The sequence below is a fragment of the Ambystoma mexicanum genome, chromosome 4q (assembly GCF_040938575.1).
Source record: "Ambystoma mexicanum isolate Mex_15411 chromosome 4q, UKY_AmexF1_1, whole genome shotgun sequence".
NCBI lineage: Eukaryota > Metazoa > Chordata > Amphibia > Caudata > Ambystomatidae > Ambystoma > Ambystoma mexicanum.
The window spans coordinates 152246144-152822859 of NC_090928.1; positions in this window are offsets into that span (position 1 = coordinate 152246144).

Here is a 576716-nt window from a genome sequence, read left to right on the forward strand (position 1 = left end):
GGTTTTAGCATTGTGCTTTTCTCTGGGGCTTTCTTTCAATCCCCTCAATTTCCTGCAGAACAAGGCACTCTGAGCAACGGTTACTTTTTTACAGCAAAAGGCATTGGACACCTTACAGGGGTTGATTTGGTCCAATCTCCTGTCAGCTTTCCCGTTTATATGGACGGGACTCTCACATCTTTGTTGATTATTTCCTGGACACCATGAAGAATACATCTTTGGAATGTCATTGGAAGTACAGTCCATTCCAAAGTCTTCTGTTATAGAGATGAAGGCAGGTTCATCCAAGGTAGAGGGGAGCTCTGATCCCTAAACAACCACAGAGAACATTGGAGTAGGTTTGTCTGGATCAAGGCCTGCCCTCTGCCAGCTACACTGGAACCAGGACCATCATTGGAATTGAAGGAATCCCAGCAGGTGCCAGACAAGCTACCTGGACTCAGAGTGAATAGTACAATGTACTTGCCTTGTCCTAGAGCCCATGGGAGTGCAATTTACAGCACCATGAGAAGACAAAAGCAGCTTTGACTCCTCTTTCTGCTGCATCTAACCATCCTTGAATTGAATTGGCCATATTCAAAGACTTCACACCACAGAGGACCTGCAGTGCTGCCTTTGGCACTCTCATCGACCATTGAACCATTGCTTGCATCCTCCAAACTAGTTCACCGCTTCATTGCACCTGCAGCACTCATCACCTCATCACTCATCATTAGCTCAAACAACAGCCCACCACTGCAGAAGCCTTTGAACAACTGCATCTTTTAACAATGCAAGGACCTTCACACCAACCTCACCCTGACCTCGATTGAAACCGCTGGAAGCATCTTGTCACATGCTACCTCAACCAACAGATCGCCATCGACTCAGCTCTACTGTCAAACCAATCCTCATGGACTCATCGAACTACACAGCTCCAAAACTGCATTGAAATGCACGGAGCTCCACTTCCGCACTGAATTTGATGGCGAATCGCCTTCTGGATCAACACAACTCACTGCACTTGAACCCATTTGACCTGCAAGGACAACGCAGAGGAACTTGACTAAAGGCTGTCAAACCATTCAAGAACAAGTAACCAGTAGGTATCATTATATCATCCATGCAATATAGACAAATAAATCTAGAAGAGTGGAAGAGATCTAGCTAATTTGAAGTAATCCCGAGAACCGAGAGTGGCACCAGCCGCTCATTTTACCTTTGGACGTGGGCCATAAGGGTACAGAACAACCTCTCGATGTTATGGGGAGGAGGGATTCATTCTCTGCACCCGTGAAACAAATTAAACGGGCTCATATTAATCATGCAGAACAAATTTGGCTCCTTTATGATTAAATCAATCCCTTAATTGAAATATCATATTGGCATAAGGATCAAAGTAATTGGCAGGGGATCTGTTGCATTTTTGAGCAGGTGCTCCACATTACAGGCCATCATTTTCTGAGCCCTCATCTTAAAGCAACAATAAAAAAAACTATTTCCCAAAGATAGCTAGTTCTAAAAAGAATGTAGCAAAGCTAAGTGCAATAAACTTAATCTATCAGAATTACAAGCAGCACACCAAGCTTACAAGGTTATGATAAAGAGGAAAACAGAAGAGACTTCTGCTACAAAATGGGAGCCCTTGCTTGCAGCAATAACAACAAGCAACTCAAAAGCATATTGGACAATTATCCACACTGAAGGCAATTAGCCTCTGGCTCCATCTTATTTTTGCATTTCTTGCAACAATTTTTCAGAACTGTACACAGACGGAAAAGCAATCTGTATGATTACACATGTTCCACCCATTCAATATCCTCTAAGCCTTGAAGATATGACACACGAAAGAGCACCTAGATCTTGCACACAAGCAATGAAAGTCCTGATCTATAGGAATGCGGGAGAGACTCATAGGCCCACCTCCGTACTCGACACCTTAGGCAATCATGTTGGGTAGGTACTATTAACGCGACTAGAAGTCTGGCTTGGGTCAAATGACATTATGACACATCTCCAATTAGGTTTCCAAAGAGGTATAGATGCAGTCGATCAAAGCACGAGGTTATATATCCCTGTGCAAAAATACACTGTTCTTAAAAAGCAATCCCTTTATATGACTCAGCCAATATTGTGAGTTGGGGACCAGAACGTGAAAACACTAAGGACCCGCTTCATTTGCCCGGTTCAAAGTGAATTTGCACTGCTGAAAAGTGACTTTGCACTGCCGACACAAACCCTGATTTATGGAGCTGTGTGAACGAAGGGTATTTGTTGTCGTGCAAAGTCCGGGCAAAGTAATTTTGTACTGCAGAAATGACTGTGCGCTGACTGTGCCCGGACTTTGCACTGCAAAAATACAATTTGCACGGATCCATGTACCAGGGTTTGTGCAAAGTCACTTTTCAGCAGTGCAAATTCAATTTGAACAAGGCAAATATTCCATGAATCGGGCCCCAAATGTTTTAATGTGCAAAAACAGATAAGACAAGAATGTCCTCTGCCACCACCCTGCTTTGTTTATAAATAAACGAAAAATAAGGGTGGAATTAACCAACATGCAAATAGTTGCACGTGTACTAGGAACCGAAAAGATAATGATACTGCTATTGCAGATGATGATGAGTTGACATTTAAAATCATTAGTGGCCTTCGAATCCTGATGGAGAGGTTCATGTCACTCTGTAAGACAATAGGTTGAGCGTGTAATACCAACCAAACTAAAATATGACCTGCTCTCTAAGAAACACTGCCAAAAGAATGGATTATTTAGGCCTACATTTTAATTAATGTGGGACTTGGTCGAACCTAGTATAAAAATCCATGTGCACGCTAAAATGTCCGTCGGAAGCCACCATAAAATGTTCTCGCATCCATGGACAGAGAGCAGTGACCGCCAACTCAACACGCTTTCCAGAGCAAAGCTAGACAGGCTGCATTATATGGAACTGAATTGTGGGGAGATATTAGCACCCCGTCACTTGTAATCTATGAAAATGGGTTATTAAAAAGATGACTCTGCCACCCTGAGGCCACGCCTAACACGATCCACCACCCCAAGTTAACTTGGTAAGGAATAGGGTCCATTGTAAAATGTTGCCCACTTTTTTACTGGATAAGCCTTCGGTCCTCACCCACACTCGAGAAAGACACAGAGGCCAGTATGCTCGCCCTGTGCCAGAATCTGCAGATACCTCCCCCTGTGTCTCCTCATCTGAGGTTTTCGAAGTGTGAGTCTTGATTGGTTCTCCTTCTCTCCTTCTTCCCTTCTTGCGAAGTTTAGGATCTTCTTCAGTTTTCCATGGCTTCTTGCCCTTCTTCTTTCTTTCGTAGAGAAAAGGACGCTCTCCACTTGAGGCCACCTTGACTGTGATATATAACCGTCAGGCGGACCCAAGGGAGCTCGCCCCAAATCCAGGGAAAAAGCCTAAAAGGCACAAAAAACTCTGGGGTGTATTTTGCGGGATCGAGATACAGATTTCTCTGCTTGCCTCCAATGTAAAGTCCAATCCCTTATCACAAAGAGTCCGTTGGACCCAGGAAGGGCGCATATAGCCAGAGATAGACTGTAGGGTGACAGTGTAAGAGGATCCTGGGAATGGAGTAGCAGAAAATACAATACCGGGAAGGTAAAGAAAAGAAAACATCAGAAAGAACACCAGAAGGCAGAGAAGAATCGAGTAAGGACAGAGTGGAAACAGCAGGAAGTAGGAGGAGGAGCAACGAGAGGAGAAGAGGAGCAGCGCGGGAAGAACCGTCAAGAAATGCAGGTAAGCAAAGAGAAATGGGTAAACGTAGAACAGAAGAAATGCAGATAAGCAAAGGAATAGCTGGAAATCTTAAAAAGGAGGAAAAATTGGGAAAAAGCCCTATAAAGAGAAGGAGAGGAGAGAGCTGGTAGAGCAGGGCAGTGGCAGGAGTCCGTAAGTAGTGAACACAGGAAAAGGAAACGGGAAGCGCGAGGAAGGTGGCTGCAGAGGGTCGGTAGGAAAGGAACACAAGGCGGATGCTGAGTGAAAGGCAGAGCAGGTAGGCTCCAGGCGGGTCTCTAACAGAGACGAAAACGGCACAAAACAACGCACAGGAAAGTTATGATGCGGACTGACCAAGATTTGCAGCGCGTTGGAAAGGGGGCATGGCTGCCTTAAGTAACTGCGCTGAAAAACAGCTAGAGAGCTGCTCCCAATCCCACGGCGGCTCAAAGAAGCCGCCATTTACTCCAGAGTTTCCACGGTCGAACCGTGACACCCTGTTTGCATTGACTTGTATAATATCCTGGCACTTAAGGGTTTTCAACCAAATGGCAGTTGTTTACAATGGCCTGAACAGATCAAATCCCTATGGGCACTTAGGGGTCCAAGAGTGGTGGACCAATTAGAGTGCAAGCAATCCCACTTGTAAAGGTTACTGTAGTGTTGAATAACTCACACAGGAGCAGTTGTTGGTAATGTATTTGAATATGAAGGATTTATCTGAAAAGGAAAACTATTTGGATCTAGTAAATGACTCGTTCCTGCGTCCTCTATTTTTCAAACTGAGCGCGTGCACACTAGCCCTCGCTACATTTACGCAAAACGGAAACCAGGATGTTATTGAAATGTGCCCCTGCTGCCCACTCTTGAAAGGATCACTCTGCCACTTTCTGTAGGTATGCCCTGCGCGTGCTTATATTAGGACAAAGAACCCTAAACCGTGTTTGAAAAAAAAAACATTGTATTAGGGGCGTTCAAACAGCAGACATATTTTGAAAGAGATGGACACACTAAAACATTTGTTTTACAGTGGCCGATTGTTTTATGAAGAGCTTGGTAAAAAAAAAGGCTAAAATGCATGAATGAAGAAAGGCCATGGACGATAGACTCTCGAGCTGGACATAGACAGCTTAGCAAATAAAGTGTGTACTACCAAAACTAACTATGGGGAGCCTACATAAGTTCTACTGATATGTCTAATGTCTTTATACTGTTTTACTTAGAAATCTCATTAGCACATGCAGTCCATTTGGTTGGTGTTTTTAATATTTCAAAAAAGGTAGCAGGTGCACCTTTTTTTAATATGTATCTGCATTAATATGGGCTTTACTGAGATTATAACAGGTCTTTTGGTGTATTGGAGAAATTGTTTTTCACTTATGTATTTCGAATGTTAATACCTTTGACAATGTTTTTATCTATATATGTAGAGATTATGTAATTGTGTGTGCTGGTTCTATGACATATGTCGAAATAAAGCATAATGATCTGAGCACCAAGTACTATCTAGAGGCCCAGACCCCCCTGGACTACACTGATAAGCCCCTTGTTGCACCTGTTTCGACTCAGACATACCGTTTGTGGTGACATTGTTGCAATTGCTGTTCATCCCAGCTCTAGTACCAAGAGCACACGTTCATATATTTTCTGTGTTCTTTCAACCGGGGTGAGTTTTTGTTGTTGTTTTTCTCGATATTTAATTGCATTTTGATTATTTAATTAAAGTGTATACATGTTATAGACCCTTGATTGGACATTATTTACGTTGAAGTCTTTTTACTGTTGCTGTGTGGGTGGCTGCTGTCATCAAATTCACAACCCTCTTAAGAGTATGGCCTACCCTCTGCCCATGTTGCCACCAAAGGGGACTGTCCATGTTTCACTCTACAATTGGCAACACTGTTGGTTTGTAGTAGTGTGAGACTGAGCAGGCCACTGATCATCATAGTACACATGCAGAGCAATCGTCCTTTTGTCACACAATTCTATGGCAGACGATGTCTCTCACCTTAAATGAAACAAGAGCTTTGAGATCTTCCTGCAATCATAGGTGAGCACACACTAAATGTTTCTAACCACTCCCTAAGCCAAAAACGGCTTGGGTCTATAGACAGGAGAGCTGAGAGAAACTATGAGCTCTCTTAAATGAATGTGGCTTTGGGTGTACAGCTCGAATGGAAGCAAGGCTGTGGAACGGGCTGCCTGATAGTTCTTTATGAGGATAGTAATTGTTATTTGGGAGGTTGGGTTCCTCTTGATTTAAAGATGTCCTATTTTGGGAGTTAATCTGCACAATCCAGCTGTGTCTCCCCTTCCAAATCTTGGCTGTTGTTCCATCATCCTTTTAATGGAGGCCGGCAGGGTAATCTTAGCTTCAGAAGGGATGTAGACTTTGCTATTGTAGATCTACAATGAGAAATGTGTCCCTTTTGCTGAGCCGAGTGCTGCTAAAGTGTATTGTTTAGTTATTTTGGTGGACTGTAGAGTGCTATATATCACTGTCCTTCTGCGTTTCAGCCCTTGTCAGCAATGATATATTATGACATAACATGCATCATAATGTGCTGCTACAATTAAAGAGTCCCTATGCCCTGACATTGAAAGGGGGAGGAGCAGTTACAATTAAAACATCTCTTAAAAGTGAAAAAATGGCCTTCAGCAACAAAACTGCATTTTGAAATAAAAATCATTACTAGATTGGAAATAGGTATATCTTCAACAGGAGTGTGTGTGTGTTTGTGTAGAAAGAAGGTTTACAGTGGTCAGAAAGAAATGATGGAGGGAGTAAGAAATACAGGGTTTGCTTTATTTTTTATATATATATGACTGCAACCTGGTGGGTATGCATTAAAAAATGTGAAAACACACATGTATTTCCTCCAGTGTAGCCCACCAGTCCTAGGCACTTCTGCATATACATGGGGAATTGACCAGCGTGTAGGGAGGTCAATACATCACAAAACCTTTCACAAACAAAACCTCCAATATCATCAAATCATGCAACGTTTGCTTCCAGCTCAGCACAGAGGCTAGCCATTTCATTTCAAGGTGCTTTGTCCTGTCAAATGAAAGTATATCGAAAAATCAGTTTGCACTTCTGAGGCGAGGCTATGCAACACTGATATGTTGCTTACTTGCATATCTGAAAAAGGCGTGTACGCTGTCTCGAAGCACTATTTGAGAAGGATAATAAGAGAACATATACATTTCGTCTCAGGGGTGTTCTTTACATACACCAATTGTGTGCATTACATCCGTGGAATATTCCTTTTCCATTCAAGAAACTTTCAGGCCTCGGTCTTGACTTTTAAGGTTAAGTTTTATTTTTTTAATGTATCCCCTATGAATCCTCCTTGGAGTATTTCTGGATACATTCTATACATTCAGCGCATGGGCATAAGGGGCTATACAAATCCAATAAATACATTCCCCCCCAAAGAGTCGGGGGCCTTTTATAATTGCTGCAAGTCTACTTATTGACACATGCCATTTGCACTATTCTTTCATCCGTATTGTTTATGCAATGGTTTGTTTTTGGCTACTGATATAACAACAGAAGACCTTTATTCTCGAAACACATTGTGTGTAGGTGCAGTATAAATACCTTATAAATACAAATAAATCATTTTTTTCCCGAATATTGCATCAGGTGTATTGACTTTGTACTTTCTCGTGTAAGGCTGTGTTCATGGATATACCACGCATATTTTCATCAGATCCATACAGTTAACTTGTAGACCCACTACACCAATACCTCTGATAACCTCAATGTTTTAAAGTCATAGTCAAATACTTGTATTCAACAAAAAAGTCATAAAAGACAAAAAGGATAAAACATAAATAACAACAGTATAGTTCAGTTGAATACATTCAATTTATTCAGTAATTGATCAGATTGATAACCAGATAACTCAAAATACATACATAAAGCAGCATGGTAAAACGTATAACATCCCAATCCATACAATGTTAAAATCATAAAGGAAAATACATCCTTTAATCATATCTAGGAAAGGCAAGGGGAGCGAGAACTCACATCCCCTACATAATACAGCTACCATGCAATTTCAGCACCCCAATGTATTCTACATACTCACGGAATCGTAAACATAAACACTTATCAACTGTTACAGATAACATGCTCATATAAAGGCAGCATTCCCAGGTTATTAAGCTGCTATGCATTTCATTTTCAGCAACCAAGCCCGATGGATATGCCTCACAGTAAGATGCACCGTATCCTTGTTTCTAGTACTTCTGTAGAATGCCAAGGATTGTACTGTATCTCAGATACCTGAGGCGCAGGGCATTGCTTTTAAATAACAGCTTCACAACTTGCTTAACCTAGGGCATAAAAACATAAAATGGGTTGTAGATTTATCAACTAATCCACTCAAAAGGCATTTGGTCAGACCTATGCTGTCCTATGATTTAGTAAATACTCAAACCCTAAGCTAGGTTGCCCATCCTAAAGCACAAAAACAATAACTGAGCATGGGCGGGGGTTATATAGTGTCAAGGAAAGTTTTATGTTTTTTTGTGCTAAATAACTAGGACCAACTAAAACCAAGTGTTAGTTTACAGCTGGCTTCCTCCATTGTGGTCCTGGAATGTATAACAATAGCTCTCCTAATCTTAGTAATCATTGAATTATTTACATCTACTGGATTTATCAGGGCCAGCGCTATAACTAGGCAAGGTTAGGCGCTTGCCTATATGTGCAAAATGTTAGAGCGGCAAAATGCTGCTTTAACTCGCACTACGTTTGGGCTGCCTTGCCTGTGATAGCACCGGCCCTGACCCAGTACACTGTCTGCAGGCTGGTGCTGGCGGAAGCTGCAGCAGAGTCGGAGACCAGATGGCGTCGTGAAGGTTTGGATTGGGTCAGGCCTGTGTCACAAGTGGCATCATGGGTGTGGCAGCACTTGCTGGCACCTGACGCATTACGAACGGAGCACCCCACATGCCCCTCTGCTCTGTCTGTCTTCTGTGCATCGTTAGAAGTAATTACCAGGCATCCCACGATATTCAAAGGACGTCATGGAGAAAGCGGTGCAGGCAGATGCTGAACAAGAAGAGTTGCCTGCTAGTGTCTTGGCAGGAACAGATTAATCAGGAGAGACAACCCGGCCCTTTCCCCCCAGATCTGTGTCAAACCCTTGTCCCTGTTGAGACCCCTCTCTACGGTGCTGCTGCAGTTTCCGTGCATACCTGTTACTTGCCTCTATCTGACCATCAAAATGAAATTCCCTGCCCCCATCGGCCCCTCTCATCAGTTTTTACATGTTTAACCCCTCTCGATAGTGCACCAGTGCCCACATGGTGGTTGACTTGACCCCTGTACTTGGGCTGGCTCCTCTGATATGATCGCATTTTAGGCATTCTGTGTGCAGCGGACCCGTGGCCCATGGAGTCCGGGACCCATGAGCTCATGAAGTGCCTTAGAACTGTGTTTAGAAACACCAGCGCTGATCCCTAACCAGATAAATTTGAAATCTTCGGCAGAGCAGGGATCACAGTCCATCATATCTGTGACCCATAGGCAAAGCACCAAGGGCAGCGTTGCTAGTCCGGCCATCAAACATCACACATTTTACATACATGAGAAGGTAAGAGACTGGCCGAGACTGCAAATGAGTATGGCTTTTGACTTTGAAGGATAAATGCCTACTCACAAGGTTTGTTTGTGGGCTGTTCAGGGATGCTTGTCCCTGGGCAATTAAGAAGTACCCGTCTTGCATTGCTCACAGTAAGTATACAGAGAACACAGGAACTGGCAAGACCACCCACAGGTGAAGAAATCAGTGCAAATCTGGCGAAAGTCATAGAGCTACAGTTAGAAAAACAGAGTGGAGACCACCCCGTAGTACCCAGTGCTCACTATTGCTTCCTGCCAGGAAGCTAAATTCCTTCCTTTAGATCTGTTATTGATTGGTTTGTTTAGCTTATTTATGCGTTCAGAAAAGCAGTTTCAAAAAAGCAGCGCAAAAAAGCAATTGTAGTCACTTCTTTTTCAAATCTTTACTGTTGTGGTTGTGGTTAGATCACACAATTAATCAGTGGATTCACAATTCCACTACAAATCAATACGGCTCTTGCCAATGCTTTTCGGTGCCTAGCACCATCTTCAGGGCTACATTTTAACACAATTCATATCGCAAAATTAGAATGTAAGTGTACATATCCACATGTAATTCAGTCCCATTGTGTAGTTGGGTGAAAAGAAAAAATGAAGGACAAATTCCAATGTATTCATTAGTGACCATGGTAACGTAAGCAATGCTTCATTGCAATGTACATAATGTGCTCGTAATCATGCATTTTTACCTTAGCCGTTCTTTTGCAATCCTAAACGCCTCCTGTATAAGTACACGTAAGTAGAGTGTCCCTGTCGGGAGAGAGGGATAATGAGCTTTCTACAATTCCCTTCTAATCTTCCTCTGTTCGAACAAAATGTCCTGTCATTGCAGTGCGTCTTAACTCCACTCTGCTTCTTTACGATCTGCTCGCAAAATGAGTCGCGTGCGTACGTCCCCGTCCGAGGCTTCCTAACGGCGTTACCATGGAGTTCGTGGCACCGCCCGTCGTCCAGGATTGGACGAAGTGGAGGTGCCTCCTGTCCCACCCCTCCGCATGAGCGGAGGGGCGGGACAAGAAACCTCCATGGCAACCGCCTGTGTTGGCATGATTGTAAAATTCCATAAATATGCATTACGGTATATTTTTCATTGATGTCTTCAATCATCATGGGTATGAAGTTATATAGGGTAGCCTCTATGGTTACAGCGACTAATCCGCTGTCCTCAACTGGACGGATAAAGCATGTCTCAAGTCTTACAGACAGCAGGCACGTCCATGGGTGCCACCATGGCACCGTCATATGCCAATGCATTTATGCACACATTTGAAGTAGACTATGTGTTGGAAAATGAAAGATGAAAAGTAAGATCGGTCTATGAATCCGATACATAGATGACATATTTCGAATTTGGCATAGCACTGAAGACGAACTGAGGACATTCTTGTAGTATCTCAACAACATTGATCAACGCATACAGTTTACATCCGAATGCTCGACCGAAACCATACATTTCTTGGATGTCAAGATTACTAAAGAAATCACAGGCTACAAAACCAACATATACCAAAAATCAACTGACAGGAATAACATCTTACACAAGCAAGTTTCCACCAGCCAAGTTTAATAAAGAATCTCCCATACAGTCAAATGCTGAGAGTTAAAAGAATAGTCAGCGATCCAGGGGACTATGAAGAAGCAATCAACAAGATGGGAACCAAATTCCTCAATCGAGGTTATGGCAGATCAGAAATTGCAGAAGCAGAAGGGAGACTCAAGGACAAAGGAAGGGAAGAACTGGTGAAACCCAAACAGAAGGCCGATGAGACGCCCTCGATTGTGTTTGTGTCCAAATATTCAAAACAGAGTCAATGGATCAAAAATATAATAAAAAAAACTGGAACATACTTGCATTGAATGAACGAGTAGAACCTTTGTTTAAAGAACTTCCCACCTTTGCCTACAAGAGGAGTCAGAATTTGAAAGACAAGTTGGTTAAAACAAGGAATCTGAGGAAGAAAAAGGACACAAACAAAACCGGAACATTCCCGTGTTTGAACTGTTCTAATTGTGGATATATTCTGAAAGGGAACATAGTGAATCATCCACATACTGGAGAAAAAATAAAACTAAGACAGTTTGGGACATGTGACTCAGTTAATATAATTTACTCCATAAAATGCCCATGTGGGCTTTATCATGTGGACAGTCGACACGAGCAGCTAAAACAAGATGGAATGAGCACCGTTCGTGTATACGAACACACAACAAAACCTCGGCAGTGGCATGACACTGGGACGCCAAGAAACACAATTTGTCCCAGATAATATTCCAAATCTTGGAAGTGGTGCAAAAAAGAGAGCCACACATGAATCTCCAACAAAGACTTGATCAGAGAGAATCGTTTTGTATTGATAAATTGGGAACTCTAACCCCAAAGGGGCTGAACGAAGAGATCAACTTTGCCTGTTTCCTTTAATGAATATACAGTGTTAATTATTTTTGTGGTTACTTTATCAACCCAGGGATGATACGCTTTGTGAACTTAGAGGCTACACATTAGCGAGCATTTACGCATACGGCTACCTAGAGATTACAATATAATGTCATAATGACGAATGTAAGGCCCTAACAGTATGGGTTAAACACAATATGTGATTAATATGTATTGCAATGTGACCCTTGTCCAATGTACGATAAACACAGGCAGGTTTGCCATGTGACATTCTCTAAACATAGCAACTTATGACTTATAGTAAGCACACAGTAGGTCTCCGCCCCTCTCATGTAAAAGGGTGAGACTTGAGCCACGCTTTGTCCGTCCAGTTGAGGACGGCGGATTAGTCGCTGTAACCATGGAGGCTGCCCTATATAACTTAATACCCATGATGATTGAAGACAACAATGAAAAATATACCGTAATGCATATTTATGGAATTTTACAATCATGCCAACACAGGCGGTTGCCATGGAGGTCCCTTGTCCCGCCCCTCCGCTCACGCGTAGGGGTGGGACGGGAGGCACGTCCACTTCGTCCAATCCTGGATGACGGGCGGTGCCACGAACTCCATGGTAACGGCGTTAGGAAGCCTCGGACGGGGACGTGCGTACACGACTCCTTTTGCGAGCAGATCGTAAAGAAGCAGAGTGGAGGTAAGACGCACTGCAATGACAGGGCATTTTGTTCGAACAGAGGAAGATTAGAAGGGAATTGTAGAAAGCTGATTATCCCTCTCTCCCGACAGGGACACTCTACTTACGTGTACTTATACAGGAGGCGCTTAGGATTGCGAAAGAAAGGCTAAGGTAAAAATGCATGATTACAAGCACATTATGTAAATTGCAATGAAGCATTGCTTACGTTACCATGGTCACTAATAAATACATTGGAATTTGTCCTTCCTTTTTTCTTTTCACCCAACTACACAATGGGACTTAATTACCTGTGGGTATGTACACTTACATTCTAATTTTGCGATATGAATTGTGTTAAAATGTAGCCCTGAAGATGGTGCTAGGCACCGAAATGCATTGGCAAGAGCCGTATTGATTTGTAGAGGAATTGTGAATCCACTGATTAATTGTGTGATCTAAACACAACCACAACAGTAAAGATTTGAAAAAGAAGTGACTACAATTGCTTTTTTGAGCTGCTTTTTTGGAACTGCTTTTCTGAACGGATAATTAAGCTAAACAAACCAATCAATAACGGATCTAAAGGAATGAATTTAGCTTCCTGGCAGGAAGCAATAGTGAGCACTGCGTACTACGGGGTGGTCTCTACTCTGTTTTTCTAACTGTTGTTCTTACTATAAAGCCAAAGTGTCGTTGGGCTTTGTTTCAACCCGGTAGGCTCCTTAGAAAAGCACACATTTATCTGAAATAACAAAAGAAACGGCTTGTCTCTCCAAACAAAACAAAACAACGGTGGTGCCCACCTGTTTTCCATTTTTTTGCGAAAGTCATAGAGCTCACACTTTTCAACTCCCCTCATTCTGTATGAGGGGACAGCCACAGACTGTTATTGCTGCTGGAAGCGGTTCAAGAAAATGCCATAAGTGTTTACCAGCTATCAATCAACCTCTCTTGTGTGCTGCAGAGTGTTTTGCTGTTTAGTGTTTGGCGATCAGTGCGGAGGCAGCAGGAGCACTGCACCTCACTAATCATCAACCTACTGCGTTTTCCAGTCTGATTGCTTGTAATACGAGGCAGCGCGGACGTGGAGGCAACCCACAGTTTGCATTTGCAGAGTGAAGTGAGTAGCCGGATCTCTGCTGTTCTCTGGGACCCATATCCACCAATCTTACAACTTGCGCAGGGCTTGTTCTCAGAATATGTCAGTCCAAAGGGAAGCCGTCGCAAGTTAGTGTCTCTGGCCCGCTATATCTGCTTATTTACGCTTGTACTTTTAAAGCATGGTCAAAAAGACCACAGAGTATATTAAATTGGTTTATGACCTATGGAGCAGACAGAAAGGGGGCACCCCATCACCAGCTTCATTTTGGGATGCTTCAGCTGCTCTTGACATGGCATTCGCACTGCCACTGCCTCTGTCGCCTATGGACACGGTCATAACTGGGTTAGTTATTTGCGAAGCTTTCTTGTCACCATCTGATAAGTTCGATAATATTGGGGGGATGCCCCATATAAACATAACCAGTCAGTTTCTATGGTCATTACTGACTACTTATCTTCTATACAGAAAGCTTTTATGTGCGACCAACAAAAACCTGGCCCACCTGGTCTCGGAATGGGGGTGAGTGTGGATACATATCTTGATCATTCAGAAACCCCTTGTTATGTTATTTTAGTGGAATTTGTTAAGCGCACAATCACCAGAAGGTATCTTGGCGCTGGACACAGACCATGAAATGTTGCCAGCAGATGCTCCGGGGGGTTATAACAAGTCGAAGTAGTGGACTTGCTACAGGAAAGTGATTACATTTTTTTAAACACTCCAACGATATTCTTGGAAGCTGCTGACACAGATCCGGATACAACCCAGATATTGTGCTCATCAACCCCAGCACCAGCCCAGCACAAGAGATTGTCATTCCTGATAAAAAATATTGACCAAAGACTGTTCCAGATTCTATGCGCACTACTGAATCTTTTTGAAAACTTACAACATGAAGTAAAATCTCACAAGTCACTTTTGGATTTGATATTGGCAAAACTAAATCAAATTCATACCGCACCTACTTTAAGTGAATGTACATCTGCACATTTAGGAAAGCCAATTTATATGGGCTCCAACTAATCACTACATTGTGTGAGCATGGCAGAGGAAGTGCCATTAACACACCAGGTGGGAGAGGTGGTTGCTCAGTAAGCTATATTACCATCTAATGGCTCTGAGCTTCCTCCCCCAACATTAGGGAGGAGTCTCACCTCCAGTAGCCCTTTAAAATCCCTCCTCGTACCATTTAGAGGCCCATGGGAAGATAGTGCGGGTTACCTCAGTGAAAACTGCTCCCCCAAATAGGTGTTTGGTAAAGGTCAAAAGAAATGGTATTATAAAGAAAACAAAAAATCAAAAACCTTCTAAGATGAATAATGTTAGCACACAGAGTTTCTTTAAATTTCTTTCACTGCATGATATTCCTGCGGTTTAAACCCAGCTGCCTGCTCCTTATAAGCATCCCCTGAAGCAGGCGGCCTGGATGAACACAGGGGAGCATTACTCACTGGTCTGTATAGAGGCACAGACCAACGAGATCGGTGACATGACAGGAAGAGCGCTAGGAAGTGGAAAGGAAGCCACTGTACAAAGTGCCTGGCCAATCCACAAGCAAACACAATGTACCTCGACTGCGCTATCCCCTATGGTCATATGTGCTGACCCTCAAGCAATGGGACCGCTCCAAAAAACTATTAACAATGATATGAGTAATTACACTCTTGTTGCAAAGATACGTGGCCCTATTGCCCGCAGGTGTGAAGTGTAAAAAACAAGTGGCCTATTAGGGGGGCACATTGCATCGATTTTATTGACTACCCACTAGGGTCCAACACTGAGGATCATCAAACAACCTAGTAATTTAAATATGAATGGCCTAAATAAGAAACAAATCAAGCTAGAGGGCCATGAAGGTTGGCAAATTTGGGTGGAGAGTCGATTCCCTGAGAACAACAGTGTTTCACTGAATTGTGCATGTATCCTATCCCCCTCAAGCAATGGGACCGCTCCAAAAAACTATTAACAATGATATGAGTAATTACACTCTTGTTGCAAAGATACGTGGCCCTATTGCCCGCAGGTGTGAAGTGTAAAAAACAAGTGGCCTATTAGGGGGGCACATTGCATCGATTTTATTGACTACCCACTAGGGTCCAACACTGAGGATCATCAAACAACCTAGTAATTTAAATATGAATGGCCTAAATAAGAAACAAATCAAGCTAGAGGGCCATGAAGGTTGGCAAATTTGGGTGGAGAGTCGATTCCCTGAGAACAACAGTGTTTCACTGAATTGTGCATGTATCCTATCCCCATAATTCCCATTACTATCGGCCATTTCAGCCAAGGATTTCGATCAAGTTGACTTCATTCAGGATAGGATCAACGCTGCAATCGCGGACATTCATTCTAGGATTCTCTTCATACTTATTCTAAAGGAAGCCATGCATTTTCATAAATATGGGTTCGAGTTTTCCTCGATTGGTCAACCTTTGAAGTCATTTAATAAACAAGACCAGTTTGTGCCTGTGATTGGGTAGAACTCTGACTTTAAGATATGTGTCTCACAAAATGCAATCGCTCAGAGGCAAGTGGATTGGGGGAGTGAAGCTACACAAGTTGCTGCGCACTCAGACAATTGGTCCTGGGTGGCAGCCTCCCTCAATAATCCCTCTTCACTTCGGTCTCGCTATTGATGATTCTCTCCTAAACATTCTTACATGGAATAGCTGTGGGCATATGGATCTTTTTCAGAATCACTGTTTAGGAAAAACTCTGAAGGGGCACTCCATAATTTTACTTCAATAGACCTGGCTAATTGAGTGCTCAGTTCTTAACGGGTACACCAACTATCCGCAACTGGCTCTGAAAGGCCCACACGGCAGGCCATACGGTGGTCTATTGATTCCTATCAAAATGACTGCTGGCATTTTATTTGATCACTTGTTACCTTTGGATAAGGGCTTTCTGACCCTGCAGGCCTCTATTCTGTTTAAGGGTTTTATTAGAAAATAGTTTTTAATAAATGTGTATTGGCATTGTCACATGTGCTCTATTCAAAACATACTTGCTAGTCTTTCTGCTTGTATAATGAACTAAGCAGAAATTGTTGAGTCTGGCCTCATCTGCTAAGGTGGGTATCTGAACTCCACATGGGTGCTGAAGGGTCCTTTGAGGGGTAACCCAGGTGACAGGGGCCAGATTATTAAATTGGTAATCTCCGTAATAAAATTCGTAATGTTTAGTTCATCACTGATATCAATCCTCAAACTCTGACATTCATTAGTGTTAACACACATAATGCAATTTCCACATCTATGGAAACTACCTAACTCTTGGGGAAACCATGTTTTAGTAATCTGAATTGTTTTTGGAGGATTAATACCAAAGATGAAATAAACATTACAGATTGTATTAACTGTAAAACAAAGTATGCAGATTATGGAATCATTTGTGTGTGTAAATTAGTCCACATAGGAAGTACAATACAAGAGCTTTGTATAAGAAACAGGGAACATGTGAATGCATTACATAAATAGATATGAGATTACCACTAGCAGTACATTGGCAGGAGTGCCATCATATGGAAGACAAATCAGGAATCAGGTTCACAGGTCTAAAAATAGCAAATAAATATCCAAGACGGGGTAAAAGAGAGAGGGCGCTTAGGAGACTAGTATCAAAAATGATTTGTAAGTATAGAACTATATTGAGAGGTTTCAAATTAGACCATGAAATGCGAACTTTTCTATGAAATTCTAAGTAGAGACGGACCAATGATTAGTGTTGTTAGGGAGGATAGAATTTGATCTACATTAATATTTGTGTGAAAATGTATGTTATTTGCTGATGGTACAACAGCCCTGAAAAAGACCTAAAGTTGAAGGTCGAAACATGTGTAGGCAGGAATTGTAACGTTATTATTGTGGCAAACCACTTTTAAGGTGTATGAAAGACTCTATTTATAGCATTACTGAAAGAAGGCCCCAGAGAACATAAAACTACATGATAGAAAAAAGGAGGAAAAGTGTTCATTCATTAACACTCATCCAACATTCAAAGTGCCATACCGCACTCATCCAAACATTCCACAGACATAATAATACAGTGTACAAATACAAAATATTTCCCTAAAAACATATCATCTACTAAAAACTGTAAGTTTGGCAGAGTTTGGTAGAGAGCTCAGTGAAGTACTAAGCATCCTTCCTTTTTGTGTAACATTAATCTATGGTATTAATTGCTATAGAAAGCCATCTTTGTTGTTCAGGTGCAGGGGTAGACCCGTAAGAGGTTATGGAAGAGTCAAAATCAGTATCCGTCTCTGGAGCTTCCGAAAAGATGGGATGGGTATTTAGGAAGAAATCTTTGTCAGTTTCCTGCTCTTCAGCTTCCATCTCTTCTATCTCCCAGAGTTCCATAACTTTAATGGGTTCTTTATGTTGACTCACCGGTGGCGGCATATTCAAAGATTCCCTCGTAACCCCTGTTGTCGACAGATGTTCGTGATCAGATATCTTTCCAATGCTGTAAAGTAAGATTTTATTGTATTTGTATTTATTTATAGTGCGCACCTAACACGGGGGTAGCAAGGCACAAAGGCATCAAGAGGTTTGCAAAGCTTGTTGCATACAGAGAATGAGGTCCAACTGAGGTTACATTGCTGGATCATCAAATACACAGACACAGGTGAGGCATGAATTTACAAGAAGATAAGGATAGTGTTATAGCAAAGGTTGTAATTAAAGGTCAATGGACCACCTAGGTGATCAGATTTACAGCCATAGTATTGTAGGGCAGAGGCATTATATATCATGTTCCCTGAGCCACTGAATGGTCTTGGATCTAAATTGGTAGTAAGGAAGGTCTTCCCTGCAGGTAGGTGGTAGGGAATTCCAGAATTGCGCTGCTTTAACGGGAAAGCTGTTCTCTCCAGCCATCGTGCATTTAAATCTAGGCACGACGAGGAGATTGGAATTAATCATTCTGGTCGGTCTAGAGAGAGGTGGCCTTTTGAATTTGGCTATAAGGTATTGAGGGCAGCTTGGTGTAGGCATTTATGGGTCAAAGAGACAGATTTGAGGAAGATGTTGTCTTTGGTGGATAGCCAGTTTACAGACCTTCTAGTCTCGGAGATATGGGCTTTTTTATTGAACACCTACGTGTTATTTAGAGATTTGACTCCAACTGCCCCTCCTACCCTCGGCTGCCTGAAACCCCATATCTGGTTGAGGCTGAGCGGTTGGATGATCTGAAGACATGCCTATAGGAGATTCGGGGAGAGGTAAGTTAATTGCTAAGGACAGTTCAGCAGAGGCATCCAATTCAATAGGCTGCAACAGCAGCGCAATGAAGGCTTAAAAAAGAGAAACGTTTTGTGAACAGCTCTGAACACACAGCAATAACGAATAGTTCCACTTTTATTACAGAGGGGTTCAAAGGCTACAGCCCAGTTACCTTCCTGTGTTTCTCTCTCCATCTTGAAGCCTGTAACGGATCTCACGTTACAAACTTGAATCCCAATAGCAGATAACAGATGGTAAGTTAGATTCACATTTCTTCCTGCAGAGTCAGCTTACTGCTATCCCCCTTTAACACTGCAACACAGAGCATCAACATGATGTTTTGAGGGCGGGCTCAGAAAAAAAGTCAACATTGTAGAAAGCCTGCAGGCTCCATTTTCAAAGTGAATCCACCAGAATTCCACCGCAACACCCCTGCAACACACAGTTCACAAATTGAAAAAAGTGAGGCAGAATCTTAATAAAGCTGTATGTGCTTTTTTACAAGATGTAGGAATGGCATTGTTTCACAATGAGATGAAGTGAATATTGAACAGACTTTGGAAATCAGATTTGTCTTTCGAATGTTCAGAATGCCTTGAAATTGTTTTTGTGAAAGTTATGAAAAACAAAACAAGTAAAATATGTAGTACAAAATGTGTTAGCAGATATAGTACATACAAAAACAAAAAGAGCCAACACTGTAGTAAGAACAAAAAAGTAAAGTGAGGTTAGTACATCCCCTTTACTTCACCACGCTGCTGACATGTGTGGGATGAAAATGGGGGTAATTATTTAATGATGGTGTAATGTGAGTGGGAAGTGTGAAAGTCATAAGAAATGTCTGAAACACCTTGTACACCTACACCTCCTATGCACAGTGCACGTTAAGTTTATATTTTGTATGGCATAGAAAAGGGTTTGGGACAGAAATGTATTGCTGTCACCTTTTATTTTCTTTGCTATAGAAAAGCTGTAAAATTACCATTAGCATATAATGTAATGCTAATGAAAATGTTACAGATTCCTATAGAGCCTTTCTTCTTCAAGCATAAATATAAAGTAGATGGAGTCTGCAAGACAATTTTTTAACTCTATTTTTAAACTTTAAAAGGCTGTTCCTGTAGAGCCAAAGAATTCTGAGGGTGAGGACACCAGAAGGTTGGTGGTTTCTCCAATGCCACAGAAAGTTCCTTTTGTATTTGGCTCACCAAATTCCTTTAGCGGGTCACTGGGAAATGACTAAGACATGGGATCATTTGTCTGTGCACTTTTACTGGCCGCAGTTTGGAGGAAAAGTTAAGGAATTTGTCAAGTCCTGCCCGACTTGTCAAGTGTGTGGCAAGTCAGGTGGTGCCACAAAGGCCCCCTTAATTCCACTGCCCGCGGTTGGGCAGCATTTCGAGGGAACAGGCATGGATATTGTGGGTCCTTTGGATCCTCAAACCAGCTCAGGGAACCAATATATCTTGGTGGTGGTGGACCACGCCACAAGCTACACTGAGTCTGTCCCTCTGAGGAGCATCCAAGCCCCTGTGGTTGTGAAGGCTCTGATTGGGATATTCTCCTGGGTTGGTTTCCCCAAGGAAGTCGCTTCTGACAGGGGGTCTAACTTCATATAAGCATATGTGAATGCTATGTGGGAAGAGTGTGGAGTCACATACTGGTTCTCTACCTCCTTTCATCCACCAACCAATGGGCTTTTTGAGTGGTTCAACAAGACCCCAAAAGGCATGCTAGGTGGCTTGGAAGAGCACCTAAGGAGAACATGGGATATTCTCCTGCCATGCCTTCTGTTTGCCTACATGGAGGTGCCACAGAATGGAGTAGGGTTTAGCTTCTGTTTGGACATCCTGTATGAGGTCCCCTCAGTCTAGTGATGGAGGGATGGGAAAGCAAACCCTCATCCCGTCACAAGATGTGGTGGACTATGAACTCAGGCTTTGGTCTAGAATGGTAAAGTACATGAAAGAGTCGACAAAGAATCTTAAGGCCAGTCAGGAGCTGATGAAGCACTGGCACGACCAAAAGGCCAAAGTGACAGTATATTCTCCAGGCCACTGGGTGTGGATTTTGAAGCCTTTCAACCCCAGCACCCTTCAGGATAGGAGGACTGGGCTTTACTGTGTGCTGGAAAAGTTCAGTGAGGTGAATTATATCATTGATGCAAAAAGGACATAAACAGATGAGCAGGGTCATTTACGTCAACCAGCTAAACCCCCGTTATAGTCGGGATGACTTGGTCATGGCCTTAGTGACTGACAGAGACTGAGGAGGAGACTGATCTCCTCCCAGAACTCCTGCACACTGATGGGACAGTTGAATGTGTCAACCTTGCAACACACCTGTCATAACAGCAACTGACAGTCTGTCGCTGTTTACTGGGACAGTTTTCAGGTGTGTTTTCGCTGACTACCGGTCGTGCAGCTTGGTGCACCCATGATGTGGACACTGGAGACAGTAAGCCGGTGAAGAATAGAATTCACTGGATGTCCGATAAGGTCAGTGACACCATCAAGGAGGACGTTTCCAAGATGTTGTCCCTAGGAGTGATAGAGCCATCCCACAGCCCCAGGGCTAGCCCAGTGGCACTGGTAACTGAAAAGACCAGTAGTGGGAAGACTGAAGTTCGCTTTTGTGGGGAAGCCCCTTCTCTTGACATAAGACGCACAGGGCATCCTTGTTCATGCCTTTTATAGTCTCCATGTCAAGCTCCATGACTATTACAATTACCCAGGAGTGACTAAACTTTACCTGCAACAGTACTTTTATTGTTGGGTGACTAAGCTGTGTGCAAGGCTCCAACTGATCCAAACTCTTGCCACCAATGTGACGAATCAACTTCTGGGGAACCAGTGGTCCAGGGATGAATATCGGTTTCTAAACCATCAATCAACCCCACACCTCTAGTACTCCAGAAAAGATCCAAACAGATTGGAATACAAGTGAATTATAAGACCTCCTTTTCCAATTTTGATAACGTGGACGTAACGGCAGGCTTATCTCCACAACGTTGTGGATCGTTGGTTGGTTGCAACACAGCAAAAATGCAATTATTACCCAAGGATAAAAGGGACTGTCCAGTCAAGGTTTAATACAAATATCTACTTTATTATTACTACAACAGACATTTCTAGCACACTACAGTTACAATCCACACTGTAAAGGAACATAGAGGACAGACAGTTTCACGAAGGAAAGGGATGCACTCTGGATACTGATAGGAGGGTAGTTGGTAAAGCAATCAGTCTTACTGTTCAAGGTTATTTGGTTTCAACACCAAGGGGCAAAGGGTTGTAACTGTCTATTTGGGCCGTCGGAAAAGGACCAGGGGGGCAGAACCACAATATACCTGGTGCTGAAGAAGTTCTTGGTGCCCGTCAGCGTTGCAACAGTTCCTGGGTGCTTTGCAGCCCGTGAGACAGAGTTAGTGGTGGGAGACAGCTGCAGGTACCTGGTGGCAGGTTGTTCGACAATTGAGGCTGGACGTATGTCTGCAGGCTGTCCGGTGCGGTGGCTCAGGGCCAAAAATCGTTGTCTCTATGCCGATTGGCTGATCTGGAATGCTGGTCGAGCCGTTTCGGACGGCTCTGGTGACTGCAGTGTGACAACAGTCAGCAGAGCAGCCAGATGCGGTTGGAGGACTCAATTGGCTCAAAATTGTCCTTAAAAAGATGGACGGTGAATGATGCTTGTGTGGCTCTCCCCCTAGCTTCTTCACAGGGCTCATGTCCTTTCAGACGGATGGCCCAAAGCTCAGAGGGTGTTGGCAAGTAACGGCCTTGTCCTTTGTTCATAGACTCTCTGGCACTACTCACCTAGGAAGCTTACTGTCAGAACCTAGCAGGGCACGCTGTGTGCTGGCTGGGTACTGGTTCTGGTGCTGCTAGGTGGGTTCTCTGAGACCGCTATCTCCCTCTGTTCCCTGGGAGATATTTAGGGGAGGGGTATTGCTTCCCTCTTGCAACTCCTGACCTTCCTTCACTGGAGGAAGATGTAAGGTAGACTGTACCTTCAGCTCAGGTCCCAATGAGTCCTTCTTCTTACTCCTTGCAAAGTCTTCAATTATCTGATCAGTGAGGGGCTCAGCCCTCTTTTAAAGCCAAACAGGACCCAGGGATTGATGCAGGGCAAGCCTAACTTAAGTGAGCCAATCCTGTGTCTCCACCAACAATCTTCAGTGATGCTTCAGGTCAGAACCAGGGCACTTGACAACGGACAGGGGAAGGATGACAACATATACTTCTAAGACCCACCCATCTTCCTGTCTGCTGTACATCAAAGTGTCTCCCTAATTAACTAAGGCCTATGCAGCGCTCGATCACAACATGGGCCTCCTTTGAAGTAGGGGGTTGCAGGCAGAATTTTGTCCCCTACTATTCACATACTTCTCTGCCCTGAAAGGAGTCCTTTCATACAGGACATTCACTGCCCTTTCATACCAAGGAGGGGTGTTAGTTCCAAATTGCATTTGTTGGCGTCTGGTCTACATTGTCACTTCCTCAACCCTGACCTTCCCTGAGGCCTGCTCATAAATATTCATCAGGTTTTGCCATCACCATCAAGGTTTGACAATGGAGGTGCAAATCCATGGGGCCTTGAAATTCTGATCAGGCTGCCCATGGCCAAAGGCTTTTGATGTACCCATAGTGTCAGGTGTCAGCTACACATGACAGGGGAGGGTGGAGCTTGTAAACTCTGTCCTCCCACAGTACTTGACTATTTTTCTGCTGTGCATTGAGCATGGAAAATGTGCGTGGGAATGATCCCATCATTCATTCTTTTAAACAAACAAAAAAAGCCCAAGCGAGCGCACTCTTCCAGTGCGAATGGTCGAATTCCAGCCACTGTAAGGGAGGCACAGGTGGACAAGGGAAGATGTAGGGCTTGCTAAAAAAACAAAGGTAGGGGCAATCCTTTTTGTGTGCTTTCATTGTGGCGTCAAAGGTGCTCCAGAGTTGCTCCCCCCTGAAGATGATTGCTTCACAGTATATGCAAAGTATGCACAAGGTATGGGTCAACAGCCTCCTGTATGGCTTGGGAGATGGCAGGAGGAATTCTTTGCCCCACTCATGTGTCCTCAGTGGTTAAGGAGAGTGTACTATAGGGCGTTATCCTACTGCCTGAGTAGGGAATTGCCTTTCTCAGGGCAGCCGGGTGGAATGTGCGGGTGTGGCGGGGCATGGAGGTAGTTCCATATTGCCCATGACTGAGTAAAACCTTTTTTTTTATTTGTACCTGCTTAAATACATTCAGCCTTTACACAAATACATATATCATAGTCTAAATCTCACACAGTAAAATCACCATTATCAAACAAATTAGACAGAAGCAAGTCATAATGATACAAGAAAGAAAAACAAAAACAAAAAACGAAAGTCAAGCTCAAAACAAAATTACAAATTTAAATGTTTGGACCTGTTGCTTAAACATCACAACTGTGAAATATCACAGGTTATTGATGAAAAACGGATCCCATAATACATTCAAGCTGCTCAAAGTTAGTATTCATGTGTCATTGGCAAAGCACTTGATTCTTGTGGGAATATAGCATTCAGATATGCTGTCAAGGCAAGTGTCATTTTTATGTTTCGCCCTTGATATATGTAGTCCCACCAATGTTCTGCACTTCTCCTCTCATCTCTCCCTCCCTGAAATTGAAATTGAAATTGATATTTTATTTATATTTTGCTCGTTCACAAGTGTTTTAGAGCGAGACAAGGCAAGGGAGGGGAACAGGGGAGAACAAAACAAAACAACGATCTGACGAGGTCCAGTGACAATGAGAACGCGCAAGTGCATGGGAAAGGGAACAGGCGAAAAGTGCATGGAAGGGGGAGAAGTGGAAAGTGGAAAGTGCAGAGCAGAGGAGAAACAGATCAATAATAATAAATAAATAAAATAACTAAATAATAAAGGCAATAAACGGTGTTAGTGCAGCCAGCAAGTGACAAGGGCTGAGTTTTGGCGACAGGGTATTAGTGATAAGTGCAGATGAAAGAAAGGAGGTGGGGCCTGTATGGGTACAGATACAGACCCCAGTGCAAGAGGTGGCCCAGAGGCAGTGCAGAAGGGTGGAAGGGTGAGCAGGTACCTGGGCCCGGAGGACAGAGCGTGGCCCGGTGCACAGTGCCGAGAGAAAAACAGATCATCAGGGGAAGGGGGGGGTGGCAAGGGCAGAAGCAAAGAGGAAGGTCTTCGGGTTCTTCCGGAACTGGAGATGGTTCTCCTCAAGTTTCAGAGTGACATGGAGGCTGTTCCAAAGGGAGGACTCAGCCAAAGACAGAGATCTACCCCAGCACGTTTCTTTGAAAAACAACTGACCCTGAGGGAGTTGGAGGTAGAGGAGTGAAGAGCTTGAGAGGGGCGGTATTTACAGAGGGATAGTTGAGGTATTTTGGACCTAGGCCCCAGAAAGCCTTATGGACAATGCAGAGTGTTTTTAATGTAATTCTTGCATCCACTGGGAGCCAATGAAGGGATTTCAGAGCTGGGGAGTTACGATCCCAGAGCATGAGGCCAAGGACAAGTCTAGCAGTCCTGTTCTGGATTAGTTGTAAAGAGCAGAGAGTAGAGGCAGGAAGATTTAGAAAGGATAAGCTGTCTGGGCTTGGAGCACATGAGCTACTTATTTCCGTTAATAGCATGATGATTTCCTGTCTTTCCACAATCAGTTCCCATTTGTCAACAGGAGATTGGTGTTCGTCTAGGATATCACTTGTTGATTGTTGAAAAAGTGTCCCGTAAAAATGGTAGCCAGGCTTCTTTGTCTACAGGACAACTTTGGAGTGCTATTTGATTGCCCTCTAAATTGTTTAGCACTGACCACAACAATCTAGAATTATTTGATGCAATGATTGTTAGCATCTGTTCTGCAGCATTTTGGACCATACTCCATATATGATTCTGCAACCAGTTTTTATATTTTTGTTTGCGCTATCTAATCTGCTGTTTTGCCTCTCGTCTCTGATGTAATTTTAGATATCTTAAGTCTTTATTCAATTCTCTCTTTTTTTAAACAATCTCAGCGTTGTATTTGTGCGTTGGTTCAAAATGTGGTTTCAAATTGCATGAAAGTGTAGTTTTAAAGTAATTTAGAAAGGGCAGATAGTTGCAATTTGATATCGTTTTATCTACAGAATGTAGGTATGGCTCGGTCACTGCGCAAAAATTGTTTGCTTTCATTCGTTACCTAGTTCTACCCGGTTCAACTTCAATTGAAGTGTTCCAAGTCGTATTTTCATTGTAGTTTGCAATGTAGGATCAATTCAACTAGGTCATGGTCGCTAGCTGCAGTTCGAATGACTTTTAACGATTTTGTCAGCCGATGCACATTGCTCGAAACGAAGAAATAATATAGAGTGGATGCTTGTAATTCTCTCTGCCATGTTGGGCAGCTGGAATATCTCCTGCGGTTTGGCCATTTAGCAGATGTAAGTCGCAGTCTTTGTTTTCTTTCATCCATGGATCTGTTCTAGTTGGATGCTTAGTGACCCTCTTATTGCCTATTGGCTTGGACTATAGTCTAGGCAATTCATGTTTAAATTGCTGCACAGGATCAACATGGAGTTTGTATCGTCAATTCTGGAATTGTCTATAAGTGAAAGCACTTATTCAACAAAAGATTCATCTTCCCATGCCAACTTTGCACTCATTGCAGTGCACATGGGCAGCCTGAGCCTCTGGCACCTCTCCCACGGTGATGAAAACCTCCACAGTCATGATTCCTTCTGTCCACCCAATGTAGTAGGAACCTCCTTTACTACATCTTCTTCTCCCTCTTCCTCCTGCATATCATCTGCTGCAAGGCACCTGTTCCCCTGTCCAGGTACTACAGGTGGTGGTGGTAGTGCTGGTGGCCGCTGGGGAGGAGGGATGGCCATAGCAGATACCATTGCAGCTGTAAATTGAGATGTGTCTGCTCACAAAAAAAAATAAGGTGCTCTCTGAAGTGCTGCCAAGTAGAGAGTAAGCAAAAGAAAAGGGCATGCCCCTTTGAAACTTTAGAGATCAAGTAAGCATGATACTAGAGCTGTGGAAGCGCACAGTTTAAAATATATAGATATTGTTTTTATTGGCATTTTGAGTTTTAAACAACAACAGTAACTGTCCCCTTCCAAACCAACCTCCCTCTTCCCCTCCCAAACCCACCTCACTCCTGGATCATAGTGCGGGATGTCTTCTGAGGAAAAGTTCTGGATATGTCAAGTCGCTGCTTATAGTATATCCAGCAGTCTTATTCTCTAAGGGCACCATTGTTCACGAAAGTGTTTATGGAGGAAATCTAGGACCAATGCCCACTCAGTCTTGTATTTTGCATAGTCTGCTTGAATAGAGTAAGTTGCCCACTCCAGTGAGGTGTAGTGCCATATTTTAGCTATCCATTCCTGTTCGATGGGGATTATAGTTTGTTTCCAATTTTGGGCAACTAGGGAGAGTGCCGCTATGCTCAAGACCATGTATGCTTTCCTCTGTGGTTTGGTCAGTAGTGAGTCCAGCACGTCGCTCATGCCTAGCATAGCTTCTCCATAATCTCTCTGTGTTTGAATCCCAGCCAGCATGTCTGGGGAGCTGTGGGGTATAGTTTGTGTAGCTTCACCGGAGTTAAGTGCCACTGCACCAGTATCCTGGACCACATTTCCCTGATCTCCATCCCTCGCATTAATTTGGGGATTCGTTGCCACACCTCCCACCATTGTTCCTCTGAGATCGGGAGGGGTAGCATATCAGCCCATTGCTTCATGGGGCTGCACCCTTGACATGGTAAACAGCCTGTATAATTTGCTAATCACTTGACTCTCACCAGAGTTTGTGAGCAATTACATGTCTAGCGGAGTAAAGTCTCCGGCAATGGATTGTTTCATATCTCGTGAGGAAAGCCAGTGCTTCAGTTGGGCGTGGTGGAACCTGTCTTCCTCCTTCAGTCCCATGGTTTGTTTACATAGTTGGAATTATTTAACCTCCTGCCCATCTATCATTCCCTTGCACAGGTGCAGCCTGCCTCTTCCTGCCTAACAAATGCTCCTTTCTCCAGCCCCACATTGAATTGTGGATTCCGAAAGAGGGGAGTGAACAGAGATGGATAGGTTTTGATCTTTGCCTTCTTACCATAGGGTCCCATGTGTTCCCCACCAAGGCTGTTATTCTGCTTCTGTACATGTTGTGGGGCCTATCTGCTCTGGGATACCACAGGACCTCATCCAGGCGTCTGCCCACAACTGCTTTGTCCATCCTATGCCAGATGCCGTCGGGATTCCCAGTGAGCCAATCTCGGATTACCCTCAGGTGGGCTGCCCGGAAGTACATCAAGAAGTTCGGGATACCCATTCCCCCTGCTCCCTGTAGGGGAGGTCATGACTTTCCAAGCAACCCTCTGCCTTTTGCCATTGCCAGATGTAGTTCTGTACCAGTTTGTTCTGAACTTTGAAGAATTTTTGCGGGACCACCAGGGGGAGAGCCTGGAAGTAGTATAGTGCGCTGGGGAGAATTATAATTTTAATGAAATTGATGCGGCCCATCCATGTTAGGTTGAGGAGCCTCCTTTTGCCCAGCCATGACTTGATTGTTTCCAGCAGATAGGGGTAGTTTGCTTGATACATATCCTCTAAGGTAAGGGTTAATGTCACACTCAGGTAGCAAAGGGATCCCTTCGCACGCACAAACTGCCCTGTGTCTAATGGTTCTAAGGGCGTGTCTCTGTGTAGCGTCATTCATTCAGATTATCAGTCTTGAGGCCCGCCACTCTGCCAAACGCCATCAGGAGTGCTGTTAACTCCGGGAGGGAAGAGTTCATATCTGTGATCACGACCAAAATGTCGTCGGCAAACACCATAACCTTGTGGTCTTCCCCTCTGAAGGTAATCCCTTTCATACCCCTTTCCTGTCTAACTCTAGCCTGAAATGGTTTGAGGAAGATTGCATAAAGGACTGGTGACATGGCGCAACCCTGTCTAGTTCCCCTGGAGATCCTAATTGCTTGTGAGAGGTGCCCTTTGAGAGCTAACCTGATCAGAGATTTTCCGTAGTTGGCTTTATCCAGGCGGAGGAAGGGCACAGTTTTAACTTGAAAGTCCTGAGAGTGGCCAAACATTGAATTTAAAGATGTCTGCCGAATACAGACACCACTCACGGACATGTAATCCGGACGTCAGCGATGTTGTGATGATACCGTAGACTTTTGCTATAGAGAGAGTGCATACAAAGTTGTAAGCACGTTATAGAAGCACTAAGAATGTTAGTAGGAGGTGGGGAAGGGCAGAGTTTTTACTTCAAAGTCCCTGGGGTGGCCGAAAAAAATTGATTTTAGAATGTTCACTGAGCACGGATATTGATCGCAGATGCACAATTACAGCGTATGGGCGCGGTCACATGATGACGTCCGGGGACATCTGCGGCCACGTCACGACGTTCGCAAACTGCAAAGTGACCAATGACGTAATGTGCACACAATGCAGCGTTCGGGACCAGACAATGGCAATCACATATTTCAACGTTATATTTTCTTATTTAACATTAAATATTTACAAATAGGATTTGTGGGACTTTTTTTATACACATTACATTTATAATTAGCTTTTTCAAAAAAGGGATGGGGATTCAGATTAAGGAACACAAATTGGGTAATTTGGAGGTTGTACATTTTCATGATTGAGAGAATTGGGGATAGAAATTTCATCAAAGCGCTTATTATAATAATGTTCTGGGAAGGATTGGGGTGATTGTTAAGGAAATGTGTCCCAGGTACATGTGGGCCAATGAAAATCAATATTACGGATCAAATGATTCTTTACATAATTAGATAGTTCAGCAACTTAATTTTTTAATTCAGACATTTGAGTACATTATTTATTAATTTTAGTTTCAACAGTTTCCATTTGAACCTCATTGTTATTTTCAATTGATTCCTCAGGATTACTTTCCTGGATTTTTTCTTCTTGGACTACGTGGAGTATAAAATATATGAATACAATGTAATTTAATAACTATTTGTCAGCTTGCATCATTGTAGTGCATTTTAATATACATGTCTGTATCTGCCATCAATACATTCTTCATCTGTCATCTCATCTTTGGGGAAGTACTCCTCTAGCCAGTGAAATGTGGTTAGCATTTCTGTACACATAAATACTGACTGTTTTCAGTTATTAGTACGCAGCGCGAGTCAAGCAGAATGCAACATACATTCTGATTGGCTCTCGCTGGGTCATTACCCCGCCGAGAATCCCTCAAGTGTATGGAAGCAGGCGGATTACTGCAGGTTTGAAAATAGCAGGAAAGAAACAGTGTCCAGAGGAAACAGCAGTCCAGAGACACACGTTCAGTATGTGTGGCGAGTGATGAACTCGAAGGCAACTTTGGAGAGAAACTCTGCCTTTTAGAGTTGAACATGAGCAGATGCGCTACTGAAAATAACAGCTTAGTCAAAAACATTGGCTGACTTCATGAAAATTCTCCAGGAGAAACACAGCTGCAAGGTAGTGTGCCTTGCGCTACGATTCCCTTGACAACAACATTCAGGAAGTTTGATAGTTTGTCACTAATCATTTACAATTCATAAATTATGTAGTAAATATTCACATTGTAAGTACCATCGAGTTCAGTAAGTGGACATTCTCACATTCTAAAAGGTTTAGCCTCGATGCTGTGCTGGCAGATGGATTGAGAAATAGACTTGCACTCACTTATACAATGGTGTTCATTATTAAACGCAAAAAGCAACATGATTTGATACAGAAGGCCTAGTGCTGGTAACACGTTTGAAATTAGGGTTCTTCATTAGGGAATCAATAACATCATTTTCAATACAATTTGAAACAACCCACATGACAGACATGTCCTGATTACAATCCCACCTTTGGGCTTCCTTGACATTCTGGTTTACTCCCAACTGCTCTAAAAATCATGTTAGCATTAGTAATTTACTGGAAGCCATTTTCTTAAAGTGCAACCAAAGTTCAGTTAATATTAATATTTATCATGGAAATTTTACTCTTTACATAGTAAATCCTCGTAATTTGCCGGTGCAACAATTGTATGCATCATTTTTAATTCACCAATATACATCTTAGAATTGAAAATCCCCTTAAACCTTTAAAAACTTTCTATCACACCATTTTCCTTTTGACTGATTCCAGTGAATTTATATTGCAAGTGCCTGGTTCACAAAATACTGTTTGATTTTCACATGCATCTAAGCTGGGGAAAAGGAAAAAAAACACAAAAAGTGCAGCATAATTGCCACGGGCTCCTCATATGTCCACTGTTCATGTGTGGATTTTCTCACAAGTGTGTGCAACACTTTCCACTCTCCCTGTTACGGGAAAATTGCAGTGTGCGTGGTCTTTCTTGAGCAGTCGAATCGAAACGTTTTCATACTGTACCCACCTTTGAGTAAAAATCTGTATTTTCTATTAAAAGCAGTTACTGTATTCCCTATTTAAAGGGCCTAGTGCCCCGCTGAATGTCCTTTCTGGTCCCCCAAGGAGTGAAGACCACCTTTCTAGAGCCACTACTGTCCTAAGTGCAGTTCTACACCCGTATTAGTGTTAGAAATGTATTTGGTTCACAAGATGGACCTATGGGGCGTGCAGACATTAGCACGCTATAGCCCTGAGCCTGGTTGCTGGAAGCCAATGAATGCATGATGGCTGCCGGTCCATGCAACGGAGGCCTGGTAGTGCATCTCAAAATCCACGGGTTACATTTGTAAATGAGAGGACCTGCATATTCTTTAATCTTTGCCAACTCGGTGCCTAAATTGAGCAGGCACAAGAAGAGGTTTTTGTAAAACAAATATCAATTACTTTTATTTCTTGATCAATCATGGCATTGAGTTGTAATAAGGGTGCCTACATATGTTTTCAGTAGATTAATGTTGCAGTCATGCTGCTCACATCCCTTGCCTTTACTCTTCAGATGTATGTTCCGTTTCCCCAAAAAAGTGAACACCACCTACAAATGACTCTTTGCTGTAGGCTTTTAACAGTGGATTCCTATGGAATGTGCTTGCTCATTAGCAGTTGCTAATGGAAGGAGAATTTCATATGAATCCATTTATTTCAAGCCTGCGTGAAAATCTCATGCAGGCGTAAAACGAAGTGCCCCTACAAGATGGAGGAGGAATTCACGGCACAGAGATAAACTCCACAAGCCGCTCCAAACTTTGTCTCAGCGAGAAAATGAGTTGGAGTGGAAATCATAGGCTCACAAACAATACACTTTTACCTCTGTATTTCCACACTGCCCAATTGAAAATCACCCGCTTACTGTGTTAGAGATGTAAAAAGAGGATTACTACTCCAAGGAGTGATGAGCAGAGCATCCTGCCTAAAAGGAAATGCTGTATATTTTGAACTTTTTTATATAATTGAAGAAGCTGGAATCTGTGAAAAATTGACTTCCTGCGGGTTGGGCTTTCCTTTCCACAAGACCTGTCCCTGTACCTCCACTAATCTGCGCCCCCCCAATACCACATTAAGGCCACACCTATAAATCCTCATCCCAGTCCCGCCACTAATCTGTGCCCCAAAAACTGCATCACACTGCGGCCACTCCACTTCCACACAGTACTTGCCCCAACATGGTGCAAAATCACATGCATGCCCCCCCAATACATATCACCCCAAAAGCAACACCTCCATAGCACAGTACTTACTCCTGGTGTTGGATGAAATGTGAAATGTGTGAGTGAAATCCTTTTGAATGAGCTTGCTGAAGAGGACCTTTATGAAGCCAACACCTACCACAGTAGTCTTCACTCACACCCATGTAATCTGGCTGCAACACTTCCTTGACAACTACTCACTGGAAGTCCCCTCCATAAATTTTGCATTTAGGAACAAAGCAATTGGACTCCCACTGATGTTCTAATAATTTTTGGCTGCAGAACATGCAGAACTGTATGCTGGCCCACACTTACTATCTGTTGTGCAAAGGGCACAGTCACATACCCAACAGCAATGGATCTCCATGCCCACTCAGAGACCCTAGAAGGTGCTGAACAGGCTTGCGGCCTTGCTCACTATGTTGGTGGCATCAGCGGTATATTATTTGTAAGTGCAAAGAATCTTGCCAGTTATGCACTTTCAACACCCATGGCCGAGTTTAGTGTTGACCACTTACTTTTCTTAACTCTTCTGGTTTGCGTCTTCCATGAATTACACCTGCCAGATATCATCCTTCAACATGACCACTTGAAAGCAGTGCTGGTAGACCCAGGACAGTCACCTCTTTGATGGCTTCCCCTTGCAACACATTCAGCTGCACAATAACAGCTAAGCATATGGTACCTGCTGCTTCAGCTTTGGTCTTTTGACCTTCAGGTGACATAGTCCTCATGTGAGGTGGGGAGCCCATTGAATCAAAGGGATCCAACATCCATTCTTATAATCCACAATGTCAATAAGCCATATCAGTTGTGTAAGTGTGAAACAGGTGTGGCAGCATAAATCAACACTACATAGAAGAATAAGCAATCTGGAAAAGTGAATGGGCAGAGGTGGATGAGCTTCCTTCAGAATTCTCAAATATCCCTGTACTGGAGGTCATCTCACCAGACACCTGCAAAAATGTGTATACATCCTCAATAAGAGACCCACAACATCTTCAGACTATACCGCTATCACAAACAGTCAAACCACATTGCCACCAGTAGACACACAATTCAAATTGTACTCTACCAACACCACAGATACAATGAAAGCAAATATGTGATCCCCTGTACCAGAAATGTCATCGGTCAACCATAGATTGCTATCCACATCCTTGCGATGCTCCCTTCCCTACTGGTGAAGTACATGTCAACATGGCCATACGCACAAGGAAGCCTAAGTAATACCAATCAACACCCATGAAAACATTTACAAAGGAAGACCATGCCAACCACAGTATACATGGTTGACACACCCATGCACTCCATGTACATTAATGAACATCATGCCTGTACACCAAAGCACAGAGGTTACTGAACAACAGATGTGTTACACGTTCAACACGTGGAACTTGTGCAACGCTAAATATGTCACCTCCCTACATCACCCATAGTCCACATACATACATTGGCAATGAATACATCATACTAAACATCACACACTCGAAGCATGGACATATGTCTCCCAAAAAATAGGCCATTTCCACTATGACCCACAGAGTGTGCCCTAAAACCAACTGAATGGCATAGGACACCCTCATTTGGAAATCAAGTGATAAGGAAAGGTGCACATGACTAATGAACCCAAAAAGCACACATACAACAGCAAGCCAAGACATGCTGCACATGGCAGAAAGAGAAGACAAAGTGTTGAATTAAATAATAAAGTATGTATGTATTAATGGTAAACTATGTACAAATATGGAAGGAAATAAAGTTGCATGCAAAACAATACATGGAATAAAAGGAGACCTACTACTACAGAGGTATTTACAGGAGTCAGCAGGCTAGTCCATTGAAATTTAATTTCCAACAATGCCTATGCCAAGGCCAATTTCCCCTCAACATCTGGCTCCTGCAGCCGGGCCTCTGTTGTTTCCTGGAGGGCTTGCAGGGCCTCCCTCATCCTTGACTCTCTATCCTCCACTGCTCTGCAAGATTTCTTCAAGGATTTAGCCCATACCCATGCCAACCTCTCTGCAGACTTGATCCTGGTCCTGGCAATTGGCACCTCATGTGCCTGCTGCCTCTCCTCATCATGCTACCTCAGGAATTCCACGTGTGTAGACACCAGGACATGTACCCACCGTCTTACCTCCTGCCTTACTTGCTCCATGTGTGCATCGTGCTGCCTCCTCCCGGCAGCTATTCTATCAGGGATTTCCCTCCTGAGAACAAATATCTCCTTCTGTCTAGCAATATGTCTCTGGTGCAAGTACTCCCTTGACAACAGTCTGCATCGGGAGAGTTCTGCATCTGCACTGCCAACATTTGCCTGGCATTCCTCTGCAGCCTGTTACCTTGTTTTCATTCTGGGCAGGTTCTGTGACTATCTCATCTGTCACTGTACAGACTTCCACCTCCACCAGGGACACACACACACATTCAGACTATCCAATGGCGGTACAGGGTAAAAGGAAACTATGATGTTGGCTGACATGGAGTCCTCAGTAGAGGTTGAATGGGGCACAGATGAGGAGTAGGAGGAGGGTGCCATTTCAGTGGCTTGTCCAGAGATGCCATCTCCAAGCAGTGATGTTGCCAGTTGTGACAGGAGGTGGCTCATCTAACCATGATGCTGTGCAAGCAGCTCATGAGTCACGTGAACAGCATCATGGAAAGACGCCTGCCACCGCAAGTCAGCCACCAGCAGTGGCAGCACTGTATCATTGATGGCCTCCTCAACTAATTTGCTCAATTCATGCATACTCATCCAGGACATTCTAAATCCATGGAACTGTTCACCCTGTGAGAACTCACCAGTAGCTTGCATATAGGCCTGCATGTCAAGAACCTGGACATGAAGCACTGGGTCTAATCTCTCAAGGATCCAGAAGTGATGCAGTGTCACTCGAGGCAGCCTGCAGAGTGTATCTCCACAGAAGCACCTCCATCAAGGACTGCATTCACCCTTGTCTGGCTCCGGATCCTCAGGTCATTCCATCGCTTCTTGGAATTGTCCACTCCATGGACTGTCAGCCCCTCCACGTTGATGGCAGCCGTGATGTCTATCCAGAACCTCTGATGTCCACACGTCCCAACCTGCTTCCGTGGATTGAAGAGAGCATTGTAATGGACCAGGACCTGTTCATCCAGGATGCCAACGTTAGCTATGATAAGTTAACTGCCCTCAGCCTCGCCATCTTGGGCGTGCTAGTTGATGTAGCTGACATGGTGCACCTGAGGATGCTGGGGTGAACCTGGGCCATGACGGTACTTCTACTGTGGAGCTGTGATGGAGACATGGAGGTTTGGAAGTCCGTATATGGCAGATTAGGTGGTCAAAGGGCCTGACAGGAGACCCACAGAAGAACGGGCTATGGAGGAATCCCAGGCACTCAAAGGCAGTGCAAGTGGTCAGCAGCCAGTGACACATTACCCGGCAGCAGGAGATGGAGGAAAGATGTGGCTGAAGGAAGCAAAAAATCACGGAAGGCTGGAGGAACAGCAAGGCACCAGTTTCTCCACTAGATGCATGCGGCACCAATGACAAAATCAGAGGAATGGAGCTATGTGCATAAGTTGCTGCACCACACACAGCATGTACCTATGTGCATAATGCTGTGAATAGAATGCACACGTGTGTCTCCAACATCAATATATTATTTTCCTGAAGTGCTCGGAGGTGGCTATTATTGAGAGTACATAGCGCAGTTCCTGGCGTGGGTGGACCCAGACATTTTTGGGAGTACTTTGCCATAAATGCAGCATGCATAGTGCTTTGGAGAACTTTTTCACTTCACCATCTCCTTTTATCATGAGGACTCCACAGAGAGGGCAAGGATGGGAACGAGAGCATAAGAAGGGTTCACCTGCAAAACATGGTGATAAGGCTGCAGTTTCTCCAGTAACACCAAGGCCAATTAGGGCTAAGAGGGGCCAGCCTACAGAGCAGGAACAGGCAGCTCCCACAAACAGCCACAGGTTAGGTAGAAGGAGCCACTAAGGAAGAAGCGCTTCACCAAAAAGGAGTTGCAAATCCTCACAGATTATGTCAACGAAAACCATGTGGACCTATACCCTTGTGCTGGCAGTACCCTTTCTGTGACCCAGCGGTGGAAGATATGGCAGGAGCTCACACATCAGATAAATACCTCTGGGGTGGAGTGGCATACTGCAGACGAGGTCTGCAAGAGGATGTATCACCTCACTAGGTGGACCAAGGAGAAGCTTGCAACAATGTGGCCTCTGCCCAGACTACTGGAGGTGGATCACTACATAATGAGTAGCTAACTCCATTTGAAGAGGTTGCCAGTGGCCTCATCATGAGCAAGTGAACAGGTGGTTGGAGTGGGATGCATGGGCACTGATGCTGCCTCGTGAGGTGTGTGCCATGTGTGCAGGATGTGTATACTTTCCCCACTACATGATATGCTATCAAATGTTGCAGTGCAGTTGGTCAGGGCCCTTCTCTCTCATTCATGATCACTACAGTTTTGCATCCATGGTAACTTCCATTATATATTATGCATCATAGAAGGAGGATGCTTGATGTATGTTTCTGGTTGACATTCATCTTACAGCACACATTACTGTATGCAGAATTCTTAATTCAAACCAATACAACTGTATGTGCCAGTGGTCTGAAAGGCACATGCCATTGGACACACTGCTTGTGGATAGTGCATTGTGAATGCACATTTTGTCTCACATGGAATCACACTCAGCAGTGGATGATTTAGATTAATCCAATCACTAACCCTGGGACACAGTGGATATGGAGGAGCTACAATGTCAGTGGCAAGTGTCATGAGTGGATGATCTTGACAAGAGTTGCCGTGGTTAGCTAAAATATATTTGATGAGTGATGTGCATTCCAGATTTTGGACAGTCAATTATTCAGTGGCCATGTAAGTGCACACTGTTCATGTCCATGTTGTTGTCTCCTCACGCAGGGTTAGATGCATGTGAGCATGGGTAACTACCATTCTGGCTTTGGGCATTATGGCAAAGGGGGTCATGGGGTGTTGGCAACACAAACTCCTGTATGCATGTTCTGTCAGCAGGAGGAAATGTGACACTGCCACTTGTTGCATGTATTCATGGAATAACTCGAGAATGGGCTCAGCAATGAGGCACGGAACTCCATCTGTCTACTGTTATATCTTCTACTCTCATACATGTCTGTTTGTATGTATGGTCACCTACTACTCCAATGCATGGCTTGATGTAGGACCTAATGTGCCTCTACATGGTTGCACAGAGCAGTCAATGTTAGGCATCTGTGCATTCCATATCACATGATGCCCAGTTTCAATGCCTGTTTCATGTGCAGTTGGCCCTTTTGTGTATGTTTGCATTTGAATTCACATATGCTTGTTCAGCAGGGTAGGTAGGCCTCTGATTATTGGTGTCTGATTTTGTGCATGTGAGATCACAGCAGTTAGAGGGAAGAAGAAGGAGACCGAGGATGAGGCACATCCATCCACCAGTGCAGACCAGGTTTCTGTGTCTGGTGAGAATCCATTTCTGTTGCAGGCCATCATCAGCAGGCCTGCTGACTCATCTTCCAATGATGCTGCCGAATCTGATGTGGAAGGCATACTGAGGAACACAGTGAAGGACTGCCACTGAGTAGTCCGGATACCATTGAGCTCCTTGAGGCTGCTAAGTCTGATGCAAACCAGGTTATCCTGAACCAGACACTGAAGAGTACTGCATCTAGGGTGGATTCTGTGTCTGCAACATTGGCTTCTATGATAATGAAAGCAGCAGTGGAGTATGATGCCAGTGGGAGGGTTGTAGACTGCCAGCCAATGACAGTACACTCTCTATGACGGTCACAGGCTTCAGAATCCTAGCTTGGTAGGCCATGTACACATGGTGGAAGTGTACCTGCTGGACAATTGGAGTGGGTGGAGGAGTTGCTGTGTTTAAGTGCCCAATGGGGCGAGGTACGGCAGGAGATGGCCAGGGACATCAATAGCCTGGCTGAAAATGTCATCTGCCAAACTACATCTAATGTGGCAGGAGACGAAGGAGCACATGGACACCAGAGACAGGCGACTGGTGAGGAGGGCTCCGACTTGAGGCTATCCCTGCATGATGAGTTTTTGGTCTCAAGGGACATCCAGTGGCAAGAGATGGCCTCCTTGAGTCAAACCCTATGTAAGGAAATGTTGGCCTCAATGGAATCCAACCATGAAGACACAGATTCCAATGTATGCATTAAGAGATGCTGGCCTCATAAGAAACCCAGCATCAAGACATGGGGGGTCATTACGAGCATGGCCGTAGGGGCTTAACGGCACCGTTAAGGATGGCTGTGCCGTTAAGCCCGTACCGCCATATTCCGAGGTCCCTTAGCGGGTCCCAGCAGGAACGGCTGGTCTGACCAGCCATTCTTTGCGGGACCCGTTAAGGGATCTTGGAGCTAATAACGGGCCCGAAATTTGCGGGTCCGTTATTAGCGCCTTCCCCATTCCCATTGAGCCCTATGGGGGCTGAAATGGGAATGGGGAATGGTTTACTGAATGGGGACTTACCGGGTCCGCACAGGTCGGAATGTCCCGGTAAGTCCCCATTCAGTGACACCGGACCCGGGTTTGGAGGCAGCCATGGCGCTAACAGCGCCATGGCTGCCTCCAAACTCATAATGACCCCCATGGATTCCTTGAGACAAACTGCAAGAGGAAATGATGTCCTCCAGAGACCTCGTGGCAAAATCACAACATGTAGTTGGAGATGTCAAGGGTCAGCATGCAAGCTGACTCTTTGGCCACCTTCAATAGCAATCATCAGGACTGTGTTGCAATCAGGGCACTCATGCATGCAACACTCTCACAAGTGGTCTTAGCCAATGAGGACCAGGCTTTGGCCATGCATGGCCAGAGTACATCAACCCTGGATCCATCAAAAGATTGGGGTTCCAACTGAACCATGCAGGTGATTCCATTGGCCACCCCTATCCTGTTGCCACCACCACACCTTCTTCATGTCCATGAGCCTGTGGAGGAGGAAGGAGGGATTATTTTTCTATTCCTTTTTCCCCCGTCCAAGGTGAACTGTATTTCTTTTGTCCACATGACAGGGCCATAGTGCTCTAAAGGGCAATGACTCAGCTGCCCATGCTACTGGGCACATTATTGTGCTGGGGGACTGGACATGCAGACGTACTCATTAAAGTCAACTGATGTGGTCGTGTGGATTGCTACAGCCTCCCACATACAAGTGAACATTCCATTCAACAATGATGTGACTGATATGTGCAGTACGTCATATAGGCTCCTTTAGCGAGCCCAAACAAATGCCCAGTGTAATTTCAGATTTCTTGCCTCATACAGCACCCACACTCCCTAAGAAGACACCTGAGCACTCTATTTCTACCTGGGTCACCATTCCCTCTCCTGAATACAGACCCACCTAGCTCCAATGCAGAGGCCCAGTGTTAGGTGGAGGTGGTGAGGGATTCATAGCACACCAGCAGTACCACGAAGTAAGGTTGTGCACTGTCATGCAGAAGCATGGCTGGTAATACATGCATCCCAATAGTGGCATGATGTGTTACACATAGAGTTGAGCATGTATCAGTCATTATGGTGATAATTGGGTGATGGTCACAGTCACTAAAGATGTGGGTTGTCCTACATCATGGAGTGTGTACATGTCTCACTTATCAGCTATGCATGTGCTTTGTGTTATTGATTATATATCCACGACATGCTGCTTGTAGTCAGTCTCCTCTGTATTTTTCTGTGCACATGTTCTTGGGGAGAGGTGATGTAGTTGCTTCTTTTTTGTACAGCATTATATTTACATTCCTGTCATGTCAGCCTTAAATGCCATCTCCTGACATATGTCCTGTCAGGTAGCCACTCCATTATGCATGAACATGCAACATACCTGACTCACACAATCCGCGTAAGAAGATGATCCAGTTGACAAGTGTGCATGTGTATGATGTGTAAAGTATGTTGTGGATTGCTGGTGCAGTGTGGATGTCTGACGCCTACATGTGTCATGTGTATTGTGGCTTCTGCGGTCCCATTAATGAGTATATGAACTGTTGATAGTGAGAGGTGTATAACCGTACATCATGTAGACACATTTGGGCCTTTCATGAGTGCCTACATTGCTTTCTGGGAGATTTGGAGGTCATCTACATGACAGGGCAGGGGACTTGTTGAGGGTATCAGAGGCATACATGAAGGGATGGGTTGGCAGTGTATCGCCAACGAGTGGTGTAATAACAAATAGGGGAAGCAACAGGAGGATGCAGCTCACACTTTCTCAGGTGGTGGATGGAAACGGTGTAGAGGCAGGTGTCATTGCAAATCTTTACCTTGCAGAGGAGGTTCAACTGCTCTTCCAGCAACTGTGACAGAATGGTTAGGGCCTGTGGATGAGGGTGGAAGGCCTCCTACACTTATACTGCTATGCCACAACGTGTTGCATTATTATGCCGCATACAACACAACACAATGATTTTGCATTTTACAGGGGGCTCATATAGTAACACGCCACCTCACTTGTCAAGGGATTGGAAGCTTGACTAAAGCACTCCGAAAATACACTCCACGATGCCCCTAATGACTGTGTGTGCTGGGTTGTAGCACACCTCACCTGGGGCGGCTGGATTCCTGATTGATATCAACAGGAATGGTGACAGTGGGAAAGCACTGTTCCCAGCAAAGGAGTAAATGGTTATTAATATCATTTTTTGCTATTTCGTTTGCTTCTGTTTGTCATGTGACTGCTTGGTGTCTATGATAGTTGATAATCACCCACGAGCCATGTGTTGCCAAAGGTTCCTGATGCAAGGGCCGGGTATATTGGGGAATGATGCAAGATGTAGCTATCATGTGCGGGTAATTTACATTCACATGCGTGATGTGTCCCATGGCATCACAGATCACCTGCACATTTATGGAATACCAATGTTTCCTGTTACGCTATATGTGCTGAGTATCTCATGGGGGCAGGGGGTTGCAGCACTAGATGTGTGAAGTTGATGGCCCAGGGAAAATGTGAAACTGCATATCATTCCTGGAACACTCTTTCCCTTGCCTGCAGTGTGTGTGGCATGTCAATGTGCCTACGTGCATGTGCCAGGATGCAGCACAAGACTTGGTGGAGGTGCCTTAATTGTGTGGGCTGTGATATACCCCCAGTTATGCTGGATGATCCAGTGGCCAGGAAGTGTAAGGCTGACAGAACTTTGACCAGTGATGTCAGATCCTGTGAGCACATGGTGGAAGTTACCAGGTCATACTGCCACTCACTGGCCAGATCTAGGATGACATGGGGAGGGAAGCAGTATATTCCATGCACCCCCTCATCTGGCATCCCAAATATTGTTGCTAGTAAGATTCTGGCCTTCCGTCTCCTCTTTCCATTTAGTAATATCAGTGCTAGCAATGCAGGAACTGGCATTGTGGCAATCGATTGTACCTTCGGATTGCAGTGTGCTTTTTCTAGGTGGGGTTTCATAGAGTTTTTGTGGCTTGCGGCAGGTGGTGGAAGGATTTTCCCCCTTTGCAGTCAGTGGGATAGTGCTGTTGTTTCTGTGAATAGGGTATACTTAGTGTTTGATTGGGTGAGTTTGTAGTTTGCATGGTGCCTTCCTGCCCACGCCCATGTTGTTCCTCATTGGTCTCCTGTAATGAGGACATTTGCATGTTCTGCCCCCTTTTCCTTCTTTGCTCTGGTCCTTCCCGCTTGAAGAAAGAAAAGCTATCCACAGGGCACTAAGTCGGTAGGGTGCCAAGTACGATCAGTAAATCTATAAATGTTTTTTTAGCACAGCGCCAAGTGTACTTTTGTTGCGCAAATTCACTTTCTGCCACGCTAAACGTTTTTGTAAATTAGGCCCCCTTAACTCTTAAAAATAACATTGTTTAACAAAAGTGTAAAAAATATATTTCATCCCTTATTGAAAAAAACAATCACAAAAAATGAGGAGTTTCAAAGGAACATTAACATAATGTCCTCTTTAAAGATCTTAAAAATTGTGTTTGTTCATGGAGCTGTTTTCTCAGATTATTAATTGATGGCACAAGGACTACAATTTAGTTAGTGACTATAACGTTATCAGTACTTTCTCTTAACTTTGACTGTTGTGATTGTGAACTAAATAAAATACATACAAGTTTTAAAAAAATCTTTTTAAGGACTAATCAGACATTTTTAGAAGTTCACCATTTTATATAATCTATCTAAAATGGTGAACTTCTAAAAATGCCTGATTTGTCCTTAATTTTTTTTAAAAAAACGTGTATGTATTTTAAGGACTAAAATAAAAAGTGGGGGGACTCATTAACATGCCAGTTGAGTACGGCCCACCAGAAATTAGCATATCTAGGTACCCTCTGAACAAAGTGGGGGGGCTCCATCCACCTGCTTGTACCCTCGACTTGAGCCCTGTATATAGAGGTGTACAAAATTGCCTTGACCACTGGAAATCATTTTATTTGTTAAAAATGGGTCATTCTTTATTTCAAAACGAGTAAAAGTGTGGCGGGTTTGCAGATGTTTGCAACACATATGGGACAAATGAGCACACATTATTTTAAGTTATAAAAGTTATTTTTATACTTTAAAAAAGCTTGGTTCACTTCCCAAAAAGCTATATCTTTTTTATTAACTTGATTTTGTTATGTTTGTAAAACTTAGTGGCCGCAAGGTATCCAGGCAGCCTGATCCAAATCAATTACAGCTATGTGTCAGTATTGCTTCAGGACCCATCCACAGCTCAGACCTTTCAATATAGAACCGTATCTATTAAAAGATCTTCCTTTCCATGAAGCCTATGAAAACCTTGCGTGGTTCCTTCAATAATCTCTATGCTATATAGACACTATGTTCTTTTTACAAGTTGCCATTGTTAACTGTAATTTTCAAAAGTTACAATGTTTACCAAAATCAAGCTCTATTTTATAAAATGTTTTACATGTTGTCTGCGAGATTTGCTATTTTTTGTCAATCACCTTTTTCAAATAATTAATATGTTTTACATCTTATGGCAAATGGGCAAGATTTTTTAGGGGACTCGTAATTTGGTCCAAATACCTGAGGAATTCTTCAGCGTTTAAACAGGACTCTTTCAAAAGTCCCACTGGGTCGAAATTAGAAATAATGTCCAACCAGATAAGCGCCTTCTATGCCAGCCACCAATTTGATCTCATGAGCTACTACGTCTTGGCACACATTCTCTAACTCTCTTTTCAATTTCACCGAAAACATTGTATTTACAGGTGATTGTCTTTTACTTGATGAATTATATCGTGGCACATGACTTCTAATAGAGCCGTACAAATCACTGTTGTACTTCTGTTTCCTGTGACTGTATTAATGTTTCTCTTTTCTCGCCAATGAAGGCGGATTTTTTTTTTTTTTTAATGCAAAAGTATTTTCTTGTTTAATGGTCAAACGTGTTACTTGCTGACAATAATGTCGATTTCGGAATGATGTGTAAACCAGCATCTAACCTTGACGACTCGAGGTTACACTTCCTGTTTATATTTATCTCCAGCATATTTCCAAGTCCGTTCAGCCCCTTTCTCTGTCGGCTATCATATTTCCCCCAAACATGCAGGTGCATATTGACGCTGAACCATAGAGGATAAAGCAGATTATGCAGCCGCAAAATTGACATGAATGGAGTACAAGCAGAATGTACCTAAGGGCTTGATTCACAGATCCTTTTTCAAAGTGATTGCGCCATAACAAAACCCTTCTGTGAATTAGGCCCTAAATGGGCAGGTGTCATTTTCTTTTTTACAGTTCCGGTGCAACATATTATCGGACTATACATCAAATGCATAAGGCATAGCGAAAATCTATTTGCATAATGGAATGTCCCCATTGCATACCGATGGCGATGTACAGATCACTCAGCAGCCGCGTTTTAATGCGGACATGTTACAACATCTAGAATTGCAGTACTTCCGTCTGTGACCTGCCAGCCATCAGAGGCAGAAAATGTCGCATGCACAGAAAGGAGGCACGGGAGGAGAGAGTGCCTCTGTGTTGCTCTCCAGGAGGCTGCGGTGTGGTGCGATATTCAGGGCCTGGCAGCCACCACTCATAATAACGGCCGAAGCAGAATGCAGACTGCTCACATTTCATTTCAGCAGCACGTGAAATGATGATAGAATGACGAGCCCTACATATCTTCTCTGACACCAGATGCTCACAGACAGTGTCTGCCCTTGTGGAACTTTTGGCAGCGTGCTGCTTCTGCAGAGGTCAATCAATTCACGTCAGACCTGGGTTCATTTCAGGACTTCCCAGAGAAACAGGAGGCAATTGCATCCATCAGGTGACATGTTCCACTGCACATCTGTCGAACACACGCACGCACACACACACATACACACACACGCACGCACGCACGCGCGCGCGTGATAGGAAAGCATAACATCCAACTGCCCGAGTTAGCATTAGCCCGCTTTATTTCTATAGAGTGCTGGAGGATGTCTGCTGCAAAGCAGGTGGGACTTACCCATGCTACTGCAAACTTCAGTTTTGAATAGGAGACATTTATGTGTGTGTCTTTACAGAAATACACGACTTCAAATATAGTTTATGTTTACTTATTCATGCATTTCTTTCTTTATTTGTGTATGTCTGTATATTCAGTAAAAAAAACTGTGTTAAAGGGACGTTATGGTTAAGTTGCGCAACTAAAAATCTATGAAATTCAGTAAAAAAACGTTGTTAAAGGGACGTTATTGTTCCAAGTAAAACCGAAAAACCCCTGAAATTCGCCAGTTATGGTAAGCTAAGCAACCATAACTCACGCCACCACCGTGCACTGCTAAGAATAACACCCAGGACATCAAAGATGACATCATAAATGTCATTGATGACATCACATGTCAGGCTCCCCCTTTTTTCCTTTACTGACATATCTAGGCCACATGGTTTTGTTCAGTAACAGTCAGGAACTAAAAATTGAAAAGGTACTTTATTTGTATACTTATCCTTCAAGTATGTTCTTACTGTAATTCCCTTAGGGTCAAGTCACATCATATGAAACATATACTTAGGGGAAGACACAGGCTTAAAAGACAGCAATCCTTTCTGTGCATGAAGATAATCATTAGGGTTATCAGCACTTTCTCATATTTTTTTTTATTACTGTACTTTCCCTGTATATGCTCATATGTGTATACATTGTACTCACACTCCTTTCCTTAGGGTCCAGTCACATCATGTGGTACACATACATGGGGTAAGTAGCAGCTTTGAAACAGAGCAATCATTTCTCTGAATAAAGAAAATCAGTTAGGTTATGAACTCTTTCTGCTACTACTTCTACTTTTTTGCTTACTTCACTTTCCCTGTGTGTACTCATATTTGCATGTTTTGTTGTCTCTTTGTGTTTTGTCTGTAAAAATGCAATTATGTATTAAGTGGGTTTTATTACATGTTTCACAGTACGCAACACTCTAATAAGAAAGCAGTTATCATTTCACTATTCAAAATGGCAAGATTATGAATATTGCACCTTCATCATGTATGCTGCACACACTGCCTATGTTTCTGCATGAGTAGCTTAGTGTACTGGATAGAACTTCATAATAGAATGCTATTTATATCAATGCATTGCTTAATGCACTAATTAGCTCATGATATTTATTCCAATTATCCTTGACACTTTTTTGGTCAATATTTTAATAAGAATCCCTTCTACAGTGTTTTCATGAAAAGTAAATGCACATGTGAGGTCATCAGTGATGTCATCAATGACATTTGTGATGTCATCTTTGATGTCCTGGGTGTTAGTCTTAGCAGTGCACGGTGGTGGCGCGAGTTATGGTTGTTTAGCTTACCATGCAAGTGCAACGGTCAGAAAATATTATCCCGAGGGTTCAACCATGTATTTTTTTACAAACGTTGATCTATCGCAAACATTTCCAATGCACCTTACCTCATTTTTCCTCTTTTAGAAACATACGAAATCTGACAGCAGAGCGCATCCATCTTGTGCTAATCTTGTCCATTGCTGCATCTGCCTAAGATAAATTGCCCTGACCCTCACATAACCAACCCTAGTGATTTTCAACACCTTTCTCAGTGACGTTCCTGTACAGCGTAGCCAAATGCACCCATAAGCACCTGCGTGCCGTGACGCAGAACCTAAAAATGAACACACATCGACTTACAACATAGCACATCACAATTTGAAATAATAAACCGGTTTTTAAAAGAAAACAGTAACACTTTACAATATGAAAAGTACTTTTATTTCACAATAAACTGTCCGAGAACATCAGACTATTCCCATATTCAATCAAATTGCAAATTTGTTTCTTTGGTTATGATGGAAAATGTCAATTGTGAGGCACACGTTGTTCCTCTCCCATACACAAAGTATTCGTTTTCGATAAAGGAACCGCTTCGGTTTCACAGTGAATTGCAGGGCGTCGGCATGAACTTGGGCCTGGACCACCATAAAAGATGTTATGTTACTCCTAAGCGCCAGAGCAGCGTACGGACACATGGGCCCTGCGTAATCGTCCCACAAAACAGTCACGGTGATCCAGCCGTTCATGACTACGTGCACCTGATGTATAAAATAATCCATCACTTGGCATCTGGAATCCATGGCAATCGCAGTAAGGCAGCATGTAGCTATTTGGAAAACATAACAGAAAATACGTATCAATACCCAACCTTTATTACAATACATCTATTGATTTCTTAATTCGGCATACAGTTTAAACTAACGATTAGCGCACACACATCAAACGCTTTGAAAAAAGACAAAAAGAAGGTGAAAACTGATACACAAATCGATGTGGTCATACATGACATTTTAAAGAAATATAATCGTTGAACTGGGGTTAATCTAGTGATAGTCTACAAACGCTGAGATTCTGCACTCCCCATAACTACAAAAAATGACAACCACACAGAAAGATAGTACTTCAGTCACATTGCCAATATTAATGTTCAGGTAATACAAAATTAAATCTTGTTCCGGTGTACAGTCTTCAAAAGCAAACTTACATGATATTGACCATCTCCATTCTCTTCGTGTAACTGAGACAGCAATGTGCCTGCACCAAAGAATCTTCATGAACTGATTTTACATGTGCCTTACAAACGTTTGGAATGCATAACCTTATCAAATGTTCCTTATTGCAAACCTCCTCTCCCATGCATTCTTACTGAATATTGCCTTTCGCTCAAGGTCAAAAAACAATTGACCCTTATGGGTTCAGTCCCATGCATGGGCCTCCTGAGCTCGCAACCAAAAAAGCAAAGCTAGTGACCTTCACTCAGAATCCAAATACATTCTCACTTAGCAACAACATGGCTCAACGCATTCATGAGAACTGGTACTCATATACACTTGCAGACCCGCTGTTTCCATCAAACACTGCAGGTGGCTGCCTCAAATGTCTAACTCTAGGGCGCCAGTCTGACTTCAATATTATATTAAATACATTGAAACACAGACACATTAATTCTTCGCCTGTACTTTACACACATTATATTGAGCAACAACTCCAAATGTACCGTATGACTTTCGTGACAAAAAAAACACTTTTTTACTTCCTGCTGCCACATCACATCCCAGCCTCATCAACCCTCATCTTCCGAGACAGTATTTGATAAGTTTAACAAGTGCAATGTTGTGTTTTTTTATATGTTTAGCGGTGATGTCCGCGGACACCAAAACACGGATGAAAGATGGCGGGCGCATCAGAACAATCTGACGCACTTCAAGCTCTTCACCATCCAATGAGCGAATGCGTCACGTGTCCGCAGACATGACTGGGCCGACTAGCCAATCGTTATCTTGTCCGCGGAGCGAACAGGAAAGTGTGACCGCGGAGCTGACATAGATATCACTAACTTTGGAGACCTACTTTTTGATCGTTTAAAATAAAAGTACTGGACAGATTTTCACTAAATTTGCAAAAGCCCGCTTTCGGGACCAAACCGCTGCTCCTGCCGCAAATTTGGTGAAAATCCATCCAGCGGTTTGACCTGTAGCCGTGTGCAAAGTTTTTCCCCCATTCAGTCCATTCAAGTTTTTCCCCCATTCAAAAAATTTGGGACCCCCCTTTAACTTTGCTCCCCCTGGACCAAACCTCACCAAACTTTGCAGAGTAGTCCATATAATTTTTTTGCAAACTTTAGTGAGGATTCGTCCAGGGGGAGCGAAGTTATAAGCCGCCCAAAACGTGCTCTTCCTATGGAAACAGCAACTTAACCATAACTACACGGCCACCACCGTGGCTGTGTAATATTATTTATATAATTATAGGGCGGAGATAGCTTAAAATGCAATTGTTAATAACTTTTGATTCGAGTAACGCGGTTGACCGAAATTTCAAAAGTGATTAGAGATGCATGCCCCACCCCCACCTTTCTCAACTGTAAAGTTTCATAAAGGTTTGTTAAAAAATAGGAAAGTTATTAAGAAGACAACATTTTTTTTCCAATGTTGATTCCTGGAACCACAAAAGTGATGAGTGAAAGATGTTGAATTAATCTGAACCACTGGCATTGCTCTGGGAAACCTTACACACCACTGTTTTTTCGCCCAGCTGCACCATTGCAAAAAGGCTCCAGATGTATTCAAATCAAATCAGTCAGGTACTGCCATCAATGGGAGCTGCCCTGCCCAAACTGCTAGGCCAGGTCCTCTCTTCATGGAAACACAAGCAACCCTAGACATGTTTCAACCTTGTTGGGCCTCCTCAGTTACGGGCAGCTTGGTTCCCTATGGTGCAGCAAGCAAGAAACCCATGTCTGGGCATACCCTCTCTCACATAGGGAGACAAAATCAAACCAAAGAAGTGATGGCTGGAAGATTTTAATTAATCTGAACCACTGGCATTGCTCTGGGCAACCTTCCACACCACCATTTTTACCCTGTCTGCGCCATTCAGAAAGGGCTCCAGCCATATGCAAATCAGTCAGGTACTGCTACCAATGGGAGCAACCCTGCCCAAACTGCTAGGCAAGGTCCCCTCTGCATGAAAACACAAGCAACCCCAGACATGTTTCGGCTTTTTTTGGTCTCCTTAGTGAGGTGCATCTTGGTTCCCTATGGCGCAGCGAGCAAGGGCCCCACTTCTGGGCATACCCTCGATCCCATTGAGAGACAAACCGAAACCAAAAAAGTGATGAGTGGAATATTTTGAATTAATCTGAACCACTGGCGTTGATGTGGTCAAGCTTCCACACCACTGTTTTTTAGCCCGTCTGCCCCATTGCAAAAGGAATCCAGCCATATGCAAATCAGTCAGGTACTGCCACCAATGGCAGCAGTCCTGCCCGAACTGCTAGGGAAGGTCCCCTCTGTATGGAAACACAAGAAACCCCAGACATGTTTTGGCCTTGTTGGGCCTTCTTAGTGAGGTGCAGCTCGGTTCCCTATGGCTCAGCGAGCAAGGGATCCACCTCTGTGCATACCCTCTCTCAAACATGGCGACAAACCGAAACCAAAAAAGTGATAGATGGAAGATTTTGAATGAATTTGAACCACTGGCATTGCTCTGGGCAACCTTCTACACCACCATTGTTTAGCTCATCTGTGCCATTGCAAAAGGGTTCCAGCCATATGCAAATCAGTCAGGTGCTCTCCATTCATTTTACTATGGACAAAGAAGGTCAAAAATCAGATGGCTCTGCACGGGCAGTGGAACTGGGGCTTGCAGGAAGTTAGGCCATTTGTCTTTAAGAATACTGCGCAAAATATAATAGTGCAGCAGTGTCACCGCATTATACTCACCTCCGGGGCGTAGTTCCTCCCACAACATAAAACAACCATCTCAACCCAAGTCCCCTAATGTCTGAATTCCCAAAGCTTGAAAAAACTCCCTGAATGACCTCTCATGCGTAAGGGGGATCCCGATTGCATTATATAGATGAAAATTGGGCAAATACCTAGGGGTAGCGCCTATCAGGTGACACATCCGTTCCCAGGCTTTACTTGTTATCTTTATGTGTTGGATCTCGTCCCGCGGGAGCGTACCTCTATTCTCCCAAATCATGCCCAACAATGCATCTGGGGCAGTTGTAGCTCTCGCCAGTTGGGTATGCGGAGAGCCGCCAGACGGAGCCTCCAGTCAGGTATGTATGGCACCTCTGCTGCCAAATAATACATATACATGTCCGGGTATTCTAAGCCCCCCAGTTAGTAGGATCGGGTCAATGTTTGGTAGGCAATCCTAGGTTTCTTTTCAGCCCAGACCAGTCTGGTCAACATGCCCCGTACACGGCTCCAATAATGAACCGGAGGCCACACGGGCACATTATTATATACATATAAAAGTTTCGAAAGTATCACCATCTTGGCCAGGGCCATACGGGCCGCTTGTGAAATAGGGAGGCATATCCATGCTTCAATCTTTTGTTCTATTGCTTCCAATGGGATCATATTATTATCTCGATACAATCTGTCCCTTTCAGTGGATACTGAGAGGCCTATATACCATATTGCTTGTGGGCACCCGCGGAACCTGTCCCCGACATCCGCTTGCTGCACAGCAGGGATCAGGGGGAGTATTTCAGACTTGTCCCAATTGATCCTAAGTACTGAGTGTTCACCAAATCTAACCACTTCCTGTGTCAAAGGGGTCAAGTTTTCGCCTAGGTGCTTTATGTATAGTAGTATGTCATCCGCATACAGGGATATGTTGGAGAGGTGTGCTTGAATACAAATCCCGCGCTGCACATGCAGCTTTCAAATATGGCAAGCCAGAGGTTCCATTGCAAGTGCAAATAATACAGGGAAAAGGGGAAACCCTGGCGGGTGCCGCGTGTAGGGTACATGTATCTCGAGACCAAGCCATTTGTGTATTTTTCGCCACGCGGGGGGCAGTGTATAATAGTTTGACCCAGTTAATATAGGTGAACGCAAAACCCGAGCGTCGCAGCACCTCGAATAGAAAAGGCCACTCAACAGGATCGAAGGCCTTTTCGGCATCTAGCGCCGCGGCCACCATTGGCACCTTCTGATTGACATTATGCATAAGGGTGAAAAGCCGGCACCGGTTATGTTGAGTGGATCTACCCGGGATGAATCCCGCCTGGTCTGGCAGGACCAAGGCTGGCATGTGAGGGAGGATGCGGTTTGTGAGGATCTTAGCTAGTATTATATTGTCTGTGTTCATCACTGATAATGGTCTGTATGTCGACATTAATCAGGGGTTTTTGCCAGGCTTCAAGAGGACGGTCACCAGCACAGATCTGGTGGATTCAGGTAGGGTACCAGTGTCCAGGGAGCTTTCGTACATTATCATCAGGTAGGGATCACCAGGTCAGCGTATGCTTTGTACAATCCTACTGTTATGCCATCCCTCGCAGGAGCTTTCCCGTTCGGAAGGGACCTAATAGCGTCACATATCTCCTCTTCAGTGATGAGAACATTGAGAGCACTTCCCTGTCCCTGCTCAATCCACCCTAGTCCTACCTCATCTAAGTAAGGTATCAGCTCATCATGGCCAGGGGTGGGCCGGGAAGTGTATAGCCGCTCATAGTACTCCCTGAATTCCTCATTGATCCCCTGTGAGTCTGCCTTGAGTTCCCCATCTTTACCCTCAATATCTACTAAACAGGTGTTCTGGTGCTCCTTACGGATAGCCCATGCCAGTGTTTTACTCGGTCTGTCACCCGCCCCATGCCTGGCCGCAAGGATTGGATCCCCTGTAAACATAGCTTCACTATTAGCCAATTGTCGGAGCTCCTCTCTAAGCAACCCAAGCTGGCTGCAAAGTTCAGGTGTATCCTGCCTCCTTTATCTATTCTCTCTTTCTCGGATCTGGGCCTCCAACCCCCTCATGAATGGCTTTTAATAACCCCCCTTCTTTAGATATACAACATCCCCTTATATAAGCTTTGAAGGCTTCCCAGACTACACCCTGATCCGGCACAGAACCATTGTTCGCTTGAAAGTATGTATTGATTTCCCGTTCGATTTCTACACGGAATGCCATGTCTTAAAATGCAGTGGCCCTAAATCGCCATTTTAGTGGGCACAGAGAGGTCTTGGAGATTTCCAGGCTCATCTTGACTGGCAAGTGATCCGAGAGGGTCCGGGGGAGAATGCCCCCCCCAGTTACTCCACTCAGTTTGGAATGGGTGGCCATAATATAGTCAATCCTAGAGGCACTGCCGTGCACCCCAGAGAAGAATGTGTATTCCCTGTCCCCTGGGTGCTTGTATCTCCATACATCCAACAACCCATAATATTGAGATATATAGGACCATGCTTTAACAGCCTGCGGCAGGGCTGTTTGTGTTGTTGATGACCTGTCAAGATCTAGCGTGAGGGCCAGGTTAACTTCGCTAACCCACAATATTTTGTATCCTGGGAACTTGTGTATATGACTAGCGCATTGGTGAAAAAACGATGATGATGGCGAGTCCGTGTTAGGAGCATAAATGTTCATCAAAAGGAGATTAGTGCCCAGTATATTGCTCGCAAGCATTATGAAACGCCCCTTTTCGACTGTGATCTGTGTGTGCAATCTGAATTGCAATGTGCTAAGTATAAATATAGCAACCCCCCTGGAATGGGAAGTATATGAGGAGTCATATCTATGTATACCCCATCCCGGTAATCTAGGGAGAGGAGTGCCACAGTTCAGGTGCGTCTCTTGGAGACACAGCATGTTCACACCATGATTTCTGCCAAAGTTCGCAATTAGGCGAGTTTTCTTCTGATTAGTAAGCCCCCTGATGTTCCAAGACAGGATTGTTAGTGTCGCCCCAGAACGACTACCAGGTGCTGGGCTAGTCATGTCTCCAGTGAAGCCCTGCAAATAACAAGGAGGGTCCTGGGAGACTTTCTGCCAGACATTAGTCCTGGTTACAAGAGCCTTACCAAGAGTCTTTAGCTCACTATCTTTCACAGAGAAGAAATATCCCAAACATATCAGTCTTTATCCTGCCCTGGGCCAGTCCAGCACCGAAATGCTAGGCAATTCTCCTCTGAACAAGAGTACCAACAGCAACCCCAGACATGTGTTTCGGTCTGGTTGAACCTCATCAGTAGGGTGCAGCTGTGCCTCTCTAAGAATAGTAAGCAAGGGGTCCACGTCTGGATACCCCTAGTAACTTAGGGTGAGACCCAAAGTTACTTGAAATATGCAAATAACAAGGGGGTGCTGGGAGACTCTCTGCTAGACATTAGTCCTGGTTACAAGAGCCTTACCCAGAGTCTTTAGCTCACTATCTTTCACAGAGAAGAAATATCCCACACATATCAGTCTTTGTCCTGCCCTGGGGCAGTCCACCACCGAAATGCCAGGCAATTCTCCTCTGAAAAAGAGTACCAACAGCAATCCCAGACACGTGTTTCGGTCTGGTTGAACCTCATGAGTAGGGTGTAGCTGTGCCTCTCTAAGAAAAGTAAGCAAGGGGTCCACCTCTGGATTCCCCTAGTAACTTAGGGTTTGACCCAAAGTTACTTGAAATATGCAAATAACAAGGGGGTTCCTGGTAGACTCTCTGCCAGCCATTAGTCCTGGTTACAAGAGCCTTACCCAAAGCCTTTAGCTCACTATCTTTCACAGAGAAGAAATATCCCAAACATATCAGTCTTTGTCCTGCCCTGGGGCAGTCCAGCACCCAAATGCTAGGCAATTCTCCTCTGAACAAGAGTACCAACAGCAACCCCAGACACATGTTTCGGTCTGGTTGAACCTCATTAGTAGGGTGTAGCCGTGCCTCTCTATGAATAGTAAGAAGGGGTCCATGTCTGGATTCCCCTAGTAACTTATATGCAAATTTAAAGGGGAGTCCTGGGAGAGTCTCTGCCAGACATTAGCCCTGGTTACAAGAGCCTTACGTCTTTAGCACACTATCTTTCACAGAGAAGAAATATCCCAAACATATCAGTCTTTGTCCTGCCCTGGGGCAGTCCAGACTGCCCCTGATTTGCATATGGTTGTTCCCCTTCTTTAATGGCTTGGCAGGCTGAAAAACGATGGTCTGGAGTGTTTCCCAGAGCTTTGCCCGTGGTTATGATTAATTCAAAAACTTCCAGCCATCAACTTTCTGTTTTGCTAAAGTCACCCAGAGTGGGATGGGTATGCCCAGACCTGGGTCCCGAGTCTGCCGGGCCTAGAGACCCAAGCTACTCCTCACTGATAATGCCCAACAAGGCTGAAACATGTCTGGGGATGCTTGTGGTCTCGTGCAGAAGGGATGTGACCTAGCAGTTCGGGCTGGACTGCCCCTTTTGGGGTAGGACCAAGCCTGATTTGCATATGGATTTTCCCCTTCTGTAATGGCTTGGCAGGCTGAAAATCGATGGTCTGGAGGGTTGCCAAGAGCTTTGCCTGTGGATATGATTAATTCAAAACCTTCCAGCCATCAACTTTCTGTTTTGCTCCAGTGGAGCCCTGCCATTCCCCGCCGTGTAGCACACCCAGTGAGCGTGCGGTGTGATATCCCATCTACCTGTATCCACTGCTTTTGTGTACCCCATGCGAGTTTCCAAGTGGCAACATAAATTCCCAACATCACAAACAATTGAACGTTCCCGCCAACCATTGGCATCCTCCCAAACCCCCAACCCCGCCCTTCCCACGCCAGAAACAGTAACCTACCGGCATCCCCATCAACCCACCCCTTTTCAGCCATCCTCATGTGTAACCCAAAACAAACCGCAGATATTACGGCTAATGGTGCGCTAAGGGCGGCCGCCACACTCCAAAAGGCGACAGCACCTATAATTCCACCTATGGGACATTTCCTGTTGTTCCGGGTTGTTAATCAAGCCTTTATTACACATACATTGCAGGACTAGACACCACTGTACCCGATAATGGGCATCGTGGGAAACGGTCCTGTGGCTCCCGGGGCTCAGGCAAGTTCGACGCTGCTTCCGGGGATGTGAAGAAGATTGCTGAGCCTTTATGTTGCACCCGGAGCTTGGCAGGGAATAGCATAGCGTATTTGATTCCTTTCCTGCACAGGGTTGTTTTTTGCCACTTGGAATGTCTTCCGCTGATCCTGAACCCCAGGGCTGAAGTCAGGGAACAGCCGGATCGTGGATGAGCCCCACCGCAGCTCGCCCCCCTCTCTGGCTGTGCAAAAAATTACATTACAATCTCTATAATTGAATATCCTGGCTATGATCGGCCGCTCTGGGGCCCCCGGTGGAGGCCGATTGACCAAAGATCTGTGAGCCCTCTCGACCATAAACATTGGCGGAAGGGGGGGTTACCCGTTATTTCTACTAGCAGGATTTCCACGAACTTCTCCATGTTGTCAATGGCCTTCGACTCTGGCACCCCAAGTATACGGATGTTATTACTCCTAGATCTCCCTTCCAAGTCTTCATTTTTGACCTGGATCTTCTTGACTGTCTGTCGCATTTCCGCCATTTTTCACTGAAGGGTAACCACCTTGTCCTCAGTCTCCTCAAACCATTGCTCTGCCTCGGACAAGCGACCACACAGTTTCTCTATTTGCACTGCTGATACGTCAACTTTGCAAGTTAGCACATCAATTTTGGCCCCCCGGCTGTTTCTACTACTCTTCAGGGCCAACAACGTTTGATTCAGGGTATCCACATCAACTGAACATGGGAGGGCCGGCAGAGGCCACAGGTGACACATGGGCCTGATCGGGGCAGGCAAACTGGTCCATCTTGGCTTGTTTCTGGGGATTTCCCATGCTAAAGATTGTCTCTGATCCAGCCACTGCATCTGTGGTGCTCATGCGGCTCCTGCAGAGTGTTGGGGGACAGTCTTCCAAGAGATGAGGGGGGAACCCGTGCCACCCCCACAAGTGGACTAAGGTACTCCACTAATCAGTTTGGCGGTCAGGTAACCAACCAACAGGAGGGGCTCAGCCCTCCGGCCTCAACACTCTGGTCCGTCACCCCCTGTCCCCGGATGCTTCGTGTGCGAGGGTGTCTAGACAGAGCTTGTTCAGTCGGCAAGTCCCCCCAACGTGGCAGCGTCCAGTTGCCGGCTGAGCACACTGCATCCAGGACTGTGTTGGATTGTAAGGAGAGTTCTCCCCTGGATAGGAGTCTTAGGCCAATGTGAGGATATTTATCCAGCCCTCGTGTGAGACCTGGGAGCACCCTCTGATGTGTTTAATGTGCCTCTTCCCCCAACAGAGGTGCACACAAATTCCGGGACCAGGTCACCCAGGGAGCATTCGCCAATGTGGCACCCCCGTCAGCTCTCAGTCCTCACAGAATGTGTCCGGTGCCGGGGATGTGACGGGGGCCCCCCACCCAGCAGGTCATGTAGGGGATCTGCACAGCAGCCCTTGCACATGACAGGGGGCAGGGCTCTGGATCCCCCACCGCCCTGACTCACCTCAACAGACCAGGGACCATGCAGGGCTTCACAGAAACGGCCCACCAATGCAGCACAGCATGAATGCGGCACAGCAGGGGCGTGTAATCGGCCTCTATGGGTGTCTCATCTCCGACGAATGTAGCGGTTCCAGCATGACCGTCCGTTCCTCCTCCGACATTGTTATCGCCCCTGCAGAGCACCTGACAGCACAGGCCAGCAACCAGCCCCTCAGATCAGCCCAGCCGCGGACCCAGATGCAGCTCCTCGCTGCCTCTCCCCTCAGGGGCAGCGGCCTCCCCGAGGGGGGAGCCGTGTGAATGTCAGGCCAAAATAAATGCTCTGCTCGACAAGTTGCCCAACACCCAATCATTCCGACCTCCGGACGGCACCCCGGTCACTCCGCCCGCTGCTCGTCAGATGCAAGCTCTTCTCACCAGGCGTCCCGGCCCGGGCACCCCTCCCTTACCTCATCCACCCCTCCCCCACCTTATCCACCGGGGTTCAGCCGGGCTGCAATTTCACAGCATCCGTTTCGCCGCCCTTCACACGGGGCTGGGACCACCTCAGTTGTATCACAATCACAAGTGAGCCCACTGTCATCAGTAATCCGGAGGCTGCTTCTGTGATTCACATCACGTCCCAGGGTGCAGGATTTTTAACAGGATAATCTGGCAGTCGCCGGAGCTTCTCAGGCTGCGGCCATTTTGCAATGCGCACAACAGCACCCCCCATATATATGTATTTTCTTATCAGTGGGCTTTCTTCTAAGATGTCATTTTAATCATGAATCATTAATTCTCCTGGGTCCGATATTATCTCACCAGTCTCCTCATCAATGTTGCCTACTACAAGTAGTTTGCTTCTGACTTGATATTATTTATCCTATGAGTCAAGGAGTTAAGCTAATTTATATGACTATCCTCTTGTCAATTCAAATACCTTACACTCAGATTGTAAAACATATTCAAAACATTTTCAATGTGTTATACTAGCATGACTTTTGTTACTAGCAGGTTTGCATTGAGGAAAACAAAACAACAATGCAATCATACTTTTTTAGCTTAAAAATAGAATTAATATAATGTAATCTCATGTACTTTTTTTCTGCACGGAACAGAAAAAAATGAAAGGATTTACACCAGAAGGCTATTTTCAAGCTGATGCATATGCAATAGATAACTCTGAAATCCACCAGCTTTTCACAACTGCTAAAACCAGGCATATTTCATAGGAAATCATATTAATGACATCTCCCATGCATAAAGCAAGTCACATTTACACTATTTGCACTACAAAGTCCAAAAACAAGGCATAAAATGTTTACGCTTGCTATTGTACCTCTTTTGTAACTCCTAGATCAAATGATGAACACTGCATGGAGAGGAACCTATTGTATCTAAATGCAAACTAGTGGTCTTCTCCATGAAAACTATAATAAAATAACCTATTGTAAGTATAATTTTAAGATTTCCAGCCCATCATGCTCACCTGTTCTGCCGCAAAACAATTTGTTTCTATAAAGGAGATAGAACTGGACTATAAACTAATTAACTTGACCATACAACCCAAAAAGACATCCCTGATTACCCGGACACTGAGTCCGTAAAAAATAGACTGTATGCTGTAAAGTATCAAAAAATATCATATAAATTTATTCAGAACAAAGGAAATTCAAGTAAAAACATAAATAGACCCAAAACAGGGAACACAGTGGAATGAATAACCTAATACCTAGACATATCGTCTAAAAACTCCTAACATGATTACACAAATACAAATGACATGCAACTAAAACAATAAACATTCTACATGTGTTGTAAAAATGATTCCCAACATGTTTCTGTTCTTCCAAAGCCTCAACAGGGTGAACATTCTTCAGGGGAAAACTTCTGTAAAAGTTGTTGTAGACTGCTTCAACACTGTGTACAAAGGGTCAATTTTCACATCACATAAATGGATGTACCTAAAATTCAAAAAAGAAGGGATCTTATGGATAAGGTTAAAAATTTACTAAATGTATAAACACACACTACAGTATACATTTCTGAAGCATGAGGACTGGAGGAAAGACCAAACAATACAGTCCACCTCTCTACCAGTTCTGTAAATGAAGTTATAAAATTACCTTCACTGTGTAATTTCTTCAAGGTGTGCTGACAATTTAAACTACACCAAATGCACCAATTAACATATGCATCTACTGTCACCAAAGGCGCAAAAAGTCGCCCCAATATTCGGTAAAGGACACTGCAGAGACAAGAAAAACACACACCCAACTATTAGTACGGGTAGTGAGTAGCTTTTATCTGGGATAAAAACAAGAAAGGGACTCATTCCCTTGAGTTACCTTCTGTCCAAACGAAATCCTGATAATTATATCAGGGATTGCATGGAGTCCAAGATTCAAACAATTGATCACAACAGGGCGACCAGGAGACTGTATCACCGTAGCCTAGGATCACAAACAACAGAAAAACGTATTTCCAAATGCAACTCAAAAAAAGGGGGGGCTACTTTGCAAACAGAGTAGAAGTTCAACACTACAACTCTTCTTAGTTATCACACCACCGCCAGAGAGCATTACACCCAGTGGTTGCCTATATCATGTACAACAACATGAAATGCAAATAAGCAACTATGTTGTTGAAATAAACAAACGCTTTGAGGTGGAGGCAAAATTCTGATTACCCATGTGAATAGCGAAACACATCCTTCACTGATGGTATCGGAAGAATTCACGGGAGAGAATGTGGCGTGAAACAAGTGAAAAGGCAAACGGCAACATATATCCTTCACTGATAGTATCAGAGGGATATACGGGAGAGAGTGTGCGGCATAAAACAGGTGAATCAAACACGGCCAAAAGCGCAATCGTATTGCACAAGTCACTTACCAAGCAATGCGGCGGCAAAATCACCCACACGTCCGTCAGATCGAGCAACACAGGCAGGTCCCCAAACGCGGAAGCGCTACCAATCGTAAACATCGACAACAGACTCATCCATTAAGTAGAGAGTGCCAGCCACAAAAGAAGGACAAAAAACAAACAGGTCCACAGTATACGACCATGTTGAAGGTACTGCTACGAATGAATTAACAGTGTGCAGAAAAGCTGTAGGGACACAGAAACAAGGGCATGCGCAGATTTACACTGGAGGGGGATAGAATTATGATAAATATCACCCATGATCCAGATTGAAGCAGCCTACAAACCACAGAATTCATTACGACATCATCACAAGTGACCAGATGATAATATTATTGCTGCAGGCATTAATTGTATGTCTATGTTAGAGCTCTGCACAACAATGCATTTTACAAAAAATAGAGTGCAGATCAGCAGATGGCAGCGAAAAACATATAGCAGTAGAACACAGTTACCCCAGCCATCACATTATGAACATGCAATTGGTTGCTATTGGAATATTTAGAGAACCAAAAATAAGGGGGGGGGGAATTCTATCATATGATGATTACCTTGTTTTTCAAATACCCAAAAATGTACACAAAATGATGTTAATGGTATACAGATGGGACAATGGTAGACAGAATAAAATGCTTGAACTCCACAAAATAACATAATTGAAATAGCAAAAGATTTCTCTAAATAGACTTAACAGAGAGGATTCTCAAATTAGATTAACACAATGCCAATCAATTGCCTCATTCAAACCTTCTTTATGGATCTGTAGTTTGAAAATCATCTTTTGTTCAAAATGGTGAAACTTGCGGTCAATCTCCTGTTTGCTGACACCATTTATCTTTTTTAATGTAAACCATGTGAAGTCTGTTTGTGAATGATCTTTCTCCAAACAAATTTTGACTAATTGAACTGTAATTACTTTATTCTTAATGCAGCTACGATGTTCAATCATTCGTACCCGGCACATTCTATTTGTTTTGCCTATGTATTGTAAGCCACAAGGGCACATGATCAAATATATGACATTCTGGGTATTACAATTTGACATTTCATTGAAATTCCATACCAAATCTGGTAGAATTTGAAAAGTCCTTTTTTCTTCTGTCTGTGCACACATACTGCATTTGCCACATGGGAAATGGCCCTTGACATCCGGTAAACCCCACAGTGTGGTTATTCGTGCTTGTTTCACTTGAGTTTCTGTTATATCATTGCGGACTAACATATTCCGTAAACACTGGCTTTTCTTAAATGTGACCAATGGAGGTAACACTTTTTTACCATGGTACGCTTTCTTCCAAGTTTTTTTGATGATGGTTTTGATTTTATAAGACAGATTGGAATACCTGTTCACAAACACTTTATCAATCTCTCTTGCTTCTTTCTGGGTTTTTTCTAGCAAAGCTTCCCGATTATTATTGTAGGCCCTCTTGGAAGACGTTCTGATCACTCGTGGGGGATAACCCTTGGTCAACAGTTTCTGTGTCAAAATATTGGTGCTCTACTGTAATCTTCCTTACAACTACTATTCCTCTTTAACCTAAGAAACTGTCCAAAAGGCAGATTCATTTTCATATGTTTAGCGTGATGACTGCTAAAGTTAAGGACGTTTTTGTCAGTAGTCTTACTGTAAGGTTTAACTTTCAGAGACTCCATCAATTGGAAGATGGTAATGTCCAGAAAATTAATTTCACTTTCACTAATGCATTTGGTGAATTTCAGAAAACGATTTTGTAAATTCAACCAGTCTACAAAACTGTTTGCCTCTTCCAGGGATCTATCCCATACAAAGAGGACATCGTCAATATACCGAAGCCGCTTCCTCAATAGATGACAAAAAGGATTGGTGGGCTGATATATGACAGACTTTTCAAAAAATTACACGTACAGGTTAGCCAGGTTTGGGGCCATGGGTGCGCCCATAGCGTTCCCCTCAATTTGTTGGAAATACTTTCCTTGGAACTGGAAAAAATTACGGGTGAGTGCGAGTTCAGTGCACCACAAAATGAAACCATTACTCACTGGATGTCCATCTTCTATGCCCAACAACATTTCCTCTATGACATCCAAAGTGGCTTTTTGGGGGATCATAGTGTACAGCGACTGAATGTCCAGACTGATAAGTAAGGATTGGCCATATACAAATGGTAGGTTCTCTACCTTTATGATAGCATCTATCGCGTCTCTGAGGTAACTCTGCATCTTGAATACAAAAGGTCTTAGGTAAAAGTCCACAAATTTGGACAGTGGTTCCAAAATGGAGTTGACTCTAGACATGATAGGACGCCCAGGGGGGTGTACCAAATCTTTATGTATTTTTGGTAAGATGTAAAATACCGGCACTCTCCCATTTTCCCTGGTAAGATATTCATATCCTGTCTGCTAATCATTTCTGATTCAAAAGCACTTTGAACCTTTTCTTTAATGGCCTCCATAAGCTCTTTAGATGGATCCTCTGAGAGTTGTCGGTAACAAGTCTCATCAGCTAACAATCTGTCACATTTAGTGATGTAATCGCATCGATTCATCAAAACAATTGCCCCACCTTTATCAGCTTGTCTGATCACTAAAGATCTATCTTTAGCCAATTTCATAGTAAGAACTTTCTGAGTGCTGTTGAAGTTAGAATTAATGGACCTCTCCTGACTTTCCAATTTTTTGACCTCCACCAAAACCTGGCATTCCAACACCGAGGACTCAGGTGAAAATGAGTAGGAGGGGGCATTAAAAGATGAAGGATTGCAGAGACCACTAAGGTTGTTGCTAGTGTATACCTGCTCTTCACTGAAGTATTAATTAAGATGAATTTTGCGCATGAAATCCTGGAATTCAATCCTGAATTCAAAAGGATTGTGAAATTTAGTGCTGACAAAATTCAAACCTTTGTTTAAAATGGCCTCTTCTTCCTTGCTCAAAATATAACCAGACAGATTAATCACCACTGATTCCTGGATTGACTTCTCGTTCTGATTTGGTTGTCCCAGTCCCCTCGGTTCGGGCCTTGCCCTAAAAAATGCCTCCTCTGGCGTTGTTCATTAGACCCTCTCTAGCCTCTCCCTCTACCTCTGTTGGTGCGCTGCTGTGGATCAGGGCCATTAGCTCCTGTGCTGCCTTCATCGCTAGAGCTATATGAGGTGTCTCGAAAATGAACTTGTCTAGCGGTCTTTTGCATTTGAAAGGTGTTCCCAAATTTAAAGCCATCAACCACATATGGAAAAGACTTTACATGATTAAAGTTAGACAAGTCTTTTTTCATCCTTTTAACTCTCTCATTTTTTAAATCTATTATCCCTTTTAGGTGTTGCTCTAATTTCACCTTAAAAGCATCTAGATCCATATCTTTCTTTAGTTCTTCTTGTACTTTATTGATATCGATCTCAATTTGTTTAGACACCTCATTTGCTGTATTGATGATCAACACCTGCCAGTCTTGACCACACTTGTTTGAAATGTAGCTCCACTTGATCCTGAACTCCTTATTGTCCAAGAACAAGCGGGGCTCATTCCTGACAATTAAACCCTGTGGGAGAGCTTGGTTCTTTAAATATTCGAGCATAATAGCCCCATGTAGCTCAGTGCATATGAGCTGTTTCCTCAGTTCGATAGACTCATCCCATTGGTCATTGTTATTAATGTTAGCCTCATTTTCATTGGAACCTGATAGAACTGACAGTGAATCCAACAATTTTTTGACATAGTCCTCGCTATAAGCAAGGCATTTCTCTGAAGGAGTAGCCATTGTATCTATAGCTACACAGATATCTCTGGACCAGTACCGAATACTGATTGTTAAATACCTACGCGACCACAAGAGCCTCAAAAACTGTGTTATAAATAGGTGTATAATGCCCCTACTAAACACAAAAAAACTATCTCCACCAGCAGAGGAAAAAACTATATGTTTCTATAAAGGAGATAGAACTGGACTATAAACTAATTAACTTGACCATACAACCCAAAAAGACATCCCTGATTACCCGGCACACTGAGTCCGTAGAAAATAGACTGTATGCTGGAAAGTATCAAAAAATATAATATAAATTTATTCAGAACAAAGTAAATTCAAGTAAAAACATAAATAGGCCCAAAACGTAGAACACAGTAGAACAAATAACCGAATACCAGACATATCGTCAAAAACTCCTAACATGATTACACAAACACAAAAGACATGCAACTAAAACAAAAAACATTCTACATGTGTTGTAAAAATGATTCCCAACATGATACCGAAAGCACAGGGCCAGACCTCTTCCTGTGCAGGGCAAATGGGTTGGGTTGGTCAAATTTCACAATCACCAGTAAAACCCCAGACTGGTATGCCGACCTTGTGCCAATATTTCAGCCCACAAACTGGTATGGGGCTGGAGCCAACAATGAACATACAAACTAACTTTCACAAATTACAAGGCCTGCAAAAACAGCCCTGTAGTTATGGTTAAGTTGCTCAACCCATAGGAAGAGCACTTTTTGGGTGGCTTATAATATTGCCCCCCCCCCGGATTGATTTCACAAAGTTTGGTGAGGTTTATTATTATTTGCTGATTAGCATGTTTACCAGGATCATCAGCAAGGACCTCGAAGCATGGTTTTGCAAATATGTCTTGTATTTTTTTTTCTGAAGTGTCAAAATTTAAGTACAAAACATTGTTAGATAACATTGGTGCCTGGGCAATGGGCCTGGCCCTGAGCAAGGACAAATGTGTACTCTTGATTTGCTTATTGGGGCATGCAGCATGGCGGAATCCCTAGGCTTGAATGGGAACAAATATTCTACTTCAGCATGAAGTGCTGGATTGTATTACAACAAACCTGCGCCAGGAGCATCTGCAAGGACTTAAAAGCATGATTTTGCACGTGTCTTGTGTTTTATTTCTCCAAAGTGTCCAAATGTAAGTGCAAAACATTGTGATATAACTGGTGCATGGACAGTGGGCCTGGCCCTCGACAAGGACGAATGCTTAATCTGATTTACTTATGGGGCATGCGGCATGGCCAAAGCTCTAGGTTTAAATGAGAAAGAAAATTATGCTTGCGGCTGTAGCCCGGAGTGTGGGACAGGATTGCAGCAAGCATGCGCGGGTAGCATCAGCAAGGACATGAAAGCATGCTTTTGCAAATCTGTCCTGTGTTTAACTTTTTTGAAAGTGTCAAAAAGTATGTACAAAAAATAGTGATATAACCAGCGAGCCTGGCCCTCGGCGAGGATGTGTACTCTGATTTGCCTATTGGGGAATGTGGCACGTGCCCCATTAATTGTGGAGACTGGCCATGCAAGCGATGAGCACTGGCCATTGGTCACATTATGATGGTATAGTGGACACTGAACTAGGATGCTGGGTAGCTGCAGTGGATAACGGGGGTGGTCTGGTGAGCCTGGGGTCATGGTTGTGCCTCATACCCCAGACAATTCAAACATGACTTGCATCCGCAGCATGCGCTCCTGATAATGACACAAATCAGTATGCATTGCAAAAAAAATGTTTGCTAAAGGAGGTCTACAGTTCTTTCAAATATGTTAAAAGAGGAATTATTAATAACTCATATACAGAGATGTAACATCATGAAACATTTTAACTCATAAAAACCTATGAAATTCTGTGAAAACACTTTGTTAAAAGGGACGTTATGGTTAAGTTGCACTAATAAAAACCTATGAAAGTCAGTGAAAAAACCTTGTTACAGAGACGCTATGGTTACAAGTAAAACTGAAACCACCCAGAAATTCACCAGTCATAGTAAGGTACGCAACCATAACTTGCACCACCACCGTGCGCTGCTAAGACTAACACCCAGGACATCAAAGATGATATGTCGAGGTATTTGTGTTCACAGGGTTGGGTGGAATGCACAAGTGCCTATGGTGTGTTATTTAAGTTGGTTGTAGCGGTGTAACATTCTGCTGTTTGAAGTCTGTTGGCAGGGATATTTTGATTGCCGAGTGTGATAGGCTTGGTCAGAATAGTTAAGCATAGCAATTGAGAATGATTAGTGCAGAAAGGTTGGTGGAGGGCCCGGTGTACAAGCAAAGAAGCCCAAGACACAGAAGTTGTATTCGTAACAAGGATAAAGTAGCTGTTACCTACAGGAATCCACTCTTTGCCTGGCACACTAGAATTTGTAAATATTTGAAAAGGTCTTCAGGACTGATACTTTACACAAACAAACCTATGGCCACTAAAACAACTTAACTGGATGTAGAATGTTTGAACATGGCCCTTTGAAGCATGATGGACATTGTCAGTGGAATGCGTCTCAATGAAAATGGGATATGTGAATGCTATGGCCATGACCACCCAGCAGTTATAAGAGGGTTTTGAGACTAATTGAGGATCAGTTGTGGGTAATATGAAGGTCACTGTGTGGTCTATAAAGTTAAAACTGTCGGTTAATAGGTTACATGTGATTATAACTAACCAATAAATAACGATCAACATGTTGGTCTAAACATTTATAATGAAAAAAATATCGATTTATTTTGTTTTATTTGGGGGTTCACCATAGACCCCCATTTCGCTTCATTGCTTATCCCACCCCAACCTCCTTACCACCAGTTTTTAACCCCTAACCCCACCCCTCACATATATATTTTAAAAAATCTGTTATAAATGTTTAGATCAAATTGCTGTTTGTTATTTTCCATTTTCACTGCATTACGGCTAATAACCCTTTAGCTACTCCTGTTTATCCATGGAGAATGCTAAATAAGGTCACGCTTTATTGAAAATGATTTCCGGTTCGATCAAGAGCACTTGTACTATTTTTCTTAATGGAATAAAACTGTGATCTTGCTTGTCCGAAAGAAGTCCTGAACAAGGTAATTCTGGAATGCTGGACTGAGTAGTGGTTTAGCCCAGCCGATGATCGCGTTAAATTAAGTAATCCAAGATTTAGGTCATGCTGGATTACAAACAAGATACTGCTCGACAAGGGGTACTATTTTGTGAGGTCATGCTAGATTAATAAGAAGCATCTGATCGGTTCTATGTTCATTCATTGAAAGTGGGTTTTTATGGGTGTTTTTCAGAGAGAAAAAAAGCTGAGAAACCATCGAAACCCTCCTCTATTAATTTTACACTAGTCCCTACCCACCACCCCTTGTATACCTTTACCCATAACCCCCTATATTTTTACATGGGGTTTTTCGAGACAAAAACATTCAGCAACAAACCCATTAAAAAACACTGTCGATGAATGAACGTCATACCGATATGCTCAAATAATGGTTGTAGTAAATTAGGTTAGTCTGGACTGAACATGAGGTCGTGCTAAACTACAGGTGGTGGTGAATGAGGCCAGGCTGCAGTGTAAGTGGAGTACTGCAAGACCCACACAGCCTAATTCTGCCTTATTTTAAATGGGCCAGACTCATAATATAAAAGTGAGTCACAATGCTTTTATGCCACCATTTCCCACTTAGACATATTTTGCTGTAGTATCAAGGTGACAAAGGGGCACAGAAGTTTGTAATGTTGCCTGCATTAGTTTCCTGCTAATGAGAATCCCAGTGGGCGATGTTTACGAAAAGAAGAAGTGGAACTATGCTCCCTGCTGTCCCACAAACCCCATCGCCACGCCCCTCCTAGGCGCAATCCAAACCTATAAACAAATGGCCTGCTGTTTAAGGGAACGTTAAATGCAGTGCACTAAAGTGGAAGTTTCAATTTTTTCCTACACTTTTATTTTAAAACTAAGCCACTCCGGAACAGGTTCTTTTTAAAATAAAAGTATTGGAATGGTAAAACCTAATTTAAAAAAGGAGCGGAGCACCGCTCCCGCCCACTTTGACCACTGGGGAATCCATGAGTAAACACAGCCTGCAAAGTGTTATTTGCAGGCAGCATTCATTGTTTGCAGAGCTGAGACCGAAAGCAAACAGTATAGGCGATTACTTTTGCACTTGACCAAATTGAGAATTGAATGCGTGCGACCCTAGAGCACATAAGTGCAAATTCTGGTGATTTTCTGCATGTAATTTGCATTTATTTCAACGTGCCCCCGAAGTGTTGTGGCCTGATTGGGATGGGAGACTTCAGAACTGAAGATGATGTTACCACCAGAAGTGACACCATTCATGGGATTAATCAAAGGAGTCCAGTCGTTGAGAGGTGGGATCTGTGTGAAAAGATCGAAGAACAAAGCCTGAAACCCAAAACCCCAAGTTTTTTTTATTCCCATTTATCCGCAGGCCCCTCACCTTATCCCTATACATTTTTATTAACTTTACCCCCGCCCCCCAATATATATATATGCAGACAAATGGGTCCAGGCTTTTATGCTTCAGTCTTTTTGCCCGTCTTTTTGGGTGTTTCCGAGAGATGACCCGGATACATCAAAGGTCTCACTAATACTCAAAGCAGTGCACCTCATCAACACTGCGACAGGTGCAAGGTCAGCATATTTTGATGGCTAGAAGAAGAGCATGTTTAAGTTAGGTCATGAGGGCCTAAGAAGGTGATTGTGTATTTATGACCTGTAGATCACCCCAATATCCTGCAATTGTAAAATCCATGAATGAGATCAAGGCATGTGCAATAAAGGTGGCCCAATTGTTTTTTTGTGTTTTTTCTGTAGGCCCCGTGACAGAGTTTGAGATGAAAATGCAACTAGCGGATTATGGAAATATACATGTATCCAACAGAGGATGTTGGCCTGGCTAATGTAAACACCAAAAGCTTGGTAGAGAGGTTCTATTTCAGCACGTATCAGCATAGCATAGTTGGGTAGCTTCAGGGTGTAAACCATACTCGGAAATGAGTTCCATGAAAGAGAAGGAGTGTGATGATTGAGGTAGGGGATGAGGAGGGGCCAGAGGAAGTGCTCGTGGAACATCTTTTACTTGTGCAGACAGGTATGAGGTGCTAACTGGATTGGGCCAGACTCATTCGCTTGAGCCACCATGTACAACAATAGACATGGACACCCAGGCGAGGCATGTGAGGGGTGTGGAGACATTTGTCTCACTGTGAATTGGGAGCTCGACTATGACAGGGCACCCCTCGCGAATACAGTTGATTTGTGTTTTAACTTGTATTACAAGTTTTGATATTTCACTACTAGAAGAAATACGGGCAGCTTTTCCGATAGCGGCAGACGGCTTAATTTGTTTATTTTTTAAAAGGCAGTACAATCGCACTCTAGTTTCATTGGCTAGTTGACTGTCCTGCCAGGACAGCCACCCTGCTGTGTGATTGACAGCCAGGCTGTGTGAATGGGGGAAAACTGCTTAAAAGCAGGTCTTTGGGACTTGGAAGGCATAGTTGCCACTGGAACAAGAGAACCAACGAGGAGCTGAAGGAAATCAACTGCTGAAACTACTGGTCATCCCGGTGAAGCCCTTCTGCAGGTCCGAATTGCCCAAAACTCAGACGCCAGAGAAGATCTGCAAGGAATCGTCTTCCCTTGAGCTTGGTGGGACCAACCAGCTTGCCAAACACCAAATGCCGGCATCCCTCTCCTGGTCGAATTTGCTGTGCATCGCTGCAGTGAACCGTATAGCCAGGAGGAACGGAACCTGTTTGAATTTAAAAGGAGCGTACCTTTTATTAGAAATCTTTTGGTCTGCTGCTGGCTTCTTCCCTGGGCAGTGCAGGACCCTCCAGTCTTCCTCCTTCTTGTCACCACGACAGTCGCTTCAGGAACCGTGAGCCTTCAGGAACTTCCAGGAACAACCGCCTCAGTTACAGCATTCTTCTTCATTTAAGGTACTGTGCAAATCCAGTCGTTCGTTCCATCTGATCATAGTGAAAATGTTTGAAATCTTTTGCCTCACCGAAGGCTTCTCCTTCTCTTCTGCTTTAAATAACTTTTACTTCGACCACCTTCGGTTGGAAGTCTTGGCAAAGACTTAACCGCAAACTACTCTGAACTGTGTGATCCTCTGCAACGACTCTGAACCATTAACATTGGCCCAGGCCTATTGACTTGAATCCTAGTTGTAGTAAGCGTTTTCAAGATTGCCCTACCTATCACTTGTTGGTGTTGTTGATTTTGGATAATCTTGTCTTTTTCTCCCTTTTAAATTGCTGGAGTGCCATTTTGCTCACACTTCATTTTGAGCTTAACTTGTCCAGAATTGATTGGGGTTATTGTAGTGTATTAAGATTGTGATTTTATGCTGCTTGATAATAGTGAACTGTTTTATAACTGATGGTGTAAATATATGTATATTCTTTTACTCAGAAACCTTGAATCAGTGTTTGCTTGAATCATAGTAATTGTTGTCCTTTGTGTAACTTCTGATACTGCTCACTTTACTCTTGAGATAAGTCTGGCTGCTCAGCCATCGCTACCACTTTACTGTGTAGTACAGGCTTGTACCAAAGGTGAAATTGTACTTAACACTTATAGTCTTAATTGTATCTGGTGTTCTCAAAGGGTACTGCATATGATTTTGCCTAATAGCAGGTCACCTTGTTCTCAAGGGTAGCCAGAGCATTTCAGGAGGAGCTGGACAGGGGTGGAGCGATGCTCTGTCCAGCCGCTTTATGCTCATTAGTGTCCAGAGCACGATGATCTAGACATCCAACATCAGGAATATGCAGCTTGCACAACTACTACGCTGGTGCAGCATGCCTACTCTCTGTATGAGAATGTTCATACCTGTATCTTTCAAAGGGAGAACAAGCTCATGCTGAGGAGCAGCCCAGGCATGACACTGTAATTGCTGTGCTGGTGCTAGGCGACAGGGCACTGTTCAGTGCTGATGTGATGAAGGATGTGCATTGCAGCTCCCCAGTGCTAAGTCTTGTAGAAGATATAGATGGAGGGTAGACAATCTGACAGAGAACCATCCAAGAGTCAGCAAGTGGGAAGTATATATAGGGTCTGGACTGTATCGGCCAGAGTGAGGGTGCAGATATGTGTATGTGGGAGGAGAGAGGATGGGACTATTGGTATACCATTGTGTGGGCTCTTCCACCAAGCTCACCATCGCCACCTAATGATCTCTCCTAACCTATACAGCCCAAGAGCTTGACAGCCACGTCAAAGGAAGATTATTAATTGTAGTGACTTAATTGGCTCACATGACGCCTAAAGCCACACAATGTAGGGAAAACTCTAGGAAGTAGATACCTGCACATATCTTGTTTGAAGGCTTACCCCAAAATAGCACTCTGAGCAGAGTTTCAAAGTTCAAAGTGATCAGTGATTATTCATGCTCAAATACATTTTAGGGCACTGAAAACTAAGCTTCGCAGGCCACTTTTTAGGGGTACAAACATGACAAGATGCACTTAACCATTTATTCTTGTTCAAGCAGCATTTATCCTGATTGTCTTTCACCCTCAGATTGCATGTGACTATTTAACTCTAACCTTTCTTATGACTAAGCCGTTGCTTAGTATGGAAAACTCTGTTAAGAGCACAGTGGGACTCCCCAAACAGAAAACTACTTAAAACTATTATAATGTACTCTTACAGGCAACCCACTATTTCTGACAATGATTTGCTTCTACGCTGCGGTTAGTACCTCTCCTCATTCCTAATTTGAAGCAAAGGCTCCATGACAATCTGAGGACACAATTGCAAATGCAAGACCTTAGTAACACATTGCTAAGCCTTAAAAAATAATAGCAAGCGAAAAGCAAACACAGTGGAACATATAATGTTCCCGGAACATTATACAAATGCCTTTTTTGTTAAATATCGCATGAGTACAATGACACAGTAATAACCGTGTGTCCATGTACAATACACGCAAACAATGAGAACTCAAAGAGCATGTAAAGTCAATCATCTGGGTACAGAGTGCAAAGAATGATAAGTAGCAAACATTCTTCCGTCTAAACAAATCTCTGAAAGAAATGGAACATTTAATTCTGCTTTTAAGAATGCTAAAAGTACTACATTTATGATTTAATAAGCCTTACTGGTTCTGGAATGATGACAATAAAATCAGTGCTCTCTGTCAGATGAGAACATAGCAGCACCACATCATTCTTCCTGATGCATTGAAATCAAAGCACAACGATAAAAAAAGGTCAACTGTATTCAAAGAAAGTTCTAACTGCCCAAAGCCGCGCCCTTGATCATATCAATACACTACTATGTTCTTAACATTTTTTATAATTCAGGCAGTTTCCCCTCCGTCAAAACAAATCCATCCACACTCAGTGACTGTGAGGATGTGCCATCTTCCAACGGTGTAGAAGCCTTGGGCATTTTTGATTTCTATTAACTAATAAAATGATATGGGAAATTTCATCTCAGAAATCGAGGCTTGCTTTCCAGACCACCTTTTATAAACTCCATGCTAAAACCATAATGTACACCTGTGCCTTGCTGTATCAGTATCCTAATCTGTACCACCTGCACTCCAGTGGTAAGGAGCAGGTTCAGAGGTCATAGGTTCCCTTTCAACAGCTTCTGTGACAGCCAAGTCACTTCAGCAGAGAGGCTGCATTTAAAGTCTGCACCCTTGTTCCAAATCACATAGTTATGAGTAGTTACTATTATGTTGTCAGTTTAATGCTTAAATATAGTCAAACCTGAGTTTAATGAAGCCACATCTGATTTATCTCATACATGTGCAAACACTGAGAGCCAAGGCCAATTGTGGAAGCAATGTGTGCATTCTGGTCAGGCAGCTTGTACCTGGCACTAGCAAGGCAAGAGACTGAGTCACTGTACCTCTCCTTTAATCCTTTCTGAGGTTTAGTAACACCTCAGAGAGAGAGCTTCTCAGCAGGTGTTGTTCTGGTAAACTCGCCTCAAAGGGTGCATCCTAAGCAAACGGACCACCATCATAGGTTGTTGCATACCAAAGAGACTTTGGTGTCATGGGTCTGAGAAGGGGGTGGGATTATTATAGACATTTGGAGCTCTGCATATTTGGAGAAGGATTCCACCATCTTGATTCTCTCTGTCCTATCTTCACTTCCTGTCCCTTCCACTTCCTTTAGCACAAATCAGTTTGGGTAAAATGTCAGAAGGCAAAGACCACTTGTCTTAGGGACAGGAATTGCGTCCCTTAAAGCTTGCTTTGTTTGGTCCAATCACCTGCAGACTTTTGTCTATAAGGGGTGGGGAGGTCTCCCACTCCTTCATGGAATCATCTCTGGACGTTAACCATTCAGGAAGAATTCAGTTGACCTTGTTGGGAGAGGAGTCTTTCAGAAAGTCTTCAATTTGTGAAGTGATGGCAGATGATCCAAGGCAGAGGCACGCTCTGCTCCCTAACCATCCCCAGGGCACATTGATGGTGACCTGTTGCTGGATCAAGACCTGCCTCTCTGCCAGCTATAGTGGTGCACAGGACCTCACTGGAGGTGAAGAAATACTGACAATGTTTTCCAGCCTCCTCTGTGTTGGGGAGAATGAGAAGAAGGACCTATCTTGTCCCTGGATTGGGTCTGACAATAACTGAAGAAGCCTAGCATCTGGCCTCCTGTATTTTGACCATCTTCAAATGTGTTGAAAGCAGTGAAACCCATCGTACTGCCTTTGGCAACTCTTCAAACTCTTTGGACTGCTGTTGCTACAACCTTGAACCAGTTAGCTGCTGCACTGCAACAGTTGAGCGCATCGTTGCTTTGGCTCAAGCCAGATGCTCACTGCCTTGGAAACATTAAAGGTGCTGCATTACTCATTTCAGACCTGACTCCACATCTTATCCCCATCTGTATCACCTCGACTCGCTGCATTCAAACATGATTTGAACCACTCACTGGTAGGCAGAATCCTGTGCAGTTCCCTTGGGGACCACTGCAAGAAGATTAAGACTACAGGAGTAAGCAGTAAACCCAATTGGTAGCAGTCTGTACCACCCAGATTTACCTGGTAGCTGTGGCTGAGCAGTCGACTTCTCTCAAGAAGAGTAGGTCAGTATACAGAGGATACACAATAGGGCTAAAAACACAGTAGAGCAAGCAAACACTGACCAGAGCTTTGTATCAAATGTATATAATTATTTATTTAAAACACACTTAAAGAAATACACTAGCACTGTAAATCAAAGCAAGTTCAAACACCGTAGGGAAAGTATACACACCTCCCTTAAGAATTATTAGAAAAGTCTAAGTAGCCCAAGGGGTACCATCTTGCTTTTTGAGGGTCCTAAACCTCTTAAGGTACTGGGAAGGGGTCTTCCCAAATCTAGCTGTTAAAGCTAGCTTCACACATTCATAGTCCATCCTATCCACCTCCCCCAACTCCATTACCACATCAGATGCAACAGGGGGGAACCTAGAGAACAACCAAGGAAGCAACTGATACCCTGTGATGTCCTGGAGCCCATGATTATACTCAAACATAGCCAACCAATCCAACACATCCAACTTAGGTTCATACATACCCACAATCTCTTTAGGCATCTGGGGTCTTTTGGGACTGGAACTCCTAGAGGATCCGGGAGAGAAGCATTTTCCACGGACAATTTCTTCATCTCTAGCTCATGTTTGAGCTCCATTTCTCTGAGCCTTAGTTCTTGGTGCCTTTGTTCAGATTTGGCACTAATTCTTTTGAACTCTAATTCAAGCCTCATTTTTCTAGTTCAATGAATGCAGGACCTGGCAAAGGTCCAGTAGACACAGCTTGAGGTGCTAGAGCAGGCAGAGGGCCAGTGGGGACAGTTACATTGGCCTCAACTTCCTCTTCCAACTCTACAACATTACTATCAAAACTTTGATCCATGTTAACACCATTACTGTTGGTTACATTTGCTGGGGAGGTAGGCTCATCTGAACCACTACCCAGACTTTGGTTTTCTAACAATCTCTCAATAAATTCTATGTTCTTGCCTTTTACAGGAAGATCCTTATGTCTACAAAGGGCTCTTAAACAATCAGCAGTTTTTGCAGAAAGGGACTCCTGGGTGTAACTTTCCATATTTGACTTGTTAAAACATAAACTTTTTCTAGTGCTAAGCTTTGTGGTTAGTTGCACCAAAGTATTAGAAGCACTCTACAATGTATCCTCAATACAAATCCCACTGCTGTACACCAGTGTTAGGCAGAATACCGTGCAGTTCCCTTGGGGACCACTGCAAGAAGATTAAGACTACAGGAGTAAGCAGTAAACCAAATTGGTAGCCGTCTGTACCACCCAGATTTACCCGGTAGCTGTGGCTGAGCAGTCAGACTTCTCTCAAGAAGAGTAGGGCAGTATACAGAGGATACACAATAGGGCTAAAAACACAGTAGAGCAAGCAAACACTGACCAGAGCTTTGTATCAAAATTATATAATCATTTATTTACCACACACTTAAAGAAATACACTAGCACTATAAATCAAATCAAGTTCAAACACCGTCAGAAAAGTATACACACCTCCCTTAAGAATTATTAGACAAGTCTAAGTCAAAACACCACTATTTGTCAAAACAGATGTGAGCGCGTAACTTAGATGGCACTCCAATAATTAAGTAAAAGGGAGAGAAAAAGGCAGGTCTACTGTAGAGCCAAAGTTCATAGGACAGGCCCACTTTAAATGGAGCAAGGTGGGATGTGCCCAAGATCACACAGTTTAGAAATGCATTCAAGTCTTTATAAAAATGTTCAAAATAGGTTGGGTTGATTCCGAAGGTAAAGTTAGAAGGTCTGGGGCAACCCAGTTGGCAAGCCAAGGATTTAAGGGTCACCTTTAGCAAACCATAGAAAGGGAGGCCAGGTGGAACACAGTACCTTTAAAGTTGAGGAAGCTCCAGCGGTGGCAGTTGTTCCTGGCAGTGGGTGCAGTTCGTGGTTTTGACCAGGGGAAGAGAAGATCTCGTTGAGGAGGAAACGTGGAGTCGTTGCATTGCCCAGGGAAGAGACGAGCACCGGAGTTCGTCGCTTAAAAGGTGCGTTCCTTTTATTCGCGGACACAGTGGTGAAGCTTGGCTGTCCGGCCGCCGGGGTGCTTGGCATGGGCGATTCAACCAAGAGACGTCCTGTAAGGCGAAAATGGCGAACTGGTTGATCCCACCAGCTAAGAGGAAGAAGACTCTTTCAGCAGAAGATCTTCTCTTGTCGTTGGGAAAGTGGTGAGGTCGTTGCAGCAGGGCTCCACCGGTGGTGTCGTCGTTGCAGATGGCTCAGCTTCTCCCCTCTTCGGAATTCTTAGGTCCTGTGGCGACTTCTGAAGTTCCAGTCCCAAAAGCCCTGCTTATATGCAGAAAAACCCCAATTCAACAGCCTAGCTGTCACTCATACATGCTAAGTGGTGAGCCGGGCGGCTCACCACTGGGCCAATCAAAACAGAGTGCGACTTGAGTTGCTAAGGCAACGCAGTCCAGGGTGAATCTCAATAAAATTTAGGTGTAGAGGAGCACTCCCTGATTCAATGAACCTTAATGTGATCTCGAATGCTTACTTATTAGAGTTAAATACAAATTTAGGTGCTAAACAGAGTTTGATTCTGGGCTACAGAATCACGATAAACAATGATTTGAAAGATCACTTCAGCAAAAATGATCATACTCTGTGCACACTTTCAGGCATGAACATGCAAAACTTATTAACTTAATATAAATTTCACATTTTATTCTTACTCAACAACAATCACACTTGACTGTCTAGGTAATATCTCTATTCAATTTTGTTGATCATGCAAAAAATTCCAATTTTTCAACCAAAATGTTACATGTAGTCTCATATTTCAAGCAATGTTCAATTAAACAAACAATATATATGTGTTTTCACAATTATTTCAAAACAAAAGTGTTTCTGATGTCCCTTTAACACTCTTATACTTGTTAATCTTTTCAATTAAAAGTCCATAATTCTCAAGTGAAATAAAGGGACCATTGATCAAGTAGTCCCATGTCTTTCGGTTGATGCACAACGCGTTTCGGGCTCTCTCTTAGCCCTTCATCAGGTGCGTCCAAATTTTATATTTCCATTCGATGTATCTGCAAGTTAAATACATTTCTATTTAGAACCTCTGTTTATGTTCCATATAGCTTCACAGTTACTTTTAACCAAGTGGACCTATGTACCTGTAATACTGTGGATCGCTCCCATCTGTCAGTATCTAATACTTGTAACTTTCTTTCCTGTATCGTGTTGTTCATCAACTCTAGTGTTTATCTTCAGTATTACGCCTGATCTGTAAAAAATGAATATAACGTTGTTTGTTCTACACTGATTAAGAGTGTTTAAGAGCGGGTTTGGTGCTGGGAACAGTCGCTATGTCATAGCGCTGTGCCCCAGTCACCCGACCCTAATTCAGCGTTATTTTTCTCCATGCTTGACTTTTATATCATGTCCCCATTGTCTCACCTGACTGTGCGGACCGCTGTTGGATATTTTCTTCGGCTTGCCGTACGTGTGAGCTTGTTGTTGTTAGCTTAGCACTGCCGCAAGCCTCTCGTGTTGATGTTTCGTACCATTCATGATTTTGATTTTTCTACTTCACTTGGTCCACGCTCTCCTGTCCCGTTCACAGTATAAGTGTCTCCATACGGTTGCTCCGTAGTTGCCTTGATTGTATTTCTTGGAAAACCCTAGATGGAGTCCCTTCTTGCTTTCTACTATGCTGTCAATTCAATGGTTTTCCATGGTTGCATGGCCGCCATCTTGGAATAGTTTTGATAACTGTAGTTTCAATTCCTGTGATGAGGTAGTTGTATCTAGGTTGACATTACAGCCGTCTAGGGATATTACTGAACATGATGTATGGTGTTTTCAATGTTGCTTGGCTCATTGTAAAGCACCCAAAGACATTTTTTTTCATATTCATTTGTTTTGTGTCAGCCCAATTTTTTACAAATACAATTTTACACGGGGGGTGATATTTAGATTCTTGCTATCCGATAGATGATTCTAAGCTATTTTATAGAAAACAACTTAAATCCCAATCTGCATTCATTCCATTTGGTTGCATCGAGTTCAATTTGTCAATCCAGTATGCTTCTCTTTGTAAAAGAATTTTGTTTAAATTTCCGCCCCTTCTTGATATTTTTATCTGTTCCAGGATGATGAATCTTGCTTGAGAGATGTTATGTCTTTCTTTTTTGAAATGTTGAGTCACTGGTGATTTAATTGCTCCTGTTCTTTATATTTGACTTGTGTTCAGACCATCTTATTTTCGCCTTCCTCAATGTCATGCCCACGTAATAAATTCCACATGGACATTTTATACCATAGATTACATTTTTCGAATCACAAGTCGAAGAATGATGTAAATTGATTTTGTAACCTTTGTGGGGGTGATAGATGGTGTTGCCCATTATCACATTATTGCAATTGTTGCAATTGTGACATGGAGTTGTACCTTTGTAAGTTTCCTGGGTTCATTTAGCTGCTGCCAGATCTGCTTTTATGAGGTGTTCCCTCATTGATTTACTCTTAGAATAGGCAAAAAGTGGAGGTTCTGGAAAGAGTCTTTTCATCATTGGGTCTAGGGTCAGGATTGACCAATTCTTTCTGATAATTTTTTTAATTTTCGGGCTCTGTTGGGAAAAAGTGGTAATATATACAAGTTTCTCCTGTTCCTCCTTTTCTTTTGGTTGTAACGCTATCTCTCTGTTGATACTGCTGACTTTTTCAGCACATGTTGTAATAATGGATGATTGATATCCTCTTTTCTCAAATTTTTCTTTGAGTTCTCCTGTTCTTCTGGTGTATTCTACTTCTTCTGAGATAATCCGTCTGTATCTTAAAAATTGACTGAAGTGTATGCTTTCTATTGTCCTCCGTGGGTGAAAACTCGTCGCGTGCAATATGCTGTTCCTGTCTGTTAGTTTCGTGAATATTGTTGTTTCCAATTTGCCTCCTTTCTTGTATATTAGCACATCAAGAAATTCAATGGAATCTTTGCTCGTTTTAGATGTTAATTTAATCCTTGGTGCCATGTTATTTAGATGCTGAAAAAATGCCAACAATTCATCATGTGAACCATTCCAAATCCCAAATATATCATCTATAAAGCGGAACATGCATTTCAACTTGCTTGTCCATCTTTCTTCACTAAAGATATTCATTTCCTCCAAGTAGGCCATATATGTATTCGCATAACTTGGGGCCATTGTGGCCCCCATAGAAGTCCCAGATATTTGTATATAGTATTTGTCCTCAAACATAAAAAAGTTATTTTGTAACACTATTTTAAGTAGTTTCAAAGTAAACAGTTTATCGGCTTCACACACTGTATCTGCTTTCAGTAGTAGCCACTCCATGGCTTCCAAACCTCCCTCATGAGTGATGTTGGTGTAAAGGCTTACCACGTCCATTGCGAAGAGAATATCTTGGTCGTCATCTATTTCAACTAGTTTTAATTTATTCAAGAAATCATTTGTGTCTTTTATGTATGTTTTGAATTTGTGCACTGAAGGTTGGATTGCCTTGTCTATATATTGTGCCAATGGTTCAAGTAAACTGTTATTTGCAGCAATGATAGGTCTCCCTGGTGGGTGGGTCGGATTTTTGTGAATTTTCGGCAAAACATATATTATTGGCATCAATGGATGAGAATTCATTAGAAAATTCTTTGTGCGATGACTTATTAGTTCGTCATTTTCTGCTTCATCTATTGTTTCTTTTATTAATTTCTGTACTTTCTCTATAGGATTTTCAAAAATTTCAAGATAAGTATTGACGTCTGCCAATTGTCTTTCTATTTCCATTTTGTATTGTTCTACATTCATCAATACCAGTGCTCCTCCTTTATCCGCAGGTTTTAGTATTAAGTTCGGATTTTGCCACAGTTTATCTAGTACTTGTTGTTCTCTTTTTGAAAAATTCGTTTTTGATCTGCGCTTGTACTTCAATTTTTCCAAATCTTTTAATACTTGTTTCTGAAACACATCTATTAGTGGATTCTGGATTGGTGGCATAAATGTACTCTTGGGTTTCATTTCCAAATATTTACATTCCTGCTTGCTTGTTCCCCATTCACATGTGTCAAAGAATAATTTCAATTTCATCTTGCGAGTCAATTTGAAGAAGTCAATTTTTCTTTCAACAGAGAACTGCTGTAGTACGGGACGAATGAGATTCCTTTTTGTAGAGTTTTTTCCTCAAATTTACTGAGATGATAGTCTGAAATGTTGATTACTAACTTCTCTTTTGCAGAAAGTTCACTTTCCGAGATGGGTTTTTTCTTCTTGCTTCTTCTTGTTTTGCCCTGTCTAAAAAAGACGCAATGTTTTCTGAAGGTGACTTTGTCGTTTTAGATGTCGATGGTGTTAATTCATTACTTTCTACTAGTTGTTCTTGTTCTTGTGGTTCCGATTCACCACTTTATGCCTCAGACGATGCACTTCCTGTTGTTGGAGCTCTCTTGTTGTAAGTTGTTCTCCCACTTTTTGCATTGTCCTTTTGCTGGTAATGTTCTTTCCACGAATACACTATGTCTAACTTGTAGTCTAGGGTGTCCCTCCGGAATTTTCTTATTTTTTTAGCTTCAATTTCCTTTTTATATGAATCTAGTTTTTTATTAGTTTCTTCTAGTATAATTACTAGTTCTTCTTTAGAAATTATTTTGATTAATGAAGTTTTTAATTTTTCAAAGTCCACTTCTATACTGATGAGTGATTTGGATAGTTCTTCAATCGTCAATAAAATTAAGTCCAGTGAATATTTGTTTAATATGAATCTCCACCTTTTCACAAATTCAGGATTTTCCTTGCAGAGTGTTGGCTCTAGGTCAATTCTCAGACCCCGTGGTATTCGTTGTGCTTTGTAATATTGGGCTAGTGTTGTAGCGTGTAACTTTTGACTTATTTCTCTCCGTATTAGGCGTTCTAGTTGATGTATTAGTTATTCAGGATTATCCGAGGTACTAAGGTCAACATTGATTTCTTTAATCAATCCCAAAATCTTTGTGGCTTCTTCAACAGAGAAGCCTAATGTTTCTGCTCTATTTGTAGTTAAAGATTCAATTTTTGAAAATGACATCTCTTATTTGACCACTTAATACTGGGTGCTCCCCTAGATCTGGAGTAGCCGCTAGTGTAAATCTCAATAAAATTTAGGTGTAGAGGAGCACTCCCTGATTCAATGAACCTTAATGTGATCTCGAATGCTTACTTATTAGAGTTAAATACAAATGTAGGTGCTAAACAGAGTTTGATTCTGGGCTACAGAATCACGATAAACAATGATTTGAAAGATCACTTCAGCAAAAATGATCATACTCTGTGCACACTTTCAGGCATGAGCATGCAAAACATATTAACTTAATATAAATTTCACATTTTATTCTTACTCAACAACAATGACACTTGACTGTCTAGGTAATATCTCTATTCAATTTTGTTGATCATGCAAAAAATTCCAATTTTTCAACCAAAATGTTACATGTAGTCTCAACGCAGTCCAGGGTGCCCATTCCCCCACCCACACATCCTGTGAAACCCAGACAGAGTGGCACCAGTTGGAGGGCTTCTGTGGAGAAGCCCGCCAAAAAGTGGAACAAAGGGCCCGACCTTGGTTGGAGTTACAGAGATGGACACAAATGCCATTTTAGAAAAGAGTTATGGCAAAAAGACACAATCAGTGATTTTATATTAAATAAATAAACTGGCGGTATCTTTAACATTGCACCAAAAAGTGGTGCGTTTAAAATCAATGGGAAAATCCCATGGGAAATATTCCGGTGGAATATTTTGCATGGTAACCACTGCCACCAGCCAGAAACTCGACAAGGGGGGGACTGGACAGTGCCCCCTTGGAAACAGACCCGAGGCAATCGAATTAACCCCTTCCAGTACTTCCACAATATGATGGTTTGTACTGGTTCTGTTCACAATTTTGGACTAGTAAAGTCAATGGTGACTGTACATGCCCTGGGAGACAGTAGTCAGTCCCAGGTTATGGAGTCTATGTTTGGGGGTCACTATGACACCCCTGTGTTACTGCACTGAGGGTGCTGTGTAACACATACTCAAAAACAGATGATACCCTATGGAGTAAGAAACCCCATAGCCCATAAGCACACAAAAAGCCAAAGACATACCTCAAATCATGCCTAAGAGTGGGAGGAAAAGAGTCTCACTCTTAGCAGGAGAAAAAAACAAACCCCAGAAATCCAGCAAAGCTGCTGGGGGACTCACTAGGTTTGGGAAATTAGCCTTATAAGAGAATTCTCCCTAACACTAACGCAAATAAAAGCAACAATGTACTATTGATTGCTAAATGCTCCCGTTCCATCTTTGCAACCTGATTAGGTTACCCATAATCCCTTTTTTTCTCACAAGAACATATACGTTTTATGAACATTGTTGTTTTTTATTGCCTTGCACTCTTGTGTCATTTCCTGGACTGCTACATCTTTCTATCTTTGTTGTTCTGTGTGCTTACCCCATTATTGGGGTTTGTTTTCGATTTAGTTCTGTGTGCATATTGCGTATTTATTTAAAGCGTACACCTTTTTATAGAACCTTGATTGGACATTTCTATATTTTGGACTGCTTTACTTTGCTGTTTCAGTTGCTATCAAATCACATTCATATCACTCTTGAGAGTGTAGCCTTCTCTCACCTCACAACAAAAGGTGATGGAGGTATATCTTTTAATTGTGCCACTTTCACCTTTATGATTGGGATCACTCATGTTTTGTAGATGTGTGAGGGCTAAGTAGGTGGTTTAGCCACTACTCATCCTTGTACTCGTGCAGGGCAGAAGTAATTTAATTACAGTGATCCCATGGTCTACAACAACTGCCCCATCAAACTCCAAGCCACCAGGCCAACCTTTCCCAAGTAAACCATTCCTCCTGGACTCCTTTCATACACCTCACTGTCGTCCCCCAGCATTCTCTAATTGTGGGCTATTGTAAACTCAGTAGGGAAACACATTACAATCATTTACCCCATTGTATCTTCTTTAACCATTCCTAACCAAATTGGCTCCTAACTCAGCTAGATATCGCCTTACAACTATCAAGAGGAACCTACTCTCCTGGGGCTTTGGTCCCAATACAAATGGGGTGCAGGGAACCATTCACTTTGTTAGGGAGAATTCTCAGAAATGTGCAAATTCCTCTCTACCTTAGAGACCCCCAGCACTTTTGCTAGACTCTAGGACTTTTTGAAATTTAGCCTAGAGAGAGTGAGACTTTTTCCCCACTCTCTCATGTATTTTACTGTGATTTAAACTCTGTGTTTCTTTTGGTTATGAGGTCTGACAAACTCCGTAGGCATAATCTTTTTACATTGTGACACATAGCACTTTCAGTGCAGTGACACAGGGAAGTCTTTCAGATTTCCCAAAAGTTTCAAAACCTTCTCTTGGATAAACTACTGTTTCCAAGAGCAGTGAAGAGAAATTGACTTTACTTGTCATTTGTAACTTTCTAGACCCAGCACACACTATCTTACAATAGGGTGCTGGAGGGGTTACATACTATCCCCCTTGTCTAGTTTCTCATGTAACATTTATGTTAGCCTTTCTACAATTAATGGCTGGTGGCAGTGGTTTACTTTTAACATCCGTTGGGAGTTTTTACTGTGGGCTGCGTTCGCAGCTGCAGTAAAGCACCCATGGGTGCCCATTCTGTCAAAATGGCACCAGTCTTCTTTGTTTTGCCATTTCTTGTTTTAAAGGACCTTCTTGAGATTTACTATGTCCGCCAAACCAGGTTTGGTCCCTTTGTTCATTTTCTCTTTGCCAGGATTCATGAATCAAGCCTGCCTCTGGCTCCAGTATTTCTGGCAGGGGCAGGAAGTGAGGGTGTTGCCCGAAACTCCCTGTGCTTAATCCCCTTAGTTACAGGAATGCACCCAAAGGTGATTGGCTGGCTGACTGTCCGGCAAGGGCAGCCACCCTGCTGTGTGATTGACAGCTGGGCTGGAATGAATGGGAGAAACCTGCATAAAAGGTGAGGCTTTTTGGCTTGGAAGGCAGAGTCGACCACTGGACGAAGAAATCTGAAGAAGAACTTAGAAGAGATGCCTGCTGCAACTCCTGGACCGTTCGTTTGCCTGGTAAAGCCATTCTGCTGTGCTGAAGCTCCAAATTCATTTGGACTAGAGAAGCCCTGCAAGGGTGACTTCTCCCCTTGAGTTGGTGGGACCAATCAACTCAAAAGTTAACTCATTTGGACATCCTCTCAAAGCTGGCTGTACTTCCACTGCTGCTGCTGCTGGAACCGAAGTGCCAGGGAGAGGAACACCAAATTGAATGGATCGCTTTTAAGTCGGACCCGAGCACTAGGAAGATCCTCCAGACTTCCCAGATTCAGGGCTGACCAAGCCTGAGCCACCTCAACTGAGTGCTGGACCCCAGAAGCAAAGATAGTCTGAAGTGGTATCCAAGAACCACAGTGATGCTATTTGCTGTCAGACACGACGAGCTGAAACGCCAAAGTGCCACTGAATTGAAGTTTGCTTGTTGCTGTCGCTGACCATCCCGTTGTGTTGCAGGAGTCCCCAGACATCCTCCCCCTTGTTCCCACGACTGAGGCCCAGGAACAAAAGGATCTGCAGAGCCAAACAGGAACAGAAGCCAGCTGGAACCATTCCTTCTAACCAAAGGTACGGTACAGTCTAAGAGAACTTACCTCTTGTCTCGTAACCTTACTTGTTCTCAGTTGAGACTGGTCTTGGTTGCTCCTGTAGAGTTGATTGCATCTTCTGCACCTTCTAAAACATTATGCAAGACTTTTACTTACCTCCAAGAAGTGCTTCAGCTCACCTAGACTTTTGCCCAATTGACATTGGCTGGCCTGGCTCCCTGAATTACTCTTCTCTCCTCTGATTGTGTGTTTTACTTTCCTTCCAGGAAAAGGTTAACTTGCTTTGCGTTGGGGGATTCAAAAGTACTTACCTGCTTCAGAATATTTGTGTAATCTCTTGATGTATCCTTAAATCCTTTTCTTTGACACCAACTTGAGTATTGATCTAAATGTACCAGTGATATATTCATGTCCACAGTGTCCTAACTATTTAAGTCACCTAAGGGTGTATTATGTGTCTGTGTGCCATCCCAAATGGGTACTTGCTGATTTAGAGAATCTAAGAGTGCGTATTTTGGAGTGTATATATGTGTTATTATCATATTGCCCCTTCTGAAGAAGGCTTATTCAAACTGACTGTTAAATAAATTAATACTTGTTTAATCAAGAAACCTTGAGTGTAAGAGTTTATTTGGATACTTTTCACTGTGAATCTCTGTGTAACCACGCTATTGCTCACAATGGCCCCTCTTGAGATAAGCCTGGCTGCTCAGCCACACAGCCAACCTGTGTAGTACAGATTTATACAAAAGATTGGGTTCCTATTGCCAGGAGGTCAAGGTTGTTGTAGTGCATCTAAAGGGTACGGCTCCAAATCTTGCCTAACAGACATCATAGATTTTCCATACGTTTGTGGCTGTTTGTACTTTTGCCTACACTTTAAGGATTTATGTCCTTGTTCTTGGCATAACAAACATGGCTATGGTTGGGGAGGGAGTGATGTGGAGTGATGTGGGTGGATAATTGTGTAATGGCACCTGATGCATCCATGGACAGCCGCAAGGTCCACTAATCCCTGCTAACCATCTACCTAACAGGTCCTTCATGGATCACCAGTTTTAGACTGCCTGAGCTACAAAGAACCTGTTACCTTACAGAGCACACCTCCTCACAGTACACTTGTTTAAATAAACACCATCCAAGGAATGTGGTACCTAGGGGCCACCTGTCATTAACAAAAAGTAAATGATGTTACTATGTGCAGGCTTCATGAGCTGGATCTTGCAGCAGAGACTGAGAAGAGGTCAACCTATAGCACTATCATTGTGTATGCAGAAGGCTGCCTTGATAATGAGGGAATCCAGGTGGCCATCATTCAAGTGTGCAACAACTGTGCTGTTGAGCTGTGTGCCATGGATGCTGGAGTTCTGCTGTGCCACCTAAGTGGAAGGCTGTATGTGCAAGAAGTGCTGCTGGCTTTCAAGAGGCAAAACACCTGTGGACTATGGACTTCACTTACCAAAATCCACTGCGTGACTAAACCACACGCCCCCCCCCCGGCACCCGATACCCGGAAGTGCTATATGTAACCCTGATACAGAGCATTCAGAGTGCGCATTCAAGTGTGCAACAAGTGTGCTGTTGAGCTGTGTCCCACGGATGCTGGAATTCTGCTGTGACACCTAGGCGGAAGGCTGCATGCGCAAGGAGAAGTGCTGCTGGCTTTCAAGAGCCGAAACGCCTGTGGACTATGGACTTCACTTACCAAAGTAATTGACTTTTTTTGTGTCCGTTTATAGAGGCTGAAGAGACGGGTTCGGCTGGGTTGGGCTGGTGATTGTGGGCTGGGCTTTGTTTATCCCATTTCCCCTTGCCTCTCACAATGGTTCTTTGTAAATACGTCATGTACATTATTTACGTTTGACTGTTTCCTTTTCCCAGATCCACCGCGTGACTAAACCACAACCCCCCAGGCACCCGATACCCGGAAGTGCTATATTTACCCCTGATGCAGCACATTCAGCGCACGCATTCAAGTGTGCAACAACTGTGCTGTTGAGCTGTTAGGGTGAGTGGGTGCACTATATTTACATGTCGATTCTAACAGCTAATGTACTGTTCTGATTGAAGCAAGGTTTTGCTGACTATAACAGTGCCGCTCATAATTTGCAACAACCTCTCAACTGTACTATGGCAAGCGGTCTAAGAAGTGGCCGCTACATAGATTCAGTTATCTCTGGCATCACTTGTAATACTATCGATCTAACTATATGTTCGGGGAACACTTCATACGCTAGTACAATGGCCCTGGATTCTACCTTCATAAAAGAGACCGAAACGCCTGCTATAAATCCCTCTAAACAAGCGTCTCCCCGTTACCATTTTGAATCGGAATTCGGGGAGATGGCACGCTCTCTAAACACACTGCCCATATTCATATTTCTTCACCGGATGATGAGTATAGTCATAATACATTAATACCTCCATGGCATTATTGGAGACGATAGTCCCGCTACAGGCGGATCATGACAATGAAGATGGGAAAGCGTTAGACATCAATGAAAAATCGTTTAACACATCAGTATCGACTAGCGATACGTTAAATGACACCTCCGAAATAGGTCCGTATGTAATGGATAACTTTGATAAACAGGTTTGTTTATCTATTGGAATGTTAACCCTACTTGTGGCACGTCCCATGGATAACGAGTCCCAAATAAACAAGCTGTTAAGTGAGGAACTTTCTCCAAGAGGCTTACAAGAATTGACAGAATAGAGGGTTTCATGTTAGCTAAAGAGACCTATATGATCCCCACTGTAGTGCCCCTCAATGGACCTATTAAGATGGAACTTTGTGAAAAAAAGCATGCAGTTCACATCGGATGCCCACATGGACCTTGGGGATACCTCCAATAACATACCTGAAGGTAACCTCTATCCAAATCCATTTACAATTCCTATCATCAATAAGGAGACTAATATTCTGAGAACGGTAATTGATGAATTAAAGCATAACCTCTCACTTCCTGATAAGAAGGCGAATATTTAATCTCTGATGCCGGATGGTGAGCATCCAGATAGCCCATTCGCTCTACTGAAAGTAATGGAGCAAATGAAAAATGGCGATAGCAACAATACTGTAACTCAAGATGGCGCTGGGTTTATGTCTCGGCGTGCAAAAAAAATACATTTTTGTGCCATTAAAAGGGCCGAAAAAAGATCAAAAGAAGCAGTGCTTCTAACAAAACCTAACAATATTAAACAGAAAAAAATAAAAAATTCTACCCCTGATAAACTTATAGACTATATAATATCAAATGTAGATAGATGTTATGGTAGCAATGATGAACACCCTATTGACGTTGACCAGCTTTCTGCTGAAAGCCAAGCTACATTGTTACCCGATAATGCAGCGAATACAAGTGAGCTATCAATGTCAAATATGGGTGCTGTGCAACTGGCACACACAAACAATATTTGGAGACTAGAGGTGTTTGACTATTATTTTTGTCTTGGACCTATATGCAACAACCCTCTTCAACAGACTGTCTACAATGTAGTATTAAATGTGCATACACTCCCTTGTTTTCCACTGTTCATCCAGTTACCCTTGATGTATGTCATTAGCCAATTATATTCAGACATACTACAGGGAGCCTTATATCATCAAAAAATATAACCAATTTATTTTCATATAAAAAATATACAGATTCTTCATTTCCTTTATACAAACAATATATTTCAATATCTGTAAAAACAATCAATTTTTTCTCTTGTTCAATTTCTTTTTGTAAAAATAATTGCATTTACCAACATTTTTAGCCTCCCATGCTGACAGATATATTCTTACAATCTATATCCCAAAAGCATTTTTTGAATCTGGTGTGTTGTAACTCTTTAATAACACCAGGGGACACTTAATTGCTGTTCCAATTATTATGAGATCCCGTCGTTTAGTATCTCCTTTACTTTGTAAAGAAGGCTCCTCATTCGTCCATTCTTTCATTCCTCAACACAAACATACCCGACATGTTTCAATCCTCATAGCCAACTTTCACACTCATTTACAGGAAATTCTTCAGGGGAAGAAATAAACACTAAATACATAAACAACAATTATTGTTTTCAAAGCTGTTCCTTATTTTTGATTTTCACCAGCCTTCAAGGTCTCCTTTCTCATCCCTTTTTTTTGGGGTTGGAGCTAAAGGTCAGTTTCTGGATGATCTTCTGTGAAAAAATACAAGGAATAAAGAGGGGGCTAATTATTCTCCACTCTTTGAATATAGTATAATTCATACATTTTCAATGGTTTAAATCCCATTTACTGATGGGTACATTCGCCCCTATCGTTATTAACCTTTTCTCCATTGTATCCCCTCAACACTTGTGAGTAATTCGCTGTCACAATACCAAGTCTATGGCAGTATTGACAATACCCCCTTCGGGGTCCCTTTAGATGGTTTATTTCTATCTCTACGTCTTTAAGCGATAGTGTTTAGGCAAGGAACACATTATTTCTCTCCAGTACCTGTTAGTGGAGTATTTTTCCTAGTGACTGAGAGAGTGGCACACTTATTTCTGCAGTTGTTGTTTCTCTTCTTAATTTAATCGCTCTAAGGTTGGTTTTTACAGTGAAACAGGTTCACCACCTATAAAGTAGAAAGAAAAAGGGGGGTTATAAGTAGTGTTTTTTTAATCATACAGAAAGATACAGAGAATGGGATATTCTCCGTCTAGTCTCAACATGATGCATTTCCTGTATTTGACTTTAGAAAAGACAGTAGTCTATTTTACCTTTTTTGTCAATTGTATACTCTTTTTCAATTTTCACCATTTCGGGTCGGGACAAGGGTCGTGTACACCTCTTCTCACAATATCGGTCAAGAACTTCTTTTCGTGGCCTTAGTAAATGGTTCATAAATAATTTATCCGGGTGCCATTATCTTCCGGTTTACAATTTCCTGTCAATTTAACACATTTAAGAGACAATGATTTAGATGAAGGGTTAATTGGGATTGTTTTATGCTAGATCTTATCATGAGCTACCCTCAATGTGCGGTTAGACCGTGCTCTTAGGTCAGGGCTATCTTATCTTTGTAGCTGATGCTGTTCTTGTATTCAATCCACACGCTTACTCTCCCGCGGTCGCGAGAAAACGCTACGGCGTTCTCTTCACAGGGGTCCTAAAGCTCTGTTCTGTTCAGATGTGCCCTACTGCACTAGCGTATTCATCTCGAGGGAAGTTGGACCAAACCTCGTCTTTGTGGCTGGCTTACTTTGTACTCGCTCTTCCCTTTTTCTTCCTCGTCGCTTCAGTGCGTTGGCGATTCCTTATCCGGTGGGATCCGTCTCTCTTCTTTAGGCTCTTCTTCCTTCTCTGCGACGCAGCACCAAGAACATCCGTTCGTCTCGCCTCTCATTGTTTACTCGATAAATCTCACGTTTGTTTATAGTTGTCATGACGTAATGACGTAACATTTTTTGTTCATCACCTTTCCAGAGCACAAGTACATCATCTATGTACCTTTTCCATAATTTGATGTTGTCTTTATAGGGATTACTCTCGCTGTAGATCACGCTTTTACGTAATGACGTAAATTCGCCGCATTTTAGGGTTCTTTTTTCGTAATGACGTAAGTTCGCCGCATTTTAGGGTTCTTTTTTCTAATGATATTGGTATTATTCTTTTTTACATCTATATGTAGCCTAGTGAAGTCCACTTTAATTTGGGGATAACGTTGCCTGCTGGAGTCTGTTCTTGGTTCCAAGGTACATTTTGTTCTTAATTAGGTTCAAGTTGCTGTTTAAGTAGATACTCCCTATATTTGGCATACATTTAGAGTCTTTATTACCACGGTGTTTGAATAAGAGGGATAGAGCAGAGGCGCATATGCATTTCTTTCTCTCATATGGCCTCCAAGTCAGGATGTTTCATTTGTAAATTAACCATCGCAAAATTATGTTTCTTCTTGTCATGCATTAAAGTATATTAGTGGCATCTTTTCTTTCAATGTAATCTTTCATTCAGGCCTGTTTCCGTGCTTTTAGTTAGAAAGATCAGCTCTTTTTCTTTCTGGAGTAGCTTTTTGCGGTCCACATTGATATCATTGCTCCGTTTGAGCTTGTAGATAACTGACCATCTCAATTCTTCCGTCCTGTGAATTCTTTCCACAAAATGACCCACTAGAGGCGCCGAATGTACACAGTTCTTAAGGCAGCTCTTATGTTCTGTTATTCTTAGTTTTATTTTCCTTTCTGTTTTTCCAACATACAATTTGTTGCATGGGCACGAAATGCCATATACAACAAAAGTTGAATTGCAGTTTGTCATACTGCATCGTTTCCATATGGTATCCAGACCTATGTCTATTTCCGATGTTTTCTTAGTCTGTGAGCAACAGGTACAGTTTCCACATGGGAAATGTCCTGTGGGAGCGTTAAATCCCCAGGTTTCAGTCAATGTAGGCTGCTTTTTCTTCTGTATAGTGATGTAGTTTCTCATTATTTGATCTCTGATGGTTTTACTTCTACGGAACGCTAACAATGGTTTGTCAATAGGAGTGTTACCCTTTTCTAGGATTTTCCTGTTCCGATAGATAATTTTTTCGAATTCTGTTCGATAGGTTGCTATATGTGTTAGCAAACACCATAACACTTTGTCTTTTGTGTTTTTTTATTTTTTATATTCCAATAGAGCCTCCCGGTTGTTATTATCAGCTCTCTTCATGGCTTTCTTGGTCAGATGTACTGGATATCCCCGGTTGTGCAGATTGTTTCTCAATTTCCTGGCCCCTCCTTTGTAATCTTCTCTGTTGGTACTATTACGTTTGAGCCTTAGAAATTGGCCAAAAGGGCAAGTTGTCTCTAATGTGGATCGGATGAAAGCTCTGGTAGTGTAGGAGAGAATTCCAGTCTGTTGGCTTTCTGTATGGTTTTACATAGAGTGTATCATTCCTTTTATCGATCTTGATTGTGATGTCCAGGTAGTCGATTTCCTCTTTACTATGGTTAGATGTAAACTCTAGATGTTGATTTTGTAGATTTAGCCATAGAATGAAGTCTAGCATTTTTTGTTCATCACCTTTCCATAGCACAAGTACATCATCTATGTACCTTTTCCATAATTTGATGTTGTCTTTATAGGGATTACTCTCGCTGTAGATCACGCTTTTTTCAAAGGCTTCCATGTATAGGTTTGCTATACTAGGGGCGAGAGTGGCCCCCATAGCTGTCCCTTGTACTTGCTTGCAATACTTTCAGTTAAAATGAAAGTAATTCTCTGTAAGAGCTAATGTCGCACACCACAGGATCAACGAGCTTGGGGTTTTACTGTTCCTTGTTTCATTCAGGAGTTTTTCCTCTGGAACTTCTAAAGAAGCTTGTTGCGGTATATTGGTATACAACGCAATCAAGGCATAGAAGGATTTCCTCTTCCAAATTGAAAGGTCTTCCTTCCACCTCCTTAATTAATTGTGTGGTATCTTTAACAAAAGACTGCATTTGTTTTACCATGGGTTGCATGAATGCATCGGCAAATTTTGAGAGTGGTTCTAAAACTGATTCACACCCTGACACAATAGGTCTCCCTGCTGGTCTAGTGAGGGACTTGTGGATCTTTGGGAGCACATAAAATTCAGGGATCCTGGGTTGTTCTTGTTGCAGGAAATCCACCTCTTTTTTCGTAATCCAATCTCTTTCCAGGGCTTTTGCCACTTTTAGACTTATCAATTTCTCCAGTTTTTCTGTTGGATTTATGTCTAGGAGTAGATAGTTGTTTGTATCATTTATTTGTCTCATACACTCCTCAACATAGTCCATTCGATTTAAAATTACAGTGGCTCCTCCTTTGTCTGCCTTTCGAATGACTATTAGGTCATTTTCAAATAGTTCTGACAATGCTATTTTTTTTTCTTTAGTCGTGTTTTGGAAACATTTTTCATTCTTTGTTTCTTCCTCTAGTTCTCTAATTTCTTGTAAAACCCTTCTTTCGAAGACCTTAGCCTCTGCGGTTTGTAGACTCATAGGTGGGATGAAGTCTGATTTTCTATGGAGTCCACTGTCTCCTCTGTTGATTCCCTCTTTATCAGCAAAAAACTGCCTCGGGTGTATCTTCCTCATTAGTTCAGCAAACTCTTCTCTGAATAAAAAACAATTATGTCTGTTAGTGGGGACAAAACCTAGACCTTTTTCTAGTACTCTAGTTTCCACTTCACTCAATGTATATTCTGAGAGATTTACCAAAGTGCTTTCATGCTCCGTGTTACTCTCTAATCTGGGTCCCATTCCATCCTGTCCCGTCCTAAAAAATGCTGGTCATTAGGGTTTCCCCTGTTGGTATTTCTTCTATTGCCACCTTGTCTGCCTCTATATTGTCTCCATCCTGTATTGTATTCGGCATTTCTCCCACGTCTTGTCATGTTGCTTTCTCCTGTACTCTCTTCACTAGAGCTAAATGACGTCCCTCTTAACCGCACTCTTCTGTTCCCACTGTTGCTTTTCTGGGAAATGCTCTGTTCCGCCTGTTCTTTGAAGAAGTTTTCCTATGTATAGGGAAATGCTTTTTCATGGGTAAAGTGTTGGATATCTTTTTTAAGTCTTCTCACCCGCTCTTTTGTTAGATCTTCCTTAAATGTTTTCATTTCACTTAGTAGTTCATCTAGTCTCTTCTTATACTGTTCAATAGGCACTATTTTTTTATTTCTTCAAGTTTGTGTAGGTGAATGGCAATTTTTTCTGTGTTGTTTTCGCCATGTCAATGATTAAGATAACCCAATCCCTCCCACACTTGTTTCCAATGTAGCTCCATTGTATGAGGAATTCTTTGTTTTCTAAGAAGAGTCGGGGCTCATTTCTTACCACCAATCCTTGTGGCAAAATACCATTTCTTAAGTATTCCAACAATATACTTCCATGAAGTTCTGATCTTATCAATCACTTGGCTGCTGTACTATCACTGTGGACGTGCTTTCGGCACTACTCCCTCTGGATGGACCAGCAGTCTCCAAGGGAGTCCTCTGAGCTACCAAACCTTGCACCTGAGCTTTCAAAATGTCTGACTCCTATCTTGCATGTGCCAGTTCCCCTTGAATGTCCTGCAAAGCCTTTAGCACTTCTGCTAAAGGGGGAGGATTCAAATCCATTTGGCCTGGGTGGTTCAATTACCCCAATAGGGGTCTGATAATTCTGTCAAAACCGTAAGGGATGATAGGGGATCAACCCCCTCTCCCGAACCACAGAAGCCGAATAGATCGGCCCTCCCACTGTGTTTGGCACGGGCGTCTGAATAGTTATATAACAGATAACCACGTGGCAGCCAATGGGGGGGGGAGGCAGTTAGGAAAAGGGGGTGGATTGACAAAGGAAAGAAGGGGAGACAACATACAATTCACAATTCCTACGTACACCTTCTCACCAGTCTGTATCCCTGATCCTGAACACCACCTACTACAGACTCACAAGAACTCTACCTGAATATGCATATAAACGTAATTGCTTAACATAGTACATCAGCTTTGGCATGAACACATATAAGCAGTAAGCGGGATGGCACAAACAAGGGAACTGCTCCCATATGAAATAGACATGAACACATGGCCCGAAGGGCACGCAAGCAACATAACATAAAGCGCAGCCAACTGAGGACAGAACTCTGCACTCTGAATTCAGAGAATGGTCTCCATGGTCCGGGCTATTTGCACAGTCATTTAGGTACTCCGAGCATGAAAACATGATGTCCTGGTAATTTTATATATATGAATACAATCACACTTAAGGCAAAGGTCTATTGCCAATCATAGACCCAAGAGTGAGCGTAGCGTTCATGTACTACGTCCACTCCAAACTTAAACACTTCCAACAAGGAATGGAATTTGACACCCTTGTGGAATAAACATGTAACCGAAAACAGAAGCACTTATCTTGTTGTCGGGTGCCTCGTGAGCGCCCCGGACTTCCAGTAGTAGCACCTTCAACCTCCGTGAACGAGACGTCCACTGCCGAGGAAACCACCGGTGCATGAATCTTCACACCTTGTAGAAAGGGTTCAGCGTGTTCGGCGCCAACGAGTAATGGAGCTAGCGCACCACTTACAAACCGTGTCTCCACTCGAACTGAAACCGCGGGCCGCAGCGTGACTCCAAGCAAAATGACGATCTCTCCTGTGACCGCCCGTGCTGTATAAGCAACAATTATCAGCACCCGTGCACGGGCGGCCGGCGGTTTAGTAAACGCCCCAATTACATGCAGCTGGCTAGTGGCGGGAGTCTGGAACTACATTCGCCCCAAAGCCTACTGGGTACTGTAGTTTTATACTCATTTCCTCTGATATAGCCGTCTGGGCTTGCCCCAGTTCGTATTTCTGACATGCACTCAATGTTATTACGAATTTCATACTGCCGAGTTGGTGCAATCATAACACCCACCCTCAGTGGCAGGGAGTTTCAAGAGAAGACCTCTCAACCCTCCCTAATGATAGTAGAAACAAAATGCATTTGCAAGTTTTAAGAACTTTGCGTAAGGCCCTGGAGGAGGGGCTGGTTACTTCTTAAGCCTTCATCAAAGAAATTGCTCCGAATTCAGTTGAAGTAGCCCCCCTGTCTTGCTGCAATATCGCTGACCCTGTTCCTCTTCCATCTACAGGGACCTTGCCTGGGGCTCTGAATGTCCCAACTCCTTTCGTGAGCCCAAGTCTAGGTCCTGTAACAAAGACCTCTCAAACTTCGACCGAGGAGTTGATCATTGGCCTGAAAGGCATTCCTGAATTGTTTGGCAAGACTCGTATTAATCGCCCTTACTTTCTTGATTTAATGATTCGTATCCCGCAGTTAAGAAACTAAACCAACGCAGATCTTACAAGGATCTCTTTAGCCAGACAGAATAACTATTGAATGCTCTGCTATCTTCCGTCTGCATCTATCTTGAAGTTTATTTGGTCATGTAGATATGAACTTAAAGACTTGGGGTTTGTACTACTTACATTCAGTAACGAATGTGATGCACAGGAATTTCTTTATCAACCTTTAACTGGACAAGAAATTAATGAGGGCCAGACCTTTGAATGAACTATCTAATATTAACGATGAGAACCAATGTATAGCATAGCATTACCAGGAAAAAATTAGGAAATGGCATCAGTTGAACCTCTCTTAAAAATAATGTTAAATACAAAAATGGCGATTTCATCTGCTTAGCCATCCGAAAAAAAAGAGTTTTCTATTATTTCCTAGAACTCCTGTGGGTTTCTTAACCTCCAAAAGTGGTTTGCTGCACTTGCACCGCCTCAACTCCCGGCTGCAATGCTGATTCAGGAAACCATGAAAATGGAGGCATTGATACCACCAGGGTTTAGTACCTTTTGCTCTAATGCGAGTAGGGGAGACGGTGGCCGTCCCTCTGGAGTACTGGCAATTGCTATTATTAACAATATTGTATGTCACTCCCAACTTATGTGGGAATCTGGTAACATCCTGGCTGTAGTGTTGAACTTCCATAGAAATAAATTCAAACCTATTTTTTTAGTAAGTTTATATTGAAAACCAGCTTTCATTTCAATTGACCTTATGTTTGATGAAATTTATAAATGCCTGGAACCTATGTTTATGAGAGGAGGAGATTTTGAAATTATAATTGGGGGCGATTTTAACTCCTTATGTAAACCAAGAAGGAACTCTTCAGATTCCCAGATAGGTAGAGGGGACAGGCAAGCCTGTACGCGAGGCAGAAGATGGATAGCATACTTTAATGACTGGGACATGGATTTCATCCACTGCGATCACAAAGGGCAGCAGTTTACCTGGAGCCGTGGCTCAAAACGTTCCACGATAGATTGCTTTTGCATATCTCATAGTATCCACTTAGTGGGTCCAGCGATCATCTATCCAATCAAGCATGGGGATCATGCTTCTCTATGTCTAGGTGTTTATATTGAGTACTCACGATTAGATGTCTCGCAGACACTGGCCTTGCCAGAGATACATCGCAAAAGCATATCGCTCCGTTGGAACTCTGGAATGTGCAAACAATTTGCTCAATACGTCTCTATTAATATCGAGAAGTGCCGAAATTTCCTTATGGAGGAGTCCAGTTCGCTTACCCAGAGAGATTATATTGTTGCCTCTTTAATTACCAATGGGCTTAAATATTTTATTGTTAAACGTTCAGCAGCTGACAAAGCCCACTCTCACCACTTTGATTCTATGTGCAAAGCTCTGAAAAGGGAAAGAAATGCAGAGTTAAGAATGTTGCAACGTAATCAAGATGCTATCCCTAATTATCGTTATGTCTGCAATCAGACACTGCAGAAATATAAAAATAAAGTTAGGGACGCTCATATATTAAATCATAACAAAGTAAACTGTGCATTGATGAAATCGATCTGCTGACATGCCGCAAGGGCGATCTGGCAAACAATTAAACAATAAACACATGATGTTAAGGCACTTTCGCAGAACATTATTGGAACTGGGACCTGGTCTAAATATATAACTGCCAAGTTTGATCTCCCTGATAGATTTAAAACAATTAGTTATCAGTCAGTACTCTATGGCGGCTTCGCACAATCAAAATGGTCGCAGCAGGACATAAAATGGGCGATTGGCAAACTTACACTCTCAAAAGCTGCTGGCCTGGATGGGATTCTACCGTGCGTTTACAAGGCCAACCCTGTATTGTGGGCGAGTATACTCAAAATGAGGTTTGATGCAATTACTTACACGGGTGATATTCCTCAATCCTGGGTAATATCCACTGTCATTCTTATATTTAAAAAAGGGGACCCCTCTAGACCAGAGAACGATCGTCCCATTTCTTTAATTGATACGGAAGCAAAAAAAATGTCCATACTGTTACTATACGATCTTGATAAACATAACGCGCAGTATGAACTTTATTCAAAATTTCAGACCGGATTCAGGAAAGGAATGAGTACTACTCTCAACTCCACTGTCATGTCTACTTTCTTGGGTGGAATAAAAAACACAGCTCCTATCCTGTATTTATGGCACTAATCCACATGTCTGCGGCCTTTGATACGGTCATTAAAAATATTCTATAGAGAAAGTGGGAGAAGCTAGGTATTCCTCCCAGAATAATTTATTGGATAGTCCGACTCCACACGGATACTTCCTATAGGATTAGGATTAGCCGTGAGGAGAGACAACAGAGCCCATTAAAACATATCTTGGCCTAAAGCAGGGCTCCAACCTAGCAGCCACTCTCTCCAACTTCTATATGGCCGACATGGACCACACAAGGAAAGCGAAAAATCTGTTCTCAATTAAACTTGGCGCATTGCGTCTGCAGTGGTTAGCTTTTGCTGACGATATCATCATTTTTGATCCAACTCCTGCAGGCCTTCAAAGGAAAATATTTCTCTTTGAAGAATTTGCAAGATCGCACAACCTCAGTCCGAATCCCACCAAAACTGCTGTTCTGGCATTTGATTAAAAAAAGGGTAAACAACATTGTTGAGAGATAGTTAATACAGTGATACCACATCTCTCTGATACCATATATCTCGGATACTATATCTTGAATAAGAATTCGATAAAATTATGGAAACAGCAACTAAATTTAAAAGCAAGACCATTACTCTCACAACTTAAAGTAATATTTATGAAATATTGCAAATGCTCCCTAATACCGTGAATCGACTTTTTTACTCTAAAGGTTGAAACCGTTCTACTATATACCTTAGACATATGTCTACTGGACATGAACAAATGTTTGGATTCTCTACAAGGGCGGCTTCTTAAAACTGCTCTCCATCTATCCTTAGCAGTCCCTAGTAGTATAATAAGAACAAGAAATGGGTTTCATCTCGCTCTCTTGCAGATTGCAGATCCCATTAATTCACAAGGACCCTCCCTCCATGGCCCTTCCTAGTCTACCTTAGTATTGCACATGCAATATCTGCAACCTTCCCAGTCTTCTTTGCATGTGCTCATGCTTTGGTAAGTCCAACGGGTAAAAAGGTAGCACCCGTACCAATACAGGAAAGCCCACTATGAAGTGTGGGCCCTCGGTATCCTATGACCCCTCTGCAATTCTAAATCCCATACCCCACAGGGAAACCAGAACATTTGCCTCTGTGCCAGCACAAACGTTAATGTAGCTATTAGTTCTCCAAAACATGCTGTCCACTGGATAACCCTGTGCACACGATGCAGAATTAAAAAATATGAAAGGGATTGTGGGAAAGTACTTGACCTCATTTAAACCAGTTGGGAAAACCCAGGCACTTAGCCCCTCAACAATGTGCCAGTTCAGCAAATGCACAGTTGCATTTTACACTACAAACGGGTTCATTGTGCCCTTTTCAGAGTATTGCTGGGCTATTGCAGTATTGCAGAGTGTGCTGGGCTCTGAGCTTGTTCATGTTAGTTGGAGCTGGCTCTGCCATTGATGTTCCAAATGATAACCAGAGTTAGAGTATGCATGAAAATCAGCTGTAATGTTCACTAAACTAGATATCAATATTACACACTCCTAGGAATACATTTCTAATGAATGCAATTGAACCTATTTTCCAGATTGTAATATGGTTCCCCTTTCTGTGCAAAATCAATAATAGGCAGACCTCACATCCAATGTACTGAGATGAATCGTTACCTGAAAAATTGCTCAGCTCATAACAAATGTCCTTGAAGGGCTCATCGATATGAGCTAGGAAGTATTTGAGGGCCAGATTGTATCTCTCCATCTCCCTCTTCACTCTAGAGAAATCAGTATCTAGCCTAGTTGGGATGAAAAAGGGTGCAGGAAAAACAGGAATATCCCATCACATGTTTTGGATGAGGCAAGATTGCTTAAAGTCACCCCAGCAGGTGAGGGCCAACTGTGGAAAGGTAGCAGTAGCAACGAGATAATCAGGGGCCCAGAACGCAGTACAGTGATAAATTCAGTAAACCTTGGACTCCAAAAGGAAAAGGATACTTGTCACTGTGAATTTCTGTGTAACCACCCTACTGCTCACATTGACCCCTCTTTAGATAAGCCTGGCTGCTCAGCCACAGACTCCAAAAGGAAAAGGATGGGGCTCATAGCAAAGCAAGATCACATGGGCAGCTGGGGAACCCAAAATACAACGTCCTGGAAGGTGCTTAGTAAGCCGATGTTTGTGGTCCCACAAGAATGGATGACCTTGAGGAAGTTCTGCTTAAGTATCTGAATGCAGAAAACCATCTTCCAAAGGTGTGGAAGTGATGGAGGCTAAAGAGAAGAAACAGAGGAAGTGATGAGGAGCAAGGTGAGAATCTGGAGGACACACCAACAACAAGCACAGACATAGAGAATGGCAAAAGGTGTGTTTTTATCGTGTGTCAAGATTGTCATGTATCAACGATATCAACCCTTCTGGTCTGCCTGGTCCTTCAGTCAATAGACTTTATGCAGTCACATTCAACATGGCCGACCCTATGTCCAGGAGTGGTCTAGAGATCCGTGCGGAACTCAAGCTTCCTTGAAAACAGTCACGCCCCCGCGCCTCCATGCGTCTCAACGCTCTGCTTGCCTGCCCTTCACCTGGCAAGTTGTGTACTCGCGTTAGCCCTTTCCCTTCGTAAACCCTGGTTTCCAATTCCTTTCCTTCCTGGTTAACCCTTTTCCCAGTGCTCTCTCAAAACCCCTATCCCTATATTTTTATCCTGGTTCCATCCTGGTCTCTTCCTGGTCTCTTCCTGGAACAAATGAACGTACCCAAGCCTCAGTGTCTCTGCGCCCGGGAGTCGTGAACCTCCGCGTCTCTCCAAAGTCCAGCAGACTGGATTCAGAAGACTCCAGAGCCTACCTTTACAAGGCACGCTCATCCGGGAAAAAGAAACCCGCGCACTCAAAGAAGAAAATCACAAGAAGCAAACAGCTGAGTCACGAATCCGAGGACTCGTATTCTGACAAAGATTGAAAGAATTGGGAGAATCCAAGGGTTGAGTCAGTGAAAGAAGAGTGACTTGAGGCTCTTGGGTTATGGAGACAGAAAGGCCTATGCAGAGAATTGTAAGGATCAATCCCTTACTGGAATTCAGGGGGCAGGTGAAAAAGAATACACAATAGCAAAGGAGCTACACAAATCAGACAAATGGGGAGCTAGTATCCTGTGCCCTCTCGGACCACATGAGAATCTCACAACCTGATAACCTTGGACTATTTGGAAGGAGATGGAAACACTGAAGACTCAAATTAAAAATATTCATAGGACAGCAATTGTGACAAGACCTAAAGGGAGGCAGATAGAAAAATCTAACTGAGTTGAAGAAATCAGCAGGCCGATTCATGGAATAATTAGCGTGGCGCAGTGGGCCAAATCGTGCGAATCGCAGTGGAATAGCGAAATTCGCACTGCAAGTGCGAAAATCGCACGAAAAGCAGCGTACGTCGATTCATGGAAGGCCGTGCGCGAGAAAACCAGCGGATGTGCGATAAAAAAGTGCGCGGCGCACGTTGGCGCACAGGCCATCTAACAGCATGCGCCAGGTCACAGCGAAAATCGCACAGGCCACAGCGAAATTCGCACATAGCGCGGCGCACGCAACAAAAGTAGGCGGAACACGGGCGTAACACTCGGAATGGGGAACAACTTGCCAAAACGTGGGCGTCACGGGGCAAGTACAGGGCACAAGTGCGCGGAACGCCCACACGCTCGCCTACAACACGTATTCATGGAATAGAATAGGGGAAAAAAGCGCACGCTCAAACCAGCGCACAGGCACAAACACGACCGCCACAAGAAAGCAGGCGGTAGCGTCTCTGCGGCTGTAAGAAATGTGCGCCAAAAGGTGCGCCAACAAATAGCACCTATATACTGCCATGATGAATGTCCCATACTGTGGCCCTCCAGGAAAAATGACGTGCAAAGGGGTACCCACAAACACGGACACCCGCTGACAAAAAATACGTGCCCGTGTATACCGGGGTGCGCGGGAAGTCTCACACGCGATTTCAGCAGGGTACATGCATCACAGGGGTTCGCGTGAAGTCATTCACGCGATCGGGCCTGGGGGAGCGGGCTACGTGTATTTCAGGGGTTCGCGAGAAGTTCCACACGCGAATAGCCTGTGCGCGTGTATTTCAGGGGTGCGCGGGAAGTTTTACACGCGAATAGCCTGGGCGCGTGTATTTCAGGGGTGCGCGGGAAGTTCCACACGCGAATAGCCTGTGCGCGTGTATTTCAGGGGTGCGCGGGAAGTTTTACACGCGATTTCTGCACGGTACGTGTATTTCAGGGGTGCCGGGGAGTCCCACATGTGATTTGACAGTGTGGGTCCTCCCAGGTGTACCCTGTACACCCTCCACGGCCCCTGCAGGCAGCCCACACCACAGGGGACTACCCTGCATCCCTGGTCATGTCCCGCAGGCAGCCCACCCAACATGGGCATGCCCCCCAGCAAAGGCACATGTCTCCTTGAACTAATGAACACCAATTCATGTCCCCTTGCACCCCCACCCCCCAGCACTGTGGGGCACCTGCCAGCAGGCCCCCACCCATGTCCAACTCATGTCCCCCACCACCCCCACCCCCCAGCACTGTGGGGCACCTGCCAGCAGGCCCCCACCCATGTCCAACTCATGTCTCCCACCACCCCCACCCCCCAGCCACCAGGGTCACCCTCCACCAGGCCCCCACCCATGTCACCCACCACCCCCACCCCCCAGCAGTGCAGGGGCACCCTCCACCAGGCCCCCACTCATGTCACCCACACCCCCACCCCCCAGCCACCAGGGTCACCCTCCACCAGGCCCCCACTCATGTCACCCACCCCCCAGCCACCAGGGTCACCCTCCACCAGGCCCCCACTCATGTCTCCCACCACCCCCCACGCCCCAGCAGTGCAGGGGCACCCTCCACCAGGCACCCACACATGTCTCCCACCACCCCCACCCCCCAGCCACCAGGGTCACCCTCCACCAGGCCCCCACTCATGTCTCCCACCACCCCCCACACCCTAGCAGTGCAGGGGCACCCTCCACCAGGCACCCACACATGTCCCCCTGCCCCCAGGTCCTGACGATACTCAATCATGGCAGTAATGGCCAGCATACCCAGCACAAACACCCAGGCAAGGATTGCATCCACCCACATAGTGAATGCAATTACATGATACAACCCCAATGGCAAGTCTGTAAATGAACACATGTCCGTCACACACACATACACAATGGGTGCAAGTGAATGTCAAAACCCATATCATGACATGTATGAAACCAATGAGAAAATACCACAAGTGAAAGTTAAAAAAACATGTATTAAAGATGAAAAATAAGTAAAAAAAATCAAACATACAACAATGGGGATAACAAAATAAATGGTCCATGTCCGAGAACAAATGTAAAAAAAAAAAAAACAAAGTAATCCAAAACCAAATTCTGTCCAAAGCAAAATCATGTGGAAGAAAAATAATGAAAAACCATTTCCTCATGGTGAACACAACAATTAACAAAAAAAATGTTTCTTCAATAAGCAAACTATATACACGAAAATTCCAGGGTCCATGAGCCCAACACCATAAATGAAACCTACTACTACCTAATGAAAATAATATATACAAAGAAGTGGCCATTGTCCGAGCGGTCCAAAAATAAAAAAATTAATAAAGGAAACCTAACACTAACTAACTAAATAACTATATACAAAGGCAGCGGGCAAGTCCTGCGGCTCACTCGGTGATGTTGCTGGCCAGGGCATCATCGAACTGCATGTCGATGTCCTGGAGGCGGGACTCTGTCCTGGCCCCGAGGTCACGCAGGGATAACCCCATGTCCAGCTCAAACTCCCTGCGAGCTTCCTCGAGGCACTCAGCCCGCCTCAACGCCCGACGCATGGAGAACTCCGCCCTGACCATGGTGAGCCGCTCCTCTTCCGCCCGCTGCCGCTCCGCACCTATCCGCTGGACCAACTGCTCCCACACGGAAGACACCACCATCCCAGGGTTGCCCTGCCCTCCGGCCGATGCCTGCCCCTCTGATCTTGAAGGCCCCGAGTCATGATGCCTCCCACGTCGAGCCTGCTGCTGCCTCCGACGCCACTGCCTCTGCCAGCACGACGGCATCCAGGCTGATGGAAACCACCGACGCCGTCGTGCACGTGCCCTGCCCGATGATGCTGTCACATCTTCCATCTGCTGGGGTCCAGTTGCTGTGTTGTCCACCCCTGCTGGATCTCCCACTCCCAACTGTGGCAGGGATGGGATCCCCACCGAGCTGGCTGCATTGGTCGGGGCAGGTCCACAGGGGGCCCTGGTGGCATCTGGGCCGGAAACGGCAAGGAGAACGACTGGTGTATAGCCTGCACAGAGGAGGAGAGGGCCGCCAGATTGGACAACACATACAGGAAACCCCCGAACATGGCCGATCCCAATTGGGCCACGTCGGCACGGTGCACTTCGTGATGACGTGCGTCCTCCTCCCGGGAAGCACGCACGGCATCACGAATCACAGCCGTGCGCATCGCAACCCCAATCAGGACCTTCTCCACACGGCCAGGGGTTCCCACGTCCGCAGGTGGGGTGGAGTCAGGTGACATGGACATCCCCTCTACCTGCGGACGGGCCTGGGACGGGGCATCCCTGCTGGTGCATGGTGGTGCACTCACAGGGTCAGGGACAGCGACATGCACAGGCCCCTCCACGGTGACCTGTGCTGCCTCCTGCCCCTGGCCCTGGACTGCACCACTTGCACCAGCAGGGATGCCCCCACCAGGCCCTATGTGTGCCCCAGTGGCGGCCTCCTCCTCCTCTGTGCAAACCACCAACCTGGATGGCTCCTCACCGTCTCCCACCGTAGCAGGCCCCTGTGGGGGCTCACCCACCCCTTCCGCTGCAGCCGTGGGGGCATCCCCGCCGCCTTGCTCCACAGCACCGTCTCCGCCCTCTTCTTCACTAGCCGCTGCGTAGAGGGAGACAAAGAACACAAGCATCAGGGCACTGTACAATGGTCCCCTAGACAGGAAGCAATAGCAGATGAGCACCACTGTCAAAGTACACTTCCATCATGTCCCTCCACAACACATGGGTCAGTACAGGCAAAACACACACAGTAACAGGCATGGTGCATGCCATGGACATTTCCATGCATGTCCAATGGACTCTTGAAACATTCAATGATATGTAACTCACATGCATCATGGCTCATGCCTATCACATGCACACACTTCACCTCAGTCACATCCATCTGGCCCCAAACACACCAAACACAGCGGATACAAGGGTAATTTGGCTGCTTCACTGAATCTGTGCATTGTCACACACATGTGTCATGCATCCATGGCATGCATAAGTCACAGACACGCAGGTCAGGCACACAGACATGGCTACCATATATGTACCTGGCATCAGCACCCATCCCTCACCCCCACCCATGTCCAGGTACAGAGACTGGCATGCTCTCATGTTCAAAATCTGCATAGGGCTCCCCATGCGGCATTTGAACACATGCAACAACCATGTGGGTCACACATCACTGGTCGCACATGCATTACCATGATGTCCCTGCACACATACATGCATACATGGCCTATGGCACACATACAGGCAAGTATCATAGAACCAGCAGACCGCAACATGCCCTGTCTCACACAGTAATGCTTGGACACTTACCGCTCAACTCCAGACGGGCCTCCCTCTCAAGGATCTGGGCGTGGAGCGCTGGGCGTACGCATTCCAGGACCCTCATCTGGATGGAACTCATGCGGACTGTAGGGTATTTTGTGGAGATTTGGGGCCTGACGGTATTTTATTACCGCCGAAAAATAACTTAGCAATAATCACTCTTTGTATTCAGATTTGGCCATGTGCAACAATAATACAATGGACATGCATTATTTCAGCACCCAGACCTGCATATTTGGTATACGTGGTTGGTGGTATTTTGGTGAGCATAATTCCCTTGTTTTATTTGTGGCCCCAATGTCCAGAATCCCTTATCTTTGCTTAGATTTTTCGTGTGATCACTAGAGAGACCTCAGACCTGCATTCTAGGAATACCACATTTTCCAGTGATAGTGTTGGTGTGCCACCATGGGCGAACTCACTGACTTATTTACGACAGAGAGCTATATGTGGTAGTCTTGTGGTAATTTCCACTACCTTATATACGGTAGGGAGCTATGTTCAGAGAGTCTCTCTTCCCGTTGGCTCATGTACCTCCAACAAGCTATGCTACAGTCACTCACAATTATTCATACTGATTCTGACATGCACACATCTGTCTTAAAATGACCATTGCAGTGTTTAAAAATCTCCCCACATCATCGGCATTGTAATGGTAAATAGAAAATACACCACCCGTCTGTTTTCAAATATTTTTCTGTATTATAAAAGTTGCATTTAAACACGATCTCATTCTTTACAGAAATAAATAAAATGGTACAGTAAAAGCATTGTCTATGACACACTGCAAAGAGCGTGGCGGAGAACAGAACTCAAATTGCAACATTGGTATTTGATTAAGACACGCACAGGAATCCTACACTGACTGCATATTACCGTACACACTCAGCTCCCACACTTCTCATTACCTTATCTTTTTAGTTGTTCTCTTTGGCTGTTCTCTTTGTGAATGTGACTCCCTTGAAGATTAACTCCAGCAAAAAGGAACGCTTGCCTTCTCAAACCGGGGTCATTGCCTGGAATTCTCAGCTTTTGCAGATAGGAATGCCTCAGCCAGTGGAAAGGTCCTTCTTTCAGCTCTCCCCAATCTCGACTGCAGCAGGACACAGGAATCTGCATTCAGTCAGGAGCCCCACAGCCAGGTCTTCTCCCCAGTAGTGCAGAAAAAATGTCTCCTCTCTTTTTCCCCGTTACTGCCCACTAAAACTTTCCTCTCAGCCCTCTGTATGACGTGTCCCAATGAAATCCATCATCTCTCATCCTCCTACTCTTCAACAATAGCTTCGCTTATACATTTGCAATTGTTGCAAATCTGACTTCCTTCTTCCTGCAGTTACTGTGCACAAAAACACGGAGAATCAGGCAGAGAAGAGAAGAAAAAAAAATCTGCACACACATTTAAATGGTTTTCAGAGTATGCCTAATTCTGCAGTGGAGAACACATTTTATTAGTGGGTTATGTTAAATAAGGTTTTATTAGTCAGGTTAATGGTTAATAGGTTAGCTGTTAATTTTCAAATGTGTCTCTCGCACCATAGGCATTTCAGGTGAAAAATAGTGTGCATTTTTAAATGAGCACGTGTGCTTTTAACTGTAAAAATAGATTTGCATCTTATATGTTAAAATCGTTTTTGACTGAATAGCCTGTCTTTCCTTGTTAATCTGGTAACCCATATAGCAATGCACCGCACCCTTGTGGTGGTGCTGCAAAAAGAAATGTGCTACTTGTGCAGTAGTGCTGTACTCTGTGCTGTTTGCTACCTGTGTAGTAGTGCTGTACTCTGTGCTGTTTGCTACCTGTGCAGTAGTGCTGTACTCTGTACTGTTTGCTAAATATTTTTACATATACCCTCCTTTTGTTTTTAGAACTTGGCTATAATCCAAGCCAATTCCTAAAAACAACTTGTTATTTTTTTTTTTTTTTTTTTTTACAATATAGCAATCCAGCAAAATGAATATTCATGTGCATCAATGAAAAATTTGCAATCAACATTTCATCTGAGTCCATCAGTTCATAAAATGTTCCACATTTGCCTTCTCAGTTGAAGTGGCATTACTTTAAGTTTAGATTTTCCAAGTCAATTAAAAACAAAGAAATAAAACAACTAACTAAAACAAATAATTAATATAACAAATTAAAATAAATAATTAAAATAATAAATACGTGGAACTCCACATGTCAGTACTCTTGTCCGCTTCTGACACGTCCCGACCAGCGATGTTATTCGGTTCATTCAAGTACGCTTTCATCTTGGCAATCTTGAATCCACAGTAGGCATCTCTTTTGGCATTCCGGTTATTTTGTCTTCACCTCCACCTGGAGGCAGGCATCTTTTGGTCTTCATCCAGGGGACTCCAGGACTCCATCGTCTCTCCCGTGGCCTCTGGTCCCAGAACCTCCGACCAAATAATGTTAATTTTCTAAATCAAAATAGAAAATAAACAAATTAAGTACATAGCACAATACTAATTTCCACCTTTTGCCAAAAATAAAACATGCTTGGTAAAAATATTTCGTTTATATTTTTCTCTGTTTTTTTTTCTGAAATCAAATACAAGTTAAAAGAAAACAAGCATATATAAAACAGCATTCAATATTTAATACACTTTCTCTCTGCACACCAACCACGAGCTTCCGTTATATGTGCATTTATTTATTTATTTATTTATATTATATATTTTTACATATATTACAGTGTTTATGTGCCATCATAACAATCAACTTTTTTTTAACTTCTTTGTCACTGCCTCCTGATTACACCCATTTATTTTCTCAAGGGACTCTATCTGTTTCTACATGCTCAAGCTGCCTGATCTCATGCCTGGGATGGCATGGTTTGATTTGATTTACATGGACAAACTGCTCTATTGCTGTTTCACCTTCATTTTTCAAAATTGTATACACTACAGGAGAGACCTTATCTATAATTCGAAATGGCCCCTGCCAGGCCGCTAGAAATTTAGAATTTTTCTGTTTACTTTTTCCAAAATGAAACTTGTACACCTGATCCCCTACACTGTATTCCTTTACTGATGTCTTTTTATCATAATATGACTTTGCACTGTCAGCAGCTCTTTCCAGATTTCTCTGCACAAAAGCAAATGCATGTTGCAAATGCCTCCTCAGTTCATCAATATATTCATGAACTGTGGATGCACTCACTAGAGTTTGCTCATGTGTTCTGTATAGTAGGTGTTGTGGTAACACCATTTTCCTACCTGTCAAGACCTCATGGGGGCTAACACCTGTTGCTTTGGCAGGAGTCGACCTGATTGCCATCAGAACCAACGGTAAACGTAAATCCCAGCTGGAACCTGCTTCTGCCACAAATTTCTTTAAAATATCCACAACAGACCTATTGCTTCTTTCAACTGTACCTGAAGACGCCGCCCGATATGCGATATGTAGTTTCCTTTTTACACCTAGTATTTGCCATACCTTACTCATTAGAGTACTTGTGAAATGACTTCCTCTGTCTGACTCAATTCTTTGTGGCAACCCAAACCTTGAGAACACATGGTTCACCAGCAATGTGGCTGCTGTTTGCGCACTACAATCTGGTGCAGGAATGCATTCAATCCACTTTGACATCAAACATACCACACTCAAAATATAACGGTGTCCCCTGCTCGACCTTTTTAAAGGACCTACATAGTCTATTTGCAAATCTGACCATGGGAGAGTTAGGCCTCTTTTCATCAATGGTGCTCTATGCATTGGTGAAGCAGGTTTAAATTGGGCGCATACTAGACATCCTCTAGTATATAATTCCACATCTTGGGACATATGTGGCCAGTAAGCATAATCTTTTAGTATTTCTAATATCTTTTGTGAACCTCTATGGCCTGCAGTTATGGCATCATGTGCATGGTGTAGCATTAGTCCTCTGAATGAAAGGGGTACTACCCACTGTATTTGCCCTGTTATGGACTCTCTAATCATGAGTCCATCCTGTAATCTAATTTGTGTTTTGTTCTTTAATAACACCCTCAACTCTTCTTTTCCCATACAATCTTTTTCTGTTACAGGATTTTGTTCAGGATCTATCAAATGATTATAATAGATTCCCAAAATTTGATCATTCTTTTGTGCCTCAATCAAATCTTGGTCTGGCGTGTCATGACTCCACTGCACCACCGGTTGATCTACCTCCTTTGGTGCTTTAGAACGTGTGACTGCATCAATTTGTATTTCACCCATTAAATATTCAATAGGTAGCAATTCTCCCATCACAGCCCCAATCTTAGCCAGATGGTCTGCCTTATCATTTCCCTCCTTATCCTCTCCTGGTGTTTTTAAATGCCCACGAATTTTTCTCCAGTATATTGTTAAATTATTTTCTGACACCAATTTGTCTATGGCTTGTATCATTTTTCCATGTTTAAGTGGCTTTTTGTTGTATGTAACCATGCCTCTTGCTTTCCAACCAGGCAAATACTCCACAAAGCTATTCCGTGCATAGTCAGAATCAGTCACCAGGACAATTTCACTGAACTTTTTATCAACTGCAGTAGCAAATGCTTTATAAATGGCTGCCAATTCCGCCACCTGACTGCTCCTATCTCCAATCCTCATCCCTATACTAGGAACGCCTTCACATTTCAACCAGACATTTCCTATTCCTGCCACCAATTGTTTATTACTGTCATTTTCAATGTGAAAAGCACAACCATCCACATATACAGTTGGCAAATCCTTGCATGTTTTTTCATCAAAAGCTTTGTGTGATGATTGTTCAAATTCCTGCAAACTAGTTTCTACTTCCATTTCATTTGGTATTTGTTCAGCTGCACAGTCATGTAAGTCAGCTAACCCTTGAGCAATTGGGATCTTTTTATTTTGTCCATATCTCACTTCTACGGGAAAACCTTGTAATGCCAGCGTCCATGAAGTGATTCTGGATTGCGCTAGATTGCCTGATCTAATTCTTTTACTCTCTAAAAATTGCAAAGGTTGATGATTTGTTTCAATAATCACCTTTTCTCCCTGAACAATGGGGCGGAAAAGTTGTAGCGCCCACACAGTGGTTAACAGGGCCTTTTCACATTCATTAAATTTCATTTCAACTTGGGAAAATGCCTTACTTGCATATGCAATGGTTTTGTGATTCAAATCGTGTTTTTGTGATAACACTGCTGACATACAATGTTCAGAAAAACCTATTTCTATAAAGAAATCCCTGTCCTGTATGGGGTATGCTAAACATGGTGCCTTTACAAGACATTCCTTCAATCTAGCCACTGCATCAGACTGCTCTCTTTCCCATCTCCAGGGAGTATTTAGTTTAAGCAGTTTAGTCAATCGTTGAGTGATTTCTGCATAATTCTCAATGAACTTTCTGTTATAGCCTGTCATCCCTAATAAACTTTTTACTCCTTTCACATTGTTAGGATCTTTTAATCTTTGTCTGGCCTCTATTTTCTTCCTTTGTGGATTTAGCCCATGTTCAGTCACTTCATGCCCTAGAAAGTTCACTTTTTTCTTGCACCATTGTGCTTTTTGCAAAGATACTTTGGCGCCTGCTTTCTGCAATTGGCCAAGTACATGTCTTATTTCATCAAAATGGCTTTTTAGGCTTTCATTTTTTATCAGGACATCATCCACATAAACTATTGTTCCTCTTTCCGCTGCATCCGGCATGGCCTTTCTCAAAAATATGCCAAATTCACTCCCACTATTGATGTATCCGAACGGAGCTCTAAGCCAGGCATATTGAGTCCTGTCAAATGTAAAGGAAAATAAGTGTTGTATCTCCTCTGCCAATGGCACACACCAATATCCAGATGTGAGATCTAACGTGGTAAATACATTTGAACCATGTATCTGAGCTAGGCCCTGATCAATGAATGGTAGTGGCCATCTAGATACTGGTACTCTTTTATTTAACTCTCTTAAGTCTGCACACAGCCGCCATTGACCATTTGGCTTTAACACACCTAAAATAGGCGTATTGGATGTGCTATGAATGGGCCTGATTATTCCCCGTGATTCCAAATTTTTAATAATCTCTGCCAATGATTCTAAACATGCCAGCGGTAGTCTATACTGGCGTACAAACACTGGATTTCTGCTACAACCTTCTGGTAGTGTGGCCACATGTAAATCAGTTAAACCACAATCATAAGCATCTTTTGCAAATACATCCTTAAACTCCATAAATATTTCCCTCAGATTGTTTCGATCCTTATCGCTGTCACATGCATCCGCTAAGGAGATCTGCTCTTCTACCATTCTGGAAAATTCTGGAAACTCTTCTGGTAAAGGAATCTCAGCGCTTTCCTCTAACTGTGTGGCTGTGTCTTTTTGTAGAGCTGCCACTTCAATGGGCTGATTTCCTGTTTCATTTTCATTTAAATTAAATATTATGCAATCCTCTTGATGGCAGCACACTGTCTCATTTGAATCATAAGGATACACAGAATGAATTTTAAATATTCCTTTGGGCTGAGAGTCCAGGTGTTCTGGCAACTCGCCCTTGGCATCTACATATTTTTCAGGAATATTCCCAATCACCATGTTATTTAAATCTGCCGTATAATGTGATTTTTGTATGGCCATTCCTAATGGGGAGTTTTCCTCTAAATGAATATCCTGACAACCTTTATTATTTACCATGATCTTTACAGATCCCTCACCAATGTCTACCAATGGAATGTATTCATAATCCAGGCCTTGCTGTTTTATGGATTCATTCAGGCATACAAATGCATCAGAGCCTTTCATCTGCTGCCCATTTTTGCATTTCAGTGTTATTGCAAACTGTTTTGTAAATGCAGGAATAATAGTATCTTTCCATATTTGTAATTCGATGGCATAAGGAACCAGTTGTGCACAATGATAAGCCCTTCTTTTGTCTTCAAATTCAGGTGCCGGCCCACCTAGGCGTGACCATATTTTTTGATTAAGGAAATCTAACACCATACACATTCTGTGCATGATGTCATTGCCCATGTAAAATTCATTTTGTGCTCCATTCACTATCCATACATTATGGTAAATTGTTTTCTGCCCAATGCTAATTTTAAGCATGCATCTGCCTGCAATTCGGTTTTCAAAGTCTGGATTGTCCAACCCAGAAACATATTGGTTTTTAATCCTAAATTTCGGGATTTCTTCCCTCTCCATAATTTTTTGCAACAATTTCTCATTAATGAAACTCCTTTCATGTTCAAGTGCTAAAGTGGCTTTTATTGTTTTAAGATAATCATTTATACCAACATGAACCCATGGTTGCTCATCTTCCATGTGTATTTCTGCCAGAGTGGTGATGTGTTTTTCTGAATCTGTTTTAGGAACAATATTCTGTTTGCATGTTTTCTCTTTTAAATAGAAACGTAATGTGTGCTCATCTATGGCAGTCTGCCAATCTTTCCTTGGGTCCAAGTATATTTGTACAGGTAGTTTTTCATTGTCGCTCTGATCTTTGTCTTGACACATTAATATAACAGTGACACTAGGTATGCAGCTATTCTGGAGATATACCTCCACAGCATCATTTGTTTTGGCAACGGTGTGACATTCTTTTATATTGCTGTTTTGTGATTTTAGTTTCTTAGGCCTCAATGGTTTTTTGGTTAAGGACCACAGCACTCCATTCAACCCATCTATGAGAGGAGACAATCTTTTCAGGCAATCTGTCCCCATCAGAAATGGAATTTCACAAATAGATGTGATCAATACCTCTTGTTTCATTCTGTGCTTTCCTATTTTTATGTCAACCTCAGTTACACCTATGATGGGCACCTCCTCCCCATTAAAGTTATGCACTGGGCCTTGATTTTCCTTCATTGTGATCTGACTCTGTGGAGGCCTCCCTTCATTGATACTCTTTACCAGCTCCTTGGACATAATTGTGGCGTGTGCGCCAGTGTCAATCATAGCAAAGGTGTGGCACTTTTCTTCTACAGTGATGGGTGCATAATATCTGTCCTCAACTTCCTCTAATACACATAAGAAGTGTGAATTCTTACTGAGTTCAGGGCTCACCTTTCTCAGATCTTTCTCACTTTTGGCTAGGCACATTGGTAAATGAAAAGACATTTTTCCCTCCTTTTTACCCATTTCTGTGCGAGATATTTTATTCATTTCTCCATGTTCAGAGGTTTTTTGGAGTGTGGCCACTGTTCGCCCATCCATCTGGGTAACATCAGAGACCACATTACAACCTTCCAACTGAACATGTGTAACAACATCATTCAGCAATTTGTCATTTTTTAATTCTGTGCATTTGTGATCATTTAGTGTAATACCAGCCCTTTCAGCCTCTTCAAAAATATGTGGCTCAAAGAATTTTTCAGGTGATTGACTTGTACCCTCCTTGTGAGTATTTCCTTTTTCTGTCCGTGTTTGGTCATTGTTTTGCTTGCCCAGGGAAGGAGCTATGGCATCCCCACTTACTCCCTGTTCACTGGTATTCCCCATGCATGAGTCATTTTTCTTAAATCTGTTCCTTTGTTCTTTTGGAATTCCTAATGTTTCTTTTTCATTTGTGCAAATCTTTACTGTTTTATTTAGCTCTAAGCTAAACCGTACCTCTTTTTTAGAAATATTTGAACTTTCTGTCACAATTTCATTTACTGGTACTTTCATTTTTAATCCATTAGGCACCTCAGAGTTGTTATGCAAAATTATATCAGAGCAATCTGTCATTTTGGCACTGCGATTATCATGAGTACTTAGTCACTTTTCGGAAGCCCCCCGGTCATTGCTATGGCCATCAGCCCCCTCTTTGGAAGGTTGTTTTTGCGCTGTATAGAGCTTTCCTATTTGCTCAGCTAACATTTTCACTTGGGCCTCAAGGCACTGGAACCTTTCCATCTCTCTAGGATCCTCTTTCTGTGGCCTAGGTCGATATTGGTTGTTTTCCCCCTGATTGGATCTATTTTGATACCTCTCAGGTGATTGATGTCGGTTGGGATGGTTTCTGAACTCTTGATTCATTTGTGGAGGGGAGCGGGTTGCACCCATCCTTTGATTATAGTCCCCTGGTGGGGAATCATTGTACTGGCGTGGACTGTAGTTCACGTTTTGCCTCATGTCCTGTCTCTCAGATTGTGGGTACTGGCCCCTATGTTGATTTCCATTATCAGTAAATCGATCCACATATCGGGGCCTATCCTGATTACCATATATCATGGTGCTGGGATCAAATCTGCTCTGTGTCCCCAATGACTGGTAGGGACCATCATTTCTTTGATCTTGATTTTGTCTCTGGTTATTGTTCATACCTGCCATATCAGGCCGATATCCTACCCGGGGTCTGTCCCCTTGATACCTAGGGCTGATGTAGCTCTCTCTATTACTAGGATCATGTGATTGGAACATTGGTACAGGAAATGGCGATCTTTGTTGATTACCCCTTTGTTCAGTTGTCACATTATTTTTACCTTGACTTTGAGCAGACTCAAGGGACATTTTGGCTGACCTGATTTCCATTACTGTGGCTGAGGGTTCTTTAGATTTAGGCCTAGTATCTTTCATTTTATCACTTTCTCTACCCTGACAATAGAGTACCTCATATAGCTTTGTGCTTTGATGTACAATCCATTCAAGGGACTTGTCACGGTCAAATTCACGGACCAATTGGGATATGATGTCTTTCTGTAGCCCATAGAAGTATGCAGTTTTAAACTCATTGGAATTTGAGTCAAAAGATACATCAAAGCGAGAGAATGCTCTTCTTAAGTCTTGTAAAAATTGGCGAGGGGATGTATTAGGTCCAGCAGTAATTGTGTACGCGACTTTCTTTGCCTCCTGCAATGACTGAAAAGGAGAAAAATGACGCCTAATTTCTTTTTCAAACTCCAGCCATGTCATATTCTGCTGTTCATTTAATCCCCTTATGATGCTGGCCGTCGGGGCATCTAAAGTTAAATGAAAATATTGTCTGTACTGTTCCTTAGGTATCTGGAGTGCTTTAAAAATGTCATGCACCGCTTCTAAGTGATCCTCAATGCAGCATTCACCTCCCTTTTTAAATGGTTTGATCAGGGCTTTAATGGATTTCATTATTTTTATGGGGCTACTTGTTGCAATACATGGAATTGCACTATTTTGTGAGTCAATCCTGTTTTCAGGTGTATGAGATTGGTGACTGCCCCCAATGGGAGTATCAAATCCCCCAAGGGCGCTGCAACCAAGTTCAGTCACCGGCCCAGTCACTGGGGCACTAGCTCTTTGGGCAGAGCTAGAATTCACCTCCACTCCATTGAATGTGGTACCCTGCCGCCTCTCTTGGGACCTGGGAATGCACATTTGCTGTTCTAAGTCCTTACACTTTTTAAGGAGTCTGGTTGCTTCATTCTGCAAATAATTATTTTCATAACTCATTTTATTAATCGCCTCCTGCATGTCGCACATTTGCATTTGGCATTCATTGAACTCTTTATTTCTTTTGTCTCTTTCTTGAATCATTTTAATCATTTCTTGTTCTGCACTCTGGAGATCACCTTCTTTTTCACAATGTTCTTTTTGTAAAATCTGCATTTCTGAAACAACCTCATCTTTATCCTGCCTAATGTGATCCACTAAGGCTTTTAAGTGTGCCAATTCTTGCTCACTATCTTCAAATTGTTTCTTGCTTTTGGATAACTGAGTATCAAAGTCTCTGCATTTTAATTGCATGTCTTTTTGGCATACATCCAATTCTGCTCTCAACATTTCCTGATTTTTACTTGCCCCCTCTAATTCAGTCTTTAACCTGTTAATTAGCTGAGTATCATTCTCTTGCATTCGCAGGGACTTGTTTAAAATAAACCATATTTTGCCGCATAGCCGTATTAAACAGTCTTTCTCTGCACTTTTATCGGCTGCATTCAATAATCTTGTAAGGCAGACCTGAATTATGCTGCCTTCTGCAAAAATATTGTCTAGTTTTTCTTTCTGCACCTCACCCTGAATGCGGTTATTCCATTCTAACGTGCTATTCGAAGACCACTTCCCATCTGAGAATGTGGTTTCCCTTTGTGACATTCTGAAATTCGTTTTTAGTGGCACACTGCTATTATAAAATGGGTTTCCTTTAATGTGCAAATGGCAGTGTGAGACACACTTGCCACGCCCAGTAGGTACTCTATGATCACTTTCCCGGCCTGCAACGCACCATAAATATGTAGGGTAATTTGTGGAGATTTGGGGCCTGACGGTATTTTATTACCGCCGAAAAATAACTTAGCAATAATCACTCTTTGTATTCAGATTTGGCCATGTGCAACAATAATACAATGGACATGCATTATTTCAGCACCCAGACCTGCATATTTGGTATACGTGGTTGGTGGTATTTTGGTGAGCATAATTCCCTTGTTTTATTTGTGGCCCCAATGTCCAGAATCCCTTATCTTTGCTTAGATTTTTCGTGTGATCACTAGAGGGACCTCAGACCTGCATTCTAGGAATACCACATTTTCCAGTGATAGTGTTGGTGTGCCACCATGGGCGAACTCACTGACTTATTTACGACAGAGAGCTATATGTGGTAGTCTTGTGGTAATTTCCACTACCTTATATACGGTAGGGAGCTATGTTCAGAGAGTCTCTCTTCCCGTTGGCTCATGTACCTCCAACAAGCTATGCTACAGTCACTCACAATTATTCATACTGATTCTGACATGCACACATCTGTCTTAAAATGACCATTGCACTGTTTAAAAATCTCCCCACATCATCGGCATTGTAATGGTAAATAGAAAATACACCACCCGTCTGTTTTCAAATATTTTTCTGTATTATAAAAGTTGCATTTAAACACGATCTCATTCTTTACAGAAATAAATAAAATGGTACAGTAAAAGCATTGTCTATGACACACTGCAAAGAGCGTGGCGGAGAACAGAACTCAAATTGCAACATTGGTATTTGATTAAGACACGCACAGGAATCCTACACTGACTGCATATTACCGTACACACTCAGCTCCCACACTTCTCATTACCTTATCTTTTTAGTTGTTCTCTTTGGCTGTTCTCTTTGTGAATGTGACTCCCTTGAAGATTAACTCCAGCAAAAAGGAACGCTTGCCTTCTCAAACCGGGGTCATTGCCTGGAATTCTCAGCTTTTGCAGATAGGAATGCCTCAGCCAGTGGAAAGGTCCTTCTTTCAGCTCTCCCCAATCTCGACTGCAGCAGGACACAGGAATCTGCATTCAGTCAGGAGCCCCACAGCCAGGTCTTCTCCCCAGTAGTGCAGAAAAAATGTCTCCTCTCTTTTTCCCCGTTACTGCCCACTAAAACTTTCCTCTCAGCCCTCTGTATGACGTGTCCCAATGAAATCCATCATCTCTCATCCTCCTACTCTTCAACAATAGCTTCGCTTATACATTTGCAATTGTTGCAAATCTGACTTCCTTCTTCCTGCAGTTACTGTGCACAAAAACACGGAGAATCAGGCAGAGAAGAGAAGAAAAAAAAATCTGCACACACATTTAAATGGTTTTCAGAGTATGCCTAATTCTGCAGTGGAGAACACATTTTATTAGTGGGTTATGTTAAATAAGGTTTTATTAGTCAGGTTAATGGTTAATAGGTTAGCTGTTAATTTTCAAATGTGTCTCTCGCACCATAGGCATTTCAGGTGAAAAATAGTGTGCATTTTTAAATGAGCACGTGTGCTTTTAACTGTAAAAATAGATTTGCATCTTATATGTTAAAATCGTTTTTGACTGAATAGCCTGTCTTTCCTTGTTAATCTGGTAACCCATATAGCAATGCACCGCACCCTTGTGGTGGTGCTGCAAAAAGAAATGTGCTACTTGTGCAGTAGTGCTGTACTCTGTGCTGTTTGCTACCTGTGTAGTAGTGCTGTACTCTGTGCTGTTTGCTACCTGTGCAGTAGTGCTGTACTCTGTACTGTTTGCTAAATATTCTTACAGGACCCGGCCCCCCTCCACGAGGCGCCGGCCCTTCACAAGGGTCCTGGACCTCAAGTCCTCCCAGCGCTTCTTGATCTTCAGGACGTTGCGGGTTGCCACCCCCTCCGCGTTGATGGCAACCACACAGTCGGCCCAGATCCTCTCCCGTCCTTCCTTGCTGGCGCGGGACGATCCAAAGAGGGCATCATACTGCCCCAGGACATGCTCCACCAGGACACCAACTTCGTTGTCAGTGAAGCTGGTGCCCCTCTGGCCTGGGGTTGCCACTGGTGCCAGATGTGGAAGTGCCCGACATGGCAACCCCAGAGGCAGGTGTGGGTGGGCAACTGGGTCCTGGGGCCGGACTGTGTAGCCGTGTCTGGGGCATCAGCCAGTGCCGGACGAGCACTCTTCCTCTTCCGCTTGGAAGGTGGTGGTGATCCTGAGTGTCCTGCGCCGATCTGGACACTAGGGGCAGGAGCCCTGGTGGACTCTGTATCAGGAGTGTGGGATTGCACACTCAGCATGGGAGTAGGTGCAGGCATTGGCTCTAGTGTGATGGTGTTAGGGGGAATGTCAGCAGCATGGACTAGGACCGACACTGTCCTGGCTGGGTGTGTGAGGGCTGGGGTGGATGGAGCCGCAGCTGCCCCTGCAGCCTCTCCACCCTGCCTCCTTGGTGCAGCAGATGACCTTGCTGGCCCAGATGCACGTGGCATGGTGACATCAACGTGCACCAGCGCACGTGTCATAGGCCTGCTGACCTGGAAGTCAGCCATGGAGTCAGCCAGATCTGGTGCCACAATGGGCTGGTCCAACAAGGGCTGAGCATGGATGGTGTCAGCCACATCAGCCTCAACGGGAGGGGGGAGGGGGGATTATGGGTGCCCTTGACTGGTCCTCCACACATGGGGGGACAGGGTCACCCTGCAAGTAACGACCACGTCCCCTACCGGATCTACCACGGCCACCACTTGTGGCTCTTCCACCTTTGCCACCCTTACGGAATCCTCGCCTCCCAGCCATGGCACTGATGTAAATGTGCGTATGGGAGTGGCTGGAAACTATTGTCCTGGGCAATAGGGGGTCAAAGGGGTTGGGTACCAGATGGTAATTGTACCCTAGTGCTCTTGCAAGGCTGATTGTAACCCCTGGGGAAATATGACGGGTCACGCTACGCACAGGAGCCCCAAAAAAGGGAGATGATGTGCACGCAACCCCTCCTAGACCACGTGTGCAGAAAGTAAAACCTGCACTACGCTGTGGCACCCAGTAACACAAGAATGAACGTATGCGTGTCACACGCAGCCTAGAATGACCTCTGAAGGGGTAGGCTACACACGGGGCAAGCACAGATGTTAGATACGTGCGTGACTCACCGTCTGCCTGGTAAACGAGCGTGTAAAAGGAGCACGTTTGGTTGGCAACACCCCCGCCAAAAGAAGATTTGTACGCTGTCTGAGGAGACAGGACAACAGTAGAAGGGAACACTGTTTGAGGGAACAGGCCCAGGTAAACCAGTAAAAGCGAAAAAAGAGAAAAAGCTGTCAGAGGTAACAGGGAATACGAACTTGAAACGCCGTCAAGTAAATCGCGTGTGAAACGACAAGAAGTACAGAATTCACCCACTCGCTCTCCACGAAAAGCTCGTACAAGGAAAACGTGTTCTACACATACCTTTTATACAGGGCCACACGTCCAGCGTCACTTACGCGGCGTGTACGCGCTAGGGCCATTTTCACCAATTACACGCTTTGTCACTTCTGCGTGTAGGGACATTTCCACCAATTACACGCTTTGTCACTTCTGCGTGTAGGGACATTTCCACCAATTACACGCTTTGTCACTTCTGCGTGTAGGGCCATTTCCACCAATCACACGCGATGAGACTCTGACGTGCAGTCTTTCCACGTGTGCTCTGTCATCACGTGCTGTGTGGGAAACACCTGTGCGGGTCACGTCACAGACGCGCTTACGCGCTGAGGGCCTTTGGTCCAATAGAATCGCGTATGCGTGCTGACGCGCTTACGCGCTAAGGGCCTTTCCTCGATTTTCACGCTGACGTGCAGGATTTTCACGTGCCAAATCACTCCGTACCAAGCTGGCCACGCGTAAGCACACGGAAGACCACGCTCCTGCCCAGAAGGCCGAACTACTGCCCCCCAGAGCCCCGAGCAGGCTCCCACCTACCATCTGCTGCTGCCTGACTGCCTGCTGCCCACGTGCACTGCCATTTGCTGCCTGCACATCAGCCAGGGGTGCTGTTGCTGTGACCACCCCTGCTGGAACCGAAGACTCCCGACTGGGATTCCATCGCTCCACAGCCCAGCCCCAGGACCCAGTTGCCCACCCACTCCTGCCTCTGGGGTTGTCATGTCGTGGCAAACACCATCTGGGACCACTGACAACCCCCGGCCAGAGAGGCAGAGGGGCACCAGCTTCAGTGCCACCGAAGTTGGTGTCCTGGTGGAGCAAGTCCTGGGGCAGTATGATGCCCTCTTCGGAAGTTCCCGCGCCGACAAGGAAGGACGGACTCGGATCTGGACTGACATCGTGACTGCCATCAACGCGGAGGGGGTGGCAGTCCGGGACTTACAACATGTCAGGAAGCGCTGGGAGGACTTCAGGTCCAGGACCCTGAACAAGGCCCGGCGCCTCTTGAAGGCAGCGGATGCCAAGGGGCGCCGGGGCCACTTGTCGGAAGAACAGATGGGGGTCCTGGAACGCATATCCCCCGCGCTCCACGTCCAGGTCCTGGAGAAGCAGACCCGTCTGGAGTCGAGCGGTGAGTGTACATGCATCCTGATTGTGAGCAGTGCGTGTGGTGATCGGTATTGTGCAGGTTGCACATCTGTTTGTATGGGGTCGAGTATGGGTGGGGGTGTACATGGCCGTGGGGCTGACACATGCGAGGGCTGTAATGTGTGAGAAATGGATGGTGCTTGTGTGTGTAGGCTTGCATGGCAAATGCAGTTGTGCGTGCACACACGTTTGTATGTATGTGTATGTAAGTAGACATGTCCGTGATGTCACGCATGTATGTTGTTTTGGGCTGCATGTATGAGCACTGTGTACATGTGCATGTGTGTGTATTTGACAAGGGTGCAACAGTGATGCAACATGGATGCATGTGACTGCGGTATGTGTAAGCCTGATTGGCAGATGTGACATGGATGCCAGTCTGAACAGTGCCACACTTGGCAGAGGTGTACACATGCATGCAAGTGTGGTGGTGTGTGTACATGTGTGGTGCACTTCCTGTGTTGCATGTGATGTCTGGGTCACCTTTGGCTGCTCATGCTGTTGTATGTGTATGGATGGGGTGCAGTTGCGATATGGCTGTAGTATGGCTCATGTGTGCGAGTTGCAATGACATGTGTGTTGGGGATCGTGATGACATGTCTGAGGTTTGCCAATGCCACTCATGTGCAACTGTCATGTGTGTATGTGTCCATTGTACAGTGCCCTGATGCCTGTGTTTTGTTTCACCCTGTCTGCAGCGTCAACTGATGAAGAGGGCGGAGAAGGTGCTGTGGAGCACAGCGGCAGGGATCCGACCGCCAGCCGGAGACGCAAGGCCCGGCTCCCCTCCCGTGTTGTCATCTCGTCGGGGAGTGAGGAGTCCGGTGCCGCGTCCCAGGCCGCAGCTGCCGGGGGGAGGTCCAAGAGGCGGAGGTTGGAGTTGGACTCCTCGGCAGCAGAAGGGGCAGCTGGGACCCCACAGGGCCCAACAGGGGAAGATGGCACGGAGTCATCCAGGTTGGTGGGGGGTCTGGTGGAGGAGGAGGCCGTGCAAGCACCAGAGACGGGGTCTGGAGGTGGGGATCCCACTGGTGCTAGTGGTGCAGTCCAGGACCAGGGACAGGAGGCAGCACAGGCCGCCGCGGAGGTGCCTGTTTGCAATCCTGTCCCCGATCCTGTCGCTGCAACATCTTGCACCAGCAGGGATGCCTACGTCCAGACCCGTTTCCAGGCAGGGGATGAGCTGACGTCAACTGGCCTTCCTCTGCCTGCGGACATGGCTATCCAGGTCCGGGTTGAGCCTGTCCTGGCTGGTGTGGCGTTGCGTCAACGGGCCATGCGAGGTGACCTGAAGTCTTTTCATGGAGAGACTGCACGTCATCTCGAATGGCTCGTTGACCACGTCAGCCTGCTGGGACAGGTCACCCAGACTGGATTCCTCCGTCTGATGGGGCTTGTTCCGACCCCCTCCTCAACTGGACCCCCTACGCGCCAGTCGTCCTCTGTGCCATCTTCCCACCCATCAGTCACCTGGGTGCCCTGTGGAGCTGCCTCTGACAGTGCGGCCAGGCTGGTGGAGGAGGCATCCCTGCCACAGTCGGGAGTCGGACGTCCAGCAGGGGTGGCCACATCAACAACTGCACCCCAGCCGGCGGAGGATGTGCAGGCAGCAGGAGGCAGTGCACGGGCAGAGGCAGAGCAGCAGCAGCAACATGGTGGGAGCCATGAAGGCTCGGGGCCTTCGACATCGGAGGGGCAGGCATCGGCCGGAGGGCAGGAGGACCCAGGACAGAGAGTGTCTTCCGTGTGGCAGCGGTTGGGCCACGCCATAGGTGCGGAGCGGCGGCGGGCGGAAGAGGCGTGGCTCACAATGGTCAGGGCGGAGAACTCCATGCGGAGGGCCCTGAGGCGGGCCGAGTGCCTCGAGGCAATCCGCAGGGGGTTGGAGGAGGACACGGCGTCGTCCATGCGGACCCTCGGGGCCATGGAACTGGACCGCCTCCGGGACATCGAACAGGAGTTCGATGATGCCCTGGCCCGGAACACCACGGAGTGAGCCGCTGGACTTGCCCGCCGCCTTTGTATATAGTTCTTTAGTTTTAGGTTTCCTTTGTTTTTTCTTATGATTTGGAGTCGACGGACACTGCTCCACTTTTTGTATATAGTTGATATTTAGGTAGGTTTTTTAGGAGGTTTCCTTAGTTCAGTTGTGATGATGGACCCTTGTTATTTTTGTACATAGTTCTTTGTTGCATGGAGAGTTTTTACATTTCACTTTGGACAACATTTTTTGGATTTGATTTTCTACTTTTGTGTTTTTATGCAGACATGCAGCTTATTTTTTCACATTTACATTGTAGTTAGTTTTCTTTCTTTAGCATTCGTATTTTTGTCCAATACATTTTTTTTTCCATTGTTCACTGTGTGGTTTCATCTCATTGGTTTCATGCATGTCATGTTGTGTGTTTTCCCATTCAATTGGAAAATATGTGTGTGACGGACATGGGTTCATTTGCTTCATGAACATTGGGGGTGTAACATGTGTTTTCATTTCCATGTGGGTGAATGGGTTACTTGGTAGGGCTTTTTGCCTGTGGAGGCTGACCATTACGCACATGATTGGGGATTGTGAGGACCTGGTGGGGGCTGCACATGGTGGCAGGGGGGTGGGGGTGGTGGGAGACATGAGTGGGGGCCTGGTGGAGGCTGCCCCTGCACTGCTGGGGGGTGGGGGTGGTGGGAGACATGGGTGGGTGCCTGCTGGCAGGTGCCCCACAGTGCTGGGGGGTGGGGGTGGTGGGGGACATGAGTTGGACATGGGCGGGGGCCTGCTGGCAGGTGCCCCACAGTGCTGGGGGGTGGGGGTGGTGGGGGACATGAGTGGGGGCCTGGTGGAGGGTGCCCCTGCACTGCTGGGGGGTGGGGGTGGTGGGAGACATGAGTGGGGGCCTGGTGGAGGCTGCCCCTGCACTGCTGGGGGGTGGGGGTGCAGGGGGACATGAGCAGGTGTGCAGGGTAGTCCCCTGTTTTGTGGGCTGCCTGCAGGGGCTGTCGAGAGTGTACAGGGCACACCTGTGAGGACCCACCCAGCCTAATCGCGTGTAAAACTTCCCGCGCACCCCTGAAATACATGTGCCCAGGCTATTCGCGTGTGGAACTTCCTGCGCACCCCTGAAATACACGTACCCTGCTGAAATCGCGTGTAAAACTTCCCGCGCACCCCTGAAATACATGCACCCAGGCTATTCGCGTGTGGAACTTCCCGCGCACCCCTGAAATACACGTAGCACGCTGGGAGACATGAGTGGGGGCCTGGTGGGGGGTGCCCCTGGATGGTGGGGGGTGGGGGTGGTGGGAGACTTGAGTGGGGGCCTGGTGGAGGGTGCCCCTGGATGGTGGGGGGTGGGGGTGGTGGGAGACATGAGTGGGGGCCTGGTGGAGGGTGCCCCTGGATGGTGGGGTGTGGGGGTGGTGGGAGACATGAGTGGGGGCCTGGTGGAGGCTGCCCCTGGTGGCTGGGGGGTGGGGGTGGTGGGAGACATGGGTGGGGGCCTGGTGGAGGGTGCCCCTGCACTGCTGGGGGGTGGGGGTGGTGGGGGACATGAGTTGGACATGGGCGAGGGCCTGCTGGCAGGTGCCCCACAGTGCTGGGGGGTGGGGGTGGTGGGGGACATGAGTTGGACATGGGCGGGGGCCTGCTGGCAGGTGCCCCACAGTGCTGGGGGGTGGGGGTGGTGGGGGACATGAGTTGGACATGGGCGGGGGCCTGCTGGCAGGTGCCCCACAGTGCTGGGGGGTGGGGATGGTGGGGGACATGAGTTGGACATGGGCGGGGGCCTGCTGGCAGGTGCCCCACAGTGCTGGGGGGTGGGGGTGGTGGGGGACATGAGTTGGACATGGGCGGGGGCCTGCTGGCAGGTGCCCCACAGTGCTGGGGGGTGGTGGGGGACATGAGTTGGACATGGGCGGGGGCCTGCTGGCAGGTGCCCCACAGTGCTGGGGGGTGGGGGTGGTGGGGGACATGAGTTGGACATGGGTGGGGGCCTGCTGGCAGGTGCCCCACAGTGCTGGGGGGTGGGGGTGGTGGGGGACATGAGTTGGACATGGGCGAGGGCCTGCTGGCAGGTGCCCCACAGTGCTGGGGGGTGGGGGTGGTGGGGGACATGAGTTGGACATGGGCGGGGGCCTGCTGGCAGGTGCCCCACAGTGCTGGGGGGTGGGGGTGGTGGGGGACATGAGTTGGACATGGGCGGGGGCCTGCTGGCAGGTGCCCCACAGTGCTGGGGGGTGGGGGTGGTGGGGGACATGAGTTGGACATGGGCGGGGGCCTGCTGGCAGGTGCCCCACAGTGCTGGGGGGTGGGGGTGGTGGGGGACATGAGTTGGACATGGGCGGGGGCCTGCTGGCAGGTGCCCCACAGTGCTGGGGGGTGGGGGTGGTGGGAGACATGAGTGGGGGCCTGGTGGAGGGTGCCCCTGCACTGCTGGGGGGTGGGGGTGGTGGGAGACATGAGTGGGGGCCTGGTGGAGGGTGCCCCTGCACTGCTGGGGGGTGGGGGTGGTGGGAGACATGAGTGGGGGCCTGGTGGAGGCTGCCCCTGCACTGCTGGGGGGTGGGGTTGCAGGGGGACATGAGCAGGTGTGCAGGGTAGTCCCCTGTTTTGTGGGCTGCCTGCAGGGGCCGTCGAGGGTGTACAGGGAACACCTGTGAGGACCCACCCAGCCTAATCGCGTGTAAAACTTCCCGCGCACCCCTGAAATACATGCGCCCAGGCTATTCGCGTGTGGAACTTCCTGCGCACCCCTGAAATACACGTAGCACGCTGGGAGACATGAGTGGGGGCCTGGTGGGGGGTGCCCCTGGATGGTGGGGGGTGTGGGTGGTGGGAGACATGAGTGGGGGCCTGGTGGAGGGTGCCCCGGATGGTGGGGGGTGGGGGTGGTGGGAGACATGAGTGGGGGCCTGGTGGAGGGTGCCCCTGGATGGTGGGGTGTGGGGGTGGTGGGAGACATGAGTGGGGGCCTGGTGGAGGCTGCCCCTGGTGGCTGGGGGGTGGGGGTGGTGGGAGACATGGGTGGGGGCCTGGTGGAGGGTGCCCCTGCACTGCTGGGGGGTGGGGGTGGTGGGGGACATGAGTTGGACATGGGCGGGGGCCTGCTGGCAGGTGCCCCACAGTGCTGGGGGGTGGGGGTGGTGGGGGACATGAGTTGGACATGGGCGGGGGCCTGCTGGCAGGTGCCCCACAGTGCTGGGGGGTGGTGGGGGACATGAGTTGGACATGGGCGGGGGCCTGCTGGCAGGTGCCCCACAGTGCTGGCGGGTGGGGGTGGTGGGGGACATGAGTTGGACATGGGTGGGGGCCTGCTGGCAGGTGCCCCACAGTGCTGGGGGGTGGGGGTGGTGGGGGACATGAGTTGGACATGGGCGAGGGCCTGCTGGCAGGTGCCCCACAGTGCTGGGGGGTGGGGGTGGTGGGGGACATGAGTTTGACATGGGCGGGGGCCTGCTGGCAGGTTCCCCACAGTGCTGGGGGGTGGGGGTGGTGGGGGACATGAGTTGGACATGGGCGGGGGCCTGCTGGCAGGTGCCCCACAGTGCTGGGGGGTGGGGGTGGTGGGGGACATGAGTTGGACATGGGCGGGGGCCTGCTGGCAGGTGCCCCACAGTGCGGGGGGGTGGGGGTGGTGGGGGACATGAGTTGTACATGGGTGGGGGCCTGCTGGCAGGTGCCCCACAGTGCTGGGGGGTGGGGGTGGTGGGAGACATGAGTGGGGGCCTGGTGGAGGGTGCCCCTGCACTGCTGGGAGGTGGGGGTGGTGGGAGACATGAGTGGGGGCCTGGTGGAGGCTGCCCCTGCACTGCTGGGGGGTGGGGGTGGTGGGAGACATGAGTGGGGGCCTGGTGGAGGCTGCCCCTGCACTGCTGGGGGGTGGGGTTGCAGGGGGACATGAGCAGGTGTGCAGGGTAGTCCCCTGTTTTGTGGGCTGCCTGCAGGGGCCGTCGAGGGTGTACAGGGAACACCTGTGAGGACCCACCCAGCCTAATCGCATGTAAAACTTCCCGCGCACCCCTGAAATACATGCGCCCAGGCTATTCGTGTGTGGAACTTCCTGCGCACCCCTGAAATACACGTACCCTGCTGAAATCGCGTGTAAAACTTCCCGCGCACCCCTGAAATACACGCGCCCAGGCTATTCGCGTGTGGAACTTCCCGCGCACCCCTGAAATACACGTAGCATGCTGGGAGACATGAGTGGGGGCCTGGTGGGGGGTGCCCCTGGATGGTGGGGGGTGGGGGTGGTGGGAGACATGAGTGGGGGCCTGGTGGAGGGTGCCCCTGGATGGTGGGGGGTGGGGGTGGTGGGAGACATGAGTGGGGGCCTGGTGGAGGGTGCCCCTGGATGGTGGGGGGTGGGGGTGGTGGGAGACATGAGTGGGGGCCTGGTGGAGGGTGCCCCTGCACTGCTGGGGGGTGGGGGTGGTGGGAGACATGAGTGGGGGCCTGGTGGAGGGTGCCCCTGCACTGCTGGGGGGTGGGGGTGGTGGGAGACATGAGTGGGGGCCTGGTGGAGGGTGCCCCTGCACTGCTGGGGGGTGGGGTGGTGGGAGACATGGGTGGGGGCCTGGTGGAGGCTGCCCCTGCACTGCTGGGGGGTGGGGGTGCAGGGGGACATGAGCAGGTGTGCAGGGTAGTCCCCTGTTTTGTGGGCTGCCTGCAGGGGCCGTCGAGGGTGTACAGGGAACACCTGTGAGGACCCACCCAGCCTAATCCCGTGTGGAACTTCCCGCGCACCCCTGAAATACACGTACCCTGCTTAAATCGCGTGTAGAACTTCCCGCGCACCCCTGAAATACACGCGCCCAGGCTATTCGCGTGTGGAACTTCCCGCGCACCCCTGAAATACACGTACCCTGGCTAATCGCGTGTATAACTTCACGCGTACCCCTGATATGCACGTTACCCGCTTTGCGTTCCTTGTTTGGCAGCCCTGTAAACTGGTCCAGGGTTAGCGCAGCTCTTTGCGATGATTTAGCGATTTTGATGGCTTTTCCTTGTGCGAGGGCGTTCTTGGGGGCGTTACTGGCGCTGCTGCAGGGTCACTGCGATACTCTGCGCAACGGGTGGTTTGGGAGCCTAAAATCCATGAATACGCTGTGCGCGGAAATCGGTTTTAGCGCACGTGCCTGGCGCAGACAATCGCACGCAGACACTCTGCGCCAGCCGCTTGCGACACTTTTCTGCGAAATTCTATGAATTACCCTGCAAATATTTTCCCAGACTAGAAGCATATCTCAATAAATAGAAGAAGTTGGTTGCCATTAAAACCAATAATTCATAAGAATTAGAAGACGATTTAAGGATAGAGACACATATAAGAATCTCAAAGATCTTAAAAAGGTCACATGAGTAAGGAGATTCACCTGACAAGGGATATAGGTAGAAAAAGACATGTTGCTTCCATGGGACCACTTAGACCAGAGGTCTCCAATCTGTGACTCTCCACGTGTTTTAAAATACAACTTTCGGGATCTCAATCCTTGACTAAGCTGGCTAGAGCTGATGGGAGTTGAAGTCCAAACATCTGGAATTCCAGAGGTCGAAGGCCCCTGATTTAGACAATGAAATAATACCCATAAGGGGTAAGATGATAGATAATCAACAATGATAGATATTAGTGCAGTCAAGAAGAAAAAGAGGGAAGCTTTCAAAAGCAATCCCATAGATTTTATGAAACCTAAGAGATGTTGCACAATTCTACAGAGAAAGGATAGGAAAAAGCTGTGCAGAAATGGTAGCTAGACCTTTGGTTGATCGCAGCACGTAGGTGGGAAAGGATGATCATGAAATTACATAAGCAATTTTGAGATTACTATATTTTATAAAATACAGGCTTCCTCCATAGTGTATAGCCAAGGTATGTGGAGTATCAAGTTTTTCATATTTTAGATGCTCAAAGGAGGCCTAAATCCTGCACAGGATAGCCACATGTAAATTACAGGTCCAGGCTTTGTGTGAAAATAGAGGAAATACAGGCATGTGACTTAACATGAAGTGTCCAGATTTGAATATCTGAAGGATGTTAAAGGGTGACTTACATTAATAGCTTTGTTTTTCTGGGAAGGTGTAGTTTGTAATTCTTGTGGAAAACGATAGATGGAGAACCCATGATTGTGGGACCATAGTGGAAGCATGTGAAGGAATGTTCTGAGAGGTCATTTTACACTGGAGTGCATCCTGTCAATTTGGACTTAAGTGAAAACCCTCCCCTCCATGCATTTTTGGTCATTTCCAAATGAAGTGGACATGCACAGTTTTAAAACGCAAACAAATTCACCTTCAATTCTCACTTTTTCACTGTATTTGGGGACAGGTTTAAATTCCTTCTGCCGTTAATGACGGTGTGTTCATTTACAATGTATTCCTATGGAACTTGTCTGCTTTAACCAAGTGGTAAAGCCAAGGTTTTCTATTGGAATTCCATGGTTCCATGCCAGCATGAAAATACGTTTTTGCAGAAGAGCATGTTCTGTTTTAAAATTGAACAGGAATGCCCAGTGAATGGTGTATCCCGATATGTGGCCCACCTCTGTCTCCAAATAGCATTATCATCTTTCTGGAGCATAAAAGCAATTAATAAGCAGGTTCCAAATTGCTTTTTGGCCTTACCTTTATTCCCCAGGAGTTTCGAAAATGATCCCCATTATCATTTATCTGTTGAATACCAAATTGCAAGTAACATAACGTACATCACACATCTTGTTAAATGATAAATGTGTTCAAAATGTATGATTTCTTTGATATGGTACTTTGAACAGAAATCCGAACACAATATTTGCATCTTTAGACTATTCCAGCCAGCTCACTTAGATTGAAAATATGCCCGACTTATACATATAGCCATAGATTCCAGGGTGCAATATGTTTTTGAGAAATGACAGACACGTAATTGAATAGTCAAGAGGGATTTCAAAGGCTAATTTGACCTAATGCATGCGAATTCCATGCTTTTTCTCAGCAGATGTTTATCGGGTATTACATTGGGCCTCCTGGTCAGCCAATGGCTATGCCACTGTCAAAAGGCTGGGCTGTTCTACTATCCCTCTAGGTCTCAAGAAATTAACGTCCTTTCTCTAATGAGGAGTGACCAGGCGTAGATAGGGCCAGGCTGATAGAAAAACATTCAGTAAACAGAGGTGAACCTGTTCCAACTTTAAGAGCCTGTTCAGCAGATATCAAACGGAAGACCAAGGACAGAAAGCGTTACGTACTGCTCTATAGTCATATGACAGAAATTAAGTCTGTATCTGACTTCGGAACCAACACTGCCATCAATCTGGAAATACATGAGCGCTCTAAAGACCGACAAACATTTTGGAACAGTTAACAAATTTGTATTCAGTGACAAACCAGATCTGAACCACCAACAAACATCCAAGGTGCGGATAGAAATGTCTCAGAGCAATACATCATTGACAGCCTGGGTTTTGTCACTTACACTGATTGTGGATCCATCAAATGTGCCAAACAACCATTTCCAGATTGTCGCCAATACTGCAAAATAGCCACGATGATTGTGAATCATAGCAGTAGATCTTCCAGTAAAGTGCCAGTGTGTCAGAAAACTATTGAGAAAAACAATGCGTCGACAAATTAAAAGAAATACTTGTACCAATCACAAATATGTTAACATTTCCAGTGGACACAATACTGCAGCTTTCCATGAGTTATCCAAGAATCACAATTCTCAGATCCCTCATGCTCCTCAATACGATTGCGAGGAAAAAACAGAACTTAATGTTTTCCCGTAACTAGGGACTTGTCATAAAAGGGTAAGGTCTGACTGAGCAGGAAACGATTTTGGTCTGATGTATGCTTAAGAAAAGAGATTAGAAAAACATATATTCACTTGCCTGGTTTATATTTTGCTGCATTTGCACAATTAGAGAATAGAATTGTAGACAGCTACATGCCAGAAATCTAATGGGCATCTGTACTGATAACACCTCCTGCATGTGCTACTTTGCAAGGACAGGCTTCAAAGCCATTTGATGTACTTCCCTTGCTCAGCTTTAAGTTTGACCTATCCTATACCTGGTTCTGGAAGAATACACAACTCACTCATCAGTCTGATGATCTTCACTTTGTGTGGTCAGACAACTTCCACTGACTATTTATGTAAACCAATATAACCATTAAAGATATAAAAGCGTGTTGAATAATGAGGGGGTGAGAGGGAGCTTACTCTCTTTTGTATAGGGGTCTATCTGTTGCATTTGAGAATGTTGCCTGCATTTTAGGGAAAACATTTCTTCTTGAGCTGAATTGTCCCACGTTGATGCATGTGTCTGATGTAAGTATCACAACCCACCATTACGCATGGTGGTGTCTATAGGGAACAATCCACTTCAGTAGCTTTTTAACCTGAAAATAGTGACAAATAGAATGGATAATCAAATCCTAGACATACAAAAATGCATAATCACAAGATAGATTAAGTGGCCCAATAAAGGAGGACTACAATTGTAGGAGGAACTCTTCGCAATACATAAACAAGCATGTCAACATTTTGCAGATAAATAAACTTTTTCATAAGGGGGGTTTACTTTTTGTGATACATTAATTGAAACCCTTTTCACCTTCTTAAGCTTCCGCAATGTTGTGCACATTTCCCTCAAAATTCATTGGAGGTAGGATGGATCTTTGTTAGGACAGTTTTTCTAAAGTCCAACTACGAGCTTCATAAAACTGTACATCTGAGGCAGCTCATAAATCCACTCTTAGTATAAGGCTGTACCACCTGAGAACATTTGGTAGCCTAGACAGAGCATGTAGGCTTATCTTAGGAGTGAGAGAGGGCTGTAGCTTGGTACAAAGAAATCCTAGTATAGAAATGGCCCAATGAAACAAACACACAAAAAATGTATTGTAAACATACATGGTTTATTTAAATAAAAGTATGCCAAGATAAATCTTGGGAAAGGTAAGTACTATCAACATCATATAAACACAATTACAAAAACCAACCAATGCTTATGGGATTCAACCCAAAGTATAACCTTGTTAAGAATACACTAAGCAGTCAAGGTGAGTCAAACCTACACCACATTCAGAATGGCAGTCAGCTATCGTTGGGGAGTAAAACCAGGACATGTATACTTTTAGACTACAATCAGTAATTCAAGGGTAGTAGACCCTGTCAGTCATGCAGTGACACACAGTTACGGAAATCACTTAATAAACCAACCCAGTTACAAGAATACACCTTGTAACAGATAATTCTTTGTAGTACACCGTTCAGAGCTAGTAATGTAACTCCTATATTTTCTGTAGGGGCCATAAACTACTCAATGATAAGTATGAACACTCAATAACTATTTTAGAATGCACTAAGCAATTCAGGTAAAGCAAAGCCCAATATAAATATTTTTAGGAGAGCAACAGCTGTTCAAGGTAAGTAAAGACCCATAAACTTTTAAGAGGGGCTCCATCCAACTCAAAGACAAGTATTAACTCAAAGACTGTTTTAGATCTGTATAATGCAGATCATGGAAAGCAAAACCCAATGGTACACTTTAAGAATGCCATCTGTTATTCAAGGTAGATAAACGCTATTGATAAGCTTTTACACTCATTCAGTTAAGAATAATAAAGCAGTTCCAATACGTATTACTTTCCAAGAGACTAATGGAATAGTAGTGAGGCTCGTGCCCACAATCGTTACAGTAAAATGACATTAATGGCAGCTCCACTGTTTAAATACTTTTAAGAGGTGCATAATGCAACTCAAAGGTGAGTATAAATTTAAGGAAACTTTGTAACTTACTCTATTACAGAGATACTGTTACCACAAACTTTTCTTTAGCAAGTAATTACTTCAACACTTGTTATACTTTTCAAGACAGAATCCTTATCGTATAAAGTTCTTTCCTAGTATATAGCATGAGCTTTCTCAGAGGCAGAAGAGGGACACTAATGGTCTAGGAGCAAGCTGAAGGCAGGTCAGGATAGGGTTTAGTTGCAGGAAAGTCAGAATTCCATGGGCAATCTTCTTAAACAACTAAGTAGTCCTTTCAAATTAGCTGCAAGTGTTCAGGAACATCACAGAAGACTCCCTATTTGCTTTCCAGCATTAGGCCTGGGCTAGAAGTATGGGCAAACTCCCAACCGCACAAATCACCCACTCAGCCTCACAGGAGTCACACAAAACATAAGGTAAGTATTACCCAAGCCAGCACAGTAGCTTAGGAGAAAAGAAGAGCTTCGAAGTGGATGTCTTCAGGATGCATCAGCACAGGACCTGGTCCCTAGATTCTTGGTCTGGAGACAAAATAACTGGACACTGTATGGGAACTTGCAGCAGCAGTCATCTGAGGAGGCTTCCAGCATAGGACTCTTCATGCTTTCACATGGCTCTGTGGATTTGGTATCTTCTTACAGCAGCCAGATGAAGAACAAATATTGCAAGTTGGACTCTCTTCACTCTCTCGATCCTACACTTTGGTGAGGGGACTTCAGGGATTTGCTTTGTGTCTCTGGAGATCCAGCAGGAGTGCACCAAAGTTTCGGATGGATTCAGTCTTCGGAAGACCATGCAATGCACTCAAGCTGGATATCCCAGGGTATTGGTGGTTTGCAGTCCAGCAAGGTTGCAGCACATTGTGGGAGGACTCAAAATGCAGGTCTTCTTGGAACTACTGGATCTCAACAGCCTCTGGGTAGGAGTCATCACATTCAGGAGCCCCAGTTCAATTGGAAGGAAGGGTTGCATCAGGCTCCAGTTACAAAGCAGGCTCTCCGGTCACTGGAAATTGCTACAGTCATCTTTTCTTCATCTTCCTTTTTGGATTCAGCTTCAGTGGTTGACTTGTCAGCAGCTTCCAGAGTCGTAGTATTTATCAGGAACTGCAGCACAACCTCTGTGAACTCTCCCTGCAGTATACAGAAAGGGGCAGTCTGGCTATGAAATCAGGACAGCCACCCCCCCTTAAGGACTTGCTTCCTTTCAGACAAGGGTGAAAGACGAAGGGCTTTGGAGTTTTGGGCTCCTCCCTTGCTTACTGCCTTCTCAGATACTCTGGACCCTTGGCAGGGAATACAAACGATTCCCGCCAAGACAAAACTTCATCCGAGACTGTTCCCACCTAGAATGGCAGAAGAAGACCTAGAAAACAACAAGCAAATGAGAAATGGCAAAATAAGAAAAAGCCCACCATTCTAGCAGAATGGTGGCCCTCCTGTGCATTACCGAGGCTGATTTGACAGCCTGCGAGTAATAATGACTAAAAGTCATAAAGGAAATACCACTGTCACCAGACATTCAAGTAAACTTGCAATTGTAACAAACATTTTACCAGGTACGTAAGAAAGGGGATACAGTGAAAAATAATTATATTCTTATGTTCATGAATTATTCTTTCTTTTATGCCATCACAACTAACTAGCTATGCATTGATTTGTGGTAAACATGTTTTTCAGACATGGACAACCTGGACGGGTTGTGCGTGCAAGCAGTTTCGAGATGCTGCCAGACTGTTCCCCTACTGAGATTGACGAGTTAGCTGAGACATTCTTGTAAAACCAGACATAATAAGATCCTCATTCACAAAGCCAGACATAATAAGATCCTCATTCACAAAGGGACATGCTGACATAAGATAAGGAACAGTTCCAGACTTTGTTATTTTTAAACAAACTGCGAAGGAAACAAATCACCAAGGCAAATAAGTACTGCTAACACGCAATGTTTGTATTCATAAGCTTTGCATGAATGCATTGTTAAACATTCAAGCACAGTCTGCGAACAAAGGTATACATATAGGAAATTCTGTATTGTAAGGGTGAGTTCTTGTGAAGCCCTGGGGCTATCACTCTCACCTCACTTGAGTGAAAGAATACAATTATGCGTGTATTAACTTTATTCTGTGTTGGATTTTCATATTATGTTTTCCTTTTTTCATTAAAGCTGGGGTAGAACATACAGCTAAGCTTGAATGTTTACAAGTTTGGACTCCAAACAGGGACCTCGTCAGTGGCATATCCAGTCGAATTATGCACCGTGGTGGACCAGGAGCGGCTGATGGCGGTGGACCATGGAGCACACTGCTGAGGTTCCTGCAGCTACCGTCAAGACCTGATCACACCAGACTCCTCAACACGTAGTCTTGCCTCGACCGAGGAGCCAAGCTTGAGAATTGACAAGTTGCTTGACAGACTGAGCATGTGGAATGTTGCAGAGCACCTGTGAAATCCGGTGAGACTGTTTCTGATTATTAAATGGTTGCGTATGGTTTTATAATATAGAATAATTGAAAGTGCATGCACAAAGATACTGTGTTGTGGTTTGAATTGTTGCAAGAAGTGTTTAAACGGTCATGAACTGCATATCACAATGCCTCCTGAAGGCAAACCGGGATGGTAGATGATGATAAAAAGGTGCTCGGTGGTACTGTTCTTATGAGTATGGCACAAGTATACAACCGATAAACCCAATTTGCTGATTCCCCTACATGGAACATTCGACCTGGACCAAATAGGATATCTTAGGGAATCATTAACTATAAAGGGGTCAAAACACTACCATTTCAATGGGAGATGTACCATAGATGGGGGGATTATGCTAAGCAGAAAGCAATGAGGGAGGCACATTTAAAGAAGAGAAAACCACAATCAGAAAGGGATAAAGCTAGGACGTGCGATCAAAAGAGGCTGAAGGAGGAATGAGAACAAGATGATCGAGAATGTTTGATACAAGCAAAGGCTATATATGTTACTAAGCCCTGTACCACTACCACAACCCCTGCTGCTCACACAGATGAAGAATCTGACCCTTTATTGGAATGTCTGATTCACTAAAAAGATCATCTCTGCCCCCTTATAAACACCCACAAGAGGATTCAGTGAAACCTACTACCCCTCCGGAGCCCTGCAAACACCAGGCCCGCAGTGCTACAGCTTCCCAAATGAGCCAAGCCGTACGTTTGGCCAAAGCATTGGTAGATAAAGCGGAAGAAGGGATACAGTTAGCTACATATTATGTAAACCAATTTGAAAACACTATTGCAAATGGGATTGTGTGTGAATTATGTACCCGAATATGATTCACTTTAAAAAATAAATAGTTGCAACAAGGAAGAAAAGAAGCTATATATGACCTCCCCTGCGACTACATTGAAATAAATAAAGAGAGTAAAAATGAAACTATCTCGACATTTCAATGTCCAGGTGTCATCTTTATGCTAGTACAGTGGTTTGTCGATGGTCTCTCCATTCTTTCTGCTTCACATCACCTTCCCATGAGGGAAGTACCAGGGTTTGACAGCAGTATTCCCACACACAAGGTGCATGTTACATGGAATCGAATGGAGTTGTTGTCCTTTACCAAGGACTATCCAAATATCAGGCAAAACCCAGAGCAATGGAATAGCCAGACCAGCCATATTCTAAAGACTAGAGCCCTAACACTTAGTGACATAGATCAGCTTTTTCCCTGCATTTTGCCAGCAGATATATGGGGGCAATGGAGAAAACTGGACAGTGTAGATCCCTAATAGAAGTGAATGGGTTTACTGCTATATCCAATGTGAGAGCAAAAATAGGTCTGTTACCCAAGGACATTATTGCGCTTCCTGACCTACTAATCACACATATTCAACAGCTAGTTCATTGCAACCAAACGATTTGGGAATTGGGATAAATTAACAGCCTGTAGTTAGGAACAAAATGAAACAGTAAAAAAGTATTTCACCCGAAAAGAGGAGGCTTCTTCCTCATATAGTGGTATGGACATGGCCACACCAGAGGGACAAAAGGCGTTCCGTTCACATTTTGTGGAGGGATTATTGCTTAATTTTAGAAGTGATATCCAAACGTATGAATCCACTTGGCCCACACAGAGTGCTGCACAACTATTAATGATAGCAAAATATTACGCCAACAGGCATGCAAAGGAAAAAGGGAAAAGGGAAAAGAAAATGCAAGAGTTAAAGATCAAATTTTTGATGCAGCAGGTATTCCCAGACAGAGGGCGAGGGTGAGGTACACAGCGGGGAAGAGGTATGTACAGAGGGAGAGGTGTAAGTGCTCCCCCTTTCAACAGAAGGGGTGGAATGGGCAATAGTTGCCATTATTCTAAAAGCCTGGATCATTGGATCAGTGAGTGCCCTGTGAGGCCACGAGAAAGAGGAAGGTCAGCAGAGCAAGGTTTTGCTAGAGAACAAATGAAACCGGTCAGCGGAGAAGAAAATAAAACTAGCCAAGAGCAGCAACATTATTTTGACCGCAGTCAGGGCCAGCAATACTCAGAAGGAGATTACTATGAGGATGAATTATGTTCAGATGACTATGTAGCATAGGGATGTCCAAGAGAGGGGAAAGGGAGAGTACAGATACCAATAGACCCCGAAGGACCATACAGTGAATATCATTTAAGGAATAGACACCAGGAAAAACAAAGTTTTTACTTGACACCGGGGCTACCCACATATCCATCTCCCATGAATTGGCACATACTGTGCCCCTCTCTGGGAAGTTAAATTCTTCAGTATGTTTGTTTATTAAATGTCTTGCTCCTTTGTGCTTATTGACAAATGAGCCCTGAATTTACTGGGAATGGATTTACTAAAAATAATTGTATGCTAACAAGTATTGCTCTCCTGATGGTGTCTACCTCACATGATTGTCAGACCTTTTTCATACATAAAGGCTGTGCTTTCACTTCTAGTAATGCTATGATGAAAAGGTTTAAGCTAAGGGCAAAAACAATGTAGGATGTCTCCAAATAGAGCCTATCTGCATAACTTTAACAGACAATGCTATCCTCCCTAGAATACCCCAGTATAAAAAGGCACAACAGGCATTGGAAGGGATACGACCAGTGATGAAGGATTTCCTAGGTAAGGGAATTGTTAAGGAAATAGTGAGCAGCCCTTGTAATAACCTTATACTTCCTTTCCTGAAAAAGGTCAATGAAGGGGCACCAGCAGAATGGAGATTAGTAATTGATCTAATCACCATCAATAAAATAGCATTGCCATAGTTTCCCGTGGTACCAGCCATGGGGCCTCATTACGGGTCCAGTGGTAACCCTGCCAGTGCTACCAGCAGGTTGCATCCAGACCCGTAATATTTTACCAGCGCCTGACTTCCCTGTGCCACCGGCTAATTACGAGTCCGGCAGCCCGAGAAGACTGGCGCCGGCAAATTGTTAGTCCCCATTCCTATAGAGTCATGTCAGACTCTATGGGAGTAGGGACACAGAAGCACTGGCACTGTTAGGAACAGTGCCAGTGCTTCCGTGAACAGTCTGCCTACCATGGCTGCAGCACCCGGCAGGGTCAGAACTGTCAGGCACAGTGGCCACAGCAAGCAGACTCAGTTTGCCGATCCAGAAACAAGGGTGCCGTTGTCATGCGCCGACATTCCAGGAGAGAATGGACTCTTAGACGCCATTAAAGTGCCTTTGTTTCTTCCTCACTTCCGGGTGTTGTAGGTCTAGTTTTCTTTCCTCTCTGCCGGCGTACGTACTTAGCCACGCCCCCCCATGCAACTGTACGTTGCAACCCTTTGCTTTTTCCTTGGGTCTATGCGCTACTGCTCTTCCGTGATTTTCTACTGCTTTTTTGTCTCGTTTCTTGTCTCCCTCTCTCCACTTATTGTTCTCAGGTTTCCCTTTCCGCTACCTCTTGTCCTCTCATCTTCCTGTGCCGGCGGCGTTCCTACTGTGTTTACTTTCGGCATTGACTTGCTTCATGGTCTATTTCTCTATCCCCCCGTAGCTCTCCTTACCTCCCCGGTTGCTGCTGCTGGTTTCTCTGGATCCCTTCTTTTTTCCTCCTGCTTTCGACTTCAGGCTGTTTCTTCGTAACTCCACTAACCTTCCTGTCTCTTTCTTACAGTTCACTCCTTCTGCTGGCTACGTTGAACCCGTGGGTTGGTTGGGGCTTACCTGTCTCCCAGAACCCTGAGCTACCTTTACTGTTACCGGATTTCCACGCTCTCAAGGCACGATACCAGGCTGCTCTCCTTCTATTCTATCGCCGACCTGCCTCCATTGAACTGCCTCCAGACGGTACTCCTTCTGTGTGAAATCCTCAACACCACTCTGAGGAGGTTTTTTCTGCCTTTTGTCTTTTTCCTCTTCCCCGGATCTCACAGGAGGGTGTCCCCTGCTGTTCTGCTCTCCAACGAGCCGGCAGAATGGCGTCCACCCGAGGGAGGCCATATCTTCATAAGAAGAGACAAGTACTCAGCAGAAAGAAGGGAACAAGACCCATATCTTCGTCTGAGGATCTGACAGGTGAGGAGGAGGAGGGGGAGTTGTTGGACTATCCTCATGGTGTAAGGCGTGACAGCCGTTGAGCTTACCAGCACCCTTGTTTCCAGATCGGCAAACTCGTAATGAAGCCCATGGTTTCTCTCTTCACTATGATACCCCCTACTGCCCAATAATTTACTGTTATTGACCTTGAGAATGTGTTTTTCAGTGTTCCAATGCATGAGGATAGCGAATATGTGTATGATTTAAGCATGGAAGGAAGATCCCATACATTCTGACAAGCCCCACAGTGCTACATGGAAAGCTCAATTATTTATAGCCAGGCTTTCAAAGCACAATTGGATGCTTCTCCCCTTCCCAGTGGTGCAGCTCTTTTACAATACATGGATGATTTATTGATAGATACTGACACCAATGTACAGTGTGCAGATTGTACAGTTCAGTTACTGAACTTTTTATCACCTTTGGGTCATAAGGTATCGCAAAATAAATGACAGTTCTCCCAGCAACATGCCACCTATTTGGGCCATTTCCTATCAAAATGAGAGAAATGTCTGCACCCACAAAGAGTGCAAGCAGTGCTCAGTATATCATCTCCAACTACACAAGCAGAGGTCAGGAGTTACTTAGGAATGACATTGCTTTTCCGGCAATAGATTCAACTTCTAGCTTATAGCAAAACCCTTGCTTGATTTTACCACTAAGGAAATGCCTATGCCCATGCCATGGTTACCAGAACACCAAGACATTTTGATTTACTAAAACAGGCTTTGTGCAATTCCCCTGTGTTGGGTACTTCCGATTATGCTAAACCTTCCTCTTTGTTTGTGCATGCGAAATCGGGCTGTGCGTTGTCTGTACTAGCACAACTGCAAGGCGATAACCATAGGCCTTGTGCCTATTTCTCCTCTGCCTTGGATCCAGTGGCAAAGGGGTTACCCAATTGTCTCTGAGCAGTGGCAGCAGCTGCCATTTCAATTAAACAATCTGAGAGCATAGTTCTGGGGCATCCACTATTTGTTTTTGTTCCTCATTCTGTTGATATCTGTTAAGACGGATTTCTGAACCCTGACCTGGTGGGCAGATGTTCAGAAGGTCAACCTAGTTTCTTGGAACAGGGTAACCTCTGTACAAGCCAGACCAATCAAGGTAGCTTATGGAAGACGGTCAATCCTAAGTCTCAGGAGGGGTGTGGGTGACTGAAGGACCTCAATGAGCACATAGAGCAAGGACAATTACAAATTACCCCCAGACAGGTGTAACACATTTATTACAAGGCCTTTGTAACTCAACACACAGTAAAAGAATCACAACAATCCAACTAAACCAACACAACACAATCAATACAAGATATATACAAGACGATTGGGGTCTAAAGGGTTAAAAGGCACGAAATATGTTCACAATCTAGAGGGGAAGGAAAATAGGTAGTGCAGATAGTCTTTAGTCCCCTTCAACATCAAACACACACCTAACTAAGAGGCAGTCCAAACCCTAAAAAGAGAGGAGCCTTATGTTCAATAGTACATGTAGTGCAGGCGCATGCGGTTGTTCCAATGGGCAAAACAGGGTCTCTTCAGGGGTCTCTAGCAGCTCCGGAAGGTGGGTGAGGCGATAAAGGAGGGCCTCCACTTGAAGGCAGAGGTGATTCCAAGGTTCGGGAATAGGTCGCAAGTTCGCACTAGCAGTGCAAAGGAGAGGGGCCCACAGGGGCCACTTGTGTGTAAAAACAGATGGAGGCACTAGGGGCAACCGGTTGAGGTTCGGGTTACTCACCGGCCCCAGGCACACTCCAGACCAAACTTCGCCAGTTGAGTCCACTGCAGCTGCATGTTCGAATGCAACAGAAAGGATGGCTCTGCGGCTTCCAGTTCCGGCGATACAGTGATGATTCCCAAACGGGACAGTGATCATTTCTCAGCTCCTGGTGGATGGATCAGGCCAGTTTCACTGCAATAGGCTTCAGAGGCAAGAGGGTCACAAAGGCAGTGCACCTGCAGAGCTTGTTACCGCAGCTGGGCAACATGGTAATCGCGTTTACTCAGTTCCTGGCGCACTCGTCTCACTTTAGACGTGGGAACGCCAAGTGTTCGAAATTCATTGTGAGGGTGCCTGGGACATAGAGCTAGCAGTATACCAAGTTTCAAGGGCCTCCTTGAAACGAAGGTGGAGACAGAGCAAAAGTCCTGCATAAACTGGTCAGCCCACTGGTTGGCCCAGGGACACTTCCGAGAAGGCTTACTTACAGGCTTTGTTGAAGGTGCCGAGAATAGATGGTCACACTATTCTAATGGGTCGAATCGTCTTCGCAGACCTTCTAGGGCGACCAGATGCAGAGGGGTCCCACAGGATGACAGCAGGATCAGGGTGCCAAACCTTCCAGCAGTTCACCAGCGGTTCCTCGACTCAGCTTCTTAGTTTCAGGATACTTGGATCCTATCCTTCGTTTAGGGAGAACTCCAGAGATCGACATGGTATGGGTGTTTTCAGCCTCCTCTTTTCCAAAGTTTCCTTTGCGCCAAAACGGAGAGTACCCAATGGGAGATCTGCTCACAAACACACACTCCATACGTGGACCAATCATGGACCACAGTGGTCCCAGACATTCAAAGCACTCCAGACTCTCTGGCACCCAGGATGTGTATTGGGGACAGACACCCCAGCCCACATCCTGGAAGCACACACACAAGGTATGCAGAAGCCTGCGAAAGCTTGGCGTTTCGCAGGAAACTGCATGACCAAATAAGGACTGAGCCGGGTCAGCTTGACCTGGGGAAGACAAAGGGGCAAGATGGCCAAAGGACAGGACAAAAAAACCTTGTGGCATGGCCATTTTGGAGCCAAGCCACCTATTCGTGCCAAACGCGGTTAGCAGGGTTTAAATGGCTGGAAAGGGTTAAAATTATAGGAAAAGATAAGCTGCCACCAGCCCTGTCCATGACACATCTGCACATCTCCCAAAAAGTCCTAAGAGAGTATCTAGTGTCTTTGGAAATGACTATGAGACCCAAGTGCACTGTACTGTAAGGTACTTTGTGCACTTGTTACATGTTGCAGAAAAGTTGCAACATTGGAAAAGGAATAAGGGAAACAAAGGCTCCCAGCACTGACTGTCTTAAGGGCATGTGAGTTTCCCCATAAAAAGTGAGCAAAAGCCCAGAGGAGTGCAGCAGAAGGCTGTGCTACCCTGGAAGAGTCAGACTAAGGTGTTTAAACAGCAGCAACAAGTTTGGGGGTGTACAACTGGAGGGAAAATTACATATAAAATTAAATCTTTCCTAACAATATCTTGATGAACAAAACCCAAACTCAGCATTTAACCAATGCCAGATTGACAAGGTACGAGTTGAGCTTGTCCTCACCACACATAAAGATAAAAAGGTGTAATGCACTAAACCCTATCATGCTGCAACTCCTCCCTTCCAATGATCTCACTGTGGTGCATGATTGTATAATAATAACAGATGAGGAAACAAAGGGACAGGTAAACTTAATTGACATACCCCTAATTGACCCTAATAGAAAATTGTATGTGGATTGGTCATGCTTTACAGAACTCTGCCCAGGGATAATTGCATTAACTCTAGCATGTGAACTGAGTTTAGGATTAAGAATTAACATTTACACCGATAGCAATTATGCTTTCAGAGTAGTGCATAATTTTGGGAAGCTGTGGGCTGAGAGGGTATTCCTTACTTCCCACGGCACAAAAATACAGCATGAGATGTTAATTACTAAGTTAATGAACTTGTTGACAGCACCTGAACGATTGGCCATTATGAAATGCGGTGCCCATAAAAGGGTGACAAATGAAATAGGAAAGGGAAATGCTTTTCCTGATGAAACAGCCAAAATAACAGCCAAGGCACCTGCTACCCTGACTTATGTATCAGTGATGCCTCAAGTATATATTCAATTTGATAATATCCTTGAATGTGTAAGAAACATGTAAGCAGAAGCTACTAAAGGAGAAATAGAACATTGGAAAAGTATGTATAGCTTTAATATTCAAAAGACAGCTATAATTACACTGTTAGAATTGTACTACATGTTCTACACAAAATGTGGTTAAGGGTAGGTCCACCCCTAAACAACACTTTAGGCCCCGAGGTTTGCTTTTCGAATGCCTTCAAATCGACTACATAGAGATATTCAAATAAGAGTTTGGGAGAGCCCAAATAACCACTTTTAACAAAAATGGTAATCTACCCTAATTTCGGGAAGGTGAGGCTAATCAGTAAGAAAAAGGTAGAGAAAGAGTTTCTTCAACTGTCACTTACTCTAGAGCATCACTACAAATCACATTAACCAATCAGTGATAAATAATCAATATAAAATGATTTTATTATAATTCAATACAAGATAAAAAATCTCATGAGGTCGAGAATACAATACAGTAAATTACATAAAACAACCCTAAAACAAGCATATTTTAATCTGCTAATGACCAAACATAAAAAGTAAACACGCATCAATTGTTTATGGCAAAAATCATGTGGGGATAGATCCGTCTCTTAATTTTTATCAATGAAATATACATTTTCAAACTGAAAAGTACACTTAGTTACCACTCCAAGTTACACACTCGACATGTTTCAGTCATCTTGAAAACTCTGGAACTTTCTTCTGGAGTAGTCATCACAAAGGAGTTCTTTAAAAAAACTACAAAAACTTATTTCTATGAAGACACATTCACTTGTCTGGAGACGTGACTGTTGACAGAAACAAGAAAAAAACAAAACATCAATTTTGCTTGTATGTTCGGAAAACTAGCTAGTTGTCCAAGTGGACCCTTGTTTTTGTTTTACCTGGGAACACTAGTACGAACAGACTGCCGTCGGGTTATATGTCCAATTAAGGACTAGATAATGGGAAATCATTTTTTCTTCGCCAAAACCTGTAAGTCAATTACAGACTACTAGTTAAAATTGCCATTTTCCTCATGCCAGAATTATCCTGCTATTTTGATACAATTTAACAAGGTTTAGAGACCACAAAACTACCAGAGACTGGTGATTCCATCTGTTCCAAATTTTATCATTGATTTGTTATCTTATAAGGATGCATCTTTCATTATCATTCTTAGGATTACTATGGATCTTGATCCAACTACATTACACATCTAAAGCTCAAGATCTTACCTATGGGTAAGTGCCCATTTCACTAAAGAAGTGTGTGCCCATGCGGGTCAGTGTCACCAATCTTCTTAAAACCCTTTCTGGGGAGGCTTTTCCAAAGGATTTATGTCACTACAGCGGCCCAGGGACAGCTGTTGTTACATTCAGCTCTGCAAAGTGAGAGACACACAATATGAAAACTAGGTGCTCCTTAAGTGATTACTTCTATAGTTATAGTCCTTCCTTTTGGCGTTAAAACAGGGCTAGTCATAAGCTTTGTAATAAATCAATTTAATCAGTGCACCAATATTCTAAGGTTCTCTTTACTTAAATTAAATATTCCTCATTCAATGTTTGGAAAACCTACCCTATTATTAAAAAGAAAAATGCTATGTTAAGGATGCCCTTCCATTCTTACCTGGCCAATTTTAGGGGTTCAGTCTCTCAGTTATTTCCTCTCGCCATCTACAGCCTCCAGCCGGTCTCGAAAAATGAGTCCTAGAGTGCTTACTACTTTCAGGGTCTTTAAGAAGGCCTCTCTACTGCCTGTAGAGACTCGTTTTGGTGCCAAAACATTTCAGATGACCACCATCTTGGAATGGTACCATAGGATTGGACAAAGGTCAGCCATTCTGAATAACGATTAGTCTGCATCTCTCACATCAATGCCTTCATCTTGGAAACCCTTGGTGCACAGAGTAAAAATGCCTGTGCATGGGAAAACAAACACTGGTTTTCAATCGAGGTCAGCCGGCATATGGCTACCATCCTAACCTCTCTTGTGTCGTTCACCAACTTGCAAATAAAAATTAGCTGTCATTGAAACCCACTAGGGTGCCATACTATGCACATTTAGGGCAGTATCAAATTACGGCAACCAAATGTAAGCGTTAGAATAACAATAGTCGGGCCTAATACTTACATTCTATGTCATTCGATCGCCTCATTGAGGCCCCTGGTGTCACTTTGTGTCAAAAAAATTAGCCTTTGCTCTTTTTCCAACAAAATCCTGCTTTTAATATGTTGATTTGCCCCTTGTACCGTTAGCAGCATTGTCCATCTGTTCTCCTCATGATTATGTTGTTTATCAATAAATTGTTTCACCATCGGTGCTAAAAGGACACAATTCTTCAAGCAGTTTCTATGCTCTATAATATGAGTTTTCACCTTTCTAATCATAGAGATGCCACCATGTCAGAAATGTAGATATGTTTTTGTTACATCATTGGAAGCAATGGAACATGGCCTTTTGTGACAGTAGCGTTATATGTTGGGCATTTATTTGTCACTTTTGACATTGCATGCCATGGCATGGTATGCCTACCGGGTGACATGAAGTTTGGGAGGGTTTAAGGGACATATGAGCATTTAGATGTGTACTTTTGCATGGGGTTAGTGTCATACTGCTTCTTCAATGTGTGCCTTTAGTTCAAACGAGATTGGGTTAGTTTAAGTAGTTAGGGATGTACTCAATGTAGCACTTCCAAGGACACATTCTCAGGGTGGTAAGGTTGGTACAGTTGATTGTCCCTTTGTCATCATCAATTGTCACCTGGAATGTGCCAGGCCTGTGTGCACTCCGCAGGGGTTGGATTTTAGGAGAAAAATTGCGCCACAAGCTGGGTACGGGCTGCCTCACCACGTGCCCTTCCCCTCCCATGCACAGCAGGCGTGCATGTGGTTGGGGATGTGGGGGTACCCCCATGTCCACTGGTACGCCACACTGTGTTGCTGTCAACGATTATACTTTGTTGGACATAAATGAGATTTGCTCCAGGTGAACAGAGAAGGAAAAACAGAAAATCACCTACCTGAACTGAGTTAACGGAGAGAAATGTCCCGTGGACTGGTGATATCCAGTAATGAATCTCTCTGTGACCTTCCCTGCAGTAATTAGGAATTCCCCTGAAAACCTCTCCGGAGTCCGGCACAAAGGCTTGATCCCCGGGAGGTCCCCAGGGAAACCCTCACAGGGAATAAAACCCTGCGGAGAGCTGCTAGAGAGCGTTGTCTCCCCGAGATGTTCCTGTGTGGGATGTGATTCCGCCTTCTGTGGTTGGAGGCTTCTTAGCGAATGTAACTAAGGACTGGATATGAAGGTAAAGGTTAGAGTAGGTTACAGTAGGATAAGATTCCCTTGTCCTTTCAAGCTGTCAGACCCCCTGTAATATTCTATTCTATATCTTACCCCCGGTTTGTGGAAAGAAAGGCGTCTTGGGTAATAGATATGAAGGAAGGGGGATGCCGCCTGGCGTTCCCAAGGATACTGAATAGATGGGCTAAGGAGAATAGTATAAATACAAACAGGGTAGATGAGGAATAGATAAAGATGATAAAACATTAGCAACAATCCAAAGGAGCAACAAAGAACGAAACACAAACGCCTACCGGTTTGTGAACAAGGGAAGACACCCGGAGACTGCTCACGGGGGTGTGGCTGTAAGCCTGGAGTGTCGTGGTAGAAAAACTGCACTTGAAGGAAAACATGAAAAAGGGAACAACAGAGTACCCTAGACTGCAAATGGAAGGAGGATTAAGGTGGGGCGTAACGTAATACCTCGTGAAGAGCGAGGGTCCGAATACCGAACCAAACTGAAACGGGGCTGAAACCGCGCTCCTAAGGGGTGTGGTTTTAATCGTCCGAGATCGGGTAACGATTTCTCTTGAACTGCTGTAGCGGTCTGCAGATCAAGAATAGAAGGAAGGGTCAGCGAAGTTATGAAGAGCGTCAGAAAGGGAGTCAAGAGTAAGGAAGGAAGGATAGGTAAATCACAAACAAGCTAACTCACGTGCGCTTGTATACTCCTATGAGAGTAGCAACGCACTGGACTCTTGGAGGATTCTGTTGATAAGCTGGTTGGGAGGATGTGACATCAGTGAGCTGCAGTGTGTTCTGGGATAGAACATCTAGACTGTTGAGTTTGCAATGATCGCCAGATAGGGCGGCCATGTTGGAATACTTCCTGGAATAAGAATCTGCCATACAGAACATGACAGTATGCCCCCTCTTAGGACCGCTCCCTCCTGGTTTGTCCGGGTGCAATAGATGAAACTTTTTCACTAAACTGGGCACGTGTACAGCAGATTCAGGTTCCCAGCTCCGATCTGCGGGTGTGTAGCCTTTCCAGTCTATGAGATATTTTAGGCGACCCCGGTGATACCGTGAGTCACATATCTCTTTGACCTCGAATTCTGGTCTGGATGCGACCAACAATGGTGGAGGGCGAGTAGAGGTTTTTGGGTGAAAAGAACTCCGATTGTCTGGTTTTAGTTGAGATACATGAAACACCGGATGGATACGAGCCCAGGTGCTCGGTAGACGGAGTCTGAAGGAAACTGATCCTATCGCAGCGATCACCTGGAATGGTCCAAAATACCGGGGGGAAAGCTTGGACGGCACCAGATGCCGGGGGAGAAAGCGTGATGACAGCCAAACCCAATCCACTGGTTTGATTGCCAGAGCTGGAGACCGATGACGGTCTGCAAAATGTTTCATTCTTTCCCTCGACTGCCGAAGCGCCGTGATAGCTGTGTGATGACCTTGCCGGATTTGGTCCATCAAGCAATCTACATCCGAGAATTTGGACTCTGACTTCTTCAATGTGGGAAAGGATGATGGATTGAACCCATAGGTGAATGAAATGGAGATGTACGGATAGCCGGGTGATATGAGTTGTTATAAGCGTATTCGGCTGAAGGTAGTAGATCCTTCCAATCATCCTGTGCCGTGGAGATGTAGCTCGTGAGGTATCCTTCCAATGTTTGGTTGAGTCTTTCTGTCTGGCCGTTAGATTGGGGGTGATAGCCTGAGCTGAGGGCCCGTGAGATTCCAAGATAACGGCAGACAAGTTTCCAATACTGTGGAGTATATTGTGAACCTCTGTCAGAAATGATTGACTCCGGTAGGCCATGTAAAGTGAATATGTGATTGATGAATATGCAGGCCATCAAGGCAGCAGAAGGCACTCCGGCAAGAGGGATGAAATGCGCCATCTTAGTAAAAGTATCTATTGTTACCATTATGGCAGAGCATCCTCTTGATGGTGGTAGGTCCACTATGAAATCTGTGGATATTATTTGCCACGGTCAAGTGGGCAAAGGCATCTTGACTAGAAGTCATAGAGGGAATTGCCAAGATGTTTTAGTTTGGAGACATACGGGACATGATCTAACATATTCTTTTATGTCCTTCCTCAACGAAGGCCACCAAAAGAAACGAGAAACCAATTCTTGGGTGGAGGCAAATCCCCTGTGTCCAGCTGATTTTGATCTGTGGCACATATTGAGGACTTCTTCCTGAAGTGTTTGTGTCAGAATAAACACCCCGTGTCCAAAGAAATAACAACCGTCTTCCAAAGTTAACGCCAGTTGTGTGGACCATAGTAGTTATTTTTTAGCTGCTGGATTGGATTGGGATTTCAGACGTGTGAGAAAATCGGGAACTGTGTGTAGTCCCAGAGCCATTCGAGGAAAGATGGGTTCAGACCTGAAAGGGTTGTTCGGAAGCTGTTCCTTATGGGATAGAGCATCGGCCTTTAAATTTTCCTTTCCTGTGATGAAAGTAAACGTGATTCGGAATAGTGAAAAGAAATTAGCCCATCTAGCTTGACGGCTGTTAAAAGTTTGGGCATATTGCAGGATCTTGAGGTTGTGATGATATGTCCGGCCTTCTACTGGGAATTTGGATCCCAGAAGTAGATGGCGCCATTCTTCGAATGCACGTTTGATTGCGGGTAACTGTTTCTCCAGTACTGTATAGTTTAGCTCTGCCGAAGCAAGGGTTTTGGATAGGTACGCTACTGGGCGTTCATGATCTGAGTTGTCTATTTGGAGCAGGACAGCCCCTAGGGCATACTGTGAGGCGTCGGCTTCCACAATAAACCAACGGTTTTGATCCAGGGTTAACAACACTGGAGCTGAGGTAAAGAGCTCCTTAAACCTTTTAAACGCTTGATCTGTGGTTTCTGTCCAAGAAAAGGGGACTCCTTTCTTAAGGAGATTCGTCAAAGGTTGTGTTAGTCTGGAGAATTTAGGTATAAATCGTCGGTAGAAGTTAGAATACCCCACAAAACGTTGAATGTCTTTGCAAGAGACAGGCGTTGGCCAGTCCTGAACAATGGACACCTTGTCCGGGTCCATAGCTATTCCCTTTGCGGATAGAACGTACCCCAAATAAGTAACCTGGGGTTGATGAAAAGAGCACTTTTCCAGCTTGCAGTATAAATGATTCTGCTGGAGTCGTCGTAGAACCTCTTCCACATGTTTCTCATGTTCCTGGGCCATGTTGGAATAGACTAAAATGTCATCCAAATAGACAATGACGTTATGGAGGAGTAGGTCGACAATTAGGTGATCCATAAATCGTTGGAAGATAGCGGGGGCGTTTGAGAGGCCAAAAGGCATTACCCTATATTGGAAGTGGCCAAAAGGTGTTCGAAATGCCATTTTCTACTCGTCCCCTGATTTTATCCGGATTAGGTGATAAGCTCCTTTCAAGTCCAATTTTGAATAGATGGTGGCCCCTTTGACGGCCTCCAAGATGTCAGGGATTAAGGCCATCGGATACTTGTCAGGACTGTGATCTTATTCAGTCCCCGAAAGTCTATGCAAGGGCGGAGCTCAGCAGTGTTCCTTTTTGATACAAAGAACAGGGAAGCGGCTGCTGGTGAGGTTGACTCAGTGATCAATCCATTCATTAAATTGACTCGAAGGTAGTCTTGTAAAACCTCCTTTTCGTTGTTTGACAGAATGTACATCCGACCAAAAGGTAAAGGTTGATTTTGAATCAGCTCAATTGTACAATCATCTCTTCTGTGAGGAGGTAATTGATTGTATTCAGTGGCGGCAAATACCTCTCTGTATTGTTGGTAGGCTTCTGGGAGACCTGCAATCTGATTTAGGGTTGTAACCCCTGGTGACCCCTGGAGAGTGGACATCGAGTCTACCAATACTTTCTGTTGGTCCCCTATGCAATGTGTCAGATAGTACTCTCACCCTAAGAAAAAAGATCCAGTGGTCCAGTTTATGAATGGATTGTGCTTTTTGAGCCAAGGTAGACCTAGGATGATGGGATGATGAGCTGCTCGCATGATATCCAGGGTGAGACTCTCCCGATGAGATGCAATGGACATCAACAGAGGGCTGGTCTGATCTTTGATGGGTCCTGAAACCAATGGACTCCCATCCACGCTTTCCACTGGTATGGATTCTGCTTTGGAGGAACATGGGATACCATGCGAAGCGGCCCAGTGATCGTCAATGAAGTTCCATGCAGCTCTGCAGTCGATAAGTGCTGGAAGATCCTGTAATAATCTATCTCCAATGGAGAATGAAACCCTCAACACTACCATGTTGGTATCAGTATGACTGGTACACATTGAAGAATGAACGGACTGTGAGGAACCCGGTTGAAGAGTGGGACCCCGGACCGTGGTTCCACTTACGACCGGGCGCTGGCGTTTCCTGAGCACCTAGGCGGCGTGATCGGGCACTCTTGTACGGTATGTGTATTGGTGCCACAGTACATACACAAGCCTAAGGTCTTTCTGCGTTTCCGTTCTTCTGGCGTTAAAGGGCCTCTTGAAGTTGACCCCAACTGCATAGGTTCGTCTGTAGCCTGAATCCTGGGCGAGGGAGGAAAGGTGGAGGAGAATCAAGGAGCCCAGCCTCTTCTCCTTTCAGACAGTCTCTCCTTCATACGGTAATCTAACTGCAGAACTAGAGCAATGAATTCTGTTAGGTTGGTGGGTCGTGGTACTCATGATACTTCGTCCTTAAGTTCTTCTGAAAGCCCTCTCCTAAAGATCGTAACCTGTGCATCAGCGGACCAGGTGGTCTCACTCGCCACCTGCTTAAATTTGGTAATATAGGTCAGTATATCTAGATTTCCTTGTTTGAAATCAAGGGGATGTTCGTGGAAATCTACCCGGATCTCTTGTCGGTCGGACATGGTGTGAATGCTGTTACAAAAGACCGTTTGCGAGTCTAGAATGGGATTATTGCAAGTAATCAAAGGAGTTGCCCAGGCTAAGGCTGGCCCTGTCATTTGTGAAACCATATAACCCACGCGGTCTCGATCGGTATGGAAAAATGACCCCTTGAACGTGAACTACACGGCACAAGAATCAAGGAATTCTTTGACCTTATGTGGGTTACCATCAAACTGACCACCTGGTAAAGTACCAGGAGGGACCTCTGAACAATGGGGTATGCGAGAGGCTGCAGCCTGCTGGGCTGCCTGCTGGGCTATCTGCTGGGCTGCCTGTTGTTGGTGCTGTCACAGGGTGTTATTCTCCTGCTTAAGTTGTTGAACCTCAGTTGTTAATGAGTGTACCACAGCTATTAGCTGCTGGATCTGCTGTTGCTGTGGATCCATCTTCGGGGGTTCTCTGGAACTGACTCTAATCACCTGGAGCTAGTCAGCGACTGCTGACTACTTTTTTGGGCATTGCTAACTGTCAAAGATTATACTTTGTTGGACATAAATGAGATTTGCTCCAGGTGAACAGAGAAGGAAAAACAGAAAATCACCTACCTGAACTGAGTTAACAGAGAGAAATGTCCCGTGGACTGGTGATATCCAGTAATGTATCTCTCTGTGACCTTGCCTGCAGTAATTAGGAATTCCTCTGAAAACCTCTCCGGAGTCCGGCACAAAGGCTTGATCCCCGGGAGGTCCCCAGGGAAACCCTCACGGGGAATAAAACCCTGCGGAGAGCTGCTAGAGAGCGCTGTCTCCCCAAGATGTTCCTGAGCGGGATGTGATTCCGCCTTCTGTGTTTGGAGGCTTCTTAGCGAACGTAACTAAGGACGGGATATGAAGGTAAAGGTTAGAGTAGGTTAGAGTAGGATAAGATTCCCTTGTCCTTTCAAGCTGTCAGACCCCCTGTAATATTCTATTCTATATCTTACCCCCGGTTTGTGGAAAGAAAGGCGTCTTGGGTAATAGATATGAAGGAAGGGGGAGGCCAGCTGGCGTTCCCAAGGATACTGAATAGATGGGCTAAGGAGAACAGTATAAATACAAACAGGGTAGATGAGGAATAGATACAGATGATAAAACAATAGCAACAATCCAAAGGAGCAACAAAGAACGAAACACAAACGCCTACCGGTTTGTGAAGAAGGGAAGCCACCCGGAGACTGCTCACGGGGGTGTGGCTGTAAGCCTGGAGTGTCGTGGTAGAAAAACTGCGCTAGAAGGAAAACATGAAAAAGGGAACAACAGATTACGGAGTACCCTAGACTGCAAATGGAAGGAGGATTAAGGTGGGGCGTGACGTAATACCTCGTGAAGAGCGATGGTCCGAATACCGAACCAAAGTGAAACTGGGCTGAAACCGCGCTCCTAAGCGGCGTGGTTTTAATTGTTCGATATCGGGTAACGATTTCTCTAAAACTACCATAGCGGTTTGCGGATCAAGAATAGAAGGAAGGGTTAGCAAGTTATGAAGAGCGTCCGAAAGGGAGTCAAGAGTAAGGAAGTAAGGATAGGTAAATCACAAACAAACTAACTCACGTAGTGCTTGTATACTCCCATGAGAGTAGCAACGCACTGGACTCTTGGTGGATTCTGTTGATAAGCTGTTTGGGAGGATGTGACATCAGTGAGCTGCAGTGTGTTCTGGGATAGAACATCTAGACTGCTGCGTTTGCAATGATCGCCAGATAGGGCGGCCATGTAGGAATACTTCCCGGAATAAGAATCTGCCATGCAGAACATGTAAGTTGCAACATTATGCAGGACACATGCTGCCACAATGATCCTGCACACTACATGTGGTGCATATAGTAGCTGTCCACCAGAGTGGTCAAGGGAGCGGAAGTGTGACTTTAGCGCGCCGAATGTACTCTCCACTATGGCCCTACTTGCAATATGGGCTGCGTTGTATCTTACCTGGGGTGGTGTGGTGGGGTTCCGTATTGGCGTCATCATGTAGATGCTCAGAGGGTAGGCGCTGTCCCCTGGGGAGGTGAGAAATGTTGTCATTAGTTGGCTTTGTCTATTTGTCTGTGCCTAACATGCATGCATGTGCATGGCCATTTGTACTCACCAATGAGCCACGTGTTGCCATGCCTCCCAGCTTCCAGGTCTGGGTGTAGGGGTGACATTCTTAATATGAAACTATCATGGGTGGACCCTGGATAGTTGGCATATACAGAGGTAATGATTCCCTTGGCATCACATACAACCTGCACGTTGATGGAATGCCACTGCTTGCGATTGTGATACATGTGCTCTGTGGCCCTAGGTGGACGTAGGGCCACCTGGGTGCAAACGTTGGCACCAAGCACTTTGGGGAAGTGCGCCACCTCATAAAAGTTCTGGACTATGGCCTGCCTTTCTGCGGGTGTTCTGTGCATGTATATGTGCCTGCGGATAGAGGGGCGTGCAGTTATGATTGCCAACACCTGGTGTAGGCAGCGTGACTGCGTGGCCTGTGAAACACCCCCAACTATGGCAGTTGTCTGCTGAAATGACCCAGTTGACAAAAAATGCAGTACATTGAGGTCCTTTTCCAAGGGGCTCAGTGCTTAGGAGCACAGGGTGGGTGATGTAAGGTCATCCTCCCATTCAGTGACCAGGTCTAAGATGTTAAGAGGTGGAAACCTATACCTGCCATAGACCTGGTCAGCAGGCATCCCAAAAAGGCTGGGTAAATAAATGCAGGCCCTGGGTATCCTCCTCCACCTCCTGTGGTGTCCCACGATCACTGCTGTGAGAAATGGTACATTCATCGTAGCTTTATACGCTCGCACTTTTATGCATTGTTTTTGGTGCGGAGTGATGCTTACATCAGCTTTCGTGTGGCAGATGTGTTTTCAGGTTTGTGCGTCTTTCGCTGCATGCCAGTGAGCCCTGTTCGATTCCATGAATATGTGTTGTTAGCGCACGTGTGGGCGGTGCAAGTATTTTACTGCGGTACTTCCCACATAACTCCAACATTTAGCTTGTTGTCCCCCATTCTACGTTTGGCGCCCCCTTTTTAGGTGACTGAGCTGGGCAGTATGTACCTTCACTAGGCATTGCGCGCAAGGCGTTCGCAGTGTCGCTGTGACATGTTGAGCCCGTACCGATTCCACGCATGTCTCAGGTAAGCCACATGCAATGTGTTCCGAGAATCGGTAAACGTGCGCTTGCGCCCGTTTTCGCGCGCAAGTTCCCCTTTTTACACGCAGATTATTCCATGAATCGGTCCTATAATTGGAAGTTTCCTTTCTCATGACCATCAAAATACCACCTCCCGAATATGACATCATTTCATAGTCAGCACAAAATGCATCATTTTTATTGGTTGACACTCTTCATGGTGTAATTGATAAAACATGAGTTTCACCCTAATGGACAGCGCCACCAGAGACAGCTGGATTGTACAATTCCACCAAAGCGAACCAATCATGTAGTGAGGGAAAATCCCCAAAATCCAAACTTTGTTGCAACCCATGGAACAAAATAATCCCTATTTACTCTGTAACTCCCATCCTGATGCATGTTGCCAACCCTAGAAGAAACCTCTTAGTTATCTTCTCACAATGAATAGCTGCATGAAAAAACATGACTGATGCCCTGATCCTGTAAATTATTTTCTAGTTACTAGTTTTACCAAGCCACTTCACCACTAGACCGAGTGCCTTAACTTTCAGTGGGGGCGCTGTGCTCACATCCTAGTTCTTTATTTTAGCAATGCTGCTCTCTGGGCCTTCTTGCATATCCCACAGTGTACTTCACAACCATTATGAATTCATTTGTCTATCGTCTGGTCATGAACACATTCATATTCTTTGATACACCCATATCATCTGTGCTATGCCTAGCCAAAACCCATTCGTGTATAATCTAAAGGAAAGGAAGAGAGAAAAGAAAGAAAACAACAATCAATCATCACATATATTTCATTACTCCTCTGGTTCTCATCTGCTTTGGAACTAATAAAAGCGAGTCTGAGTGCTCAAAAAGACAAACTGAGGTTAAAAAGTAAAAGTTAGCTGGAAGACACTTCCTGTGTTTCTCCGCACTTATCTTCTCCTGGAAGGGTGGTGGTGCTTTTGTCCTTACGGACGTTTAACAAATTGAGCCATGCCTTCTGACCAGAAACCTTCACGGCAGTCGATGTTGCGTAAGTCACCCCAAAGGGGCCCAGTAACCCATGTTGGTTCCACTTTCGTGTAAAGTTCTTTACTAAAACTGTGTCACCTGGATACAATTGTGGTTGCTGTACCAGTGATGCTTCTTCTTGTGGCATTGGTGCATCTGTTGTTGACGTGGCTGGCAGGGCCCAACCAGTTTGGATTTGAACTTAAAAGAATTGGTAAGCTCCCTAAGATAGCCCTGAGCATCAGAAGTTGTGCAGACACGAGTAAGCGGTGCATTCAGCCTCCTGGATGTAACAATCTTGTGCCGGGTTGCATGATGACCGAGCTGGTTCCTCAAAGTAAATAAAGCTAAAGGTAAGCAATGCAGCCATCTCTTGTGAAGTGTTTCTCACATTCGCACATCATTGTAAGGCGTTCTTTTAATAAGCTTTTGAGGAGTTCTACAATGCTATTGGCTTGGAGGTGGTAAGTGGAACATAATTCATGTTTTATGCCCAATAACGAGGTAATTTCTTTGAAGAGGTCATTGAAAAAATGTGGTCCATTATCAGACCTCGACACCTCATGAATACCCCATTGTGGGAACACCTCACGTATGAAGAATTTAGCTTAAGATTTGGCATTGGGGTGGGCACAGGGCCCTACTTCAAGTCATTGGAAGAATGGGCACACAACAACAATCTAATAGCAGAAATTATTCTATCTATTAAGCATATCTACAAAATCGATGTGGAGGTGTTGAAAAAGGCCCTGAAGGGTGGGACGATGTTGCCTTAATAGTTTTCAACATGTGACGTGCAGTATAACGTTGGCATGGCACACAATCAGTACTAAACTCTGCCACGTGTTCCTGCAAATTTGGAACAAACCACTCTTCTTGTAGGTATGCTGCAATGCACACTTTGGTTGTGTGTGATGGGTAATGCAATTGCTCAAGGGCAATCTTAAGTAACTCCTGAGGCATAACAGGTTTCACTGTGATAAAGGACACCCTCTCTTTGTCCATAGTGCTTGCTCCTCCTGAGGAGCACGTCCCTATAACTCTATTATTTGCAACATGGGTATGGCACTGTAGGGTTCAGTAATTTGTATTTGCTGTTGTGGAATGTTTGTGAAAGTGGGAACTTTGTCTGTAATGTGTGGTAAATATGATGCCTCAATTGCTGCTGTGCACTTGATTACTGCTAATACGGACGGAAGGGGCAGTGTTTCTATTATTCTGGAAAGTAAATCTGCATGTTGCATGGGTGTGCCATTTGATTTTTCAAACCCTCTCCTCTTCCATCTGGACAACCCTTAGCAAACGTGTGATTTGATATATGCTGAATCTGAATAAATGGTGGCACAACATCCTTTTGACATTTCTGCTGCTGTTATTAATACCACTTGTGCCGAATAGTGTAGTGGAAGTCTAATTTTTTATATTACCTCAAACTCCCCCTCCTCATATTGTATCTCTGGCACCACATGTGTCTGTAGCCCATGTTCTGATCGATCATCGATGACTCATCAACAAAAAGTATCTCTCCTTCCTTTAAGGGGTCTTCCTTAACATGGGTTAGGTCATCTAACATCACCTGATATATACTACAATTGTGTATATTATCACCTGGCTGCACTGGGTCTCTAAGAAATGTTGCTGGATTAACAATGTGATAGAATTACTTCATACTCTGAAACTCAATGGGTATTAAGGGTAGATTTATATTTTTTTAGGATAGCAAACATGCATGCTCCACATAGAGTGTCACTGGGAAGCCCATAGTAATGGCGGATGATTTTTGTATGAAAATTATGCTGCTGCAAGTGCTTGCTCACATGGAAAATGTCCCTGCATGACTCACTTTAATAAGTTAAAATTGTGCGTCCTTGTGAAGATTTCTGGGTGAGGACAGCTGTGATCATCTGGCCATTAGAATGTGAACAAAGTAACAACTGCTTATTAAAATTGGGATTTGCGGCATTAATGAAATTGTTTTTTTAATTCTTTGAATGATTTAATAATTTCAGGTGTCCAAATTAAGGGGCCCTTCATCTTCTGTGCTTCAATCAACCCCTGTAGGAGGGTGTTAGACATGGTTGATTTCCCTTACCTACTGAGTCCCACAGCAGCTGTGCTGGATTTCTAGGATTTTTTTTTTCACCTGGTAAGAGTGTGAGCCTTTTTTCCCACTCTCACATGTGTTTTTCTACTTTTTCTGTGATCTTATACACTGGAGCCTCACCTACTCCATGGCACCATATTCTTCCATGTGTGTTACACTGCACCTTCAGTGGAGTGACACAGGGTTGTCTTTTAGACTTCCCACTGACATTTTCCTGGGCTGACTACTGTCCCGCAGCAAAGATAAAGTGGCCATTAACTTTATTTAGTCACTTTTACCAGATTCCCAGTACAGGGTTAATTCATATCCCTTTTTGTCTGTGCCTCTTGGAGCACTGTTTCGCTCCCTTTACATTGAGACGTGGCAGTGGTATCTACTTTAACTTTTCTACCGCGATTATCTTATATAAACGTGGTCATGTTTTAGGCTATTATATTAGCCTCAAACATAAACCTGCTTGACCAAATACATTTTATTTTGGCTCTGGCCGGGTTTAGTCACCATTTCTTTTTGTTAAAGTCTTTCTCGTGTTCGCCAAACGAGGTTTGGTCCCTTTGTTCATCACTTTTTTGTGGGCTTCTGCACAGAAGCCCTCCTTTAGGCGCCTGAGAGTCTGGGTAGGCAGGATGTGAGGAAGGGGTTTTAGGACCCCTGCCATTGCTTCCCTTGGTAACCCAAGTCACACGCTTGTCTGATTGGCTAAGGGGACTGGCCTTGCCAGGCCAGCCACCCTGCTGTGTGATTGACAGCCAGGCTGTATGAATGGGGGAAAACTGCATAAAAAGCAGGTCCGTGGACTGGAAGAGCAAAGTCGCCACTAGAACGAAAGAACCAATGATGAACTGGAAGAAGAGGACTCCTACAACGACTGAACCACCCTGGTGAAGCCCTGCTGCAGGTCCGAATGTCCAGAATCGACGATACAGAAGATCCTCCAGGAAAACTTCTTCCCTTGAGCTGGTGGGACCAACCAGTTCACCCAAACTGCAAGCCAGGACCCCTCCTCTGGTCGAATTCACTGTAGAGAGCTACAGTGGGCCGGATAGCCAGGAAGGTCGGACTCTGCTTGGGTTTTAAGAAGCGCACCTTTTATTTGTTGTTTGGCGCTGCTGCTGGTTTCTTGCCTGGGTAGTGCAGGACCCTTCAGTCTTCCTACTTCTGATCAGTCCAACAGTCACTTCAGGAACTGTGATCCTGCAGGAACTGCCAGGAACATCTGCCTCAGCTACAGCCCCCTCTCAGTTTTAAGGTACCTTGCAAATCTGGTTGTGTGTTTCGTTCAACCACGGTGAAAGTGTTTGAAATCTTCCTCCAATCTGGGGGCTTGTCCTTCTCTTCTCTTTGAACTAACTTTTCTACCAACCAACCTCGTCCGGAAAATGTGCCACAAACTTTACCGCAAACTACCCTGAACTGTATTATCTTGAGCAAAAGACTTTGAACCATTGACTTTGGCCCTAAGCCTCTTCTATCTTATTTTATCATTGTAGTCTCTCTTGTTCGCTTGCCCGGAGTACTTACCTGTTGGTGTGGATTCATTTCTGTTAACTTTTTGTGTTTCCCTCCCTTTTAAATTTATGGAGTGCCATTTTGCTCCCACTTCATTTTGTGAGCTGAACTTGTCTGGAATTTAAGGGAAGTGGTGTGGTGTATTAAGAGTGTGATTTTTAGACTGCTTATAATAGTGTAATGTTTGACAACTGAAGAGTGAAGTAAATGTATATTCTTTTACTTGAAAACCTGGAGTCAGTGTTTGCCTGAATCATAGTAATTGCTGTCCTTTGTCTAACTATTTGATACTGCTCACTTACTCTTGAGATAAGTCTGGCTGCTCTGCTACTGCTACCACTTTAACTTTGTATTACAGGCTTGTACCAAATGTGAAATTGTACTGTCACTTGTAGTCTTAATTGTGTGTGGTGTTCCCAAAGGGTACTGCATATAATTCTGCCTAACAGAGGGGCTTGGTGTAAGTAGACTAATCAAAATTTGAGGACCAGCAGTAATTGCACATGCCCAAGAACTGTTGCATCTGCTTGACTGTGATTGGCTGCGGTGTGCCTTGCATCACTGCTGCTCTTTCTGGGGTAACCCTTCACCCTGCTATTATTTGCCCTAAATACACTACTTCTTTCTGGCGGTATTGCAGCTTCTCTTTGTGAACCTTGTACCCCTTTTCTGCAAAAATGCTTGGGGTTTCACAATACACTTGTGGTAAGTGAGTGTGTTGGAAAATGCCCAAGTTAAGTAAATGCTGTGAGGTGCTGTGATGCTGTGTGTAATGGGATGAAAAATAATGTTTTCATTAGGTCAACTACTTTAAAGTGAGTTGCTCCTGGAGGTCTATTATGACATGCAGTCTCAGGGGGGATTGAGGTAAAGTGAGATTTACTGCTGTCTGGCAGTATTCAGAAAATTGAATGTGTGGCCACAATTGTATTTACAGTTTCCTACAGTTTCTCCCGTGAGCCAAGAGACAGCAAAGTGAAGCTGACATTATAATCATCAGTATCAGCGGAGGTTGCCGCGTGGACCCCGTTGATAACTTAGTCCATTGTTCTGTTTTGGATTGCTGGCAGCTGCCGGATTGGCTTGCAGCTACATCGCCTGCCTGTCAGCTGAAAACTTGTTATATTGGGAAGGCAGAGTGCATACCGCTCGCATCTGGTCTCGAGTTGGAGTGAGGCAGAGTCAAATTTACTGCCGCCTGGCAGTCCGGTAGATGGCAGCTTAAGCTCTAGCGAGTGGGTCCAAAGTTATCTTGTGGGAGTGCATTTGGAGCGCTGATCAAGGTTCAGGAGAGACTATCCATAAAATCCCAAAGGTTTAGGGTGCAGTGCCTCAAACTGCTCACAAACTATCTTGGCTTGCACTTATTGTCATCAATCAATGTATCAACGTCACGCAGTTCTTTTTCAGCATAAGTACACTTGCCAATAAAAATGCTAAAGGAAATTAGCAAATTGCCAAATTGTTAATTGAAAAGCAACGTATGCCACTGTGTCAACAAATCACCTGTGCTACTCTAGTAGAAGGTCATAGTTAATAGTTTGTTCTGTTGTGTCACAGGGGGGCAGACTAAGCCTGCCCCCTGAGCCAGTCAGACGTTCCCTCTGAGCACACACTAAAATTACCAAATGTATCTAATAAGTTGAGCCTTAATGGTTTAGGACCTAAGGAGTGGCAAGCAAAAAATGTATCCCAAAATGTCTTCTTTGAATGGTGGTGTCTTGTTTGTCTGTTTGTTTGTTTATTCATTTGTTATGCGCACCAAACCCGTAGGTAAAAGGGTGCAGCAGTATGAAGATGCAAAGCTTACATAGTTACAAATATGCAGTGAATATACACAAATATACACAGAAATTACAAACGTACAGAATATACAAAATGTGCAAATATATACAGGGGTAGGAAGCCTTTGTAGTTACAAGAATAAACATGAGCAGCGTGCAACAATAAGCAGCACTTAGTCACATCCTCTGTGTATCACTTAGGCACACAGGTGAGCTAGCGCAACAGGCATAATCTAAGAAGGATAAAGTACAGTCTAAATTAACTGCTTGTTTAACTACAAGTTCTGTGGCAAGTGGGTCTTCGGACAATACTTGTTTGCAATAGGATGGCTGTGTAGAGCAGGCCATGGCCTAGGTGGTGGCATGATCATCTCTTTCTGTTCCTCTATCTGTGGGGTACCCATTTGGGTCAGCTTTAGACACCCCCAACCATCTTGACATTAGAGCCACTCCTATGTGAGGAGAACCAAAATGATTTTGTAAATTCAGGGGGTTTATTGCATGCACTCCAGGCATCTGTTTGTTAGTCCATATTGATCGGGAGGACTTGATTGATTGGCCCAAAGTTTCTGATATCTCCATTTTGGCCCCCATCATTTCCCAAGATTTGTCCAAAAAAGTATGTCTGTCCTTGGCGCCCGTCCAACTGCCTATCCTTTTTTGGGATGGGAAAGTTGACGTACAATTGCACAGAATTCAACCACGCAATTCATTAGAATCTTCACCACTGTTATTTAACAAATCTTTTCAGATGGTCCAAGGGGAGGGGGAGGATGGACAGGTAATATATTGGTTAATTCACTGCAGGTTACTGGTGGGGACTAAACAGTGTTAAATGAAATCCAACCAGATCCTGTCGATTGACAAAGAGAGATGCTTTCTCATTTCCATTGGTATCCAGAATGTAATCTCAATGGACAGCGGTAACAATAAACTGCAATATGAAATGCATGAGGTGTTCAATGCACTTAAGTAATTATCCACTTAAATGAGCTTTCTGGAGGGGTTCATAACTGCAGTTGGTTCCAAGCTACAGAAGCTAGATGATCCCAAAAATAGGGACTCTGAAATACTGCTAGTAGTGGCAGTAAATAGATTGAATGTCTTTAACCATGATATGTTTAGTCACCAGGGGGCGGCTTTCGGACAGGGGGACCTAGATAATAAGGTGGAAATAATGGTGTAGCGTTATTACAGGACACTCTGAGTCAAGGGTTCTAGTGTAAAAGACTATCTTGTTAACCCAACAGCGAAGCACAAATCTGATAAAGAAACACCAGGGGGTTAGGAGCAGGATTTTAATTACATGAGATTAAATTCTGCTTACTATGGAGAAAAACAAAATCTATAAATCATATGAATATCTCAAAACATTCTATAGGAAATGTATGCGTGGTTTGAATATTGAGTACATCTTAACAACAAAACCTATAAAGGTATTTACACCAAAGCAAGATGCGTGCACTCTTAATATAAAGTCCATTATAAGTGCAGAAAACCAACGTTGTAATTGCCAAAGTAAAGTACCAAAGCAATCTAAACTAAAAAGCAAACAGAAACATTTAACACCCACTTATGGCAATGGTGCTGAGACAGCTGCCCTGAAACCATCACTGCAATCCAATAACTCTTTGGACGTTATCTTGCTTTCTACACATTCAGATGGGCTAGATGAGACTCACGACACTCATGAGAATAGCGGGACATTTATTAAGGCTTGTCCAGAGAAAATAACTCAGTAAATATGGTCATAGCTGTGAGAGAGTCAAAGCTGGACGGGGCTGTAGAGTCTTGTTTGGTACCTATGGCACCTATTTTTATTCCATAAGCTAATGTGGTTCCTCATATGTATAATCTTTATTCAATGCTTCTTACATTAGATGAAAAAAGAGTTCAAATGACTAAACAGTAGGGCTCCTGTGTTAATGGGATCCCAGTAAGTTCTCAGTGTCCCCGACCGCACTTAAAAGTAACTTTTGTTTTGTCCAGGTTCTCGGGGGCACCGAGAGGTCCGAGTTTTAACAAAAATGCTTCAGATTACGTGCAGGATTTATACCATATTGTTTTGGAGCAGAGGTTTAAGCTAAATGGACCCCATCCGCTCAATAGAGAACATGTTCTACCTTTGTTGGGTGAAGTGCCTAAATAAGCAACAATTCGGTCTTCAGAAATAGCTTGTATTTAATTTTTTGATGACTCAAGAGTAGATAGGGTGAAGGTGGGCTTTTTCGACTATGATGATTAGAGACACTGGCCCTCATTATGAGTTTGCCGGTAATACTGACAGCCTACTGGCAACCTCAGTTTACTGTTTCCCCCACCTGATATCCTGGTACTACCGGGATATCATGGGCAGTGGCGGAACGGTAAGTTTCCATTCCCATGGAGTTCCATAGGACTCCATGGGAATGAGAACACTGAAGCACCGACACCGTTAGTTTGTCTGCCAGTGGGTACCTGAACTACCGGCAGGTCAGACCTGCTGGTAGTTTACAGCCATACCGGCAGATGAGGAGTGAGCCGGTCCGGAAAAGGAGCCAGTTATCAACATCCTATGTCTGGACCGTAATCTAATGAAAAAGTTAGCCTTGATACAACAAGAAATGGCGAACACTCTTTTGTCTGTTGTGGTGTTGTTATTATTCCGATATTTTTGTTGCATAAGATTTTTTTTAAAAACCTTTTGTAACTTGCTGCTGCACTGGGTTCTTTTCTGAGGCTGATCAGAAGAGGATTGAAGTTAGTAAAGAAGATGAGTGAACCTTTGTTAGTGCGCGCTATATTTGATAGTCAATTTCTGCCTTTGATGTAAGTATCCTCATAGGTTAGTAGTCTACAAATTCAAGACTCCTTTCTTGTGTTTTTGAAAAAACGTGTGTTTTATTTGTCAGTCCAAATTATAGAGTAGCAAACCCTCTACACATGTTTCACTGCCTTTCAGATGCAAGACAGATCATCAGGAGGGATAAAACCCACGTTGGCTTTCTTATTTGACTGGAAATTAAAGTAAAAGAAAATTACAGCTATTTCTGGACCGGCTCACTCATAATGAGGGCCATTGTCCTGTGGGTTAATTACGATCTGATTTGTCTACATGAGACGTGGATTCTCCATGATCCTGCCGTAGATGGATTCACCATATGTTCTACCCCCGGCTCGAGGAGCTCTCAAGGGCTGCTCCTTTGGAGGTCTTCTTTGTGCCCTGAATCTACAAACTGGTATAATTATGGAAAAACTCTGCACAAAGGGGGTAGATATCGTAGCTGTAAAATTAAGATGGTGGGACGCACAGTGCCTACTTTATAGATGGTGTGTGGTCCTGAATGTTTATTCGTGAATGTTTATTTTAACCCTGCAACTAATAGTCTAGCCTCTTTTCTGTATGATTTATCGGAAATATTAATAATTGCAATTCTTGAGGTAGGAGCCTCTTTGATTGTGTTGGGGGATTTCAACAGTGAATGCTTGGATATTTAATTTTATAATCATGTTGACAGACACAACTGTTCCAAACTCTTGAAGGAAAGGGGCATTTACATCAGAGAGGATGTGGATAGGTGGAATTTGGCCGCTACCAACAGTAATGTCCAAGGCGATATTCCGCCTTGGTGCATGTGGTGAAATCATCAGTTATGTCATTATGTTCGACCGTAAACTATATTTTTGTCTCTTAATATTTATTTCCACTATGTGAGGGACTGCAAGTTCAACATAATTTTGTGGGGAGTGATCATAGCCCCCTAGTTTAGCAATTAGCTCTTGATGTTCGTGGGTTGCGAATAAATTCAGTGCCGCACATGGTGGAAATTAGAGAATGTGATCATGCAATGTTGTGGAGGCCGGCCCTTTCAAAACAGTTGAATTGCTCTGTGGACGCATTCCACCTTGGGGGACTATTTTCTTATATGCCCCCAGCTGAAAATGCCCCATTATTTAATAAATCTACTACAGAGTCTCTCATCTTTTAACATTTTTAGATGGGAGTCTCTAAAAAAAACAAACCTGCACAAATTTGACAAAATGACACAATAAAAAAGAAAGGAGCTATGAAAGTTGATTAGGTTCCTTCATAAATATGGTTAAGCAAGCGTTTTAATGATTAGACAAGCCAAACAGTAATATAAAAATTGGCCAAAGGCACATTTTATGTCAAAAACACCAAAAGGATGTGGAAGTTTTGTCAGACATTATGCAGTGAGAAAATGGTGCTAGGTTCTGGTCATTGCTTAAAACACCTCACTCTCAAGTGTCTTTACAACTGCAGCCAATTTCTCAGGTAATGTGGGAAAATCATTTTATTAATTTATGTTCAGCATCTAGTGGACCGAAAGAGGTGATTTTGTTTGGCTATCGATGCACAACTGATTCAGTGTGCAATCATAAAATGTAAGCGTGTGAACGCTCCTGACCCAGATGGCTTATCGCATGCCACTCTAAAATACTCACCAGAACTGTGGGTTAAAGATTTATTCCAATTGTTCACAAGCGTGATGCACTTAAACTTTATACCTTTATCTTGCAAGGAGTCCACAGTGATATTAATTCACACGAAAGGGAATAAAACAGATCCAAACAATTATAGGCCTATATCACTGTTGGACTCCTCCTACAAAATATTTGCGACATTTATTTCAGAGAAATTGCAATGGTGGGCCAAGTCGGCTAATGTTATGGATCTTTTTCAATCAGATTTTAAAACGGGGGTTAACATCTCACTAAATTGTTTAATAATTAATCTTTTGGCTGAACAAGCAAGGTTGGTGGGTGTGATGTCCTCATTCGTTTCTCCTGAGGACAGAAGTCCTCTGTTTGTGCTCATGGTTATTTCGCGGGCTGCGACCCGCGCATGTTAAGGGGCGGGGTTACCGCCCGAAAGGCAGTTCGAGCCTGGCTGTGAAAGAATAAAGATGTGTTGCACCCCAGCTCTGTGTCGGTCCTCTTTCAGAGTGTAGAGAGTTGAATCTGACAGCAGAACGTGAGGAGGTCCACGTTCGGGCACATTACACTGGCGACGAGGCGGACGCGAAGTCCCGCCGTGCCTACGCTCTCCGATCTTGCCGCTCGTGGTGTGCCACCTGACACCACTGGGAGCCTTGGAATTTCGGTGCCTGGAGGCCTGCCAAGGTGGGTGGAGCACAAAGACTCCCCATCATCCGCCCTCCGGCGCGAGCGCCGCAACAAACCAGCGGGGAGCAGCTGTGACAGCTCCCCGCAAGAGCGTGTCATCCGGCGACAGAAATCGCCGACGGCAACGTCTGGGAGGCCCAGTCGACACACGCTCCAGACACCAGCGGGTGGAGCGGAGACTCCCCGTTTTGCATTTCCCGGGCGGGAGAGGAGCACTGGCCTCCCGCCAACGGCAACACGTGCAGTCGAGCACGCGCAGACGAGCGGTGGAGGCGCGAACCTCCCGCTCCAACAAGACATGTCAAAGGGGTAAAAACATAGCCCCTCTCCTCTCCACCACAAGTTTGAACAAGCACGCCAGAGACTTGCAACCCATTTGCAGCGCCCCCTGCTGGAACCAAGGCCCCACCGCGCTAGGCAAAGGGAACCACCGTTCAGGTCAGCTAAAATAACACGTGTGAACTGTTTCTCATGAGCAATTCAGAAGAAGACTCACTTACCATTCCAGTGACACCAGTCAGCACCGGCCACAGGAAAATGACGGACAGCCTTTTAACCCAGCTGCCAGCCAATTTCGACCTCACTGACACAGGCACCCTTGGCTCAAGGTGGAAGAGGTGGCTGAGGGACTTCGAAGTGTGTCTCAAAGCGGCAGGTACTTTAGAAGACGAACAAAAGCTCAACCTTCTAAATCACACCTTAGGGTCAAATGTGCAAGACATTCTTGAAGAAATACCTGAGAGAAACATAGACACGTACGTCAAGTTAAAAACAACGCTCACCGAATATTTCACACCGCACACAAATGTAGACTATGAACGGCACATGTTCCACACCACCAAACAGCACAAAGGTGAAACCCTAGACGCATTCGTCATGAGACTAAGAGCGAAGATGAAACACTGTGATTTCAACAATTACTCCAATGAGGAGGCCCTCAGGTCGCAAATCATAGTGGGGTGTGAAAGTGCCGACTTCCGCAAACAACTGCTGCAGCAGCCGCGCAACCTAGACGGAATCCTACGACTGGCGCGATCTGACGCGGCCCTCGCCGCACAAGTTGAAGGCCTGGATGATATAAAGATCACCCATGGAAAACACGAGAGCCTCAACAAACTGGAGGGGACCACAAGAAACAGTGATCCTTTCTGCTACTGATGCGGACACGAGTACCCCCACGAAGGAACATGCCCTGCAATGGGCCAGAACTGCTCCGCGTGTGGTGGAGAAAACCATTACAAAGCCGTGTGCCTGATCTTCCGCAGCAAAATGAGAGGAGCAGGAAGGAACTACAAGTCCATGCCGGAACCGGAACAAAGTCAAGCTACCCCCTACCATCATCGAGGAACATGCCAGCCCCATGAACCAGGGCGCCACAAACCCCACGATGAACCAACAGAAAGAAGGCACGACAGAAGAGAATGGAGGGAGAACATGACCCCACTTCCCAAGGCAAGGAGAAGACCACAAAGGTACATAAGGTGCCTCATCGAACCGTCACAGTCTGACAGCCTGTCAAGTGCATCATCCGATGAAAAAGCACACCAACTGGAAAGACACCAGGAAACTCCAAGAAGGAAGGGATACCTCTACGCCCTAGGAAACAGCACAGCAAAATAACATAGCCCAATACTCTGAATACAAGTAAATCGGACAGCAGCAGAATTTCTAATTGACACGGGGGCAACCGTAAATGTGATCAGTGAAGAGGTCTACGAAAATATACCAAATGCCCCCCGCCTGCAACCAGCTCGAAAACTCATTTTTCCATATGGATCAAAAACCCCGCTGGCATGCAAAGGGTTCTTCATGGCATTGTGTCGATACAAGGAACACGAAAAGAAGATCCCCATGCACGTTCTGGAGGCAGCCACTGAGAGCGGATGCATACTGAGTTACCATGCAGCAATAGAAATGGGACTAATCTACATACTGTACCGCCTCATGGTACACAAATATCTAGACCCCACGGCAAGCATAGACCAAGTCTTCCCATCACTGTTCAAAGGCCTTGGAAAATTAAAGGACAGGCAGATAGAGCTCCACATCGACACCAATGTCCCACCCATAGCCCAACACTACCGAGGAATACCCATCAATATTCAAAAACAAGTGGAAAATGAACTGACCAAGCTGCTGGAGGCAGACATCATTGAGCCGGCGGAAGGGCCCACCCCATGGGTCTCTCCAATTGTACCCGTGCCCAAAAAGGACTCCCAAGAAATCTGAATATGTGTGGACATGAGAAGGCCAAATGAGGCCATACTAAGGGAACGCCACCAAGCCCCTAGAATAACCGACATGGTACACCTGTTAAATGGGGCAACCGTGTTCTCAAAACTGGACCTCAACAAAGGGTGCCACCAGTTGGAACTCTGCAAAAGCTCCCGATATATAACCACTTTCGCCACCCATCTAGGACTTTTCCGCTACAAGCGGTTAAGTTTTGGTGTGTCATCCGCGGCCGAAATCTTTCAGTCAGAAATTCATAACGTCATCAAGCATGTGCCCAACTGCTTGAACTACAGCGACGACATCCTGGTCTTCGGGCAAAACCAAGAGCAACATGATGACACACTAATGAGAGTGTGCATGGCTTTGGAAGAGGCACGGCTCACACTAAACAAAGACAAGTGCGAATTTCGCAAGAAAACACTCCGCTTCTTCAGTCACATATTTTCTGAGAAGGGAATGACACCCGACCCGGAGAAGGTCAGCGCACTCCGAGAAGCCAAGCCGCCTGCCACCACATCAGACCTCAGGTCATTCTTGGGTCTTGCAAGTTACTGCACCAGATACATAAAGGATTTCACCTCCATCAGCGAACCACTCCGTGCGCTCACCAAGCTCAACACTGACTTCACATGGACACCACAGTGCCAAGAAGCGTTTCAAGCAATCAAAGACCGCATCTCCGATGCCCGGAACATGGCATATTTCGACCCCAAAAGAACAACAGAACTCATCGTCGATGCCAGTCCAGTCGGTCTAGGCGCCATCTTGACACAACTGGATGACCGAGAAGAAAGCAGAAAACACATAGTGTCCTATGCCAGTCGAAGCCTTTCCAAAACCGAACAAGCCTACTCCCAGGCTGAGAAGGAGGCTCTGGCGGTAGTCTGGGCCTGCGAACATTTTCATTTGTTCCTATATGGGAAACCTTTTGTAGTCGTAACGGACCATCAAGCCCTTGTCTTCACTTCCCTTAGGCAAAAATGCCACCACGAATAGCTCGATGGGCTCTCCGACTACAAGACTATCAGTTCTCCATCACCCACAGACCAGGAAAGGAGCAGAACCCCACCGACTTCCTCTCGAGACATCCGAAAGACGAGTGTGGGCCAGAACCATCCATAGCCGACCAGTACATACGTTATGTCATCCACAGCAACACGCCACAAGGACTAGACATGGATCACATAACCCGTGAGTCAAACACGGACCAAGGGATACAAACCATCCTCAGATGCCTAGAAGCGGGGCGATGGAAACATGCAAAACAAATTCGAGAGACCATGAACGAAGACATCAAGCAGGACATCACTTGTTTCTTAGCCGTGAAGGAAGAACTTGCAAAATCAGATGAAGGCATGCTGCTCAAAGGAACAAAGCTTGTGATACCACGCAGCCTGCGCCAGAAGGTACTAGAACTCGCCCACGAGGGTCACCGAGGGATCGTATCCACCAAAAGGATGCTGAGGCAGAAACTATGGTTCCCTCAACTAGACACTGCAGTAGAGGAACTATTACGAGACTGCCCCACCTGTGCACTCGTAAAGCCACACACCTTCCCAGAACCCCTAAACATGACTGCACTACCCGAGGGGACATGGGAAGAGATAGCAGTGGATCATTTCGGGCCCATGGAGGGAGGAGAATACATTCTGGTGGCCGTCGATGAATATTCAAGATACCCTGATCTACAGATAGTGCCGTCGACATCAGCCCATCACACCATACCGGCCCTGGATCGAATGTTTGCAATCTACGGAGTACCCAAGGTAGTGAAGTCAGATAATGGACCCCCCTTTACCGGACAGGACTTCCAAAGATTCGCCGAATACATGGGTTTCAGGCACAGGAAGGTGACACCCCTATGGCCCCAGGCCAATGGAACCGTCGAGCGATTCATGAGCAACATCAAACGAACAACCCAAATTGCTCGCATTACGGGAGAACCTGTTGAGAAGCTATTATACCAACTCATGCGAGACTACAGAAATACGCCACACAGCACCACCGGGAAAACACCCTCAGAAGTGATCTTTGGGCGAACGATAAGAACACGCATACCCCATGTGGCCGTTGAGGAAGATCAATATGAAAGAGAAGCAGAAATGAGGAAAAGGGACAGATGCATGAAGGAGAATATGAAAAGAGCTGCGGATACCACACGACGAGCCAGAACAAATGATCTGGCGCCAGGAGACATGGTGGTAGTCCGCCAGCCCCAACACCGGAAGAACATAGCACCATTCAACGAGAACCCTCTCATTATCGTCCACAAGAAAGGGTCACTCATCACTGCAGAAGGAGACCGCAAGTCCATAACGAGAAACTCATCTCACTTCAGGCGGGTGTCGAGGGCCCCAATGCGCGAGGACGCACATCCGAGTGATGAACTCACTACCTGGGATGATCCATATGAAGGAGACCGAGAAGACTCGGAAGGAGAAGTACTTCCCGAGGACTGGACAAACCAGTCGGCCCAAATCGAGTGCCGACCAACGAGAACGAGGAAGAAACCCCACCGCCTCATTGAGGAAATGAACTGAGCCGGACTTAATGTTTAGTGACAGGAGGGTGTGATGTCCTCATTCGTTTCTCCTGAGGACAGAAGTCCTCTGTTTGTGTTCATGGTTATTTCGCGGGCTGCGACCCGTGCATGTTAAGGGGTGGGGTTACCGCCCGAAAGGCAGTTCGAGCCTGGCTGTGAAAGAATAAAGATGTGTTGCACCCCAGCTCTTTGTCAGTCCTCTTTCAGAGTGTAGAGAGTTGAATCTGACAGCAGAACGAGAGGAGGTCCACGTTCGGGCACATTACAGTGTGAACTTTATGTAGCTTTCCCGGACATTACAAAAGCATTTGATTATGTTAAGAGATCAACATTATGGGAACATGTGGCCAGAAAAGCGATGCCCTGGTGCCTTACTGGATCTATTAATAGCTCTGCACACGGACATGAAATTGAAAGTCAGACTTCATCAGAATAGCTCCTTTAAAAATTGGATTCCCTCTGTCAGGAACCAACAAGTGGCAAATAGCAGCAAAGGAGGCTCTAATGCTCAGAACAATGTACTTCAGTGTAAAAGCTTTGTCAAAGGTAACTGGAGGGGAAAATATGCATATTTTAGGAGTCTCCTTTGTGTTATCTGCAGGAAAGCAGCTTGGTACAAAGGAAAGACACTTCAGGGCAGCCGAGGGATCATCAGACTACATTACCCAGAAGGCCCACATGGACACGGGCCTTCTGGAACTCCTAGAACCACGCCCAACGTTACGCGCATGCACGCGCCACGCCCGACAGGCCCTGCTTGTGCTACGGAGCATCAGAGGAAGCAGACGTGTGACTCGGGAGCTCCTGCAGGCTACCTATAGCGGGGCCGTTCCCCTGCCTGCGCATCCACTGCAGGCCCCGCTCGCAATGCCAGATAAGTCTTCTCTCCTTTATAAAACAGCAGGAATGGAGGGGTGTTAATAGATCCGCAGCATTGCAGTCTCAACGTTCCTAGAGATGAACGTGTTACCGTGTAGACTGTAGACGGAGACCGGAACATTATTTAGCCATATACAGCTGCAAGATAACACGGCAGCGTGGTTTAGGATACTGAGACACATGAAGCTAATGTAGCCTCAGAACAGTCACTGTTTACATGTGTAGGCAGATCTCCTGCTAATGTTCGCTTATGTTGTACTAACGTTTTTCTGCTACGCGAAACTCACAGTGTCCTTTCTTTGTAGCGGAGCTCCATATCATCACTGATTGACAACTGGGAACTACAGGTTGTGGGGGGAGCCGCACGAACCACAAACTCGAAGCTAAGTGCATTCATTTGTGAAACTGTTATGTGCATGTAAGGATCTTGTGCAACAAGATGTAATGTTGTTCAGCTGCACGAGGCAGCACCAGGCGGTAATGTACCACATGATGTAAAGTTGGGTGCACGAGACAGCACTAAGACCTAATGTGTAACATGACAGTAATGTTCCTATGTTAACTGCAACAGGCAGCACCCAAGCAGTATTAGGTGCTGCACACCACAGAGGAAGTGTGTACAGCACAGCAAGTGTGGAAGAGTGTATGAGTGCACAGAGACGTATGGGCAGATATAAACAGTACCTAATCAAGAACTAGTGTGGAATACCTTCCCCTTCCCCATTCCCATCCACAACCTCGACCTAACACTATACCCGGTTACCCTAACTCCCCCTACCCATCCAAACCGTGGACCCTAACCCTCTTTCCCCGGCGGGTTGCGGTGACCTGTGGTTATTCATAGCCTCACAGGCGCCAAGACCCAACGGGGAGGCAGGTGTTTGTGCTACCTCCGTGCAAGACCAGGGGAATCAGAATCTGACAGAAGCACAAGCCCAAGTATTGTCAAGCTCCCAGGTAGCATGAAACCACGGAAGAGGTCTTAGCAGCGTTACAGGAACTCAAAGCCGAGTTGCATGTGAAAAGGAAGGATTGCGTTAATCTTGCTGGACAGGTGCATACGCTGACGGTTCAGTCTACTGCCCAAGCAACCCCCTTGCCTCGGTCCCCATGCCCCATCTCCGGTCAAGTTCAGGTAACTACGGAACCCCCTCTGCCATTAGCTCCATCCGAAAGGTACCATGGGGATCCACAAATGTTTAACCATTTTGTGATGCAGTGCCAGCTGCATTTCCTAACGAAGCCAAATATATTCCGAACAGCCCAAGCACGTACCGCTTTTGTAATCTCTTATCTGGGTGGGGATGCAGCATCATGGGCCACGCCATCGGTAGGTAAGGATGATGCGCTGCTGTACAGTGGGGACACCTTTTTGGAGGAGTTTAGTAACATTTTCAATCGTAGGTCAGCAGCATTAATTAAGGATAGGGAACTGCCTGGCCTTGGAAACGGATTGGCCCCAGGAGAAACGTATGGCGCTATCCTACCAGGGACTAAAGGATGTAATCAAGGACCTAATAGCCCAGGTGGACCCGCAACCCGACACATGTTCCACCATGATCGACCTAGCCTTGCGATTGGATCAAAGACAGAGTTAGCGGAGGCAAGATCGTAGGAAGTGGGAACAGATCCCGGTGGTCAGGTTAGACCAGCATAAGACTTATAAGAGCGAGAAATCATCTGATGAACCCATGCAGATAGGATCCATTTGCGGGCCACTGACTAAAGATGAGAAAGATAAGAGGTGTTGTGAGAAGCTATGTCTTTATTGTGGGAAAGCAGGGCATTTCATCCGTGAATGCCCCTCCAAGCCCAAGAGTGAACAGCCGGGAAACGTGAAAGCTCGCCAGTGAGGGTGGCCCGGTCGAGCCAGCTGAATGACACCCCTCGTTATTTAGCAAACACTCAACAAGTACACATGGCCCACGTGACAATTCCGGGTCATATAGGTTGGCAAGATAAGCAATTATCAATCCCTTTGATGGTGGACTTGGGAGCCACGGGAAACTTTATCGACGAGAAGCTAGCATCCAAGTTGGGATTGCCTCTAGTGGATAAGGATCGTGAAGAAGAGGTGAAGTCCGTGGACAGGTTGCCGTTAATCTCAGGACCCATTAGGAAGCAAACCGTGTTGGTACATTTGGAATGTACCCCACAGCACCACGAAGAAATCCGATTCAACGTCATTGCAGCACCTCAGTTTGGGATTATTTTAGGGTTACCCCGGTTAGGGCTTCATAAACCGCTAGTGGACTGGAACCAAGGCACACTGAGATTTCCCTCAGCATATTGTTCCAGGCATTGTCATTTTGAAGATAGGAGCCATAGGGATCAGTCAAAGTCAGGAGACGGACATGCAGTTGGGAGCACGGACAGGGTCCTACCTGAGGCCTATCAAGATTTTAGGGATGTCTTCAGCAAAACAGCAGCCGAAACCTTGCCCCCCCACCAGATGTTCGACTGCCGGATAGACCTGGAGCCTGGCGCGGTTCTACCGTGCAGTCGGATCTACGCACGGAAGCCGAAAGTGAGCACCTCAAAGACTATATCGAGACAAACCTAGCTAATGGATTTATTTGTCATTCCACCTCACCAGTTTCGTCGCCTTTGTTCTTCGTCCCTAAGAAGACCGGGGATTTAAGAACTTGTATAGATTACAGAGCAATAACCCGTATAAGGGTGAAAAATCGATATCCTTTGCCCTTAATTCCTACCTTACTGGATCAAGTACGAGAAGCAAAGATCTACACGAAACTCGACCTGCGAGGGGCTTACCATCTGGTGTGGGTGCGTGAAGGGGATGAATGGAAGACTGCCTTCAGAACGAAATTCAGACTTTATGAATATCAGGTGATGCCATTCAACTCTGCAACGCACCCGCCGCCTTTCAACACTTTTTAGACGAGGTCCTCTGGGCTACTTGGATGTCTTTGAGGTAGTCTACATAGACGATATATTGATCTACTCTCGAAACCCAGAGGAGCACCAGGAGCATGTCAAGGCAGTCTTGCAGCACCTAAGAGAAAGAGAACATCGGTTGTGTGCAAAGATAGAGAAGTGCGAGTTTCACCAGACCACGGTGGAGTTCTTGGGGTTTATTTTGTCGCCAGAAGACTTGACTATGGACAAGAAGAAGGTGCAAGCAATTACAGAATGGCCTGCGCCTACATCCGTGAAGGATGTACAAACTGTGTTGGGCTTTGCACACTTTTACCGGCGCTTCAAAGAGGGATTTGCCAAGAAATTACAACTGATTACTCGTCTATTAAAAAAGGGAGTGGAATTCCGTTGGAATATAGCGGTGGAAACGGGGTTTTAAGCTTTGAAAAAGGCCTTTGTCACTGCCCCTGTTTTTGTTACATCCAGACCCTACTCGCCCTTATATCGTATAAAACTGATGCTTCCAGTTATGCCTTGGGGGCTATCTTATCACAGCGGGATGAGTCTGGACAACTGCATCCGGTCACGTACTACTAGCGGAACTTGCTTCCCGCAGAGCGAAATTATGCAATCGCCGATCGAGAACTCTTGCGTTTGTTGAATGGCGCCATTACCTCATGGGAGCGTGACATACCATCACCACACTAACAGATCACTGGAAACTACAGTTCTTGAAATCGGCTAGAGCTCTGAGTCCAAGGTAACTAAGATGGGCCATGTATTTTGCCGACTTTGATTTCGTGGTCACCTATCGCCCGGGAGCTGAGAGCAAGAAAGCTGACACTTTATCCCGTTACCATAGGCCCATCCAAGTTGGTCATGGAAGAACCAAAACCGATAGTGCCACCTACATGCATCATCGGCAGCGTTGTAATCGACGATATGTTTGACAGTATTAGAAGGGACAAGTCAGCTCAAGAACTGGCTCAGTGGAGTGAGCCTGGGAAAATGCTCACCGTTAAGGACGGACTCCCCTTCCAGGGAACCACCTTGTATCTCCCTACACCAGCAGTTTGTCAGCAAGCCATCAAATGGTGCCATGACTCACCCTTTGTGGGTCATCCCTGAGTAATGAAGACAAGTGAATTGGATGAAGCAAAATATCCGACGCTATGTACACGAATGTGAGAACTGCTTGAGAAACAAGTCGGACCATCAAAGACCAGCCGGAAAGTTACAACCATTGCCCACACCACCCTTGCCTTGGCATACAGTATCCTTAGACTTCAATTTAGAATTGCCCATAAATCATGGCTTCCCCACCATCCTAGTAGCGGTCGACTCATTGACTAAATTATCTCTTTTTATACCGTGTAAAGGGGTCCCAACAGCTAAGGAATTAGTGGACCTTTTCCTCCGGAACATTGTGCGCCTTCATGGCATTCCCCAGCATATTGTATCAGACCAGGGTTCACAATTTACGTCACGCTTCTGGCGTACATTTTGTAATGCAGTGGGTATAGAGATGAGGTTGTCTACTAGTTATCACCCAGAAACTGATGTACACACTGAACGAGTCAACCAGACCTTAGAGCAGTACTTATGCTGTATGACGCACGACAATGAATCCACATGGGTGGACACGATTTGGTTGGCCGAGTTAGCCTATAATAATGCTATACATTCTTCTACTAAAGCAACTCCCTTCTTTAGTACTTACGGTCACCATCCCCGCTTCCAAACTGTCCCTCTCACTCCCAACGGCACTCCGGTGCGGTGCCTCTTGGCCATCGGCTCACACCAAGATATGTGCCGACTCACCTCCTCACCTGGAACCACCCATCCCTGTCAGCCAAGCGGACCCTATTGGACCCTTCTCGTGTCACATACAACCGTGGCCCCACTCCTGACCACGTCCAGCAATTCTTTGACCCCGCTCCTAATAAAGTGTCATGCAATATTCTGCCAGTATTGAGGCCTGCTGCCCCTGCCAACACTGCTGCGCCTGTCTCTAGGACTGCTGCCCCAGGTAAAAGTGTTGCGCCCTGTACCTTGGTGCCTGCTTATATGACTGCTGCCCCTGCTAATACTGTTGCGCCTTGTACTTTGTTGCCTGTCTCTATGATTGTTGCCCCAGGTAAAAGTGTTGCGCCCTGTACCTTGGTGCCTGCTTATATGACTGCTGCCCCTGCTAATACTGTTGCGCCTTGTACTTTGTTACCGGTCTCCATGACTGCTGCCCCTGGTATTAATGCTGCCCCCGGCCCTGTACCACCAACTCGCACTGTGACAACTCCAGCCACCACCGACCACACCCTGCAACCTAAGGACACCACACTATACTGTGCCCTAGTTAACGCACGGTCCCTGCCGGCGCACCCTCTCGATATCCACGACCTTATCACTTCTAATAAACTTGACCTACTCTTCATTAGTGGAACCTGGCTTAACGATACATCTGGCCCTGCCCTCTCACTTGCCATCCCGGAAGGGTATTCCATCCATAGACAAGATCGCACCACTCATAGAGGTGGGGGGGTGGCTGTTATTGTCAAGGAGAATCTACAACTCAGAAGGATTCAAGCAGACTTGGGTCAGAGCTCTGATTACCTTCTGCTCAAACTCCAGCTCTCAGCCACCTGTACCATTGCTTTCCATGCGGTCTACCGTCCGCCTGGGCTGGCACTGACTTCCATGAAGCTCTAATTCACTCGCTCTCAGACAATCTAAAAAGCTCATCTAAAGTTATCCTCCTAGGTGACTTTAACCTCGGTCTCTATGACTCTAAGGACTCCCACGCCACTGCCCTCAATAAAGCGCTCTCCAACCTTGGGTTCTCCCAATCTATCTCCAGGCCTACCCACTCTAAAGGGCGGACGCTAGATTGGGTTGCCCACCACAACTGCACCCTTGAGGTCAAAGACATCTCCCCTATCCCTTGGTCTGACCACCACTGCATCAAATTTGACATCTCCACTTCAAAAGGGCCGCTTAGACCAGCGACTTCCCTCCCTGTCGCACTCACCAGAAGCTCTCGGCAGCTCACAAAGGAGAACCTTACTAAACATCTCCTCGTACCTGCACTTTCTCCGCCCTTCTCTAATGATCCATCAATACTTGCTAAAGACTTCAAAAGGATCATCACCAAGACCGTGGACACTGTAGCCCCTCTTACCCTCAAAAAAGCACAAAAGGTCAAACATACCAATGCCTGGTTCACCCAGGAGCTCTCACAGCTACGTCAAAAAAAAAGAGCTGCACTCTCGGCCTGGAAGAATAACCCCAATGACACCACCAAAGCCGCTTTTAAGGCCCTATCCACTGAATACAAAATCTCCATAATCAAGGCTAAGGCGTCTTCCTTCAACACTAGGATTTCAGAAGCCAAATCAGGGACCAAAGAAATCTTCTCCATCTTTAGAGAGCTTGAAACCCCTGCGTCCCCCCCTTCTACTCTCCTAAAAGATGAAGCCTGGTGCAACAAAATTCAATCCGCCATGCTGGATAAATTGGACACTCTACACTCCAAGATCCTTGCACACCAAAAAGCCCTCAACAACCTTCTAGCCAAACACACTGGCTCCCCTGCTCCACCAGCTGACACCAGCCAAGCCCCTCTGTTTGAGTTCAAGGACATGACTGAATCCGAAGTCGCTGCCCTCCTTAGATCCATCAAGCCCTCCAATTGTAAAGGCGATGTCTGCCCAGCCCAGGTGATCAAGGATTGTGCCCCTACCCTTGTCCCCCTCATCACTGCCTTCATTAATGCTTCATTCAAGTCTGGCCATGTTCCAGCTGAGCTCAAGGAAGCATGGGTTCGTCCGCTTATCAAAAAACCCTCCTTAGACCCTTCGGTCCCAGGGAATTATAGACCCATTACCACTGTCCCATTTTTACTAAAAATCTTGGACAAAGCAGCTTACCTGCAAGTTCAAAAATTCCTCGAAGATAACCATCTTCTTGGTCTTCGGCAGTCAGGCTTCAGGCCAAGACATGGCACCGAAACGGCACTTCTTGACCTCAAAAACCAGATGGACGACCTCAGAGATGCAGGCAAACCTGCTCTACTCCTCCTTTTGGACCTATCAGCTGCATTCGACTTGGTGGATCACAAGACCCTATGCCACCATCTTGCCACCGCAGCCAACTTCTCCCCGACTGCCTGCAACTGGATAACCTCCTTCCTGCAGGACAGAGCAATGAAGGTCTTCTCCGACTCCTCCTGCGCTGACCCGAGCATCATCCAATGTGGCGTCCCTCAGGGATCATGCATCGCCCCTACCCTCTACAACCTCTTCACGAGGCCGCTGTTCAAGATCCTAGACGCCCTGGGCATCTCATACACTAACTATGCTGATGACACTCAGGTGCTTATCCCCCTCTCTGGGGACTACCTGTCTGACCTGAACACGCTCAACTCCATTTACACCACGATCCAATCCTGGATGGCAGAAAACTGGTTATGCCTCAACAGCGAGAAAACCGAGCTTCTGCTGATTGGCTCCCCGTCCACCCTGGGCAAGCTGGACAAGCAATACAACTCCTTCACCATAGATAACATTCATATCCCTGTATCCCAAACAGTCAAGACCTTGGGTGTCTACCTGGACTCGAACCTGAACATGAACAGGCAGGTCAATGCCATTGCATCCTCCTCAGCCTACTACTCCAAACTGCTCAACGCAATCAGACCGTACCTCTCCCAACAGAATTGCCTAACTATCGCCAGGGCAATCATTGGCTCAAGAGTGGACTACTGCAACGCCCTTCTAATAGGTACGTCTGGAAAAAACCTAGCGAAACTCCAACTAGTCCAAAACAATGCCCTAAGGGCCGCCACTGGACTATCACGCAGGGACCACATCTCTGACCTCAGGCGTCAGGTCCATTGGCTCCCAGTCAAGGAAAGAATCCTGTTCAAAACCCTTGCCCTCACGCACAAATGTCTTCACGATCTGGCCCCCATATATCTCGCCCAGAGATTTTCTAAACCTTGTGCTTCCAGGCCCTCCAGAGTGGCCTACTCCAATTTACTAACTGTGCCAAAAACCCGCCGAGTACGTGCTGGTGGCACAAGCTTTCCCACCATGGCATCCACCCTCTGGAACTCCCTTCCACCGGACATCAGACGACTCGACTCTCACACGGCCTTTCGCAAGGCCATCAAGACTAGTCTCTTCAATTAATGTGCCTGTTCTCTGTTTCGCTACCTTGGACCTATGTATCTGTAACTCTGTTTGTATACTCTAAGATCTCCTCTGGGGTGGCTTTTTTGTAACCCTTAATCAAGCCTTCTTAAGCACCACTTATCAGCGCCTCTATGCCTCAGGGCTGCAGTGCGCTTTACAAATGTAAAAAATAAATAAATAAATAAATAAAATAAATATATACAGTACCAGCAGCCTTGTCACATAAAGAACATTTAGAGGGTGTGTGGCGTAGTGTGTATTTCAATTTAGAAAAAGCTAAACAGACATATAAATGGTATGCAGACAAAAAGAGGAGATCATGTCCTGAATATAAGGCCGGAGACTAAGTATGGTTAGCCACACGTAACCTCCCTTTAGTAGGTCCTCGGAAATTTCAGCCCAAATTCGTTGGACCTTTCCCTGTGGAAAAGGTCATAAATCCTGTGGCAGTGCGCTTAACATTGCCGCCACAAATGCGTATGCATCCAGTATTCCACGCAGCATTATTAAAACCTGCCCCGGTGTCCATCTGCCAGTCTCGGCCAACCCCCGTACTGGTGGACGCATTCCTGAATTTGAGGTGAAGGGGATACTCGATTCACGCCTTCAACAAGGAATGCTGTATTATTTGGTGGACTGGTTGGGGTATGGGTGGGACCGCGGAACATTCTTGGGAACCGGCACAACATGTTCATGCTCCTCGTCTCCTACGGGCTTATCATCACAACCATCCCAGCAAACCCAGGCCTATCGGTGGGAGGGGAGGCACTGTCAGGAACAAACAAGTGGCAATTAGCAGCAAAGGAGGCTCTAATGCTCAGAACAATGTACTTCAGTGTAAAAGCTTTAGCAAAGGTAACTGGAGGGGAAAACATGCATATTTTGGGAGTCTCCTTTGTGTTATCTGCAGGAAAGCAGCTTGGTACAAAGGAAAGACACTTCAGGGCAGCCGAGGGAGCATCAGACTACATTACCCAGAAGGCCCGCGTGAACACGGGCCTTCTGGAACTCCTAGAACCACGCCCGATGTTACGCGCATGCGCGCGCCATGCCCGACAGCTCCTGCTTGTGTTATGGAGCACCAGAGACGTGTTATCGCGTAGACTGTAGACGGAGATCGGAGCATTATTTAGCCATATACAGATGCAAGATAACCCGGCAGGGTGGTTTAGGATACTGAGACACATGAAGCTAATGTAGCCTCAGAACAGTCATTGTTTGCATGTGCAGGCGGATCTCCTGCTAATGTTCGCTTACGTTGAACTAATGTTTTTCTGCTACGCAAAACTCACAGTGTCCTTTCTTTGTAGCGGAGCTCCGTATCAACACTGATTGACAACTGGGAACGGCAGGTTTTGGAGAGAGCTGCACGAACCACAAACTCGAAGCACATTCTATTTGTGAAACTGTTATGTGCATGTAAGGATCTTGTGCTACATGATCTAATGCACGAGGCAACAGCAGGGGGTAATGTACCACATGATGTAAAGCCGGGTGCATGAGACAGCACTAAAACCTAATGTGTAACATGAAAGTAATGTTCCTTTATTAACAGGCAGCACCCAAGCAGTATTAGGTGCTGCACACCACAGGGGAAGTGTATGCAGCACAGCAAGTGTGGAAGAGTGTATGAGTGCACAGGGACGTATGGGCAGAGATAAACAGTACCTAATCAAGAACTTGTGTGGAATACCTTCCCCATCCCCATTCCCATCCACAACCTCGACCTAACCCTCTAACCGGTTACCCTAACTCCCCCTACCCATCCAAACCGGGGACACTAACCCTCTTTCCCCAGAGGGTCGCGGTGGCCTGTGGGTATTCATAGCCTCCCAGGCGCCAAGATCCAACGGGGAGGCAGGTGTTCGTGCTACCTCTGTGCAAGACCAAGGGAATCAGAATCTGACACCCTCTTCCAGTCGCCCGACAGCCCCTGCTTGTGCTACAGAGCATCAGAGGAAGCAGACGTGTGACTCAGGAGCTCCTGCAGGCTTCCTATAGCGGAGCCGTTCGCCCACCTGCGCATCCACTGCAGGCCCCACTCGCAATGCCAGATAAGTCTTCTCTCCTTTATAAAACAACGGGAATGGAGGGGTGTTAATAGATTCGCAGCATTGCGGTCTCAACGTTCCTAGAGATGAACGTGTTGCCGCGTAGACTGTAGACGGAGACCGGAGCATTATTTAGCCATATACATCTGAAAGATAACACGGCAGCGTGGTTTAGGATACTAAGACACATGAAGCTAATGCAGCCTCAGAACAGTCACTGAAAAGGGGCTAAAACACTCCCTTGCCGCAGGCATCTGGAAGAGGGTGTCAGATTCTGAGTCCCTTGGTCGTGCGCAGAGCAAAGCATCGGGAGGTTCATCATCAATCGCGGCATGCGTGCATTCATGCTACACATTGGTATGTTTTTTGCAGCCACGAAAATATTGCTCCAAGCAATGCGCATTACTTTGAAGGAGATGGTGTTGGGCTATCCTCTTTCGGAAATGCGATGTTCTTTTGGAACATAAGGCTTGCTTTAGAGAAGGTTCTGTAATGTTTTGATCTGGACAGAAAACAGAAGTGTTGTCCATTGTACTCTCGGGAGTAAAGCAGAAAAAATTACTTTCGATGTTGGGAAGATGGTCATGAGTGCTTCAACCAACTGTGCCAAATGTGCCAACAAAGTACGTGAAGTCAGGCATCCCAAGTGGCAAGCACCGTAGTGCAAAATTACCACATGAGGAGTGGTCATTCTACGCATGACTCTGCAAACTTGCAGAATTGCCGCAGCATTGGCATCAGTGTCAGCGCTCCACACCACCTCCACTCCTCGCACATCGAAATGGTGTGCCACATGCCTACTCTCGGCATAGTGTTGTAAGCCTTGCACAAAAATTTCTCCAAACAGCAAAACCCTGACCCTCTCCACCTCTGCCATTTTCAGTGTGCGCACCGTCTTTCGACACAAAAGAGTAATGTGAACATCTGATTGGCTGATGCCTAAAGTTGTCTTTTCATGCAGGATTTGCTGTAGAAACCTGTATGTGACACGCCCTACCAGCGGACAAGCGTTGCCTACGTGCAGCACGTAACTCTTACCCAGTCCTTCCACCCTTTCTACAGCGGTACCAAAGCGAGTCCCTCATTGGACACAACTAAGCGGGCACACAATCATCCACCAATCACATAGAACATCGCTAATTTTAACTCCGTCATCAACATTGCGCACTTCAAAATTACTGTTGTTGACTCTTAATGGAAATCGCATAGCATTGCAAAGCACCTACTTCACAAGCTACTGTGCAAGGATTGTGAATTTCTACGTACAGCTCCATGCATGCCCACATGTATCAGTATAGAGTACAGGTATGCACATTTTAATCAGAGTACATGTGGAAGCCTTATGATTTAAAATAGACAAAATAATGACGGTAAATTTCCATAGGGAACACATAACAACGCTCCCCCTTTTAAAGTGCAAGATTGCCGATTTCTCATTTACAAATCGCACAACTGTTTACTGTCTTCTGAATAACCTGTACATACGTTGCAAGCATGCCTATTTAGGCATAGCTCTCAACCATTTTTTTCTTAAAGGCGGGTGAAATCAGCCGATTTTGTTTTTGGCGGGTGAGGCGCCCCGTGGAATGAATGGCCGTGCAGGAGGCTTGGAGGGTGAGTAATAAGAAATGTAGTTATTTTGAAGGACTTTCAAGTACCATATTGAAAGTAGTATGCAAAGACTGCACAGAGAGAAGTGAAATGTGCACGTGGACTGGGTTGAAATATGAAAGTTGAATCCTCTGACGAAAGAAGTACAAGTAAAGTCTGCAGTATCATGACCGCTGCAAACATACAAAGTAATTGATATTGTTTTTTTTAATTCTGAGTGAAGACTACTCTCCTGAGAATCAACAGCATCTACACTGCAGACGACATATCCGCAGAAACCTGGTCATCTTGCACAAAAAAGTAAGTACAGTATAACCTTCATATTGTAACTACTCCTTAAAGAGGCTGCATGGGTTATTTGTTTATTTTGGGCACCAAAGCAAGCATTCATTTGTAAACCATTCTACCTACAAATATCCATTTATTGAACAAAGAATAACAGGTGGAATGGCTGACAAATCCCTGTGTGTTTGGTACTGAAATAACATAGGAAATCCTTAGAGGGTTAGATTGTGAAAATAAGTTGCGGTAGCAAGTTTTTGGCATTTCGGTTATTAATAATGGTTCTCCTCACAAGTAGGGCACTTTGTACTCTCATATGAAGCACATTGTAGTAGTATACAAACAGTAAAGTAGCCTTACCAAATGATAGTTAGAGGTCACTGTACGTTGACACACCATGCCAAAGAGCTTCCCCATCACACTTATGCACACAGCACACATACATTGGACAACAGACCAAAGTATACTTTTTTTTCTCAACAGACACCAAAGAATGCCTACCAAAAAGCAGCTCTGTAGAAAGGAACACAGAATTAGCGCAAATAAAAATAAAGGTGCCCAATGTAAGCATCCACCTGTTGTAGAGTTAGTGGAGAATCTTGATACAAATTACCTAATGCAGTTGGGTAACATAATAAAAGAAGTCTCAACTACCGAAACTGTACCTCCTCCATCAAAAAGTGTCACAAAACACAGACATGTTGTCAATAAAACAGCTGCCAGTACAGCTAACAATATTCCTAATAATCCTGATAGTCCTTCAGAATCTACTAAGAAGAGACCAAAATCATCCTCACCCCTTAAAATGTACTGTAGAAAGTTAATTCTAAAAGCACTCGTGGACAGTGCAATCCTTATCAAAAGGAAGTTATTCATATTAGTGTTAAATAGGATGAAAGCACTAACAAAACTAAGTACCAAACTACAAATGAAACTCAGCAATAAACAGAATGTGAACAAAAATATTTTTTTGCAAGTTTGTGGTGGTGAATGGAGTCACACAACAACTACAGAGCCATATTTTAATGAAGAAGCATACAAACAAAATCAAACAAACACAATTGCCATCCATAGCAGTGGACGAGGGTATGAGAAAATCAATACTACCATCATGGAACAAGAAACACTGCTCACAAAACTATCTTCTGAAAACTCAGAATTACCTCTCGATTCAGCAGAACCACACCGTCCAGTATACAAATGGCCATGCACATCAATGTGTGCCATTCCAAACAAAGCTTTCAAATCTTTACGTCAGTTCCTCAATCAATATGTAAAGGTAAAGACAAAAGTAAAATGAAAGTGCTGCAAAATATGGATATTTGTGTAGTGCGGAAAGACACAGGACTAAAAGGACATTCATTAGCCTGCATTTCTGGGGCTATTTGCAAAAGTACCTTCCATGATATCAAAAGAATATCAGTACATCATTCCAAAGTAAGAAATTTAGTGAATAAAAAATACTATGTAAAAAGTCCAACTTCAGAATTAGGCAATTTAAATACCACTCTTCTGCATGGTACACCCAAATACTTACAAGAAGAAATGGACCGTATTCAGAAAAAGTATTTTGGAAGTGAGAGCCACGTAGAAAATGCAACAGTTTTAGAGCATAGTAGCGACAATTCTGCACATAGCAACCTTCTATTACACACATACAGAAAAGAAGTACTAAAATTTAAAAGGTCATTGGCTGAAGTACAAAACCATGTGTGTGTATGTTGCCGCAGAACGTTTTACAAAAGGAACACAACAAATGTGGACATAGAATACAAAATAGAAAACAATGAAGACTCTAAATGGTTTGAAATAGCTTTGTACCTTTTAGCTGAAAGCAAATATGTAATAACTGAACGCCTAATATGTTGTAGATACTGTACTACAAAATTAGACAACAACCACACTCCTTCACGTGCAATTACAAATAATTTGGAATTGTTTCCATTACCAAAAATCTTGCAACAGTTCAATTTGTATGAGAGCATAATAATTCAAACAGTTCACCCATTTCAAGCAATTATACGCTTCATCCAAAAACAGCAAATTTACCCTCCTGTGAATTGGTGAAAGGCATTCGTGCCAAAGTAGTTTACTTGCCATTAGATCTACCGGAAAATGTGCACTCTCTAGGAGTGGAACGTTCAATAGAGCATTCTTTAATAGTCTTGGTAAATGGAGTACCAACAAAGGACAAACAAATTTGGCAACAATTAGTGGACTTACACAAAGTTAGACAAGCATTGCAATATCTAAAAGACAACAATGAGTACTACAAGTAAATAAATATTGATGAAAGCTTAAAGCAAACAACTGAAATAATTCAAGAGCTATCAGAAACTGGACAATTCGAACTTCTGGATCCAGCTACAGTATCCACTCTTTTGGACCATTACACAATTCATCCATTGCATTCCATTGAAAGCACAGATGAAGCACTAGAAACTTACCAAATGCGACAAACCAAAGGGTCACCAATGAGTATTTGGGAAAAAAGTATAGAAGCATGTGCTTTTCCACTGCTATTCCTACTGGCAAAGGTGGGAGATACAATGATATACCCACTCAGATTGGGCATCAGAGTACCGCTCATTACGAATGTATTTGCAAGATCCCAGATTTAGACAAAATGTGGAATACATATTCCACCTACTCTATGAAAGTGAATTAGCAACACTATCTTATGGAGTTGCACACATTCTTAAATCTGGAACGCACTTTCAAAATATGTCAGCTACTCAGTTAATACAAAAAGTACAAGAAAAAGATGAGGTTTTAATATCATGTATAAAAAATTTGTTTGCAAACATGCGTGGTACAAAGAAATACTGGTTTAGACGGCACAGAGACGTGGTTTGTTATGCTAAGGTGTGCAGAATATGCATGGGAATATTTACATGAGTTCCAACGCATAGCAAACAGCAACAAAAACAACATAGATATATCAACACCTGGAGAACTTTGCTCTCTAGATCCATTTAATGTCTCAAGATTATTCCATCATCGTTTTATTGCAATGCTACACTTTATTTGCAATAAAACTGTTCCTCCCCTTGGAGAAGTGCAACACTTCTTTTGGTGAAAAGAATATCAAGCGAGAGGAGCACCACATATTCACATGCTGTTATGGATCAAAGGTGCACTGAAATGTGGGCATGACGGTGATAGCACTGTGTAATATGCTTTCATCATTTCAGCACGAGACCCTGCGCGAGCTCTCGTGATGGAAGGGTGAATAGAATATAAAGATGTATGTTTGGAATGCGAGTTTCAAACCCGCTTCATGTCAGTTGCTTTCCGCAGTCGGTGGGGCCGAATCACTATCACTTAGCTATAAATGTAAATAAATAGCCTGTTAATCAATCACGTCTTCCTGCGTGTATTTGGTCACTTCAAGTGGCGACGAGGATCTTCAGGCCCCACCGCCCCTTTGTGTGCCCCAGGCTTTCATTTTACCTGATTCTGTTTACCATCTTCGACGCTCGTTTTGTCAGCCGTGATTTATGTGCGTGAGCAGGCCCTGCAGCTGTCATAAAAGCTGTGGCCGCTCCGCTCCACTTACAATCAACTCGACTTCCAGCGACGCCAGTCAAGGTCAATTAAGTGAGTGCTTTTCTTTAATCCTGCTTGTGTTTACTTTCAATGTATGCCGTCCGGACACGCCTCTTGGCCTGTGCTGTTAATCTTACCGTATTTCACAGAATAGAGGTGCTTTTTGCCTGTTACAAGTTTTTCATCTACCGTAATTCCCAGTATAAAGGCGCAATCACATGGAAAGTGAAGGTACACATAAATTTGAACTGACAAGCGTTTAAACTGCAGGAAGTCATATGTTTGGCTGATAATTAACTATTTTCAAGCCTCCCACCAATATTCTCAACTCATTGTGCAAGTACATAAAAAAAAAAAAAAAAGAGAATTAAGGTGATACATTATTGTACTGCAGCAACTCCCTGCATTCGAATCTAAAAGAGACATTAAGAGGACCGAAATTCGCAATTTTGGTCAATCCTTTCCAATTTTGTGGCACATACACATTTTGGTCAGCATGTCTTTCAATAGTGTACCACCGCCAATGTTCTTCCTTTCGGATGTTGGTGAGCCAGCTATTCCATGGAAAAGATGGATTAAATCATTTGAACATTACGCTGGCGTTGTGTGTGGTCAGAATTGCAGCGTGGAGAGGAGGAAGTCTCTTTTAATGCATTGTTTGGGCCCGGCAGAGCAGGAAAAATTTGAAGATCTACCAGATCTGCCTTCTGATAAAGATAATGACTTAAATGAATATGAGCGGTCAGTGAAGAAGATGGGAAAACATTATGAAAAGAAACTAAGCACTATTTTGTAACATTATAAATTTGGGAAAAGAACTCAAGGAGAGGGTGAGAGCATAGAACAATACATCACTAGCTTGAGAAAGCTAGCCAAGACATGCAATTTCAATACTCAGTTGGACGAGAGGTTGAGAGATCAATTCATGCTGGAGTGTAGGAGTAGCAAAGTAAGAGAAAGATTATGGGCTGAGGACGACCCCAACTTGGACACTGTCTTACGTGTGGCCAAGGAAGTGGAGCACACTGAGAAATGTGTTAAAGAATTAGAAAGCAGGATACAAACTACTGATATTAAACATGAAATTTCCAAAGAGAAGTATGCAACACTTACCACAAGTAAAGAGAATGAACCCATTGCTTAAATTTCAGGAAATCCCAATAGGAGATACAAATCAGAAAGGAACGGGAGATTACCTTGGAATGAGGATAAAAGAAAAAAAACAAGTTCCAGAGTTAATAACAGTGATGTGAGAAAGAAAAGTCCGCACAGGCGAGGAGACGACCCTAGAAGGAAGAGTACAGGGAGATGTTTTAGATGTGATAGCATGGATCATTGGGCGGATAACCCGGAATGTCCTGCTTTGAAAATTATATGTGGGAAATGCAAAGGCAAGGGGCATTACGCCCGATGTTGCAGAATGCAGAACACTTCCACTAACTGGATAGGAAACGATGATAATAGTGATGAAGATGGAGAAGAATGCGTGTTTGTCCTGACTGACGAAGAAAATGAACAAGAAATAGAGAGCCCCAAGGCCGTAGTTTGTGTTGATGGAACCAACATGCACATGATGATTGATTCAGGTGCAAAATATACCTTGATACCACAAATCTTCTGGGACAGGAAGAAACATGAATACCTGCATGAACCAGACATAAAACCCAGGGCATATGGCGAAGTTAAAATAGATGTCATTGGATGGTTTTGGGGAGCACTCAAATTCAAGGAGAGGAAAGCAAATGGGAAAATATACATAACAAGGAAGGGGAGAACGCCTTTGTTAAGTTGGACTCACCAATGCAAACTCAAAGTGAAGTTAGATGCTGCGTCGGATGAGTCTGTATATTCGGTTGAAAGCAACGCTGGAGGAATTCAAGGAAACAAAGAAATCACCAAAGAGGCTGATATGATGAAAGAAATTTTCAGGAAACAAATTGGATGTCTGCGTGGGTTTGTTCATGAGATCAAAATGAAGCCAGGACATGTTCCTGTTGCACAGAAGTTACGCAACATTCCGCTCTCAATGAGGGAAGAAGTAAGAAAGGAGATTAAATTATTGGAAGATCAGAAGATCATCGAGAGAATAGATGCCAGTGAATGGGTTTCACCATTAGTTGTATTAAGAAAAAAGTCCGGAAAATTGAGAATATGTGTAGACATGAGAGAATTAAATAAGAGCGTGATCCCGGACAGACATCCACTCCCCAATATTCAAGAGATTGTATCCACTATTGGGCCCTCAAAGTATTTTTCCACTCTGGATCTAACATCAGCATACCATCAGGTTAAACTTCATAAAGATTCTAAGAAAATGACAGCCTTTATCACGCCAGATGGGCTGTATCAATACAGAAGATTGCCATTTGGGTTGGTGTCAGCTGCTTCAGTATTTCAGAGAATCATGCACAAACTATTTGAAGGTGACGAAGGGATTATTTGTTTTCAAGATGACATATTGGTACACGCCGTCAACCAGAAGGTGCATAATGAAAGATTACAACATGTCTACAAGAAGTTATATGAAGCAGGTATGACCCTTAGTAAAGATAAATGTAATATAAATCGTAGCGAAATCGAATATTTAGGACATACCATATCTGCTAGCGGCATAAAACCAAAGAAGCAACTTGCTGATGCCATAATGAACATGCCAAGACCAGAGTCAAAGGAAGGCGTGCGTACGTTCATTGGAATGGCGGAGTACTATTCTAAGTTTATGAAGGATTTTGCCATACATACTGTTCCGCTACGTGAATTTTTAAAGAGGAAGTCATTTGAATGGAACAGGGAGTGCGAAGAAGAATTTGAAAATATCAAATCAGAATTAAACAGAGCACCATCATTGAAGAATTTCAAGAGTGGGAGGAAGACTATAATAACAACAGATGCAAGCAACCTAGGGTTAGGAGCTGTTGTCACACAAGAAGTCGAAGGAAAAGAAGTTCTTATCGCATTTGCATCTAGATTGTTAAAGGGTGCAGAAAGATCGTATGCTGCAATAGAAAAGGAAATACTGGCCATCAAGTGGGCAACAGAAAAGTTCAGGAATTTCATCTGGGGAGTGGAGGTGGATATTCGCACTGACCACAAACCATTGATACATGTCATTATGAATAAAGGTTTGGACAATGTATCTAACAGGATTAAAAGATGGGTTGTACTTCTGCAAGAGTACAACTGTACCGTACGATATGTACCGGGAGTGAAGAATCGTGCTGCTGATTGTCTGTCGCGACTTACCAACAATTCTGAGGTAGATAATGAAAGTGAAAACAATCCAGAGGTTGTTTTGAACGTTGAAGTGCTATCCATATCCAAAACTGAGTGGGAAGAAGCAGAGAGACAAGATGATAATATAAAACAGTTGAAGCAAATTATACAAAGCAATGGAAGTCTAAAGAAAGTTATGTTTGAAGGGTCCGGTCTCATCGAATACTGGGGAGTTGCAGATGAACTCAATGTAGCAAGTGACAGAATTATAAGAGGAGATCGAATAATTCCGCCTACAAGTCTGAGACAAAGAATCATCGATCTGGGCCACAAAGGTCATCAAGGAATTGTGAAGACTAAACAGAGAATACGCGATGATTTCTGGTGGCCAGGATGTGACCTGCAAATCGAGAGAACCATCAGAGAATGTATCCTTTGTAATCAGAGTGACAGGGCGTGTGTGAGTGTGAAATACCCTATGGTAATAACGAATATTCCAGGAAAAGTATGGGATGAAGTAGGCATGGACATACTAGGGCCTATTCATTGTGATGGTAAGCAACAATTTTGCTTGGTGGTCATTGACCTTCTGACCAGATGGGTAGAAGTCTTAATCAAACCTCATATGAATGCTAAAATAGTGATAGATTTTTTGTCAGAGATATGCACCAGAGAGGGTTTCCCAAGAAGCATATTAACTGATAATGGTGTCCAATTTAGGTCAAAAGAGATGGAAAGGTTCTGTACCAGTAATTCCACTGTACACAAAACTAGCGCAATATACCACCCACAAACCAATGGAGTGGTTGAGAGATTCAATAAAGTGCTCAAGGATGCCATTCGGTGGGCTTGGTCAAATGGGCTCAACTGGGAAGAAGCGGTGAAAAGGAAAATAATTGCTCACCATTTTACTCCCCATAGTACAACTGGTCTATCACCTTTTGAGTTAAGTAGAGGGCGCAGAGCAAACACCAAATTGACACCATCTTGGTTGGAGAGAGAGACTATAGTAAGAAAAGATTTTGGTGAGGCAGTAGAGAGTATCAGGAAAATCCAGCTGAGGAATAAGGCAGCTCACGATAGTCTAATGAGCGAAGGGAAAAGAAACAAGGTTCCCAGAGTGGGGGGTCTGGTGAGAATTAAACTACCCCCTGTACTAAGAGATGGACCCTGCAAATGGTCCAAACCAGTGAGTGTGATTGAGGTTTTTAGACATGCGGTGAGAGTGCAAGATGGTAGAGTCTGGAATATGGAGAGAGTATGTGTGATGGAGTCAAGTAAGGACGTGAAAACTGGTGAAGTGGAACACAAGGAGCAATTCAGTAGGGGTGGTAATGAAAGCATGAAGAGGAATGTTGAGCATGTGAGATCTAGGTTGAATAGAAATGTAATATCAAAAATGTCCTTGCCAACATCTAAACCAGATCCTCTGCATATGTCAAGAACAGGAAGAGTAATCCGCAAACCAAACCACATGAAGGATTTTGTCTAATATTACCGAATATACAGAAGAAGCATACTAGACTGTGTTCCATAAACAGCAAGAGACTAAGGAGGGGAGATGTGTAATATCCTTTCATCATTTCATCACGAGACCCTGCGCGAGCTCTCGTGATGGAAGGGTGAATAGAATATAAAGATGTATGTTTGGAATACGAGTTTCAAACCCGCTTCATGTCAGTTGCTTTCCGCGGTCGGTGGGGTCGAATCACTATCACTTAGCTATAAATGTAAATAAATAGCCTGTTAATCAATCACGTCTTCCTGCGTGTATTTGGTCACTTCACACTGTTTTGCAGTTTATCCAAAAATATGTCACATGTGAAATCCCTTCACAACAGACACATAGTGAGCTGCATGGGCAGATTTTACAATTTCAAAGACACAAATGTGGCAAATATTGTCACCGTAAATACAAAAACAAAGATAAATACTACACCAAATGCCGCTTTGGTTTCCCTAGACCAGTTACAGAAACAGGTGAAGTAAACAACTTCCTGTTTTCAGTTCAACATAGTGTTAAAGGTAAATCACCTAAAAACACGTACTACATAAAAAGAAGGGAAGTGTCATGATCACTGCTTCCAAGGAGCCAGGACCAGCCCAACGTCCTTGGAAACAGGCCCCTAACCCTAATCCTAAACATCAGCCGGTCCCCACTGGGACCTTTTGGACCTTGTCCTGGCGCCGGTGGCACCAGGCTCATCAAAACCATTGGTCCCGGCACTGGAAGCGCCGGGCTCATAATAGGTGTGAAGATGCTTGGGTGGACTTACCTGCAGCAGACCATGCTGCTTACTTACCAGCCACTTAGAAGCCATCTGAGAACAGGAACTACTTTCTTACCTGGGTGGGGCAGCTCCACTCCCTGGATACAGCACTGGAACTCTTCTGGAAACTGGAACTCTTTTCTTACCTAGGCGGGGCCGTGGAAGAAGACGCCTCATCACTCCAAGGCTATTTAAACCACACCCGATAGATGAAGCGTGCTTCGCGTTATTCTGCATCTGCAGCAGAACGCTCACCGAGTCTGCTCCGGCCCTTCTTCTTCCGACCCTGGACCTGCAAGAATCCTACTTACCATTTCGGTATCCAGACATCATCAGCACCTGCAAAGAACAGAAACAACAGGTTAGCAAGGCGAACTTTACACGCAGTGCTTACTTACCTGATCCATCGGCTGCGGCCGTTTCTTCACGCCGCATCTCCACCTGCAAGAACAAAAGCATTGCCATACTTACCGGCACGCTGTGAATTCCGGATTTTTTCATTCAGCATCGCCGCCTGTGAAGGCAAAGTATCATTAACAACTTACTGGCATTCCGCGGACTCCGGCCCTGCAACCCAACATCTGAAAGGCAAAAGAAAAGACATTAATCAGGTACTTACTTACGTCCATCACGCTTGTCGCAATAAAACGCCTGCGAATACTCCGGCGTCTCTTTAACACGAACTAAGCTGCAAGGAAAGAGACAGGAAAGAGACAGTTAGAGCGCTTGCCATACTTACGAACTTCCAGGCGCTTCAATTCATCTTTCATATCAAGAGCCCTGCAATACATAAGGGAAAGGCATTATACAGAGTCTGCATATAAACGTGCCACGCATGTAAAGACTATAAAGACAAAAGGTGTCCAGAAACTCACCGCTCGTGCAGATAACGACGGTAACCATCCTCTGAATTCAAGAGGCCTGTGTTTCACCAGTGAAGGAACTGGCAACGGCACCCTGCACCAGACGCAGATGGAGAGCCCAGCATTCACCTATATAAGGTGAGCACCTTGACCTGGGGGCTCTACGAAAAAGCTGGGAAGAGAGAGAGAGAGAGAGAGAGGGACATTCAACAACCCAGACCATTAACCCCCATATTCTTTCACCTGCAGAAACCTCACTCTTCAAGTCCGACACACAGTGAGAAGAGGTTCGACCCCAGAAGCCAATCGAGTCCTGCACATCACTTCTGACTCACAGACAGCTTCCTGCCAAGACCCGCGCCTCCGTGGGAATCAGGTGAGCGTTACAGGAAGAATCAAAATATATCAATGATTACAATGCAATCATTGCCCTATTATGGAATGCAAACATAGATATGCAGTACATTGCAGACAATTCAACTGCTGTTGCACGATATGTTACAGCCTACTTAACAAAATCAGAAAAAAACAGAGCTTCAAGACCTCTGGGATGACCTAGCTTCAGACAAAACATTGTCACAGAAATTGTACAGCCTAGGCATAAAAATGCTCTCTCGTAGAGAATGTGCGGCCTATGAAGCAGCAGCTCGTTTAAAGGGCACTGCTTTGTATGGAAAATCAGACAACATAGTATGGCTCAGTCTTGGTCCTGCAAAATCTAGAAAAAGAGTGCTAAAATCATATGAGGACATAGAAACAATTGCCAGAAATGATCCAAACAGCCAAGACATTCTTAAAACCAATTTACTGGACACATACTATCCGAACAGGAGTACCACTCTGGAAAGCATGTGTCTATACCACATAGCTCAAAACTTTGTACACAAAAATAATGTAAAACCCAATGAAAGCAAATGTAGATATAGAGTGACCAATTGTGAAGGGAGCTTAGTGAAACTTAACAAACAAAGCATAATTAATCATGAGAAATTTTCATTAAAAACTCCTCAACAGAAAGAACTATATTACATGTCTCTGTTACAACTTTTCAAACCATGGAGAAAATAGGAAGACATACTAGATAATTATGAGTGCTATGAAGATGCTTTCAAAGCAAATGAAAGCACTATCACCAATGTGAACTTTATGCAGTACAAAACAATGTTACACAATGAGCAGCAACAGGAAGAAGAAATTCAGGCCCAACTAGATAAAGACTCTTCCGACAGTAGTCAACCTTCTGTAAAAGGAAGTCAAGAACCATTAGGACAACCACTAATAGCAAATGAGACAGAAGTTTCTATGGAAGAAGTAGAAAACACCATGTATCAGTATCAAGAAGATACAGAAGACTTAACTGTACAACAAGCAAAACTTAACAACGATCAGCACACCATTTTTGAAGATGTAACAAAACAAATTGTGCATGGCATACAACACGAAAATAAAGAATGTACCTGCCAAAATTACGGACCTATACTGCTGTACGTCAGTGGTGAAGCTGGATCAGGGAAAACATTCTTAATCAAAATTATCAGCAAGTTCCTTCAACAATTGACAAACAACAAACTGTCAGTTGTTGTAACAGCCCCCACAGGTTTAGCTGCCTACAACATAGGTGGTGTGACTTTACACCGATTACTACTGCTTCCAGTAGAGCATCAAAATAAATTAGACTACTTCAAACTTTCTGCAGAAGCTGCAATGGAATTACATAGAGTATTGAAACAAATGAAATTGCTACTAATAAATGAAGTGAGCATGGTCTCCAATCTAATGTTGGCTTTGTTTCATCTCAGATTGCAAGAAGTACTTAAAAGTAATAACGAAGAACTCTTTGCAGGGAAACACATTATTGTTTTCAGAGATCTTCTACAATTGACACCAGTGAAAAGTGAACTGATTTTTAAAACCTTAGGCCACAAACTTTGCCGGAAAACTGTTGGTAGCGTAGGTAATATTAACCTTTGGCAACATTTCCAATACAGAGAATTAACTGAGAACATGCAGCAATCTGCAGATCTCACTTATGCCAACATCTTAAAAAGTATTAGAGTTGGTGTATTATCGTAAGAAGCACAAGCTGTATTGAAAAAGCGGCATATAAATGCACTTTATGGCGATAATGCATGTGCAACTGATGTTATGGTAAAATAGCACGCAAAAATGTCAATTGTATGGCCTTAATGCCAACTCTTGCAAGCTGTTTCAAATTCAATGAAACAATGTTAAAGAAAGAAATGCAAGCAATAATAGAAATTAGCACCACAGACAAACTAGACGTACATGGTTTGACAGTACCCATGTGTGAGCAAGCCACAACAAGACTAAATAGTTTAGAAAATTCAATCTCCAACACAGCTGTGTTGGAAAAAATATTGAAATTATCATAAAATTGTAGAGTAATGCTTAAACGTAACCTTGACGTAGAGCAAGGGCTAGTTAATGGAGCACTGGGCACAGTTGTTGGCTTTCAATCATACACACGTGATAGCAACATTCAGTTTGTAAGTATTTGTTTGATAAAGTTTCAGAAGTGAAAAGGATAGGGCGCTGAATGGCTCTATTTCTTCTCTTCAAAGACACGTATGTAGGTAGAGAGCAATTTTCTCTAACTCTTGCATATGCAGTTACCATTCATAAATCCCAAGGTCTTACCCTGGAGAAAGCAATGATAGATAGAGGAAAGACAGTTTTTAAGGAAGGCATGAGCTACGTAGCATTATCAAGCTTACGTACACTTGACGGTCTATTGCTAATAAACTTTGATTCAATTAAAGTCAAAGCTGATATTCCTTGCATTCTAGAATACAATAGATTGCGTTCACTGTACACCCCTTATCTGAAAGCATACCCTGTTCCAGATAAAGTGAAACGTGGTAAAAGAAAAGTAAATGAAACAGAAATGCAACAGAATGCAACAGGAAATTCTGCAAAAAAAGAAAAGAAGCTAAAGTTTCATCAATTGCCGCAAACATAGAAGAACCTATTAGGGAATGTAAACCAGGCACGTCGGCAAAAAAGCAACAGAAAAAACGAAAAATGCACTCAGATACAGAACTTGCTGGCCCATTCAAATTTACAAATGAAAGTGGGGTAAGTTGCTATGCAAATGTAGCAATGAATATTCTATTTCAATTGCCACCAATTGTTAACAATATTTACCTGCACAGCACAGACCAATTGTGTTTGCAAATGTTATTGCTGCATAGAAATGCAACAAGCAATCCTGACAACACATACAGAGGCCGATTCATGGAATTAATGTGCGCTGAAATTTTCAGCGCAAGCGTGCGAAAGCGTGCGAATCGCAGTGCCAGTGCGAAAATTGCAGTGAAACCCGCGCACAGCGATTCATGGAATTCTGTGCGTGTGTAAATCCCAGGATGTGCGCAAAAATTCTGCCTGGCGAACGTTGGCGCACACGTCTCCAAACAGCGTGCTCTACGCGCACAGCAAAATCGCACATATCGCGGCACACACAACAAAAGTAGGAGGAACAGGGTGCGTGACACGCGGAATGGGGAACAACTCGTGAAAATGTGGGTGTCACGGGGGAAGTACAGGAGGCAAGTGCGCGTAATGCCCACACGCACGTTCAAAACACGTATTTATGGAATCGAACGGGGCTAAGGCGTGCGCCAAAAAAGACGCGCTAATCAGGAAACATGTACACCAGCAGGAAGCAGGCGTACGTGGACCCGCGCAGCATAAAAGTGCGTGCAAACAACAAACAGGCACAGACGCCAGGATAAATATACTGTTCCTAGCAACAGTGGTCGTTGGATACCGTAGGAGGAGGAGGAGGATAGTCAGGCCCAGAATTTTTACACCCAGAACCAGCCTCTATGCCTGATGACCAGGTGTATGGGAGGTACAGGTTTCCACCTCACATAATACTCGACCTGGTCAGTGAGTGGGAGGATGACCTCACATCACCCACCCTGTGCTCCCAAGCACTCAGCCCCCTGCATAAGGTCGTCAATGTACTGCACTTCTTGGCCACTGGATCATTCCAGCAGACAACTGCTATAGTGGGGGGGTGTCACATGCCACACAGTCACGCTGCCTACACCAGGTCTTGGCCATCATGACTGCACGCCCATCAGTCTGCAGGCACATATACCTGCCCAGAACACCTGCAGAAAAGCAGGCTGTCATCCAAGATTTTTATGGGGTGGCACACTTCCCCAAAGTGCTAGGTACCATTGACTGCACCTATGTGGCTCTACGTCCCCCCAGGGCTTCAGAGCACATCTATAGAAACCGCAAGCACTGGCATTCCATCAACGTCCAGGTAGTATGTGATGCCAAGGGAATCATCACCTCAGTATATGCCAATATGCGTCATGGCGATACATGGCTGCTCGGTGAGTATAAATGCCACAGCACATGCATGCATGTCAGATACTGAGCAATGTCATAACCCCACTAATGATACCCATCACCACCTCCCCAGGGGACAGTGCCTACCCTCTGAGCACCCACGTGATGACGCCAATTCGGAACCCCACCACGCCACCCGAGGTAAGATACAACACAGCCCACTTTGCAACCCGGGGCATAGTGGAGCGCACATTCGGAGTGCTCAAGTCATGCTTTCTCTCCCTTGACCGTTCTGGCGGGCAGCTGTCATACGCTCCCCCAGTAGTGTGCAGGATCATAGTGGCAGCATGTGTCCTGCACAATGTTGCAACACGCCGGGGCCTGCCCGTGGACATGGTGGTGCCCCCATATCCCCAACCACATGCACGCCCGCTGCGCATGGGAGGGGAAAGGGCACGGGGTGAGGCAGCCCGTACGCAGCTGGTGGCTAATTACTTCACCTAAAATCACACCCCTGTGGAGTGCACACAGCCCTGGCACATACCATCTGACAATCAATGATGATGACATAAGGGACAGTCAACTGTCACAACCATACTAGCCTGAGATTGGTCACCTGGAAGTGTTACACTGTGTGCATCCCTACCTACACAAACACCACCAATGCTGTGTCATCAAAAGACACACTTCTATGCTGCTAAAATCATTACCCCCTTGCAAAATACAACATGACAATAGTGCCATGTCACCCAACCCCTCCCCAGCACCGCCATCCAACACACCATGGCATGTCATGCTATGTGAGAGCAAACAAAGCAATCCCCAAAACATGACACAAGTGTCAAAGTACAGTGTCCCTAATGGAAACTGCCCACACACAATATGCTCCCAGTAATGTAGATCTAACAACACACATGACCAAATACTTACCAAAAATACAATGCAGCTACACAACCTCAAACATAGCATAAACATGACAGTACTAAGTTAAAGTAGTGGTAGTCTTACAACCTGATAATGCCAGCACATCGGCCACTTCCAACTGTACAGTGCTGCTGCCACGCAAATGTCTAAGTGCACTGCTTACAACATGAACTCCATCTCCAAAGTAGACGGCCTTGTGAAGACATGAGGAATTAACCTGCAAATTAGAAGAAAGACATGGATGCAGAAGCACATAGCAATACACCATGCAGTGTACAATACAACAACAATACCCACTAGGAATGTATACACAGTATTGACTACAAACTGCCCACACAGCTCATGGGAGTCCAACGTCACTGTGTAAGTCACTGACACTTGGAAGCCAATGGAAACGGGAAGCAGGAGGGATGTGTGTCTCACGAACCCAAGCATCTAACCCAAACTCAGGACAAGCCTGCATGTGCCCAGCCGGAATACAGTGGATGCCCACGGGAGCCACACAAGGCAACACACTGTAAAAAAAAATCTAAAATCAAAAATCAAAAATGGCCATGCGGGGGCCAGGGGGGAGTGGGGGAGGCCACCCAGGAGGTCCGAGGACAGGGTGCGTACCAACACCCACCTGTGTGGATGTTGGGGAAAAAAAACACCTCCATGGGCTCATGGCCTGCACGGCTATGCCAATGTGGGAGAACTGCTGCTGTCACTCTCATCACCCTCTGCGGCTGCCACAGGAGGTGGTGCTGCCACAGGAGGTGGTGTTGCTATGGGAGGCAGCCCACGCAAAGCCCTGGTAGGGTCCTCCATGGCAGCAAGCATGAAGGTGTGGAAGGTCTCGTTCTGGAGGATTATAGTGCAGAGATCCCCATGCAGCACCTGACGTGATGCCCGGATTTCCTCCTGAGTTGCCTGCATCTCAGCTGAGAGCGAACGTGTGAGCCGCTCCAGCTGCTGCTCTGTCCTCAAGTTAGTGGAAGCCTCAAGGTCAACAAGAGTCTCCCTGAGGTGATGGAGTTCTACCCTCAGGGCTTCCCTGTGGCCCTGGAACTCTATTGATATCGATTGGCGTGGAGTCTCCAGTGCCGCCCGTCTGTCCCTGTTGGACGCCAACATGTCCTCCCTGTGTGATTGGCAAATGGAGTCTGTTGCCTGCTGTAGTTGCTCCATCTGCCTTTCAGGGGGGACAATGGAAGTGGCCACCCTCTTCATTGCTTGAGGCATCATCTCAACTGATGCTGCCGGTTGGCTTGCCATACCATACATGGAATTGTTCCCATATGGTATTGCCTGGTGGCGTACGGCCACGCGTCGGCGGGCACCACATCTGATCTGCTGGCCCAGGAACAGGATCAGATGTTTTGGAGTGTGACCCTGCATCCGTAACCGCCAAAGGCGGACTTACAAACACTGAGTTCCCCATAGAGGGTTCTACCCCTGGTACAGGTGGGTTAGACAGAACAGAATCCCTGCCAGAAACACTTACCTGTGACTCCACATAGGTCTCATCATCCGAATCAGCACCTGAATAGAGGTCTGGGGAGGTGCACCCAGAGGCACCCCTTGACAGAATGTTCTGCAGCAAGATTGTGTTCTCACCCACCACCACACCACGTCCCCCACTGGTGCCTGGTCGTGCCTGAGGTTCATCCTGGGTCTGCACCATCTCCTCAACCTCAACAGCATCAAGTGCGTCATCCCCTGCAAAAACATGAAAGACAAAAAATGGAAACAGGCATTAGCACCATAGCACACAAATAGGCCTGACAAGCTACAGAACCAGTACATGATTTACACATGTCCCACATGACTATAACCCTCCCATGCATGCACTGTAACTGAGTTGGAAGGGGAGGCAAAAGGCAGACACTGATGACACCAAGATGGAAGAGCAACACATGTGATGCATGCTGGGTAGCACTGCCATCACACAATGGCCTGTGATTGGCATGTCCAATACACATACATGACACATGCCATCAAACAGATGGCATGTACCATAGCCATGGTACATTCCACAAGTACATCCATATGTCAGTGAATGAATACTGTCAGCAATCCATGTGAGATGGACATGATGAGATCAAAAATGCTACATAGTGTGACAAAATAGGCATGTGCCACACACTGCAACACATCCAGGGTACAAAAATACAGTGATTGCAGGCCGATGTAGCCATCAATGGTTGGTCACTTCAACATGACAGGAAAGAACTATCATGTTCCACATTCAAACAGGCCCCAAACATTCCGATGGTCAGGCCAATACTCAATTAGCCTGAATGGTCAAATCATTCATCTAACAAGGTAACACATGTAGGCCAATGTGGGGTTCATCAATGACAGAAGCATGTCATAAATGTGACAATAGGGCTGTGGAAATCGTAGCAAAAGTGGGAGAATTGAAACAATCATCCTGAACGAACACTGAAAAATACAAACAATGTTGTTGCAAGATGCCACTTCAAGGACAACTGCTGTAATGTTGAGCAAAATTACTAATGTGGGCAGAAGGGATACTGTCACACCCAAATCCAAGGCCGCTGAATGTTTTGGATGAAGCACATGGGTGACCCATACCACTCAGGCACACACACCCTCACCTGGCACTCAATCAGAACCCGTCACCCAAACAACATACACATGCATTACACACACATGAATGGGCACTCACCGGACAATGCATCATAATCAGGTAGTCCTCCCACACCTTGGATCTGTTCCTCTGTGACGAAGGCCCCAACAACAGACTCATGTTCAGTGAGTTTGTTGTCCTCTTGTGGAGACCCACAGCCAGTCACCAGAGTAGCGGCATGATTTGAGGCCAGCTTGATCTTTGCTCTGCGTTTCAGGTCATTCCACCGCTTGTAGCAATCATCAGCTGAGCGCCTCACAAATCCAAGGGCACTTATGCGGTCGGCGATGGTCTGCCAGTCTGCCTTAAGTTGACCAGGTGTGGTCTTGCACCCTGCAGTCACCAGCATTTCGTGGCTATGTGCCGACACATAGCCCACAAGTGCATCAAGTTCCGGTTCATTAAAGTAAGGCTTCCTTCAGGTACCGGAGTGTGTAGCCGTGTCTGGGGTCTCAGCCTGTCGTGCCAGAGCACCCTTCTTCCTCTTCTTTAAAGGTGGAGCAGAGCCAGAGTGGCTTACGCCGCTCTGGTCAGTAGGGGCAGAATCACCAGTGGACTGGGTAGTAGGAGTGTGGGAATGCACAATGACCATAGGTCTTGATGCAGGCATTGGTTGCAGGGTAATGTTGGCAGGGGGAGCGTCAGTTTGATGGACCGAGACTGAAACTGTCCTGGCTGGGAGAGTCAGAGCTGGGGCGTATGGAGCTGCAGCTGCCCCTGCAGCCTCCCCACTGTGCATACTTGGGGCAGCAGATGACATAGCTGCCCCAGATCCACGTGGATTGGTGACAACTTGCACCGCCACACGTGGCCTAGACTTGCTGACCTGAAAGTCAGCCAGGGAGTCATCCTGTGCCAGGTCAGGTGCCACAATGGCCTCCCTCAACCATGGGGGGGGCATGGGTGTCCCTGATTGTTCCTCCACACATGGGGCACCCTGCAAATCCCAGCCACATTCCCTACCGCGCCCACCAAGCCCACATTTTGAGGGTCGGCCACCTTTGCCTCCTTTACCGCTTGGTCGCCTCCCAGCCATGGCACTGATGTTGTTGGGCGCATGGGAGTTGCAGTAAAGTATTGTCCTGGGCAATTGGGGGTCAGATGGGTAGGATACTAGATGGAATTTGTACCCTAGTGCTCTAACACGGCTGTCTGTGACCCCTGGGGGAAGATGAAGGGTCACGCAATGCACAGGCAGCCCAATATCAAAAATGAATGTGCACGCAACCCCTCGTAGACCATATGTGTGAAAAAATGAACCAGCACTACGCTGTGGCACCCAGAAACACAAAAATAAGCATACACGTAATACACGCAGCCTACAATGACCTCTGAAGGGGAACGCAACACACGGGGCAAGTACTTGCATAACTCACCGTCTGCCTGGAAAAAGAACGTGATAAATATGTGCGTGTGCTCGTTGGCAACACCCCTGCCAAAAGAAAAATTGCACGCTGTCTGAGGAGACAGGACAAAAGGAGAAGTGAACTCTGTTGGAGGAAACAGGCCCAACAAAAAATCAGAAAAGAGCTGTCAGAGAAACAGGGAGTACGAACTAGAAACGCTGTGAAGTAATCGCGTGTGAACTGACAAGAAGTACAGATTTCATCCACTCGCTCTGCACAAAAAGCACATACAAGGAAATGGCGTCCTACACGTAGCTTTTAAACCGGCCCCCACGTACACATCAGATACGTGTGTACGCAGGCGCTTTCCTCCAATTACACGCGATGACACTCGGACGTGCAGTTTTTCTACGTGTGCTCTGTCATCACGTACTATGAAGGAAACGCCTGCGCGCGTAATGTAACTTACGTGCTTACGCGCTAAGGGCCTTTGGTCCAATGGAATCACGTGCGTGTGCTGACACACTTACGCGCTACTGCCCTTTCCTCGAATTACATGCTGATGTGCAATTTTTTCACGTGCCAAATCACTCCGTATCAAGCTGACCACGTGAAAACACACGGAAGACCACGCTCCTGCCCACAAGGCCGAATTACTGCCCCCCAGAGCCCCGAGCATGCTCCCACCTGCCATCTGCTGCTGCTTGACTGCCTGCTGCCCACGTGCCCTGCCATTTGCTGCCTGCACGTCAGCCAGGGGTGTAGTTGCAGTGACCACCCCTGCTGGAACCGAACACACCCGACTGGGATTCCATCGCTCCACAGCCCAGCCCCAGGACCCAGTTGCCCACCCACTCCTGCCTCTGTGGTTGCCATGTCCGCCACAACACCATCTGGCAGCACTGGCAACCCCCAGCCAGAGAGGCAGAGGGCCACCAGCTTCACTGCCACCGAAGTTGGTGTCCTGTTGGAGCAAGTCCTGGGGCAGTATGATGCCCTCTTTGGAAGTTCGCGCGCCGACAATGAAGGACGGACCAGGATCTGGATGGACATCGTGACTGCCATCAACGCGGAGGGGGTGGCAGTCCGCGACTTACATCATGTCAAGAAGTGCTGGGAGGACTTCAGGTCCAGGACCCTCAACAAGGCCCGGCGCCTCGCTAAGGCAGCGGATGCCAAGGGGCGCCGGGGCCAGCTGTCGAACCATCAAATGAGGGTCCTGGAACGCATATGCCCAGCGCTCAACGTCCAGATCCTTGAGAGGCAGACCCGTCTGGAGTCGAGCGGTAAGTGTACATGCATGGTGATAGTACGCTGTGAGTGTCGTGGTGTGCCAGTAGTGTGCCGGTTGCACATGTGTTTATGTAGGGGCATGTAGGGATGTGTATGAACATGGGCGTGAGGCAGCCACATGTGAGTCCTCTCAGTTGTGAGACATATTGATGGTGTATGTGTTGGTAAGCATGCTGGGCAAATGCTTGTGTGGGAGCACACATGTTTGAATTTCTGTGTATGTACATTGGCATGGTTGTGGCATGGTTCATAATGCATGTATCTGCACTGTGTACATGTGCATGTATGTGTATCTGACAAGTGTGCAAATGTGATGCAACAAGGATGCACGTGACACTGATATGTAGAAGGATGAATGGCAGATGTGACATGTATGGCGATCTCATCACTGCAACAGTTGGAGGAGATGTAGACATGCATGTAAGTGTGGTGGCGTGTGTGCATGTCTAGTGCACTCCTTGTGTTTCATGTGATGTTAGGCTCACCTTTGCCTGTTCATGCTGTTGTATGTGTATGAATGGTGCTGCCTGGTGCAATGTTGCTGTTGAAATGTTCATGTGTGTGAGTTAAAACGACATGTGTGTCGTGGAGTGTGATGCCGTGTCTGTAGTTAAACAATGCCAGTCATGTGCAACTGTCATGTGTGTATCAGTCCATTGTACAGTGCCCTGACGCCTGTGTTTTATCTCTCCCTGTCTGGAGCATCAACTGAAGAAGAGGGCGGAGAGGGTTCTGTGGAGCACAGCGGCAGGGATCATCCCGCCAGCCGGAGGCCGGAGACGCAAGGCCTGGCTCCCCTCCCAGGTTGTCATCTTGTCGGGGAGTGAGGAGTCCGGTGCCGCGTCCCAGGCCGCAGCTGCCGAGGGAAGGTCCAAGAGGCGGAGGTCGGAGATGGACTCCTTGGCAGCAGAAGGGGCAGCTGAGACCCCACAGGGTCTGACGGAGGAAGATGGCACAGAGTCATCCAGGTTGGTGGGGGGTTTGGTGGAGGAGGAGGCCGTGCAAGGGATAGAGACGGGGTCTGGAGGTGGGGATTCCACTGTTGCCAGTGATGCAGTGCAGGGGCAGGGACAGGAGGCAGCACAGGCCACCGGGGAGGTGCCTGAGTGTAATCCTGTTCCTGATCCTGTGACTGCATCATCCCGCACCAGCAGGGATGCCTACGTCCAGACCCGTTTTCAGCGAGGGGATCTGCTTACAAAAACTGGCCTTCCTCTCCCTGCAGATGTGGCTATCCGGGACTGGGTTGAGCCTATCCTGGGTGGGGTGGTGTTGCGTCAATGGGACATGCGAGCTGACCTGCTGTCTTTCAATGAGGAGACTGCACGTCTTCTTGGATGGCTCATTGACCGCGTAGACCTACTGGGACAGCTCACCAGGGCCGGATTCCTCTGTTTTCTGGACCTTGTTCCGACCCCCTCCTCAACTGAACCCCGTATGCCCCAGTCGTCCTCCATGCCATCTTCCCATCCATGTATCACCTGAGTACCCTGTGGAGCTGCCTCTGACCCTGCGGCCAGGCTGGTGGAGGTCACATCCCTGCCACAGTCGGAAGTCGGACGTCCAGCAGGGGTGGCCACCTCAAAAACTGCACTCCAGCCGGAGAAGGATGTGCAGGCAGCAAGAGCCAGGGCACAGCAGCAGCAGCAGCAACAAGGTGGGAGCCATCATGGCTCGGGGCCTTCGACATCGGAGGGGCAGGCATCGGCCAGAGGGCAGGAGGACCCAGGACTGGAAGTGTCTTCCATGTCGCAGCGGTTAGGCCATGCTATAGATGTGGAGCGGCAGCGGGCAGAAGAGGCACGGCTCACGATGGTCAGGGCAGAGAACTCCATGCGGAGGGCCCTGAGGCGGGGTGAGTGCCTCGAGGCAATTTGCAGGGAGTTGGAGGAGAACATGTCGTCGTCCCTGCGAACCCTCGGGGCCATGGAAGAGGACCGCCTCCAGGACATTGAGCAGGAGTTCGTTGATGCCCTGGCCCGGGACATCCAAAAGTGAGCGTTCGGACTAGCCCGCTGCCCTTGTAAATAATTTTTAGAGTTAGGTTTCCTTTTCGTTTTTCCTTTTATTTGTGGTCTATGTACATCAACACATGTCCGTCACACACATACACTGGTTGGCATTGCTTGTGTAAACCCACATTTTCACATGCATCAACCCAATGAGCGAATCCCACACATGGAAGTAAAAAATGTAAATGTATTATGTACATGGAATCAAAAATTAAATGAAAGCATACCAAAATATGAAACATGAAATGAAAAGCATGTGAAAAAGATGATTGACTGAAAATGATAACCAATCCAAAATAATTTCAATGAAAAACAGTCCAAAGCCACCCTCCAACAACGCAAATCCAAAGGAAATGTAAAAAAGAAATCTCCATTGCTTCATGTTCATAATACAGAAAACAAGAGAAATCAATCCATAGTCCAACTATTTAGAATCCATTGTCCAAGGATGTAAAGGGTCCATGATCCCAACCAAAAAATGTGAAACCTACCTACCTACCTACCTAAACATATAACTATTTACAAATTTGTGTGGCATTGTCCATTGACCACAAACCAAAGGAAAACAAAAAGGAAACCTAACTCTAAAAACTATTTAGAAGGGCAGCGGGCTTGTCCAACGGATCACTTTTGGATGTCCCGGGCCAGGGCATCATCAAACTCCTTCTCAATGTCCTGGAGGCGGTCCTCTTCCATGGCCCAGAGGGTTCGCAGGGACGACATGTTCTCCTCCAACTCCCTGCGAATTGCCTCGAGGTATTCAGGCCGCCTCAGGGCCCTCGGCATGGAGTTCTCCGCCCTGACCATCGTGAGCCGTGCCTCTTCTGCCCACTGCCGCTCCGCATCTATGGCATGGCCTAACCACTGCCACATGGAAGACACTTCCAGTCCTGGGTCCTCCTGTCCTCTGGCCGATGCCTGGCCCTCCGATGTCGAAGGCCCCGAGCCATGATGGCTCCCACCTAGAGCCTGCTCCTGCTGCAGCTGTCCATGTGCCGTGTCTGATGGTGCCTGCACATCCTCCATCAGCTGGTCTCCAGTTGTGGTGTTCACCCCTGCTGGGCTGCTGACTCCCAACTGTGGCAGGGATGTGAGCTCCACCAAGCTGGCTGTGTTGGTCGGGCCAGGTCCACAGGGGGCCCTGGTGGAATCTGGGCAAGAAGACGGGGTGGAGAATGACTGGCGCATAGTCTCCACAGAGGAGGAGAGGTCCGCCAGAGTGCGCGACACATGTAGGGACCCACCAACCAGGACGGAGCCCATACGTTCGTGGGACCCCTCGTCCGCAGGTAGTGTAGAGGCAGATGACATGGCACTCTGCCCAAACTGCAGACGGGCCTGGGACGGGGCCTCCCTGCTGGTGCATGGTGGTGCAGTCACAGGGTCAGGGACAGCGACATGCACAGGCCCCTCCGCAGTGACCTGTGCTGCCTCCTGACCCTGGCCTGCAAAACTTGCATCAGGCCCCATGAGCGGCTCAGTAGCGGGCTTCTCCTCCCCTGTGGAGACCACCAACCTGGATGTCTCCACACCGTCTTCTGCCAATGGAAGCCCCTGTGGGGGCTCACCCGGCCCTTCTGCCACAGCCGTTGTGGCAGACGCAGCACCAGTCCCCTCGGTCCCGGATGATGGTAATTCCTGGGAGGGTGGCTGGGCTTTGCATCGCCGCACAGTAGAGGCATCCCCACCGCTTGGCTGCTCAGCGCCGTCCCCGCCCTCTTCTTCACTTGACGCTGCGTAGAGGGAGACATAAAACACAAGCATCAGGCTACAGTACAAAATACCCTAGACAGGAAGCAATAACACATGAGTGGCACTGTCAAATGTCACTTCCATTCTGTCATTCCACAACACATGGGTGAATGCACACAACACACATGCAGAAACAGTCCTGGCGCCTGCAATCAACATCAACATCCATGTAGAAGGGCCCCTGTAAACCAAGATGTTGCCTTCAAAGTCACATGCAGCCATGGCGTTTCAAAGTCATACACACACTTGTCTGGCACATACATGTGCACCATACATGTACATGACATCAGCACCCATTCCTCACCCCCCTTCATGTCCAGGAACAGAGACAGCCATGCTTTCATGTGTTCATTCCGCATAGAGCTCCCCATGTTGCATTAAAACACATGCACCAACCATGTGGTTCGCACATAACTAGTCTCACATGCATGACCATGATGTCCCTGCACACACACATCCATACATGGCCTATGTCACACATACAGGCAAGCATCAGACTACCAGCACACTGCAACATGCCCTGTCTCACACAGCAATGCTTGGCCACTTACCACTCAACTCCGGACGGGTCTGCCTCCGACGGATCTGGGCGTGGAGCGCTGGGCCTACGTGTTCCAGGACCCTCATCTGGATGTTACTCATGCGTGCCCGGCCCCCCTCCGCGAGGCACCGGGCCTTGTGGAGGGTCCTGGACCTGGAGTCCTCCCAGCGCTTCTTGACGTGCTTGATGTCGCGGGTTGCCACCCCCTCCGTGTTGATGGCAACCACTACGTCGTCCCAGATCCTCTCCCGTCCTTCCTTGTTGGCGCGTGATGTTCCGAAGAGGGCATCATAATGCCCCAGGACATGCTCCACCAGGACACCAACTTCGGTGGCAGTGAAGCTGGTGGCCCTCTGCCTCTCTGGCTGGGGGTTGCCAGTGGTGCCAGATGGAGATGTGCCCGACATGGCAACCCCAGAGGTAGGAGTGGGTGGGCAACTGGGTCCTGGGGGTGGGCTGTGGAGCGATGGTATCCCAGTCGAGAGTCTTCTGTTCCAGCAGGGGTGGACACAGCAACTGGACCCCTGCAGATGGCTGATGTGCAGGCACCAAATAGCACGGCACGTGGGCAGCAGACAGCCAGGCAGCAGCAGATGGGGCAGGAAAATGGCCTTCAGGGCAGGAGCATGGTCTTCCATGTGTGTATGTGTGGCCAGCTTGATACGGAGTCATTTGGTACGTGAGAAAATTGCACGTCAGTGTGTAATTCGAGGAAAGGCCCTTAGCGCGTAAGCGGGTCAGCACACGTATGCGATTTCATTGGACCAAAGGCCCGTAGCACGTAAGCGCGTCTGTGATCTATCGCGCACAGGCGTTGCCCTTTCACGTGTCAATCTTCACACGAACCCCAGTAATAGATGTACCCCGCTCGCACAGGGCCCTTTCGCGTGTGAAACTTCCCTTGAACCCAGTAATACACATACCCTGCTGTAATCACGTGTGAGACTTCCCGCGAACCCCAGTTATACACGTACCCCGCTCGCACAAGGCCCTTTCGCGTGTGAAACTTCCCACGAACCCCTTAATACACGTACCTTGCTCCAATCGCGTGTGAAACTTCCCGCGAACCCCAGTTATACACGTACCCCGCTCGCACAGGGCCCTTTTGCGTGTGAAACTTCCTATGAATCCCGTAATACACGTACCCTGCTCCAGTCGCATGTGAAACTTCCCACGAACCCCAGTTATACACGTACCCCACGCGCACAGGCCCTTTCGCGTGTGAAACTTCACGCGAACCCCAGTTATACACGTTCCCCGCTTGGCGTTTGCTGTTTGGCAGCCCTGTAAACTGGTCCAGGGTTAGTGCATCCCTTTGCGCTGGATTGGGAATTTTGATGGCTTTTCCTTGCGCTAGGGGCGTTCTTGGGGGTGTAACTGGCGCTGCTGGTTTTGGAGGCTAAAATGCATGAATACGCTGTGCGCGGAAATCGATTTTAGCGCACGCGGCTGGCACAGACATTCGCACACGCACACTGTGCGCCAACAGCATGCGCCACTTTTGTGCGAAATTCTATGAATTACCCTGACAGTGTTCATGGAGTAAGGCACACTATGCTGGAATAGTGTGATTCACTATGAACTCACAAGAAGATCCACAAGAATTTCTAATGTACATACTATTAGTATTGGAAAACAAAAGCATACCTGTAAATGAAATCTTCCAAATTTCGTACATGTGGAAAACATACATGCACTCTCTGTAACAAAGTGACACAGGAAGAAATCCCAAATGAGCGATTTGTGTATGTTTCCATACCAAATTGTGAGAGCATTCCATTTCAGCAACTTGTACAAAATGCAAACCATGGCAGATTATGTAGTATTTGCAATGCTGACAATCGCTCTACCTTACTGATACAATCACATAATGCCTAAATAATACTTATGCTTCTACGTTATAATGCAGATGGCACCAAAAACAACTGCTAACTGACTGGATTCACACATGGTCAAGTGTCACTTGGAAAGAAAACCTTTACTACCATGCAGGAGCTACAACCAATGCAGGTCACTACACTGCATACATTAAAAAAGAATTCTGGATGGTTTGAATGTAATGATAGCACCATTACTCTAAAGCAGAGGTTGCCAGCTAACCTAACAAATGCGTATTTAATGTTCTTGAAGCCAAAATTTACAAAATAATGTGTACTTCAAAATTGTCAACAAAGTATGTGAAAGACTACAAACAGAATACGCCCACAGGTATCTAACTACCCAACAGGACGGAAGAATGACACAAATAAATGATTATCACAGATCGTTGGAAACAAATGCACAGGCAGAATACGCCTATACGGACCTAACTGTTTTTAAAAATCGGCAGGAAGGCAACAAAGAAAACATTAATGGGAAAGATAAAGGAAACAGGATATGTCAACGACACAAATGAATGAGTATCAAAAATCTGTAGGAACAAATGCACAGTTAGAATACGCCTACAGGTATCTAACTACCCAACAGGATGGAAGAATGACACAAATAAATGATTATCACAGATTGTTGGAAACAAATGCGCAGGTAGAATACGCCTATAGGTATCTAAGCGTTGTTAAAAATAACCAGGAAGGCTACAAAGAAAACATTAATGGGAAAGATGAAGGAAACAGGATGTAACAACAAAACAAACAAATGGCCATGCACCCAACACTGCACACACTCCCCACAACTTGACAATGAAAATACAACACAAGGCGTGTATGCATGGGTGCCACATGCGGCAGTGGTTGTGGCCAGGGCCTACAGTCTTGGAAGTAAGGCCTTCAGCCTTCGGCAGACGGCCATGCATCCAAAGACCCTAGGCCCTGGCCACAACCACCATAGCATGTGCCAGCCATAGCAGCGTACTAATGAATATAATAATAGCCATTGGAAACTGTAATGTATTTGCAGCATGTTGGCAATATCAATGTTCCCTAACACCACACGTGTCCTTACACATGTAACAACTCCCCCATGCAGTGCACAGGCTCAAATACTGCCCTTATTGGACCCCTCCTTTTCTCTGCGTACAAGGAGGCCATAGAACATAAGTCATACAAATTTCCTGTCCACTACATGGACTGAAGTGTTACAAATTTACTGCCCACTACATGGACTGAAGTGCTATCGTTATTACCCCCCCACATTTACTTACGTACAAGGTGTCCATAGAAATTACATCATGACGGCCGAAGAACAAATGCACAGATCACCCATTTCTTACTGTCTGAACCTTTCCCAATGCTCTGTGACACAGCAAAATAGGTTAATGAAAAAAGCATGTGTACGGTGGTTGTTGCTCCGCTTTCCGCGGATCCAAGATTTCAGGCGCATCCAAACCATCTTACGCAGAACATGCCTCACAGCAGCCAATGGGCAGAGACGTTGCGTGTACGCGGTCATGACGGCAGCCCCTAAGCCAATTGGTTTCTTGTTTCGTCGATCGAACAGGGAAGTGTGACCGCGGAGTGAACATAGATATCACTAATTATTTCAGACCTACTTTTTCATAATCATAAAGAAACATACTGCACGTATGGTGACAAAATTTACAAAAGCACGCTTTCTGGAACAAGCCCCTGTACCTGCTGCAGATTTCATCAAAATCTGTCCCGCGGTTTCACCTGTAGCCGTGCGCAAAGTTTTTCCCCCATTCAGTCTATGGGAAAAAAAGATGTTTTGGCACCCCCCCTATAACTCCACTCCCCCTGGACGAATTCTCACCAAACCTTACAAAAACATTCAGAGTGGCCCATATACTTTTTTTGCAAAGTTTGGTGAGGATTCCTCCAGGGGGAGCGGAGTTATAAGCCACCGAAAAAGTGCTCTTCCGATGGAAACAGCAACTTAACCACAACTACATGGCCACTTTCGTGGCCATGTAATCTTAAAATGCTTTCATGAAAACAAAATCGAAACCACTGAAATTGGCTTTGGTTTTAATTCATTATTTATTGTTTGCCAATTAAATTGTTTTATTTGATTATACATCCAAAGATCTACAACAATCTTTATGTGCGGCTCATGATCATTGTAAAAACGTGGATTTGCTTCTTAACTCAGAAAAATCGAAAATGCAAATATTAAATCCTAAAAGAGGTATGAAAGGGACGTTGCGGTACAATTCTTGTAAGTGGTTTTTATCGGGTCAGAAATTGGAGAAGGTGGAATCTTTTAAATATTTGCGGGTAGAAATAACTGCCAACAATGGTAGAAAAGGTTCTCCATCGGTCCCTAACTCAGCAATCTTGGCCGCAGTTACCTAGTTAGGCCAATTAGATTCTAAGTTTGGCAGATTTTCTCTGTCACACGCACTCATTTACTACCATCAGAACATTACCCCATACTAATTTATGGTGCTGAAACTAACTTAGCTGAGGATGACTGGGCCAACATTGAGGCCAAGATCTGGAAGAAAACATTGTTGCTTCCTCAAAAGGTCCCTTGTCGGCAATCAAACATGTACTGGGTTTACCGTTTCTATAGGCCCGTATATCTTGGAGCTGCTTGCACCTGTATTTTTAGTACCACCTATTGACTATCTATATATGCTTTTTGTAGAGGTCAGGAAAGCACGATCTTGCCAGGTACTAACACAGTGGAGTGAAGGGTGTCTGATGACATTGAGGGAGATTGGCTCATCAGAGGAAGAATTGTTCTCCCGACCACTTTATACCATGAACAGGCTGTTTTCCTTAATTGGGTATTAGAGATTCACTTTATAAATATAACATTTTTAACCAGTTTATTTATGATGTAACATCTTTTAACATGGTACAATGTTTTATAACAAAGCAACCCTCTAAACAATGCTGAAATTTGATGTTAAGATTGAAATTTAATTTGTTTGAAACAAATGATTGAATGGTGCATCAGTGAAAATTCCAAAAAATTAAAGATTATGCCGCCTATGTAAAAAGACAGTAGAGCCTTTGGAACACTTGTTCACCAAATGTGACAAATTGGTGGATCTTCATAGACCAGCGTATGGCAAATTTGGGGCTACTGATGACAAAATATGTATGGTTACACTTTGGCATCGATTGCCATGTCAACCTAGTACTTCATTGTGCATTACTGCTATGAGATTTTTAAATTTGGTATTTCTTGATGAAATGTGCTTGCTGTTTTAGTGTAACTTCCTTTAACTTGTGTTGTTGCTATGATGAAATGCTATTTAAAACCTCTGTTTTTTATGCATGGATTTCTGTTTGCTAATGTTTGTGTGAAAAGCTCATTTAACATGTGTTGTTTTATGCTTTTCTGTGACCTTGTTTGACATTTTTATAATTCTTATACATGTGGTTGTGGTTTTTATATATGTGTTTTTGTATTGTAACTGACTGTGTGATAAGTGTATTTAAAGCTATATCACACAATACATAAATACATACTACAGAAATGGTGGCTGGATTTGGCAGCACCCAGTATTCGGCTTCCATTATGTTATTTAAAGAGCAGAGTTCCTCCACCATCCTCCAAGAATTTTTACTGGGTATGTAGCCGTGTTACATGGGGATTCTGATGGCTGTATCAGAAAGCTAAAATGGTCTCATAAATTCCCTCATCTGCTTGCCATGACATGGGGTACTGTTTGACCCAGGTAATATTGTCTCTTGTTTTGGCTTGATACGGGCTGCCCCTATTCATTTCTAAAGACCCACACCATGCCAGCCAATGGTTCATATTTCTTTAGACACCCTGTACAAATCGTCTTGAAAGTTTGCTGATAGTGTTTTTGTAAGAAGTCCTTTCTGAGGAGCCTCTCTGTGTTCTCCAAAACCATCTGACATAGTATGCATATCTAACACACCATCTCCCCTACTTCATCATCATTATCTGTCAAAAGCTGTTTGTCAGTCAAGTATATCAAGCGCTGTGCTGGGTCAAAGCATAAGGCAGGGCGCCATTCAATGCCATCTTCATCTGCACCATGCAAAATTACCTTGTCTTTCCTTGTGATTGGCACCTCTAGGTGTATTATAATAGATGCCCCTGGTGCTTGCTCCTTGTGAACTGCTGGTCTGAACAAACATTCTGTTGGTAATCGAAATGTGTGTGCTTCGATCCCGGGCAACCACCGTAACAACACTTACGCTTCATGAAGATATAGCTCTAGGTGAAGTGGTGCACCTCGTAGAATGCTTGTATAACTGCAATAGCCCATGTATAGTATATGTCAGGGGTGGAACACACTATGCCCTTTTCGGTAAATTAAATTGTTATGTTTAGTTTGCTCATACTATCTCTGCTCAATAAGTTAATTGGTGTTTGTTTTGAATCCAACAAGAAGGCTACAACTTCTTGTGAAAGGGACCGTTACAACAGCCCCAGAAAATCCCTGGATGTCCATTATTTTGTCCAACAAATGAAACCTTCATTCCTTACTACAAAACTTGGTAGCTCCTGTGGAAACCAAAAATTAAAACCAAAAATGAGAATGTTCTGTTGCCTATCTTCACTGCAATCTGTGTTTCCTTTTCCGGGTCTGCAGTTACTGAAAGTACTGGGTGTGTCAGAGCCGACTGTGTGCTATCCTACTGGGGAGTCAAGCCTGTGCCTGGGAATGTGAAAGGGCTAACTCCCAACACTGTCACTCCCATGTAGTATGGTACTTCGCCCTTGGGTAACACATTTCTGTCCCATTGCAGAGGGGGGCTTGTGCATTTGGGGAAAATGGGGATTGCATCTGTGGTAAATAGGTGGTAGTCCTATGTACTGGGATACCACCAGGGCCATACTGTACTGTATTTATGCTCCTGCACTCTCATACAAAGTGTCTCATTCTCCTGCAAACCCAACATGTTCCTCCAAATCTGGGCCTTACTCCTCCATATCCAAATCCAGTCTACCTACCTTTCAAAAAATTCCCGCTTCCTTGTGAAAAATAGCTTGCTTGTGGGAAATATCCTCCTTATGGGATGTACCCCCTTGTAGAGAATACCCCATCCCTCCAAACCCTTCCTCAGGAGGGTTGTACACATGTTGTCCTTCTGTGGTGTTTGCAATTACTGCTCATTCCATGCTGAATTTAGCACATTCTTTCTCTACCAACTTTGCTTCAGCCTTCTGAGCTTGGTCTACTTTACTTCTCTCATTATCCTGTTTCTCTCTGCAATGGTGTTGTATGTGTGTTTTTATCTTGAGGCCATCCTTTCAACTCAATGCCCACCACATTCCCCAATTCTATCTGTACGTCTCCCGATGAGACCCCTTAACAATATGTGTTAAATGAAGGTCCTAGGTGCTTTAGGAAGGGCTCTACCCACAGACCACAAAACTGTTCATATTACATGACAGGTATATGGTAGTGCATCTAACGAGTTCCGCGGAAATGGTGGTTAAACATGGCCCTGATGGTGGTGCAAAGAAGATCTCAGAAAACCGCATCGAGCCCACAAATCAGGTATGGGAAGAAGAGATGATCAAGGCAGAAGCATATGAATGGCTACTATATAGGCTCAAGGACAATGATGCTGATTTCACGTTGACCTTGGGGTCATTGCTGCAGCTTAGCCATGCATGAAATATTAGAGAACTTGTGCGGATGGGGCCCAGTTGGACCAGGGTTCCTGGGGGTTACATCCGGGGTTATAGTAACTTGGCATTGCTTAAATAGTTATACTTATGTTCTTTGGTTGTTCAGTTCTTATTATCGAGGGCAACACTACTACACCAATACATCCATACAGCAGCTCATTAATATATCTAATGAGAGGAAATAAAATGAAACGTAATGGAATGAAATGGAATGTCAGAAAATAACATGAATCGTAATGAAATTAAATTCACTAACCTGAATTGTAATTGTAATTCATTTTATTTGAAATTGAATAAAAATTATAATGTAGCTGCAGACACTTTTCTTATGGTGATCTTCGAAACCACGTGTTTGCATCAATTGCTTTATGAGTCAGGCTTGGAGAGAAACGTGTCTTCCTGTCTAGAATGGACCCCCAAAGAAAAGCCACATCACCTACGTATAATGCAATTTTTAAATGTCCTCCTTCGCATAGGCTAAAGGGAGCAATGCTTAGTTATTGCCTAAAGTACTGTGCACGGGTTCACGATAAACTGATACGTAGAGAGAGGACTATGGACTTCTCTGTCAGGTATGACAAAAAAAGCAACACTGCTATAAGCCTGAGTCCCTAGTCAGATCACTGAAGATGGCCATGCAGGTCTTCAAACACACTCTTACTAACTGCAGTATGTAATCCTTAATGATTTATTGCTGCCCAGAAAAAGTCTCAGCCTACATATTAAGACACTTTTTCTAGATCCCAAAGAGTGCGCAAGATCAGGAAACCCCTCTGTGTAGCATTGTCATTTACCATATGGATATATTGAATATGATCTTTGTCACTTTAACACATCATGTATCCATGCTGGGCTTCACCTATAACTATGGAAGTTATCTCTCTTAATCTATTGGCCAATTTAACATGTTTCTTGCTGTGTGCATTCATAGGGGATACTTGGTGGTAAGATCTGACTTCTGTAGGGTAGTAACTTTTCAATCTTTATATATAAAGCTGAATGTATGTATATGTGTGTGTGTATGTTTGTCCGGTTATACAATCCACACCGTTGAATCCACTGCTACCAAATTTTGCATGGATTCCTCATTTGTCTGGATGCAAAAATGCACTCTGTAGACACCCTCATTTACTGATGCTCACCCCGATTCACTGCAATAGGTACTAGAAGGTGGCAAGATTTGGAAAATTGTCTGAAGCACAATGTTTGATATGTTGGTTATTCCTTTAAAATGTATTACTACTGTATACAGTTCAAAACTATTTATCAAAGCAGTTTAAAAGTGAATTAAAAAAAAGTTTTTTTTTAAAATTACTGTAATAACGCCACTCCAAATATGGGAAACAGAAAGGTTACAGTTTAATTAAGTTCATTCACGAGAAGAGAGCACAATCAATCAATCTTTCTTGGACTTTTTCTCAAATGTGCTGGAGCTGTTAAGTGACTGAAACATGCCGCACAATAAATGGACATCACTTGGAAAAGCTTCATCTGATGCAAAGCAAAAATCAATATCAAGAGCTTCTGAAATACAACAACAAACAGCAGCACGACTTGCTGACCAGAGGACAAGAGCAACTTTCTCCAGGGCAAATCAGATACCAGAGCAAACAGAAGCAAGACTTGCCGACAAGTGAACAAGAGCAAATATCCTCCAAGGCACATGATTCAGCACTTGATCAGGACACGGGCAACGCCGGGTACCCCAGCTATTGTTAAATAAATACATTATCCATACAAATCCAAAATGGCATCCCTCTAGTCCAATGATCTCAAAACCTGTGGACCAATATTCCAGAAACAGTCTATACACCTCAACCAAGATACAATCTTGCCCTGCAGCATTACCTAAATATAGAGCTAACTAATTTGAAAATTAATAAGGTGTACCAACACATTAATATTAGGATATGTATTTACATAGGTGTTAGTGAGGATCCATTACTTACTTGAAGAGGAGCATCTTGAGCTCCTTCCTGGACAGTAAAAGTGGGAGACCAAGTCTGATGTTGATGGAAAGGAAGTTCCAGAGCCTTGAAGTGGGACGTTGGGACAGAGAAGGCCTGTTTTCTGGTTATTTCCTTCCAGCACCGGCGAAGTTCAAGTCTGCATATGTTCTTAATTCTGGTGTATTGCATGCCTCCGGAGATGCTGCGCTCTTGAGTGAAGTAGGTTAGGGACTTCAGGGTGACAGCCTGGAAGATGATATAGCAGTATGTGAAGATGATATGGGCTTGCAGCGGTCACCAGTGCAGTTTGATTAGAGTTGGTGTGATGTGGTCTAATTTGCAGAGTCCTTTGATGACTCGTCTGCAGTATGCAGGACACATCTCAGGGTTTGCCAGGAAAGTCACAGGAAGGCCTTCCAAATCAACATTGCCATAATCCAGGTGGGAGAGGACCCAGGCTTGGACAGCAGATCTGAAGCTGTTTTCTGGGATTAAGGGCTTGATTTTCTGCAGTAGAGAAAGTTAGTGCCAAGCCACTTGTGTCTTCCTTGCTACGTGCTGTTTGAAGGAGAGGTGTCTGTCAATGTTGACCAAAAGCACTTGGCACAGGTGGCCACCTGGGGTGTAAAGGCCTCAAGGCTCATAGCAGAGAGCCAGGTCTGGATGTTTGGTGTAGTTGGTCAGCAGGAGGAATTTAGACTTGTAGGGGTTGAGATTTAGGTAAGCACCGGACATCCGTGACTGGATTAATGTGAGGCAGGCCTTGAGTCTGTGAATGTCTTAGATGGAGGATATCTTGAGTTCGAGCTGATGTCAGCTGCATATTGGTGGATGTGGATGTTGTGTAGCGTGCAGAGGGTCCCCAGTGTTTGCATGGAAAGATTGAAGATCACAGGGGAGAGAATGGATCTATGAGGGACACCACAGTTGATGGGTAGAGTTGTTGATCTGAAGGAATCTATTTGTATGAACTGATGGTGATTGGTAAGGTAGGATTTGAACTAGCTTAGGATGATCTCACTGATTCCCATGCAGCGATGTAGATTGTCAATGAGTGTTTGGTGGTCTACTGTGTCGAATGATGCTGAGAGATCAAGGAGAACAAGGAGGCAAGTAGGGCCATCATCCAGGATTTTATGAGCATCGTCCATCAGATTGGAAGATATCTATATTCTGGGATCAATGTACCAGCTCTCCCAGGATCATCGGATTTGTTGAACCAATACGATATCTGGGTATATCTTGTTATAGGGTCTAGAGGAAACACAAGAAAACATTTCAAAAACCTCTTCCGTTCCAAGATATAGCAGTTATTGATTGAGCAATAAAGGACATTTTTTTCACTAATTTAGCAGACGTTTGGGTTCTCAGGGCCGAAGACAACCATGACTAATTCATAAAATGTTTGTTAGATGAAAGATCTCTTTTTTCTTCAAGAGTTCCTTGTGAGAAGAGGTAGTGCCACATTGAATAAACAAGTTGGCTATTGATTTACATTGTTGTTCCAACTGTGGCTTAGAAAGGTTTGTCATACAATCTTTTGACAATATTTTGGTATCCAGTGGAAATAAATCACACCCTCGTGATAAAAGATGTGCAATCTTAGCCAGTATCGCATTGTAAATTAAGCGAGAATGAATATGTAAAATCACCTTGCGTAACCGGTAAAAGTAAGGAAATTCTATTTGGTCTAAGTCTGATGAGTTAATATAATGTAAATTAGGAATCTCATGTAAAAGCGGTAGAAGGCTCGACAGGTTTAAGGCAATTTCCATGTCCGCTGGAATGACAAGTTCAAGCCCAAGGCAACAGGCCTCTCAAAGTGGTGGAGTGCTATTTTTGTAGTCATTACCTCCATTTGATGAGTTGTCATAAATGACCTGTGCCATAGTCAACTTAAGTTCCACCAAAGTGGAAGGTCTATGCTGTGAGTTTCCATCAAGTGGATCCATAGGTCATACATTCCTATGCTTTTGAACCACAGGTTGACATTTTGGACAATGATCTTAGCGTTCAGAGAGTCGAAAGTTGCATGATGTTAGCGATGTAGGTGGACAATCAGTGATGGAATATGTTGAGAGATTTTGCAAAAATATGGTTTGGTGATTAAAAACCTCCAGATTTCTTGTAGTAGTATCCATGAGTTCCCGTAATACCGCTGAAGAGTGCCCAGCCAGAATCACACAGTCAAGTTGCTGGGATTTATCTATATTGGATATGGTGTCCATTTTAGATTTCGTTTTCTTTTCCTTTTTTATTTTTATGTTGCTTCTATGCCCAAGGAAATATTGCCCTCATTAGTAGATTTCTGCTCTAAAGTCTCCTGATGCTTATCCTGGGCTATGCTGGTAAAGGTGGGGAAGGTCTCCTGAGTGTTCTTAGTATTTTCATCTGATTTTCCATCAGGGCTAATAACCACCTCGATGGTCATATGAGCTTCACGACAGACACTTTGATCTAGCTGGTTACCATTGCTCTTGCCTTGCCCTGCTTTAGATTATGCAATTGACTCACTTGTGTAAGATCCTCTCCAAGGGATTTACCAACTGTGTTCTTTTTAAAAGATAATTTGCTAGTAATGTAGCCATCAAGGAAACACAATTTTTACGTAATGGTGTTTAGCATAGACTTCATGTCTTTCTGATTGGAATTTATATTTTTGAACACACCTGCCAAAGATTTAGTATGAAATTGAATGCAATTAAGGAGTGCGGCATAAAAGCAGGTCATAACATGAGGTGTCAAACAAATGTGGAGAAAGGAGTGGGTGTGGTGTTAAATGTGGAGATGAAACTGACTGATAAGACCAATGCCATTGATATATACCTTTGCATTGTTTGGTAAGGCATAGCTCTCATTAGATTGAGTCAACTCAATCTGTGAAACCAAAAGAGAACTCTCAACCATTATATGATTAGGAGGTTTATTCGGGCTACGCTTGTTGACTGAAACAAATGTATTTATAGGAGCATTTAGCAAGTCAATTAGTTCTGTATCTGTGAATTCAGAAAAGTCATTTACTACCTGTAGATCATTTTCTCCATTGCCGTTACCCGTTTGTTCATCAAATTCCATTTTACCATGCATTATAGAGTCTGCTTCCCTTTGCTTCAACAGTGGCCACTAAACTCAGCTTGCACCACCTCATGTGACATTTGGGATGAAATAGGTTCCTCCCAAATTGGTGGGCACAGCAAACAGATTCAGAACAGTCATGTCTTCCTCCAACACCAATTCTCTGGCAATTGCACTCAGCTTGCAACGAATTTCAATTAACATCAACAACGTCATACAGTTCTCATGGTCAGATCACTCATAGATTGCGTTTGAAATAGACACATACATCTGCCATTTCTCTGCAACCAAATTTCCTGCACAACCTCTAATCTTCTTAACAGGCCTAAATAAAGAATCTTCACAATAATTTTCCCTGATTTTTCATCACAAGGGGAAGCCAGTAAAAGCCATGATCCAGTTATGGAACAACACCCTTATTTATTCCAAGCTTTTATCGATTTGAGGATGTCAAGGAGCTACAATGAATCACGCATGAGGGATATATGATATTTCATTGGGGTTTATAGCAACAACTAGCATATATTTATTCCACAGATCAAAATGTACATGTCACTAAAAATCTAGGTTAAATATTTTGAAATGTGTAAACCCATGTACTCAGGTTTTACCTGAACCACAGTCACAAATTCAGCAATGACGTGGTCACATTTTCCAAGTAAGGTAGTTTGGCTATTTATCGCTTCCACATTTCGACTTTCAGATTGCATTGACTTTTTCAATATGTATATATCCCAATGCTGAGAACATGTCCCCTTTACTGTACTCTGTAACGCTCACCTGATTCCCGTAGAGGCGCCGGTCTTGACTGGGCGTATACCGTATCTTCAAAGGTGATGTGTAACACACGGCTGGCTCTTTGGGCTGGACCTCTGTGCACTGTATGTCTGGCTCGAAGGGTAAGATGTCTGCAGATAGAAAATGTGGGATTAATGAACTGGGTTATTGAATGTCTCTCTCTTCTTCCCTTTCTCTTCTCCTGTAGAACCCCAAAGGTTAACGCTCTCACCTTAGGTAAGTGAACGCCGTGCTCTCCATCTGCCTCGAGGCAGGGTGCTGTAACCAGTTTCTTCACTGGATAAGGGGAGCAGGCCTCTTGACTTCAGAGGACTGCTGTCCGTCGTTTACTGCACGAACGGTAAGTTTCGAGTAATTCTAATGTCTTTAAAGTCTTTAGTAATGATGTCTCTTGTTTTGCAGGGTTCCGGCGATGGCGGATGGCGGGCTGAAGTGAGTTGAAGATGGAGCCCGTGTGATGAATAGAAGCGCCTGGAAGCACGTAAGTAAGCGCTTGTTGCCTGCTTCACGATGCGCTCTAACTGTCTTTTTATTTTGCAGGTACAAGTTCGGGGCGGCTGCAGGGTGCCGGAATACCCACTGGGTTAGATGTGGAAAGGAGTAATGGCACGTGAGTATTAAAGTTCCCCAATGTCTTTAAACGCACCTTGTTTTGTCTTTCAGATGCGGGATGCAGCGCCGAAGGCCTCCGAAGCGTGCAAAGAGTTGGTAAGCTTTTGTCTTTCAGATGCCGGAATGCAGTGTGAAGACCTCCGGAGCGCACGAAGAGTAGGTAAGCCTTTGTCTTTCAGATGCCGGAATGCAGCGCGAGGCGTTGGTGACAGCCGATGGACCAGGTAAGCGAAGAGCTGTCACTGAAGACCGTAATGCTAACCTGTTCTTTCTTGTCTTTATAGGTGTTGCTGAAGACTGGATTCAGAATGGTAAGCCTTTTTCCTTAGGCCCAGGATCAGATGCAGAAGACACGATGAGCGTTCTGCTGCTGAGGATGCAGAATAGCGCAAAGCAAGATTCATCCATCGGGTGTGGTTTAAATAGCCTCCTGTAGTGCTTAGGTGTCTCCTTCCACAGCCACGCCTAGGTAAGAAAAGAGTTCCTGCTTTCCAGAAGAGTTCCAGTGTTCTGAATCTAGGGAGTGGCTCCTGCCCCACCCAACAGGAAAAGTAGTTCCAAACAGAAGAGGATCAGAGACTCAACTGGCAGGCAAGTAAGCAGCATGGTCTGCTGCAGGTAAGTCCACCCAAGCATTATGAGCCCGGCGCTTCCAGCGCTGGGACTGGGCATATTTATGAGCCTGGTGCCACTGGCGCCAGGACTGGGTCCAAAAGGTCCCAATTGGGACTGGTTGGCACTCGGAACCTGGGTTATGGATCTGCTTCCAAGGGAGTTGGGAAAACCCTGACCTTTTGGAAGCAGAGATCATGACAGTACCCCCCCTCAAGGCCCCTCCCAAACCGGGCTTCTCCGGGGGTTTTGGCTTGTCAGGAAATGTTCGGTGAAATCTTTTGATTAGGCGAGGAGCGTGGACATATTCAGCAGGTTCCCAGGATCTCTCTTGGGGGCCGTAGCCTTTCCAGTCAATTAGGTAGAATAGTTTAGATTTGGAGATCTTGGAGTCCAGAATGCTTTTGACTTCAAACTCGAGTTCTCCATGAACTAGGATAGGTTTTGGAGATTTGGTTAGTCGGGTTTGAGGTTGCACGGGTTTTAATAGAGAGACGTGGAAGACCGGATGTATCTTCATGTGCGGCGGCAAGTCCAACTTGACCGCTACTGGGTTTACTATGGTAGTGATGGAATAGGGACCAAGGTATCTTGGGTTGAATGTGCGTGGCCCTTTTAGAGGTAGATATTTGGTGGATAACCAGACTTGATACCCTACTTGATATTGAGGGGCTTCCTTCCGATGTTGATCTGCTCCTTTCTTGTATTGTTCTTTAGCCCTTTGAAGGTGAGAAACAGCTTCATTAAAGGCTTGGGTGATTGTAGAATGCAGGTAGTCTACTGCTGGTGTTTCAAGATCTTGGAGGGGATCCAACTCCGAGGTTCGAGGGTGACTGCCGTACAAAAGAAAAAACGGGGTTTTCCCAGTTCCCGAATGGACAGAGTTATTGTAGGCATATTCGGCTATCCAAAGGATGTCTTTCCAAGTTTTTTCAGTTTGTTGCAGCATGCAGCATAAATACTGTTCCAGAGTTTGATTGGTCCTCTCGGTTTGTCCGTCGGTCTGAGGGTGGTGACTGGTCGATAGTCTCACATCAATTTGAGCCGACTGACAGCAACTTCGCCAAAAATGAGAAATAAATTGACTACCTCGATCCGAAATTAGAACCGAAGGAAAACCGTGCAGTCGGACGATGTTTTCGAGAAATTCTCGGGCCAGAGTTGCTGCTGTTGGCAAGCCTTTGAGCGGAATGAAATGCGCCATCTTGGAGAATAAGTCCACGATTACTAGAATCGTATTGTATCCGGAGCATGGAGGTAGATCGGTGATGAAGTCCATAGAAAGCGTATGCCAAGGGCGAGGTGGGATGTCAATAGGGCGTAAGAGGCCTGCTGGTCTTTCCTTCTGACTCTTGTTTTGTGCGCATACTCCACAGGACATTATAAAGTCTCTGATATCTTTTTTCCAAGACGGCCACCAGAAGTAGCGCTTGATCTTTTCTGAGGTCTTGGCCATACCGGGATGTCCTTCTATTAAAGAATCGTGATAACAAGAGATTACTTTTTTCTGTAAATCTGTGCTGGGTAGGTATAATCGTTCTTGGAAATACAATAAGTTGTCCTTTACTGCAAAGTCCTTTCCCTGCAGATGCCAATTCTGTATGTCTGCTGGAGTTACAAGTTGCCTGGCTTTATACTTAACTTCCTCTATGGATTCTGTGGCAATTACACCCAGAATTCTTTGTTCGGGAATGATTGGTACAGGTTTAGGGTTGATCAAGTGTTCTTCCACTCCCATCCGAGAAAGGGCATCAGCTTTACCGTTTTTTGTACCAGGTCGATAGGTAATTATGAAGTCAAACTCGGCAAAGAATAATGCCCAACGGAGTTGTCTAGAGGATTGGGCTTTTGCGGTTTTCAAATATTGCAAGTTTCGGTGATCCGTAATCACAGTAACGGTGTGTCGGGCCCCCAGCAGATAATGCCTCCAAGCCTTAAAGGCAGACTTGATAGCCAGAAGTTCCTTGTCAGTAATCGTGTAATTGATTTCAGGAGGCGAGAATTTGCGGGACCAAAATGCCACGGGATGCAACTGATTGGTTACCGGGTCCTTTTGTGATAGAACTGCCCCCATGGCAAGGCTTGAAGCATCAGTTTCCACGATGTAGGGGAGTTCGGGGCGAGGGTGTTTTAAGATTGGTGCAGAGATAAATTTAGTTTCAAATCCTGGAAAGCTTGTTCCGCCTCGGTAGACCATTCAAAACGTTTGTTTTTCTTTAACAAGGCAGTGATGGGCTGGACTATTCGAGAGAATTTGGGGATAAACCTGCGGTAAAAGTTAGCGAAGCCTAACATGCTTTGCACACCTTTTACGGAGGATGGTGATGGCCATTTGAGAACTGCATCGACCTTCTTTGAATCCATACGCACTCCACCAGGTGATAATATGAATCCCAAGAATTCAACTTCAGTCACGTTGAAAACACATTTTTCCAACTTAGCGAAAAGTTCGTGTTGACGCAATCTTTCGAGGACCATTTTCACGTGTTTCCGATGTTCAGATTCCGATGAAGAATAAACTAGGATGTTGTCAATGTAAACAACAACACACACATCTATGAGCTCTCTGAGGACATCGTTCATAAAATATTGAAAGGCGGCCGTGGCATTACAAAGTCCGAAGGGCATGACCTGATATTCAAATAGCCCATACTTGGTGCGGAAGGCCGTCTTCCATTCATCGCCCTCTTTTACTCGTACCAAGTGGTAAGCTCCTCTTAGATCCAGCTTTGTATATATGCATGCTTTTCTGACTTGGTCCAGGAGTTCAGGGATCAAAGGTAACGGATATCTATTCTTAACGGTGATCTGGTTCAGGGAGCGATAATCTATACAAGTTCTAAGGTCTCCTTCCTTTTTTGGAACGAAGAACAAAGCTGAAGAAGCAGGGGACTTGGAAGGACGAATAAACCCATTTGCCAGGTATTGATCCAGGTATTGTCGAAGGTGAAGGTTCTCAGGCTCGGTGAGGGCATAAATTCTACTACAAGGAGGAGCAGATCCAGGTATCAGGTCGATCTGGCAGTCATAAGACCTATGAGGAGGTAGAGAGTTAGCCTGATCCTTCCGGAAAACATCTTGGTATTCTAGGTATTCGGGAGGTAACTGGGGAGTCTCTAAAGAAATTGCTGCCAGTGCAACACCAGGTGGAGGGTGACAAGTAGAGACACATTCTGGAAACTGGACCGTTCTTGCTCGCCAATCGATCAGAGGATTGTGTTTCTCTAACCAAGGTATTCCTAGAATAATCTGAAACTGGGGGCCTTGATCACATCGAACACGATCTTCTCATGGTGTCCATCTTGACTTACAAGCGTCACTTCTTGAGTGGTATGCGTTACTGGCCCGGAGGCTATCTCCGTACCATCCACCGTAGTAATGACGTCCTTTACAGCCTTGGGACAAAGAGTTAGATTCATCCTCAAAACCATTTCATGATCCACATAATTGCCGATGGCACCGCTGTCGACGTAAACTTCAATTGCATGTAATCGATCCGGATTATCAGGGCTGATGAGGACCATAGGTATCACAAAATGCGAGGTCACGGAACTGGTTTTCACGCTCGGCAAGAGGACCTCTATTCTTGTCGGGCGAGGTCGTTTCCCTGCTCAGAGTTTGTAACTTTGGTAACTGCAGCTCCTACTGCCTTCTTGGCAGGTTTCACCGGACAGTCTCGAAGAAAGTGCCCTGAGTTTCCGCAATAGAGGCATAATTGCAACTGTTTTCTCCTTTCCCGCTCCTTTTGTGTTAGAGGACGTTTCAGAACCCCTATTTGCATGGGTTCCCCGGAGTCTACTCCTTTGGAAGGAGTTGGCGGTTTGGAAAATACTCGAGCATCAAACTTGGAACGATCGACCTTCCTGTTCTGCAGTCTGTGATCTATTTGAACGACTAAGTTTATTTAGTCCGAATAATCTTGTGGGGGATTCACTACTTGGGCTAACACATCTTTGAGCTCTCCGCGTAGACCTCTATAAAACAGCGTAATCCTTTTGTCCTCAGGCCAGTGAGTTTCCACTATCAGTCTGTTGAAAGATGCAATATAAGCCAAAAGGTCTTGATTACCTTGTCGCAACGAAAGAAGCTCATTGTCCAAGGCCTGCCCCTGTGAATGTCTTGCGAACAGTTTTTCCATACTGAGCTGAAAAGCTTGAAAATCATGGAGGACCGGATCATCTTGATTTACTAGAGGGATCGACCAGTCTGCCGCATTGCCACTAAGGTACGAAAGCACGAAAGCTACTTTAGCTTGATCAGTTGGAAAGGCTGCTGGCCGGCATAAGAAATCAACCGGCACTGATTGATAAATACTGCAAACCTCTTTGGGTCACCAGAAAATCGTTCGGGCGGAGCCAGAGGTACATTCCCAGGTAGGTTGATCTGCACTGGATTCATAGAGGATGTAGAAGGAAGATTTCCCCCAGATGCGGGTAACGGGGTCTGTCCGGCTTGTGACTGTAGCAATTGTCTAGCGAGATCATCTGTTCGCTCCTTGGAAATAATCAGTTCCCTTCTTAGAGCGTTCGTTTCCTGACGGGCTGCATGCACTTCTGCCCTTAGTTCCCCAAGTAACTGGGCTAGCTGGTCGGTATCCGAGGTTTCCATGGCGCCTGGACGGGAGTTTTGTGGTAGGCTTTGCGTTCTGTAACGCTCACCTGATTCCCGTAGAGGCGCCGGTCTTGACTGGGCGTATACCGTATCTTCAAAGGTGATGTGTAACACACGGCTGGCTCTTTGGGCTGGACCTCTGTGCACTGTATGTCTGGCTCGAAAGGTAAGATGTCTGCAGATAGAAAATGTGGGATTAATGAACTGGGTTATTGAATGTCTCTCTCTTCTTCCCTTTCTCTTCTCCTGTAGAACCCCAAAGGTTAACGCTCTCACCTTAGGTAAGTGAACGCCGTGCTCTCCATCTGCCTCGAGGCAGGGTGCTGTAACCAGTTTCTTCACTGGATAAGGGGAGCAGGCCTCTTGACTTCAGAGGACTGCTGTCCGTCGTTTACTGCACGAACGGTAAGTTTCGAGTAATTCTAATGTCTTTAAAGTCTTTAGTAATGATGTCTCTCGTTTTGCAGGGTTCCGGCGATGGCGGATGGCGGGCTGAAGTGAGTTGAAGATGGAGCCCGTGTGATGAATAGAAGCGCCTGGAAGCACGTAAGTAAGCGCTTGTTGCCTGCTTCACGATGCGCTCTAACTGTCTTTTTATTTTGCAGGTACAAGTTCGGGGCGGCTGCAGGGTGCCGGAATACCCACTGGGTTAGATGTGGAAAGGAGTAATGGCACGTGAGTATTAAAGTTCCCCAATGTCTTTAAACGCACCTTGTTTTGTCTTTCAGATGCGGGATGCAGCGCCGAAGGCCTCCGAAGCGTGCAAAGAGTTGGTAAGCTTTTGTCTTTCAGATGCCGGAATGCAGTGTGAAGACCTCCGGAGCGCACGAAGAGTAGGTAAGCCTTTGTCTTTCAGATGCCGGAATGCAGCGCGAGGCGTTGGTGACAGCCGATGGACCAGGTAAGCGAAGAGCTGTCACTGAAGACCGTAATGCTAACCTGTTCTTTCTTGTCTTTAAAGGTGTTGCTGAAGACTGGATTCAGAATGGTAAGCCTTTTTCCTTAGGCCCAGGATCAGATGCAGAAGACACGATGAGCGTTCTGCTGCTGAGGATGCAGAATAGCGCAAAGCAAGATTCATCCATCGGGTGTGGTTTAAATAGCCTCCTGTAGTGCTTAGGTGTCTCCTTCCACAGCCACGCCTAGGTAAGAAAAGAGTTCCTGCTTTCCAGAAGAGTTCCAGTGTTCTGAATCTAGGGAGTGGCTCCTGCCCCACCCAACAGGAAAAGTAGTTCCAAACAGAAGAGGATCAGAGACTCAACTGGCAGGCAAGTAAGCAGCATGGTCTGCTGCAGGTAAGTCCACCCAAGCATTATGAGCCCGGCGCTTCCAGCGCTGGGACTGGGCATATTTATGAGCCTGGTGCCACTAGCGCCAGGACTGGGTCCAAAAGGTCCCAATTGGGACTGGTTGGCACTCGGAACCTTGGTTATGGATCTGCTTCCAAGGGAGTTGGGAAAACCCTGACCTTTTGGAAGCAGAGATCATGACATACACATTGGGTTTAGGTAGCTGTAATGGCCGCCTAGTGGGTGGCCAACCTACAGCAGCCACCTTTAGCGGGGAAACCATTCCAGTCAAATTGACTATATTCTTCTAGAAACACAGTACCAGCACTTGGCAAAATCAGTAAAAGTTATTGTCTGGGTCGAGCTCAATCAAGATCCTGTCAGCCTTGCAGTGGGCCCAGTTCCATTTCTCCTTGCATATGAACTATGATGTCAGTTTATCCAACAACTGCAAAAGATTAAAGTCGAACAATACAGATAATTGTTATTTTGCCACTATCCTGTATGTTGCCATAATCACACTGTTGAGTCCTGCTATTCTAATACAACTTCTGGCGAACCATGGCTGAATCACTTTACCCTTCCAAAGTGAATTTTATCTGCCCATTTGTAACATTATCTTCCCCACAGATTAACTTCATTGTCAGGAAACATAATGCATGGCATGATGAAGAATGCAAATTGGCTAAATCTGCCCTACTGGAGGAGTTAAAGACATCTCATGACCCATATATAATCCAGCTTGACCATGCAACCTATAAGAGCTTAAAAGCAAATAAAAAGAAGCCTGCAGAGTTGGCCAAATGGGAAAGTCTCATCAAAGCCCAAAATATTTGCGACACAAAAATGTTTTGGTACCTAATTACAGAATTGTCATCAAATATTCTAGGAAACCATCACGAAGTCTAAAATCACATCCAAATGGTTTTCCCATTTTAGCCAATTGCACCACTGTGAGACCGACCATAATGTTGTAAAAGACAATCCATATCAAGATTGTCACAGAATCTTAGAAACTAAGCTTAAGAAGGCCATTGATTCACAAAAGAAGGGCAAGGCCCTAGGTCCTGATCAGATTCCAATTGATATTTTTAAGGCTGAATCTTCAATCTGGGCCTTGATTTTAACCTGTTTTTTTAAACATCTATGCTCAGCCAATGACGTTCCACCATGCTGGTGAACAGCGGAAATTGTTATGATATTTAAATAAGCTGACTGATCTTTACCCAGTTACAGTAGGCCCATTAGCTTACTAGACATTCTCACCAAAGTTTTTGGCAAGATCATTCTCCATCGTCTGGAAGACTTGGTCTGAAGCGAACATGCCATCTCAGAGATGCAGGAAGGTTTTACCCATGATGTGGGCACAATCAATTAGGCTTTTGCATTTTTTAATTCTTATCAAATTCACAATTTTAAAGAAAGTGCCCTTATACCTCGTTTTTATCAATTTTAAAACCACTTTTTATTCTGTAAATCGAGATATTTTATGGCCAGCCATATTTTCCCGAATGTCCCTGCTGGCATCTTAAACCCTATTGGACGACTATTTGATTTCAATACAACAGTCAGGCAGGGCTTAAATGGCAAAAAGTCAGCCCTATTTCCAGTCCTAAATGGGGTACGTCGAAAGTGTGTTCTCGCACGCTTCTCTTCTTACTGTAAATTAATGACCTGACGGGCAAAATATTAAACTATGAAGTTATTGCCCATAGGAGAGGCAACAAAAAGATTGTCATCTTCTTATATCCAGATGATGCTGTTTTAATATCCAAGAGAAGAAATGATTTGCAAAAAGAACTAGACATTTTAAATATTTTTTGTAAAGAAAGACACCTTACTATTAAGAAATATGTTGTGCCTAAAAAGCCTTCAGACCAGCGAAATATTTGATTGAAACTGACCCAGTTTTTTGATAGAACGTTATAAATCACGCTCCAACTCAACATCATTCCGGTTGCGGACTTTCAACATAGATCGTTTATCGGCTGCTCACAGTATTGTCCTTTTTGCCCAGGCATGATTGAGACTACCATTTTCCTCTGGTATGCGCAAAATATTCTTTCTTACTGAAGAGATGATTTTTCTTCTGTGATGCTCTGGTTGTCGGTAAAATTTCAGATCTCAAAAAGGTGGTTTTTGCAGTCTCCAGTTTCCTTGCCAAAGCATGGCCAGTAAGATTTAAGAACACCACATAAGCCTTGCTGTTAATTTGCAAACATTAGATTTTGCCATGTTTTAAAATTTTCAGCGTATTGTATTTTGAACCGCCATGATTTTACATTGGGTTCCTATATTGAGGTTGTGTTCTGAATTGTTTTTTACATTGTTCATGTTGTTTGCCACAGCACTTTTATGGACTTGAACCCGAAATAAAGTATTTTCTGATTCTGACCTTTTCAATATTTGAGGAAAAAATGGTTTACCCACTGCTATTGCCATTTTGCAGCACAGGGACTCCAATGTGTCATCTTCAAATGTTAGCAGGTTGAACAATATTGGCAGTGGATTCACCATTAATGCCGAATATAATACCAAAAAGATCTATTTATAACACCTTTCAAGAGTGTGCTTCATGTCACACATTCAAGAAACATATGAGAGTCCAGACATTTTTTACTGTTACTTTGCTAACCATTGTGACATGGAGCAAGCTTGAGCCTAATCATTTTCAGCGATGTCCAAAAAAGCCTCATGCACATTTTGTTTTGCATTAATCTGCTTTGTAGGTCAATGTGAAAATTTGCTATCCTTCTTATAGCCTCAAGACATAAGGAGGGTGACGGATTCCCAAGTTAATATATTCAAGTTAATTCTAATTTTTGCAAAACAATTGAGTTTGGTGTGTTTGTTGACTCATAGTGATTTCACAATTTGAGAGGTGATCCAGTATTAGTAAAATCCCCTTTCCATAAAATACCTTTGCTTGATCGGCTGTTGCAATTTGGGATTTTTATAAATGCCTTGAAATGGATTCAATAATACCTCGAAAGACCTTCAGAATAAGTTGAGCTAGGGATTTTTGATTGCCAAAGTTGCATTTTCTTGTGTGACAGTTTTCCCTGCTATACTTTGCCCAAGCTTCTCCTATCATATGCAAAGCAGTTTTGTATGTATGCAGACGAGATGCAGATTCTTTAAACATACATGGGGGGAACAGAAGGCACAAGTTGCACGTTAAAGGTGCAAAGATAGAATAATCGTAACAAGATGAATTTAAAGGCAGCAGCTAGCTATGAAGCATGCTCACCATCTTGATGGTGCTGATGTAAGCTGAGGTGTAGTCATACCACTCCCCATAATGATGAACAAGGAAAGTGGACCACCAGGAATGGGTTTCATGCACTTACCTGATGCACGTAGTCCACAGCGCTACACTACACACTGCGGGGCTCATTGGTGATGACCTTCCATATGGTGTACTTCTGTCACGCTACGATCCTGGAGCCTTCCATGGTGATTTTGGATTCTGTGTAGGAACACAAGAGACTTTTAATGCACTCTAGATAGCATTCATAATGGCTCCTGTCCCCCAAAACCCTAACCGCGACATACTGTACGTGGTGGAAGCTGGTGCATCATCCTTTGCAGTAGGGGTCATCCTTTCACAGGAATGTCTGATCGCAGGAAAGTGGCATCCTGTGGCTTTCCATCCTGTAAATTCAAAACCAGTGAACTCTATTACAGCACAACAGAGAAGGAGCTCCTAGCTATCACAGATGAGTTCCAGGTATTTGTATTTGTATTTGTGTTTATAAAAATTTTATATAGCGCTTAACACTAAAGTGCTTTACAAGAGGACAACAAGAAATACAACAAGCATTTCATAACATTTGAATCAAGAACCAGAAAACAGTATAAGTAACAATTTACATTAGTGAAGTGGTTGAGCATGAGTGGAGAAGGACCTCAGTGAGAGAAGCAGTAGGAGGTGTGGAAAGGGGAAGAGTCCGAAATGAGAGAGGAAGTGAAAAGGTGTTAGGGAGGAGAGTGGAAGAGATAGGATTTTAGAGAAGTGCGAAAGGCAAAGTAGGAGGAAATAGAGCAGTTTGGGAGAGGGATTTGGTTCCAGTGCAAAGGGGTGAGTAGTGGGAAAGAGCGGAAACGGGATAGGGCACAGGTTGGAGGAGGAGGAGTGAGTAGGAAAAGATCAGCAGAGAGGAGTGAGCAAGAAGGAGTATAGAATGTGAGGAGGGAGGAGAGGTAAGGAGGGGTAAGACCATAGAGGGATTTGAAGATGAGACAGAGGAAATTGAATTTAAGCTGGGAGTGAAAGGAGAGCCAACCTAGTGAGGAGAGAGAAGAAGAGATGGAGTTGTGAGGAGAGAGAAGGCAGAAAGAGCGAATAGCAGAGTGGTAGAGGTATTTGGGGGGGGGTTAGTTGAGTGGAGGTGAGACCAAAGAAGAGAGTGGAGCAGTAGAAAAGTCTGGAGAAGATGAGGGAGGTGATTAGGAGTTTAGTAGCATGGAAGGTTAGGAAAGGTCACATTTTTGGATGTTATAGAGGTGAAAGGGTCAAGATCTGGCAGTAAGAGAAATATGGTGAGAGAGCGAGAGATGGGAGTCAATATGAAGACCAAGGTTATGGGCATGAGGAGAAAAGGTAAGGAAGTGAGAGGACATCCAAGATTTAATAGCGGAGAGACAAGAAGAGAGCTTGGATGTCAAAGGAGGAAGAAGAGAAGGAGAGGAAAGTGGGTTTCATCTGCATAGAAATGGTGTGAAACACCAAAGGAGGAGATGATAGGAGCTAAGAGGGAAGTGTAAAGTGAGAAGAGAAAGGGACCAAGGACAGAACCTTGATGGGACACTGTGATTGAGGGGATGGGTAGAGGAGGTGTGGCCACCCCAGGAAACTTCAAAGTGCGGTTGGAAAGATAGGAGGAGAACCAGTTGAGAACAGAGTCTTTGAAGCCAAAGGATGAGATAGAATTAAGGAGAAGGGGGTGATTGACAGTATCAAAGGCAGCAGAGAGGTCAAGGAGGATGAGAAGATGATAATGGAGGAGTGCTTAGACTAGCGGGCAGAAAGGAGAGAGTTGAGAACAGAGATGAGAGCAGTTTCAGTGGAGTGGTGAGGGCGGAAACCAAATTGGGTAGGGGGGAGGAGAGAGTGGTTGGAGACAAAGGTAGAGAGTTGAGACTAGACAATACATTTGAGAAGTTTAGAAAGGAAGGGTAGGTGTCAGAGAGCACCAAAGTATTCACTGAAAAGGATACGGTACTCAAAAGGATACAGGTGGTAGGGTCTTCCGTATCCCTGTTCACACGATTTGATAGTTGTGAAGTCAAGTTAAGACCTTCCAAATGATACAACTCTCTGACTGGTAAAACAGGCAGAGCGATGGATCACTGGAAAGGGCGTGGGTAAGGTATAGGAAGTCAGCCTAAAACAAAATAAAGTATCATGAATAACTGCCCCAACCTGAGTATGATGGAATAGGAAATGACATGAATGCACACACTGACCTTGACTCTAGGGCAGAAGAATCCAGCAGAGTCTCTTGAGGAAATCCAAGGTAGAACAAACGACAAGGAAGGGAAGATTAGTAAGGGAGACTTATCCCGAACGGAACGAGGCTCATGCTAGATACCGGGTTGATGCACCACAGGATAGCGTCCAAAGTACTGTTCACGGTCACCTTCCAATAATCCTTGAAAAGCTTCTTTCCCACGTAGAGTAATGTATAGAAATGAATCAATCCCCCTGTTAATATCACAGGTGCAGGAGCTGGAAATAGCGATCTTTTTATGGTATAAACAAAGTACACGCGGTTCTGTACAGCCGCGAAGAAAATAGCGTGTGCGTGTGGATTTACACGCGATTAGGATTCACGCAGTCCAGGCCAACAGCGCTTGAAGACAAAGTGTGCGTGTGGATTTACACGCGAGCAGGATTCACGCAGTCCAGGCCAGCAGCGCTTGAAGACAACAAATGTGTGTGGATTTACACGCGAACAAGATTCACGCAGCCCAGGACAGTCGTGTTTGAAGACAACGTGCGCGTGTGGATTTTACACGCGAACAGGATTCACGCAGTCCAGGCCAGCCGTGCTTGAAGATAGCGTGCGCGTGTGGATTTACACGCGAGCAGGATTCACGCAGTCCAGGCCAGCAGCGCTTGAAGATAGCGTGCGCGTGTGGATTTACACGCGAGCAGGATTCACGCAGTCCAGGCCAGCAGCGCTTGAAGATAGCGTGCGCATGTTGATTTACACGTGAGCAGGATTCACGCAGTCCAGGCCAGCAGCGCTTGAAGATAGCGTGCGCGTGTGGATTTACACGCGAGCAGGATTCACGCAGTCCAGGCCAGCAGCGCTTGAAGATAGCGTGCGCGTGTGGATTTACATGCTAGCAGGATTCACGCAGTCCAGGCCAGCAGCGCTTGAAGACAAAGTATGCGTGTGGATTTACACGCGAACAGGATTCACGCAGCCCAGGACAGCCGCGTTTGAAGACAACGTGCGCGTGTGGATTTACACGCAACCAAACAGCTCCTGGAATCAGCGTGTGGCGGAAACACGCTATAGAAGGCCCAAAAAGTAGCTGTAATAACCTGCAAGGATGCAGATCGGAGGTTCAGCTACACAACGCCAAGTGATTCGATCAGAAGCAGCGAGTGAAGTTTCCACGCTGCTTAAATACGTAATGCCGTAGTTCACGTGACGAAGCAGAATACACGTGAAGTTAGCGACATGAAAAGTGCAAACGCCGTTTTCCCGGCAACGTATCGAACAACCGCCATTTGGAATAGAACGGTCTAGCTGTTCTACGAGCGTAGGAGGTAGGACCACGTCCAGCATGCATGACAGTGCCATCCCCCAAAGGGGAAACCTCTCCCCTTCTCGTGTGAAAACGCTTCAATAAAGCAGGAGCATGAATATTAGAAAGAGGTTCCCTTGACCTATCTTCGGGACCATAGCCCTTCCAGTCCACCAGATAAAACGGCCTACCAGAACGGAGTCTCATATCCAGTATGTCCTGTACCTTGTATTCATCTGAACCCCGCACAGAAATATCAACAGGCCGTACAGGCAATCTAGTAGCTTCAGAACATGGCTTAATGAGTGACACGTGGAATACGGGATGCACTCGCCATCGTTGTGGCAAAGCCAGACGGACGGCAGCCGGATTAATTACTTGGAACACTACATACGGACCAATGTATTTAGGCAATAATTTCTTTTTGCCTGGAATTCTCAAGTTCTTAGTGGACAGCCATACTTTCATACCAGCCTTGTAGACAGGTGCGGGTACTCTATGAGCATCGGCATAGAACTTGTCGCGTCTTTTAGCCTGCTCCAATTGCTGCTTCACTTTCCTCTGTAATTTCTTCAGATCACGAAAAGTACGGCCTGCGGCAGGGGTATCCAAAGACAAGCTGGAATCCAAAGGTATTGATCGGGGGTGTTGTCCATAAAGCGCATAGAATGGTGAAGTGCCTATGGCACTATGATAGGAGTTGTTATAGGCGAATTCAGCTGCCGGCAGGACCGTGAGCCAATCCGATTGGTACTGCAGACACAGACACCGCAGATATTGTTCCATAGTGCAGTTGACTCTTTCGGTCTGTCCATCAGTTTGAGGGTGATAAGCACTGGACATTCTATCATCAATCAGTAATGCAGATGTTAGTGCTCTCCAAAAGCGTGACGCAAACTGTGAGCCCCTGTCCGTAATGATTACTGATGGTAGACCAAAGAAACGAAATATATGTTGGATGAATAGGTCAGCCAGAACAACAGCGGTTGGTAAACCAATACAGGGAATATAAAGAGCCAATTTAGTGAAATAATCCACTAAAACCCATATGGTATCGTACTCCTGGTTTGGTGGGAGTTCTACCACAAAGTCCATAGATATCATGTCCCATGGTTTGTTAGGGACAGGTAGGGACTGGAGTAAGCCCACTGGTTTACCAGGAGTGTTTTTACATTGGATGCATACAGAACAAGTTGATACATGATCTATGACATCTTTTGACATGGATGGCCACCAGCACCATCTTTTGAGCAGTTCTAGTGTTTTCTTCCGTCCAGGATGGGCTGCGATCAAGGAATCATGATTCCACTCGAGGGCTTTATTCCGTGTTGAAGACGTCAGTAGGTAGAGCACTCCTTGTGTGAATGGTAAACCGTTATGTACGCCCAGATTCATATCCTGGATAACTTGTGGATGTTTTTTCACCCACTCTTGTACTTCGGTTTTTAAGGATGGTTGAACAGAACAACTACATATTACATGATCTGCCAACAACTGATTCTGTACTTGTGCTTCTTCCTTCGCCTCTTCACTCATACGGGACAACGCGTCCGACTTAACGTGTTCCCGGGCAGGACGATATGTGACCTGGAAATCGTATTGGGCAAAAAAGACATGCCATCTGGCCTGTCGGGCCGTAAGGCATTTCATGGATTTGAATGCTTGAAGATTTCTATGGTCAGAGTACACCAACACCTGATGTTTGGCCCCAAGAAGATGATGACGCCATTCTCGGAAGGCATCCTTGATAGCCAGCAGTTCCCGCTCAGTGATGGTGTAGTTTTGTTCATATGGGGTAAGTTTGTGAGAGAAGAAAGCCACTGGGTGCTCCTCCTTGGTTTCTGTGCAAACTTGTGAGAGTACCGCTCCAGTAGCGACACTGGATGCATCCGCTTCAACGATAAACTGGCGATCTGGATCCGGATGTTGAAGCACGGGTGCAGTGGTAAATGCTTCCTTCAACTTTTCGAATGATGCTTGGGCATTTTGGTTCCAACAGAAAGGAACTTTAGAACTAGTTAAAGCCGTCAAAGGAGCTACTGTTTTGGAGAAGGAATGAATAAATCTGCGATAAAAATTTGCAAAGCCTAAGAAAGACTGTAATGACTTGACATTGTGCGGAATCGGCCAATTCAATATGGCCTTCACCTTGGAACGGCTCATTCGAGCACCTAGATTGGTAATGTCATAACCCAGGAATTCCACTTCCTGTGAATGAAAGAAGCATTTCTCGGCTTTCACATAAAGAAGGTTCTCCCTGAGTCTTTGTAGGACTGTAGAAACGTGTTTGACGTGTTCCGAAAAAGATGATGAATAGATCAGAATGTCATCCAGATAAATCACCACAAACTGGTCCATTATGTCCCTGAATATATCATTCATGAAGAATTGAAAAGTGGCGGGAGCGTTGCACAGACCAAAAGGCATCACCAAATACTCGTATAGACCATACCGTGTCTTGAAAGCGGTCTTCCATTCGTCGCCTTCACAAATGCGAACTAAATTGTATGCTCCTCGGAAGTCCAATTTAGTGAAGTAACTGGAAGTACCTAATTGATCCAATATAACGTTTATCAGTGGTAAGGGATATTGGTTTTTAATGGTGATGTCGTTAAGTGCCCTGTAATCAATGCTAGGCCTTAGATCTCCCTCTTTCTTCGGAACAAAGGATAAAGGAGACGCAGCAGGTGATTGTGATGGCCGTATGAAACCCATCGCTAAAGATTTGTCAATGTATTCTTTCAACACAACGTCTTCTTTTGGGGTTAGTGAATATAAACGACCTGTAGGGATTTTGGCACCAGGAATCAATTCAATAGGACAGTCGTACTGTCGATGGGGAGGCAATCGTTCTGCCTGGCCTTTATCAAAGACATCAGCATACTCAGCGTATTCGCATGGTATGGTAGTGTCGCTTTGATGTACCACGCTGATAGTTGAAGCTCCCACCATAGAGGTCAATATGTGTTGCTTATTTGACACCTCCTGACTGGTAAAGCAATGTTCATTGCAATGAATCGAAGGATACTGGAGCAATCCGGAAACCCAGTCAACGGCGGGATTATGAAGGGTTAACCATGCAAGACCAAGTATGATTTCGTACTGCGGAGCAGCTATGACATCGAAGATGATTTCTTCCGAATGATTATTCGATAATGTCATCTGAACAGATACCGTCTCCTGGGTTACCATACCAGAAGTCAAAACATATCCGTCCACGGTATTAACCGTTTCGGGTTTGTTTTTGTTTACAAGGGGTATGGAACAGTTCTTGGCATATGTGATGTCTATGTAATTGGTGGCTCCGGAATCAACCATGGCCTTGGAAACCAATTCTCGTTCATCACAACGTAACGTCACCTCAACAATTACGGGTGCGTGTTTAGGAATGGTACTGGAGTCCGATGAAACACTCGACATAGGGACTCCTGCTATTGTCGAGTTTTGGAGTTTCCCGAACGCTTGATGGGTTTTTTAGGACATGTCGGCAATAAATGCTCGGATGAACTGCAATACATACGTAAATGGTTCTTTCTTCGGTTCTGTCGTTCTGCATTGGACAACCGGCCTCTCACGGCGCCAATCTGCATGGGTTCGGGTTCGTTCGAGAGGACTGCCGGTGTCTCTGAACGCCCCGAGGCTTGCATGAAGGGCTTTTTCTCTCCCTTCCGAGCATTCCTTCGGGCATCGATTTGTAGAACCAAATCGAGCAACTCTGTGAATCCCGTAGGAACCACCGGAACTGTAGATAAGGCATCTTTCAGTTCTTCTGAAAGACCCTTGTAGAAAACAGCCGTTTTCTTGCCGTCAGGCCATTGAGTTTCGGCTGTTAGTTGATTGAACCAGGCAATGTAAGGCAAAAGAGGTTGATTGCCTTGTTGTAGATTAAGTAACTCCAGATCCATGGCTTGAGTAGCATAACGCATGTCAAAGACTTTGCTCATAGCAGCCAAGAGATCGTCACAGTCGTACAACAAAGGGCTATTTGTTTCCAACAAAGGGTTAGCCCAAGCAGCAGCTGTGCCCCCTAAATGGGAAAGCATGAATGCTGCTTTTGTGGTTAGGTCAGGAAAAGATGTAGGACGGCAAAGAAAATGGAGTCGGCACTGATTAACGAAGGTTCTTTAGGTTTTGGGATCACCAGTGAACCGTTCCGGAGGGGCCAAGGGAAACTGAGTGGGCATAACCACATTAATAGTTTCCTGTGGGGGTGTCATAGTCCCAGATCCAGATGCAGTGGCCATTGGAACCTGTGCTCCCTGAGGACTACCGTGCATGGCGTCTTGCATAACGTCCATACGGTGCCGTAACATGTCCTGTGCCGTAACCATTTCATTTCTCAAATCGCTGATCAACTGAGTCAAAACAGCTAAAGGATCCGTACCCTCCATGGCTTCTGATTCTGTCAGAGAGCACCAAAGTATTCACTGAAAAGGATACGGTACTCAAAAGGATACAGGTGGTAGGGTCTTCCGGATCCCTGTTCACACGATTTGATATGTTGTGAAGTCAAGTTAAGACCTTCCAAATGATACAACTCTCTGACTTGTAAAACAGGCAGAGCGATGGATCACTGGAAAGGGCGTGGGTAAGGTATAGGAAGTCAGCCTAAAACAAACTAAAGTATCATGAATAACTGCCCCAACCTGAGTATGATGGAATAGGAAATGACATGAATGCACAGACTGACCTTGAGTCTAGGGCAGAAGAATCCAGCAGAGTCTCTTGAGGAAATCCAAGGTAGAACAAACGACAAGGAAGGGAAGATTAGTAAGGGAGACTTATCCCGAACGGAACGAGGCTCACGCTAGATACTGGGTTGATGCACCACAGGATAGCGTCCAAAGTACTGTTCACTGTCACCTTCCAATTATCCTTGAAAAGCTTCTTTCCCACGTAGAGTAATGTATAGAAATGAATCAATCCCCCTGTTAATATCACAGGTGCAGGAGCTGGAAATAGCGATCTTTTTATGGTATAAACAAAGTACACGCGGTTCTGTACAGCCGCGAAGAAAATAGCGTGTGCGTGTGGATTTACACGCGATTAGGATTCACGCAGTCCAGGCCAACAGCGCTTGAAGACAAAGTGTGCGTGTGGATTTACACGCGAGCAGGATTCACGCAGTCCAGGCCAGCAGCGCTTGAAGACAAAGTATGCGTGTGGATTTACACGCGAACAGGATTCACGCAGCCCAGGACAGCCGCGTTTGAAGACAACATGCGCGTGTGGATTTACACGCAACCAAACAGCTCCAGGAATCAGCGTGTGGCGGAAACACGCTATAGAAGGCCCAAAAAGTAGCTGTAATAACCTGCAAGGATGCAGATCGGAGGTTTAGCTACACAACGCCAAGTGATTCGATCAGAAGCAGCGAGTGAAGTTTCCACGCTGCTTAAATACGTAATGCCGTAGTTCACGTGACGAAGCAGAATACACGTGAAGTTAGCGACGTGAAAAGTGCAAACGTCGTTTTCCCGGCAACGTATCGAACAACCGCCATTTGGAATAGAACGGTCTAGCTGTTCTACGAGCGTAGGAGGTAGGACCACGTCCAGCATGCATGACAGTAGGAGAGAGATGAGGTGAACGTTAGATGCAAGGTGGGGATCCGCTGAAGGTTTTTGAGAATAGGGATGATTGTTGCATGCTTAAACAGAGGAGGAAAGGTAGATGTAGCTAGAAAAGTGTTAACAAAAGAGGTAAGATAGGGTAAGAGAAGGGGGTAGATTTTAGAAATAAGAGAGGTAAGAATGGGGTCAGAGGGGGAGGCAGTGTGATAAGTTTTAGAAAAGAGGAGGGCAACTTCAGATTGAGTAACAGGAGTGAATGAGGATAAGGTAGAGGGTGGGGAGGATAAGGAGGTGGAGGGTGAGAGTAGGAAGGGGATGAGAGGATGGTTTGGCAGAGATTCATGACTTTGTTAGAGAAGAAAGTAGAAAGATCAGTGGCAGAGAGAGGAGAAGCGGTGGAGTGATCAGGGGTAGGAGGAGAGAGAAGTCGAGTTATTGTTTGAAAGATACGGTGAGGGTGAGAGGATTGAGAGTGGAGAAGGTCAGATAAGTAGGTTCTTTTAGCAGAGTTAAGGCAGGAGTCATAAAGGGATTGATGAGAGAAGTATAAGGATTGATTGGAAGGGGAGAGGTGTTTGAGCCAGCAACGCTCAAGGCATCTAAGAAGGTGACCATGGAGGCAAGATGGGCAGAGAACCACGGTTGAGAAGGTCTGCCAGGAGGGCGGAATGATGAGAGAGGGTAAAGAAGATCAAGAGTAGAAGTGAGGAAAGAGGTTAAGGTGGAAGAGGCTTTGATGGCCGAGAGAGAGGAGAGGTGGGAGAGAAAAGGGAGGGAAGAGAAGCAGGAGGTGAGGAAAAGAGAAGGGTCAAAGTTGTGTAAATCTCACCGGAAAAAGGGGGTGGAGGATGCTGGAGAGGGACGAGGAGGGGGGAGTAAGGCAAAGGGAGAGTAAGGAGTGAGCAGATAGATATTTGGATAGAGCAGATACTGACGAAGCAGTGAAAGAAGAGGTAAAGATGAGGTCAATAGTGGAACCGGATAGGTGAGTAGGAGGAGAGGGGAGAGGAGTGAGAAGGTAAGAGTCGAGGATGGATAAGAGAGGAGAATCGGGAGGATTAGTAGAGAGATGGAGATTGAAGTCACCAAGTACGATGAGTGGGGTCGGACTGGAAGTGATGAGACTGAGGAGAGAGTCAAGGTTCTCATAGAAGGAACGAATGGTGCCGGGGGGCGGTATATAATGCGAAATGAGGAGAATTGAAGATTTTATACATACATTCAAAAGAGGGATGTGTAGGGAGAGGAGTGGGACAATGAGAGGAAATAAAGTTAGGGCGGAAAAGAAGGCCTAAGCCACCACCCCGACCTGATGGTCAGGGGACATGTGTGAAGGAAGATGAGGAAGAGGTGAGAGATGCAGAAACAGAAGTGTTGTGAGGAGGGACCCAGGTTTCGGTGATACAGATAAAGTGAATGTTCAGGTCAAGGACAGCTGTGGTTTTGTTGCAGATAGATCTGGTGTTCCAAATGGCGACGTCGATGAAATTGGAATTATTAGAAATTTGTGGCTAGATGAAGTTGTGACGTCTGACTGAGGTTGTGGAGGTGGGGTAGAGAAGGGTGGGGGAGAGGGAAGGTTTAAAGACGAGATGGTCATGATGATAAGGTAGAACATTTTAAGGAGGGAGAGGGTAGGGGGAGGGGATGGATAAGGGAAAGTTATGGGACGGATGGGAGGTACTGAGCATAACAGGGAGTAATAGTCAACAAGAGGGAGTATGTAGGTTGAGTCAAGAAGCTGAGGTACAATAGGCTTGAGGGACAGTAGTTGAGGTATGCAGGGTACTGCTACTAAGGGGGAGCATAGTTAGAAGAGTAGAGCAGCTGAATTGTAAGGTGTGGTGATTTTAGTGCAGACCATGTTGCTGGTGAGAAGAGATGGAGAGGTTGGTAGTTGCAGTCAACAAAGGTAAAGGAAGGAGCGTACTACGTGCAGCCGGCGATGAAAGTGCAGTCCACCTTGCTGGTGACAAAGGAGGGGAAGGTTGGTGGTTGCCTTACACAAAGGTAGAGGGTGGAGCAAACTTAGTGTAGTATATGTAGCCAGAGAAAGCAGAGAAACGTTCAGAAAAATAGAGCCACTAAGCTGTAAGGTGCGGTGGAGTAGTGCAGTCCACGTTGCTGGTGGCAAAGGGAGAGGAGATTGGTGGTTAGGTTACGGAAATGGCGGGTGGAGCACACCTGGTGCGGTCAATGTAGCCGGCAATAGAAGGGGAGAAGGCAAGGGGGGGGCTGTAGGCCAGTGAGTAAGAGAATGTAGTGTCACTGGGAAGACAGGTGGGGTACTCAGGGTGATGTCCAAGTTGTAGGTGAGGAGAAGAGAGGGCACAAGGCGTAGTATACCTGAGGAGACAGGAAGCTGTGGATTGGTGGGTGGGTGGAGCACGTCTGGACATATCACACCTGGGTGGATGGAGATGGGGGGTGGAGCACACCAAGTGCAGTTAATGTAGTCGGCGATGGAAGGGGAGAAGGCTGTATGCTAGTGAGTAAAGGAAGGTAGGGACACTGAGGGGATGGGTTAGATACTTCGGATTAAGTACAAGTTGTAGGTGAGGAGGAGGGAGGGCACAAGGCGTAGTACACCTGAGGAGGCAGGAGGTTGTGGATTAGTGGGTGCAGGAAGGTAGGACCATTATGATAGGAGTGCAGAACATTATAAATAGTCCACGTCGCTGATGAGAGAGAAGGAGGAGGATGACAGTCCAGGAGGAAGAAGCAGCCAGGCAGCAGAGGAGGAGGTGGAGATATCATTTGATTGGTGCAAAGTGGGCTATCATGGTATGCACAGATCATCAAAACATTCTGGATTTGGCATCACTCAAATGTACAAACAGTCACCAGGTGAGGTAGCAGGCCTTTTTTTCCATATTTAGTCTTTGTAGGTAAAACATTGTTCAGAAACTGTCATGATTCCTGCCCCTCATGTCCCCAGCCCTCCAAGATGTCAAGCTGGAGCCAGGCCACGATCACCTACATGGCCCTCAAGGGCCTCTCCATCCCTCCATAGACCCACTTGGAGTCAGACTTGGTGCTTGTGGCAGCAGACTCACTCACTCCCATAGGATAACATTGGGGATTGGACTTGTAGTGCATTGATGGGGACAAGATGCCCCCACATATTTTGGTTCCCAGAATTGCATGTGCAGTCTAGTCTTTTGGGTGTGGTTCAGCCCAGAGACACCAGGGATACCCAGAGACTATTTAAGCCACGCCAAGGCTGAGAAACATGCTTTGTGTTTTCTGCACCTGCAGCGTGATTCAGATCGGCCTCCAGTAGGCCTGCATCTTTCTTCTGTGCTCAGCTCCTGCAAGAACAAGAACACCGTTAGGAACGGCCTTACCTTGCGCCGCTTCTGCCCATCATTCATCGCTCCTTCTGTTCTGCGGGCATCTTCGGCGGTGTCATTCCCATCCCAGCACGCCGCTTCCTAAGGAGAAGGGAAAAGAACAGAAAAAAGGCATTAGTAAGCATTCAGCAAATCTTCGCTTATTTTTAAAGACTATACGAACTTCAAACGCTTACCTGAATCCCAGCCGCTCTGGGGGAACTCTGTCTCCGGAACTTCTCATCCATCTGCAAGAGGGAAAAGACACTCCAGGTTAGCGTGGAAACATCTAGAGGCGCCACATACTGCGCTTACTCACCGCATTTCTTCTTCATAACTGGCATCCACGCAGAAAACGTCGCAGCACCTAAAAGACACAGAAAAAAACCTCAGTTCAATACAAATACGAAAGGGTTGCATCACTCATCACACTCACAGTCACCTTCAGTGCTACTCATCTCAGCAGCACGTCGCCATCCCCGGACGCCGGCCATCATCTAAGGAAGGAAAGGAACGAAGTTAGAGAACTGTTCAAAAGACTCATTATACTTACCTGTCGGACTCTTGCCAGTGAAGTAACTAGGCAGCAACGAGCCCGCATCTATCAACGCGCCCCTGCGCTGAAAGCAGGATGAAGAGCACACTTTCCAAGAAAACAAGGTGAGCTGTGGATCAAAGGGAAGGGGTGGACCCCGGGGAAGAAGGGGTTCATGCACACAGAGACAATAGGGAGTTAACCCCTACCAATCCTGTGTTTCAGGCCCAGTCTCCAGTCGAGTAGACTCCAGGGAAGGGTTCGAGGTCGTAAGAGGTCAGAACAGGCTGAGTGACGTCCCCGTGGATACCAGGTGAGCGTTACAGGAACACAACACAGTAAAGCTGATTCATTGTCCTGTATGTCTGGTGGTTATGTCTCACCATGCTTTCAAGTCACCATTTTGCACCCAGAATGCTTTGTACATACAAGGGCATCTGTACCTTCCAACCACTGCTACGTGGACTCAAGCTCTTGATGGTTCCATGATGCCAAAATCAACAACCATCCTGGTCAAAGTAAGTTGTCAACTCATCTCCAGCGATGGTGATGTGGGCCAAAAATGAGGCAAGACACAGTAGATTATGTCACATCCTGTGCTGTCTGCGCTCCAGGGGAAACATCACAGTGGAAACCAATGGTTCTTTTACAACCTGTGCCGATTCCCCACATTGTTTCCATGGATTTGTATATCTGATCTACCGGATGTCGATCACTGCAACAGCATATGGGTAATTTCTGACAGTTTAACAAAAGAGGACAGATTCCTCCAATGTTTTGCCCAGGGGCGGAGGGAATACCTTGGGCAGAGGGCATTTTATATTTCTGGCATGTTTTTTGTCTTTTTGGTCTCGCCAATTATTTCAGACCAGGGGTCTTAGTTTATCTCCCACTTCTGGAAAGCACTCACCCCCCTTCTGGGCATTCTCGCTCCCACCTGTCAACCAGACCTTACAGCAATACCTACAGTGTTTGTGTTTGCAACATCAAGGATATTGATGTTGGACACTGCAGAATTTAAATATAACAATGCCCCACACTCTGCCACCGGCTTCTCCTCAATTTAAGCTCTGTATGGACACGACCCATGAACACTCCCTTTGGCTCATCGCACCCCCATCAGCTGTGCTGGCTGCATATGCCTCCGTCCTTCATATCCAGAACATCGATACGCAGGTTTGTTCCAACCTTACAGAAACCCCACAGAGAGTCCAGCAATATGGCAATCGTCATCACTGACAGGCTCCTAAATACAGCCAAGTTGATACGCTGTAGTTATCCACAAGATATCTGTGTATACAGGGTTGCATTAAATTCCTACCCTGGGACGTGGGTCATATAAAAGAGAGCGAGTCATAAACCCAGTGGCTTTAAGCCTTCAGCGTCCATGTTCTTGGGGTGTGCATCCAGTATTTCACACACCTCTGTTGAAACCATGTGCACTCGATACACACCAGGTGGCACACCCACCTCCTGTTTTGGTGGAGTCTGCCGATGAGTATGCAATTCATGCTGTATTGGTCTCACAGCTTAGTGGGGACAATTTGTTTGTTTGTTTTATTTATTTATAGTGCTCGCCGGACCCTGGGGCATCAGGGTGCAAGACATAAGAATACTTTCAGCTTGGTTACAGAGGTACATGCAGTACATCAGGAATCATAGGGACAGCGTAATATACATGAGGGAATAAGCACATAGTAATAGGAATTAATATACAGAATAGTGTCCAAAATAGGGACTAGAAAACAGTAAGTGAATCAATATACAGAAACATATACAGTGGGGAGGAGTATTCACAGTCAAGTACAAATTAACAGAATACTAGGGCTGGCATCTGCGTATTAAAGGCAGCTAGGTATGGCTGTAGCATGTCAATTTACTTGTCGTTATCTTTCAGCCAGTTAGTTATATTCTGTATAAATTTGGCAAAGGTTTAATGTTCTCTTAGGCAAGGAGGCAAGGAGTTCCACAGTTGAGCTGCCTTAACTGGGAAGTTGTGTCCCCCAATGGTGGAGAGTTTGAAGCGTGGTACTAAGAGGCAATTGGAGTTGGCTGATCTAGTCGGTCTGTGGGAGGTTTTTCTGATAATCCTATCAGTTAAGTATGGCAGTGCTTTATTATTTAGACATTTATAAGTGAGGGTAGCCATTTTGAGTCGAATTTTGTCGAAGGTGGATAGCCAATTGTATTTTCTCCTAGTGGAGGAAATGTGTTCCTTTCTGTTTATCATAAGTGCTGCTGTCAAGGCATTGTTCTGGAGCACCTGTATTTTTTGGATGATATATTTACTCGCACCAACATACAGGGCATTACAATAATCCAATTTAGAGAGTATGAGGGCTCCAGATAGAATTAAACAACTGTTTTTGGATAGTTTACTTGCTCTGATTAATTTACATGTACATACAGTAGCAGATGACAGGGAACTAACTTGTTTAGTAAAGTTAAGGGTGGCATCTAGGTAAAAGCCTAGGGTCTTCACCTCCTTAGCTACTTTGATGTCATTACCATCAAGTTGGCATAGTCCAGGCTTAATTTGGAAAGGTGGGCCGTAGTGCCTAGGATAATAAGCTCTGTTTTATCATCGTTCAGGCATAGTCCATGGGTGGCCATCCATGCCTGAACGATGCCATAAATTCTATTCACCAAGGCAAGGTCCAAGGAGTAATCTCCAGGGAGAGGTAGGAGGATTTGGGTATCGTCTGCATAATTTGTGTAGGCGATACCCAAATGGTCCATTTTGTCGAAGAGGGGCTTGGTCAATACGTTATAGAGTCAGTGACATGCAAGATCCCTGGGGTACAACACAGGTTATAGGGATAGGGTCTGCTGATGCCGAGGGTGAGAAGACTCTCATAGTCCTATTGCTCAAGATTGACTCAATCCATATTATAGCTTCCTTAGAGAAGTGTGCTGCCGAGTTCTAGGTGACTGCATAGGACTTTATGGTCAACCAAGTCAAATGCAGCTGAGAGATCTAGCAGGAGGAGTAAAGCTGATTGGCCCTTGTCTATGAGTTCATCTATTTTCGCCTTTGGATCAATTAGAGCTGTTTCCGTAACATGTTGAGGACGGAAACCAGATTGACGAGATACTAGGAAGAGATTGGATTCCAGGAAGTTCTGGATTTGAATGTATGCCACTTTGTCTAGAATTTTTAAGAGAAATGGCACAGTCGTTATAGGTCTGTAATTAGTGGGTATGGTTGGGTCAAGGGTTTGCTTTTTGAGGAGTGGTAGTACCCAAGATTCTTTCAAATTGTTAGGGACAGTACCAGATGTGAATGAGGAATGAATAAGTTTAGATATGAAAGGCGCAAGTTCTCTAGCAGCGTCCTTGATAAGTTGTGCTGGGCATTGGTCGTCCTTACAGTTGGATGGTTTGAGTCCAAGTATAACTTCTCCACCTCAAAAACAGAGACTTTTGAGAAGCTGAAACGTGTTTCTTGTTTGTGGTGTGGCATCAGTGCTTTGCCAGGAGTGGTTTGAGGTGCTAGTGAGGCTTTCTTAAGGGCAATTTTAGTTTGTAAATTAGAAACTTTATTAGTAAGTGCGTGCTGAATGCTGGAGCACCACATTGTATCTTTGGTACACATTTTTTACGGTAGGATAGGTGTTTCCAGTTCTTTTAGAATTGTGCACAGTTCTTTGGTACTAGATTTAGACTGTGATATTCTGTTATTATAAGTCTCCTCTTTGGCTAGGAGGATATCTTTCTTGTATTGGGTTGAGATATTGGTAAGGTTTATTTTATTTTCTGCTGAAGGTGAGAGACTCCAGGCAGTTTCACATTTTCTTTGAAGTAATCTTAGATTCTTTAAGTGAGGTGTGAACCAGGTATTGAGATGTTTTTTAGGTTTACTCTTCCTTAGTTTGAGGGGTGCAATATCGTAAAGGGCGATAGTCATAGCTTTGTTATATTGTTCGAATAGAGATTTAGGGTCCAAGTTATCTGGTAGGGAGTTAAGGTTAGGTAATATGTAAGGAAGTAGTTTGTCTGCTGTCGTTTTTTTTTTGTTCCTCGTGAGAGTAGGTGGGGCAAGTGAAGTAGCCTGAGCTGTGGCCGATTTGGTTGCCAATGTGAATGACAGAAGATAATGGTCCATCCAGATTTGCGGAGCAATGTAGTGACATTACAGTTGCACTCTGCGATCCAATCGTGAGTGCGTACTTTGTCATGTGTGGGAAGGTTAACTTTCTTGGTAAAGACTAGTTCTTTCAGAGTATTAGCAATGGCAGTGGAATGGATGTCCATTGTTCTATCTCTTTGACTCAAATTTATATGGCCCAGAAGAACATACAAGGGAGTCTTCCACCTATGTTCATGCACCTCATTTGGTTGCCCATTTACATTATGTCCAGATCGCCCATGTAGCCTGCGGGCCTTGGGTGGGTAATCTGTTATGCACTTACCTGATACACCACGGCAGCGGCATTACTCCACAGACTTGATTTTGTTCCCTTTCTTTTACTCCTGCACCCCATAGGATGCCAGGTAACAGTTCTTCTTATACTTGGGTAGGGGTTCAGGTGATCCTCTTTTTAGGTACCCAAATAATAATTTGTCTTATTTTTCCTTGCAGCCTCAGAGAGTGCCTGCTGACACTCCTGCCCTGGTTCGTTTCATCTTCTTTATTGGCCAGTGAATAATTTTACTCCTCCCTGGCTGACCTGCAAGAAAGTCTATTGGTTCACCTTTGACTTCGGGCCTGACAACGGGGCTGGAATGGCTGCTGCCTGAAGTTCCTCCATGAGGGGCGGCACAATGTGATCCCATGGGCCTGATATACTTCCCACGATACGATATACCGTGTACTCCCCATATGTGATCTTAGATGAAAGAGACACACTATGGGCCTCATTATAAGTGTGGCAGTTTGGAAAGAATGTGCCGTTAATTCCGAATACCTGCACTATTTCCGGACTGCAGCACTACGAGGGAGAATGCTGGTAACAAGGTTGCTGTTAACAGCAGATACTGTGCCATCGCTACCAGTAGCACAGGGGACTAAAACAGCGGGGCCCTCCGGAATCCATGCCAGAAACACCCGCACCACGGAAACAAGGTGGCATTACAATAGCGATTTCCCTCGGAAGCACGGCACAAAAATGCAAGTGCCATGAAAACCATGCCAGAAACACTGGCACTGAAGACCAGGCGCCAACCAGACCCAGGTGGGGAGGAACAGGCCACAAGTGCACCAAATTGACCCAGAGGCTCACAATGAGCACAGGGACTGCTGAAAAGGACCACACACACACCTTCCAACACTACCATGCTGCCGCTGGTAGCAGTAGTCATAGACCTGGAGGTGCTGCATGGAGGAGTGTTTCTCTAGGATCAGGAGCTGCTTCAGTGGCAACAGGCTGACAGACAGTGGAGGAGGAGGAGGAGGATGAGAATGATAATGCAGATGAACAATGGGCAGAAAGTTGTGCTCCGAAGGCATGCACCTATACCCCATACAAGGGCCACACCCTGGTCCCTGAGTGATAGTCAGAATCACACACTATACCGCCTGAACAGGGAGACCATCCTGGAAATCGTGGAGCTCATCCAGGGCGACATCCAGAGCATCATTGGCATCTGGGCTGCCATCTCCCGCCTGTTGAAGGTTGTGTCTGTGCTGCACTTTCTTGCCAGGAGGTGTGTCAAAAAAGAAAGCTATACCACTCTGGATGTGCAGGTCATCTGCGATGCAGACCTGACGATCACACACGGCTGCATGCACTTCCGAGGATCAACCATGACTCCATGGTCCTACCGTAATAGAACGCTGCTTGCGTACATGATACGTTATGAAGGTCAGCGGACCTGACTATTGGGTGCGTAAAAGCATCAACACACACACCACACTGCATGTGCGCCAGGGAATGGGGGTGTTCACTGTCACCAGTGCATGGCCCACAGGCACCATGCCAATGCATGGGGCACATTGGGCATGCAAGAGTGGTTGGCCACGACTGGCATCTACTAAATGTGTCAACGGATGGGCACCCCATCACAATCTGGGAACGGACAGACAGCCACATGCAATGCACTACAGGTACCAGAATGCATCACTGCAATGTCACAAAACACAGCATATCCCGACTCTGCCCCACTCACCCCCACCATCAATCCATCCTTGGGAGTCAGACCGTTGACATGGCATGACCAGCATTGCCTGTCACAGGGTGCATCAAAGTGAATGAGGGCCCACAAGAGCACAGACCCAGATGCATGTGTCACACACTCACATCCCAATATCTATGCACTGCCCAGTCACCTCAATATAATGGCCCTCCCTGTGTCCCATTCGATGCAGATGATTCCGGTTATCCCCTACTACCATGGCTGATGACCCCTGTGAGAGATCCACGGACCCACCAGGAAATAGCCTACAACCGTGCTCACATCAGAACAGGAACGACAATTGAGCAGACATTCGGGCTGTTGCAGGCACATTTTTGTTGCCTTTACTGCTCCGGTGTGGCACTGATGCAGAGGCCAGTGAAAGTGGAGAAGAACATTCTTCTGCCCCCGGACATGGATATGGTTCCCGGCGGACAATGATGATGGTGATGCGGATGCAGCAGCAAACATGCCACAACACCATCACAGGGAATTCATGCATGGGCGTGCAGCCTGCCAGGAACTCATTGCAAACTACTTTTGAAGATACAGCACCTGCATTCGACCCGTGGCACACAGTGAATGTGATGCAGCACAAAAATAAAGCACACCACTACACAAATTGAATGCCCAGACGTGAAATCATTTGCATATCCATGTATATTGTGGATTGAACAAACATCAACAAACGTTCCCAGTGCCGGCCGGTGGCCGGCACACTCTCCCGCATTATCTGGTTCTCCTCCAGTTGCTGGTGCACAGATCCTGTCATCTCCTCATGCCATGCCTCTATGAGCCCAATGCGTCCATTTATGTCTCTGATGCTGGCGATCGGTGGTGGAAGTGGGCTTTGGAGGCCTGAGGGGCTGAGTAGGGGGTGTGTTCTGGTGACCCATCTGGAGAGTACCCATCCTCCTGCCTGGCATTGTACTCTGTCGAGGTGCCAACATGAAAAGGAAGCTGGTCGGGGTGGTAATGGCTGTCTTGCTGGCCCACACCTGCTATGTCTCTGTGGGTTGCTGCATGAGCTGTTTCCTGTGGAGTTGCAGCATGGCCTGCTTTCCTGAGATGTTTCTGCAGGGGCAGCTGGCTGTGCCTATGCTGGCATAGCAGATGTTGCTGCAGGGGCAATCTGCGTGCGCACTGGCCCCATGGATTGCATTGCCAGTGCCGCTGTGGCCTTGGCAGTGGTTGTGCGGGGCATGGCTCTCCTTCTCCGTGCGGGTTGCTATGAGGTGCTTGGTCCTTCTTGCTTGCTGTCAGACAAGGTGCCATTGGGAGTGAGATGGGCATGCCGTTATTCACTTCCAAGGCATCCTATGGCGTTGCAACCTGCAGTTCACACATTTGTGTGACATGATGCCTGTGCATGAAGTTATTCAGTTCATCCATTGGACATGTATATGGGGCCTATGCAGATTTGTTTCCAGGTGCCACAAGATGAAAGGGGGTGGTAGATGGGGGAGAAATCCAAATACTTGGCCTTGGAACATTCCTGACATTCCTACTGTGTAAGTGCAGAGTACTGAAAAGTGCTGGGGAGAGTGGGGTATAGGGGCAGAGATGGGAGGGGGTGATGTGCAGGGGGGAGGACAAGGGGTAGAACCAGTGCTGATGGCAGCAACCGTGGCAGGTGCAAAGGTTAAAAGGGGGATGGAAGTACAGTTCGAAGGATGGTGTTGACCAGAATCAGGCTAGTCCAGGGAAGGGTGCCGAAGGGCAAGTGCTTGTAGGTATGATGGGAGAGACTGGTCGAAGATGGGCTGGCCTCAGTAGGACTCATGAGAGAGCAGGCCACAGACAGCCTTAGGGATGATGCAATGGTCTGGTTTTGGATCCCTGAGGTCATCATGAGACAGTAGAGAGATGTCAGGGCTGTTGAGATGCAGTCCGAGGGCTTGTGGATTAGGAAGTGCCTTGCAGCCACATTCTGTCTTGGTTTTATTGGGCGAAGGGAGGGAAGGGGTAGATTGAGGAAGAGGCTTTTGCTGTAGTCGTGACTAGAGTGCACAAGTGCACTGAAAGCAATGGCCTTCTGGGGAAAGGCGTGGAAAGGAAGGGTGCCTCTGAAGGGGTGGAGCTGTAAGTTGGACTCCTTAGCAAGGTCTGTGATGTGTGGAAAGGATGAGAGGGTGGAGTCAAAGATGACCCCAAGGTTATTGGCCTCACAGAAGGGTGAGGGAAGGGGGCCCATGCAAGGTGGTCAGCGAGTGGGTGGGACACAGGGCGCAGGTATCACAATGAGTAGCTCCTCTCTCCTACTGGTATTAAGGCATTTATTGTTGCACAATGCATGTATGGCAGTCAGACTATCATGCATGGGGGTGAAAGGAGGAGAGGCAGCTGATGTGTGCTTGAGGGTGAGGAGTGTGCTGTCAGTATGACACTGGAAGTGAGGAGGGAGGGAAAGTGGAGATGAAGTGGGGCAGAGGGGCAAGGTAGTTGTTGAGAAGCCATGGCAATAGGTTGGTGCCCTGAGGGGGCTCAGTTGTACTTGGGAGGGTCGGTTTGGCAGGAAGGCAGTCAACCATGTGACGGCCCGGTCCATCAGGATGGCTATGAGACGTGCATGCATGTGAGTGTGGCGCAAGGGTACAATGCTCATGCTGCATTCATGCCACATTGGAGCGTGTGAGCCTTGTGTATGTGTTGCTAGTCATGTTGTCACGTTTTGCACATGACCAGTACTCTTCTGGGCATATGTGTGTTTGGATGTTTGGGGGGCAATGCTCGGGTACCCTTGGCCATGGTTTGTTGGACAGTCCATGGGTTAGATGTGGTTTGGTGGCATGCAGTTGGAAATGTCTCTGTGTAGTGTGTGCAGCATTTTCCTGTCCACTGTGTATTGTTGTATTGGTGTGACACGTTGTACTCACTGCCTTCTCCGTGTGTTCCGGCACCAGCCTCTGCTACTCCCACTCCCTCGATCAATTCAAGGTGCAACAAACTGCTACATTTCTCCTCCCACAGCATTAGCTTAATCAGTGAGGCCATTACACCGCCAGTGGCCAGGCATTACTTTCTGTGGACTGCCACAAGGTTGCAAACCCTCAGGCAGAGGTCATCCCACCGCGTATGGCAGTCATGTACTGTGCGTGGCACGGCTCCCACAGCTGACACCTTCTGCGCCACCTGCTCCCAGATGGCATTTTCCTCACTTGTGTGCTCTGCCGGTGGTCTGTGGCAAACAGCTCACCGGCATGTTCCACTATGGTGTTGGTTAGTATGTTCAATTCCTGCTCATAGAAACGTGGCTTCTGCTGTTGCACTTCAGGGACCCGTGATGACATGTCTGCTGACGAGATGCAAGTGTGTATGTGTCTGGATGGCAAACTGTGTTTTCTGAAATGGCTGCTGGCGTGCTTCCAGTTCGGGCAATGATGTTATTTCCGGTGCCGGTGTTCCTGTTGCAATTGTTTCCATGAGGGACATGCCGGTAATGGGGCCAGTGGCATTTATGGTAGCGGTGCTACTGATTTTGAGGGAGAAAACAGTGTTTCCTTCATGCCAGAGTGTGCTCCCACAAAGTTATGATGTGCTGGTGATTCTGTGGTTGTGGTTGCCAGAACCAGTGCCACCACCTCCACGGAATTACTGGCAAAACACTGGCACACTTGTTAAGGCGGCCTATGGGTGCCACACTGCTTCAGAAACCAAGCCAAGTTTGAGTTACTGACCCGGGTCGTTGGTCAAGAATTATGAACATTTACAGGACTCACATGCAGAAAAAGGCATCTATACCCAATACCACAAATGTGAGAATCTCTCTCAACTCAAAGCAAGACACACATGGAGAACACTAATTTGACCAATAAACAGCAGTGTCCGCGGAACACTCACCATTCTCAGCAGTAGCTTTCCAGAGCATGGACAAGTGCAGAGGGCACGCTCCAAAGTGTGCCCTGTCTTGATTAACAGTGAAGGCCATTGTAACAGTGGAACCACACATCTACATTTAATACCTTGCCAGTATATAGTAGTAGTATGGTAGCGGTTCATCCAGCACTACTTTTACCGAACTGCTGTTAATAAAGACATTTTGAATCACATTGTCTTGAATCCATTGTCTCACTGCTCACCCTACAACAGAGCCCCAAGCATGTGTCAGGGTCTATGGTTCCTATGCACTGTCAATTTGCCTACTGCATACTCAAGGCCGCAAAGAAGAAGTAAGGTATAATTGGGTAGACATATAATCACAGCCTTAATAATGGGACACATGCCTGAGAACATCAGATGCCAGTGTGTTTACAAACAAGCACTATACATTTAGAGTTCTGCACAAGACGTTTAATAAAGACAATTCTAGCTGGAGAACTTACTGAGCTAACCTGAGAGTGTGCTATGACGCTTTCTTAAAACAAATGTCAATTGCCATCTTTTTTGGGGCAATTATTAATATAATGTTAACAATTGGATAAGAGGATTGATAGCTGTAGAGAAATCTGGAAAAAACTGTCAACTTATTCATTAATTGGGAATCCACACCCCTGGTGCTGGCTTTCACCTCAACCACCAAGATCTCGTAATCTATAAACAATATAATGGCATACAGCCAGAGTATAATATATCATTATCAAATTGGATGTCGCACATGAGCTAGGTATAAGGACATAGTACTAAAATAGCTTCTCTTTGTGTCTTCTTCGTTTGAGTCCATGGGGGGACCAGTGGTGCATTTTGCTATTTAATGTTTAAGGATTTGCTTTTTTTCTTCTCCTTGATTTGTGATAATACTTGTTAGCATGACGTTCCTTAGATATTTTATTCATCTCACATTTTATGAGTTCCTTGAAGATAGTAAATCTTTTTCCTGATACTAGGCATTTTGCCTTGCTGTTTGGACTTAAAAATAAAGAATAAAATAAAGTCAAGTAAAGTTTGTACCTGGCGGTACATTCTGATTTTAGTTGGTTCTGTGGGTACATTGTTCTTCAGGAAATTTTGAATGGCGTTCTTGTTGCTTCTCATATTAGTTGTAATGCCATTTTCATTCCTTGATACAGCAGACTGATTTTTTCCTTCTTCATGCCCAACATTTGTTCGACTTTTACTGTACCCTGATCGTATTTTTAACATAAGGCCTCACAACCCCACAGCCTGTTATTTTATTTTATCAATTGCCTGAGCTCGCCGATTTCTACAAGTTCCTTTTTAGCTATACTGACTTTTTTCATTTCAGCTATCAACTTTTTAGGCTCTTGAAGTTGATTTGTTCGCACGTGGATATCAAGAGGCAGCCCACCTTCTCTTTTTATAACACTCTCTCGTTGTGCAGTAATTGTTTCACTTGAGGGTAGAAGCAAATGGTGAAGGGCTGGATCATAGTCTATGCTTTTTTCCTTCTGCGTCATTCATGTCTATCTTCGCTGGCAATACCTTTTTCAAGTGCTCATTGCTGTGGTGTTTGCAGGCCGTTTTTAGACAAAAATATCAATCCCCTATTCATCTACATAAATAATTCCCAGAGCCAACCTTTGTCCTTTGCTTTTACCAATATTTTATTTATTTATTTGGTTTTATATTGAGTCCACCTGCTCCTTGTTGCCCTTCGTTTGTGGTTTTGCCAAATCTGTCAGTGCTTACGTCACACAATTGCCAAAACCATTGTTACAGAAGAGAGAGAGGGATGGGGGATTCTGAACTGAGATATATCTGTTTGGCATAGCAGCCAGCAATGCCACTGGATGAAAATGGCAACTCACTAAAGTGTTTTTGTACACTCCTCAGCCATACTACCCAAAGAGGAGTTGGATTAACAATACTTGTTCCGATCAGCAGTTTTTAAGAAGAAAATTGGGTGCTGGGCTTTCCGTTTCCCAGTTGCTCAGTGATTTGAGTTTGTGCTATTTTTGGCTATTTTGCATATAATTCAGCAATTTTGTGCTACATTTGACAGCAGATCTGTTTGTTTAGTCATCCAAAGGCTGCCTCTTTACAACACCCCTACTCTTTTCACGCCCACTCTCTCTACACCCACCCAGCCCACTCCCACTCTCTCTGCCCTCACCCAGTGTCCCATCCTCATAGCATGTGTTGATTGGGTTTTGCTGGGCTATTTTGGGCTACTTCCGACAAGTCCTCCTGAGGCTGCTTTGTTCTTCATGACCATTTTTTTTGCCCACAACTACCATCATCCACACACCCCATTCTCACTCTATCTATGCCCACCCACTCACCCACTGCACCCGGTACTCCCTCTACCCCCACCCACTCGGCCACCACTCTCTCTACCATGCATAACTCTCTCTTTCCCCACCTACCCTGCCCCCACTTTTTCTACCAGTGCCCATCTACCCTACCCCCACTCTCTCTAACCCCACCCTGCCCCTACTCTCTCTACCACAAGACCCATCCTACCCCATTCTCTCTAAATAGTCCCTCTCCCTACGCCAACCACCTTATCTCCACTCTCTTTGCCCCCACACACACCCATCTCTACTCACCCCATCTTCTCTCTAGCCCGACCCCCCCATCCTAACCATGCTCTCTCTATCCCCAAGACCCCATTCTAACCCCCTCACTCTCTACCCCAACCCACCCTACCACCACTCTATCTACCCCTAAACACTCACCCTACACCCACTCGCTCTACCCCTACCCACTGTTCCCCACTTTCTCTGCCCCCAACCACCCACCCTGCCCCCACTCCATCTGCACCCACCCACCATACCCCCACTCTTTCTGCCCCCACCACCTATCCTACACCCACACTCTTTGTCAACACCGACCCTACCACACCCTCTCTGCCCCCAACACCCCTGCCTCCACTATTTCCACACCATCCACCCTATCCCCCTGTCTATGCACCAACCCACCCTACCCCCACTCTCTCTACCCCCACCCACACTACTCCCATTCTCTCTACCCCCAGTCACCTTAACCCCAACTATCTAATCCCCTCCACCTACCCACCCTCTCTTCCCCACCTACTCTCTACCCATCCCCACTGTCTGTTTACCCACCCACCCCACGCCCACTCCCTCTAACCCTTCCCACCCCACCCAACTCTCTCTAAACCCACCTACCCATCCCACCCTACTCTCTGTACCAAACCCTCCCATCCTACCATCAAGCCACCTGCCCTATCCCTACGCTCTCTAGCCCCACTCCACTCTCTCTACCCCTACCCACCCAACCCCACTATCTCTATCTCCACTCACATGACCTATCCTCTCTTTCTACTACCACCCACCTGCCCTTCCCCCTCTGTTTCTACTCCCACCTGCCCTACCCCAATCTCTCTCTACTCAACCATATCCATCTATATGCACACCCACATATGCACCTTGCCAATTCTCTCTCTCTAGCCCCACCTACCCTACCCCCATACTCCCCAAACCCCCAATCTCTCTACCCACTCTCATCCTTCATCTGATACTCTTGCTTTATTCTTTACCTTCCCACTCCCACCATATCTCATTCATGGTTCCCCTTGCTCATCATCGATGACACCCTCTATCAATGGCTTCCTCCCTTGCTCTTTTCCCCTTCTCATTCTCCTGCACCCCTTATCGCATCCTCCTTTGAAACTTTACACTCCTTGCACCCTTGCTTACAAAGTTATACTCACAACTTTGAAAGGCTCTCTGCGACTACGCAATCCTGCAACTGTCGGACCACACAGAGAATAAACCACTGTATTCTATTGCATGAAAAATGATGTACTTTTTAAAAATATCTTTCTAATGTATTCACCATATGCCTACCAGAGATTTAGAGCACCCTCTACCCATCGCTGATAGCGAGACCCCTTCTCCGAAGGTACACAGGCCCTTACTGTGCTCCCGTCAGCTACTGCAGTCAGCACAGTGAAGGACAACCCACACCCATCTTTCTCTGAATGCAAACTTCCAACACAAAGCAGTAGTCTGGAACAGTCTAGGCTCATTGCACACGTCTTCCAGAGCTACTCCATATATCTCTGATCTTTCTTTCTTTTTTTCAAGCCTCTTCTTTAACCCTCTTTGTCCTTGCAGAAAAGCCATCCTTTCCACTTGCTCTCCCTTTTCAAGCCTTCTCTCTGCCATCCCACTTTTCTTATAGCTCCCTACTGAAAGCATATCATTTTCCAGCCCTGACCATGATGCCATCCATCAACCAGACATTCCAGAATTCCCCTGTGCTTCCTTCTCAAACAATAAGTGTTCTTTGCTAAGTGAATTCTGCCGATTCACTGCACTCTAACCCTCACATGCACACCATTGATCGGTTTGCAATTTGTGCATTATTTCTTTTTATAAACCATCATCCACAGTCTGCACCTACAGTTTGCACCAATAGTTTGCACCAACAGTTTGCACTGTGGGGTATGGTCGAGACTACTCCACTCTAATCACTAATTAAATTAGTTAGGTTGAAGTTAGTCATTTAAATATGTTAGATATATTAATAGCATTAATGGTTAGTCCGTGCCACACCACACAACAATGTCCTGCTAGGCTATGATACTCTATCAATCAATTCACTCTATACTCTGTCAGCACCTTTCTTTGGTTTGTATGATTCTCACCAGTGTCTCACATCAGAGCTAAGCCACACACAACGGCTGCAACACCATCATCATCTGTACAATGGCACACACTTCCTATAGGAGTCTGAAGTCCCGCTAACATTTTTTCCTAACTTCCTTCTTGCTGCACCGTGTTGCTTATTTTCCTGCCGTCCATTAACATTCGATTCAGTATAACTAAGGTATTCTTCTAAAGTGTTTCAGCTGAGCCATTATTGTGCTCTATGCTCTTTCTCCACACACTCTCAGGTAACAATGGCTGTGGTGACCTCCTCATAAAACAGCTGGCAGATGGGTGACAGGCATCTGACTCCCATGACCCATCTTGTCTTCTCAAGGACCCTGGGTTTCAAAGGTCCCTAAAAATAATGTTGGGGCAGTTGTAGACAAGCCGCACCATACTGAACCAGCCTCCTCTCTCTGCTCCACTGCTATGCACATTTTATTTCCTGTCATTCACGCTCCCATAGAAGTATAATTGAAAACTTGTTTGTCCAACCAGCTTGTGTTGCTACAATGTACAACTTCCTTAAAAATGCACAATGTCTTCAAATGTTTTATCCCCAAAGACATTTAATTTTGGGAAAAATGGCCAAAGATTTCATGATATTATTGGGTATCTGGAAAAATATTTATTAAACAAATACCGAGGTCAGGAGAGGAAAGGTATATGCAATGATTTTAAAACAAAGTGTGCGGGTGTGCATACATTTTAAATCAATGGGCAAAAATAACAAACAATTTGAGCATTAACAAAACCTTTCATGAATAAATAATACAATACCACTATATGGGTGAACTGGTATCACAAACAAAAATACACAATCACAGAGACTCAATAACTTACAAGTTCATAGATGGTACAAATAAAATGTAAGCAAAACATCCTATATGTGAATAAAGTGCTAAATGGACTCTGTACTTTACAACCTGCAATAGTTGGCCTAGTTTGTAATTTAATATCAGATCACACAAGAGTTTTATTACACAATGCTGTAAGAATAGTTTATACATATGCCCTTGCTGTTAACAATGGCCTTCGCTCAACATGTTTTAGTCTGATGATCCAGAAAATGGTGAACATTATTCAGGAGCTGATAGTTTAAGCCACTCTTTGTCAGGAATCTATAATTAGATACCTTATATGCGCTCTAAAAGAATTGACAGAACTATGGTCTCTGTCAACAGTTGGAGTTTCCACATTGCAAGATACCAAGATGACAACATCATAGGCATTAGTGCTAAAAGTATTTAGAAAGAGGGAGTCTAACCCCTCATCAACCCTAAACGCCATACATAGGGCCTCATTATGAGGGGGGCGGTAAGGGGTTAACGGTGCCGGTATGGGTGCCGGAACCGTTAACCCCTTACCGCCCCATGACAAGGTTTTACCAGACGTCCTTAGCGGGTCCCGCGAGCGGCCCAGCATGCTAACAATGGGCCCGTCATTAACGGGCCCGTTGTTAGCATGCTCCCCATTCCCATTGAACCCCATCGGGGCTCAAATGGGAATGGGGATGGAACGGGTCCAGGTTCCCTGAATGGGGAAATATCGGGCCCTCCAAGGTCGGAATGTCCCGGTATTTCCCCATTCAGGGAACCCGGACCCGGGTTTGGTGGTAGCCATGCCCTTATTACTCCAAACTCGTAATGAGGCCCATAATTAATAAAGTTACTTCTGGGGGACTGTGGTAAAATTCTCCTCAAATAATCACAGGAAGACCTTCAATAAGTCCAGAGTTAGAATGAATTCCATTGTGAACACACAAACAGTTGTGTTGGAGAACTAAATCTTCACTTTTTAATGCAACAAAACCCAACCCAGTGCCTTATAGCAGGGGGAAATAGACCATTACAGTTCTACATTCAAAAGGAATGTTACATAGCAGTTTGTTATCCTCAGGACTACTGGTGCACATTCAGTCATGTCCAGGGAGAAAATAATGTATCTATATAATCGCCCTCAAAGCTGACCGTAGTACTGCAGGATCAGTATTAATGAGCTGTAAAGAATCAAGGGTAATATATGTGAGGCAAATATTGTTGGTAACACTGACAGGGAATGGGCAGCTCAAATGTCCCTGGCAATGCTTACCTTGCACTCAATTATGAAAATGTGCAGAGGAGAGCGTGGTGCGGCACGAAAGTCAATGTTGTGTGTAGTCCAGAAAAATAGATTTCATTAGCAACAGGGGCTACTGGCTCTGAAAAGGGGGGAAAAAGGTATTTAATGTCCAACTAGCTATGAAAGAAATATCATGGAATGTAAGGTCAGAGATGAGCTGGAAGCTTACCTGCAATGTAATGTTCAGAAATGTGCTTCAGTCAGTGTAGAGCAAGGACTCCCAAGATGTTGCTTGGCAACCAGGGAACACATGTATTTGCTCTGTGTGGTCTGAAAAATAAAATGATCACTCGAGCACGTTAGCAGGCTCAGATAAAAATCTCAAGCTCTATATCCGGTGAGATATAACTCTACGCTCACCAGGCGTGCAATGTTCCATTATGAGTAAATTTAACATTTGGATTTTGAAGATACCAAAAGGAGCTCACTTGCCTTGAAGAGCGTTTCTCGTGGCATACTCAGTTGTTGTGGAGAGAGTGGAAGTGATTGCTTGGCAACTAGGCCTTTTTTGGTTTTTACACCTCGGCACAAACGCTGGTGGTCATCTTGCTCTGAAGCTACACCAAGGCACGGAAGCATGCACCAATGGCTCCAAAGTAGCAAAAAGTGAAAATATTGCACTGCCCTGAAAAAACACACAAAGGGCATGGGCAGAAACATAAAATGTGTGTGGACATACCCAGATATGGATGGAAACCTCAACTTGTAAAACCTCAAGTAGTGGGGCAGAATTAAAATTAAACATATAGGAATTAAAAAATCTTGCATGGGAATATTGAAAAAATGAAATAGATAGATCCAGTCCAGTTTCTCAAAGAGATCATTGCTGGCTACTACTCAAAAGCTTGACCCTGTTAACCAAGCTCCATTCATGGAGGTGGAAAGATGAACCATCTTGATAACAGGCCTGTCCTGAAATGAAAGGCTGGTGGCTTCCTTAAAGAAGCCACCATCCTTTCATTTCAGGACAGGCCTGTTACCTTTCTTAACCATGTCCTAGAGGGTATTCTTCAGTGTTAAGCTTTAAGAAGATCACTAGCGTGTTTGTATCACATTCCTTCTTCTCCAGAATGTGGGTTGCTTCTTAGGCTACATTCTGGGGTTCTCAATAGATTAATTTGTTGGTTTAACTAATAAGAGGCTTAATCTTTTCGATGCAGTACTACACCCCCTCCATGAATGGAGGTTGCTTAACATGCCCACTCAATTGAGTAGTAGCCAGCAATGATCTTTTTTAAAATACTGGACTGGATATATCCCTTTCCTTTGTTTCAATATTACCGTACAGGCATTTATTTAATTCCTAGATGTCTAATTTTGATACCTCCGCCCTACTCAAGGTTTTACTAGTGGCGGTTTTCCATCCACATCTGGAAATGTCCATGCGCTATGTGTGTTTTTCACGACAGTGCAATATTTTCACTTTTTTCTACTTTGGAGCCGAAGGTGCATGCTTCTGTGCCTTGGTGTAGCTCCAGAGCAAGATGGCCACTGGTGTTTGTGCTGAGGTGTATAAACGAATAAAGGGCCAGTTGCCAAGCAACAATTTTCGCTCTCTCCACAACAACTGAAGAGGCATTCACGATCAGCCACGAGAAACGCTCGGCAGGGATGGTCAGCTCCTTTTGGTATCTTCAAAATCTGGATGTTTAATTTACTCATAACGGAACATTGTGCGCAGAGTCACATCTCGCCTGATGTAGTTCTTGACACTTTTATCTGAGCCTACTAACGTGTTCAAGTGATCATGTTCCCTGGTTGCCAAACGACATCTCCGGAGTCGCTTGCTCTACACTGACTGAAGCTCATTTCTGAACATTACGCTTGAGGAAAGCTTCCAGCTCATCTCTGACCCTACATTCCATGATATTTGTTTCATACCATTTTCCTCCCTTCCCAGAGCTAATGATCAGAGCCCCCGAGCCCCTGCTGCTACTGATATCTATTCTTCTGCACTACACATGACATTGACTTTTGTGCCGCTCCATGATCACCTCTGCACATTTTCATCGTTGAGCGCGAGGTAATTCGTTGAGTGCGAGGTAAGCATTAACCTGGGACATTTGAGCTGCCCATTCCATGTCCATATTACTGACTTCATTTGCCTCACAAATATTACTCTTGATTCTTTACAGCTCATGAATATTGAACCTACAGTACTACGGTCAGCTTTAAAGGCTATTATATAGATACATTATTTTCTCCCTGGACACAACTGAGTGTGCACCAGTAGTCCTGAGAATAACAAACTGCTATGTAAGGTTCTTTTTGAATTTAGAACTGTAATGGTTGTTTACCCCGTGCTATAAATAACTGGGGTGTGTTTTCCTGCATTAAGAAGTGAAGATTTAGTTCTTCAACACAACTTTTGCATGTTCGCAGTGGCATACTTTTGAACTCTGGACTTATTGAAGGTCTTTCTGTGATTGTTTGAGGAGAATTTTACCACAGTCCCCTAGAAGTAACTTTTTAAATTATGTATGGCGTTTGTGGTTCATGAGGGGTTAGACTCTCTCTTTATAAAGACTTAGAGCACTAATGGATATCCTTTTGTCTTCTTGGTATCTTGCAGTGTGGAAACTCTGAGTGTTGTGAGAGACCATAGTTCTGTCAATATTTTTAGAGCCCACTTAGGGTATCTAATTATATATTCCTGACAAAGAGTGACTTTAACTATCAGCTCATGAAGAATGTTCACCTTTTTTTGGACCATCAAACTGAAACATGTTGAGTGAACGGCAGGGCTAAGAGCATGGACATATGTATAAATTATTCTTTTAGTATTGTGCAATAAAGAACCTGTGTGGTCTGATATTAAATTACAGACCAGGCCAACTATTGTAGGTTGTAAAACCCAGCTAAATTCTAACTTTGTTAGAGTAGGATTCCTTTTTGCAGTTTATTCACATATAGGGAGTTTCTGCTTACATTTTTTGTTACCATATTTGAACATTTATATTATTGAGTCTCTGTGATTGTGTATTTTTGTGGGTGATTCCAGTTCATCCATATAGTATTTTTTTAATATTTGTTGATTAAAGTTTTTCTTAATTTTCTATTTTTTCATAATTTTTTCAAACTGATTTTGGTTTATGTACACCCACACACTTTGTTTTCCATCAGTCCAGATATCTTTCTTCTCCTGATCTCTGTTTATGTTTAATAGTTACTATTGAGGGTTATGGGTCAAAGGATCGAATACAAAAGATCGAAATGCAATAGGGTCGAGTCAAAAGGACCGAAAACAAAAAGGTTGAATTTTTTATTTTTTCGGGGGTAGCCCCCCTGAACCCCTGTTTTTGGTGTAAAACCTATACGGAAACCCCCAAAAAAATATACATTTAAAAAAAGGCATTCAACCTTTTTTTTTTTTCGGTCCTTTTGACTCGACCCTATTGCATTCGATCCTTTTGTTTTAGATCCTTTGACTGGACACCACTATTGAGACAGGGTGGGGTCACGGCTGCATATATATATTCATTCATACAGCTGCGTCCTGGGTTTCCTTTATTTTTTCCTTCATCTGGAAACATTATTTCATCTAAACTAGAAACAATTTTCAACTTCAAATGCAGAAGCTGTCAACATGCTTCCATTATGTGAACATAGAGCACTTACTATCTACATTTACTTATATATATATTAAAAGGCACACTGTATTTTAAAGTATAGCACTGTTCAGGTGCTCGAATAACTAATTTGAGGTTTTGGGCCCCCGTTGCCCATTTTCTGTTCTGAGCTTTTTTCAAACAATGGACTGTTTCTCACACAGAAAAACAACATTAATCACCAGTTGCCAAACGCCTGCTCAATTCAAGTCCATCAGCCCTCGTCAGTTTTAACACAGGGGAATGTCAGTCCTTAAATGCTTAGGTCCAGATTAAAGATGTGGGTGCACTTCCCTTAAAACATTTAAAATCATTTTAGGAGTCATTATTCTTATGAGCACTGATTTTAATGCAGCACGTATTGTGCAGTAAACCCGGAATTTAACATCCATAAGTAAATACACCTTGTCGAGCCTCTTTAAAGAAGAAAATGCAATCTAATTTAAACAGTGCACATTGACAAGGATTTCCAAAATCAATAACTACCCAACACTACCGAAAATGATGCACATGCGCCTGATTCACAGAAGCCTTTTATAATGGCACAATCCCATTGAAAAAAACGCTCTGTGAACCAGGCCCTATATTTAGCCTCTACTAAGAACTCCCTGTAAACAAGCCCAACCGCCACAACTGTCATTTATAAATAATGCTCTCCGTGAGGAGGCCATTGTGTGATTTTCCCATTGTTTAGCAGTAAGTGCGTTTCTGGTGCTTTAAAAATAGAACAGCATAGATAATTTGGACTATCTGCAAGGGCGTCGGTGCTGTCATGTGCCACTCCGATCTCAAAATGCAGTCGGTGTTAATTGTCACCTTTCACCTGGAAGCACTTTTCAAGCAAAGAAGCCGTCAGCCTGTATGCTCATGCTGGGTAAGCCTGTGAATTCCGTAAAGCTGGTAAGCGACACGAAAGCACATTGCACCAAGAGCAGATAGCTGAGAGCAAAATAATATGCCTTCCAGAAGATTATGAGCTCTAATACCTAATTGTGGTACTGTGATTTTTATCTCCACCAAAAAACGAGGAGGTAAACTTTATTAAAACTCTGCATAAGTTTTATGACTGTTTTCTTGCACTGAAGTTTACTAGGATCAATGAAAGTGAGTCAAAATGTAGGCATCTCTTATGCTCACCACCTTTGTGGTGTAACGCACACAAGGTTCAGAAGTGACTCGAGTGCATTTAAAAATATCGTACAGTAGCAGAGCTCACTGTGAATACACACAATTCATTTCCATCCTCGAAATGAGGGTGGACATGCTTTGAAAAAAAAATACACAGCAGGATGTGGATTTCCAGATGATCTTACCCCGACCATATTGCCTGGACATTTGAAACTGTTAGCACCCACAAGGTGCGTTTCTTGTAATGAGGATGATTTGGAGAATGGTCTCATGTGGTAATGGAAATTAAGAGATATGTCAATTCTTTCAAAGAAATCTGCTTCCGTGTTAACGAAGGCCTTTCTAGGCCTTAACTCGACCATTCACACCTTCTAAAAACAACCAGGTCAAAATCTATTCCGGGACACTATTCTACATGAGAAAATGCTTGAAGAAATGTGGGGAAGATTTCTAGAGCTAGTATGAGATTAGCACTTTAGGAGAGGGAGCGGTGAGGGAGGATGGGGTGGAATAGGGTGCGGGCATGGGGTGGCGGGTATTAATTTGTGTTTGTTGATCTGATATGTATTCTGAAATTAAAATACATTGTCAATACAACAAAATGTCCTAGACCTTTAGTGCCATATGCTTTCTAGGGACAATTAGGTTACATTAACTGAAACATCATAGACTTCCAATTGACATGCCTGTCTGCACAAGGGGTACCTTCTGTAAATAGTGGAGACGGCAAAAAGCACAGGGCATGTGTGAAACACAGGCAAAGACATCATAGACGAGAGCTGATGATCGTAACAGGAAAGGAAGAGTATTGGAAGTAAGCCCCTGAATGCTCACACCAGAGAGAATACAACCCGCTAGGGAAGAAAGGCCCCAAGTCGATCTTGTAAGGATAACAAGTTTAATCTCATGCGCAGATGAGAGCAACAGCGAAGAACTCTGCTGGCAAGAACGTTCTGCCAAAAAGAGGTGCACACAGAAACATTTGAAGCAAAACATTGTCATAAGTGACGCAATACATACAGTGACAACCCGCGTGGCTGATTGGATGGACCCAATACAGGTGCTGCCTTATCCATATGGGATAACAGTTTATTGGTCCCAGCCCAGTCCGTCCGTCTGGATGCTGCAGGGCTCTTCTTCTTCTCACATCGAAGGTCAGACAACAAATTAACTATACTCCTACTATACAGCTTGTTTATCACTCACACTCTGCACTTGGCTGGCTTCAACACAGACACACAGGAGGTTCCTGGGCACTATAAACTTCATACACACATTTCACTCACTCCCTCCGTGGCATCCGGCTCCAAGGTCTCCGCTCTCGTTTTGAACTATAATTTATCCCTCCCAGCACTTCGTATTACAAATAACATAATTGTTGCTTCCACAATACACCCTGCCCATCCTCGTTGAACATTTCAGGACCTGTTACTTTGGGGTTGGTGGTCAAAGGGAATCTGGTGTCATGGAATTCGGGCATCTTAGGATTTAGTAAGTAATATGGACTCTAGCTCGTGGTTACTTGGGAATGGGCTCGGTCATGCTTTGGTCAAAGCAAGATAACGTGCACATCAGGCGCCAGCCTCTGATCACAGCCTTGTAGGGTACATTCCTCTTGGTGAAAGACACATCTTTGCAACACTTTCAAGAACAATGAATAAACAGTGCAGCAAGTGGGGGTGTGAAGATGTCCCCATGGGAGCTCGCTCATGACTGGAGATTTCTGTTGCCTCGTGGATTTGGGCCTAGTGCATGCAATGCCATCTTTACCGTGCTTACTGCGCAAGCCTTCACTTCCGCCTAGAAATAGTAATACCTACACAAAATAGCGATCTGCCCGCACCTTGAGCCATGCCATATGAATACACTATAATTGACTATGCTAGCATGGGGTCCTTCTGGATGGGAAAGCATCCCTTTTACTGACCCACCTCCCCCTGGTTCATTGCAGTGCCTCGAATGCATCTCGCTTAACTTTAAAGGGGGACCTCAACTTAGGCCTCCAGGATAAAAAGGACCCAGCAGCCAAATCCTTTGACTTAGCCCTAACAACACTAGGCTATAAGAACACCATCTTTAGCCCAACGCACACTCAGGGCAGAACACTCGACTGGATTGCTCAGCACAACTGCCCACTCATCATCACTGGAAACACTCCCACCCCATGGTCTGACCACCATATCATCACATTTAGCATCCTCACCACCAGCTCCTCTACCCCGCCACCCCAACCCCTACCACCTTGCCTCACAAGAAGCTCCCGCCAGCTCACTAAGGAAAGACTACTGCCCTTCCTACAAGGCCCAGCTTTCAGACCACCTTTCTCCGCAGACCCAGAAACTCTTGCATCAACCTACGATGCTGCCATTAAAGCAGCTATCAACTCCATTGCCCCACTAAAACCCCGTAAATACAAACCCACCACCCACTCTAACTCCTGGTTCACCCCAGACTTGCTCGCACTCCGTAACGAGAAAAAGGCAGCACTTTACTCAGTGGCAAATGTCCCACACTGACAAAGACAAGCTGATCTTTAAAGCCTGTTCCACGGAGTACAAAAAAGCTATCACCCGGGCAAAATCCAAATCCTTTGAATCCAGAATTTCGGAAGCCCAATCCAGCACAAAAGAAATCTTTGCAATTTTTAGGGAGCTAGAGACTCCTACTCCCACCCCCCAGAACTTCACCAAAGACAAAGCCTGGTGCGACGAAATTCAAACGGCAATGCTAACAAAACTGAGCCGCCTCCAAAGCAAAATACAAGCTACCAAACAAGCCCTGCCCAATACTCATATCCCTGTCCCACCACCAGCCCAAGACCCTCCCCAACCCTTCTCCTTCAAATCCATACAGGAAAAGGACATCATTAACATAATGAAGAACATCAAAGCATCCAACTGTAAAGGTGATGCCTGCCCAGCCACTCTCATAAGGACTGCACTGAAGCACTTGCTCCCTTCCTGACAGCATTTGTTAATGCCTCCTTCGGAACAGGGAAAGTCCCCACCTCCCTCAAGGAAGCATGGGTCCGCCCCCTCCTAAAAAAACCTACTCTCGATCCCACCTCCCCCAACAACTATAGACCCATCACCACTGTCCCTTTCCTCCTCAAAATACTCGACAAAGCAGCCTATCTGCAGGTTCAGCACTACATCGAAGAAAACAAACTCCTGGGACTCCGCCAATCTGGCTTCCGCCCTAGACATGGGACTGAAACCGCCCTACTTGACCTGAAAAACCAAATGGACGATGCCAGAGACATGGGCAAATCAGCTCTTCTCCTACTCCTTGACTTGTCTGCAGCGTTCGATCTCGTAGATCATGACGTCCTTTGCCATCATCTCTCCTTCACTGCCAAGTTCTCCCCTGACGCCACAGCATGGATCAAATCCTTCCTACAGGACAGAACCATGCAAGTATTCTCCGACCTAGCCTCTGCCTCACCCACTACCATACTCTTTGGCGTGCCCCAAGGCTCATGCCTCTCCCCCACACTCTACAACATCTTCACACGACCCCTCTTCCTCATCCTCGACGCTATGGGTATATCCTACACTAACTACGCGGACGATACCCAGATCCTCCTTACCCTCACAGGCAACTACGACACCGACTCCATGACCCTTAACAACCTCTACAACACCATCCAAGCCTGGATGGCAGACAATGGACTATGCCTCAACTCTGACAAGACAGAACTCCTACTGGTAGGTTCCCCCGAAACGCTAAAAAAACTTGACTCCCAATTCAGTCACTTCACCATCGACACCATCAAAATACCTGTTTCAGACTCAGTCAAAACTCTTGGAGTCTATCTAGACTCTAACCTCTCCATGGACAGACAAGTCAACGCCATTGCCTCCTCAGCCGCATATCATGCTAAACTGATCAACGCAGTGTCACACCGCTGAGACCGTGGAAGTTATGGGCAAGATGGAGGCGTTATTAGGTCCATCTGGTCTGTCGGTGAGCGGTCTAGTCTTTCTGGTTGCCGCTGCATTTAAGGAAGCCACGCCCCCCCTGCGAGTTGCGTTGCAACTCGCTATGCTACTTTCGGATTTGTGCCGACGAAAGCTTTGACCTCCCGAGCTCCTCTTTAGTTTACCTGGGTACTCTCACCGGCCCGCCGCCCTCTCGCCTGGCGACGGCCGTTCTCTCTTGCCTTCCCCCTTTTCTTTCGGTCTTTCCATCCTTCTCTTTCTCCCCTAGTTTTTTTTCTTTCGCGTACTCTCGCATTCATTCGACCGCGCATTCGCGCGCTCTCATAGACACTTGCTCTTTCATTCAGACTCTCTCGCATTCACTCTACCTCGCATTCGCGCACTCACATAGTCACTTACCCTTTCATTCTTTCTCTCTCGCATTCGCTTGCCTCGCATTCGCGCACTCACATAGTCACTTACCCTTTCATGCTTTCTCTCTCGCATTCGCTTGCCTCGCATTCGCGCACTCTCATAGTCACTTCTCTCTCATTCTTACTCTCTCGCATTCTCGCTCTCCCACGGACTCTGGGCCACTCTCACATTCTCTCCCTCCATCCCAACTTACCCTATCAGCAGTCTTCGGAGCCGCTGTTGGATACTTCGGAAGCCTGTTTAGTCTTCCTTCGTGGCTCTTCACTCCAGCGCCTCATCCAAGGCACCCTCGTTCCTGCCAAGGAATCAAAGTCCTGTTTCCGGTGATATTTGGAGTTATCAACTGGACATTATTCTCAAGACTTTTAGTACTTCTGGAAGTTACCCAATCCATCCCCGCCGGCAGCCTCACAGGGTTTTTTCTGCCTTACTAGCTTTTTCCCTGTAGTAGGAGGGGCGGACTCCCCAGGGTTCACCTGACGGTTTAGTCTAATAACGGTCAAGGTGGCCTCCGGAGGAGACCGTCCCTATCTCTTCGAACGCAAGAAGGGTAAAGGACTCCTTAAGAAGGACACGGAAGAGGAGAAGACCCAGAAAGAATTGAGGAGAAGACAGAAAGCCACCAGTCTTAGTGAAGATCAAGGTGAGGAGACTCCGGGTAAAGAAATATTGGGAAGTGGTTTTGACAGATTGCAACGCCCAACAACTACGATGGCCTCTTTGGAACAATACCAGGAGATGGTAACGGCTATTCAGGGTCTCCAGGCGGAGGTTCAGAACCTTCGAACAGAGAACATCAACTTACGGCAGCAGGTAGCCACTCGAGAGGATTTCCGAGGCGACCTGCCTCCCCTGACATTTTCCTTCGGGAAGTATGATGGCAGTCCACGACTCCTGAAAGAATTTTTGGATGCCTGTATGGTTTATTTTACCTTTCGACCTAAGGCCTATGAACTCGATAGGGCCAAGGTTGGTTTTTTGGTCTCCAACCTAGTGGGCAATGCCTTGGCGTGGGCTACTCCATTGATAGCGCAAGCTAATCCTGCGGTTAATGATTACGCACAGTTCCTTCAATTGATGCGGAACAGATTCGAACGACCGGAGGTCCAATACTCCTCATATGAAGCTCTTCTGGATCTCCGTCAGGGGAATCAAGGTATACAGACATACGCCTCAGCATTTATGAAGTTGGCGACTGAGGCAGGGTGGCCAGACTCTGCCCAGCAGACCCTCTTCCGACGAGGACTACATGATGAAATTAAAGACGAACTAGCCCGGATGGCACGTCCTGCTTCTTTCCCGGAGTTGGTCACGCTGTCCCTGCAATTGGAATTTAGATTACAAGAGCGAAGATTAGAAAGGAGGAGGTTCAGACCACATCAGACCATCGGAGTACCCGCCTCAAACCCTTCTACTCGATCGCAGCCAGAGGAACCTATGCAAGTAGGATCTACTAGGGGCCCGTTGACTCCCGAGGAACGAAAGAGACGCAGAGAACAGGGCCTCTGCATGTACTGCGGATCCTCTAAGCACCTACTTCGGAGTTGTCCCGAAGTTCCCCCGAGACGGTCGGGAAACGCGTCTCCCCGGTCTTAAGCAGGGAAAGGTACCGGGCGGAATCGATTGATCCCTGCAATTCCAGACAGCCGGATAAACCGAAGGAGGACCATAGACTCATGGTGTTTACTGTCCATCTAACATTCGGATCTCTTGCTTCATTAGAAACATTGGCTATGCTAGACTGCAGAGCTGCTGGAAATTTCATAGATATTCAGTGGGTTCAAGAACAAGCTATTCCCCTAATTCAGAAGGATTGTCCTTTACCGGTAGAGGGAGTTGACGGAGTTCCTCTCTCTTCAGGACCCATCGTTCAAGAGACTAGTCCAGCCACTATGTCTTTGTTCCAACACCAGGAACAAATTACCTTTGATGTTATCAGAGCTGCCCATGTTCCAGTCATCCTGGGCATACCCTGGTTGCGCAAGCATAATCCCAGGATAGACTGGGCTACTAATACCATAGGCTTTCAGTCTTCGTATTGTTCCACTTCGTGTCTTCCCCAGACATCTCATTTCAGGGGGAAGGGAGTTGCTATTCCAACGTCCTCGGCTGTGGTTCAAACAATCCCTCCTTATTATCAGCAGTATGCCGAGATTTTTGAGGACAAACTACCTCGTACTCTTCCTCCTCATCGAGCTGAGGATTGTGCCATCAATTTGAAACCTGAAGCATCTGTACCCTTTGGACGCATGTATCCGATGTCACTACCAGAAAGAAAGGCTTTGAAGGAGTATCTAGATGCAAATCTACAGAACGGCTTGATCCAGGAATCTCACTCTCCCGCGGGGGCTTCAATGTTCTTCATCCCAAAGAAGGGTTCTACCGAGCTCAGGCCGTGCATAGACTACCGGGGATTGAACAGCTTGACTATTCGGGACAGGTACCCTATGCCTCTCATAAAGGAGGTACTCGAAGCTGTAGAAGGAGCCTCTATATTCACCAAATTAGATCTTCGGGGAGCCTACCATCTGCTGAGAATAAAGAAGGGGGATGAGTGGAAAACGGCCTTTCGAACACCTTTGGGACACTTTGAATATAGAGTCATGCCCTTTGGACTGGTGAACGCCCCGGCAGTCTTCCAGCGCTTCGTTGATAAGATTTTCTCTGACTTGCTGTATGCCTCAGTGGTAGTCTACTTAGACGATATTTTGGTCTTCTCCTCCTCTCTGTCAGAACACCGAAGACATGTCTCCCTAGTCCTCCAAAGATTAAGGGAGAATCAGCTTCTGGTCAAACCAGAAAAGTGTATTTTCGAGGTTACCTCAGTGTCATACTTAGGTTTTATCGTCTCCAAGGAAGGGGTTCAGATGGATCCTGAGAAGGTAAGGGCAGTCCTTAGGTGGTCTGTTCCGAAGAATCCTAAGGACATACAGAGATTTTTGGGTCTTTCCAACTTCTACAGAAGATTCATCCCGAACTTCTCTGACATAGTCTTACCCATCACTCGTCTTCTAAAGAAGGGCCAAAGGTTTGATTGGGATAAGGATGCCGACCAAGCCTTCCTGGTACTCAAGAAAGCCTTTACTACAGCCCCCATTCTGGTGCAACCTAACCAATCTCTCCCCTTTGTGGTTGAAACAGATGCCTCTGGAGGGGCTATCGGAGCCGCCCTTCTACAAGCCGGTAAAGAGGGAGTTGAACATCCGGTGGCATATTATTCTAGAACCCTTACACCTAGTGAAAGGAATTACTCGGTTTTGGAACGAGAGTTATTGGCTATCCGACAGGCTTGTATCGAATGGAGACATTTGCTACAGGGAGCTGCCCATCCCTTTTTGGTTCGTACTGACCACAGGAATCTGAAGATATTGCAGCAAATGGAGTGCCGCAATTCCAGACACGCTCGATGGGCCTATTTCTTTTCCCAATTTGACTTTGAAATCACATATCTTCCCGGAAAGGAGAACGCCTTAGCGGACGCTCTCTCTCGAAGCCTGGAGTACCAAGAAGAACAGAAACAGGGCCAGAATGAGATACTTGCTGGCAAGAGAATCCTGGGAGTGGTCAGCTCGTTCCTACAAGAAGTAGAACTTGCCACTAACCTTATCGAGGTGTCTTCAGAGTATCAACCGCTTTTGGTGAGGAAGGGTGGATTGTACTTTCATCAAGGCGCTCTATTACTACCATCTAAGGAGTTCCAAACGCAAGCCCTATATTGGTGTCACGACCTGCCGTCTGCAGGTCACAAGGGACAGAGGGCAACCCTAGGCTTGGTTTCTAGATATTTCTGGTGGCCGACAATGGTGAAGGACACTAAGACATATGTGATGAGTTGTCCAGTATGTGCTGCCAACAAGAATACCACTCATAGTCCTTTGGGCCTGCTCCAACAAGAGCCTCTACCATCCCAGCCGTGGATACATGTATCTACCGATTTCATTGTGGATCTTCCCCCCTCGGGGAAATACACAGCAATTATGGTGACGATAGACTCCCTGAGCAAGATGGCACATTTCTCTCCCTTACATGGCTTGCCTTCTGCCCCGGTGACTGCCGAGGTGTTCCTGAGAGACGTTGTGAGACTACATGGCTTGCCTAGGACCATAGTGTCTGATAGGGGTACCCAATTTACTTCCCGTTTTTGGTCAGCTTTATGCAACTCTCTGGGGATTCAGAGGGCATTGTCGTCGGGTTACCACCCCCAGAGTAACGGCCAGACCGAACGCCTCAATGCCACCATTGAACAGTATCTACGCTGTTTCTGTAATCAGGAGCAGAATAAGTGGCAGTCCTATCTAGCACTGGCAGAGTTTACATATAATAACACCCAACATTCTGCTACAGGTATCAGTCCCTTCTTTTTCACCTACGGGTATCACCCGAGACATATACCTCTTTTCGAGAGTCCCTCTACTACTGTGCCCTCGGTGGATTGTCATCTTCATGATCTCCGTATCATCCAAAAGGAAGCGGTACAGAAGTTGGAGGCAAGCCGGATACGTTACAAGAGGTATGCGGATAAGAAGCGCTCCCCTAACCCTAACTGGGTCGTAGGAACCAAGGTTTGGTTATCTACCAAATTTCTCCCACGTTGGGTTCACCCAGGAAAATTCTCGGCCCGCTTCATAGGTCCATTCCCCATTTCATCCCGAGTAAATCCTGTGGCCTTTCGATTACAATTACCACCCAAGATGAAGAGGATTCATCCTGTATTCCATACGTCTCTCTTAAAGGCTTATGTCCCCGATCCTACGAGTCATCGTAAACCCTCCTCTTTAAGGATTGAAGACCCGGACCCTGACGAGTATGAGGTGGAGAGACTGGTGGATTCCCGTTACAGACATGGCACTGTACAATACCTGGTCCATTGGAAAGGATACTCCGCCGCAGAACGCTCTTGGGAGCCCAGACGTAACATCCATGCCCCACGCCTTCTCAGATTGTTCCATCGCCTTCACCCAGGGAAGCCTGGGGGAGAAGGGATAAGGAGAGGGCATACTGTCACACCGCTGAGACCGTGGAAGTTATGGGCAAGATGGAGGCGTTATTAGGTCCATCTGGTCTATCGGTGAGCGGTCTAGTCTTTCTGGTTGCCGCTGCATTTAAGGAAGCCACGCCCCCCCTGCGAGTTGCGTTGCAACTCGCTATGCTACTTTCGGATTTGTGCCGACGAAAGCTTTGACCTCCCGAGCTCCTCTTTAGTTTACCTGGGTACTCTCACCGGCCCGCCGCCCTCTCGCCTGGCGACGGCCGTTCTCTCTTGCCTTCCCCCTTTTCTTTCGGTCTTTCCATCCTTCTCTTTCTCCCCTAGTTTTTTTTCTTTCGCGTACTCTCGCATTCATTCGACCGCGCATTCGCGCGCTCTCATAGACACTTGCTCTTTCATTCAGACTCTCTCGCATTCACTCTACCTCGCATTCGCGCACTCACATAGTCACTTACCCTTTCATTCTTTCTCTCTCGCATTCGCTTGACTCGCATTCGCGCACTCACATAGTCACTTACCCTTTCATGCTTTCTCTCTCGCATTCGCTTGCCTCGCATTCGCGCACTCTCATAGTCACTTCTCTCTCATTCTTACTCTCTCGCATTCTCGCTCTCCCACGGACTCTGGGCCACTCTCACATTCTCTCCCTCCATCCCAACTTATCCTATCAGCAGTCTTCGGAGCCGCTGTTGGATACTTCGGAAGCCTGTTTAGTCTTCCTTCGTGGCTCTTCACTCCAGCGCCTCATCCAAGGCACCCTCGTTCCTGCCAAGGAATCAAAGTCCTGTTTCCGGTGATATTTGGAGTTATCAACTGGACATTATTCTCAAGACTTTTAGTACTTCTGGAAGTTACCCAATCCATCCCCGCCGGCAGCCTCACAGGGTTTTTTCTGCCTTACTGGCTTTTTCCCTGTAGTAGGAGGGGCGGACTCCCCAGGGTTCACCTGACGGTTTAGTCTAATAACGGTCAAGGTGGCCTCCGGAGGAGACCGTCCCTATCTCTTCGAACGCAAGAAGGGTAAAGGACTCCTTAAGAAGGACACGGAAGAGGAGAAGACCCAGAAAGAATGGAGGAGAAGACAGAAAGCCACCAGTCTTAGTGAAGATCAAGGTGAGGAGACTCCGGGTAAAGAAATATTGGGAAGTGGTTTTGACACGCAGTCAGGCCTTTCCTCTCCAAAGAGAGCTGCACAAACATAGCCAGAGCCATCACCGGCTCCAGGCTAGACTACTGCAACATACTCTTCCTAGGAACCTCAAAAAAAAACTTGGAGAGGCTACAAGTCATCCAGAATAGTGCTCTCCGAGCAGCCCAAGGTATTGCCAAAAGGGACCACATCTCGGAAGCCAGAAAACTAGCCCACTGGCTCCCAATAAAGGAAAGAATAATCTTCAAAGCGCTCACACTGACACACAAATGCATCCATCTCACTGCCCCCGATTACCTCTCACAAAGAATCCACTCCGTCGCCTCTACAAGACCAACAAGATCACCCTACACCAACATGCTCTCTGTGCCATTAGTAAAAAGATCCAGAGCAGGTGGATCCAGCTTCCCCTATCTCGCACCCACTCACTGGAATGCCCTACCTCCCACCATCCGCGGTGAGCCCTCCCTCCTAGCCTTCCGCAAAGCGCTGAAAACCACTCTCTTCTCATAAGGTCCCTCGCAGCTGCATAATACCAACCATATGACCCATTGCCTAAGTTGTATTGACCAACCGCATAAGCTGTAATGATAACCTTGCTTGTTCCTATCTGTATTATGCCTCTTACTGATACCATGCCTGTAACTAAGCTCATGAAAGTAACAGCGCCTCAATGCCCCTGGGCTGCCTGCGCGCTATACAAATTTAAATAAATAAATAAAGCGCATGGGGGGCTGCCGCCTTCTCAACATTCCCCACTTCCCTCCTACGGCCGTACTCTTCAGGTGAAAAAGTCATGTAAATACAACTCCCCTCCCCCGCCAGGTACACCTAAACCTCTGTGTAATTTTCTGGATCAGGGGGTTGGGAAATGACAGTGTGGTATAAAGTATCAGCTTCATCTCCATATGGGATGGGAGACATTTCATACTTTGGGAAACCCTGTGGGACATTAGTTTGCACTTCAATGTTTTTTGTTTCGTGAGGTGCTTTTGAACCCCCAATTGATACCATCATTCTTGCGCTATCAGATGCCAAAGTGTCACAGTATCGAAGAACCTGCTGACAGGTGCAGAAAAGGACCAGGATGAACACAATGATGGGCATTAACATCTTCACAATTGCTCCTAGCCACGATGGGGCCCAGTTGAAAGTCATGCTCAGTCAATCATTGTCCTGAATTCCTTCTTCCTTCTTCACACGAACGCATAGGCCATTTATTTGCAAACCCCACCCTCTATCGCTGTTAAATTATCGAGCATGTATTTGTTCTGCACTGACAAATGTCTTAGTGCTTGTAACTTAACTTTGATCACATTGAACCCATTCTCTGTGTTGTTCGCAAGCTGGACCAGTTCTCATCGCACAATTTGCAGCCATTTTGCATTGGCTGCCACCTGCACCCCTGACAAAAGTAGAGAAGCGAAGAAGGATTCTGCTGAGCTGAAAAACTGATACTCTTCAGTTATCTCAGAAAGCAAAGTGGAAGAGTCTTTAGAAATGTAATTTGATCTTTTCATTCTCTCCAGTTGATGGGATTGTCCTTTTTCTATCTGGATGTGAGGCACCAAGCTCCTATCTTCAGGTTGTATTGTGGGGAAATGCATTGGCCCCTCTGCAGTCAGCACTCCCCTCTTCAGGTGCTCTTGTCTGGGATTGACCAATAGCGCTGAATGCAAGGTGGCCAGCGAACAACAGCCCCTCCATGAAGCTGGGAGGTGCAAGAAGCTTGCCGGCCACAGATCCAGTAGTAATCCATCAGTGATGCTGTTCCTTTCTTCATGTCTGCGATCAAGCGAGTTTTATTACAATGTTTGTTTGTGCCAACAAAAACTGTACCATTGCTGTGGAAACAGAGCTTATATTCTTCTTCCTTGGGTACTTGCACCAGCTTTTCCAACGATGCAATATATGTCAGCTGTGTGATATGCTCTGTCCAGATGTGAGCCCTCATGTTATTTTGTCATTGCTATATGTTACCAGTCCTTTGCCAAGCAAGGTAGTGTGCTGTCCTTTCAGTTATCATTGACACACTTCTACCCCTTCACCATCAGATAAGGTAGCGCCACACATTTGATGTTTCTTTGATTGTCAGAACACTTTACGAAATCTGGGCCCACCATTTGTAATTCCACACTGTGTGCCTGGAACGTTACTTTTATTCTGCATAGCACAAGATGAATCAGGCATTGTGCCTCTATAATTGGGACTGCTTGTGGCACTTACACCTTGAGAGCCCCTGATGCATGCAGAATCAGTGCACACATATAACCTCTCCCATTTACAGCCTTTCTCCATGCACCACTCATATCAGTCTACCATGAATTAGAGAATTTGGGGTGATGAATATCCTCAATCACATCAAACCCCAACACTTGATACGTGTCATACTTTCGTCATACTTCACTTTTCATTCTTCTATGCACATTCTCAAGGACAGCCGCTTTAGTAATACTGTCAGAAATACCATTATACCTTTCCATAGTGGTAGACAATTCCCTAATTATTGTAAACAACTTGTTTGCGGCTTCCTTCACAGACGGAACTTGCATATTAGAGTCATTGAATTCGTTTCCATTATTATTATTTGTATTCACATTAGTACTAATATGTCTAACTCCACTTGTGTTATTAACATTTATATGTATTGTTCCATTGGATAATATACAATCCTATTTCCTCCATTCCACCCCTTTATATGACCTCCCCCTATAACACCCTACCCCCAAAACACTCCCAGAAGTATTTGCAATATTATACACAATCCTCCAGCAATGGCTGACCCACAATAATATATATATATATATATGTCCACAGTCTCTCATTCGTGTCTCCACGTCTCAGGTCCCTACTTAACAAGCCATATACATTAGTTGCATCCAGATTCATATGATTTTACCACAACAACATTGACTGCAACGGAAATTACCGTAGGATAAATGTCTGTATATATAACGTGATCGCATGGAATGCAGTGCCATTAAAAATGTATTTTTCATGACATTGGCAGAATGGAAATTAATAAATATGTGAAACACGATACCTGAATAGATGAAATAAACAGATGTCCTTCACAGAGAAAAAACGATTCTAATACTAAAAACATTGCCCTGTATATAGTGAATAGCGACAAAACCGAGCATGCCCTGGAACTAATATTTGAAATTAACTGATGAATTGTTTGGTAGAAAATTAATAAAAAGTTGACCAATTGTTTAAATCATATTTTGACGGATTTGTGAAGTGCAATTTGATTGATAACATTTTTAAAGTGATTAAATAAATACCCTTTTCATGCATTTGATAGTAAGTCTCTATGACTTGTGATCACCTGTGATTAAATCAAAAATTAAATGACAAATACAAAAATAACAAAAGTGATATGACTTACCAAAGTGGTCTTCCTGGCTGTACAAATCCAGTGTGACTAGTTAGGCAATGACAATCAAAATCCAAAGGAAAACCCGTTAAAAACAAATAATCCATAAGAGAAGCACAGAAAACCCTACAAAAATATTCCAGGAAGAGATTCCACCAAGATAAATCCATGAAAAGCCAGACAAATCCCCAAAAATAAAATCCTTCAGCATCCAGGTAAATCCATTAAAACCAAATAATCCATGAAAAAGACCAAAAAATCCACAAAAAACGATCCTTTGATATCTGAAAAAAGAATAATATTTCAAATCGAAGTAAGTCCTCCCGCACAACCGATTGCATCCATAAGAACTGAAAAAAATGGCGGATAAGAACTTCCGTTTACGTCAAAATGAAGAAAAAAAACATAGATGCTGGTGACACCCAATGGACAGATATAATATTACAACTATTGTTTATATTTCAAATGTAATTATATGACATCCAATGGACACATTTATTATTACAACTAATGGTTATATTTCCAATGTGTTTAACTGTTAAACAATGTATAGTAGGTCAAAATGTATAGTGGGTCAAAAAGTACATGTAAAAGTAGGTCAACACTGCCATCAAATTGGTCAAACCCTTGCGTCCATCTTCTTTCCTGAAACAGAAGCACATACTTTTTTAAATTTATTTTTTATTTATTTATTTATTATTTATTTGCATTTTTAAAGCACTCACACAGCCCGTGGGCATCGAGGCGCTGTTCCAGGAATTCTTTGTTTTTAGTTGCGTAGTGGTTTGTCTTAGTTGCGTATTTATAACGCGCTTAAATACCCATAGGTTTCTAAGCGCGGACCTGGCGATCGAACCTGTGTTTCTTCATGTCGTCTTGCTTCCAAGGCGAGCACGTTGTCACTGAGTTATCCTCGCGGGACACTTGTACACACAAGGCAATGAATTAAACAGAGAGGCGTACAAGACATACACTGTACACAAGGGAAAAGGAAATGGGAGGGAGAGAGAGAGAGCAAGAAAAAGAAAAAGCGTTCCCAGGAAACGTACGGAGTTAGCAGCTGAACCTTGGCCTGCCACTCAGATGTGCCACTATGCGTGTGTCACCTCTGGACAGGTCGGTAAGGTGCTTGGGGTACAGGTGCTGTTACACCTGTTCTCAAGACAACTGATGCACCACTGTGCTCTCTGGAGTTGCCCTATGAACATCTGAGAGTCCCAGTAACACAATTCCTTATCCTTTACGGCGAAGGGAGTACAAAACACCACCTTGCATGGTCCTTGAAGGTGAAATTACAAACATAGACATAATCCCCCAGCAGCAGTGGTCTAGTCGTTATGTGTTCAGGATCTGTCCCCATTGTCTGTGCAGCATCGGGAGTCTCTGAAGTCATGATCCTGGGAAGTGCAATCTGTGGGGAGACACATTTAATGGCCTGAGTTAGTGTTGTCAAACATTCCTTGAATTCCTCTCCTAACAGCGCTGCACTCCTATGCGAATCAGAACCCCTTCTCACAGGGGATACGGGAGTATGCATGCACTGACCAATGACCACCTCGTGATGTGACAGATGATGGTCTTTACTTGGCTGCGTGGGTAGATTAAAAAGGGCCAGGGGCAGACAATACCCTAGTTTTTCTTTAGCGTGTTGCACAACTTGGATATCTTGCTCTTAAGGAGGCCATTTATTCTCTCCACAATGCCATTGGCCTGTGGGAGATAAATGGAACACATCCGATGCTGGATACCAAGTAGTGCTGTAGCATATTGGAATAACACATTGAAGACATGTGTGCTATTATCTGATCTCAACACATCGCACACACTGCAGTGCAGGAAAACCTCCCGCACTAGAAACCTTGCAGCACACTTGGCATCCGCGTGCACACTTGGCCCTGCCTCCATCTAGCTCAACAAAGGACATACCACCACAATGAGGTACCTAGATTCATTGCAACACTCCCCCATATCGTCGTAGTCTTTATCTAACTCCCGGAACGGCCCTGTAGGTCGGGGCAAAGTGCCCTGTAATGTCTGTAGTGTCATCCATGTGCTAAATCTTTGACATGTGGTGCAGTGGGCGACCATAGCTCGATGCTTTCCTGAATATTTGGTGTGAACCAGTCCTCCTGCATGTCTGCGGTAAAAGATCTGTCAGAGACTGCTTACATCCTCTCAGTAACCACAACTCCTTTTCTCACTCAGGCGCTCTTCCTTGTAGCTCAATAATCTAGGAGATGGGTAATGCGGTATAAGGCACTGGACGCTCTTCTGTTGGTGGGGCAGCCACAACATACTCAGTGGCTGTTTTGCTTTTCTGGTACATCGCCATTTTGGCACCCTCATTAGCAGCTGCATTCCCCCTTGATATTTCGTCCATTCCGTGAGTATGGGCGGTGCACTTGAACACAATGATAACACTCCTATGAACATCTCCAAGAGTTATGCGTGCTGCACTGGGGACCCGTCTGCCCTCTGAAACCCCCTCCTATTCCAACGGGAAAGACTGGCATGTACCATTGTTGTAAAGTACGCCGAGTCAGAATATATCATGACCTGACGCCCTTGTGACTCTCTCAGTGCTTTGATGAGTGCCATGAGGTCTGCCGCTTGTGCAGTGTGTAGGCAACCTCTTCATAACTTCTGTCTTGTACGCTCCTCCTTCAAGTCGTGCCACTGCTGTCCCTGTCTGTCTCTGTCCTTCCTCCTGATCAATTGTGGATGAATCATCAACAAAAAATACTTCACCTTCCGTCAATGCCCTAACCCTTGCTTTGGGGATATCATCTTCCTATCCTTCGTATGTGGCGCAATCATGTGCCATCAAGTCCTCTGCCATAGTCATGGCTGTTAAAAAGGTGGTGGGATTCACCTTCTTACACCTAACTACGTGAATGTGGGGTTTTGAGATGAAGATCTCACATGCCGATGACCTTTGCATAGTCGGGGTGGACTTCGACCATTCTAGGATGGCAAATAGAGAATGTTCTATGTACAACATCACTGAACACCCCATTACGATCGTAGAGATTTTTCTCTATAGCAAAGGCAGCAGTGAACTGCCTTTCCATCATGGCATCCAGAGTGCCAATATAAAAGGCCAGTGGCTTATGGCCCATAGTGCTCTTCTGTGGCAACACTGCAGTCATAAGCTGACAATCAGAATGTGAAAACAAATAGAATTCCTGTGTATAGTCCGGGGTAGCCAGAACGGGTGCTGAACTGATTACTTCTTTTAAATCATCAAATTGTCTAATGATTTCTGTCATCCACAATAACTTGTGGTCCTTTGTTTTCTGTGCTTACCTTAGGGCTTGCAAAAGTGGCCTCATGTATGCCGAGTAATCGAGGATCCAGGCCGTGCAGTAGTTACAAAGGCCCAGAAACGTCTGAATCTCCTTAACTGGGGCGGGTCTTGGGGTGGCGCGTACAGATGCTACCCTATCAGATAGTATCCTCTTCTCATTCGCTAATATGAACTGCCCCAAATATATTACTTCCTGCTGGCAATATTGCAATTTGACCTTATCAACTTTGCACCCCTTACAAGCCAGTAATTGTAGCAGTACAACCGAGTCTCTTTGACAAAGTTGTTCTCTGTCACTAGACACTAGCAGATCGTCCATGTACTGGATAATCACGATATGCACCTAAATGTTTCCAAGATTAGCATGCAGTATTCTGTTAAATATGGTCAGGGTCTCACAGTATGCTTGAGGTAATCCAGTATGTTGGACCCTCATCTGAACCTGCATAAATGCCGTAAGGTACCTCAACTCCGGATGGAGTAGAATCAAGAAAAATGCATTTTTCAAATCCACCACAGTGAAATGTGTAGCCTCCTTGAGGATGCTGCATAAAATTGTTGCAGGATTTGGAACCACTGGAAACTCTTTCTGGACCACATCATTTAGGGGGCACAACTCTTGGATCATTCTGCAATTGCCCGTTGATTTTTTTTTACCGGTTATATCGCTGTATTGCACAGGGAGGTAGATGGCACGATAATCCCCTGGTCCAGAAGAGCCTGTATTGTTTTTCTAATGCCTTCCTCTGCCTCCCTTGACAGAGGGTATTGTCTTACCCGGCAGCACCGCACCTGGCTTTAGGGTGTAATGCACAGGTGTTACATCCTTTAACAACCCTACATCCTGTGGATTTATAGTCCACAACTTTGGGGGCACGTGCCATAAATCTCCTTTGAAAAATGGGGATGGTGTTAGTACTGTCATTAAGGGACACTGCACTCTTCGGTACTGTATCATTATGTCGCAAGGGATGGAAATGTCCAGTATTATTTCCCCCCTTTGTCATTTTTCTCAAATAATCTTTCATTCGTCACCTCCTTTAACTGCACTGTTGGATCTACACAGAGAACTGTGCGCCACTCACACCCTTCCCTATCCATTCCTAATGGGACAATCCTTCTTTCTGACACTAACAAACCCTGCAGATCCAGCAATTGTATACTTCCTGCCACCACCTCGGGCGACATAGCTGGGTGAAATAAATTAAATCAGTGGGCACTCACCAGCATTGCTTGGCAGTATTGGGCACCATCTTCACAAGTACCGTGAAACCATGAATAAACATGTCTGGGTCTACGGGAATCATGTGGATCGCCACCTCCCTTACCAGTGTGTGGATTATCAACATCAACTTCACAGGGCACATCCCAGGCGTGGAACAGACTACTTCATGATCTGTGAAGGAGATACTCATGTTTAATATACTGAGCAGATCCCTACCCAGTAGATTGACTGGGGAACTCTCAGAATATAGTAGGGGCACCCGTACTACCTTCCCTCCCACCTTCACTTCCAGCTCCTCAGTGTATGGAACCTTGGAAATAACCTCAGAAAACCCCTGCATGTCAAGATATTTTCTGGATAGTGGAAAGTTGCCTTCCATAATACAAAATTTGGTTGCATCAGAATCCACCATAAATATGAATTGCTTGTTTCCTATCTCCACCTCCACCAATATTTCCAATACCAGTCTCATCTGTGCGGAATCTTGGTGTGCGGATCTCGGCCACACTGACCATGGATGAACAGGACAGTGCGTTATGTAAATCTGGCCACTTTAAACTTTGGATTCTCTGAAAGGTTCTCCCCTTCATTCCAACAGTAAACAAGGCACCAGTGGTTGCTGCTTCGGTCCTGAGTGCTCTGGATTACTGCAATTCGCTCTATTTAGCTCAACCCGGTAATTTGATTGGGCGGCTGCAGCTGCTTGAAAATGCTTTGGCCAGATCTATCATCCACCCTCCGTTCGGTGCTCATATGACCCCTCCGTTGAGGTAATTGCACTGGTTCCATGTTGCTTATCGGATTATCTTCAAATCCATGTGTACAGCGCATAGAGTCTTTTATGGTACAGGAGCGGAGTTCTTGCAAGTCAAATTCCCCTGCTACCTACCCACTTGTGCCCTCCGATCCCAAGCGGCTCTTTGGGTGGCGGTGCCTCGTTTCAGGCTGGCCCGCAAAGGCAGCCACGCTTTTTCGGTTGCTGCCTCTAAAATGTTGAACAACCTGCCCTTCTCCCTGTGGGGTACTACTGACCACTTCACTTTCTGGTGCAACCTAAAGACTTTGCTGTTTTAATCAATGGCGTCCTGGAATTTACACCTCAATGTCTCCTCTAGCGCCATGATGCCCATGGACATAGGTGCGCTCTACAAATGACATTAACATAACATAGTAACATAACACCAAGGGCTCCTCCGCACGGTGGATTGTTGTTGACAGGACCAGACAGGCACGTGCTCTCTGTGGGATGTCCAAATCTGGATGCGTGCTCATTCCAGGGAATGAGAAAGGGCTAACGCCTAATACTGCTGCTCCCCCAAAGGGAGCGGCCGCCCCACCTGGTGCCCTGATTTCTGGGGCAACACCACCCTGCTGTTGCTGCGGCGGGTGTCGTGCTTGTGTGTCCGGCGCTTGAGGATGCTGATTATAAGTTTGCTATTGCCCCCAAGGTTACTCCTGGTTTTGGTGCCCTTGGCCCTGTTGCTGGTACCCTAATCCATGAGGTCTTTGGGGCCCTTGAACAAGCTGCTGTCGGCCATAATTATACCCCACTGTGGATCTGCTCCTGCACTCCCTTCCAAAATGCCCCCACCCTAAACAATTCCTCGAATTCCCCCTCTCCCTCACTGTGTTCCCTCCTTGCTGCTACTGTGGATCAGGGTACTGTTGCCCCATGCCCACTGTCCTTGTCCTCCTTCATCCCAGAGCACTGCAATAGTGGCACTCACAACTTGCTGTCTACTCTCTGTTCCCTCCACCTGTACTGGCACTGGCACGGGCACCTGAGCTGCCACTTTTGCCAATTGTTTCTCTACCAACTTTTCTTCATCCCCCTGATGCCTTTGCGCTGTTTCCCTCTCCCGCTCCTTAATCGTTTTGCAGTGATGCACTAGTATGCTCTGTATTTCCGGCCACCCCTCTGCCTCAATACCCACAATCTTATACAGTGCTTTTTGAACTTCCTTCGGCAAACCGTGCTTTATGATAAAATAGAATAACAGTATTGATTGGTCCCATGGCCCTCCAGGCTCTGCTCTCCATTTCTCTTGCATTTTAAGAATAAATCCAGCTGGGTCCTCATCATCTCCCATGGTGAACTACATCAAAAACTGCAAATCGGGAGTGTACGGGAAGGCCCTTCGTACTGCGTCCCATACCAAAGCTATGACTCCATTAAATGATGCCCCATCATGCGCATCATCCCCCAACGTTACTCCTGGGTATCCAGCCTTAACCCATACATCTCCAGCCTGGTCGCAAATTACGGCAACCAATAATCTCTTAAGATCCCATGTTGCCAGAAGCACCCTTGCTGTTTGTTTTTTTAACGCATATATCCATTTGCTCGCTCCTGCTGTGAGCTGTGGCAGTGCCTTAATTCAATTATTATCCATTTGGAGACAAGGCACCAAATGGATAATAATAATTCCTACCTCCCTCCTTATGTATCAGGGGCATCTGCATTTTTGCCCTACTCCCCACACCCTTCTTCAAAACACCTCTTCTTTTTACCAATGCCATCTGGCCAGCACTATTCCTCAACCTGCCTCCTGCCAATATACCTTCTACTTGGGTGGTATTTTCATCCGCCTCTTCACAGCTCCCTTCTTCTTCAATCAGTTCCTCTGTAAACGTACCAGAATCCCTTTCTTCCTCATTCTCTCAAAACACTGTATTCTCTTCTCCCAGGATAATACAACCACCCAGGCTATTTTCCTTCTTAACCCCTACACATTGTATACCTTCAATGTCCATCTTGAGCAATATTTCCCCTGACCCACTCTCCCGATCGCTCTCTTAGTGCACCTATATCCCTTCCTGTTTCTGGGGATGTCTGTAACCTTTGCAGTTCTGCTAGCAAACCTGACAACCTATCCTGAAACTCCTAGACCTGTACTCCTTCGATGCTGGTACTTCAGGCAATAGGCATACTGGGGTGGAGGAGCGGTAGTCTGTGATGTTATTAGTACAGTGCGGGGGCTCTACTGCAGCCGAAGGGGTCCCCACCACAATGGGTACATAACTCAAATTGGTATATCGTTCTGCAGGATATGGTTTTAGGGGTTTAATCCCCTACTCCCTACCTGTGCCCCACCTTCCCCTTCTTCCTTTTTTGCACTTCTCACTTTTCTGTCTCTTCTCTGCGCCTCCACTCCATTACCTTGATCCTCTGTATGTTCGAACAGTTGCCAAAGGTTGAGAATCTCTTTTCGCTTCTGTAGCTGCTTCCCCTTATGTTTTGCTACTAAAAATGTGGACATGTGTTAAAAAAAAAAATTCTTGCTGTGCAAGCACTGTCTTGGCAATGGGCAGGGCATCCCCCCTTCCTGTCTCTGCGATCCACTGCTTATGATACTTTTCCATTGTGTCATGATACAGTGGCAGGGCCTTATACATGTTAAACCAATGCTCCACGCTAACAATGGCTAGGTGTTCCAGGCCTCCTACTTATATAAGACCAATATTTTGTATTTAAAAGAACCTCCTTTAAATATTATTCTGTCTAGTGGTACCACCTTGCCTCCCCTTCCGAGTAGGGGATCCCTACCTTTCCTCAGCTTTACCGTATAATGCCTTACCTTATAATGCCTTGCCAACCCAATCATCTAATAATCCAAATTTTCACCAGAAATAACCCTAACCATATCCACGTTATATGAATGACCTCGCTCTCCATGGACTCAGACCTTTCACACTTCCCCATACATCTGTCCCCTACTTGTTATCTCTTACAAGAATCTATTCACATGTGCATGCTCACCTGAACTCCTCCATCACAGATTTCCTACACCGGCCTGCACTCTCCTCTGGCCAAGCCCCACTTCACAGAGAGGACTTTTCTTAAAATGGTTTGTACTAGACCACTCAGAGCATGAGTTTTTTTCAGGGCCAGTCGCTGTAGGTGGGTGGGGCTCCTTTTGGAGAAGCGGCCTGGAAGCCTCTGCAGGTATATGGGGTGCTGGGATCATGTCAGGGTCACCAATTGAAAGTAAGCCCCTGAACGCTAACAGCAGAGAGAATACAACCCACTAGGGAAGAAAGGCCCAAGTCGATCTTGTACGGATAACACGTTTAATCTCATGCGCAGATGAGAGCAACAGCAAAGAACTCTGTGGCCAAGAACGTTCTGCCAAAAAGAGGTACAAGCAGTAACATTTAAAGCAAAACATCACCATAAGTGACGCAATACATACAGTGACAACCCGCGCAGATGATTAGATGGACCCTATACAGGTACTGCCTTATCCATATTGGATGACAGTTTATTGGTCCCAGCCCAGTCTGTCCACCTTCCATCATGTGGGTACTGTGGGGCTCATCTTTTTTCACATTGAAGGTCAGACTACAAATTATTTATACTCCTAATATGCAGCTTGTTTATCATTCACACCATGCACTTGGCAGGCTTCAAAACAGACACACAGAAGGTGTCCGGGCACTCTGACCTTCTCACATGCATTTCACTCACTCCCTCCACACCATCTGGCGCCAACGTCTCAGCCATCATTTTGAACTATAATGTATCCCTCCCAGCACCTCGTGATACAAATCACATGATTGTCGCTTCCACGATACACCCTGTCCATCCTCTTTGACCATTTCAGGACTTCTTACTTTGGTGCTGGTGGTCAAAGAGCACCTGGTGTCATGGAATTCAGGGATCTTAGGTTTTAGTCAGTTATATGGGCTATAACTCGTGGTCAGTTTGGAATGGGCTGGGTCATGCTTTGGCCAAAGTAAAATAACATGCACACGAGGCATGACCTCTGATAGCAGCTTTGTAGGGCACATTCCTCTTGGGTGAAAGACACATCTTCGCAACACTTTCAAGAACAATGAACAAATAGTACGGCGAGTGGGGATGTGAACTGTCCTCATGGGAGATCAGGCATGATTGGAGATTTCCGTTGCCTTGTGGATTTGGGCCTAGTGCATGCAATGCCGCCTTTACTGTGCTTACAATGCAAGCCTTCTCTTCTACCTAGGAATATTAATATCTACACAAAATAGTGATGCCGCCCGCACCTTGAGCCACACTATATGAATACACTATAATTGACTATATTAGCATGTGGTACTTCTGGATGGGAAAGCATCCCTTTCACTGACCCCCCTCCCCCTTTGTTTATTACAGTGCCTCAAATGCATCTAACCTTACTTTAAAGCACCTAGGCGGGGCAGGGGGCTTCCCCCTTCCCAACATTATACATTTTTAGGGTGCTTAGAAACGAGTATGTGTTGAATTCAGGCACCACTGTCCTTTGAACCTAGTAACATGCACACTATTGTTTTTTTTTTAATCAAGTTGGCGAGTTAATTGATGCATCCTTGCTTGCATCTAGCTCACTTTTACCTTCTTGCCATGAACTCAAACTACCTGTTTTGCTCTGTCTGTGACACCACCATGCCTTGACCTGCCAACAACATGTCCAGCGCTAAGTTTATCATCCCATATCACACTTCTTAGTAAACCACTAACTACAGAGTGTGGTGCCACTTGTATGCCACACTGCTCAATCACCACAATCCAGTTATAGAGCATTTTATATGGATTAATTAAGCTTCAAAAGGCTAACCGTTAGGAGAATTGTCTAGCATTTCGGTGCTGGACTGCCCCAGGGCAGAACAAAGATCAACATGTTTTGGATATTTCTCCTCTGTGAAACATAGTGAGCTAAATAATCTGGGTAAGTCTCTCGTAATCAGGACTAATGTCTGGCAGAGGGACTCCCAGGACCCCCCTAGTTAATTTGCATTACCCCGTTGGCCCTGCAGGTTGAGGCTAATTTTGTCACTTATACATCTCTGACCATTAGCGATAGGCAGGCCTGGGTTGGAGCACAGTATGTCCTTCTTAAGTTTCTCCCTGCCAGATTTAGTGAGAGGAGAAAGATATGAAATACAGAAGCAGTTAGAGAAGATAGGAGAGATAGAAAGGACCATAGTGCTAGGCACAGAGTGTGATACACTAAGCCCAAGCAGAGCAGGTAAGGTGCATGGGAGGAAGTAGGCAAGGAGGGAGCAGGCACACAAGGAGACACAACAGGACTGGACAGAAAGAGTGGGAACTGAAGAGGGTGGGGGAACAGATAACAGACCAGAACAGATAGCAAAGTGTGTAAACAGTCAGTGCAGTATAAGAAAATGCTGGATTAGCACATGCTTTAAATAACAGAAAACAATGCAAGATGAGCACACATTTAAATTCGATTTTCGATAGCAGTGAAAACAGTGCACACACCTATATTCGATTTTAGAATGAAGACATGCCAAGGGTATGGGTTATCCTGTGGTAGTTAGCAGAAGGACAGAATCCCGGTACCAACTAGCATCACTTCCGGAAGTTGAAGAATGTGTGGCTTGATACAAGTTAGATGTTGCCCAGCCCTTGGTGTCAGGGTTAAGGCGAAGAACTGTAGTCCCGAAAAGGTATCCAGTGATTTATTTGCAGAATTGTCACTGCACTTTTGTTAATTTCAGAATTTCATCATCAAGAAATTCACTTACAAAATGTAATTTTGAAAAAAAGTACAATTAATGGATGGGTTGGGCTTTGGGGTTATTGGGAGTTTGTGGAGCATTTAACACACATTTGGGTGGCTGCTATGAATTTAAAAACGGTAAAAAAAAATCAAAAACGAAGCATTTTGGGATGAAGGAATTGGGGGAAAAGTCATTTTGTATGTTGAGTAATATTGCAACACCCATTGTGTATTTCATCAACAGAGATGTGCCTGAAAAGGCTGGCATGATGCATGCAATGCTCACAGACTCAGTTAATAAAAATTGCATGGTTTTCTTCATCAACATCAATACACTTAATTTTGCTCAAACACCCATAAACGTGCAGTGCAAAGATACAATAATTTGTGAGGCAAGGGTTACATTCTATTTCATATCAACATACAAATATTATACATAGATATAAACAATAAAAAAGGGACAATGTACAGAATACATTTCTTCAAAACCAAGATTGCAGTGTCACAATAACGTGCAGGACATACTGAAGCAATATGGGAATTGAACGTGATGTTCCTTTGGCAGACACACTTAAAAGGAACATGTGCCTTCAATGCAGAGAGAAAGTGGGGGCAGAGCAACACGCAAAAATAATGTGTAAGCAATACTAACACTCTGGTGAATACTGAGGATATTCTGACAAGGATATTCATGGTGGCGTCTAAGCAGACCAGGGGTGAAAGAACATTGTGTGACCCTAATCAATCTGTTGTAGGGGTTTTCACCAGTTGTTGGCTGGAAGGAATGAGTACTTGCCAGAGAAAAAGAGAAAACCCTCACCTGCCTAAAACACTCCAAGGGTGCACTTCCCTCACCTGGAACACATCAAACAGCTGAAGCACTGGCAAAAGGAGGTTTAAGATTAACTTGATCCACTTTATCCTAATTCTCCTTTGCCTTTGACACTGTTGATCGCTCTGATCTCCTTAATACTCTCTTTCTTCTTGGGACTCGTGATTGAGCCCTTGCCTGGATTAAATCCTAACAGTCATATCAGCAATCAATTCTGTGTCTCCTGGAGCAACAACACCTCTCAACTCACTTCTCTGACCGGTGGTGTTCCACTGGACTCTGTCTTGGGTCCTCTACTCTTTACACTCTACACTTCTGTTCTTGGGTCACTAATCTCCTCCTTTGGATTCTTGAACCAACTCTTTGCGGATGACACCCAAATCTGCTTCTCTTTTCCTGAACTCTCCTCTAATCTCTCTATCAAAATTTCAAACTGGCTCTCTGCCATTAAACAATGGATGGCTTTGCACTCTCTGATGTTGGACTCTACTAAAACAGAGGTGCTCTTCTTCCCTGCCAAATACTCTCTCTCATCCCTTCCCCTGCATATCCAGTTCCCACCTGACACTCTCCCCTACTTTTCTTTAGCTTGAAAACCTCAGTGTCATCTATGACCCTTCTCACACCTTTGCCACTTTCATCTTCAAAACTGCAACGACGGCTCACCTCAACCTGCTAAATATTAGGAGAATCAGGCACCTCATTCCTTTCAACGCTGCCAAGCATCTTTTATCCACTCTTATATTCTCTAAACTTGACTACTGTGCCAGCATCCTCTCTGGTCTCCCCAACTATGTTTTCTCTCCTCTCAACAACATTATTAACTTTTCTACAAGGACTCTCTTTGAACTCCCTCACTTCAAACCCACATCCTCATATTGTAACCAGGCTGGATACCAGATGATCCAAAACAGGGTCGGATTTAAATTGTTGCTCCTGGTACACAAATCTATCTAAGGAAATGCACCACTGTATCTATCCTCATCTATCCAAATCTACAAGCCTTTTTATAATTTCTTCTCTTCATCCTTGACTACTAGTGTGGCACATCACCCTCCTTGTGCTCCCTCTCATTTCTGCTCTTTCTCTCTTCTTGCTCCACTTGCATGGAATGCTCTTCCTCTAGAAATCCGAGAAAAAGTACACAATCATTTGTTCAAAGCCAAACTAAAACCTTTCTCCTTGCCTCTGAATTACCCTCTTAACCTACCTCTCATCTGCCTTCTAACTGACATGTTTCCCTCGCCTATACTTTGTCCCTCACATTCTACTGTCTACTGATTTACTATCTATTGTACGTTCTTTTGTGATCAAAAGAGCATTGTTCCTTCCTTTATACATAAATAAATAAATATACTGGGATGCTTGGAGAAGGGTTCCAGTGATGTGGGACAGATATAACTTATGGGGTTTGTTGGACTGAAGCCAGTGATGTTTGCATATGTAATTCTTGGGATTCCAGCTGAAGAGACAGGCTAACCAGAGCAACTGAACTTCCTGGCAAGTTGCATTGTACCATGGGGTTTTGCGTAACCTATAAAAGGTCACTGTCACTTTCCCATTCATATTTTTTGGGCTACAGTAGCACATGTGTACAGGGCAACTTGTGTTGGTGATCTCTTGTAAGTGTATTAGATTTTAGATGTATTTCTTGCCAACTTGTATCTGATGTTCTGTTTAATAGCCCCTCCTTATCGCATTTTTCAGCTTATCCATAGTTCCACTTTGCATGGCCCCAACATGTTTACAAAATCTAAGAAAACCCATTTCCCCTTTTATATCACTAATTTCATTTGGCTCTGTGTTTGCCCAACTGTCCCTTAGTGGCTTCTTGCATTTGTTTCCCTTACCTTACCCCCGCCCCCACAAAAACATCTATTTTGTTGTTTCACTTGTTTGCAAAGCTTCCTGTTTGTGTGTGAATCAGAGAATACTTATTGTGTGAGGGAGCAGGCACTAAAGATGATGTGCTCATCAGACTCTCTACATTCCTCCCTCTGGTCAGAAGCATAGACATGTCCAAGAGCCCTCTCTGATACACTTCTTTTCCTGAGTCAGTCACTTTTCTCTGTTATTGTTATCTAGTTTTAGCCATTTCTTGGAAAATAATTTAAATAAGCAGAGCAAGGATTTGTATTTAGCGGAGAGAGATGTTTAGGCAGAGGATTGGATGCCATGACTCTCCTTAATGCAGGCATGTCAGTTTTCAGTGACCCCTTTTCCACAACAATCTCCAGTGGCGGAGAAAGCAATGGGGAAGAGTTCAGACTTTCACACAGGCGGTCAGAGCAGTGCAAGCAGCCCACACTCCTCTGTACCTTTGACCTGTCCAAGGACTGCTCCTCCATGAATACTGTGCCAGTGGCACCATCCATCAGCAAGACTTGTTGCTACCAACACAGTACGGATTGACCAATTGATGTGTCAATCTGACAAATGCTTGCTTTATTGTCAAATGAGGATCAGACGTGGGAGTGGATCTCCACAGAAGAAGACAATCCAATTGAGAGTAACACTCTCCAGAATCATCCTACCCTTCTTTTAGGTGACTTATTGGTCATTCGGATGGAAGATATGTAAAGGCCAGGTGGAATGAGTTCCCTCAGAGTTAGAAAGATTGTTCTGAAATATTCAGGGAGTGGCTTTCATATGCCAATTGTTTGAGAACTTCCTGAATAGTAAAAAAATGTGTGTGTGCAGTTGCACCTTGAGCATTCCAAGTGTCAGATGGAATGACCAATAAACGATCTCAGACCCAAAGAACCGGACAGACTCAAAGAATATGGCAAAATTCTACTTCATTATCAGCTCAGATAAAGTAGGGAAACCTGGTGAACAAACAGATTGCAGCTTGGCAAACAGTAAAAAACTATCGAAAGGAGGGTTTTTTAGGGCAAAAAATATACCCATACTTCATCTAGGGGCTAGTAACACAACTGGTTGCCCCTTATCTGGTAGGCACACCTTGAACTACCTCCAACAGTTTTGGCCAAAAAGACCAAATCCAAATGACCTAACAAACCAAAAGTCTGAAAGAAGGTACCTTCTAAAAGGTTGACTTTTGGTTGGGTAGGTCATTTGGATTTGGTCTAGGGCTGCGGGTGCTGTCCCCCATGACCCCTGCTCACTACACTGTGAGTGGGGGTGGCGGGGGTGTCCCCTGCAACTGTCCCACAGTCCCAAAAAAATTAATTAATTTCTTTTTTTTTAAAGGGCTGTGGGGGCTGCAGGGTTTGCAGGGGTTATTCTTATATATTTTCAGTGTGTCCTCGCATCTCCTCTTCATAGCATCACTTTACTTTTGTCAGATTTCACTTACAGCTCTTCTATGTTCAATGGTGTATGCAGACATCCTTCAACCACATCATTGCTAGGGTACATTTGATAGGGTTGTCTGAGCGCATAACATCTCTCATATCTTTGATGCATTATTGGTATGATACCTTGTGTCACGCACAGTGCCTTTTTGTTGTTTTTCCAATATGACAGAGGTGATGGGGCAGGCACTAGAGATGATGTGCTCATCTGACTCTCTACATTCCCCCCTCTGATCAAATCCTTAACCACCTCCTCAGTCTTCTTCAGCTTTTCTTCACACTTTGGTTTTGTTGGAAATCCACATCTTCATCACCACACTCAGGTCACATGCATTCTTTATGTGCTCATCTACGCTCCAAGTCATATGGCAACATTCCCCATTCGGTTGACAGAATACACAACCTCCCACACAGTCCTTATGATCCTTGATGTAATAAAACATCATTCCTGGGGTACTAAGGGACTTCCTTTCAGGTGCTCACGGGTGGTACATTCAGTCTTTGTGTGTTCGTCAGTCACAGCATTCAAATCTATCATTATCTTCATCCCAATAGCTTTCTTTGTTCTTTTTTTACACTGTCCTATAATTATTCTTACAAGACAGAATCCAAGCAATACTAACACTATTATTGCTCGAAGCAGCTTGAAGGCATTTGCTAGCCTGGTTGGAACCCACGAGAACAAAGATAAAAAACCAAATCATCATCTTCGGTCTCATCTACTTCTTCCTCCATTTTCGTGTGCAGGGTTCACAGCATAAATAAATAAATAATAACTTTAATGTGACATAGTTTAAATAATAAACTTTACACATATTAATCTTGTCAATAAAATCGTGCAGTGAATAAAATTACAGTACAGTATAAACGATAAAAGATCTGGATACAAACAATACAATATTATTATATTTAAAAAAAAACATTCATTGTCTCTTAAATTTATCATCATCAATTTAAACCAAACATACTAATCATTCTTACCTCATAATCATAAACATTATCTCATACATTATAGCTTTCTTAACAATAACACGATTTCCAAATTGAGGCAGAGCCTAGCCAACTCCTAGCAGTCCTTATATAGATATACCCAGCTTGACTTCCACCCTTAACCAGATAGTATAGAGTGCAGTCAACAAGCACATGCTATTGGTGTTGACACACTGATTCCAGAAGAGCATATTCCCTATGGTTTCCCAATTATGTACATGCTTTCCCAGATGAGTTGTTATATCGTCTATCATTGCCAAACATTCCGTAAGCACATGCTTCGCTGTCTCGAGAAATTCCTGGTTCTTACAAAGACGGCAATAGCGTTGTTCTTTGGGTATCTTATCTATCACCCCCGTAGTCATCTTTATGGGAAGATGTTCAACTCTTAGTAGAAGTATACATCTCCTAAGCCTGAGGGACGGGCATAACAACAGATATTTCTGTGGTTTCTTAAATAAGGATAGCCTATTTTGCACAAAGCTATACATTTTTAACTTACGTAAATGTTCATAATTTTCGAGCCAGTCCCAAAGCTCTACCCGTCTCCCCATAAGAGACTGCATAGCTTCAGTATAGAGCCTTTCTTGATGTCTCCAGCAGATGTCCTTAAGCAGCTGTTCCATTTGATTTTTAAATTCACTAATGGTACTCTCTTTATTACTTTTCAGAGAAAATGACGTTAATAGGGCATTTCCCATGCCGGTCACCATTTTTAAATAAAGCCCCACTCTCTTCTTCAATACCTGTGCTTTTAACGATATAAGCCCCAGCTCGAGTCTTAGCAGGGACATAGGGATGCATGCCGGAAGTCCCAAAATCTTTTTCCAAAATTTTCCCTCTATAAATTGTAGCCAATTTAAATCCATTTTAATCAAAGATTCAAGGCCATACACCATCATAAGGGAAAGAACCTGGATGTAAAGATGACGGGTTCCCCATAGGGTAAAACCTCCCTTTTAGTTGTAAAGCTTTTAAAAAGGACAGTAATTTGTGCTGCTCTTGTTTTTTCCGATTGCGTCTGCATGTGGAATAATCACCTTTGGGTTCAAGCTCTATCCCGAGATATTTATATACCGGGGCATATGAGATTTCAACACTATCAACGTTAAGTAAGACACGTGCAGATCTTTTACTTGTATATCTCATCACTTGTGTTTTCTCAGCATTAATAGTGAGCCCATTATGTACAGAATATTCCCAGAGGGCTATAGCCGATCGACGTAGGGCACTAATAGTATGATCGAATATAACTAAATCATCCGCATATGCAAGAACCAAACAGGGGGTTTTACCTATACTGGGAGGGCAATTTTTTGCCGTAACTATTTTCGAAGGGATGTCATGTACATATAAATTGAATACAAGTGGGGCAGTCACGCATCCCTGTTTAACCCCTCCATTCTGTAATACTTCCTCCAACATGCGACCTTCCTGATCTAATTTTAATTTCACCTTAGTGTTCTGGTGTAACAGCCTAAGGTAATAAAGCAGATCTTCTGGGCATCCTAGTTTTTGTAGCTTCAACCAAAGTTTTTCTCGGGGGATGGAATCGAATGCTGCTTTAAAATCTACATAGAGTGCGTAAAGGGGAGGTTGCCCACTTTGTAGGGCACTACTACGCATATAATCCATAACCAAAAGGTTGTGGGTAGTAGAGTACCCTTTTCTAAAACCGCATTGAAACTTACACAGTATGTTGGCCTGATCAACCCATTGCTGGAGTTTTTTCAATAGAAGTGAGACAAATATTTTGCTTGTGATGTCTAACATAGAAAGTAGTCTATAATTATTAGGATCCATTCTATTTCCCTTTTTAAATATAGGTATTAAGATGGCCGATTGCCAAGAGCTCGTGATTTTTCCTGCACTCAAAATTTTCGTAAACAAGATGTTCATTAGTACAGACCAAAACTCCGGATTACTCTTTATTATGATATTGGCCAACCCATTTGGACCAGGTGCTCTGGAGGATTTCAGTAATTTGAACGTAGACAAGATGGAATTGTGGGAGATGTCTATGGTGGGATCGGATGGTGTTTTACCCATCACAGTCATCTCCTCGCATTTAAGTTCTACATTACGCTTCTCCAGAAACCTGGACCACTCTGCACTAGATATGGGGTTAGCCAGCTGCTGTGACTTATTCCCCCTAGCTTCATTAAGGAGTGTCCATATGCTACTAGTTTTCCGAGAGCAAATAGTCTGCACTAACCTTTGCCAGGATCTATTTCTATCAAAGCTTCTTTTTGCCTTGATATCTGCCCTATGTTTATTCTTTAATTTCTTGGAAATTGAATTATATATCTCCCAGGTTATACTGGTTTTCTTGGCCCGTCTTAAATTTGCCCTCAATATTCTTTTAGCATCTCGGATATATCTGTCATAGGTAGGGCATTTCGCTGATCATGACTCCAGCAGAAGTTGAAGCATGTTTATCCGAGAACTGGTGAATCCAATTCTCTACTTCATCGATGGACATCTTTTTAAATTCTTCTAGATTAGGGTAACAGTTTTTATAGAGGGTTTCATCTGCTCGTAGCACATTCCTATCCGACCAACGGATACAGGTCCCTGCATGGTTAACTTTTAGATCCCCTACCGTACAAAATTGAATATGAGCTTCTAAGATGTCAAACTAACATGCCAGAATTGCATGATCGCTCCAATTATTTGAGATTACTATCATGTCTTTAACCAGGAGCAGCATGCTTGGAGAGACAAACATATAATCCAAGGTACTGACCGCTGATCCTTTCTTCCAAGTATGTCTGCCCGGATGGTCACTTTTGGTGCGACCATTTAGCATCTCAAGGTCCCAATTACAAAAAAAGTATACCCAATCTAATCCTTCACCCTCTACTTTCTGATGCTCCATTACACATTTAGGATATAACTTTGGATTAGCCGTTCTCTGTTCACCCCCTAGCATATGGATGTTAAAATCTCCCACTACACAGACATCAACATTCCCTTCAATGGTTAGCCAGCTGGCCAATAGCTCATGCAATGCTTCCTGTAAGGACTCTCTAAATCCTGCCCCCGGAGGATTATACAGACAAACGACTAGCAGTTTACCAGAAAACTCCTTGTCTTTATGTACTATTTCAACTGCTAGCATTTGTTCATCTTGATTCACGTCAATCCTCCTTGACCAAAACCAATTAGATACCCCAATCCATAGCCCTCCATAGGGCCGTCCCCCTTCTCCTCTTTTAGCTAATACCTGATGACCCTTGTAACCGTCCAAAAATAAAGAGTTCATCGCCAGAGTTTCTTGTAGGCAAATACAATTGTACTGAGATAATTGAGCAATCAGCCCATCTCCATTTAGGATATGGACAAAGCCCCTGCAGTTCCATGAAGCCAACAATAATTTTCAATGGCTAGCTGAGACCTTGGGCAAAGCCTCTGTCAGCCATTTCAGTACAGACTGCACCTCTGTCATGTCCACCTTCTTTCCAGTTGGCAAATTAAGGCAAGCAACGGCACAGCTATCTGTCACAATTTCCGGTTCTGGACCGCATGGCTCGTTATACTTCAGTTCAGCATCTATCTCAATATCCACCATTGTCAGTTCTTTTTTATAGATCCTTAATAGTTGGGCAGTAGATATAAATTTGCAGTGCAAGGCTGACACCTTGGGATATGATCCTGACAGGGGCTCTAAAAATTGGAAGTCCTCAGATTGCAAAACTCTTAACTGAGGAACAAAGAACAGTCTCTTCAGGAATTTGGAACGAGAGAGCCAGGCGCATTTATCAGATTGATATAAATTTTTGATAATACAGGTACAGTTTCCCCAGACAGCATCATTCTCTTTTATAAAATCTAATATAGAGAATGCAGAATTATGTGGACTACCATGGTCACTCGTTGTTTTTGGAATATTCGCTGGAATGATGTCATCTTCGAGTAAAGACTCAATCGTTAAATTTTCAAGTTCATCTACCCCATCCGGGGCTTCTGCATTTTCAGCAATCAACCAGCTCGTTAGTTGGCCATTACCTAGATCCTTCCGTTGCTTTGCCCGGGCAGCTCTTTTTTTTGCTTTTTTGGAGCAGTGAGTAGGCTTCCCCATCACCGATGGTGAGCACCCATGGCTACTAGCTCTGGCCCCGCAGGATACTTGCTTGGCCATCTTGCGTTGCTTGCGCTGCTTACGTGAAGGTGGTATCTCTGAATGTTCCGATGTAACTGTAATTGGAACTGGAGTTTGTTGTTCATGTATCTCATTTCCTATTGAGATGACTTCAGATAAGTTACCTTCTACCTCCTCTGCCAGATTCTGTCTTTGCGCATAGTCACTGATCAATGCATCTGTGTTTGCCAATATGCGCCCAGACATCTGCAGCAGTATTTTTAATGCAAATTGTAAAGATGCACAGATGCTTGTAATTATACAATTTCATGGCACAACCAGAAAATTACTGTTAGTTTTCTCTGCTTCAGTGACCAATGAGGTGTCAATAATTAGATTAGGTGAGGCTGATAATCTCACCGATGACCCAACTTGGTGGGACGGTTTACCATGATCTTTGGCATGGCTCTCCAACATTGAGAGATTCCTATTTTTTGAAGGGACCACTGTCTGAGGGGTCATGCCTCTATGGATATTCAGACACAAATCCAATAAAGAATTATTGTCAATATCTTCAAAATTCAGCGAGCTGGCCAAATTAGAGATGTTAGTCGCTGGTTCCATAGGTATCTCAAGGGCTTTGGAATTAATTTCCGCTGGCACATTTAAAGGGAAGAAACCTGTAATCTTTCCTTGATCTACAGGAATTCCCTTCTTGGCTTTATTCCTCTTACTTTTAGTTTCTTCCATTATAGGCCCCATGGCTGACTCCAGTTTCTTTTTCCTTAGGTTGTATTTGGAAGTTGAGGGTTTTTTAGATGGTGCCATCTATTCTGGGCTATGTATGCTGTTTTCAGGACAACAAAACTAGATTGATCAGATTTCAGTATCAAAGGGAATAGATCCCCCCAGTCTCCTGAAAGATCAGTATTTTAAATCAGGAGCAGATGCTGCCCCCGATCGTCAGGATTCAGCGTCAAACTATGTTTTGATGCTTAAGGAGAAGAAAAGGCATGGGCGGCAATAGCTACAAATGCGCCCAATGAGCCCAAATATGTTGCTAACAGGCTAGTCACCCCTGCCACAGGCCCTTCTATATCAGAAAAAGGGTAGTTACAGGGGAACTGACATCATCTTCAGATACCACAGAGACACCTCCTGTGCTCGTAGCGAGAGTGCACCGATATCTCGTCCAATGCACCCTCACAAATAGGCAACCAGGTTCGCTGATGGCTCCTTGCCTACAGCACAGCCCACCTGCCATCACCTACCCCAAAAACCTTGGAGGCCCGTGGCTAATGGCTTGCTTCCAATGCCCTCTCAACTTCGGTAGGGCTGCCCCACTCAGCTTAGCCGCAGCTAGTGTTACTCACACATCAGGAGCCGGCAGGGTAGCCACTCTTAGGCACTTTAACGGCCGTCACTGCTCCAAGCCACTCCAAGCCACTCCCTCTGCAGATCAGGCCGCAAGATAGCACGTATAGCCCTTAGCAGGGAGAGATTCGGCGGACAGCCACTTTACCTCACAGCCTGAGCCTCTGCTGCTCGCTGCTCCACTCCGGATCACAGCACCCCGCACACGGTTCACACGGTCCTTGTCGGGATCAGCTGGCGGCTTCGCTGGCGGCTTCACTCATGCACTACCTCAGCCCCCCGCAGCCCCGAGCGTTGCACAACCCGTTGCACAGCCCGCGTCCGCGTCCTGGTCCGGAAATCAGAGAAAAGGACCTTGCATCAAGCCGCACCAGTAGCACTACCAAACTCTGCAAAGAGGCCGCTTCCGATGTTCACAGCATAGTTACTGCCTCTACACCACCTTCCATTTCTGTAATTAAGTCCAGGACATACCTGTTCATGTAGGATCATATTCTGATGGCCCTCAATTCTTCTCTAATCACATTGCATCCTTTAATTGTCATGTTTATTGTTTGTAACAGCTCCCACTAGGAAATTTGTAACCACGTGGTGTTCACTGCAGTCTGAATTCCTGGCATGAACATGGCTGTAAATATTACTGCGTTCCATTGAACTATATATGCTCAGCTGGAATGCCATGAAAGGATTGTATTGATTTTGCTGAGAAAGCAAGCTCTTTTTTCTTTGGTGTGCATCCATTTTCTGAAAATCATCAATATGGCGATAACTTTGGGGAATCACCAATGCAGGAACATGTATGATCACTATAGAGAATGTTCCTCACCACTTTTTAGGCACCTACATATAGACTTTGGATCCACAGGCTCAATAGTGATCTATTAGCATGACAGTTCATCCATTCATTCCTGGTACATCAATTATTTGCTTGCATCCTGTATTTTCTCCAACTTTAGTCAGACCGCTGTTTCTGAAACACAATGCTGTATTCTTCATTGGCAGTATGTATACAGGTCCTGGTTCATTTTCAATCCATGTTAATCATTTCAAATACTTGGCCAATTCATTCAGGCATTAGTCATTCACTATTTGCACTATCTGTACTGGTTCTGTCATCAATAAAGGTGCACTGCATGCTAGCATTCGTTCTTCCCATCATGTGCTGGTTGCTCATCATCCATATACTAATAGCCGAGGTCACTCCCAGCATCCTGGTAATCCGGGCATTTCCCATGCATCTGTACAACCCAGTCTCTTTTGTTCAACAATCGTTATCTGGTCTCTAGTCATACCACTGAGTGAGTCCATAAGCATTCTGGTTTTCCAATATGGGTCCTTTTCCATTTTCTGTGTTTTTATATATGCATCTTCGTATGGAGATGTCTTTCTCAACCTCTATCATAGGTTCGTCCTTCTTTCTTCAAATTGTCCTCTTGTTGTGCATGCTGCTAGATGGCTGAGACACTTCGCATCATGTACAGGTATTTTTCTTGCGATAAATGTCCTGGCTCTATGATGGCATAAGCGATGAGAGAACACACATAGCAGCACTCATTTTACATTCTTCTCCCTACCTCCTTCATGTTCTGATACCAAATGTTATTCTTTAAATGTGATGAATTATCAAGGTTTGTATTTATATTCTCATGATCTTCTTCGGCATCTCTCTTAAATCAGATAATTTGTTTGGAATATCAGGAGAAATATCACTTGCACTTTTGTTAGGGATAAAAATAGATGTCTTATTGCTCAACATTTCATCTATATTATTGACCATTTTTTGATGAAATGCCATGATAAGAAAGACAAGACAAATCATTGTACAGAATGTGGTTACCAGAAGAATTCCAAATGAATGTATCAATATTCTTGCTGTCAGTTTAACTTGGAAAATACCCATTCTTATTTATCAACGTGTAATTCTTGTTACTTTTTCATGCAAACACACTCTTTTATAATAGAAATTGTAAAATGATTACATTGATTATACTTAAAATAATAGGACTGTTTTTAGGATTTCATAAAAATGTAAGAGCATTAACATGTCGTCTTACTAAAGCTGGGTAAGATTGCAGTATGTGAGTAAAAACGGCATACAAGAATGTGTGCACCATTATTGTTATAAGCAAAATAAAGTGTTGTGTGCAGTCTTCAGGTTTTTTGCTGATCAACGCATTGTCACTTTTATCCTAAATGACATGTCTGTGAACACTGCAAGGTTAATTTATTTCCCTTCAAACTTGGGAACCTCTGATAGTTCAAGTTGTTTTTTCTTCTTCCGCTCTTTGTTGGCTCTTGGTAGCCGATCTAGTCTGCATGCATGGAACCTCTTTTGTTTCACTGTCAGTGGGTGCAGGAGGATTCAGGGTCTCTCCTTTGTAAAGCTTTACATAATTCAAATGCAGCCAGGCTCATCTTTCTTCAAGATTCAAAGCAGTAAGAGTGACCCCCTCTACTAGGTAGGGTCTTTCAAAATAGGACTTATTCCAAGTGCATACGTAGCCCCAAAAAAGCACTTGGTCCCCAGTGTAGAAATTAGGTTGCCTTAGCAAGTCAATGGGATCAACTGTTAGGCTGTCTTCATCAATCCTCTTTGACCCTTCCCTCCTATTTTTGATTTGTAGGGAAATAAAAGAAATACTAGCATTCATATTTGTTAAATAATCATGCATCTCATCACATAATGCTTTTGCTACAATGTAGGCATCACTTTACAATACAATAGTCAACTGTATTTCTGGCTATGGCTTCACTTCAATCCCTACCTGTTTCTTCATCTGCCATTGCACTGGCCGTGCAGTCCCTGACATAGAATATGGTAGAATAATGCTACTGTTTTATCCCACAGTTCCCTCTTCTCAAGACACAAATATTTTTGAGAATCTCTTCAATGAAAGCAAAAGCATCCTCGTCCTCACCCATTCTCCTTGTCATAATCGCAGCCATATCTGATGTGTCAGGATATTGTACTCTAAGCGCCCTCCAAACGTCTGCTATGCAATTATTAAATAGTGCTCTATCATATGTCATGGATTGCACTGTCACACACGCATATTCTGCTTGTCTCCAATTGTCATCAGTTCTCCCCCGTAAGATAGCTGCTAGTAGGCCTTTTATATCAGCCACTGCTAACATCATTCCCGCTGTCATTCTTTCTAACTCATTAATCCATTTTCATGCACCTTCAGTCAAACTAGGTAATTTACATTTCAGATTATCTTTGTCCATCTGTGGCCATGCTGTATATTGTGGTTGTCCTCCTCCTTTCTCTAATAATGCGAATTGTGTAATCCCTTGCCTGCAATCATTTGCACCTATACTTCTTGTCTTCCATGTGTGGCTAGTTTCGCCCATTCGTCTAAATCCTGGCAATGATCTTAATCTTCTTACTTAAGGTGGTATATCCCCTGCACTGCATGTCCATGCTTGCTGTCGTTCAGAATATGGGGCCTCATTACACGGTAGGCGGTAAGGGTTTACCGGTACCGGTATTTTACCAGTACTGGTAAATCCTTACCGCCTTACTACGAGGTCCCTTTGCGGGTTGGGGAATTTAATGCCTGCTTTTTGCAGGCGTTAAAAACCAACCCGCAAAGGGACCAGTGGAGCTAATTACGGTACCGCAACTTGCGGTACCGTAATTAGGGCCTTCTTCATTCCCATAGAGCCCTATGGGGCAAAAATGGGAATGCGGAAGGGCAATGGTGGAAGGGGGAATTACTGCCCCGCCAACCTTGGAATGGGGCGGTAATTCCCCTTTCCACCAAGGCGGTGCCGGTATTTTACCGGCATGAACCATGGCGCTAATAGCGCCATGGTTCACCGCCTTCCGTGTAATGAGGCCCATGGTGTCAGTTCTGGTGTTTCTTCTTTTGCTTCTTCTAAATCTGTCCACTTTACCCCTCTTTCTATACTTGGATCTATCAAAAAAAAAATACGCTTTCTCTTCGCACTCTTTCATTTCCTCACTTTCTTAGTCTGACATCATTATACCTCAACTTGTATTGCTGTCATCCCTTTACTCGTCATCAAGATCTGGTCTACTTAAGGAATCTTTCTCCTATTTCCTTTGGAGGAGATTCTTCGATTCTCCCTTTGGTTTCATAACCATCTGTCTCCCTCTTTTACCTGCATTAATCCCAAGTCCTTCTGTTACATGCTCATTAGCCCATGTCTGTATTCTCGATATCCCTTGCAGCTCTCTGCAGAGCTGTTGTGATACTCTCTTCTTCCCATCGCTCTCTTGCTTTGATCAGTACTATACATCTATTAACAATGTGATCTATTTCATCATTCCTGTGTCCCCTACTCCTTCTTATTTTTTCCCATCTTCTCATCTCCCTTTTCTCTTCTTCCTCTGGCCTTCTTTGCAACCTACATTCTTTCAATCTCTGTGTTTCTATTTCATCACGTTTCTTCTCCTCTATTGTCTCATTCTTATGTTTGTCATACTTTCTCCATTCTTCCTTTTGCTTCCTCTATTTTTCCTTCTCCTCTTTGTATGCCCTTTCTTGTTCCTTTTCCCGTTCCTCTCTTTCTTTTCTTTCTCTAACATCGTCGATATTCTTTCTGTCTAATTTGATTAATATCTGTCCTCCCATCCACTCATTCTGCACGATTGTCATTTCGCCGGCTTTGTACTTTCCTTATTTTTATCTTTTAACTTCTTCTTCTATCTCTATCTGTCTATCGCTTCTATCATCACGCTCTTTATTTTCATCACATGCTGACATATATTTTTGTTTTTTTAATCATGACCTCTTCCACATTGTCCTCACTATTAAAAGCGGGGGCGCGTATGTTAGATCAATATACCCTGCTGCTGCTTTCAACTCATTTAAAGGATAGAATCCCTGTTTCTCAGTATCTGTACTCTTGTTTTCAGAAGAAGAAATATGAGCCAAGAACATTGGGTTCTCCACTTTCGGGCGAGTCTTCTTCCTTGCTCTGATACATTTTCCATAGTTCTAGAATGGATAATATATTCTGTAACTTCTTCCCTGTATATGTGGCATGTAAGTAGGTTGTCATGTGTTGCAATACTGTCCTTGATAGCAAACCTTCTTGAGACCACGGCATGAACATTTTATCAGCCATGCAATTTACCCATTTAGCATGCTACTTCCTAATCTTGGGTGTGTATCTCGGTAATGTTTTTCACAAATATAGAAGAGGAGTGTCCCCCATAATGACAAGTCATTTTTAACAGTCAATACTTACCAGATCTTTTATTTCATTATTACTTTAATCAATTCTACCACAACAATACACTTGGGCAAGCACCATAAATCCCCCACTATTTATCAAAAAACAATTATTTAATCAATATTAAGCCTATACAATAATGTTCTCTTTATTATTTCATTCATAGTCCTATCGATTCTTGCTGTCCTGCTATTTTATTGTTGACACTTTAGGAATCTTATTTCACTTACTATTTTTTCTCAACTTTGATCTTTCTCTAATTGATGTCAATGGTTTGATTTTAGAGTCTGATAACTAGCTAGATCATTACTATTGTTTTATGTCTCTCAGTTTAAACAAATCAAACGTTGTACACTGATATATTTATAACCCCAAACAAATGTGCACTTTAATTTCCTATGACCGTATTCTCCTATTTTCTCTAGTAAAGGTAGCTCATCTTAAGTTTACACCATCTCGTCCTTGCCTCGGCAATCTAGAAAAAATACCCTCTCTGGGAGTTTAATGTGTGCCCATCTGTCCCTTTGGGTCTTGGGATCGAGGTATCTCTCCCTTTCTCTTAAAACAAATCCCATTACTATATATATTTACACTTACACTATAATCCCTCCTCTTTATTTGCTACTCTCAATGCTCTACTTACATCTGTTGCTCCGCTCAAGTCCCTCGGTATCGACTATTCCCCAATCTAACCATTCGCCTTCAGTTTGCAGGGCGCCCGTGGGCACTGGACAGGAATTTCTTCAAAGAGGTACCTGACGACCATCTTGTTTTCACATGTGTGTTTTTCTCCGCTTGCCACAGGAAACTCTGGTATAATCTGGCTAATGGTGGAAGGCATACAATATCAGAGAGTCTGAATCTGGGCCAGGGAGACTGGATCAGAATCATCCTCTGCTACCAAAATGTGCAGTTGCACCTGAAGCATTCAAAGTGCCAGATGGAACTACCAATACATGATCTCAGACCCAAACAACTGGGCAGACTCAAAGAATATGGCAATGTACTACTTTATTATCATCTCAAATAAAGAAGGGAAAGCTGGTGAACAAACAGATTGCAGCTCACGCACTCTCAAACAAATTTCTATTACACAAAAGCTTTATACCTTGATGTCCATCAGCTACGACATATACTACATGGTGAACAGTAAAAACCTATCGAAAGGAGGGATTGATTAGGGGAACATATATAACTATATATCGTTTAGGCGTCAGTAACACAATCGGATGCCCCTTATCTGGTAGGCACACCTTGAACTACCTCTAACTTCATATAACACATATTAAAAGCAGAATAACAGCAGCGGATTGGCTTCTACAACAATGTATCGTCCATTAATACATAGGCCCTTATGATTGGTAGGCATTCTTTCCCAACCATGGACATTCGGCTCTTTAGCAGCACGTAAGCAAAATGAAACTCAGGTGCGGGGAACAATATCAGACCAGTGCCCGCTTTGCCAATTAGCCTGCCATCTCTCATCAGTTAGGCCCTAAGCCAAGGCTTTTTCTTTGTAGTTGACCTCTCTGACTGTTCTCTTACTCAGGAATTTTTAAATGAGTGAAGGTACATTGCTATCTTCGTCTGGAGCTTAATCAATAGGCCTTGTTTTCCAGTCTTGTACCATGTGTGAGGAGGCCACGATTTTGTCCATTCTGACCTTTTATTTAGTGCTATTTTTTTCAATTATACTGGGTGCTATTACTCCCCCTGGCCCCTTGAGACTTGATTGTTCTGTCTTGCATATGCTTTCTGCATCTTTGATAGTTCAATACTTGGCACTTGCAAATGTTCACTCCTTTACTTAGTCTAAGATAAATATGTTGTATTTATGTAGCTTATCCTGTTTGACCCCTCTTGTGCCTTGCAATTACTTCTTGATGTGGCAACCTTGAGCCCAAGCCAAACAGATATTCTGTACTCCTTTCACAAAAGATGTTTTCCAATGTCTGTCAGCTTCTGCAGCCTTGATCCCTCTCCTTCAGGCTTCTTGCTTATTATTTATACAGAGTCAACGTCCATCTTTTGATCATGGCCACTTTACCCCTGTTATATTTTCTACTGCAGCAAGCTTCTATATGTCTCTTCTACCTTGCATTTCTGTGTATGTACATCTACAGCAGCTCTTCTCACTTACCTTCACAGTGTTTATGATTTATTCATATTTGCATAAATGTTTACTTCATTACTTCAGTCACATCTTTATTATTTAAGCATTCTTATATAGTTTCAGTGCATCCTTGTGTCTCCTCTTCATGAAATCAATTGACTCTTGTCACATTTCACTTATATCTCTTCTATGCTAAATGGTGTATGAGGACATCCTTCTACCACGTCAGTAAGGGGATACATTTGATACGGTTGCTGCGCGCATAATGTCTCTCATATATTCAATGCAGTATTGGGATGATACCTGGTGTCATGCACAGTGCCTTTTTTTGTTCTTCCAATATGACGAAGGTGGGGGGGTGCGCACTCGAGATGACGTGTACATCTACCTCTCTACAAGTAGAAAAATTAGAAATTATTTAAGGAGTTCATTAGAGGTAAAATAGCTAATCCTGATGGAGACAGATTAATGAAGCAAATGTTGGCCTGTGATGGAAACTAGTTTTGACAATCAAAATTGACTTGACACACTGGATTAAAATCCTCTGAAAGCAGACACTAAATTACTTAGGTTCCATTTTATCACACACATTAGCAGTATTTGGTATGGTGCAGAGTTATGGAAAATGCATATAGCAATGCTACTGAATTCAAAGTCAATATTATCTGGGCTGCCAGAAGCCAAAAATCTAAGACACTGATGAGAAGGTAAACTAATATTACAGAACCTCTGGTCTAGTAACACTGCTTAAACATCGAATTTGAGTAGTTCTGTATATTTGCTATCTTGTTTTTGATGACCAGGTGCTCATGGTGTGGTATGTAAAGCATTTATTTTATACGCTTGCAATTAATTATGGGTGTCATGCCCTCATGCAACAGGGATTGCACAGTCCAAACAATGCAAGCAACACGTATTCTGTCTCAGCACAAAAAATGACACACTGAGGTACAGCCACTGAATATAATCTGCTGTCTGCCTCCGCACAATTCTGTGATGGTCTCATTGACAAGAAATGCCACATGTGTTTAAGACATGCAAGGCATTGACTAGGATTCTCTAACTCACTTCTACTAATGTGGTGCAATGAGCTACAGCCACTGAACATAATCTCCCTGCTTCAAAAGAGGTATAAGTGTCTTTCTGTGGAAGCAAAACATAATTTTAGATTTAATTTACCACAAAATGACGACACACTGAGTCAAGGCCAGTGAGTGCTATCTCCAAAGAATTATAAGACTTTTTTCCACACAGCAAGAATGTTGTTTTTAAGCAGAAATAAAATGCCCTGTGTTACATTCACAGATTGCACTCTCCTGCCACCAAAGCGTTTTAAGAGTTTCTCAATGCAAGTAACAAGCAATTTGTCTCACCACACATAGATTTACAACCTCTGAATATAATTCCTCTTACCTCCAAAGAATTGTAAAATATTTTCTGACCAAACAACAAGTATTTTGTTTCGAGACAAAGTGTGCGAATGTGAACATAATCTTCCTCTGATAAAGAAATATGCATGTTTCTCTGAAGCTCGTATTTTGTCTGTAACAATAGAATGACATGCACAGTTATACCACCAAAACAATCTTTTACCTCCAAATAATTCTAAGATTCTTTCTATGGACACAACTGTTTTACAGCCACTTAAAACAATTTCCTAGTACCTCCTAATAATTGTATTCGTTTTTCTAGGCAGGAAACAATTTGTATCAGGTAATATTATCCCCACCATTAATATCGCCCTATATATGGTCGTCTGGATCGGCCATAGGTGATATTATTTGTGGGGATCATTGTTGGGGTAAATGGGAGTAGGGGGTTGTGGAGGATTCCCCTGCTCCATTTAAAATATATGGGAGTTGCAGGTTTTGTCCCCGCAGGTTCAATGAGTCAGTATCACTGCAAAAATATGGCGCCATTCTTGTATGGCAATATTTTTGCGGGGATATTAACACATGGAACCTAACAAGTGCCTGTCTTCACACAAAATTATGTTGCACTGAGATATAGTCACTGAATGTAATCTCTTAACTCCACATGCTCATAGACCTTTCCATGCAATCAAAATATATGTCTCACCACTAAAATATTGCACACCGAGTTGCAGTCACTGAACATAATCTACTGCTGCCCCAAAAGTACTACACGCCATTTTTGTCTGCAACATGTTTTCTCTCACCACAAAAAGATGGCATCTTCATTTAGAGCCAATGAATGCATTCTTGGTCACCAGCACATTCTCAAAGACTTTTTCTATGAAAGCATCAATTATTTTGTGTAGAAAGATGTCACATTCAGTAGTTACAGGCACTGCATGTAACCTTCTGACTGGCACAGCACATCTAAGATATTCTTGTCGTCTCTCTGACAAGGAGTGTCTCAGATCTTTCTGACATTCAAAGTGGTCATTAGAATGTATTTGCGATAATTAAAAAATATGGCATATCCTTTTTCAGTTTTAGTCTCCTCCCTCCACTAAATCCTATTTTCATTTTCTACCTCTCCCAAAACTTGATTTGGGAGAACTGCTTATTGTTTTGATCTTTTGGAATATGACTAAACAAGTTAGCCTAGGTCTACTTTAAGGATGTGATTTTGTGTTGCAGTGCTATGTTCACTAAAAGAGTGATTCCCTCACTTCAGTGATCATGCAGTATCTTTAGTTTCAGTCTGGTTGTACACTTCACATCACTATTGTAATTACAAACTATGGCCTGAATTCAACAAATTAATGTGCAGTACACTATTGAGGTGACACAGAGCCCAATTAATTGCTTGTCTTACCATTAAGCTAAGGGTTCACTTGCAGCACTTCCACATAATTATTCTGAGAAACACTACCCTGCTGAATCATACCAATATTTTGAGAAGCCTGCAGTCCTCCACCCGTGCATTATTCAACCAGGAGTTCAGAGGTCAAAATACATACTGAATTTCGCCCCAAGACTCACAATAGTATTGCAACACAAGTCTCTCAGAAAGTTGAAAAACTCTGCGAAATGTGTTCCTAGAAACAGTTGAATGCTATACTAATTGCAACAAGCGATGACACATTTCTAGTATATTGTCATTGCCTGTCCTGAAAGTCTGCCATGTCATATGGTGCCTGTGGTGTGCCTTCACAATGTATTAAATGTCCTTGTTTAACCCCCTCCCCACCAAGGTAACGTGCCTGTCCGGATACTCTGTTGAGTTAATTGGGCTGTCCATAGCATATTGATATTCATCACTGTCATTGATGTTACCCATGTGATGACGATGCCACGATGCCTCTGGGCCGCTGCGTGCTTAACAAATGTGAATAAATAAATAATATAAATAAATAAATAATAACAGAGAAGAATGCATACCACCTAACAAAGCCAGAATACATTAAAGAGTTTCAGAAATATGCACTGGGAAGATATGATATACTTATATATATGTATAGATAAAAAACTAGGAATATTTGGACACCTAGTATGAAAAGATCTAAGTTTTCCTGTAGTAGGATGAAGTACAATGCATTAATATAACATCCTGCTACTGTAATAGCTTTCGATGAACTTTCATCATGTCCCCATTTTTGATTTCCAGGATGCTTTATTCATAAACAATGGATATTGTATTGCAAAACAACATTTTAGTGTTTTGAAACATACTAATAGATTAAGGCCATGTTATAGAAGTTTCTCTTCACAAAAATGTGCTGCTATTAGAGAAGGCTTACACGGATGAGGATCCCTTCAGGTTTACTCAACTTTTAGTCTTATACTAAAATACATAGCAATTGTTAGAATCTTTTAAAATCAGTCAACTCCTTTGTTTCAGTGGAAAGGAGTGCAAAGAAATAATGACCTAAAAACCGTACAAGAAATATAATCTGTGTTAGGCAGAATTATATGCAGTACCCTTTGGGAACACCACACACAATTAAGACTACAAGTAACAGTACACATTTATCTTTGGCACAAGCCTGTACCATACAGTAAAGTGGTAGCGATGGCTGACTAGCCAGAAGTATCTGAAGAGTAAAGTGAGCAGTATCAATAGTTACACAAAGGACAGCAATTACTATGATTCAATCAAACACTGACTCAAGGTTTCTGAGTAAAAGAATATACATTTATTTACACATCAGTCATAAAACATGTAACTATTATCAAGCAGTTGAAAAATCACAATCTTAATACACTACACCACACCCAATAGATTCTGGAGAAGTTAGGCTCAAAAAGAAGTGTGAGCAAAATGGCACTCCAGTAATTTAAAAGGGAGGGAAAGACAAAGTTAGACAAAAGTTGAGTAGCACCAACAAGTAAGTAAGCAGGGCAATCTAGAAAATGGAACTGCAGTGAGGAAATCAAATCAAGCAGCCTGTGCCAAAGTCAATGGACCAAAGTCTTTGCAGAGGATCACACAGTTCAGGGTAGTTTGCGGTTAAGTCTTTGCATAGAGTTCAGAACGAAGTTGGTCAGACGAAAAGTTACTTTAAAGAATAGAGAAGAACAAGCCCTCGGATTGGCGAAAGATTTCAAATACTTTCCCCGTGGTTGGACGAAACGAACAACCGGGTTAGCACAGTACCTTTAGAACGGAAAAATGCTGTAGCTGAGGCAAACGTTCCTGGCAGGGCCTGCAGGCTCACGGTTCCTGAAGCGACTGTCGGACTGACAAGAAGGAGGAAGACTGGAGGGCCCTGCACTGCCCAGGGAAGAAACCAGCAGCGGAGCAAAACAACAAATAAAATGTGTGCTCCTTAAAACCCAAACAGGGTCCGATCCTCCTGGCTATCCGGTTCACTGTAGCTGTGCACAGCAAATTCGACCAGAGGAGGGAGGCCTGGCTTGCAGTTTGGCGAACTGGTTGTTCCCACCAGCTCAACGGGAGAAGATTCCTTGCAGATCATCCCTGTCATCGAAGTTTGGAGATTTGGAACCGCAGCAGGGCTTCAACGGGAGGTTCAGTTGTGGTAGAGGTCCTCTTCTGTCAGCTTCTCTTTGTTCTCTCGATCCACTGGCGACTCTGCCTTCTCAGTCCCAGAGACCTGTTCTCAGTCCCAGAGACCTGCTTTTTATCCAGTTTTCCCCCATTCACACAGCCTGGCTGTCAATCACACAGCAGGGAGGCTGTGCTGGCGGGACAGTCACCCAGCCAATCAAACAGGAGTGCGACTTGGGTTACCAAGGGAACCCATGGCAGGGGTCTTAAAACCCCTCCCTCACATCCTGCCTACCCAGACTTCCAGGCGCCTAAAGAGGGCTTCTGAGCAGAAGCCAGCCAAAGGTCGGCAAACGAAGGGACAAACCTGGTTTGGCACGCAGAGTAAAACACCAGAAAGACCTTCACAAAAAAGAAATGGCGAATAAACCCAGACGGAACCAAATAAAAGTAAATGTGGTCCAGTGGATTTAAGTTTGAGGCTACTAAGGTAGCCTAAAGCAATACCAAGGCTATTTAAAATAAACACGGTATGAAAAATAGGGTAGATACCACTGCCACCAGCCAAATCTTAATGAAACTGGAACGAAACAATGTTCCATGAGAGACAGACAAAAAGGGATAACTATTAACCCTTTCCAGTACTCTATGTAAGATAGTTTGTACTGGGTCTGTGGTTTTAAAAAGACTAATAAAGTCAATGGCAACTTAACATGTTTTGGGAAACAGTAGTCAGTCCTAGAAAATGGAGTCTGAGTTGGGAAGTCTAAAAAGACAACCCTGTGCCACTGCACTGAAGGTGCTGTGTAACACACAGTAAAAAGATGATGCCTATGGAGTAGGTGAGGCTCCATAGTCTATAAACACACACAGCAAAACACATGTAAGAGTGGGGGAAAAAAGGCTCACAATCTTATCAGGTGAAAGAAAGAAATCCTAGAAATCAAGCAAAGCCGATGAGGGACTCAATACATAAGGGGAATTAGCCATACTGGAGAATTCTCCCTAACATTCGCCCCCTCTCCACCCCCAGACTATGGGACAGGAGGATGTAATCCACTCCTGGATGAATCTCTTCACTCTAGTCGGTTATAAACATCCTAGAGAGACCATCAGCATTTTGGTGGTGACATCCTGCTCTGTGCTCAATGGTGAAATCAAACCCTTGCAGGCAGATTGACCATCTTAGAAGTTTTGTTTTTTCCCATTTAATTGCATTAACCATCTCAAGGGTTGGTGGTCTGTTTGAATCACAAAAGTAGATCCACACAAGTTTGGTCTAAACTTCTTTAGAGACCACACAATGGCAAAACATTTACGCTCTATGGTTGCCCACCTTTTTTCTGGTTCCTTCAGTTTCCTATTGATAAAGCAAATGGGGTGCTCGCTACCTTTTTCATCCAGTGGACTAAAGACGGCACCTAAACCTGTATTGAATGCATCTGTCTGCACAATGAAGGGTTGGTGATAATCAGGAGCTCTTAGGACTGGAGCTTGATAAAGGGCTTTCTTCAGGTTTTCAAAGGCTTGAGTGCACTCCTCATTCCATCTAAACTTTCAAAGGAATTTTGGAGAGGAGATTACATTCAAAGGAAAAGCTATGGACCCATAGTTCTCTATGAAATTCCTGTAGTACCCAGTGAGACCTAAGAAGACTCTCACTTGGGTTTGAAAAGTAGGGGTGGCCCAGATTTGTACAGCTTGTACTTTGCTAGGCAATGGCCTTATTTCACCTCCTCCTACCTCATGACCAAGGTAGACCACTTTGCTCTGACCAATTTGACATTTGCTTGCCTTCATGGTCAGATGGGCCTGCTCAAGAGCCTGGAAAACATATCCTAAGTGATCAACATGTTTTTTCCAAGTAGGGCTGAACAATGCAATGTCATCCAAGTATGCCATGCAGAAGTCCTCCATCACATTCAGAACTTGATTGACCATCCTTTGGAATGTAGCAGGTGCATTCTTTAATTCAAAATGCATAACCTTAAACTGGTAGAGGCCTGCTGGGGTTGAGAATGCAGTTTTCTCCTTGGCATCGTCTGTCAGGGCTATTTGCCAATAGCCTGATGTTAGGTCAAATGTACTGAGGTACTGGGCTGCACCAAGCTTATCCACCAGTTCATCTGCCCTTGGCAAATGATGGGCTTCAGTCTTGGTGACTGCATTCAGAGCTCTCTCGTCCACACAGAATCTCAACTCCTTGGATCCTGCCTTTGGTGCTAGAACAACTGAACTAGACCATGGACTTGTAAAGGGCTCTATAACCCTGAGATCAAGCATCTTGTTGACCTCTCCTTTGATGTGGGATCTCACATGTTCTGACATTCTGTAACCTTTGCTTTTCACATGTAAACAGTCACCAGAGAGAATATCATGCTGGTTCCAAGGGGTCAAGCCTGGTGAGAGTAAAAACGGGGAGGCAAACTGATTTAACAGGACTTTGCCCTCCTCCTGTTCTTCAGATGTCAGTTGAGAAGAGAGATTGACGGTTACCAGTCATTTGGTCGAAAATAAATGGTCGAATGACCATTTGATCGATGTAAAATGGTCGAAAACAAAAGGTCGAATTTTTTTTAATTTTTTTTAATTTATTTATGGGGGGGTTCCCCCCAACCCCCTTTTTCTTTATTACAAAATATTTTTGTAAGCAACCAAACTAAAAATAAATAAGTAAATAAATAAATAAATAAATAAATAAATAAATAAATTCGACCTTTTTTTTTTAACCATTTTGATTCGATCAAATGGTCATTCGACCATTTATTTTCGACCAAATGACCGGACACCGAGATTGACTCCTTCCATGTTCTCATCTAAAGGTTGGCCCCTGAGTAGGTCAGGTAGAGATTCACTCTCCACCTCCACTTGAGCTGAAGCTAGAAGCAAAGCTCCCACCTCTGGTCTCGAGACATATGCCTTTAAACGGTTGGTGTGAAAGACTCCGGGAGCCTCCTTAGGTCTACCTAAGTCCACCAAATAGTTCACCTTTTGACGTTTGCCCACAACCTTGAAGGGTCCTATCCATTTATCCTGCAAGGCCCTCTGCCTTGTTGGCACCATAAGTAAGAAAAGCTGGTCTTGAGTAAACTCAACCATCCTGGCCTTCTGGTCATGCCAATGTTTAACCAGAGCCTGACCTGCTTTTAAGTTATCACTAGCTTCTGCCATCATGTGTCAGTCACTCTGACTGGCTTGGGGAAGGAGCACTCTCCAACCCCTCCTTAATCAGGGCCAAGGGGCCTCTGACTGGATGGTGATAGAGAAGTTCAAAGGGACTGTAAACTACTCCCTCCTGAGGGACTTCTCTACAAGCAAAGAGAAGGCATGGCAGTAGAAGGTCCCACTTTCTTTTGAGGGGTTCCTCTAAAGCACCTATCATACTCTTCATAGTACGATTGAATCTCTCTACCAGTCCATTTGTCTGTGGATGGTAGGCTGTATAGAACTTGTAAGTGACACCACAGTTTTTCCAAATGGCTTGCATGTAGTAGGACATAAAATTGGATCCCCTGTCGATATCACTTCCTTAGAAACCCTACTCTGGTAAAAATACCAAGTAGAGCCTTAGCCACAGCCTGAGCCGTAACAGTCCTATTAGGTATTGCTTCAGGGTACCTAGTAGCATGGTCACCTACAACCAGGATAAACCTGTTCCCTGAAGATGTGGGAGGGTCAAGGGGACCAATAATGTTGATGGCCACCCTCTCAACAGGCACTCCCACCACTGGGAGAGGCACCAGGGGTGCCACATTCTTGGCTCCACTCTTGCCAGAGGTTTGGCAAGTGTGACAGCTCCTACAGAATTTGTTAAATTCTGAACCCATTTTAGGCCAGCCAAAGGTATCTCATGGGCCAACTGTAGGAACTGGAGTCTGTTTGCTAGGGGCACTACACGTTTTTTGCAGTCCCCAGGGATAGACTCAGTCGGTTCACTGTAGAAGAGGCCATCTTCCCAGTGCAACCTATGCTTCCCAGGCTCGTGCCCATCGACATGAGAAGCTGCCTGTAGGCGAAGACCTTCAAGAGTAGGACACTCTCTTTGTCCTCTGCTTACGTCTGCCCTGTTGAGTCCACCTTCTGCCAGTAAAGACTGCAGCTCAGGATGGTGAACATGGTCTAGATCTCCAACTAAATCAATGTCTTCCTCCAGATCTGACTCTTCAGAAACTGGATCAACCACACAGGGTTGTACCTCACACTCTTCCCCAGCAGGTGGAGGAGTCACAGGTGTGACTTTGGACAATCTTGGGGATGTCCTTGTTGGTAGCACAGGGGTGCTATCTGTCCTTTTCTTGGAGGTCTTGGGTTTATCCTTTCCCTCTTTATTTCCAGAAATAGCAATGAGCAACTCCTGTGGAGTGGGGTGATAGCTTCCTCTATCAACTCCTCTGGAGAGCCCCTCAAGTTCCTCTCCCTTTCAGGCCTAGTGAGCTCCTGTTTCCTTTTACTGGGAGGCCTGGAGGTGCTAGACACAACTCCAAGAGTTTTCAGGTCATTACCCAACAGGACTCTCCCAGGCACTTCACTCTGCACAATAACCAGTATCTTGACAGTCATACCATTACACTGGATGAGAGCTGGTAACTGGGGAAGCATTTGCACAGGGCCTCCAGCTAACTTGGTTAGGCATTTGGGTGCCTTAGCAACATCCTCCAACTTGAAAATCTTTTCATCAACCACAGTTATGCTGACTCCAGTGTCTCTGATGGCAGGGGTCTCCTGGCCATTCACAAGAACACTATCTTTATAATACTCTTTAGTATTATCTGGGATGGATTATAGACATCTAAATTATGTTATTCCCACAATCCCAGGGACACTAAAGAAACACTAGCTGAGACTCTCATGGGTTCATCAGCCAGTAGGTGAACGTTTCCACTTGCCATAGGTAATTCTTCCTCTGGGGAGAAGTCTAAGGAGACAGTGTGGACCCCTGAAGGTTTACCCTTACATCTGGGATCCCCTTTCACATGGTCAGTTGACCCACAAACATAACATTTCCCAAATGTTTTGATGAATGGGGGCTTGTTCTGACCTCCTTCTGGTTTGGTTCCAGATGGTACACTAGCCTGATTTGGTTTCCCTTGTGGTTTACCCTTGTGTTGCTGTTTGGGGCCCTCTTTTGGATGAAAGGTATTTGAATTTGCTGTGTTATATTTCCTTGGCTGCTTTCCCTCACCATTCTACTGAATTGCCCCAGAATCCTTGTGAGTAGCCCTGTTGGCAACCCACAAGTCAGCAGCCTTAGCTAACTTCTTTGGATCTAACTCCTTAGAATCAGCCAAGTGCTGTCTGAGCTCAGGAGAGCATGCATCATAAATTGACACCAACATAACAAGGTTTCTCATACCTTCATAAGTGTTTACTCTGTAACCCTTAACCCAACCATCTAAGTTTTTCAAACATTCACATACCCAGGTAGCCCAAGGGGTACCATCATGCTTTTTGAGGGTCCTAAACCTCTTAAGGTACTGGGAAGGGGTCTTCCAAAATCTAGCAATTAAAGCTAACTTCACACACTCATAATCCATCCTATCTACCTCCCCCAACTCCATCACAACATCATATGCAACAGTGGGTAGCCTAGAGAAGAGCCAAGGAAGCAACTGATTCCATGTAATGTCTTGAATCCCATGGTTATAGTCAAACATTGCCAACCAATCCAAAATATCAAGCTTAGTCCCATACATACCCACAATTTCTTTAAGCATACAGGGTCTCTTAGGACTGACAGGAAAACCTAGAATACTCTGGGAGGGAAGCATTTTCCAAAGGCAACTTTGTCATTTCTAAAGCATGGTTCATCACCATTTCTCTGAGTTTAAGTTCTTGATGCTTTTGTTCAGTTTCAGCATTTCAACATTTAAATTCCAATTCAAGCCTCATCTTTTCTAGAGCAATGAATTCCGGACTGAGTGTAGGACCTGTAGGCTTCCAAGTGGACAATGGTTGAGGTTGCTGAGCAGGCAGAGAAGTGGTCGAAGTAATGGAACTATGTTCCCTACTGGCCTGTACCGCTCCCCACAAACTCCATCGCCACACCTCTCCCATGCAGAATACAAACCCCAAAAGTGCTGTCTGAGCTCAGGAGAGCATGCATCATAAATTGACACCAACCTGCTGTTTAAGGGAAAGTCCAGTGCAGATCACTGAAAGTGCAAGTTTCAACTACTTCCTACACTTTTATTGTAAAACGAAAACATTCCGGAACGGTTTCTTTTTAAAATAAAAGTATAGGAACGGTGAAACTTATTTAAAAGAAGTAGAGGAGCACCGCTCCTGACCGCTCCCACCCACTTCGACCACTGAGGCAGAGGAGCAGTAAGGCCTACATTGTGGTACCCACCTGCCTCATCTAACTCATCAATAATAGACACATTATCATCCTCATCATTTTCCACATTTGCTGAGTGGTTAGGTATTTCAGACCCACCCTCCAGACTTTGTTTCTCTAACAACACTTCAATCAATTCAGACTTTTTCCTTTAACAGAGAGATTCCTATCTCTACACAGATTTTTCAGATAATCCACAGTGTAACTAGGGAGGGTCTCCTGACTGTAGTTTTCCATATCAGACATGATTATTATTGCTTTTTAGTGATCTTTAGCCTTGTGGTTAGTTGATCCAAGGTAATAGCAGCCCTCTAAGTGTAATCACTATACTTGATCCTCACCTCTGTACACCATTGTTAGGCAGAATTATATGCAGTACCCTTTGGGAACACCACACACAATTAAGACTACAAGTGACAGTACAAATTCACCTTTGGTACAAGCCTGTACTACACAGTAAAGTGGTAGCGATGGCGGAGCAGCCAGACGTATCTCAAGAGTAAAGTGAGCAGTATCAATAGTTACACAAAGGACAGCAATTACTATGATTCAAACAAACACTGACTCAAGGTTTCTGAGTAAAAGAATATACATTTATTTACACATCAGTTATAAAACATTTCACTATTATAAAGCAGTTGAAAAATCACAATCTTAATACACTACACCACACCCAATAGATTCCGGACAGGTTAGGCTCAAAATGAAGTGTGAGCAAAATGGCACTCCAGTAATTTAAAAGGGAAGGAAAGACAAAGTTAGAAAAAAGTTGAGCAGCACCAACAAGTAAGTAAGCAGGGCAATCTAGAAAAAGGAACTATAGTGAGGAAATTAAATCAAGGGTTCTGGGCAAAAGTCAATGGACCAAAGTCTTTGCAGAGGATCACACAGTTCATGGTAGTTCACAGTTAAGTCTTTGCCAAGAGTTCAGAACAAAGTTTGTTTGACGAAAAGTTACTTTAAAGAATAGAGAAGGATAAGCCCTTGGATGGGTGAAAGATTTCAAACACTTTCACCGTGGTTGGACGAAACAAACAACCGGGTTAGCACAGTACCTTTAGAGCAGAAGAATGCTTTAGCTGAGGTAGACGATCCTGGCAGGTCCTGCAGTCTCACAGTTCCTGAAGCGACTGTCAGACTGACAAGAAAGAGGAAGACTGGAGGGTCCTGCACTGTCTATGGAAGAAACAAGCAGCGGAGCAAAGCAACAAATAAAAGGTGTGCTCCTTAAAACTCAAGCAGGGCCCGATCCTCTTGGTTATCCAATTCACTGTAGCTGTGCACAGCAAATTCGACCAGAGGAGGGAGGCCTGGCTTTCAGTTTGGCGAACTGGTTGTTCCCACCAGCTCAAGCGGGGAAGATTCCTTGCAGATCTTCCCTGTCTGTCGAAGTTTGGAGATTTGGACCAGCAGCAGTGCTTCAACGGGAGGTTCAGTCGTGGTAGAGGTCCTCTTCTCTCAGCTTCTCATCGGTTCTCTCGATCCAGTGGCGACTCTGCCTTCTCAGTCCCAGAGACCTGCTTTTTATGCAGTTTTTCCCCATTCATACAGCTTGGCTGTCAATCACACAGCAGGGTGGCTGTCCTGGCGGGACAGTCACCCAGCCAATCAAACAGGAGTACGACTTGGGTTACCAAGGGAACCCATGGCAGTGGTCCTAAAACCCCACTCTCACATCCTGCCTACCCAGACTTTCAGGCGCCTAAGGAGGGATTCTGTGCAGAAACCCGCCAAAGGTCGGTGATCAAAGGGACCAAACCTGGTTTGGCACGCAGATTAAAACACGAGAAAGACCTTTAAAAAAAAGAAATGGTGAATAAACCCAGCTGGAACCAAATAAAAATAAATGTGGTCCAGCAGATTTAAGTTTGAGCCTGCTAAGGTAGCCTAAAACAATGCCAAGGCTCTTTAAAATAACCGTGGTAGGAAAAATAGGGTACATACCACTGACACAAGCCAAATCTTAATGAAAAGGGAACAAAACAATGTTCCATGAGAGACAGACAAAAAGGGATAACTATTAACCCTTTCCAGTACTCTATGTAAGATAGTTTGTACTGGGTCTGTGGTTTTAAGAAGACTAATAAAGTCAATGGCAACTTTACATGTTCTGGGAGACAGTAGTCAGTCCCAGAAAATGGAGTCTGAGTTGGGAGGTCTAAAAAGACAACCCTGTGTCACTGCACTAAAGGTTCTGTGTAACACACAGTAAAAAGATGTTGCCTATGGAGTAGGTGAGGCTCCACAGTCTATGAACAAAAAAATGTTAAACACACACAGCAAAACACATGTGAGAGTGGGAAACAAGGCTTACATTCCTACCAGGTGAAAGAAAGAAATCCTAGAAATCCAGCAAAGCTGCTGAGGGACTCAGTAGGTAAGGGAAATTAGCTATTCTGGAGAATTCTCCCTAACATTCCAAAAGGGCAAATAACCACTGCACTGCTTTGCAAGGGAAAACAATGTTTATTACTTGGAAAAGGTCTTAGACAGTGCCGTAGAACTGAACTGACATGGAGCTTGTCACATCCTTTATAGTGGGAAAATACAGAATTTGATCATACAGGTTACAGTGTTATCCCACCTCATTGGCCACCAGCTCTCAAATATGCTAATGTCTCTCTATAGTTGCTGGACGATTGGCCACATACTATCTAAACCCCACTCCCCTAACATGTGGTCCCGTACATCGTCACTGTTGGTTCCAGGTGTGGGATTGGTTACTCTAATGCATTGACATATGAATAATCGAGACTGCCATGTGATGTACACCCCACTATTCCAGACTCGACCGGAATAAACTGATGAAACCCTTCTTTGATTAGACAATAGGCCTTCTCATTATGCCCGATGCTATGGAGCACACATGTTGCCTCCCCAACCTTGTACTTAATTTACTGGCATCACCTCTGCTCCTTCAATCCCACATCACATGACGTTCCAGACACAGCTCCTTCCTTATTTCTTTCAAACCCGAGGTGCCCAGTGATATCGTGACTGGAGCACTGCTATTGAACCTGAATTTCAGGTATTTATTTGCTTTAGTTTTGCATCTTCATGTAATCCATATGTGATGACCGCTCTTGGGGATGCCAGTAGTGCTCTTTAATCTCTGCCTGGCCTCATGGCATAACAACCCCTTGTGCCCTGATCTCATGGATTCGTATTTGAAATGGCTCATCTCTACAGGCTCACATTCCATTCCCACAACGTTCAGGCCCCAAACATGGATAAAATTAGTGTTTATCTGTGCACCTCGGGTACCTCTGACCTCAGCTTCTCTCCTGGAGAATGGGAAAGGGGATTTGTTTCTACAAGTTAGCCACACAGAGCACAGCTCCATGTAAAAGGTGGGCGGGGCTCTGTAGCAGTCACCCCAATTATCAGAGAACACTTGGGCTCATCATAAACTCCCCACCACAAGAACGGAAGTCTCAGCCATGGGGTAAAGTTACTATCTTTTATTAGCAAACAAAATGACAGGAACCATACCAGGAAAACAACAATTCTCCAGACCTCTCGTCTTCTAAGCATGTCTCACCCAGTTTTATCCCAGTGTGACATCAAAAATGTGGGTTCCAACCCAAAAAACCTATCAGCCGATTACATTGGTCACTTTGAGCGAGTTACATATGGAGAATATATTGGTTAGTCGTACAGTTAGATAGCCATGTCTAGGAGCCCCTCCTAAAACCACTGTACTACCATAAGTCTACAATGTTGCAGGGTCACAGAGAGACCAATGTCCTTTGCGAAAAAATTAGCCCCATGCGAATGATGAATCTGGATTGGTCAGAGTGTGTCCTCCCATCCCTGGGGCCCTAGACAATTACCAGACTGAGTGTACCTTTTCAAGGCAATGGGAATGAACATGGAGGTGAGAAGCATTCACTAATGTTTCCATTCTCTGATCATCTAAGCATGTGATAGTGCATTCAGTTGAACACCCAGATGCAACACTGTTAGCTTCTTCTTCCCTGGTTTGATGGGAACGGCTCTCTCCATCTACCTTGTTTGAACGGGCATCGTCCTGCTCAGCCGGGTCACATGTGCTGAGACCACAAAATGAAACCCTCTCACCTGTAATTATGAGGATTTTAGCCTAACTTTCTGCCGACAGCTCATTTTCTTGCTAACTGGAACTTTTCTGTCTCCACTTGGCCTTGTTTCTGCTCGACTCTGGCTGCAGTGATTGTGTCAGTCTTTCCATGCGCTCGAAGCCTGTCTCTCCTTTGCTATCCTTCTCAGAGACCTATAGCTTCTATATCACTACCTATAGCTCCTCCGTGTTAATAGCAGCCAAGCATGTGCAATCTAAATATATGAACTCTGGAATTTGCGGTTTCAGCTTAGGCGAAAGATATGGACACAACAATATGTATGCGTATCTGTCCTCTTACCTACGTGGGTCATAAGCATGTGCTTCGTGCCTATATGCAATAAACTAGTGCATGTTTGTGTAACTTCATGAATGGATGAATATATACTTCATGCATAATGTGGGTGCCTCATGATGTCAGTGATGACATCATTGATTTCTGGCTTTTTAGTCAGTCAAATTGCTCGATCCATGTAATGTCCATATCGTCCAGGTCAAAAATTAGGTATGGTCTGACCGGATATATGAGCGAATAGTACTTCTCACACCTGCAAAACCTTGAAGTTGGATGGGCCTAGAAGTGAGGATCATCTATCCTTTCTCTGCCTTCGTGCTGAGGTTCGTGTTGGGGCCATGGGAGCTAGATTTGGCCCCCATCTACAATCCCCACTCTGGTTGACTTGTCAACAACACTATCTATACCATTCTCTGGATTCATATGTAGCTTTGGGAGCCAGACCTTTGCTATCCCTCCAAGATGTCCATAGGAATTTGGCATGGTTGTCTAAGTTCCATGTCACATAGCTCCAGTCCCCATCAAGATTGCTCCAAGCCCATTTTCCCCAATAGTCATGTGTATTGTAAGGATACTGGAACATTGTTCCAGGTGGGAACAGGGGGCACTACATCAGTTGTGTTTTCAGTGGATCCCATGTATTTTTTTCTTCATCTTCTTCAGTCTCTATGTCTATTAGCACTTTCATGCCTAAAGATTTCTAATCTGTCTTTCTACACTGCCTAATTATTATCTTGATGGCACAAAATGTCAGCAACACTGGTATCAAGGCTGCTACCAGTACTTTCAGTCCATTGGCCATCCATGTTGGTATCCATGAGAACATGTAAGACAGCCAACCTTCATCCTTTCCAACCATTGATGTTTCTACCTACATCTTCGTGTGAAGTTCAGAAAGCCTGGTAATGGCCTCTGTCAACGTCCCAGTGCCTTTGTCATTGGCAGGAATGAACATTCAGCAAGATGAGCTGCTCTTGGCACAAATGCCTCCCTCAATGACTGTGAGGAGATCCAGAATGTATCTGTTCTGGAGGGTGATCAGTCTAACTGCTGTCAGCACCTCCTTGATGGTGGTGAACCCCTTCATGGTTGAGTTTATTGTCTGCATCAGTTCCCGCCTTGTAATCTGGAGCCAATTGCCATTTGTGTTTGTTTGTACTGCTGGAAAGGAAGGATGCAAAGAACATCTCAGTTCTGCTGAACAGCCTGTGCTCTGGTGATATTGCATCTAATTCCTTTTCATACGTGATGAAGGATAGGTTCCCCTCTTCACTCTGATCAATTCCAGAGATTTTTTGTTGGTATCTATTTTAGGGAACCCTTCAACGTGTATGTCCTTCTTTGGCACTACCAATGCTAGAGTATTCAGATGTAAAAGTGAACATATTCCTCCCTAGTTAGGTGGCAGTTGCAGGTATGCCTTTGATTGGCAGACCCAATAGTGATGCATGAGCACTGCTGTTCAAACCTTCTTGCCTGGTATTCTCGAAATCTGCTTGCATCCCTAATTTTCTCCAACCTCTATTTTGCCATCATTCTGGAAATATAAAACTGCTCCCTTGAGCGGTATGATGAGCATAGGCCCTACTTCGTATTCTACCGATGTGAGCAGTTTGACACCTGCTTCCCATTCCTTGAGGCACTTGTCATTTTCTTGCAGTACTGCTTCCACTGGGACCATTAGGAGAGCATGTGCTTTGTTATCGCAGTCCTTCTATCCATCCGTCTGTTGTGTATACTTTTTCATACACTAGCATCTGCAGTCTTTCCCAACCTCCTGGCATTCCTCCTATTCCATAGGTCCTGTCTTGGGACACTGTAACACCTTCAGTGACACTGTTTGCACCTCTCCCTTGCATAGACCTTCTTTTCTTTGATCTGTGTTCCAGTAATCGTCTAACATTTCCCGAGTATGTCTTTATATTCGCATAGGAATGTTTTCTTGGACATCTACCTTAGTATGGGATGCTTCCCTTGAAATCGCCCTCTTGCGGTAAATAGCAATAAATGCATAAGGCATTGTGCTCTTGCCACTGGAATTTCAGTTGCTAAGAATGTTCTGGATGCACTCATGGCATAGGGGATGAGAGAGCAGACATAACAGCTCCCTTTTGTCATTTGCTTCCTCACTTTGGCTATGTGGCTATACCACATGTTATATGATATACGGGTCGAACCAGTTATGCAGGAATATACCTGATTAAAGTCTACTTCTGCACTGCACCTAGCTCTTTTTACTTTTTTAGCAGGGCGTATTGTCTGCCCAGAGATGGCTTCCGTAGCAGCATGGATCGGGCTTATGTTAGTAAGGGTCAAAGCTTGTGCATTTGTGAACAACAATCTCTGTAGTATAAGGAGTGCAAAGAGGTATAGACAGCAGAAGACACAAAACATTATCACAATATTATGAATTACAACTCCAATGTTGTCATTCTATGGTGTTTTTTTGTGTTCATCCGAGGACTTGTGCAACTCACCTGAAAAGCCTGAGACATGTGTTATTGTCGTGTTAGTGTATGTTAAATTAAGCCCTGCGCTTATAGTTTTGGGTGAGTGCTATGAAGAACAATCACTCACACACTATATTCATCCATGGTTGTTGTTCTTCTTCTTTGTCTTTGTATTCTCCTTGTATCAAATCATCTTCTCTTTGATGGGAAGAAGTCTCACCTCAGCAGGCCTTAACTTTTCCAATGTAGTTTGACGCCTTTTTCCTGTGCAGCTTTACTGCATGCTGTACAGTATACCGGCCCTCAAACCTGGGCTTGAACCAAGGCATCACAAAGTTCCGGAGCAGGACCCTGTCCCCTGGTGAAAGTAGTGGTTGCTTGAGGAGTTGGTTATTGTGGCTGGGCTGACATCTTCCTCACTGTTCTATGGCCTCTCCCCTGTGCCTGCAGTTGACACGAAAGAAATCACGCACTAGTCATCAAAGAAGCCATATATTCATACATCTTATTACCAAACAACTCAGCGGTTGCATTTGCCTCCGTCAATGCTCTAGTGGGAGGAGCCTTGGTTAATTGCATGCGCTGTCCTGTTACTACCTCATGGGGCATTACGTGATGGTTGGACCTGTGCTAATTGCGCAATGCAAACAGAGCTAAGGGCAAACAGTGAAGCCATCCCTTTTTTAAAGTGGCTTCTATTTTTGCTATCTTTTCTTTGAGCAGACCATTGAGGAGATCACACATCCCATTTGCTTGCATGTGATACACAGGAGAATGTGTGCTGTATCCCCAGTAAGGTTGCAATGTGCTGAAAAGTCTCATTCTGAAAATGAGGCCCATTGTCTGCCGCAGGACCTCACACACGCGCCCCCATACTGGGAACACTTCTCTAACAAGGTATTGCGCAGCCCTTAGGGCATTGGGTGTGAACAAGAACCAGCTTCGATCCATCAAGAGAATGGGCACGCATCCACTATCATGTAGCGGTAACTCTGACGCACCTGGATCATTTCAACATAGTCAATGTAGAGATGTTAGAAAGGCCCAATTAGCCGGGGTATTGCTCCTCTCACTACACGTAAAGTATGTCCTGCAGTACATTATTTATAGGTGACAATTCTCCATGAACACAGTTATATGCTCCATCATATTAGGACAGAACCAGTCTTCCCCAATGTGACCAGCAAGTATTTCTTTAACCATGTGGGTGGGATGATGCAGTTGCGTAAGCAACTCTATTGGGAGTACCAGTTTGCCTGTGCTTTCTAGTCAGCACAGAGCATCCATGGGAGATATTGAACAGCCCTTTCTTAACCATAGATCAGTTTCCTCTGTAGGAGCCCTTCCCTGAAACTCCATTATCTGTTTGGTTGGTAATGTGTCATAGCCTTCCCTTATGATCATATTGCACACACAAATACGTGTGCTTGATGGGGTATAGAAGTCTTTTTATTCCTGGGAAATATGCTGTATGCCTTGCTTCTGCATCTCCTGCTTCATTGCCCTGGGAGACTGCATCCTCCCCCCTCATGTGGGCCTGGCACTTTACAATTGCTATTGTGGCTGCGGCTGGGAGCTCAAGCATGTCTATGAGCCTACCCAATAGGGGCGAGTGCTGCACTGCTGTGCTTTCAGTACGTCTAAAGCCCCTCGTCTGCCACTGTGAAAGCCCAGAGTGTACTCTAGACATCACATAAGCTAAATCTGAATACACTACTGTAATTTCCTGATCTCAGCACACTTCTAATGTCATTATAAGAGCCACTAGTTCTGCTGCCTGCGCCAAAAAATGAGAAGACAATCTTGTGCTTGCTATTACTTCTGCTATGATATGATAGCTCATTTACAACGCGTCTGTACACAAGTGTTTCCTGGCGCGACAAGACAAGGAAGTGGGGACAGAAGGACTTCAAAACAACAATCTTATTAGGTCTTATGTCATTCAGATCACACAAGTGTAGGGGGAGGGAAGGGGAGAAGTACCAGGAGGGGTATGAAGGACCGTTCGCATTTATTCCTACTACTGCCTTCCCTGTGTGTCTTTCCCCTGTTGTCTTGTCTATTGTCAAGGACCCATCAATATAAAACACTTCTCCGCCGTAAAGTGGCTTCTCCCTCACTTTAGGAAGGTCATCATACTGTTCCATGAGACCCGCAGACTGTTATGGAAGGATACCTCTATGCTCGGACACATTTTATTTATACAACATCTCTGGGATCCCACCAACATTTACACAGGACTTGAGTTATTTAATGCCAGAAGAAGTTCTTTTCCAGCTTGGCTTTTGCCGAATATCAACTCAAGGCCACAAAAATCAAAATGATGTGTAGAATTTAGGGCTGTTTCAGGTTAATTTCTAAATGCCATAGTAAATAAATATAATTAAAACGATAACTTCAAAGTGTGTAAAGGTTACAGGAAGGGATAACATGAATAGAAAAAATGGATGGGTTATACTGCTGAGCATCTGTGAAAGGTATTATAATTGGAAATTGGATTTACTTGTGAAGTAAGACAGACACACATCTCAGTATATAAATGCACCTGCTGGAGACATCTGTGTGAACCTGCAGGTCACAGGTTCCGATCTGAGCATCAACTGCTCAGCATTTCATCCTAATAAAGTTGTTATAATTAGTACAGATGAATAAGAGTCTTGTCCTTTGGAAGAGGGTAAAGGAGTTCCATTGAGGTGTAAAGGTATGTGCCTTTAAAAGCCTTGAAAGATTTGTCAGAATGAATTGCAGGATAATTGTGCATGATGTAACATTTCATCCTGCTGAGATTGTTCAATGAGAACCATTCTAGTTAAACTGGGGGTAAACGTGCCGCAGTAATAGAGCCAGTGGTAATTGCAGCGAAAAATCCATATTGGGTCCAGTGGACCCAACATGGAATGGGGAATTACAGTTACTTCCCAACCTGTGATCCAGCGGTGATTCCGTCGGAGGGTTGGTCAGTAACGCAAATGCAGGATACCGCCCAACTCGTGATGAGCCTGAATATATCTAATCAGGCAAGTTGAGCTGGGGCAGAGTCACCCACATGTCAAGCATTTACAAAACAACCATTAATCCCATGGATGTTGACTAAATAAATACTATTGAATACTTTCAAATACTATTTAGATTTACCATTACAGCATTATTATTTCGTTGTAAAACATGAATCAATGGAGAATAATTTTCAGGAAGAACTTAATTTGTCAGCTGAGTACATTTTGCTTTCCATATGAATTAAACTGTCGCAACAGCTTCCCTATAAATTGACACTTTAGAAAAATGCTGCCAAGAAAGGCACTGTCCTCTATTACCATCCGTTACAAAGTTGAAAATGTAAGTCGCTGTTCCTGCCCTTAACTTAAAAACCTCTTAAGAGTTTACACATTCAGACAAATTAATTCACAAAAGGCTAGGGCCCAACATGAAAAGGCTGTAAGGCTGTCTGCGTAGTGTCCGGAATGTTGGACTCAAAGACGTTTTTAATAGTTTTACAATCACAAATTCACTGTTATTAGTGGGGTCTCGAAGGGTTGATAGCAACGTAAATTTAACATGTACGTTGGTCACATAGACTAATGTACGTTGGACTGGTGCCTTGCCATTTGCAACAATGTTGTACAACCTGGCTCAGTGCTTAGGCGATCAATGCACAAGATTTGAATAAAGATGTCCTGAAGTAAACATGGATTCAGGCCATTCGAGCTGGTTGCAGTCATTTATGATGCAATATGGGCGGGAACTGAAGCTAATTAAGCTAATAAATAAGGGCCTAATTCACAGAAGCATTTTATAATGGCACAGTTCCATTGGAAAACGCTTTGTGAATCAGGTCTTAAATGTCTCAATCATGTAATATTTTCTGAGAGCTTTAAGGTGAGGCAAGTGGTATTGTTGCTAAAAACGATTATCCGAATACAGGGCATTGAAAATCTACCACCTGTTAACCCTGCTACATCACTTACGTAACATAAAGATAGATGCAAGTATAACATTGGAGAATACATGAAAACTAATAAGATTTTGCAGAGAATACTATAAAACTGCTCCATTCAACCCATTGTGTATGTATATTTGACTTGATTTACAAAATAATTTTTTGGGTGAAAGTTAGGAATGCTTTGGTGTATCTCTTCACAGATCACAAAGGGGCACTCTCCCTGGCTGTTCAACCAATAACTTGGACCTCTCGCTCACCGCATTGCTGCTCTCAGCTCCAACTTTCAGTGCTATGCAGATGACACTCAGCTCGTTTTCAGGCTCCCCTCTGCCACCTCTTCCCCTTCTCTCATCTCTGACTGTCTGTCTTCTATCCAGGTGTAGTGTGCTGCAAAAGATCTCTGCCTTCATGCCAGTAAGACGGAGATTCTCCTCATGTTCTTTCGTGTCACTCTCTGGCTTTCCTCCCTTGGCCCTCTTCCTGATCCCACCTGTGAAGCTAAGAACCTCAGGGTCATCTTTGACTCCACACTCTATTTTTCTCCTCACATGGCTGACATCTCTAAGAAGTCAAACTACCAACTGCACCTCATCAGAGGTATTCTTCCTTTCCTCTCCTTCCCCCAGAAGCTCAATGTCTCTAGAGCTCTGGTTCTCTCTAGGCTGGACTGCCGCAAAAGCCTCTTTCTAAATCTGCCTGCTTCTACTCTCCCCCCTCTGCAACTCATCCAGAACAGGACTGCAAGACTTGTCCTTGGCCTCAAGCCCAGGGATCATATCTCTCCGGCACTGAAATCTCTGCATTGGCTCCCAGTGGCTGCAAGGATTAAGTTCAAGACCATCTGCATGGTCCACAAGGCCTTCTGAGGCCTGGGTCCTCAATACCTCCAACTCTCTCTTTGTGAATACCTTCCTACTGGAGCTCTTCGCTCCTCTACCCCAAACTTCCTCAGGGTCAGTTGCTTCTCCAAACAACAATTTGGTGGTAAATCTCTTTCTTCAGCTGGGGCCTCCCTCTGGAACAGCCTTCCTGCCTCTCTGAAACCTGAGAACCATCTCCAGTTCCGGAAGCGCCTCAAGACCTTCCTCTTTGCTTCTTCCTACTCTCTTCCCCTGCCCTGCTGATTTCCTGTCTGATACTGCACTGGTCACCTGGCTACCCTCTGATTTCGACCTCAGGTCCCTGCCTACCCAGTTGCACACTCGCAATGCCTGCTGGCAACTCTTGCACTTGGGTCTGTATCTGCAACCCTACAGTCCCCCTACCTGCACTTTTGGACACCTGCTGTCTCCACTTACCCTTGCACCTGCCGGCTGCACTTCTTGTTATTGTTTTGATCCCATGTACAGCACTGCCCCTCCCCTTTCGCCTGGCATGCTTCCTCTCCCCCCCTCCCCTGCACTTGCACAATCTCAGTGTCACTTGGCCTAGTAAGATTGTTGTCTCTGTCCTCCCTCTGTCCCCCCTCCTTGCCTCGTCGCGCCTTGAAACACTTGTGCATAGGCGCGTTACAAATGCCATATTATATCATATCATATCATTTCGTTGTGCCCCAGAGAATGAAAACCTATGTAAAAGTGTTACGCCAGATTGACCACCTTTTCTTATACTTCGGGTATTTTCGAATGGTTTTTTGGAGGAATGGGGCAATGGAATAGCAGGACCGTTTCAGCCTGCCTTTTCCACTCTACCTACAAAACCCTCTGGTTTTACTCAAGCATGTAATTTTCATTCTGTCGTAAAACCAATGTATCTCTATGAAATTCACCTTTTCACCTCGTAAAAACATGTTACTGCCATAGGAATCAATTGTAAATGCAGACTTCTATGCATACATTTGATGCAGCATTTACACTGTTTTCAATTTCAGCTATAGTCTTGCATGTATTTAACAAACATTTCATGCAACCTTCCTGAAGTGTGTTGGCAGTCCTCACGATGAAATTACAATTAGTAATATAATTATTCATATTAATATTGTTAGGGTATTTAATAAGCACAGGCCTAGCATCGGGAAGCAACAGAGCACTTTACAATCACAGCGAAAGAAGAACACAGTAAGGGAGCAGGGAAAAAGGGTGCTTGGAGCTAACAGGAGTCGGTACGGATTGACGATTGGCAGTAAAGGAACTACAAGAAACCAGGGGAGGAGTGTGGGAAGAAAAAGCCTAACTCTTCCTATCCTGCTGCTTCTATTGTACCTCAGGAACCCACATATGCATCTTTCGGCTTCAACTATGCTTTTCATTCATAATTCCCATGTAGCTCTCAATGCAAGGACAGGCTCTAGATACAATAATGTCCACTACACACTGCGCACTATATATATATATATTACAAGGCCACGCTAGTGGCCGTGTAGTTATGGTTAAGTTGCTGCTTCCATAGGAAGAGCACTTTTTGGGCGGCTTATAACTTCGCTCCCCCTGGATGAATCCTCACCAAGCTTTGCAAAAAAAAGTATATGGGCCACTCTGAATTATTTTGTAAAGTTTGGTGAGGTTTGGTACAGGGGGGGGGCAAAGTTATAGGGGGTGTCCCAAAACTTCTGTTTTTCACATAGACTGAATGGGGGAAAACTTTGCGCACGGCTACTGGCCAAACCGCTGGACGGATTTCAACCAAATTTGCGGCAATGGCAGGGGCTTGGTCGCGAAAGTGTGCTTTTGTAAATTTTGTGCCAATTCATCCAGTAGTTCCCTTAAAAATGATCAAAAAGTATGTCTCTACAAATTAGTGATATCCATGTCCGCTGCGCGGTCACACTTCCCTGTTCTCTCCGTGGAGAAGATTGCAATTGGCTATTCCGTGGCAAGCTGGCCGCAATCATGTTGCGCATTCACCAATTGGTTGTGGCACAGCGTGAAGTGCGTCTTAATATTTCGATACATCCGCCATGTTTAGTTTGTTTTCTGTTCAACGCGGACATCGCCGCTAATATAACTAAACGAAGAAGAAACCAATGCACTTGTTACACTTCTGGAACACTGTTTCGAAGGGTGAGCGTTAATGAAACTTGGTAGTAGAAAGTGAAACACTGAAGTATTCTTGTTAGCACTGTCGTACGGTACAGTGAAACTTGCTACTCATTGTACAAAATGAACTTAATGCGTCCATTGTACAATACATAAACAACATTACTGCGGTCAGACTGGTGGGAATCTGAGGCAGCCACCTGCTCTATTTCATACACACAGCAGTTCCGCGCGTGTACGGGAGTAGCGGTTCTCATGAATAGCCGCTGATATGTTGTTGCAAAATGAGAATGTATTTGCATTCGCAGTGAAGGCCACTTCATTTTCTGTTTGAAATATGAGCTCAGTACGGCCGCATATTTGTCGACAGCCATAAGGGTCAGTTGTTTTTAACCTTGAGGTGCAGGGAAAGAGCAGAACGAATGTAGGGAGTAACAATTAGAAAAACACACCGTTTGATAAGGTTATGTTTAAAAAACGTTTGTACCAACCATGAAATATTAGTTACACTACTGTCTGACTGCAGCTAACGCAATGGAGTGGTCCACATCATATAAGTGTATTTTTACCGCCTATATCTATCTATCTGTGCTCTTGTATTGCGCAACTAACCCTGAGGCCTCAGGGCGCACACAGTAGAGAAAGAAACAGACAACGAAGAACATAGAGTATGTATACCGAATTGACATTACATTACATTTTTACTTTGGGGGTTCCCCATTATGGACATTGCACATTGTCGCCGTTTGTAGGGTGCCAGTACCCCAAATTAATTTATTGTTTAGTATTAAAAGTATGCGTTACAACTTTGCATTTGTGCAGAGGTTGTGTATTGACATACGTTTTATTTATGATTTTCCCCTCAGATACTTCTTTCCCTATTGTGATTGTCATGGATTACAGCTGCCGAGTGACAGGTTTTTTAACCGTCAAATGCAAATGTTCATTAACGGTTGTCTGTGCGTCATAATTCAGTGGGTTGATTGTGTTGGACCTCTATGTCTGTACGCAGCAGTCGCAATAAGAAGTAACATTTCATCCTTTCTGGTGGTGTAGATCACAGCCTTTGACGTCGTCTTGCACATCAATGTGGAAGTAAAATGATTACTGTGGCGGCAACGCTTACTTTCTGTGTGTGAAAGAAACCAACATGCCCATTACCATTTTCATTGGCGATGAAAGACAGAAACGTACTACTTGTATGGAAATGTGCATAGGGCAATTATTTCGCACAGTTCATTGTGAAACACAACTACTTTACTAATTGCTTAGGGCGATGATTTAGCTCAGTTTATTGTGAAATAAAACTACTGTACTAATTTTTAAATGTCAGTGTTTTCTTTACAAATTTACTCTCTGCTTTCACAATGTGGCATGCTACGTTGCATGTTGTAATCTGTTCTGTTGTAGGTGCTACATCACGGCACATACGTCAATATGGACACATTTGTTTAAGCTACCAAGTAACGTTATGGAGAAAGGTACTGCATACCGCACTTCCTTTGGCTATGAGAGGGTCAGCCCCATCTCACATGCTTTAGTGCCGTCAGGCCAATTTCTGTCACCGTCGCACCAATTTATGTCACCCAGATGCCCTAATAACCACCATTAGTTCAGAATAATTACTATCTTCTTAAAAGTGGGAAAATGACGTAAGGTGCACTGAAAGTGTTTGGTGCACAGAAATGTTTGTAAAATAATACATGGTTACACCCTCCTAATACACATATATTCACACCTTTCGACCTGTGCCACTTACGAAATCATGTGTCAAATGGTGAGTGGTAATGGTGTTGCTTCCAGTATTTCTAACGTCATTGCGCTTCCCATCACAGAGTTTGTTTCACATTTTATGTAAACATAAATAGACTACTCCTTTGCGTTTTTAAGCACATTTTGACAGACAAAAATTACTACATGCACAACACATGTATGTAAAGGTCATTGACAACACCCGAAAAGGTTTATATTGTGCATGTGATAGTGTTTTGATATTTAACAATTGTACTCATGTACATAACAAATCAACGGTACAGCTTCCGTCTGTCAGGTGTAGCCTCTATGTATTGTTAGTGGCTACAATGTCAGGGATATGGCTACTGGCCATCACTGGAAGGGACAAAACATTGCATTGAGGTGGCCATGTCCACCAGGTACTGCCTTTCTGGTAAAGGTGTTCCTTATAACCATACATTTCTCAAGGAACAGAAATGTGGTGCTGCCTTTACGGTCACACAGTTTCATTTTTGCTTTCTGTAGCCTGCAATGGAAAGTGAAGAAGGGTTTCTATCCAACACCCGTCTTCCCTTTCTATGGTGGCCATCTTGAAAAAGGATTTGTTTTCTTCAGCCGGGAACACCGGAGGTGTTCCGGGTGAAGACAAATAAACCTCTTTCTTGGTAGCACGGGTTACTGCTGTAAAATCTTGATTGCTTATGGCATTCATCCCCCACTCTTTGGGGAGGAATGGGGGTTAATGATCCAGATACGTTGGTATGCACTCTTGCTTATATTGTGTTGCACGCTTGCCTTGTGGAGATTTGTGCCGGAAATTTTCCATTTTCAAGTTCGTACAAGAATATACAATCTACTTCCGCACTATCACCCAGTTACACATGTCATTGTGAAGTGCGTATGACTTTTCGAACATGCCCCCATGCTGTGCGCCAGCATATGATAATGTGGAATTCTTCGGAAGGTGGGTAGTTACTTCAAATGTTCCTTTACAGTAGTATGCTTATGTGTTACTATTAGAAACCTGATAAATGTAGTACATTTTTGTTAACATACTCTTATGATGTATTTACACTACTAAAACCTATGACATTCAGTTAAAAAAACTTTGTTAAAGGGACGTTATGGTTACGTTGCTCTCCCAAAAACCTGTACAATTCACTACAAAATAAACTTTGTTGAAGGGACGTTATGGTTAAGTTGCCCTACGAAAAACCTGTGCACTTCACTAAAAATAAATGTTCACCCTCCCCATTATGGTTCAAATTAAAACTGAAAAACCCCTGAAATTTGCCAGTAATGGCAGACTGAGCCCCCATACTTGCCATCACCACTGTGCACTGCTAAAAGTCACACCCAGAACATGAAAGATGTATCTCAAATGTAACTGATGACATCACTGACCACATCACATGTTTAGCCCCTTTGTTTTCGTTCCCTGCTCTATATATATATATATATATATATATGTACATTCAGTAAAAAAACATTGTTAACGGGATGTTATATTTCACAGTGAAACCAAAAAACACTGCAAATTCCCCCATTATGGTAAGCTCAGCAACCATAACTCGCAGCATCTACGTGCATTGCTAAGACTAACACCCAGGACATCAAAGATGACATCACAAATATCATTGATCACATCACTGATGACATCACATGTCTGCCTCACTTATTTTGGTGCATTGAAAAATCTAGGCCAGGTGGTTTTATTCACTGACAATCACAATATAAAAATTGAAAATGTGCTGTATATGAAAACGGTAACCTTGTCAGGTGTTCTTAAAGTACTTTCCTTATGGTCTGGTCTGAGCTCATGATGCATATGCATGGGGCAATAGCTGGCCTCAAACTCACAATTAATTTGTATACAGGAAGATAAACTTTCTGATGATGCTGTTTCTTTCTTCCTTACTTGAGTTTCCCTGTATATGCCTCTGATTTATATGCATTGGGTCTTCGTATGTTTTGTTTGTACTGGCACAAGTGTGTATTAAGTCTTGAATTGTTAGCTAGTTATTACATATTTAACATTACACAATCACCCCTGACATCTTGCTACCAACATAATAGAAAGAATCCCTTGTAGGTAGGGACTTTTCATCAACATTATTTTCACATGTGATGTCATCAGTGATGTCATCAATGACATTTGTGATGTCATCTTTGATGTCCTGGGTGTTAGTCTTAGCAATGCATGTAGATGCTGCGAGTTATGGTTGCTGAGCTTACCATAATGGGGGAATGTGCAGTGCTTTTTGGTTTCACTGTGAAGTATAACATCCCGTTAACAACGTTTTTTTTTACTGAATGCACATATATATATAGAGCAGGGAACGAAAACAAAGGGGCTAAACATGTGATGTGGTCAGTGATGTCATCAGTTACATTTTAGATACATCTTTCATGTTCTGAGTGTGACTTTAAGCAGTGCACAGTGGTGATGGTAAATATGGGGGCTCAGTCTGTCATAACTGGTGAATTTCAGGGGTTTTTCGGTTTTAATTTGAACCATAATGGGGCGGGTGAAAAAAAATGTTTTAGTGAAGTGCACAGGTTTTTCGTACTGCAACTTAACCATAACGTCCCCTCAACAAAGTTTTTTGTAGCGAATATATATATATATATATATATATATATATATATATATATTTTTTTTTTTTTTTTTCTTTTTTGAAAGAAGGGTGGGTGAGGGGCACACTCTGGTTCCCAGCTTGGTGTACCTTCCACAGTCTAGTAGATCTTCTCCTCCAAGCGCTTTCATGCCTCTTGCAATCTTCAGGGAGGCAGTCTGTTGAGGTGTTACTGGTTAGTATCAATTATGGCCTCAGGGAATTCAGGTTGCTGTAGTCAATTGAAGTAGCAACGGAACCGATTCACCCTCCAATTACACAGTGTAGTTCCTCAATTGGGGGCAGGGGGGAAAACCAACAGTGTGGCTCTCCTGAGTAGGGGCATGTGTCATCCCGGTGCCACCACCTCTGGAGCCCGGGACTTCCAAAAACATTTTTTATAAGAAAGGGGGGTGAGGGGCGCTCTCTTGTTCCCAGCTTCGTGTACCTTCCACAGTCCAGTAGATCTTCTCCTCCAAGCGCATATATTCAATGAAAAAACGTTGTTAAAGGGGCGTTATGGTTAAGTAGCACTAATAAAAACCTATGAAATTCAGTGAAAAAACATTGTTTAAGGGACGTTATGGTTACAAGTAAAACCGAAAAACCTCAGAAATTCACCAGTTATGGTAAGCTAAGCAACCATAACTTGCGTCACAACTGTGCACTGCTAATATTAACACCCAGGACATCAAAGATGCAACCTCACCAAACTTGCCAAATAACTTTGCAGTGGGCCATATACTTTTTTTTGCAAAGTTTGGTGAAGATTCGACCAGGGAGAGCAAAGTTATAAGCTGCCCAAAAAGTGCTATTCCTACTTAACAATAACTACACGCCCGCTACCGCAGGCCGTGTAATATAACAATGTGTAACGGTTATATTACGGCCGTGTAATGATAGCTGCCCTATAGTTAAGGTAAGTTGGAGACACATAGTAACCCCTCAAAATTCCATTGTTAATAACTTTTGTTTCGAGTAACTGATTTGGCCGAAATTTCAAAAGTGATTAAAAGTTTGCGGGTCCCCTCAGACTGCAAAGTTTTTTAAAGATTAACTAAAAGATTTAAAAGTTATTAAGTGTCAAAAGAATCTCTTTTTTAAAAAGTACAGCCTACTTACCATTCATTTTTCCATAGAAGAAAAAGGTAAATTTTTGCCAAATCGCACAACATAAACCATTGGACGGATTTGGACCAGGTCAGAAACAACTTGGGCACGAAGCTTTGACTTGCGATCCATACACAGTTTGGGGTTATTCCATGCCGTAGTTATTTTAGAATTTGACGCTGAAGGGGGTGCTCTTTCCCCAAAAATGATGTTTATATCTCCCATGGTGCATTGCAGGATCATGGTTTTCAGAAATGAAACAACTGACATCTTGTTTTTCTCTCGATGCGAGAGATATACAAGGCTATAGCCGAGGTTATGAGAAAATGAAATGCAGTAAAAAGCTATTTGCAAGTCAAAAACATACAAATGCCATCAGGGTAGAGGTGGGGGAGGTGGCTAGAAAGCACTGAGTGAAATATGGGAGGTGGAGGGGTCCAGGGACAGAGTTTGCAACACAAAGCTTTCTGTTAGGGAGAATTCTCCTAAATGTGCTAATTTCACTTACCTTTTGAGATCCCCAGCAACTTTGCTGGATTTCTAGACTTTTCATTTTCACCTGGAAAGAGTGTGAGCCTTTTTTCCCACTCTTTCATGTATTTTGTGTTTTACTTTTGTTTTCTTTGGATACAGAGTTTTAGACAACTCCATAGGCATCATCTTTTTCTTGTGTGTCACAGAGCACCCTCGGTGCATTAGCACAGGGATGTCTTTCAGACTTCCCAAGGTTTAAATACTTTCTCTGGGACTGACTACTGTCTCTGTGAATGTAAAGTTAAATTGACTTACTAGTCTCTTTAGATTTATAGACCCAGCACACACTGGACCTCATTACGACCCTGGCGGTAGGGGGTTAACGGGGCTGGTAGAGCTGCCGGCCCCGTTAACCCCATACTGCCTCATTACGAGGTCTCCTCGCAGGATCCGCTAAGGACGCCTGGTAGAACCAGGCGTCCTTAGCGGGTCCCACAAGCAGACCAGGATGCAAAGGATGCCCTTCATTAACGGGCCCGTTGTTTGCATCCTCCCCATTCCCATTGAGCCCTATGGGGGCTGAAATGGGAATGGCGGATGTACCGGGTCCGGGTTCCCTGAATGGGAAAATACCGGGCCCTCCAAGGTCGGAATGGCCCGGTATTTCCCCATTCAGGGAACTCGGACCCGGTACCTGGTATGGGGGTAGCCATGCCGCAAATAGCGGCATGGCTACCTCCATTGTCGTAATGAGGCCCACTATCTTCCTATAGAGTGCTGGAGGGATTTCCTAGCATCCCCTGGGTCTAAAAACACTCATGTAACAGTCAAATGCTACATTTCCTCTTGAAATGGCTGGTGGCAGTGGTTTTAGAACCAACTACCATGATTTTTCCTGACCGCAAACACCGGTAGGTTAAAATCGGTTCAGCCATGTTTTTCAGAGTGGGCCAAATACTTTTTTTGCAAAGTGTGTTGAGGATTCATCCAAGGGGAGCGAAGTTATAAACCGCTCAAAAAGTGCTCTTGCTATGGGTTTAGCAAAAAAAAGTATGTGGGCCACTCTGAATTTTTTTGCAAAGTTTGGTGAGGTTTGTTCCGGGGGGGCAATATTATAGGGGGGTCACAAATTTATTTTTTTCCTATAGACTGAATGGAGAAATAATTTCTGTCGCTCCTTCAGCCCAAACCGCTGGACAGATTTCCACCAAATTTGCGGCAGGAGCGGCGGCTTAGTCTCGAAAGCATGCTTTTGTAAATTTGGTGAAAATTCGTCCAGTAGTTTTTTTTTAAAACGACCAAAAAGTAGGTATAAAATTAGTGATATCTATGTCTGCTCCCCGGTCACACTTCCCTGTTCGCTCCGCGGACAGGACTCTGATTGGTTAATCGTCTTACGTCATGTCCGTGGACACACAACGTGTTTGCTGATTGGCTGGGATGAAGCGTGAGGTGCGCCAGATTTTTGGAAACGCCCACCATCTTGGATTCGCAGACAGCGGCCGGTGACCGCGGACATCGCAGTATATATATTAAAAAACACAACATTGCACTTGTCAAACTTATCAAATAATCTCTGGAGAGGTGAGGGGTGATAAGGATGAGATGAGATATGGCTGCAAGAAGCAAAAAAACAGGTGTTTTTCACCGCGAAAGTCTGACAACAGTTCGGATGTTCATGAACGGTCCTGTGAAGTTCGGGGACACTTCAGATGTTTGGGGCTGTTTTTGGATGGCTTATAAGTTTGGTGCTACTTAATGAAAATGCATGAAAGTCTGCAATTATATTCCTGACCTGATGTTGAATGAGTTTGCAATGTTCGGTCGGATTCTGTTAGGAGGGGGTAAAACTAGAGGGTGGTCCCAAAATTAAGTAAAGGCTTATAAATGGGGTGCCATTTGACAAATCTACACTTCATTTGGCAAACTGATAATACATATAGATATAAATGTTTTTGTGAAGTTTAGTGGGATTTTGTCAGAAGGGGGCAAAATTAGAGGGGGGGTCCCAAAATAATGTAAAGGCTTATAAATGAGGTGTCATTTATCGAATCTACACTTAATTTGGCAAACTGATAATAGATCTAGATATAAATGTTTTTGCGAACTTTAGTAGGATTTTGTCAAGAGGGAGCAGAATTAGAGGGGGGGCAAAATATTGTAAAGTCTTATAAATGTGGTGCCATTTGACAAATCTACACAAAGGCTTGTAAAAAGATTATAGATCTTGATATAAATGTTTTCGTAAAGTCTGAATGGATTTTGTCAAGTGGGGGCTAGGTTATATGACGATTGTATGTGCATACATTTGACACTTTTGAAAAAATAAAACATGGGTGGATTTCCAGCAAACTTTTGTAAGGAGCATTGGCAAGGACCTGAAAGCATGGTTTTGCAAATGCGCCTGTGTTTTATTTTTTGACAAGTGTCATAATGTAGGTAAAAAAAATAGTGATATATCTTTAGTGACTGAGGTGTAGCCTGTGGCCATGGGCAGTGGCCAGATTGTCCAGGTCATGGAATAAATTCATGATCCGGACAATCTGGCTACTGGCCATGACTACGAGGGACAACACATGGGGTTAAAGTGTCCATGTTCACCTGGGACTGGCTTTGTGGTGATGTTATTTAAAATTGGGATAGATTTGAAAGGGAAGAAAAATGTGCTTGTGGAAATCAGGTTATAGGGTTCTCTTTTCACAGGCTTCCATGGAAAGCGAGGAGGGGCCCTGTATAGAACCCCAACTTCCCTTTCCATTGTGGCCATCTTGGAAACAGGCTTCCATAAAAAGCGAAGAGGGGCCCTGTATGGAACCCTGCCTTCCCTTTCCATGGTGGACATCTTGGAAAAGGATTTTCCTGCGGCGTCCCGGTGTAGGAAGAAAAATCCTTTTTTTCAGCACACAGAGTACCCGCTTTTAGAACCTAGGGTGCTAATGGCCTTCATCCCCCATTACAGGGGCTGGAATGGGGGGATAATGGTCCAGAAACCTTGTTATCCCCCCTCACTTTGCTTGGGCTGATAACTTGGGTGCCGAGCCGGTATCCACCTTTCCAGTCCCTGGAATGGGGGATGAACGCCACAATATTCCCATTAGCATGACACAAAATGCAAACGGAAATGTTGGAAAATCTTATTGAGTCTATGGACTTTACTGAGAAATATAAAGTAGATGGAGTCTGTACGTTTTTTTTTTTGTTGTTCTATTTTTTTACTGTGAAAGGTGGTTCCTAAAGGAACATTTCTTTTGTTGTTTTTGGATGTATTTCTTTTTTGGCAGGAGAGCTTAGAACGAAATGTGGGGAGGAAATGAGGGAAGAGGCACCAAACACTAATATGGATGAGTAGGTGGACAGGAGAAAATGTTGCGCGTGTGTTATTTCTAAGGTAGGGGGCAGTGTTTCTCTTATGTTATGTTATGTTATGTTATGTTATGTTATGTTAGATGAACTTGATAAAGCGCACGTACACCCAGAGGCATCTTGGTGCTAGCTACTGAAAGGGAATCAAGACCAGTGAGAATATACAGTCACTGACGAGACAGCCTAGAACAAAGTAGTTTTAAGCAACCGGCGAAAGATAAGGTGGTCTTCAGTTGCACGGAGGGCCATAGGCAATTCATTCCAGGCTCTAGCCGCCGCCACCGAAAAGGCACAGCCTCCCACATGCGAGAGATGTTAACGGGGGGTGATAAGAAGACGCGCAGATTGAGAACGTAGCAGACGAGCAGGAGTGTAATGGGTAATCTTAGCTTGAAGATACTCAGCGCCCAAGCCATAGAAGGCACGATGCACCAGACACATTGACTTAAACAGAATCCGGCTGGCTACAGGAAGCCAATGTAGTTTCTTAAGCAACGGAGAGATGTGAGATCCGAAGGGGGGGTGAAGTACAGAACGAACAGCAGCATTTTGTAACAATTGAAGCCTTTGGGTCAGGTAACGGGGCTGAGCCAGGTAAAGAGAGTTACCATAATCAAGAGTGCTGAGAACCAAGGCTGCCACTACCCGAGCCTGGCATTCAGCAGGGATAAAAGGCAAAACTTTCTGCAGAATGCAAAGTTTAAAATGACCAGCGCTACACACACTGGCGACCTGGTTGTCAAGAGACAAGGAGGCAGACATTTTTACACCGAGATTGCGGACCGATTGGACCGGGAGCGGGAGGGGGCCTAGGCTCGAAGGCCAGAATTTCGAGGTCCAAAAACAAAGAGGGGAAGAGGTACCCACCACCAGAACCTCGGTCTTACTGCCATTCAGTTTTAGCCAATTAGTCATCATCCAATGCCCTAGATCCTCCAGACAGTTCCTAAGACGTACAGCGGTCTCCGCTTTGGTAAGATCAAGGCGGACAATGATCTGTGTGTCGTCGGCATAGGAGTAATAGCGGAAACCATGTGAGTGGATCAGAAGCAGAAGAGATCTAATATAGATATTGAAAACAATAGGGGAGAGTGCAGAGCCCTGAGGAATACCACAGACCAGTGAAGCCAACTTAGAACGAAAAGGGGGAAGAGAAATAGACTGAGTGCGGTCAGACAGGAACAAAGTGAACCAATCAAGGACCCGGCAAGAGAGACCTGCGTTGGAGAGACGAGAAAGCAAGATGGAATGATCGACGGTGTCGAAAGCAGCCGACAGATCCAAAAGTAGGACTGCTCCGACACCACCCTTGTCCACCATACATACCAGATCATCAAGTACTGAGTTCAGGACGGATTCCGTTCCCCTCCCCGGGCGAAAGCCAGAATGGAAGGAGTCGGAAAAATGAGAAGACTCAAGGAAATTAGAAAGAAGAGGGTACACCAAAGCCTCCATCAACTTCATAAGAAACGGAAGAAGTGAAATAGGACGATAGTTGGACAATATATCAGGATCAAGAGACGGCTTCTTAAGAAGAAGAACAATTAAGGCGTGTTTAATAGAAGGAGGAATAAACCCTGTGGAGAAAGAAATATTAACAGCAGTGGTGATATGCTCAATAAGGTCAGCAGATACCTCCTTTAAAATAATAAGAGGTATAGCGTCATAAGAAGATGCAGATTTTAGTCTTAAAATGAATGACAGTACATCGGAATTAGAAAACTGTGGAAACGAGGACCAAGAAGCAGTGGTAGAGGGAGAAGGATTAGCCATAGTAGGAGCTGAGAGCGATGGCAGACCATCCTTTATGTGGTCGCGAATAGTGGAGATTTTGTTCCAGAACGAAATCCGAAAGAGAATCACAGAGACCTTGCGAAGGAGGCACCGAGGCCTTACCATTCTCAGAAGTGGAGAGGGATTGGACAAGATCAAAGAGAGCCTTGGGTTTATTGAGAGCAGATTGAACCTTCTGACTAGAGTATAGCTTTTTTGCAGTAATCAATGCCTTATGATAGGCAGAGAGGGAGTGGCGAAATAGATTCATAGCAGAGGAGGAGTAATCTAAACGCCATCTTCTCTCCACCTGACGACAGTGCAGCTTAAATGCTGAAAGATCATCAGTGAACCAAGGTACAGGGGTACGAGTTTTAGGTTTACAAAGTCTACAAAGTTTCTCATGCTCCTTTATTACAGCAGTGGTGGTGGGGAGGAGGGATGGCATTAGCTGATGCCATTTCAAGATAAATAGCAGTTTTGCTAAAAGTATGTACTGTGTACTAGATTTTTTATGGATAATGAGTAGGAATAGGTGTTGGAGCTGTGCAAGGGAAATTTTGAAGTTGAAAGTTCGTAGATCAGTAGAAAATGCAGTTCCGAACTGTCCGTGAAGCACGGATCTTATTGTTAAGCGCAGATGGTCTTGGACACGTCATCATGCACTGCGCCAGCGTATGGTCATCTGGCACTGTCTGGAAGGTCCGCAATGAAGTCAGAGGTTCGTAGATGTCCGCGGATGCAAAATTAGTTGAAATAGTTGCAAAAAGTGTATAGAAGTGTTAAAAATGATTCTAGAAGGTGGGAGATGGCAGTGTTTTAAGGTGACACTGTAAATTGGACACAAATATTGATATATTGGTTAAGTATGATGTTAGTAAGTTGAAGGAAAATATCACGCACTGGTAAAAACCCATGAAATTCAATGAAAAAACGTTGTTAAAAGGACGTTATGGTTAAGTTGCACTAATAAAAACCTATAAAATTCAATGAAAAACCTTTGTTAAAGGGACGTTTTGGTTCCAAGTAAAACCGAAAAACACCTGATATTCACCAGTTATGGTTAGCTAAGCAACCATAACTCGCGCCACCACCATGCACTGCTAAGACTAACACCCAGGCCATCGAAGATGACATCACAAATGTCATTGATGACATCGATGACATCACATGTGAAATACATTTTGATGAAAAGTACCTATAAGGAGTTGTGTTTATATTGTTGGTAACAAGATGTCAGGGGTGATCGGAAGATCTATTGTGAAGTACTTAATCTGTTAAAGAATGTACTCATCTAAAATCATTGTTTTGGGGTGTTGTTGTTAATACAGAAACCTAATCATATTTAAACATAGGCAATGACTGCAGCATGCGCCATAGAAGTACACTATTTATAATATTGTAATTTTGGATAGCACAATAATGAATGCTACCTTATCAGAATGTTGAGTAATGTTATACATGTAATAATTAGCTAACAATGCAAAACTTACAACACTTGTACTTGGACAAACAACAATGCATACACATCAGAGGCACCTACAGGAAAAATAAAGTAAGGCAGAAAGAAACAGCATCATCAGAAAATGTTAATGACATTAAAGTTTACCTTAATGTATACAAATGAATTGTGTGTTTGAGGCCTGCTCATTTCCCCATGTATGTGCACCATGAGCTGAGACCAAACCCTAAGGAAAGTACTTAAAGAACATATGACAAGGTTAACGTCTAGATATATAGCACCAATTTTAATATTCTGACTGTCAGTGAACAAAACCACATGGCCTATATGTGTCAGTGAACAAAAACAAGTGGGCCAGATATGTGATGTCATCAGTGATGTCATCAATGACATTTGTGATGTTATATTTGATGTCCTGGGTGTTAGTCTTAGCAGTGCACGTGGTGGCGAGAGTTATGGTTGCTTAGTTTACCATAACTGGCGAATTTCAGGGGGTTTTCGGTTTTACTTGGAACCATAACGTCCCTTTAACAAAGGTTTTCATTGAATTTCATGGGTTTTTATTAGTGCCACTTAACCATAACGTCCCTTTAACAACGTTTTTTCATTGAATATATATGCAGGAAATGCAAGGCCTGCCAATATGCCAGAAACATTTTGAATTATGAACACCCCATTTTGGCCAGGAATGTCTCCATAACATTGTGAATCACTTGTGACACCAGGTACGTGGTTTACATGCTCGTTTGTCCCTGTGACAAGTGGTATGTTGGGAGCACCATAGGAAGGTTGAAGTTGCGCATGCTCCAGCATATCCGGGCCATTAAACATGTAGATCCACCGTACGATATGGCAGTGCATTTTAAACAAGTGCATGATGGAAAGTTAGATGGCTTTGCACTTTTTGGCATACACACAATAGCCAAACACCCCAGGGGTGGTAATAGGGAACTGGCACTTAGACAATTGGAAACTAAATGTATCCTGGATCTAGAAACCAAAAAACCAAAAGGCCACAATCTAGATGAAGAACTCTACACTTTTCTAGGCACCTAGTATTGGTGGACAAGATCAGTATTATCATTATTCTTGGTTTTTGATAATGTAGATGTTCTTGAATCCTATGACATGCAACGTTTTTATGTCTGACATTCCTCATCCATACTTTGGCTACATCTAGGTAACATTGTTGATAGTATTGTCTAATGTAAGTTCTCAGATATGAAGTTTCCATCTTGCACTGTCTGAGGATATTGACATTGTATTCATGCATTAGCTGTCCTGCATACCATCTTTTCTCTCCTCTCTTTCTTTCAGGAGCTTTAGTCTTTATTCTGCTTGTGGTTGCGAAGGGTTGTTAGTGTTGGTTGGTTTGTTTGTTTTTGCTTTGTTTATGTACAGGGGACACCTTGGGCTCTATATTTCAGGTTGGTTTATTGTGATTACCTTATATTGATATACCTGTAGCACCCCTGTTACATTTTTGGATATTACTTTGTATAGCTTTTTAGAATTTGATATTTTTTCTTGAATATTATTTTCTAATTTTGTTCCACTAGAAGTGTTTAAAGGTTTAGTACATGGGGATACTTATAACAGTCTATTTTTTTAAATTTATGTTTTAATATTGGCATACCTGCCATTCTCTTTAAGACCGGGCACTTAGCACTTTACTGGTAGGATGATATATGCATGTGAAATTTTAGTAGATTAGTGATTTTATTGTATCACTACATTATTTGACATCTTATGTTTTGCAGTACCAGTTGCTTGTGTTTGCATCTAATGAATATAGTTTATTAATTTTTTGCTGATTTGCACAAAGTTGCAATGTTTACTACTGAAGTTTGCAGGCACTAAGCACTTTTCTTGGAAACATTGAACTGGTAATAATGAATTCCAGTCAGATGCTGCCTTGCATATTTGCACAAGTCAGATTGTTTACAGTGAAGTTTCTTCACTGGCACTAAGCACTTTATTTACTGATGCAATTTCAGGTCCTTGGACATTCTTACACAAACAAAGCCAGCAACTTTGCCATGTGTACACGAATAATGGCTAAGCTTGTGTGAAGTTATTGTGATAGCAGCATCAGCAGGTAGCACTGAGCAGCGCCACATCTGTATATACAATTTTAAAATACATGGAGATACATGAAAGTGTTGCTGGTGAGACACAGGTTTACTTATGTCAAACACATACTGCTAACGCATGTTGAATATAAATCACCGTGGGAAACTTTATGCACTGATTATATATTTTTCTATGTGAAGATATCATTTAACTTTCCCATATTTTCTGTGAAAAGTGAATTGTCACAAAAGTAATGTAATGTGTTTTGAACATTTTTAACAGATCTCAGCAATTGTTTGTTTGCTATCACATATGTAAAGATGTCTGCCTTTTTGTATTCCAATACGCACTCAGCTTCAGATGGAGACACTCTACCTGGAGTCAAGATCATAGAAACTTTTTAGGCATTTAAAGTCACCTTTATTATGTTTACATTCCTAACGTGATCAATTGGTGGGAGCACCGCGAAACCTGTCGTTTCTTGTCTTTTTCCTTGTCATGCTGACTAAACAATATAGGGATTTGTTAGTCTGGACTTGCTCAGGTGTTCCTGCCTCTTTGTAGAAAGTCATTTTGGCTTTTTCTACTGTTTTTGGGAGTGCATCCCATTCACTTTTCCTGCTTCCATTCCGCACCAGGTTTTTGTTTCGTTATTTATATATATATATATATATGTACAATGATATTGGGAGGGCACTCCCGACACTGTGCAAGGAGTCTGGCCAGCGCATGATCTTCAATATCACGCAGCCCCCTATAAAACGTGCAGACCGCCTTTGTGAATAAAGAGAACGGAGCATTTCTGAAAAAAATAGTCTCATGTTTTAGTTACCGATTTTTTTGGGGAGAATCGAAAATGTAGTTCAACCATTGAATGTGCATTAACACGATTCCGGCATCAATCCATGGAACCTTGCTTTTCAGCATCACTATTGCGTGTATCTAGGCTTTGAAAATGATGGTGATGATAAACAGTTGCTGGTTTAACCAAGCAGAGAGGCCCTATGAATAGTAGGATGCAGCGCTGATTTGTGTACAGAGCCGGGTACCGTATTAATACCTCATGAGGTTAAGATTCAATGTTCACCTCTTATATGGTTCTCCCGGTTCTAGCAGCACTGGACCTGCACAACACAGAAGGGAATAGGAACAAGCAATGGCAGATGTGAGAAACACATGAACAGTGCAGCTACCCGAGCACCTGAACCAGCTACAGATGTCAGAGCCATAGCTGACTGCCCTCCAACTTGCAGTGGAGATGTAGCTGACACCGCTGGGGCTGGACTGGGGCGTGATTGACGGGGATGCTGCGCTCTGAACTTCACTGGCCGAGGCAGAGGCAATTACTATCTCACCCCGGGCTTCATTCACAGAGCGTTTTCCTATAGGATTGGACTATCATAAAACGCTTCTGTGAACCAGGCCCTTTATCACTTCATTCTCCCAGCTGGCGTACTTGTGTGTGATTAGATCTGATTTCATTGAAACTGCAAATGATTTTGGCCACAGCTGAATCCCAAGTTCTGTCATGGCTTTTTTCCAAAAGTCTGCATGATAAGGAGGAAGATGATGTCAAAGCCCAGGTCTCAATAAACCCTTTCAGTGATAATGGCATTTATGGTTGTCCTGAATTACATACGAAATCACTGCAAAATTCTACATTCCTGAAGGGCAACTTTACCAAGCGACTACAACCATTTGCCAAATAGGTGACGGTGCTTCATCTGTTAATACAATGATTGCTACCTACTTTTTTAGCAGTTTCCACAAACCCTTATTGGCATGCGCGCAAAGCTGCATGGGCTATACTCGGTGTGAACAGCGGTGTAAAGTGACTTTGCACTGAAAAAAGACACTTTTTTTATTTTAAATTTATAAAGCGCTCACACAGCCCGCAGGCATCGAGGCGCTGTTACAAGAACAATTTCGCATAATTGTTTTTTTTTTGTCTTAGTTACGTATTTATAACGCGCTTAAACACCCATAGGTTTCTAAGCGCGGACCCGTGGATGAACCTGTTTTGCTTCGTGTCGTCTTGCTTCCAAGACCCGCACGCTGCCGCTGAGCTATCCTCCCGGGAATTTGCACCGCTCTGTGAACCAGAGTGTTTGTTGGCAGTGCAAAGTCACTTTGCACCACACAAAAAACTCCATGAATCAAGCTTCCTGTGTGCACGCAGTCTGCAGACCTTTTTGAGAAGTGTGTATGCAAGAACAATTAATCAGAAAAATTAAACATATGCCCGTGCACCACCCAAACATCTTGCACAGCACAAAAAGGCACAACTGTAGATAACATGGAAAGGCAGCCAGCGGGAAAAGAAAAATACATTAGTACCCCGGTCTAACGGGCCGGGGTACTAATGTCAATAAGCACCTCGACTGCGGGCCATTAATGTATAAGGTAATGCCCCTGGGGCCTTCATTAATGCCTTTATATGCGGTAATGGCCCACAGTCTTAGGGCTTATTGCCATATTGACTCACACAATATCTGTAGTTTGTGGACCTTTTCTTCTGACTATTGTGCTGCAGTCGCTCTCATTTGGCAAAAGAGAGGGGGGAAAATACGTCCTCCCAAAATGTTCGTCCATGCAGCCTTTTGACAGGAACTTCATCAGAGAGGGCGAGGTATGAATGACGCCATCCATCACCACAAATGCCAGTAATCCTGTTCTCAAGGTCTTGGACAAAGTGAAAACTGCCTACAAGAAGATTGAATTCTGCTGGCATAGGATGGTCTAAGGGAAATCCTTTGACACAAACCATTGGGCTTTAGTTGAAACAAAAACGTGTTTAATTGTAGCAGGAGACAACTGGCTACTAAGGCTCAAAGGAAGATCTTTGAGGCTGTTAATTAACTCTCCACTTCTCCAGCCTCACTGCCTATTCTCCTTTGCAAGCATGTGTTCTTTCCTTTGTTGAAGTTGCCATCTTTTCTTTCCTTTGCTAACCTGAAATCAGGCTCTCTTTTTTATGCCATTTCCATTTAAACACTAAAACTCTACTCAGAGGTACTGGCTGATCCCATTGAGCAGCTACTCAATTGTTTGTTTTTAACATATATTGTCCCAACAGCCCTTATGGCATTGATACTTTTTTCATTTCAAATAAAAACGTAGAATTCATTGTCCCTTCAAATTTCAGGCAAACAATTCACTCTAACCCCTTCAAGTGGGTTTGTATCAATGCCAGGTAAAATCACCTCTGTTTTAAATATGGTGCCCAAAATGTCACTCCTTTGATTACACTTGACTTAATAGCAGGCTGTGAGACTGCCATACAAGCTGTCCTTGTGGATGTCCTGCCAGCAGTAGGTGGTGGGGTTGTCGCTGTACTTGTTTGGGGTTTTCTTGTCGGAATGCATTCAGTCGATGCCTCTGACCTCTTTTTCCTTAACCTCGTTATCCTTCCCTGTTAGATTTACAATTGCTCTTTCTTGTAGTCATTCCTTGTTAATTTGCACCTGTCTTTTGACTTAATTCATCCATGGCTATGGTTTCAGCTATGCTAATGACACCCAGGGCCTACTCTGACTGGACCAGACTTTTGGGTTTAGCAAACAACAGTCTGAGAAGTGTGTCAGGGTCATAGACCTGTGCATTTCTTGTCATGAGTTAAAGCTTAATACTGACAAGGCGTAGACACTGGTTGTAGGGGACAGCACATATCTCTGGACCCCCATCTATGGCCCACTGATATGGCCCCAACCCAACCCTGTCCCTTATTTTATAATAGGGGATAATATTTCTAGAGCAACCTGATACGTGCCCCAGAGGCCAATGCAGTGACTAGAGGATGCTTCTATCCTATGAAGATCCTCAAAAAGGTACTTCTATTTTTCCCTCCAAATCGAAGCGCCACAGGCATCTCAGCTCTAGTATCCTCTTGGCTAGACAGTTCAGAGCCGGCAAAGCCGCACCTGGCCAGTGTCAGGGGCCACCTCAGCGTTGCCCCTTTACGTTGAGGGCAGGGCAGCGACGTCCTGCTTATAGGGTATGGGTGATGGGGCATCACTCACCCCCTTTTTGGCATTGTTCCTCCAGTCCGCAACATGCTGCTCTCCACTGGCCCGTGAGGGCACACCAGCACTCCGGAGGAGCTGCAACCCTTACTTTGCCCAATGTACCTTTCCCCTTTTTGGCGGGTGTCAGGGCCACCCGTGTTCGGTGGTCAGATCACAGCTGTAAGTTAAACTCAAGGTGGCTGGTAGGTACCTCTCCAAAGCCCCCCGTTGGCCTGGTCCTTAGATGGGACCGCCTGCCGGGCGACGTTAGTGGCAGGCAGCCAGGGTGTCATCAGTGGCAGGTTGTCAGGGCCACTAGCTCCCTGGTCCTCCGAAGATATGGTAGGGGATATTCGTGGCATGGTGATGAGGCCACTCGTAGGGCAGGCAGGTAGGGTGACGGTATTTGCTCTGTGTTGGCGTTGCACACAGAACAGGCAGGGTGACAACGGTGTCACAGGGTGCCCACTGGGCAGGCAAGTTAGCTTCCTCATTGCGTGGTCTGGTTCTCCGATGGCATGTTGAGCCTGACACTACTGTCGGGCAGTCTAGGCCACTAGCTCTCTGTTTCTTCGACGATCCCGAAGGAGACATCCGGGGCGTGGTGTTGACGCCATTTGTAGGGCAGGCCAGGTGACTTTCAGGGCAGGGTGTTCTGTTTTCTCGATGGTACTGTGCTGGGAGATGTTCACTTAGATCCTATGATACAGCTCCAGGGTCCCTAACCGGCTGGCAGTGCAGGAATTGATGGGTGCTCGTGGTGCATAATGGGCTTTGGCCGCATGGATCACCTGGCTGCACAGAGCACCTCACACCCGGTGCTTGAGGTTCTTGACCTTGTCGAACCCCTTTTGAGGCAGCACCCCGTGCAAGGTAGAGCTCGAGAGGTTTGTAGTGTCCAGAACGCAGGATGCTCACCGCCTCGTGGCCTAAAATCTAGAGGAGCCTAGGGGTGGAAGGTCCATGTTCACCCCAGTCTGACCGTTGCTGATGCTGCTGCCACTCTCTGCTGTGTTGATACGTGGGAGGGCTGCCATTGGAGTGTTATACTGCCAGCAGGTGCGCCCTCTCCTTTGCAAGCCTTCCGGTAGTGCAGGGGGAGCTGTTTACCGCTGTGTAGGTACACAGCCCCACACACACCGAGCTGACCTACCCAACAGGGTACTTTAGCTCCGGTGTTGGAGCTATCCATACTGCCCTGCTCCAGACCGGAAAACCCCTCATGCATGCATCCTTTCACTTCACTGCCGGGCCCGTGGTCATGATAAGGGCCCCTGCGGGTGTTCATTCTGCCTCTTCTTTTCTTAGCCCCGTCATAATGCTCCGTGCCGGAGCATTTCCTTGGGCTCACCACCTGGCCCAGGATCACAGTTGGGGGCTTCGGCCGCGGCGCAACACAAACGGTGCTGCTGCCTGCCGGGGAAAATCACCTGTCCTTCACTCTGGACTGGAGCAGGATGCGGCATGGGTTTGCAGGCTAGGTCCTCCCCTGGCCGCACAAGCCCCCTCCCTGCAGGGGGCCACGGCCGGGAAAACCCACTGCAAATGCTGCCCCTTCACCCCTCCGGGGGCACAGCCTCTCTTCTTTTGGTTGCGGCAGCGGCCACTCCATACCTTGACCCCTGGGGGGGTCAGCTTGACTATTCTGCTGCCAGCGTAGTGCCATGGGGTGTGAGCATGATCCTCCCTGGGCTGCACGAGCACCCTCCTCCTAGAGAGCCGCGGCTGTGAAGGCCACTCAGCGATGGGTACATCTCTTCTTTGCTTCTCGCATGAGGAGAGGCAGCACCACTCTCTCCTCCGGCAGGAGGTCATTTTAAATGCCACAGCTATGGATTTACGCCCTCCCCAATGGGGTGCTGGGGCATCCTTACCCTCCATTTTCCACCTGCGGAGCACGCCGCAGGGGGCTACGGGTGGATCCTCTCCCTGGCCGCACAAGCACCCTCCTTTGTGAGGGCTGCGGCCTTGGGGAAAACTGCTGGCAGGGCACTGACATGGCGCCCTCCCCTCTCCGTAGGGCCAAAGGCAACCCCTCCTTTCCTGTGGTAGATGCTGTCTTTGTTTCCTTGCATCACGGCGGGGCTGCCGCCATGGGTGCGCAGCTCTCACCCCGAGCGGGAGATGTCTTTTCTTCAAGGCGACAGCCCCTCATTTCTTTCCCTCCTTCGCGGCACACTGCCACAGGCGCACCTCACCGCAGGGTGGCCCGGGCCCACACCGCAATGCAGGCTGTGAAGCGCAGGCCATTTCAGGCATGCGGTGGGGTCAGGAGCTCATTTACTCATTTTCCTCCCCCAACACACTCGAGATGGGTGGGGGCTCATCGTCTTCTTCTCCTTTCCATATTAGATGGAGATTCCGACTTCCTTGTTGCCAATGTTACGGGGGGGGCTGGCCATGGATATCGAACCAGCCCCCCCGGGACATTATGGGACACCAGTGTCCCGGAAACCTGGCCACTAGCATAGCATCAGCCTGGTCTCCTTTCTCATAGACCTTCTGCTTCAGATATTGCAACTTCCTATTCACACTACATATTTCCATATTCCTCAGTTCCTGCCTTTTCACCTTTATACTCTGCCGCACGTCCTCCCCCACAACATTGCCATCTTGCAGGCACCTCTCCAAATGAGTGATCTCAGTCCTCAACTTCTTATCCAAAATATTCCTCTCTGTCTTCTTATTGTCCCATTCCCTGCCCCTTCCCTTATGAGAAGCCCCCACCAAGTGGCTTTTGCAACCTCCCACAATACAAATCTGTCTGATCTCTGTGTCGTTCATCTGAAAATACTTCTCTATCGTATCTCTTAACTCCCCTTTGAAAACGGTGTCCTTCCACAACGTGTCATTACATCTCCAGATCGAATCCTGATTGCTTAACCCCACCATGGTCAGATCCATACAAACCATGTCATGATCAGTCCACCCAATTGGGACCATACCACACAATGTCACCCTACCAAACCTTTCCCTATCAAGGCACAAGTGGTTAATTCTTCTGTAGGTTCCATGCGAAAAGAAAGTGAACCCCTCTCATGTGGGTGAAGACCTCGCCACACATTAACCAATCCCAGTGTCTGAAGAAGACTCCCAAGACCCCCCTTCCCCTGCACAGGACCACCTCCTCTTTTTCCCCGGGGGTCAACTTGTCTATAATCAGGTTGACCCACAGGTTGAAGTCTCCCCCTAAGATTAGTTAGCCTTGTGTCACCTGGAAAATCTGCCCTAACATATCATAGAGAAACCCCAGCTGACCTTGATTCGGGCAGTACAGTGTTCCAAACGACGTCCGCATTCCCCCAATGTCCCCAGAAACAACCAGTGCCCAGCCATCCCCCTTCCTCCAAACCGCTGTATCTATTATCCCCAAGTTGCTGCACAGCAAGATACCCACACCGCCTTTATTTGACTCAGTGCAGGCCCAGTAAACTTGTCCAATGTGACCCCTATTCTACATCGTTCCTTCCGAGCCCTCAGCCTGGTTTCTTGCAGCATGAGAACATCCAGCCTAACCTGCCAGAACTCCCTAGCCTCCAATGCTCCCTTTATATTCAGAATGCCAACAGTTAAGCTGTATGGGCATCCTCTACTTCCATCCACTATGTTAGCCATAGTAAGAAAAGCCTCTCCTTGCCGAAACCTCTTCTACAGCGATATTCCACACAGACCGTGACCCACCTCCCATTCTGCCACATCCGTTTCCCCCTCTCACCTATCCCTCCCCCTGTCTCCATCCACCCATCTCAGCATCGCCCCAACTCCTTCCCCTTCCAAGACAATCATTTACTAATGGGTCACCAAGGGTAACATGCTCTCCATCCCGTCCAACAATACCATACAGCTAACTCTCTCCAAAAACAGTACCCCCTTCTCCCTGTGTGAAGAAGAACAAAGATCCCCATTCATTCTCTCCATGTCAATACTACGGTCACTTCAACAGAGAGGGGGGGTGTACATCCTCTTAAACTTTCTTTTGCCTCGTAGTGTCTCGCATGGCCTGAACCTCCTGCCCGCTGGTGACTCTATAGTCCATGTCCTTGATGTCAAATGTCAGCGCAAATGGGAAGGCCCAAAAATAGTGGATCCCTTTGTTATTCAAGCACTGCGCCAGAGGGCGAAAGTCCCTATGATGTGACAGAGCCCTGACTGATCAAGGTAGACACGGATGGTCTCCCCTTCGAACAGGATACTCCCTCGTCTCCTCATATTGGAGGAACCAGACTTCAAATGACCTGGGACCTCTCCCTCGGCCTCCACCACCTCTGCACTCTCTCCAGCTTAGCAGCCTTTCCTCCATCCACCATGAAGATGGCATTGATCAATTCCTTGGGCCTCACTACGAGTTTGGAGGCAGCCATGCCCTTAATAAGGGCATGGCTGCCTCCAAACTCGGGTCCGGGTTCCCTGAATGGGGAAATACCGGGCCATTCCGACCTTGGAGGGCCCAGTATTTCCCCATTCAGGGAACCCAGACCCGGACCATCCCCATTCCCATTTGATCCCCCATAGGGCTCAATGGGAATGGGGAGCATGCTAACAACGGGCCCGTTAATGACGGGCACATTGTTATCATGCTGGCCCCCTCGCGGGACCCATTAAGGATGTCTGGTAAAAACAGACGTCCAGAGCGGGTCCCGCAAAGGGATCTCGTAATAGGGTGGTAAGGGGTTAACGGCTCCGGCGCCTTTACCGGTGCCATTAACCCCTTAGTGCCCACCTCGTAATGAGGCCCCTTGACTTTCTTGGCCACATCTCCCACTGTCTCCCCTTTATGCTCCTTCAGGCAAAGAATCTGAAAATGTATCCTCCTCTCCCTGTTCTCATAGTCATCCATTTTGAGGAGGGTGACTTCCTCCCTAGACTCCAGATCAGTTAGTCTAACTTCATGTCTCGTACGTCCACTTGCCATTGGTTATTAGCAATACCCTCCACTTTGTCCTTCAATGTGTGCACCCACCCTCCCCATCAGATCTAATATGGAGGCTTGGATAACACTTCTGATTATTTTAATCTCCAGCAAAGTGTCTCTGAGGTAATCTCTCTTTAACTGCGTTTGATCCCCTTCCGCAGCAGTCGTCCATGGTGGGCCAGCCTTCTCACCACTCTCCATTTCTGGGGTCCTCCGGAACCATTGCAGCACTTGGATTCCCAAGAAGGATCTCTGCTCCAGTCTGCCAGGACACTTATTCCCTTCTTGGGTCACTCTGCCTGCTCCATACACTTCCTCTTCAGTCTGCAGCTCCTCCTACACAAACACCTCTCTGTCCAACAGGTCCACGTCCTCCATGCCAGGGAGTCACCGCAAAAGACCACTCATAAGACTACTATACACTCCATCCACCTGAATGGGTTACCAGCTTAGATCGGGGTGAGTAATGGCCCTACCCCCTGTCCGCTCCTACCTCCAGCTCTGAGGCAACGTCAGACTTTTACACCAGTATCAGGGTCAAGGTTCTCCACCCTATCTTGAGAATCCTCACTCCACTGGACAGCGGAAGGGGGATCTCCACTCTTTCACCCTGCGACCGCTATCTTTTCCTACTGCTCTCCTCCACCACCAGGAGTCCTGTATACTGCAGTGTCTGGAGAGGGTGTCCAGTCAAAGGGTCGAATGAAAAAGGGTCAAATACAATATGTTCGACTCAAAAGGATAAAAAAAAAAAGGATCAAATGCCTTTTTTTAAATGTATTTCTTTTTTGGGGCTTGGTATAGGTAAAAATTGTGGTTTTGGGGCAAAAAACAGGGGTTTGGGGGGGGCCCAAGAAAGAAGAAAAAAATGCATTCGATGTTTTGGTTTTCGGTCCTTTGATTCGAAACAATTGTATTTCGAACCTTTCATTCGACCCTTTCACCTACAACCTCGGGAGAGGCCCCCTGTCTATTCCTGGTTCACTCACCATGCCAGCCCAAAGTCTAGGAACCCGAGTGAGAGGCACTTCGCTGAGAGGCCCTCCTTGCATCCCATGAGCAGGAGACTGCACTCTTCACAGCCGCCGTGCCTCCCTGTGTGGTGAATCTGCAGGTCTTCTCCACATCTAGCACTCAATCACTTCTCCTCTGCAAACCTCACTTCTTCTGGAGCGGTCAATCCTTTTGCTGCTCGGCTGGGTTGCCTGCTCCTTCCTGTTCCTTACTTCTAGCCTGGGTCCCATGTGGCTGTGTCCTCTAGCTGCTCTGTGGGCACCAGGCCCTGCTCCTGGAGCTCGACACTTCACCACGGTTGCTCCAAACACCTCCTCCGGCGTCGGCGGATCTCAACTTCCACGGATGCTGCTGTGCCCTCTTCCCTACTGTTGCAGGCTCCCTCGCTGTCACTCACACCGAGCCCTGCTCTCCTCATCTTTGCTAATGCTCTCGTGCTGAGGAGCTCTCTGGGGCTTGGGCATAATCAAGGGGTCGAGCCACTCTTATATCCCCTCAACCTGCTTTGGGGGGATCAACCTTTACAAATTTAGGGGACGGGATGATGCAGAGCTCGTTGTTACATGCCCATCTTGGTCCACACTCCCAGTTGGTCTCCGAAACCAAGATTTTAAAAGTCTGACCAGCCATTTTGGTTTTATTTCATGTCTCGAGAGGAACTTGGGTTAATCACAGCAAACACCTAGTGTTTGACACAAAGAGCAGAGTGAAAAGAAAAACTCTTGAATTTGGAGCTGCTTCCTAATTGCAATATTGGTTCCATGTGATAATATCCCTTCAAAAATGTCGGCATGCAAGAATGGCCCAGTTTTTTTGCGGCGATATTAGCACGTGGAGCCTGTGGGGGACACCGCTGCAACCCCCACATTTTTTTAAATGAAGCAGGGGACAATCCCGCTACCCCCGCCCAAATTTACTGCATATATTACACCCCTCAATAATGTCACATATGCCGTTTCCTGGTGACTATATGCATGGCAACATTATATATGGGGATAATATTACCTGATACTGCAATGTTTGAGTATGCGGAACTGGGAATTGCGAATGGCAGGGAACACTGTGGTGTGATTTTCATGTACATGCAGCTTCACTGGATGAATGCAGCAAGACAATCCAGTGAGCCTATGATGCCCACCTGTGGTCCCTGTATGGAAATCACAAGAAAATATGATATACCCTGATATCTGGGTGTGGCGACTGGGCAAGTGCATAAGATTTAGCAAAATGTCTACAGTGTCCAACCCAGTGTTTAGTTTAATTTAATGCAAACGTGACCCACTTGCTGCTGGCTCTCTGTAAGAGACAGTGTATCAGAGTTTCTCTGAATTAGGGTTGAAGTGGACACATTTCTTCATGACTGGGGAAAACAGAGTATCACTAGTTACATGGTGTTCTGGCTTCCTTGATACAGGAATTTCTACTTCTTCAAGGGGTAGCATGTTTACCTGATGTCTTATTTTGATAGTGCATGTCATTGGAAAGATCCAGGGGAAGTGCAGTTTAGATCGAATTAAGGGAGAACGGTTTGGCAATATGTTGTGCTGCCAAATGTGACAGTTTGCTGAAACATGTCAGGGATCATGAAAGGACAAGGGTGTTCCCCCACATACCATCCCATAGGCTATCATCCACTGACTCACAAAGGTAGCTGGTGCTTGTGTTCCCCCCACAGTATGTCTCAAAGACAAACTGAAGCTTTGCCACAGTGCCGATATGTGTAGTTATGGTTCCAATCTCCTCAGACTCCTTCTATGGCTGGATGGAGGAAGTTAGTTGTGATATCTGTCTACTGTGTTGGGTGGATTTGTGATGCTGTACACATGGCCGGTTGTAGTAGTCAGTGACATGTGTCTTTCATTGTTGGTGTTTGTCCACACATGCAGTATTTTGTAACACAGGGACATAGGCACCCCACCTGTATGACACTTGCCGGTAGTGTGATATCACACACATGCAGACTTCGGTGGCTCATGATGTTGGTGTTGACACGCTTAGTTTCCTTGTATCTCAGATTCAAAACCCTGAGATGGCCTGCACAAGAGAGGAGGAATACAGGAGGCCCCCATAACATGGTCCTTGACAGCCACAACCTGACCCTCTGACGTCTTTTAGCTATCATAGCAATGAGTAATGCCTAGGGATATAGTGCAATGGACAACCGGCCACCATGATATTTAACCCAACAGGTGGTGTGTGTGTCTATGGCACAACATCTCCAGGGTAATCAAGGTTAAAAGGCTAGTTCAATTATGCCTATGGTATCATATGTAAGCTGGTCCGGGGTGTTGGACTTTCAGAAGGCTGTTAGTCGGACAGAAAGAGACAGTGTGAACTGCAACCTGCAAGAATAGCACAGAATTGATCATTTGCATGCATACATATCATAATGGGGGCAGGTACTCATTTGGCAGTCACATGTCAGTGTAGCCCCAGCCTGCAACTGCACAGTTGGTGAACACCGTGAAATGTAGCTGACATGTGTTGAAGCTAGAAAATTAGTATTCACATGCATGATGAAGCACCTGGCATCACTCATGAATTGTAGATACATGGAAGGCCAGAGCGTCTGATTGTGGAGTTAGTGTTCACTCTAGAGTGATTGCTGAAGTGTCACCTAGGTAGTACAACAGTGTGCCAAATAAAGCACACAAGGGTAAGGGTAGCTGCATACAGCTGCTGTGACAGTCTTGCCTGCCTACATGTGCCTGGTGAGGCACTTCTACGCCTTGTGCATTGTTCCGTGAGTGACACATTCCCTGTGACATTATGCCCGCATTTGCAGGACACCACCAGAGCGACTCAGCTTTAAAGAAATCGTAGCTTATTGTATTTTGGTAGCAGTCCATGTGAGTGGGCTATGCATGCAATTAACGCATTCTCAAGGTAACTCAATATCCACTCTCCGATATCGCAGGCGGTAGAACATGGCAACCCCTCATCACCACCTCATAAGAACTCCAAATGGCGGCTGTTCTCTGGTGAAAGATGGCTCCCTTACTAGCCTGCTGCACATACACAACAGGATCATGGCCATTACTGCTGGAGTAGCCAGTTGCCCAACAGCTGCCAGGAGAAGGCTTGCTCCTCTTTATCTTTGCTCCTGTCTTTTTAGGTGTTAACTAAGGCAGCTGCATCTCCAAAATAAAGGGTGTAATTGTGTCTGTGAATCAGAACGCTGTCGGATGATTTTTTCAATTTTTGCATTTGCCTTCTTTTATATTGCCCTTTTACCGCTACCCCCTGGAAACCACCATGAGTCCCTATGTTTGGGTATGCAGATCAAGCAATATACATGTATAGAGAGTAGGTGGTTGCACTCTAAGCTCAAATAGCAGTTTGACAGTGTTACAAGAAAGGCTACCTGGACTCTAGGAGTGTGTAATCAATCAGGGACAAGTGGTAAATAATGTGTATTCTTGTGTCTGCACCCTATTTAAAGAAGGGAAACAGATCCCTCCCATATTTGAAGTGGTTCTAAATAAAATGTGGCTTTTGTATCACGCTTCATGGCAGAGTCCAGCTTCTAAGCACGGAACTAGGTGGCAAGCTCATTCTGCTACTAGTGCCTTGCTTCCAAGACAAGCATGTTGCTCCTGAGTTATCATCCCGTCCCCCCCGCCATCTGAACACTAAGGCTCCGATTCATGGAAATGTGCAGTTATCCTGCAATCCCCGTGCACCGAGAATATCACTGCGTGGACCGGCGCGCAGATGTTTTTCTGCACGCTCCACGTATTCATGGAATTGTTTGCTCAAAGTAACCGTATATGTAAGTCACAGCTGGTACGCCCCCGACACGCCCCCACGCAAATCAGAAACAGCCAGAAATGGCCTTTGTGTGCTCTCCGGTTGCAAATACATACACCCTCAAAACAGTGCATGGGGTCCCCCGCAAGTAAGCCTGCATCACGGGGACCCTGTGTGGGGTCCCTCGTAGCTGTCACTGACACCCCGACAACATGCATATAACTTATCGTAACTCAGGTAAATCTCAGAAAATCTGCCTGAGAACCGATGTAAACCCTTCCTGCACCCCACTACACTGTGTACGAGAACCCCTATGTTAGATTGCAGCTCCCGGCTGCGTGCAGGCACTGCTAACTCTGAAACCCGATCTTACCTCTGTGCAGTGATTCCCATGTGTCTGTACGCCTGCCTTTGGGTGGCGGATAGTGTGAGGGCTTTGCGTGTCCATAGCCCTGCCCGGAGGTTTCGCAGTCTGATCCATGAATACATATTGTTTCCGCGCAACAGTGGGCATGTGATGGACTGCCTGTGGGCCATCCTTCTTAACGGCCACTTTTTCCCATGTTCTTCCCCATTTTCGGTGTCCTGCCCCCTTCCCCACCCTCTGTGCAAGCCACGCCCACGCTCTGCATAGTGTCTCGTGCAAGACACTCGGCCACTCGCAGGGTCATGCAGGGCTGCCGGGAAATCCACGCAAGTCCAAGGAAAATCCTGCGCATTCGATTCCATGGATCGACGAACGTGATAATGTATGCAGGTTGGTGTGCAAGTTCCCTATTTTCCACGCAAATAATTCCATGAATCGGACCCTAAATGTTTCAAGCATATCCCCACAGCAATTGCAAATAATAGAAAACAACCATAGCAAAATATGAAAGATCACTCCGTTGGTGGTGTTAAAGCACAAAACCCCCTACCTAAACTGAAAACAAAAACTCTCAGCAATACGCTGCATACATGAATATTCAGAAACTATGAGAAAGAAGGCCTACTTTCTTCACATCGTCAAAAATGGTCCACTCTTCTCAGAAATAAAGTAATGGACTGCAAACACACTTTTACTGACCTTGCCTCAGCTTGCTATGACAATGAGCAGGTTTTTAATGGCAGATATATGCAGTTTTTATTGTTGGATGCCATGAATGGTGTTGACCTTTACATGCTTCTGGGTATCATCCTTGAATGGTTAGAGCTCAATGTCAAGGCTAGTGAGGAGGTCCACCAGTGGTGCCATGAAGAGGTGGAAGATGAATGGGTATAATATGGGCCCATGTGGGACTTTGCACGATAAAGGCAGTGTTGGACTCCGTTGGTGCCCATCTGGACAAGCTGTTTTTCATTCCCAAGGTGATTCGGGGCAAATTATTGTTTCATTTTGGTCAATGGTATCATAGGTGGTGAAGAGGTCAATGAGAAGTAGTAGACAGCGGCAACCTTTATGCATTATTAAGAGGGCATCCTCTATGACCTGGGAGGTGCCAGTCCATTCTCAGTTCTGCATCTTAATTAAAATCTGGATTGATAGTTTAGTGACGTTACGGACAAATGTGCTGGACCCCCAATGTATTGCTCGATGGCCAAATCTGCAGCAATATTTGTAAATAGTGCCATGGTCAGTGGACATCCTTTGGGAGAAAAGCATTGTTGTAAAATGTAACTAGGTGAGGTTTGAGTAGCATTCTGTATTTGGTTAAAAGTTATGTTATCTTTTGCATCCTTTCATCTACAGTATTTGGTACTGTAGTTATCAGAATTTCGAGTATGCAAAATATGTAGTTCTTCCAGTTTTCTACTGGGCAATATTAACAAAAACATATGTAGTGTGTAGTGTACATGTAATTATTAATGTACTAATAATTGAAGCAGCTACAAAAAAGCTGTATAAGCACACACAATACTTGCGTTTGGAGACTGCCCATTGTAAATCAGGGGGCACCTTTTTCAACACAATGCAGTAACCCACTAGTGGGCCTGATTCACAGAACGTTTTCCTATGGGATTGCGCCGTTATAAAACGCTTCTGTGAATTAGGCGCAACGTTTCCAAATGGCGAGTTTTCAGAGGTTATCACCTGCAGCATGCAGCAGGAAATGGCCAAGATGATCTTGCCTGCAGAACTAAAACAAGTGCAAGGCACCTCCGCTGCAATACTGAAATGTGATGCTAACTGCATTCTGTATTACATTAAAGTGCACCTAACCCAGGGCATGGAAACTGCATTTCTGAATGGTAACAAAGATGGTGATTTTGATGGGTGACACTAACTGCATTCCTGAGGCACTTTTATTTTACACAGAAAAGGCCGCTGCAACTGCAATACTGCAAGATGAGGCTTTCTGCGGATTAAGGCAAGTGCACCTTATACAGCCTCATCAGGAGTTGGGCAGAGTGGTGAAAATGCAGCAGTAATACTACTATCGCTGCACTTACCGCTCAGCCCAATCCCGAGTATGGCCCTACCTGGACGCGTTCACCTCCAGCTCTGAGCTGGAGGAGTATGTGCCAGCGGTATGGGCATTTTCAGCTCTATCACCGCCGACTGTATTTGCGCCGGCGGTAATAGCACCACCCATTCCTATAGGGTCTAACTGAGTAGCAGTAAATATATTTGCGTTGGGCCGTATACCGACGTAATTACCGCTGAGATACCACAGAACTTGTGAACTGCATGCCTGAAAAGGGACTGTTTATGTCTATAATACAGTCATGGCGTTTTATGTTACCACTATCATATCAACCTCGTTAGTTTCACAAGAAATGTTAATAAATGTTATCTCATTTGTAATTACTTTTTCATGCGCTAATATGAGCGCTTGTATTCCAGACCTCAAATTCGTCGACTGTCACATTTAAAAGGTTAAAGTTGAGTATAGACACTAAAATGAAATCTAATTAACCTATATGGAGGCAATCTGATGGGAGATAATACTGGGCCGCATCCACCAGTGTAATAAAACTTAGTACCAGTTTCAGTGTCAGCAGCCAATCCTATTGGCTCGATGACATGCCTTATCCGATAATAAGGCTGTCAACATAACCTCGTCCTAGTGGGGACACTGGCCAACTTTTCCCCTGTTATGGGTATTGCCCTCCCTGCCAAATTTTTAGTACACTGCACCACACAGCATCACCTGTGTCCGCCAACCTGCCCATGCTACTGAATCTCTTCACCTGACTTTTGTCCAGTTCTGCACCCATGCACCAGCCGGCCATTTTCTTGGCCAGCATGCAGCGCCATGAGCCGTTACCATCTATTTTGCTACCAAAAGGCGAATGGTCAGACATGTCAATAGCCTTGTTTTGTCAATGAGAGGGCTGCCTCCAATCTTGGCTTACAATTGTGAAGTCAAAGTTGAGTATTCTTCATACATCCATGTATGAAAACTCATTTGATACTGGATAACATTGAGGAGTCCATAGCAATCCACACATTTAAAAAGGAACCACTGAGCCTTGTATTTACTGACACCAAAACAAACATATTCTTATCCTTACTTGTATTTAGGACCATATTAAAATCACCACACAGGCATGATGAGGCAGGCCATCCCATTAACTATAATGACAAATGACAAGCTTATTTGTATTGGGAGCATAAATAGAACTGTTAGAAAGGAAAAGCCCATCCCTGTGTAACAATGATCCGAAACCCTTCTGGCAAACTTGTCCCGGGCAGTATACAAAATGATAAAAGATGGAACATGACCAAATGGATATCCCTCTAGAGACTGGAGAGAAATGCAAATCAGCTAAGGTGTAAAATATCATACTTTAAGATGGCCACTATCTACTTGGGCTCAGGTGAATGTTCCTTTAAGCAAACATATATTGAGCATATTGTGGCTGAATTGGCAAGACCCCTGTGCAAGACGCTAATTGATGCCACCTTCATAGCACCCACTGAGGTGTCTTAAGGCATCCTACAAAACCTCCCCATCGAAACAGCAGACTGCACTGCCACCCGAAAACCAACTGATACAATTGACACCCAGGATCACATTGGTGGGAACCCCATGAATGATGCCACTCCACAGCACGCCGCCATGGACACTGGCACCCCATTCCCGTGCCACAAAGCGGATGTTCGGCTGATACTCTACTAACCCGTGTAGTGGACAGGTCAGGGACCTGTGTTTATAGGTATGCATGATGCCATCCCTGCATGGTTGTATGACGTGGAGCAAGACAACAGATGCAAGAGCTTCAAGACAACTAACAGCCTAGTCATTTCAAAAGGCCATTCTGGCATGGCAATTAAGATGAGTCAAAATAATGCCCTTCTGAGTGCATCAAATGTTGCAGTTGTAAAGGCCATGATAATGGAAAGCCAGCACATGAGGGAGGCCACAGAGGCAACACCACATGGCTTACAGATGATGTCTAAAATCCTGGAGATGAAGGAGCAGGTCCTCATCCAATATTGGATGAGTTATGTTGCTTAGACATGACTTTACCACCCTCCCAAACCCAGAGCCATCTAGGCAAGGCAAAAGGGCACGTGAGCAATGAAAATAACCTCATAACTCCACTGATGGGTGGGGGTGGGAGCTGGGACGTGTGTGTTGCGGGATAGGTTGGAGCGCTGTGTTGTGTCATAGTAAAGAGGGCGTGAGGGCTGCAGAGGTGTGCTGTGTGATAGTATAAGAGTGAAAGATGGTTCCAAGAGTGGTTGGGGAAGAAGAGCATGTACATAGATCTGGACGCATCCGTGGAAAATGAAGGGTGTATGCAAGAAGTATGGCTCACAGGCATTTTCATCTAGGCAGCAAAGTCTTAATTGCAGTCACTTGCATGCCAGGAGCAAGTTCATATTTAGCAAGTAGTCTTGTCCAATACATTACCATTGCCTTGTTGGGAATTCTAATGCTATTCTCAGTATTGTCCGTACATGCGCATTGCCATACTATTAGAAACACTAGCAGAAGTAGAATGCAAAAGTGACTGTTATATATAAACAGCCTTGTAGACTTATATTCAATGTGTCATGAGTTTTTGGGGCAGTCGATTTTAAAACAAATTGGGAAACATACACAGCCTTGTGCCCTAACTGAGGTTTGTGTCTGTCTAATAGTGATGTGCCACTGGTACAACAATGCCTTCGGTGGGGATGTGTCATGGCATGTCAAAGCAAGATTTGAATGGGAGTCAGCCTGGTGTTATGTGACTCTCCAATCAGTGGCGTTATTAGGACTTCTGCTACCTAGGCCCAAATAAGTGCATGCACCCCCACACTTTACGCCACCTCTGCCAGACTCTGCACCATCCCCAGATTCCGCCCCTTCAACAAACTTTGCCACGTTGTCCAAACTACACCCCTTCACCCCCATGTTGTCCCCCATTTTGCCTCCATGACATTATAAGGACTTTTTAAAGGTTGCAGGGATTAGAACGTAATTGCTTCCTCTCTATTAATTCAAGACGGTCATCTTCTATGTTATGAAGGTTGAAGGAGTATTTTCAGATCTCTGCTGCCCAATATTTGGAGAAGGCAGTGTGTTCTTCAGTTGAGTGCACTAGAGCTAATTGGTACGGCTAATTGTCTAATTTTGGTTAGGTCCGAAAACAATCTTTTAGAGGAAGCAATAAGAACATAAGCTGTCTGTCAACTGGACACAAGGGAGAGAAGGTTGGAACGAGGCATTTTGTTTTCAATGCTAATGTCTGGTTTCTCGCACAAATGCCTGCTGTCACCTTATGAAAAGCACATAGACTGGTCTGTAATATAAATGCCATATAAATCAATTTCTACATCTGGTCTTGTCAAATGGTATAGATTTCATATGAAATATATGAAAGGGGTACAGGCACATCATATAAAAATGTTAATACCAATAACTCAACCCCCTTCTCATGGTTACAGCTCTGGTGTTAGCAGGAAACAACATGGAAATAGGGAAAGTTACCTGCTGCAGCCGATGTACCTCCAGTCCCTTGGGCTTGAAAGATATTAAACTATGGCAAAATCACAAGTGAGGTTGGTAAACTCTGCCGGGGCATAAACACCTCAGTAGAGTAAAGACAGTTGGAGTAGGTTCTTGGAATCTTTGGCTGTGTATTCTCATGGTGGAGTAATGGATAAGGGCGACACTGAACATTCTCGTGTGGGCAGCAACATCATTCCTCGTAGTTGCACATTGCAGGCACCTTTATAACAAATTAAGTGGTACATACTGTTTACATTGCTGGCTGTACAATTGTTCAAAATACCCAATGCTTCAAGAGTAAAATTGAGCAGTGGATCAGGCATTCCAGCACAATAGTACCTTTGTGAGTGTGGTTTAGACTATGGTCTTGCCACCTTATGTTTAAGGTAATTTAAAAGGTTTGTTAACTCAATTAGAGTTTGTTGGACTGTACAATACATAGGAACATTTTGAGATTTGTGGGTATAGAAATAGATGCCCTTCTGTCATTTCTTGTATTTAAAATATAACTCATGTAAAGATTACTTACAAACAAGACAGTTAATGCATTGTGTGGCATACTTTGCAGTTGGTTCGCCTCGGAGTGCTCGGTGTGCTGCAACATGTCATCAAAGACACATCATAAACACTGCATGGATGCCATTTGCCTGCTTATCATTGAGCGGTTTCTGTAAAGATGGCTGAATGGATATCTTTACGGGAAACATTTACAGCTGTGAAATAGTGTGTACCTCTGACACACAGTTTTTTGTTCTCACCCTTCTATGGCTTTGGGTGTCCTTTCATAGGTTTCTTCAAGCACTTGCACATTCAGATGTACTCTTCGCCATTTTAGCTTCTCGAGGATCTATTTAATGTTTGCACCTTTTGGAGTGCCACAGACCTCTGAAATATGGCACAGGGACGGGACATTAGGGCTTGCTTCTGAACATCATTTTAGTGCCACCTGTGGGAACTATGTGCTTGACTTAAGCATAGGCATGGATTTAAAATTGTAAAATGATGCATCACTGTTAGCCTTTACTTTTCTGAGGGGCGCACCCCTCATTTTTGGAACGGTTTAAAACATGCATGCTGTGTATTTGAATGTAAAAGTGATTGCTTAACACAGTGTATATGTGTATTGATTAGAAAGAACTCCAAAGATAATGTGAAGTGGCACCAATAAAACCAATGAGGTGTCGGCTGTTTTGCATATTAAAGAGCATTTTGGGAAGATACGAATGACCAAAGATCTTTATTTCTGTCATATATGTCTGTGAGAGTAGTATGAATAAATCACTAAATACCTAAAGCACGGTGCATTTGGTACGCATTTCCTTTTTTGCCTCACCCTAAAAAAAAAGCTTTTGTAAATATCAAGCATATATACAAGTTCAGACATCAACAACTTTAGCTGTTAGAGTGGAATCACTGCTAACAGCTGATGATTATTTGCAGTGTTGTGGATCAGCAATACCTAGAGAAACAATATGGGCTTTATGTTTAAAAAATGACTGCAATAAACTGGCAATCTGCTGCCCTAGTTCTGGGCCTAGTTGGCCTTGCTGTAAATACGTCTGTGGATTACGGGTGAGCCAGTCTGGTAACAATGCCAGTACTACCGGCTCTGGCATTCTTACCGCACCAGCTCACTCTGAGCCTGTCACTACAGTGAACTACCAGGCCTGCTGGGATTTCAGGCTCCTACCGGCAGAGAAATCACGGAATCACTGGCATCGTTAAAACGGTGCTGGTGATTCAGTAGGCCCCGTCCTATTGGACTCCATTGAATGGGAACTTCCTGCCATTTCCAGCAGCCATAATATCCTGTTAACACTGGGATATCAGCCACTGGCTGGTAAGGTGAGTTTGCCGGTAGTACAGGTGGGTACTTGCAAACGCATAATGAGGGCCAATGCCTTCAACATCTTGCTGTGGCCCACATGGCACCAGCCAGCACACAGAAGTGATCAAAGCTAGGGAGGTTTGTAAAATTTAGCCCAATTTCCATCAGGCACCGACTCTTGTCCCCCACCCCCGGTGATGGTAACCTGCCAGCAGCCCCGTCTCATGTCCCCCACCCCACCCCCATTGGAAGGAACCTGCCAGCAGTCCCCGACTCATGTCCCCCACCCCACCCCCAATGACGGCAACCTGCCAGCAGCCCCGTCTCATGTCCCCCACCCCACCCACATTGACGGCAACCTGCCAGCAGGCCCCGACTCATGTCCCCCCTCCCAACACGTCATCACAATCCAGACCCATGGCCCTTATGGCCTCCCAAATCCAACCCCACGCCACCCCAGTCCAAACACCAAACCAGGCATTCCATCCACTCCACATTGAGGTCCCCATGTCATGATAGAAATCAAATAACCAGCATGCCCATGAATACATGTCCGTCAGACCCACACAATGGCGACACATGACTGAGAAAACCCACATTGTGACATGCACAAAACCAATGAGAGAAGACCACACAAATAAAATAGAGAATAAAACTGTATTAAATACTAAACTGAATGAATAAAACTTAAGCACACAAGAAGAAAAAAAATAAATCCAAGTCCGGATGTCCAAAATTGAGCAACAAAAATGAAGCTATAATCAATAAAATCCAAAGTAAAATGGGCCAAAAGCGTCAGTCCATGAAACAAAATCCAAAGTTCCAAAAAAAGCAAAGCTTTCCTCCATGGGTCAAAAAATAAAGTAAATCCAGGTCCATAACTATATACAAATGAATATTCAATGGTCCATGAGCCCAACAATCCAAAGGAAACCTAACCAAAAACCTACCTAATAAATAACTATTAACAAAAGGTGGGGCATAGTCCATGTGCGCCAAAGAAAAAGAATAAAGAAAGGAAACCTACACCTACATAACTATTTTCAAAAGCGTCAGGCCAGTCCCACGGCTCACTTATTGATATCCCGGGCCACAGCATCATTGAACTCCATGTCATGTCATGGCCTGTTCCCTGGCCTCGTAGTCTCGCAGGGATGTGGCCATGGCCTCCTCTAACTCCCTGTGAATTGCCTCGAGGCACTCAGCCCGCCTCAAAGCCCGGCGCATGGAGCCCTCCGCCCTGACCATTGTGAGCCGTGTCCCCCCTGCCCGCCGCCGCTCTGCACCTATTCGCTGGCCCAACCGCTGCCACACGGAAGACACTCCCAATCCTGGGTCCTCCTGCCAGTTGGCCGATTCCTGCCCCAATGATGTAGAGGGCCCCGAGGCCACATGCCTCCTACGCCAAGCATGCTTTCTGCTGCCTGCTGCCCCCACCACGACTGCCTCTGGGTAGATGGCAACACCCGGGGCTGTCGTGCAGGTGCCCTGCTTGTCTGTGCCTGCACATCGTCCGTTGCCAGGGGTCCAGTTGCTGGGGTGACCACTTGTGCTGCAGCTCTGACTCCCAACTGTGGCATGGATGGGATCTCCATCAGCCTGGCTGCGTTGGTTGGGGCAGGTCCACAGGTGGGCATGGTTGCATCTGGGCCGGAAGACTGCCCAGAGAACGACTGGCGTATAGTGTGCACAGAGGAGCAGATGGCCGCAAGAGTGTGCGACACATGAAGGAATCCCGCGACCATGAGCCCTCCCTAATGGGCCACGCTGGCACACATCTCTTCATGATGACGTGCGTGCTACCCCCAGGAAGCACGCACGTCATCAAAAATGTCACATGTGCGCAACACAACACCAATCTGGACGGACTCAATCCTGTCACGGGTCCCCACGTCCGCAGGTAGAGGAGTGCCAGATGACGTGGACCTCCCACCTACCTGCGGACAGGCCTGGGACGGGGCATCCCTGCTGGTGCATGGTGATGCAGTCACAGTGTCAGGGACAGTGACATGCACCGGCCCCTCCGCAGCGACCTGTGCTGCCTCCTACCCCTGCCCCTGGACTGCACCACTTGCACCAGTGGTACCACCCCCACCAGGCCCCATGTGCAGCTCTGAAGCGGCCTCCTTCTCCTCTGTACACACCACCAGCCTGGATGGCTCCGCACCGTCTTCCGCCGTCAGCAGCCCCTGTGGGGGCTCACCCGCCCCTTCTGCTGCAGCCATAATGGCGGATGCGCCACCAGTCCCCTCACTCCCAGATGATAGAATTTCCTGGGAGGCTGACTGAGCCTTGCGCTCCCGGCCCGTGGAGGCATCCCTGCCGTTTTCCTCCACCTCACCGTCTCCACCCTCTTCTTCACTCGCCGCTGTGTAAAGGGAGACATTGAACATAAGCATCAGGGTACTGTACAATACTCCCCTAGACACAAAGCAATAGCACATGAGTGGCACTGTCAAAGTCACTTCCATCATGTCCCTCCACAACACATGGGTCAGTGCAGGCAACACACATGCAGAAACAGGCATGGCACATGCAACAAACATTTACATCCATGTCCAAGGCATCATAGAAACATCCAATGGTGGGATGAAACTCACATGCATCATGGGACATGCTGATCACATGCACACACATCACCAGAGGGTCATGCATCTGGCCCTGTATATCCCAGACACAGTGGATACAAGGATGACTAGGCTGTATCAGAGAATAAACACATTGTCACGGACATGTGTCATGCATCCATGGCATTTACCACTTACACACTACTGAGACACACAGACATGTACACCATGCATGTCCATGACAGCAGCACCCATCTCTCTTACCCCAAACATGTCCAAGTACAGACACAGGCATGCATACATGTGTAAATTCTGCATGCTGCTCCACATGATGCATTGTAACACATAAACATCCATGTGGGTCACGCCTGACGGGACTCACATGCAGCACCATCATGTCCCTGCACACACACATCCATACATGACCCATGTCACACATACAGCGCCAAGTAGCTAACTACCACCACACTGCAACATGCACTGTTTTAAACAGGAATGCATGGGCACTTACCGCTCGATTCCAGACGGACCTGCATCATGAGGATCTGGTGGTGAAGCACTGGGCGAATGCACTCCAGGACCCTCATCTGCTTGGTGGTAAGGTGGACTTTCTTGAGGGTCCTGGACTTGTAGTCCTCCCAGCGCTTCTGGACGTGTTTGATGTCACAGGGTGCCACCCCCACCGCGTTGATGGCACCCACTATATCCTTCCAGATCCTCTTCTGTCCTTTCTTGTCAGTGCACGATGGTGTGAAGAGGGCATCATAATGCCCCAGGACTTGCTCCACCAGGATGCCAACTTCCTTATCACTGAAGCTGGTAGCCCTCTGCCTCTGTGCTGGGGGGTTATCACTGGTGCCGGATGGTGTTGGGTCGGACATGGCAACCCCCGAGGCAGGTGTGGATGGGCAACTGGGTCCTGGGGCTGGGCTGTGGAGCAATGGAACACCAGTCAGGGATCTTCTGTTCCAGCAGGGGTGCTCACAGCAACTGGACCCCTGCAGATGGCTGATGTGCAAGCACCAAAAGGCAGGGCACTGTTGGCAGCAGGCAGGCAGGCAGGCAGCAGCAGATGGCTTGTAGGAGGCTTGCCGGGGCTCTGGGGGCAGGAAAAGGGCCTTCTGGGCAGGAGCATGGTCTTCTGTGTGTTGTTGCGTGGCCAGCTTGATGCAGAGTGAATTGGCATGTGAAAAAACAGCACGTCAGCGTGTAATTCGAGGAAAGGTCTTAGCGTGTAAGCGTGCCAATGACGTTACAGCACGGGTGCATCGTGAATCCACACGTGCACAAACAGCACATCAGTGTGTGACTGCGTGTAATTTGAGGAAAGGTGTTAGCGCGTAAGTGGTGTGGCACGCATGGGCGTTTCTGTGGGCAGGGGTTAAAGGTCCGCGTAGGACGCAATTTTCTTGTACGTGCTTTTTGTGGAGAGCGAGCGGGTGATTCTTGTACTTCTTGTCGGTTCACACGCGATTACTTCACAACGGTTGCAGTGTGTACTCCTTGTTTACTGAGACAGCTCAATTCTTCTTTTGGCGGGGGTGTTGCCAACACGCGTCTTCATGTTCTTTTTGCAGGCAGACGGTGAATCGCGCACATATTTTTCCACTGTGGTTGCCCCCGTGTGTCGCGTACCCATTTAGAGGTCATTGTAGCCTGCATTTACCACGCGTATGCTTTTTCTTGTGTTTCTGGGTGCCACAGCGTACTGCGGATCCTTCATTCAATGCACATGGGCTACCGAGGGGTCACGTGCACGTTACATTTTTTTGGGGGGTGCCTGAGCATTGCGTGACCCGTCATACGTATTCCATCTAGTACCCTGCCCCCTTCACCCCAATTGCCCAGGACAATTGTTTTCTGCACCTCCCATTCACACAACAACATCAGTGCCAAGGTTGGAAGGTGACCAAGTGCTAAGAGAGGCAAAGGTGGCGGTGGTGGGCAACGTGGGCAGGGTGGCCCAAGAGGGCAGTGTGTCCAGGACCATTCAGGGACTTCTATGCTCCCCCCTAGTGGGTCAAGAGATGCAGCTGACACCATCCCAGCTCAGGCCCTGGTAACCCGGCCTGGATTGGTCACGTAACTGGCACGGGATGACTCACAGGCTGACTTCCGTGTCACAAAGTCAAAGTCACGTGTGGCGGTGATAGTTGCTGTCACCATACCATGTGGATCTGGGGCAGCAATGTCATCTGCTGCCCCGAGTGGCCATGGTGAGGAGGCTGCAGGGGTAGCTGCAGCTCAATTCCCTCATTGGCCCATTCAGTGTTGGAATGTCTGCCTGTGGCGGTTACGGATGCAGGGTCACACTCCCCAATATTTGCTCCTGTTCCTGGAGCAGCAGATCAAACGAGGAATGCAGTCCTGCAGCCCCAGGCAGTGCCAGCACAGCAAGGTGCACGTCACTTTGGGGCAAACAGGTTTGGTATCTGGCAACGTGGTTGCTGTGCGCCACCGGGCAATACTGTGTGGAAGAACTACATTTATGCTATTGCAGCACAACAGGGGGCATCGTGAGAGATGATGGCTCAGGCCGTAGATAGGGTGGCCACATCCATTCTCCCCAGAAAGGTAGGTAGAGCTCCAGCAGCAGGCAACAGAGTCCACGTGCCACTCACGCCACTCACACAGGGAGGAGATGTTGGCTGCCAACAGGGACCGACGGGCTGAACTGGAGGCTCTGCGCACAGCCATATCTGCAGAGGCACAGGCCCACAGGGATGCCCTGAGGGTAGAAAACACCTCCCTCAGAGCTACTCTGGTTGGACCTGAGGTGTCCCAGAGTACAAGATCAGAACAGCAGCTGGAACAGCTAACACGCACAATCTCAGCTGAGCTCCAGGCAACCCGTGAGGAGATCCGGACATCATGTGAGGCCTTGCAGGCAGAAGTCTGTGCTACCCGTGAGGTGCTGCATGGGGATCTCCAGACCATCATCCTGCAGAACCAAACCTTTCAGACCTGCATGCTTGCTGCCATGGAGGAGCATGCCAGGGCTTTGCATGGTATGCCTCCCATACCACGCACACCTTCTAATGTACCACCAGAGGGTGACTACAGCGACGGCAGTTCTCCCACTATCGGGTAGCCGTGCAGGCCATGAGCCCATGGGTTTTTTTTTCTCAACATCCACGCATGTGGGTGTCGGGGTGCACCCTGTACCTCCTCCCTCCTGAGTGGTCCCCCCCTGGTCGAACCATGGCCATTTTTCATTTTTCTTTTTTCATTTACTTTTTTTATTTTTCATTTTTCTTTTGCATTTTTCTTTTTAGTTTTCATTTGAATTTGACATTTACATTTTCATTTTTTTCATTTGAATTTTTAAGTTTATTTTTTCTTTTTCATTTTATTTTCATTTTTCATTTGAATTTTTCATTTTCATTTTTCATTTTCATTTTCTTTTTCATTTGAATTTTTAAGTTTAATTTTTCATTTTCATTTTATTTTCATTTTTCATTTTCATTTTTTATTTTTTTTTTTATTTTTTTTTTTGTTAAATGTTTTTTTACTATTGTACATTCATAGTACAGTGTGTTGCTTTGTGTGGCACCCGTAGGCATCCACTGTGTGTCCTGTGTTTGTGTTTGAAGATTGGGGTCCAGACACATATGCCACTCCAGCTTCCCCTTTCCATGGGCCAGTCTGTAGTCCAAACTTTGTATATACCCCTAGTGGGGATTGCTGATGATTTCTCCACTGGATGGTTCATTTGTATATTGTATTCCATACTGCCCATTATGCATATTTGCATGTAGCTCCTTCATGTCTTAACTTGCCTGTCTCCATTGCAGATGCAGTTCATGTTGTATGCAGTACCCTGCCACATTTACCTACCAGCAACACACTGGAGATGTAAGGGGTTGATGTTCTGCCTTTGTTAGGTTGTGACACTTGCACTATTGTGATTGGTTACTGTCATATGTTGCCACTGTTGGGTCCAGTATTAATGTGTTGTCTTCCTGGTAAGTATTTGTTAATGTGTGCTGTTTCTTTTTCATAGATCAGAGGGAATTCTCTGTGGCCTGTTTCCATTTATGACGGTGCACTTTGTGACACTTGTGTGATGTGTTGTGCATTCATTTGGTTGCTTTGACATTGCATGCCATGCCATGGTGTCTTGGGCGGCTGAGATGGGGTTTGGGAGGGGTTGGGTGAAATACCACTATTTGGGTGTGCTATTTTGCAAGGGGGTAGTCCTTCATGCAGCATGCATGTGTGCCTTTTACTGACACAGCATTGGGTTTGTTTAAGTAGCTAGGGATGCACACAATGTATCACTTCCAGGAAAACAATCTCAGGGTGGTATGGTTGTGACAGTTGACTGTCCCTTTTGTCATCATCAATTGTCAGCTGGTATGTGCCAGGCCTGTGCGCACTCTGCAGGGGTGGGATTTTAGGTGAAAAAAGTTGCCACAAGCTGGGTACGGGCTGCCTCACCACATGCCCTTTCCCCTCCCATGCGCAGCGGGCGTGCATGTGGTTGGGGATGTGGGGGCACCACCATGTCCACCGGCACGCCCCACCTCGTTGCAATGTTGTGCAGGACACATGCTGCCACTATGATCCTGCACACTACTCGGGGTGCATATAGCAGCTGGCCACCAGACCGGTCAAGGGAGCAGAAACGTGACTTCAGCACTCCAAATGTGCGCTCCACTATGCCCCGGGTTGCAATATGGGCTGTGTTGTATCTCACCTGGGATGGTGTGGTGGGGTTCTCTATTGGCGTCATCATGTAGGTGCTCAGAGGGTAGGCACTGTCCCCTGGGAAGGTGATAATGGTTGTCATTAGTTGGGTTTTTCCATTTTCAGTGTCTGACATGCATGTATGTGCAGAGGCATTTGTACTCACCAATGAGCCATGTGTCGCCATGCCTCCCAGCTTCCAGGTCCCGGTTTAGGGGTGACATTCTAAATATATAACTATCATGATTGGACCCCGGATAATTGGCATATATGCGATTATGTGCGATAACTGAGACAAGGGCACATTAAGCTGCTGGTCCCTCGCTGAACTTAGCCATTCCTTTAGGATATGGAATGATTAGATGCGACAGAAAAGATGGCAAGGGTGGGGGGGTCGCCATTATACATAAGTTAGCTCGCAATATTTGGGAAAGTAGAGACTTTATAATGGAGGGTGTGGATTCACTCTGCATTAAAACTACCTCACATAACGAATGACTTTGTAAAAAATCTTTCAATTTTTTTATTTGCCTCTGTTAAAGCAAACACAACATACTTGCTTTTGGGAGACTTTAATTTATGGTTTAACCATAATGAAGATAAAACTGCCCTTGAAATGCCAAAAGCTCTGCAGGAACTAGGCTTTACACAATGTATTCAAGAGTCCACACACAGCCTGGCCCACACTTTAGACTGGGTATCCAGTCATGAAACCAATATCAATAATATATTGGTCTCACCATGTCCCTGGTCGGCCCATTTCTTCGTGAATTTTGATATTCTTGTAGATTTTCCCATCAAACATAAATGTCAGAATCTTATTACAACACTGCGCCGGAACCTAAAGAACATTAAGATGAACAAAGTGGAATCAATTCTCAACACTATAATTGATCCTATAACTGATACTCCGGAAAACCTAGCAAAAAGGATCTCCTGCAACATAGAAAGTGTTGCAAAAACTGAAACTAAACATAATTTAGGGTATACAGCGGAGCTCCAATCTCTGAAATCACTAACCATTAAATCTTACCATTTGTGGAAGAAGCATAATACACCACTGCTTCTCAATAAATATAAAGCCTCTGTTTCTATTTATAAAAAGGTTATTCTTAAAGCCAAATCTAGTTTCTTTAATGACAGAATATGCACAGCACAACACAAAAGAGCTCTTTCGCATCTTGAAGGAACAAGAAAGAACTAACCACACTATTACAAATACATCTATCACGGATGATGTTACTTGGTCAATGTTATGCAACAAGCCAGGCATAAAAAATTAGATAACATCAAGGAAAATATATTAGAGAAAAGTAACAACTTAAACCGCACTAAGGCTACATCTGCGGATTGGTCCTATCATAGATCACCGACTATTCCAATGTTTAATCTATCCCCTATAACAGATAAGGACCTAGAAACTATTATTAACCAACTAAAGCCCACAAGAAGTAAAACATGACATCCATACTACTATGATAATTAAGACCTGTGCCCCTTCTTTAGTTACCTCTATCTGTCAATTTGTTAATACTTCTATATCTACCGGCACAGTCCCTCACGAACTTAAGAAATCATGGGTTATGCCAATTCCGAAAAAAAACAGGGCTTTCAGTTGATATGCCAAATAATTATCGACCCATTACAAACACAGCGTTTCTACTTAAGATTACTGACCGTGTCGCTTACATTCAAATTGCAGACCACCTAAAGGCCCATCCTCTCCTAAACGACCATCAGTCCGGATTTCGGGTTGGATATGGCACTGAAACTGCGCTTCCTGAACTCAAGTCCAAACTAATGGCCTGTATGGATAACAAGGAAGCATCTTTGCTTATGCTGCTTGATCTTTCCGCGGCCTTCGACCTGGTGGACCACAATATCATTGCCACCAGGTTGTGTGAAGTGGTCAATTTCTCCCCATTGGCCTGCAAATGGGTACTGTCATTTCTCAATAATCGAGATAGTAGAGTCTTTTGTGGCAATGCTGAATCTGAATCTATTGTAACAACGTGTGGGGTTCCAATGTTTTACAATATATTTCAGGCTCCTCTGTTCGCAATGCTCGATTATGAGAATATAATATTTACCAACTACGCGGATGACACTCAATGTGTCATCCTGCTCTCTAGTTCCCACAGTGAAGACGAAATGGCCGTTTACAGAGGTTTTATATTAATTGAAACCTGGATGGTCTATAATAAGCTAGCACTGAACAAATCAAAAACAGAACTGCTTGTCATAGGTTCAACACATGCCATCAATAAACTTGGTCCACACTATGATAACTTCCAATTGGGAGAAGAATCCATTAAACCCCTAAAAAAGTGAAAACCCTTGGAGTGACCTTTGATCAACATATGACCATGAAACAGCATGTCAGTAGTCTTGTATCATCATGTGCATATTACATTAAACTGCTAGCACACTTAAGGCCCCGTATATCACAGGATAATGCAGAGACTATTGCGAGAGCAATAGTATGCTCAAAAATAGACTACTGCTCTAGCCTCCTCTTGGGAATCAATAAGTCCGACTGTAACAGGCTGCAAGTATGTCAAAATGAGGCTATCAGAGCCGTCATAAACTTAAATATAGAGACCATGTTACGACGGCAAGACGTGAGCTCCACTGGTTGCCGGTGGCTTCCAGATTTTTATTTCGAACTCTAACTATCATACACAAGTGTAGATCTGGAAACATGCCTGGATATCTACAACAGCTTTTATCCATAAGAAATAATGTCAGAACATTTAGGTTGAATAATCTGCACTTTTTATCTGAACCAAAGTGCCACACCGTCAGAGTAGCCAACTCAGCCTTTGCTTTTAATGGACCAAGGGCTTGGATGAAATGAAAGTTGAGTTCCATTGACTCCCTAGAATTATTTAAGAAAAGATTAAAGACCCATCTTTTCAACTAAATGACCCTGAGACGCTTCTAAAATATCTTCTGCTGTGGCGTTGTCTCATGGATACTCCTTTTTTGTTATCTGTTATTTTTTTCATGTAGTGCCCTCATGCCTTTGGGTCTATGGCCGCGCTCTATAAATGTATTAAAAGTAAAGTAAAGTGAACAGAGATAATGATTCCCTTGGCATCACATACAACCTGCACTCTGATGGAATGCCAGTGCTTGTGGTTTCGATAGATGTGCTCAATGGCTCTAGCACTTTGGGGAAGTGTGCCACCCCGTAAAAGTCCTGGACCACGGCCTGCCTTTCTGCGGGTGTTCTGGGCCTGCATATGTGCCCGCAAACTGAGGGGCGTTCAGTCATGATTGCCAACACCTGGTGTAGGCAGCGTGACTGCGTGGCCTGTGAGACACCCCCAACTATGGCACTTGTCTGCTGAAATGACCCAGTAGCCAAGAAATGCAGTACATTGAGCCCCTTTTCCAAGGGGCTCAGTGCTTGGGAGCACAGGGTGGGTGATGTGAGGTCATCCTCCCACTCAGCAACCAATTCTAGGATGATATGTGGTGGAAACCTGTACCTGACATACACCTGGTCATCAGGCATCCCAAAAAGGCTGGTCCTGGGTAAAAGAAATGCGGGGCCTGGCTATCCTCCTCCTCCACTGCTGCGAGGAACGGTATATTCATCGTAGCGTATGAGCTTGTTTGTTGTTTGCCCGCACTTTTATGCTGCGCGGGGTCGCTTACGCCTGCTTACGCCTGGCGTACATGTTTCCAGATTAGCGCGTCTTTAGTGGCGCGCAGGTTTCCCTTGTTCGATTCCATGAATACGTGTTGTTAGCGTGCATGTGGGTGTTGCGAGGATTTAGCAGCGGTACTTCCCCCGTAACGCCCACATTCTCACGTGTTGTTCCCCATTCCGCGTGTACCGCCCCCTTTGTAGGTGTGTGCACTGCCCTGTGTGCGCCTTCACTGGCCATCTCACAAACAGCCTTCGGGATGTCGCAATGACGTGTGCGCCACACGTGGATTCAACGCACATCTCAGGTAAGCCACGTGCAGCGCATTCCATGAATCGACAAGTGGCTGCGTGCGTGGCTTTGGCACGCGTGCCATGCGATTTTCACACTTGCGCTCCCCTTTTCAGCGCACATTAAATCCATGAATTACCCTGTCTATGTACAAATAAAAGAAGTGTCTCCCCTAAACATGAAAAATGAGCCATCCATCCCAGCCATTAAGAAAATAGTCCACTAATTCCTGTAAAGTGATCCATCCACCATGCTCATCTCAACCGGATGTCCAACATCCACTTCTTCATATTACCCATCACTGTCAAATGGCAAGTCCTTAAGTCCACAGTCTCCTGATGCAGAGACTGTGCAACGTACAGCACACAAATACAATGGTGCCCACTTTAGAGTACATTAGTTCTATAGCTGCTCAGTGGAGGCGGCGGAATCCTGCCTTAAGAAGGTGGAAGGCTCTCTCAATGGTGCACTTGGAACTCATGTCTGCATCATTACAATGTCTCTTCTCTAGGCTATTGGGGTTCTGATAGTGTCCGTAGCAATGGCAGGAGGGGTAGCTCATGTCAGCTGTCATCAAAAGGGAAAGTCAGTGATATTGTTTGGGTTCTCCCCTTTTTGTGGAATATGCAGGAAGCATGCGTTCCCATGCAGAGTGTAGGATCATGTGTTGCGCACTTTCACTCTGCATACTAACCCCCATCATTTTCCCTCTATTGCCTCTGCAATACAATCCACCCTAATGTCCTTGGTATTTTTGCTGCTTACAACACCTCTAAGTTCTCAATTTTTCCCACTACATCCTATACCCACCTAATTTCCCTGTTTCTCCTGCATCCAAACCCCCTTCATTTTCTCGGTATGCCCACTCCAAATACCCCCACACCAGTTTCCTCAGTAGTCCATCTGCATAAGCTCCCTTAATCATCTGTTTGTACATGTTCAAGTAGAATAACATACATTGATAACAAACCTAAGAGGCACATCCGTTCTCCTCTGTAGGTGACAATGTAGGCTGGGAGGGTGTTGCTGCTCAATACCATGGGATTGTGAGTTGACCCTGGAAACAGGGTGCAGCAGTGAGTGGTGGTCAGGTCATCTGTGGCATCTTATGATTCCTGTATAACTGCACCTGGGTATGTGGCTCCACCAATGGGTCATGCATAAGTTCCAGGGCATCAATGATATTGGAGAATAGGGCAATAGCACAACATCTGGCTTGAATGGCATCACAGATTTATATGGTGGCAGGGAGTGCAATGTGCACTGTAGCATGTCTATGGAGCACACATGATACCAGTGTGAGCACACGTGAACATTTTGGCTGTGGCATGCCATGCAACATGTCAACTGAGTCCATGCAACATGACAACTGAGTCCTGGAAGGGGCCAGTAGCTAGGACATGTAGGACAGATATCGAATTCAGAGGTAGAGGTTATGGCTTTGAGTATGTCAATTATTATTTCATTCTCACCTTTATGAACTGTGGTGCTTGCAAGATGGTGTTCATATTCAGATGATAGGGGGTTGCTATTTGTCTCTTTGTAAGTCCCATTGGCTGTAATGCCCTCTCCTGGTATATGGCATGGAGCCTCCTTCCTCCAAATATGATAAACTTCTCTCTGATTTGGAGTGACAGTGCTCGGCCTTGCTGCATAGTAGGGGTTGTGAGTCATGGTTTTGGTTGAGATTTTTCTACCATCTGGTGGCTAATCGGTGGCACCTGTGTGTGATGCATGTGCACCAGGCATTTCCTCATGTACTATATACCTAATTTCTATGTGTCTACTGCAATGTTTGCCTCTGAATTCTGTGGAGTGGTAAAATATGCTTCATTTGGAAATATTACCTGTTTACCTTTAATGCCACAGTCTCAATGGGATTCTTAGAGTCACAACTTGGATTTAGATCACTTTCTCAGTTTTATTTAAAACTAAATCGAACATGTTCTTCTAGATAACTTAAGCCAAACCATTCCCTGCAGGTAAACTTCACACCCTCTCTTTCTCAATGCATTCGTCATACTATTTAGTTCCAAAATTGTTTGGATGACTGCAGGCTTTTGTCCTGTGCAATAACATTCTAGTGAGACCGTGCATGTGTATTGGACCTAGCCCAGGAATCCTGAAGCAGTTCCTCAAGTAATTCAAATGTCAGTGAATCAGCAATTGAGGATTTTTTGCCGCTTGATGTTTTTCGTGGGGCCCAATGGCAATATTAGATGTCCTTAGATATCTGACAAAGTATACTTGGATTTAAATTGTTTAAAATTGATAGCAAGGCCTTCGGTATCCTATGATACCTGACAAATCTGGATATTTTTGCATTTGGTTTTCATCCCTACTGGTTTGTTATAGAGTTCTAGTTAATAGATTTAATAGTTAACTGTACAATATCTGAAGACTGTAATCATGTTGCTTCTTATATATCCTCGATTTTCAACTCATGGCAGGTACAACGTTTTCAAGTTCAGAAATCTTTCCCTGAATTTCAAAATGTATAGTTTTTACATCAATGCATCAGTCCTCTGTAACTCAAAGGTACAAGTGTGCCTTGCACAAGAGCCAGAATAGAGAGTATTCAGTACTTGAAGTCATTTCCTGGCCCACTAGCAGTGCCCAGAGTGTCGTCCTTAGGCTTGGCCGAATCTGAATGCTAGAAGGTCTAATAGCTTTGCTATGTTGTGTGTTGCACTCCCTCTGGGTTGTACATCAATTTTCACACCTTGTGAATGTTCCACAAGATTGCAAACCTGATAGGTAATGCTGAGGTGGTGAGTTTAGCCAAGGAATACGCTGATGAAGATGGTGGAGCTGGTACAATAGGCCTCTTTCCGTTTTAATTTGGTGGTATTTCTGAAAAATTACCACCAAAATCGGTTACCATTACCACCACTTGGTTCTGTGGATTTACCACGGATTACAAGCGGTGGTACCCATTTTTGGATTCCATAGGTCTCTGTGGGGTTTTCAGCAGAATTAATGTGAGCGCTAATTCTGCTGTGGTAATGCCACCAATTTTCGATTTACAATGGTGGTTTGACCTCCAGCATGATTCTGAAGGTAAATCCTCCATTTCAACGCCAATCTCTGGATTTGAAGGAGTGGTAAAAACAGCTGTAATTCCATTACCGCCTGTTGCGTAGTGAATACGCGGTACTGCGCATGCGCGGCCCACAACGAGGCTCGCGCATGCGCGCATTGAATAAAGACGGTTCCGGGCGGCAGTTCGCGCCGGAGACCAGAGCAGCAACACGTCTCTGGCGTGTCTCTCTGTGTGAGTGCTGGATGCGTGTGTGTGTGTCAGCGTGTGGGGCCTGACATCGCCCCACAAAATCACACTGGCGACGAGGATGGCGCGGGAGCAGTCCTCCGCTCCGGTAGCGTCCAGGGAGGTGAACGCTGCTCTGTGTCGGCACGGGCCCACACGTGTGGCCGGTGGCCATCTTGGATTGTGCGCAGAACGCAGTGGTTGCGGCCCGTGAGGGTGCTCATGTGCCATCTGTGATTTGCACCTAAAAACATCAATTTTTGGACCCTCCACAGCCGGTGCAGCTGCAAGGTTGTGGCATTCTGTCAAAAGGAAAGAAGAGTGGCACTGGAGAAGATATTGCGCCAAGGGTGATCTGGGGCCCTATCTTCAAAGCAGTTCAACGCATTCCTGTGAGTACCACGCAGAGAAATGGGGGAGTAAGAAGAACAGGAGGGCACTCCTGCCCCCATCCCTCGCAGGGTGAACAGCACACTAGCCCCCATGCCCGAATTTGATACCACGGGCCCACCTTCCAAGTTGGGGCCTAAATGGCTCCTGTGGGTGAAGAGGTTGGAGATGTTCTTCACGGCCTCCGGGATCACGGAGGACGAAGAAAGAATTGCAATCATGGTGTACTCGGCCGGGGCGAAGGTTCACAAGATATATGACTCTCTGAACATTCCGGTTGCGACATATGCTGCAGTGAAGCAGGCGCTCCGAGATCACTTTCTGCCAATGGCGAATGTAGACTTTGATAGGTTTGTCATGAGTGCGGAAAGACAACGAGAGGAAGAGTCATTGGATCAATTATGTGCACGACTCAGAGTTCCGGCAAGCTCCTGTAGATGGGGAAATGAAGAGGAGATGGTTCGGAACCAGTTGTTGCAGGGCTGCAGCTCCGGTAAACTGAGGAGGCAGGTATTGAGGGAACCTGGTTTGACCCAACAACAGATCCTGGACACAGGGAGGGCCTATGAGCTGACTGACGCAAGGGGTGCGAAAATGGATGCAGTCACGCATGGGAGAAATTAAGGTGAGGCTTTTGCAATTGGCCGCACTAACCCAGGAAAGTCAAGGTGGACATCAAGAGGGGGTGATAGCCCCGGGGGTCATAGCAACGCTCCCTCGTGCCAATATTGTGGGTACGACCTGCCACACATGCGTGACTGTCCAGCCAAATCGAGAACCTGTGGCCGGTGTAACACACCAGGACATTATGATAGGGTGTGCAGAGCATCAGCACCAGTCCCCGTATCGAGAGGGCCCGAAAGGGTTTCCAGAGGCAGCACTCGGAGAGTGAGGGGTGTATCATCCATTGAACAAGGTATACAGGTCCTAAACATCGCCGAGGAGGAGGAGGAGGAAGATGAAATCTTCTTCATCTCGAGCATAGCTGAAGGCCCCGGCAGGAGACGACAACCCAAGTGCACAGTTAACATTGGGGAAACACCCACACCGGTCTTGATAGATACTGGAGCGGCCGTCTGTGTGCTGGCGACAGAACACTACAACGCACTCCCTGGTCCACCAAGCCTAGCCGAGTCCACAGCACGTATATACACTTTCTGAGGACACACACCGCTCCCCATCCAAGGAGTATTCGTGGCCCCAGTCACTCACGGACAAAATCGAATAAGGGCAAGGTTCTTTGTCACAGATGTGAGCCCGCATTCCCTTCTGAGTTGTGCTGCGGCTGAGGCATTGGACATTGTACACTTCTCATTTGCGGTCTACCACACTGACTTGGAAAATTTGTTGAGTCGTTTTGAAACAATATTCCGAGGGATAGGGAAACTAAAGGCTGACCCAATACGCCTCCACATCGATGGGTCTGTGAGACCAACAGCTCTCAAACACTGCTGCGTCCCTTTCCCTCTGAGGACACAGGTGGAACGCGAGCTGCAATCCCTGATAGACAAGGACATCATTGAGAAGGTAGAGGGCTCCACCCCGTGGGTCTCCCCAATCGTGGTAGCCCCAAAGCCCAAACAGCCGGGTGCGGTACACATCTGCGTGGACATGAGGCTTCCCAACCTAGCGATCAAAAGGGAGCGCCACATAACACCCACCCTGGACGACATCATTGGGGAGCTTCAAGGGGCGAAAGTGTTCTCAAAACTGGATTTGAGATCCGGGTACCATCAGTTAGAGCTCCACCCCGAGTCAAGATACATTACGACGTTTACGACTCACGAGGGGTTATACCAATATAAAAGACTCAGTTTTGGTATCTCTTCAGCGGCAGAGGTCTTCCAGAATACCATCAGGGGAGCCCTGTCTGGACTCAAGGGAGTGATAAATATGTCGGATGACATTCTGGCCTTTGCCCGTTCCGAGGCTGAACACCTAAAGCGCCTGGAAAGCACACTGGTGAGGCTGCGCGACCTAGGGTTGACACTGCACAAAGAGAAGTGTGAGTTCCTGAGAGACAGGCTGGAATTTTTCGGGTTCATCTTCCACGCGGGGGGCATATCACCTGATCCCGAAAAAGTGAAAGACATCCGGGAAGCGACCCCGCCAACCTCACCATCTGAAATCAGAAGCTTCCTGGGTATGGTGACGTATTGTGGTCGCTTCATCCGCGATCTAGCCTCCCTGTCGGAACCCCTGAGAGCGCTAACCAGAAACGAAATCGCCTGGAACTGGGGGGAGAAAGAACAGAGGGCTTTCGACAACATCAAAAATGCCCTATCGGAACAAGAAACAATGGCATACTTCAATCCGGATCGGGAGTCTGAAATTGTAGTCAATGCCAGCCCCGTAGGACTGGGGGCTGTCCTCATGCAGGCCGACAATCAAGAAACCATGAGGCCCATCGCATATGCCAGCAAAGTGCTAACAAAGACGGAGAGACGGTACTCTCAGATTGAACGGGAAGCTCTGGCCATCCTATGGGGGTGCAGGCATTTCCGGATATATATTTTGGGAAAACCGGTCGTTGTGGTAACCGACCACAAGCCTCTCATCCCGATCTTGTCCGGAACATCTTCCAAACCACCGCCTAGAATAGAGAGATGGATGCTGTCGTTAATGGAGTACAGGGTCAAACTGCTGTATCGACCAGGCCCTGACAACCCGGCAGACTACCTGTCCCGCCATCCAGGTGCAGGGAGGCCAAAAGACACAGTGGAAGTGGCAGAGGGTGTTGAAGCAATACATCTCGCGGTCGAATCGGCGCTGCCCGTTGCCCTATCCCGCCAGGAGATCGCTGAAGACTCCAACATGGACGAGACGTTCACAAGGATCAAGCTTGCAATGGCAAATGGAGAATGGCGAGAGGTCCTCCAGGACAACTCCCGAAGGAACGCAGGGGCTCAGAAAGACCTGCAGGCCCTCTGGAAAGTGCGCCATGAGCTCTCGGTAGCCGAGGATGGCCTCCTGCTAAGGGGTCACCAGATTGTCATCCAGAGAACACTGGTTGACAAGGTTCTGCAGCTCGCACACAATGGGCACCAAGGGATGGCCAAGATGAAAGCAAGACTGAGACTCAAGGTCTGGTTCCCCGACCTGGAAAGTAGAGTGGAGGAGTTTGTGAGAAGGTGCATCCCCTGCCAAGCAGCACACCCGGTGGAGAGGGCCCCGCCAATCCAAACTATGGAGAGAAGTGACTAGCCATGGGGGACGGTCCATGCCGATTTTGGATCCACCGGCCGAGGGCTCTACTTTCTAGTGGTGACAGACCAGTGGTCCCGCTATCCGGAGGTTGAACTGGTGGAGTCGACGGCGAGTGACCACACCATCATGGCGCTGGAGAAAATGTTCACCACGCATGGATTTCCGGTGGAGATATGCTCAGACAATGGGGCACCATTTCGGGGGCAACGTTTTGCTCAATATTGTGAGGAGAGGGGAATACGCCATAGGAAAGTCACACCTCTCTGGCCGAGGGCAAATGGGAAGGTAGAGCGCTTCATGCGAACGCTCAACAAAGTGTTCCGCATATGAGCAGATGGGGGCGCAGACCTCCGATGCAACTTAGTTGACTTCATTCGAGAGTATCGCTCGACCCCACATCAATCAACCGGGGTCGCCCCAGCAGAAGCACTCTTTAAGCGTGTACCAAGAGTGCTCCTGCCCGAAATGGAAGGCCGCCAGCCGGGGGAGATTGAAAATGATCACGTGCGAACGGAGAGAGGGGCGCGGAACGAAAATGAGACGATCAGGAGGAAGCTCTCAGAGAGGCCGATTGCGGTGGGGGATACCGTGTTGGTGCGAAACAGGAGAGCAGAACCTAACAGAACAGAACCTAACCTACGAAACCCAGCCCCTGGGGGTGACGCATGTAAAGGGCTCGATGGTCACAGCTGCCAGCGCACGTGGAACTGTCACCAGGAACGTCTCGATTTTCAAGCGCGTGGGATCTGCCGAAACGGATGAAGTCGACCCTCCGGCACCTGAGCCAAGCGATGGGCCGTCACCGAGACACGATGGACTGGCCGAGACTCAAGGGACACAAGAGATGCCTCAGGCCGAGGCACGCAGGTATCCGAGCCGGGCGGGGCGCAAGCCGCCGCAGAGGTTCCAAGTCTTTATTATGGACCCTGCTTCATAATCCAGGTCGTGCTGGAACGTTTATGTTTGAAGAATACGTTGTTAAATTACACTGTTAATTAATGTTCATTGTTTGGGGAAAAAGGAGGGATGTTGCGTAGTGAATACGCAGTACTGCGCATGCGCGGCCCACAACGAAGCTCGCGCATGCGCGCATTGAATAAAGACGGTCACGGCTGGCAGTTCGCGCTGGAGACAAGAGCAGCAACACGTCTCAGGCGGGTCTCTCTGTGTGAGTGATGGATGCGTGTGTGTGTGTCAGCGTGTGGGGCCTGACATCGCCCCACAATATCACATCGCCAATACAAGTGGTGGTAACAGAATTACCACTGCTTATCTACCGCTACGCTAAACTCAGAATAAGGCCCAATACCTTTTATTTGTGGTGTAGATACATTTGTCTTGGTCTTCAGACACACCACCACCCTATTGCTGATTATTGTTCCTAGAGAGGGTCTTCTACATTAGACTTATCTCTGAGCTCGCCTTTTTACAGTGGCGTCACTAGAGTAGGGCCAGGGGTGGCACTGACCTCCCTTGCAAAATGTTGTGCCCACTTTTGTGCCCCCAAACCCCTCTCCAGTGACAGGTGATGAAATGGCCTGGGAGTGTTGAGAAGTATGCTTAAAGCCCGCTTGTTGACTTTGCAGAAAAGCCCATTACATCTTTCAGCTGAATAGAGCCCCTTGACTGGCCTGCACGCAGCCCTGCCCTTTATCGTGGCCTTAATGGCCTTCAATTACTCCTCTGTCTTATGTCTTATCTGATGGGTCCTGGATTCCACCTGGGAGACTCCTAACATATGGATTACCTAGTTACTTTTTCAAAGTTAGTAATTATGTCTACTACTTTAACATTGAAAAATGTGATTGCTTTATAGGTATAGTTAAATGTTCTTAAAAAGTTGCACAACAAGCTGGAAGTTTGTGACAAATATAATCTTTTTCCTAGTGAATTAACTACAAAACTTTTTTTATTGATTCTTAAAGTACGAAAAGTACATTTGTGTAAAAGGAAGGCTTTTTTCAGGCTTGCATCACTTAGCATGCTGTCTCTTCTATTTTTCCTTTAAAGATGTGGAAAATAAAAAAACAACAATATTCGTTTGGGTTAGCATTTTTCACTAAGGATTTAAATATTGTAAGGTTACTTTAATTTGACATGGTTTACCACTCTCAAGTTTCCAGTGGGCAGGCATGAGAACGCCATCCAGTCCTGTTTTTCACCCTCTGGATTAAGGGACTTTTATTTTTTTCTAATCCATTCAAAATTTAGGAAATCTACACATCTCACAATTACAAGCATAAACAGGACTGCATCACCTTCTCGCGCATGCCATGGGAAACTGGAGCATTCTGCTGTATCAGACAGTATTGTTATAGGCTTTGAAACCCAAACTTGACACATTTGTAGCAAGTTAAGCTTGGAAGTTATGTGTTCAAATGTCTAAACTGTAAATTGGGCTAAAATCCCAGTTTGACTGTTTAACCAAAGTGTGTGATCCTGGGCAAATAATGTAATCTCTTCATGTGTAGTGGGCTGTCCTGAGAAGAGCCAACAATTATTTCCTCCTCTATTGCTGCCAGTCACCAAAATGACAAGAGCCGTCCATAGTATGGCCCTACAGGACAATGAGTAAAATGTTTTTCTATGCCGTGTTAAGGTAGGTTATTGAGTTTTGTATGGCACACAGTCTAACATTTTCACGGTTTCTTGGGTTTTCAGGATCTTCAAGAGGCGGGATAGGAGACAAATGCAGAAGCAGGGCAAGTCTGCTTTCTTGCAGTGTTGATGTATGCATGATCTGAAAAGGTAGTGTTCTCTGTGGTGTGCAAGTTTAAAACATTTTGTGAGTTGTCTGCAGCAGTGGTAAAAGTGCGCTATAGGTTGGTAGAGTGAATTGTTTATGTCATCATGGTGTGTGTCGTGGTGTTGAAGGAGTGTGGTTAGCTGTATTGGTGTATCTGTGGTAGGTTAGTGTTTTATTTAGTTAATGTCTATGGGTGGTATGCATTTCATTGTGTAATCCGTATTTATTCAGTAGGAGTTCTTAGTGAAGATGTGTTGTTTTTTAGGAGGGTGCAGGTAGTTACTGTTACCATATATTGCTGAACAGATCACCTGACAAGAACTGGGAACAACCTTTTTCACTTTGGAAAAATCCCAGTTAGTCACTTTATTTGGTTATACCAATGGAGAACATTATTATGAGGCTTAAGCTCTGGTGTGGGGGAAAGGATGACAGGTATGGGGCTTGCTGTTCTGGCCTCTGGCTGGCTGCTGAGGAGGCAGTATTCCAGGTATGGGGCATGGTTTCTGGCTGTGGGGCAGCAGGATGGCAGATATGGGGCCTGGGCTATGTTGGTGTGGAGGCAAAATGCCATTTATGGCATGGACTATGGTGGTGGGGAGGCATGGTGCCAGGTATGCAGCTTGCGTTCTGGCCTCTGGCTGTTGAGGAGTAAGGATGCCAGGTATGGGGCTAGGGCTCTGGTGTTGGGGGAAGGATGCGGGGAATGGGACTTGGGCTTTGTATGGTGGTGGTAGCTGGATGCAAGAAAAAGGATCTGGTCTCTGGCAGTAGGGATGCAGGATGCCAGGTCTGGTGCTTGGGTTCTGGTGTTAGCGAGGCAGAATGCTAGGTATGGGACCTCGGTTCTGGGTTATGGGGGAAGTGTGCCAGGTGTGGTGCCTGCGACAGTTTGGGAAAGTATACTAATATACTTTTATATGTTGTACCCCTACTTTTGCCTCTGGCCCCTTCTACGCGGTCCCTCCCCAAATTTGATTCCTGGAGAAGCCACTGCTTTTTCCCTAGCTGCTGAGGAATTGATTCCTCCCATTGGCACCTTTGGCCTATAGAACCTTGTACACCAGCATTGCACGATGTTAAGACAGACAGAGAAGGGACTAAATGAGGATCATTGTTAGGCTTTGGTGATCATATTTTCTCAGCCTCCACTTCCTTGTACAAATGAGTTACTACCATAATCATAATGATTCCAATGATTGAGACTGTGCTGCATTAGAGGGCATAGTGGCTGCATCGCTTGTCCATTTAATAGGATTGTTGTCTAGAGAAAACACCTGACTAGCTCTAAGAACCCTTAAGCGCTAACAAGCAGGCATCTTTGCCATAACAGAGACACTCCTTGAAGAGAAGAATTGCCTCCCAAAGTGGAATGCCCTTATCCTCCTAGACAGCCCTAGTCAGACCAGAAGACAGACTAAGTTGTGCATCCTGTTGTGTCTAGTCAATGACGTCCTGAAATGTCATTTTTTTATCCCCCACACAATCTATATTTGAGATTTAGGTTAGACCATTTGAAACTGGCCTATCGCACATGTAAATGCACATAGCTGGCAGCGACCTGTGCCCAGTGTGCGGTAAAGCCAGTAAATCCTTAGGGAACTTCCTGTTCTTGGGTGAAGGTTATTGTGTAGCCAGGAACAAGTACCTCAAAAAATCTGCAAACGTATATGACATACGTCAAACAAGCGAAGCACTACTGTCATTCAGATATTGTAAAGACATAAACATAGTATTTTATCTGGACAAGTACATCCACCTGGCCTGGTGTGTAAGAGTAAAAATAATCAAAGGTGGGGGAATTAGATTTTAATCCACTTGGTACAATCAATATGCACATTACAATTATATAGGCCACACTGATTATTATGGTTAAGAAATTGTGCACCGCACGTCTATCTCTTATTGCTGTTGTAAATGCTCTCCTTCTTGATGCTGTCATTCTATCTTTAATAGGATGTTTAGGATTTCCAATCCTTTTCTTCTTTCAGCTATGAATTTGTTAAAGTAATTGGAACTGTTCTCAACAAAAAGGACTGTCTCTCTTTGCCATATGTAGAGCAATGGTATCATTGGTTTTATAATGGTTGTGCGCTCATTTTTTTATATTTTGCTGGTAGTGTAATCTGATGTTTTATTACTGTGTGTTGAAAGTATTATTGGCAATTGACATAAATGTTGAATAAAGGCCAGATGATGATGATGATGATGACAATGCAAGATTGTCCTTTTGGCTCAGTTGCAGATGGTCCACCTGTGTTTTTCATAGTAAGGCGAAAACTCAAAGATATTTGTTTATTTGTTTGTTTGTTTGTTTGTTTGTTTGTTTGTTTATTTGTTTATTTGGTATTGCACGCCAAACCCTTGGGTAGCCGGGCGCAGTAGTATAAGAAGTCTTATGCACTTGTTGTACTTACCTGTATGCACCTGTTATGCACTGTAACCAAGCTATAAGTACATATAATACAAAGCGTAATCTTGGAAGGCCAAGGAGACAGACATAAATAATAGTATATACATACTCGCCTATAGTACAGTATGACTCAGCAGGTACAAGGGTCAGGTGAGAGCTGGTAGCAGTAGGAGTAGGGTGAATCAGGTTAAGTGTTGTTAGTGCGCAACTATTTAAGTACCTTGTGTCTAAATTTAGGGTAAGGTTGTTCTAGTCTGATGTCAAGCAGTAGCTTATTCCAGTATTGCGCAGCTTTAACAAGGAAGCTGGTTCCTCCCGCAGTTGATAGTTTAAACCTGGGTATCTCCAACGTGAATGTATTTGCAGATCTCGTAGGGTGGGTAGTTGTTTCCCTAGTGATTTTGTTCCACTAAGTAGGAGGGTGCTAGGGTGTTCAAGCATTTGGAAGTAAGAGAAGATGTTTTGAGGAGGATTCTATCCGTTATTTTCAGCCAGTTGACCTCTTTTCTGAATTTGGTAATGTGCTCTCTATAGGGGACGTCCAACACTGCTCTTAGTGCGTTATTCTGCAATCTTTGAATTTTATCTGTGATATATTTGTTAGCTCCTGAGTACAGGGCATTGCAGTAATCTAATCTCGACATAATAAGAGCATTGGCACTAGAGAGGTACGGTCTAGATGCTCGGATTAGTTTGTAGGTATAGGTTGTAGAAGAGGCAAGGGAGTTGACTTGCTTTTTGAGAGTAAGAGAGGAGTCCAAATAGAATCCTAAAGTTTTAACCACAGACATCACCTCAATAGGGTTGTTATCAATGTTGAAGGATGTGGCTTAGTTTTTCGATGTTAGCTTCAGAACCTAGGATTAGTATCTCTGTTTTATCGTCATTCAGGAGAGGCCATGTTATGCCATCCATGCCTGAATGATGGTGTAGATCTTGTTCACCAAGGCTAAGTCAGCCACAAAGTTGCCCGAAAGGGGTATGAGGTTCTGGGTGTCATCTGCATAGTTAGTGTAGGTGATACCCAGTCTGTCCAACTTGTCAAACAGAGGCTTGGTTAAGATGTTTTATATGGTGGGGGAGACACAAGAGCCCTGTGGGACACCGCTGGTTATTTTGGTAGGGTCGGCGGATGCTAAGGTAGAAAAGACCTTCATAGTACGGTTGGCTAAAAAGGATTGGACCCAGGCTATAGCCTCTCCAGTGAAGTTGGCGGCAGATCTAAGGTGGTTGCATAGAACTGTGTGGTCCACCAAGTCGAAGGCTGCCGACAAATCCAGTGGAAGTAGTAGGGCTGTTCTTCCATTGTCCTTTAGTTCTTCAATTTGTGTCTTAAGGTCTAGCAGGGCTGTTTCCATGCCATGAAGGGGACGGAAGCCAGATTGCCATGAGCCTAGTAGGTGGTTAACTTCCAGGTAGTCCTGGATTTGTATATAGGCCGCTCTAACCAGGATTTTAAGTAAGAATGGCACAGTGGTGATAGGTCTATAGTATAGTTGTGGGGATGGTGGGGTCCAGGTTTTTTTTTTGAGTAAAGGGAGGTCCCATGATTCTTTGAGATTGGCGGGTACCGTGTTTGATTTAAAGGAAGAATTTATGAGCTTAGAGATAAAAGGGGCTAGGTCTCTAGCTGTGACCTTTATTATTTGCGCTGGGCAGGTATCGCCCTTGCAGTTTGAAGGTTTGAGGGAGAGTATTATTTTTTTTGTGTCAATTATGGAGATGGTCTTGAAACTAAAGGGTGTAGTTATCCTGGTCTCCGGGAGTTGAGTGGATTGTAGATCGGGTGGTGGCAGTGAGGCCTTTTTATTGGCAATTTTGCATTGGAGGGAAGAGATTTTGTTCGATAGAGCATTTTGTATGTTAGTACACCATACCTTGTCCTTGGGGGCATTGTTTACCGGTCGGATAGGGGATTCCAATTCACAGAGGATGGCGAAGAGTTCTTTGCTATTGGAGTTAGCTTTCGCAATTCTATCATTGAAAGTATTCTTTTTAGTTTTGGTTATTTCTTTTTTGTACAGTTTGGCCAGTCCATTTAGATTATTTTTATTGTTTTCAGTAGGGGAGTGACGCCAAATGGATTGGAGCTTTCTTTTTTGTAGTCTTGGAGCTTTGAGTTGGGGAGTAAACCAGGCATTCAAGTGTGCTTCCTGTCTGGCTTTGCGCTGTTTGACAGGGGCGATCATGTCCAGTGCCTTGGTCATAGCATTATTGAAAGTATTTACTAGTATGTCCGGGTTGGTGTTGCTTTCCAGTCCAGAAATGGCTGGAAGGAGGAGCGGTATACGTTTTTCAGCAGTAATATCCTTCTTGCTACTGGTAGGGAGAGGGGGTACCATGTTGTTAGTCTTAGGGCTGAGAAGATCTAGTTTGGCTGAGAAGGTTATTAGGTGATGATCTGTCCATGGTTGCGGGACAATATCGGTAATATCAATATTGCAGTTTAGTTTGGATACCCAGTCAAGGGTCCTTCCTTTAATGTGAGTGGGAGAGAGGACTTTTTGGGTGAGACCATGATCCTTTAGCAGGGTTGCTATTGATTCAGCATGTTTGTTATTTGTATCATTATAGCCGAGATTAAAGTCTCCCATCAGATATACTTTGAAACTGTAGAGTATATCCCTGTTCTCCTATGTCTAGCTCTCATGCATTCATTATTATCTGTTTCCAACCGTGGCGATATAATAAGATGTTTCCCCCACGTGGATGCTGAAGTGTGGAAAAGGAATCATCAAATTATTGTTTTAGTGCCAGTGCTGGAGTCCCTTCAAAGTCTTCCCAAAGATCTGTTTCTCCTTTTCTTTTACCTGCTGAACGATATCTATTATCCAAATATTGTTTTTGCATCTGATTTCCTGTGGTAAGAAGTGGAAACTACTAAGATGCCTGCTTTTGCTGTTAGAAAGATTTGTAAGACTCCTTTGGCAAGTATGCTTCCTTCCAAATAAACAGATATTGAAGTGTCAGGCTCGGCTTTCAGTCTTTGTAATGTATCATTTTCCGCACAGAATAGGTAATTCCAGAATCTCGTGTTGGGTCGATAGCTTGACATCTGTGTCAGGAAAGAGTTCATAGATACACCATAATTGTTATTTCTGAAAGTCAAAAATCACTTTTTGACTTAGGCACTGCTGGTGTGTTTATGAACTACTTTACCTTCTTTGGAAAATGCCAACAGGTACTTTTTCTGTCTCATAGCAAATACAATCGAATTCATATCTCATAGGGACTGATTGTAAATCGGAAGAAACACTTAACCTCTAGAAACTCTAAAAACTAGTTTGCTGGAACTTGCCACTTTTTTACTCATACAATAAATATGTGCAGTTGATATTCTTTTTAGGGAGCTAAGAGTTGGTGGGAAAGGTAGACATCCTTTAGATGGATATCTTAATAGGGAAGTCAGATGCCACTTTCTGTGATGTCAAGAGGTGAAAGATTGTGTACCACGACGTCCTGTGATATTGTGGCGCAGTGCAATTTACATCACTTCCTGTGATGTCACTTGGGGGACACGGTTACATGACATCACTTCCTGTGATGTCATCATGGAGGTCAAGGATTGCGGATGTCGCTTCCGCTACCCCATGCATTTTGACGAAATGACATCCCTTTCAGACATACACCCCAACTCCCTTTGCATATAGAATGTGCCCTATAATTCTCCACTGAGTGTAAATACTCATGATTACATGTATCCTGTTCGTCAGAGTCTAACCTCAACCCAGACACAGGCTCTCATTACGACCCTGGCAGTAAGTATCGGCCATTACCGGCATGGCGCAAATAACGTGTCCGTGCTGCCCAGAGACCGCTAAAAGCGGCACATTACGACTTCTTGGGTACGAGCATTGCGCCATGCCGGTAATGTAATCTCTGCCATGCCGCTAAAGGCCGTAAAATCCCAATTACCGGCATCGTATGCCGTGCAAATAGCACCTCTGCCACCCTAGCCATCGACATTAGCGGTCACCGCTAATAGCGGTAACTGAAATTAATGGGAACCGCTATTAGCGGCGACTGTAAATAAGCGGATCTGGAAGTAGCGTCACCGCACAGGAACAGGAAAGAGCACGGGAGCCATCTTTAAAAACACAATCCATTGCCATCCTCTGTAACCAGTGGACACCTGACCCCCACAACCTCCACAAACCTTCTAAACCACCCATTCCACATCACAATGCCAAAGGTTCTGAAGAAGAGTGGAGATCGGCTGCGGCAGGAGCGCTTTTTCAATGGAGGAGCTAACTACGTTGGCCGAAACCCTCCAAGAGCACACTGATGTTGTGTTTTCCATGGAGATGACCAGACCGGCGCTGCAGAGAAAAAAGGCCATATGGGCCATGGTAGCCCAGAGGGTCGGTGCCGTCGGCACAACACCCCGCAGTGCCAGACAATGCCGAAAAAGGTGGGACGATCTACGTCTCCGCGTCAGGAGCATACTGGCGGCCAATCAGAATCTCGGCATGGCGACTGGCCAAGGAGCTGAGTCACCCATCAAACTCCAGCCGTGGGAGGAGATGTGTGCCGCCAACATAGGCATGGAGAGCATTGAGGGAGTTGGAGATATGGAGAGAGGAGCCCCGACATCAGGCGACACAGGTAGGTGCCTTAAATCCAACTATGCCAATCTCACCACAATGATGTCCAGATAGTTGGGAAGTGCAATGATGCCTAACAGGGTCCACCGGACACATTAGCACAAGACTGTCTACAGGCATTGCTGACCTCCACCTGGTACACATGCATAATGCACGCCCTTTCTGTAGCCACCCATATGCCTCCATGCTTCTACCACCTAAGAGTGAGACAACCTGTATGTCACTGCCTCCAATGTGAACCATCTAGCAATCAAAATGAATGCAGCCATCACAATGCCTGCTCAATGTCCGTAGACCCATCACTAACCCTCTCCCTCCTTTGGTCCACCACAGGCTCTCATTCGGACAGTGCCGATGAAGACACAGGCACAACACCTGCCAAGAATCCCAGGCCCGAAGAGCCACAACACCGTCCCTCCACCTCAGGTAGAAAAACCAAACCCCCACAACAATAAAAATCCCACAGCACAGCCCAGCCACGGCACTGATGTCCAGCAAGTCAACCACTTCGGCGCCACCGACTTCAACCATCTGCCCAGTGGTGTCCACTGAAGGCACTGGATCCGCAGAAAGCAGCACCATCGGTGAGACTGCTGCCACCGCAGCTAACTCAGACAACGAGGAAGGGGATGTAGATATTGTCGTGGGTCCCCCACTAGCCCCCGCGTTCCCCCTACCTGTCCCCGTGCAGCCAGCATGACACTAGCATACAGAGGCAATCTCCTGGAAACTCTTGGCCGGCTACTCCCTGCCCAATAGCAGATGTGCAGGAGGGGAGCAGCATAATGGACACGCCACAACCATCAGCCACATGCCACAACACCCAAGAGTCAATGCAGGAAATAATCACGCGGCAACAGCAACTTGCAGCCCTGTTGACACAGCATGTCACAGAATGCGCCAGCGCTAGGGGGGAAATGCCCGAATGTGCTGATACTGTTAGGTCTGCCATCGAGTCCACTTCTAAGGATATTTGTGCCGAACTGGCCACGGTGCGGCACGTACTTTCAGAGCTAGTCCAAACAATGCATGACCTGCGTCCATGTGAGCAACCCAGTTCCTCCTCGGATGCCAGTTCAACCCGAACCAGCCCCATCCGCAGATCGGGCAGGAACCTGCGGTGTACCGACAGGGGTGCACCGGGTGCCGGGAGAGGGGGGTGCCAATAGGCGCAGCCTCGTGTACTGATGCCACATGATGCACTTGTGCACAGTCATCCACACCATGTTATGGGAGTAGAGGGGGGAGTGGGTGTGTTGGGGAGTTGAGGGAGGAGGGGGGAGTGGGTGGGTTGGGGAGTTGAGAGGGGAGGTGGAAGTGGGTGTGTTGGGGAGTTGAGGGGGGAGAGGGGAGTGGGTGTGTTGGGGAGTTGAGGGGAGAGGGGGGAGTGGGTGTGTTGGGGAGTTGAGGGGGGAATGGGGAGTGGGTGTGTTGACTTAGATTTACCTTTTCAATACACTTTTTGGTTATGCACAAATCACATGTGTGGACATTGCTCATTGCGTACGTGTGCTTTATTGGTGAACAGTCTACAGTGTCCATGTCCCTGACACACCCAATGCCCCAAGTGCCATCTCCATGTGACACCCCCCATCCATGTGTGCTAGAAGAATTGGTTGATCAGAGTCCGACGCATGTCACGTCCCTCCTGTGCATCGCTTCCTCCCTGAGGTGCTGCCCCATCCCCAGCCTCCTCATCCTCTTCGTCAGGTGGTTGCTGTTCTGGGTCAGGGGGCAGGTGCACATTCCGTCTGATGCACATATTGTGTAGCATCATACATGCCATGACAATCTTTGCCACCTTCTCATGGCAGTACAGGAGTGACCCACCAAACCTGCTGAGGCAGCGAAACCGTGCCTTCAAGAGACCAAATGTCTGCTCAATCACCACATGGGTTCGTGTATGGGCACGATTATAGTCCTCCTCGTGCCTGTTCTGTGGGTTCCGGACTGGGGTAAGGAGCCACCGCTTCAAGGGATAGCCTGCATCACTTGCATGTGGGCAACAATGTATATGTAAGTTAACTCATCATGTTTGACCTCATTAAGTGATACCATGGCATGCATTTGTTTCTTCATCTCAACCCCATTTCCATGCATGGATGGAGTCACACAATGAGACTGCTATGTGTGTATTCCTCTTATGGACTGTTTTGCATGTCATTGATTAGTGTGCGCGGGGGGTCCAGTTCCTTGTGAGTGCACATGCACTGTGTCAGTCCACGTCTGTTGTTTCTGTGATCTTGCAGATGTCCACTTATTTGTATGCTGTCATCCTGGCAAGGTTGATGTCAGCCTCATGATGCTCTCACTACGCACAACAAATGGTGTCATGCAATTTAGTTGGGCTTCTGTGTCAGTGTAGCGGTGTATTGATGTATTTGACCCTCAGGTGACTCCTTTGTATGCAGTAATGGGGGACTGGCCTTTCAGTTCATGGTGTTTTGTGCTTTGTATTGGCTATAGTCGTTGCGTGTGGCTGCATTTCGTTGTGGGGATGCAGTCGGATTTGGTACAGTGCACATGCAGATGTCTGTGGGATGGTTGGGACACCGCTTCATTTGCATGGTAGGGCTGCTTGCATCTTGCATTATGTGGTCAGGTGTCAGGTCCAGTCTGGGCGGATTTTGGGGTGTGAGCTTCCTCCATTCCCTCTGGCACTCGTGGCTAGGTTATGTATGCATCTCTCCCCCCCTCCCATCTCAGCCAGGTGAAGTATGCATCTATGCCTCAATCACCTACCCACATAACATTTCCATGAGTCTTAAATGCGACTCACCGAGAAGCCAGGATCTGTGCCCTGCATGTCGCTCCATGTAGCGTGGAATCGTGGAGTTCCGCAGGACCATTGAATCATGGGTTGATCCGGGGAATCGAGCACAGGAATGTGTTTTGATCTTGTTTGGGTCACATACCATTTGCACGTTGATTGAATGGTATAGTTTACGGTTGCGGTACACTACCTCCATGGCATGTGGGAGCACCAATTCCACATGGGTGCAGTCGATGGCGCCAATGCAACCAGGTTTGCCGGCCAGTGAATGTAAACCCACTTTGGTGTTTGAGATCTCCTGGGCAGACCGTGGTAAGGAAATGTGTTCGTCTGTGTGCTTGAGGAGGGCATCAAGCACTTGGTTCAACGTACGTGAGAATAATGGTTGTGAAATGCCATGCCGTTGCCCCACTGTGTGTTAGTAGGTGCCTGTGGCCAGGAAGTGGAGCACAGTCACCACCTTCAGTAGGGGTGGGATGGCGGTGCGTGTTTCAATCAGGCTGACAATGTCATCATGTATCATGTCCACAATGGTGGTGATGGTGTCCCGGTCCAGGCGGTACAGGGTGTGGATCTGCTCAACGGTTAGGTTGAATGGACTGGCTCTGATGCATGGGATTGGGGGCTGCCTGTGTGGTGGCACTGGCTGTGCTGCTGGGGCATGCTGGCCATGCCTTGCCCTCCTTCTCCTCCTGCATCTCCTCTGTGCTGCCTGTTGTTGTACTTCTTGTAGTTGTTGTTGTAGCACTTCCACTGCAATCAGGTCCTCCAGCCCCAGCATTGCTAGTAGTATTGGATTCATTGTGGAGTGTAACTGTGTGTGGGAAGGGGTGGGGTGTGCTCCTTTTGTGCGTGCCCAGTCTGTATTGCCTCCACCTGTGCTGATTGTGTGCACCTGTGGCAGCTGGGAACACTGCACATGGCCATTTACGGTTGCTCCACGATGGCGGTATTAGCACCATGGCGGTAAGGTACTTTACGGCCTTCACAAAGGCGTTATTTCCATGTCCGCGTGACTCGTAATGTTCCCAACTTAGCGCCATGGCGGTATTTACGGCAAGGGAGTCGCGTGCCTGCGCCCTTGGTGCTTTTAACGGCACCGTTGATTATGGTGCCGCTAATAGCGCTATCTCAGGTCATAATCAGCCCTAGCGGTAAGCGATGCCGGTAATCCTTTACCGGCATCGTTTTTCACTTACCGCCAGGGTCATAATGAGGGCCAGTACCACTAAAAATGCCAACATATGGTTAAATAGTTCCTCCTTATATTGAATAAACAGGAACACATTTGAAATGATTTCACATGTCTCATTAGATGCATTTATTTGTATTCCAAAAGTAAAGGGAAGATATAGGTAATACAAATAGCATAGTAAAACAAAAAGCAATTCCCAGTATAAACAATGGTGTGCTTGAATATAATCCTGTCATCTTACTCCTTTCCTCTTCACATATAGGAATCACATGCTTACTGAAACTAAGCAATGCAACTATCAAGAACTACACAGCCACTCGTAATTTCATGAAAATGAGTACAATCTGCAATACGGTTTAGCAATTTAAATGAAGCCCCAAAGATTCTAGGAACAAAGGAACAAGAATATCATTTCAATTAGAAAAATACCCCGGATTGGAGCCAGGGTGCAAAGCCTACATTACTCTGGAAATGCCTTTAGTGAAGTCTCCAGTTTCATCATGTTCTAATCCATTTCTGCCCCTCCTAGATCTTCTCGCCAGGTTTTTACGATCTTCCGTGTAGTACTTCCCTTTCAGACTGTCTTATACAGGGTTGAATCCGGCTTTATCTAAATGATATGACTTCTCACAGTCAATCCTTTCTTCCTCTTGTCTGCAATACCATTGAGCTACTTTTCTCTAATTAGACAACCATTTGCTTTTTCCCTATACTTTAGTTTGCAGACAACTAAAGCTAGACGTGTTTCCTCCTATCCTTTGCAAAGGAATGACAAAGCAAACATGAAACATTGCCCAATGTTGGCATTTTAGTCAGGCTGTTCATTGAATATATACACAAAGCTTACTTGAACATGCAATGACTTTGCAGTAGCTAAAAGCAAAGTGATGTTTTCAGTTAATCTTATAATGGGGACACGTTAACTAGATAAGCAAATGCAACATATTCAATGGTTTGTCCTTTGGCTAGTATAAATAATGATTCCAATTCCATAATGTAGCATTAACAATCAACAGGCCTTGCTTCAGGACTTTAGTCGTGAGTTACATTAACAGTCCACATTTAGTGCAGGCATGTGGCTTAGCTCTTTCTACTAAAAAAAACATTTGCTAAGCAAACAAACGTCTGCATGATTATATTCATGTTGTGAAACAGTAAAGCAGAGCAGGTCTGACTGTCAAGTTGAAAACAGAAAAGCAGAGCAGACCTCAACGTAGTTCACATATGTATGTTTTTTGTTATAGGAAATATAAGAATGGATCGTGCATTCAAAGCATAGTGTGCTTGTAACATATGTTTAACCCTGCAGTAACATAGCTTTATTTCTGATTGTCAATCATTCAATCACTGTGCTTAGATATAGTATGTGACTATGGGATTGCAAAGTAGAATTCCAGCAGTTGGCAATTGCAGTCTGTCTACAGTTTATGTTGCAACTTGTGGCACACCTGTAATTGATGGAGGACATTTCTTGCAGTGTAGGCCTGACTGAAGTGTTAGCTGATCTTCTAGGCCACAGCGATCACTTCCCTCACAGGCTAGCAACCGCTGATGAAATGTGTCCCCACAAGGGGAAGGACTTGCAAATCAGCAAACATGCTAGGACTTCCCAATAAGTATGGCAGCAAGTATATTAGAACCATTGTAAACAGCAGCACGCCCAGCTGTTTGTGTCTCATGCTGATCCACTTCACCTCCACCATATCTCAGCTGACAAATCCTTTATGACGTCTACCTTCCAATACTTGCATATGCAATTCAGTCAGGTGTTGAACTACATGAACCTGCTAGCTAAAATATATCAGCTTTCCTCTGGTCGAAATGTCCACAATGATGGGAATCTTATGGGCCGCAAATATATTTAGTGCCTGCCACTCTGTGGAAGTATCTAGTCATACAAATGTGATATACCATTGCATGATATGTAATGTTAAGTGTGAATCTCCCATTGGTGGTTAGCTTTACAAATGAACTAGCAGAAACCCAGGTGTAAGACAAAATAATATCTTTGGCCACTGAATGTAATTTCCTCCTGCCCCAAAACATTCTTGGTTTTTTTTATTTGCAGTTGATATTTCCTCTGTCTTTATCACAAAAAGATTCACACCAATTCCGGATAGCCCACTTGCTCCCTCCCTAGTTTATGACAATAAATGGCACACTTGCATATGTCATGGAGGGTGTTCATTGTGATTCTCTCCTTCGATTGTAGTTTCAAAAAATAGTCAATCCTCTTTCAATTGTAGTTGTTCTCCTCAACAAGGGCTACTTGCTATTGCCTAATCCCCCCTCAGCTGTTCTACAAATGTTCTTCCTCTGCCCGCATGACTGCAAGATTGAGCCTGAAACCTCAAAATGGCTTTCCCCTTATGTACTCTCTGGCCCCACACCCTTTTTTCGGGACATTCAACTGTGTTCTATTCAGTTTGTGCTTTAGCATACGCTCCCCAGAATCCAATCCATCTGACACCCGAATCGCCATGCTTAGACGGTGCTGTGCTCAGCAGGATAGATTGCTTTTCCACCAGTCTCTGTCAAACTACTTGTATGTACTCTCCCTTTCTGGGCATCCTGAATGGAAGTGACAGACCTTGGTCTTATCCTCTGACAAACTGGCCTGTTACCTGCTCCAAAGGCAATATCGTTACTCTATCAGCTCCAAGAAGAGGGCCCACATCCATGCCTGCATGGAGTCAGTAATGACATAGCTGAGCTTTTCAAAGTTGGCAAGGAATTTGCCAATTCACTTGCAGTTTCCACCTCTCTCCTTCCTTCCCAGGCTCTCTGCACTGCCTTGTCCTCCCACTTCACATCCAATACTCGGCACATTCTGTCCTTACTCTCCACACCCCCATCTACTCTCCCACGCCTGATCCCTACCTACCTTAGCCCCCCTCCTCCCACCCTTCTCACCCGCCTCCTTCCTGCCCATAACACAAAAAGAGGTCTCTAAAGTGGTCCGTTCTATAAAGGCCTCCTCCAAACAGGTGCCCCCCTGCACCACCAGAACTGTTAAGGAAATATCTCCTCTCTTGCCCGGCTCTTGCTGACTTCCGTAACCACTGCTTTGCCACTGGCCCTTTCCCTTTATCCCTCAAGCACTCCCTTGTGCACCCTCCCTTTGAAAAGCTGTCTGCTGACCGACCCTTCCTGCCTGACTAACTTTCACCCTAGCTCTACTAGCACCTTCCTGGGTAAACTCTTGGAGATGTTGGTCCTACCCCAACTGACCCTCCACACAGATCTTGTTAGTTGCCTTCATGACCATCAATCTAGATTGCAGGCATCCAGAGGCATGGAAACTGCTCTCCTGAACACCTGTGAAACCATGCTCGCAAATCCAGACTCCGCCTCTCCTGCTGTTCTCATTCTCCTTGATCTTTCCTCTGCCTTTGACACAGTCAACCATCGTATCCTCATAAAACAACTCTGTGACACCCTCGGCATCACTGCCAAGGCACTGGATTAACTGACCTCTTTCCTTACAAACCACCCTTCCCAGCTGCAACTCATCCCTTTCTCCTCCACCACAACCCTCTCTACCTAGGGCATAACCCAGAGCTCTATCCTATCGCCATGGCTCTTCAAAATAAATCTCGCCCCTCTTGCTCACCTGATCTCCTCCTTCTGTCCCCATTTCCGGTGTTATGCCAATGACACACAACTTTCCTTCAAACTTTCTTCTTCCTCCCCCTTCCTCCTCTTTCATCCCTGACTGTCTGTACACCATTCATGCATGGTGTGCAGTGAGTGATCTCTATCCCAATACCAGTAAGATGTAGATCCTCCTCATTGGGACACTGTTGCCCTTATTTCCTCCTACCCTCTGGCCAGCCTCTTTGGGCCCTCTACCGTCACCATCCTGTGAGTCCAAAAACCTCAGGGTCATCTTCCACTCCGCTCTCTCCTTCACCCCTCACATCATGGACCTTACCAAGAAGTCCCACTTCAAGTTCCACTTATTCAGAGGCATTCTTCCTTTTCTGGCCTTCCCCCAGAAGCTCATTGTCTCCAGAGCTATGGTGCTCTCCAGGCTGGACTACTGTAAGAGCCGTTTTCTAAAACTCAGTCTTTCCTCCCTTCACCCAAGCCAGCTAATCCAGAATAGGCTGCAAGAACTTTCCTTGGCCTCAAGCACAGGGACCATATCTCTCCATCCCTAAAATCTCTCCACTGGCTACCAGCGGCTGCAAGGCAATGATCAAATTCAATACCCTCTGCATTATCCACATGGCCTGCCACTCACCACAGTGCAGACAGGCCGGGGCGATGAGGAGAAGAAGCTACTCAGGACTCTTCAGTCACTGCTGAGACAACCCCGTATAAGGGTAACTCAGGCCGGACCCCCTCTAACCGAGGTAGCTCTTTTTGCCAATTTATCACCCTGTTGTAAGTAAAAAACAGACAGGGAGGTGGATTACCCAAAAGAGCCGGATACCCACACCGCCACACCAATCTGAAAAGGAATTACAAGGATTAATGAAACGGCAAAAGCAATGGTAAATAAGCCAAAGTGAAACAGAACTCTAAGTATGATAACTACCTGGGGGTGGGGAATGACGGTGCCTATAGAGGGATCCTAAAGGAGAGGACAAACAGTTTTAGCCGGCTTTGTATACTAATAAGGATTATAAGGACAGATATTGTAACAAGTCTTACCCTTCAGGAAGAGTAGTGAAGTCCAAAAAGGAACAACAACGACAGGAGAAAATAACAAAGAGGAAGGATTAGTATGGGGTAACTTCCCAGGCGGAACGACGGACGCAACTAGTTCCGGGGTGGTGCAATAGGCAGCAGAGCGTTCAGAATTGCACAGGAATCCAATCCTTAATAGTTCCAAATCATACAATAATCCAGAGTTGAGAAAAAGGGTGAAAATGCAGTTCAAAAGAAAGGCATAGGCGGAAGTCACAATTGCAATAATAAAGGTACCAGTATACCTAGGTGCTAGGAAATTCGTAGATGGAGTCAGGAACAGTTAGTGAAAGTCACAGGCAAGCCGCTTGACTGTAGTCCGGTGTTGAGCAAGGAGAGTTCCCTGCAACGAGGAAGAAGTGAAATCCAAACACACCGGGGTCGCGGCCACAAGATGATTCCGGGTGTTGATGAAGGAACACACCCACAGAATACTTCTGAAATAACCGAAAGGAATATCCGGGGAGGGTGCAAAGGAATGCACAAGAGGACAGAATCCAAGAAGAAAACTGCGGAGTCAGAAGTAACACGTTCCGGGCCAGCAACAGGCGGACAAAACCAAAGGCAGACAAGGATTATCCAGTAGAAAGGTCGGGTCAGGAATTCCGAAGTCGGGTAGCCAGGGAGTAGCAGTCAGTAAACAGGACGGAACGGGATGAAAGTAACGCTAATTAGAAGCGCCAAACTCACTTCCTGAAACCCATTTATCCTGAAGGGGGGCGTGGCGATAGACTCCACGTTGGTTCGCCGTAATCAAGGCGTCATGTGATGCGTCACATGGTGATTACACTGCTTGGGTTTCCCCAGCAACCGCCAACGCCGCCACACCGGAGAAGATCGATGCAAAGTGCGCATTCTATATGAGAAAGGCTTTGGTCTGGATTGAATACTCCGAAGCCTATGTGTAACAAGGCCTTCTGGTGCCTGGCACCATGCTATCTCCAACTTTCCCTCTGTAAATTCTCCCCTGCCAGAGCCCTACGATCCGCTAACTCCAACTCTCTGAGTGTCAAATGCTTCGCCAAGCAGAGAGTGGGAGGCAGGTCTCTCTCCTCAGCTGGTGCCTCCTTTAGAACAGCCTCCCCGCCCCCCTCAGACTTGATCCGGACCGCCACCTTAAGTTCCGGGATCTGCTCAAAACTTTACTCTTCTCTACCTCTTTCCTTTCCCTGCTAATCACCCCACTGCAGCTGTGACCGTGGGCCTGATTCTCATGAATCTCACGGGATCACATGTCCTTCCTCCCAGTCAATACCAGCACCCTTCCCCCCGACTGCACTGCCCTGCAGGCCCTCCTTGGTGACTTCACATCCCACCGTTGAGATTCGCTGTACTAGCACTTAGCCTGAGGTTCTCCTCCTTGGCTCCCCTTAGCACTTCCCTCGCGGGCCCTCCTCCACCATGTGTCCACTCCTCTGCTCCTTTTTGCTTCCCCATCCCCTCCACTTCTCCTCAAATGCACCTGCACAGCTAAATCCTACAATGCATAGTAGTAGGACCACGACTGTATACTTACTGTTTTTGTTGTTGTTATTCTTTCCCCTGTTCCCATCTCATTTAGCCTTGTGGGAATTTGAAACTCAATTCTGTTGTCTAAAGGGTCTTTCAGATGCTCAATAACATAAATAAATCCTGGGAAGTTCAGGGGACCACGAATCTGCAATTTAAAAACACTCTTTTGGGTGAGGGCCATCTTCCGAGGTTCTCAAATATGTTAATGAAAATCAGAAGCCCTTGTCTTCATGCATCACCAGGTTTCAGGTGATGGTGACAGCTGGACCCTCGACAGGACCCAGGAAGTTGAAAAGAAGGCAAGAAACTCATAACATTGCTGCCATTTTGCCTAGACCCCATGGTGACCATTCACTTTCTTTAATATTTCGAAAGGGAATGGTCAGAAAGTAAACCATGGGATCTCACTGAATATAAGCACATGGAAAGAGTTAATCAACATTTTCATTCTTGCTACTTTGATGACTGAAGCACCCATGCCATTCAGTCATATGATTTCAGAGAGGAGTTTGGTGGGAAACATAGCTACTAAAGAGGCTGTGCATGTTGAAATTGGTGTTTCACTAGAGGGAGAGAGGAGAAGGCATTTGGTTACGATCATGGGAATAATGTGATGTTTAAATATGTGGGTTCGAAATTGGGAACGTGCATGGTAATTTAGGAAACATACAGAAATTCAGAACTACATTTGATAAAGGGATGAGCTTTGCACATGGTAAGGAGTAGTGCACAAATGTGCACCAGAGTCCGCCACCTTTGTGAAGAAGGGAAAAGTCTTAACAGCAAAGGCCAGAAATTTGATTTCATGCTAAAGTTTTGTGCTGTCATAAAATGGAGGCCATTTATTTACATTATATCTGCGCATGAGTGGAAGGGCAACATTGGACATTGTTAGGGATATCATCTTTCTCAGGTGAAGTTTGAGGTTGAAACAATACCTGATGTCATAATTGCCACTCAAAGTCCATATAATGTACCGGTGCTGTAGCCCTGTGTGTACTAAACTGGCTGTTCATCCGGGGAGCCTCATCTGTATTGCATATTGTTAATTATCTGAAAGGCTGCTATTTTCTAGTGGCAGATTACACATTTTGAACTGATTTCTTCAAAGGTACTATTTTTAATTATGACAAGCTTATTAGGTGGTCACTGCCAGGCACTCAGATCATATTTTTCTGAGGAGGCTTTATAAGGCTTTATGACTACATCTCAAAACAGGTCTGGCATAAGCATGCAGTGGGTAATGTACTTGCTGTGGAGATTGAACACCCTTAAAAATCGGTTACCAATTCAATATTTCAAAGTTATGTTAATGGGCAAATACAATGTATTATGATTCTCAATATAATATATAATTTTTTTTAAAACATAAATACATCTGTTTATCCTAACTTAAACAACAAAAATAGGTATGTACTTTCTTGCCCACAAACAAAGATATACACAATGTTGCCACAGTACATAATAACAATTCATAAATACAACAATATAAAACATATGCGAAACATAAATGGCAAACAATTATATGTGCAATGCTTTTTGGATAAGGACAATTTGAGGAGATGATGAGACACCACTAAAAATAGCTACTGAAATCAAAATAAAATAATGAATAAAACAAGACAAAGAAAATGGAATGAAATGCTAAGCAGATTGCTGTGAACAAGAATTGAATCACATTTCTGATTGTAGTAGCACTATACTGAGATGTTGGGCTCTAAAATGTGTACAACATGTCTAACATGGACATCATATTATGACAGCAAACTGAAAACACAATTTGAATAGATTGTGCCCATTACAAAGAAAATGTGGGGTAAGTCTAGGAGTTTTCTGGTGAATGTGTGATTTGTGTTCATTAGTACGGATCTTTACTTTGCATCTGGCCTTATCAATGTTGAATGTAATAAACACCACATGGACACCTACAGACCGTTGTAGCATTATTGCACCAATGTGTAGAAATCAATCAATCAATCAATCAATCAAAGTCCCCTTTCTTCTCTGGTGTATGGGTTGCAATAACCCTTAATGATGTTGGTGTAGCTGTGACAATTAAGACATGCAATTTCCCCACATTGGGTCTTCCCTAGGAATCTTGCATGATGTTCCACACATGGTTCAACTTTGATAACCAATTACAAAGGGTCCTAGTTCTCCAGTATGAGTAGATTGCAACTTCTGTAGAAAGGTCTTTAGTCGCCAATATCAGGATCGGCCAGTTGTCATGTAGAATCAGTGGTCGAAGTGGGCGGGAGCGGTTGGGAGCGGTGCTCGTCTACTTTAAAAAAATGTTTTACTGTTTCTATACAATACAAAAAAAATAAACTGTTCGGAATGGTTTCGTTATTAAATAAAAGTGTAGGTTGAAGTTAAAGCTTGCACTCGGTGCAATGCACTGAGCATTGCCTTAAACAGCAAGTGTGTTTGTTTCGGGGTTTGTATGGCGATGGGGTTTGTGGGGAGTGGGGCAGTCCAGCAGAGAATATAGTTCCACTACTTCTTTTCGTACACTTCGACCACTATGCAAAATCGATTAAAGATAAGCACTTTGAAGAAAAAATGTAGAGATGAAGGTCAAGAAAGGACTCTGGTGTTTCGTCTGTGGTTGTAGAAGTTGTAATTGTGAAATTATCCAATGAAATTACCCTGGCTTTGACTAATTGTGTGTTTTGTCTATTTTTCTTTTGTTATGTTGACGCCATCATGCCTCCAGGTCCATTGTTGCGCGATACAAATAAAGTAGAGTCTTAAACAATTTGTGAGATAGACGACTTGAATGTATCCCCATTCTGTGAATTTCTTGCAGTCGAGTGGACAGATGGGTGGGCTACTCCTGTGCAACTGCTGAGTTTAGTGGAGTGAGAAGCAGTGTGGGCTGTGTCTGGCTGTGTCTGGCTGTCTAGCCTGGAAGTCCTTTACAGGTGCTTTAATTCCTGCAGTGCAGCAGCTGAATGGAGTGAGGAGGACAGTCGGGTGGGTTGTTACCTGCTGTGTAGCTGGGTTGTCCTTCAGAGGTGCAGCCATTGAATGGAGTGGAACGGAGAGGGCAGCAGGGTGGGCTGTTTTTCCCACTGTTTTGCCTGGACATCCTTCACAAATGCTTTATTTACTCCTGTGCAGTCACTTAGTGAAGCAGGCAACTACTGGGTTGTTTCCCTCTGTTTAGCCTGGACATCCTTCACTGGTCCTTTAAGTAGTGCTTTGCAGCCGCATATCGGAGAGGGCAGGAGGGCAGGCTCTTTCCCATTGTGTAGCCTTAAGGTCCTTCACAGGTGCTTCCAAGAATGCTGTGCAGCAGCTGAGTGCAGCAGACAGTAGGGTAAGCAGTTTCCCACTGTTCCCCACAGTTGGTGGTGGTGTCTTCTGGTGAGGCGCTGACTTTGATTGCATGGTATGGGACATTTGGAGATTTGGAGTTTCTTATGGCTTCTGATGGCCCAGTGCCTTTACACATGACATTTTACACTTCAATGCGCATACACCTCCATCTTAACCTTTTGAGTGGTTTGTCCATTCTGAATTTAATTCTAAGGTTCAAGAAGTATGAGAAGTACATTTGAAAATGCACTAACAATGCATCGAGCTGTGTTGCTGAATTCTAAGGAAAAGCTCTGCTTTAGCCACAGGTCACAAGCCAATGTTACTGCTTGCTGCTTACTGCTAATCTGCAAATATGTGAATATATCGTTAGACTATGCCTGAATATACTTAAAATATTACTGTTAAGTCAAGCCAAGCGGTATACACCTGAGTGGAGGAAAAGGGTTCAAAGTGTCTGTTTTGTGTGATATTGCCAGATTATCGGACTAACAAATTCAGATGTCCTTTATTTAGATAACCATTCAACCATTTTAAAAAACTTCTTAACAAATCCAATGACAATTAGAATAAGAAACGCTTCCATTACATGAACAGAGAGAGTGAGCGGGGAGGAGGTTGTCAGACTAAGATAGCCCCCTGAGATATCAGAAGTTCACCACTCTTCTCTTGTTTAATTGCATTATGGCTAAGAGGAAGGCTGATAAATCTTGCCCTGGGAAAATTGCGGATGAAAGCATCCCAGTCATTCAAATATTGGAATTTGTTCTGAAAAGGGCATTGGAAGACTTACAGACCCAGATAACTGGGGTAGAAACCTCAATACACAACGCACTTCCTGAGGCCCAAGTCTCTGTTCAAGTAATTCCTGTGCATATTATAAAAGACATAATCAAGGTCCACATGGTAGTCTCAGCTGCTGAATTTGATGCCACCTCTGTTTCTCTAGAGTATATCTCCCCCATGCATGAGATGCCCGCTGCGCTGAGTAAGAACTATTCACATAGGTTATCTAAACCACCCAGCCAATTTGTTAGTATTTAAAAAAAGAATTGTACCAGGAAGGTGGGAAAGGCACATAACAGAAAGAGGTACAGTAAAGCTCAAGAAGGTAAAATATAAAGCGGAAAACCATCTCCTGTCTAGTTTGTGGATCTCTGGGAGACAGTAAAAACCTTGATTATGATGGAAAGGTTGAGAACACAATGATTAAGACACACAACTTGTTTTTTTTCTGTCTTGTTGCCTTGACAAAATGAATCTATAATGTTTGAATATTGAAAATCTGACATGTGTAAAACAAACAGTCTCCAGCGATTACAATGAAAACCTGACTACTTTTTGGGGAGGGCAAGAACATTGCTAAAGCTCCCCCATCACAAATTTCACACAAGTAAGAAACAACCTTCTTTGCATTACAGTTAAGAGCATGACTCAGAGCAAAAATGGATTGTTCCTAAAAATAACCCAATGACTGCATAATAATCCAAAGCAACCTAGCCTAGATATAAGGCCGAACAAGGACTTTCTTCAAGCAACAATATTTACTTATCTCATGGCCTGAAAAAGTTACTCCAAGGTCCTGGAGATAGGGCAGATCTCCCACTGGATGCTTTACCCTTTACAATGTTTTAACTGAAGTCCAGAAGAAGCTTCCTGATGAAGAGGACAGTCCTGTCACTCTCATGCATTGTATCATACACTGGATAAATAGCAATCTCAAAGGCCCAGATGTACATTTGTGATTAATATTAAAGGCCAGATGGGTCCATTGGTTTGTTCCCAAGTCTAAAGTGTTGACAGGTGAATGTATAGTGTCAAATATGTGTAGTCCAAGGATTGTTCCAACCCTATTACATTATAATTTGTTTTTACCCATAGAGAGGAACTAGGATCAGTGGGATGTCACTCAGATATTTCCATCCATTTAATGTCCGTTTTAAACCGTTTATTTCAAGCTCCACTGATGTGACACATTGTTGTAGGGGGAAACATACAGATTCATAAAATGTTCAAACTGTCATCGTCGCTGGAGGAAGTTGACTGACTGAATCCGCAAAGAATTAATTTAGATGATCTCATCATGGATCAAAGACTTAAATCCCATTCCCCACAGAGAGTTGGAAATGTAGCTTTGATAATGAAAGAGAACTTAGCAGCTGCCATATCCTATTCCAATGGATTTGTCCATTTCTCTAGATATGAGCTTGATTTATTACGTCCTGATACTGGATCCTATGTGACTACAGATATATATTTTTTTTAAATCTTGGAATATACCTGGGATAGGTAAAAAATGGAAGACCCCAATATCAGGTCTTATTTTTCGCAATATGTTGTGACTACGTTATAGGAAATCTGGGCTGTTGTACCACTGTACAACTCCAATTAGTTCTTCAATAGTAAACAAAGGGGCCAGAATGCTTGAGGTCTCTCAATTTTAATAAAAATAAAGTACTGTTCAATCTACTCAAGTATACAAAACAGTACAGAATATCAAGTTGTTTATTGTTCAGCATAATCCGGGTGAAGAATAGTTTTAATCAATTTTTATAGTCCTCCCAATAGGGCTAAGCAAAACGCTGTCAAACTCTATGTTGGGGAGGATTTTATTTTTAAATTAAGAAAGGTCCACAGGGGAGCCTTTTTGATCTCTATGAACACACTCTATTTGGGTATTGCTCCACCTGTGAATAATGATGGTTTTGTCGACACAAGTGCTTTAAATCTATATAAATTAATGTATGAGTTGAGCCTATACACACTGAATGGTTGCTTTCTAAAAGATACCCCAGACAGACCTACATGTATTGGCCATAATTTTAAATCAGTTGATCAGTTTCCACGTAGTATGTGAATGTGGCTGTAGATTGTATTGTTATTCTAAGAAAGTGATCATTTGACCATAATGTTAACAGTTCAGTTAGAAAAGGCAGTTTTAGGTATTGTGTGGGTTCATGAATTAGTTGATGGCAATGTGTTTGCAATCCATCGTAGAAGTGACTGGCACCGCATGGAAAATGAGGACCTATTTCCAGCGCTCTACAATGAAAATTTGGCAGACATTGCTAATTGTCTATTGCTAGTACACCTGGGAAAATAGCATATGAATTTGCCCATTTATTGATTAACATAATTCCCCATATAACGAGGGATGTGGTTCCCTTCCCTACCTTCTACCAAGCTGCCTGGTGAAAAACTGACTTTAAAAATGTGATTTTTGGAACTTGTTGTTAGTGATCCCAAAAGTATTGCCCCCCTTTAAAACATCAAATTATGTTAGTTCAGATGACTGTACAATTTATTTTCATCTATTTAAAAGGGCATTGGGTCAGGCATGCTACCCTGTGGAAAAAAAGCTGAAATAATGCGGTCTACTGTGCATACTCTTGTATTCTCACCTACTGAGGTAATGAAATGCATTCTTGACATGAAACTTAACAAATATCTAGGATATTATTGTATTACTGCTAACTTATTTAAACATCATTTTTATATATGGGGTCTTCGTCTGTGCAATGCTTTTTATTCTACAACAGCTACAGGTTTATATTCTCAATCATGGAAAACATCAGTATTTATCCCCATTTAAAAAAAAGAAGATGCGTGGTGCCGATGAGAGCAGTTGCCTGAACACGGTGCTCCGCTCCGATGAATTAATTCCATATTTAATTTAAATTAAACGTACTTCTATTTGGCCAGCATTTCACAATTGTGGAGCCCTTATTCAGCCCAAGAAGCCCGTGTTCACCGTGAGGACAGCGTTGATGCCAGCATAGCTGTTCATGGAACCCTCCGGAGGCCGAAAAGCAAGCTGCGCCATCCCGTAACGCGGGCAGCCGGCATTTCCTTTCAGCTGGTTGGCTTCCGCGATGTGGGTGGAATGCTCTGCTGGAGGAAGACGGTTTCTTCCACAACACAGGTTTTTTCTACTCTATTTTCACCGTTTCTTCTGTTTTATTGACTATAAACTATATTATTTTTCTTTCCTTTTTGTGTAATTTGTAACACTTTTTAAGTATTTTGGACTGCCTTTATTACAAGAAACTATTTTTCCTGTACAACAATAGGTTTTTTCTACTTTTTTCTCAGTGAGGTTTGTTTATTTTTGTCTCACATAAATCATTTTTATAACTGGTTCAGGTGTCTTCGAGCAAAATTCATCTTTCTTACCTCACATCTTGCCTCATACTGCCTCTAGGGTTTTATTCCTTAAAGTTAATACCCTGATTTGTTTTTGATGGCTAATGACAACTACATAAGGGAGTTCTAATTTACTACTCTCTTGTAGCTATTTTGCATAGGAGAGAAAGGTAGGGGAAAAAGGAAAAATGAAAACAAGAGACCTAATTCTGATTTCTGTTAAACTAAAGTAATCCTACATCCCCTTACACATACAATATGGTCACAAAAAAGGGTCAAACTAAAGAGGCTTGTGAGTCGTCCCCTACTACCCCTAAGAGACAGAAGAGCGAATCTCTGACACCCAAAGAAGATGCAATAAACCCGGTCATGCAAGCAATTCTATCAGAAATCAGAGCCTTGAAGCCATTCATGGAAGATACTAATGCCAAGTTACAATTACTTGACAATAACTGGTCTGCTTTTGACTCCCGCATGAATGAAGTCAAAAAACGAATTAGTAATGCCGAAGATATCTCGAACAAGGTTACTAACTTAGAAACTCAAGTTGCCTCCCTACAACATCAAGTGGAAATTCTTGAAAACAGAAATAGCAGAAACAACCTGCGCATTGTGGCCTTCCAGAGGGTATTGAAAAAGATGATTCTATTGCCTTCCTATATATGTTCCTTCCTCAAATTCTTAACCTACCAGCGTCAATGCAACTCAACATCCAGAGAGCTCATCGAATTGGCCCCAGGAACTTATCCTCAGCCTCTCGGATTCCTTCCAGAACTCTCATTTTTGCCCTTCTGGATTTCACTCACATAACCTTCGTTGTGCAAAAAGCCTCACAACTCAAACAGCTGGCATAGCAAGGAAACAACATTTTTATTACACAAGACGTTTCCAAGATAACTGCTGCTAGAAGAAGGGATCTTCTCTCTTTCGACCGTCTCTTTTTTCGGCTCTCCATCAGCCTATCACATTCACTTTCTGGACATGGATTGGTGTAGCTGGTTCTTGTTAGCCACTGTTATTTTGACTTTTTTTTAATATAAATCTTTTTTTACCGATTTTCATGTTTTTTTCGTTTGTCTTTTCCTCTTCCTCACGTTTCTTTACATTCATGTTGTCCTTTGTTTGGATGGGTACATTTATCTCTCTGCTTGCTAATAGCATGCTGGATTCTTATGCTCTTCTACTCGTTAATGAGATTTTAGGCCCTAAAGTTATTGTTTTATTCAAATTACTGCCTCAGTCAATATATATTTTTCCTTCTGTTTTTAATTGATGCCGCTGAATATCGTATCTTAGAATGTTAAAGGACTGCATAATCCCATTAAGAGACAAAAAGTACTTTCACACCTCAATAGATTAAGGCCCTCTGTGACTTGTATACAAGAATCACATCTTTCCGCTGATGAAGCAGCAAAACCCAAGTGACATTGGGTAGGTCAGATGTTTTCTAGTGTTACCAACGGGAAAACAATGGTGTAATTACACTCATCAACAAACACCTTAAATGTAAAGTTATATCTACGGAAGCTGATCAGTTAGGAAGATGGGTTACTCTTAATATATCTAATATATATATATAAGACCACAAGGGCAGAATTGAAAGCCGTATGGGCATCCAAAATTACACACCAGATGTTGAAAACTAAACATTATTGTTTCAGCACATCCAATAAGGCAACACGTTAGCTAGTCTATACACTGAAGGCTCAAACGATAAGGAACACAATTACAGCACTCCTGGAAAAGGACGAGGTGGTACAAACAGGATATTGATATTGATATTGATATTTTATTTCTATCACGCTCATACACAAGTGTTTCAGAGCGTGACAAGGCAATGGAGGGGGACAGGGGAGAACAAAACAGCGATCTTACTAGGCCCAGTGACATTGAGAATGCGCAAGTGCATGGGAGAAGAGAGGGGAAAAGTGCATGGAAGGGGGAGAAGTGGAAAGTGCAAAGCAGAGGAGAAACAGATCAATAATAATAAATAAATACACGGAGGACAGAGGGTGACCAGGTGCACGGTGCTAAGACAGAACATATCAGCAGGGGAGAGGGGGAGCAAAGGCAGAAGAAAAGAGGAAGGTCTTGAGGTGCTTCCGGAACCGTTCTCCTCAAGTTTTAGAGTGGCAGGGAGGCTGTTCCAGAGGGAGGCCCCAGTCGAAGACAGAGATCTAACCCCAGCATGTTTCTTTGAACAACGACTGACCCTGAGGGAATTAGAGGTAGAGGAGCGAAGAGCTCGAGAGAGGAGGTATTTGTGGAGGGATAGCTGAAGGTAATTTGGACCCATGCCCCAGAAAGCCTTGTGGACAATGCAGAAGGTTTTGAATTTAATCCTTGCCTCCACTGGGAGCCAATGGAGAGATTTCAGAGCTGGAGAGATACGATCCCAGGGCTTGAGGCCAAGGACAAGTCTCGCAGTCCTGTTCTGGATTAGTTGCAGAGGGCAGGGAGTAGAAGCAGGTAGATTTAGAAAGAGGCTGTTATAATAGTCCAACCCAGAGAGAACCAGAGCTTGGGATAGCATAAGCTTCTGGGGGAAGGAGAGGAAAGGCAGAGTACCTCTGAGGAGGTGCAGTAAGAAGTTTGACTTTTTAGAGTCCTCAGAGATGTGGGCGGAGAAGGAAAGGGTGGAGTCAAAGATGAGCCGGAGGTTCTTAGCCTCGCAGGTGAGGGTAGGAGGAGGGCCAAGGGAAGCCGGCCAGAGAATGAGGGGAAAGGATGGTGAAGGTGTGCCGATGAAGAGGATCTCAGTCTTGCTGGCATTCAGACAAAGATCATTGGCGGCACAACAATCTTGAATGGCAGTTAGGCAATCAGAGATGAGAGAGGGAGAGGAGGTGGTCGAGGGCAGCTTGAAAATGAGTTGAGTGTCGTCAGAGTAGCAATGGAAATTTGAGCAGAAAATGGCAATGTTGTGGACGAGACTTGCCAGATATTGGTTGAAAAGCCGGGGCGAGAGGTCAGACCCCTGGGGAACACCAGAGGTAGAGAGGAAGATAGATGATAGGAAGGACTATGAGAAACTATGGATTCGCTTGCAATATTATGGGGACTTGTTCCATCCTGAGTGCTTGTAGGAGGCACTCCAGAACTCCTTTTCACAGGAGGAAGTCCTTGCTAAAATATCAGACCTGGACAGGGAAGCCCTAGAAGACCCTATCTCACCAGAAGAAATTGCACAAGTTACAAAAGGACTGTCAGCAAAAAAGCAGCAGGCCCATACAGCTTCTCTGCTGCTTTTTATAAACAGTTCTCTATAATCCCCAACCCACATTTGGCCACCATATTTAACAGTTTTATAGAGAGTACAGCAGTCACACCATACATGGGTGAAGAGACTCTATCACTATTACTGGAACCCGGGAAAGGAGCCACTAACTGTGCATCATACAGACCAATTGTGGTGCTCAATTACTATACCTGGATATATTCCAGAGTATTTGCAAATAGGCTAGCACCAATACTACTGACTCTCATTCACATTGGTCATAACGGCTTTGTCCACACATATAATAACATTCACAGAAAATCGATATTACAGATTGGGCAAAATACAACAACCCCTCCCTTGCAGTGTTATCAATTGACGCTGAAAAGCTTTCAACCGGGTTAACTGGCTATACCTCCAGAAAGCATTACAGCAAAATTGCCCAGTCGAATCACAAGATAATCCTCTATGTAGATGATTTATTATTCTCTATGCATAACTCATACGCAACAATACCACATGTAGTATCCTTGTTAGAACTATTTCGTAGTGTGTCAGGTTTTATAATAAACTATAGAAAGTTGCATATTTTTAATATTACAGAGTCAGATCGTGTAGTAAACTGTTTGGCTTTCAATTGATCCAATCCACTTTAGATTACCTAGGAATCCACCTGGCAACAGCTCACTCATACTTATATCAACAGAATATCCATGCAATATGTAAAATAGTGAAATATGACATGACACAATGGGCGCAACACAAGATCTCCTGGCTGGGTAGGATTGCAGCCATACAAATGACACTTCTACATAAACGCTTATACATGATGTTAGCCCTCCCTATAATCAGCCCCAAAAAGATTCTACATGATCTCCAAGCTCCCATAATCCACTTTATTTGGGCTAAGAAGCGTCCTAGGTTTTCCCGGCATACATTAATGGTTGCTAAAGAAAAAGGTGGGTTAGGAGATCTAGACCTTGAAAGTTATTTCTTTGCGTCCCAACAAGGTCCATTTTTGCATAGTTACTCCTCCCCAGATGCTAAACATTGGGTAAGAATCAAACAGGCAGGACTGGGTTACTGATTCATGAATGTTGTTGGCTAGCTCTGAAGGCACGGGAATACCCCAAAAAATTAGTACGATCCACAAAGACAGGAATCTATCATTGGGATTTGGTGAGCTGAAAGTATAGCATGACTTCTAACACCTCACCTCTTATCACAGTCCTACAAAATCCTGCATTTGCACCTGGCGTAAACTCATTTCACTTTAGAGCATTGGAAGACTGGGCACTGAAGAGGATTGTCCAATGATTCGTCAATGGACCAGCTATGTCCTTTAATGAATGCAAACACATGTTTACACTCCTAGATTCAGCTAATACACATCCATACATTTGAGGCATTGGCTTAGCACTCCTAAAATGACTCAGGGTGGTAGTGGAGACACTACTAAATTTGAGTATCTATTCATTGGGTACCGTACTTGGTGGAAGATCCATACACTATATAGGATTCTCAATGGTAAGAGTCCCCCACATACTTATATGACAAACCTGGGAGATGCTATGGATGATACTCATCAAAATATATAGGGGGTAACAATTTTAAATGGGTGTAGGTGGGGTACGGGTAAGATTATAGGGAAGAGGGGGCTGGAAAGAGCCCCCAATTAAAAAATAAATCGATGAATTTTTTTAAAGTAATTTTTTCAGCAAAAATGTGCATCGATGAAGGGACATAGAACAAACATGACATGGTATAATGTATGGACTAGGGTATCTGAATCATCACGTTGCATACAATTGCAAGAGAACAGTTACAAACTGTTGCTTCGTTGGTATCTCACTCCCGAACGGCTTCACCGTCTGAATCCATCAACTTCCCCTAATTTCCAGCATTGTGGGCGGATCCAGGTCACACTATTTCACGTGTGGTGGACCTATGCACCCATCCAGCAATATTGGAAATGAGTCCTCTCACATATAAAGTTGATAACAGGAGTAGATCTCCACTTGATCACCTCACAGTCCTACTAGGCAATGAATACATTGGGGGGCCATATAAATTGGCGTGGAAAACCACAAAACGAATAATCCACCTAGCGGTACCTGCTAGAGTTACACTGGCCCATAAATGGAACGCACCCGCAGCCCCAGATATGCTACAAAGGTGGGCGAGGATATGGTTCGGAGCAGCCATGGATAACATTGATGGAACCAACAGGGAGTGAGATGCCAAAATATCTGAACACCTGGTGCCCATTTATTAATTTTGTAACACATAATGATTTCCCAAGTATGCATCATAAGTCCCCAGATACGCGTGAATTCACATTTATATGAGTACTTCCTCCTTCTACACGTCTTTCCGATTCTGGTTGAAAACAGCTCCAAACGGGCAATCTGATTTCCCCGACCCCCTTTTTTCCATTCATTTTATGTTCTCCTTATTCTATTCCTTGTATTCTTGAAGTGTGTCATTAAGCAATAACAGAGCTTTTTCAAAGTCTTAAATTCTCTGTATGGAAATCAATAGTACAATTTCTAGATGAAGTATTCCCTTAAGAAAATGATGTAATTTCTTAAATTGAAATATGTGTTTATATTTTGAATTCCAGTTGTATATAATTTTTATACGAGCTATTGCGAATGAAATTATTTCTTGATTTTATGTTATATATTTGTTTATATGATTACATGGAAATTTAATAAGTGTATTTGAAAAGTTGATTTGTCAGCTAAATCAAATAAACAAAAAAAAATAAAATAACACAGCACATCATTGGATCTGAGTTATCGTACAATAGCATACGTATAACATTTGAATACTTGAGTACCATATGTAATACTGTTATGAGTCTTATGTAATTATTATGCTATGATACATAATAAAAATGTGATTTAAAAAAATATAGATTTAAAAAGACAGCTTTTAAAAGAAAAGGACATTTCATTCATGGTCTTCAAATGGGACAGAAACATGAATAGCTCATTTTGATCAACTCACAGTGTTCCAAAGTAGTTGCTGTGTGTAGGGATTGTTATGTAAAAACCTTAGATTCAAGATAATACCTGAATTATTGAGCATAGTCATTTACCACAACAGCCCTAATGCCATTCTTTAACACTGTAAGTAGCAGTGGATCATATATTTGCAGGAAATATATCGCAAGACTATGTGAATGAGATGAATCAGAAACATGTGCCTGGGTTGTTGAGCAATAAGCATTCTATAACATCAATACCTTGATCCTTTGAAGCAGAGTGTAAAGACGTTGACATGACATGTAATATATGCAATTTTTGGATACATGGAAACTTTGTGGAGTTTTATACAGATTCTTCGTATTTACCTGCATTTATACCTTTGAATTAAGTGTCTAGATAGGAACCAGGATAAGGAAAAACCCCAGAATTTTTCCCTGAACAAATCCTACATTCTAAGTGCAACTCCTTTAGAACGGGGGTGGGCAACATAAAGGCAAGAAATGTAACTGCATTCACTTTGCAGTCGACTAAGCGTTCATTTGGCTATGCATATCGCAGATCCTAATGTTTATTTCACTTTAGTATCTTATAAGAGTCAATCTAGTAACGTCCTATTTTGGAGGCTAATACGTTTCCATAAACAGCTTGAATAGCTCAATGCACCATCTTGGTCTTCCAAAACAAAGACAATATCAAGTGCTTGATTATCTGGTTCCATGATTGAAGTGGGCTATTTCTGTATCCCTACAGCCCCTGCCAGCACTTGACACCTTATGTTGGCAATTACCCTGGCACTTGCCACCAACTGGCTGCACTTTCTATTGATTGTTTAATTTATTTTACTGTTTTGCCCCTCCCCCTCTCATGCACTTGCGCAATCTCAATGTCACTGGCCAAGTAAGATTGTTATCTCTGTCTTCCCTCTGATCCCCCTCCCTTGCCTCGTCGTGCCTTGAAAAAACCTTGTGTATAGGCGTGTTATAATATCATATTATAACATTCCTAGCTCAGTCCTTTTGGCTATATTCAACTATCCACTTGCTGATGGTAGCGATCTTGTCAGTCAGTATGTATTACAAATAGATAGACCCCAATCCCTTTAAAACATCACCAATGTGTTTTCCTAGAAGCTTTAGTCCAATCCATACCGATATTTCTCTCAAAATGAAGACGATCATAATACCATTGTTGCATACTATGCATGCTTGTCTGCTTGCTATATGTTCGTTCACCTCCCTCATTGCTTGACTTTCACCGTAGATCTGGGTGAAAATTGTGTAAACTGATCTGCCAACATTTGTGCAGCTGTCTGAGAAATCAAATCAAGGGCAACCCACAAATTCTCGGTGGCCAAAGCGACTCTGTATGCCTTGCCAAAATGTTTTGATTTTAATGTTTTTTCAATCTTAGCCACTGTTGGGCAGAACAATTTAAAAAAAATAATAATAATTAAAGTCCTCCCTCACCAATGGTGTCGCCAGGAACAACATTTAGAAGGGGCACAGAGGAGGCCAAAGATAAAAGTAAGGGGCCACAGACAAAAGTAGGGGGAGCACATGGTCACTGCTCGTCTTAGGTAGGGGGGCACAAGGGGGGACACAGGGTTTCACAGGGGGGGCCCTGCCCCCCCAGCCTCCCCTCTAGCGACGCCACTGGTGTCCCTCACCCAGTCCCACTGCTCTTTTGCTTTTTCAGAGCACTGCTTGTCAGGGTAGACATAAACAAGAAATATGCCTGTAAGGAAAACAAAAAATGAGCCTGTCCAGTCTCCCCAACATGTCGAAAGTTCAAGTGGTTTGGTGAAACCAAAAGTTATAGTATTTTCAAAAATTCTGAATACCCTTTCAATACCAGGTGAACCCATAGACCTAGACCCTTTTAAGACGAGGAAGCAATACTTAGAGATGGATGGGGTTGCAGAATTTACTCAAACATCAATAATCAAACCGACTCAGGAAGTTGGCAAAATGTTGTCTGTTTTATTTTATTCTAAAACAGGGAGTTAAAACGGACATCAACGGACGTTCGCTCAATGTCTCTGAACACATGTTATAAAAAACTTAACTTTTATAGTAAAAACTTGTCATTAGTGACGTCACACTACGTGGCAAACTACAAAAACCTTCTTGGGGATGTGATAGGCTTACAGGGAACATCTAAGTATACATTCGATACTGACGGGGGAAGTGATTGGGTCTCTTCAGGTGGGCAAATAAGCTCATCCCAAGTGCAAGTCATCTTCAGTGTCATACTAATTCTCAAGACTTTATTGGTTACACAAACTATAGGGCTCTTTGATACGTGGCCCTCTACAGTTGGTTTGGCACCCTTGTACACTTCTGGAATATTGCACAGGCTAGCAGCACGCAGACTACCACTCCAGTGCAGGAAGGGTCGGTGTGATCATGCCTCCCCTCCCAATTAGCCCAACATTTATCATCACTCTTGCAGCCTGCCAGTCAATTAAGGCTTTGAACTTGTCCTTGCAGAAGCTCTCTGTGCCTGAGAATAAAAGGGATTATCTTCTTGGCTTCGGTGTAGCTCGACCCAATGTCTATTTTGATCTGACCATGTGACTGGATACTGCGTTTTTTAGCTCCTTGCTACATTTAATACTAATAAATGATGAACTCTTGACGCCTTAAGTGTTTTGCCATTCCACCTCAAACAGAAGTTTGTTTCATTCCCAAGTTCATGTAACTACTGGATGGAAAACCAGGCTCACGGTGGCCTCGACTTCTTGGTGCTGGGCCAGCAAGCCTTTCTTGAATTACTGCTCCGCCATAAGTTATTTTCCAACTGCGCCACTCTGAAAACCCTTTCCAATCACAGGGTTTCAAGCCTTGCTAAAGTGCATTGTGAAACATCCAGATTCTATACATTCTTATGCATGTACATTAGCACATCGCTGCAAACTATTCATTACATAGCCAGCCTTAAGATCGCTTTGTCTACTTGTGTTACTTCATCTGTACAAGTGTAAACTGATTTTGCATCTTCTTCAGCATTTCTGTAGCATGAGCACCTTCATCTCGAGCCCCGAAATGCTGCTCATCTTTAACACCTCCTCTTCAGAATGTTTATCTTCTTTTTGCCTTGTGCATCTTTTTTTGGTGCGTCAGCTATGCTCTGCATGATGTCACCAGTCTTCTCTTTATCTCATTCTCACATTTCTTCCGGGGCTTTGTCCGGAAGGCCATCATATCTTCGTGAGTGGACTTATGGTTTTCTCAATGGATACTCTGTTTCAAGAGTTCTTCACGGTACGGCATCCTCACTCGTACTGCACGTGTTGCAATTTCCTGCTCCCAACATCTAGGCAGCATGGGGGCGGAGCTTTTGGTGGAGGTTATTGACTCCTTCTCTACACAGGGATTTAGAGTCCATTCAAATGTATTTAATTCATTGGAACAACAGTTCTGGATGCTTTGTCACAGATGGCATCAGTTAACTGCGGTAGGAGGCTTTGCATGTTTCTGATATGTATTTCTTCAGCTATCATGTCAAAGAGAAATTCTGTACACAGGATATAACAGCGAAGGAAATAGAATATTTTCAGTACTTGGCCAGAATAATTGCAACGCGTAACAGAATGAGGATAGTGAAACTATGCAAGAAGCTTGTTGACCAGATGTGATCATGTGACGGTGATCATGATTTATTTTCCCCAAATGGTTCAATGTTATTATTGAGATAAATACATTCCATGCTTTGCTGTTCATCTAAAGTCTAGGGACAACACATTGATAAAGATGACTTTGAGGTTTCATTGACAGATTTGGGTTATGTATTTTAATAACTTGGCATATCTTACCTTTTATGTATTGTTCATGAACCTGGTGCTCATCACCATATTTGGCATCCCTTTCCAAATTATATGCACAAGACTAAAAATTGCATGACTGCCCAGTGCGGAACTAGATGATTGAGTCTCTTCCTAATGCAAACATACTGCTGGGACTTGGTAAGGTAAAATAAGGAAGAGCTCGACTTCTGTAGATAGCACTGAGAGCCTGAGAATGGATCTACAGAGCAGAGACTTGCACCAGTCCTGTGGTTCCTCCTTCAGAGTACATTAATGTTTCTTGTATTCTAACAAGGAAGTTCCAGAAACCAAATCATCATCTCAATGCTGTCTTGGGACAGAGGTGAGGAAAGGCAGTGGTGCATTTTTGGAGTTAATTTGAAGTTGTTCAATGAGGAGAAAGATAACAGGTTGAAGGGGTTCTATTGGAGGCATGTTATTAAAAGGCATTTTCTGAAGAACACAAAAGGGCTATATATTGTTTTGGCAATCGTACAGTAGAGTTTGATGGTTGCCCATGATTTGAACGAATTGCAAAATTTCAAATTAAAAATTGCCAAATGTGGCAATGCCAAATTTGAAATCGTTGCCTCGGTCAGATCATGTTCCCCCACCGGCCCCCCTACTTAGCTTTTGGTGGCACACTTCTGCATGTGCTTCTGACTCCCCTGTGTCCCTGCGATGCCAGTTCCCTTCAGTTAGGTAGATAGGCACCGGCACCGCAGAGTTCTGTTTTTTTTTAAATGTATTATTTGGGAAGAGGGGAACAACCCGGCAGCTCCCAATGCCATTGTAATGAACAAGGGTGTGGGGGACAACCCGCAACCTCTGCTCCCCTTGTTCGCTCAATGGTAATGCATGGTAGATTTGCTTGACATTTTCAGCTTTACGAAATTTTCGTAGAGCTGAAATTCGAACAAATCTACCATTAGTTTCTTTTTTCTTCGATTATTTATACAGATTCTGAGTTTGATTTTAAAACCAGAAAGCTTTTCTTTGCTTTGTTGGGTGGTCATTGACCTCTTAGTTTGGAGACTCGGCATATATATTTTGTAAGACTTTTGCTATTTGTCGGAGAATTCAGATTCCCTAATATGAACCCTTGCAGTTTCTTTTGGAGGTAATTGCATCCTATGCTCCTGGCCCTTTCGGGGTCGAAAAAAGGCTGCAGCAGAGCTTGGGAGAATCAGCCAAAACCTACATAAACAAAACTTTACGCTTCTAAACTCAAATAATGTTTGTTTAACCTGGTAAAAGGTCAAGAAAGGGATGACTCTTGTTAGGTCTGATTTTAGAGTCAGGATAGAAATGCTGTATTAGAGAAGTAGAGAGGCTTAGATTATGTTAACTATCTCTTGATGTGGAGCCAGATGGCCCTTTCTGTGCAAAAGGCATTCTGCAGTCTGTTTGAAGGTGCAGACTAAGTAGGTGAACCTAATATCTGAACGTCAACATGTACAAGCCCTGGCAAGGATTCATTAGGCTCATCAATCAACCTCTATGCTCAGAAAGCTACAATGAGGCAGAGTTTTGGGTGGTATTGCAGCTACGTTTGCTGAAGGCTAACCACAACTCTGCTGTCTGAAGTGTCTTTCCCATCTGCTTATTTCTTTACATATCTCTTGAAGCCAAATCCCATGAGAAGTGAGGGCCTCACACAGCATCTACCGGCCAAAATTGTTTGTGTCACTATGAAAGGTGTTCATGTCATTGATTATTGTCAGTCAGTCAACATACTTGTATTCAATATAAAATCTTCAAGTCAATACATAAAATGAAATAGTCACAACAATTCCATAAATTATTATACTTAAAATACAACAAATCAAATCACGGAGGAGAGTGCTGCTCGCAGCCTCCAACAATTATTTTAACAATTCTCATTACAATTAACAACAAGAGTTCAGCAACTTCCCTCTCAACAACCAGGACCTGTGAGTATATCGAGCTGTGGCAAAAAAACGTCATGGGGTTGTAGAAGCTGCCTCAAAAATGTCACAGTGTCCCTCATCCCCTCCTCCTTCAGTATTGGTTTTAAGTACATACACTGCAAATACAAATCAACATAAAATGCAACATTGTCTCTCTTGCCTCTCCACACATCCAACACTGGTCTGAGAGAAAGTCTTTCCATGATTGTGTAAATACAGCCACAGGGAGTGTCCTTAATCTCACTTGTATTTATACAGACTTTTCAAAAGGTGGTGTAATCAAATCTAGGTAGGGTTTGCTACTGGGTACCCTCAATTCTAGGTATTTTGGTCCTTGTTTTAATGACATTGCACCAGCCACCAACTGATCCCATGATCGTATGGTAGCACCATTCCTTATGTTTTCCTCAGTCCTATTGGTTGGTTATGAGGATTTCCCCATAAATTACCTCCCCCTAGTTCATATACAGTTTTTTAACATGACGAAGCCATTTAATCGATTTTTCCCCATCCAGGGGCATTAAATGAAATAAGGCATCTCTATATTTTTCCATCGCTTCCTGGTTACACAATCTTATCCAGAAAAGAGCTGGGCTAAGTGACGCCAAAGCACCCATCTGATTCCAAAAGTACCAAAGTGGACTAGGAACTCTTAGGTACCAAAACCATTGTTTAATACATTTTTGCTCACTGTTTGTCAGTTTTACAAGATTTGCCTACCCCCACAATTTGGCCCCATAAAAAGTGGCAAGAACAGCCTGCTTCCCATATAAATCTAAGGCCAGTCATATAGCGCCATGGCCCACCAAGTACGAAGCATGAATTGGTTCACCAAGCTTTTCTAAGGTAGTAACCAAGTGTTTCACTTGTGCAACCCAACCTTCAAATTCTTGGAACTGTACCCCAAAGTAGTCAAAGTTTTCAACTTGTTCAAGCTGCATTCCATCCACCTTTAGCACCAGTAGCTTTGTTCTTGCAAATCTTGGATTAAAGAACATTACTTTTGACATTCCAATATTCAAATGCAGTTGCAGTTCTTTACATTTGGACACAAATATTGACAGAGTTTTCCAGACTTTGCAGTGTTGTTGCCAGCAAAACTGCGTCATCTGCATAGAATAGCACAGGCTACATATCCAAACCCATTTTTGGACAGTCCTGGCATCTCTCAAGCAAAGCATTGATCACTTCCTGTATATAAAGGTTACACAAACGCAGTGCCAGGGCACAGCCCTGTCTCTCCCCTTTGTTACTTGAAAGTCAGTAGTGGTATCCCCACCCAAGCCATAGCGAATGGAGGCGCTATTTCCAGAATAGAGTGAGCTAATTATCTGAATCAGATGTGCAGGAACCTTACGTGTAGATAACAAATTCCACAGGGTTTCCCTGGAGACTGAATCAAACGCAGTCCTCAAATTGAGGAATGTAGCATGTAATGTCTTTCTTTTAAGCACAGTATATTTCTGAATCAGAAGATGAAGTAAAAACAATGCTATATGGTACCTCTATTCCTTCTGAAACCAGCCTGAAGTTTGCATATGATGTTATTTCTGTCTGCCCAATTGTGTAGCTGCATTAAAATAATTTCCCTCCAAAAGTTTGCCTGCACACTCAAGGAGGGAGATCAGGCAATAATTAGCTGGCAGCTCCCTCCCTCCCTTTTTATACAGAGGGATTATTGTGGCTTGATGGCAAGACTATGGTATTGCATTAAATACCCTGCACAATGCCAGTGCCAAATATCAACCTCATTCTTAAACAGGTCCATCAGGATGAGATCAGGCCCTAAGGCTTTACAGCCCTTCTACAAGTTAATAGCTTGCTCTACACCACCTACGGTTATGCAGAGATAATCCGTACACAGTGGATCACCCCCTACATACAAGCCTTCAAAATGGTGTCGCCGCTCATCTGCACCTATGCAGCAGTTGAGTGTTTGATCTCCCTTTAGATCCCTATCTATTACCAATTTCCAGTACAATACATAGTTTTTATTCTGGCGGGCGACTTCAAACAAAGATATCCACTTTGCTTGCACATGTTCATTCTTTTTAATACATACAATTTTCCTGTATTCAGAACGTGCCGAGCACAACTTACATTTGCCTACCCCCGCCTTCATGTCTATACAGGCCATCATTTTATTTTTGGCCGCACAGCTCTCCATCAAACCAACCATTTGTGCAGAGAGTTTGCTTCTTAATCACTCTCTTGGGGTGGAGATAAACAGGAGCACATTTTCTTTTAACCCTTCATAGGCATTCAGTATGGCCGAAATATTAGTCTCAGAATCACAAATGATTTCTATGTTAGGGAGAATTAAATTATACATTTCTGGTTTGACACCATGGTCAAGCTCATTGACCCATTTGATTGATGTCCGTGAATGCCCACCTATTGTCAACATTTGGGCATGTACTGGGCCACAATGTTTAGTGTTCCTTTGCCCTTGGATGTTAATTTGCACTGTCAAAGGATAGTGCTCATTCTCAGCTCTTATCTGTATTTCAAAATCTTCTACCCTTGCCCATGCATACACTAGATATAACAATGTAATCTATAAGCAACGACCCAGTGTGACCCTTGAAGATCATTTTAGCAGGATAATCTTTAGAGAAATTTCCATTACAGGCTCTTAAATTCAGATTAAACAAGGTGCAGGCTGAATCCACAGCATAACGGTGTATTCTTACAAGTGGTCTAAAGTAAAGTCCAGGATATCCAAGGCTGTATCTTGGTCCTCCCATATACCTCCCAATACTCCCACCGGCTCAATCTGCAGATTAATGTCTCCTGCAAATAATGTCACAATGTTCGAGTCTTGTCCCCTTTTGGCAGGGATTAAAAGGTCCCTAAGTCTAAACATTGCTGCCATACCCATCTGTGAGAATGGCCTATTATAGTTATTAAATAGGTCTATTCTTCCAGTACTCTTAGTCAGTATGGATAGACATTGTAGATCTATGGTACCCCTTTTGCTGGGAAACCACCGCCTCCCTTCAGCCCATGCTAACATCCACCCAAATTGCCAGACCACCACTAGGTTCGCCCTTTATCCCCTTGCTAGCAGGGACATGGAATGATTGGTATCCATGAAGGAAAACAGGTTCCAATGCCCACGTCTCATTGTCACCTTGTGGGATTAAGAGGTCACACACAAGGTTAAAAGGTAGAACATAACTTTAATATTTTAAAAATAGGTTCTTAACAATCTTTCAAAGAAGCAAAGAAGAAACAAAAGGATACTTGTAGCAGAAAACAGTTTGTGAAGGGATGACTCTTTCTCACTTTCTTAGTCATAAGCATCCATCTGAGCAATCTTGGATCTGCAAATAGTCTTGCCTAAAAACATAAAGACAGATGTAAAGGACTTCCTCTCGTATAGACAGAGTATATCAACAGGTTGTAGAGAGGAACAAGTTTACCAATTCAGCTATGGACAGTTAGATCTGCAGAATAGATAACGTTTCCCTTTAACTGTTACATGGCAAGGAACTGTTTCCCACTTTGGGTTTAAGGACCTTTCCGTCGGTTCTCCTGTCTCATCAGTTCAAACGAATCAAGATAGTTGTCTTGAAGCTTAGTAAAAGTATTATTCTTTGAACGTCCCTCACCCTGTGCTGGACTCTTTCAGCCTTCTTTGTCCCTTTCCTCTTTCTCTTCTCACACGCAGCAATAAACAAACCACCAGATGCAGCTCTGCTTTGGCTCAATCAGTGCCTCAGATCACCTCCCCATTCCTTTTCAGCTTCCCTCACCGTGGTCTCCTTCGAGTGTTCACAGCTGTTAGGCTTGTCAGTGTAAGCAGCAGCTGTACGCCTCTTAGCCTGCCGCTCCTCGCTACTCCGACACTTGGCTCCCCTCCCTTTCCTTCACCCGGGATTGCGATTTGTCTCTTGCAACGAGCCTCTTCACGCTGGAGGCCCACCCTGCTGTTCCGCTCCTTTGAGATTCAACACAGGCGTTCTTTGTACAATGAATCGTGGAAAGCCAGACCGGTTCTGTGCACAGTCCTCATTATGTTTGGATGGAGCTCTCGAGCCGGGTAGCGACCTTCTCTCGGCTCACAGGAGAAAGGTTTCCGGAGCCGCCAGTCAGCTTTTCGGAACAGATCAAACTCAATAGCGCAACAGCGCTTCTTAACATAACTCACTAGTGCAACGGCGCTTCTTAACATTTTAACGAATTCATTCGTAACGGCCAGCTTCCTCCTTGCTCAGCTGGGCCGTCTCCTGGCAACAACAAAAACAGAGCATTCCACCCCAGGTTAGAAAAAAGTACCTGACTGTAAGTGACATAACACAATAGGAAATGTCTCCACGGAAACCACAAGTTCCACCCTCCATCTCTTTAATCAGCCTATCTTATTCCGTGCCCGCAATTCATCACATACCTCCCTTCCTAGGCCCTTACGCTTGGGAAGGGCATAAGAACGTGATAAAAAATCTGCCTGAGACATCAATTTGCCCGGTTGATTAATTGTTTGGAAGGAGAAGGGCTGGAGGGAAAGGTACCAGCTCAATATCCGGGGATTGGTGTCTTTATTGCGTGCCATCCAAACCAAGGGAGCATGATCGGTTATAAGGGTAAAATGCCTCCCTAGCAAGTAATACTTTAGTGACTCAATAGCCCACTTGACCGCCAGACACTCCTTTTCAATTGTGGCATACTTCTGTTCATGGGGAAGCAATTTCCTGCTTATAAACATAATGGGTCTCTCCTTCTCCCCTTGATTTTGAAACAAAACTGCCCCTAATCCTGTTCCAGATGCATCTGTCTGGAGGAAAAAAGGAGCTTCATAATCAGGACAGTGTAAAACTGCCTTTTCAGTTAGAGCGTCCTTCAAGGAAGTGAAAGCCTTTTCTGTTTTGTCATTTTGCCTTTCTTTTTTTGATGGAGCAGCCTTCCTTAGGAGTTCGGTCAACGGAGTGGCCAACATCGAGAAATGGAGAATACATCTACGATAGTAGCCTATACAGCCTAAGAAGGCTCAGACTTGTCTAGCAGTTCTGGGAAATTGTAATTGTCGTATTGCCAACAATTTCTCCTCTTGCGGTCTGATCTCCCCTTGACCTAAAAAATATCCGAGGTATTTTGTATGAGAATATGCCAAAAATGTTTTCTTTTGATTGACATGCAAACCAGCTTGTCATAAGGTGTTGGAAAACAGCTTCTAAGTGAGTTAGATGTTCTTCCCAGGACTGACTGTACACAATAATATCATCCAAGTAAGCCCCCATATATTTCGTGTGACCTTTGTTTAGACGATTCATTAGTCTCTGAAAGGTTGCTGGGTCTCCATGAAGGCCAAAAGGCAGGACAGTAAATTGATACAATCCCATGAGGGTGGCAAAGGCCGTTTTTTCCTTGTCTTCTGGTTGTAGGTGAATTTGGCAATAGCCTTTCGTTAAGTCTATAGTAGTCAAGAATTTTGCCTTCCCAAGATTGTTCAATAAGTCTTCTATCCTTGGCATAGGATATGCATCGAATTTGGAGATTTCATTCAACCTCCTGAAGTCCATACAGAAGCGAGTGGTTCCATCTGGTTTTGGAACTAGTACCACTGGGGAACACCAGTTACTGTGAGATGGTTCTATTACACTCAGATCAAGCATCTCCTTCACTTCTTGATTTATGGCTTGAATCCTGGATTCTGGTATTCTGTAAGGGCGTAACCTCATGTTAACGCCTGGCGGTGTTGTTATACAGTGGATAGTGAGGTTGGTCTTTCCTCGGATGGAGGAGAACATTATTTCAAACTTTCCTACTAAATTATTCAACTCAAGACACTTTGACGGGGAAATGCTTGGATTTATATTTAGGACTTCCTTTCCCCAAGTCTCATTTGATTGAGGAAAAAGCTCAGCTTGGATTTCTTTATTGTCAATCATAGCTATCGTCGCAGCCAGCTTCACCCATTCCTTCAAAAGATTCACGTGTCTGTAAAGGAAACTTTTTCTCTGGTTGCCGTACTGCATATGTAACCGGTCCTAACACTTTCTCTACTAAATATGGGCCTCTCCAGGTGGCTAACATCTTATTTTCTGACGATGGTAACATTGCTAACACCTGGTCTCCGATCTTGAAACTTATCATTCGGCTCTTTTGGTTATAATACTGCTCCTGTCTCACCTGAGCTTGACGTAGATTTTCTGTAGCGATAGACTGCAATCTCTCCACCCTTTCCCTCAACTGACAGGCATACTCTGTGAGAGAAATCTCCTGCGAAGGTTGCTCCTCCCAGATTTCTTTCAAAACATCCAATAATGTGCGCACCAGCCTTCCGAAGAAGAGTTCAAAGGGAGAAAAACCTGTTGATGTTTGAGGAGTATTGCGTAAGGTCCGCAATATCCAAGGCAGCATCCTGTCCCAGTTTCGTTCATTCGGAGAAGTGGTCTTCCTTAGCCTGATTATAGCATTCGACAAGACCATCAGTCTGCGGATGATAAACCGCTGTCTTCAAGTGGTTAATTTGTAAGGTGTCGCAGACTTGCTTCATGACGTTAGACATGAAGTTGGATCCACGGTCCGTTACAATTTCCTTAGGAATACCAACACGACTCATAAAAGATATCAAGGCATTGCAAATTTGTTGGGAATTAGTTGTTCTCAAAGGGAACGCTTCGGGATAATGAGTCGCATAGTCCACTATTACAAGAATGTACTTATGACCTCGGCTGGAGGGATCCAGTGGCCCCACAATGTCTATTCCAATACGATGGAATGGTTCATGGACTAAAGGCATAGGTTATAAGGGTGCCTTTGATATATTTGCCCTATTTTTCTTTTGACACACTTCGCACCCCTTACAAAACCTAGCCACTTGAGCATAAACTCCAGGCCAATAAAATCTGGCCAACACTTTCTTCATTGTCTTTTTGTTTCCCAAATGTCTCTCTCCCAGTTGTAGGTGTGCTACTTCTAAGACGGTTTAATAGTATTTAGTGGGTACCAATAACTGCCGGATCAGATTTTCTCCAGTGTCTTTTGTTACACGATAGTATAAGCCCTTCTCCTGCAGAAAATGGGTTCCATCGTATGGTATTGTCCTTAGCAGCAATTCTAGCATATTGGAGGAAGGGAACCAAGCTCCTGTGCTATTCGAAAGCTGTCTCCTCCGTCATCAATTTTCCAGTCAACAGCTATAGGTAGGATATGTTGTTCTCCCCATTCTTGTTTTATTCTCCTCTTGTCTGCTCTGCTTTTTTTTCCCTTGCTAATTGGGCTTTTTATCTCTTCGTTATGAAATGGGGCACTTTCCAACCAGCTCTTCTCGACCTTTTTTAAAAGATTTGAAAAATTGGGGACAACTGATCCTACTAACAACGGTTCAGGTAGTGTGGTCATTACTGCAGCTCTTATCCCGATCTGTTCCCCAGCTACTTTTATCTTAACCTCTTTCGTTGGATAGTTTTTTACATCCCATGAACACACCCAATGGGTATGTCCTTGTAAAAGTCAACCATTTCACCTACCAGATCTGTGGTTACAGCCGTTTGAAGACTCCCGGAGTCATTCATGGCCCTAGTTGGTTTGCCGTCGACCTCTGCTTCACAGGTGTAAGGGTATTGGGACTTCACCAAGTGGTCACAGTCGGGATTATTACCTTCTCTTGAAACCTCAAACGTTCCCACATTCATGGGTTCCAGTTTGCTCTTCTTAGGACACAACCTCGCTAGGTGGCCCCACTCACCACACTCAAAACATTGTGGGCCCTGTGAGGGCATTGTGGGCTGTCTAGAAGTGGGAGGGCCTTCACTACTGGGTCGAGCTCTGACATTTTCCCATTCGGAATTTCCTGAGCATGGAGTTCGGCCAGCTCTGGTTGATCAGAGGTCTTCCTGAGGACGATGATGTAGGGGTGGTACCCCTTGAAACGGGTGTGTAAGTTAACAGGCAACCTTGACAAGCCTTGTGGTAGGCAGAGGCTATATTAACTGCCTCTATCAACGTGGGTTGGTGATGTTGTCTAACCCAGCGTTGTACTGGTGAGGGAAGCGACTCTAAAAATGGTTCAAGTATAATCTTCCCCACCATCTCCTGAGGAGTTGCAGTATTTTTTTTTTTTTTTGATTTAGTAGAAATTAAACAACTTTTCAAATACAAAACATTTTACAAACATTTAGTTCATTCATAATTAAAACAGTTAATATTCTCTAAAAGGAAGGAAAAATATAAAAATAAAATCGAAAGGAAAATGATTGTGATGAGATGAAACAAAACTAGCACTATGAAGTAAATAAGGACAGAAATTAGTAATTTCATTATTCTTTGACTAGAGTTTCATTTCCACTGGTAAAATACAATCCCAAAACTGTGTATATAGCTTTCATAAGTGCTAGTCTATCTGTTGAAAATAACACCCGCCAAATTTCATCATCACTTTTGTCACCATACATACAAACCAAGTTCTTGAAGTATATCATTCTCTGTGAAAGTGATTTTGGACACCTTATTATTAGATGTTGCAGCGTTTCTTTAACCGTAATTATTTGACAAAAACAACAATAATTCAGGTTTGATGGAATTTTCATTCGACGTGTTAGAATTTCTCGTGTAGGCCACAGATTTAGCCTAAACCTTAGAAACTTTTGCCTCAGAGTTTTGGAAGGGCATTTTAGCAGGTAGAAAGTCATGGCCCGCAACTTTTTGTGACCAAACCAGTTAGTGTCAAAATCTTTGTAGGTCATACAGATGGATTGATTTTGAATCCAGTCCCACTGATACAATTTCACCTTAGCGCGAGAAGGATTCTCGAGTAATAGAGTCAGAGTTATGTCAGCTTTAGCCATGGTTTCTAGGACATTTACACGCCATTTCTTTGGGAAATTATTCTTTGAAGTTATAAGGTGATGGGCTGTTGTGCTTAGAATATTGTTGTCCTCAAGGCCCAATATACACTTACGAACGAAATTACACATGCGCCAGCTTAAGCGAGCTGCCATTGACACTAAACCCAGTTCATGTCGAATTATTGGCAATGGAGTGGAATTCGGTAAATGCAAAATTGTTTTCCAAAAACGGCCTTCAAGAGTATTCCATACTTTTGTATGCGTGTTTAATTTTGATTCTGCTCCATATAGCATTATAGGAATAACTTTCAGCTCGTAAAATAATGCCACATGTTTACAGGTAAACTTACTATATTTGTAATTCAGAATCTTGGCTTGAGATATTAAATTATTCATCTTGATGTTAAGGGTATCATGGTACAACATGTATGAAGGATTATTATGTGGTAAACTAGGGTTTTTCCCCCCTCGCAGGTTTCTCAAACTTAGGTGGCCTCTCCACTGGGTGTACCTAATATGCATTTACTGTTGTTCTCTAAAATGTGGTAAACTAGGGTTTTTCCCCCCTCGCAGGTTTCTCAAACTTAGGTGGCCTCTCCACTGGGTGTACCTAATATGCATTTACTGTTGTTCTCTAAAATGTGGTAAACTAGGGTTTTTCCCCCCTCGCAGGTTCTCAAACTTAGGTGGCCTCTCCACTGGGTGTACCTAATATGCATTTACTGTTGTTCTCTAAAATGTGGTAAACTAGGGTTTTTCTCCCCTCGCAGGTTTCTCAAACTTAGGTGGCATCTCCACTGGGTGTACCTAATACGCGTGGTCAACTTGGCCTTGCCGCTCACTGTCCTCGTGCTTTCATATTGTCTGTCTCCCCCCCCCCCACTGCCTCCTACTCCATGGTGCTCTCTATCTCGCCTATCTTCTCTAACTGCTTCTCTAGTGACTATCCTGCTCTCCTCACTAAATCTGGTAGGAAAAAGTTTAAAAAGGACATCCTGGTCTCCAACCCAGGCCTCCCTATCGCTGACACCTACACTAATGCCTGCTCCAAGGAAACTCTTACTGACATCCTCTTTTTTGTGCCTTCGCCTGACCTATGGACCCTTCATATGGTCTCTGTGCTCTCTCCTTTCTCCTCTTCTCCCATTAATGGTGGCACCCGTTGGGATGTCCTCTTGGCCCCCCTCCGCTCCTCTAAGGCCATCCTTAATGTCTACGCTAATGGGACCGTCTTGGTCCAAGGCCCTCAGGCCAACCTTCACCTCTTTGATAGACGCTTCCCACGCCTCATCAACTTCCTCTCCTCTCCTGCTATCCCCCCTCCTCTGTCCTCGGCTACCTTGCCTCTACCCCCCCTCCTTGCCCCCTCTCTTGCTCCTTCCTCACCTCCTTCTTCTACACCTCCGCAGGGCGTACCTCTGATCTGTACCCCTCCCCGGAAGTCCTTCAAGGATGGCAACCTTCTCCACATTGCCACTCTTAACTCTCGCTCTGCAATCAAACATTCCTCTGATATCTGTCACCTTCTTGAGGAACTGGACCTGGATGTCCTCGGTCTCACTGAGACATGGTTCACGGCCAGCTCTGTCACCAGCTTTGACACACTCCTACCTGACGGTTACAAGATCCTCTCCGTGCCTAGGCCCAACCGTGCAGGGGGGGTGTGGCCCTTATCTTCCCTGAGTGGATTCCTGCCACTGTCACTCCTATGCAGACCTACGTCTCTTTTGAGTGTCTTGTCTGCCGACTCTCTCTCTCTCCTAGCCATTCCCTTACAGTGGCTACTATCTATCGGCCACCTGGTCAAATTTCCTCCTTCCTCTCTGAGTGGGCTGACCTCTCCTCCTCACTCCTGGCCTCAACCACTCAACTCCTCTTCCTTGGTGACTTCAACATCCACCTGGATGCCTCCTGTCCCCCCTCTGGACTCTTTCGTGACCTCTGCGACTCTCTCCCACTCTCTATTCTCCCGTCTGGGCCTACCCATTCTGCAGGGCACACTCTTGATGCTCTGATCTCTTCTGACCTTCCCCTCTCCGTCCCTCTCTCCACTCCTCTCTCCTGGAGTGATCACTTTCTCCTATCCTCCCACCTCACCCTCCCTACCCCACAGGCAAAGCCTCCGTCATCTCTGCCAACCGCCTTCTCGGTCATCCGACCCATGAAGCGCGTGTCAATTGAGGCTTTCGCTGCCACCTTCTTGCCCCCCCCCTCCCCCTTCGGCTGACTCCCACCCTGACACAGCCCTCTCCACACTCCACTCTGCTATATCTGATAGTCTTGATATCCTTGCCCCTGTCATGAGAATCCGCCTGAAGCCTAAAGCCAAATGCAACTCCTGGTATGACTCGGATCTCGTCACCCTAAAACGCAAGTGCAGGGTGGCAGAGAGGAAATGGCGTGCTTCATGTACATCCTCTGACAAACTGGCCTGCCACCTGCTCCAAAGGCAATACCGTCTCTCCGTTCTCACCAAGAAGAGAGCCCTTATCCAAGCCCGCATCTCTGCTGCATCTAACAACTCGGCCAAACTCTTCAAAATCTGCAAGGAGCTTGCCAACCCTGCTGCAGTCTCTACCTCTCCTGTCCCCTCCCAGGCCCTCTGCACTGCACTGGCCTCTCACTTCGTCTCTAAAACTCAGGACATCCTGTCCACACTCTCCTCCTATCACCTCCCTCCATCTCTTCCTGGCTCTCCCTCTGGCCCTTCTGCAGCCACCCCTCCTCCCTCCTTCTCTGCCTTTCCCCTTTTTTCTGCTGACGAGGTTTCCAGACAAGTCCGATCTATGAAAGTCTCGTCTAAACAGGTTTACCCCTGCTCCTCCAAAACTATCAAGGACCACATCGACTCCCTTGCTCCTGCCCTGGCTGATTTTTGCAACCACTCCTTCGCCTCTGGAGTCTTCCCATCCCCCCTTAAGCACTCCCTTGTGCATCCTCTTCTTAAGAAACCCTCTTCCGACCCCGCCTGCCCAGCTAACTATCGCCCAATCTCCATCACTCCCTTCCTGGGCAAGCTCCTGGAGAAACTGGCCATCTCCCAGCTCAACCTCCATGCTGAATCTGTTGGTAGTCTTCATGACCATCAATCTGGCTTCAGAGCTGCCAGAAGCACGGAAACTGCTCTCCTGAACATCCGTGAGGACCTGCTCTCAAACCTCGACTCCAACACTCCGTGTGTTCTCATTCTGCTCGATCTCTCTTCTGCCTTTGACACTGTCAACCATGCCATCCTGCTCAACCGTCTCCGTGATAACCTGGGTATCACTGGTCAGGCTCTGGCGTGGCTGACCTCTTTCCTTTCCAACCGACCCTCCCAGGTCCAACTGGGGTCCTTCCTCTCTGACATCTTCTTCTCTACCTGTGGTGTCCCCCAGGGATCTAATCTCTCTCCCTGGCTGTTCAACCAGTATCTGGCACTCCTTGCCCACCACATCGCCACTCTCTGCCCCAACTTTCAGTGCTATGCGGATGATACCCAGCTCATTTTCAGGCTACCCTCGGCCTCCTCCTCTCCTTCCCTCATCTCCGACTGTCTGTCTGCCATCCAGGAATGGTGTGCCGCCAATGACCTCTGCCTTAATGCCAGTAAGACTGAGATTCTACTCATCGGCACACCCACTCCCTCCTTCCCTGCAGCGCTCTGGCCAGCCTCGCTTGGCCCGCTTCCTGCTCCTACTTGCAAGGCAAAAAACCTCGGGGTCATCTTCAACTCCACACTCTCCTTCTCTCCTCATATTACTGACGTCTCTAAGAAGTCTCACTACCAGCTGCACCTCCTCAGAGGTATTCTTCCCTTCCTCTCCTTCCCCCAGAAGCTCACGGTCTCCAGAGCCCTGGTTCTCTCAAAGCTGGACTACTGTAACAGCCTCTATCTTAATCTGCCTGCCTCTACTCTCCGCCCTCTGCAACTCATCCAGAACAGGACTGCGAGACTTGTCCTTGGCCTCAAGCCCAGGGACCGTATCTCTCCAGGACTGAAATCTCTACACTGGGTCCCTGTGGCTGCGAGGATTAAGTTCAAAACCCTCTGCATTGTCCACAAGGCCTTCTGGGGCCTGGGGCCTATATACCTTCAACTCTCTCTTCCTAAATATCTTCCTTCCCGAGCCCTTCGCTCATCTGTCTCCAACTCCCTCAGGGTCAGCCGCTTCTCGAAGCAACGAGCTGGGGGTAGATCTCTCTCTGCGGCAGGGGCCTCCCTCTGGAACAGCCTTCCTGCCTCCCTGAAACTTGAGGAGAACCATCTTCGGTTCCGGAAGCACCTCAAAACCTTCCTCTTTGCTTCTGCTTTCTCTCTCCCTCTCCCCTGCTAATTTCTTCACTGAAACTGCACTGAACCTGCACCTGGGCCACTCTCACCGACCTCGGTCCTTGGCCCAGCCACTCTCCACTTGCACTGCCTCCCTGGCAACCCCAGCACTGCGGGACTGTCTCTGCATCCCTTACAGCCCCCCCCCTCCCAGCACTTGTCTGCACTTACCTTGCACTTGCCACCAGCTGGCCCTATTTATTATTTATTTTTTATTCTACTTACCCTGTTCAGCACTTCCCCCTCTCCCCTTTCCCCTTGCACTTTTTCCCTTCCACCTACCCCTGCACTTGCGCGATCTGAATGACACCTGGCCTAGTAGGATCGTTGTCTGTCTTCCCCCTGTTCCCTCCTCCCTGCCTCGTCGCGCCTTGAAACACTTGTGTATAGGCGCGTTACAAATGCCATATCATATCATATCATAACATTAATTCCTAAATATTTGTACTCATTGACAACCTTAAGCGGAACATCTTGCAGATGCCATACATACTTAGGGCCTCATTATGACCCAGGCGCTAATGGGTTAACGGCGCCGTAAAAGGCTGCAGCGCCGTTAACCTATTAGCGCCTAATTATGAGGTCCCTTTGCGGGACTCAACCTTAATGGCTGGTTTTACCAGCCGTTAAAGTAGGGTGCCGCAAAGGGACCTTGGTGCAAAGTACGGTGCTGCAATTCGCGGCACCGTACTTAGCGCCTTACCCATTCCCATTGAGCCCTATGGGGCAAAAATGGGAATGGGGAAGGGCCCATGGTGAATGGGGAATTACCGCCCCGCCAACCTTGGAATGGGGCGGTAATTCCGCCATTCACCATGGCGGACCCCGGCATGTACCATGGTGCTAATAGCACCATGCTTTAGCACCGGGGTCGTAATGAGGCCCTTAGACTGTCTATGTTTTTTAGAATGTGTATAGACAAGAACCTGTGTTTTTTCCAAGTTAATGATCAAATTATTTGCTTTAACAAAGTCAGTTAGTGCATTTAATAGATTCTGCAAACCATTTGGAGTGTGCGACATTAGTATAAGATCGTCCGCGTATAACATCCACAGAATACGCTGGGACCCTAGTTTAGGAGAGTCTGATGTAATTCGAAGAAAAAACAAGCCCATATCAAGTATGAAGACATTAAACAATATTGAGGCCAAGATGCATCCTTGTTTTAGGCCACGTAAAGTTCTGAAAGCCGCTGATAATAGGCCTTCATGTGTAAGCCTAATTCTCATAGTGGTATTTGTGTGTAATAATCTGATCAAGGTTAGTAAAGACGATGGGCATCCATAAGCTTCTAGTTTGGTATATAGTAGGTTTCTATCAACAGAATCGAAGGCCATTCAGAAGTCGATGAAAGCCAAATATAACGGCTGTTGTCTTACGGCACTTTGATCTTGTATCATGCTTAAAGCAATCATATTGGGCACCGTGCAAAGGCCACTCACAAACCCTGATTGTAGGGGATCTCTCTTCCCTTCGTGTAATGACCATTTATTTAGTTCCTTTACTATGATGCGCCCAAAGATTTTACTAGGGGCATCAAGAAGTGATATTGGTCGGTAGCTAGCAGGGTTTGCACAATCACCCTTCTTATAAATTGGTATGGTGATTGAGCCAGTCCAAGAATCGGGGATGTGCTGAGTAAGTAGTATGTTGTCAAACAGGTTTTTAAGAATGTCGGCCCAAATATCTGGATGTTTTTTCAAATTTGCATTCGATAATCCATCAGGGCCAGGGGCCCTGGAGTGGCTGCTTTTATTTATGTAATATAAAATGTCATCACGATCATAACTGAGCTCAAAGGTTCTTTCCTCTGTTTGAGTTCTCTGAAAAGTGACAGAGACTGGAAGACTGTATATTTTTTTTATAATAGTCAATCCAGTCTTGTTCTTTAATCATATTCGCTTGAACTGCCACCTGTGTTCCAGAAGTTGTTTGATTTATCAGCGCCCAAGTTTGAGATGCATTTTTACTAGATAGATTTCTAAGCATTTGGTTCCCATCTTCTTGGTATAGCTTGGATTTTGTACCTTTTATCCAATTTTTATAATTTGTATTAATCCTTGTTAGAGCTTTGGCTCGCTCCTCTATAGGTAAACTCATGGCTTTGCGTTTAAGGTATCTCGCGTATGTTTTCATTCGATGAACTTCATGATTATGAACATGCAAATGAGGTATTTGCTTAGTTTCCATCCGGATGGATTTAGGTAGAAACTGTTGCAATAGTTCTGGGTAAATTAAACTAGATGCGTGGTCTTTTTGTCTCACTCGCACAATTTCTGAAGCATAACATATCTTAAATGCATTCAATGATGGTTCTGACCATCTAAGTCTGTTCCTGGCGGTGTTAACCACTATATGCCCTGGATGGATTTTGCTAGGAGATGTCTTCTCTATATTCCTGTGAATCCACGACAGGCATAGCTTATTATGGTCACTTAAGTCAGAGTGTATTACATTAAAGGAGGTTAGTTGAGAAAACAATATCACATCCACATATACAAAATCAATAACAGCTGAACTGGTTCCCCTATGCCAGGTGGCAACGGGAGGAATATCTGACGACCAGGCACATTGAGCATAAACAAGTTTCTGGATTTGATTAGATTGTTCCATTTTGATAGTCTAGAGCGTTCTAAGAAACACTTCGAATCTATACAATGTAGGTTCAGGTCACCAGCTAATATTGTATGACAGTATTGTTTTTCTTGAGCAATCAGATCCAGAGTTTCGGTTATGGATTCTAGGAACCCGTCGTCATTTATTCCTTCCGGGTTCCAGTACACATTGATAACAGCATAAGTTGTTTGATTTTTTGATAGTTTGACCATTTGAATAAAGGGGTTTGGAAAGAACCAATTTGTCAAAGTAATTTGAGTGCTCTGTTTAGTAGCTATTAGGAGCCCTGAGGTTGGACGACCTAGTTTAGCTTTTTTCGCTGGAACAGATAAGATGTCATAATTGTTCCAGACAGGAGAAGAAAGTAACCAGGTTTCTTGCAGTAAGATGATATCATAATTTATCAACGTAGAGTCCTGGTTGTTAATGAAGTGTTTAAAACCCCTAGAGTTCCAACTAACCAAGGACCAGCTTAGTGCATTGGCATCAGTTAGCTAATTTTGGTTCTTGGCTGAATTGCAGTTGCAATGAGTGGTTAATGGAGATTGAGAGTTAAATTTATCATTTGTTGCGGAAGACTCTTGAGGAGGCTCATTAAGTGTTTGGATTTCAGAGGAAGAAAGGGATGATGATATTTCAAAACCCAGTTCGAAAAGTTGGGATTTAACCATCCATATGGTGTTAAGGACAACTTTGGAGTTCATCCATAAAATGACAGCCGTTCTATTTAATGGATTTATAAATTCGACCAGCTCCAAGTCGACAGTACTAATATCGTCCAGAGCCGGTAGGTCACTGAAGATCTGTAAAACAGAAGTTCTATTCAGACTATATTGAGCACATGGAGCTGGGCAACATTTTAGGACAAGAGAGTGAATAGCTGGTCTTTTGACCGTTTCTTTTGGTTTATTTTGATGATCTGTATTCATTGGCAAGGGCGACTTTATCTGTTTTTTTGAGGTGCTCATTTCTTCCATCAGCTGTGAGACGGTTGTTTTAATGAGCAGTTTCAAGTCCTCTGTTGCTACTTTGCTATTCGGAGGTTCAGAGTTTAATTTAGGAGGTTGATTGTTGATTAGTTGCTCGCATACTGACACATACACTGCTGTACTCTGTACGTCAGGTCGCAGATTTTAGTCAGTTTTAGGAAGAGATGAAAGTTCTTTTACTCTTTGTGCATCAGCTACTTTATTTGAGATGCAACAATCCTTATCATGTGGGGTGAAAATTAAATCTTTTTGCACAGGGTGATTGCTCATATATGCGTCAAATGCTTGACGAATTTCACTTTGTCGTGACCTGCAATTGTTAAATTCCGCCATTGAGGAATTGGGATCAGGAGAGGATGTTTGATTCAATTCCGATGTTACTGGTAAAGCAGCGACTAGGTCATCTAATGGTTGGTAGTGCTGGGTCAATCTTTTAGACTCAGTTGGATGTAAATACTTCTTGAAGGAAGCTTGTAACTTGGATATTTCTGTAATGACTTTGCAAGCAGTCGATACAGCAGATTTGGGTTGAGACAAATTCTTTATAAAAAGTTTAGCTTGTGAAGATGAGGTTTTTTTCATTTCTGTTGTTTTTTCACAGGGGGCTAAAAACACTGCATAGTTTGCATTTGCATTTTCTTTCGTGTTCGTTTGATTCTTAGTTAAATCATGTGCCAGGATCTGTGGTTTGGATTTAGGAATGTTTTCTGTTCGCTCAATAATTATAGCAGGTATTAGAGGTACAGCATGACAATTTAGTCCTATATGATTTTAGCCTAGAGATTCTTGTGGTAGCACAGATGTCACTTTGTTCTGTGGTGTTATTTGTACAGGTGACTTAGGGTTGTTTTGTGCTTGTGTTTGGAAGAGTGAATGCGAGTGTTGCCAGTTCAGAATTTTCCCAAGTTGATCGGATTGGGAGGCAAGCCTAGTGTCAAGTGTTTCAAAAAGTTTCACTAGGGATTGTATTGCAAGATTTATCGCTGTTAAAGCTATTTCTGTGAGACCATTTGAAGAGTGTGGTATTCTGCATGTGCTTCTGACTCCCCTGTGTCCCTGCGATGCCAGTTCCCTTCAGTTAGGTAGATAGGCACCGGCACCGCAGAGTTCTGTTTTTTTTAAAATGTATTATTCGGGAAGCGGGGAACAACCCGGCAGCTCCCAATGCCATTGTAATGAACAAGGGTGCAGGGGACAACCCGCAACCTCTGCTCCCCGTGTTCGCTCAATGGTACTGCATGGTAGATTTGCTTGACATTTTCAGCTTTACGAAATTTTCATAGAGCTGAAATTCGAACAAATCTACCATTAGTTTCTTTTTTCTTCGATTATTTATACAGATTCTGAGTTTGATTTTAAAACCAGAAAGCTTTTCTTTGCTTTGTTGGGTGGTCATTGACCTCTTAGTTTGGAGACTCGGCATATATATTTTGTAAGACTTTTGCTATTTGTCGGAGAATTCAGATTCCCTAATATGAACCCTTGCAGTTTCTTTTGGTGGTAATTGCATCCTATGCTCGAAAAAAGGCTGCAGCAGAGCTTGGGAGAATCAGCCAAAACCTACATAAACAAAACTTTACGCTTCCAAACTCAAATAATGTTTGTTTAACCTGGTAAAAGGTCAAGAAAGGGATGACTCTTGTTAGGGCTGATTTTAGAGTCAGGATAGAATTGCTGTATTAGAGAAGTAGAGAGGCTTAGATTATGTTAACTATCTCTTGATGTGGAGCCAGATGGCCCTTTCTGTGCAAAAGGCATTCTGCACAGTCTGTTTGAAGGTGCAGACTAACAGGGTAATTCATAGAATTTCGCAGAAAAGTGTCGCAAGCGGCTGGCGCAGAGTGTCCGCGTGCGATTGACTGCGCCAGGCACGTGCGCTAAAACCGATTTCCGCGCACAGCGTATTCATGGATTTCAGGCTTCCAAATCAGCCGTGGCGCAGAGAATCGCAGCGACCCTGCAGCAGCGCCAGTAACGCCCCCAAGAACGCCCTCGCGCAAGTAAAAGCCATCAAAATCGCTAAATCATCGCAAAGGGCTGCGCTAACCCTGGACCAGTTCACCGGGCTGGCAAACGGCAAGCGGGGAAAGTGTATTGCAGGGGTGCGCGGGAAGTTCCACACGGGACTGGCCCCGTGCAAGCAGGGTACGTGAATTTCAGGGGTGCGCGGGAAGTTGCACACGCAATTTCAGCAGGGTACGTGTATTTCAGGGGTGCGCGGCAAGTTCCACACGCGATTTCTGCAGGGTACGTGCATTTCAGGGGTGCGCGGGAAGTTCCACACGCGATTTCTGCAGGGTACGTGCATTTCAGGGGTGCGCGGGAAGTTCCACACGCGATTTCTGCAGGGTACGTGCATTTCAGGGGTGCGCGGGAAGTTCCACACGCGAATGGGCCACTGCGAGCAGGGTACGTGTATTCCATGGGTGCGCGGGAAGTTCCACACGCGGTTTCATCAGGGTACGTGTATTTCAGGGGTGCGCGGGAAGTTCCACACGCGATTGGCCCAGTGCGAGCAGGGTACGTGTATTTCAGGGGTGCGCGGGAAGTTCCACACGCGATAGTCCCAGTGCGAGCAGGGTACGTGTATTTCAGGGGTGCGCGGGAAGTTCCACACGCGATTTCAGCAGGGTACGTGTATTTCAGGGGTGCGCGGGAAGTTCCACACGCGATTCCATCAGGGTACGTGTATTTCAGGGGTGCGCAGGAAGTTCCACACGCGATTGGCCCAGTGCGAGCAGGGTACGTGTATTTCAGGGGTGCGCGGGAAGTTCCACACGCGATAGTCCCAGTGCGAGCAGGGTACGTGTATTTCAGGGGTGTGCGGGAAGTTCCACACGCGATTTCAGCAGGGTACGTGTATTTCAGGGGTGTGCGGCAAGTTCCACACGCGATTTCTGCAGGGTACGTGCATTTCAGGGGTGCGCGGGAAGTTCCACACGCGAATGGGCCAGTGCGAGCATGGTACGTGTAGTTCAGGGGTGCGCGGGAAGTTCCACACGCGATTCCATCAGGGTACGTGTATTTCAGGGGTGCGCGGGAAGTCACACACGCGATAGTCCCAGTGCGAGCAGGGTACGTGTATTTCAGGGGTGCGCGGGAAGTCACACACGCGAATGGGCCAGTGCGAGCAGGGTACGTGTATTCCATGGGTGCGCGGGAAGTTCCACACGCGATTTCATCAGGGTACGTGTATTTCAGGGGTGCGCGGGAAGTTCCACACGCGATAGTCCCAGTGCGAGCAGGGTACGTGTATTTCAGGGGTGCGCGGGAAGTTCCACACGCGATTTCAGCAGGGTACGTGTATTTCAGGGGTGCGCGGCAAGTTCCACACGCGATTTCTGCAGGGTACGTGCATTCCAGGGGTGCGCGGGAAGTTCCACACGCAAATGGGCCAGTGCGAGCATGGTACGTGTATTACATGGGTGCGCGGGAAGTTCCACACGCAATTCCATCAGGGTACGTGTATTTCAGGGGTGCGTGGGAAGTTACACACGCGATAGTCCCAGTGCGAGCAGGGTACGTGTATTTCAGGGGTGCGCGGGAAGTTCCACACGCGATTCCATCAGGGTACGTGTATTTCAGGGGTGCGCGGGAAGTTCCACACGCGATTGGCCCAGTGCGAGCAGGGTACATGTATTTCAGGGGTGTGCGGGAAGTTCCACACGCGATTCCATCAGGGTATGTGTATTTCAGGGGTGCGCGGGAAGTTCCACGCGCGATAGTCCCAGTGCGAGCAGGGTACGTGTATTTCAGGGGTGCGCGGGAAGTCACACACGCGAATGGGCCAGTGCGAGCAGGGTACGTGTATTCCATGGGTGCGCAGGAAGTTCCACACGCGATTTCATCAGGGTACGTGTATTTCAGGGGTGCGCGGGAAGTTCCACACGCGATTGGCCCAGTGCGAGCAGGGTACGTGTATTTCAGGGGTGCGCGGGAAGTTCCACACGCGATAGTCCCAGTGCGAGCAGGGTACGTGTATTTCAGGGGTGCGCGGGAAGTTCCACACGCAATTTCAGCAGGGCACGTGTATTTCAGGGGTGCGCGGCAAGTTCCACACGCGATACCAGCAGGGAATGTGCATTTCAGGGGTTCTGGGGAGTACTACACGTGAATTGGCCGTGTGGGTCCTCCCAGGTGTACGCTCCACAACCTCCACGGCCCCTGCAGGCAGCCCACACCACGGGGGACTACCCTGCACCCCTGCTCATGTCCCGCAGGCAACCCATCCACCATGGGCATGCCCCCCAGCCAACCCACATGTCACCTTGCACTACTGATCAACAATGCATGTCTCCCACCACCCCCACCCCCCAGCACTGTGGGGCACCTGCCAGCAGGCCACCACCCATGTCTCCCACCACCCTCACCCCCAGCCACCAGGGGCAGCCTCCACCAGGCCCCCACTCATGTCTCCCACCACCCCCACCCCCCAGCATCCAGGGTCACCCTCCACCAGGCCCCCACTCATGTCTCCCACCACCCCCACCCCCCAGCATCCAGGGTCACCCTCCACCAGGCCCCCACTCATGTCTCCCACCACCCCCACACCCCAGCAGTGCAGGGGCAGCCTCCACCAGGCCCCCACCCATGTCTCCCACCACCCCCACCCCCAGCAGTGCAGGGGCAGCCTCCACCAGGCCCCCACTCATGTCTCCCACCACCCCCACCCCCCAGCAGTGCAGGGGCAGCAGGCAGTCAGGCAGCAGCAGATGGCAGGTGGGAGCGTGCTCGGGGCTCTGGGGGGCAGTAGTTCGGCCTTCTGGGCAGGAGCGTGGTCTTCCGTGTGCTTACGCGTGGCCAGCTTGGTACGGAGTGATTTGGCACGTGAAAATCCTGCACGTCTGCGTGAAAATCGAGGAAATGCCCTTAGCGCGTAAGCGCGTCAGCACGCATACGCGATTCTATTGGACCAAAGGCCCTCAGCGCGTAAGCGCGTCTGTGACGTGACCCGCACGGGTGTTTCCCACACAGCACGTGATGACAGAGCACACGTGGAAAGACTGCACGTCAGAGTGTCATCGCGTGTGATTGGTGGAAATGGCCCTACACGCACAAGTGACAAAGCGTGTAATTGGTGGAAATGGCCCTGCACGCAGAAGCGACAAAGCGTGTAATTGCTGGAAATGGCCCTACACGCATAAGTGACAAAGCGTGTAATTGGTGGAAATGGCCCTACACGCATAAGTGACAAAGCGTGTAATTGGTGGAAATGGCCCTAGCGCGTACACGCCGCGTAAGTGACGCTGGACGTGTGGGCCTGTATAAAAGGTACGCGTAGAACACCATTTCCTTGTACGTGCTTTTCGTGGAGAGCGAGTGGGTGAATTCTGTACTTCTTGTCGTTTCACACGCGATTTACTTCACGGCGTTTCAAGTTCGTATTCCCTGTTACCTCTGACAGCTTTTTCTCTTTTTTCTCTTTTACTGGTTTACCTGGGCCTGTTACCTCAAACAGTGTTCCCTTCTACTGTTGTCCTGTCTCCTCAGACAGCGTACAAATCTTTTTTTGGCGGGGGTGTTGCCAACCAAACGCGCTCCTTTTTCACGCTCTTTTACCTGGCAGACGGTGAGTCACGCACGTATCTAACATCTGTGCTTGCCACGTGTGTAGCCTACCCCTTCAGAGGTCATTCTAGGCTGCGTGTGACACGCATACGTTCATTCTTGTGTTACTGGGTGCCACAGCGTAGTGCAGGTTTTTCTTTCTGCACACGTGGTCTAGGAGGGGTTGCGTGCATGTCATCTCCCTTTTTTGGGGCTCCTGTGCGTAGCGTGACCCGTCATCTTTCCCCAGAGGTTACAATCAGCCTTGCAAGAGCACTAGGGTACAATTACCATCTGGTACCCAACCCCTTTGACCCCCAATTGCCCAGGACAATATTTTACAGCCACTCCCATACGCACATTAACATCAGTGCCATGGCTGGGAGGCGAGGATTCCGTAAGGGTGGCAAAGGTGGAAGAGCCACAAGTGGTGGCCGTGGTGGATCCGGTAGGGGACGTGGTCGTTACTTGCAGGGTGAGCCTGTCCCCCCATGTGTGGAGGACCAGTCAAGGGCACCCATAATCCCCCCACCCCCCCCCTCCCGTTGAGGCTGATGTGGCTGACACCATCCATGCTCAGCCCTTGTTGGACCAGCCCATTGTGGCACCAGACCTGGCTGACTCCATGGCTGACTTCCAGGTCAGCAGGCCTATGACACGTGCGCTGGTGCACGTTGATGTCACCATGCCACGTGCATCTGGGGCAGCAAGGTCATCTGCTGCACCAAGTAGGCAGGGCGGAGAGGCTGCAGGGGCAGCTGCGGCTCCATCCACCCCAGCCCTCACACACCCAGCCCGGACAGTGTCGGTCCTAGTCCATGCTGCTGACATTCCCCCTGACACCATCACACTAGAGCCAATGCCTGCACCAACTCCCATGCTGAGTGTGCAATCCCACACTCCTGATACAGAGTCCACCAGGGCTCCTGCCCCTAGTGTCCAGAGCGGCGCAGGACACTCAGGATCACCACCACCTTCCAAGCGGAAGAGGAAGAGTGCTTGTCCGGCACAGGCTGATGCCCCAGACACGGCTACACAGTCCGGCCCATCCAGGAAGCCCAGCTTCACGGATGACGAACTGAATGCACTTGTCGAGTATGTGTCTGCACATGACAACGAGATGGTCATTGTTGCAGGATCCAAGACCACACCTGCACAACGCCAGGCACACTGGCAGACCGTTGCGGACATCGTAAGTGCCCTTGGAATCGTGAGGCGCACAGCCAATGATTGCTATAAGCGCTGGAATGACCTAAAGCGCAGGGCAAAGAGTAAGCTGGCCTCAAGTCATGCCGCAACTCTAGTGACTGGAGGTGGGTCTCCAGTAGTAGACATGGAACTCACTCCACATGAGTCAGTCGCTGGGACCTACGTCACGGAGGAACAGATCCAAGGCGTGGGAGATTTGGCTGATTACGAGGCATTGTCCGGTGAGTGCACATGCATGTGTGTGTCATCCATGTGCATGGTGTGTGTGAGGGCTTCTGTTTGTGTGACAGGTGAGAGTGTGTGCGCCTGAGTCGTATGGGTCAGCCATGTGCTTCATGCAATACATCGTGCGCAGCTGCATTTGGCCATAGCAGTATCCCTTCTGCCAACAGTAGACATCTAGCCCAACTGCACGCCAGTTGCCCTTGAAGTGTCACCTTGCCACAACATTGTTGCTTAATTTTTCACTGTTCATTTAGTCAGATTGTTTGCATTCCACCACTTTTACTAGGCATGTCGCAGTCCTCTAGTCACATGTCTGACATGGCTATGGTAAAGTGGAGTGACTTTGTTACCTGGATATCATTTGTTCAAACATGTCCCTGTGCAATTGCACCATTTCGGACTGGCAGCTCCAGGTGAAGAATCTGACCTGTTTGAATTAGAAAAGCTATTACATGCGGGAACTGGACTGAATGAATAGATGCTGCCCTCCTCTCCATCTTCACTCAATAGCAATGGTACATGCCATCTGTGTGATGGCATGTGTGTTTCACCTGCCAATCACAGGCCAATGTGTGATGCCACTGCCAGGCAGCATGCAGAAAATGTGTTCATCTTCCATCTTGGTGTCATCAGTGTGTGCCATTTGCCTGCCCTTCATACGCAATGAGGGTGCATGCATGGGAGGGTTTTAGTCATGTGGGACATGTGTCAAACAAGTATTGGTTCTCTTGCTTCTCAGCCCTCATTGTGTGCCATGGTGCTAATGCCTGTTTCCATTTCTTTGTTTTTATGTGTTTGCAGGGGAAGACACACCTGATACTGCTGGGGTTGTGGAGATGGTGCAGACCCAGGAGGGGTCCGAGGGCCGACCAACCACCAGTGAGGGACGTGGTGTGGTGGTGGGTGAGAACCCACAAGTGCTGCAGGTCCTGCTCTCAAGGGGTGTCTCTGGCTGCACCTCCCCCGAGCTGTACTCAGGTGTTGATTCGGATGAGACCTACGTGCCGTCGCAGGTGAGTGTTCCAGGGAGGGATTCTGTTCTGTCTCACCCACCTGCACCAGGGTCAGAACCCTCAATGGGGATGTCAGTGTTGGCAGCTACGCCTTTGGTGTTTACGGATGCAGGGTCACACTCTGCGACATCTGATCCTGTTCCTGGGCCAGCAGATCAGAGGGGGAATGCAGTCCTGCAGCCTCAGGCAGTGCCGGCACAGCAAGGCGCAGTTCGCCTTGCCCCAGACAGGTGTGGTGCCCGCCGACGTGGTGGCCGTACGCCACCTGGCAATACCGCATGGGAGCAATCCATTTACGGTATGGCAACCCAACAGGCAGCATCATCCGAGATGATGAATCAGGCCATGGATAGGGTGGCCACTTCCATTGTCCCCCCTGAAAGGCTGATGGAGCGACTAGAGCAGGCAACCGACTCCATCTGCCAGTCACACAGGGAGGACATGTTGGGGTCCAACAGGGACAGGCGGGCGGCACTGGCGACTCTGCAGGAGGCCATCTCCATTGAGTCCCAGGGCCACAGGGAAGCCCTGAGGCAGGAGCTACTTCACCTCAGGACGACTCTTGTTGAGCTTGAGGCTTCAACACACCAAAGGACAGAACAGCAGCTGGAGCGTCTCACCCGTACGCTCTCAGCTGAGATGCAGGCAACGAGGGCGGAGGTCCGGGCATTCCGTGAGTTGTTGCATGGGGACCTCCGCACACTCATCCTCCAGAACCAGACCTACCACACCCGCATGCTTGCAGCCATGGAGGAGCAGACTAGGGCCTTGCGTGGGCTGCCTCCCATAGTGCAACCACCTCCGGATGCAGCTGCACAGGGTGATAATAGCGACAGCAGTGATACTCCCACAATAGGGTAGCCGTGTGGGCCATGAGCCCATGGAGGTGTTTTTTTTTCCCAGGATCCACGCAGGTGGGTTCTGGTGTGCATCCTGTCCTCGGACCTCCTGGGTGGCCTCCCCAACCCCCCCGGGCCCTTCAATGGCCATTTTTGATTTTTTATTATTTTTATTTTTATTTTTATTTATTTTATTCCCAATTTTTTTGGGACGATTTGTTGGCTTCCGTGGTTCCTGTGGGCATACGCTGCATTGTGGCTGGGCACATGCAGGCTTGTAATGTATTTGGTTCAGATGCTTGGGTTTGAGTCACACACACCCCTCCTGCTTCCCGTTTCCATGGGCTTGCAAAGGGTGTGCCCAAGTGACAGTGAATTACACAGTGACGTTGTACTCCCATGAGCTGTGTGGGCAGTCTGTAGTCAATACTGTGTATACATTCCTAGTGCATATTGCTGTTGTGTTGTACACTGCATGTTGCATTGATGTGTAACTCATCTTCTGGGTCTACCTCCCAATTTGCAGGTCCCTTCCTCATGTCTACACAAGGACCTCTAGTCTGGAGATGTGGTCCATGTTGGCAGCAGTGCACCTACAACTCTACATGGCGCCAACACTGCACAGTTGGTAGTGGTGGGAGTGCAGGCATTTCCAGGTGGTGAGACTACTAATATTTAACATTAGTGATGTCATGTTAATGGTAGTACGTGCTCAAGTTTGTTGTTGGTCCGGCATTACTGTGAGCATTTCAGGTGTTGCAAGTTTCTAATAGGGACACTGTACATTGTGACACTAGTGTCATGTTGTGGGGATTACTTTGTTTACCTGCAAATAGCATGACATGGCACGGTGTGTCGTGTGGCGGTGCTGGGGTTGGGTTGGCTGACATGGCACTGTCCTCTTGTTGCATTTTGCAAGTGGGTATTCATTTTAGCTGCTTGAATGTGTAACTTCACAAAACTGCATTGGTGGTGTCTGTGTGGGTAGGGATGCATACATTGTGACACTTCCAGGTGAACAATCTCAGGCTGATATGGTTTTCACGGTTCTTTCTCCAGACATTCAGGATCAGTGTCAGGTTGAGTCATCATTGATTGTCAGATGGAATGTGCCAGGGCAGTGTGCACTCCACAGGGGTGTGATTTCTATGTGAAGTAATTAGCCACTAGCTGTGTACGGGCTGCCTCCCCCCGTGCCCTTTCCCCTCCCATGCACAGCGGCTGTGCATGTGGTTGGGGAGGGGGGGGCACCACCATGTCCACGGCCAGGCCCCGGCGTGTTGCAACGTTGTGCAGGACACATGCTGCCACTATGATCCTGCACACTACTGGGGGAGCGTACAACAGCTGCCCGCCAGAACGGTCAAGGGAGCGAAAGCGTGACTTCAGCACTCCGAATGTGCGCTCCACTATGCCCCGGGTTGTAATGTGGGCTGCGTTATATCTTACCTGGGGTGGCGTGGTGGGGTTCCGAATTGGCGTCATCATGTGGGGGCTGAGAGGGTAGGCACTGTCCCCTGTGGAGGTGGTGATTGGTATCATTGGTGGGGTTGTGACCTTGCTCAGTATCTGACATGCATGCATGTGCAGTGGCATTCATACTCACCAAGCAGCCATGTATCGCCATGCCGCCCAGCTTCTAGGTCCCGGCTTAGGGTGGACATTCGGTAAATGAAGCTGTCGTGGGTTGACCCGGGATAGTTGGCATATACTGAGGTGATGATTCCCTTGGCATTACATACTACCTGCACGTTGATGGAATGCCAGTGCTTGCGGTTCCTATAGATGTGCTCAGATGCCCTGGGGGGACGTAGAGCCACATGGGTGCAGTCGATGGCACCTAGCACTTTGGGGAATCGTGCCACAGCGTAAAAATCCAGGGCGGCAGCATGCCTTTCTGCAGGGGTTCTGGGCAGGTATATGTGCCTGCGGACTGATGGGCGTGCAGTGATGATGTTCAAGACCTGGTGTAGGAAGCGTGACTGGGTGGCCTGTGATACACCACCCACAATGGCACTTGTCTGCTCAAATGATCCAGTGGCTAAGAAGTGCAGTACATTGAGGACCTTCTCCAGGGGGCTGAGTGCTTGGGAGCACAGGGTGGGTGATGTGAGGTCATCCTCCCACTCACTCACCAGGTCCAGTATGATGTGTGGTGGAAACCTGTACCTCCCATGCACCTGGTCATCAGGCATCCCGAAAAGGCTGGTTCTGGGTGTGAATATTCTGGCCCTGACTATCCTCCTCCTCCTCCTTTGGTAGGCCACGCCCACTGCTGCTAGGAACGCAATGTTCATCCTGGGTCTGAGCTTGTTATTTTGTTAGCGCTCAAATTAATGCGTTGCGCGTGTTGTAGGCGAGCGTGTGACCCGCGCACCCCTGAAATCCAGTACCCAGTCCAATAGCGTGTGGAAATTCCCACGCACACCAGGATACAGGTGCGCTGACGTACTTGCGTGTGTACGTGTCCGCGCACACCTGATATACACGTACATAGGCCAATCGCGTGTACGCGCACTTTTGTCCAATTACACGCGATGACACCCTGACGTGCTGTCCAATTACACGCGATGAGACTCTGCCGTGCTGTCCAATTACACGCGATGAGACTCTGACGTGCTGTCCAATTACACGCGATGAGACTCTGACGTGCTGTCCAATTACACGCGATGACACTCTAACGTGCAGTCTTTCCACGTGTGCTCTGTCATCACGTGCTGTGTGGGAAACACCCGTGCGGGTCACGTCACAGACGCGCTTACGCGCTGAGGGCCTTTGGTCCAATAGATTCGCGTATGCGTGCTGACGCGCTTACGCGCTAAGGGCCTTTCCTCGGTTTTCACGCTGACGTGCAGGATTTTCACATGCCAATTCACTCCGTACCAAGCTGGCCACGCGTAAGCACACGGAACACCACGCTCCTGCCCAGAAGGCCGAACTACTGCCCTCCAGAGCCCCGAGCATGCTCCCACCTGCCATCTGCTGCTGCCTGACTGCCTGCTGCCCACGTGCACTGCCATTTGCTGCCTGCACATCAGCCAGGGGTGCTGTTGCTGTGACCACCCCTGCTGGAACCGAAGACTCCCGACTGGAATTCCATCGCTCCACAGCCCAGCCCCAGGACCCAGTTGCCCACCCACTCCTGCCTCTGGGGTTGTCATGTCGGGGCAAACACCATCTGTGACCACTGACAACCCCCGGCCAGAGAGGCAGAGGGGCACCAGCTTCAGTGCCACCGAAGTTGGTGTCCTGGTGGAGCAAGTTCTGGGGCAGTATGATGCCCTCTTCGGAAGTTCCCGCGCCGACAAGGAAGGACGGACTCGGATCTGGACTGACATCGTGACTGCCATCAACGCGGAGGGGGTGGCAGTCCGGGACTTACAACATGTCAGGAAGCGCTGGGAGGACTTCAGGTCCAGGACCCTGAACAAGGCCCGGCGCCTCTTGAAGGCAGCGGATGCCAAGGGGCGCCGGGGCCACTTGTCGGAAGAACAGATGGGGGTCCTGGAACGCATATCCCCAGCGCTCCACGTCCAGGTCCTAGAGAAGCAGACCCGTCTGGAGTCGAGCGGTGAGTGTACATGCATCCTGATTGTGAGCATTGCGTGTGGTGATTATTCGGTATTGTGCCGGTTGCACATCTGTTTGTATGGGGTCGAGTATGGGTGGGGGTGTACAGGGCCGTGGGTCTGACACATGCGAGGGCTGTAATGTGTGAGACATGGATGGTGCTTGTGTGTGTGGGCTTGCATGGCAAATGCAGTTGTGCGTGCACACATGTTTGGATGAATGTGTATGTAAGTAGACATGTCCGTCATGTCAGGCATGTATGAGCACTGTGTACATGTGCATGTGTGTGTATTTGTCAAGGGTGCAACAGTGATGCAACATGGATGCATGTGACAGCGGTATGTGAAAGCCTGATTGGCAGATGTGACATGGATGCCCGTCTGAACAGTGCGACACTTGGCAGAGGTGTAGACATGCATGCAAGTGTGGTGGTGTGTGTACATGTGTGGGTCACTTCCTGTGTTGCATGTGATGTCTGGCTCCCCTTTGGCTGCTGATGCTGTTGTATGTGTAGGGATGGTGGTGGCAGTTGCGATATGGCTGTGGTATGGCTCATGTGTGCGAGTTGCAATGACATGTGTGTTGGGGATTGTGATGACATGTCTGAGGTTTGCCAATGCCACTCATGTGCAACTGTCATGCGTGTATGTGTCCATTGTACAGTGCCCTGATGCCTGTGTTTTGTTTCTCCCTGTCTGCAGCGTCAACTGATGAAGAGGGCGGAGAAGGTGCTGTGGAGCACAGCGGCGGGGATCCGACCGCCAGCCGGAGACGCAAGGCCCGGCTCCCCTCCCGTGTTGTCATCTCGTCGGGGAGTGAGGAGTCCGGTGCCGCGTCCCAGGCCGCAGCTGCCGGGAGGAGGTCCAAGAGGCGGAGGTTGCAGTTGGACTCCTCGGCAGCAGAAGGGGCAGCTGGGACCCCACAGGGCCCAACAGGGGAAGATGGCACGGAGTCATCCAGGTTGGTGGGGGGTTTGGTGGAGGAGGGGGCCGTGCAAGCACCAGAGACGGGGTCTGGAGGTGGGGATCCCACTGGTGCTAGTGGTGCAGTGCAGGACCAGGGACAGGAGGCAGCACAGGCGGCCGCGGAGGTGCCTGTGTGCAATCCTGTCCCCGATCCTGTCCCTGCATCATCTTGCACCAGCAGGGATGGCTACTTCCAGACCAGTTTTCAGGCAGGGGATGAGCTGACGTCAACTGCCCTTCCTCTGCCTGCGGACGTGGCCATCCAGGTCCGGGTTGAGCCTGTCCTGGCTGGTGTGGCGTTGCGTCAACGGGCCATGCAAGGTGACCTGCAGTCTTTTCATGGAGAGACTGCACGTCATCTCGAATGGCTCGTTCACCACGTCAGCCTGCTGGGACAGGTCACCCAGGCCGGATTCCTCCGTCTGATGGGGCTTGCTCCGACCCCCTCCTCAACTGGACCCCCTACGCGCCAGTCGTCCTCTGTGCCATCTTCCCACCCATCAGTCACCTGGGTGCCCTGTGGAGCTGCCTCTGACGGTGCGGCCAGGCTGGTGGAGGAGGCATCCCTGCCACAGTCGGGAGTCGGAGGTCCAGCAGGGGTGGCCACATCAACAACTGCACCCCAGCCGGCGGAGGATGTGCAGGCAGCAGGAGGCAGTGCACGGGCAGAGGCAGAGCAGCAGCAGCAGCAACATGGTGGGAGACATGAAGGCTCGGGGCTTTCGACATCGGAGGGGCAGGCATCGGCCGGAGGGCAGGGGGACCCAGGACAGAGAGTGTCTTCCGTGTGGCAGCGGTTGGTCCACGCCATAGGTGCGGAGCGGCGGCGGGCAGAAGCGGCGCGGCTCACAATGGTCAGGGCGGAGAACTCCATGCGGAGGGCCCTGAGGCGGGCCGAGTGCCTCGAGGCAATCCGCAGGGGGTTGGAGGAGGACACGGCGTCGTCCCTGCGGACCCTCGGGGCCATGGAACTGGACCGCCTCCGGGACATCGAACAGGAGTTCGATGATGCCCTGGCCCGGGACACGACGGAGTGAGCCGCTGGACTTGCCCGCCGCCTTTGTATATAGTTCTTTAGTTTTAGGTTTCCTTTCTTTCTTATTATGATTTGGAGTCGACGGACACTGCTCCACTTTTTGTATATAGTTGATTTTTAGGTAGGTTTTTTAGTAGGTTTCCTTTGTTCAGTTGGGCTCATGGACCCTTGGTAGTTTTTTACATAGTTCTTTATTGCAAGGAGATTTTTTTACTTTTGACTTTGGCCAAATATTTTTTGGATTCTGATTTGCAGTTTTGTGTTTTTATATGGACATGCAGCTTTTTTTTTCTCATTCACATTGTAGTTTGTTTTCTTTCTTTGGCATTCTTTATTTTTTTCAATACAATTTTGTTTCCATACTTCACTGTGTGGTATCATCTCATTGGTTTCATGCATGTCATGTTGTGTGTTTTCCCATTCAATTGCAACCATTGTGTGTGACGGACATGGGTTCATTAGCTTCATGAACATTGGGGGTGTAACATGTGATTTCCATTTCCATGTGGGTGAATGGGTTACTTGGTAGGGCTTTTTGGCTGTGGAGGCTGTCCATTACGCACATGATTGGGGATTGTGAGGACCTGGTGGGGGCTGCCCCTGCACTGCTGGGGGGTGGGGGTGGTGGGAGACATGAGTGGGGGCCTGGTGGAGGCTGCCCCTGCACTGCTGGGGGGTGGGGGTGGTGGGAGACATGAGTGGGGGCCTGGTGGAGGCTGCCCCTGCACTGCTGGGGGTGGGGGTGGTGGGAGACATGAGTGGGGGCCTGGTGGAGGCTGCCCCTGGTGGCTGGGGGGTGGGGGTGGTGGTAGACATGAGTGGGGGCCTGGTGGAGGCTGCCCCTGGTGGCTGGGGGGTGGGGGTGGTGGTAGACATGAGTGGGGGCCTGGTGGAGGCTGCCCCTGCACTGCTGGGGGGTGGGGGTGGTGGGAGACATGAGTGGGGGCCTGGTGGAGGCTGCCCCTGCACTGCTGGGGGGTGGGGGTGGTGGGAGACATGAGTGGGGGCCTGGTGGAGGCTGCCCCTGGTGGCTGGGGGGTGGGGGTGGTGGGAGACATGAGTGGGGGCCTGGTGGAGGCTGCCCCTGCACTGCTGGGGGGTGGGGGTGGTGGGAGACATGAGTGGGGGCCTGGTGGAGGCTGCCCCTGGTGGCTGGGGGGTGGGGGTGGTGGTAGACATGAGTGGGGGCCTGGTGGAGGCTGCCCCTGGTGGCTGGGGGGTGGGGGTGGTGGTAGACATGAGTGGGGGCCTGGTGGAGGCTGCCCCTGCACTGCTGGGGGGTGGGGGTGGTGGGAGACATGAGTGGGGGCCTGGTGGAGGCTGCCCCTGCACTGCTGGGGGGTGGGGGTGGTGGGAGACATGAGTGGGGGCCTGGTGGAGGCTGTCCCTGGTGGCTGGGGGGTGGGAGTGGTGGTAGACATGAGTGGGGCCTGGTGGAGGCTGCCCCTGGTGGCTGGGGGGTGGGGGTGGTGGTAGACATGAGTGGGGGCCTGGTGGAGGCTGCCCCTGCACTGCTGGGGGGTGGGGGTGGTGGGAGACATGAGTGGGGGCCTGGTGGAGGCTGCCCCTGCACTGCTGGGGGGTGGGGGTGGTGGGAGACATGAGTGGGGGCCTGGTGGAGGCTGCCCCTGGTGGCTGGGGGGTGGGGGTGGTGGGGGACATGAGTGGGGGCCTGGTGGAGGATGCCCATGGTGGCAGGGGGGTGGGGATGGTGGTAGACATGCATTGTTGATCAGTAGTGCAAGGTGACATGTGGGTTGGCTGGGGGGCATGCCCATGGTGGATGGGCTGCCTGCGGGACATGAGCATGGGTGCAGGGTAGTCCCCCGTGGTGTGTGCTGCCTGCAGGGTCCGTGGAGGTTGTGGAGCGTACACCTGGGAGGGCCCACACGGCCAATTCACGTGTGGTACTCCCCAGAACCCCTGAAATACACATACCCTGCTGAAATCGCGTGTGGAAATTCCCGCGCACCCCTGAAATTCACGTACCCTGATGAAATCGCGTGTGGAACTTCCCGCGCACCCCTGAAATACACGTACCCTGCTGAAATCGCGTGTGGAACTTCCCGTGCACCCCTGAAATACACATACCTTGCTGAAATTGCGTGTGGAAATTCCCGCGCACCCCTGAAATTCACGTACCCTGATGAAATCGCGTGTGGAACTTCCCGCGCACCCCTGAAATACACGTACCCTGCTGAAATCACGTGTGGAACTTCACGCGCACCCCTGAAATACACGTACCCTGCTCGCACTGGCCCAATCGCGTGTGGAACTTCCCGCGCACCCCTGAAATACACGTACCCTGCTCGCACTGGCCCATTCGCGTGTGGAACTTCCCGCGCACCCCTGAAATACACGTACCCTGCTGAAATCGCGTGTGGAACTTCCCGCGCACCCCTGAAATACACATACCTTGCTGAAATCGCGTGTGGAACTTCACGCGCACCCCTGAAATACACGTACCCTGCTCGCACTGGCCCAATCGCGTGTGGAACTTCCCGCGCACCCCTGAAATGCACGTACCCTGCAAAAATCGCGTGTGGAACTTCCCGCGCACCCCCGAAATACACATACCTTGCTGAAATCGCGTGTGGAAATTCCCGCGCACCCCTGAAATACAAGTACCCTGCTCGCACTGGGCCAATCGCGTGTGGAACTTCCCGCGCACCCCTGAAATACACGTACCCTGATGAAATCGCGTGTGGAACTTCCCGCGCACCCCTGAAATACATGTACCCTGCTGAAATCGCGTGTGGAAATTCCTGCGCACCCCTGAAATACACGTACCCTGATGAAATCGCGTGTGGAACTTCCCGCGCACCCCTGAAATACACGTACCCGGCCAAATCGCGTGTGAGACTTCCCGCGCACCCAGGTATACACGCACATGTATTTTTTGTCAGCGGGTGTCCGTGTTTGTGGGTACCCCTTTGCACGTCATTTGTCCTGGAGGGCCACAGTATAGGACATTCATCATGGCAGTATATAGGTGCTATTTGTTGGCGCACCTTTTGGCGCACATTTCTTACAGCCGCAGAGACGGTACCGCCTGCTTTCTTGTGGCGGTCGTGTTTGTGCCTGTGCGCTGGTTTGAGCGTGCGCTTTTTTGCCCTATTCTATTCCATGAATACGTGTTGTAGGCGAGCGTGTGGGCGTTCCGCGCACTTGTGCCCTGTACTTCCCCCCTGACGCCCACGTTTTGGCAAGTTGTTCCCCATTCCGAGTGTTACGCCCGTGTCCCGCCTACTTTTGTTGCGTGCGCCGTGCTATGTGCGAATTTCGCTGTGGCCTGTGCGATTTTCGCTGGGCCTGGCGCACGCTGTTAGATGGCCGTGCGCCAACGTGCGCCGCGCACTTTTTTATCGCACATCCGCTGGTTTTCTCGCGCACGGACTTCCATGAATCGATGTGCGCTGCTTTTCGTGCGATTTTCGCACTTGCACTGCGATTTTCGCTATTCCACTGCGATTCGCACGTTTTTGCCCACTTGCGCCGCGCTAATTATTCCATGAATCGGCCTCTAAGTAGCTGAACCTACTATCTGAACTTCAACATGTACAAGCCCTGGCAAGGATTCATTAGGCGCATCAATCAACCTCTATGCTCAGAAAGCTACAATAAGCCAGAGTTTTGGGTGGTATTGCAGCTACGTTTGCTGAAGGCTAACCACAACTCTGCTGTCTGAAGTGTCTTTGCCATCTGCTTATTTCTTTACATATCTCTTGAAGCCAAATCCCATGAGAAGTGAGGGCCTCACACAGCATCTACTGGCCAAAATTGTTTGTGTCACTATGAAAGGTGTTCATGTCATTGATTATTGTCAGTCAGTCAACAAACTTGTATTAAATATAAAATCTTCAAGTCAATACATAAAATGAAATAGTCACAACAATTCCATAAATTATTATACTTAAAATACAACAAATCAAATCACGGAGGAGAGTGCTGCTCGCAGCCTCCAACAATTAATTTAACAATTCTCATTACAATTAACAACAAGAGTTCAGCAACTTCCCTCTCAACAACCAGGACCTGTGAGTATATCGAGCTGTGGCAAAAAACGTCATGGGGTTGTAGAAGCTGCCTCAAAAATGTCATAGCTTTTAGAGTGTCCCTCACCCCCTCCTCCTTCAGTATTGGTTTTAAGTACATACACTGCAAATACAAATCAGCATAAAATGCAACATTGTCTCTCTTGCCTCTCCACACATCCAACACTGGTCTGAGAGGGAGACTTTCCATGATTGCGTAAATACAGCCACAGGGAGTGTCCTTAATCTCACTTGTATTTATACAGACTTTTCAAAAGGTGGTGTAATCAAATCTAGGTAGGGTTTGCTACTGGGTACCCTCAATTCGAGGTATTTTGGTCCTTGTTTTAATGACATTGCACAAGCCACCAACTGATCCCATGCTCGTAGGGCAGCACCATTATTTATTGTTTTCCTCAGTCCTATTGGTTGGTTATGAAGATTTCACCATAAATTACCTCCCCCTAGTTCATATACAGTTTTTTAACATGACAAAGCCGTTTAATCGATTTTTCCCCATCCAGGGGCATTAAATGAAATAAGGCATCTCTATATTTTTCCATCCCTTCCTGGTTACACAATCTTATCCAGAAAAGAGCTGGGCTAAGTGACGCCAAAGCACCCATCTGATTCCAAAAGTACCAAAGTGGACTAGGTACTCTTAGGTACCAAAACCATTGTTTAATACATTTTTGCTCACTGGTTGTCAGTTTTACAAGAATTGCATACCCCCACAATTTGGCCCCATATAAAGCTGCAAGAACAGCCTGCTTCCCATATAAATCTAAGGCCAGTCATAAAGCGCCACAGCCCACCAAGCACAAAGCATGAATTGGTCCACCAAGCTTTTCTAAGGTAGTAACCAAGTCTTTCACTTGTGCAACCCAACCTTCAAATTCTTGGAACCGTACCCCCAAGTAGTCAAAGTTTTCAACATGTTCAAGCTGCATTCCATCCACCTTTAGCACCAGTAGCTTTGTTCTAGCAAATCTTGGATTAAAGAACATTACTTTCGACATTCCAATATTCAAATGCAGTTGCAGTTCTTTACATTTGGACACAAAAATTGACAGAGAGTTTTCCAGACTTTGCAGTGTTGTTACCAGCAGAACTGCGTTATCTACATAGAATAGCACAGGCTATATATCCAAACCCATCTTTGGACAGTCCTGGCATCTCTCAAACAAGGCATTAATCACTTCCTGTATATAAAGGTTACACAAAAGCAGTGCCAGGGCACAGCCCTGTCTCTCCCCCTTTGTTACTTGAAAGTCAGTAGTGGTATCCCCACCCAAGCCATAACGAATGGAGGCGCTATTTCCAGAATAGAGTGACCTAATTATCTGAATCAGATGGGCTTGAACCTTACGTGTAGATAACAAATTCCACAGGGTTCCCCTGGAGACTGAATCAAACGCAGTCCTCAAATTGAGGAATGCAGCATGTAATGTCTTTCTTTTAAGCACAGTATTTTTCTGAATCAGAAGATGAAGTAAAAACAATGCTATATGGTACCTCTATTCCTTCTGAAACCAGCCTGAAGTTTTCTTATGGTGTTATTTCTGTCTGCCCAATTGTGTAGCTGCATTAAAATAATTTCCCTCCAAAAGTTTGCCTGCGACCTCAAGGAGGGAGATCAGGCGATAATTAGACGGCAGCTCCCTCCCTCCCTTTTAATACAGAGGGATTATTGTGGCTTGATGGCAAGACTCTGGTATTGCATTAAATACCCTGCACAATGCCAGTGCCAAATATCAACCTCATTCTTAAACAGGTCCATCAGGATGAGATCAGGCCCTAAGGCTTTACAGCCCTTCTACAAGTTAATAGCTTGCTCTACACCACCTACGGTTATGCACAGATAATCCGTACACAGTGGATCACCCCCTACATACAAGCCTTCAAAATGGTGTCGCTGCTCATCTGCACCTATGCAGCAGTTGAGTGTTTGATCGCCCTTTAGATCCCTATCTATTACCAATTTCCAGTACAATACATCGTTTTTATTCTGGCGGGCGACTTCAAACAAAGATATCCACTTTGCTTGCACATGTTCATTCTTTTTAATATATACAATTTTCCTGTATTCAGAACGTGCCGAGCACAACTTACTTTGCCTACACCCGCCTTCATGTCTATACAGGCCATCATTTTATTTTTGGCCGCACAATGCTCTCCATCAAACCAACAATTTGTGCAGAGAGTTTGCTTCTTAATCACTCTCTTGCGGTGGAGATAAACAGGAGCACATTTTCTTTTAACCCTTCATAAGCATTCAGTATGGCCAAAACATTAGTCTCAGAATCACAAATGATTTCTATGTTAGGGAGAATTAAATTATAAATTTCAGGTTTGACACCATGGTCAATTTCATTGACCCATTTAATTGATGTCCGTGAATGCTCACCTATTGTCAACATTTGGGCATGTACTGGCCCACAATGTTTAGTGTTCCTTTGCCCTTGGATGTTAATTTGCACTGTCAAAGGATAGTGATCACTCTCAGCTCTTATCTGTATTTCAAAATCTTCTACCCTTTCCCATGCATCACTAGATATAAAAAATGTAATCTATAAGCAACGACCCGTTGTGACCCTTGAAGATCATTTTAACAGGATAATCTTTAGAGAAATGTCCATTACAGGCTCTTAAATTCAGATTAAACAAGGTGCAGGCTGAATCCACAGCATAACGGTGTATTCTTACAAGTGGTCTAAAATAAAGTCCAGGATATCCAAGGCTGTATCTTGGTCCTCCCATATACCTCCCAATACTCCCACCGGCTCAATCTGCAGATTAATGTCTCCTGCAAATAATGTCACAATGTTCGAGTCTTGTCCCCTTTTGGCAGGGATTAAAAGGTCCCTAAGTCTAAACAGTGCTGCCATACCCATCTGTGAGAATGGCCTATTATAGTTATTAAATAGGTCTATTCTTCCAGTACCCTTAGTCAGTATGGATAGACATTGTAGATCTACAGTACCCCTCTGCTGGGAAACCACCCGCCTCCCTTCAGCCCATGCTAACATTAACCCAAATTGCCAGACCACCACTAGGTCCGCCCTTTATCCCCTTGCTAGCAGGGACATGGAATGATTGGTATCCATGAAGGAAAACAGGTTCCAATGCCCACGTCTCATTGTCACCTTGTGGGATTAAGAGGTCGCGCACACGGTTAAAAGGTAGAACATAACTTTAATATTTTAAAAATAGGTTCTTAAAAATCTTTCAAAGAAGCAAAGAAGAAACAAAAGGATACTTGTAGCAGAAAACAGTTTGTGAAGGGATGACCCTTTCTCACTTTCTTAGTCATAGGCATCCATCTGAGCAATCTTGGATCTGCGAATAGTCTTGCCCAAAAACATAAAGTCAGATGTAAAGGACTTCCTCTCGTATAGACAGAGTATATCAGCAGGTTGTAGAGAGGAACAGGCTTGTCAATTCAGCTATGGACAGTTCGATCTGCAGAATAGATAACATTTCCCTTTAACTGTTACATGACAAGGAACTGTTTCCCACTTTGGGTTTAAGGACCTTTCCGTCGGTTCTCCTGTCTCATCTGTTCAAACGAATCAAGATAGTTGTCTTGAAGCTTAGTGAAAGTATTATTCTTCGAACGTCCCTCACCCTGTGCTGGACTCTTTCAGCCTTCTTTGTCCCTTTCCTCTTTCTCTTCTCACACGCAGCAATAAACAAACCACCAGATGCAGCTCTGCTTTGGCTCAATCAGCGCCTCAGATCACCTCCCCATTCCTTTTCAGCTTCTCTCACCGTGGTCTCCTTTGTGTGCTCACAGCTGTTAGGCTTGTCAGCGTAAGCAGCAGCTTTACGCCTCTTAGCCTGCCGCTCCTCGCTACTCCGACACTTGGCTCCTCTCCCTTTCCTTCACTCGGGATTGCGATTCATCTCTTGCAACAAGCCTCTTCACGCTGGAGGCCCGCCCTGCTGTTCCGTTCCTTTGAGATTCAACACAGGCGTTCTTCGTACAATGAATCGTGGAAAGCCAGACCGGTTCGCTGCACAGTCCTCATTATGTTTGGACGGAGCTCTCGAGCCGGGTAGCAACCTTCTCTCGGCTCACAGGAGAAAGGTTCCCAGAGCCGCCGGTCAGCTTTTCGGAACAGATCAAACTCAATAGCGCAACGGCGCTTCTTAACATAACTCACTAGCGCAACAGCGCTTCTTAACATTTTAACAAATTCATCTTCATTTCAGCTTTGTAGGCCCATTCGTAATGGCCAGCTTACTCCTCGCTCAGCTGGGCCGTCTCCTGGCAACAACAAAAACAGAGCATTCCACCCCAGGTTAGAAAAAAGTACCTGACTGTAAGCGACATAACACAATAGGAAATGTCTCCACGGAAACCACAAGTTCCATCCTCCATCTCTTTAATCAGCCTATCTTATTCCCTGCCCGCAATTCATCACATACCTCCCTTCCTAGGCCCTTACGCTTGGGAAGGGCATAATAACGTGATAAAAAATCTGCCTGAGACATCAATTTGCCCGGTTGATGAATTGTTTGGAAGGAGAAGGGCTGGAGGGAAAGGAACCACCTCAATATCCGGGGATTAGTGTCTTTATTGCGTGCCATCCAAACCAAGGGAGCATGATCAGTCATAAGGGTAAAATGCCTCCCTAGCAAGTAATACTTTAGTGACTCAATAGCCCACTGACCGCCAGACACTCCTTTTCAATTGTGGCATACTTCTGTTCTTGGGGAAGCAATTTCCTGCTTATAAACATAACGGGTCTCTCCTTCTCCCCTTGATTTTGAAATAAAACTGCCCCTAATCCTGTTCCAGATGCATCTGTCTGGAGGAAAAAAGGAGCTTCATAATCAGGACAGTGTAAGACTGCCTTTTCAGTTAGAGCGTCCTTCAAGGAAGTGAAAGCCTTTTCTGTTTTGTCATTTTGCCATTCTTTTTTTGATGGAGCAGCCTTCCTTAGGAGTTTGGTCAACGGAGTGGCCAACGTCGAGAAATGGGGAATAAATCTACGATAGTAGCCTATACAGCCTAAGAAGGCTCGGACTTGTCTAGCAGTTCTGGGAAATTGTAATTGTTGTATTGCCAACAATTTCTCCTCTTGCGGCCTGATCTCCCCTTGACCTACAAAATATCTGAGGTATTTTGTATGAGAATATGCCAAAAATGTTTTCTTTGGATTGACATGCAAACCAGCTTGTCGTAAGGTGTTGGAAAACTAAGTGAGTTAGATGTTCTTCCCAGGACTGACTGTACACAATAATATCATCCAAGTAAGCCCCCATATATTTCTTGTGACCTTTGTTTAGACGATTCATTAGTCTCTGAAAGGTTGCTGGGTCTCCATGAAGGCCAAAAGGCAGGACAGTAAATTGATACAATCCCATGCGGGTGGCAAAGGCTGTTTTTTCCTTGTCTTCTGGTTGTAGGGGAATCTGGCAATAGCCTTTCGTTAAGTCTATAGTAGTCAAGAATTTTGCCTTCCCAAGATTGTTCAATAAGTCCTCTATCCTTGGCATAGGATATGCATCGAATTTGGAGATTTCATTCAACCTCCTGAAGTCCATACAGAAGCGAGTGGTTCCATCTGGTTTTGGAACTAGTACCACTGGGGAACACCAGTCACTGTGAGATGGTTCTATTACACCCAGATCAAGCATTTCCTTCACTTCTTGATTTATGGCTTGAATCCTGGATTCTGGCATTCTGTAAGGGCGTAACCTCACGTTAACGCCTGGCGGTGTTGTTATACAGTGGAGTGTGAGGTTGGTCGTTCCTGGGATGGAGGAGAACATTATTTCGAACTTTCCTACTAAATTATTCAACTCAAGACGCTTTGATGGGGAAATGCTTGGATTTATATTTAGGACTTCCTTTCCCCAAGTCTCATTTGATTGAGGAAAAAGCTCAGCTTGGATTTCTTTATTGTCAATCATAGCCATCGTTGCAGGCGGCGTCACCCATTCCTTCAAAAGATTCACATGTCTGTAAAGGAAACTTTTTCTCTGGTTGCCGTACTGCATATGTAACCGGTCCTAACACTTTCTCTACTAAATATGGGCCTCTCCAGGTGGCTAACATCTTATTTTCTGACGAAGGTAACATTGCTAACACCTGGTCTCCAACCTTGAAACTTCTCATTCGGTTCTTTTGGATAAAATACTGTTCCTGTCTCACCTGAGCTTGAAGTAGATTTTCTGTAGCGATAGACTGCAATCTCTCCACCCTTTCCCTCAACTGACAGACATACTCTGTGAGTGAAATCTTCTGCGAAGGTTGCTCCTCCCAGCTTTCTTTGAAAACATCCAATAATGTGCGCACCAGCCTTCCGAAGAAGAGTTCAAAGGGAGAAAAACCTGTTGATGTTTGAGGAGTATTGCGTAAGGTCCGCAATATCCAAGGCAGCATCCTGTCCCAGTTTCGTTCATTCGGAGAAGTGGTCTTCCTTAGCATTTCTTTAATGGTCTGATTATAGCATTCAAAAAGACCATCAGTCTGGAGATGATAAACCGCCATCTTCAAGTGGTTAATTTGTAAGGTGTCGCTGACTTGCTTCATGACGTTAGACATGAATTTGGATCCACGGTCCGTTGCAATTTCCTTAGGAATACCAACACGACTCATAAAAGATATAAAGGCATCGCAAATTTGTTGGGAATTAGTTGTTCTCAAAGGGAACGCTTCGGGATAACGAGTCGCATAGTCCACTACTACAGGAATGTACTTATGACCTCGGCTGGAGGGATCCAGTGGCCCCACAATGTCTATTCCAATACGATGGAATGGTTCATGGACTAAAGGCATAGGTTGTAAGGGTGTGGGGTGGGGCCAAGCCTGATTTGCATATGGTCTTTCCCTTCTGTAATGGCTTGGCAGGCGAAGAACGGTGGTCTGGAGGGTTGCCCAGAGCGTTGCCAGTGGTTAAGATTAATTCTAAACCTTCCAGCCATCACCTCTTTGTTTTTGCTATGTCACCCCGAGTGGGACGGGTATGCCCAGACGTGGGTCCCGTGCCTGCTGGGCCTAGAGACCCAAGCTACTCCTCACTGATGAGCCCCAACAAGGGCGAAACATGTTTGGGGATGCTTGTGGTCTCGTGCAGAGGGGATGTGGCCTAGCAGTTCGGGCTGGACTGCCCCTTTTGGGGTGGGGCCAAGCCTGATTTGCATATGGTCTTTCCCTTCTGTAATGGCTTGGCAGGCGAAGAACGGTGGTCTGGAGGGTTGCCCAGAGCGTTGCCAGTGGTTAAGATTAATTCTAAACCTTCCAGCCATCACCTCTTTGTTTTTGCTATGTCACCCCGAGTGGGACGGGTATGCCCAGACGTGGGTCCCGTGCCTGCTGGGCCTAGAGACCCAAGCTACTCCTCACTGATGAGCCCCAACAAGGGCGAAACATGTTTGGGGATGCTTGTGGTCTCGTGCAGAGGGGATGTGGCCTAGCAGTTCGGGCTGGACTGCCCCTTTTGGGGTGGGGCCAAGCCTGATTTGCATATGGTCTTTCCCTTCTGTAATGGCTTGGCAGGCGAAGAACGGTGGTCTGGAGGGTTGCCCAGAGCGTTGCCAGTGGTTAAGATTAATTCTAAACCTTCCAGCCATCACCTCTTTGTTTTTGCTATGTCACCCCGAGTGGGACGGGTATGCCCAGACGTGGGTCCCGTGCCTGCTGGGCCTAGAGACCCAAGCTACTCCTCACTGATGAGCCCCAACAAGGGCGAAACATGTTTGGGGATGCTTGTGGTCTCGTGCAGAGGGGATGTGGCCTAGCAGTTCGGGCTGGACTGCCCCTTTTGGGGTGGGGCCAAGCCTGATTTGCATATGGTCTTTCCCTTCTGTAATGGCTTGGCAGGCGAAGAACGGTGGTCTGGAGGGTTGCCCAGAGCGTTGCCAGTGGTTAAGATTAATTCTAAACCTTCCAGCCATCACCTCTTTGTTTTTGCTATGTCACCCCGAGTGGGACGGGTATGCCCAGACGTGGGTCCCGTGCCTGCTGGGCCTAGAGACCCAAGCTACTCCTCACTGATGAGCCCCAACAAGGGCGAAACATGTTTGGGGATGCTTGTGGTCTCGTGCAGAGGGGATGTGGCCTAGCAGTTCGGGCTGGACTGCCCCTTTTGGGGTGGGGCCAAGCCTGATTTGCATATGGTCTTTCCCTTCTGTAATGGCTTGGCAGGCGAAGAACGGTGGTCTGGAGGGTTGCCCAGAGCGTTGCCAGTGGTTAAGATTAATTCTAAACCTTCCAGCCATCACCTCTTTGTTTTTGCTATGTCACCCCGAGTGGGACGGGTATGCCCAGACGTGGGTCCCGTGCCTGCTGGGCCTAGAGACCCAAGCTACTCCTCACTGATGAGCCCCAACAAGGGCGAAACATGTTTGGGGATGCTTGTGGTCTCGTGCAGAGGGGATGTGGCCTAGCAGTTCGGGCTGGACTGCCCCTTTTGGGGTGGGGCCAAGCCTGATTTGCATATGGTCTTTCCCTTCTGTAATGGCTTGGCAGGCGAAGAACGGTGGTCTGGAGGGTTGCCCAGAGCGTTGCCAGTGGTTAAGATTAATTCTAAACCTTCCAGCCATCACCTCTTTGTTTTTGCTATGTCACCCCGAGTGGGACGGGTATGCCCAGACGTGGGTCCCGTGCCTGCTGGGCCTAGAGACCCAAGCTACTCCTCACTGATGAGCCCCAACAAGGGCGAAACATGTTTGGGGATGCTTGTGGTCTCGTGCAGAGGGGATGTGGCCTAGCAGTTCGGGCTGGACTGCCCCTTTTGGGGTGGGGCCAAGCCTGATTTGCATATGGTCTTTCCCTTCTGTAATGGCTTGGCAGGCGAAGAACGGTGGTCTGGAGGGTTGCCCAGAGCGTTGCCAGTGGTTAAGATTAATTCTAAACCTTCCAGCCATCACCTCTTTGTTTTTGCTAGGTTGTAAGGGTGCCTTTGATATATTTGCCCTATTTTTCTTTTGACACTCTTCGCACCCCTTACAAAACCTAGCCACTTGAGCATAAACTCCAGGCCAATAAAATCTGGCCAACACTTTCTTTGTTGTCTTTTCGGTTCCCAAATGTCTCTCTCCCAGTTGTAGGTGTGCTACTTCTAAGACGGTTTAATAGTATTTACTGGGTACCAATAACTGCCGGATCAGATTTTCTCCAGTGTCTTTTGTTACACGATAGTATAAGCCCTTCTCCTGCAGGAAATATGTTCCATCGTGCGTGTTATTGTCCTTAGCAGCAATTCTAGCATATTGGAGGAAGGGAACCAAGCTCCTGTGCCATTCGAAAGCTGTCTCCTCCTTCATCAATTTTCTAGTCAACAGCTATAGGTAGGATGTGCCGGTCTCCCCATTCTTGTTTTATTCTCCTCTTGTCTGCTCTGCTCTTTTTTTCCTTGCTAATTGGGCTTTTTATCTCTTCGTTATGAAATGGGGCACTTTCCAACCAGCTCTTCTCGACCTTTTTTAAAAGATTTGAAAAATTGGTGACATCTGATCCTACTAACAACGGTTCAGGTAGTATGGTCATTACTGCAGCTCTTATCCCGATCTGTTCCCCTGCTACTTTTATCTTAACCTCTTTCGTTGGATAGTTTTTTACATCCCCATGAACACACCTAATGGGTATGTCCTTGTTAAAGTCAACCATTCCACCTACCAGATCTGTGGTTACAACCGTTTGAAGACTCCCAGAGTCAATCATGGCCCTAGTTGGTTTGCCGTCGACCTCTGCTTCACAGGTGTAAGGGTATGGGGACTTCACCAAGTGGTCACAGTCGGGATTATTACCTTCTCTCGAAACCTCAAACGTTCCCACATCCATGGGTTCCGGTTTGCTCTTCTTAGGACACAACCTCGCTAGGTGGCCCCACTCACCACACTCAAAACACTGTGGGCCCCGTGAGGGCATTGTGGGCTGTCTAGAAGTGGGAGGGCCTTCACTACTGGGTCGAGCTCTGACATTTTCCCATTCGGATTTCCTGAGCATGGAGTTCGGCCAGCTCTGGTTGATCAGAGGTCTTCCTGAGGACGATGATGTAGGGGTGGTACCCCTTGAAACGGGTGTGTAAATTAACAGGCAACCTTGACCGGCCTTGTGGTAGGCAGAGGCTATATTAACTGCTTCCATCAACGTGGGTTGGTGATGTTGTCTAACCCAGCGTTGTACTGGTAAGGGAAGCGACTCTAAAAAGGGTTCATGTATAATCTTCTCTGCCATCTCCTGAGGAGTTGCAGTATTTTTTTATTTTTTTTGATTTAGTTGAAATTAATCAACTTTTCAAATACAAAACATTTTACAAACATTTAGTTAATTCATAATTAAAACAGTTAATATTCTCTAAAAGGAAGGAAAAATATAAAAATAAAATCTAAAGGAAAATGATTGTGATGAGATGAAACAAAACTAGCACTATGAAGTAAATAAGGACAGAAATTTGTAATTTCATTATTCTTTGACTAGAGTTTGATTTCCACTGGTAAAATACAATCCAAAAACTGTGTTATAGCTTTCATAAGTGCTACTCTATCTGTTGAAAATAACATCCGCCAAATTTCACCATCACTTTTGTCACCATACATACAAACCAAGTTCTTGAAGTATATCATTCTCTGTGAAAGTAATTTTGGACACCTTGTTATTAGATGTTGCAGCGTTTCTTTAACCGTAATTATTTGACAAAAACGACAATAATTCAGGTTTGATGGAATTTTCATTCGACGTGTTAGAATTTCTCGTATAAGCCACAGATTTAGCCTAAACCTTAGAAACTTTTGCCTCAGAGTTTTGGAAGGCCATTTTAGCAGGTAGAAAGTCATGGCCCGCAACTTTTTGTGACCAAACCAGTTAGTGTCAAAATCTTTGTAGGTCATACAGATGGATTGATTTTGAATCCAGTCCCACTGATACAATTTCACCTTAGCGCGAGAAGGATTCTCGAGTAATGGAGTCAGAGTTATGTCAGCTTTAGCCATGGTTTCTAGGACATTTACATGCCATTTCTTTGGGAAATTAGTCTTTGAAGTTATAAGGTGTTGGGCTGTTGTGCTTAGAATATTGTTGTCCTCAAGGCCCAAGATACACTTACGAAAGAAATTACACATGGGCCAGCTTAAGCGAGCTGCCATTGACACTAAACCCAGTTCATGTCGAATTATTGGCAATGGACTGGAATTGGGTAAATGCAAAATTGTTTTCCCAAAACGGACTTCAAGAGTATTCCATACTTTTGTATGCGTGTTTAATTTTGATTCTGCTCCATATAGCATTATAGGAATAACTTTCAGCTCGTAAAATAATGCCACATGTTTACAGGTAAACTTACCATATTTGTAATTCAGAATCTTGGCTTGAGATATTAAATTATTCATCTTGATGTTAAGGGTATCATGGTACAACATGTATGAAGGATTATTATAAACATTAATTCCTAAATATTTGTACTCATTGATAACCTTAAGCGGAACATCTTGCAGATGCCATACATACTCAGACTGTCTAAGTTTTTTAGAATTTGTATAGACAAGAACCTGTGTTTTTTCCAAGTTAATGATCAAATTATTTGCTTTAACAAAGTCAGTTAGTGCATTTAATAGATTCTGCAAACCAATTGGAGTGTGCAACATTAGTATAATGTAGTCCGCGTATAACATCCACGGAATACGCTGGGACCCTAGTTTAGGAGAGTGTGATGTAATTCGAAGAAAAAACAAGCCCATATCAAGTATGAAGAGATTAAACAATATTGAGGCCAAGATACATCCTTGTTTTAGGCCACGTAAAGTTCTGAAAGCCGCTGATAATAGGCCTTCATGTGTAAGCCTAATTCTCATAGTGGTATTTGTGTGTAATAATCTGATCAAGGTTAGTAAAGACGATGGGCATCCATAAGCTTCTAGTTTGGTATATAGTAGGTTTCTATCAACAGAATCGAAGGCCATTCGGAAGTCGATGAAAGCCAAATATAACGGCTGTTGTGTTATGGCACTTTGATCTTGTATCATGCTTAAAGCAATCATATTGGGCACTGTGCCACGGCCACTCACAAACCCTGATTGTAGGGGATCTCTCTTCCCTTCGTGTAATGACCATTTATTTAGTTCCTTTAATATGATGCGCCCAAAGATTTTACTAGGGGCATCAAGAAGTGATATTGGTCGGTAGCTAGCAGGGTTTGCACGGTCATCCTTCTTATAAATTGGTATGGTGATTGAGCCAGTCCAAGAATCGGGGATGTGCTGAGTAAGTAGTATGTTGTCAAACATGATTTTAAGAATGTCGGCCCAAATATCTGGATGTTCTTTTCAAATTTGCATTGGATAATCCATCAGGGCCAGGGGCCCTGGAGTGGCTGCTTTTATTTATGTAATATAAAATGTCATCACGATCATAACTGAGCTCAAAGGTTCTTTCCTCTGTTTGAGTTCTCTGAAAAGTGACAGAGACTGGAAGACTGTATATTTTTTTATAATAGTCAATCCAGTCTTGTTCTTTAATCATATTCCCTTGAACTGCCACCTGTGTTCCAGAAGTTGTTTGATTTATCAGCGCCCAAGTTTGAGATGCATTTTTACTAGATAGATTTCTAAGCATTTGGTTCTCATCTTCTTGGTATAGCTTGGATTTTGTACCTTTTATCCAATTTTTATAGTTTGTATTAATCCTTGTTAGAGCTTTGGCTCGCTCCTCTATAGGTAAACTCATGGCTTTGCATTTAAGGTATCTCGCGTATGTTTTCATTCGATGAACTTCATGATTTTGAACATGCAAATGAGGTATTTGCTTAGTTTCCATCCAGATGGATTTAGGTTGAAACTGTTGCATTAGTTTTGGGTAAATTAAACTAGATGCGTGGTCTTTTTGTCTCACTAGCACAATTTCTGAAGCTTAACATATCTTAAATGCATTCAATGATGGCTCTGACCATCTAAGTCTTTTCCTGGCGGTGTTAACCACTATATGCCATGGATGGATTTTGCTAGGAGATGTATTCTCTATATTCTTGTGAATCCACGACAGGCATAGCTTATTATGGTCACTTAAGTCAGAGTGTATTACATTAAAGGAGGTTAGTTGAGAAAACAATATCACATCCACATATACAAAATCAATAACAGCCGAACTGGTTACCCTATGCCAGGTGGCAACGGGAGGAATATCTGATGACCAGGCACATTGAGCATAAACAAGTTTCTGGATTTGATTAGATTGTTCCATTTTGATAGTCTAGAGCATTCTAAGAAGCGCTTTGAATCTAGACAATGTAGGTTCAGGTCACCAGCTAATATTGTATGACAGTATTGTTTTTCTTGAGCAATCAGATCCAGAGTTTCGGTTATGGATCCTAGGAACCCGTCGTCATTTATTCCTTCCGGGTTCCAGTACACATTGATAACATTATAAGTTGTTTGATTTTTTGATAGTTTGACCATTTGAATAAAGGGGTTTGGAGAGAACCAAATTTTTCAAAGTAATTTGAGTGCTCTGTTTAGTAGCTATTAGGAACCCTGAGGTTGGACGACCTAGTTTAGCTTTTTCACTGGAACAGATAAGATGTCATAATTGTTCCAGACAGGAGAAGAAAGTAACCAGGTTTCTTGCAGTAAGATGATATCATCATTTATCAACGTAGAGTCCTGGTTGTTAATCAAGTGTTTAAAACCCCTAGAGTTCCAACTAACCAAGGACCAGCTTAGTGCATTGGCATCAGTTAGCTAATTTTGGTTCTTGGCTGAATTGCAGTTGCAATGAGTGGTTAATGGAGATTGAGAGTTAAATTTATCATTTGTTGCGGAAGACACTTGAGGAGGCTCTTTAAGTGTTTGGATTTCAGAGGAAGAAAGGGATGATGATATTTCAAAACCCAGTTCGAAAAGTTGGGATTTAACCATCCATATGGTGTTAAGGACAACTTTGGAGTTCATCCATAAAATGACAGCTGTTCTATTTAATGGATTTATAAATTCGACCAGCTCCAAGTCGACAGTACTAATATCATCCAGAGCCGGTAGTTCACTGAAGATCTGTAAAACAGAAGTTCTATTCAGACTATATTGAGTACATGGAGCTGGGCAACATTTTAGGCCAAGAGAGTGAATAGCTGGTCTTTTGACCGTTTGTTTTGGTTTGTTTTGATTATCTGTATTCATTGGCAAGGGCGACTTTATCTGGTTTTTTGAGATGCTCATTTCTTCCATCAGCTGTGAGACGGTTGTTTTAATGAGCAGTTTCAAGTCTAACTCTGTTGCTACTTTGCTTTTCGGAGGTACAGAGTTTAATTTAGGAGGTTGATTGTTGATTAGTTGCTTGCATACTGACACATGCACTGCTGTACTCTGTACGTCAGGTCACAGATTTGAGTCGGTTTTAGGAAGAGATGAAAGTTCTTTTACTCTTTGTGCATCAGCTACTTTATTTGAGATGCAACAATCCTTATCATGTGGGGTGAAAATTAAATCTTTTTGTACAGGGTGATTGCTCATATATGCGTCAACTGCTTGACGAATTTCAGTTTGTCGTGACCTGCAATTGTTAATTTCCGCCATTGAGAAATTGGGATCAGGAGAGGATGTTTGATTCAATTCCGATGTTACCGGTAAAGCAGCGACTGGGTCATCTAATGGTTGGTAGTGCTGGGTCAATCTTTTAGACTCAGTTGGATGTAAATACTTCTTTAAGAAAGCTTGTAATTTGTTTTTTTCTGTAATTGGTTTGCAAGCGGTCGATACAGCAGATTTGGGTTGAGACAAATTCTTTATAAAATGTTTAGCTTATGAAGATGATGTTTTTAACATTCTCAGATTTCTTTTTTAATTTTGATGACGATTCTTTTTTGTTTGGCTTATTTGTCATTTCTGTTGTTTTTTCACAGGGGGCTAGAAACACTGCATAGTTTGCATTTGCATTTTCTTTCGTGTTCGTTTAATTCTTAGTTAAATCGTGTGCCAGGATCTGTGGTTTGGATTTAGGAATGTTTTCTGTTCACTCAATAATTATAGCAGGTATTAGAGGTACAGCATGACAATTTAGTCCTATATGATTTGAGTCTAGAGATTCTTGTGGTAGCACAGATGTCACTTTGTTCTGTGGTGTTATTTGTACAGGTGATTTAGGGTTGTTTTGTGCTTGTGTTTGGAAGAGTGAATGCGAGTGTTGCCAGTTCAGAATTTTCCCAAGTTGATCTGCTTGGGAGGCAAGCCTAGTGTCAAGTGTTTCAAAAACTTTCCCTAGGGATTGTATTGCAAGATTTATCGCTGTTAAAGCTATTTCTGTGAGACCATTCGAAGAGCGTGGTATTGCTTCCTCATTAATTGAAGAGACAGACAATTTATCTAGGGAGGGAGGAGAAGGAATAAAGGGTTTCGTTCTGCGTGCGGTAGGTGCAGCAAAAGATAGTTCCTTCACAGACTGTGAAATACTCGAATTTATAAATAAGTCAGGTGAACCAGATAAACGTTCTGGCAAGGTTTGAGATGAGAATTCAGGGGCATTAGGATCTAAATTAATAACAGCTGGATAATCAGACATACACACACCTGGTTTGCAGATGGGGATAACCCCAGCTCCAGTCAATACACTGCGAAGAAGGGCACTATCAGACAAGGAGACATTTTCTTTAGCAAAGACAACAGAAGTGGAAGCATTAGCAGGAAAATGTACATTTAAGTTAGCTTTAGTAGCATATTGATCTGTACCCATTTGATGTTTTCTCTCCTCACAAGGTGGGAGTTTTGTTGAATCAGTCAAGGAAGAGGCAGTAAATTCTGTTGTTGGTAAATGGGGGACATTTTTCGCTTGTGCATTTTCATGTGCAGTGTTTTCTTGACAAAAGGAGCGGGATATCCGTGGATTTTAGATCGTTCTTCCTGCGGGCGCCTTTAGTTTGCACAGTGCCAACCAGCGGGGTGGATGAGGAGCGAGCATGTTTCAATGGCCGCTCACGAGAAACAAAAACAGCCCCATTTATGGTGTTCCTTTGAATTTCAGTTCGTGAAGGCATTCCTATTTTCAGCGAGGAAATTGTTTGTTTCATTTAAAGAAAGAGGGTCAGAACCTCAGTAGAGGGGGAAGGGAGCAGGAAGAGAGAAGATGTTTTGCCGGGCAAGTACCAGGAAGCACCGCTCAGGGACGCTTAAGCAACACCGCAACAAGTGCGGCAAAGCGGCCAAGTGGTACTCCCAGGTACTTGCTTCGGTGCGCGCGCGGTGCACGCGGGTTCTGAGCTTTATAGTTCCGCCCTCAGAAGGAAAGAGCAAAGCCTGTAAAGAATAGAGGCTTTGAGTATGTGCTTGTATATATTGTAGTAAATAATATATATCCCTTGCAGTAAATGTCACCTTGTGGATGCAGTAGTCCAAGGTACTGGATGCTGGAAGAAGAGCACAATGAAAGCACGGTCAGCAGAGTATCGCGGGCAAGCGGTATTTCCAGGTACTTGCTTCGGTGCGCGCACACGGTGCGCACGGGTCCTGAGCTTTATAGTTCCACCCTCAGAAGGAAAGAGCAAAGACTTGTGGATGCAGTAGTCCAAGGTACTGGATGCCAGGCTCATGAAGAAATTGCTCTAGAACCTCTTCATCTTCATTGAAGCCACTTATCGCCCATTTCCTTCACACGATAGTAAAGTTGTTGTGGAGTTTCATCGGGGTGTAATTTGATCTCTCTAAACTTTAATCTATAGGCTTATTCGTCGTGCCCCAATCTCTCGAGGACCACCCTCTTCATATCTGTATAATGCGTCTCTCCTGTAGGATTAGCGGCTTGGTAGACGCTCTGCATTTCACCCGTCATCAAGGGGGCGATGTAGTGGCACCACCTCTTGGGGGCCCACTGAGCATTCCTAGCCACTCGCTCAAAATGAACAAAAAAATGAGCAGGGTCCTTGCCCGGAGCATATGTCTGCAAGACTGAAGTTGGAACTTGTGGGTGATTCCTGAAAGTAGTAGCTTCTAAGAGTTGGGCCTGCGGTACTTGGAGAGCCTGTTGAAAAGCCTGCCTATCGGCTTGAGCCTGATGGCTTTGTAGTTGTAATGCTTGCTGTAGCAGGTGTTGGCCCTCACTCAGAGTCTTAATTAGGTCCTCCATGGTGTTCTCTCTAATCCCACCACAGCCACCAAAATGTCACCTTGTGGGATTAAGAGGTCGCACACACATGGTTAAAAGTTAGAACATAACTTTAATATTTTAAAAATAGATTGTTAACAATCTTTCAAGAACAATCTTGTAACAGAAGACAGTTTGTGAAGGGATGACTCTTTCTCACTTTCTTAGTCATAAGCATCCATCTGAGCAATCTTGGATCTGCAAACAGTCTTGCCCAAAAACATAAAGACAGAGGTAAAAGACTTCCTCTCATATAGACAGAGTATATCAGCAGGTTGTAGAGAGGAACAGGCTTACCAATTCAGCTATGGACAGTTAGATCTGCATAATAGACAACGTTTCCCTTTATCTGTTACATGACAAGGAACTGTTTCCCACTTGGGTTTAAGGACCTTTCCGTCGGTTCTCCTGTCTCATCAGTTCAAACGAATCAAGATAGTTGTCTTGAAGCTTAGTGAAAGTATTATTCTTCGAACGTCACTCACCCTGTGCTGGACTCTTTCAGCCTTCTTTTTCCCTTTCCTCTTTCTCTTCTCACACGCAGCAATAAACAAACCACCAGATGCAGCTCTGCTTTGGTTCAATCAGCACCTCAGATCACCTCCCCTTTCCTTTTCAGCTTCTCTCACCGTGTTCTCCTTTGAGTGTTCGCAGCTGTTAGGCTTGTCAGCGTGAGCGGCAGCTGTACGCCTCTTAGCATGCCGCTCCTCGCCACTCCGACACTTGGCTCCTCCCCCTTTCCTTCACTCGGAATTGCGATTCGTCTCTTGCAACAAGCCTCTTCACGCTGGAGGCCCACCCTGCTGTTCCTCTCCTTTGAGCTTCAACACAGGCATTCTTCGTACGATGAATTGTGGAAAGCCAGACCGGTTCGCTGCACAGTCCTCATTACGTTTGGACGGAGCTCTCGAGTCGGGTAGCGACTCTTCCCTTCTCACAGGAGAAACGTTTCCAGAGCCGCCGGTCAGCTTTTCGGAACAGATCAAACTCACTAGCGCAACGGTGCTTCTTAACATAACTCACTAGCGCAACAGCGCTTCTTAACATTTTAACAAATTCATCTTCATTTCAGCTCAGTAGGCCCATTCGTAATGGCCAGCTTCCTCCTCGCTCAGCTGGGCCGTCACCTGACAACAACAAAAACAGAGTATTCCACCCCAGGTTAGAAAAAAAGTACCTGACTGTACGTGACATAACACAATAGGAAATGTCTCCACGGAAACCACAAGTTCCACCCTCCATCTTTTTAATCAGCCTATCTTATTCCCTGCCCGCAATTCATCACACTCATTTAACAAAATTACTTTAAATTTCCTCACAAAAGCACACCAATTCACATCGCTATTTAGTCTGTTCAGGCCTGCAATGTTCCAGGATAATAGGGTAAACCCCCTTCCCCATCCTCCTTATGACTATCCCCCTCCCCAGTCAATCTATGTCCTCTGTGTCGCCTAAATACCTTATCGGCTGCTGATTATTGTTGGAGTTCATATTTTTAGGGGTAAAGCTTTTTGAGATAGATTTAATGCAAAATGAAAGAATCTAAACAATTTGAACAAAGCAGTTTGAAGGGTAAGGCCCAAAAATCTATATTATAAAAGTAGTCCAATGAGCCAATAAAACGTGCATGGAAGCAAACAGTTTATTACATGCAACTGCAGCTGGGAAAAATCCACGAATCATTCAATGTTACATCATAAAATTGTGTTTTTTATAATGGGAAGTGGAGTAAATTGTTACGCAATGTTTCAAGATGCATTTAAATTCATAATTGCTGATTGGACAGTCCTGGTTGCTCCATAGGTGATCTATACAATGCTAGCCATATTGGTCTATCCTGTCCTCTGGACCATTTTAATGACTACCTCATGGTAATGATCTCATGTTGGGGTCATCTCGTTTCACACATTTTTGATTGGGCAATTGACACATTCAAATGTTTCAAATATAAGTAAACTGCTGATTGGCTTGGCCACCTCAGTTGTCCTGCGGTGGGTCACTTCTGTCATAATTGACTAATAGAATTTGAGGTGTGAACAGTGTGGCAATAAAAAGGAATACTTCACATTGTTTCCCATGAGACCTAAAAGGTTGGCACCAATTTACCGTTCTCACCTGTGTGACTGTTCAAATGACAGTTAATATTCTGAGTTCTGGCTGGAAACATGTTACGCTTCAACTTCCTTTTTCATGATGTGCCTGAATGTCTTCACGGGGTGTGATCATTTGCCTCTTGCTCTGGGACCATATACTCAACTAAATAGTGTATTCAGTGAATGGGTGGGTGTGCATGGTCTCTATATCTAAAAGCAGGTGTAATTTAAAACATGCCAAAACACTCTATATTTTATGTTCCAACATTACTTAATATACTTCTTGGTTTCTTCCTTTTTAATTAACTATGCAATTTGTGCATTTTTACAGCGCTTGTTGCGCTTATCTCACAATTCATCCTAAATTGTGCTGGGCTGTGGGCAACTTGAGGATTGCACAAGAGCAATCTTTTTGAAGGATTTAAAACCCATTTTCCGTGTTTTCTTTGCTTTCTCCTTCCATTCTACATTGCCTTCCACATGTTTTACGGCATTTCCATCATGGCCGACCTTGAATCGCTACTGCTGCCTTTTTACCTGCCTGGCCCTGACCCCCTTTCCCATTGGTTGCCAGGCATAGAAAGGCCAATTAGGGCAACCGGGAGGCAGGAGCCGGCCCAGACCACTAAAGGCCCACAACAAAGGCCCATGTCTGCTCCCCTGTTGACTACAGAGACGCCCCTCACACCCCTCTGGTCACCTGTGATGCTGTGTGTGCCCCCACCCACCCCATGTCACCTGTGATGCTATGTGTGTCCCCCACCCCCACTGGTCACCTGTGATGCTGTGTGTACCCCCCACCCTCCCCTTGGTTGCCTGTGATGCTGTATGTGCCTCCCACCCCACCTTCCTTACACACGATTTCCTCCCCCCGTCCCCCTCCTCGTAACCCTCTCCTACAAGCCTGATAGTGCTCCCCAATAAATGTTTGCATACACATGCTGGTGCCACCCTGCAACTTGGGGTAGGAACCATGTATTTGCCCCATGACTTTGAAATTGCATCTGTTTGTTGCTGCCGACCTGTAATATGCGGTAGGCACCATGTATTTGCCCACTGATTGACTTTCGCATCTGTGTGCTGCTGCCGCCCTGCAACAAGGGTAGGCATTGTGTAATTGCCCATTGCTGGACTCTCATATCTGTGTGCTGCTGCCGCCCTGCAACAAGGGTAGGCATCGTGTAATTGCCCATTGCTGGACTCTCGTATCTGTGTGCTGCTGCCGCCCTGCAACATTGGGTAGGTACCATGTATTTGCTCATTGCTGGACTTTCGCATTTGTGTGCTGATGCCGCCCTGCAACAAGGGGTAGGCACCATGTATTTGCCCACTGATTTGACCTTGCCTCTGTGTGGTGCTGCTGCCCTGCAACATGGAGTAGGCACCATGTATTTGCTCATTGCTGGACTTTCGCATTTGTGTGCTGATGCCGCCCTGCAACATGGGGTAGGCACTATGTATTTGCCCCCTGGCTTGACTTTGCATCTGTTTGTTGCTGCCACCCTGTAACATGGGTAGGCACCATGTATATGCCCATTGCTGGACTTTCGCATCTGTGTGCTGCTGTCGCTCTGCGACATGGTGTAGGCACCATGGCCCCTGACCTGACCTGACTTTGCATTTGTTTGTTGCTGCCGCCCTGCAACATGGGGTAGGCACCATGTATTTGCCCACTGATTTGACTTTGAATCTGTGTGCTGCTGCTGCCCCGTAACATGGGGCCAGGTCCAATGGATGTGATCACCATGCACCCTTCTTTTGCACTTGGCATATGATGTATTACCTTTTGTACATTCCACGATGTAATTCACCTCTTACGCTTCCTTTTCTGTAACCTGAAAAGCTTAATGTAACTGTATTCTTAAGTTAAAAACACCTCGATACCTCTGGGTTTTGTGCGCTATATAAGTGTCAAAATAAAACATTATAATAATAACTATCTCTGTGTGTTCTTGAAAAAAGATGCTAATATTGTATAATTCTTTTGCTTCGACACCTATGTAAATACAGGGGGCAATGTGAGTCTTCTGTCTCAGTGACTTTGTCATATGCACGTCTTTGCACATTGTCCCATTCCCACCAAACTGTGGCCTTGCATTTGTTAGTTTCTAGAACATGGGCAGGAACTTCATTTGTTTTTATGTTTTGTTTTTTAGATGTGTGGGACTTTGCTGATCCTTCCTATTCGCAACCAATCCCTGTGCAGCTTTTAGAGCTTCCCCTCATGGTATCTGGTCATAATTGTAACATCTGATTAATTCATGATTTATCATTGTAAGCCTGGGAAAGAACTTCACCTCATAATTCTAACCAATCGTGTTCAAGGCTGCTGACCTTGTCTGTGCTTCTCGTTGGTATGAGCTGAAACAGAATTGCATTTTACTGTGTCAAATAACTCATGAGATTTCTAGGCCTACTAAAACCTAAATGGCCTACAAACTACCTTTATTCTGAGGCCTACTCTATGTGGTCACACTTAAAATGTGTACGTTATGTATATGTTGTGTTTTGTATCGGATACCTCATGATGTTTCTAATGAGCGTTCTTGTTGCTGCTTGAAATGCTCCTTTTGTTTTGGTCCTGCTCACTTGCACATGTTGTGTTTGTACTTAGTTAATTCTAATGTGTGCTTTGCTATTTGTCTCTACCATCATTCTACATAAGCTGAACTCTAAGTGTATAGGTGTGTGTCTTGCTGGCTACTATCTATCTTGCATCACAGGGAGTTGGTGGGAGTGTCAGTTTGTCATGCCTGATGTCTGGGCATCTGACCTTTGGTGTAGTTTCAGACTTGTGTTTTATAGACTTTCTTAGTATGTATATTCTCTCATGTGTGGGGCATTGTACGTTCATCTCAACAAGATGCTCAGAGAAATGACCAATGCTTGCATGGTCTAACAATTAACTTGCAATCTGTTGTTGACCAGTGCACGCAGACAGGTCAGGAAAACTCACAACCCTATACATCGATTGGGAAGGCATGCTGCCTCATTCTCAGAATGTTTGGAATCCACTTTGAGAAGGCCAAGCACTTCTGCATCCATGTGATAGCTCTTCATGGGGGATTTGCCTTCTGAACTGCAGTTCATGGGTACATATATGTGATTGTCTGTGGGCATGTGGAAACTCAAGGGTAGATACAGTGGGACTACATACAATACTTGTTTTTTTCACTTGCGCAGGACAATAGAAGACAACTCTTGCATTCTCTTTCATATGAAAGTAATCCCTACACCCACCCACACCACTCTATCCCAGAAAATCATTTGTGAGGCAAAGCATTCATTTGGTTTTCCTGGGGGGGGGCTGTACCACATATGTGTGGTGGTATGAGATCAATATGGAAGACTGCACAATAATAAGGTTTCTGCTGCTAGTCCGACAGTTATATGTTCCCCAATGAGGGTCTGACAGCGGTGTGTCATCATTTCTGTGGTGGATCCTGAATCAAAGCTTCAACTAGTAGGAAAAGACAATCTGATCTAATCTCAAATATTTGGATATCTCTAGATTTGCTGCCATTTTCTTTACAGTCTTCAAAATTGGCTGTCTTTTTTTGTTTACAGACAGAGAGACAGTGAACCCCAATATGCATAGCAAGAAAACGACACATCTCACGGGGTACATGAATAACAGACAGCAATGACTTACTAAGTCTTCAAATCACTAAAAAGAACCAAAAACTCTACAAAACAAGGCATTTATCAATAAGCTGCAGTGGCATCCCCTCCTATTATTTTGAAGCCAAGCCAAACCTTGTTTTGCCTTTGAAAAAGATTTGAGAACTGTGTTGTTCTTCTAATAGGCAATGGTTTAACTTATGATTTACTCGGTGGTGCATAGTTCAGGCAATGCTTTCATGATGATCGGTGGTCATCTTGCTATCTCAATTTTAAAATGAACTTGTGCTTTAACTTTTTTTAGTAATGATAATTTGTTGTACTCTTAAACATGCTATACTGATGGCACTTAGTTACTGTGGTACAGTGCTCCACTGCTAGTAGTGAGCTAGGTTCACGCTTTATGAGAAGGTTAGATTAAATACATAACAAATCCACAGGCATGGGCACACAATGGAGAGTGGGGATGGTGGCAGAAAAACACCAAAAGCCTTCTTTTTGCATTTCAATTTTGCATTTGTCTCCCACATTTGCCTAAAGTCCTTAAAGGTTGTATTGGAGGCGAGTAGATGGTTCTACTTGTGTATAGTCTTGTATGACGTGAGTTCAGATGTAGCCCATGGAAATCAAGTTAACAATGCCTAAAAAAAAAGTCAATGCCACGTTCCTTTTTGTTTCTCAGTTTTGGTGCACCAATTCTCTCTTTCAAAATTCACCCACGACTTCTAGCGAGTTTGCACAATTTCCACATGCATGCTTTTGTGGCTGCCCAAATAGGACACACTGTCTGCGTGCTTCAAGCATTAATGAATAAATCAGTGTGCAGTGCATTTACGACTGCTTGAATAGACCTGTATGCACTGCATCTGTGACTGCTTGTTGCTTAGGAGAGAGCTGCATTACACAGCAGGAGCTTATTAGGAGTCACATGTATCGCACTGCACGTTCCGATACCAGTACTTGACCAACAAGTCGAAAACCTCCAAATATAGTCAACCTTTACATCAAAACTGAATACTTCCTAAGGCCGCCTGCCGGTTCCTTAATAACTCTGCCCTTTGAAAATGGGGAGCTCCGAAAGATCCGAAGCAAAGGCATACAGTAGTCACAAGTCCAGCTATAAACGCAGCCTGCTGATTTAGATGAGGCCAGACATAAAAATCAATGCGGGAGCTTGCGCCTGGCAGTGCCTTTCCATGCTTTGTAAGGGTAAAGCCAGTAGTAAAATTATAAGGGCTGTTGGAGTCCCAAATTGTGCTTTTTCTTGTTTTATGCTTGGTACACTGACCAAATGGGACATGTTCCTATAAATGGTGGTTTTATTTATTTTTCCTACAGTATTTCTTTAGCACCATTTCCCTTTATATGACACATTAATAAATAATGCAGGACTTTTATGCCTCCCCGTACAGTCCCCATGATTTCTCGTGTTATTGAACTGGTCTATTTATGACCAGGCGGTCAAAATGTCATTTTGCGTGATTCAGTTTCTGCTATTTTAAACCCTACTGGGAGCAATTAACCCTATAGTTTCCGGGCTGCATCCCTTGGACCTCAAAACAACGAGCCGTAAGTTAATATTTTAGATATTGCTACACTTACAAGACATGACACACAAATATGACAGTACTAATAGGATTACTTTTCCATAACCTGTATTGACATTACTGCTTCACAGCTGTAAACTCCTGCTTGAATTCTAAATGGCTGCTTTTGCAAGAGGGTGGGGGGGGCAGTCAACAGATGATCACACTGCACAATGCCTCTGCTTTTGAGAAAACAGTGAACGCCGATGATGGCATTACAGATAATAGTTACTTTATTGTGGCAGTGCAGTGATGTCCTTGATTATACTCTGATTGGGTATATGGGTCAGCAAGTGCAGCTGCAGCCACTGTGTTCCCAATTATGGGGATATTATCAGTTTATGCAGTAGAGTGATCCATCTTTGCCACCGTCTTGTAAAGAAAAATGTAACTTCTTATAGAGCTTTGCAACTCCCCTTCAGGCTACATTGGCAATGCAGTACAAAGGAAACAAGAGGTGCCCCTGAAAAATATCAGTGCACGCATAAGCCCATTGCGTGCTTTTTGAAAAACCAAGATGACCCATTAGTGCTGGAATCATCATTAATAGATACGCCTAACACTTACAAAATGTGGAGAAGTACCGCACAATTGAGATGGCCAAGGGGTGCCTTTGTCAATGGTGGTAGATTCAAATGGCGTGTGTAGCCTACTGGCTGAGGTTCTTGACTTCATGAGAAGGTTGATCAGGTGACTTCATGTCACTAGGACATTGGGCCTCATTGCGAGGTGGTCGGTAAGGGGTTAACGGCGCTGATAAAGGTGCCAGAGCCATTAACCCCTTACTGCCCGATTACGAGGCCCGCTCGCGGGACCCACTCTGGACGTCTGGTTTCACCAGACGTCCTTAGCGGGTCCCGCGAACGGCCCAGCATGCCAACAACGGGCCTGTCATTAACGGGCCCATTGTTAGCATGCTCCCCATTCCCATTGAGCCCTACGGGGGCTCAAATGGGAATGGGGCTGGTCCGGGTCCGGGTTCCCTGAATGGGGAATACCGAGCCCTCCAAGGTCGAAATGGCCCAGTATTTCCCCATTCAGGGAACCCGGACCCGAGTTTGGAGGCAGCCATGACCTTATTAAGGGCATGGCTGCCTCCAAACTCGAAATGAGGCCCATTATCTTTTCCAGTCCTGGTATTCCATTTAAAAAGGTAATGCATTATGTGCGTTTTGTTATTGGTTAAATTCGACTAAAATTTGAGAAAGTGCATGGTATCAAAGGAGTGGTAGGAAGCAAGACCATGAGTAGAAAAGTGGTGTGCCAGTGACATGAAGTCACATGGTCACTCGAAGCAGGAACTCATCCTGGAGCATACTCCACTCCACTTTGTCGCACTTTCCCAGAATGCCCTGGAATCGTTGTCACTAGGCTTATGTGACCATTTTAAAAATTGACCAGTCAATATGTGTGGGTCATCTGTAACATTCAGGTGCCCTGTAAATATTCGCCGGTCTTTGGGGAGTCTTCAGTGACCAATCCAACCTATGTGAATGGGAGTCAGGAGCCTAATGCGCCCCACGACTGCTGCCCTAAACATAGAATGTATACTATTTCTAAAATATGCCTTTCTGCGATAGAAATAGGGAAACCTGCCCATTCTAGAAAGAGAACCAACTAGCAGTGCGTGGCATATGATGCTCTCTTCCAGCATCACCGTGCAAGGACACTGCAGCTGTTTGCTTCCCCTCCAGCTGCTCCTGGAGGTCAGCTATGGGTCAGTGTGGGGCTACATCCTGCCCAATGCTCGTTCCTGCTGCCTACCCGGATGGGCTCCCTCTCCTGCTTGGCTCTGAGAGCTTCTTTCCCTGCCTTTGAGTCTGTCTCGTCCCCACAAGGCCAACTGCCCCCGGTGCTCCTTCCCAACTGCCTGCTGTGTATTCTCTCTCCTTTTCCCATGGGTATTCACTCCATGATCTTCTGTAGGCTGCATCCTCTTCTCTTCCCCAGTGGCCCAATGTGCTCCTTCCCTCTGACCCACTATATCTTTCCTCGCCTGCCCCTTTGCGAATTTCCTCTCGGAGCCGCTTTGAGCCCACAGTCTCTCCCCCAACTGCCCCCAGTGCTCCTTCCTACTGCCCTGTTGCACGTTCACACCTCTTCCCATTCTGCTTTGTCGGGTTCCTTTAAGGCCAGAGAGCCTCAAACTGGGCTGGGTGTTCCTGCATGCCTGTGTTTGCAGCGGTATAGCTTGTACAGACATCCTGAACCATATATATATATATATATATATATATATATATATATATATATATATATATATATATATATATATATATATATATATATAGAGAGAGAGAAAGAGAGAGAGAAAAGACTTTAGGTGAAGCGATGTTAAATGCTGATTAAATGCACAAAAGCCCCTGATGTTAGGTAAGTGTTGCAAGGTGTACCCTGTCTTGCGCAGCTGATGAACACACTGATGACATGACAGGTGACATCACTGATGTCATCACATATGAAATCAAGCATGACACAATTGATGATGTTGATGGAAACTATCACACTCATGACATAATAGAAGACAACACTGATGACATCACATATGGCATCACATATGACATCACGTATGACATAATCAACGACATCGCTGGAAATTATCCATCACAAGACATATGACAAACATGTTCTGTAGGCGTACGTGGAGTTGGGAGGAGAGCTTAGTGGCAACATGCTTGTCTTGGAAGGAAAACAACACCAAGTAGCCTGGGTTCAATACCTGTCCCTCTGCTTAGAGGCTTCACTCTGGCATAAAGTGTGATAAAAAAACCCAATTTATATTTTTTGTTTACATTGCGCACATGCTGACAGCAATATAATACACACTGTCAGCATATCATGCATACCTAATTGAATGGGTATCATTATTTTTCCAGCATAAAAAATTATGAGGGAATGTGTTTTATTTGGATTTGTTTAAAACACTTACGCCATGATTTAAAAAGAAATGTTTTAACATGGGAAAGTCCCACTGAAAACACTTTTGTAAATGAGGCTCATTGACGTACAGAGAACTGTACAAATAGAATAAAGCATGATATTCAAAAGCAGCAGTATAAATGCAAACACAAATAAAAATAAGGACCATCAAGATATACAACTACAATACAAAATTAAAGCTTCATATAGAAATACAGTAGCTAACTATCACGTCTAAAACAAACAGCTAAAACATCAGAAAGGGTTTGGGAGGAGAAATGTGTTTACCTATGGAAAATAAAAAGTGAAAGTTCAAGACACAAATAAACAGGTAACGTATTCCAAATACAGGGAACCGCTCCATAAATGGCCTGTTTGGTTGTATATACAAAAGAGGGACATCAAAGCGCAAGAGTGTTGTACTCTCGGCTTCCTGGGACCAACCAGCTGGGAGTCATTTTGCAGCAAGATAAGATGATTGTAGTAATCGAATTGCTTTGAAGCCGATACAACACAGCTTGAAATAAATATGGGATTCAAATTGGAGCCCGTGTCAAGAGGTGACACAATATGAAGGACAGTCTCATGATCCACCTTATAAAAGGCAGCTGAGAGATCAAGTAAAACAAAGAGTTTGGAGCCACCATTATCAATCACCCTGAACATGTCATTTATAATCTGAATTGTTGCAGTCACAGTACTATTTGAGGCCCTAAAAGCTGGTTGATATTTGCTGTTGTTCCATGTAGGACACGATTGTTACACACTGGCAAATTCATCTTGAATGAGAGCAATCTACTTGTTAGGACAGTTTTTCTGAAGGCCAACTGAGGGCTCAGTGAAACCATACAACTGAGTCAGTCTGAATCTCCACTCTTAGTATAAGGCTGCACCACCTGAGTATTTGGTAGTTTATGCAAGAGCAGCCAGGCTCATCTTAAGAGGGAAAGAGGGCTGTAGGCAGGTGCAAAGAACTGGTAGTACACCAAGGGTTCAAAAGAAACATTTACAACCAGAAGTATTATAACAAAAATAAAAGTTTATTATGAATACAATTATGCCAAGTTAAGTCTTGGGGGTAAGTACTTTGTCATAGAGTTATAAACACATTATACAAACACAACACATTGTTTTGAAGTACACAGACCAATGCATAGACCCTGTTCAGAAAACTAACAGTATTGATCAGACCTTATCAAACACATTTAGTATAGGACACACCTATTCATGGGGAGTAAAACCATCAATTACTTTTAGATGACTTTCAGTAAGTCAAGGGTAGTAGACCCTGTCAGTCATGCAGTGACACTCAGGTAAGGAATCACTTAGTAAACCAACCCTGTTACCAGGATACTTTTCTGATTAGTGGAACACAAGTTCATGAAACAGTATAAACCTATAACTACATTTAGGATAACACACAGTTATATGAGGAAAGCCCTTATACTGTAATATATCATTACAGTTGCTTTTCAGATCAGTGGAACACAGACTAAGGTAAGCAATAACGCTGTACACTAATTTAGGATTGCACCAGGCAGACCAAGGTCAGCTCCGCCTACAGGACACTTTTTAATAATGGCCCACAGCTATTCTAGGCAGGTACAACCTAAGGGAGTCTTTTTCTAGACAGGCTAAACAACAGGTCTGGGGAAGCTAGGCCCAGTTGGTATACTTTTACGTGTATATTGTGAAGGAAATAGTAAAGTGAAGCCAACAGCATTACTTTTGGGAAAATTCACAACCAATTTACAGGTAAGTAAATAAACTTATACATACTTTTAAGAATGGCAAAACACATTTAAGGTTTTGTAACTGCTCAACTCTCAGCGTGATAGTTACCAACCAACTCTTTCACAAGTAAGTAACCTTTAAACCCTCGTTATCGTTTCTAGGCTAAAGGCCCACACTTTAGAAGTCTTTCCCTATTCTTGGAGCATGAGTGTTCCCAGTGGCAGAAGGGGTCACTAGGCCTCTAGTGTCCAACAGGCAGGTCAAGATAGGCACATATGTAGCAATAGTCATAGTTCCTGTAGAAGTCTCTTCAAACAATTAAGTATTTCACTTTAGAGTTAGTTAGGGTTCAAGGGACTTCTGAGAAGGCACCCTTGGAGGATTCCAACAGTGGGCCATGGTGAACTGGATGAGAGGACTCCCAATCACAAGAAACACCCCAAAGCTACACATGAATCACAAAATCGTAAGGTAAGTAAATAACCCAGCCAACACAGTACCTCAGCACAGAAGAAGAATTTGCAGTGGATGAGACTTCAGGATCTGCAGCAACAAAATGAGTTGATTAATTCCTTGTCATGAAGACTGAAGACATGACACTGGAAGGGAAGTTTGCAGCAGGGATCAACAATGATGGTTCCAGGCAAGAGTTTCTTTTCAGCTGGATGCGGCTCTGTGGTTTTGGCACCCTTTTCAGGAGCCACAAGAAGACTGAATATAACCTGTTGGATTCTTGTCTCTAATCTGGTCCAGTACTCAGGTGTGGGGATTTGAAGGACTCAGATCGTGTCTGTGGAGATCCAGCAGGATGCCACCAAAGTTTCAGCTTGATTTGGAATTCAGAATACTGTGCACCGCCCAGTGGCTTGATGTCCCAGGGTATTGGGGTTTTGCAGTCCAGCAAGTTCGCAGCACGTTGTCGGATGGCTAAAAATGCAGGTCTTATGGAGTCTAGTGGATCTCACTAGGCTCTCTGTCGGGGTCGTTGTTTTTGGAGTCTCAGCCACGTTTCCTTCATCTTCCTCTTCCGATTCAGGTCCAGTGGTTGACTTGTCAGCAGCTTCCAGGTTCAGAGTATTTAACAGGAAGTGCAGCACAACGTCTGTAATCTCTCCTTGCATTTTACAGAAAGGGGCAGTCTGGCCATCCATTTAGGACAGCAAGCCCCCCCATTGAGTCTTGGCTCCTTTCAGGCAAGATGAAAGACAAAGGGGTGCAGAGTTTTGTACTCCTCCCTCGCTTTCTGTCTTCTCTGACACTCTGGAGCCTTGGCGGGGAATACAAAGGATTCCCTCCGAAGACAAAACTTGTTGTTCCCACCTAGAATGGCAGGGAAAGACCTCAAAAACTACAAGCAAGCAAGAAATAGCGAAAACAGAAGGAGCCCACCATTTTAGATAAATGGTGGCCCTTCTGTGCATTACCGAGGCTGAATGAAAAGCCTGCAAGTAAAAATGACTAAAAGTCATAAAGGTAATACCACTGCCACCAGCCATTCAAGCAAACTTTCAGTTGTAGCAAAAATGTTACAGGTAACTACGAAATGGGATACATTGTATGCCCCAGCAATCCACATGGGGTGTGCAGGCGCACTATATAAAATGTAAAGGGAGAAGAAAATCCCTCTTTACTACTTGGGAACTGTACTTCTCACAAGTTTAACCAGAGAAAATGTAAAAGGGGAGTGCCAAAGAGCAACCCAGCAACACTAGGCTATATATGCCAACAAGTTGTCAAAGATGAGAACATCAAAAAGTCACTATGGAGAGCCTTAAAAATGACACCTGTAAAAAGAGTAAAAGGATATTGGAGTGTGGAAAAAGGTCTCTACTCACTGAGGAATAAGGAAAAATAATCCACCAGTCCAGCAAAACATTCTTGGGGTCTCACAAGTGAGGGGGATTTAGCACTAACCTCACAATCTTACCTAACACTTCTCAATTTCAATCATTTTTTTCATAAAACAGATAAAACATACAACTATTACAAAGGGATACATTTTGAGATCTTAGAAGGTTTTAACGTAAAGTCAAACATAAACTGCTTCACACCTTTCTACACCTTTCTAATCCTGATCGTCTATGCTTGCCCATTTAAATCAGCCACGACAAACACAACCTCGAATTAACTGAGCTAGAGGCTCACTATATTGCTTCATGAGTGCCCCTGAACCCAGTCTTTTTAATCATAGATTTAAGCCATTTATTCCTACCGAAGTAACATGGACATAAAATCAGGAAATGTAATCTTGTCTCCATTGGAGCTCCACATACACAACAGAAATTGTTTATATTAGATCCCTTCCACCTCCCCAACTTCTCAGCCAAGGACAAGGCATCAAGACAAAGGGTCTGATTCATAGAAGTGTTTTATAATGGCACAATCCCATAGGATATCATTCCATGATTCAGGCCCTAAATGTATCTAAAAAGCCCTCATATTGGGGTTTTTGATGTTATCTAAATACTTTTCCCTGCACATACAATTACACACTTGAAGGTAAGTGTTGCACCCCAGGCTCCTCACCGCATCAGCCTGGGACTACTTACCTGAAAAATGTATTCTCGCTGGTGGCTACATGAGGGGACCGGCAGGCTGGAGGTGCTGTGCCATGGCGCTGTCTTGAAGGAGGGCGCAGGACTCATGTTGGAATGCTGTGCATTGGCGCAGCCATGATGGGTCACGCTATACATGTGCAGAGGCCCAAACACTGTTTCCTTGCGCTCAGACTCCACACACAGCGTCCTGCATTTCCTGGCAATGACGCCTGCTGCAATGACCATGTCATAGGAGCAGCGGGCTATATAAACCCAGCTTTCTGCAATACGGGTGCGTCTCAATACACTCCCTATGTTTGCTTTTCCTGAGGAAGTCATCGATTGCCTTGCCTTTCTATTCCCTGCCTGCCCTTCGCTATATTCATTGTCTGTATTTTCATCATACCTCTTTCTTCCCTTGACAGTCCCTCTGTCTTGGGGACTGTCAGCATCTGGTCTCCTGCCTGTGCCTCCTGCCTCTGGTCCCCTGCCAGTGCCTCCTGCCTTTGGTCTCCTACGCTGTGCCTCCTCCCACTGGTTTTTCTACCATTCTTATTCTGGCCATTTTGGCGGTCATCTTCCTACTACCATGGCTGCCTTCAGGTGTACTCCTACTGCTGTTACCTCGCTGTTACCAGCCAGCGCCTTTTCTGTCCCTATGCCACAAAAATCTGGGAACAGCTGTCTCACAGCATGGGGCGTTGGCCCCTGGTTGCCTGTTCTGTCTCTCACATCTCAGGGGGATTCTCGGGGGTCAGACCCTATGCTATACTAGCCACAGTTTGGAACTCTGGAGGACAGAAGAATACCCAAAAGCGAAGCACCTCAACCATGAGCCAGGATTCACTGTGACAAGGTACTTGACAGCAAAACATATTCCTAGGGATTTCAACAGCTTTTTCTCACAATTCAATGTCCATATTCTCATACTCTCCCAGTACATTGCCTTCACGTAGCACAGATCTCGTATTTGTAACGTGAGTTGGAAAGTCACAAAAGTGCACCAAGCCCAGAGCTGCAAATCCTGTCCTAATTGCTCTACATCAAGTAAGAGCTTCTGAACCTGGATAAGCATGAAGTTCTTTCTGTAAGGTGAGTTTTATATATATATATATACTAGCAGATATAGCCAATGTTGCCTGGGATTTCATTTCCTCATAGGTATTATTTGTTACAAATCGCTTAAGGTATCTTACGCTTTTCGGAAAGGTTCCATATGAAAGATGAAAAGAAAGATTCACTAAATTTTTCAATTATTTGATATTTTAAAAATGTTGTCTTATATAGACTACACAACACAATTTGTTGTTCTTCTTAAAAACCCATTCTGAAACTTATAACTGTATGTGAGAACAACATGGAGGTTTCTGAGCAGCATGATGGGTGACATGATGCCGACGGTGCCAACAATTGAGGACCTAAAGTATATTACCAAAGTACATGTTCATTGTAAGGCTTGTTTATAAAGAACACTTTTTGTTTTGCCAGTTAGAGCAAAGGTATACAACTGATTTGGGGAACCCACTCTAGAACACAGGATATATAACTGCCCGTGGGAGAAGTATGCGGATTCCAAGTTGGTACCAGTGCACTTGATTGAATGGCCCTGTACCTTGTTGATTGTGATACCGAATGCCAGCCTGACCAGGAATTGTTGGTGCTTGAAACTGAATGGCATGTCTGTCGGAATTAGTGTAATGCGGGGGATGAATACAGCTTCTCCTTTTCCATTTCCAGGCAGCACTGTTGCTTCAATGATGTTGGGCAGCAATTTTTTGATGCACAGCCGTGTTTGATTACACACCATAGGTGGGTCAAGGTTGCGAAACAGCATGATAGGTAACCCAACTTTCAGTTGAAGGGGATGTGGTGGCATTCCTATCGGGTCAAGTGAGTTCAGGAATTCTGTTTACGGCTTTGACAATATACACCACTGTATCGATTGAGTTGTACTCAGTAACTGTGCACGGAAGCACATCCTGATTCTGATTATTAATTTAATTGACAGAATTATTTTTAGCAGCAAGGATTGCTCGTTCACACAGCCACTCAGGAAAAAACACGTTAGCACTATTCATAAGAGAGTGACGGAAGTGCCTGTTGCACCTCTTTATATAGCAACAATTTGGAAACTTCTAGAATGCTACCTGCCTTCACCTTCACCTTTCAGGTTCGTATGACTCCCATATGCTTTTGCCTTACGCCTCTCATATGCCTTTGCTTCTGATACACCAACGTTTCGGTGAATGAGAATGGAACAGGGTTTATAGTAACCTATTCACTTGTTTACTCCCCTGGTATAGGATATGATTCACCTCTCTTTCCGAGCTACCAAACACCATGTAACAATGTGACTTCCAGGTCTGACTAGAAATATTACTCAGAGTATTGTCCTTCATACCCCAAAAGGTCTGAGTGTCCTCATTCAAAATTGCTTGGTCCAGATCTCCCCAGGCTTTTGTCACATGCTGGTCCTTCTTTTATTTTTTGTATAAGCTCCCTATACTGCCTTTAATTTTCCTAAGTATGCTGGACATTTACCTTTTCTTTTTCCATCAATCCTTGTCAAAACAATTATGGGCCCATGGTCTCATATCCTGATTAGAGTAGACAGCTCAGAGGCATCATCTTAAGGGACTTCCCTCTTGCCCCAATATTTACTGTAGGATTTGCAATATACCAGATTACAGGGCTAGAAAAAATGTAGCTTCATGAATTTGCCCATCTCAGCCTGGATTTGCCTACAAAGAAGCAATCCAGTTGATATATTTCACTTGCTGGTCTATTTCTTGGTTTGAGGAGAGACTAGTATGAAGGCGATCATGATTGCTTTCCACCCTAGACCCTACCCAAAAATCCCTAGAAAGACTCACAAATTGAACAGACAAAAAGCAATAGTCAATTCTTGATTAACCCTTATGTGCATAGAAGGTAAGTGAAGCTGGTGTATCCTTAGGGAATCTTCCATTTAGTACCCTGACATCTGCCGCCATTGCCCATTTTCTCAGAAAAAAGTCCTATGCTATGTGTTGAGTCATGGTTACTTGACATAAAGGGATCCAACCTCAGGTAATCTAAATTCGGGAGATCATTGTCATCTGACTCTATTTCCCCGTATTGAGTTCCTAGTACATGGCGACACCCTTCAGAGTTGGCAATATATGACAGCAGTTTGGTTTCTGCGGGTTCTTTTGGATAGTCTGGCCATTTATCACGTATCACTGCTTGAATTCTGTAGTAGTGTAGTACATGGGTCAATGTTACTGCAAGTTTCTTTTACAGCTATCTAGTGACATGAATTCACCCCCTAAAAATAGGTCTCCAATAACTCGGTATCCCCGGGGTTCCCATCTGTGCTTCAACCACAAGTCGCCTGTAGGGGAATAAAAGGGGATAGCTCCACAGTGCGAGCCAGCGGTAATATGGGATCTCAATCTTCAATCTGATGAACATGCACTTCCACGCTTCCAACGTGGACAGCACTGGGTCGAACTGACAGTCATCTTTGTATGTTCTATCCAGTATTAGTGGCCTCAATTCTGTCCCTCTAGCAACTTTCCTTTCTAGTTTGACATGCAGTGGGGCTGCATCAGTACAATACCAGTAGGTAGCATGCTGAGATTGGGCCGCCAACCAATACGCTTCCATATTGGGGCCAGTGAATCTCCCCAGTGCATATGGTAGTGTCATATTCAGCCCTTATTTCCTCAGTGCTCCTACATGCCCCAAAAACTGGGACATGTTTCTGTGAAAATTCAGAATAAATATTCCCCCGGGCCAGGTTGGAACATTCACAAATGTGTACAGCAGTTTGGTTAGCAATATCATTTTTTATTAAGGCCATTCTACTCGCTAGGGATATGGGAAGATATTTTAGCATCTGCATATATATTTGCACTGAAGTATAATTGTCCGCAATGAGGGTATCTTTAGTTCTAGTCACTGTCTCACCCCTAGGTATTTCAACGTGTCCGCGGACCACTTTAATTGGTATTGTATTTGGGGTTGGGGAGTATTGTCTGTCATGGGGAATATATCTGACTTACTGTAGTTCACAGTGAATCCGAAATATGCACCAATCCGGGCTATGTCATGCATTATTGGGTCCAGGTTTTGTTGCAGGTCTCTAACATATAGCAGTACGTTGTCAGCGTAAAGTAACAAGAGATCTGTTATGCCTGTTATTTGAATACCTCTATTAGGATGATGGGAGCCATGAACTCATAGGCTGCAGTGCGAACCATCTCTCCTTCATATCTGATGCCTAGCCGACCGCTCTGAACAATTGGGAAACAGTTTGGCTGGTTGGGCGAAGCCATAATAGAAGGATACATCGGACAGCCAGCAGCATACATAAACGCACAAGCTTGCAGAGACTACCACATAAATGCTCAAATTGCTAAGGCTACGGGTGTAGGGCACAATTCAGTGTTCATTACAGTTGACATGGTTTCACAAACTCCTACCCAGAACACATTGAGCATCGGACAGCTCCAAAGCAAATGTATATAGTTTGCTTGAGTTGCGGACCACTTGGGACATGTGAACGGGTGAGTGTGTGAAATACGGTGAAGGCGGGTAGGGGTGTAATGAAAATGATGCAGCACTTTAAATTGTATCAGCCTAAACTTCGAGTTGAGGGACACCTTGCAGGTTTGTAGACAAATAGATTCCCATCTCTGTTCTGTTACGTGTTCCCTGACATCTTTTGCCCAGGATTCCCTGAGGTCATCTAGAGGCCTACAGCCCTAGTCTTGGAGTTCTCCGTACAGTCTAGCCACCATCCCCCTGGAGTAGTGCCCCTCATTATGGTGTCAAGGAGTGGTTCGTTAGTCAGCTGCACCGGGAACATTGTCCACCCTCCTTTGAGAGTGCAGCGTAGCCCAGCATATTGTAACCACTGTCCTGATTGTCTACGGGGAGGTTTAGTCAGGTCCCGGTACTCCATAAAGGAGTTCATTTTATAAACATCTCCAATCACTTCGTACCCTCCATAGCAGCATACGTTTGTGATATGGTCTAGGGTTGTTTAATATCTTCCATACTTTATCCCACGCTAGGGCAGTCACAGTCACCGGGTCCATATCTGTCCGTGTTTTGGGGCATGTTGGGAGTACAAGTGAGCGCACATCGCGGGCACCGGCAGCAAGCTTCTCAAGTTTTAGGTGTGGATTTTATGCATCTGCATCATACCAGTATGCTGCGTAGTGGGCTTGCGCAACTACCCAGTAGCGCTCAAAGTTAGGGGCTGATAGGCCCCCCTTATCATATGGCCTGGCCAGTTTGTCCCATTTAAGGCGCACTGCGCCCGCGTGCCACAGAAAGCTGTTTATTGCGTTCTCTAGTGTTTCTAATAACACAGCTCCAGGCCACAGCGGGATGTTGATAAAGTAAAATAACAATTTAGGGAGAACTACCATTTTAAGGAGTGTGACACACCCTGCGATGGTGATTGGGAGTTTTGCCCAGGTGTGGCGTTCGGTCTGAAGCTGAGGTAGGTAGTCGCCATAATTACGCGTATATAGGGAGACCTTTTGACGTGATACGGTTATCCCTAAGTATTTTATTTCTGATGGTGTCCAAGTGAAACCCATTAGGTCTTGGGGCGGAGTTGTAGCATCAGTCAGCGGGAATAGTTCTGACTTGGCGCAGTTTATGCACAGCCTAGACATAGTGATGAAACTCTGTATGGTATGCATAATTGGTGCAAGATGTCTGACAGAGCCTTGTACGAAAATTAATGTGTCGTCAGCATATAATGAGATAATTTCTGGTTCTTTCATGAGCCTGATGCCCCTACGGATGTGTTTACTCCGTATGTTGTCCGCCAGTGGTTCAATCACCATGGCAAACAACAGTGGTGACAGCGGACAGCCTTGCCTGGTCCCAACGCATATATTGATTAGGGGCGATAAAGTGCCATTGGTGTTCACCCTGGCTACCTGGTGTGCATACAGCAGCTTGACCCATCAGATAAATAATGGCACAAAGTTGTACCATTCCAGTACTGCCCACATGAACTGCCACAACACGGAATCAAATGCCTTTTGTATGTCCAGGGCCGCAACCACCACCTGCGCTCCGGGATCTATCTGCACCAAGATGTTGAATAGACGCTTTAAGTTTAGGGCTGTGGAGCGACCGTGGACAAACCCTGATTGGTCTGGGTGTATTACATGTGTCATGTAGGAGTCAAGGCGGAGGGCCAGTACTTTGGCAAAAATCTTTATGTCACAATTGTCGAGAGAAAGGGGCCGATAGGAGCCGCAGTGCTCTGGTGGTTTGCCGGGCTTAAGCAGGACTGTGATCATTGCCTCACACAGCGTTGGTTGGAGAACTCCCAATGAAAGGGATTCCGACCACATCTCCAACAGTTGAGGACAAGGCAGGATTTTTAATATTTATAGAATCCTAGTGTCAGGCCATCTGGTAGTTCGTCAATAGCACGGGAGATATCCTCCGGGCTGCTGGGGCTGTCTACGGCCGCCCTGGTGTCCGCTGATAGGGACGTTAGCAGGAGACTATCCAAATAGTTAATTATCTCAGGGGTAGTGGCTGTGTCAGTGTTGGCATATAACTTAGTATAGAATGCATGAAATTCCTGACTCAACCCTTTCAGCAGTGTGGACCAATGTCCAAGTTGCACCACGAATGGCTGGGATGTGTTGGCTGCCTCGCAACTGTCTGACCACCCTAGCAAGTAACCTACCTGGCCGCTCACTCTCACCTTATTTCCTTGCCAGTTTGGGACCATCCTGGTACTTCTTCAGCTCCCTGTCCGCATGTTGCCAGAAATTAACGCTTTTAACTCCCCCAAACTGCGATTGCCTGGGTTTGTTGCTAATGTGTGCTCTAGATCACATAGGTTAGTTTTGCAGCGCTGTATGTCACTGCGTATACACTTGAGTATCCCAGCTTCCGATGCCAGGGCAACCCCACGGATATATGCCTTAAAGGCTTCCCAAAGTGTGGCTTGTGTGTCAACCGTGCCCCTATTTAAGTCAAAGTATTAATCTATACACTTAGTTAATTCATCTTTAAAAACAGGGTCTAAAAGGGATTGCGGCTTGAATTTCCATCCTCTGCAACCATTGGGCGTAGCCCCAAAGGATATCTTCACAGTTACCGGGGAATGATCAGAGAACGTTCTGGGTTCTATCTCAGCACCACTCAAACCTCCAGTCAGTGTGCTACAAACATGTCACCTGTCAATTCGAGAGTGTGAATCATGGACTATGGAGTAGTACGAGTACTGAAGCATCCCCAGGTTCAGAACTCCCCATGCATCTACTAAGATAAGTTAATTGAGGCCTTCGTGCAGAACCTGAGCTGCTTTGGTCTGCTTGCTGGGGTGGGAGCCGGATCTGTCCTTGCATTGGTCTATAATGGTGTTAAAGTCGCCTCCCCAAGGGTGGGGATCAGGGGGTATTGATTAAGTGAATTGAGCATCTCAGTATAAAAATGGTGTTCGTCGATGTTAGGACCGTATGTATTCAGGAATAGTACCTCCTTATCTGGCAGCTCGGGTGGTGGTCTGGTTTCAGTGCATGTTACGGATACAGGGCAGTGTCACCTGGGGTGCTGCCAATTATTCAGTGTGCCAAACAGGATCTGCCGGTGAGTTTAGGTGAGGCCTAGCGACCACTGCAGTCATCCAGGGTAGTGTTCATCCCTAGACCGCATGGCCTCCTCAGGCAGCGTGAAAAAGTATACCTTGACGTTATGTTCAATACGTAGTTTGGCTGGGAAGAGCATGCCATACTTTATGTTGTGATCATGTAGCCGTTTCTTAGTTGCCAGAAATGATTTTTGCTCTTGCTGAACTAATGCCGAGAAGTCCGGCTACAGGTGGACCCTCTTTGAGCCCAACAGCAGCTCACCCTTGGCCCTTGTGGCGCAAAACAGTGCACCTCTGACTGCCGCGGCAGGCAAGATTTAAGAAACAAAGAACAGGAGGCAGGGCTTACTTGCTAAACTGCCATAGGCCTTCAATACCATGGATCCCCACACAGCCTCTGGACTCCAAACAGCCTGCGGCTCACAACAGCCACACACCCTTTGCCGCACGGACTTCGCTGGCAAGGGTGTTGGGTGTATTATTTAAATGTTGGGGGTGACTGTCATGATCTCTGCTTCCAAAAGGTCAGGGTTTTCCCAACTCCCTTGGAAGCAGATCCATAACCCAGGTTCCGAGTGCCAACCAGTCCCAATTGGGACCTTTTGGACCCAGTCCTGGCGCCAGTGGCACCAGGCTCATAAATATGCCCAGTCCCAGCGCTGGAAGCGCCGGGCTCATAATGCTTGGGTGGACTTACCTGCAGCAGACCATGCTGCCTACTTGCCTGCCAGTTGAGCCTCTGATCCTCTTCTGTTTGGAACTACTTTTCCTGTTGGGTGGGGCAGGAGCCACTCCCTAGATTCAGAACACTGGAACTCTTCTGGAAAGCAGGAACTCTTTTCTTACCTAGGCGTGGCTGTGGAAGGAGATACCTAAGCACTACAGGAGGCTATTTAAACCACACCCGATGGATGAATCTTGCTTTGCGTTATTCTGCATCCTCTGCAGCAGGACGCTCATCGTGTCTTCTGCATCTGATCCTGGGCCTAAGGAAAAAGGCTTACCATCCTGAATCCAGTCTTCAGCAACACCTATAAAGACAAGAAAGAACAGGTTAGCATTACGGTCTTCAGTGACAGCTCTTCACTTACCTGGTCCATCGGCTGTCACCAACGCCTCGCGCTGCATTCCGGCATCTGAAAGACAAAGGCTTACCTACTCTTCGTGCGCTCCGGAGGTCCTCACACTGCATTCCGGCATCTGAAAGACAAAAGCTTACCAACCCTTTGCACGCTCCGGAGGCCTTCGGCGCTGCATCCCGCATCTGAAAGACAAAACAAGGTGCGTTTAAAGACATTGGGGAACTTTAATACTCACGTGCCATTACTCCTTTCCACATCTAACCCAGTGGGTATTCCGGCACCCTGCAGCCGCTCCGAACTTGTACCTGCAAAATAAAAAGACAGTTAGAGCGCATCGTGAAGCAGGCAACAAGCGCTTACTTACCTGCTTCCAGGCGCTTCTATTCATCACACGGGCTCCATCTTCAACTCACTTCAGCCCGTCATCCGCCATCGCCGGAACCCTGCAAAACAAGAAACATCATTACTAAAGACTTTAAAGACATTAGAATTACTTGAAACTTACCGTTCGTGCAGTAAACGACGGACAGCAGTCCTCTGAAGTCAAGAGGCCTGCTCCCCTTATCCAGTGAAGAAACTGGTTACAGCACCCTGCCCCGAGGCAGATGGATAGCACGGCGTTCACTTACCTAAGACATCTTACCCCTCGAGTCAGACATACAGTGCACAGAGGTCCAGCCCAAAGAGCCAGCCGTGTGTTACACATCACCTTTGAAGATACGGTATACGCCCAGTCAAGACCGGCGCCTCTACGGGAATCAGGTGAGCGTTACAGAACACAAAGCCTACCACAAAACTCCCGTCCAGGCACTATGGAAACCTCGGATACCGACCAGCTAGCCCAGTTACTTGGGGAACTAAGGGCAGAAGTGCATGCAGCCCGTCAGGAAACGAACGCTCTAAGAAGGGAACTGATTATTTCCAAGGAGCGAACAGATGATCTCGCTAGACAATTGCTACAGTCACAAGCCGGACAGACCCCGTTACCCGCATCTGGGGGAAATCTTCCTTCTACATCCTCTATGAATCCAGTGCAGATCAACCTACCTGGGAATGTACCTCTGGCTCCGCCCGAACGATTTTCTGGTGACCCAAAGAGGTTTGCAGTATTTATCAATCAGTGCCGGTTGCATTTCTTATGCCGGCCAGCAGCCTTTCCAACTGATCAAGCTAAAGTAGCTTTCGTGCTTTCGTACCTTAGTGGCAATGCAGCAGACTGGTCGATCCCTCTAGTAAATCAAGATGATCCGGTCCTCCATGATTTTCAAGCTTTTCAGCTCAGTATGGAAAAACTGTTCGCAAGACATTCACAGGGGCAGGCCTTGGGCAATGAGCTTCTTTCGTTGTGACAAGGTAATCAAGACCTTTTGGCTTATATTGCGTCTTTCAACAGACTGATAGTGGAAACTCAATGGCCTGAGGACAAAAGGATTACGCTGTTTTATAGAGGTCTACGTGGAGAGCTCAAAGATGTGTTAGCCCAAGTAGTGAATCCCCCACAAGATTGTTCGGACTATATAGACTTAGTCGTTCAAATAGATCACAGACTGCAGAACAGGAAGGCCGATCGTTCCAAGTTTGATGCTCGAGTATTTTCCAAACCGCCAACTCCTTCCAAAGGAGTAGACTCTGGGGAACCCATGCAAATAGGGGGTCTGAAAGGTCCTCTAACACAAAAGGAGCGGGAAAGGAGAAAACAGTTGCAATTATGCCTCTATTGCGGAAACTCAGGGCACTTTCTTCGAGACTGTCCGGTGAAACCTGCCAAGAAGGCAGTAGGAGCTGCAGTTACCAAAGTTACAAACTCTGAGCAGGGAAACGACCACGCCCGACAAGAATAGAGGTCCTCTTGCCGAGCGTGAAAACCAGTTCCGTGACCTCGCATTTCGTGATACCTATGGTCCTCATTAGCCCTGATAATCCGGATTGATTACATGCAATTGAAGCTTACGTCGACAGCGGTGCCATCGGCAATTATGTGGATCATGAAATGGTTTTGAGGATGAATCTAACTCTTTGTCCCAAGGCTGTAAAGGACGTCATTACTACGGTGGATGGTACGGAGATAGCCTACGGGCCAGTAACGCATACCACTCAAGAGGTGACGCTAGTAAGTCAAGATGGACACCATGAGAAGATTGTGTTCGATGTGATCAAGGCCCCTCAGTTTCAGATTATTCTAGGAATACCTTGGTTAGAGAAACACAATCCTCTGATCGATTGGCGAGCAAGAACGGTCCAGTTTCCAGAATGTGTCTCTACTTGTCACCCTCCACCTGGTGTTGCACTGGCAGCAATTTCTTCAGAGACTCCCCAGTTACCTCCCGAATACCTAGAATACCAAGATGTTTTCCGGAAGGATCAGGCTAACTCTCTACCTCCTCATAGGTCTTATGACTGCCAGATAGACCTGATACCTGGATCTACTCCTCCTTGTAGTAGAATTTATGCCCTCACCGAGCCTGAGAACCTTCACCTTCGACAATACCTGGATCAATACCTGGCAAATGGGTTTATGCGTCCTTCCAAGTCCCCTGCTTCTTCAGCTTTGTTCTTCGTTCCAAAAAAGGAAGGAGACCTTAGAACTTGTATAGATTATCGCTCCCTGAACCAGATCACCGTTAAGAATAGATATCCGTTACCTTTGATCCCTGAACTCCTGGACCAAGTCAGAAAAGCATGCATATATACAAAGCTGGATCTTAGAGGAGCTTACCACTTGGTACGAGTAAAAGAGGGCGATTAATGGAAGACGACCTTCCGCACCAAGTATGGGCTATTTGAATATCAGGTCATACCCTTCAGACTTTGCAATGCCCCGGCCGCCTTTCAATATTTTATGAACGATGTCCTCAGAGAGCTCATAGATGTGTGTGTTGTTGTTTACATTGACGACATCCTTGTTTATTCTTCATCGGAATCTGAACATCGGAAACACGTGAAAATGGTCCTCGAAAGATTGCGTCAACACAAACTTTTCGCTAAGTTGGAAAAATGTGTTTTCAACGTGACTGAAGTTGAATTCTTGGGATTCATATTATCACCTGGCGGAGTGCGTATGGATTCAAAGAAGGTCGATGCAGTTCTCAAATGGCCATCACCATCCTCCGTAAAAGGTGTGCAAAGCATGTTAGGCTTCGCTAACTTTTACCGCAGGTTTATCCCCGAATTCTCTCGAATAGTCCAGCCCATCACTGCCTTGGTAAAGAAAAACAAACGTTTTGAATGGTCTACCGAGGCGGAACAAGCTTTCCAGGATTTGAAGACTAAATTTATCTCTGCACCAATCTTAAAACACCCTCGCCCCGAACTCCCCTACATCGTGGAAACTGATGCTTCAAGCTTTGCCATGGGGGCAGTTCTATCACAAAAGGACCCGGTAACCAATCAGTTGCATCCCGTGGCATTTTGGTCCCGCAAATTCTCGCCTCCTGAAATCAATTACACGATTACTGACAAGGAACTTCTGGCTATCAAGTCTGCCTTTAAGGCTTGGCGGCATTATGTGCTGGGGGCCCGACACACCGTTACTGTGATTACGGATCACCGAAACCTGCAATATTTGAAAACCGCAAAAGCCCAATCCTCTAGACAACTCTGTTGGGCATTATTCTTTGCCGAGTTTGACTTCATAATTACCTATCGACCTGGTACAAAGAACGGTAAAGCTGATGCCCTTTCTCGGATGGGAGTGGAAGAACACTTGATCAATCCTAAACCTGTACCAATCATTCCCGAACAAAGAATTCTGGGTGTAATCGCCACAGAATCCATAGAGGAAGTTAAGGATAAAGCCAGGCAACTTGTAACTTCAGCAGACATACAGAATTGGCATCTGCAGGGAAAGGACTTTGCAGTAAAGGACCACTTATTGTATTTCCAAGAACGATTATACCTACCCAGCACAGATTTACAGAAAAAAGTAATCTCTTGTTATCACGATTCTTTAATGGAAGGACATCCCGGTATGGCCAAGACCTCAGAAAAGATCAAGCGCTACTTCTGGTGGCCGTCTTGGAAAAAAGATATCAGAGACTTTATAATGTCCTGTGGAGTATGCGCCCAAAACAAAAGTCAAAAGGAAAGACCAGCAGGCCTCTTACGCCCTATTGACATCCCACCTCGCCCTTGGCATACGCTTTCTATGGACTTCATCACCGATCTACCTCCATGCTCCGGATACAATACGATTCAAGTAATCGTGGACTTATTCTCCAAGATGGCGCATTTCATTCCGCTCAAAGGCTTGCCAACAGCAGCAACTCTGGCCCGAGAATTTCTCGAAAACATCGTCCGACTGCACGGTTTTCCTTCGGTTCTAATTTTGGATCGAGGTAGTCAATTTATTTCTCATTTTTGGCGAAGTTGCTGTCGGTCGGCTCAAATTAATGTGAGACTATCGACCAGTCACCACCCTCAGACCGACGGACAAACCGAGAGGACAAATCAAACTCTGGAACAGTATTTACGCTGCATGCTGCAACAAACTGAAAAAACTTGGAAAGACATCCTTTGGATAGCCGAATATGCCTACAATAACTCTGTCCATTCGGGAACTGGGAAAACCCCGTTTTTTCTTTTGTACGGCAGTCACCCTCGAACCTCGGAGTTGGATCCCCTCCAAGATCTTGAAACACCAGCAGTAGACTACCTGCATTCTACAATCACCCAAGCCTTTAAGGAAGCTGTTTCTCACCTTCAAAGGGCTAAAGAACAATACAAGAAAGGAGCAGATCAACATCGGAAGGAAGCCCCTCAATATCAAGTAGGGGATCAAGTCTGGATATCCACCAAATATCTACCTCTAAAAGGGCCACGCACATTCAACCCAAGATAGCTTGGTCCCTATTCCATCACTACCATAGTAAACCCAGTAGCGGTCAAGTTGGACTTGCCCCCGCACATGAAGATACATCCGGTCTTCCACGTCTCTCTATTAAAACCTGTGCAACCTCAAACCCGACTAACTAAATCTCCAAAACCTATCCTAGTTGATGGAGAACTCGAGTTTGAAGTCAAAAGCATTCTGGACTCCAAGATCTCCAAATCTAAACTATTTTACCTAATTGACTGGAAAGGCTACGGCCCCCAAGAGAGATCCTGGGAACCTGCGGAATATGTCCACGCTCCTCGCCTAATCAAAAGATTTCACCGAACATTTCCTGACAAGCCAAAACCCCCGGAGAAGCCCGGTTTGGGTGGGGCCTTGAGGGGGGGTACTGTCATGATCTCTGCTTCCAAAAGGTCAGGGTTTTCCCAACTCCCTTGGAAGCAGATCCATAACCCAGGTTCCGAGTGCCAACCAGTCCCAATTGGGACCTTTTGGACCCAGTCCTGGCGCCAGTGGCACCAGGCTCATAAATATGCCCAGTCCCAGCGCTGGAAGCGCCGGGCTCATAATGCTTGGGTGGACTTACCTGCAGCAGACCATGCTGCTTACTTGCCTGCCAGTTGAGCCTCTGATCCTCTTCTGTTTGGAACTACTTTTCCTGTTGGGTGGGGCAGGAGCCACTCCCTAGATTCAGAACACTGGAACTCTTCTGGAAAGCAGGAACTCTTTTCTTACCTAGGCGTGGCTGTGGAAGGAGACACCTAAGCACTACAGGAGGCTATTTAAACCACACCCGATGGATGAATCTTGCTTTGCGTTATTCTGCATCCTCTGCAGCAGGACGCTCATCGTGTCTTTTGCATCTGGCCCTGGGCCTAAGGAAAAAGGCTTACCATCCTGAATCCAGTCTTCAGCAACACCTATAAAGACAAGAAAGAACAGGTTAGCATTACGGTCTTCAGTGACAGCTCTTCACTTACCTGGTCCATCGGCTGTCACCAACGCCTCGCGCTGCATTCCGGCATCTGAAAGACAAAGGCTTACCTACTCTTCGTACGCTCCAGAGGTCTTCACACTGCATTCCGGCATCTGAAAGACAAAAGCTTACCAACTCTTCGCACGCTCCGGAGGCCTTCGGCGCTGCATCCCGCATCTGAAAGACAAAACAAGGTGCATTTAAAGACATTGGGGAACTTTAATACTCACGTGCCATTACTCCTTTCCACATCTAACCCAGTGGGTATTCCGGCACCCTGCAGCCGCTCCGAACTTGTACCTGCAAAATAAAAAGACAGTTAGAGCGCATCGTGAAGCAGGCAACAAGCGCTTACTTACGTGCTTCCAGGCGCTTCTATTCATCACACGGGCTCCATCTTCAACTCACTTCAGCCCGTCATCCGCCATCGCCGGAACCCTGCAAAACAAGAAATATCATTACTAAAGACTTTAAAGACATTAGAATTACTCAAAACTTACCGTTCGTGCAGTAAACGACGGACAGCAGTCCTCTGAAGTCAAGAGGCCTGCTCCCCTTATCCAGTGAAGAAACTGGTTACAGCACCCTGCCCCGAGGCAGATGGATAGCACGGCGTTCACTTACCTAAGACATCTTACCCCTCGAGTCAGACATACAGTGCACAGAGGTCCAGCCCAAAGAGCCAGCCGTGTGTTACACATCACCTTTGAAGATACGGTATACGCCCAGTCAAGACCGGCGCCTCTACGGGAATCAGGTGAGCGTTACAGTGACGTAGAATGAAACACAAAGCCCCGTAGCTGCCTCCAGGAGTCCTGCCTGCGGTTCACAACAGCTGTACTCCCTATGCCATGCAGGCTTCACCGGCAAGGGTGTTGGGTGAATAAACACAAATCCCCCTAGCTGCCTCCAGGAGTCCTGCCTGTGGCTTACAACAGCTGCACACCCGTTGCCGCGCAGGCTTATCAGGGAAGACTGTACTTGTTGCACAGACAGCACAACCGCCATGTTCTACATCAACAAGCAGGGACACTTTCCCTAAATCTGTCGAAACTAGCACAGAAGATCTGGATATGGAGCCTCCAGAGGAACATCTTCCTCGTGTCACAACATGTTCCAGGGGAACACAACTGCGTAGCAGACACACTAAGCCGAAACACAGATCAACCATCAGAACACGAGTGGGAGTTACATACAGACATTGGGCCTCATTACACGGATGGCGGAGAACCATGGCGCTATTAGCGCCATGGTTCATGCCGGTAAAATATCGGCACCGCCTTGGAGGAAAGGGGAATTACCGCCCCATTCCCCCTTCCACCATTGCCCTTATCCATTCCCATTTTTGCCCCATAGGGCTCAATGGGAATGGGGAAGGCGCTAATTACGGTACCGCAAATTGCGGTACCGTAATTAGCTCCCTGGGTCCCTTTGCGGGTTGGTTTTTAACGCCTGCAAAAAGCAGGCGTTAAATCCCCCAACCCGCAAAGGGACCTCGTAGTAAGGTGGTAAGGATTTACCGGTACCGGTATTTTACCGGTACCGGTAAATCCTTACCGCCATCCGTGTAATGAGGCCCATTGTGAATAACATGTTCACGCAATGGAGCCAGCCAGACATAGATCTGTTTGTCACAAGAGAAAACAGAAAATGCCCCGCCTGCGCCTCCAGGTACCCCTAGAGGAAATCCCAGGGGGATGCACAGTGGATCAGAGAGTTTTGCGTACACTTTTACCCTGACTCTACTCTTCAACAGATTAATCCACAGGATGCACCAGGAGCCCTTCACAATGATCCTGATTGTTCCAATATGAGCACATCAAGCATGGTACTCCCACCTACTCATGATGTCCGTTTGCCCACCAGTGATATTGACCAGCCCTTATGACCTGTTGTCTAAGAACCAAGGGTGAACCCTTGATCCACACCCGCAGACAATCAAATTAGCAGCTTGGCGTCTAAAGTCAGAGATCTGACATCTTCACTAATTTACCTGACAGGTGCATGGACATATTAAAAGAAGCATGTAAGCCTAGCACTAGACACTGCTACTTTAAAAAGTGGAAAAGGTGTGTTATATGGTGTAGAAAGGTGTCTAGTCAAAGGATCGAATCCAAAGGGTCGACAGGTCAAAGGAACGACACCAAAGGGTCGACAGGTCAAAGGATCGAATTTTTTTTCAAATTATATATATTTTTGGGGGTTTTCGTTTAGGGAAAAAAAGTGATTTTTATCAAAAAAAGAGGGGATGAGGGGGAACCCCCCCCAAAAAATAAAATGTGAAAAAAATAAAATAAAAAATTTGGTCCTTTGACCTGTCGACCCTTTGGTGTCGATCCTTTGACTTCTCAACCCTTTTACTGTCGATCCTTTGACCTAGAACCGTGCAGAAACTCTAATATTAATCCCATTGACTGTTCACCTTCTAACATAGTGCACTATCTACTGCACCTGTTGTTTAATTCACTAAAACAGTTAATTTAGCTGCTCTCTCTGCATACATGATATCACAGAGCAAGGTTTCATGGTGGAAGATTCCAGTCGTACAAGCCTTCATGGAAGGGGTTAAAAGAATGGGTACAACTTTATTAGATCGCCAGGTATTTTTTCTATGGGAATTTTGTCAAAATGTTTCAGCCGAAAAAAGTCACAGAAAAATACGGGGGTGGGGTGTAAGGAGATATAATGGGTAGCGTGGGATCTGGGGAATAGGGACTAAATAATAGCGAAAGGGAGTTTTGGGGAATCCCCAAATAAAAACGTTTTCACCAAAAAACTGTGAAAAAATACTGGGCGAGAACATACAACCAAAGAATGTATAGCCCTTTTGCAAATCCACCCCGAGGGGTGATTTAAACATTGTCTTAAGTTAACTGATGGGTCCCCCCTTTGAACCCATGCACAAAGCAAGCCTCAAAGATGCACTTACAAAGTTGCTTTTCTTATGGCTATAACCTCTGCTAGAAGGTTAAGTGAGCTCCAAGCTTTATCAGTGTCAGATACTTATGTCATGATACACAAGAACAAAGTTGTCCTATGAACACACCAATGGTTTGCTCCAAAGTTCATTTGTAGATTCCATGTCAACCAATCCATTGAACTGATGGCATGTTTTCAAGACCACAGAGCTCTGGAGAGAAAGCTCTCCATACACTAGATGTTAGGCGAACTGCCATGTACTATTTCAATAAGGAAAATGGCCCAGTTCATTGTTTCCTTAGCTGCAGTCAGGGATGGTGATCCTGTCTTCAAAGCAGCCATTGTGCCCTTAGAAGCAATCTGTAGGGCAGCAACATGTAGCTCAGTTCACACATTCACTCAACATTACTTTGTGGACACGCAGACTAGGAACAACTCTCAAGGCATGTGATTCTAAGCAGACCAACAAGTCTCTAAAAATAAAACATTACATATCTGTAATAATCTTTCTGATCTGACACTTTCATAATTTTTTCCAAAGACATTCAACTGACACTGTACCATCCCCACCAGCCTCTCTAAGGCAATTAATCATTGCTGGAATACCTAAAACCCAGACAAATCTGCGCTCAAAATGTCCCCGCTGAAAGCTTCCCAGGGTCTTGTCAGTGCCCCTGTCTCTAGTCAAACCCCACCCTTTCCTCATTATCCTGTATCTCTATGGGTGGAAACATTGAAAGTCTGTTAGTTGCGATAGTGGGTTAGTGGCTAATAAAACTGAAATGTCTGTTCAAGCCCCCTGTACTGAAAAAGTGCATGCATTTGAATTCATAGGCCTTTCTGGCTTTATCAGTCCTGAAATTACCCCGGAGTAAAGCAATTTTTAGATCGTCAACGGTACGATTAGCTTCTGAAAAATGCTGACCAACTGCACTCACATTTGTGCATCACTTGACACTTGATTATGGAGGTTCATGTATTTAGGTAGAGGTTGGCTAGTTTCTCTGACATAGTAACCATGCCTGGGAAGTTTCATGCACTTAATCAAGTAAACAAAAGTACTGCATGCACATGTAAAACACCCCATAACCTTGTAGTCCTGCCCCGTGTGGGGTATCGTGATGGTGTCTGAAAATGTTCGTATGTGGGTAAGTTAGGCATCTTTTTGGTTTCTGCAAGGCACTGTTGCATAATCTGTGCTATTTGTGTGTAGTTTGCTTCTGTCCATTATTCCCTTCAGATTGGCTGGTTGTGTGAAAGCAAGGTGGGGCATCTCAGGAAAAACTTCTCTCAGATGTCCATCTTGTTGCAGGAAGGGTTGGAGATCCTTAGCAATTTTGCAGAGGGCTTCCAACTCTGGAATGTGAGTGACTACCAGTGGCACCCGGGTTTGTGTCCCTTTTGCTCTGTATTCTAAGAGGTTTCTCTGAGGGATCTGGGCTGCTCTGTGAAACTGTCTGTCCACAATTCTGTGGTTGTATCCACAGTTTATGATGTCTGATCTCAAGGTTTGCATGTTTGTATCCCGTTTCCTTGTGTCTGAGTATATTGAATTGAATCCTAATGCTTGACTAAATATTATACCATGTTTTGTGTGCACTGGGTGGGAGCTGTCACTTTTTGAATAGCTGGCATGATCGGTTGGTTTGCAATATGCTGTGGTCTCTAGTTGACCTTCTTTTATTGTTATGGGGCTGTTGAGGAAATGTAATGTTTCAGGAGAGTTTGAGGTTGATGGTTGATGGAATTCCTAAATCTTCTGTGGAGGTTAAGGAGGTCCTGTTCCCTGGCAGTCCAAATCAGGAGAGTGTCATTTATGTAGCACCAGTATCTCAAAGATCTGCAGTCACAGGTACCAATGAAATCTGTTGTAACGCTCACCTGGTATCCACAGGGACGTCACTCAGCCTGTTCTGACCTCTTACGACCTCGAACCCTTCCCTGGAGCCTATTCGACTGGAGACTGGGCCTTGTTTTCTTGGATAGTGTGCTCTCCGTCCTGCTTTCAGCGCAGGGGTGCGTTGATTGATGCGGGCTTGTTGCTGCCTAGTTACTTCACTGGCAAGAGTCCGACAGGTAAGTATAATGAGTCTTTTGAACAGTTCTCCAACTTCGTTCCTTTCCTTCCTTAGATGATGGCCGGCGTCCGGGGATGGCGGCGTGCTGCTGAGATGAGTTGCGCTGAAGGTGAGTGAGAGTACGATGCGCGATGCACCCCTTTCGTATTTGCATTGAACTGAGTTCTTTTTCTGTGTCTTTTACGTGCCGCGACATTTTCAGCATGGATGCCGGTTATGAAGAACAAATGCGGTGGGTAAGCGCGGTATGCAGCGCATCTAGATGTTTCCACGCTAACCTCGAGTGTCTTTTCCCTCTTGCAGATGGATGAGAAGTTCTGGAGACAGAGTTCCCCCAGAGCGGCTGGGATTCAGGTAAGCGTTTGAAGCTCGTACAGTATTTCAAAATAAGCGAATATTTGCAGAATGCTTACTAATGCCTTTTTTCTGTATCTTTTCCCTTTTCCTTAGGAAGCAGCGTGCCGGGATGGGAATGACACCGCCGAAGATGCCCGCAGAACAGAAGGAGCGATGAATGATGGGCAGAAGCGCAGCAAGATAAGGCTGTTGCTAATGGTGTTCTTGTTCTTGCAGGAGCTGAGCGCAGAAGAAAGATGCAGGCCTACTGGAGACCGATCCGAACACGGTGAGTGTCACGCTGGAGGTGCAGAAAACGCAAAGCATTTTTCTCAGCCTGGGTTTGGCTTAAATAGTCTCTGGGTATCCCAGTTGTCTCTGGGCTGAACCACACCCAAAACACTAGACCGCACATGCAGTTCTGGGAACCGAAATATGTGGGGGCATCCATCTTGTCCCCATCAATGCACTACAAGTCCATTCCCAATGTTATCCTATAGGAGTGAGTGAGTCTGGTGCCACAAGCGCCAAATCTGACTCCAAGTGGGTCTTTGGAGGGATGGAGAGGCCCTTGAGGGCCATTTAGGTGATCGTGGCCTGGCTCCAGCCTGACATCTTGGAGGGCTGGGGACATGAGTGGCAGGAATCATGACAGCTGTTGATAATTGTGTTATGAATAGATTTGCATACTGCGGAGCCGCCATCATTTGAAGAGAAGTATCCGTACCAAATGTAAAATAGTTGTGGGTCGTGTGTGTGTGTGTGTATTGAGATTGGTGAGGACTTTGAGAACATGCTGTTCACAGACAAGAGATTTTTTGCACCTGAGCGATTCAAGATAATATTTGGAAAGAGAATGCACACGCCAGTGAACCACTGCTGAAGCACCTGCTGAAAGATCACGTTTGCGGAGACTGCTATGTCCCGGGCCCATAGGCACCTTTGAAAGTAATCATCAAAAGGAATAGTTCAGCAAAGAATACATAATGTGCGTAATTTAATACATGATATGTGAATTGGAATATTTTTTGGGCCTGCGACATTGATTAAATAATGTAAGTGTGTGAATCTGTATCAGCATACTGTTTGTCATTCTGATTTTCGAGGCCTTTTGTGGGAAGGGAATGGTGCAGGCTGTGAGGAAGTCCGCTGCCTTGCTGTGGGGACATCTAGTGGGGGTCACCAAGGTGGCTGAGAACCTCCCTGAACTAATGGATGATGGACCCAGGGGCGGCATTCAGTGGATATTCTGGTCACCCTCACTTAGCATCCATCACTGGGCCGGGGAAAGCCACATGTTGGCCAAAGACTCTACTAGCCCTTTAAGATATGGCCAAGAGCCCAAAACCTTGTGCAGAGAAATGCAAACTGTACTCGACTCAATTAAATATAATGTCCAATCTTCTCTGAGATGTTGATAACTCAGATAAACCTTTAACACATGCTATGGGTCGCTACTGCAGTCACAACTCTGTTGGGGTCAGAAGATGCTGGCGTGCATTCAGACTGACAGAAAAAAGGAATTCAAGCTGGTGGACCACCCTTTAAATCCACAGAACAACCTTAGCCTGGATATTGCGCTAAGCCTTATACTGCAGCTAAGGGAGGAAACTAACACCACAATATTTAATCAAACACCAATCCTAATAATATCACAAAGATACAGGCACTTACACTCAGACACGCGTCAGAGGTGGAGTATACAAGGGGCCTCCACAGGAAGGGAAAGTGTGTGTGTTTGGGGAACAGGATGCAGCAAGAGTTTGCAGCAGATTAGCAATTCAGGAAGGAGGCTGAGCAGGGAGATTAGATAGAGACAAAGAAGACTGAATTAGTCTGTAGACAAGTGGGATCGAAGAGTTATCAGAAAATGGTAGGTTCAAGTCATCAGGAAGTTGTGAGTAGAAGTCATCATAGGGTAGTAGGTGGAAGCCATTTGGAGTTGGTTGGTGATAGTCATTCAGAGGTGCTAGGTGAGGTCAGCATAGTGATAGCTGTCAGGAGCAAGAAGAAACAAGAGGACCTGTTTAGCTCATGTTGTGAGGAAGGGGTGATAGACCAATCAAGAAGGGTTTCAATCCATGCTAGGAGGAGGAACATGCTCTTGGCTTTGAGTCAACAAGAAGCAGGACAACAGGGGCCAAGAGGTTGCCGAAATGGATGAAATCAGGACCCAAAGAGTGCAAGGTGATACCATGAGGACCTGTGGTGGCCGTATCCCAGTTTCAAGTCACAACAATCAGAAGGAAACCCCCAGAGAGTACCTACAAAACTCTTGAGTGTCAGACGTACTCTGCAGCCTTAAAAACTTTATGAAGGGATCATAGAGGGTATTAAACGTTTTGATGAACCACAACATTGTGACTGCAGAGGCTTGCACTAAAAGGAAATATCTGTGTATTGTCAGATTCTAGCAGATTAGGGGAGAGAAGCTATCCTGACCATACCAAGGACATTTGTGCTTTGGGACTGTTCATCAGTTTGTTGAAGAATCTTATTTACTAGCCTTTAGGACAGCGACAGGAGAGGACAGCCTAGGCAAAAGTTTTGGAGGGAAATTTTGGTTAAGATTCTTCATCAAGCACTGATTAATGTATTATCTTTCCTTAAACTCAAATATGTCCGTGAATAGAAACACAGAACTTTATAACCATGATAGCTGTACAGAGTGAATGAGTTGAGGTCACCCTACCATATAATATACAGTAACAAGAACATCAGACAACATGATTCTGGCGCCTGACATGGTCTGTTCTTAGACAATGGAAACATTATGCTCTGGGTCACCACCAATCATTCATACTACACAAATGGTTGATAGCCTGAGAATAGGGCAGACATATGGAACTCCCCCAGATGTATTTACAATTTGGACTCTCTGGACAATTCTAAACAATGTCACTGACACTTATTAACCGCACTGAGGGCCTCTCTTTGCTTTAAATGGACTTGCACTGGATACATTATGGCCATAATGAGCCTCCCGAAAAATTACTCGCTCTGATACTGAGGTTATACTCTCATTTTCAACATGTTTTGTCTTGTACTTCCTGATTAAAAGTTTCCAAAATTCACTATCATTTTTATGTATGAAAGGCAGTGAAGCACATATCAACATCTTCAGAATTTCCAACTGTCCTCTACTTGATATGTGATGCTTTAGGAAATGTTTTCATCTCAAACTTTCACTGCAAAACAACACTGTATCATTTCCATGTAGCAACTCTCATTTATTGAAGCTGTTTTATACATTTCGAGAGCAAATTAGCTCTTGGGTGAACGAAGGATATTCACTTATATCATAAAGGTTATGCAATGTATTCTCTACTACTAACTGCTGACCCATTGTTATCTAATCCGTATCATTAGAATGCAGGGAATATTAATCCAGATCATTAGAATGCAGGAAATAATAGCAGGCATTAAATAGTTATTCATAGGCTATTGATGACATTCTCAAACCCGACATTCTCAAACCCAACAACCACTCCTGGTCGTATCTCCCCAGCACTCCCCCAGCCCTATTTTGTTTGAAACGTCCGACTCCACACCCAGTCCCCACTGCATGGGGCGACTCGATCACCTAACAGAATGAGAAAGTAGAACGGTTCATCACTCCCACTATGTTCCCTCGTTTTGACCCCTCTACACATTCTCTGTCATCACTTTAGTTCTGCTGTGATTATGAGTGTTTCTCTAGCACTGCACCTTCTTCCTCTATTGAACATCGAAAGAGGACTCCTCTACCCTCGTGTTTTCCATCTCGTTCCCTTTTTTCTTTTTTTCTCCCTGCAATTGATCTTTTAACACTGGCTTATGCCCCACTAGGACCATGAGCACTTTCCTGTATTGAACATAATAAGAGACCTTCACTTCCCCTGTGTCTGACATCCCTTTACACTGCAGACATGGTTGAAGGATTTTGTGTGAGCGATTAGGACACCAGATGTACCCGCACAAGAAAATGTGTTGGTTTACAAACTTGAGACACCTGGTTCCATGTGATAATGCCCCCTGAGAAAAAGTACCATGTAGGCGACTTTTTTCTCTGCACCCCTAAAAGCCTCCCCCACATATTCTAGGAAAGGTAAAATGTTCTATTCTAACTCCATTCCTAGAATATTTGGGGAAACTGCTTCATTTTCGTGGGAGTGCAGATTTGGGGAAATGTCGCCCACTGGTCTAATTAGCATCCAAGGGACATTATCAATGGATTCCATTTAAAATGGCTGGATAACTTTCCATTTGCCTCTGCTTTATTTGGGGCTGTGACCCAGTGCTCCAGGCAATCCAGATCTGTCAGAACCCAGAGTTGGGGTTTGAACAATCCTAAATGGAAGGCATACTATAACAATGTGATATATTTGTCTATGCCAGTGTTAACTTGATTTGCCAATCGCACAAAGTACACCAGAGGGTTTTAACCACTTTTGCCTCTATACAAACTAGAAACTTCTTTTAGCCATGACAAAGCTTCGTAATGCGGGAAAAACGAATCAATTATTGTAATGTATTATTTTAAAGGAATGCACATTTATCCAGGTAATCATAGGAAACATTGGCATTGAAGACTAAACAGGCAAATGCTTCCCTAAATTACCCCATACACTAGATTTTCTTGATACACTAGCATTAGCTGTGCTGGTTGCTGTGATATTTACATTCAAATCTGTCATAATAATTGTTGGGAAACTAGCAAATATTGCTTAAAAAAAATAATTCAATATGTTTTTTTGGATTGCACTTCATGCCGGAGTCCAGCCTGTACACGCAAGACCGGATATTGAACCAAGACAAGAGTGTTGTACCTGAGCTATCCCCCCAGGTCCAAATACATCATTAGTTCTCCAAAGTATCTGACATTAAAGTGCTTGGAAAGATTTTTATTCAAATTCATTTATGCATTTGCTTTTTTCAAGAACAGCATTATGTAATTCAACATAAAGGTCTGCAAATCACTCTTCGTTAGGGTAGCTTTGTATCACAGGTAATGAACAATTCAATACTAACAGCACAATTGCTCATGGTTCCTAGAAACACAATTCATGAAAATAATTAATAGATTCCAGACAATTTATGTCCGCCCACAAACCCTCCCACCCTACAATTTTCCAGGAGAGGCAGAGGATCATGACACCATCCAAAATGTCTGTGTGTGAGTGTCATGTCGACAAGAGTCTAATTAGCACCCAAAGCCACAATCCCTCCGCCCACTTCTGCCAATCCTGGCTCATCTGACTCAGTGCCATCTTCCTCTACACTGGTGTCACTCAATCCATTATCCAGATTGTCCTTATTGGGGAATTCTTTCGTAGGTAGAGATGCAAACACATCGATCCCTTTGCTCCTAAATAGGTCACCGTGTGCATACACAAAACGTCTTGTAAATCGTGACACGAACAGGACTTTGGCCAGTTCAGTTTCTCTATAAGGATGATCAACAAATTGCACCCGTTCATTATCTTCGGAAGGCATCCCTGTCAGACCGTGGATACACCGCAGATAACTCAAGATTGTTTGTCTGTTTAAAAGCACGTAAGGGAATGAATTGACGCCGCCCTGGCCAGCCATGTTACAAAAGTACAGAACATGATCATCCAAAATGTATTCATCTTTCAATTGTTCAGCCCAATATTCGTCAGACTCAATCTGCGTATTGTCTTGCTTTAACCCTTCATGTCTTCCCTTTATGACATGGGACTCGCTAATCTCTCTTCCCTTTTTCTCTGCTCTGCATCAGCTTGGTTTCTGACCTGATCTCATTTTCTTCCTCACTTTGAGTGCAATCTCTACTGTTCCCTTGTTTGCTATTTTCAGTGCCATCTTTTTCCAATTTTTCAATAGGTCTATTGCCGTCACCACTTTCTGTTGATGTGCATTTCAGCCGTGTTTCTATTTTGGTGTTTTTCTTAAAAGGTATGCAAAGTGGGCGCACAAATCTTTTTAACATCTCCTTGAAGTCATGGTGTTTTGTTTCTCTTTTTTCTCCTGATTTTGTAGTGGGAAGGTCAGTGTCCAGGCACGCCGCTGCACATGAAGGCAGAAGGGGTTTAGAGGGAACCTCTTCCACGCAAAACGCTGTCACAGAAGTAGGAACATTGTTGGCCTCCAAGACTTCCTGAGAACGCTGCAAAGATCCTATAAAGCGTGGATCCTCAGAGAGATTGTCCGTCTCTTCTGGTCTCATAACCATATCATTCTGTTCCATTTCATGGCAGCTTGTTTGTGTGGCTCTATTTCTGGTGGTAGTTTTCTCATTTTGAGTGACCGCGCTACATCCATGCAAACATGGACATTTCACACATCCAGAATTCTGTACGCTATCAGACAAATGGGGAAGAAGCCGCAACACTTCATTCTGCTGTTTTAACAGGTCCAGTGAGTTATTGATTGACTCAATTAATGCGGTCAGTGCTGTCGCAAGATTATCAAAGGGAAGGCTCATGATTTGGTTTGCTTTAGGGAAAGCCCCTCTCAGCCGATTTCTGAATTGGACTATTGTTCTGTCCCAGATTCAGGTTACCTCAACTCATTCTCTGTACCCAAGTAGTCTGGATGCAGATCGCATAGCTGTAGATCGGCCGCTTCAGAATCCAGCTCCGGCTCCGGAAGTCTTCCTTGTAAAGGGCTCCCAGACTCACTCTGCACCTCCTCCGCTGCCTGTCTCTCAGGATCTGTACTAATGTACAAGCTACATAATGGTGATATATAGGCAGTATGGCCTGACATCATAATGAGTCCTCTGAAGTGAGCAGGCAACAGCAGCAGACCCTGTCAGTCAGTTTCTGATTGGCTGATGGACCATTATTACATTGCATGACTCAGAGCTGTGAACATCACAGAGTAAGCCCTATTTGGTGGCCTTATTTAAAGTACTTGCCCAGTAAGATATAAAGCAGGAGTCTTCAACCATTGCTTCTCCAGATGTTATGAAATACAATTTATATAATGCCTAGCCAGCCTCGTCAATGGTGTGGGATCATGGGAGTAGAGTCTAAAGGATCTCAAGAGCCGTAGGTTGCAGACCCCTGATACAGAGGGACCATCAGAAACGGACCCCACCAGGTCACACATCGAAGGCCCGGTTGAGATTGATTTTTTTTTGCCCCATGTGCACATGTTTAATTACTTAATTTCCCAGCTGTTAAGATATCATTTTGCCCTAAGACTCACATTTTAGACTATCAAGTAGGAATGTGAAGATTACAAATCTTTTACCAGTTTGAACAATTCATGGGGAGAGGGGAGGTACATTTTAATAAAATGTCTCCCATTAGCAGTAGAGACAGAGTACAGATGGCAGAACTACTGACAGGTGCTACAATCATCAAAGTCCATACGTTAGAATTTGTCTTGATCATAGGTCTGCTTCCCACCGCCCTTTGCACTTTCCCGCTTCTGTGGTAGGATCATCTACTGCTTTGTTTTGAGATTCTCACCAAATACAACTGACCCTGCATCACTGAGTGCCCTGTGTTCTGTTCACTTACAGGATCAAAAGGAACAGCCTTATCTCCTTGCACCTGCACCCCCATCACAGCCAACAGAAGTCTCATGAGACTCACCGGGCAATGCATACAATGCAAACATGGCAGCCATGTATGATAGACTCCCAAATCATTCCTGAAAAAAGAAACACTCCAACTCTCCCTCGTTCACAAAGAAACAAAACGCAAAATCGAAACAAGAGCAAAATTGCATAAAAATAATTTCGGCGTAGACAGCTTCACACAGAACTAGCCTCTGACGATGTCACAAATTATAGATTCCACAATCATAAAAACCTTTTAAAAACCAAGAAACGTACCTTGCTCCAGGAGGCATTAAATTACCAAACTGGGAAGTCTATTATGTAGCGGACCAACCACAATACGTAGCCAAATGGCTCTCTGATGAGCCTACCATAGAACACAGGCTGTTTCAGAGGGACTGCGCCTCATACTTTCTACAAGAGATGATATGGTTGCCTAAATCGGAGTTGGGAGGCCGCCCGGAGATGTTGGGTCTTGGGTGGGGGATGTGGCCAAGAGCATGCCGATTAATGGACAAGACATACCTGTGCTCCCCACAGATCCCATTGGTCACAGGGGTGGGAAGAGAAAAGCAACTGCGGCTAATGATTAGGAAGCACTGGGAAACGGTGGGGATAGCAATGATGGGGGATGTGTGGCAGGAGGGGAAGATACTGGTATTTGGGGAGCTGGTGGAACTAATGGGGTTGAGTGTGGGGCAATATATTATGTATCACGGGGTGGTGCAACAAATTAAAGATACCTGGTCTGAAGTGGCACTGGCGTAGGAACTATAGATACGATATATGATATAGCAGAAGGAGGACACGAAACATCTAGATTATATGTGATGATAATGTCCCAAGCGGGCAAGGAGATGGTGCAACTTAGGCTGGACTGGGAAGAAGAAGTAGGGGCCCCGATGAGTGATGGGATGTGGGAGAGAGCACAAGGATATCATAAAAAAGTTTCGAGAAATGCTAGGTTACAGCAGATACAGTTGTATATAACTCACAGGGCATACCTGACGCCACAAAAGATAGCTAAATTTAAAAACGCCGGACATCAAGTGTGCCCAAAATGTAATGAAGAAAATGTGGGAATGGTGCATATGTTTTGGGCGTGCCCATTGATAGAGAGATACTGGGGAGAAATAGCACAGAAAATGGAAGACAAAGGGATCCACATGAAGGTGGATCATGCGTGGGCTTGTTTGTTAGGAGGGTTCCCCAGACCACGTAAGTTTAAACATGTAAGCAAACTGAAAGATCTAGTGTATGTCCTAGCAAAGAGAAGGATTGCGATGGGTTGGAAGGCATGTCATAGACCCAAAATGGAAACGTGGTGCAAGGATCTGCAGAAGTGGGTGGAGGTGGAAACAGTGGTATGGCAGGAAGCGTGTAAAGGGGAGATAGAAGAAGAAGCCGGAACCCTATCGGGTTGGAGGCAACTGATTGCTGAATTATTTGGGCCTTCGCATGATGGACCAAATGATGGAGACTCAATGAGTTCTGTCGGAGAGGAATCCCCACCGCAAGAGGTAGAGACTGGAAATGAGGGGGAGTAGGCTTGGGAGGGTGGAGGGACGGGGAGATACAGTCGGCTGGAATACAAAAATGTATGTTTATTTGTGATTGACATTATGCATCCACTGTAAGTTTGGTTTGAGTTGTTATTTTTTGAATAAAATCAATAAAATTGTTTACATTTTATTTTTTTTAAACGTACCTTGCTCCATTTATCCAGCAATGCTTCCATATTTTCGGAGGACCTCTTCATTAAAAGTTCTAAAATTGTTTTGGATAACATCCTCAACATGAGGGCCGCTCTCACTGTAACAGAGAGACAGGCTTGCTTACCTAAAATCATTGATCCATCACTATCTAGCGCTTCCAGATTCACGTCACAGTTTCTTAATGTGGACAGGCTATCCTGTGTTATTGCCAAATTAAAAACCTCAATCTCAACGATAGGCCCTATTCCATCTGCAGTAGTCAGAGACCCGACAGGACTGTTTGGTCCTTTACTTCTAAATATCTTCAACATTTGCTTTCAGGAGGGTCCTTGTTTTCTTACTAAAAGCACACCATCTTGTGCCCCTCATCAAGAAACCACCCTTAACCTCACTGGTGCATATCAACTGTAGACCTATAGACATTTTACTGCAAGATTCCCAATCCTCGGAACCCTTCGAAGCCCAGCAGTTGCGCAACCGTGTTGTCAAATTCGACCTTCTAGACAAAATTCAATCCAGATTCAGGCCCGGCCACAGTACTGAGGTAGCTCTTCTCTGAATGTGGGTGATATTCTGCAGACAGCAAACAGCAGTAAACCAACTTTACTGTCCCGCTTCATCGATCTTCAGCCTTCAGTACCAGTGCTCATAATAACCTTATTGAATTGATGTGAGTAATTACAGCTTGACTTCTATGGTTTTATTTATGTATTTATTTATTTTTTACATTTAAAAAGCATGCAAAAAATGCTCTGACATCGAGGTGATGTTACAAACACATAAACGTCAAGATATACAGATGCTCAATTAGTTGAACAGTCACGTTTTTAGGGCTTTTCTGAATGCCCAGTAGGATAGTTTAGCTCTTAAGCAAGGTGGTAGCGTGTTCAATTGTCTGGCTGCCAGTGTTGGGAAGCTCGAGCCGCCCCCTTGCATTCAGTGGAACCTTGGTAGTGTGAGTCGGTGAGTGTAGGCCCCTCTTACTGGCCTAGAGGTCTGGGCTTTTGTGAATTTCTCTGAAAGGTATGGAGGCGCAGAGTTGGAGAGGCATTTGTGAGTGATGGATAATGTTTTGAAGGTGATTCTTTCATGCACTGGCAACCAGTGGGCATCACATTTGGCTTTTGAGATATGATACTTTTTTGGGATGTTGAGTGCAGCGCGGATGGCATTGTTTTGGATCACCTGCAATTTGCATATGGTGTGTGCCGAGGCTCCTGCAAATAGCGCCTTGCAGTTATGGAGCTTGGACCCGTTGAGAGCTCTGGCAATGGTGAGGGCATTTTTTCCAGGGATAGGAAGGGCCTGGCGGTGTTGATTAGCTTAGTGGTGTAAGCTTTGGAGGAGGCTATAGCATTCACCTGGTGAGTCATGGAGAGTGTTGCATCGAGGTAGATGTAGAGGGTCTTTACTGCGGCGGATACTGCGATCTGGAGGTCGTCAATGATGAAGGTGGAATAAGAGTGGTTCAGTTTCCTGATTACAGCTGGTGGCCCTACCATCAGAAGCTCTGTCTTCTCATCATTTAGACAGAGACCATTGGTAGCCTTCCAGCCTTGGATGGTAGGTTAGATTGTATTTAGTGTGATAGAGTTTTTGCCGGAGAGGGGTAGGAGAATGTGGGTGTCATCGGCATAATTGGTGTATGAGATGTAGATGGAGTTCAGGAGGTCAAAGAGGGGTTTAGTGAATATATTGTAGCGAGTAGGGGAGACACAGGAGCTTTGGGCACTCTACATAAGATGGGGGTTGGTGGGGCACAAGTTGTTTCATAGAAGATTCTGCATGTCCTGTCTGTTAGAAAGGAGGCTACCCACATAGTGGTCTCTTGAGAGAAGTGGGCAGCAGACATTCAATGATGGCATAGTATTTAATGGTCGACCAGATCAAATGTGGCTGAGAGGTCCAGAAGCAGGAGAAGGGCTGCCTTTCCCTGATCTCTGAAGGTGTCGAGTTGATTTTTAAGGTCTAGAAAGGCTATGTTATGTATAGATGTTGGGCTCTGAACGTCACATACACAGACAAGCTGTGGAGTCATATAGGTAGGCTTTATTGTACATATTTACTTCTATACAGGATCCAATTTCTCTTAATATGTTCAGTACCATTACTGGTAATCACAGTGGACATCACAGGTACATTGACAAGAAAGTACAGGGACAGAAACCCACCGGCCATCCTTACACACCCAGCTCATGCCCACAACTGACATTCATGGAACACTCACTCACAGACCCACTCAACATCCTCCTGAGCTGCCTATCATGCATACATCAACATTCCAATAGCATGCACATCTGGCCAGTGACAATACAAGACTTACATCACAACAGGCTGATTCTGCTCCATGGCCTGGTCAGAATTCTAATTGGGGCATACCTAGGATGTGGTTGCCCTCGAGGAAGTGCTGCATTTGGATGTAGGCTGCCCTGTCAAGAATTTTTAGGAGGAATGGTTCTGTTGTGATGGGGCAGTAGTTGTTAGGGGCTAAGGGGTCCAGTGTGGGTTTTTTAATGAGAGGGAGGACCCAGGCTTCTTGGGAAAGGAGGCATTGATAAAGCAGGTGAGGAAAGAGATGAGCGGTTCAGTGCAATCCTTGATAATGCTGGCTGGGCAGATATCACCTTTCCATGTAGATGGTTTTAAGCTCTTGAGGATGTCTGCGACCTCTGTTTCAGAGACAGTCTGGAAGAAAAACTCTGTAAGGGATGTGCAAGTGGGGAGGAGGGTGGGCATAGGTGGGTTTTTAAGTAGAACTTGTTTGTCAGCCATTTTCTTTTGTAAGGAAATAATTTTGTTCTGCATGCTTCGTCTTTGGTGAGAGTAGGTGGCAGGATGGATGCTGCTTCTAGCTCCCTGAGTATGGTGAAGAGCTCTTTATTGTTGGACTTTGCATTAGCAATTCTAAGGTTGTAAGTGGTTGATTTAGTGAGAATGATCAATTGTTTGTATTGCTGGGAGATAGTTTTAAATATTTTTCTTTTGAGGTCAGTAGGGATTTTTTCCAATTGGCCTTGGCCATGCATTTTTACTTCTGAGTTCTTGCAGGTCATTAATGTATCGCAAATTAATATGGCCGGAGGGATTGGGCTAACGCAGTGTGAGTGGGGCCACTGTGTCAACCGCAGGTGTCATGGCCTTTATGTACAGGTCAGCCAGTTGTAATGAAAGGGGGGAGTGTAAGGGAGTAAGGGTCTATGTATAAGGGTTGATCGGAGGCTGAATGTAGTGTTCTTAAGTACTTTATTAATTAAGAACAAGATTATTAATAAGTCAAGTGCAAGAGAATAAGAAACATCCACCAGCCCCGGTGGCAAGCTGGCCCCAACTGTCACCCTTCAAATCCCCAGCATCACATTGCCCCTCAACATTCCAAAGGTGACATCACAGGCAGGCTGGAACGTGCACTCACTCAGCTTGATAATATCACTACACCCCCCTTCATTCCCATGTGAACATACTTGATATGCTCATTCCGCCGGACAACGCACCTCTGGCCAAGGTGTGCGGTACCCAATGAATGACGGATCACTGTGTATGGCCTGTAGGCCACAAGACTCCATTTTGTTTGGTTACTAACTCCATTTTATATTAGGCCACATTTAAAACGTTAGAAGCCAGCCTGCATCTCTCCCCTGCAGTGTTCGCACACAGTCAGCAAGCCAGCCCCCCTCCTCATCGACTCTGCCTTCTCCACGGCTGTCCTGTTCTCGCGGAAGCCTGGGCGCGAGAAGTATCAAACTAAACACCATATCTCTTGCCTTCCCTTTTACATCACTGCCCTGTGAATGACCGGGCCGGAGGCTGGTCCTGAAAAAAAAAAATCTCCACAACCCTGCCTTGCACCCACAGACCCTGTTCAAAGAAATATAGACTGCAAGCCCCCTCACCCCAAAGACTTTTGATGTAACAGTTGCATGCCCGTCGCCTGTGTGCCACCCCAGTTCACCCCCTAGTACTAATCCCATGTGGGGCAATATATTCTTTTCATACTAACAAACAATAAACCATTCTCTCATGAGATCTAAGGGAATATTTGATGAATGTGTCAATGAAATATTGTGAATAGATTAGGCACCTGGACCCATGTATTCTCACTTTTATTCTCCATGTCAAACGTCTTGTAATATAATTCTTACATGTCAAAACGTATAAATAATGTTCAAGGTATGTGTGGTCATAATGGCAAATGTCAGATAGTCTACATCATCGCAACTTGGACATCTCCTGACCCTGCACTCCTCCCAGAGCAGCCCAGCTGACACGCATGCTCCACGAAGTAACTAGTTCAACACCAGCCAAACCGGGAGCACCAACCCTAAAGCTTGGATACTGTCCTGTCCCCTTTGTCCAATGACCACAATTCTATGTATCCCCTATAGCATAAGTCATAGAAGACGTGTTTTTGTAATGTAATGTATTTTTTGATGTTGGGCGGAGCACTCTCGGAGTAAGCAGAGTCCTCTGCGTGCCCCATATTACTTTATATAAAGACTTGTCTTTTACCTCACCTGAACTTGGTGCTGGTCTCATCCCCTACTGGAGTGTGTCCTCTAGTGTTTTTTATTTGGTTATTTCATTATAATTGTGGGGAATGCCAGCGTTCACAGTGCACAGGGATCACTGGAGAGGTGGTGCAGGTGTTCCTGCAGTGGGGCAGTGAGCTGTGTGAGTGGATAGAGAAGTGGTGCAATGTTCTCTTTTGTGAGTTTGCAGGATCTACGTGCCCAGGAAGCAGGAAGGGTTGGGTCGGCGTGTAAAGTGGCTGAAAGTAGGGGGATGGTGAAGGTCACAGTATGGTGGTCAGACCATGGGCATGGGGAGATGGCGCTGATGTCCACTTGGCAATTAAGGTCCGCTATCCAGTCCATCGTGCAACCTTTTATATGGGTAGGGGCACTGATGCAATGGGTGAAGCCTAGTGCAGTAAGAGAATTTGCCATGAAGGCTGCATTCTGGTTCGAAGGGTCATTAAGGCCCAAGTTGAAGTCCCCTAGGATAATGGATCTAGAGGTGGGTTTTATGTTGTTCCCAAGGGAATGTATAAGGCATTTTTCAAAAGTTCCAAAGGGGCCCGGCGGGCGAAATACAATGTGTAGGGACAGAGATTCAGTAGGTGAGTAAGGCAGTTTGATGGAGAGTAGGTTACAATTGTCAATAATGGTGCTGTCAAGTTGCCTAAATGCTAAGGACGCTTTGTAAATTAGTGCTGCTCCTCCTCCCCTGGCCTCTTGCCTTTCATTCCTGAGTATAGTATATCCTGGATGGATAGCTAGGGTAAGGGCTGGGCCTGAGGCAGCATGTAACCAGGTTTCTGTGCTAACTAGGAAGTCAAGATTGAGATTTGTGATGAGGACAGATATATCTAGGGCTGGGGTGCATCTAGCATTAATTAGGGCCCAGCGTAAGGGAGATCTACATGCTTTAGGTGGAGTGATGACTCCTTGGCTGTCCTTGGTGGCATCTGTAGTTGTGAATGAGGAAGTGGGCAGGGTGTGCATCGGTGTTGTAGCAGTATTGAGGAGAGAGTGTTGTCTGTAGTCCTGATATGTAAGAGGCAGAGAGGTAGGGCATTTGAACGGCTTGGGGTAACCTATGGGCTGCTTAAGTCTGAAGGGGGCAGATCTTTGTCCTAACCTAGAGTTTCTCAACTCTGAGGTGGGTATAGTGGAGGAATAGGTGAATTGGCAGAGCAGTGTTCTGTTTCTCCTGATGATGGATGTGGGCGTGTGCAGGTGAGGTCTGAGGCTGCATCCTGTGTTGTTTTTGGTAAGTTTAATGGGGGGGGAGTGCGGGTTAGTTGGCCGTGTAAGGTGTCTTGTGCTGGGTGTGTTGGTTGTGAAAGGGAGCTTCGGGGCACGTGGCGTGGCAGCAGTTTGTTTGAAGACAGTGGGGTAACTTGGCTATGGTTGCAGAGAGGTGTGCCTTGAGTGGAGGGTGCCATAGTGGGATAAGCTGGCATCATGTGTGAGTGGGGGAAGGGCTTGTTCAATAAGGTAAGTAGATGGTGCAGTTGCATATTGAGACGAGGAGGAGCTGGGCTTATACAAGGAATGAAGGTGAAGGAGCATGGAGCTCTTATCATGGAGGGTAGTTGCTTGATTTAGTGGGTCTCAGGTGGGTGAAGACAGGCTGGGTGTCCGTGGTAGAGGTTGTCAGGTAATTGTTAGGGAGAATTCTCCAGAATGGCTAATTTCCCTTACCTACTGAGTCCCTCAGCTGCTTTGCTGGATTTCTAGGATTTTTTTTTTCACCTGGTAAGAGTGTGAGCCTTTTTTCCCACTCTTACATGTGTTTTGCTGTGTGTTCATAGACTATGGAGCCTCACCTACTCCATAGGCATCATCTTTTTACTGTGTGTCACACAGGGTTGTCTTTTTCAGACTTCCCACTTTAAGCTCCATTTTCTGGGACTGACTACTGTCTCTCAGAACATGTAAAGTTGCCATTGACTTTATTAGTCTTTTTAAATTCACAGACCAGTACAAACTGTCTTCCATAGAGTACTGGAAAGGGTTAATAATTATCCCTTTTTGTCTTTCTCTCATGGAACATTATTTTGTGCCCCTTTCTTGAAGATTTGGCTGGTGGCAGTGGTATCTACCTTATTTTTCCTACTGTGGTCTATGAAAATCTCAGTGGTGCAGTTTTAGGCTATGTTAGTAGCCTCGAATTTTAATCTGCTGGACCCCATTTACTTTTATTTAGTTCTGGCTGGGTTTATTTGCCATTTCTTTTTGTAAAGGTCTTTCTCGTGTTTTACTTTGCGTGCCAAACCAGGTTTGGTTCCTGTGTTCGCTGTCCTTTGGCGGGCCTCTGCACAGAAGCCCTCCTTAGGTGCCTGAGTGTCTAGGTTGACAGGGTGTGAGGGAGGGGTTTTAGGACCCCTGCGAGGGTCTCCTTGGAGACCCAAGTCGCACTCTTGTTTGATTGGCTAGGTGATTGTCCTGCCAGGACAGCCACCCGGCTGTGTGATTGACAGCCAGGCTGTGTGAATGGGGGAAAAACTGCATAAAAAGCAGGTCTCTGGGACTTGGAAGGCAGAGTCGCCACTGGATCAAGAGAATTGAAGAGAAGCTGAAGGAAGAGGACTGCTGCAACTACTGAACCTCCCGGTGAAGCGCTGCTGCGGGTCCGAATCTCCTACACTTTGACGACAGAGAAGATCTGCAAGGAACCTTCTTCCCTTGAGCTGGTGGGCCAACTAGTTCGCCAAACACCAAACAAGGCCTCCCTCCCCTGGTCGAATTTGCTGTGCATCACTGTAGTGAACCAGATAGCCAGGAGGACCGGACCCTGTTTGGGTATCAAGAAGCGCACCTTTTATTTGTTGCTTTGCTCTGCTGCTGGTATCTTCCCTGGACAGTGCAGGACCCTCCAGTCTTCCTCCTGCGTGTCAGTCCAACAGTCGCTTCAGGAACCGTGAGCCTGCAGGATCTGCCAGGAACTTCTGCCTCAGCTACAGCATTCTTCTTCTTCTAAGGTACTGTTCAAACCTGGTTGTTCGTTCCCTCAGACCGCGGTGAAAGTGTTTTAAATCTTTCACCAATCCGAGGGCTTGTCCTTCTCTACTCTTTTAAATAACTTTTCCTTCGACCAACTTCATTTCAAACTCTTGGCAATGACTTAACCGCAAACTACTCCGAACTGTGTGCTCCTATGCAAAGACACTGAACCATTAACATTGGCCCAGGCCTATTGATTTGAATCCTCATTGTAGTAAGCTTTTTCTAGATTGCCCTGACTACTTACTTGTTGGTGCGGTTTGTTTGTATAACCTTGCCTTTCCCTCCCTTTTTAAATTGCTGGAGTGCCATTTTGCTCACACTTCATTTTGAGCTTAACTTGTCCAGAATTGATTGCGTGTTGTGTAGTATATTAAGATTGTGATTTTTCTGCTGCTTTACCTAGTGAACTGTTTGACAAATGAATGTGTATATAAATGTATATTATTTTACTCAGAAACCTTGAGCCAGTGTTTGTTTCAACCATAGTAATTGCTGTCCTTTGTGTAACTTCTGATACTGCTCACATTACTCTTGAGATAAGTCTTGCTGCTCAGTCATCGCTACCACTTTATTGTGTATTACAGGCTTGTACCAAAGGTGAATTTGTACTGTCACTTGTAGTTTTAATTGTGTGTGGTGTTCCCAAAGGGTACTGCATATGATTCTGCCTAACAGTAATCACGCCTGGGGATCAGGATTTCAGCTGCAGGGTCGCTGGTGTCTTATTGGGAGCCAGGGGGATGTCAACCCCGTGAGGGTGCACCACTGGTATTGTCAGTAACATAGAGGAGCGAGCGGGCAAGGGAGGAAGCAAGAGGGGAGACACAATGTCTATGTTAGCAGGCACTGTGGGTGGATCAGAGCTAACGGAATAGCTGAGTCTGGGCAGCGCGATCATGCGGCAGGGCTGCGGTTGTTGGGAGGAAGGTCCTAGAGTAGAGGCGGCAGGCATATAGGGCTGGCTAGGGCTCAGATCGGTATTTGCGCACATGGAGCGGGGTGACTCAGAGCAATGCAGTTGTGGCGCTAGCATAACGGGTGACAATGTGGGAGCGGCAAATTAGAGAGATGGGTTATGGAATTGCAAATGTGGCATATCCTGGCTACCATAGCAAGTCATAACACTTGGAGACATACAGTTCATGTTAGGGACGAATAAGTTAACACAAGAAGCGGCAGTGGCCCGCAGTTTTCTCTGGTTTCGGTCCTTCCTCACAAATAAATTGCAGCATCGCGCTCTGAAACACTTGTGTATGAGTGCAATACAAATAAAATATCATATCATATCGAACTTGGGCTGGTCTGTAAACCGACTCGAAATTCACTTGTGTGGTTCCACAAGTCAATCCTCTTTTACCACTCCTTTAAAAAAAATCTTTTTATGTTTTTTTTTCAACCAGTGAAATACAACGCTCATGTCACACTCTTTAAGTTAAAAGAAATATCAATTCAATCAAACACCCAGTTTTCCCACCCACCGCCTTTCAATCCCCCTTCCCTTCCCCCTAAACCCATGTAGGCTTCATGCTACACCTCAGAGTAATCCATATCAAACTGATGAGCATTCCTCCATGCCTCTTCCCTGGTATCCTATCTCAATTGTTCTAGTTTGAAGTTCATCCCCTATTATCTCTTCATGGGGGGTCTGTCCTCCGAGGAGTAGAGTAAACCACCCAGGAGTGACCCCCACTCTGTTCTTTTTGCTGGTGATACTTCCACATACATCCTATCATACGTTCTATCCTGATCAGAGTTGCTAGTTCGCCAACTTGATCATATCCCCTATCCTCTATTATCCTAAATCCATTTGGGCTGCAACATGTCATAGCTATTCTCCTCTTTGCTAGGACTAAGGCCAGGTCTCCCATTTTGTTAAGTTATTTTATTGATTTCCTCCTGGGAAACTGTTCTAGTAAACATAATAGTGAGAGTCTACTATCCATGTTGCTCCGCTTCTACGTAATCCGGCCAGCATCCCCTTCCAAAAGTCCCCAAGCCCCTGCCATTACCAAATCATATGCATGAATTCATCCATCCATCCATCCATCTTGTGGCCAATGCTGGATTTGACGTTTATGGACTTCATGGATTCACGGTGTGTCACCCTTTCTCAACTCTCATGCTGGGCTTCCTTTGCATCTTGTACTCATGGTGGCCCTGAATTATGCTGTTCCCATCTTCACCTTGTATCCTGGCTTGCAACATTATGTGTCACTACTGACTTCTGCAATTGTATTTGCTCTCCCCTCTTGCTTCGCCACTCTGTTTGACTGCTTACTCTCTGTTCTCTCCTCCTCTCCCTTTTTCCCTTTTCCTATCTCTTCCCCTAGTCCCTTTACTTTCTTCTATGCCCTTACTCTATCAGAATTGTCCCTGGACCTAGTATGATAGCAACTTCGTCTGTCTCCTCCTGCCTCCCAATTGTCCGCCCCCCTCCAGTACTGTCTAAAATGTCATGACTAGTACGATTACTATCATAATTGGGCATTGTCAATCCCACAGTGAGGACATTGGGCACTTCTTAGTGGATTCATTTTATGGATGCATCTCAGCACCAGATATGCCCTTTGTAGGATATTGAATTTTATTAGCCTTAGTTGGGCATTTTGTGACCCGACTTTGGGCCTGGTTCACAGAGCGTTTTCCTAAGGGATTGCGCCATTACAAACTGCTTCTGTGAATCGGACCTTTAATATATTTACAGACCTTTTGCCATTGCTCCTCTTAAGACAAGCTTCCCAGAGCTCTCTCACTTCTCCTATATTTTCACCTCCTTCCCCTTTCTTTGTCTGTTTTCCTTTAAAATCTAATAAGTTGTGGATATCGTCCGGCCATCATCTCCTAGGCCATACATACATGCCTCACAGTAGTGGGCAGGATTGTGGCTCATCCGGTAGTTCCGGCCATATCTTAGGTGCGCTGCTTGTTATTCCTGCTTAAAATATAAATTCCAAAAGATATCCTGCCCTCAAGCATGTCTCCCCATGTGTCTCGCCATGTGACCAGACCTAGCATTCCCCATTCGTTGAGACGATTTCTTCCCATTTTGCTCAACTGATAAGAGTTCATACTCAGCGGAATATGTGAAAAATAAAGGTTCACACTCCCTGTCCATTTACACACCCTTTGCCATATAAGTCTACCCAATTGTATCAAAGATGGTATCTCATTGCTCGCTTGATCCTATTGCTGAATTTGTGTTTGCTTTTTTCTGCGTCAACACTACCACTGTCCACCATGGCTCACCTCAATGACCTGCTTGACTCAATTTGTGCTTCTCGCCCCTACAACCACCATAACGCTGACTGCTTTCACTACAAGAAACAAAGCATTATGGTACGGTATCTTAGAAATGACTGCCTGGGTACTTAGTGCTGGGCTAAATGATGAAACCAACGAGACCGCCTCTGGCAGGACACAACCTGTAGTAGGCATAGTCCCTGAGTCAACTCTTTCGGCAATCCCCTGCCTGCCGCAAAGCAAAACAGATATAAACAACCTCTGTCAGGATAACTTCGAACACGCTGTTCCTGAGCCTCTGTGTAATGCTGATGTCTGCTATCCCACTATATGTTTGCCTTTGCAGCCATCCTCAGCAATGCCTGATAAATTGCAGATATCATCTAATCACGTTGAGAATCAGCTTTCCCTGTGTCCCCCATTTGCCCTACCACGCGCCATCTAAAAATAGCTGTTCTAAACACCCGTTCCCTTGTCAAACACGGGGTGGAGGTAGAGGACTACATCAACAGTTCTGATTTTGATGTAATGGGTATCACGGAGACCTGGTTGAATGATATGGCTAATATGGCAGCATCCACCTCCGCCCCACAGACGTTCAACATCCAACAGACTGATCGCTTGGATCAAACGGATGGGGGGTGGAGTAACATCCAACAGACTGATCGCTTGGATCAAACGGATGGGGGGTGGAGTTGCACTTCTCACCTGGAAACCTCTTGACTGCCATATAGTTGCACAACCTGGTATAGAAGGTTACGAGAGTCTGCTTGCTAAAATATAAACTAGCTCCAACACTTCTGTTGCTATCTTGATCATGTATACACTCCCAAAGGACAAGTCTCTAGGTGAGGAGCAGTTTCTGGCTCTCATCAATAGTGGTACGAAACCTAAATCCACCATTGTCACCCTCTGCGATTTCAACTACTGGGCAGAGGACGAACAACACAAACCCGCAAAATCTTTTCTTACAGCACTGGATACCATTGATTATATCCAGTGGATTAATGAACCTGCACATAAGGAAGGCCATATTATTGACTGGTTCATGTAACCTATGTAAAACCATGTAAAACTATTCATGCCTCCATGGCATGAATAGTAAGACAGACACAAGTGACAGCAGTTCAAGGGTGTTTATTGAACTTTAACAAGGGTGTGATGAATGCCTAGCTAGTCCTAAATCTACAAATGGGAGCAAGCTACAACAATTAAATAATAATAATGCAATAATGCAGCCCTAGTGGAGTCTCGACAAAATAAAAAGGGCCTATACTAAAAAAAAAAAACGATTGCCAATCCTTATAGCTAAATACAAATAGTGTAGGGTAGCAATCGTGAAAAAGAAAGACAAGTTCACAAAATGTTATGTCAGGATGTGCAGGCCGTTGGCCTCCCTTCTGCCCGTTTTCAGCTGGGACAAGGCGGTTCACTCGAGCATAGCACACTCTTGATGTTCTTCGGCACAAGGACATTGTTCTATTACCAGCATCAGGGCCTTCTGTGCCCAAGTCTCTTAAGTTATCAAAGTCTCTTGATGCAGAGGGACTGATGTACAAAAACAAACACAATGTTCCTTTCCTTTTAAAAGCACTCAAGTTAGGTGATCCCCTCTTCACCCTGAATACCCCTCAGCCAGGCTCAGATGCCCTGCTCCAAAATTCAGAGAATATGCTTTCTCGGGTGACTCACGGTTCATCCCAGATCCCCCTCAGCTGGGCTCTTATCCTTCCTCTTATACCACCAGTCTCCCTCTGCCGGGCTCTGACTAATTGTAGTTGGTATTAGCTATCGAAGACTTTTGACTGTGCACAGGATTTAGCTTGACCCGCTGCAGGACAACTTCGATTCACATTTCACGTTTGTCACCTCTCAGTTGGATACCTAACAGAGACCTTCGAATGACCACCTACGTGGTGCCGGACCACTCTGTAAATGGTATCTATCCTGGCTTCAAAGGGTCAGTCATTCCTTGGATGTCCAATTATATCTGCTTTGCTCATCACATACACTTCACACACGGTTTCTTCATTTTGCTTTATACAATGTTGCTGCTTGCAACCTGGGTTCTAACACAAACCAGTCTGCTATCAGTCTCCCCGACTCACCGGGTGTGCTGACTTTACTAGCTCTGTTCTGTTTTAGGAGCCAAGCACAGTACCACTGCAGCAATCGCTCCTCCCCGCCTTCGCTATTGACGTGGGAGAACCCCGGGTACCTCTGACACACAATGCACCTTTCTTCAGCTTTAATTGTGGGTCTTATGTTTCTTATTCTCGAGGGCTTGTGAAAGCAGCGGTTTTCCTCCGAGAAGGTCAAGGGCACTTCCCTCCTTGCAACCCTCTATGGTCTCACCGTCTTTCTCATTGTATTAAACTGCCACCTCGGGACTGCTGCTTCCTAGTGTGTTTTACCTTGCTCAATGTTTGCTTTCATGCTCCGCCTTTTATCCGTGTGGGGAAGTGTGATGGAAGTCAGGTGTGTACAATTATCAGTAATTCCTGACTCTTTTTGACCCTTGTGTTGGAACATGTCAGGTATACGGCTCGGGGGTTAGTCTGTTTGCTCTCACAGTGAGCTGTCCATGAGAAAGTGACGGTGTCGGAATGGGGTTGGGGGGTTTATTTCCTAAGTATCCTACCTGGTAGGATGAGAAAAAAGGGTTACCGGGAAGGGCATATGCGTCTCACCATCTGGTGTCTCACTCCCTGAGGGCCCCCCATTCAGGTGATCCTCACGTTCTGGGCCACCCCAAGGAACTGGAACCAAAAGCGATGGCCATGTCCTGGCCACCTGGATGAGAGATCCCCGGGAACTTGCGGCGAGACACCTTCTGTTTTCTCACAGTCATCACGCATCTGCTGGAGGTTCTCAATCTGGTCTGTTCATTGTGTCCATGGTCTGATCATCTGTTGGTCTGTTTCACAATTTGCCTCCCTGAGGCACCTATCCATCTAGATAAATTGACTGAGATCGCCAATAAATCCTTGAATTTTAGGGATGTCTCAGCATCTAAATTTATAGAACTGATTAAACCAAAACGACCTCTTCCTGACTCATTCGGGAATGTTACTACCTTGGTTGCTCATTTATCTGCAGTCATTAAAACCGAGACATTGAAGAAAAATGCCTGGTTCAACGAAATAATGCTTGCATCCAGACTAGAAAAAAGATCACATGAAAGAGAATGATGCACAAATTAAACCCCTGAAGCCCTTTCCAAATATAGAAGTTGCAGGTAACAACTATAAAGAAGTGATTGCTGAAGAAAAATCCAAATATTTCAATACAAAAATCTGTTACACCAGATAAAGATCCTGTGAACTATTCAAAGTGCTGAAAGAAGTGGAAGGGAAAAGTACCATTACCCATGCCCTCAAGCAAGACTCTTCTTGGTGTCAATTGATTCAACAAAATTATTGGTCACAAAAACACTATCCAACTGTCTCCCCCTACAAAACAGTGCTGCATCAGATACCCCTTTTATTGGCTCACCGAGATTTGAGTTCAATCTTGAACAGTGCTCAGAGTCAGAGATTCTCAGGATAGTGAATAATCTTAAACCCACTCCATGCAGGGGTGATATTTGTCCAGCCAGTATCCTCAAGGAATCCATGTCTTTCCTAAATCCATGGATCACCAGGATGGTCAATCTCTCTTTCACGGAAGGGGTGGTCCCTTCCTCCCTCAAAGAGTTGTGGATAACTTCCCTTTCCGAAAAATAGCTCCTTGACTAAATAAATAACAGGAGACACACCACTAATGTGTTGGCAGCACACAAAGTAGACAACAAACCTTCTGTTTCAACTAGGACTTTCCATCAACAAGAAAAGGTCAAGCTTATTCCCAAACCAGGTCAAACAATAATTTGAACAGAAGACTCCTTACCTCCAACGAGATTGCGGAAAACATGTTGTATCAAATCCCTTGTTAAACAGCCAGTCTCCAGATAACAGTCAGGAAGGGGATGTGTCTTCTTGGTATGATGGCATCATGCATTTTCATTGTTCCACATGCAAGGCTACACATGTGTCCAATACAAAACTGGCTATTGAAACAATGGTCTCAAGCACAAGGAGAGCGGGGAAATCTAGTGGTAGTTTCACAAACTGTGGTGTCAGCACTTCAGTGGTGGACAAAAGACAATTTACAGAAGGGAAAACCTTTAGGCACTCCACAAACACAAGCCACAATAACAACAGACAGATCGCTCTCAGCTTGGTTAGCTCACTTCCTCCACCAGACAACACACGGCATGTGGACACAGCTGCTGACAAAGAAACATAATAATGTCCTGGAGTTGCTTGCAGTGTACAAAGCTCTACACGCTTTCCAGCATCACTTAGCAAGGTCAGTCAAACACCTTTTATTCGGTATGCAACAAAAAAACTTAAAGAAAAAGAAAACAATGTATTACAAATTCCAGCAAGAATACCACATTCGGATGAGAAGAAAAAGTTGAGCATTGTGCCTAAATATAAAAAGTGCACCCAACAGTTCCTAAACAAAAAAAAGAAAAATGACATGATAAATATAACATTCATCAGCAATGGATAAAAAGTCAATATAAAACGGCATCAGAGATGTGCTAAATCCCTACAATTGTGAGAAGAGAGATATCACGCAGTTTCGCACTATGAAAGAAACAGAGGTTACCAATATTTCATAGGAAAGTGACAAGCTGGAGAACCACAGAACATGTTATTCTATAACACCATTTTCTGGACCTTTAGGGGCAGACCGACTCTATAGCTCTATTTCTTACCATCCATGCTCTGTGTAAATAGCGTGAGGTTGCAAAATGACATTCGGTGCCAATGAATAAATAAGAAAATTAATTACCTCTCGTGCGGCACGCACCCCGGCAGTCCAGATAATTGGTCTCAAATAAGATCTTCTCAATTTGGTAGTCGCAGCACATATCAGGAGGAAAAGAATCACTGTTTGGCTTTCAGCCGTACACAAGGGATAGTTACCCATCCCTCTGGAGCTCCATGATCTGATAAAGGAACCCACAGGCAAAGTCCCCACCCTAAGGTGAGCAAACAATGACATTTCAAAAGGTGTTTCTATATTATCGGGTTATTTTGCAAAGGCAAATCTCATTTCATGACAGAGGCCTAGTTTCATCATGGATGCCTTCCCTGCCAGCAATTCATTTGAAGGTATGCCGACCTTTTTTTATCTCAAGAAGAGCCTGGCAATCCAAGTGAGATGGATCCTCCCAATATCCACCTGCACCAAGAGCAAATAATGTGTTCTTCCAATGAGACTCAATGTCCTCGGTCTCACTGAGACATGGTTCACGGCCCGCTCTATCATGAGATTTGACACTCTCCTCCCTGATGGCTACTAGATCCTCTCCATGCCCAAATCCAACCACAACGGAGGGGCTGTAGCCCTGACCTTCCCCAGGGGATTCCTGCCTCTGTCATTACTATGCAGGCCCACTCATCTTTCGAATGCCTCGTCTGCAGGCTCTCTCTCTCTCTCTCTCTCTCCCCTCTTGGTCTCGACCACTCAACTGCTCCATCTTGGAGACTTTATCATCCACCTGTATGTTTCCTGTCCTTGCTCTGGACTCTTTCACGACCTCTGTGATTCTCTCTCACTCTCTATTCTCCCCTCTGGCCAAACTCACTCTGCAGGGCACACTCTCAGCTATATCTGATACTCTCGATGTTCTTGCCCCTGTAATGAGGATCCGCTTGAAGCCCAAAGACAAGTGCAACTCTTGGTACGACTCAGACCTCGTCACCCTTAAATGCAAGTACAGGATGGCTAAGAGGAAATGGCGTGCTTCCAGTACATCCTCTGAAAAACTGGCCTGCCGCCTACTCCAAAGGCAAAACCAGCTCTCGGTCCTCACCAAGAAGAGAGCCCACATCCAAATCATCTAACAGCTCAGCAGAACTCTTTAAAATCTGCAAGGCGCTGGCCAATCCTGCTGCAGTCTCTACATCTCCTGTCCCCTCCCAGGCCTTCTGCACAGCCATAGCTTCTCATTTCTTCTCTCAAACTCAGAACACTCTTCCTCTCCCCTCCTCTACTCCCTGCTCTTCCTCTGGCCCTTCTTCGGCCACCTCTCCTCCATCCTTCTCTGGCTTTCCCCTGTTCTGCCCAGACAAGTCCGATCTATGAAAGTCTCGTCAAAACAGGTTCACCCCTGTTCCTCCAAAACCATCAAAGACCACATTGACACCCTAGCTCCTGCTCTGGCTGACTTCTGCAACCACTCCTTCACCACTGAAGTTTTCCCTTCCCCCCTGAAGCACTCCCTTGTGAACCTTCTTCTTAAGAAACCCTCTGCCGACCTTTCCTGCCCGGCTAACTATCGCCCAATCTCCATCACTCCTTTCATGGGCAAACCCCTGGAAAAGCTGGCCATCTCCCAGCTTAATCTTCACACTGTATCTGTTGGTTGTCTCCATGACCATCAGTCTGGCTTTAGAGCAGGCAGAGCATGGAAACTGCTCTCCTGAACATCCATGAAGACCTGCTCGCCAACCTTGATTCCAACACCTCTTGTGTCCTCATCCTACCAGATCTCTCTTCTGCCTTTGACATGGTTAACCATGCCATCCTGCTCAACAGTCTCTTTGATAACCTGGGTATCCCCGATCAGGCTCTGTCTTGGCTGATTTCTTTCCTCTCTGATCGACCCTCGCAGGTCCAACTTAGGCCCTTTCTCACCTCTATTTCTACCTGTGGTCTTCCCCAGGGGTCTAACCTTTCTCCCTGGCTGTGCAACCAATACCTGGCACTTCTTGCCCACTGCATCAGCGCTCTCTGCCCCAACTTTCAATGCTATGCGGATGACCCTCAACTCATTTTCAGGCTCCCTTCCACCACCTCTTCTCCTTCTCTCATCTCTGACTGTCTATCTGCTATCCAGGAGTGGTGTGCCACCAATGATTTCTGTCTTAATGCCAGGAAGACTGAGATTCCCCTCATCAGCACACCTGCTCCCTCCTTTCCTGTCACTCTGTGGTCGGCATCTCTTGGCCCTCCTCCTGCTCCCACCTGTGAGGCTAAAAACCTCAGGGTCATCTTCGACTCCACACTCTCTTCTCTCCTCACAATTCTGAGGTCTCTAAGACACACTACCAGCTGCACCTCCTCAGAGGTATTCTTCCTTTCATCTCCTTACCCCAGAAGTTCACTGTCTCCAGAGCTCTGTTTCTCTCTATGCTGGACTACTGCAACAGCCTCTTTCTAAATCTGCCTGCCACTACTCTCCGCCCTCTGCAAATCATCCAAAACAGCACTGAGAGACTTGTCCTTGGCCTCAAGCCCAGGGATCGTTTTTCTCCAGGACTAAAATCTGTGCACTGACTTCCAGTGGCAACAAGGATTAAGTTCAAAACCCTCTGCATTGTCTATAAGGCCTACTGCGGCCTGGGGCCTCAATATCTTCATCTCTCTCTTCCTAAATATCTTCCTTCTCGAGCTCTTCGCTCATCAGCCTCCAACTCCCTCAGGGTCAGTCACTTCTACAAGCAACAAGTTGGTAGTAGATCTCTTTCTTCTGCTGGGGTATCCCCCTGTAACAGCCTCCCTGCCTCTCCGAAACTTGAGGAGAACCATCTCCGGTTCCAGAAGCACCTCAAGACCTTCCTCTTTGCTTCTGCTTTCTCTCCTCCTTTCCCCTGCTGATCTCCTGGCTGAAACTGAAACTGAGCTGGTTACCTAGCTACCCTCTGATCTCAGGCCTAGGTCCTCTACCCACCAGTTGCACACCTGCACTGCCCCCCCTGGCAACCATTGCACTCAGGGACTGTTTCTGTATCTCTACAGCCCGCTACCAGCAATTGACACCTGATGTCTGCACTTACCCTTGCACTTGCCACCAGCTGGCTGCACTTTTTATTTATTGTTTTTATTTATTTTACTGTTTATCCTATGTACTGCAGTGCCCCCTCTTCCCCCGCAGTTTTGCCCTTCCCCCTCCCTTGAACTTTTGCGATCTCAATGTCACCTGGCCTAGTAAGCTCGCTGTCTTCCTTCTGTTCCCCCTTCCTTGCCTCGTCGCGCCGTTAAACACTTGTGTATAGGCACGTTATAAATGCCATATCATATCCAAGACTTCTACTGCTAGCCAGGGTCAGGAGGTGTGACAGAGCCCCACATATGTTTCCAGGCCCTCTGTGCACCATAATCTGTTCCAAACATAAACTGGTTTCATAGCCACTAACTTACAAAGAGGGAGCATACCAAGTTCAAGATGGACCAAAATACTAGGGGAACAGTGTGGGAGTATTTTTAGGAACTTGTTTTCCAAAATATTAAAGGCACCGGTACTGTCACAACCCCAGATTTCCACACCATAAATGGATGCTGGGAGGGCCTGTTTTCTGTGTAGGTCTAATGCTGGGGAGACAGCACTGCTGCTATGCCTGGAAAAAAAGGACTTAGTAGCTCCACTATATTTCCCCAATGTAAGGCTCGCCTTTCTGATTTGGGCAGACCATCCCCCATCTAACGCCCCAAATAATTAAAAAAAGTCACTTGCTCTAGAGTCATGTCATTGGCTATGATTTGTTGGGGGAGTGAACAGCATAAAGTGGCCTAATGACCATCACCTTTGTCTTCTCTGTATTTAGTTTTAACCTCATATCTTTACATTTATTCAGGAAGACACTCAGGGAGGCCGTCAGGCCTTGTGGTGAACTATCCAGGATCACTGCATCATCTGCGTAGAATATGGCTGGGTATTTACTACCTCCCATCCTTGGACTGTCCACACACCCCTTGACTAATCCATCAATGACCTCCTGAACATATGCTGAATAACAGGGGGCCAACACACAACCCTGCCTCATGCCAATATTGACTTTAAATGGTAGTGTTGTTTCTCCTCCTTACCCAAACCGAATCACTGCCTGATTCTTGGAATAGAGCAGTTGTATAATCCAGACCAGCTCCGGGGGAGCATTCCATGACAATAAAAGATGCTTAAAATGTCTCTCGATACTCCATCAAAAGCCGTCCTAAGGTTCAGAAAGACTGCATACAACTTCACTTTCTTTAATGCTATGTATTTCTGAACCAATAGGAAAAGCATAAAACATTGGTCAACTATCCCCCTATTCTTCCCGAAGCCAGCATGGAGATCACTAATAATAGTGTTAGAGTCAACCCAGTTTTGGAGGCGGTTTAGAACAACTTTCCCAAAGACCTTGCCAGTGCTGTCCAGTAATGATATAGGGTGGTAGTTAGCTGGTAGGTCCCTTCCACTTTTTTGGTTATCAGGGTGATTACGGCTCTTTGCCAAGCTTTTGGCATTATCTCTGACTGTGCTATAGCTATAGCATTAAAAATTGTGCATAGCACAGGGACCCACACACCTTCTTCATCCTTATATAAATCGTCAGGGACCAGATCTGTCCCAGCTGTCTTCCCACTTTTTTGCGACCATGTTGCTACCTCCACCTCGTTCATAGTAAAGATTAAATTCCTACTGCCCTGCGCTCGCAAAACCTTGGTAACAATTGTTATATCCTGTTCAATCCCATTATATAATTCAGAAAAATTGGCCCACCAAGATTCACTATATAATGTCTGATCAACATTCAATTCAGGATCTGCCATCAATTGACAGAATAATACAGTATCCCTATCCTCCAAAGCTTTAGAGAGAGTTAGCCACTGGTTTAGAGCATATTCTCTATTTTAAATTACTGTAAGCTTTGTATATTCTGCCCTCACTTTTCTCAGGATTACTTTATCCATCCTAGAGTGATATCTCGCACGCGCCTCTATTTTCCGTTTGGCTTCTCTACCGGCACAATCATACCAGCAGCCTTTTTGCAAAGACCTTTTCTTTATTTTACCCATATCAGTTGAAATTAATGGGACCAAGTTCGGGTTCAAACTTTCAAATTCAGGCACGATATCTGAGGCGGGCATCCCCTCTCCACAGATAACACATAGATTCTATTGGATGGCACCATAGATAGCAAATTTTGCTGTATTTTCCATTATTTTGGCCCACTTAAAAGTCTAATGTGCATGACCCGAAATCAAGATTATCTGTAGGTTCGGCTTAGTCAGATCCCCAATTTCAGATACCAAGAACCCTAAAACTGTCAGGGTCAGTGGATTATGATCCCTTTCTGACCTCACCACAACCTCAAAATGACCCAATATATGATCAATATTAGATGACCTGCAAGAACCATTAAAGGTGAACCTCGGCCCCCGCCTATCTTTTAAGCGACCATTGCTGGCTCTTAGATTTAAATTATAAAATGTGCGGTCCATGTCAATTGCCTGGCGATGGACTCCTTTGGGCGACCGGGCGGTCAGGGAGGGTATATCCCAGACCAGATATTGCTCTTCACATAAACCTTCCAGTTCTGATATTGGCTCGAACTGGAGGTTGACATCACCCGCAACTAGAGTATAGTTTGTTTGGTGAGTTTTTTTGTATCCTGAGTATGTATCAATTTGTGTAATTTATCCACAGTCCACAGCCCACCACTTCCAACAGACCTATTGTAGAGATTGTAGAGGGAGAAAGCCTCTCCTTTGCTTGAAAGGATAGACAAATACTGGAGGTCAGGTATATTTGTCTGATGTTCTGCCACTTCACACCCTAAATTAAGAGCAATCCATACGTAGAGGTCCCCACTTGGCCTACCTCTAGGGGCCTTAACCGCCAGGATATCGAATAGTTGATAGCCCTGCAAGTGGGTCTTTGCTATGGCCCACATCTCCTGAAGTATTATTACCTGGTAGCCTCTGATAAAAGAATTCCATTCTGGGTCATCCCGCAATGTTCCATTATAAAAGCTTATATTATTTGGCTAGTGGGGAATTTCATTTTCAAGGTCCAGTCAATCAACCCCTTCAAGGTCGCTGGGCACCTGACCATACCCCCTCCTGTGCCAGATGTTTCAAAAGCCCTACTCTCTGTCCCCCAGACACCTTAATTTCCCGCTTTTAGTGATGTTGGGCCTAAGGGGCGATATAATCTCAACCGATTCTTTGCTGATTACAGAACTTTCTTTTAAGATTCTTGGGAGGATAAGTCCTAGAATCAATGCCCAAAAGCCCGTCCACCAAATCCCAGGATCTCAGAAACACCCGAATATGGTCCAATTAAGAATTTGGAGTCGGGCCTTGATACATGTAGTAATGTCTTCCCTAATTATCGAGCAGCATCTCTTGTATATCTAGGCCACTGTGAACATGTACTTATTAGGGCATCATTATCATATGAATTGTTAAGCAAACGTGGGACATTGGTCATGGTTACTGAAGGGCACTCACTGAACAGACTTCTCAATGCTGTACCTCTTGGATATTGAGGGGTTGGTCAGTTTGGCAACCAAAGACTCTTGTGGTATCCTTTATTTTTTCAATAGGTTTTCTGTTTGTCCTCTTTACACCAGAGTGTAAACATCTCTTTTTCCTATTCCCCTGTTTAATAGCCCCACTACCCATATCCTTTTGAGAAGAACCTATATTAGAGAGTCATATCTATTTGAGATTGGCACCATGGGAAAGGTCTGCCTTGTTACAAGTGCCCCTGCCTTCCTTTTAGCCATAATGCTAAATTTGGTGGCACCACTCTTGACGTTCAGGGTTCTCTACTCTGGAACGCCCTCCCGGCTGGGCTACGACAGATCCCAAACTACCTCCTTTTAAAAAAAGCCATAAAAACTCACCTTTTAACATGGAGTCATCTTTTATGACCCCCTCTCAGCTCCTTCTGGCTTCTTTGTTGTCTTGTCTTGTCCTTGTCATTTGTGTGCCCTGAGGCCCACGGGCATGTGGCGCGTTATAAGAATTAAAATAAATAAACTAAATAAATAAAATAGTCATTTTTTAAATTATTGGGTGTCCCTCTGCCTAATTACCAACAATGTACAGCGGTATATTATAATGAAGATAGACACTATACAGTGACCACTGCTTAATTGTTAAGTCCTTAACACACAGATTAATGCTTCCAAAATTGGGAATAATCACCCAACACTTACAAGGTGTTTCTCTATTGACAGTGCAAGAAATAAAGTAAGTTCTAAAATAAAATTATTGGTGCTTAGTGCTATGTGCTATGTCTGCTGTGTGCAGAATCTGCCTAATGTACTCGCAATATGTGGTTGAGTAGTCCGTTAGTAAGTGCTTCTAGTGCAATCAGTAGAAAAAAACCTGCCAGTCCTATCTGGTCCTTCTCAGACCCACCAGGTCCACAGATGGGGTTCACAAAAATAATATAATGATCACTTTAAAAAACTTAAAACCATCCAATGCAATAATGTCTTAGTAATAAATAAAGGTACCTTCCTTAATAGAACTAAATATAAAACGACCATATGAATGAGTAGCTTCAAGTTTTTTCCAAGTCGTCAAACAGTCAGCACTGACCAGCAACTCCGGGGTAAGAAGGGTAACCAGTTGTGCAATGTACAGTGAAGATCCTATGTAAAGTTGCTCAGTGTGAGGCACGTCGCAACAGCTTAATGTGCCGCCAAAGTCTGTCCTCCCACCACCTGTGGTGCAACACTACAGTCTGTTAGTTCATCCATGCAATTTCTGTTGGACTTCCACCCTTACTCCAGCACAGTGTGCCTCTGGCTTTAGCTCGCAGATGTAAGGAAACTGCAAAGTCCTTTACAATGGTGAACCTCAGGATCCTCGAAAACCTCAAAGAGACCCACGCAGGTATAAAAATGTGTGTCTGCTGCTAATCGGTAGATGGGCAAGCTGCGCAGGCCAATAAGAAAAGGAAATCACAGTTAGGGAAGAAGCAGGATGTAATTTGTCGCAGCTCCGAACTGACAGATACGGAAGAAACAAAGAAACAGGAGCTGGGGGCTTACTTGCTAAACTGCCATAGACCTTCGATGGCATGGATCCCAACGCAGTCTCCGGACTCCAAACAGCCTACGGCTCACAGCAGCTGCACAGGATTCGCCGGCAAGGGTTTTGGGAAAATTATGTATATGTTGGGGACGTGTCAGAATGAAACACAAAGCCCTGTAGCTGCCTTCAGGAGTCCTGCCAGCGGGTCACAACAGCTGCACACCCTATGCTGCACAGGTTTGCCAGCAAGGGTGTTGGGTGAATTATTTATATGTTGGGGTGTGGCAAAATGAAAGACAAAGCCCCGTAGCTGCCTCCAGGAGTCCTGCATTTGGCTCACAACAACCCCACAGCCTTTGCTGTGCAGGCTTTGCAGGCAAGACTGTACTTGTTCGCACAGACTGCACAACCACCATAATTTACATCAACAAGCAGGGGCACATTCCCTAAATCTGTCGATATCACAGAAGATTTGGAGATGGAGCCTCCAGAGGAACATCCTCCTCGTGTCACAACACGTTCCAGAGGAACACAACTGCCTAGCACACACACTAAGCAGAAACACAGATCAATCCTCAGAACACGAGTGAGAGATACATACAGACATTGTGAACAAAACATTCACACAATGGGGTCAGCAAGACAAAGATCTCTGCCACAAGAGAAAACACAAAATGCCACGCCTGCGCCTCCAGGTACCCCCACAGGAAATCCAAGGGGAACGCACAGTGGATCAGCGGGGCAGATATTTTTACGTATGCTTTTACTCTGACTCCACTCCTCAACAGAGTAATCCACAGGATGCACCTGGAACACTTAACAATGATCCTGATTGCTCCAGTATGGGCACGTCAGACATGGTACTCCCACCTACTCATGTCCGTTTGCTCACCAATGAGACTGACCAGCCCTTTTGACATGTTGTCTCAGAACCAAGGGTGAGCCCTTCATCCACACCCGCAGACAACCAATTTAGCAGTTTGGCATCTAAAGTGAGAGTTCTGACATCTTAACTTACCTGACAGGTGCATGGACATATTAAAAGAAGTATGTAAGCCTAACACTAGAAACTGCTACTTTAACAATTGGAAAATATTTGTTATATTATATAGAAACTCTAATGTTAATCCCATTGACTGTTCACCTTCTAACATAGTGCACTATCGACTGCACCTGTTGGACTCGGGCCAAGTGTTCAATTCCCTAAAAAAGTCAATTTAGCTGCTGTCCCTGCATATATGACATCACAGATCAAGGTTTCATGGCGGACGATTCCGGTCGTGAAAGCCTTTATGGAAGGGGTTAAAAGAATGCTTACCTCCATTGCAAATCCACCTCCAGGGTGTGATTCAAACATTGTCTTAAGTAAATTGATGGGTCCCCCTTTGAAAAAATGCACAAATCAAGCCTCAAAGGTCTCACAAAGCCTCTTTTCTTATAGCTATCACCTCTGTTAGAAGGGTAAGTGAGCTGCAAGCTTTATCAGTGTCAGAGCATTTTGTCATGATACACAAGAAAAAGTAGTCCAGTGCCACATTAGCCCTCATGGCAAATGTGCCCTTAGAAGCAATCTGTAGGGCAGCAACATGAAGCTCTGTTCACACATTCACTCAACATTACTGTGCGGACACACAGACTATGAACGACTCACAAGGCATGTGATTCTAAACAGATCCAGAAGCCTCAGAAGACAAACAGTACAGACCTTTAATCATCTTTCTGACCTGACGCTTTCATCATTTTTTTGAAAGCCATTCATCAACTGACACTGTACCAGCCCCAGCAGCCTCTCTATGGCAATGAATTGTTGCCGGACTACCTTCAACCCAGCGCCCTCTGCCCTCAAAATTCCCCAGCTGAAAGCTTCCCAGAGACTTGTCAGGGTCCCTGTGTCTAGTCAATCCCCACCCCTTCCTCATTATCCTGTATCTCTATGGGTGGAAAAAGTGAAAGTCTGTTAGTTTGTTGATAGTGGGATAGTGACTCATGAAACCGCAATGTCTGTTCAAGTCCCCTGCTGGTGTATTGAAATTGTGCATGCATTTGAATTCCTAGGTCTTTCTGAGGTTATCAGTCCTGAAATTACCCCAGAGTACAGCAATTTTGAGATCATCAACAGTACGATTAGCTTTTGAAAATGCTCACCAACTGCACTTTTATTTGTGCATTGCTTGAAACTCTGATTATGGAGGTTCATGCATTTATGTAGAGGTTGGCTGGTCGTCCCAAAAGATTATGGAGGTTCATGCATTTATGTAGAGGTTGGCTGGTCGTCCCAAAATAGTAGCCATTCCTGGGAAGTTTCATGCACTTAATCAAGTAAACAATATAACTAGATGCACATGTTAAAATCCCCATGATTTTGTAGTCCTGCACCATGTGGGGTATTTTAATGGCGTCTGAAATGTTGATATGTGGGCAAGTTAGGCATTTTTTTGGTTTCTGCCAAGCACGGTTCCATAATCTTTGCTAGTTGTGTGTAGTTTGCTTCTGACCATTATTCCCTTCAGATTGGCTGATTGTCTGAAAGCAAGGAGGGGCATCTCAGGGAACACTTCTCTCACACGTTCATGGGTTGGATAGTTGGAGATCCTTAGCAATTTTGCACAGGGCTTCCAACTCTGGAACGTGAGTGACTACGAGTGGAACCCAGGTTTGCGTGTCTTTGCTCTGTATTCAAAGAGGGTGCTCCGAGAGATATGCGTTGCCCTGTGAATCTGTTTGCCCACTATTCTGTGGTTGTATCCATGGTTTATGGCATTTGATCTCAAAGTTTGCATGTTTTTAGCCCGGTTCCTTGTGTCTGAGCATATTCGATTGCATCGTAATGCTTGGCTGAATATTATGCCATGGTGTGTGTGCACTGGGTGGGAGCTGTCACTTTTTAAGTAACTGGCAGAGTCAGTTGGTTTGCAATATATTGTGGTCTTTAGTTGGCCATCTTGTATTGTTATGGTGCTGTCAGGGACAGTTACTTTTTTCACGAGAGTAGGAGGGTTTGGGGATGATGGTTGAGTGAAATTCATTAAATCTTCTGTGGTTTCCCGCAGTCCGAATCAGTAGAACCAGTATATCTCAGAGGTCTGCATACTGTGGAGCCATTCAAGTACCCATGGCCATCCCCATCATTTGGAGAGAAGTATCCTTCCCAAATGTAAAATACTTGTGGGTCGTGTGTGTGTGAGTACGTACGTGTGGATTGAGACTGGTGAGGACTTTGAGAACATGATGTTCACGGACAAGAGATTTTTTGCACCAGAGCAATTCAACATAATGTTTCGGAAGAGAATGCACACACCAGTGACCCACTGCTGAAGCACTGGCTGAAAGTCCACGTTTGGTGAGACTCATATGTCCCGGGGCCCACAACCACCTTTGAAAGTATTCATCAAAAGGAGTAGATCAGCAAAGAATACTTAATGTGTGTCATGTAATACTGGATGCATGAATTGGAATATATTTTGGGCTTACACCTTTGATTAAATAAAGCAAGTGTGTGATCCTGTATCAGCATACTGTTTGTAATTCTCTCTTTTCAAGGCCTTTTGTGGAAAGGGAATGGTACAGGCTGTGGGGAAGTCTGCTGCCTTGCTCTGTGGACATCTAGTGGGGTCACCAAGGAGGCCAGGAATCTCCCTGAACTATTTGATGATTGACCCAGGGGTGGCATGCAGTGGACATTCTGTCCACCCTCACTTAGCATCCATCACTGGGCAGGGGAGAGTCACATTTTGGCCAAATACACTATTAGCCCTTTGTGACATGGCCAAGGGCCCGAAACTTAGTGAAGAGAACTACACACGGTGCTAGGACTCAATGAAATATAATGCCCCAAATTCTCTGAAATGTTGATAACTCAGATAAACCTTTAACACTTGGTAGGGGTCCCTCTGCAGTCCCAGCTCTGTTGGGCTCAGTGGATGCTGGCGTGCATTCAGACTGACAGAAAAAAGGTATTCAAGTTGGTGGACCATACTCTTAAATCCACAGTACAACCTTAGCCTGGATATTGTGGTAACCCTTATATTGCAGCTAAGGGAGGAAACTAATACCACAATATTTAATCACACGCCAATCTTAATAATATCACAAAGGTACAGCCACTTACACTCAGACACGCGTCAGTAGTGGAGTATACAAGGGGCCTTAACAGGAAGGGAAAGTACATGTGTTTGGGGAACAGGATGCAGCAAGAGTTTGGAGCAGGTTGGCGATTCAGGAAGGAAGCTGAGCAGGGAGATTAGATAGAGACAAAGAAGACTGAATTAGTCTGTAGACAAGCGGGAGCGAAGAGTTATCAGAAAATGGTAGGTTCAAGTCATCAGGAGGTTGTGGGTGGAAGTCATCATGGGGGAGCAGGTGAAAGATATTCAGAGTTGGTTGGTGGTAGTCATTCAGAGTTGCTAGGTGAGGTCCGCATTATGGTAGCTACCAACAGCAGGAAGAAACAAGAGGACCTGTTTAGCCCATGTTGTGAGGAAGGGGTGATAGACCAATCAAGAAGGGTTTCAATCCATGCTAGGAGGAGAAACAATGACATGACTTTGAGTCAAGAAGGAGCAGGACAACAGGGGCCAAGAGGTTGCTGAGATGGTGAGATGGATGAAATCAGGACCCCAAGAGTGCAAGGTGATACAGGGGAGGACCTGTGATGGCCAAATCCCAGTTTCAAGTAATGGCAATCAGAAGGAAACCCACAGAGAGTACCTAGATTGAGAGTGTCAGATTCTAGCAGAATAGGGGAGATAAGCTATCCTGACCATTCCAAGGAGGACATTTGAGTTTTGGGACTGTTCGTCAGTTTGTTGAAGAATCTTATTTAATAACCTTTATGACAGCAACAGGAGAACACAGCCTAGGCAAATGTTCTGTAGGGACATTTTGGTTAAGATTCTTCATCAAGCACTGATTTACCTATTATCTTTCATTAAACTGAAAGATGTCTGGGAATAAAAACAACACCATAGAGCAGGCTTAGTCTTTGTACCGTGCCTGTGATATGCAGGGCCAGGGGGGTCATGGGAATATGACAGGGCTTTTCACCATGCAAGGTTTTCCTTGACTATCGTGGTAGGAGTGAGAAGGGGAAGGGATAGCTGTACAGAGTGCATGATTTGAGTTCACCCTAACATATAATATACAGTAACAAGGACATCAGACATGATTCTGGTGCCTTACATGGTCCGTTCTTAGACAATGAAAACATTATTTTCTGGGTCACCGACATTCATTCATACTACTCAAATGGCTGATGGCCTGAGAATAGGGCAGACACTCCCCCAGATGGAATATAAAAAATGCACTCTCTGGACAATTCTAAACAATGTCACTGACACTTATTAAGACCTATCTTTGCTTTCGATTGAACTTGCACTGTATTCATTAAGGCCATAATGAGCCTCCAGAAATGTCACTCGCTCTGATACTGAGGTTATACTCTCACCTTCAACATGTATTGTCTTGTACTTCCTTATTACAAGTTTCCAAAATTCGCTATTATTTTTATGTATGAAAGGCAGTGATATCAACATCCTCAGATTTTCCAAGCGGGCTCCTCTTGATATGCGTTGCTTTAGAAAATGTGTCGATCTCATTCACTGTGACAAAACATTGCATCATTTCCATTTAGCAATTTTCATTAATTGAAGCTGCTTTATACACATCAAGTGCAAATTACCTCTTCAGTGAATGAAGGATATTCACTTATAAGGTTATGCAATGTATTCTCTACTAAGAAGTGCTGACCCATTATTATCTAATCTGGATCATTGCAATGCAGGAAATAATAGCAGTCAAAAGTTATTCATAGGCTATTTGTGACATTCTCAGACCCAACAACCACTCCTGTCATATCTCCCCAGCACTACCCCAGCCCTATTTTGCTTGAAACATCCGACCCCACACCTAGACCCCCTGCAGGGGACTACTCAATCAACTACCAGAATGAGAACGTAGGACGGGGCATCCCTCTCCCTATGTTCCCTCGTTTCGACCCCACTACGCATTCTACGCCATCCCTTAAGCCCAGCTGGGATGAGTGTTTCTCTAGCACAGCACTTTCTTCCTCTATTAAACATGGAAAGAGGACTCCTCTATCCTCGTGCTTTCCATCTCGTTCCCTTTTTTTTCTTTTCTCGCTGCAATTGACCTTTTAACATTGGCTTATGCCCCACTGGGATCAAGAGCACATTCACTGGTTTCCATGTGATATTTTCGCCGCAAAAATATTGCGATGCAAAAATATCTCCATATTTATGCGGCACAAATAACACATGGACCCTGTGGGGAACACCCCCGCAACACCCTCATCATTTTTTTATGTGCGGGGAACACCCCCGCAACCGCCGCACCTAATATTTTCACCAGCAAAAATATCGCCTACGGCCAGTCCCGACGACCATATGTTCGGCGATATTTTTCCTGACGAAAATATTACCTGATACCGTTCACTGTACTCTTGATATCCCTTTACACGTCAGACTGGTTGAAGGGTTTTGTGTGAGTGATCGGGGCACCAGATATGTTCCCGCACAAGACAAATGTGTTAGTCTGCAAACCTGGGACACCTGGTTCCATGTAATGTCCCCTGTGAAAAAGTTCCCATGTAGGTGACTTTTTTCTCTACACCCCTAAAAGCCTTCCCCCACATATTCTGGGACATGTAAAATGTTCTATTCTAACTCCAGTCCTAGAATATTTGGGGAAACTGCTTGATTTTCCTGGGAGTGCACGTTTGGGGAAATGACCTTTTCCCAGGGGACATTATCACTGGATGCCATTTAAATTGGTTGGATAAATTTACATTTGCCCCTGCTTTATTTGGGGCAGTGACCCTGTGCTCCAGGTAATCCAGATCTGTCAGAACCCAGAGTTGTGGGTCGAACAATCCTAAATAGAAGGCATACTATAACAATGAGATATATTTGTCTATGCCAGTGTTACATTGATTTGCATATCACACGAAATACACCAGAGGGTTTTAACCCCTTTTGCCTCCATACAAACTAGAAACTTCTTTTAGCCATGACAAAGCTTCGTAATGCAGGACAAACTAATCGAATATTGTAATGTATTATTTTAAAGTAATGCACATTTAGCCAGGTAATCATATGCAACATTGACATTGAAGACTAAATAGGCAAATGCTTCCCCAAATTACCCCATACACTAGATTTCCTTGATACACTAGCATTACCTGTGCTGGTTGCTGTGATATTTACATTCAAATCTGTCATAATAATTGTTTGGTAACTAGCAAATATTGCATTAAAAAAAAATATGAAATAGTTTTTTTTGGAATGCATTTCATGCCAGTGTCCAGCCTATATGCGTAAGACTGGGTTTTGAACCAAGACAAGTGTGGTGCACCTGAGCTATCCCCCCAGATCCAAATACATCATTAGTTCTCCAAAGTATCTCACATAAAAGGCCTTGGAATGTTTTTTATTCAAATCCAGTTATGCATTTACTTTTTTCAAGAACGACATTATGTAATTCAACATAAAGGTCTGAAAATCAGCCTGGTTTATTAAATAATATATAACGGGCCTACATTATAATTAAATTTGTATACACAGAGCAAGACCCAGGAGGTCCTACCACTCTTCATTAGGGTAGCTTTTTTTATCACAGGTAATGAACACATTAAATACTAACAGTGCCATTGCTAATTTTTCCTAGAAACACAATACATGAAAAGAATTCATAGATTCCAGACAGTTTATGTCCCCTCACAAACCCTCCCATCCTACAATTTTCCATGCGAGGCAGAGGATCATGACACCATCCAAAATGTCTGTGTGTGAGTGTCATGTCGACAAGTGTCTAATTAGCATCCAAAGCCACAATCCCCCCGCCCAGCTCTGCCAATCCTGGCTCATCTGACTCAGTGCCATCTTCCTCTACACTAGTGTCACTCAATCCATTATCCAGATTGTCCTTATTGGGGAATTCTTTTGTAGGTAGAGATGCAAACACATCGATCCCTTTGCTCCTAAATAGGTCAGCGTGTGCATACACAAAACGCCTTGTGAATCGTGATACAAACAGGACTTTGGCCAGTTCAGTTTCTCTATAAGGATAATCAACAAATTGCACCCGTTCGATATCTTCGGAAGGCATCCCTGTCAGGCCGTGGATACACCGCAGATAGCTCAAGATTGTTTGTCTGTTTAAAAATACGTAAGGGAATGAATTTCCAGCCATGTTGCAAAAGTACAGAACATGATCATCCAAAATGTATTCATCTTTCAATTGGTCAGCCCAATATTTGTCAGACTTAATCTGTGTATTGTCTTGCTTTAACCCTTCATGTCTTTCCTTTATGACACGGGACTTGCCAATCTCTCTTGCCTTTTCCACATTTTCTTTTTCTCTGCTCTGCGCCGGCTTGGTTTCTGACCTGATCTCATTTTCTTCCTCACTTTGAGCGCAATCTCTACTGTTCCCTTGTTTGCTATATTCAGTGCCATCTTTTTCCAATTTTTCAATAGGTTTATTGCTGTCGCCACTTTCTTTTGATGTGCATTTCAGCCGTGTTTCTATTTTGGTGTTTTTCTTAAAAAGTGTGCAGAGTGGGTGCAGAAACCTCTTTAACATCTCCTTGAAGTCATGGTATTTTGTTTCGCTTTTTTCTCCTGATTTTGTGGTGGGAAGGTCAGTGTCCAAGCACGCCGTTGCACGTGAAGGCGGAAGGGGTTTAGAGGAAACCTCTTCCACGCAAAACGCTGTCACAGAAGTAGGAACATTGTTGGCCTCCAAGACTTTCTGAGAACGCTCAAAAGATTGTATAAAGCGTGGATCCTCGGAGAGATCATCCGTCTCTTCTGGTCTGATACCCATTTGATTCTGTTCCATCTCATGGCAGCTTGTTTGTGTGGCTCTATTTCTGGTGGTAGGATTCTCAGTTTGAGTGACCACGCTACATCCATGCAAACATGGACCTTTCACACATCCAGAATTCTGTACGCTATCAGACAAATGGGAACGAAGCCGCATCACTTCATTCGGCTGTTGTAACAGGTCCAGTGAGTTATTGATTGACTCAATTAATGCAGTCAGTGCTGTCACAAGATTATCAAAGGGAAGGCTCATGATTTGGTTTGCGAAGCCCCTCTCAGCCGATATCTGAATTGGAATATTGTTCTGTCCCAGATTCAGATTACCTCAACTCCTTCTCTGTACCCAAGTAGTCTGGATGCAGATCGCATAGCTGTACATCGGCCGCTTCAGAATCCAGCTCCGGCTCCGGAAGTCTTCCTTTTAGAGGGCTCCCAGACTCACACTGCACCACCTCTGCTGCCTGTCTCTCAGCATCTGTACTAATGTACTAGCTATGTAATGGTGATATATAGGCAGTATGGTGTGACATCATAATGAGTCCTCTGCAGTGACCAGGCAACAGCAGCAGACCCTGTCAGTAAGTTTCTGATTGGCTGATGGACCATTATTACATATCATGACTCAGAGCTGTGAACAGCACAGATTAAGCCATACTCTGTGGCCTTATTTAAAGTACTTGTCCAGTAAGATATAAAGCAGGAGACTTCAACCATTGTTTCTCCAAATGTTAGGAACTATAATTTATATAATGCCTAGGCAGCCTAGTCAATGGTGTGGGATCATGGGAGTCGGAGACTAAAGGATCTCGAGAGCCATAGGTTGCATAGAGGGACAATCAGAAACTGACCCCACTGGGTCACACATCATAGGCCTGGTTGAGATTGAGGTTGATTTGCACCATGTGCACGTGTTCAGTTACTTAATTTCCCAGCTGTTAAGATAATTTATGAATGTGTAAACAGAGATAAGTAATTTTGCCCTACATCTACCATTTTAGACTATCAAGTAGTAATATGAAGATTAAACATCTTTTACCAGTTTGAACAATAGATAGGGTGGGTACATTTCAATAAAATGTCTCCCATTGGCAGTAGAGACAGAGAACAGATGTGCAGAACTACTGACGAGTACTACAATCAACAAAGTCTTGATCATAGATCTGCTTCCCACCGACCTTTGCACTTTCCCACTTCTGTGGAAGGATCATCTATTGTTTTGTTTTGACATTCTCATCAAATACTACTGACCTACCATCCCCTGCTTCTCTGGGTGCCCCGTGTTGTGTTCACTTACAGGATCACAAGGAACAGCATTATCTCCTTGCACCTGCACCCCCATCACGACCAACTGGTCTCATGAGACTCACCGGGCAATGCATACAATGCAAACATGGCAGCCATGTATGATAGACTCCCAAATCATAACTGAAAAAGGAAACACTCCAACTCTCCCTCGTTCACAGACAAAGAAACAAACCACAAAATCAAAACAAAAGCTCCAGAAACAAAATTGCATAAAAATAATTTTGGCGTAGACAGCTTCATACAGAACTAGTGTGACTGAAGGGGTACCTTTGACTGTGTTCCCTCCGTACCCACGTTCTCCTCACCTGGGCTTTCCGAGTCGATGGTATCTTGCAGGCCTCGACGTGCCAGGTAGTCTCTCTCTTTCCTCTGGTGCGAGGGCTTGTCACGAAGAGAAGCCACTGTGGCCGCTGGGTGTGAACAGCGGCACAGCGACCCCCTCTCCGGAATCAAACCAGAAAAAGCAGGGAAAAACCCACTAGGGGAAAAAACCCTGATAGGAGGTGCCAAGACTGTTCTCAGAAGGCCAGCAGTCCACCGATGAAGAGGAGGAAGCGAAGGAATCACCAAACGCTGAAAACGTCCACTGTAGCGGTCGACCTGGAGAGAGGCGAGGGAAACAGCAGCTGGGAAGTCCGGACTGAAGGTAGAAGTCTTCCGAGAGGCACTGCGGAGGAACACGGGAGCACGGGAGAGAAAACCCCGCGATGACCAGACTCAAGAGCTAGGTGAGAGGACGAGAGGGAGTGAGAGAACGAGAGAGAGAGAGAGAGAGAGAGAGAGAGAGAGAGAGAGAGAGAGAGAGAGAGAGAGAGAGAGAGAGAGAGAGGCACGGCAGACGCCGCCTAAAGGGGGGCGGCGGATGGCAAAGGGAAACAAAGTATGGAGGTTACTGGTGACTGGACACCTATGAGAAGTAACCGCGTGGGGGTGAATATTAACCCCTAGTAGAATCCAAAGCGAGGTGCAGAGGAAGAGCGAAGGACCCAGAAACGAAGTAAACAACGGAGAGGGGTTGCAACGCAATGACCTGCCGGGAGGCAGGGATTTTATACTCCCGGCAGCGTTGCGTCTCGCGTTAGGAGCTGCGGCCATAAACACAAAAAAGGGACTAAAGCAACCTTCCCCCATGACCTCTCAAACTCCAACGCGGAAGTAAACGCCAGTCACGGCGATGGCCGCGACTGCGAGTGACAGTATGCCCCCCCCTAGAGTGCAACCGCCCAGGTCTACCTGGGTGCAAGCGATGGAACTTGGCCAACAGTTGAGGGGCATGTACATGGGAAGCTGGCTCCCAGGAATCCTCCGACCTTGGGAAACCCTTCCATGACAGGAGGTATTCCAACCGACCATGAAGGAATCTGGAATCATGAATGGCGGAAACCTCGTATTCCTCCTGGTCGGTTGTAGTGACAGGTAGTTTCCGGCGGAGAGACCGGTGATTGGGATCTGAATAGTAAGGCTTAAGAAGAGAGGCGTGAAAAACAGGGTGTATGCGTCTGAGAGACGGAGAGAGTTGTAGGCGATAGGCAACTGGATTGACCTTGGAGAGGATGGGAAAAGGTCCCAAGAAACGAGGAGATAGTTTAGAAGGCCTTGTCCATCTGGGAAGGAATCTGGTGGACAACCACACTTTGTCCCCCGGTTTCCATGAAGGTGTATCCCTGCGGTGTTTATCGGCCTCGGTCTTATTCCGCCGTCTGCAATCCGCCAAACTCGTTAATGCACTGTCCCTGGCCTCCTTGAGATTACTTAACACCTCTTCTGCAGTGGGAGAGTTGGAGTAACTGGGTACCTCGGGCATTAGATAACGCGGGTGAACGCCATAGGTACAATAAAAAGGTGATAGGCCAGTGGCACTGTGCTTGGAGTTGTTGTACACGAATTCCGCCGTAGGGAGTAGAGAAACCCAATTATCTTGGCACTGGGAAATAAAACATCGCAAGTACTGCTCCAAAGTTGCGTTGAGTCGCTCCGTTTGGCCGTTTGTCTGGGGGTGAAACCCTGAGGATAGGGCCCTTTCCATCCCCAATCGAGTACATAAAGCCGTCCAGAATTTGGATATGTACTGGCTTCCTCGATCGGATATCATCTTGTCGGGGAGGCCATGATGCTTAAAGATATCTCGGGCAAAGGTTTCTGCCATTTTGGTGGCCGAAGGGAGTCCTGGAAGAGGAGAGAAATGGGCTAGCTTGCTTAGAGAGTCCACTGTCACCATGATACATGTGCATGACTCGGAGTCGGGAAGCTCCACTATGAAGTCCGTGGAGATGAGACCCCACGGGCGAGTCGGCATCTCTGCTTGGGTAAGAAGCCCTAGGGGCTTCCCGGAAGCATATTTGACACTGGCACAAGTAGGGCAGGTCTTTACGTAGTTAAACACGTCTCTCCTGATGTTGGGCCACTGGAACGATCTCGAGATGAGTTCCAACGTACCATTCCCGCTTCGGTGTCCACCTAGACGTGAGTCGTGACACCATTTAAGGATTTTCCGGCGCAGGGACCCCTCAGGAATATACCACTTCTTCTTGTAGAAGACCCAGCCGTCTTTGATTTGGAAAGGAGAATCAACTGAAAAAGAGAACTGGGGAGCCTCTTGCGCAACGGCAGCCTTGACCTCCTGAAGGAAAGAACTCACTGTGGCTAAGATCCGATTTCTGTGGAATAACGGCTCAGACTTGACCGCTACCGTTTCCAAGTGGGAATCTTTGCGAGACAAAGCGTCAGCCAGACGGTTGAGAGACCCAGGGATGTACGTGATCTGGAAGTCGTACTGCGAAAACAGGTAGGCCCATCTAGCTTGTCTGGAGTTAGAACATTCCATGTCCTGTAAAGCCTTGAGGTTTTTGTGGTCAGTGCGAATGAGAAACCGATGACGGGCACCCATGAGAAGGTGCCTCCATTCCTCACAAGCCAATTTCATCGCCAACAATTCTTTCTCCAAAACCGAGTAGTTGAGCTGGCTGGGAGAAAGAGTCTTAGAGAGATAGGCGACCGGATGCTCCACCTTGTTGAAAGACTGAAGCAACACTGCTCCTACAGCGATAGCGGAGGCGTCCGTCTCCAGAATAAATGGAAGAGTTTGGTTTGGATGCTGCAGAATCGGGGCAGAGCAGAAGAGGGTTTTTAGATGACAGAAACTTCTTTCTGCTTCAGTAGACCAGGAAAAAGGATAGGCCGTCTTCTTGAGTAGGCGGGTGATGGGAAACACCACCTCTGAAAAGTTTGGAATGAATCTTCGGTAGTAATTTGAAAGACCCAAGAACCTCTGAACCTCCCGGACAGAGGTCGGGGCCGGCCAGCCAAGAATCACTTGCATCTTGTCAGGATCCATGGCGATCCCGTCTTCTGATAGCACGTATCCCAGATAATGTACCGAAGGTACCGCGAAGCTGCACTTCTCCTCTTTGACCAGAAGATGGTTTTCCTTAAGACGCTCCAAAACTCGTCGTACTTGTGCTATGTGTTCTCTCATATTAGGGGAAAAAACCAAGATATCATCTAAATAGATGATGACCGAGATGGAAAGCATGTCGGAGAACATCCGGTCCATGAACCTCTGAAATACCGCAGGGGCGTTCACCAAGCCAAACGGCATTACCTTGTATTCATATAGGCCCAGAGGAGTACGAAACGCAGTTTTCCATTCGTCACCCTTGGCTATCCGCAACAAATGGTAAGCGTTTCGTAGGTCCAGTTTGGTAAAGATTCGAGCACCTTGCACTGCCTCAATAATATCCGTGATTAGGGGCATCGGATACCTGTCACGGACTGTCACTGTATTTAGACCCCTGTAGTCGATGCAAGGTCTAAGATCGGTGGAATCTCTTTTCTTTATAAAAAACAAAGGGGCTCCTGCTGGAGACTTGGAAGGTTGTATGAGACCATTCTCCATGTTGGTATCCAAGTATTTCTGAAGCACTTGTCTCTCGGTCTGAGTGAGGGCGAACATCCTTCCGAATGGCACCAAGGCATGGGGCTCCAGGTCGATAGTGCAGTCCTCTGGCCGATGGGGTGGAAGTCTGGCATGGAGGCACTCCTGAAAAACGTCTGAAAAATCTGAGCAGAAATAGGGTAAAGCATGGATACCTACATGATTATTGGGAAACACCTTGACTGGCTGAAGATCAGCCCGACCTTCCAGAGAACTACAGTTAGTAGCGCAATATGGGGAACTGAAGCTTATTTGGTTCTCGGTCCAATTAATCAGAGGATTGTGTCGTCGGAGCCAGGTAATGCCCAAGATGATGGGAAAATGAGCCGCTCTGATAATATCAAAACTCAGGACTTCCTTGTGTTGGTTGATCGTCAAAGTGAGTTCCTCAGTGGTATGGGTGATAAGACCTGAGGACAAAGGCGAGCCGTCTACTCCTTCCACCTTCTGACCTTCTGCCCGGGGAATTCGACGGAGGCCCACCTTGTCAGCCCACACGGTGTCAACAAAGTTCCCTGCCGCGCCACAGTCCAACAGAGCCAGTGTCTCCTCCTGATGGTTTCCGAGGTTGAGTTGTACTGGAATGACCATTAGCCTGGAATCTTCCTTAGACTCGGAAGAGGTCACTGACAGAGAAACATAGGGACGATGGAGATTTCTTAAAGACCCTCGGTCGTTTGTCCCTACTAACGCCGAGGGTAGTCGTTTCCCGACCTCTTGTTTGACAGTTCTGTGCAGTCTCTGAGAAAATGCTGCTCTGATCCGCAGTAGGCACACAGTCCTTTCTCTCTTCTGCGACGTCTTTCAGCAGCGGACAAGGGCGCCCTGGTAGCACCGATCTGCATAGGTTCTTCCGTAATGATGTTAGTAGAGCGACCAGGGAGAACGGGTACAGAGGGGTCTGAGTTATGGCCAGGAGTCCTTTGCTTACGACGTTCAACTCGTCTCTCCTGAAGGCGATACTCGATGTGAAGAGCAGCAGAAAGTAGATCTGTGAAAGTAGGAGAACGAGGAGACCTGGCTAGCTCGTCTTTAATTTCTTCCTTCAGTCCTCTTCTGAAAATGGCATACTGGGCTGTCTCTGGCCATCCGGCCCCGGCTGCTAATGTCTTGAAAGAGGAGATGTATGATAACACGTCTAGCGAGCCTTGCCTGACATCCAACAGGTCTTCGCAGGCTGTAAAGGAGAGCTCTGGTCGTTCGAAGGTGTGCTTGAGAAGATTCTGAAACCCCGGATAGTCCTGCAGAATGGCGTTTCCGCTAGTCACCAGAGGGGTGGCCCAGGAAAGAGCGTTTCCCGTCATGTTGGTTATTAGGAAACCCACCCGGGCCTGATCTGTAGCAAAGGTACGGGGTCTGAACGTAAAGTGAACCAGGCATGCTTCGAGAAACTCCTTTACCTTCTTTGGGGAGCCATCAAATTTCCCCGAGGACAGTGCCATGGGCGGCAATTCCGAGGGAGTAGGTTCCCTAGCCGCAACCATCTGTTTAAGCAAAGCGTTCTCAGTCTTGACCCCTTGTAGCTCCTGGGACATCGCTTGGAATGCCTTCCAGAGCTCTTGGACTTGTTCGTCAGCTGACATCGTGATACTCTTTGGCGTTGCAATCTGTGACTGAAGGGGTACCTTTGACTGTGTTCCCTCCGTACCCACGTTCTCCTCACCTGGGCTTTCCGAGTCGATGGTATCTTGCAGGCCTCGACGTGCCAGGTAGTCTCTCTCTTTCCTCTGGTGCGAGGGCTTGTCACGAAGAGAAGCCACTGTGGCCGCTGGGTGTGAACAGCGGCACAGCGACCCCCTCTCCGGAATCAAACCAGAAAAAGCAGGGAAAAACCCACTAGGGGAAAAAACCCTGATAGGAGGTGCCAAGACTGTTCTCAGAAGGCCAGCAGTCCACCGATGAAGAGGAGGAAGCGAAGGAATCACCAAACGCTGAAAACGTCCACTGTAGCGGTCGACCTGGAGAGAGGCGAGGGAAACAGCAGCTGGGAAGTCCGGACTGAAGGTAGAAGTCTTCCGAGAGGCACTGCGGAGGAACACGGGAGCACGGGAGAGAAAACCCCGCGATGACCAGACTCAAGAGCTAGGTGAGAGGACGAGAGGGAGTGAGAGAACGAGAGAGAGAGAGAGAGAGAGAGAGAGAGAGAGAGAGAGAGAGAGAGAGAGAGAGAGAGAGAGAGAGAGAGCACGGCAGACGCCGCCTAAAGGGGGGCGGCGGATGGCAAAGGGAAACAAAGTATGGAGGTTACTGGTGACTGGACACCTATGAGAAGTAACCGCGTGGGGGTGAATATTAACCCCTAGTAGAATCCAAAGCGAGGTGCAGAGGAAGAGCGAAGGACCCAGAAACGAAGTAAACAACGGAGAGGGGTTGCAACGCAATGACCTGCCGGGAGGCAGGGATTTTATACTCCCGGCAGCGTTGCGTCTCGCGTTAGGAGCTGCGGCCATAAACACAAAAAAGGGACTAAAGCAACCTTCCCCCATGACCTCTCAAACTCCAACGCGGAAGTAAACGCCAGTCACGGCGATGGCCGCGACTGCGAGTGACAACTAGCCTCAGACCATGTCACAAATATATGTTTCTCTAAAAATATTACTCTTTAGTAACTAAATCAATGCCAAGCACAATCATAAAAACCAAGAAACGTACCTCGCCCCATTTATCCAGCAATGCTTCCATATTTTCGCAGGACCTCTTCATTAAAAGTTCTACAAATGTTTGTATAACATCCTCAACATGAGGGCTGTTCTCACTCTAACAGAGAGATAGGCTTGCTTTCCTAAAATCGTTGATACATCACTAGCTAGTGCTCCCAGATTCACATTACAGTTTCTAAACATGGACAGGGCATCCTGTGTTATTGCCAAATGAAAACCCTCAACCTCCCTGCTAGGCCCTAGTCCATCTGCAGTAGTCAGAGACCCTAGAGGACTGTTTGGTCCTTTACTTCTAAATATCTTCAACTTTTGCTTTCAGGAGGGTCCTTGTTTTATTGCTAACAGCACACCATGTTCTGCCCCCTCATCAAGAAACCATCCTTAACCCTATAGATGCATATCAACTGTAGACCTATAGACACCTTACCGCAAGATTCCAAAACCTTGGAACCCTTCAATGCCCAGCAGTTGCACAACCGTGTTGAGATATTCAACATTCTAGACAAAATGCAATCAAGATTCAGGCCAGGCCATAGTACTGAGGTAGCTCTTCTCTGAATGTGGGTGATATTCTGCAGGCAGCACACAGAGGTAAAGCAACTTTACTGTTCCCGTTTCATCATTCTTCAGCCTTCAGTACCAGAGCTCATAATAACCTTATTGAATTGATGTGAGCAATTACAGCTCGACTTCTATCGTTTTATTTATGTCTTTATTCATTCTTTACATTTAAAAAGCGCACAAAAAATGCTCTGGCATCGAGGCAATGTTACAAACCAATTACATGAAAATAAAAGTCAAGATATCCAGATGTTCAATTAGTTGAACAGCCAAGTTTTTAGGGTTTTTCAGAATGGCCAGTAGGACAGTTCAGCTCTTAAGCAAGGAGGTAGCGTGTTCCATTGTCTGGCTGCCACCTTTGGGAAGCTTGAGCCGCCCTCTTGCATTCGGTGGAACCTTGGTAGGGTGAGACGGTGAGTGTAGGCCCGTTTTACAGGCCTAGAGGTGTGGGCTTTACTGACTCTCTCTGTGCGATATGGAGGCGCAGAGTTGGAGAGGCATTTGCGAGTGATGGATAATGTTTTGAAGGTGATTCTTTCATGGACTGGCAATAAGTGGGCATCACGTCTGGCTTTTGAGATATGATCCTGTTTTGGGATGTTGAGTGCAGCACGGATGGCATTGTTTTGGATCACCTGCATTTTGCATATGTTGTGTGCCGAGGTTCCTGCAAATATTGCATTGCAATAAGGGAGCTTGAACCTGACAAGAGCTCTGGCAATGGTGTGTGTTGTTTTCCGGGGATAGGAAGGGCCTGGCGGCATTCATTAGCTTAGTGGTGTAAGCTGTGGAGGAGGCTATAGCATTCACCTGGCGAGTTATGCAGAGTGCTGCATCGAAGTAGACGCCCAGGGTCTTTATCGTGGTGGATACTGGGATCTGGAGACCGTCAATGATGAAGGTGGAATAAGAGTGCTTCAGTTTCTTGATTTACAGCTGGTGGCCTTACCATCAGAAACTTTGTGTTCTCATCATTTAGACAGAGAACATTGGTAGCCATCCAGGCTTGGACGGTAGGTTGGAAAGTATTCAATGCGATAGGGTCTACAAAGTGTTTGCTGGAGAGGGGTAGGAGAATTTGGGCGTCATCGACATAATTGGTGTATGAGATGCTGATGGAGTCCAGGAGGTCAGAGAGGGGAATAGTGACTGTATTGTAGAGAGTTCGGGAGACACAGGAGCCTTGGGGCACTCCACATAAAATGGGGGTAGGTGGGGCACAAGTTGTTTCGTAGAAGACTCTGCATGTCCTGTCTGTGAGAAAGGAGGCTACCCACATAGTGGCCTCTTGCGAGAAGTGGGCGGCAGACATTAAATGATGGCATAGTATTTGATCGTCGACTGTAGCATTCCAGCCTTGCTTATGTCATCAGATTTCAAGTTGCAACCCTGTGGCTCGTGTGCTCATGAGTGCCTGTTACGTGAACAGAAATGTGAGGTGAGATTGAAGGAAAACTGTTGACTGATCCGAGTCCGGTGGGGCTCCCATAATCTCATTTTCACCTTCCATTATTATATATATGTTATCAATATAAATCCTAATCAACCTCAATATCGAGCGTCAGCCTCTATCTACATATTTCATCGACCAGATCACATGCAGCTGAGAGGTCCAGAAGCAGGAGAAGGGCTGCCTCTCCCTGAACTCTGAAGGTTTTGAGTCGATTTTTAAGGTCTAGAAGGGGTGATTGTGTTCCATGGCCTGGTCAGAATCCTGATTGGGGCATACCTAGGATGTGATTGTCCTCGAGGAGGCGCTGAATTTGGATGTAGTCAGCCCTGTCAAGGATTTTTAGGAGGAAGGGTACTGTTGTGATGGGGCAGTAGTTGTTAGGTGCTGAGGGGTCCAGTGTGCGGTTTTTAATGAGAGGGAGGACCCAGGCTTCCTTCATGGGACTGTGCTGGTGGAAAAGGAGGCATTGATGAAGCATGTGAGGAAAGGGATGAGTGGTTCAGCGCAATCCTTGATAATGCTGCCTGGGCAGATATCACCTTTGCACCTATATGGTTTTAAGCTCTTGACGATGTCTGCGACCTCTGTTTCAGAGACAATCTGAAAGCAAAACTCTGGAAGGTATGTGTAAGTGGGGAGGAGGGTGGGTCTATCTGGGTGTTTAATTAGCACTTGTTTGTCAGCGATTTTCTTTTGTAAGGAAATAATTTTGTTCAGCATGGCCTTTTGGATATTCAAACACCATTCTTTGTCTTTGGTGAGAGTAGGTGGTGGGGTGGCTGCTGCTTCTAGCCCCTTGAGTGTGGTGAAGAGCTCTTATCCTTGAAACCATCCAACTGCCAGGGAGATCTGTGCCCAGCACAGCTTATCAAAGACTCTGCCTGCGAACTCTCCCCTTTCATTACGAAACTGATCAACACCTCCTTCGCCACCGGCTCCATTCCCACCAATTTAAAACAATCTTGGGTACGGCCATTACTAAAAAAACCTACACTTGACCCAGCTACACCCACTAACTACCAACCCATAACAACCGTCCCCTTCTTACTGAAAATTCTGGACAAGGTCGCATATGTACAAATACAGAAGCACCTGGAAGATCACCACCTATTTGGATCCAGACAATCAGGGTTCCGCCCTCAACACGGGACTGAAACCGCACTCACTGACTTAAAAGCTCAGATCGACACGCTCAGAGACAATGGACAAGCCTCCCTACTCCTCCTCCTCAACTTATCTGCAGCTTTCGACCTGGTCGATCATTCTGTCCTATGCTCACACCTCCACTCTTCAGCGCACTTCTCTACTGAGGCCATCACCTGAATCACATCATTCCTTAATGGCAGAACCATGCATGAGGGTCTTCTCTCCCACTCCTGCAGCAGACCCTGTACCCATCACCTGTGGTGTACCACAGGGCTCCTGCGTCTCCCCTACTCTGTATAATATATTTACCAAGCACCTTTTCGATGATTTGGATCATCTCGGTATCACCTACACTAACTATGCAGATGATACCCAGATCCTCCTTCCGCTTTCTGGAGATTATGGAAAGGATTTGGCCTTGATAAATAGGGTATACATCATCATCCAGGCATGGATGGCCACTCATGGGGCCTCATTACAACCCAGGTGTTAAGGGTTTAACGGTGCCGTCGGCGCCGTTAACCCTTAACGCCTGATTACCATTTTAACGCCTGCTTTTAGCAGGCGTTAAAATGCAAGGCGCTAACCCGCCTTGGTGCTAATTATGGCATCGTAATTTACGGTGCCGTAATTAGCGCCTTCCCCACTCCCATTATGCCCTATGGGGCAAAAATGGGAATGGGGAAGGGTAAATGGGGAATGGGGATTTACCGCCCCACTCACCTTGGAATGGGGCGGTAAATCTGCCATCCACCATGGTGTAAACAGAGTTTACACCATGGTGGCCATCCACCATGGTGTAAACGGAGTTTACACCATGGTGGTAAAGTAGGGAACTTACCGCCTGGGTTGTAATGAGGCCCATGGACTATGCCTGAATGATGATAAAAAAGAGATCATCATCCTAGGTATCACCTCCAGCCTAAAGAAACTGAGCCCGGGCCTACAATTCCTTCATGATTGATGGGAATAACATCACAGTCGGACAAGAGGTCAAATCATTGGGATTCTACTTGGATTCTATTTTTTCCTTCAAAAGACAAGTGAGCTCCCTAGCATCTTCTACGGCATACCCATGCAAATTAATCCGCGCAGCCAAACCATTTATTTCGGACACTAGCTGCCTTACACTTGCCAGAGCCCTCATACTGTCCCGCCTCGACTATTTCAACGCCCTCTACTTGGGATCGTCCAAGGCCACCACCAGCAAGATACAAACCCTCCAGAACAACGCTCTCAGAGCATATCTGGGCATCTCTAGAAGTGAACACATAACAGGATTCAGCCAACAGAACAACTGGTTCTCCACTAATGATAAAATACTCTTAAAAACGGCATCACTGACCCACAAAGCTCTCAATAATGCTGCCCCAATCTACCTGCTCAATAGATTTCACAGACACTCCTCTTTAAGACCCGTAAGAACTGCATATAAAGACTGCCTATCTGTCCCAACTACAAACGCGCCACCAAAGGAGGAAACAGCTTCCCGGTAAAACCAGCCAAGCTGTGGAACTCCTTGCCTCCAAATCTCAGAATGGACCTGCCCTACTAGAACTTCCGCTCCAAGGTAGTTTCATGGCTGCAAACAGAGGCCCACTAGGACAACTAAATGCTGTGCTACCCGCACACACTGTAACCACGTGTGCCTACCTGTTTACATGTATATAATGCCTGTCTACCTCATCTCTTTGTATATAACACTAGTTTACTTTATTGTCCTTATGTATATGTTATGATGACTGCAACTAAGTTTCGAAAATTCCTGTAAATGCTGCGCCCTGATACCTTTGGGTACGCTTGCGCATTATAAATAATAAAAACAAACAAACAAACATACTAAAATACATTTTGATTGTAAATACTCATTCAATAATGTCTGGCGCATGCCTATTAGAACATCATGCTTGAAAAGTGACAGTATTTTTAGCTGCGAAGTTGAAACAAACATTGCACTTAACTATTTTTAGGTGCAGTAACACTATTTTTTAAATATCACATCTGTCCCATTGTCAAAGTTGATCCACTCTATCAGTGATATTAATGATTCTGTCATAACTGATATCATACATGAAGTCATCTGTCGTATCATCATTGTGTTCCTAGAGTGTAAAATGGGAAGGACTCAGAATGAAGGTGATGTAGCTTTCCCTGCTGCCAGATTTCAGGTGTCTTGTTGCATTAAACTACAACCTTACATTTGCATCTGTTGAAGTTGCTTCCCTCTATTTTGAGGGTTTTGTTGCCTTCAACAGGTTCATTTTAACTGTGTTCTTGCTGAATATAAAGATTTTTGTTAAGCTGTATAACTTATCATCTGGAGTACTGCTCTATATATTGTAAGATATGTTTAATGATTGTTCCTATTAATCTTTCATGATATTAATAAGCTAGAGAGTAGGTTGTTTGGAGATACTGATGTTTACAATTCTTCAACTCCTATTTTGAGAATATTTTAATTTTCAAAACAAAAACTGGAAATGTGCATTCACACAAATCAAGCTTTCGTCATAGTTTCAATAAAAAAAAGTAATTGCCTTACCTTATTCAGGGCATGTGATATGTTCTTGTTTGTGTATGATTAAGATAATATTCATGTGAAGCTAGTATAGAAATCTAAAGGGAACCTGGTTAATAACATAATTTTTTAGAATAGAAAATCTAATTCTAGAAAGTGAAAAAAGTATTTGCTTTTTAGTTCCGGCCCATCATATTAATGCTAAAACAAAAACATTTATATTTCTTTTACCCAACTCTACAAAGGTAAAACCCAGGCACTTGTATTAGTTTCTGTTATCAATTTCATTATTAATTTGTCAGACTTTTCTACAGTTGCATACTACTAAATTCCAGAGTAGCATGCAAAAGCATAATGTTTATATAATGCATTGCAATATATATGTGCCACTAAATTAAAAAAAAACAAATTAACAGTTTTCTTCACAGAAAGAACTTACTTTTCCTGGATATTTTCAAAATGGAGTAATCTAAAAAAAGAACAATGAGTGTACACTAGTACTTCCCTATGCTCACTATTCTAAACGAATGTGTGTCTACAACTGATCCACCGACAAACTGAAAGGGAGGTGTTTTACTTTCTTTATGCTGGTGCTACTCATAGAAACTAAAATAATAAAAATATTTATACCTATTTTAAACCTATGGGTATTTTTTTAGAGAAGATGTATGTATTTATGTATGTTCTCATCCAACAGACTACAAACGGTAACCAAAAAGAAAGTAAAAACTTTTCACTGGCATTACCTATGACCTGACATAATGTAGTAGAATGTTGAAATGATAACCTAAAGGAACGATTATGACATCTGGTGAGATGCAGGATATGTTTTACATCGCAAATGAGAAAGAAAATATTGCAGAATTATCAATGTACACGTTCTAGCACACGTACAGTTGAGTAAACCAGTGTGAACATTCTATTTTGTAGAAAAAATAAACAAGAAAACAACTTTACGCAGTATTAGCTTTCAAAACGGTAATTACATGTTCTGCTAATTAACATAGTGTGTGTGTCCATACATGGAACACCTATGTACTATGAAATACCTGTTTGCACTCAATTTGTCTGATATTAAATTACAAAGTCTTTCTTGTCTAGCCTACCAAGAAAATAATTATATCCATCGCTATTTAAAATCCACATCCTTTAAAGACAAATCGTCTATGCAATTAAGTGTTTTAAGCACTTACTGAGGGACCAAGCCTCAAGCACACAATTCTGAGACTACATCCATGCAAAGGACTGCTAATTAATCTGTCGGAGGCTTCAGAAGTACAACACTTTCTGCGAGGGAGCATCTTAATACTGGACCTGAACTGTTAGTGACTCAAAATCATATCTGCTTACAATTCAGCCCGAAGATCCTTTGCTTCACTCTTTTCAGCTTTGCTCAAGATACTTTAAAAATATCACCCAACTCCAGTTGTGTTTTTAGCCATATATTGAATATCTATGTTTGCATTTTAAAGCAGAGCGACGAGTGGGCTCTATTGATTAGTGAACTGATATTTTACATCTCATTTATGGTGTATATATTTGTGGGTGATTTCCCAGTAACATTGTGACTAACACATGGCATTACACCAATTTCCTGACCAGCTGCACATATCAGCCTCAGGGAACCAAATGTACTATTTGACGTCCTGTTACGCTCTGTTTGGTCCTTTCCTCTAACTCCCTGAGGCGAAGGAGACGGGAGACAGGAGAGGAGGCGAGGAGGACCGAGCGCCGAGGTGAGGCGAAAAGAGGTGAACTGCTGGTGGAATCGTGGGTGCCATCTCTGAACTTTACCCGAATTTCCTGAATTTCACCTGGAGGCACTGTAGCAGCCCGGACAGCAGTGGTGCTGTGAGAGGTGAGAGGTGAGAGGTGAGGCGAGGCAAGGTGAGGTGAGGCGAGGTGAGGTGAGACCCAAACCTCCTCGGTGGGAGTAGCCTGGCATCTCTTAGAGTGGTGTTCCCTTACAGTGGGCCTTAGAGTGGCTCTCAGAAACCACCTCTGAACCTCTGCTAGGGTAGAGGATGTAGCAGAGGTGATCAAAGTCTTTTCCGCTCTGTTCTTGTCTCACTGAATCCTTGCCAGAGTGTGTCTGTGCCCGCCTGCCCAGCCCCGGCTCAGCGTTTATGAGCTCATAGCACCAGCCCCAGCCCTAGGTGGTGCAAGTAGCGGCGGGGGAGTGGCTACAAGAAATCACAGGCGGACGCAGAGTGTAACAATAGAGCGGGGCTGATGTTGCGGCTCGTGGGTCACTTGGGTCGCTTGGAAACAGCCTCACTCAGCACTATTCAGTGCTCCAGCCTGCCCTAATACAGTGCCCATGGACTTCCATAGACTGCTACAGACTGATACACTGATCTACACTGACACTGAAGCGACCTTAAAGGGGCTTCAGAGTGAAGATTAAAACATTTTTTTTTTAAATGGTAAATGAACTTACCGCAAACGGCGGTCCGGCGCCTTCTGAGACACGTCTGCCGAGGGCATCAGCAGAGCTGACAGATGTGGTGATTGTGGCTGGACCAACCCCTCGGGCACCTGCGGAGAGAGGTGGGCAGGACACGAAACACAAAACACAAGAATCCCGGGGGATCATATACCCCAGGACAAAAGGAAAAATGGGGAAAAGAAAAAACATTGCGACACCAGCCATGTACAAAACTCGCTCCCACCATTACTGACTCCCGAACAAACAAGAGATTTGGGAATAGACATAAGGAACAGGGGCAACAGGGAGGCCCTAAGTGGTGACTGCCCAGGCCCCCCAAATTCCCCTATACAGCAGGAGCCAGCTCTGCATAGAGAGAGCCCTGGGCTGTGGAGTAGGGAGCAGTGGGGGAGATAGTTGCATCATCAGTGACAACACGCATCCCAGAATTGACTACTTTCGGGAACATGACCAGACTCCGACCTTTCCTGCCCGGCTAACTATCGCCCAATCTCCATCACTCTTTTCCTGGGCAAACTCCTGGAAAAGCTGGACATCTCCCAGCTTAATCTTCACACTGTATCTGTTGGTTGTCTCCATGACCATCAGTCTGGCTTCAGAGCTGGCAGAAGCACAGAAACTGCTCTCCTGAACATCCAATATTGATTCCAACACCCCCTGTGTCCTCATTTTACCTGATCTCTCTTCTGCCTTTCACATGGTTAACCATGCCATCCTGCTCAACCGTCTGTGTAATAACCTGGGTATCACAGATCAGGCCCTGGCTTGGCTGACTTCTTTCCTCTCTGATCGACCCTCGCAGGTCCAACGTAGGTCCTTTCTCTCCTTTATCTCTACCTGTGGTCTTCCCCAGGGGTCTAACCTCTCTCCTAGGCTGTGCAACCAATACCTGGCACTTCTTGTCCACCGCATCGCCGCTCTCTGCACTAACTTTCAGTGCTATGCGGATGAGGACTCAACTCATTTTCAGGCTCCCTTCCACCACCTCTTCTCCTTCTCTCATCTCTGACTGTCTGTCTGCTATCCAGGAGTGGTGTGCCGCCAATGATCTCTCCCTTATTGCAGTAAGACTGAGATTCCCCTCATCGGCACACCTGCTCCCTCTTTTCCTGTCACTCTCTGGTCGGCCTCTCTTGGCCCTCTTCCTGCTCCCACCTGTGAGGCTAAAAACCTCAGGGTTATCTTGGACTACACACTCTCTTCTCTCCTCACAAATCTGAGGTCTCTAAGACACACTACCAGCTGCACCTCCTCAGAGGTATTCTTCCTTTCCTCTCCTTACCCCAGAAGTTCACTGTCTCCAGAGCTCTGTTTCTCTCTGGGCTGGACTACTGAAACAGCCTCTTTCTAAATCTGCCTGCCACTATTCTCCGCCCTCTGCAAATCATCCAAAACAGGACTGAGAGACTTGTCCTTGGCCTCAAGCCCAGGGATCCTTTTTCTCCAGGACTGAAATCTGTGCACTGGCTCCCAGTGGCAACAAGGATTAAGTTCAAAACCCTCTGCATTGTCCATAAGGCCTTCTGCGGCTTGGGGCCTCAATATCTTCATCTCTCTCTTCCTAAATATCTTCCTTCTCGAGCTCTTCGCTCATCAGCCTCCAACTCCCTCAGGGTCAGTCACTTCTACAAGCAACAAGTTGGTAGTAGATCTCTTTCTTCTGCTGGGGTATCCCCCTGGAACAGCCTCCCTGCCTCTCCGAAACTTAAGGAGAACCATCTCCGGTTCCAGAAGCACCTCAAGACCTTCCCCTTTGTTTCTGCTTTCTCTCCTCCTCTCCCCTGCTGATCTGCTGGCTGAAACTGAAACTGAACGGGTTACCTAGCTAGCCTCTGATCTCAGGCCTAGGTCCTCTACCAACCAGTTGCACACCTGCACTGCCCCCCTGTTACTTGCTGGTATGCTTCTCAGCTTTGCCCTGATGTGGTCTGCGGGGAAGGTTCTGCCTGAAAATACATGAGGACTGTGTTCAAAACTGACCGAGTGGGATAAGTATCCTCCCTCCACCCCCGTATGATTTCAGTCCCTCTGGCGCCCTCTCCTCACCTTGTGGTAGAATTAGGCGCGCTCTCTGTCCTGCCTTCTTTGCAGGGGCGCGTTGTTTTTCATGGGCGAGTGCGGTCCAGTTACTTCACTGACGCCGGCCCGTTTGATATTGTTCAGGTAGGTCTTATTGCTGTTCTTTAGTTTTGTTGCTATCCTGCATGCCTTTCTTTGCTTAAAATGTCTCTTTTTTCGCCCTTAGGTATGCGGAGCTTCAGCGCGGCAAACTGGCTTGGTTGGGCCCCGCTGGTAAATGATGGCGCATTAAGAGCACTATGATGCGGTAAGTATGCGTTATGCGCAGCGCTGCAAAGTCTTGCCTTTGCTGACCTGTTTTTCCTTCCTTGTAGGTCGCGGTGTTCTTCAGCGTGAGTGGAATGTCCGGAGTGGTGCCAGCCGAGAGGCGACCAGCCAGGTAAGCCTTTTGAGCAGTTCGTAATTTGTAAATGTCTCTACTGCTTTCTTTAATGTTGCCTCTATCTTCCTCTTTCTGGTCGTTCCGTCCGGGAGGCGTGCAGATTCGAGGAAGCTGTTCTCAGTAGGTGCGAGTGTTTAAAGATGAACACTGCAGGTAAGATGCTGCTGCTAATGATGTTCCTTTTGTCTCCTTGCAGGTTCTGCTTCTCCGAGGTTCGAGGGAATAGCTGGACACGGTGAGCGTCAAGATGCAAGCTGCAAAGTAACACGAAGCGTGTTGTCTTGCTCGGGTGTGGTTTAAATAGCCCCAACAAAATAGTCCAGGTAAAGTAGTCCCTAGGCTACCACACCCAAAACACTAGACCGTATAGCTTGGTTCTTAGGAACCAAGCTTTGTGGATGCCTCCATGTTGGCTGACAATACAATAAAGTAGTTCACAAGCACATTGTTTTTCATGGTGTATGAGCCTGGCACCAAAGGTGCCAGGACTGGCACCATGAGGGCTTTTGAAGAGGATAATTTACAAACAATGGGGGGGCCGAAAGGGTGAGTTAACAGGGAAGTGTCCTTACTCTATGAACATGATACTGTGGAAACAGAAAAATTGATATGAGTCCGGGAAGCCCAAAGGAAACACACCAACACAGGTTACAAAGAACATACAAAGCGCTTTATTCAAAAGATACAACAATTACCAAAAGTCAATTGACAAATAGATAGCTATTCGGCCCTCAGAGTAACAGAACGAACTATCAACAGTAGTTCGCTGTGTTAGTGTGAGAGACCGTACATTGGGATACTCAGGTTTTTATACTTTTTATCCAGCTCTGGCCAACCCCCTCGCGGGTTAACCATTCTTAGAACCAGGCCTAGAGTTCGTTGACAGGTCAATCCCATAATGTATGCATTTCGATCAGTTTCGCTGATACAGTTGTTCATTTACACATAGGTCAGGGATAGGACAAGGTCTCAGTTCGCGACCCCAAAAAGTGGCCTGCAGGCATATTACTTATTCATGTGTGCGGAGGTCACAACGGCCAGAATCCCACTCGAAATGTCATTCGGCCTCCATTTTGATGTTCAGGGTGACTTCCACACTACAAGAGAACCTAAAATGGCGGCTAAATCCAAGATGGCGATTTACACAATACATTAAGGTCAAGACCTTGCCGCGTAATCTATTTACACAATGTTTTTAGATTACTTGGCGTAGGCCAACATACATTCAAACAATGCGATAGGAGGTATAATATTATTTCGATTTCGACAATACCACAAAATGTAGGGCAAATGCCAACTGTGATTCTGATTTGGTTAAAACCAAAGCACGTCTGATCTCCAAGAACAGGCAAGCCGCCTGCTTTATGGATAAAACTACTGTGGTTGAGGGCAGAATTAGTTTTGAAGGGAGACAACAAAAGACTGCTGTGGATTTAGCCACTCGCAGAAACAACAAGGCTGTGAGAGAGGACAGAAAGGGATAGAGTTGAATTTCTAAATATCCCTTCCTCTTACCCAAATCTGTCCCTGTGTAGCGCTGGTGTATCGCCTACAAATAGGAGACAGAATAAGAAAAGAAACTATTTACTTCTAGTTGTTATTAATAACATTCAGCCTTGTTGAAGTCATGCTCCTCAACCACTCTCTTCCACTATGTGTCTGTATTGGAAGAGACAAATAGCCAGGTTTACACTCGGTAGTGTAGTGGTTGGGTGTGTACACATCCACTGGGTTATAAAATCTTTAATGACCCCGGGATTGTGTAACAACCACACACATCAAAGTTTAAAAAGAAGAAACACAAATACAAACACAACGTATAAAAACTCACAAATTGTGTTTTTAAACCAACATAAAGACGATCCTCACTTCAATATCAGTTTCCCTAGATGTTATTCTTACTGCATATAACAGAGTGAGGTAAAAAAATGCTCATATATAGAAAATTGCATTCATATCTATAGACTGTAGCAATTACTGTCTACCGGTTTCAGCGATAGCTTGTGTGATGTGGTCGCTTTCTTCAGGACAGTCTTATGGTTTTCAACTAGGAGGTAGGTCTAATTAGTACATACCAATAGTTGGATTTCAAGCAAAGAATGAAGGTGGGAGAGTTACTTTACCACCTCCTTAGTGTGTCTTTTGGCTGGGACAGACGGGTGACCCTGTGTAACAAAAACAACAATATGTACACGTCGCCGTTTGGTTAATAACTGCCAATCATGGCTTTTGAATGAGCAGTTCTATTAGTACTATTCAAACTATAAATACACAACACAAGATATTATTGATTCTTGCCTTTTATCATAATTCGCAATCTGGTGTTAGTCTATGTTCCATTTACTATTTTCCCAAAGGGGATCCCCGCTTTGCATATTTTCACCTGCAGGTGTTATTTTGTAGTCTATGCATGCCATTAGCAGTGTGTTATTCAACAGAGCCCTTGTATATACAACATCTATAACATATATATATATATACATCATATCGCGTTGGCGACCATTAAGGGTCACTAACCTGATTGTTACAGTTGACTTTACACGGTGTTTTCATCTGGGCTCATGTGGAAAAGATTCCTACGGTAATTTGTGTCCTTGGTGGTCAGAGGTGGAGTCCTGAAATGGCAAAAGTGAGCTGGGGTTAGTAAGCGCCCTATCTCTATGTCCTGGTCTTTTTAGTCTCAGAATTATATAACAATTGTAAAGCAATGCGGGGAGCGAGATGACAGAACAGCCCGGAGCCAAAAACTCTATCCCTTTCTGTCCTCTCTCACAGCCTTGTTGTTTCTGCGAGTGGCTAAATCCACAGCAGTCTTTTGCTGTCTCCCTTCAAAACTAATTCTGCCCGCAACCACAGTAGTTTTATCCATAAAGCAGACAGCTTGCCTGTTTTTGGAGATCAGACGTGCTTTGGTTTTAACCAAATCAGAGTCTCAGTTGCTCTATTGAAGAGGATGCCAGGCTCTAGAGGCCTGAGTCCTGACTCCACCTGGCCAATGGGTTTGCCAGAGGGGGTTTTGGGCGAGGGTCGTGACACCTCCTCTCCTTACAATTCTGGCGTCTCTAAGACACACTACCAGCTGCACCTCCTCAGAGTTATTCTTCCTTTCCTCTCCTTACCCCAG